General features: G+C 50.3%; 4 protein-coding genes across 4 annotated transcripts; 1 reads left to right on the top strand and 3 right to left on the bottom strand.

Annotated features, from left to right (window-relative positions):
• Positions 1 to 310,650: 310,650 nt before the first annotated feature.
• Positions 310,651 to 315,567, top strand: LOC141264568 (lymphocyte antigen 6E-like). The gene is made up of 3 exons (XM_073676845.1): positions 310,651 to 310,702; positions 313,807 to 313,926; positions 315,346 to 315,567. The coding sequence occupies exons 1-3, from the start codon at positions 310,651 to 310,653 to the stop codon at positions 315,552 to 315,554; spliced, it is 381 nt and encodes a 126-aa protein (XP_073532946.1). The 3' UTR covers positions 315,555 to 315,567.
• A 105,076-nt stretch (positions 315,568 to 420,643) lies between these two features.
• LOC141264567 (histone H4) lies at positions 420,644 to 420,955 on the bottom strand. The gene has a single exon (XM_073676844.1). It carries the CDS (start codon positions 420,953 to 420,955, stop codon positions 420,644 to 420,646), a length of 312 nt encoding a protein of 103 aa, XP_073532945.1.
• A 14,768-nt stretch (positions 420,956 to 435,723) lies between these two features.
• On the bottom strand, positions 435,724 to 436,104 carry LOC141264566 (histone H2B 1.1). Its single transcript, XM_073676843.1, has one exon. It carries the CDS (start codon positions 436,102 to 436,104, stop codon positions 435,724 to 435,726), a length of 381 nt encoding a protein of 126 aa, XP_073532944.1.
• Positions 436,105 to 436,791: 687 nt separating this feature from the next.
• LOC141264565 (histone H3-like) lies at positions 436,792 to 437,474 on the bottom strand. The gene has a single exon (XM_073676841.1). It carries the CDS (start codon positions 437,449 to 437,451, stop codon positions 437,041 to 437,043), a length of 411 nt encoding a protein of 136 aa, XP_073532942.1. The 5' UTR covers positions 437,452 to 437,474; the 3' UTR covers positions 436,792 to 437,040.
• Between the last annotated feature and the right edge of the window lie 139,242 nt (positions 437,475 to 576,716).

Below are 576,716 nucleotides of genomic sequence, written 5' to 3'. Positions count from 1 at the left end.
TTACAGGCCCATACCACCAGCACACTACCAGAAAGCGAAGGAAATGTTGCATGACATGAAGAAAGCAGGAGTAATAAGAGATAGCTGTAGCCCCTGGGCAGCTCCCCTGGTTCTTGTCAGGAAAAAGGATGGGAGCATGAGGATGTGTGTAGATTACAGACAGGTAAACCGCATAACACATAAAGATGCATACCCTTTGCCCCGTATAGAGAAATCACTGGCTGCACTAAAGTCTGAAAATTACTTCTCTACCCTTGACCTCACTAGTGGATACTGGCAAGTAGCAGTTGCTGAGGAGGACCGGGAGAAGACGGCCTTCACTACCCCGATGGGACTCTGCGAGTACAATAGTATGCCGTTCGGACTCTGCAACGCCCCTGGAACGTTCCAGAGATTGATGGAGTGCTGCTTGGGATACCGGAACTTCGAGACTGCTGTACCTGGATGATGTGATCGCGTACTCGAGGACGTATGAGGACCATCTGAAGCACCTGGCGGAGGTATTTGAAGCATTGTCCCGGTATGGAATGAAGCAAAAGCCTTCTAAATGCCACTTGCTCAAGCAGAAGGTTCAGTACCTGGGGCACGTAGTCAGCTCAGAGGGAGTAGCACCAGACCCAGAGAAGGTCACTGCCATCCAGAAATGGCCAGAACCAAAGAATCTCAAGGAGGTACGTCAGTTGCTGGGACTGGTCGGGTATTACCAGAGATTTGTAAAGGACTACACCAAGAAGGCAGTTCCTTTGCAAGATCTCCTGGTAGGACAGTTCAACAGAGGCAACCCCCCCCCCCCTTCGAGTGGGGTAAAGAACAGGCTGAGTCCTTTGCAGTGATGAAAGAGATCCTGACTGGTGAAGAAATCCTGGCCTACCCTGTCTACAGACAACCTTTCCTGCTGTACACTGATGGCAGCAACGAGGGACTAGGAGCTGTGTTAAGTCAGAAGCAGTATGGCAAAGAGAAGGTGATTGCCTATGCCAGCAGGAAGCTTCGTCTTACCGAGAGGAATCCAGAAAACTATAGCTCCTTCAAGTTGGAGTTCCTGGCCTTGGTCTGGGCCATCACTGAAAGATTAAAGCACTACCTAGCTTCCACTAAGTTCAGGGTCTATAATGACAACAACCCCTTGACACATCTAGAGACAGCCAAGTTGGGAGCCATGGAACAGCGTTGGATGGCCCGACTGTCAAACTATCAGTTCACCATCAAGTACCGGGCAGGCCACAAGAACGCCGATGCCCTATCCAGAATGCCCCACCAGTCAGACACTGAAGAAGTAGTGGATGACCTGGAGGAGATTGAGCTACCTGCCATCCGCAGAAATGGGATGGTCCACGAGCAGCGCACCTCCAGGAGGTATCGTGGTAAGACACTAAACCCTTTACCTCATCACAGTTTGAGGGAGACTCAGGACAGCGACCCGGTTGTCAGCCGTATCAAAGAACTGATAACCCAGGAAGGTTCCTCCCTGGAGAAGGACGCTCCTCCACAACCAAAGCAAATGTGGAATGAGAGAAGCCGGCTGGTCATCTATAGAGAGAAGCTGTGCCGAAGGTATGTCAACCGTAGGACCCATGAGATGGTATGGCAGATCGTAGTGCCCAGGACAGACATCCAGATGGTGTTGGAGGCCTACCACGATCAAGCAGGGCAATTTGGCTGGAAGAAGCTGGAAACCCTCCTGAAGAGTCGGTTTTATTGGGTTGGAATGCGGAGCTCCATAGAGAGGTGGTGCCGGAATTGTGGGCCCAGTAGCCTCAGAAGAAAAGACTACAGCAGCCAGAAAGCACCCTTGCAGTCCATCAAGACAACCCAGCCCCTGGAGATCGTCGCTCTGGATCACGTCAAGCCGTCACCCAGCAGGTCAGGCTACTCCTTTGCCCTGACCATGGTGGATCACTACTCCCGGTTCCTGGTGGTAGCCCCCGTCAACGATCTGACGGCAGAAACTGCAGCAAAGACGTTTCAAGCATACTTTTGCAGGCCCCATGGATACCCGGATAAGGTGCTGACGGATCAAGGCCCTGCCTTTGAAGCCGAGCTGTTCAAAGAGTTTTGCCATCTGTACGGGTGTAAGAAGATTCGGACTACGCCGTACCACCCTCAAACCAATGGTCTATGTGAAAAGATGAACAATATCATCATAGACCTGCTGAAGACCTTACCTCTAGAAGAAAGGAATCAGTGGCCAGACAAACTACCTGATCTGGTAGATCTGTACAATCACATACCTGTGAGTTCCACCAATTGTACTCCAGTGTACCTCATGAGAGCAAGACCCGGAAAGTTGCCCATGGACCTGAAGCTTGCAGTGGTAGAGCCGGAAGCAGACATGTCCACTGAAGACTGGGATACGACCCGACAGGAGCAGTACAGGAGAGTACAGGCCTGTGTCGAAGACAGTCTAAATAGGGTGAGAGATAAGCAGGAAGCACAGTACAACAAGAGTGCACCCACAGAACCCTTAACACCTGGAGAAGTTGTGCTGAAGCGAAAGAGAAGAAACCACAAGCTTGATGACCAGTGGGAAAGAGAGCCTTACACTGTGTTGGACTCCAGGTTCAACAATAGAAAAACCTGTCTAATCAGTAAAGATGGAGGTAAGACAGCTGTAACAGTCTCAAGAGACCACTTGAAGTTGTGCCCAGGTCTATTGAAGCCACGGGAAGAAGCACCTCTTATAGTGACTGAAGAACCCAAAGAAGATGTACTCCATACTGTCTTCTTCTTCTCCACACTGTGTTGAATTCCAGATTTGACAATAGGAAAACCTGTCTAATTAGCAAAGACGGAGGAAGAACGACTGCAACGGTATCAAGAGACCATCTGAAGTTGTGCCCAAGTCCGCTGAAGCCCCAGGAAGAAGTGCCTCTCACCATACCTGAGAAGCCTAAAGAAGAAGTACTCTATACTGTCTTAGATTTCCCGGCAGATTGACCTCAACTGGATGGAGCCGTAATAATAGAGGAGTCGTAATAATAGATAAATAGTAAATAATAGAGGAGCCGTAATAATAGAGGAGTCCTGAGGAGATAATTTGCATATTCCCACTGCATTTTGGGGTAAGTGAAGAGTCTCCGCGAGCTCAAAGAACACTGGATTTTGGCTGTTGGAGCTGAAAATAGGACATCGGTAAACCAGGGGAGGAGTCCTGAGGAGATAATTTGCATATTCCAACTGCATTTTGGGGTAAGTGAAGAGTCTCCGCGAGCTCAAAGAACACTGGATTTTGGCTGTTGGAGCTGAAAAGAGGACATCGGTAAACCGCGCGCCTACCGGCGCGCATTTTGAAGCTTTTTTTTTAAGCTTTTTTCACTGTTTTCAGAACATTAACAATAAGAACATGGAAGAGTCCAGGAGCCATTTGGTGAGCTGCATATCCTGCTACATGTTCACAGACTTGCCAGTGGAAAAGCCAAACTTCACATGCCAGAAATGCAAGCTTGTGTCCCTGTTGGAGGAAAAGTTGCGAAATCTAGAAGAGAGGTTAACTACCTTGAAAATCATTAAGGAAGGTGAAGAGTTCTTAGACAGAGCAGAATTATCTCTTCATGATTCAGAAAGAGAAGAAATTCGAACTGCACCTGACGAAACAGAAGAATGGAAGCATGTGACCCACAGAAGCAGGAGGATCGAGAGGCAGTCAGCACCCATACTGCTCAGGAACCAGTACCAGGCTCTCACGCAGGAGAACCATGAAGAAATACAGCAAAATAAGACTTTGCCAGCAATGAATAACCTTGTAAGCCCTCAGTATCCTCCTGGATGGAGAAAGAAGAATGTTGTGAAGAAAAAACGGAGAGTGGTGGTCATGGGGGATTCCCTGTTAAGAGGAACAGAGGCCGCTATCTGCAGACCAGACATAACCTCAAGAGAAATGTGCTGTCTTCCAGGAGCAAAAATTAAAGATGTGTCTGACAGGATATCAAGACTCTTCAGACCTACAGATCACTACCCATTCCTGCTAATACATGTGGGGACAAATGACACCGCAAGAAAGGACCTGGAAACCATCTGCAGTGACTTTGAAGACTTAGGCAAGAAAGTGAAAGAATTGGGAGCGCAGGTGGTCTTCTCATCCATCCTCCCAGTGGATGGCCATGGAACAATGAGGTGGAATAAGATTCTACAGGTGAACAACTGGCTACGTCGATGGTGCCGTCAACAAGGATTTGGATTTCTGGATCACGGAATGAATTACCTATACGATGGACTACTTGCTAGAGATGGGGTGCACCTTACGAAGACTGGAAAACATGTATTTGGAAGTAGCCTTGCTACACTCATCAGGAGAGCTTTAAACTAGAACAATGTGGGAAGGGAAGCAAAAGGCCAGAAAAAGGCATACAACTGACAAATACTATTGAGATCTCTGCTACTGGAAGTGGAAAGGAAGAACAAAGACAAAACAATTTAAATAATAAAAATATGGGAGGAAGAGAAACCAATCACAAACTAAAATGTTTTTATACAAATGCACAAAGCATGGGCAACAAACAAGGAGAACTGGAACTACAAATGCAGGAAAAGGAATATGATGTCATTGGAATCACTGAAACTTGGTGGGACGATACACATGATTGGAATAAAAGGCTAAAAGGATACAACTTATTTGCAAGAAACAGACTTGATAAACGAGGAGGAGGTGTTGCATTGTATGTTAGAAAAGCGTATATCTGCACAGAGATTGAAGCTTCAGAGACTGGGAGTTCTGTGGAAACTGTTTGGGTAAGAATACAAGGAGAGAACAACGGAAAGGACACCATTGTAGGCATTTACTACAGACCACCTGGGCAAGCTGAAGATATGGATGAACTCTTTATGTATCAAATGACCAAGTTCTCCAAAAAATATGACGTAGTGGTCATGGGAGATTTCAACTATCCAGACATTTGTTGGGAATCTCTCTCAAGTAAAACTAACAGGTCAAGCAAATTCTTATCCTCTCTTGCTGACAACTTTATCTTTCAAAAGGTAGGGGAGAAAACAAGGGGATCTGCTACTTTGGATCTAATCCTTATAAACAGGGAGGAAATGGTTGAGGAGGTAAAGGTGGCTGGGACCCTAGGAGGCAGCGATCATGCTATTATAGAATTTTGGATAAATAGAGGAGGAAGACATGTGAAGACTCAAACTTCAAGGTTAGATTTTAGAAAGGCAGATTTTAAGAGACTCAGAAAGAGAATAGGAGGGATCCAATGGCTGGATGTCCTTAAGGACAAAAATGTCCAGGAGGGATGGGAAATTTTTAAAAATGAGATTCTCAAAGCACAATCGTTAACAATCCCGAAAAGTAGGAAGAATGGGAAGGATTTAAGGAAACCAGGATGGATGAACACAGAGCTTAAACACATGCTAAAAAGAAAGAAATGTTTATTAAATGGAAAGAGGGAGGCATATCTAAAGAAGATTATAATGCAGTCTGCAGATCCTGCAGGGCACGTATCAGGTTAGCTAAAGCTGACAATGAATTAAGGCTTGCAAGAGATGTCAAAAGCAATAAAAAAGGATTTTGGGGGTATGTCAAAAGTAAAAGAAAAGTCAAAGATGCTATAGGATTTTTACAGGATGAAAATGGAGAAATGGTAAGAGAGGATGTTGAGAAGGCCGAACTTTTTAATTCCTATTTTGCATCTGTTTTCTCTCAGAAAGAAAATGTAACATCAACTGATCTTCACTGTCCTTTTAAAGGAATAGAGGAATCCAAGTTATCTGTAAACAGAAAGATTGTGAGGGAATATTTAGCTAACATAAATGAGTTCAAGTCTCCAGGTCCAGATGAATTACACCCCAGAGTACTGAAGGAGATCGTAGAAGAAATTTTAGAACCACTCTCCATAATCTCTGAAAATTCTTGGAGAACAGGAGAAGTCCCAGAAGACTGGAGAAGAGCAAATGTTGTTCCTATCTTTCAAAAGGGGAAGAAGGTGGACCCAGGGAACTATAGGCCGGTGAGTCTGACTTCTATACCAGGAAAGATCTTTGAACAAATTATTAAACAACATGTATGTAAGTACATGGATAAGAATGAAGTGATTAACCAGAGTCAGCATGGGTTTGTAACTAACAAGTCATGTCAGACTAACTTAATTTCCTTCTATGACAGAATCACTGACTGGGTGGATCAGGGAAATGCTGTAGATATAGTATATCTTGACTTCAGCAAAGCATTTGACAAAGTATCTCACACCATCCTTATTGAAAAAATGACCAAGTATGCAATGGACCAGGCAACTGTTAGGTGGATTCATAACTGGCTTAGTGATCGGACTCAAAGAGTGGTTGTAAATGACTTCACATCCAGCTGGATGAATGTCTCAAGTGGGGTACCACAGGGCTCCGTCCTGGGACCTGTATTGTTCAACATCTTTATCAATGATTTAGATGAAGGAATTGAGGGTAAACTGATTAAATTTGCTGATGATACAAAGCTAGGAGAGATAGCTAATACTAGAGAAGAGAGAGAGAGGATTCAAAAAGACCTAAATAAACTGGAGCAGTGGGCAGCAACCAACAGAATGGTTTTTAACAGGGAAAAATGCAAAGTACTACATCTGGGCAATAAAAATGAAAAAAGCATATACAGAATGGGAGGAATAGAGCTAAGCAACAGTACATGTGAAAAAGACTTAGGTATACTAATAGATCATAGACTGAACATGAGTCAACAGTGTGATGCAGCAGCAAAAAAGGCAAAAACAATTCTGGGATGTATTAACAGAAGCATACAGTCTAGATCACGTGAAGTCATTATCGGTCTTTACTCCTCTTTGGTCAGACCTCATCTGGAATACTGTGTACAGTTTTGGGCACCACATTTTAAAAAAGACATAGACAAACTGGAGCAAGTTCAGAGAAGAGCGACCAGAATGGTGACTGGTCTGCAAACCATGTCCTATGAGGAACGGTTGCAGGATTTGGGAATGTTTAGCTTGCAAAAAAGAAGACTGAGAGGAGACTTAATAGCTGTCTACAAATATGTCAAGGGCTGTCACATTGTAGAAGGATCATCTTTATTCTCATTTGCACAAGGAAAGACTAGAAGCAATGGGATGAAACTAAATGGGAGTAGACACAGATTAGATATTAGAAAAAAACTTTTTGACAGTTAGGGTGATTAATAAGTGGAACAGGCTGCCACGAGAGGTGGTGAGTTCCCCTTCAATGGACGTCTTCAAACAGAGGCTGGACAGACATCTATCTGAGATGATCTAGTGAATCCTGCTTTGAGCAGGGGGTTGGACCAGATGACCCAGGAGGTCCCTTCCAACTCTACCATTCTATGATTCTATGATTCTATGCACTTCTACCAACAGCCAGAAGACCCTCCACTGCAAGTAAGACCTGTAAGTGCCCCAGAAGAGCCTGCTCAGGAAGAATCCCCGGAAGAAGGATCACCAGTAGAAGCAGAGCCAGTAGGCCAGTAACCAGTGTACTTGCCAGTCCCACCGAGAAGTTAAGACAGTTTTAGAATTTGCCCACACGTAGATCTGACAGGGTAGCAGATAGTGCAAACCCAAACATCAACAACACCCCAGTACTACGTAGGTCAACACGCAGTACAAAAGGCCAGGTCCCTGCCAGGTATAAGTAATAAGTAAGAAATACCTGCAGTGTAAATAATTGCCCAGTTGGGTATTGCCTACTATTGTTTATTGTGTAAACTGAAAATTTATGTGTGTTTTTTTAGTTACCGGTCAGGGTATAAAGACTTGTTGGCTGAGGACTGTGAGCAGCCCAAAAACTGTTCCTATACATAGTTGCACTCCCTGGAGTGCCCCTTAAGTGACCACAGAACAAAAACCTGTTTGGCGTGGCCAAAGACGTGGTCCAGCACCTGGATCACTTATGCCCTGTAGCCACGCCCAGGGCCTACGTTGAGGGTTTTCAGGCGGGTCCCTCATATTACATATTTTTGCACTTTCATCGGTGAAATGGACACCAGGTTACGGGACTTACTGTAACTTTATTAATGTTATTGTTATTGTTGTTATTCATCATTGTTATTTGTTAACCTGTTACAAAATGCTTCAGTCCAGGAGTACTGAATTGTACTAGGGGGGAATGTGGAGCCCTGCTACGCACAGGTGCCACAGAACCCAGTAGGGTGCATGGATGGACTTCTCCACAAGAGGCCCTTACACATTCACACACCTCCACCCTACCACCTCACACCAGTAGATGGAGCCCATTAGGGATAGATATATATGGAAGGTGGAGCCAGGCAGCTCAGTCTGAAGTGAATTGGTGATTGTGCTGGCACTTAGACCAGTGAAGACGCAGCACGCTGTCTGCTGTGCTTAGGCGAGCCAAGGCCTACAGCACGAGTTGAAGCCTAGTGAGGGCCCTGAGTGTGGCCGACAGCAAAGAGGAAAGGAGAGAGGAGTTGAGGGGGCAGAGGAGCGTACCAGGCTCACCCCAAAATATACACCGGACACCGGGTCCACGCCTACAGGGTCCCTTTATACCCAGTAGGGACTAGAGATGAGCGGTGTTCGACTCGAACTGTTCGCCAATCTCAAATTCGAGCTGTTTTGGGCGGTGTTCGAGCCGTTCGGCGAACACGAACAATTTGGAAAAAATTCGGCTGTTCGAGGTTATGTTCGATAACTGTTCGTGCACCAAAATCATAACTGGATTTTTTCTCAGTAATGCTGAAAATTAATGTTAATACGCAGTTTGAGTGTACAGCGGGGCGGGGGGAGGGGCAGGGGATGGATCTCTGCATAAATAATGAAGATCTCCATTTTTTTTTCTCTTTCCCGCATTTACAGTGGGGAGGTGCAATCTGTCAGCCTATCAGCAGCGCACACACGGAGCGAACTGCTTTTTTTCACACAAGCAAGGGCATGTGTCATTGGCAGTGTATGTCACATGTCCTTGCCCTATAAGACCCAGCCATTTTCCCCGTCGCCACCATTTTCTCACTGCTGCAGCTGCGTGTTAGACGGCACCGCTGTTGCTGTGTGCGCTATACTTTGTTAATTTCAAGCCAATTTTCGCACAAATCTACAGATAGCTTGGGAGTAGGGAATAGTTGTGATTGCAGTCCTTTTAAGGACTAGGTTACATCATTTCCTATGACTTTTATCAGGCAGGTCTGTGCTCTTAAATAGATAGGTTGGGAGTAAAGACTAATTGTAATTGCAGTCCTTTTGAGGGCTAGGTTACATCAGTTCCTATCACTTTTTGCCAGGCAGGTCTGTTTTAGTGCTGTGCAAGTTTTTTTCACAGCATTTGGCTAAATCTAGCAAAGCAAATCCTTTTTGACCTCTTGCAGTGTGTGTTAGTCAGTGGAGTAGCCTATCTGTGTTGCAAGCTACACCACCTGTGTATAGAATACCAATTTTTTTACTGCACCTAGTGAAGTAAAACCTTTTGGGCATAGCATCATTCTATTAGTCCATCTATACTAACCTCCACCAGGTTGTAAATTCAAAATAATTTTTTTCTGCATCTAGCTCTGAAAAAATATTTGGGCTTGGGCTTGTAGCAGTGTGTGGGACTTGTTCTATTAGTCCATCTATACTAACCTCCACCAGGTTGCAAATTCAATATAATTTTTTTCTGCATCTAGCTCTGAAAAAATATTTCGGCTTGTTGCAGTGCGTGGGACTTGTTCTATTAGTCCATCTATACTAACCTCCACCAGGTTGTAAATTCAAAATAATTTTTATCTGCATCTAGCTCTGAAAAAGTATTTGGGCTTGGGCTTCTAGCAGTGTGTGGGACTTGTTCTATTAGTCCATCTATACTAACCTCCACCAGGATGCAAATTCAATATAATTTTTTTCTGCATCTAGCTCTGAAAAAATATTGCGGCTTGTAGCAGTGTGTGGGACTTGTTCTATTAGTCCATCTATACTAACCTCCACCAGGTTGCAAATTCAAAATAATTTTTTTCTGCATCTAGCTCTGAAAAAATATTGCGGCTTGTAGCAGTGTGTGGGACTTGTTCTATTAGTCCATCTATACTAATCTCCATCAGGTTGCAAATTCAAAATAATTTTTATCTGCATCTAGCTCTGAAAAAATATTTGGGCTTGGGCTTGTAGCAGTGTGTGGGACTTGTTCTATTAGTCCATCTATACTAACCTCCACCAGGTTGCAAATTCAATATCATTTTTTTCTGCTTCTAGCTCTGAAAAAATATTTCGGCTTGTAGCAGTGTGTGGGACTTGTTCTATTAGTCTATCTATACTAACCTCCATCAGGTTGCAAATTCAAAATAATTTTTATCTGCATCTAGCTCTGAAAAAATATTTGGGCTTCGGCTTGTAGCAGTATGTGGGACTTGTTCTATTAGTACATCTATACTAACCTCCACCAGGTTGCAAATTCAAAATAATTTTTATCTGCATCTAGCTCTGAAAAAATATTTGGGCTTGGGCTTGTAGCAGTGTGTGGGACTTGTTCTATTAGTCCATCTATACTAACCTCCGCCAGGTTGCAAATTCAAAATAATTTTTTTCTGCATCCAGCTCTGAAAAAATATTTCGGCTTGTAGCAGTGTGTGGGACTTGTTCTATTAGTCCATCTATACTAACCTCCACCAGGTTGCAAATTCAAAATAATTTATATCTGCATCTAGCTCTGAAAAAATATTTGGGCTTGGGCTTGTAGCAGTGTGTGGGACTTGTTCTATTAGTCCATCTATACTAACCTCCACCAGGTTGCAAATTCAATATATTTTTTTTTCTGCATCTAGCTCTGAAAAAATATTTTGCTTGTAGCAGTGTGTGGGACTTGTGCTATTAGTCCATCTATACTAACCTCCACCAGGATGCAAATTCAATATCATTTTTTTCTGCATCTAGCTCTGAAAAAATATTTTGGCTTGTAGCAGTGTGTGGGACTTGTTCTATTAGTCCATCTATACTAACCTCCACCAGGTTGCAAATTCAAAATAATTTTTATCTGCATCTAGCTCTGAAAAAATATTTAGGCTTGGGCTTGTAGCAGTGTGTGGGACTTGTTCTATTAGTCCATCTATACTAACCTCCACCAGGTTGCAAATTCAAAATAATTTTTATCTGCATCTAGCTCTGAAAAAATATTTGGGCTTCTGCTTGTAGCAGTGTGTGGGACTTGTTCTATTAGGCCATCTATACTAACCTCCACCAGGTTGCAAATTCAAAATAATTTTTATCTGCATCTAGCTCTGAAACAATATTTAGGCTTGGGCTTGTAGCAGTGTGTGGGACTTGTTCTATTAGTCCATCTATACTAACCTCCACCAGGTTGCAAATTCAAAATAATTTTTATCTGCATCTAGCTCTGAAAAAATATTTGGGCTTCGGCTTGTAGCAGTGTGTGGGACTTGTTCTATTAGGCCATCTATACTAACCTCCACCAGGTTGCAAATTGATAATAATTTTTAGCTGCATCTTGCCTGTAAACTAATTTTGGGCATATTAGCAGTGTGTGGTACTCATTCTATTAGGCCACCTATACTAAGCTCCACCAGCTTTCAAATTACTAATAATTTTTAGCTGCATCTTGCCTGGAAAATAATTTTGGGCATAGTAGCAGTATGTGGTACTCATTGTATTAGGCCATCTATACCAAGCTCCACCAGCTTTGAAATTAATAATAATTTTTATGTGCATCTAGGCCGGAAAAATTTTTTTCTTCCCAATAGTGGTAGCCATAGAAATATGGGGCTCGCTCCTGGCTAACAAAAATATACGCTTCATAACAAAAAACACCAGCCTAGCGCACTGTATTAATAAGATGGCATCATCGTCTCTCCCGTCTACGCCGGCTAGCATTCCTGTGCCTAAAACACAATGCGTGGGTCCGCGCTAGCCACGATGCTGAGGGGTCTAAAGCTGCTGCTAACGCTTTATCACAATTCAATTGGCAGATTTTCACAGAGCTCCTCCCCAACGCCCACCCATCGGGCAACAGTTGCCCACCCTCCCTATGGGATCTAGTGGCGAATAGTTGATGCCATTAATCAGAGCGTCAGTTGCCCCGTCGACGTGACAAGCATGCGGTAAGGCATGGGAAGAGTGGACACGACTAGTAGCAGGCAGAAGGGTTGACCAATGTGAACAAGCCAGATTACAAGTCACCATAGAATTTCTCCACCAGCTAATGATGAGGGGCATATCAGGGGCGTCAGCGCAGCGGTGTCTGACCGGAGTAGCATTTCACTTCCAACTACTGAATTGGGGAGATGTGACAAAGAGATTCATCATCAGACAATCCATAAAAGGGTGGAAAAGGGGTCAGCCAAGTCAGGAGTGTAGACGTCCCGTCCCTTGTCACTAAAACTGATTTCTCACATCATATCCCTAACACCATTAACATGACACTCACAATTTGAAGCAACACTACTGTCTACTGAATTTGCGATCGCCTTCTTCGGGGTGCTATGCATAAGCGAATTAGTCCCTCAATCCAAAATTACCACCAATGGAGGCTTATTACACCAGGATGTAGTCATAGCCAATAATGCAATACGTCTACTCATACGCCAATCGAAAACGGTTCCAGCGGGCAGGGGCACTTGGGTAATTCTACAACCCACAAACGGTACACTGAGTCGGGTAACAATAGTAAAAACATATATAACCGTCAGATCACAAAGTAATTTCTTCCTATCACACATTGATGGAACGCCATTATCAAGATACCAGTTCCAAGCTATATTTAATAAATGCATAACATCGGCAGGGAACCACCCCAAAGATTACGGGACACACTGATTCCGCATAGGCGCGGCCATGGAAGCAGCAAGAGCAGGACTGTCAGAAACGGAAGTTCAGAGGATAGGGAGATGGCGATCCACGTGTTTGGCGAGATACATAAGAACGGACTTGTTATCCTAACGTGGTTTGTTTCTTTTACAGGTGACGCTAAGCCAACAGTGTGGGTGATAGGCCACTCGTATATATATTGGGCAGAAAAAAGGGCGAAAGTCCGCCCAGGCGGGAGGAAATTAGACACATATTTCAACTGGAGAGGTATTAGAGGCCTGCTATGGCCACAGGTACTAATGGAGGTAATCAAGGTAGGGAGAGAGGCAAGAGGTCCGGTCATCTTAGTTATACAGGCCCGGGGAAACGACCTAGGTCATCACAAGAGCGCATAACTAATGGCAATAATGAAACTAGACACTGAGCGCTTCAGAGAATTTTTTACAAATCTAACTATAGTATGGTCAGAGATTGTGCCGATAGTGGTATGGCAAGGTACGCGAGACATCACGGCCATCGAACGGACAAGGCGGGTAATAAATATTCGGATGGCAAAATTTACAAGAGACAGAGGCGGTGTAGTGATACAACACCGACAACTGGAAGGAGATAAAGCAGGCCTCATACGGCCCGACGGTGTTCACTTAATGTATATTGGACTGGACATATTCCTGTCAGGACTCCAGGACGGAGTGGAACAAGCGTTAAGAGTGATGGATGGGGTCAGAGTCCTGCATACGAGTACACAGGATCCTCCGTGGCCTGGAAATAGAAAGGACATGTTGGAGAGTTACACTTGTTGGCCAACTTGCCGGTGTGGAGACCCAGGGCATGCTGCAACAAGCTGAATTATTTTAGAAATAAAATGCCTTTCTAATGGAATGAGTATAAAGAGTTAATAAAGCTGTGACCAATCCTCACCCATCCAGTTGTAAGAGTTACATTATTGTATTGTCAAGGAAAGGGGGGCGGTAGGGGGGCTGAGCGTCTGGGTTTGGTTGGGGGTCCCCACAGTCTGCCTAGGCTAGATGCAGTTAAAAATTCTTATTAGATACACAGGGGGTGCAGCTTGCTTCGCAGCTGGGCTACTACGCCCAAAGTATTGCCTAGGCTAGATGCAGTTAAAAATTCTATGCTGACTAGCAGACACTGAAGCTTTGCAGCAGACCTCTGATTAAACAGCTCTTCAGACTCAACCATCTGTGTTACCCCAAGCCATAGTGTATGTAGTTTCTTACAGTTAAAAGAGGGGGGGGCGGCCCAACCCACCTGGAATTAACGATGCCAACATCACGTAAAACACAGCAAGGGGACTCCAAAAAGAGTCTCCATTTTTTCCAAAAATTGTGGCACAGACACCACTTAAGTGGCATCAATTGCCCCAGAGTTGCTTAAAACGGTTGGTGAGGTGATTTTACCAAATTCTCAAGCTTTTAGTCTCCCCAGGATGACACAGGGGTAGAAAAGTCCTTGCGGATCCATGATTTGTTCATCTTTATGAACGTGAGTCTGTCAACATTCTCAGTGGACAGCCGCGTGCGCTTATCTGTCAGCACACCACCAGCAGCGCTGAACACACGTTCAGAGAGAACGCTGGCTGCAGGGCATGACAAGATCTCCAAGGTGTGAGTGGCGAGCTCCGGCCATTTTTCCAGATTGGAAGCCCAAAATGAGCAAGGGTCCAGTGACACAGTCATAGCTTCGATGGTCACTTGGAGATGCTCCTGTACCATCCTCTCTAGGCGTTGACTATGTGTCAGACTTCTTGTCTCCTGTGGCCTTGCAAAGGATGGTCTAAAAAAGTGGTGAAACGATTCCACAAAATTGCTGTTACCAGCAGATACTGTGTTACTGTTACGGTTTGAGTGATGAAGACTCAACAGTCCCACGGTTGGCAAGTTAGAACTGTGAGATTCACTACGTGCACCACTGGTGTTTTGTGGAGAAGCACATGTAAGATTCTGCAACAGCCTCTGCTGATACTCCTGCATGCGTGATTCCATTTCTATGGCAGGAATTATTTCGGCAAATTTACTTACTTTTGTACCGGGGACCTAAGAGTGTGGCAACCCAGTAGTCGGGATTACTTCGAATTCTGACAATCCGAGGGTCATGTTGCAGGTAGTGCAGCAAGAAGGCACTCATGTGTCTTGCGCATCCAGGAGGACCAAGTCCATGTGTTGGTAGCGAGGTAAAAATCATGCTTCCTTCCTCTGCCCTCTCCCCCCAACCTCGCACAACAGAAATGTGATCAAGGTCTCCCTCATCTGATGAGTCTTACATGCCCATCGCCAGTTCATCCTCCACTTCTTCCTCGGCTCCTGCACCTTCCTCAACAGTTTGACTGCTACCATGCGCTTTGGTTAATCCCTCTCCCCCACCCTCCTATGCCTGCCGCCTTGGTGCTGCCGACCGTCTGGACCTTGGAGATGTTATACCTTCAGCATACGACTCCTCCTCTACTTCCTCCACCTCCTCTTGTCCCACCACCTGACTCTGAATTCTGTTTAACGTGTGCTCCAGCATGTAAATCACCAGAATAGTCATGCTGATAATGGCATCGTCGTCAGCACTAAACATCTTCGTCGCCATTTCAAAACTGTGCAGAAGGGTGTGTGGCGCCCCTGAGGGTTCAGTCGCTACAGAGGTACTGCATCTCACCCAGAGGTGTGGTATCTCACCCTCAGGTAAGGAAGGAGTATGGCTCGGGACCCTAACACCTGCATCCAACACATACCCGCAGTTGGGGTAGGGCGAGATTGCTCCTAAGGGAGAGCACAGTCCCAGGTCCCTAGCTGGTGGGAGGGTCCTATGTAGTGGGTGTGGGTGGAGAAAGCAGCTTAGGGGAGCACATGACAGGGAGAGTATAAATAGGAAGCCATCTTAGAAAGAGCAAGCCAGTCAGAGGAGAATTGACAGGAGCAGAGGCTCTGCATGAGCTCTGCTCCGGAGGAGGGCCAAGCCTGGGAGGCCCAGGACTGAAGGAGAGAAGAGAGGAGTAGGAGCAGGAAGGCTCCAGGAACCGAAGGGACCCTAGGGGTACGGGCCATGCAGAAGGCCACCCGTACGCCCGCTGCTACCAGGAGGTAGAGGGGTCAGGCCAGATAAGGGGAACCGGTCCCTCAACTAGCGGAGAAACAGCAAGGCTCAACTAGAAACCGGAGGCTGCAGAATTTCATGTACTGCAGGCCAAAGTCCACATCAGTCTCACTAAGAAGGTAGCCACGTCGCCCGCCAAGGCCCGAGGATACCGGATAGAAGTGTCACTGGGTGTGAGGTGCAGGGAGAAGGCCAGAGAAAGGACACACAGAAGGGGGTCCTGCTAAGTACTCCGGAGCTATCTTGGGGTGTACTGAGCCCCTCACTGAGTATGCACAGCACAATGGGGGAGATTGCTCTGGTACCTGTAATCTGGACTGCAACAACTGTGAGTAAAGATCTTGGGACTGCATCACACGGACTCTGTGTTCATTACTGATTCCCTGCACTACAACCACCATCATCCACCAACACTGCCCTGAAGCTACACTCTTCCTGTGGGGAGTAATAATACCATTGCTGCTAAACCACCAGCTTCAGAGAACTGTTCCGCAGCGGCAGCCCCTTTGGCCGCACTCCACAGGTGGCGTAGTCGGACATTATAAAACCCATATATACAAATTACCCTTGGATTGACCGCCCTGGGTCACGGACCGGGTCGCCGCCACAGTGACTACAACCCCCAGCGTCTACCGGCCCGGCTCCGGGTACCCCATGGCCCAGGGGGCGCGTCAACTTCATAGGTCCCTGATCTGAGACCACTCCTGCAGCGTGATTTGCCCCACCTCTGGATCTCGTTGGCCCTGGCTATATGTCAGAACGTATTGCACCAGGGCTTGTCGGTGCTGCCACAGTCGCTGCAACATGTGCAGAGTTGAATTCCACCGTGTCGGCACATCGCATTTCAGCCGGTGAACTGGCAGGCCCAACGACTTCTGTAGAGATGTAAGTCGTTGAGCTGCGGGATGCGAACGGCGGAAGTGAGCAGACAATGACCATGCCCTCTGCAGAAGGCCATCTAGTCCGGGATAGTGGGCTAAAAATTGCTGGACAACCAGGTTCAACACGTGAGCCATACAAGGCACGTGTGTGACATTGCCCCGTCGAAGGGCCGCACCCAGGTTTGCAGAATTGTCGCACACGGCCTTCCCTGGTTGCAGGTCCAGTTGAGACTACTATTCATGAAACTGGGTCTCCAGAGCAGACCACAGCTTCTCAGCTGTGTGACTCACATTTCCCAGACATTTCAAAGTAAACACCGCCTGATGCCGTTGAGTCCTGCTGCCAGCATAGTAAGGAGGTGTGCAGGATTCCTTCTGCGCAGTTAGAAAGCGGGTGGCATTACCAGACAGGCTTTGGGTGCAGGTGGAGGACCGAGAGGAGGTTGAGGAGGATTTTGGCTGTTGGAGCTGAAAAGAGGACATCGGTAAACCGCGCGCATTTTGAACCTTTTTTTTTAAGCTTTTTTCACTGTTTTCAGAACATTAACAATAAGAACATGGAAGAGTCCAGGAGCCATTTGGTGAGCTGCATATCCTGCTACATGTTCACAGACTTGCCAGTGGAAAAGCCAAACTTCACATGCCAGAAATGCAAGCTTGTGTCCCTGTTGGAGGAAAAGTTGCGAAATCTAGAAGAGAGGTTAACTACCTTGAAAATCATTAAGGAAGGTGAAGAGATCTTAGACAGAGCAGAATTATCTCTTCATGATTCAGAAAGAGAAGAAATTCGAACTGCACCTGACGAAACAGAGGAATGGAAGCATGTGACCCACAGAAGCAGGAGGATCGAGAGTGCTGTCTTCCAGGAGCAAAAATTAAAGATGTGTCTGACAGGATATCAAGACTCTTCAGACCTACAGATCACTACCCATTCCTGCTAATACATGTGGGGACAAATGACACCGCAGGAAAGGACCTGGAAACCATCTGCAGTGACTTTGAAGACTTAGGCAAGAAAGTGAAAGAATTGGGAGCGCAGGTGGTCTTCTCATCCATCCTCCCAGTGGATGGCCATGGAACAATGAGGTGGAATAAGATTCTACAGGTGAACAACTGGCTACGTCGATGGTGCCGTCAACAAGGATTTGGATTTCTGGATCACGGAATGAATTACCTATACGATGGACTACTTGCTAGAGATGGGGTGCACCTTACGAAGACTGGAAAACATGTATTTGGAAGTCGCCTTGCTACACTCATCAGAAGAGCTTTAAACTAGAACAATGTGGGAAGGGAAGCAAAAGGCCAGAAAAAGCCATACAGCTGACAAATACTATTGAGATCTCTGCTACTGGAAGTGGAAAGGAAGAACAAAGACAAAACAATTTAAATAATAAAAATTTGGGAGGAAGAGAAACCAATCACAAACTAAAATGTTTTTATACAAATGCACAAAGCATGGGCAACAAACAAGGAGAATTGGAACTACTAATGCAGGAAAAGGAATATGATGTCATTGGAATCACTGAAACTTGGTGGGACGATACACATGATTGGAATAAAAGGCTAAAAGGATACAACTTATTTGCAAGAAACAGACTTGATAAACGAGGAGGAGGTGTTGCATTGTATGTTAGAAAAGCGTATATCTGCACAGAGATTGAAGCTTCAGAGACTGGGAGTTCTGTGGAAACTGTTTGGGTAAGAATACAAGGAGAGAACAACGGAAAGGACTCCATTGTAGGCATTTACTACAGGCCACCTGGGCAAGCTGAAGATATGGATGAACTCTTTATGTATCAAATGACCAAGTTCTCCAAAAAATATGACGTAGTGGTCATGGGAGATTTCAACTATCCAGACATTTGTTGGGAATCTCTCTCAAGTAAAACTAACAGGTCAAGAAAATTCTTATCCTCTCTTGCTGACAACTTTATCTTCCAAAAGGTAGGGGAGAAAACAAGGGGATCTGCTACTTTGGATCTAATTCTTATAAACAGGGAGGAAATGGTTGAGGAGGTAAAGGTGGCTGGGACCCTAGGAGGCAGCGATCATGCTATTATAGAATTTTGGATAACTAGAGGAGGAAGACATGTGAAGACTCAAACTTCAAGGTTAGATTTTAGAAAGGCAGATTTTAAGAGACTCAGAAAGAGAATAGGAGGGATCCAATGGCTGGATGTCCTTAAGGACAAAAATGTCCAGGAAGGATGGGAAATTTTTAAAAATGAGATTCTCAAAGCACAATCGTTAACAATCCCGAAAAGTAGGAAGAATGGGAAGCATTTAAGGAAACCAGGATGGATGAACACAGAACTTAAACACATGCTAAAAAGAAAGAAAGAAATGTTTATTAAATGGAAAGAGGGAGGCATATCTAAAGAAGATTATAATGCAGTCTGCAGATCCTGCAGGGCACGTATCAGGTTAGCTAAAGCTGACAATGAATTAAGGCTTGCAAGAGATGTCAAAAGCAATAAAAAAGGATTTTGGGGGTATGTCAAAAGTAAAAGAAAAGTCAAAGATGCTATAGGATTTTTACAGGATGAAAATGGAGAAATGGTAAGAGAGGATGTTGAGAAGGCCGAACTTTTTAATTCCTATTTTGCATCTGTTTTCTCTCAGAAAGAAAATGTAACATCAACTGATCTTCACTGTCCTTTTAAAGGAATAGAGGAATCCAAGTTATCTGTAAACAGAAAGATTGTGAGGGAATATTTAGCTAACATAAATGAGTTCAAGTCTCCAGGTCCAGATGAATTACACCCCAGAGTACTGAAGGAGATCGTAGAAGAAATTTTAGAACCACTCTCCATAATCTTTGAAAATTCTTGGAGAATAGGAGAAGTCCCAGAAGACTGGAGAAGAGCAAATGTTGTTCCTATCTTCAAAAAGGGGAAGAAGGTGGACCCAGGGAACTATAGGCCGGTGAGTCTGACTTCTATACCAGGAAAGATCTTTGAACAAATTATTAAACAACATGTATGTAAGAACATGGATAAGAATGAAGTGATTAACGAGAGTCAGCATGGGTTTGTAACTAACAAGTTATGTCAGACTAACTTAATTTCCTTCTATGACAGAATCACTGACTGGGTGGATCAGGGAAATGCTGTAGATATAGTATATCTTGACTTCAGCAAAGCATTTGACAAAGTATCTCACACCATCCTTATTGAAAAAATGACCAAGTATGCAATGGACCAGGCAACTGTTAGGTGGATTCATAACTGGCTTAGTAATCGGACTCAAAGGGTGGTTGTAAATGGCTTCACATCCAGCTGGATGAATGTCTCAAGTGGGGTACCACAGGGCTCCGTCCTGGGACCTGTATTGTTCAACATCTTTATCAATGATTTAGATGAAGGAATTGAGGGTAAACTGATTAAATTTGCTGATGACACAAAGCTAGGAGGGATAGCTAATACTAGAGAAGAGAGAGAGAGGATTCAAAAAGACCTAAATAAACTGGAGCAGTGGGCAGCAACCAACAGAATGGTTTTTAACAGGGAAAAATGCAAAGTACTACATCTGGGCAATAAAAATGAAAAAAGCATATACAGAATGGGAGGAATAGAGCTAAGCAACAGTACATGTGAAAAAGACTTAGGTATACTAATAGATCATAGACTGAACATGAGTCAACAGTGTGATGCAGCAGCAAAAAAGGCAAATACAATTCTGGGATGTATTAACAGAAGCATACAGTCTAGATCACGTGAAGTCATTATCGGTCTGTACTCCTCTTTGGTCAGACCTCATCTGGAATACTGTGTACAGTTTTGGGCACCACATTTTAAAAAAGACATACACAAACTGGAGCAAGTTCAGAGAAGAGCGACCAGAATGGTGACTGGTCTGCAAACCATGTCCTATGAGGAACAGTTGCAGGATTTGGGAATGTTTAGCTTGCAAAAAAGAAGACTGAGAGGAGACTTAATAGCTGTCTACAAATATGTCAAGGGCTGTCACATTGTAGAAGGATCATCTTTATTCTCATTTGCACAAGGAAAGACTAGAAGCAATGGGATGAAACTAAATGGGAGGAGACACAGATTAGATATTAGAAAAAACTTTTTGACAGTTAGGGTGATTAATGAGTGGAACAGGCTGCCACGAGAGGTGGTGAGTTCCCCTTCAATGGACGTCTTCAAACAGAGGCTGGACAGACATCTGTCTGAGATGATCTAGTGAATCCTGCTTTGAGCAGGGGGTTGGACCAGATGACCCAGGAGGTCCCTTCCAACTCTACCATTCTATGATTCTATGATTCTAAGCAGTGGAGGAACTTCTAGATAAAGAGGATTGACGTACAACTCGTGGGGATGGCAAGACTTGGACAGCAGCCCCTTGTCCTGCTGTCACCATAGTTACCCAGTGCCCAGTCAGCGACATGTAACGCCCCTGTCCATTCCTACTCGCCCAAGTGTCTGTGGTGAAATGCACCCTGTCACACACAGAGTTTCTCAAAGAAGCGGTGATGTTGTGTGCGACATGCTGGTGGAGCGCAGGCACACCTTTCTCTGAGAAGTAGTGCCGAATGGGCATCTGGTACTGGGGCACTGCGACGGACATAAGGTCTCGAAAATCCTCTGTGTCCACCAGGCGGAAAGGCAGCATTTCTGTAGCCAACAGCTTGCAGATGGTGAAATTCAACCTCTTAGCTTTGTCATGGCTAGGAGGAAATGGTCTTTTACTTGTCCACATCTGAGGGACCGAGGGCTGGCTGTTGTGCTTAGACGGGGTTGAGTAGGGTGTCCCCGGCAAACTTGCCGGTCTGTGAGGAAGATGCAGGCAGAAAAGTTAGGTTGCCTTGATCCAAAGGTGGTGCTCTCAATGTCGGAGAGCCCTCAACACCAGCTGGTGTTTCCACTTCCAAATGAAATCATGACCTGCCAATCACACTGGCTGTTGTGGGTAAAGAGGTGGCAGGTCTGTGTCCAAAAACATGTGTGACTGCTGTCCCCCCAGTCACAGAGGATGAAGAGGCCGCGGATGCACAAGATGGGGCAGACGGTGGTTGGCACGGCCCGCTAGGCCTCATTGTAGCACAGTGAGCTTCCCACTGCAACTTATGCTTCATATCCATGTGACGGTTCATGCATGAAGCACTCAAACTATGGATTTTTTGGCCTCCACTTAGCTTTTGGTGACAAATATTACAGATAACACGAGTTGGGTCATCCTTATCGATCTGAAAAAATACCCAGGCTATGCAAGGCTTAGAGCCCATGCGACCTGAAGAGCCACTACGACTTGTGATCAGAGGCAGAGTTGTGGTTGAGGATGCAGTTGTTGACGTGCTTCCAGTACTCCGTCTCTGTCCAGGAAGGCGCAACCTAACCTCGTCGTCAATAGCATCTGTGACACACAGCTGCGCTTGGTATCACAGATCCTAGAAGAGTGCATTGATGGAATCCTCCACAAGAGGCCCCCATAAACATTCACACATCTCCACCTTCCACCTCAGACCAGCAGAGGGAGCCCGTTAGGGATATAAATAGGGAAGGTGTAGCTAGGCAGTTCAGTTCCTCTGAAGAGTTCCTGCAGTAGAGAAGCCTAAGAGAGGTCAGTCTGCAGTGGAGCTCAGTCTAGTCTAGAGAACTCAGTTAATAGTTCAGCAGTGGAGCACAAGGCTCCTGTTAGCTAGATTCAGGGAGCCCAGTTAGAGCTTAAGGTGTGCCGGCGCCATAAGATCGGTGAAGCGCGGCAAGTTGCCGTTAGCGTGTATAGCTTAGTGAGGGCCCGAGTAGGCCGAAGGCGAGTGGAGAGTTAGTACATAGGGGGCAGAGGAGCTTAACCAGCTCACCCCGAAGCATATACCGGACAACGGATCCGAGCTTACCGGGATCTCTATGACCCAGTAAGGCATAACCGGAATCCCTGGAGAACTACAAGTCCCAGGATCGCTAAGGTGCTGATACGTAACAGAGCCAGGAGACGCTTAGGCCCCGCATACTGGGAGCGTGAACTCCAAGACAAGGCCCTACCACAAGGTCAGCCAGCACAGGACAGAGACAAAGTTAGGCCTAGCTCCAGGCAGGTCAGAAACTTACTACGCAGAGGCAAGAAACAGGAAGCCCTACACCCGCTCATTGGGGAGGATACTGATATACACCCTTCACCCTACAGTACTCCGGGATGTGCCTGAATTTCCACCAGTAAAAGGTACTGAAGTGACTATCATGTCCATTCCCGTTCTTGCTCTGACCCAGCTGGGTCTCCCCTGTCCTGCATTCCCCCTGCATATGCTTTTCCGAGGCCTAGCTCCACCTGTGGGGAGCTATACCATCGAGCTGCCTTATCACCGGCCTCAGTGGACTAGTGCAGCGCTGGTGCTTCTCACCAGATACCACAGGTGAAGTCACGAACTCTTATAAAATTAACAATTATCCACCCTTTTAAAGACTGACCCCAGGGTACGGGCCCGGGAGCCGACCATCGCGACATCCCAAATGCCAGGCAAAGGCCCGGGTACCGAGTCATCCCCATCCCCTGGGCTAGTCACATCCTCCTCCACCTCCTCTGCTGACCTCATCGACTGGCTGACTGTGGGTTGACAGTAAGTGGGATCTCCAACCTCGTCATCATCACTCTGTGTGTTCTCACACCCGTCGTCCTCAGAGCCAACCTCTTCCTGTACTGACCGAAAAGTCAAGTTGTCGCTCCAATCAGGTATTTGAGTCTCATCATCGTCTTCATCATTGTCTCCACCAACAGGAGTTACAGTTTGGGAACGAGGGTCTACATTATGCTCAGAACCTTCTTCATCTGGTCCTGGATCCGACTCATAAAGATTCTGGGCATCACTGCAGATCATTTCCTCGTCTGGATTAACAGAAGCTTTGGAGCAGACCTCCGTTTCCCAGGCTATAGTATGAGTAAACAGCTGTGCAGACTCAACCATCTGTGTTACCCCATACTCAGACGGGCAGCTGGAGACTTGGGAGCTGTGAGGAAGCAAGTGCGATTGGGGTGACACCTCTGAGGACTGGAGTATTTGTGATGTTGAAGTTGAGGTGGAGGAGAGCCCACTTGAAGGAGCACTTGATATCTGTTGAAGCACCTGCTGTTTTTGTGCCTCATCTGGAATTTGTAGCGATGGGCGTGTCCGTAAGAAAGGGATTGTATCACATTGTCCACGAAAAGAAGTAGACATCTTAGTTTGGCTGGAAGATGGTCTTTCTTCTGCAGATGTTACTCTCCCCATCGCGGGGGGGGGCTCAACCCACCAGCCGACAGGCACCAGTATTGAGAGAGGGGGGCTGGCCGTCAGGGTCCACCGCAGCTCTGGCACAAACCCGGCGACACGGAGGTCGCACGGGCAGGAACAGACTGGCCGTGTCGGCTTCGCACTTTTTTGGTTTTAGAAGGGCATGACATGCCTATATCTGTGTCTCCCCCTCCTTTTACTCCTCCACCTCTTTTCTTTTCGCATGACTATATTTACTTGTCACTTTTCCATGTGTTAGTTGTGTCTTCTGAGCAGTTTGTCAGCTTTTGGACACCTTTGAAGGTGTTTTCTATGTGTTTCTATGTGTTTTTGTTTGCCTGCCATTGGTTTTAACGGTGTTCGAAGGTGTTCGACGAACAGTTCGACGAACAGTTCGGCGAACATACGGGTGTTCGACGAACCGAACCGAACTCGAACACTACAGGGGTGGCTCAACACTAGTAGGGACCACCGGATACCTGGAGGACTACAAGTCCCAGGTCGACCAACGCTGACTACTGTACCAGGGCTAGGAGTGATCTCCAAGAGAAGGCTCTACCACCAGGTCAGCAGGTGCAAGTGAGAGACAGTAATTAAGCCAGGCCTAGCTCCAGGCAGGTTAGAAGCTTAGCGAGTAAAGCAACGGATCAGGAGGCCCTATACCTGCTCACTGGGGAGAGTCCGGAAGTGCACCCTTCCTACCAAGTACCCTGGACCATACCTACATCTACACCAGTAAAGGTACCAAAGCGAACCCCTGTGTAAGTGTCTGTCATTTCTCCCTGAACCATCCTGGCCGTCTCTGACCGGTACCACCATCCATTTCCCCACGCTGCCCTGAGGCCTGCTCCACCTGTGGGGAGCCGTTCCATCATAAGCTGCCCTAACATCTGCCTCAGAGGACTGCTCCGCAGCGGCGGCTCCCTTTAGCCATATTCCACAGGTGGCGTCACAAACACTTTACAAATCCCCTATAAATCATTTCCCTTTTTGGTTGATCGCCCTGGACCACGGACCGGGCCAGCCACCATGATATCCCCGACACCAGCAGCCAGAGGCCCCGCTGCCGAGTACCCCATTGCCCCGGGGGCACGTCACAGACATGCACACATACAGTACGCAGACATGCACACATACAGTACGCAGACATGCACACATACAGTACACAGACATGCACACACACGGTACGCAGACATGCACACATACACAGTTCGCAGATAGGCACAAACACAGTACGCAGACATGCACGCACACACAGTACACAGACATACACACACACAGTACACAGATAGGCACAAACACAGTATGCAGACATGCACACACACACAGTACACAGACATGCACACACACAGTACACAGACATGCACGCACATGACGCGCCCCCTGGGCCGTGGGGTACTTAGCAGCCGGGCCTCTGGCTGCTGGGGGATATCACGGTGGCTGGCCCGGTCCGTGGCTCAGGGCGGTCAGTAAAAAAGGGGAGATTTATAGGGGATTTGGGAAAGTGTTCGTGACGCCACCTGTGGATTGCGGCTAGAGGGAGCCGCCGCTGCGGAGCAGTCCTCTGGAGCTGGTGTTACAGCAGCAGGGATGGTGTGGCTCTCCACAGGTAGAGCTAGCTCCAGGGCAGCGTGGGGTGTAATGGATGGTGGGGCAGGGGAGAGATGTCAGGATGGTCCCGGAGGAAAGACGGACACTCACACGGGATAAGCTTCAGAACCTTTACTGGTGATGTTGCAGGCACGGTCCAGGGTACTCCAGGCGAAGGGCACACTTTTTGACTCTCCCCACTGAGCGGGTATAGGGCCTCCTGATCCTTTGCTTTATTCTCTAAGCTTCTGACCTGCCTGGAGCTAGGCCTAGCTTGGTTACTGTCTTTCTATGCACCTGCTGACCTGGTGGTAGGGCCTTCTCTTTGGAGATCACTCTCACTGGACGCTGGGGCCTCTGTGACTCATAGCCCTGGTACTGTAATTAGCGTTTAGTGAACCTGGGACCTGCAGTCCTCCAGGGGTTCCGGTGGTACCTACTGGGTGTAAAGGGTCCCTGTAGGCGCGGACCCGGTGTCCGGTATATATATTGGGGTGAGCCTAGTATGCTCCTCTGCCCCCTCACTACTTCTTCCTTCTCCCCTCGCCTTCGGCCCACTCAAGGCCCTCACTAGGCCTTCACACGTGCTGTAGGCCTTGGCTCGCCTAAGCACAGCTGCCAGCTTGCTGCCTCTTCGCTGCTCTCTGAGAGTCAGCACGCTCTCTGCTCACTCTGAGCTCTGTCCCTCTCTGTGTCTAAGCAGGAACTAATCTGCAACTAAACTGAGCTGCCTGGCTCCACCCTCCCTATATATATCCCTAACGGGCTCCCCCTGCTGGTCTGAGGTGGTAGGGTGGAGGTGTGTGAATGTGTGAGGGCCTCTTGTGGAGAAGTCCATCCATGCACCCTTCTGGGTACTGTGGCACCAATGCGCAGCAGGGCGCCACATCCCCCCCTAGTAAAACTCAGTAATCCTGGACTGAAGCATTTTTCTCAAGACAGGTTAAACAATAACATTTCTTCCCTTTATGGGAGGCACTTTTCTTGAACGTTACAGGTAAAATTATAATACAATAATAACAATAAAGTTACAGCAAGTCCCATAACCTGGTGTCCATTTCACCGAAGAAAGAACATGAGGGACCTGCCTGAAAACCCTCAACGTAGGCCCTGGGCGTGGCTACAGGGCATTGGTGATCCAGGTGCTGGACCACGTCTTCGGCCACGCCAAACGGGTTTTTGTTCCGTGGTCACTTAAGGGGCAGTCCAGGTAGTGCAACTATGTACATGACAGTTTTTGGGCTGCTCACAGTCCTCAGCCACAGAGTCCTTTATATATACCCTTACGGCTAACCAAATAAACACATATATTTAATTTCAGTTTATACAATAAACATTATGCAATACCCTGCTGGGTAACTATTTATACTGCAGGTATTTCTACTTATTCCCTATACCTGACAGGGGTCTGGCCTTTTGTGCTACGAGATGATCTACGTAGTACTGGAATACGTGTAGTATGGGTGCTTGCGCTATTTTCCGCTCTATGTGTTGGTGGACTGCAAGACTGCCTTAACCTCTCTACGGGACTGGCAAGTACACTGCTTACTGGGCCTACTGGCTCTGCTTCTACCGGTGATCCTTCTTCCGGGGATTCTTCCTGAGCAGGCTCTTCCGGGGCACTTTCAGATCTTACTTGCAGTGGAGAGTCTTTTGGCTGTCGGTAGAAGTGTAGCACAAGTATTATTACCGCTCCATCCAGTTGAGGCCAATCTGCCGGGAAATCTCCTAAGACAGTATGGAGTACTTCTTCTTTTGGCTCCTCCGGTACGGTGAGAGGCACTTCTTCCTGGGGCTTCAGCGGACTTGGGCACAACTTCAGATGGTCTCTTGATACCGTTGCAGTTGTTCTTCCTCCGTCTTTGCTAATTAGACAGGTTTTCCTATTGTCGAATCTGGAATTCAACACAGTGTAAGGCTCTCCTTCCCACTGGTCATCAAGCTTGTGGCTTCTTCTTTTTCGTTTCAGCACAACTTCTCCAGGTGTCAAGGGTTCGGCTGGTGCACTTTTGTTGTACTGTGCTTCCTGCTTATCTTTCACCTTACTTAGACTGTCTTCGACACAGGCCTGCACTCTCTTGTACTGCTCCTGTCGGGTCGTATCCCAGTCTTCAGTGGGCATATCTGCTTCTGGCTCTACCACTCCAAGCTCCAGGTCCATGGGCAACTTTCCAGGTCTTGCTCTCATGAGGTACGCTGGAGTACAATTGATGGAACTCACAGGTATGTGATTGTAGAGATCTACCAGGTCAGGTATTTTGTCCTGCCACTGGTTTCTCTCTTCAAAAGGTAAGGTCTTCAACAGGTCGATGACTATGTTATTCATCTTTTCACATAACCCATTAGTTTGGGGGTGGTACGGTGTAGTCCGGATCTTCTTACACCCGTACAGATGGCAAAACTCTTTGAACAGCTCGGCTTCAAAGGCAGGGCCTTGATCCGTCAGCACCTTATCCGGGTATCCATGGGGCCTGCAGAAGAAGGCTTAAAACGTCCTTGCTGCAGTTTCTGCCATCAGATCCTTGACGGGGGCTACCACCAGGAACCGGGAGTAGTGATCCACCATGGTCAGGGCATAGGAGTAGCCTGACCTGCTGGGTGACAGCTTGACGTGATCCAGGGCGATGATTTCCAGGGGCTGGGTTGTCTTGATGCACTGCAAGCTGCAAGGGTGCTTTCTGGCTGCTGTAGTCTTTTCTTCTGAGGCTACAGGGTCCATAATCCCAGCACCACCTCTCTATGGAGCTCCGCATTCCAACCCAATAAAATCGACTCTTCAGGAGAGTTTCCAGCTTCTTCCAGCCAAAGTGCCCTGCTTGATCGTGGTAGTCCTCCAACACCATCTGGATGTCTGTCCTGGGCACTACGATCTGCCATACCATCTCATGGGTCCTGGGGTTGACAAACCTTCGGCACAGCTTCTCTCTATAGATGAACAGCCGGCTTCTCTCATTCCACAGTTGCTTGGCTTGTGGAGAAGCGTCCTTCTCCAGGGAGGAAACTTCCTGGGTTATCAGTTCTTTGATACGGCTGACAACCGGGTCGCTGTCCTGGGTCTCCTTCCAACTGTGGTGAGGTAAAGGGTTTAGTGTCTTACCACGATACCTCCTGGAGGTGCGCTGCTCGTGGCCCATCCCATTTCTGTGGAAGGCAGGTAGCTCAATCTCCTCCAGGTCATCCACTTCTTCTTCAATATCCGACTGGTGCGGCATTCTGGATAGGGCATCGGCATTGGCATTCTTATGGCCAGGGCCATGGGTATCAACAGGGTCACGACCCCTGCTGGTGGAGCGGCCACTCTGACCTGTGCAGCGCCGGGCGCAGGTTGGGCATCAGGAGCGTTAACCGGTGCTCCGGCGGCTTGCTGGTCGTCAGCCATGGTTGCGCGCCCCCTAGTGAACCGGAGCCTACCTTCTTCACTTTCTTTTTCAGGTAGGCCGCAGCTCCGCGGGCGATGGTCTTCTTCCAGGACCTTGCATCGCTTGCGTCTGACGTCAGAGCGTCCTCTGGACTCCTTCCAGGACCCGACGCTTCCTGGTACGACGTCAGGCGTGGGGCGTGTCCTGGGCTTCGCGCGCTTCCAGCTGATACGCCTCTCCGATTCCCGCATTTATGCCCCTCTTCTTCCCGCACGGCGACAGGAATATGGCGGACAATGGCGGGAAATCTCGGGAATGGTGGGAAAACTTCACCACAGTGAGTATTACAGTCTTTCAAGGCACACAGTACCCGGTGGCAACGTGCACGGAATCCTGTTCGTGACGCCAAGGCTGGCGCGCCCCTGGGCCGTGAGGTACTCGGCAGCCGGGCCTCTGGCTGCTGGGGGATATCACGGTGGCTGGCCCGGTCCGTGACCCAGGGCGGTCAGTAAAAAGGGGGAGATTTATAGGGGATTTGAGAAAGTGTTCGTGACGCCACCTGTGGATTGCAGCTAGAGGGAGCCACTGCTGCGGAGCAGTCCTCTGGAGCTGGTGTTACAGCAGCAGGGATGGTGTGGCTCTCCACAGGTAGAGTTAGCTAGAGGGCAGCGTGGGGTGTAATGGATGGTGGTGCAGGGGAGAGATGTCAGGATGGTCCCGGAGGAAAGACGGACACTCACACGGGGGTAAGCTTCAGTACCTTTACTGGTGATGTTGCAGGCACGGTCCAGGGTACTCCAGGCGAAGGGCACACTTTTGGACTCTCCTCAGTGAGCGGGTATAGGGCCTCCTGATCCGTTGCTTTATTCTCTAAGCTTCTGACCTGCCTGGGGCTAGGCCTAGCTTGGTTACTGTCTCTCTTTGCACCTGCTGACCTGGTGGTAGGGCCTTCTCTTTGGAGATCACTCTCCCTGGACGCTGGGGCCTCCGTGACTCCTAGCCCTGGTACTGTAATCAGCATTTGGTGAACTTGAGACCTGTAGTCCTCCAGGGGTTCCGGTGGTTCCTACTGGGTGTAAAGGGTCCCTGTAGGCGCCGACCCGGTGTCCGGTATATATACCTCGGGGTGAGCCTGGTGTGCTCCTTTGCCCCCTCAATACTTCTTCCTTCTCCTCTCGCCTTCGGCCCACTATCTCTTGAAGCTCATCAAGAGAATGCCAAGACTGTGCAAAGCAGTCATCAAAGCAAAAGGTGGCTACTTTGAAGAACCTAGAATATAAGACATATTTTCAGTTGTTTCACACTTTTTTGTTAAGTATATAATTCCACATGTGTTAATTCATAGTTTTGATGCCTTCAGTGTGAATGTACAATTTTCATAGTCATGAAAATACAGAAAAATCTTTAAATGAGAAAGTGTGTCCAAACTTTTGGTCTGTACTGTATATCCCTAACGGGCTCCCTCTGCTGGTCTGAGGTGGTAGGGTGGAGGTGTGTGAATGTGTGAGGGCCTCTTGTGGAGAAGTCCATCCATGCACCCTTCTGGGTTCTGTGGCACCAATGCGCAGCAGGGCACCACACACGCACAGTACGCAGATAGGCACAAACACAGTATGCAGACATGCACACACACAGTATGCAGACATGTGTAGCAGAGGCGAGAGAGCCTTTAAGAGAACTCTTATATGATGCTTCAAAGATGGAGAGAGACTGCCATCTGCTGGCCAGACACAGTCAAGCGGAACCAAGATATACAAGAGAAGTTGAAGAGAGAGCAGATTTAGATGCTGGACCCGATCAGGTGACTTCCAGGAAGGAGTTGCTGGAGGTAAGAGGCCAGCGCGCCAAGCCTGAGCATTTTTTGGTGCCAAGCAGCAGAGAGGAGGAGACACGTTCTCTGCGTGCTGAGAAGCCCCGTGTGGCAGGCCTAAGCTAGAGGTCTGTGAGGTGCCACAGTCGGGCACCGGTGGAAGAGCTCCAGATCCCTCACAGATGTGACCCGAGTGCTGTGCCTGCTGAGGAGACTCGGAGCCTGCTTGCGGTGCTGAGTGAGTTCGCGGAACCCAAAGTCGCCCGCCGACAGACGAGGTCTGGACCCCCCTACCCAAGGCCTGAGAGATTGCCTCCAGCAAAGAAGAGAGGAGTTGAGAGACTGCTGAGCCAGGAAAGTCACGCCAGTGAAAGCAGAGGAGCTGCATACGTGAACAGGGCCGTCACTTCTATTGTTCACTCACGGTACTGGGGCCAATTGGGTTTAGGTACTCAGGTTGGGAGGGGAATGGTTGGGGTTAAAGGAGCTCAACGTGATCTAATTGAATTTGTCCGGAAAAGACTTTTGGCCTAGCGGGAATAACCGGTGACCCCCGCTAGGGCCATATACAGAGTTAAAGAACTCACGTGGTGTCTCCCATGACTGAGGGCACCACATTACTTTGAGAGACTTCGTATCTTGCTAATATTTCAAATTACTGTTCATTATCCTTGTTGCCAATCCCTTGTTCAGAATACCTGGTTTATATATATATAAACTGTTTATATTCATCTCTGACTGTTCTCGCCTTGTGTCTCTGTGCGTTGCATTCCGGCACCTGCATTACATTTGGCGTAGTCGGCAGGATGCAACATTCAGACGCAGAGATGGCGGAGCAGTCTGTGACTGGGTCCGGCCGGAGCCATATACCCCTGGAGGCTATGCTCAGCCATCTTCCCAAGTTCACGGGGGATGGAATGTCACTGTGGGACTGGGTAGAAAGACTGAGAAGTATGCTATGTATGTATCCTCTCGATCCCCTAGCCCAGGCGGAACTGGCCCTCCTAACCCTTGATGGAGAGGCCTGGCAGACTGTGATGTACCGCCCACCTGGGGACCATGACACCGTGGACAAAGTGATAAAAATTCTAGAGGACATGCACGGTGACACCATAGATCTGGGACACTTGCTCTTACGGTTGTTTCAGCGGGTCCAAGGGGAAAATGAGACCATAAATCAGTATGTTAATGCATTGCAGGAAGTGATGGCCCATATCACTAAGAAGGCTCGAGACAGGAACCGAGAACTGGGACCATTAGATGAAGTGTTGCATGACCAACTGATTACTGGCTTGAAAGACCCTTCCCTGAGGTAGATCTTGAAGGAGCTGCTGCGTTTGAGCCCTGATCTGGGCTTCCTGGAGGTAGGGGCTGAAACTAGAGTCCTGGAGAAAGAAGTTCCTGTTCTCAAAGCCACAGTTAGAAGTCATGAGGCAATTGCCCCTGGATTCACCAACAAAGAGCCTGATTGGGTACGGGAAATACATCAGGAAATTCGAGATATTCGGGGTGAGTTGAACGCTATCAGAAAGACCCCTGCTGTCCCCTTGCCGATGGACCGTACCGCCCAACTCGGACGGAGACCAGAGCGAGAAAGACGTTCCTACCAGGCACCAGCACGGCATGCACCCAGCCTATCGGTAGAACAAGGACCAGAGTGTTGGACCTGTGGCGGTAGGGGGCATATCTCCAAAGACTGTCCAAACTGAGAAAGGAGGAGGAGGGGACAGCCATTAAACTAAAATGCCCCACGGTTGTGGAGTATACCGTGGGGTCTCGAGCTTCAGAGAGTGGAAGAGGGAGCTCTGAAGACATTGTCTCCGAGAGGCCCATTATCTGGGCTGAATTTAATGGGCAGCGGATCTGCTGTCTAATGGACACCGGGTCTCAAGTGACCACTATGCCTGAGATGTATTTCCAAAGTCACTTTCCTTAAGTTGCTCATTCCTGGCGGAAACCCACTGTCAAACTGGTGGCGGCTAATCAACTACCTATCCCAGTAGCGGGAGTAGTATGGATGTCTGTCCGGGCATGTGGAAAGGACCTCGGTCGGAAAGGGATCATACTGACCACAGGGCCCGGAGGCGATGGGCCCATTGTAACCCTGGGCATGAATGTGCTCAAGGAGGTCGGACAGTTCCTGGCTGAGGGCTGTGACAAAAACAACTGGACCCGTGCCACTCGAGACCCAGCTAACAAGAGAGTATTCCAGCATATCGTGCGGGTCAGTCAAATTCAAAAATTGCCCGCTACCTCTCAGTACCTTGGTAAGGTATCGATACCACCCGAAGCCACAATGACACTGCCAGTGGGACAGACTGTACTCACGTTACCGGTGCTGGCACATGTGTCCTTAGAAGGCGTGGATATTCAAATTGAACCATTAGAGGGAGAGGAAGCGCCCTCTGGACTCCTGGTTGCTCGGACCCTGGCCACTGTGCGGCAGGGTCGAGTGCCCGTGCGTTGCATCAATCTAAGTGGCATGAGTTTACAGTTGTTGCCCCGACAAGATGTGGCGCGAGTGTGTATAATGCCAGAGGCCCTTACCAGAGCTGACTCTATAGGGTTGGCACCTGTGGAAGGAGAGCCATGGACCCTGGAGGTGTCCCTCAACAGCCAGGAGAAGGGAAGAGAACCCTTGGCTGGACGCCACCTCTTGGAGAAAATGGAGACTAATCTTACTGAGTTTTCTGCTGGACAAGTAAGGCAGATCGAACAACTTCTACAGCAATATCAGGGAGTGTTTGCACAACATGAAGACGATTTCGGGTGCACTCGGGACATTCAGCACGAAATACCCACCGGAAATACTGCTCCCATCCGAGAGAGATATCGGCAGATCCCGCCTCAAATGTACCAGGAGGTGAAAGAGTTGTTGGCCCACATGTTGTGGAACGGCGTGATCCGCGAAAGTCAGAGTCCTTGGGCGGCTCCTATCGTGCTGGTCCGGAAGAAGGATGGTACCCTGAGATTCTGTGTAGACTATCAGAAGATGAATGCCTGTACAGTACAGGACTCCTATCCACTCCACCGAATTGAAGAGTCTCTATCTGCGCTAGGAAGCGCCAAGTTCTTCTCTTCCCTCGACCCGGCCAGTGGCTATTGGCAGGTCCCAGTAGCTGAGAAGGATCGTCCGAAGACAGCTTTTGTTCTCCCTATGGGCCTGTTTGAGTTCAATCGGATGCCGTTTGGGCTAACAAGTGCACCGGGAACCTTCCAAAGACTGATGGAGAGATGCTTGGGGGACCTCAACTTTGAAGCCACTTTAATATATCTGGACGATATAATTATCTAATCCGCTACGTTTGAAGATCATCTCCTCCAACTGGAACAAGTGTTAGAATGGCTTCAAAGGCACGGCCTGAAAATTAAGCCTCGTAAGTGTCGTCTCTTCAAGCGACAAATTGAATATCTGGGGCACACGGTGTCCAGTGCAGGAGTTCACCCCACTGCAGAGAAAGTAGCTGCCGTGCAGAAGTGGCCCACACCCGCCAATCTAAAAGAACTGAGGGCATTTCTGGGGCTCACTGGATACTACCCCAGATTCTTTAAAGACTTTGCTAAGATTGCGATCCCGCTCAATGAATTGCTGAGAGGAACGGCTGGGGGAGCCAAGCGGCAGCCCATTCAGTGGGGCCCACGACAGGAAGAGGCATTCTGAGCATTGAAAATGGTGCAAACGGATGCCCCAATTCTGGCCTACGCTGACTTTTCGCAGCCTTTTATGTTGTACACTGATGGAAGCTTGCATGGACTGGGAGCAGTGCTGGCTCAAGTGCAAGGAGGAAAAGAGCGGGTGATCGCATATGCCAGCAGGTCGCTCCGAGATACGGAGAAGAATCCGGACAACTACAGTTCGTTTAAGCTGGAGATACTGGCACTGGTGTGGGCCATGACCGAGAAATTTGCTGAGTACTTTTCAGGGTCAGAAGTGCAAGTGCGGACAGATAACAACCCTTTGGCCCACTTGGAGAACGCCAAACTGGGCGCGTTAGAGCAGCGGTGGGTCGCAAGGATGTCCAAATACCAGTATAAAATCTACTATCGGTCCAAGGCCCTGAACAGTCATGCAGATGCCCTGTCCCGGGTCACTCAGACGGGGCCGAAGAGGGACAGAGATGAGGAGCTCGAAGGCGACGAGATTCCGGATTTCAGCCAGTTCGCCACTGCCGTGGTCGACGCCCAGAAGACCAGAGAGGAGCCGAGGCCCACTCAAATTCTGGGCCTCTCAAGAGACGAGTGGATACATCTGCAACAATCCGACCCAGAGCTGGCAAAGCTGAGAGAATGGGTCGCCCTTGGTCAAAGACCCGACCAGGAAGCCAGAGCCGCTTCACTTCCAACTACCCTACAAATCCTAGGCCAGTGGGAGAGGCTCTTCCTGAAGGATGGCTTGCTATGCCGAAGAATACAGCTACCTCGAGTGTTTGATGTTACCTGGCAGGTAGTAGTTCCAGGAGCGCTGGTAATGCAGCTAGCCCAGGAAGCTCATAGAAGAAGTGCTCACTTCGGCGTAGAGAAGACCTTTCGGTGGCTGCAACGGCTGGTGTATTGGCCTCAAGAAGTCGAGGGGGTCTGTCGAACATGTCGCCAGTGCGAGTTGAACAAGCCCCCGGAACAAAGAGCTCCCATTCAGACCATCCGAAGTTCTGCCCCCTTGGAAGTCCTGATGATTGACTACCTGATGATAGGAACTTCATACAATGGTTATGGACACTGTTTCGTCATGACTGATCACTTCACCAAGTTCGCAGTAGTGACGCCTACCAAAGACCAGACAGCAGAAGCCGCAGCTAAAGCCATCTGTCAGGATTTCATCCGGATTTATGGGTGCCCAAAGCGGATACATTCTGACCAGGGGGCCTGTTTCCAAGGACGAGTGATGGATGAACTATACCGCATCTATGGGATCGACCGATCCCGAACAACGCCCTATCACCCTCAAGGGAATGGCGCATGCGAGCGCTTCAACCGAACCCTGTTGCAAATGTTGCGAACGCTGGAAGCGGACAAAAAGATGAAGTGGCCGGAATTTGTGTCCGAGCTGGTATGGGTGTATAATAATTGCGTTCATGCGACTACTGGCTACACCCCTTATATGTTGCTGTTTGGAAGAGGTGGGTGAGAAATTACTGAACTGGAGCTAGACTCAGAAGACTCCGGCCCGGGCAGTAGCCCAAGTACCTGGATTCGAGAACACCAGCGCCGGCTCCATACAGTGAGAAGATTGGTTGCTCAGAAGTTTCAGGAAGTCGAGCATGCAGATCGACCCCTGACCTCAGGTGGATCACTCCAGCCGGGAGACCATGTACTGGTAAGGGTCAAACGATTTGGGAGTAAACTGGACCAGCGTTGGGAGGCGATACCATATCGGGTGGTGAAGAAGGTTCACCCAGACAACCCAGTCTACGAGGTTAGGCCAGAAGGGGATGACGCCGTGACACCCAGGGTGTTGCACCACAATATGCTGCGACCTTGCTCCTCTGAAGCAGAAGCCTGTAATGAGGTTGGGCCTTGAAACGAATTGGCTGGAGTGCCACATACAGGAACCTTGGGGGATGAAGAAGGATGGGCCACAATGCAGTTGGGCCCGTCAGAACCGTCGATGCCAACCCCAATTGGAACCCAGAATGAGTCGAGAAGTGACTTGCAATCCCCAGTGGTTGATTCATCAGATATCCCGGAGTCACCTCCGCAGGAGGAGCCCCGCAGAACTGAGCGGGCTAATGCCAGAATTCCTCCTAACCGGTATGCTCAAGAAGAGTTTATCTGTTCTCAGATCCAACAGAAAACGCAGGAGTGTGCTCAACTCCTGTCTGAACTTGCACTGCCTGGAAAGAGACATCAATTCTGCAAGAAATCCACTCGCCTGAGGACGGGCGAACAAAAAGGAGGGAGGAATGTAGCAGAGGCGAGAGAGCCTTTAAGGCTTTACTCACATAGATGGCAGATGGTAGATGACTCCCTGCTCCCCGTGGAGTTCTGCGGTCACCAGAGACGGGGGTCCGACAACCTCCGAGTAAGTCCAGCATTCAGTCGGGACCCTACACCAGAGTGTCCCTGAACTACAGAACGAATCCTTTCCTGTCTGTGTGTGTGCGAATAGGCCGGATCTCCCTCTGAGCTCCTCTCAGAACAAGGGTACGGGTGGCAGCTCCACTCCGTCCGATACCCGGTGGGATCCTCTGGGCCTCCCAGGCTTTCCCAACCAGGACATAGAGTTGCAAGGTCGGGTGTCGGGGGCCGGTACCCCTCTTGCAGCCGGACTCCCTCTGAATATACAAAACCTACAAAAGACAAAAAATATATCATATACCCTACCATCATTATATATAAATGTAAAGCAAAGTTGCATATGAAATATAGGGTACTTAGTGAACTATTTTTGATCAAAAAAAGTATACAAGCCGTCTCACCAGCGACAAGGTGACTCTAATTGGGACGGTCCTACACTGTCTATATTAAAAACCTTACTGTATATCAAAGTTGAAGTAATGCATATAAAAGGGTCGACAAATAGAACCGGGTCCCAACATCAGACCACCTAAGCCCGTGGTAAGCTACATATATACTGACCAGCTCAACAAGGGGGATGCCACACCCCTAATTTGCACAGAATGCAAACAAGACAAAAAACCAAGCAATGTGAACTGAGGTCTAAGATGGTACACATGCAAGAAATAAGAGCATGTTCACACTAGCAAAATGATACAAAACCTACAAAAGACAAAAAATATATCACATACCCTACCATCATTATATATAAATGTAAAGCAAAGTTGCATATGAAATATAGGGTACTTAGTGAACTATTTTTGATCAAAAAAAGTATACAAGCCGTCCCACCAGCGACAAGGTGACCCTAATTGGGACGGTCCTACACTGTCTATATTAAAAACCTTACTGTATATCAAAGTTGAAGTAATGCATATAAAAGGGTAGACAAACAGAACCGGGTCCCAACATCAGACCACCTAAGCCCGTGGTAAGCTACATATATACTGACCAGCACAACAAGGGGGATGCCACACCCCTAATTTGCACAGAATGCAAACAAGACAAAAAACCAAGCAATGTGAACTGAGGTCTAAGATGGTACACATGCAAGAAATAAGAGCATGTTCACACTAGCAAAAAGATACAAAACCTACAAAAGACAAAAATATATCACATACCCTACCATCATTATATATAAATGTAAAGCAAAATTGCATATGAAATATAGGGTACTTAGTGAACTATTTTTGATCAAAAAAAGAATACAAGCCGTCCCACCAGCGACAAGGTGACCCTAATTGGGACGGTCCTACACTGTCTATATTAAAAACCTTACTGTATATCAAAGTTGAAGTAATGCATATAAAAGGGTAGACAAATAGAACCGGGTCCCAACATCAGACCACCTAAGCCCGTGGTAAGCTACATATATACTGACCAGCTCAACAAGGGGGATGCCACACCCCTAATTTGCACAGAATGCAAACAAGACAAAAAAACAAGCAATGTGAACTGAGGTCTAAGATGGTACACATGCAAGAAATAAGAGCATGTCAACACTAGCAAAATGATACAAAACCTACAAAAGACAAAAAATATATTACATACCCTACCATCATGATATATAAATGTAAAGCAAAGTTGCATATGAAATATAGGGTACTTAGTGAACTATTTTTGATCAAAAAAAGTATACAAGCCGTCCCACCAGCAACAAGGTGACCCTAATTGGAACGGTCCTACACTGTCTATATTAAAAACCTTACTGTATATCAAAGTTGAAGTAATGCATATAAAAGGGTAGACAAATAGAACCGGGTCCCAACATCAGACCACCTAAGCCCGTGGTAAGCTACATATATACTGACCAGCTCAACAAGGGGTATGCCACACCCCTAATTTGCACAGAATGCAAACAAGACGAAAAACCAAGCAATGTGAACTGAGGTCTAAGATGGTACACATGCAAGAAATAAGAGCATGTTCACACTAGTAAAAAGATACAAAACCTACAAAAGGCAAAAAATATATCACATACCCTACCATCATTATATATAAATGTAAAGCAAAGTTGCATATGAAATATAGGGTACTTAGTGAACTATTTTTGATCAAAAAAAGTATACAAGCCGTCCCACCAGCGACAAGGTGACCCTAATTGGGATGGTCCTACACTGTCTATATTAAAAACCTTATTGTATATCAAAGTTGAAGTAATGCATATAAAAGGGTAGACAAACAGAACCGGGTCCCAACATCAGACCACCTAAGCCCGTGGTAAGCTACATATATACTGACCAGCTCAACAAGGGGGATGCCACACCCCTAATTTGCACAGAATGCAAACAAGACAAAAAACCAAGCAATGTGAACTGGGGTCTAAGATGGTACACATGCAAGAAATAAGAGCATGTTCACACTAGCAAAAAGATACAAAACCTACAAAAGACAAAAAATATATCACATACCCTACCATCATTATATAAAAATGTAAAGCAAAGTTGCATATGAAATATAGGGTACTTAGTGAACTATTTTTGATCAAAAAAAGTATAAAAGCCGTCCCACCAGCGACAAGGTGACCCTAATTGGGACGGTCCTACACTGTCTATATTAAAAACCTTACTGTATATCAAAGTTGAAGTAATGCATATAAAAGGGTAGACAAATAGAACCGGGTCCCAACATCAGACCACCTAAGCCCGTGGTAAGCTACATATATACTGACCAGCTCAACAAGGGGGATGCCACACCCCTAATTTGCACAGAATGCAAACAAGACAAAAAACCAAGCAATGTGAACTGAGGTCTAAGATGGTACACATGCAAGAAATAAGAGCATGTTCACACTAGCAAAAAGATACAAAACTTACAAAAGATAAAAAATATATCACATACCCTACCATCATTATATATAAATGTAAAGCAAAGTTGCATATGAAATATAGGGTACTTAGCGAACTATTTTTGATCAAAAAAAGTATACAAGCCGTCCCACCAGCGACAAGGTGACCCTAATTGGGACGGTCCTACACTGTCTATATTAAAAACCTTACTGTATATCAAAGTTGAAGTAATGCATATAAAAGGGTAGACAAATAGAACCGGGTCCCAACATCAGACCACCTAAGCCCGTGGTAAGCTACATATATACTGACCAGCTCAACAAGGGGGATGCCACACCCCTAATTTGCACAGAATGCAAACAAGACAAAAAACCAAGCAATGTGAACTGAGGTCTAAGATGGTACACATGCAAGAAATAAGAGCATGTTCACACTAGCAAAAAGATACAAAACCTACAAAAGACAAAAAATATATCACATACCCTACCATTATTATATAAAAATGTAAAGCAAAGTTGCATATGAAATATAGGGTACTTAGTGAACTATTTTTGATCAAAAAAAGTATAAAAGCCGTCCCACCAGCGACAAGGTGACCCTAATTGGGACGGTCCTACACTGTCTATATTAAAAACCTTACTGTATATCAAAGTTGAAGTAATGCATATAAAAGGGTAGACAAATAGAACCGGGTCCCAACATCAGACCACCTAAGCCCGTGGTAAGCTACATATATACTGACCAGCTCAACAAGGGGGATGCCACACCCCTAATTTGCACAGAATGCAAACAAGACAAAAAACCAAGCAATGTGAACTGAGGTCTAAGATGGTACACATGCAAGAAATAAGAGCATGTTCACACTAGCAAAAAGATACAAAACCTACAAAAGACAAAAAATATATCACATACCCTACCATCATTATATATCTATTCCCTCTGAATATATCAGGTTGGCGAGGACAGGTGGCGTATACCGCTCCGTCTGCATCCTCCCCGGGAGGTGCAACTATGTACAAGGTACAGTTCCGGTTATTCACTGTCCATAACCTGTTAGTCCATGAACCCTGTCGGGTAACTAGAAAAACATAATTAGTAACCAGGCAACAAACATAAAACATTTCTAATATACAGGTAGATATATGCATTGCATTTAGATTCTCCAGCGAGCGGGCATTTGACCTCTAGTGCTCCTGGTGGACCTACGTAACCCACTGTCTGGTGGTACTCGATTTGGGTCCCCTGTTTCCACCCCCTGTGTACTGGGTGTGCTCGTGTCTGCACTAGAGGTGTTTTCAGATGTTACGGGTAGGTTGGGCAGCTTTCTGCGTACTCTTTGGCTCACCACGGGCATGGCAGGTTCACTACCAGCAGAGAGTTGATTCTCCTGAGCTGCTGGTATGTACTCTTCTGCCTCCGGGGCCACTTGCTCTTCCAACACTACTTGCTCTTCTGCAGGCCCTTGAGGGGCTGGCTGGAGAAAGGTAAGTAAGGGTACCACTATAGTGTTGTTGATTCGTGTCCAGGACCGGGGAAACTCTCTGAGCACTGTACTGACCATTTCTTCCCTTTCCTCTGTGGGTTGAGGGCTATCTTGGTCTTCATCAGCGCTTTGCAGCTGCTCGGGACATTTCTTCAGGTGGTCTCTGGAGACAGTGGCTGTGGTCTCTCCTCCATCCTTACTGATGACACATACCTTAGGGTTTTCATGGCTTGAGGGCAGTATGGTGTACGGGTCTTCCTCCCACTGGTCATCCAACTTGTGGAGCAGTCTCTTCCTCTTCAAGACCTGCTCTCCAGGTGCCAGGGGAGCACCAGGAGCATGCTGGTTGTAGTTCCTCTCTTGCCTCTCCCTTGCTTGAGACAGACTTCGCTCCACACTCTCCTGTACTTTCCGGTACTGCTGCTGTCGTTCTGTGTCCCAGTCTGCTTCTGGTGAGGAGTCCTTGGGTGTCAGGACTCCCATCTCCCGGTCAATTGGCAGCTTACCAAGTCTTGCTCTCATTAGGCAAGCTGGGGTGCAGTTGGTAGAACCCACTGGGATATGATTATACAAGTCCACCAGATCCGGCAGTTTCTCAGGCCACAGGCTGCGTTCCTCCAGGGGCAACGTCTTGAGCAGGTCTATTAGTACCTGATTCATTTTCTCACACATCCCGTTGGTTTGAGGGTGGTAAGGCGTTGTCCTTATCTTCTTGCAGCCATATAGGTTGCAGAATTCCTGGAAGACTTCGGCCTCGAACGCTGGGCCTTGATCAGTGAACACTTGCTCTGGATACCCATGTAGGCGGCAGGAATGCTGCTGAAAGGCTCTGGCGGCCGTCTGAGCTGTTAAGTCTTTGACAGGGACCACCACTAGGAACCGGGAGTAATGATCTACGATTGTGAGGGCGTAGACTTATCCCGATTTTCTTGGAGCCAGCTTTACGTGGTCCAGGGCCACCAGCTCAAGGGGCTGCTTTGTGATGATGGGCCGCAGGGGAGTCTTCTGGCTGGCGCGGTCCTTCCTCCTTAGGTTGCATGGGCCACAGTCTCTGCACCATCTCTCTATAGCCCCTCTCATGCCTACCCAGAAGAACCGCTCACGCAACAGGAACTCCAGCTTCTTCCATCCAAAGTGCCCTGCTCCGTCATGGTATGCTTCTAGGACCATAGCCGCATCCCGCCTTGGGACCACTACCTGCCAGGTCAGCTCGTGTGTTCGAGAGTTGACGATTCTGCGGCACAGCCTCCCCTCGTAGAGAAACAGCTTGCTCCTCTCCTTCCACAGCTGTTTGGTCTCTTCTGGAGCATCCGGATCAAGGTGGGCATCAGCCTGGGTCAGCATCTCTTTTACCAGGCGGACTGCGGAGTCACTATCTTGTGTCTCTGCCCAGCCGTGGTGGGGTAAGGGATTGAACGTAGCGGTGGCAGAGCACTTCTCCTTTATGCAGTGGGAACACTGGGTGACCCCATGACAGTAGAATGCAGGGAGTTCAATTTCTTCCAGTTCTTCTGGATCCTCTCCCCCGTCCTGCAAGTGAGGCATTCTGGACAATGCATCTGCGTTGGCATTTGTGTGCCCTGTCCGGTATTTGATGGTAAATTCATAATTGGACAGCCGGGCCATCCATCTCTGCTCTAGGGCACCAAGTCTTGCAGTGTCCAGGTGTGTCAACGGGTTGTTGTCCGTGTACACAGTGAACTTTGAAGAAGCCAGGTAATGCTTGAAGCGTTCGGTGACCGCCCACACCACTGCCAGGAACTCTAGCTTGAAGGAGCTATAATTCTCAGGGTATCTCTCTGTGGGTCTCTGTGACGCCCAGCTGCGCTTGGTATCACAAATCCTAGAAGGGTGTATTGAAGGATTCCTCCACAAGAGGCCCCCATAACCATTCACACATCGCCACCTTCCACCTCAGACCACCAGAGGGAGCCGTCAGGGATAAAAGGGAAGGTGAAGCCAGGCAGTTCAGTTCCTCTGGAGAGTTCAGCAATTACAAACCTGAATGCAGAGTCGAGCTCAGTTAGTCTAGACTGGAGTCGACAGAGAGCAGAAGTCTGTTGAGAGAGTTCCTGCAGTAGAAGCCTGAGAGAGGTTAGTCTGCAGTGGAGCACAGTCGAGACTCGGTTGTAGCTCAGGGAAGTGAGCTTCAGGTGTGCCGGCGCCATAAGATCGGTGAAACGCGGCACGCTGCCGTTAGTGTGAGTAGCCTAGAGAGGGCCCGAGTAGGCCGAAGGCGAGTAGAGAGAGTTAGTTCATAGGGGGCAGAGGAGCTTAACTAGCTCACCCCAAAGAAGCAGTTACCGGACACCGGGTCCGAAGCTTACCAGGATCTCCACGACCCAGTAAGATAAACCGGAATCCCTGGAGAACTACAAGTCCCAGGATCGCTAAAGTGCTGATACGTAATAGAGCCAGGAGACACATAGGCCCACAGCAGAGGTGCGTGTACTCCAAGAGAAGGCCCTACCACAAGGTCAGCCAGCGCAGGACAGAGACAAAGTTAGGCCTAGCTCCAGGCAGGTCAGAAACTTACTACGCAGAAGCAAGAAACAGGAGGCCTAACACCTGCTCTTTGGGGAGGATCCTGATATGCACCCTTCACCCTAAAGTGCTCCGAGATGTGCCTGAATTTCCACCAGTAAAAGGTACTGAAGTGACTGTCGTGTCCGTCCCCGTTCTTGCTCTGACCAGGCCAAATCTCTCCGTCCTGCATTCCCCATTCATACCCTGCTGTGAGGCCTAGCTCCACCTGTGGGGAGTCATACCATCTAGCTGCCTTATCATCGGCCTCAGTGGACTGTGCAGCGCTGGTGAATATCATCAGAAACCACAGGTGGCATCACGAACTCTTTAATAAAACTTAACATCTATCAACGCCTTCTTAAAGAGGGACCCCAGGGTACGGGCCCGGGTGCCGACCACCGTGACCTCTTTAAGGCTAAAGGCCCGGGTAACCGAGTAATTCCCATTTCCCCCGAGCGAGTCATCTCTTCCTGGCGTCACGAACAGGATCACGTGCCCGCTGCAACGACGGAGTGTTATGCCTGTTGCCACCGGGTACTGTGCGCCTTTATTCTGAACTGTGTACATAAAGTTGTGGTAAAGGTTGCCGCCATTGTTGGGTCGCTGAGCGAGAAGAAGGGCGTAACCGCGGGAAAATTAGGGGCGTACCTGCAAAAGAGCGCGAAGTCCCGGACACGCCCCACGCTTCAACGTCAAACCAAGAAGCGCCAGGTCCTGTAAGGAGCGTCGCTGAACGCGCTGGCGTAGGACGCAAGCGACGCAAGGTCCTGAAGACGACCGTCACCTGCGGAGCTGCGGCCTACCGGAAGAAAAACTAAAAGGTAGGTCACGGTTAACTAGAGGGGCGCTAGGATGTCCGACGAACAGCAGAACGCCGACCTACCGGTCAACGTCCCTGAAATTCAACCCGCGCCCAATGATGAGCAGGCCGAAGCCGCTGCTCCACCAGCAGCGCCTATAACACCTGTCATTCCCATGACTCTACCGTACATTCCTGGAGCAAAGTGGCTCCCCCAGTACAACGGCAAACCAGATACCCTGTCTGGATTCAAACGGAAGATATGTGGTATCTTGGACATGTACTCCATGACAGGTAAGCAAAGAGCAGCCGTCGTACTAGGACAACTGACCGGTGCTGCGAAACGGGAAGTGGAAACATGGTCGGCCGCAGACCAGGAGTCAGTGTCTGCAATATTTCAAAAACTACAGACTGTCTTTGAGGACCTTACTGAGGCGGACCTCCGGATGAGGTTTTACAGCTGTTCCCAACAACCAGAGGACAATGTTCGGGACTACGCCTGGCGTCTACAAGGGGCCCTGCGGGCTCTAAACCAGGTTAGTCCAACCAGCGTCGAGAATGAGAACAAGATGCTGAAGGAACAGTTTGTCTGGGGACTGAGGTCTCCAGAGGAGAGCAGGACTGTGCGTTGGTAGTCCCTGGATCATCCAGATGCCACCTTTGACAATCTCAAGGACATGGCTATAAAAGGACTGCAGCCCCTGGAAACAAATGCCATCCAACGTTACCAGGGTGGGGTTACCCCAGAGCCTGCTATACCTACCTTTTCCCCAGTGGCTGCTGAAGCTAAGGTTCCAGCAACGTCCCCTAAAGAACTGGACAGTCTGCGCTCAGCGGTGCGTCAGTTGAGCAAAACCATGACCACCGTGCTGAGTGCTCTGCAGCTGCGGACGGAGCCCGAGGAAGGAAGAAAGATCCTGTTAGCAGATAGCCCTGAGGATGTCCCCTGGATGCGGAGGAGGAGGAGGCCAACATCACCCTCTCCGAGGACCAGTGACCAACGCCGTCCACCGAGGGAACCAACCTGCTACCGATGCCGTAAGACCGGACATATCGCCCAGAATTGTCCTTTAAACGAGAAAACCCTGGGTCCGAGGGCCGAAACCCAGGAGTAAACTCACCAGGCCCATCAGACTGGTAGAACAGGTTAGTCGGAGGAAGACCTTTCCTGCCCATTGTACTGGACGGGATCCCGACGCATGCCCTGCTGGACACAGGATCTCAGGTAGCCATCATGCCTGACGTCCTCTACAAGAGGTTCTGGTCCATGGACGATCTACGTCCGCCAGCTCCAAATCTATCAGTATATGCCTCAAATGGACTCCCCCTGACCCTACTCGGGGTTAAGAATGTGACTGTAAAGGTGGGGAGAGTGGAGCTAAAGGACCAGGGGCTAATTGTAGTAGAGACAAATCCTGATGACACCAACCCGTATATGGTACTTGGCACTAACATTGTTGGTAATTGTTTGGGAGAAGTTGTGTTCTTCCTCCAACAGATCGCCGACACTGCCAGACCAAGACAGAGGAGGGCGCTGCATAAGGAAATCCGAGTCCTGATGTATCAACAGCAAGTAAAGTTAACAGATGGTGAAATCGGTAACATGGGGGTAACAGACCCCATACCCATTGTCGTCCCCCCAATGAGTGAAATGCTCATCTGGTGTAGAGCTGCTATAGGTCTTAGAGGGCAGAGCTATCAGGCGGTAGTAGAACCCTTTTGCTCCGAACACAGACCCACGCTCTTAACCACCAGGGGAGTGGTAGATGTACGTAATGGGAGGGTGCCCGTCCGTCTTCTCAACTTAGGGGAAGATGAGGTCAAACTGCCACGTTATACCACTGTTGCCAAATTACATGCTGTAAATAACAACTGCATTCACGAGGCGGAGTCATTAACTTCACCAGAAGAAGTGGAGGATAATGACCCTGCAACCCAGGTGGAGGATTGGTGCCAGCAGCTCCATGTTGGGTCGGACACCACTCCTACCCATCAAAAACAGGGTGTACACCGGGTGGTTCAAGAATACTCGCAGGTGTTCAGTAAACATCCACTAGACTTCTGGAGGGTTAAGGGGGTTCAACATCATATCCCCACAGGCAATCATTCCCCAATCAAAGAACGTTATAGGCCTATACCCCCAGCTCACTACCAGAAGGCAAAAGAAATGCTGCATGACATGAGGAAGGCGGGAGTGATAAGGGATAGTTGTAGTCCCTGGGCAGCTCCCCTAGTGCTGGTTAGGAAAAAGGATGGGAGCATGAGAATGTGTGTAGATTACCGTCAAGTAAATCGCATTACACATAAAGATGCATACCCTTTACCACGCATAGAGGAGTCCCTAGCTGCTTTAAAGTCTGCAAATAACTTTTCCACCCTTGACCTCACTAGTGGGTACTGGCAAGTAGCTGTGGCTGAGGAGGATCGGGAGAAGACGGCCTTCACCACCCCGATGGGACTCTGCGAGTTCAACAGTATGCCATTTGGACTCTGCAATGCCCCCGGAACATTCCAGAGATTGATGGAGTGCTGCCTGGGACACCACAACTTCGAGACTGTGTTACTTTACCTGGACGATGTAATTGTGTACTCCAGAACGTATGAGGACCACCTGAAACACCTGGCAGAGGTATTTGAGTCACTGTCCTGGTACGGGATGAAGTTGAAGCCCTCAAAGTGCCACCTGCTCAAGAGAAAGGTACAGTACCTGGGGCACAGTGTCAGTCCGGAAGGGGTAGCACCAGACCCGGAGAAAGTCACAGTCATCCAGAAGTGGCCAGAGCCGAAGAACCTCAAGGAGGTGCATCAGTTTTTGGGACTAGTAGGATACTACTGGAGGTTCGTAAAGGACTACACTAAGAAAGCAGCTCCTCTGCAAGACCTCCTGGTGGGGCAGTCCCCCAAAGGCAAAAACCCCCCATTCCACTGGGGTAAGGAGCAAGCCGAGTCGTTTCAGGAGATGAAGGAGATCCTGACAGGTGATGAGATCCTAGCCTACCCTGACTACAGCCAACAGTTCCTGCTGTATACAGATGCCAGCAACGAAGGCCTGGGAGCTGTTTTAAGTCAGAAGCAGAATGGGCAAGAGAAAGTGATCGCGTACGCAAGCAGGAAGCTCCGCCCGACTGAGAGGAACCCTGAGAACTATAGCAGCTTCAAGTTGGCGTTCCTGGCCTTAGTCTGGGCCATAACTGAAAGGTTCAAGCACTATCTAGCCTCCAGTAAGTTCACTGCCTTTACTGATAACAACGTCTTGACCCATCTTGAAACAGCTAAGTTGGGGGCACTGGAACAACGATGGATGGCTCGGCTGTCAAACTACCAATTTACAATCAAATACCGGGCGGGCCGCAAGAACACCAACGCCGATGCCCTGTCTAGGATGCCTCACCAGTCAGACACAGAAGAAGAAGTGGATGACCTGGAAGAGATAGAGCTACCTGCCTTTCATCGGAATGGGATGATCCATGAGCAGAGAGCCTCCAGGAAGCAGCGTGGAAAGACGTTAAACACCCTGCCTCACCACAGCTGGAAAGAAACTCAGGACAGTGACCGGGTTGTCAGCCGCATTAAACAGCTGATAACCCAAGAAGGTGCCTCCCTGGAGAAGGATGCGTCTCTCCAAGCAAAGCAGCTGTGGAACGAGAGAAGCCGGCTGTTTATTTACCATGAGAAGCTGTGCCGGAGGTACGTCAATCCAAAAACTCATGAGATGGTATGGCAGATAGTGGTCCCGAAGACAGACATCCAGATGGTATTAGAAGCTTACCACGATCAGGCGGGGCTCTTTGGCAAAAGCTAGAGACCCTGCTGAAATGTCGATTCTACTGGGTAGGAATGCGCAGCTCCATTGAGAGGTGGTGCCAAGACTGTGGACCCTGTAGCCTCAGAAGGAAAGACTACAGTAGCCAGAAAGCACCCCTGCAACCCATCAAGACGACTCAGCCCCTGGAGATCGTGGCCCTGGACCATGTCAAGCTGTCCCCCAGCAGATCAGGGTACTCCTATGCTCTGACTATGGTGGATCACTACTCACGTTTCCTGGTGGTCGCCCCCGTCAAAGACCTGACGGCAGAGACAGCAGCAAAGACGTTCCAAGCATATTTCTGCAGACCCCATGGTTACCCTGAGCAGGTGCTGACGGATCAAGGCCCGGCCTTTGAGGCTGAATTGTTTAAAGAGTTCTGCCATTTGTACGGGTGTAAAAGGATCAGAACTACACCTTACCACCCACAAACCAACGGTCTCTGCGAAAAGATGAACAACTTCATCATCGACCTGCTAAAGACCATACCACTTGAGGAGAGAAACCAGTGGCCAGACCTACTACCTGACTTAGTGGATCTGTATAATATACCAGTCTGTTCCACCAATTGCACTCCGGCATATCTCATGCGGGCAAGGCCAGGAAAGCTGCCCATGGATTTGGAGCTTGGTGTTGTTGAACCTGAAGCTGATATGACTACTGAGGACTGGGACAAGACCAGACAAGAGCAGTACAGAAGGGTACAAGCTTGTGTCAAGGACAGTCTTACTCGGGTGAGAGAAAAGCAGGAAATGCACTACAACAAAAATGCATCAGCAGAACCTTTTACACCAGGTGAAACAGTATTGAAAAGAAAAAGACGTAACCACAAACTTGATGACCAGTGGGAAAAAGACTCCTACACTGTGTTACCGTCAAGGTTTGTCAACAAAAAGACATTCATAATCAGTCGAGATGGAGGAAGAACATCTGCTACAGTGTCCAGGGACCACCTAAAGTTGTGTCCAGACTTACTGAAAACTCAAGAAAAAGTGCCTCTCACAACCCAGGAAGAACCTAAAGAAACAGTGATCAACACTGACATAGGAGACTTCCCAGCGGATTGGCCTCAAATAGGAGGTGCAGTAATTATTCCAGTACTCCAATTCTATGAACAGCCAGAAAACCCTCCACAGCAAGTTGAACCTGTAAGTGCTGCAGAAGAGCCAGCTCAAGAAGTATCCCCGGATGAAGGATCCCCGGCAGGAACAGAGCAAGAGGGCCCAGCCAATGGTAGACTTGCCAGTCCAAGAGAGAGGTTAAGGCAGTTTTACAACATGGTCACACGTAGAACTGGTAGAGTAACTGAGAATACAGACACTGATACCCCACAGACCATCGCACTACGCAGATCAGCACGTAGCAAGCGAGGTAAACCCCCTGCTAGGTACACGCAGTAGATGGTCAAAATTTCTGAAAGTGTAGATAGTTACCCCTGGGGTATTGAGTATTAAATTGCAAGGTACTGTATAATTGTGTATTTGCAATGCGTATGCATGTTTCTATTAATTTGTGCTTTGCCTATTTACCTTCTTATTTGCCTAAGAACTTCGTGTGCAGCCCAAAAACTCTTATTGTATATAATTGTGCTCCCTGGAGTGCCCTTTAGGTGACCTCAGAAGAAAAACCTGTCTGGAGTGGCTCTGTTGGAGGTCCAACTCTGGATCTTCATGCCCTGCAGCCACCCCAGGGCCTACGTAGGGGGGGTTTAGGACAGGTCCCTCCAAATCACCAAAGTACTCTACCCTGTGAGATGGACATCCTGTATGGGAACCTCACCATAGGAGACTTGAATTCTGAGGACACTCTGTATTTGTTTTGGTTATGTAACGTTTAAGATTCATGCCTCCCATAAAGGGAAGATTGTTCTTGTATTGCTTATGTTTCCTATTGTTGTTGTTTTATAAAATGTACTTCAGCCCGGGAGTGCTGAGCTTAACTAGGGGGGAATGTGACGCCCAGCTGCGCTTGGTATCACAAATTCTAGAAGGGTGTATTGAAGGATTCCTCCACAAGAGGCCCCCATAACCATTCACACATCTCCACCTTCCACCTCAGACCACCAGAGGGAGCCATTAGGGATATAAAAGGGAAGGTGGAGCCAGGCAGTTCAGTTCCTCTGGAGAGTTCAGCAAGTACAAACCTGAATGCAGAGTCGAGCTCAGTTAGTCTAGACTGGAGTCGACAGAGAGCAGAAGTCTGTTGAGAGAGTTCCTGCAGTAGAAGCCTAAGAGAGGTTAGTCTGCAGTGGAGCACAGTCAAGACTCGGTTGTAGCTCAGGGAAGTGAGCTTCAGGTGTGCCGGCACCATAAGATCGGTGAAACGCGGCAGGCTGCCGTTAGTGTGAGTAGCCTATTGAGGGCCCGAGTAGGCCGAAGGCGAGTAGAGAGAGTTAGTTCATAGGGGGCAGAGGAGCTTAACTAGCTCACCCCGAAGAAGCAGTTACCGGACACCGGGTCCAAAACTTACCGGGATCTCCACGACCCAGTAAGATAAACCGGAATCCCTGGAGAACTACAAGTCCCAGGATCGCTAAAGTGCTGATACGTAACAGAGCCAGGAGACACATAGGCCCGCAGCAGAGGTGCGTGTACTCCAAGAGAAGGCCCTACCACAAGGTCAGCCAGCGCAGGACCGAGACAAAGTTAGGCCTAGCTCCAGGCAGGTCAGAAACTTACTCCGCAGAAGCAAGAAATAGGAGGCCTAACACCTGCTCTTTGGGGAGGATCCTGATATGCACCCTTCACCTTACAGTGCTCCGGGATGTGCCTGAATTTCCACCAGTAAAAGGTACTGAAGTGACTGTCGTGTCCATCCCCGTTCTTGCTCTGACCAGGCCAAATCTCTCCGTCCTGCATTCCCCATTCATACCCTGCCCTGAGGCCTAGCTCCACCTGTGGGGAGCCATACCATCTAGCTGCCTTATCATCGGCCTCAGTGGACTGCGCAGCGCTGGTGAATATCATCAGAAACCACAGGTGGCGTCGCGAACTCTTTAATAAAACTTAATATCTATCAACGCCTTCTTTAAGAGGGACCCCAGGGGACGGGCCCGGGAGCCGACCACCGCGACCTCCTTAAGGCTAAAGGCCCGGGTAACCGAGTACTTCCCATTTCCCCTGGGCGAGTCATCTCCGCTTTCTGCTGGCATAAGCAATCACCCGTTCTCTGCCCTGCTGGATCTGGGACTGTACAGCTCCTAGCCCCACGTTACTGGCGTTGGTGTGGAGGATAAAAGGCTGGCCGTAATCAGGGTAGGCCAGGATATCATCCCCCGTGAGGGCCATCTTCAGCTGGCGGAAAGACTCCTCCTCCAGCTTGTCCCACTTAAAGGGCGGCTTCTGACTTTTAGTCTTTGACTGACCTAACAGGAGGTCCTGCATAGGGGCAGCCATTTTGGTGAACCCGGAGATGAATCTTCGGTAGTAGCCTACCAACCCGAGGAACTGCCGCACTTCCTTTATGCAGGAGGGTCTTGGCCAGTCCTTGATCACCGTGATCTTGTCAGGGTCTGGGTCTACTCCGTCAGCACTCACCACGTGTCCCAAGTACTGTACTTTTGGCTTCAGTAGATGACACTTGGAGGGTTCTACCTTTAGGCCGAAGACTGCCAGGGCATCGAACACCTCTGCCAGGTGCTTTAGATGGTCCTCATAGGTCTTGGAATACACAATGACATCGTCCAGGTAGAGTAGGACCGTCTCGAAATTCCTGTGCCCCAGGCAGCACTCCATCAGCCTCTGGAAGGTCCCTGGCATACAGTTGAATTCACTGAGACCCATCGGGGTGGTGAAGGCGGTCTTCTCCTTGTCTGACTCTGCTACAGGTGTTAGAACTCTCCTGTTAGGTTTTTTTTAGTTTGCTGGTCACATGACCATTTTTGCCTATGTAATCCGGCTCCGCCCCCTCCTGGCCTTGCTGGACTTCATTGTATTTACTACTCTTGAGCTAGCTTGGTGCTCTGTTGCCGTTCTCTGTTAGTGTTGCTAGGTCTTCTGACCTCTATGCTTTTTGTTGTGTGTTTGTCTTTGACTGCTACTATTTCTGCTAGGAGGTGTCCAACTTATCCCAGTCCCTCGTTCTTGTAGGGATCCCTCCCTCACATCTATAGGTCTTCGTACAGACTAGCCGAGGACTTTAGCGGGTCTGATCGCAGGATCAGGTTCCCCGTTACATCGTAGGGATCTAGTTTAGTTCTATTGTAGGGACAGATCTCCTGTCTTTCCTTAGTCCCTGTAGCAGATCATAACAGTAAGTCCAGCCCTAAAAGAAAAAAAAAAATTTTCTCTAAGGAAAGACCTCCAGTTTTCCATCATGGTCTCGGTTCAAGCTTTGGCTCAACGCTTGCAGGGACTCTCTCTGGAGGTGGCCAAGCTCCAAAAACACGTGAGTAGCTGTTCTGGAGCTCATTTTGTGGAACCAAAGGTACGTCTGCCTGATTGATTTTTTGGCGAACAACAAGATTTTTTTTCTTTTAAAAATGCTTGTTTATTGTATTTTCGTTTGAGACCCGGATCCTCTGGTGATGAATCACAGCGCATAGGGTTCATAATGTCACTTTTGCGCAAAGATCCTCTGGGATGGGCCTTCTCTCTCCAACCTAGTGATCCGTGCTTTAGATCAGTGGATAGTTTTTTTTCTGCTTTGGGTTTGTTGTACGATGATCCTGATCGTGTCTCATCTGCTGAGTCTGAATTGAGACGTTTGAGGCAGGGATCAGGTAATGTGGAAAAATATTGTTCTCACTTCCGTCGGTGGTCTGCCCAGGTGGGGTGGAACGATTCACCTTTGAAAAGCTTGTTTCTTGCAGGGCTAGGTGAAAGGGTTAAGGATTTACTGATTGCTTATCCCACACCTGGAAACTTGCAGGAGGCAATGCAATTAGCTATACGGGTGGACAGGAGACTGCGTGCAAGGGTTAATGAGAGCAAATCCTCTGCTATGTCAGCTCCGAGTCCTGAGAGGGTCTGTGCTGACAATGGAGAGCCGATGGAGATTGGGGCGTTGGCACCCCGCTCTCAGGAAAAAGACCGCAGGCTTTCTGAAGGCTTGTGCTTCTATTGCGGAAATTCTGGTCATTTTATGAAGAACTGTGTGCTTCGTATGAAGAAAGAAAAAAAAATGGTCAGTCATGCACGTATAGCCTGTTTAAATTCTAAGGGAGTATTCCTATCTGCCACTACTGCTGCTCAGGATGAATTAATTGAATTTCGGGTATTTGTGGATTGTGGTTCTACTCTGAATGTGATTGATGGGGGATTCTTGGAAAAACTTAGATTAGAACCTAAAGCTTTGTTATCCCCTATTGCTGTGGTTTCTGTTGATGGCTCTCCCTTGAAGAGTGTTACTCATAAGGTCTGTGAGTTTCCCCTCACTATTAATGGTGTTCATCAAGAGAATTTGGGTTTGGTGGTATTGGATAATTTGCCTTCTCCAGTAATATTGGGGTTACCCTGGTTAAAATTGCACAATCCTGTACTGGATTGGTCTACCAATGAAATTAAGTCCTGGAGCCCTAAGTGTTATGACAAGTGTTGTAACGGGCGCATTGTTGCTGTGGATAAAGGGGAATTACCTGTACCTATTCAGGATTTTTGGAGAGTTTTTTCTGAGGAGGAGTCACAAATTTTGCCTCCCCATAGAGACTATGATTGTACCATTGAATTTGTCCCTGGAGCGACTCTTCCTAAAAGTCGTTTATTTAATCTTACTATTCCTGAGAGAAAGGCTTTGGAGGAATACATACAGACAAGCTTGGCCGCCGGTCACATTAGGCCTTCCAAGTCTCCTGTGGCTGTTGGATTTTTTTTTGTAAAAAAAAAAGATGGCGGTTTACGTCCTTGTCTGGACTTTCGTGAGATTAATAAAATTACTGTACGCAATCCTTACCCACTGCCATTGATTCCTGATTTATTTAACCAGTTAGTGGGGGCCAAGTGGTTCTCTAAAATTGATCTCCGGGGGGCATACAATTTGTTGCGCATGAAGGAGGGTGATGAATGGAAGACTGCTTTTAACACTCCTGTGGGTCATTTTGAGAATCTGGTGATGCCTTTTGGTCTTACCAATGCTCCAGCATTTTTTCAGAATCTTATTAATGACATCCTTAGACCTTTAATCGGCAAAAATGTGGTTGTGTATTTGGATGACATTCTGATTTATTCGCCTGATCTGGAGTCTCATTGGCGGAGCGTACGTGAGGTATTACAGTTATTAATGGACAATTCGCTTTTTGCTAAGCTGGAGAAATGTGAGTTCACTGTAGAGAGAATTCGTTTTTTGAGCTACATTATCTCCAGTGAAGGTTTTGAGATGGACCCGGTTAAAGTTCAAGCTGTGCAGGAATGGCCTTGGCCTATTGGTTTGAAATCGATACAGAGGTTTTTGGGTTTCGCCAATTATTACAGGAAATTCATAAAAAAAATTTCTATTATTGTCAAACCGCTGACCGATCTCACCAGGAAAGGTGCTAATGCGGTTTAGTGGACTTCTGAGGCCATTGAAGCTTTTGTGTTTCTAAAGGAGAGGTTCACCTCTGCTCCCATCCTTATGCAGCCTGATGTGACTAAGCCGTTTTTGGTTGAGGTTGATGCTTCTTCGGTGGGGGTCGGTGCGGTGTTGTCTCAGGAAAACAAGGATGGAGTACATCCCTGTGCCTTTTTTTCAAAAAAATTTTCTGAGACTGAACTTAATTACGATATTGGTAATCGGGAATTGCTGGCGATTAAACTCGCATTTGAACACTGGCGTCACCTCTTGGAAGGTGCTGAATTTCCCATTCAGGTTTTCACTGATCATAAAAATCTGATCTATCTCGATGCTGCCAAGCGCTTGAATGCCCGTCAGGCTAGGTGGGCACTTTTTTTCTCGCGGTTTAATTTTTCCGTTACTTACATCCCGGGTACCAAGAATGTTAAAGCGGATGCTTTGTCTCGCAGCTTTTCTCCCATGGTCGGTGTTGAGGAGGAAGAGGAGAGCATTTTACAAGAAGGTGTTGTGATTGCTGCTTTGGACTCCGTTTTGGAGGATGAGATTCTTAAAGCTTAGGAGAATGCCCCATCTAACACACCCCATGGGAGGTTGTTTGTGCCTAGGACCTTTTGGAGAGATTTGTTTGTTGAGTGTCATGAGTCTCGGTTGGCAGGTCATCCAGGAATTTCTGAGACCAAGAGACTTGTGGGTCGCAGTTTTTGGTGGCCTGGATGGCAGAAGGAAGTTATTAAGTGGGTGCGCCAATGTACTGTGTGTGCTAGATCCAAGTCTTCGCATGCTCCTGCGGCGGGGTTGCTTTGCCCTCTGGAGGTTCCTAGTGCACCTTGGACACATCTGGCTATGGACTTTATTACTGACCTTCCCCCTCTGAAGGTTTCACGGTCATCTGGGTGGTCGTGGACCGTTTTAGCAAGATGTGTCACTTGGTTCCCTTCATCAAACTGCCTTGCGCTAAGACACTCGCTAAGGCCTTTGTCAAGGAAATTGTCAGACTACATGGTGTTCCTACTGAACAGACAGAAAGGAAGAACCAGGATGTTGAGCAGTTCTTGCGTTGTTTTGTGGCAGACAATCAAGAGGGGTGGTCTGAGTTTCTGCCACTTGCTGAATTTGCTCTTAACAACCATACATCCTCTTCTGCTGGGTGTTCGCCTTTTTTTTGTTGTTCTGGGAGACATCCATCTTTTGGGTCATTCTCCAAATTGGTTTCGGCTGTGCCTGAGGAAGAGAGTTTTTCCAGTGATTTGGAGAGAGCTTGGACGGATGTGCGTGGTAATCTTCAGGAGGCTAACAAAAAATCTAAGAAGTACTTTGATAGGAAACGGCAAGAGGTTTTGTTTGCTGTTGGTGACATGGTTTGGTTGTCCTCTAAGAATCTGCAATTGAGGATTCCTTCTAAAAAATTGGGTCCCAAGTTCGTAGGGCCCTTTAAGGTGCTTCAGATAGTTAACCAATCTGCTGTTAGGCTGGAGGTTCCTACGTCCTGGAAGATTAACCCGGTGTTTCATGTTTCTCTGTTGAAAAAAGCTGATGTGTCGGATGGTGACGCCTCTGCCACTGTTCCTCCGGTGGTGGAGGACGGGGAATATGAAATTTCCCGCATCCTAAATTCTAGACGGTATAGAGGGAGTTTGCAGTATCTCGTCGCTTGGAAGGGTTTCGGACCTGAGGATAACTCATGGGTGAGGGCGGATGATGTTTCTGCTTCCAGACTTGTCAGAGCGTTTCACGGGAGGTTTCCTGGTAAGGCTGGGCCTAGGGGATCCGGAGGATCCTCTTAGAAGAGGGGGTACTGTTAGAACTCTCCTGTTAGGTTTTTTTTAGTTTGCTGGTCACATGACCATTTTTGCCTATTTAATCCGGCTCCGCCCTCCTGGCCTTGCTGGACTTCATTGTATTTACTACTCTTGAGCTAGCTTGGTGCTCTGTTGCCGTTCTCTGTTAGTGTTGCTCGGTCTTCTGACCTCTATGCTTTTTGTTGTGTGTTTGTCTTTGACTGCTACTATTTCTGCTAGGAGGTGTCCAACTTATCCCAGTCCCTCGTTCTTGTAGGGATCCCTCCCTCACATCTATAGGTCTTCGTACAGACTAGCCGAGGACTTTAGCGGGTCTGATCGCAGGATCAGGTTCCCCGTTACATCGTAGGGATCTAGTTTAGTTCTATTGTAGGGACAGATCTCCTGTCTTTCCTTAGTCCCTGTAGCAGATCATAACAACAGGAACCTGCCAGTACCCGCTAGTGAGATCCAAAGTAGAGAAGAAGTTAGCAGATTTTAATGCAGCCAAAGACTCCTCTATCCTAGGTAACGGGTACTCATCTTTGTGTGTTATTCTGTTAACCTTTCTATAATCTACACACATCCTCATCGTGCCATCTTTCTTTTTTACAAGAACTAGAGGAGCTGCCCAGGGGCTACAGCTATCCCTGATCACCCCAGCCTCCTTCATCTCTCGTAACATACCCTTGGCTTTCTGATAGTGTGCAGGGGGTACTGGCCAGTATCTCTCTTTTATGGGGGGATGGTCTCCTGTGGGGATTTGGTGTTCTACCCCCTTTACTTACCCAAAGTCTAGCGGGTGTTTGCTAAAGACTCTTTCGTACTCCTGAACCACCCGGTAGACTCCCTGTTTTTGGTGTGAGGGAGTGGAGTCGGTGCCCACATGCAGTTTCTGACACCAGTCCTCCATTTGTTTCTTGGAGCCGTTACCCTCCTCTGGTTGAGATGGATGCAAGGGTTTCATGGTCTTTACAGAGTTCTGGTTAACGGTGAACAATTTGGCTAGAGTGGCGTACCAGGGCAAGTATACTTCTCTTTCCCCAATGTTTAGGATGCGGACGGGTACCCTCCCATGGCGTACATCGACCACCCCCCGTGCTGTCAAAATGGTGGGACTACTGTCTGAGTAAACGGGTTCTACCATAGCTTGGTAGTCTCTACCTCTTAACCCGATTGCAGTCCGGCACGAGATCATCATTTCACTTTTTGGGGGCATGTCGATAGGGAACGGGTCACTCATCCTAACGCTACCAATCTCACCACCAGACAGTTCTACCTGTTGCCGCTTCATCAGGGCTCTGATCTCTTTTTGTAAGACACGCTGCTGGCTGGAGCTGGCATTCATTGCAACCTGATGTAGTATAACAATTATCTCTGAAAGACAATTTTCAATAACGTTAGTACCCAAAGTTATTTTAGGGTGACTTTCACGATGGTCAATGTTCACAATAATCAGTCCTTGCACCGGCAGTTCAACTTTACCAATTTTGATGGTCACTTCCTTGAACCCCACCTGCGGCACGGACTGACCATTGCTGGTTAGGATGCTCAAGTCATTATCTGGGTAGCGGGTAATATCCGTGTCATTCCAGTACCGCTTGAAAAGTACATAGGGGATGGTGGTTACCTGTGACCCGGTGTCCAACAGTGCACTCATGGGAATGCCATCCAGCACCACAGGCAAGACTGGCCTTCCCCCCACATACTTGTCATGCCAGTTTGACGGGCCTGATGATCTTATGCCTGGGGGTTGACCCTCTGCCCCAGGACGGGCTCGTTTAATTACAGTACCTCGCAATATGTCCTGGCTGGCTGCAGCGGCGGCAGATGGGTTGTCCATCCAGGTCGTAGCGGTCCGTTGGCTTCCCTCTGGACGGTGGGATCCTCCTCTGTCGGCGCCACGGGACGTCCTCCAGACTGGTAGCCAGCTTGATCCTTCCTGGAGAGGATACCTGTAACGACTGCACAGTCCTGGTTAGTGCGGCAACGCTTTTGGTCAGTTCTTGGACCTGATGGTGCAGGTCTGTAGACGGGGTACTATTCATAGTCTGTGCATTAGCTCCTGCAGGTTCTGTAGACTGGGGCGCCGCCTCCTGGTAATAAGTGATAGCAGGGCACCTGGAGGCTGCAACGCCACAGGGTGTGGGTTCTCGGAGTACCCGGATGGCTCCGTCCTTAAACTGTGCAAAGTCGAACTCAGGGTTCTGCAGGGCCATCAGGCGTAACTGGGTTCGGTGGGCGCTGGACAGCAGACTTCAATGAATTGCTCAGTCAGCAGTTCGTCTGCATTCCTCACTAGTGTTGAGCCACCCCCGTAGTGTTCGAGTTCGGTTCGGTTCGTCGAACACCCGTGTGTTCGCCGAACTGTTCGTCGAACTGTTCGTCGAACACCTTCGAACACCGTTAAAACTAATGGCAGGCAAACAAAAACACATAGAAACACATAGAAAACACCTTCAAAGGTGTCCAAAAGCTGACAAACTGCTCAGAAGACACAACTAACACATGGAAAAGTGACAAGTACATATAGTCATGCGAAAAGAAAAGAGGTGGAGGAGTAAAAGGAGGGGGAGACACAGATATAGGCATGTCATGCCCTTCTAAAATCCAAAAAGTGAGAAGCCGAGACGGCCAGTCCGCTCCTGCCTGTGCCACCTCCGTGTCGCCGGGTTTGTGCCAGAGCCGCGGTGAACCCTGACGGCCAGCCCCCCTCTCCCAATACTGGTGCCTGTCCGCTGGTGGGTCGAGAGAGCCCCCCTGTGGTGGAGGCAGCTCTAAGCTTTTTAATTTAAATTGTCCCTCTAATTTGAATGAATACACTTTAAATCCATTTACAAGGATCTATTGGAGGGCAAGTCTCATGCCAGCAGCCGCGTAATTCCAGCTCCAGTAGCGTCCACTAAAGCTGCTGCAGTTAAAAAGCTTTTATAAGGATCGAGCTCGGCTGTCCACCGCAAGGCATCCTAGTGCCAGTCCCAGCCCCTATGCCTTGGGGTGCCTCCTGATGCTCTTCACTAAGTATCCCGTGGTCCCAAAGCATTTCCTTTGAAAAAATTAAGTGTCCAAACTACAGGTGGTGTAGCTTGCTTAACAGCCGGGATAATCCGCTGACTAGCAGACACTGCTACTAGGCACAAAGTATTTCCTGGGCTAGATGCAGTTAAAAATTTGTAAGTAGATACTCTCGTTGGATGCTGAGAAAGCATTCCATAGAGTCTCCTGGCACGCCATATATGATTCTCTTAAAAAGCTTGGGGTAGGGGTCTAGGGGACCCTTTTATAGCCAAAATCACGGCCCTGTATCACAATACGTCACCTAGGCTGAAGATAAATGGAACTGTAGCACCGAGGGCTCGGTTGCTACAGACGTATTGCACCTCACCCAGAGGTGTGATATCTCACTCTCAGATAAGGATGGAGTGTGGATCAGGACCCGACACCTGCATGCATTACACCACATTGCCGTGGGGCAGGGCGACCAATATGCCCCTGAGATGGGCACGACAGTCCCTGTCCCTGGCTGGAGTGGGGGGAGGGAACACTGAGGAAGGGGAACCCTGCAGTGCAGGAGCAGGGAGGAAGCAGTTCCTGGGTGCATTGAGAAGGGAGTATAAAAGGTGGGCACCATCTTAGTTCAGTGCAGAGAAGTCTGAGCAGAAGTGGCAGGGAGCAGGGGCTCTGCATGAGCTCTGCTCCGGAGGCGGGCCTAGTAACAGAGGCCCAGGCCTGCAAGAGGGAGAAGGAAGGAAGAGGAGCGGAGAAGGCTCCAGGAACGAGGAATGAAGGGATCCCAGGGGTGCGGACGGGCGAGTCGCCACCGCACGCCCGAATCCACCTGCGTGGAGGGGTCAGGCCAAAGGGGGAGACCGGTCCCCGAACTAGTGGAGGCAGGAAACGACCCTCAGCTAGAAACCGGAGGCTCTGACATTTTATGTGGCGCAGCCCCTTGCTCCACCCGCTAGGAAGGCACCACATAGGGTCAGGGAAACTGGCGCCAAGTTTACCAAGAGGAGGCCCGAGGCAGCCGGACAGAAGTGTTGGTAAGAAAGGCCAGACAAAGGACACACATAGGGGGTCATGTGAAGCGCTCCAAAGTTATCTGGGAGTTGTCTGAGCCCCTCACCTGGTGAGCACAGTACGACGTGGGCAGCCGTTACCTGCAGACGTGGTCTGGATAATAAGAACTGTGAGTAAAGGCCCTGAACTGCATCACTGACTCCGTGTCGTTACTGCTGCTGCCCTGCACCATCACCCCCATCCTCCGCATACACTGCCCTGAGGCTATACTCCTCCCGTGGGGAGTTATGCTACGCTCTGCTGCACCCACAACACCAGCCTTAGCGGTCTGCCCTGTAGCGGCGGTTCACTCTGACCGCAATCCACGGGTGGCGTAGTCGGACATTTAAACATCAAAACCACATAAATAGTTCCGCCACTGGTTTGACCGCCCTGAGCCACGGAACCGGATCGCCGCCACGAAGACTACAACCACCAGCATCCACCAAAAAGGGTCCGGCTCCGGGTGTCCCAAGGCCCAGGGGGTGCGTCAGAACATTTTCATCACCTTTCACAATCACCAATGGGACAAGGCAGGGATGTCCTCTGTCCCCTCTCTTATACATCCTAGTGACGGAGCACCTGCTCTCATCAATTCGCCATAACCCCAATATTAGGTGGATTGAGGTGGGAGGCACCGAGTACAAGTGCTCTCTATTTGCTGATGATGTCCTAGTATATATCACTCAATCACATATATCCATCCCTGCTGTTATGGCTGAAATAGATCACTTTGTTACATGGTAAAATTTTAAAATCAATGCAGCGAAGTCTGAGGCCCTCGATGTCTCCCTCCCTAAATCCATATAGGATTCCATCCAGTCCAACTTTCCCTTTGCCTGGCCCTCACAGGGTATCAAATACTTAGGAATTCCTATTCATAGAGACCTCTCCCATCTATGTTATCTTAATTTTGGGCCCTTTATTGAACAATTCCATACAGACCACGGTTGGCAAGTTAGAACTGTAAGATTCACTACGTGAACCACTGGTGTTTTGTGGAAAAGCACATGTACACCGCGTTCCAAATTATTATGCAAAAAGTGTTTAGGAGTGATAAGGGAAGAATTTGTTTGTTTGTCAGTTAAACTCATTGATGGTGATGTGTGTCAGGGCTCTTTATATCACTGTAAGCAATTGCAGACACCTGTGCTAATTAGTTTGGCAGGTGTGTCCAATGAAAGGCAAGACTACTTAAGAAGGCTCTCTCACATTATTAAGCAGCCTACATTTTCTGCCAAAATGGGAAAGAAAAAGGATGTGTCGGCTGCTGAGAAGCAACAAATTGTGGAGTGTTTAGGTCAAGGCATGACTACAATCAACATTGTGCGATGATCAGGATGAAGTGTCTTGGCAATCAAGAAGTATGTAGCTGATTCACAGTACACACGTGTGCGTGCTGATAAGGGCAAATTGAGGACTCTTTCCTACAGGCAATTACGTCAGGTTGAAAGAGCAGCGGCAAAAAAGCCTTGTCATAGCAGCAGACAAGTTTTTGAAGCTGCTTGTGCCTCCAACGTCCCCCGAACAACAAGATGCAGGGTCCTTCAGAGGTTTGCAGCTGTGCATACGCCATCCTGTCGACCTCCTCTATCCACTTCACACAAGCAGAAACGGCTCCAGTGGGCCAAACATTACATGAAGACTGATTTCAAAACTGTTTTGTTCACGGATGAGTGCCGTGCAGCGCTCGATGGTCCAGATGAATGGAGTGGAGGATGGCTGGTTGATGGACACCCCACGCAAACACGGCTACAGCGCCAACAAGGAGGAGGTGGAGTAATGTTTTGGGCTGGAATCATGGGGAGAGAGATTGTCGGCCCCTTTAGGATCCCTGAAGGCGCTAAAGATGAACTCCATAATGTATGTGGATTTTCTCAAACAGCACTTCCTGCCATGGTTCAAGAAGAAGAACCGTGTATTTCACAGCAAGATCATTTTTCTGCATGATAATGCACCATCTCATGCTGCACATAAAACATCTGCATCTCTGGCTGATATGGGCATAAAAGGGGACAAACTTATGGTGTGACCCCCATGCTCCCCTGACCTCTACCCCATTCAGAACCTTTGGAGCATCATTAAAAGGAGTGTCTATGATGGCGGGAGGCAGTTCACATCTAAGCAACAGCTCTGGGAGGGTATTCTGTCCTCATGCAAAACAATTGAAGCAGAAACCATCCAAAACCTGACAAATTCAATGGACGAGAGAGTTCAGAAGCTCCTTTCGAACAAGGGGTCCTATGTGAAAATGTAACATCACCTAGAATAAAGTTTTGAGTTGAAAACTGTTTGATTTCAGTTTCTAACAACCTGCTAATGCTTATAATTTCAAAAATGACCATTTTTTTGGTCTTTATTAAAATGAAAAGGTTGATCGAAAAGTTTGGGGGATCTAAGAGTGTGGCAACCCAGTAGTCATGATTACTTCGAATTCTGACAATATGAGGGTCATGCTGCAGGTAGTGCAGCAAGAAGGCACTTATGTGTCTTGCGCATCTCGGAGCCCCAAAATTATTTTCCGGGCTAGATGCAGCTAAAAATTATTTTTAATTTTAAATCTGGTGAAGCTTATTATAGATGGCCTAATAGGATCAGTGCTGCACACTGCTACAAAGCCCAAATTATTTTCCAGTCAAGATACAGATAAACATGATTAGTAATTTGAAAGCTTAAAACGGTTGGTAGGGTGATTTTAACCAATCATCAAGCTTTTACTCTCCCCAGGATGACACAGGGGTAGAAAAGTCGTTTCGGATCCATGATTTGTTCATCTTTATGAACGTGAGTCTGTCTACATTATCAGTGGAGAGCCGCGTGCGCTTATCTGTCAGCACACCACCAGCAGCGCTGAACACACGTTCAGACAGAACGCTGGCTGCGGGGCATGACAAGATCTCCAAGGCGTAAGTGGCTAGCTCCGGCCATTTATCCAGATTGGAAGCCCAAAAAGAGCAAGGGTCCAGTGACACAGTCGTGGCTTCAATGTTTACTTGGAGATACTCCTGTACCATCGTCTCTAGGCGTTGACTATGTGTCAGACTTCTTGTCTCCTGTGGCCTTGCAAAGGATGGGCTAAAAAAGTGGTGAAATGATTCCGCAAAATTGATGTTACCAGCAGATACTGTGGTTCTGTTACGGTTTGAGTGCTGAACACTTGACGGTCCCACGGTTGGCAAGTTGGAACTGTGAGATTCACTACGTGCACCACTGGTATTTTGTGGAAAAGCACATGTAAGATTCTGCAACAGTCTCTGCTGATACTCCTGCATGCGTGCATCCCTTTCTATGGCAGGAATAATTTCTGCAAATTTACTTTTGTACCGGGGATCTAACAGTGTGGCAACCCAGTAGTCAGGATTATTTCTAATTCTCACAATTCGAGGGTCATGTTGCAGGTAGTGCAGCAAGAAGGCACTCATGTGTGTTGCGCATCCAGGAGCACCAAGTCCCTGTTGTGTTGGTGGCGAGGTAACAATCATGCTTCCTTCCTCTGTCCTCTCCCCCCAACCTCGCACAACATAAATGTGATCAAGGTCTCCCTCATCTGATGAGTCTTCCATCAGTTCGTCCTCCACTTCTTCCTGGGCTCCTGCACCTTCCTCACTAGTTTGGCTGCTACCATGCGCCCTGGTAAAACCATCTCCCCCACCCTCACATGCCTGCTGCCTTGGTGCTGCCGACCGTCTGGACCTTGCAGATGTTAGCCCTTTCGCATACAACTCCTCCTCCTCTACTTCCTCCACCTCCTCTTGTGCCACCACCTGACTCCGAATTCTGTTTAACATGTGCTCCAGCATGTAAATCACCGGAATAGTCATGCTGATAATGGCATCGTCAGCACTAAACATCTTCGTCGCCATTTCAAAACTGTGCAGAAGGGTGCATAGGTCCCTGATCTGAGACCACTCCTCCAGCGTGATTTGCCCCACCTCTGAATCTCGTTGGCCCAGGCTATACGTCAGAACGTATTGCACCAGGGCTTGTCGGTGCTGCCACAGTCGCTGCAACATGTGCAGAGTTGAATTCCACCGGGTAGGCACATCGCATTTTAGCCGGTGAAGTGGCAGGCCCAACGACTTCTGTAGAGATGTAAGTCGCTGAGCTGCGGGATGCGAACGGTGGAAGTGAGCACACAGTGACCGTGCCCTCTGCAGAAGGCCATCTAGTCTGGGATAGTGGGCTAAAAATTGCTGGACAATCAGGTTCAACACGTGAGCCATACAAGGCACGTGTGTGACATTGCCCCGGCGAAGGGCCGCACCCAGGTTTGCAGCATTGTCGCACACGGCCTTCCCTGGTTTCAGGTCCAGTGGAGACAACCATTCATGAAATTGGTTCTCCAGAGCTGACCTCAGCTGTGTGACTCACATTTCCCAGACATTTCAATGTAAAAACCGCCTGATGACGTTGAGCCCTACTGCCAGCATAGTAAGGAGGTGTGCAGGATCCCTTCTGCGCAGTTAGAAAGCTTGTGGCATGACCAGACAGGCTTTGGGTGCAGGTGAAAGACCGAGAGGAGGTTGAGGAGGCAGAAGCAGTGGAGGAAAAATGACATAAAGAGGATTGACGCACAACTCGTGGGGACGGCAAGACTTGGACAGCAGCCCCTTGTCCTGCTGTCACCATAGTTACCCAGTGCCCAGTCAGCGACATGTAACGCCCCTGTCCATGCCTACTCGTCCAAGTGTCTGTGGTGAAATGCACCCTGTCACACACAGAGTTTCTCAAAGAAGCGGTGATGTTGTGTGCGACATGCTGGTGGAGCGCAGGCACACCTTTCTTTGAGAAGTAGTGCCGACTGGGCATCTGGTACTGGGGCACTGCGACGGACATAAGGTCTCGAAAATCCTCTGTGTCCACCAGGCGGAAAGGCAGCATTTCTGTAGCCAAGAGCTTGCAGATGGTGAAATTCAACCTCTTAGCTTTCTCATGGCTAGGAGGAAATGGTCTTTTACTTGTCCACATCTGAGGGACCGAGGGCTGGCTATTGTGCTTAGACGGGGTTGATAAGGGTGTCCCCGGCAAACTGCCGGTCTGTGAGGAAGATGCAGGCGGACATGTTAGGTTGCCTTGATCCAAAGGTGGTGCTATCGATGTCGGACAGCGCTCAAGACCAGCTGGTGTTACCACCTCCAAAGAAAATGATGACCTGCCAATCACGCTGGCTGTTGCGGGTAAAGAGGTGGCAGGTCTGCGCCCCAAAACAGGTGTGACTGCTGTCCCCCCAGTCACAGAGGATGAAGAGGCCGCGGATGCACAAGATATGGCAGACGGTGGTTGGCCCGGCCGGCTAGACCGCATTGTAGCACACTGAGCTTCCCACTGCAACTTATGCTTCATGTCCATGTGCCGGTTCATGCATGAAGTACTCAAACTATGTATTTTTTGGCCTCTACTTAGCTTTTGCTGACAAATGTTACAGATAACACGAGTTGGGTCATCTTTATCGATCTGAAAAAATGCCCAGGCTATGCAAGGCTTAGCACCCATGCGACCTGAAGAGCCACCACGACTTGTGGTGAGAGGCAGAGTTGTGTTTGAGGATGCAGTTGTTGACGTGCTTCCAGTACTACGTCTCTGTCCAGGAAGGCGCAACCTGACCTCGTCGTCACTAGCATCTTCCTCCACCTCCTCTGCTGACCTCATCTCTTGGCTGACTGTGGGTTGACAGTAAGTGGGATCTCCGACCTCATCATCATCACCCTGTGCGTTATCACACCCGTCGTCCTCAGAGCCAACCTGTTCCTGCCCTGACAAAAAACTAAAGTTGTCGCTCCAATCAGGTATTTGAGTCTTATCATCGTCTTCCTCATTGTCTCCACCAACAGGAGTTACAGTTTGGGAATGAGGGTCTACATTATGGTCAGAACCTTCTGCGTCTGGTCCTGGATCCGACTCATAAAGATTCTGGGCATCAGTGCAGATCATTTCCTCGTCTGGATTCACAGAAGCGCTGGAGTCGACCTCTGATTCCCAGGCTATAGTATGAGTAAACAGCTCTGCAGACTCAACCATCTGTTCTACCTCATACTCAGACGGGCAGCTGGAGATTTGGGAGCTGTGAGGAAGCAAGTGCGATTTGGGTGACACCTTTGAGGACTGGAGTATTTGTGATGTTGAAGTTGATGTGGAGGAGAGCCCACTTAAAGGAGCACTTGATATCCGTTGAAGCACCTGCTGTTTTTGTGCCTCATCTGGAATTTGTAGCGATTGGCGTGGCCGTAAGAAAGGGATCTTATCACATTGTCCGCTAAAAGAAGTAGACATTTTAGTTTGGCTGGAAGATGGTCTTTCTTCTGCACCTACCCCACGGACACAACCTTTTTTCCCCTTCCCAACACGCCTATTCCCCTTTCCACCAGCAGCAGGCCTTTTTCCACTCATTTTGGTGGTTAACTAATTCACAACTCTGGAGTTGTTTGCACAAAAAAACAATGGATGGTAACCGAGCAGAGCTGAGTGGCCAAACTGTGGTATTAGGCCAAAACTATTGGCTGGGTTAGATGCAGAAAAAAATTATTTTTAATTTGCAACCTGATGGAGGTCAGTATAGATGGACTAATAGACCAAGTCCCACACACCGCTAGAAGCCCAAATATTTTTTCAGAGCTAGATGCAGAAAATTTTTTTATTCAATTTGCAACCTGATGGAGGTCAGTATAGATGGACTAATAGACCAAGTCCCACACACTGCTAGAAGCCCAAATATTTTTTCAGAGCTAGATGCAGAAAAAAATTATTTTTAATTTGCAACCTGATGGAGGTCAGTATAGATGGACTAATAGACCAAGTCCCACACACCGCTAGAAGCCCAAATATTTTTTCAGAGCTAGATGCAGAAAAAAATTATTTTTAATTTGCAACCTGATGGAGGTCAGTATAGATGGACTAATAGACCAAGTCCCACACACCGCTAGAAGCCCAAATATTTTTTCAGAGCTAGATGCAGAAAATTTTTTTATTCAATTTGCAACCTGATGGAGGTCAGTATAGATGGACTAATAGACCAAGTCCCACACACTGCTAGAAGCCCAAATATTTTTTCAGAGCTAGATGCAGAAAAAAATTATTTTTAATTTGCAACCTGATGGAGGTCAGTATAGATGGACTAATAGACCAAGTCCCACACACCGCTAGAAGCCCAAATATTTTTTCAGAGCTAGATGCAGAAAAAAATTATTTTTAATTTGCAACCTGATGGAGGTCAGTATAGATGGACTAATAGACCAAGTCCCACACACCGCTAGAAGCCCAAATATTTTTTGAGAGCTAGATGCAGAAAAAAATTATATTCAATTTGCAACCTGCTGGACGTCAGTATAGAAGGACTAATAGAACAAGTCCCACACACTGCTAGAAGCCCAAATATTTTTTCAGAGCTAAATGAAGAAAAAAATTATTTTTAATTTGCAACCTGATGGAGGTCAGTATAGATGGACTAATAGACCAAGTCCCACACACTGCTAGAAGCCCAAATATTTTTTCAGAGCTAGATGCAGAAAAAAATTATTTTTAATTTGCAACCTGATGGAGGTCAGTATAGATGGACTAATAGACCAAGTCCCACACACCGCTAGAAGCCCAAATATTTTTTCAGAGCTAGATGCAGAAAATTTTTTTATTCAATTTGCAACCTGATGGAGGTCAGTATAGATGGACTAATAGAACAAGTCCCACACGCTGCTAGAAGCCCAAATATTTTTTCAGAGATAAATGAAGAAAAAAATTATTTTTAATTTGCAACCTGATGGAGGTCAGTATAGATGGACTAATAGACCAAGTCCCACACACTGCTAGAAGCCCAAATATTTTTTCAGAGCTAGATGCAGAAAAAAATTATTTTTAATTTGCAACCTGATGGAGGTCAGTATAGATGGACTAATAGACCAAGTCCCACACACCGCTAGAAGCCCAAATATTTTTTCAGAGCTAGATGCAGAAAAAAATTATATTCAATTTGCAACCTGCTAGAGGTCAGTATAGAAGGACTAATAGAACAAGTCCCACACACTGCTAGAAGCCCAAATATTTTTTCAGAGCTAAATGAAGAAAAAAATTATTTTTAATTTGCAACCTGATGGAGGTCAGTATAGATGGACTAATAGACCAAGTCCCACACACTGCTAGAAGCCCAAATATTTTTTCAGAGCTAGATGCAGAAAAAAATTATATTCAGTTTGCAACCTGATGGAGGTCAGTATAGATGGACTAATAGAATGATGCTATGCCCAAAAGATTTTACTTCACTAGGTGCAGTAAAAAAATTGGTATTCTATACACAGGTGGTATATCTTGCAACACAGATAGGCTACTCCACTGACTAACACACTCTGCAATAGGCCAAAAAGGATTAGCTTTGCTAGATTCAGCCAAATGCTGTGAAAAAAACTTGCACAGCACTGGCACAGACCTGCCTGGCAAAAACTGATAGGAACTGATGTAACCTAGTCCTGAAAAGGACTCCAATTACAATTAGTCTTTACTCCCACAATCTATCTATTTAAGAGCACAGACCTGCCTGATAAAAGTCGTAGGAAATGCTGTAACCTAGTCCTTAAAAGGACTGCAATCACAACTATTCCCTACTCCCAAGCTATCTGTATATTTGTGCGAAAATTGGCTTGAAATTAACAAGGTATAGCGCACACAGCAACAGCGGTGCCGTCTAACACGCAGCTGCAGCAGTGAGAAAATGGTGGCGACGGGGAAAATGGCTTGGTCTTATAGGACAAGGACATGTGACATACACTGCCAATCACACATGCCCTTGCTTGTGTGAAAAAAAGCACTTCGCTCCGTGTGTGCGCTGCTGATAGGCTGACAGATTGCACCTCCCCACTGCAAATGCGGGAAAGAGAAAAAAAAATGGAGATCTTCATTGTTCCTGCAGAGATCCATCCCCTGCCCCTCCCCCCGCCCCGCTGTACACTCAAACTGCGTATTAACATTAATTTTCATCATTACTGAGAAAAAATCCAGTTATGATTTTGGTGCACGAACAGTTATCGAACATAACCTCGAACAGCCGAATTTTTCTCAAATTGTTCGTGTTCGCCGACCGGCTCGAACACCGCCCAAAACAGCTCGAATTTGAGATTGGCGAACAGTTCGAGTAGAACAACGCTCATCTCTATTCCTCACACTGTCAGGGTCAGCCTGCTTAATGGCTCTCAGGGCCTCTTGCAAATTCAAAGCATAGTCTCTTATACTGTCTTGGGCCCGCTGCTTGCACCCATAAAATCTCATTTTGATCTCTGCTGAGGTGCGGGTATCAAAAGTGTCCTTTAGACGGGCTAAAATCTCCTTCACGGTCCCCTTGTCCCTGACTGACCAGGACATTACTTCTCGTTGGGCCGCGCCGGTTAACTGGCCTATCAGTATGGTCACTTTTTGTTCCTCCGTCAGGGGGTACACCTTGAATAGGCTGTATAGTCTCTCATTAAAGTCACTCAGGGTATGCGACTCCCCTGAGCACAGGGGCAACCATGCCGCTCCGGGGATATAAGGCATCGTGAACGGCATTACTGCGGCAGCGGCCGCACTGGCGGTGACAGCTTCCGACATCTTCCTCTTCCTCCCCCCCTAGTCATCCATGGCCTACCTTCCGTTGCTTTTCTTCTGTAGGCCGCGGCTCCGCAGGCGACCGTCGGGGTTGAGGACCTTGCGTCGCGTCCTGGTGACGTCAGCGTCCGCTTGGCTCCTTTCAGGACCGTGCGTAAGGCGGGGCTCCAGTTCTAGCGTGCTTTCGTTGTCCACGCCCCTCTTCTTCCCGCGTTGCGTCCCAGAAATGGCGCCCGATGGCAGGAAAATGGCCGCGGATGGCGGGAAACGGCTGTGGATGGCGGGAAACTCCACCAAGGTAAGTATTACAGTCTTTCCTCAGGCACGCAGTACCCGTTGGTGGCGGGCACAAAATCCTGCCGACTACGCCAAAGTTGACGCGCCCCCTGGGCCATGTGTGTGTGGGGATACCCGGAACCGGACCTTTTGTAGATGCTGGGGGTTGTAGCCTTGCGTGGCGGGGACCCGGTCCCGTGGCTCAGGGTGATCAACCCAAATGGCAGTCTATTTGCTGAATGTCCGACTACGCCACCCATGGATAACGGTCAGAATGAACCGCCGCTGCAGGGCAGACCGCTGAGGCTGGTGTGGTTGTGACGTTCTCATGCTCGAAAAAGCCCTTTTGTTTACCCTGGGTGATGGGGGACTCGGAGTCGGGTCCTGTGATGCAGAGATGGGGTGCAGCCGTGGCCCGGACCCGACCCGGGCTCAGGGCCGTCACATTAAAAGAGATGGTGTGGGCTCATCCGGGTTGAGTGGCTGATTAACGAGTACGCCACCTGTGGTGCCTGGTGAAGGGCCACCAGCGCCGCTGCAGTTCGCTGAGGCATGGTGTTACGGCGGCCAAAGTTATTACTACTCCCCACAGGCGGAGCAAGGCCTCAGGGCAGAGGGACAGGATGGAGGGGGTAGTAGTAGAGGAAGACGGGCGCCGCGTCTTGCGGTGTAGCGCAGAATAAACAGTCCGGAGGCCATAGGGGTGAACTTCCAAGAGAACTCTTATATGATGCTTCAAAGATGGAGAGAGACTGCTATCTGCTGGCCAGACACAGTCAAGCGGAACCAAGATATCTATATATATAATTGTCTTATCCCGTCTGTCTGTCTGTCTGTCTGTCTGTCTGTCTGTCTATCTGTCTGTCTGTCTGTCTGTCTGTCCAGGAAATCCTGCGTCGCTCATTGGTCCGGCAGCGGCCAATCAGCGCCGCGGGATTTCTGAAAAAAGATGGCGGCCGTTAGCGGCTCATCTGCCGGACGGAGGTCAGCGGCGATGCAGCGGGGAGATGAGCGGTGCTAGCAGCACAACTACCCCTGCGCCGCTGACCTCCATGCGGCTAACGTCGGAAGATCAGCGGCTTGTCCCGCTGATCTCCCGACAGCAAGTGTGAACGGAGGACCGGGGAGCGGCGCCGCCGGTCGGGATGCTTCTGCTGCGAGTAGCCGCTCATCTCCCTGCTTCTCGCAGCAGAAGGAGCCACACAGGCAGCGCCGCTCCCCGGTCCTCGCTAATACGGAGCCGCACAAGCAGCGCCGCTCCCGGGCCCACACTAATACGACGCTGATTGGTCGCGGTGGCCGGCCGACCGCGACCAATCAGCGAGATGGGCGGCAAATTTAAATGCCGCTCTGCTGATTGGTCGCAGTCGGCCACCGCGACCAATCAGCGATATCGGCGGAAAATTTAAACGCTGCTCTGCTGATTGGTCGCGGTCGCCGGCCGCGACCAATCAGCGATATAGGCTGCAAATTTAAACGCCGCTGTGCTGATTGGTCGTGGACACCGGCGACCGTTACCAATCAGCGAGATTGGCGCCAAATTTAAACACCGCTCTGCTGATTGGTCGCGGACACCAGACGCGACCAATCAGCGAGATTGGCGCCAAATTTAAACAACGCTCTGCTGATTGGTCGCGGCTGCCAGCCACGGCCAATCATCGAGATTGGCGGCAAATTTAAACAACGCTCTGCTGATTGGTCGCGTCTGGCGTCAGCGACCAATCAGCGAGATTGGCGCCAAATTTAAACAACGCTCTGCTGATTGGTCGCGTCTGCCGTCCGCGACCAATCAGCGAGATTGGCGCCAAATTTAAACAACGCTCTGCTGATTGGTTGCGGTCGCCGACTGCGACCAATGAGCAGTATTGGCGCCAAATTTAAACCCCGCTCTGCTGATTGGTCGCGACCGCCGGCGGCGACCAATCAGCGATTTTGGTGCCAAATTTAAACAACACTCTGCTGATTGGTCGCGGTGGCCGGCCGCGACCAATCAGCAATTTTGGTGACAAATTTAAACAACGCTCTGCTGATTGCTCGCGGTCGCCGGCTGCGACCAATCAGCAGTATTGGCGCCAAATTTAAACACCGCTCTGCTGATTGGTCGCGGTCGCCAGCCGCGACCAATCAGCAGTATTGGCGCCAAATTTAAACGTCGCTCTGCTGATTAGTCGCAACCACCGGCCGTGACCAATCAGCGATATTGGCGCCAAATTTAAACACCGCTTCGCTGATTGGTCGTGGTGGCCGGCCGCGACCAATCAGCGATATTGGCGCCATATTTAAACACCGTTCTGCTCATTGGTCGCAGTTACCGGTCACGAATAACCACCATTATTGCCGTCAAATTTAAACCCCGCTCTGCTGATTGGACGCGTTCGCTGGCCGCGACCAATCAGCATTATTGGCGCCAAATTTAAACTCCGCTCTGCTGATTAGTCGCGACCACCGGCCGTGACCAATCTGCGATATAGGCGCCAAATTTTAACACCGCTTTGCTAATTGGTCGCGGTTGATGGCCTCGACCAATCAGCGATTTTGGCGCCAAATTTAAATACCGCTCTGCTGATTGCGCCCGGTCGGCCGCATACCTATTCTAGAATACCCGATGCGTTAGAATCGGGCCACCATCTAGTCTATATATATAATCGTCTTATCCCGTCTGTCTGTCTATCTTTCTGTCTGTCTGTCCGTCTGTCTGTCTGTCCTGGAAATCCTGCGTCGCTCATTGGTCCGGCAGCGGCCAATCAGCGCCGCAGGATTTCTGAAAAAAGATGGCGGCCGTTAGGGGCTCATCTGCGGAACGGAGCTCAGCGGCGATGCAGCCAGGAGATGACCGGCACGAGGCGCTCATCTCCCGACCGCCGGCGACGCTGATCTCCATGCGGCTAGGGTGTCAAGGGAGGACCGGGGAGCGGCGCTGCGGGTCGGGATACTTCTGCTGCGAGCACCCGCTCATGTCCCGGCTTCTCGCAGCGGAAGTAGCCGCACAGACGGCGCTCCCCGGTCCTCACCAATACGATTCGATGATTGGTCGTGATCTCTCGCCGCGACCAATCACTGATCTTGGCCCAAAAGTTAAACACTGCTGTGATGATTGGTCGCGGACGCTGCCCGCGACCAATCACTGATTTGGGCGCCACTTTTAAATAGCGCCCGCGACCAATCACCGATCTCGCAGACACATTTAAACACTGCTGCGCTGATTGGTCGCGGACGCAATTTAAATGTGGCGCCCAAATCGGTGATTGGTCGCGGGCAGCGTCGGCGACCAATCAGCACAGCGGTGTTTAAATGTCTCTGCAAGATCGGAGATTGGTCGCGGCCGCTATTTAAATGTGGCGCACAAATCGGTGATTGGTCGCGATCTTCGGCCGCGACCAATCACTGATCTTGCCGCAAAAGTTAAACACCGCTGTGCTGATTGGTCGCGGACGCTGCCCGCGACCAATCACCGATTTGGGCGCCACATTTAAACACTGCTGTGCTGATTGGTCGCGGACGCTGCCCGCGACCAATCACCGATTTGGCCGCCACATTTAAACACTGCTGTGCTGATTGGTCGCGGACGCTGCCCGCGACCAATCACCGATTTGGGCGTCACATTTAAATAGCGGACGCGACCAATCACCGATCTTGCAGACACATTTAAACACCGCTGTGCTGATTGGTCGCGGACGCTATTTTAATGTGGCGCCCAAATCGGTGATTGGTCGCGGGCAGCGTCCGCGACCAATCAACACAGCGGTGTTTAAATGTTGCGCCAAGATCGGTGATTGGTCGCGGCCGCTATTTAAATGTGGCGCTCAAATGGGTGATTGGTCGCGGGCAGCGTCCGCGACCAATCAGCACAGCGGTGTTTAAATGTGGCGCCAAGATCGGTGATTGGTCGCGGCCGATATTTAAATGTGGCGCCCAAATCGGTGATTGGTCGCGGGCAGCGTCCGCGACCAATCAGCACAGCGGTGTTTAAATGTGGCGCCAAGATCGGTGATTGGTCGCGGCCGATATTTAAATGTGGCGCCCAAATCGGTGATTGGTCGCGGGCAGCGCCCGCGACCAATCAGCGATTTTGAACACAAATGTCCGGACCTTAGTAACACCATGCGGCTACTGTCGGGAGATCAGCGGCTAGGGTGTCAAGGGAGGACCAGGGAGCGGCGCTGCGGATCGGGATACATCTGCTGCGAGCAGTCGCTCATGTCCCGGCTTCTCGCAGCGGAAGTAGCCGCACAGGCAGCGGCGCTCCCCGGTGCTCACCAATACAATTCCGCTCCCCGGTCCTCACCAATACGATTCGCTGATTGTTCGCGGTCTCCGCACCCGACCAATCAGTGATCTTGGCGCAAAATTTAAAGACCGCTGTGCTGATTGGTCGCGGCCGCTGTCCGCGACCAATCACCGATTTGGGCGCCACATTTACATAGCGGCCGCGACCAATCACGATCTTGGCGCCACATTTAAACACTGCTGTGCTGATTGGTCACGGATGTCAGCCGCGACCAATCAGCGAGATTGGCCCCAAATTTAAACAGCGCTCTGCTAATTGGTCGCGGACGCCAGCTGCGACCAATCAGCGAGATAGGCGCCAAATTTAAACAACGCTCTGCTGATTGGTCGCGGACGCCAGCCGCGACCAATCAGCGAGATTGGCGCCAAATTTAAACACCGCTCTGCTGATTGCGCCCGGTCGGCCGCATACATATTCTAGAATACCCGATGCGTTAGAATCGGGCCACCATCTAGTACAAGAGAAGTTGAAGAGAGAGCAGATTTAGATGCTGGACCCGATCAGGTGACTTCCAGGAAGGAGTTGCTGGAGATAAGAGGCCAGCGCGCCAAGCCTGAGCAGTTTTTGGCGCCAAACAGCCGAGAGGAGGAGACGCGCTCTCTGCGTGCTGAGAAGCCCCGTGTGGCAGGCCTAAGCCAGAGGTCTGTGAGGTGCCACAGCCGGGCGCCGGTGGAAGAGCTCCAGATCCCTCACAGATGTGACCCGAGTGCTGTGCCTGCTGAGGAGACTCGGAGCCTGCTTGCGGTGCTGAGTGAGTTCGCGGAACCCAACGTCACCCGCCGACAGACGAGGTCTTGACCCCCCTACCCAAGGCCTGAGAGATTGCCTCCAACAGCAAAGAAGAGAGGAGTTGAGAGACTGCTGAGCCAGGAAAGTCACGCTAGTGAAAGCAGAGGAGCTGCATACGTGAACAGGGCCGTCACTTCTACTGTTCACTCACGGTACTGGGGCCAATTGGGTTTAGGTACTCAGGTTGGGAGGGGAATGGTTGGGGTTAAAGGAGCTCAACGTGATCTAATTTAATTTGTCCGGAAAAGACTTTCGGCCTAGCGGAAATAACCGGTGACCCCCGCTAGGGCCATATGCAGAGTTAAAGAACTCACGTGGTGTCTCCCATGACTAAGGGCACCACGTTACTCTGAGAGACTTCGTATCTTGCTAATATTTCAAATTACTGTTCATTATCCTTGTTGCCAATCCCTTGTTCAGAATACCTGTTATATATATATATATATATATATATATATATATATATATATATATATGTGGCACCCCAGGGGTCTGGTTTTCCACAGTAATGTAATGTTATGTCTGAGAGCAGGTGGGAGGTCCTTTGGTCAGGGATCCTGTGCATGCCACACCTCCTGCCCAGTCTTGGGAGGGGAAGAACTTCCCCTGTATAAACCCGGGGCTGAGGCAGGGTGAGTCAGACAAGGAGAGTGGAGACAAGAAGCAGCATAGGAAACAGCAGAGTTACAAGGAGTCAGGGGCTGGCAGCTGCAGAGCTCGCCCTGACTAAGAAGATTCTTTACCGGACCCGGAGTCCGAGGCTGTGGGGACTAACTCCTACCCAGCAGCAGAATCCGTCAGGCAGGGGATTTCAGGTCCTCTGGCCCAGAAGCCCGAAGGCACGGTCACACGCGTGGGACCAGCACCGCCATCGTGGAGCGGAAGCCATTAGAAGGCCCCGAGTCACCGGCCATACGGGTGAGCACCACACGGTACACTCAGGGACGTGGGCTACTTACATCAGCTTCTAGCAAGGTAGCCAGAAGAGTACAGTCAGTTTGGGAGGCCTACAACTACGCCTGGCCAGGGGAGATCCCATCTGCTCAAAGACTGACCAGGCCCCGTTTGCTAGCAAGTACTCCGGGAGGGTCTGTCGTTGTTACCAGTAAAGACCCTGAACTACACCGTACCGTCTCTGAGTGGTTCCTGCTACCCCCATCATCCACGTCGGCTGCCCTGAGGCCATACCCCTCCCGTTGGGGGTTATACTATCACGCTGCACAATCCTACCACCGGCCTCAGCGGTCTGCCCTGCAGCAGCAGCTTCCTGGCTGCACTCAACGGGTGGCGTAGTCATCAACTATTTACTACTAATAGACGGCCGTCTAGTTTGACTCCCTGGGCACGGACCGGGTCACCGCCACGAGACTACAACCCTCCACTGATCCGGCTCCGGGTAGGCTCCCGCGTGCGCAACGCAGCGCGACACAGGCCCAGGGGCGCGTCAATTTTGGCGTAGTCGGCAGGATTTCGTGCCCGCAACCACCGGGTACTGCGTGCCTGAAAAGCAAAGACTGTTCAAACTTACCAGTGGTGAAGGTTTCCCGCCATCCGGCGCCATCTTCTACCTTCTTCCCGCCATCCGCGAAGTTTTCCCGCCATCCGGCGCCATCTTCGACCTTCTTCCCGCCATCCGTGGAGTTTTCCCGCCATTGGATGCCATCTTGAGGACGCCGCGCGGGAAGAAGAGGGGCGTGGACTCCGAAAGCGCGCGAGAACTGAAGCCCCGCCTCACGTCCGGACGTTGCGTAAGGTCCTGGAAGGAGCCCAGCAGACGCCGACGTCACAGGAGCGCGACGGAAGGTCCTCAACCCTGACGATCCACTGCGGAGCCGCGGCCTACGGAAGAGGATCATCGCAAGGTAGGCCACGGTCCACTAGGGGGGAGGAAGATGTCGGATACGGAGGAGAGCTTCACTGCCTCAACCCCCGCAAGCGCTACCGCTGCTGCAGTTATGCCCTTCACCATGCCCTATATCCCGGGAGCAGCTTGGCTACCCCAGTACTCAGGGGAGTCACATACCCTGCATGACTTTAGAGAAAAGCTGGATAGCCTCTTCCAGGTGTACCCCCTCACAGAAGAGCAAAAAGTGAGCATCCTGGTGGCCCAACTAACCGGGGCAGCTAAAAGGGAAGTAAAATCCTGGCCACCTGGGAGGAAGACTGTCGCAGGGATACTAACCCGGCTGAAGGACACCTTTGATACCCGCACCTCAGCCGAGATTAAGCTTAGATTCTACGGGTGCAAGCAGCGAGCGCATGAGAGTATAAGGGACTATGCACTAAACCTACAAGAGGCGCTGAGGGCCATAAAGCAGACCGACCCTGATGGGGTGGGAAACGAGGACAGGCTATTGACTGAACAATTTATAGAGGGTTTATATTGCAATGCCCACCGAACCCAGTTGCGGGCAATGGCCTTACAGGATCCCCATCTGGACTTTGCACAGTTCAAGGATAGAGCTATCCGGGTGCTCCGAGAACCAGCACCGGGTGGCGTTGTTACCCACAGGCGCCCAGCTATCACTTACCACCAGGAGGCGGCGCCCTTGTCGGCAGGGCCTGTGGGAGCTGATGCGCAGGCTTTGGACAATGACCCGGCTGCAGACCTACACCATCAGGTCCAAGAGCTAGCTAAGAGCGTTGCTGCGCTAACCCGAACTGTGCAGTCTTTACAGGTTTCCACCCCAGGGAAGACCCAGCTGGCATCCGGACCGGAGGACATCCCGTGGCGTCGACCAAGGAGGACCCCACCGGCCAGAGGAAGACCCAGTGACCGATACAGCGAGGACGGACGACCCATCTGCCGCCGCTGCAATCAACCCGGACATATGGAAAGGTACTGTTCTTTAAACGGGCACAACCTGGGGTAGAGGGCCAACCCCCAGGAAAAAGATCACCAGGCCCATCGAACTGGCGCGACAGATATGTGGGAGGACGTCCAGTCTTGCCTGTGGTACTGGATGGCATTCCCATGAGTGCCCTACTGGATACCGGGTCACAGGTCACCACCATCCCGTACGTGCTCTTCAAGCAGTACTGGAATGACTCGGATATTACCCGCTACCCTGACGACGACTTGAGTATCATCGCCAGCAATGGCCAGCCCGTGCCACAGATCGGATTTAAAGAGGTGACCCTCAAAATCGGTAGAGTCGAACTGGCCGCACAGGGACTGATCATTGTAGATATTGATAAACATGAGAGTCACCCAAAAATAACTCTAGGAACTAACGTAATTGAAAATTGTCTTGCAGAGGTGATTTTCCTTTTACAGCAGGTTGCCAAGAACGCCAGCTCCGGCGAGCAGCGGGTGCTCCAGAAAGAGATCCGGGCACTGATGCAACGGCAACAAGTGGAACTCTCCGGCGGTGAGATTGGTAGCGTAAGAATGTGTGACCCTTTTCCTATTGCCATGCCCCCAAAAAGTGAAATGATGATTTGGTGCCGGGCAGCTATTGGTCTGAGAGGTAGAGATTACCAGGCAATGGTAGAACCAGTTTACTCAGACAGTAGGCCCACCATTTTGACAGCACGGGGGGTGGTCAATGTACGCCATGGGAGGGTGCCCATTCGCATAATAAATATCGGGGAGAGGGAAGTGTACCTGCCCCGGTATGCCACGCTAGCCAAATTATATACCACTAATCAAAATTCTATACAATCTGTGGAACCCTTGCCTCCATCTCACCCGGAGGAAGGTAACGGCTCTAAGAAAGACATTGAGGACTGGTGTCAGCAACTACATTTGGGTACTGATTCCACTCCCTCACATCAGAAACAAGGAGTCTATCGGGTGGTTCAAGAGTATGAGAGAGTGTTCAGTAAACACCCGTTAGACTTCGGGCGAGTCAAGGGGGTAGAACACCGCATCCCCACGGGAGATCATCCTCCCATAAAAGAGAGGTATCGACCCGTACCCCCTGCACATTACCAACACGCCAAGGGGATGCTTAGAGACATGAAGGAGGCTGGGGTAATCCGGGATAGCTGTAGCCCCTGGGCAGCCCCACTAGTTTTAGTCAAAAAGAAAGACAACACCATGAGGATGTGTGTAGATTACCGGAAAATCAACCGTATCACACACAAGGATGCGTACCCCTTACCAAGGATAGAGGAGTCATTGGCTGCTTTAAGATCTGCTAACTTCTTCTCTACCTTGGATCTCACTAGCGGGTACTGGCAGGTTCCTGTAGCAGAGGCGGACCGGGAGAAGACCGCATTCACCACCCCGATGGGACTTAGCGAGTTCACCTGCATGCCGTTCGGACTCTGCAACGCCCCAGGAACCTTCCAACGATTAATGGAGTGCTGTCTGGGCCACAGAAACTTCGAGACGGTCCTGTTGTACCTGGACGATGTCATCGTATACTCCAAAACTTATGAGGACCACCTGAAACACCTGGCGGAGGTGTTCGAAGCTCTGGCGAGTTACGGCCTAAAGGTGAAACCCTCCAAGTGTCACCTCCTGAAACCAAAGGTGCAATACCTGGGACACGTGGTGAGCGCTGACGGAGTGGCTCCCGACCCCGATAAGATCACCGCAATTAAGGGATGGCCAAGCCCCTCCAGCGTAAAAGAAGTGCGGCAGTTCCTAGGGTTGGTAGGCTACTACCGAAGGTTTATTCCCGGTTTCACCAAAAAGGCAGCGCCTATGCAGGACCTCCTGATAGGCCAGTCCCGAAAGGCCAAGAACCAGAAGCCGCCCTTCAAATGGGAAGAGCTAGAAGAAGAGTCCTTCCGCCAGCTGAAGATGGCCCTCACGGGGGATGAAATCTTGGCGTACCCGGACTATAGCCAGCCCTTCATCCTCTACACCGACGCCAGTAACATCGGGCTAGGAGCCGTACTGTCCCAGATTCAGCAGGGGAGAGAACGAGTAATCTCCTATGCCAGCCGAAAACTGCGACCCACCGAAAGGAACCCCGAGAATTACAGCTCATTTAAGCTAGAGTTCCTGGCCGTGGTATGGGCAGTCACCGAGCGCTTTAGGCATTACCTCGCTTCTTCCCGGTTCACCGTATACACGGATAACAACCCGTTGACACACCTGGACACGGCAAGACTCGGTGCCCTGGAGCAGAGGTGGATGGCCCGTCTGTCCAACTACGAGTTCACAATCAAATACCGGGCAGGACGCTCCAATACTAACGCGGATGCCCTGTCCAGGATGCCCAACCTGCCGGACGAAGGAGAAGATCCGGAGGGACTGGAAGAAGTTGAACTCCCTGCGTTCCACCGTCATGGGACTATCCAGTATTCCCACCGGGTAAGGGGTAAGCAGGCTGCTACGTTGAACCCCTTACCCCACTACAACTGGGCGGAAACGCAAGACAGCGACCCTGCCGTCCGACTGGTGAAGGAGATGCTGACTCGGCCGGAGGCTCGCCTTGAACCAGACGCTCCGGAGGAAGCCAAACAACTATGGGCAGAGAAGAGTCGACTATTCCTTTACAAGGGGAAGTTGTGCCGCAGAATGGTCAACTCCCGGACGCATGAACTACTCTGGCAAGTAGTGGTGCCACGAAGAGACGCAGCCATGGTGATGGAGGCATACCACGACGGAGCTGGACACTTCGGGTGGAAAAAGCTGGAGTTCCTGCTGCGCGAGCGGTTCCACTGGGTAGGCATGAGGGGAACCATCGAGAAGTGGTGCAGAGACTGTGGCCCGTGCAATCTGAGAAGGAAGGACCGGGCCAGCCAGAAGACTCCCCTGCAGTCCATCGTCACCCGGCAACCGTTGGAACTGGTAGCCTTGGATCATGTAAAACTGACCCCAAGCAGAAGTGGCTACGTCTACGCGTTAACCATCGTGGATCATTACTCCCGGTTCTTGGTTGTCGTCCCCGTCAAGGACTTAACGGCTCAAACAGCAGCTAGAGCCTTCCAGCAGCACTTCTGCCGTCCACACGGGTACCCGGACCAAGTGCTGACGGACCAGGGACCTGCCTTTGAAGCGGAGGTCTTCCAGGAATTCTGCAATCTGTATGGCTGCCGGAAGATAAGGACGACACCCTACCATCCGCAAACTAATGGACTTTGTGAAAAAATGAACCAGGTGGTAATGGATCTTCTAAAAACATTGCCCCTGGAAGAACGCAGTCTGTGGCCTGAGAAGTTGCCCGATCTGGTGGACCTATACAACCACATCCCGGTAGGTTCCACCAACTGTACCCCGGCTTACCTAATGAGGGCGAGACCTGGTAAGTTACCTGTTGACCTGGAAATGGGAGTCCTGACACCTGAGGACACTTCACCAGAAACAGACTGGGACACAGAGAGGCAGCAGCAGTACCGGAGAGTACAAGAGAGCGTGGAGCGAAGTCTCTGTCAGGCTAGGGAAAGACAAGAGAAGACTTACAACCAGTATGCTCCCGCTGTTCCCCTGGTACCCGGAGAGCAGGTCTTGAAGAGGAAAAGACGGCTCCACAAGTTGGATGACCAGTGGGAGAAGGACCCGTACACCGTACTGCCCTCAAGCCACGAGAACCCGAAGGTCTGTACCATCAGTAAAGACGGAGGGGAAACCACAGCCATTGTATCCCGGGACCACCTGAAGAAGTGTCCCGAACAACTGAGGAACCCTGAAGAGGAACAAGAAGACCATCGACCCGGGGGAGAAAGGGAAGATATGGTTAGTACCGTGCTCGGGGACTTCCCTCGGTCTTGGACTCAAGTCAATGGTGCAGTTGTGGTACCCGTACTCACCTTCCTCCAACCATCATCCCAAGAACCTACGGAGCAACGGGTAGAGCTGGAAGAACAGCCGGTCCAGGAGGCAGAAGACTCCACACGAGTAGAACAGGAGAATCAACCCTCTGCTTATAGTGAGCCTGCCGTACCCCTAGTGAGACAAAGAGCCGGTAGACAGCTGCCCAGTTTACCCTTGACAGCTCCTACACCCTGTAGTTCAGGGCCAGACAGTCAGCTCCGTAGGTCCACTAGGGCCACTAGAGGCCAGTTACCCGCACGCTGGAGAATTTGAAGTGTAAAAATAGTTTTATTTATGTTTATCTGTGTATTGTTGCTTGTGTATAATTTTGTGTTTCCAGTTGTTTTTAGGAAACCTTGGTGGATTTACCGGGAATCCTTGTATATAGTTGGAGCGTAACCCAGGATGGACTAGAGACTGTTAAGGACTCGGGGTAGGACAGACCCCTACCTGGTTACGTCTCCCTGTGTTGGTGAAATGGACACCTTTGCTTTTCTTCAAAGACTGCATCCGGTTGCGGACACGCCGTAACCATCTTATGTGTTTTTCTTATAGTATTGTTATTGTTATACTTTGTTATGTTTTTCTAAATGTGTTTAGTCCCGGAGTACTAAATTTCACTAGGGGGGAATGTGGCACCCCAGGGGTCTGGTTTTCCACAGTAATGTAATGTTATGTCTGAGAGCAGGTGGGAGGTCCTTTGGTCAGGGATCCTGTGCATGCCACACCTCCTGCCCAGTCTTGGGAGGGGAAGAACTTCCCCTGTATAAACCCGGGGCTGAGGCAGGGTGAGTCAGACAAGGAGAGTGGAGACAAGAAGCAGCATAGGAAACAGCAGAGTTACAAGGAGTCAGGGGCTGGCAGCTGCAGAGCTCGCCCTGACTAAGAAGATTCTTTACCGGACCCAGAGTCCGAGGCTGTGGGGACTAACTCCTACCCAGCAGCAGAATCCGTCAGGCAGGGGATTTCAGGTCCTCTGGCCCAGAAGCCCGAAGGCACGGTCACACGCGTGGGACCAGCACCGCCATCGTGGAGCGGAAGCCATTAGAAGGCCCCGAGTCACCGGCCATACGGGTGAGCACCACACGGTACACTCAGGGACGTGGGCTACTTACATCAGCTTCTAGCAAGGTAGCCAGAAGAGTACAGTCAGTTTGGGAGGCCTACAACTACGCCTGGCCAGGGGAGATCCCATCTGCTCAAAGACTGACCAGGCCCCGTTTGCTAGCAAGTACTCCGGGAGGGTCTGTCGTTGTTACCAGTAAAGACCCTGAACTACACCGTACCGTCTCTGAGTGGTTCCTGCTACCCCCATCATCCACGTCGGCTGCCCTGAGGCCATACCCCTCCCGTTGGGGGTTATACTATCACGCTGCACAATCCTACCACCGGCCTCAGCGGTCTGCCCTGCAGCAGCAGCTTCCTGGCTGCACTCAACGGGTGGCGTAGTCATCAACTATTTACTACTAATAGACGGCCGTCTAGTTTGACTCCCTGGGCACGGACCGGGTCACCGCCACGAGACTACAACCCTCCACTGATCCGGCTCCGGGTAGGCTCCCGCGTGCGCAACGCAGCGCGACACAGGCCCAGGGGCGCGTCATATATATATATATATATATATATATATATATATATATATATACAGTCATACACACTGACATACACAGATATTCACATCATACATGCACACACACACACACATTAGAAATATTGTTAATATGGGGATTGGGGAAGCTCACTCACCTGCCCCCGGTCCTGTCTCCAGTCCAGCTCCTCTGCCATGTGGCTGTGCAGGGCTGCCGGAGTGTCACGGACATGGGGCCCTGGACTATTAGGGGGGCCCACTCGCTGTTGAGGCCCGGGCCGGTTTCCCGGCATCTGTGCAACCAGGAATGCCGGCGCTGCTTGATTACCAGCACTTCCTCAGACATGGCCACATGCAGTGCGCTGTGCGGCTGTATCTGCTAGCAATGACGCGGCAGGGGCGACACACAAGCACAATTAAAGGCACAGAGCTGACCCTGCCTTGTCATTATGACTCGCCCAGGGGGATATGGGGGATTTGGTACCCGGGCCTTGACCTTCTGTGGAATGTCACAGCAGTCGGCTCCCGGGCCCGTACCCTGGGGTCACTCTTTAAAAGGGGTTTTGTTACTTGAAGGGATGAATAACAGTTTTATCTCTTGATGCCACATGTGGTTCCCGGTAATGGGTACCAGCGCTGCTGCAGACCTCTGGGGCAGATGTTAAGGCAGCTAGGTTGGTGCGGCTCTCCACAGGCAGAGCACAGCTCCAGGGCAGTGTAGGTGCAGATGGCTATGCTGGGCGTTGTAGTGCAGGAGCGCCAGCGTGGTAGAAATAACTGACAGAGACAGTGGGGTGCAGTCATCCGAGTTTACTCACAGTTCTTTAGGTTCTTCAGGTGGCACTATACAGGTGACCATCTCCCAAGTTGCGCTGCGTTTACCAGGCAGGGGTTCAGCACTCCCTCAAGTATCTCAGAAGCACTTAACGGGACCCCTCTATGTATGTTCCTTTCTTAGCCGACTTCCCGCGCTGGGTCTCTCCCTCCTGCCCTGCGCCCCGCCACACAAAGTCCCGATCGGGTACCTTGAGATCCCTCTGGGATCAAGTTCCCGGACCTTGCTTGGTGCCCCTTTTCGGCGGCTTAGGTGCGAATGTGGCAACTGCACCTTGAAAGTGCAGAAGCCTCCGGTTTTCTAGCTGAGACCTAAAGTAACTCGGCTAGTCCAAGGACCGGTTCTCTTCTTGTGGCCTGATCCCTCTGACGCCTGGCAGATTCGGGCGTACGGGTGCCATCCTGCACTCACCATACCCACTGGGATCCCTTCAGTTCCTGGAGTCTTCCTCCCTTACTCCCACTCCTCTCTTAGTCTTGGGCATGACAGGCCGAGCCTGCCTCCCGAGCAGTGCTCCTGCAGAGCCCCTGCTCCTTTCACTTCTCCTCCTCTGATTCCCTACTCCTCTAAGATGGCTTCCCTATATATATGTATTTTCTTTAAGTGCTCCCCTGTTCTGCATCCTTCACCCACACCCACTACTGTTAGAACCCTCCTGTTTGTTTTTTCTATCTTGAGTTTTGCGGTCACGTGACCAAGTGCCTTTATATTCCAGGTCCGCCCCTCTGGCTGTGCTGGACTTCAGTGTTTGACTGTTTCTCTAGCTTGGTGCTTCGGTGCCTTTCTCTGTCAAGTTCGCTTGGTCCTCTGGGACCTCTAGTACATTTTGTCAGTTTGTCATTTTGTGTTCTGCAACTACTTCTGTTTAGGAGGTGTCCCATTTTTGTCCCAGTCCTTAGTTGTTTTAGGGACCCCTCCCTTAATTCTATAGGTCTTCGTTCAGACTAGCCGAGGACTAAGGCGGGTCTGTTCACTAGGAACAGGCAGCCCGCTACATCATAGGGATTCAGCTTAGTCTTACTGTAGGGACAGCTTTCCCTTATCTTTCCTTAGTTCATGTTGCAGATCATAACAGTAAGTCCGTCCAGCCCAAAAAAAAAAAAACGAAAAGGAAAGAAATTCGGGGATCAGTATGGTTTTCGTCCAGGATTTGGCTCAACGCTTGCAGGGATTGTCTCTGGAGGTGGCCGAGCTTCAGCAACACCTGAGTAGCTGTTCTGGAGCGCATTTTGTCGAACCCAAGGTAGGACTGCCTTATGTTTTTTATAATAAACATCAAGATTTTTTTTTCCTTTAAAAATGCTTGTTTGTGATATTTTCGTTTGAGACCAAGATCCTCTGGGAATGAATCACAGTGCATTGGTTTTATTATATCACTTTTGCACAATGAACCACAGGGGTGGGCCTTTTCTTTCCAGCCTAATGATCCATGTTTAAGGTCTGTTGAAGAATTTTTTTCTGCTATAAGGCTATTATATGACGATCCTGATCATATCTCATCTGCTGAATCAGAACTTAGACGTTTAAATCAGGGATCAGATGATGTTGAAAATTATTGCACACACTTCAGGAGATGGGCTTCAGAAGTTAAGTGGAATGATCCTGCGCTGAGATGTTTATCTCTTGCTAGTCTGAGTGAAAAGGTTAAGGATTTGCTAATTGCATTCCCTGCAACTGAGACTCTACAGGATGCCATGCAGTTAGCTGTTCGTATAGACAGGAGACTGAGGTGCAGGCTCAATGAGGTAAAGACTCCTGTAATGTCAGTTACTAGTCCCCAGAAAATCTGCTCTGACGGCGGGGAACCGATGGAGGTTGGGGCGATGTCAGGAAAGAGACCGGAGGCTCGCCGAGGGATTGTGTGTTTATTGTGGTAAAGCTGACCATTTGATTAAGTATTGTGAGCGTCGTTTAAGTAAAGAAAAAAAAAGGTCAGTTACGGCCATATAGCTTGTTTACACTCTGCAGGAGTATTTCTTTCTGGGAGTACTGCTCTGCAGGGAGATTTGATTGAATTTCAGGTATTTGTGGATTGTGGTTCAACACTTAATGTGATTGATAAAGGGTTTTTGGAAAACCTTAAATTGAAATCCAAACCTTTGTCATCACCTATTTCTGTGATTGCAATTGATAACACTCCTTTGAAATGTATTACTCACAAGACTGCTGCATTTCCCCTCACTATCAATGGAGTTCATCAAGAAATTTTGGATTTGGTTGTTTTGGATAATTTGCCCTCTCCAGTTGTTCTAGGATTGCCTTGGTTAAAACTGCACAATTCTTTACTGGACTGGTCCACTAATGTGATTAAGTCTTGGAGTCCGAAGTGCTATGGTAAATGTTGTAATGGTCGCATTGCGGCTGTGGAAGAAAGGGAATTACCTGTACCTATTCAAGATTTTTGGAGGGTTTTTTCGGAGGAGGAGTCGCAAGTTTTACCTCCTCATAGGGACTATGATTGCACCATTCAGTTTGTTCCGGGTGCTACTCTTCCCAAAAGTCGCTTGTTTAATCTGACTATCCCTGAAAGAAAGGCCTTGGAGGAGTACATACAGACTAGCCTGGCTGCTGGTCACATTAGACCTTCTAAGTCGCCTGTGGCAGTTGGATTCTTCTTTGTTAAAAAAAAGGATGGGGGTTTACGTCCATGTCTGGATTTTTGTGAAATTAATAAGATTATCGTATGCAATTCCTACCCATTGCCGTTAATTCCTGATTTGTTTAACCAGTTAGTGGGAGCCAAGTGGTTCTCCAAGATTGATCTCCGGGGGGCATACAATTTGTTACGAGTGAAGGAGGGTGATGAATGGAAAACTGCTTTTAACACTCCGGTAGGTCATTTTCAGAATCTTGTGATGCCTTTTGGTCTTACCAATGCACCTGCAGTTTTTCAGAACCTTATTAATGACATCCTGAGACCTTTGATTGGTAAGAATGTGGTTGTGTATTTGGATGACATTTTGATTTATTCACCAGATCTAGAGTCCCATTGGCAAAGTGTATGTGATGTTTTGCAGTTATTGAGAGATAATTCACTCCTTGCTAAGCTGGAGAAATGTGAGTTCGCTGTGCAGAAAATTAGTTTTTTGGGCTACATTGTCTCCAGCGAGGGCTTTGAGATGGACCTTGTGAAGGTTTAGGCCGTGCGGGAATGGCCTAGGCCTATTGGTTAGAAATCTATAGAGAGATTTTTGGGTTTTGCCAATTATTACAGGAAATTCATTAAGAATTTTTCTGTAATTGTTAAGCCTCTAACCGATCTCATCAGGAAAGGTGCGAATACTGCCCAGTGGACTACTGAGGCCATTGAAGCATTTGAGTATCTCAAAGAGAGGTTCAGTTCTGCCCCTATCCTTATGCAGCCTGATGAGACCAAGCCTTTTTTGGTCGAGGTCGATGCTTCATCGGTGGGGGTCGGAGTAGCTTTGTCTCAGGAGAACATGGGTGGAGTACATCCATGTGCCTTCTTTTCGAAAAAATTTTCAGAAACCAAACTGAATTATGATGTTGGAAATCGGGAGTTGCTGGCCATTAAACTTGCGTTTGAACATAGGCATCATTTTTTGGAAGATGCTATATTTCCTATTCAAGTTTTCACAGATCATAAGAATTTGATCTATCTGGATGCTGCCAAGCGCTTGAATGCCCTTCAAGCTAGGTGGGCACTTTTTTTTTTCGGTTTCATTTTTCTGTTACCTATATCCCTGGTACTAAGAATGTTAAAGCCGATGCTTTATCTCGCAGCTTCTCTCCTACGGTCGGTGCTGAGGAGGAGGAGAGCATTTTACAGAAAGGAGTTGTGGTGGCAGCGTTGGACTCTGTTTTGGAGAATGGGATTCTGAAAGCTCAAGATGATGCTCCATCTAACACTCCCCATGGGAGGTTGTTCGTGCCTAGAGTCTTTAGGAGAGATTTGCTTGTGGAGTGTCATGAGTCTCGGTTGGCAGGTCATCCAGGAATTTCGGAGACTAAGAGACTTATCAGTCGCAGTTTTTGGTGGCCTGGATGGCAGAAGGAAGTCATCAACTGGGTGCGTCAATGTACGGTGTGTGCTCGGTCAAAGGCTTCACATACTCCTGCTGCGGGGTTGCTTTGCCCTCTGGAGTTTCCTAGTGCGCCTTGGACGCATGTCACAATTGATTTTACTACTGATCTTTCTGTGTCCGAGGGTTTTACTGTCATCTGGGTTGTCGTGGACCGTTTTAGTAAGATGTGTCATTTGGTTCCATTCATTAAGTTGCCCTGCGCCAAGACACTCGCTAAGGCGTTTGTTAAGGAGATTGTCAGACTCCATGGCGTTCCCACAGATATTGTTTCTGATAGAGGACCTCAGTTTGTGGCTCGCTTTTGGCGTGCTTTTTGTGACAGGTTGGGAGTCCATTTGTCAATTTCGTCTGGGTATCATCCTGAGTCTAATGGACAGACGGAAAGAAAGAACCAGGATGTTGAACAGTTTTTGCGTTGTTTTGTGGCGGACAATCAAGAGGTGTGGTCTGAGTTTCTGCCTCTGCTGGGTGTTCTCCTTTTTTTTGTTGTACTGGGAGACATCCGTCTTTTGGTTCGTCCTCCAAATTGGGGTCGGTGGTGCCGGAGGAGAATTTTTCCGGTGATTTGGAGAGAATTTGGACTAATGTACGTTGCAACCTTCAAGAGGCTAACAAGAAGTCCAATAAGTATTTTGACAGGAAACGTAAAGAGGTTTTGTTTACTGTGGGTGACATGGTTTGGTTGTCCTCGAAGAACCAGCGGTTGAGGATTCCCTCTAATAAATAGGGTCCTAAGTTTGTGGGTCCATTTAAAGTGCTTCAGGTTGTTAACTCGTCTGCTGTTAGGTTGGATGTCCCTACTTCCTGGAAGATTAATCCTGTGTTTCATGTTTCCTTGTTTAAAACGGCTGACGTATCTGATAGGGACGCCACTGTCACAGTTCCTCCTGTGGTGGAAGACGGCGAATATGAAATTTCTCGTATCTTGAATTCTAAATGGCATAGAGGGAGATTACAGTATCTTGTCTCCTGGAAGGGTTTCGGTCCCAAAGACAACTCCTGGGTAAGAACGGATGATGTCTCTGCTCCTAGGCTTGTTAAAGCTTTCCACAGGTTTCCGGATAGGCCTGGGCCTGGAGGATCCGGAGGATCCTCATAAAAGAGGGGGTACTGTTAGAACCCTCCTGTTTGTTTTTTCTATCTTGTGTTTTGCGGTCACGTGACCATCTGCCTTTATATTCTAGCTCCACCTTTATGGCTTTGCTGGACTTCAGTGTTTGACTGTTTCTCTAGCCTGATGCTTCGGTGCCTTTCTCTGTCAAGTTCGCTTGGTCCTCTGGGACATCTAGTACATTTTGTCAGTTTGTCTTTTTGTGTTCTGCAACTACTTCTGTTTAGGAGGTGTCCCATTGTGGCGCCCTGCTGCGCATTGGTGCCGCAGCACCCAGAAGGGTGCATGGATGGACTTCTCCACAAGAGGCCCTCACACATTCACACACCTCCACCCTACCTCCTCAGACCAGCAGAGGGGGCCTGTCAGGGATATATATATGGAGGGTGGAGTCAGGCAGCAGAGTCTAGTTTTTAGAAAGTTCCTACTCGGACACAGAGAGGGACAGAGCTGAGTTGTTGAGCAGGGAGCGTGCTGACGCTCCGAGAGCAGCGAAGAGGCAGCACGCTGACTGCTGTGCTTAGGCGAGCCAAGGCCTACAGCACGAGTGAAGGCCTAGTGAGGGCCCTGAGTGTGGCCGAAGGCGAGAGGAGAAGGAAGAAGTAGCGAGGGGGCAGAGGAGCATACCAGGCTCACCCCGAGATATATATGCCGGACACCGGGTCCACGCCTACAGGGTCCCTTTATACCCAGTAGGGATCACCGGAACCCCTGGAGGACTACAGATCCCAGGTTTACCAAACGCTGACTACAGTACCAGGGCTAGGAGTCACGGAGGCCCCAGTGACCAGGGAGAGTGATTCCCAGGAGAAAGTCCTACCACCAGGTCAGCAGGTGCAAGGGAGAGAGAGAGACAGTAACCAAGCTAGGCCTAGCTCCAGGCAGGTCAGAAGCTTAACGAGTAAAGCCACGGATCAGGAGGCCCTATACCCGCTCAATGGGGAGAGTCCAAAAGTGCGCCCTTCGTCCGGAGTACCCTGGACCATGCCTGCATCATCACCAGTAAAGGTACTGAAGCTTACCCCCGTGTGAGAGTCCGACTTTCCTCCGGGACCGTCCTGCCCTCTCTCACCCGCATCCACCATTCTCCCCTACACTGCCCTGGAGCTAGCTCTACCTGTGGAGAGCCACACCATCCCTGCTGCCATAACACCAGCTCCAGAGGACTGCTTCGCAGCAGCGGCACCCTTTAGCCACAATCCACAGGTGGCGTCACGAACACTTTCCAAATCCCCTATAAATTATTCCCCCTTTTTTTGATTGACCGCCCTGGGTCACGGACAGGGCCAACCACCATGATATCCCCCATACCGGCATCCCTATGCCCGGCAGCCGAGTACCCCACGGCCCTGGGGGCACGTCAAACTTGGCGTCACGAACAGGATTTCGTGCACGTTGCCACCGGGTACTGTGCGCCTTAAAAGACTGCAATACTCACTGTGGTGAAGGTTTCCCGCCATTCCAGAGATTTCCCGCCATTGTTCACCATCTTCCTGTTGCCGCGCGGGAAGAAGAGGGGCGTAACCGCGGGAATCGGAGAGGCGTAACCGCTGGAAGCGTGCGAAACCCAGGACACTCCCTGCCCCTGACGTCGAACCAGGAAGCGTCACGTCCTGGAAGGAGTCCAGAGGACACTCTGATGTCAGACGCGAGCGACGCAAGGTCCTGGAAGAAAATTATCGCCCCCGCAGCTACGGCCTACCTGATAAGAAGTGAAGAAGGTAGGCTCCGGTTCACTAGGGGGGCGCAACCATGCCGACGACCAGCAAGCCGCCGGAGCACCGGTTAACGCTCCTGATGCCCAACCTGCGCCCGGCACTGCACAGGCCGGAGCGGCTGTTCCACCAGCAGGTGTAGTGACTCCGTTGATACCCATGGTCCTGCCATATATCCCTGGAGCGAAATGGCTTCCCCAGTATAATGGCAAACCAGACACCCTGTCCGGATTCAAGAGAAAAATATGTGGTGTGCTAGACATGTATTCTATGACTGGTAAACAGAGAGCTGCTGTGGTGCTGGGACAATTGACTGGTGCCGCAGAGCGGGAAGTTGAAACCTGGCCAGCCGCAGACCAGGAATCATTATCCATCATCTTTAAGAGACTGCAAACTGTGTTTGAAGACCGCACTGAGACAGATCTACGGATAAGGTTTTACCACTGTGCCCAGAAACCTGAAGACAGTGTCCGGGACTACACCTGGCACTTACAGGAAGCCCTGCGGGCCCTGAAACAGGTTAGTCCAGCCAGCATACAAAATGAAAATAAAACGCTGACGGAACAGTTCATCCGAGGGTTGAGGTCCCAGGAGGAGAGCAGGACTGTACGGTGGTGGGCGTTAGACCATCCAGATGCCACCTTTGACATCCTTAAGGACATGGCTACAAAGGGTCTGCAGCCCCTGGAAACATCAGATACTGCTACCCAGCGTTACCAGGGTGGGGCCACCCCAGTGCCCGCAGCGCCCACTGCTCCTTCACTAACGGCTGAAACAAAGATGCAAACAGTGTCCCCTAGCGAGCTGGACAGCCTGCGCTCTGAAGTGCGTCAGCTACATAAAACCTTGGCCACTGTCCTGAGCACCCTGCACTTACAGGAGGAGCCCGAGATGGAAGGAAGGATCCTACTCGCCAACAGCCCTGAGGATGTCCCCTGGATGAGGAGATAAAGGAGGACAACTCCACCCCATAGGAGGACAACGCCGCCCCAGAGGAGGACACCGCCACCCCATGGGAGGACCAACGACCAACGTCACCATCCAGGAGAATTCATCTGCTACCGCTGCCACAAGGCAGGCCACACAACCTGTCCTTTAAACGAGCAAACCCTGGGGCCGAGGGCCGACACCCAGGAGTAAATCAAGCAGGCCCATCCAGCTGTTATCACCGGTTCGTAGGAGGAAGGCCTTTCCTGTCCATCGTGCTGGACGGTATCGCGACACCTGCGTTGCTGGACACCGGCTCACAGGTAACCATCATACCTGATGTCCTTTACAAAAGGTACTGGTCCATAGATGAACTCCACCGCCAGCCCCGAACCTCTCTGTGTATGCCTCTAACGGCCTTCCTCTTAGCTTAGTGACTCGCCCAGGGGGATGGGGACGACTCGGTACCCGGGCCTTTGCCTGGCCTTGGGGATGTCGCGGTGGTTGGCTCCCGGGCCCGTACCCTGGGGTCAGCTTTTAAAAGGGGATTGTTTGTTAATTTTATGAAAGTTCGTGACGCCACCTGTGGTTTCTGGTGAGAATCACCAGCGCTGCGGCAGTCCACTGAGGCCGGTGATAAGGCAGCTCAATGGTATAGCTCCCCACAGGTGGAGCTAGGCCTCAGGGCAGTGTACGGAGAGGCAGATGCAGGACAGGTGAGATCCAGCCGGGTCAGAGCAAGAACTGGGATGGACACGGCAGTCACTTCTGTACCTTTTACTGGTAGTAGTTCAGGCACATCCCGGAGCACTGTAGGGTGAAGGATGCATATCAGGATCCTCCCCAATGAGCGGGTGTAGGGCCTCCTGTTTCTTGCCTCTGCGTAGTAAGTTTCTGACCTGCCTGAAGCTAGGCCTAACTTTATCTCTGTCCTGCACCGGCTGACGTAGTGGTAGGGCCTTCTTTGGGAGTGCACGCTCCCCGCTTACGGGGCCTATGTGTCTCCTGGCTCTGTTATGTATCAGCTCTCTGGTGAACCTTGGACCTGTAGTTCTCCAGGGATTCCGGTTATGCCTTACTGGGTCGTAGAGATCCCGGTAAGCTCGGACCCGGTGTCCGGTATATGTTTCGGGGTGAGCTGGGTAAGCTCCTCTGCCCCCACTGCTACTCACTTTCCACTCGCCTTCAGCCACGCTCGGGCCCTCCCTAGGCTACTCACACTAACGGCAGCTTGCCGCTCTTCACTGCTCTTACAGGCGTTGGCACACCTTGGGCTCACTTACTTGAGCTCCTGAGTCTAGACTGGGCTTCAGGACCGCTGGAGGCCTAGCGTGCCTACAGAGCAACCCATGTGCTTCTCTGCACACACAGCTTTTCACTTTCTGTGCACTCCAGACTAGACTAACTGCCTAGCTTCACCTTCCCTATTTATATCCCTAACGGGCTCCCTTTGCTGGTCTGAGGTGGAAGGTGGAGATGTGTGAATGTTTATGGGGGCCTCTTGTGGAGGATTCCATCAATGCACTCTTCTAGGATCTGTGGTACCAAGCGCCACATTCCCCCCTAGCAAAGTTCAGCACTCCCGGGCTGAAGTACATTTTAAAACAATAGTAAACATTAACAATACAATAACTCTTCCCTTTATGGGAAGCACTTTTCTTAAATGTTGCATAATAATATAAACGAATACAAAGCATCCTCAGAATTCAAGTCTCTTGTGGTGAGGTTTCCGGTTTCCAGGCAGGATGTCCATCTCACAGGGTAGAGTACTTGGTGGTTTGAGGGACCTGTCTCAAACCCTCAACGTAGTCCCTGGGGTGGCTGCAGGGCATGAAGATCCCGTGTTGGACCTCCAGTAGAGCCACTCCATACAGGTTTTACTTCTGAGGTCACCTAAAAGGGGCACTCCAGGGAGTGCAAATATATACAATAAATAGTTTTTGGGCTGCACACAGTCCTCAGCCACGGAGTTCTTAGATAAATAAGGAAGTCATTAGGCAAAGTGTCCATATAACTTGAACTGTTCAGTAATAAGCAAAGCACAAAAATAATATACATATGCATGAAAACACACAATATAATTAAATTTAATTCAATGCTATATAATACCCCAGGGGTAACTATCTACATTTGTCAGAGTTTAGCTATCTTACTGATTATATCTGACAGGGGGTTGACCTTTAGTACTGCGCGTGGACCTGCGTGGTACTGGAATGCGTGAGGCACTAATAGGTGCTCTACCTCCCAATGTGTCAGTATTAGGTGTGGAGGGGCTATAAGGCTGCATTGACCTCTCTACAGGACTGACAAGTTCACCATTGGCTGGGCCTTCTTGCTCTTCTACCGGGGATCCTTCGTCCGGGGATTCTTTTTGAGCTGGCTCCTTTTCAGCACTTACAGGCTCTTCTTGCTGTGGGTAGAAAGTAATTACAGGAATGATTACTGCTCCTCCTAGTTGGGACCAATCAGCCGGGAAATCTCCTAAGACAATGTGTATCACTGCTTCTTTAGGCTCCTCCGGGATAGCGAGAGGCACTTCTCCTTGCGGCTTTAGCAGGTCTGGACACAACTTTAGGTGATCCCTGGATACTGTTGCAGTCGTCCTTCCTCCGTCTCTACTAATTATGCAGGTCTTCTTATTAGCAAATCTTGAATTCAACACAGTGTAGGGTTCCCTCTCCCACTGGTCATCAAGTTTGTGGTTCCTTCTTTTCCTTTTTAGTACTACTTCACCAGGTGTGAAGGGTTCTGCTTGGGCACCTCTGTTGTATTGATCTTCCTGCTTGTCCCTCTCCCGAGTGAGACTGTCTTCGACACAGGCTTGTGTGGCGCCCCTGGGGGTTCGATCGCCACAGGGATACTGCACCTCTTTAATGGGGTGTGGTATCTCTCCTTCAAGGTAAGGATGGTGCAACTGTCAGGACCCCACCTTCGCACCCAACACTACACTTCTCCCACCTGCAGAGGGGGCTAATAGGCACCAGTGTGCTGCCCCATCCAGGATAAGTGGAGATGGGGGAACCAAAAGATAGGGGGAACCATGTAGTGGGTGAGGGTGGATGACGTACATGTAGGTTACACTTAATAATTCATATTTAATAAACAGTCATCTTGGGCTTATGGTCTTTTGATTGTGATCTTCATCACTGAACGTGGCTTTCTGTGTGAACCTGCAGTTGATGGGGACATGGTCCTCGTACTCTGGCCTTGAGTCGAGGGGCGGGTTAGAGTTAATGGCTGTCTCTACCCGGTCAAGGTCCCTACCCAAGAAGGCCTGGAGCAGAGGAGTCTAGCTCCACCGCAAAAGGATCCCAGGAGGATGCAGACGGAGCGGTACATGCCACCTGTCCTCGCTATTCTGGCCTAGTCAGAGGGATTCCTGCTGCAAAAGGGGTACCGGCCCCCGATATCTGACTTTGTTACTCTATGTCTCAGTCGGAGAAGCCCGGAGGCTCAGTGGATCCCACCGGGAAACGGAGCGGAGTCGCCACCCGTGCCCTTGTTCTGTGCATAGTCCAGAGGGAGACCCTGCCTTTCTACACACACAGATAGGAGAGGACTAAAGGTGAAGTCTAGGAACACTTTGGTGCGGGGTCCTGATTAAAGCACCTGAATTACTCGGAGGTTGTCGGACCCCTGGTCCTGGTGGCCGCAGAGCCTCGTGAGGAGCAGGTAGAAGCCTTGCAGCTGCATGCTCTACCGTGAGTAAAAACCCAGGAAGTCTACCCCTATGGCCTCCGGTCTCTTTATTTCTGCACCGCACAGCACCAGAACTCCTCCACTACAACTCCCTCCATCTGCCTCTCTGCCCTGAGGCCCTGCTCCGCCTGTGGGGAGTAGCACCATCTCCTGCTGCCACTACATCCCGCCTCAGAGGACTGCCGCAGCGCTGGTGGCCATCACCAGACACCACAGGTGGCGTAGTCAATATCACCACTCGATGATCACTAACCCTGTAAGCTCATTACATCCTTTTAATGTGACGGCCCTGGGCACTGAACGGGTCCAGGCCACGGCTACAACCCAACAAACATCTGACCCGGCTCCGAGTACCCCCATCTTCCCAGGGTAGGGCTGCGTGCGTCACATACTTGGCGTAGTCGGCAGGATTGCGTGCCCGCAGCAATGGAGGGAGATTGCCCATTGCTACCGGGTACTGTGCGCCTTTTTACCTTAGACTCTCATTTTCCACTTAAAATGTCGCCCGCCCAAGAAGAACGGACGCCATAATGTGCAGAAAGGACAGTTTCCTAGCACCTCCTATCGTGGGCCAGGCTCCCCCATGGCGCCAAAAGAGCAGACCGCCCCTTCCATTAGAGACTATCCATGGGGTAGTGCCCGTCAAAATGGATGGGCTGTCCGAAGGCGTGCCTGTCTGCCTACCGCCCTGGAGGCGCCCCGAAAAGAGGAGGGAACGAAGAAAACCAACAGGTGCAGCCATAACAATCCGAGACTTACTATCCTCAGGAGCAGACATGGACGCTGCTGAGGGAAGTCTACCTGAGCCTTCCGAATCCGACCCAGGTCCTTCTCCCGTCGGGGAAGAGGGTGGCATGTCCCTGACTCCGGGAGATATTGAGTTTCTCCACAAGGAAACCCCAGACCTTGCCAGAAGGATAGCAGATGCCCAGCATGCGGCATCCGCTGCGTGGCGGGAAGAAATGCTGCAGTGGATCCAGGCCCACCGCCAAGGAGTAGCAACTCGGGAGGATGAAGCAACAGAGGTCGCGTGCAGCCCAGGAGCGGGTGAGTGTGATACCCCCGTCCCGGCTGCTGAGCCCACCGTGCCCCTCCTGGACCTCATGACTGAGTACCTGTTATCTGGCGCGGTAACCTGGGAGCAGGTCTTTGCCCCGGAGCTAGAGGCCTCCGCCATCGGCGGGGACCTGCATTGCCTACCGCCTCCCATCTCGGAAGAACCTGTGTTTGCTGGGATATCGACCGACCCCAACCCGGACTGGTCCACACTCCCTGAGGACCTGCAGCAGCCCCTGCTGTCACCGCTGCCCGCACCTACAGTTAGCTGGCCAGCAGCTGAAGAATGGGCCTGGCACAACCAGGGGGGGGACCTGATGGGCTTCCCCCGGGAGACCCGGGCTGAAGCGTGGAGGAGGAGCGAGCAGTGTCGGCAGCAAATTGTCCTACTCAATCGGGAGCAACAGCAGAGGGAGGTCCGCTGTGAGCGCCTCGAGGTGCGCGCCAAGGCTGCAAAGTCCAGGGCCCGCCAGGAGGAGGCAGCCCGTCCAAGCCCCCGTGAGGAAGGGCAAGTTGTCCGCTTCCACCATGAGGCGGGATGGGGCTTCATCAGGAGTCCCCAGTTTGAGCAAGACGTCTTCGTCAGCCGGCAGGACGTCGAGCCGCGGCTGAAGAAGGGACACCCTGGCCGGAACCTCTTCCCGGGTGACTTTGTGTCGTACACCCGCCGTCACGGGGTGCGGGGGTGGTACGCCCTGGATGTTCATAAAGTGTCCAGGGGTGACACCCCCTCGCGCTCATCAGTGGAGGACCGCTCAGCCTCCGTTGGGAGGAATGAGCCTTTCCCCCGGTGGGGACCTATGGATTAAACGGCCTCGCGGCTGTAACCTTTTTGCAGTTATGTTATTATGTTTGCAGTTAACTAGGTTTTCTTCCCGGATATAGAGACATTCGTCCTTGTGGACTTGCAGTAGACAGACTCTTCTATTGTATATAGTTTGCATCTCTTTAGGTGCTCCCTATTGGTTTTATGTAAAACCGCGTATACTTCTACCTCAGACCTAGGAAGAAAAACCTGTCTGGCGTGGCTCTACTGGAGTTCCAACTCGGGATCTTCATGCCCTGCAGCCACTCCAGGGCCTACGTTGAGGGTTTGGGACAGGTCCCTCGCACTTCTGAACTGACTCTTCCTCATTGCACTTAAACCCGTCTGTCTACATGCATAATGGCTCTTGATGGTTTTATATTTTTATACTTTTATAATACACTGTGTTCCAAATTATTATGCAAATAATATTTTCTCAGATTTTCCCAAATTACCTATATGAATTGCAGTCATTGTAATTTTCCAGTCAAATAACTATTAGAGTACAATTGAAAGGTTTTTGTACAAACTGCCTATGATAACAGGATATTTTTTAAAAAAAATAAAACACTCAACCTGCACTCAAAATGCATGTTCCAAATTATTATGCACAGCAGAGTTTTCAACCTTTTCATTTTAATAAAGAACAAAAAAATGGTCATTTTTGAAATTATAAGCATTAGCAGGTTATTACACACTGAAATCAAACAGTTTTCAACTCAAAACTTTATTCTAGGTGATGTAACATTTGCACATAGGACCCCTTGTCCGAAAGGATCTTCTGAACTCTCTCGTCCATTGAATTTGTCAGGTTTTGAATGGTTTCTGCTTCAATTGTTTTGCATGAGGACAGAATACCCTCCCAGAGCTGTTGCTTAGATGTAAACTGCCTCCCGCCATCATAGACACTCCTTTTGATGATGCTCCAGAGGTTCTCAATGGGGTTGAGGTCAGGGGAGCATGGGGCCCACACCATAAGTTTGTCCCCTTTTATGCCCACAGCAGCCAGAGATGCAGATGTGTTATGTGCAGCATGAGAAGGGGCCGCCCCTATTTCTCCTTGGAACATCCCCCCACACACTTTTCTTAGCCCGGCCTGCTTTAGGCAGCATTGGACGAGCCCACCAGAGAACCAGACTCCTCCGGTAGGCCCTGACTTCTCCATCGGTGGAGTTGAGAGTGCCAAGGTGAGGAGCGTGATGATGATGACAGAAGTTAGCATCTGCTATGTTTTCTTTTAATGCAAGTGTAAGTGTGCAGCCTGCCACCCACCCACCCTCAGACTGCAATTCATACTGCTAGCTTGCACTTGAAATGGGGCCTTTTTGTTTGGAGGAGGCCGAAGCTGGCCACTACCTCATGGCTGCTTCGGCAGCGAGGTATCCATACTCAGTCCCCAGCCGCCCATATTTGTCCTGGTGTGCCTTATACATAAGATTAAGCGCGTATACCAAAACATTACCTGTGCCTTCCCCAGTGCATTTAGTGGGAAGGAGAGCCTATTCCGCTGTAGTGTGTGCATGCCAAACCCCTGCTCATGGTACATGCGAAGATGCCTCCCACCTTGCACCTGTCGTTGCAGACTTGCAACTATCCCCATTCAAGTCCTTGTCCCAGAGCAGTGTTCAATTGTACCTCTCCCATTCCTTGCAATGCAAGCGCAAGTATGCAGCCTGCCACCCACCCACCCGCAGGCTGCAATACCATACTGCTTGCTTGCTTGCACTTTAAATTGGGCCTTTTAGGCATGTGGAGGTGGAATCTGGCCACCACGCCATGGCTGTGTCGGCGGCCTGGTATCCATACTCAGTCCCCAGCCGCCTGGTGGCCGGGTGTCCCCGCTTGCTCCCCAGCCTCCATGGGGGTGGCCGGGTGTCCATACAGCCACCCCTATTTGTCCCGGTAACCTTTCCCACACTTTTCTTAGCCTGGCCTGCTTTAGGGTAGCATTGGCCGAGCCCACCGGACTATCAGACTCCTCCGGTGGGCCCTGGCTTCTCAATCAGGGGAGTTGAGAGTGCCAAGGTGAGGAGCAGGATGAGGATGATAGAAGTTAGCATCTGCTTTGTTTTGTTGTAATGCAAGCGCATGTATGTAGCAGCGGCTAGGCCTGAGGTGGTCAGCGTTTTGGCGCATATCCTACCTCCTCTGAGGATTGCTGGATGTTTTCCTGCCACTATCCAAGTTCTATGACTCCCGTTAAAACAAAGCTTCAGGTGATAAATGATGGATGAGGTAGTGGCAAAGGAGAAAGAGCAGGAGGAACAGGGACCATTCACATCAATATCAGGCCAGTCAACCAGATATGTCTTGTAGGATATGTTTCTGTAACAAAAGGAGCGGTTCGGCTACACAGTTATAGGGCATACAGTGAGTGCAATGCCTACCAAAAATTTCGAGCCACTCCAATGCCCCTTGGAAATGACATGGAGGTCAGAGGGCGTTAACTAAACCTTTTTTTCCATTTATAGCAACTGGGTCTCCCGTGCACTGTTGGCCTAAGCAGTGAATGGAAGGCTTTCCAAAAATTATGAGGAACTGCAATGCCCCTTACAAGAGCCATGTGTGGCACCCCAGGGGTCTGGTCACCACAGTAATAGACATATTACGTCGGAGAGCAAGTGGGAGGTTTCCTGGTCAGGATCCCTTAAACATGCAACATCCTCCTGCCCCAATCCTGGGATGGGAGAATTCTGCCCTTATAAACTGGATCTGGGGCAGGGTTGAGTGAGTCAGAGAACAGTCAGAGTCAGAGTGAGAGCAAGGGAAAGTAACAGCTAGGAGCTAAAGACCAGGGGCTGGAAGCTGAGCAGAGCTCGCCCTGGCAGAAGACAATAGGAACCGGACACAGGAGTCCGAAGCTGTGAGGACTTATATATCCAGCAGCAGAAACCAGCCGGCAGGGGATTTCAGGTCCTCTGGCCATAGAAGCCTGGAGGCTCAGTCACAAGCAAGGGACCAGCACCGCCGTCGTGGAGCGGAGGCTAACAGAAGGCCCCAAGTCACCAGCCATACGGGTGAGCACTACACGGTACACTCAGGGACGTGGGCTACTTCTACCCGCTTACAGCAAGGTAGCCAGGAAGAGTGCAGACAGACGGGGAGGCCTACAACTCCACCTGGCCAGGGGAACTCCTGCTTGCTCACAGACTGACCAGGCCTCTTATGCTAGCCAGTACTCCCGGGAGGGTCTACCTTATAATCATCAGTAAAGACCCTGAACTGCACTGCAAAGACTCTGAGTCATTCCTGCTGCGCTCGTGCACCATCACTCCCATCATCCACACTCACTGCCCTGAGGCTATACTCCTCCCGAGGGGAGTTATCCCATTCTATGCTGTGCACACAACACCATCCTCAGCGGTCTGCCTCGCAGCGGTGGTATTCCCTGACCGCAATCCACGGGTGGCGCAGTTGGACAATTAACCTCAAAACCTAAGAAAGACTGCCACTGGTTTGACCAGCCTGAGCCACGGGACCGGGTCACCGCCACGGAGACTACAGACCCCAGAGACCCGGCACCGGGTATCCCACACACGTGTACACACGGCCCAGGGGGCGCGTCACATGCAGTACAGCATATTACAAACATAAGTCCCATTATTGGGGAGTGGGTGTCCCATGGTATTTGCTTATGCTTTCCAAGCAAAAGCTGCCAAAAATTAGGACGGAGCAACTTGCAATGCCCCTTACAAGAGCCATGCAGTACAGCATATTACAAACATAAGTCTCATTATTGGGGAGTGGGTGTCCCATAGTATTTGCTTATGCCTTGCAAGCAAAAGCTGCCAAAAATAATGACGGAGGAACTTGCAATACTGGCACCCTGGTGGTATAGTGGTGGTGGAGGCTGAGGATAAGGAGAAGAAGATTAAACAGCCGAAACGAGGAAGCGTATACCCATGTGTGGGTGTGAAGCGGTGCATGTGAATACACCTCCTGAAATAACACAGTGGACTTGACTTTATGTTACTCTGCTGTCATTTGGTGGTGAGGAGAAGTCTGGCCCAATCCAGCCTTTGTTCATTTTGATAAGGGTCAGCTTGTCAGCATTGTCAGTTGACAGGCGAGTGCGCTTATCAGTTATAATTCCCCCAGCGGAACTAAAAACACGCTCCGATAACACGCTAGCGGCAGGGCAGGCCAGGACCTCCAAGGCGTACAGAGCGAGTTCATTCCAAGTGTCCAGCTTGGATACCCAATAATTAAAAGGCACAGAGGAATCACGGAGGACGCTGGTACGATCGGCAAGGTACTCCCTCACCATCTTTTGAAACTTTCCACTCCTTGTGAGAGTACCCCGCGCCTCAGGGCCTGTAAGCTGGGCGGGTCCCAGAAAACTGTCCCAGAACGTTGACAGTGTTCCCCTGCCTCTGCTGGATTGGAGTTGCATCTCTCTCGCCTGTACTCCTTGGTTGGGCAACGAACTGTGACCTCTGCCGCTAGCGTGTTCAGATGGGAATTTTTTTAAGAGTTCGGCAGCAAGGGCCTTCTGGTATTGCCCCATTTTTGTAGACCTCTCCACCTCAGGAATAAGAGAGTGAAAGTTCTCCTTGTAGCGGGGGTCTACAAGTGTCACCAACCAGTAATGACTGTCACCCAACATTTTGACAATGCGAGGGTCACGGTTAAGGCAGCGTAACATAAAGTCAGCCATGCGTGCCAGACTGGTAGCGGGCAAGATTTCCGTGTCTTCACCAAGATGACGACTGACCATGCTCTCCTCCTCCTCCTCCTCTTCCTCCTCCCCCCTGTCCTCAGGCCACCCACGCTGAACCGACGGTATGACACTTGTACAGGTACTACCGTCTACAACGCATGATAGCAGCCCCTGTTCTTCCTCCTCCTCCTCTCTCTCATTGTCCCCCAATGCACGTTGGGATGAGATGAGGCTGGGCTGTGTGTAATCGCCCGCTACGGCTTCTTGATCCATCTCATCATACTCTGGCTGCAATGCCTCCTCTTTAATTCTCTGCAGAGAGCGTTGCAAAAGACAGACAAGTGGGATGCTGACACTAATGATGGCGTCATCGCCACTCACCTTCTTGGTGGCCTCCTCAAAGTTTGTCAGGATGGTACATATGTCAGACATCCAGGTCCACTCCTGAGGTCTTATGTGTGGAGTCTGACCTGAATATCGACGGCCTTGTTGCAGCTGGTACTCCACAACTGCTCTCTTCTGCTCACAAATCCTTTGCAACATGTGGAGGGTAGAGCTCCAACGTGTGGGGACATCACACACCATTCGGTGTGCCGGAAGCTGCAAACGCTGCTGCAACACAGCAAGGGCGGCGGAAGCTGTAGCCGACTTGCGAAAATGAGCTGACAGGCGGCGTACTTTCACGAGCAGATCTGGCAACTCGGGGTACGATTTAAGAAACCGCTGAAGCACGAGGTTAAGCACATGAGCCAGGCATGGTACGTGTGCGATCTCACCTCGCCTCAGAGCCGCCACCAGGTTACGGCCATTGTCACACACGACCATGCCGGGATGTAGGTTCAGCGGTCTCAGCCACAGATCTGCCTGCTCTTTCACAACTGTCCACAACTCACAAGCAGTGTGAGGTTTATCACCTAAGCTTATGAGTTTCAGCACAGCCTGTTGCCGCTTGGCGGAGGCAGTACTGCAATGCTTCCAGCTTGTAACTGATGTGGTGATATCTGAGATGGAGGCTGAACATGAGGAGGAGGAGGAGGAGGAGGAGGAGGATGCGCAGGAGCTGAACACTGTGGGGGCAACTCTGACTGACATAGGGCCTGCAATCCTCGGTGTAGGGAGGATGTGTTCCGTCCCAAGGTCCGACTGGGTCTCGGCTTCCACTATGTTTACCCAGTGTGCCGTCAGAGAGATGTACCATCCCTGGCCACAAGCACTTGTCCACGTGTCCATTGTCAGGTGGACTCTCCCAGTAACTGCGTTGTTGAGGGCACGGCAGATGCTTTGGGACACGTGCTTGTGTAGTGCGGGGATGGCACACCGGGCAAAATAGTGTCGGCTGGGGACCGAGTACCGAGGGACGGCCACCGCCATAAGATTGCGGAAGGATTCCGTCTCCACCAGCCTAAAAGGCAGCATTTCCAATGCAAGCAGTCGAGAAATGTGCGAATTTAGGACTGTGGCCTGTGGGGCGTTAGCTGCGAATTTCCGCTTTCATTCAAAGGTCTGGGATATGGACAATTGAACGCTGCGGTGGGACGTGGACGTGGACGTTGATGCTGTTTCTTGAGAAACTGCCATAACAAGTGAAGACTGAGAGGAGGGGGCATCTTTACATGCAGTATGGACTGGGGATTGCCTTGCACACACAACAGGGGGTTCTATTGCACGCACAACAGTGGAAGAAGCAGTGGTGACACCCGCTGACACTGGTCGTGGACCCTGGGTTTCGCCCCACAAAGTCGGGTGCTTTGCTGCCATGTGCCTGATCATGCTGGTGGTGGTCAGGCTGGTAGTTTTGTCACCCCTGCTGATGCTGGCATGGCAGGTGGAACATGTGGCCTTTTTGAGGTTATCAGCAGAGTCTTTAAAAAAATTCCAGACTCTGGAAGACCTACCGCTTGTACTGGCAACGTCCCTCGTGTTGGTGTTACGGGGAACGGTTGCCTGCCTTCTGTCAGCCGCCACCACACCGCTTCTTCCTGCCTGTTGGGGTACTCTGCCTCCCTCCCCCTGTGTGCTGCTGGCCTCACTCTGCATGTCCTCCTTCCACATTGGGTCAGTTACTAGATCATCCACCACCTCCTCCTCTTCCACTTGCGCACCACGATCCTCCTCCTCACTTCCTAGCAATTGTGTCTCGTCAACGTCCACCTCTTGTGACAGATTGCCAACGTCGATGTCCTGTGGCCGTGGCTGTTCAAATATTTGGGCATCGCCACATGGGATCTCCTCTTCAACCACTTCAAGCGTATCAGGCTAGGGGCCCAAATATGGAAATGGACCAGTAAACAGCTCTTCAGAGTGTCCAAGTGTGGGATCACTTGCTGTCTGACGACACTCGGCATGGTGGGAGGAAGGAGCATCAGGGTGAGGAGGAGTATGCGGTCGAGACTCACGGCTACTAAGAGTTGACCGTGTGGAAGACAGACCGGAGGTGGTGGTGCCCAGGTAACTGGAAGTATTATCTGCTATCCAATTAATAACCTGTTCACACTGATTAGTTCTCAATACTGGTGTTGTTCTGTGATTCCCTAGTAATTCGGTCAAGAAGTGGGAGCGAGAAGATGTGGCTGTTGGTTGTGGCACATTTTCACCTTGGCCACGGCCCAGTCCTCTGCACGAACCATCACCAGAACGTCCACTTCCACGTCCCTTGCCACGCGCCTTGCCCATTGTAAATGAAGTAAAATAGCTTACACTTGCACTATCAATGGAAAAAGGGTAAGAAAGAGTAGATTAGAACCGTGGAAGAGGAAAACCACAGTTATTGTTTACTGGGGTATACCACACTTTTTTAAATAGAGATATTTGCGGCTGAACAGTGAGCAACACACTCAAACTGCTTTTTTTTTAGATACCAAAGGCCCAAAACTGCATAGTACAGCGATTTGACCCGTGGAAGTGCGAAACCACACTGGGATGTCGGGCCTACACAAGACTATTTTCAACAGATATATTTTTGTGTCACAACAGTCAGGAGACACTACTGTTTTTCTTTACGGAAAAAACTACCAAAAGCTGAATAATAGAGATTTTTTACCGTAGGTTGGCAAAACCACAGTTATTGTTTACTGGGGTATACCACACTTTTTTAAATAGAGATATTTGCGGCTGAACAGTGAGCGACACACTCAAACTGCTTTTTTTTTAGATACCAAAGGCCCAAAACTGGATAGTACAGCGATTTGACCCGTGGAACTGCGAAACCACACTGGGATGTCGGGCCTACACAAGACTATTTTCAACATATATATTTTTGTGTCACAACAGTCAGGAGACACTACTGTTTTTCTTTACGGAAAAAAATACCAAAACCTGAATAATAGAGATTTTTTACCGTGGGATGGCAAAACCACAGTTATTGTTTACTGGGGTATACCACACTTTTTTAAATAGAGATATTTGCGGCTGAACAGTGAGCTACACACTCAAACTGTTTTTTTTTAGATACAAATGGCCCAAAATGGATAATACAGAGGTTTGAACCGTGGAAGTGCAAAACAACACTTCTGTTTCTCTAGCCTACACCAGACTATTTTCAACAGTTATATTTGTGTCTGAAAAATCAGAGACACGCTTTTTTTTTGGGGGGGGGGACACCAAAAGGTTAATAAGATGGGTATTTGTACAGTGTGAAGGAGGGAAAAAAAAGGAGGATTTAGATGAAAAAAAAAGGATTTTTCCTGGCCCCCGACACCTGGTGCTAAGTCCAGCAATTTCAGCAACAGGAGCACACAGGACTGTAATGCAGCGTTTGCTGGTATAACCACTGCGTCTCCTATACAGCCTGCCTGCCTGCCTGGTATCTGGGATGGATATTAGTCCTGAAAAGGACTGTTTGTTTGTTCTGGCAGCCTTTACAGACCCTACACTAACTATTTCGCAGTTTATATCTCTCCCTAAATCAGCAGCGCTGTCCCTACACTGTCTAATCTGGAGCGACTGTGTCCAAGATGGCGGTGCCCCGTTTTAAATACTCGAGGTGACGCTGTGCGGCCAGCTAATCACTGTAATGCCCACAACCAACATGGCTGCAGCATTACAGTGACTGGCTGGCAATCCCTGCATGTTCATTGACTCTGTAAAGAGCGCCAAACATGCAGGGCGGAGACCCGAGCTCCCGCCCGAGTATCCCGGAAATGCTCGGTGCTAGCCGAACATCCCGAGTAGCGTGATGCTCGGGCGAGTACCGAGCAGTGTCGAGCATGTTCGCTCAACACTAGTTACATCACCTAGAATAAAGTTTTGAGTTGAAAACTGTTTGATTTCAGTTTGTAATAACCTGCTAATGCTTATAATTTCAAAAATGACCATTTTTTTGTTCTTTATTAAAATGAAAAGGTTGAAAACTCTGCTGTGCATAATAATTTGGAGCATGCATTTTGAGTGTAGTTTGAGTGTTTTATTTTTTAAAAAATATACTGTTATCATAGGCAGTTTGTACAAAAAACTTTCAATTGTACTCTAATAGTCATTTGACTGGAAAATTACGATGACTGCAATTCATATAGGTAATTTGGGAAAATCTGAGAAAATATTATTTGCATAATAATTTGGAACACTGTGTATTTACAGTTTGTAACATTAAAGGAGAAGTGCCTCCCATAATGGGAAAATTGTTCAACTGTTGTACAAAAATATAAAAAGTCTGTACCAGGTTTTTCTCTCTTTGCAGCCCGCGGACGTGCTGTGTTTCACCAGGGGGGAATGTGGCGCCCCTGGGGGTTCGATCGCCACAGGGATACTGCACCTCTTTAATGGGGTGTGGTATCTCTCCTTCGAGGTAAGGATGGTACAACTGTCATGACCCCACCTTCGCACCCAACACTACACTTCCACCTGCAGAGGGGGCTAATAGGCACCAGTGTGCTGCCCCATCCGGGATAAGTGGAGGTGGGGGAACCAAAAGATAGGGGGAACCATGTAGTGGGTGAGGTTGGAGGATGCACATGTAGGTTATGTGGCACCCCAGGTCTGGTCGCCACAGTGGCAGCAATGTCATGTCTGAGAGCAGGTGGGAGGTTCCCTGGTTGGGGACAATTAGCATGCAGCACCTCCTGCCTCAGTCCAGGGAGGGGAGAAATCTGCCCTTTATAAACTGGATCTGGGGCGGGGTTAGAGAAGTTCCAGAAGTTCCAGAGACAGGGACAGGTCAGCAGCAGGCTGAGGAGTCCCTGTAGGCAGAGGAGGAACACAAGGCCAGGAGGGGAGCCAGCAGAGCTCGTCCTGGCTAGAGACTACAAGGCTGGACACTGGAGTCCGAGGCTGTGAGGGTTCTAAGCCCAGCAGCAGAAAACCACCACGCAGGGGACTTCAAGTCCTCTGGCCCAAGGAAGCCCGGAGGCTCAGCCACACAAGAGGGACCACTACTGCCCCGGAGGTGTGAGAAGTACGGAAGGCCCGAGTCGCCAGTCATACGGGTGAGAACAACACGGTACACTCAGAGACGTGGGCTACCACCACACTACAGCGGGATAGCCAAGAAAGAGTGAAGTCAGCAAGGTAGGCCTACAAACTCCCCCTGACCAGCGGGATTTCCCAGTTGCTCTCAGACTGACCAGGCCTCCATTGTTAACTTGTACTCCGGACGGGTCCCTTAATACTGTCAGCAATAAAGACCCTGAATTGCATGACAGACTCGGTGTGGTTACTGCTGCTCCCGCGCACCATCACCACCAACATCCCTATTTAGTGCCCTGAGGATATACTCCTCCCGTGGGGGGTTATACTATTCACAGCTGCATCCACAATGTGGCGCCCCTGAGGGTTCGACCGCCACAGGGATGCTGCACTTCTCTAATGGAATGTAGTGTTCCTCCTCTGAGGTAAGAACAGTGTGATAGTCGTGACCCAACCTTTGCATCCAACATCACACTTCTCCACCAGAGGGAGCTAGTATGCACTAGGTGCTGCTCCCCTGGTTAGAGGGAGACTGGGGAACCAAGAGTTAGGGGAACCAGTTAGTGGGTGAGGGTGGAGGACTTACAAGTTAGTTACACTTTAAATTTCATATTTAATAAAAAGCCATCTTTGGTCTTGGTCTTTTGCTAGTCTTTCGGCTGTACTTCTGTGCTGTCAGATACTGTGTGTAATGTGACTTCCCTCCCGGAGTGCAGATCCTGTGTGGGACTGCACCGGCAAGGGACACAGCCCTCGTACCTTAGCCTTGGGACGAGGGGCAGGTTGCAGACGGGGAATGTCGCAACCCGGCCAATGACCAGGACCAACAAGGCCCGGAGCCTAGAGTGTGGCTCCATAGCAAATGGATCCCAGGCAGGATGCAGACGGAGCGGTGTACGCCACCTGTCCTCGCCATGCTGATATATTCAGAGGGACTCCGGCTGCAAGAGGGGTACCGGCCCCCAATACCCGACCTTGCTACTCCATGTCCTGGTCGGGAAAGCCCGGTAGGCCCAGAGGATCCCACCGGGTATCGGATGGAGCGGAGCGTATCCTTGTTCTGAGAGGAGCTGAGAGGGAGACCCCGGCCTATTCGCACACACACGGAAAGGAAAGGATTCAGTCTGTAGTTCAGGAACACTCTGGTGTAGGGTCCCGACTGAATGCTGGACTTACTCGGAGGTAGTCGGACCCCCGTCCATGGTGACCGCAGGACTCCGCGGGGAGCAGGGAGTCGCCTTCCTTCTGCTATCTCTAAAGTGAGTAAAGTCTTGGAAGTTCACCCCTATGGCCTCCGGACTGTTTATTCTGCGCTACACCGCACGACGCGGCGCCCGTTCTTCTCTACTACTACCCCCTCCATCCTGTCCCTCTGCCCTGAGGCCTTGCTCCGCCTGTGGGGAGTAGTAATAACTCTGGCCGCCATAACACCATGCCTCAGCGGACAGCGGCGGCGCTGGTGGCCTTCACCAGGTGCCACAGGTGGCGTAGTTGTAAACCAGCCACTCAACCCGGATAAGCCCCCACCATCCTTTTAATGTGACGGCCCTGAGCACGGGTCGGGTCCGGGCCACGGCTGCACCCCATCTCTCCATCACAGGACCCGACTCTGAGTCCCCCATCTCCCAGGGTAAAGAAAAGGGCTTTTCGAGTAGAGGCGTCACAGTTACCAACCAGAGGTCCTACTTCAGAGCAACAGGTGAAGTAACAGCAGGACACATAATCTAGGCTCAGTTCCAGGCTGGCCAGGAGCATACACAGAGACATACACAGATCAGGAGGCATAATACCCGCTCCCTGGCCAGAAGTCCAAAAGTGCGCCCTTCACCTGGGGTACCCTGGACAGTACTTAACAGCTGTACCAGCAAAGGTAACGAAGTAAATTCCCTGTCTCTATCCGTTACTCCTGCGGCGCCATTCTTCCTCCCCCGCACTACAACGCCCAGTGCACCATACATCTATACTACACTGCCCTGAGGCCTGCTCCGCCTGTGTGGAGCCGTACCATCTTTAGAGGCCCTGACATCTGCCTCAGAGGACTGTTGCAGCGCTGGTGATCCTAACCAGACACCACAGGTGGCGTCACGAACTCTTTGAACATTAGCTAATAGTCGGTATCCCCTTTTGTGCACTGACCGCCCTGGGCCAGCCACCACGATAACCCCAGTGATCTGCCACCGGCCCCTGGGGGCGAGTCAGTGACATGCAGAGCGAGGACAGCAGCACACAGGGGGAGGGAGGCATAGCACTACAACAGGCAAGAACAAGCAGTGTGGTGGCAACCGTTCCCTGTAACATCGACACAACGGAAGTTGCCAGTACAACTGTTAGGTCTTCCTGAGTCTGGTTGTTTTTTAAAGACTCTGCCGATAACCCCAAAAAGGCCATTTGCACCACCTGCCAGGCCAGCATCAGCAGGGGTAGCAAAACTAGCAGCCTGACCACCACCAGCATGATTAGGCACATGGCAGCAAAACACCTGACTTAGTGGGCTGAACCCCAGGTTCCAACAACAGTGTCTGCGGGTGACACCACTGCTTGTTCCACTGTTGTGTGTGGACGCCAATCCCCTGTCCATGGCGAATGTCAAGATGCCTCCCACCCTGCAACTGTCATTGAATACTCTCAACTAGCACCATCAGCTATCACGTCCATGTCCTTGTCCCAGCGCAGCGTTCAGGTGTCCCTGTTATGATCTGCAACAAGTAATAAGGAAAGATAGGGGAAAGCTGTCCCTACAGTAAGACTAAGCTGAATCCCTACGATGTAGAGGGCTGACTGTTCCTAGCGAACAGACCCGCCTTAGTCCTCGGCTAGTCTGAACGAAGACCTATAGCATAAGGGGAGGGGACCCTAAAAGAACTAAGGACTGGAACAAAAATGGGACATCTCCTAAACAGAAAAGTTGTTGCAGAACACAAAAGACAAACTGACAAAAAGTTACTAGAGGTCCCAAAAGGACCAAGCGAACTGACAGAGAAAGGCACCGAAGCACCTGACTAGAGAAACAGTCAAACACTGAAGTCCAGCACAGCTAAAAGGGTGGAGCTGGAGTATAAAGGCAGATGGTCATGTGATCGCAAAATGCAAAATGGAAAAAACTAACAGGAGGGTTCTAACAGTACCCCCTCTTTTATGAGAATCCTCTTGATCCTCCAGGCCCAGGCCTATCCGGAAACCTCTTGTGGAAAGCTTTAACAAGCCTAGGAGCAGAGACATCATCCGTCCTTACCCAGGAGTTGTCTTCGGGACCGAAATCCTTCCAGGAGACAAGATACTGTAATCTCCGTCTATGCCATCTAGAATTCAAGATACGAGAAATTTCATATTCGCCGTCTTCCACCACAGGAGGAACTGTGACAGTGGCGTCCCTATCTGATACATCAGCCTTTTTTAACAAGGGAACATGAAACACAGGATTAATCTTCCAGGAAATAAGGACATCCAACCTGACAGCAGATGGGTTAACAACTTGAAGCACTTTAAATGGACCCACAAACTTAGGACCCAGTTTTTTAGAGGGAATCCTCAACCGCCAGTTCTTTGAGGACAACCAAACCATATCACCCACAGTAAACAAAACCTCCTTACGTTTCTTGTCAAAGTACTTCTTGGACTTCTTGTTAGCCTCTTGAAGTTTGCAACGTACATTAGTCTAAACTCTCTCCAAATCACCGGAAAAATTCTCCTCCTCCGGCACCACCGACCCCAATTTGGAGAACGAGCCAAAAGACGGATGTCTCCCAGTACAACCAAAAAAAAGGAGAACACCCAGCAGAGGAGGATGTAGGAGGCAGAAACTCAGACCACACCTCTTGATTGTCTGCCACAAAACAACGCAAAAACTGTTCAACATCCTGGTTCTTTCTTTCAGTCTGTCCATTAGACTCAGGATAATAACCATACGAAAATGACAAATGGACTGCCAACTGTCACAAAAAGCATGCCAAAAGCGAGCCACAAACTGAGGTCCTCTATCAGAAACAATATCCGTGGGAAAGCCATGGAGCTTGACAATTTCCTTAACAAACGCCTTAGTGAGTGTCTTGGCGCAGTGCAACTTAAAGAATGGAACCAAATGACACATCTTACTAAAACGGTCCACGACCTCCCAGATGACAGTAAAACCCTCGGACACAGGAAGATCAGTATTAAAATCCATAGAGAGATGCATCCAAGGCGCACTAGGAACCTCCAGAGGGTAAAGCAACCCCGCAGCAGGAGTATGTGAAGCCTTTGACCTAGCACACACAGTACATTGACGCACCCACTTGATGACTTCCTTCTGCCATCCAGGCCACCAAAAACTGCGACTGATAAGTCTCTTAGTCTCAGAAATTCCTGGATGACCTGCCAACCGAGACTCATGACACTCCACAAACAAATCTCTCCTAAAGGCTCTAGGCACGAACAACCTCCCATGGGGGATAAATAAGGACATCCAACCTGACAGCAGATGGGTTAACAACTTGAAGCACTTTAAATGGACCCACAAACTTAGGACCCAGTTTTTTAGAGGGAATCCTCAACCGCCGGTTCTTTGAGGACAACCAAACCATATCACCCACAGTAAACAAAACCTCCTTACGTTTCTTGTCAAAGTACTTCTTGGACTTCTTGTTAGCCTCTTGAAGTTTGCAACGTACATTAGTCTAAACTCTCTCCAAATCACCGGAAAAATTCTCCTCCTCCGGCACCACCGACCCCAATTTGGAGAACAAACCAAAAGACGGATGTCTCCCAGTACAACCAAAAAAAAGGAGAACACCCAGCAGAGGAGGATGTAGGAGGCAGAAACTCAGACCACACCTCTTGATTGTCTGCCACAAAACAACGCAAAAACTGTTCAACATCCTGGTTCTTTCTTTCAGTCTGTCCATTAGACTCAGGATAATAACCATACGAAAATGACAAATGGACTGCCAACTGTCACAAAAAGCATGCCAAAAGCGAGCCACAAACTGAGGTCCTCTATCAGAAACAATATCCGTGGGAAAGCCATGGAGCTTGACAATTTCCTTAACAAACGCCTTAGTGAGTGTCTTGGCACAGTGCAACTTAAAGAATGGAACCAAATGACACATCTTACTAAAACGGTCCACGACCTCCCAGATGACAGTAAAACCCTCGGACACAGGAAGATCAGTAATAAAATCCATATAGAGATGCATCCAAGGCGCACTAGGAACCTCCAGAGGGTAAAGCAACCCCGCAGCAGGAGTATGTGAAGCCTTTGACCTAGCACACACAGTACATTGATGCACCCACTTGATGACTTCCTTCTGCCATCCAGGCCACCAAAAACTGCGACTGATAAGTCTCTTAGTCTCAGAAATTCCTGGATGACCTGCCAACCGAGACTCATGACACTCCACAAACAAATCTCTCCTAAAGGCTCTAGGCACGAACAACCTCCCATGGGGAGTGTTAGATAGAGCATCATCTTGAGCTTTCAGAATCCCATTCTCCAAAACGGAGTCCAATGCCACCACCACAACTACTTTCTGTAAAATGCTGTCCTCCTCCTCGGCACCGACCATAGGAGAGAAGCTGCGAGATAAAGCATTGGCTTTAACATTCTTAGTACCTGGGATATAGGTAACAGAAAAATGAAACCGAGAAAGAAAAAGTGCCCACCTAGCTTGATGGGCATTCAAGCGCTTGGCGGCATCCAGATAGATTAAATTCTTATGATCTGTGAAAACCTGAATAGGAAATCTAGCGCCTTCCATAAAATGACACCAATGTTCAAACGCGAGTTTAATAGCCAGCAACTCCCAATTTCCAACAGCATAATTCAGTTCGGTTTCCGAAAAAAATTTTGAAAACAAGGCACAAGGATGTACTCCACCCTTGTTCTCCTGAGACAAAACTGCTCCGACCCCCACCGATGAAGCATCGACCTCGACCAAAAAAGGCTTGGTCTCATCAGGCTGCATAAGGATAGGGGCAGAACTGAACCTCTCTTTGAGATACTCAAATACTTCAATGGCCTCAGTAGTCCACTGGACCGTATTCGCACCTTTCCTCGGTCAGAGGCTTAACAATTATAGAAAAATTATTAATGAATATCCTGTAATAATTGGCAAAACCCAAAAATCTCTGTATAGATTTCAAACCAATAGGCGTAGGCCATTCCTGCACAGCCGGGTCCATCTCAAAGCCCTCGCTGTAAACAATGTAGCCCAAAAAGCTAATTTTCTGCACAGCGAACTCACATTTCTCCAGCTTAGCGAAGAGTGAATTATCACTCAATAACTGCAAAACATCACGTACACTCTGCCAATGGGACTCTAAATCTGGTGAATAAATCAAAATGTCATCCAAATACACAACCACATTCTTACCAATCAAAGGTCTCAGGATGTCATTAATAAGGTTCTGAAAAAATGCCAGTGCATTGGTAAGACCAAAAGGCATCACCAGATTCTCAAAATGACCTACCGGAGTTTTAGAAGCAGTTTTCCATTCATCACCCTCCTTCACTAGTAACAAATTGTATGCCCCCCGGAGATCAATCTTAGAGAACCACTTGGCCCCCACTAACTGGTTAAGCAAGTCAGCAATTAACGGCAATGGGTAGGAATTGCGTACGGTAATCTTATTAATTTCACGAAAATCCAGACATGGACGTAAACCGCCGTCCTTTTTTTTAACAAAGAAGAATCCAACTGCCACAGGCGACTTAGAAGGTCTAATGTGACCAGCAGCCAGGCTCGTCTGTATGTACTCCTCCAAGGCCTTTCTTTCAGGAATACTCAGATTAATCAAGCGACTCTTGGGAAGAGCAGCACCCGGAACAAACTCAATGGCGCAGTCATAATCCCTATGAGGAGGTAAAACTTGCGACTCCTCCTCTGAAAAAACCCTCCAAAAATCTTGAATAGGTACAGGTAATTAAGCTTTTTCCACAGCCGCAATGCGACCATTACAACATTTATCATAGCACTTCGGACTCCAAGACTTAATCACATTAGTAGACCAATCCAGCAAAGGATTGTGCAGTTTTAACCTAGGCAATCCTAGAACGACCGGAGAGGGTAAATTATCCAAAACAACCAAGTCCAAAATTTCTTGGTGAACTCCATTGATAGTAAGGGGAAATGCAGCAGTCTTGTGAGTAATACATTTCAAGGGAGTGTTATCAATTGCAATCACAGAAATAGGTGATGGCAAAGGTTTGGATTTCAATTTAAGGTTTTCCAAAAACCCTTAATCAATCACATTAAGTGTTGAACCACAATCCACAAATACCTGAAATTCAATCAAATTTTCCTGCAAAGTAGTACTCCCAGAAAGAAATACTCCCGCAGAGTGTAAACAAGCTATACGGGCGTAACTGACTTTTTTTTTTCTTTACTTAAACGAAGCTCACAATTAGAGATGAGCGTTGTTCGACTCGAACTGTTCGCCAATCTCAAATTCGAGCTGTTTTGGGCGGTGTTCGAGCCGTTCGGCGAACACGAACGATTTGAAAAAAATTCGGCTGTTCGAGGTTATGTTCGATAACTGTTCGTGCACCAAAATCATAACTGGATTTTTTCTCAGTAATGATGAAAATTAATGTTAATACGCAGTTTGAGTGTACAGCGGGGTGGGGGGAGGGGCAGGGGATGGATCTCTGCAGGAACAATGAAGAACTCCATTTTTTTTTCTCTTTCCCGCATTTACAGTGGGGAGGTGCAATCTGTCAGCCTATCAGCAGCGCACACACGGAGCAAAGTGCTTTTTTTCACACAAGCAAGGGTATGTGTCATTGGCAGTGTATGTCACGTGTCCTTGCCCTATAAGACCAAGCCATTTTCCCCGTCGCAACCATTTTCTCACTGCTGCAGCTGCGTGTTAGCCGGCACCGCTGTTGCTGTGTGCGCTATACCTTGTTAATTTCAAGCCAATTTTCGCACAAATCTACAGATAGCTTGGGAGTAGGGAATAGTTGTGATTGCAGTCCTTTTAAGGACTAGGTTACAGCATTTCCTACGACTTTTATCAGGCAGGTCTGTGCTCTTAAATAGATAGATTGTGGGAGTAAAGACTAATTGTAATTGCAGTCCTTTTCAGGACTAGGTTACATCAGTTCCTATCAGTTTTTGCCAGGCAGGTCTGTGCCAGAGCTGTGCAAGTTTTTTTCACAGCATTTGGCTAAATCTAGCAAAGCTAATCCTTTTTGGCCTATTGCAGAATGTGTTAGTCAGTGGAGTAGCCTATCTGTGTTGCAAGCTACACCACCTGTGTATAGAATACCAATTTTTTTACTGCACCTAGTGAAGTAAAACCTTTTGGGCATAGCATCATTCTATTAGTCCATCTATATTGACCTCCATCAGGTTGCAAACTGAATATAATTTTTTTCTGCATCTACCTCTGAAAAAATATTTGGGCTTCTAGCAGTGTGTGGGACTTGTTCTATTAGTCCACCTATACTGACCTCCATCAGGTTGCAAACTGAATATAATATTTTTCTGCATCTAGCTCTGAAAAAAATATTTGGGCTTCTAGCAGTGTGTGGGACTTTCTCTATTAGTCCATCTATACTGACCTCCATCAGGTTGCAAATTGAATATCATTTTTTTCTGCATCTTGCTCTGAAAAAATATTTGGGCTTCTAGCAGTGTGTGGGACTTGTTCTATTAGTCCATCTATACTGACCTCCATCAGGTTGCAAATTGAATATAATTTTTTTCTGCATCAAGCTCTGAAAAAATATTTGGCCTTCTAGCAGTGTGTGGGACTTGTTCTATTAGCCCATCTATACTGACCTCCATCAGGTTGCAAATTGAATATAATTTTTTTCTGCATCTAGCTCTGAAAAAATATTTGGGCTTCTAGCTGTGTGTGGGACTTGTTCTATTAGTCCATCTATACTGACCTCCATCAGGTTGCAAACTGAATATAATTTTTTTCTGCATCTAACCCAGACAATAGTTTTGGCCTAATACCACAGTTTGGCCACTCAGCTCTGCTCAGTTCCCATCCATTGTTTTTTTGTGCAAACAACTCCAGAGTTGTGAATTAGTTAACCACCAAAATGAGTGGAAAAAGGCCTGCTGCTGGTGGAAAGGGGAATAGGCGTGTTGGGAAGGGGAAAAAAGGTTGTGTCCGTGGGGTAGGTGTTAAAGCAACAGTAACATCTGCAGAAGAAAGACCATCTTCCAGCAAAACTAAAATGTCTACTTCTTTTAGCGGACAATGTGATAAGATCCCTTTCTTACGGCCACGCCAATCGCTACAAATTCCAGATGAGGCACAAAAACAGCAGGTGCTTCAACGGATATCAAGTGCTGCTTTAAGTGGGCTCTCCTCCACATCAACTTCAACATCACAAATACTCCAGTCCTCAGAGGTGTCACCCCAATCGCACTTGCTTCCTCACAGCTCCCAAATCTCCAGCTGCCCGTCTGAGTATGAGGTAGAACAGATGGTTGAGTCTGCAGAGCTGTTTACTCATGTAACGGGTCTGGGAGGCGGACCCTCTGAGCAACTATACAAGGGGGCGGTCCTTGTAAGGAAGTGGGTGGCTCCCAGGGAAGACGGGCAGGTAATCACGGCAAGTGACAGGAACAGTCTCTGGGTAGAATGGCAGGTAGTCACGGCAAGTGACAGGGACAGTCTCTGGGTAGAAGGGCAGGTAGTCACGGCAAGTGACAGGGACAGTCTCTGGGTAGAAGGGCAGGTAGTCACGGCAAGTGACAGGGACAGTCTCTGGGTAGAAGGACGGGTACTCACGGCAAGTGACAGGGACAGTCTCTGGACAGGCAGGTGGTCACGGCTAGTGACGGCGGAGCCTCCAGGTAGGCTAGCAGGCAGGTAGCAGGTGAGCGCTCCTAGGTGAGCAGGCGAGAGTCTCTGGACAGGCAGGTGGTCACGGCAAGTGACGACGGAGCCTCCAGGTAGGCTAGCAGGCAGGTAGCAGATGAGCGCTCCCAGGTGAGCAGACAAGAGTCTCTGGACAGGCAGGTGGTCATGGCAAGTGACGGCAGAGCCTCCAGGTAGGCTAGCAGGCACGTAGCAGATGAGCGCTCCCAGGTGAGCAGACAAGAGTCTCTGGACAGGCAGGTGGTCACGGCAAGTGACGGCGGAGCCTCAAAACAGGCTAGCAGGCAGGTAGCAGATGAGCGCTCCCAGGTGAGCGGGCAGGCTGGTCCATAGACAGACTGACAGGTGTCAGAAGGCAGACCGTCGGACCGCAGGCTTGCAAGCAGGTAAACGGATATCTGGCGGGTATCAAGCAGGAATCTGGCAGGTGACTGGCAGGTAACAGGCAGGAATCTGGCAGGTGACTGGCAGGTAACAGGCAGGAATCTGGCAGGTGACTGGCAGGTAACTGGAAACGGGACCTGAGGGCTGAAGCAGAGTGAAGGCTTTGCAACAACATTGCTCGGGCACCTCCATTTTGGAGGAGGTGCCTTAAATATGGTGAAGTCCTCCGGCCATTGGCCGGGAACTCCTTAGGACAGCGCTCGCGGCCCCTTTAAGAGAGGGGGAGCGTGCACGCGCGCGCCCTAAGCACCGTGGCCGGGAAGCAGCGCGCGCTGCCAGCAGAGCGGGAGGAAGACGCCGGGCACAGAGCGGAGAGGTGAGGGGAACAGCGTCCCTGCCTAGCAGGAGGCAGGGACGCCGACGCTACAGTACCCCCCCCTTTAGGCCCCCCCTTTTTTAGGCCATAGAGAAATTTATCAAGGATGAGAGGGGCATGGATGTTCTCCCGGGGCTCCCACGTTCTCTCCTCAGGACCAAACCCCTTCCAATCTACCAGAAAAAAGGTTTTTCCTCTTACCCTTTTGGTGGCCAGAATGTTCTCTACCTCAAACTCGTTCTCAGCGGAAACCGGAGCAGGAGGCGTACCTGTAGACTTGGAAAAAGAGTTAAGTACCACGGGTTTGAGGAGAGATACATGGAAGGAGTTAGGGATCCGTAAGTTGGCCGGGAGTTTTAATTTATAGGCCACCAGGTTGATCTGTTTGATAACTTCCAGTGGGCCGATGAACCGAGGCCCTAACTTGTAGGAGGGAATCTTGAGCCGGACATATTTGGACGAGAGCCAGACTTTATCTCCAGGACGGAGTTGTGGAGGATCCAGGCGTTTCTTGTCAGCGTGTTTTTTCATCCGTTCGGACGACTGAAGGAGTGCGGATCGGGTACTCTCCCAAATGGAGGAGAATTCGCGAACGAGAGATTCCGCAGCCGGATTGTCCACCGAGGTGGAGACGGGAAATGGGATCCGAGGATGCTGACCGAAGACTACAAAAAACGGGGATTTGGAGGAAGATTCGCTCTCGTGATTATTGTAAGAGAACTCGGCCCATGGTAGGAGATCCACCCAGTCCGAATGGTGGGCATTAACAAAGTGCCGGAGGTAACTGGTCAGGTTCTGATTGATCCGCTCCACTTGACCATTGGACTGTGGATGGTAAGCGGAAGAGAAGTCCAGAGTGACGTCAAGCAACTTACATGTGGCTCTCCAGAAGCGTGAGGTGAACTGAACCCCACGATCTGACACGATGTGGAGGGGCAGGCCATGGAGACGGAAGATGTGGCGGATAAAATCTTTAGCCAGTTCGGGTGCAGACGGAAGACCCGGCAGGGGAATGAAGTGCGCCATCTTGGAGAAGCGATCAGCGACCACCCAAATGACCGTACAACCGGCAGAGACAGGAAGATCCGTTATAAAGTCCATAGCAATATGCTGCCACGGGGCAGCAGGTACAGGAAGAGGAAGAAGGCGACCGGCTGGCAGGTGTCTCGGAACTTTGTTGCGGGCGCAGGACACACAGGCAGAAACAAAGTCTATTACATCCTTGTGCAGGGTAGGCCACCAGTAATGCCGGGTAATGAGCTGGAGGGTCTTTTTCTGACCGGCGTGGCCAGCTAGCTTAGACGAGTGACCCCAGTGTAGGACCTTCTTCCGATCAGGTACAGTTACAAACGTCTTACCGGGAGGGAGACGATTTAGATTCACGGGAGCCACTTGCATTACTCTGGCGGGATCAATGATGTGCTTAGGTTCCTCCTCTAGATCAGATACCAGGAAGGATCGGAACAAGGCGTCAGCTTTGATATTTTTGTCTGCCGGGCGAAAATGAAGAACAAAATCAAAGCGGGCAAAAAACAAGGACCACCAGGCTTGGCGCGGGTTAAGTCTCTGGGCGCTCTGAAGGTAAGCCAAGTTCTTGTGGTCCGTGTAAATTATTACTGGGTGAAGAGCCCCCTCGAGCAGGTAACGCCACTCCTCCAGTGCCAGCTTAATGGCTAACAATTCACGGTCTCCAATAGAATAGTTGCGCTCAGAAGAGGAGAAGAGTTTGGAGAAAAAAACGCAGGTTACCATTCTTCCGGAAGATGACTTTTGGGTAAGTACCGCCCCGGCTCCGGAGGAGGAAGCGTCAACTTCTAGGAAGAATTGTTTGTTGCCGTCCGGACGATGCAGCACCGGGGCGGAGGAGAAGGCCTGTTTTAAGGAAAGAAAGGCCTCCTCAGCTTCGGGCGGCCATCTTCTGGGATTAGTACCCTTACGGGTGAGCGCAGAGATAGGGGCAGTCCGGGAAGAGAAGTGCAGTATGAAGAGGCGGTAATAGTTGGCGAAGCCCAGGAACCGCTGAATAGCCTTCAACCCCTCTGGTCGGGGCCACTTCTGGATGGCAGACAGTTTCTCAGGATCCATTTGTAGGCCGGTCTGAGAGATTATGTAGCCCAGAAATGGAAGAGAGGTCTGCTCAAAGATGCACTTCTCATATTTAGCATAGAGGTGCTTCTGCCTGAGCCTGAGCAGGACCTGACGAACATCCCTCCGGTGAGTAGGAAGGTCCGGAGAGAAGACCAAGATGTCGTCCAGGTACACCACCACGCAGGAGTAGAGAAGGTCACGGAAGATGTCATTGACCAACTCTTGAAAGACGGCAGGAGCGTTACAGAGACCGAAGGGCATTACAAGGTACTCATAGTGGCCGTCCCGGGTGTTGAATGCCGTCTTCCACTCATCCCCCTGACGGATACGGACCAGGTTATACGCCCCACGGAGATCCAGTTTGGTGAAGATTCTAGCCCCCCTCAGGCGGTCAAATAATTCAGGAATGAGCGGGAGGGGGTATTTATTCTTCACTGTAATCTGGTTAAGGCCTCTATAATCTATACATGGACGGAGTGAGCCGTCCTTCTTTTTGACGAAGAAGAAGCCTGCTCCCGCCGGGGAGGTAGATTTCCGGATAAATCCCCGGGCCAGATTCTCCTCAATATATTCTGACATGGACCGGGTCTCCGCTGCGGACAAAGGGTAGATACGCCCACGGGGAGGAGTAGAGCCGGGTATCAGGTCGATTGGACAATCGTATGGTCTATGAGGGGGTAATGTCTCTGCTTCTTTTTTATTGAAGACATCCGCATAAGACCGATAGGGAACCGGTAGACGGGGTAGACTGACTGGGGTAGGAGAAGGACGAGCAGGACGAACGGGAACTAGACAAGTCCTATGGCAGTCCTGTCCCCAGCGAAGGACTTCTCCGGTCTGCCAGTCAAGCACGGGTGCATGTTTCTGGAGCCAAGGTAGGCCTAACAAGAGTGCGTGAGAGAGTCCAGGCAGAACATGAAAGGAGATGCTCTCAGAATGCAGCATTCCCACGTGCAGAGTTATGGATTCGGTGATGAGTTGGATGGGATGTGGTAAGAGGCCCCCATCCACAGCGGCGACAGATAAAGGTACGGCCAGAGGTTTGGTGGGAATGCGGTATTTCTCTACCAGAGACTGAGAAATGAGATTTCCAGCAGCTCCTGAGTTAAGTTGAGCCAGTTCGAAATAGCGGTTCTCTCCGCAGGTGATAGAGACTGAGAGCATCAGAGATGGAGAGGGTTTACTTTTGTCTAGGGCGACCTCTCTGAGCGATCCTAGACACAGGCGTTTCTCGACCTCACTGGGCAGGAACGGATCCGGTGCTCCTTACTGCCACAGTAGAGCAGCTCCCCTCGGCACGGCGTAAGTCTTGACGGGTTTTGACCATCTTGGTCTGGTCGACCTGCATAGGCTCAGATGAGTGTGCCTGGGGAGTAACGGAGGGAGTGACGGGTTTCTGGAAGGTGGGGGCTAGAAGTGGAAACCTCCTCTCACGGGTGACCTCTTTGGCGCGCTCCTGGAATCGGATGTCAATCCGGGTGGCAAGTGTCATTAAGTCGTCGAGAGTGGTAGGAATGTCCCGACCGGCGAGTTCATCTTTAATACGGCCGGACAGACCCTCCCAGAAGACAGACACCAGAGCGTCGTTATCCCAGGCCAGCTCTGAAGCAAGGGTACGGAACCGTATGGCATATTGGCCCACGGTGAGATCTCCTTGACGGAGGCGTAGCAGAGACGATGCGGATGAGGTCTTCCGTCCGGGTTCGTCGAAGACTTTCCGGAAAGCCGTGAGAAAGGCTGGCAGGTCGGACACCAGGGGATCTCCTCTCTCCCACAGAGGATTTAGCCAAGCCAGAGCCTCCCCCGTGAGGTGGGACATGATAAAGGCTACTTTGGACCGGTCGGAGATAAACTGGTGGGACAAGAGTTCAAAGTGCAGGGTGCACTGGTTTATGAAGCCCCGAGCTTGAGCGGAGTCACCTCCGAAACGAAGAGGTGCAGAAAACCGGGGTCCGGGACAGGATACCATGGTATTGGTGGGCAGCGGCGCTGCCGGGTTGCGAGTCATGACACTAGCGGTGGTTGCAGGTGGAGCAGACAGATTGTCCAGGCGAGAGTTGACACTCCGCAGGTGACTCAGGATGGACTCCTGTTGGGACCTCTGACGGGACAGTTCATGACATAGGTCCGAGAGCAAGGGAGCTTGGGTGCCACCGGATTCCATGGCCCGAGCAAACTGTAACGGGTCTGGGAGGCGGAACCTCTGAGCAACTATACAAGGGGGCGGTCCTTGTAAGGAAGCGGGTGGCTCCCAGGGAAGACGGGCAGGTAATCACGGCAAGTGACAGGGACAGTCTCTAGGTAGAAGGGCAGGTAGTCACAGCAAGTGACAGGGACAGTCTCTGGGTAGAAGGGCAGGTAGTCATGGCAAGTGACAGGGACAGTCTCTGGGTAGAAGGACGGGTACTCACGGCAAGTGACAGGGACAGTCTCTGGACAGGCAGGTGGTCACGGCTAGTGACGGCAGAGCCTCAAGGTAGGCTAGCAGGCAGGTAGCAGGTGAGCACTCCTAAGTGAGCAGGCGAGAGTCTCTGGACAGGCAGGTGGTCACGGCAAGTGACGGCGGAGCCTCCAGGTAGGCTATCAGGCAGGTAGCAGATGAGCGCTCCCAGGTGAGCAGACAAGAGTCTCTGGACAGGCAGGTGGTCACGGCAAGTGACGGCGGAGCCTCAAGGTAGGCTAGCAGGCAGGTAGCAGATGAGCGCTCCCAGGTGAGCGGGCAGGCTGGTCCATAGACAGACTGACAGGTGTCGGAAGGCAGACCGTCGGACCGCAGGCTTGCAAGCAGGTAAACGGATATCTGGCAGGTATCAAGCAGGAATCTGGCAGGTGACTGACAGGTAACAGGCAGGAATCTGGCAGGTGACTGGCAGGTAACTGGAAACGGGACCTGAGGGCAGAAGCAGAGTGAAGGCTTTGCAACAACATTGCTCGGGCACCTCCATTTTGGAGGAGGTGCCTTAAATATGGTGAAGTCCTCCAGCCATTGGCCGGGGACTCCTTAGGACGGCGCGCGCGGCCCCTTTAAGAGAGGGGGAGCGCGCGCGCGCGCCCTAAGCACCATCGCCGGGAAGCAGTGCGCGCTGCCAGCAGAGCGGGAGGAAGGCGCCGGGCACAGAGCGGAGAGGTGAGGGGAACAGCGTCCCTGCCTAGCAGGAGGCAGGGACGCCGACGCTACAGTACCCCCCCCTTTAGGCCCCCCCTTTTTTAGGCCAGAGAGAAATTTATCAAGGATGAGAGGGGCATGGATGTTCTCCCGGGGCTCCCACGTTCTCTCCTCAGGACCAAACCCCTTCCAATCTACCAGAAAAAAGGTTTTTCCTCTTACCCTTTTGGTGGCCAGAATGTTCTCTACCTCAAACTCGTTCTCAGCGGAAACCGGAGCAGGAGGCGTACCTGTAGACTTGGAAAAAGAGTTAAGTACCACGGGTTTGAGGAGAGATACATGGAAGGAGTTAGGGATCCGTAAGTTGGCCGGGAGTTTTAATTTATAGGCCACCGGGTTGATCTGTTTGATAAGTTCCAGTGGGCCGATGAACCGAGGCCCTAACTTGTAGAAGGGAATCTTGAGCCGGACATATTTGGATGAGAGCCAGACTTTATCTCCAGGACGGAGTTGTGGAGGATCCAGGCGTTTCTTGTCAGCGTGTTTTTTCATCCGTTCGGACGACTGAAGGAGTGCGGATCAGGTACTCTCCCAAATGGAGGAGAATTCGCGAACGAGAGATTCCCCAGCCGGATTGTCCACCGAGGTGGAGACGGGAAATGGGATCCGAGGATGCTGACCGAAGACTACAAAAAACGAGGATTTGGAGGAAGATTCGCTCTCGTGATTATTGTAAGAGAACTCGGCCCATGGTCGGAGATCCACCCAGTCCGAATGGTGGGCATTAACGAAGTGCCGGAGGTAACTGGTCAGGTTCTGATTGATCCGCTCCACTTGACCATTGGACTGTGGATGGTAAACGGAAGAGAAGTCCAGAGTGACGTCAAGCAACTTACATGTGGCTCTCCAGAAGCGTGAGGTGAACTGAACCCCACGATCTGACACGATGTGGAGGGGCAGGCCATGGAGACGGAAGATGTGGCGGATAAAGTCTTTAGCCAGTTCGGGTGCAGACGGGAGACCCGGCAGGGGAATGAAGTGCGCCATCTTGGAGAAGCGATCAGCGACCACCCAAATGACCGTACAACCGGCAGAGACAGGAAGATCCATTATAAAGTCCATAGCAATATGCTGCCACGGGGCAGCAGGTACTGGAAGAGGAAGAAGGCGACCGGCTGGCAGGTGTCTCGGAACTTTGTTGCGGGCGCAGGACACACAGGCAGAAACAAAGTCTATTACATCCTTGTGCAGGGTAGGCCACCAGTAATGCCGGGTAATGAGCTGGAGGGTCTTTTTCTGACCGGCGTGGCCAGCTAGCTTAGACGAGTGACCCCAGTGTAGGACCTTCTACCGATCAGGTACAGTTACAAACGTCTTACTGGGAGGGAGACAATTTAGATTCACGGGAACCACTTGCATTACTCTGGCGGGATCAATGATGTGCTTAGGTTCCTCCTCTAGATCAGATATCAGGAAGGATCGGGACAAGGCGTCAGCTCTGAGGAGATAATTTGCATATTCCCACTGCATTTTTGGGTAAGTGAAGAGTCTCCGCGAGCTCAAAGAACACTGGATTTTGGCTGTTGGAGCTGAAAAGAGGACATCGGTAAACCGCGCGCCTGCCGGTGCGCGCATTTTGAAGCTTTTTTTTTAAGCTTTTTTCACTGTTTTCAGAACATTAACAATAAGAACATGGAAGAGTCCAGGAGCCATTTGGTGAGCTGCATATCCTGCTACATGTTCACAGACTTGCCAGTGGAAAAGCCAAACTTCACATGCCAGAAATGCAAGCTTGTGTCCCTGTTGGAGGAAAAGTTGCGAAATCTAGAAGAGAGGTTAACTACCTTGAAAATCATTAAGGAAGGTGAAGAGTTCTTAGACAGAGCAGAATTATCTCTTCATGATTCAGAAAGAGAAGAAATTCGAACTGCACCTGAGGAAACAGAGGAATGGAAGCATGTGACCCAGAGAAGCTGGAGGATCGAGAGGCAGTCAGCACCCATACTGCTCAGGAACCAGTACCAGGCTCTCTCGCAGGAGAACCATGAAGAAATACAGCAAGATAAGACTTTGCCAGCAATGAATAACCTTGTAAGCACTCAGAATCCTCCTGGATGGAGAAAGAAGAATGTTGTGAAGAAAAAACGGAGAGTGGTGGTCATGGGGGATTCCCTGTTAAGAGGAACAGAGGCCGCTATCTGCAGACCAGACATAATCTCAAGAGAAATGTGCTGTCTTCCAGGAGCAAAAATTAAAGATGTGTCTGACAGGATATCAAGACTCTTCAGACCTACAGATCACTACCCATTCCTGCTAATACATGTGGGGACAAATGACACGACAAGAAAGGACCTGGAAACCATCTGCAGTGACTTTGAAGACTTAGGCAAGAAAGTGAGAGAATTGGGAGCGCAGGTGGTCTTCTCATCCATCCTCCCAGTGGATGGCCATGGAACAATGAGGTGGAATAAGATTCTACAGGTGAACAACTGGCTACGTCGATGGTGCCATCAACAAGGATTTGGATTTCTGGATCGCGGAATGAATTACCTATACGATGGACTACTTGCTAGAGATGGGGTGCACCTTACGAAGACTGGAAAACATGTATTTGGAAGTCGCCTTGCTACACTCATCAGGAGAGCTTTAAACTAGAACAATGTGGGAAGGGAAGCAAAAGGCCAGAAAAAGCTATACAGCTGACAAATACTATTGAGATCTCTGCTACTGGAAGTGGAAAGGAAGAACAAAGACAAAACAATTTAAATAATAAAAATATGGGAGGAAGAGAAACCAATCACAAACTAAAATGTTTTTATACAAATGCACAAAGCATGGGCAACAAACAAGGAGAATTGGAACTACTAATGCAGGAAAAGAAATATGATGTCATTGGAATCACTGAAACTTGGTGGGACGATACACATGATTGGAATAAAAGGCTAAAAGGATACAACTTATTTGCAAGAAACAGACTTGATAAACGAGGAGGAGGTGTCGCATTGTATGTTAGAAAAGCGTATATCTGCACAGAGATTGAAGCTTCAGAGACTGGGAGTTCTGTGGAAACTGTTTGGGTAAGAATACAAGGAGAGAACAACGGAAAGGACACCATTGTAGGCATTTACTACAGGCCACCTGGGCAAGCTGAAGATATGGATGAACTCTTTATGTATCAAATGACCAAGTTCTCAAAAAAATATGACGTAGTGGTCATGGGAGATTTCAACTATCCAGACATTTGTTGGGAATCTCTCTCAAGTAAAACTAACAGGTCAAGCAAATTCTTATCCTCTCTTGCTGACAACTTTATCTTCCAAAAGGTAGGGGAGAAAACAAGGGGATCTGCTACTTTGGATCTAATCCTTATAAACAGGGAGGAAATGGTTGAGGAGGTAAAGGTGGCTGGGACCCTAGGAGGCAGCGATCATGCTATTATAGAATTTTGGATAACTAGAGGAGGAAGACATGTGAAGACTCAAACTTCAAGGTTAGATTTTAGAAAGGCAGATTTTAAGAGACTCAGAAAGAGAATAGGAGGGATCCAATGGCTGGATGTCCTTAAGGACAAAAATGTCCAGGAAGGATGGGAAATTTTTAAAAATGAGATTCTCAAAGCACAATCGTTAACAATCCCGAAAAGTAGGAAGAATGGGAAGCATTTAAGGAAACCAGGATGGATGAACACAGAACTTAAACACATGCTAAAAAGAAAGAAAGAAATGTTTATTAAATGGAAAGAGGGAGGCATATCTAAAGAAGATTATAATGCAGTCTGCAGATCCTGTAGGGCACGTATGAGGTTAGCTAAAGCTGACAATGAATTAAGGCTTGCAAGAGATGTCAAAAGCAACAAAAAAGGATTTTGGGGGTATGTCAAAAGTAAAAGAAAAGTCAAAGATGCTATAGCATTTTTACAGAATGAAAATGGAGAAATGGTAAGAGAGGATGTTGAGAAGGCCGAACTTTTTAATTCCTATTTTGCATCTGTTTTCTCTCAGAAAGAAAATGTATCAACTGATCTTCACTGTCCTTTTAAAGGAATAGAAGAATCCAAGTTATCTGTAAACAGAAAGATTGTGAGGGAATATTTAGCTAGCATAAATGAGTTCAAGTCTCCAGGTCCAGATGAATTACACCCCAGAGTACTGAAGGAGATCGTAGAAGAAATTTTAGAACCACTCTCCATAATCTTTGAAAATTCTTGGAGAACAGGAGAAGTCCCAGAAGACTGGAGAAGAGCAAATGTTGTTCCTATCTTCAAAAAGGGGAAGAAGGTGGACCCAGGGAACTATAGGCCGGTGAGTCTGATTTTTATACCAGGAAAGATCTTTGAACAAATTATTAAACAACATGTATGTAAGTACATGGATAAGAATGAAGTGATTAACCAGAGTCAGCATGGGTTTGTAACTAACAAGTCATGTCAGACTAACTTAATTTCCTTCTATGACAGAATCACTGACTGGGTGGATCAGGGAAATGCTGTAGATATAGTATATCTTGACTTCAGCAAAGCATTTGACAAAGTATCTCACACCATCCTTATTGAAAAAATGACCAAGTATGCAATGGACCAGGCAACAGTTAGGTGGATTCATAACTGGCTTAGTGATCGGACTCAAAGGGTGGTTGTAAATGGCTTCACATCCAGCTGGATGAATGTCTCAAGTGGGGTACCACAGGGCTCCGTCCTGGGACCTGTATTGTTCAACATCTTTATCAATGATTTAGATGAAGGAATTGAGGGTAAACTGATTAAATTTGCTGATGACACAAAGCTAGGAGGGATAGCTAATACTAGAGAAGAGAGAGAGAGGATTCAAAAAGACCTAAATAAACTGGAGCAGTGGGCAGCAACCAACAGAATGGTTTTTAACAGGGAAAAATGCAAAGTACTACATCTGGGCAATAAAAATGAAAAAAGCATATACAGAATGGGAGGAATAGAGCTAAGCAACAGTACATGTGAAAAAGACTTAGGTATACTAATAGATCATAGACTGAACATGAGTCAACAGTGTGATGCAGCAGCAAAAAAGGCAAATACAATTCTGGGATGTATTAACAGAAGCATACAGTCTAGATCACGTGAAGTCATTATCGGACTTTACTCCTCTTTGGTCAGACGTCATCTGGAATACTGTGTACAGTTTTGGGCACCACATTTTAAAAAAGACATAGACAAACTGGAGCAAGTTCAGAGAAGAGCGACCAGAATGGTGACTGGTCTGCAAACCATGTCCTATGAGGAACGGTTGCAGGATTTGAGAATGTTTAGCTTGCAAAAAAGAAGACTGAGAGGAGACTTAATAGCTGTCTACAAATATGTCAAGGGCTGTCACATTGTAGAAGGATCATCTTTATTCTCATTTGCACAAGGAAAGACTAGAAGCAATGGGATGAAACTAAATGGGAGGAGACACAGATTAGATATTAGAAAAAACTTTTTGACAGTGAGGGTGATCAATGAGTGGAACAGGCTGCCACGAGAGGTGGTGAGTTCCCCTTCAATGGACGTCTTCAAACAGAGGCTGGACAGACATCTGTTTGAGATGATTTAGTGAATCCTGCTTTGAGCAGGGGGTTGGACCAGATGACCCAGGAGGTCCCTTTCAACTCTACATTCTATAATTCTATGATTCTATGTTTTTGTCTGCCAGGCGAAAATAAAGAACAAAATCAAAGCGGGCAAAAAACAAGGACCACCGGGCTTGGCGCGGGTTAAGTCTCTGGGCGCTCTGAAGGTTAGCCAAGTTCTTGTGGTCCGTGTAAATTATTACCGGGTGAAGAGCCCCCTCGAGCAGGTAACGCCACTCCTCCAGTGCCAGCTTAATGGCTAACAATTCACGGTCTCCAATAGAATACTTGCGCTCAGAAGAGGAGAAGAGTTTGGAGAAAAAAAACGCAGGTTACCATTCTTCCGGAAGATGACTTTTGGGTAAGTACCGCCCCGGCTCCGGAGGAGGAAGCGTCAACTTCTAGGAAGAATTGTTTGTTGCCGTCCAGACGATGCAGCACCGGGGCGGAGGAGAAGGCCTGTTTTAAGGAAAGAAAGGCCTCCTCAGCTTCGGGCGGCCATCTTCTGGGATTAGTACCCTTACGGGTGAGCGCAGAGATAGGGGCAGTCCGGGAAGAGAAGTGCGGTATGAAGAGGCGGTAATAGTTGGCGAAGCCCAGGAACCGCTGAATAGCCTTCAACCCCTCTGGTCGGGGCCACTTCTGGATGGCAGACAGTTTCTCAGGATCCATTTGTAGGCCGGTCTGAGAGATTATGTAGCCCAGAAATGGAAGAGAGGTCTGCTCAAAGATGCACTTCTCATATTTAGCGTAGAGGTGGTTCTGCCTGAGCCTGAGCAGGACCTGATGAACATCCCTCCGGTAAGTAGGAAGGTCCGGAGAGAAGACCAAGATGTCGTCCAGGTACACCACCACGCAGGAGTAGAGAAGGTCACGGAAGATGTCATTGACCAACTCTTGAAAGACGGCAGGAGCGTTACAGAGACCGAAGGGCATTACAAGGTACTCATAGTGGCCGTCCCGGGTGTTGAATGCCGTCTTCCACTCATCCCCCTGACGGATACGGACCAGGTTATACGCCCCACGGAGATCCAGTTTGGTGAAGATTCTAGCCCCCCTCAGGCGGTCAAATAATTCAGGAATGAGCGGGAGGGGGTATTTATTCTTCACTGTAATCTGGTTAAGGCCTCTATAATCTATACATGGACGGAGTGAGCCGTCCTTCTTTTTGACGAAGAAGAAGCCTGCTCCCGCCGGGGAGGTAGATTTCCGGATAAATCCCCGGGCCAGATTCTCCTCAATATATTCTGACATGGACCGGGTCTCCGCTGCGGACAAAGGGTAGATACGCCCACGGGGAGGAGTAGAGCCGGGTATCAGGTCGATTGGACAATCGTATGGTCTATGAGGGGGTAATGTCTCTGCTTCTTTTTTATTGAAGACATCCGCATAAGACCGATAGGGAACCGGTAGACCGGGTAGACTGACTGGGGTAGGAGAAGGACGAGCAGGATGAACGGGAACTAGACAAGTCCTATGGCAGTCCTGTCCCCAGCGAAGGACTTCTCCGGTCTGCCAGTCAAGCACGGGTGCATGTTTCTGGAGCCAAGGTAGGCCTAACAAGAGTGCGTGAGAGAGTCCAGGCAGAACATGAAAGGAGATGCTCTCAGAATGCAGCATTCCCACGTGCAGAGTTATGGATTCCGTGATGAGTTGGATGGGATGTGGTAAGAGGCCCCCATCCACGGCGGCGACAGATAAAGGTACGGCCAGAGGTTTGGTGGGAATGCGGTATTTCTCTACCAGAGACTGAGAAATGAGATTTCCAGCAGCTCCTGAGTCAAGTTGAGCCAGTTCGATATAGCGGTTCTCTCCGCAGGTGATAGAGACTGACAGCATCAGAGATGGAGAGGGTTTACTTTTGTCTAGGGCGACCTCTCTGAGCGATCCTAGACACAGGCGTTTCCCGACCTCTCTGGGCAGGAACGGATCCGGTGCTCCTTACTGCCACAGTAGAAGCAGCTCCCCTCGGCACGCCGTAAGTCTTGACGGGTTTTGACCATCTTGGTCTGGTCGACCTGCATAGGCTCAGGTGAGTGTGCCTGGGGAGTAACGGAGGGAGTGACGGGTTTCTGGAAGGTGGGGGCTAGACGTGGAAACCTCCTCTCACGGGTGACCTCTTTGGCGCGCTCCTGGAATCGGATGTCAATCCGGGTGGCAAGTGTTATTAAGTCGTCGAGAGTGGTAGGAATGTCCCGACCGGCGAGTTCATCTTTAATACGGCCGGACAGACCCTCCCAGAAGACAGACACCAGAGCGTCGTTATCCCAGGCCAGCTCCGAAGCAAGGGTACAGAACCGTATGGCATATTGGCCCACGGTGAGATCTCCTTGACGGAGGCGTAGCAGAGATGATGCGGATGAGGTCTTCCGTCCGGGTTCGTCGAAGACTTTCCGGAAAGCCGTGAGAAAGGCTGGCAGGTCGGACACCAGGGGATCTCCTCTCTCCCACAGAGGATTTAGCCAAGCCAGAGCCTCCCCCGTGAGGTGGGAAATGATAAAGGCTACTTTGGACCGGTCGGAGATAAACTGGTGGGACAAGAGTTCAAAGTGCAGGGTCCACTGGTTTTTGAAGCCCCGAGCTTGAGCGGAGTCACCTCCGAAACGAGGAGGTGCAGAAAACCGGGGTCTGGGACAGGATACCATGGTATTGGTGGGCAGCGGCGCTGCCGGGTTGCGAGTCATGACACTAGAGGTGGTTGCAGGTGGAGCAGACAGAGTGTCCAGGCGAGAGTTGACACTCCGCAGGTGACTCAGGATGGACTCCTGTTGGGACCTCTGATGGGACAGTTCATGACATAGGTCCGAGAGCGAGGGAGCTTGGGTGCCACCGGATTCCATGGCCCGAGCAAACTGTAACGGGTCTGGGAGGCGGAACCTCTGAGCAACTATACAAGGGGGCGGTCCTTGTAAGGAAGCGGGTGGCTCCCAGGGAAGACGGGCAGGAAATCACGGCAAGTGACAGGGACAGTCTCTGGGTAGAAGGGCAAGTAGTCACGGCAAGTGACAGGGACAGTCTCTGGGTAGAAGGGCAGGTAGTCACGGCAAGTGACAGGGACAGTCTCTGGGTAGAAGGGCAGGTAGTCACGGCAAGTGACAGGGACAGTCTCTGGGTAGAAGGACGGGTACTCATGGCAAGTGACAGGGACAGTCTCTGGACAGGCAGGTGGTCACGGCTAGTGAACGCGGAGCCTCCAGGTAGGCTAGCAGGCAGGTAGCAGATGAGCACTCCCAGGTGAGCAGACAAGAGTCTCTGGACAGGCAGGTGGTCACGGCAAGAAACGGCGGAGCCTCAAGGTAGGCTAGCAGGCAGGTAGCAGATGAGCGCTCCCAGGTGAGTGGGCAGGCTGGTCCATAGACAGACTGACAGGTGTCGGAAGGCAGACCGTCGGACCGCAGGCTTGCAAGCAGGTAAACAGATATCTGGCAGGTATCAAGCAGGAATCTGGCAGGTGACTGGCAGGTAACAGGCAGGAATCTGGCAGGTGACTGGCAGGTAACAGGCAGGAATCTGGCAGGTGACTGGCAGGTAACTGGAAACGGGACCTGAGGGCTGAAGCAGAGTGAAGGCTTTGCAACAACATTGCACGGGCACCTCCATTTTGGAGGAGGTGCCTTAAATATGGTGAAGTCCTCCGGCCATTGGCCGGGGACTCCTTAGGACGGCGCGCGCAGCCCCTTTAAGAGAGGGGGAGCGCGCGCGCGCGCGCCCTAAGCACCGTGGCCGGGAAGCAGCGCGCGCTGCCATCAGAGCGGGAGGAAGACGCCGGGCACAGAGCGGAGAGGTGAGGGGAACAGCGTCCCTGCCTAGCAGGAGGCAGGGACGCCGACGCTACAACTCATACTATAACCTGGGAATCAGAGGTCGGCTCCAGCGCTTCTGTGAATCCAGACGAGGAAATGATCTGCACTGATGCCCAGAATCTTTATGAGTCGGATCCAGGACCAGACGCAGAAGGTTCTGACCATAATGTAGACCCTCATTCCCAAACTGTAACTCCTGTTGGTGGAGACAATGAGGAAGACGATGATGAGACTGAAATACCTGATTGGAGCGACAACTTTAGTTTTTTGTCAGGGCAGGAACAGGTTGGCTCTGAGGACGACGGGTATGATAACACACAGGGTGATGATGATGAGGTTGGAGATCCCACTTACTGTCAACCCACAGTCAGCCAAGAGATGAGGTCAGCAGAGGAGGTGGAGGAGGATGCTAGTGACGACGAGGTCAGGTTGCGCCTTCCTGGACAGAGACGTAGTACTGGAAGCACGTCAACAACTGCATCCTCAAACACAACTCTGCCTCTGACCACAAGTCGTGGTGGCTCTTCAGGTCGCATGGGTGCTAAGCCTTGCATAGCCTGGGCATTTTTTCAGATCGACAAAGATGACCCAACTCGTGTTATCTGTAACTTTTGTCAACAAAAGCTAAGTAGAGGCCAAAAAATACATAGTTTGAGTACTTCATGCATGAACCGGCACATGGACATGAAGCATAAGTTGCAGTGGGAAGCTCACTGTGCTACAATACGGCCTAGCCGGCCGGGCAAACTACCGTCTGCCCCATCTTGTGCATCTGTGGCCTCTTCATCCTCTGTGACTGGGGGGACAGCAGTCACACCTGTTTTGGGACGCAGACCTGCCACCTCTTTACCCGCAACAGCCAGCGTGATTGGCAGGTCATCATTTTCTTTGGAGGTGGTAACACCAGCTGGTGTTGAGCGCTGTCCGACATCGATAGCACCACCTTTGGATCAAGGCAACCTAACATGTCCACCTGCATCTTCCTCACAGACCGGCAGTTTGCCAGGGACACCCTTATCAACCCAGTCTAAGCACAACAGCCAGCCCTCAGTCCCTCAGATGTGGACAAGTAAAAGACCATTTCCTCCTAGCCATGAGAAAGCTAAGAGGTTGAATTTCACCATCTGCAAGCTCTTGGCTACAGAAATGCTGCCTTTTCGCCTGGTGGACACAGAGGATTTTCGAGACCTTATGTCCGTCGCAGTGCCCCAGTACCAGATGCCCAGTCGGCACTACTTCTCAAAGAAAGGTGTGCCTGCGCTCCACCAGCATGTCGCACACAACATCACCGCTTCTTTGAGAAACTCTGTGTGTGACAGGGTGCATTTCACCACAGACACTTGGACGAGTAGGCATGGACAGGGGCGTTACATGTCGCTGACTGGGCACTGGGTAACTATGGTGACAGCAGGACAAGGGGCTGCTGTCCAAGTCTTGCCGTCCCCACGAGTTGTGCGTCAATCCTCTTTATGTCAAAGTTCCTCCACTGCTTCTGCCTCCTCAACCTCCTCTCGGTCCTCCACCTGCACCCAAAGCCTGTCTGGTCATGCCACAAGCTTTTTAACTGCGCAGAAGGGATCCTGCACACCTCCTTACTATGCTGGCAGTAGGGCTCAACGTCATCAGGTGGTTTTTACTTTGAAATGTCTGGGAAATGTGAGCCACACAGCTGAGGAGTTGTGGTCAGCTCTGGAGAACCAATTTCATGCTGCAAACCTGGGTGCGGCCCTTCGCTGGGGCAATGTCACACACGTGCCTTGTATGGCTCACGTGTTGAACCTGGTTGTCCAGCAATTTTTAGCCCACTATCCCGGACTAGATGGCCTTCTGCAGAGGGCACGGTCGCTGTGTGCTCACTTCCGCCGTTCGCATCCCGCAGCTCAGCGACTTACATCTCTATAGAAGTCGTTGGGCCTGCCACTTCACCGGCTAAAATGCGATGTGCCTACCCGGTGGAATTCAACTTTGCACATGTTGCAGCGACTGTGACAGCACCGACAAACCCTGGTGCAATACGTTCTGACTTATAGCCTGGGCCAACGGGATCCAGAGGTGGGGCAAATCACGCTGGAGGAGTGGTCTCAGATCAGGGACCTATGCACCCTTCTGCACAGTTTTGAAATGGCGACGAAGATGTTTAGTGCTGACGATGCCATTATCAGCATGACTATTCCTGTGATTTTCATGCTGGAGCACATGTTAAACAGAATTCGGAGTCAGGTGGTGGCACAAGAGGAGGTGGAGGAAGTAGAGGAGGAGGAGTTGTATGCGGAATGGCTAACATCTGCAAGGTCCAGACGGTCGGCAGCACCAAGGCGGCAGGCATGTGAGGGTGGGGGAGATGGTTTTACCAGGGCGCATGGTAGCAGCCAAACTAGTGAGGAAGGTGCAGGAGCCAAGGAAGAAGTGGAGGACGAACTGATGGAAGACTCATCAGATGAGGGAGACCTTGATCACATTTCTGTTGTGCGAGGTTGGGGGGAGAGGACAGAGAAAAGAAGCATGATTGTTACCTCGCCACCAACACAACAGGGACTTGGTGCTCCTTGATGCGCAAGACACATGATTGCCTTCTTGCTGCACTACCTGCAACATGACCCTCGAATTGGGAGAATTAGAAATAATCCTGACTACTGGGTTGCCACACTGGAGTATCAGCAGAGACTGTTGCAGAAACTTACATGTGCTTTTCCACAAAACACCAGTGGTGCACGTAGTGAATCTCACAGTTCCAACTTGCCAACCGTGGGACCGTCGAGTGTTCAGCACTCAAACCGTAACAGAAACACAGTATCTGCTGGTAACATCAATTTTGCGGAATCATTTCACCACTTTTTTAGCTCATCCTTTGCAAGGCCACAGGAGACAAGAAGTCTGACACATAGTCAACGCCTAGACACGATGGTACAGGAGTATCTCCAAGTAAACATTGAAGCCATGACTGTGTCACTGGACCCTTGCTCTTTTTGGGCTTCCAATCTGGATAAATGGCCGGAGCTCGCCACTTACGCCTTGGAGATCTTGTCATGCCCCGCAGCCAGCGTTCTGTCTGAACGTGTGTTCAGAGCTGCTGGTGGTGTGCTGACAGAAAAGCGCACGCGGCTCTCCACTGATAATGTAGACAGACTCACGTTCATAAAGATGAACAAATCATGGATCCGAAATGACTTTTCTACCCCTGTGTCATCCTGGGGAGAGTAAAAGCTTGATGATTGGTTAAAATCACCTCACCAACCATTTTAAGCTTTCAAATTACAAATCATGTTTATCTGTATCTTGGCTGGAAAATTATTTGGGCTTTGTAGCAGTGTGCAGTGCTGATTCTATTATGGCATCTATACTAAGCTCCACCAGATTTAAAATTACTAATCATGTTTATCTGTATCTTGGCTGGAAAATAATTTGGGCTTTGTAGCAGTGTGCAGTACTGATTCTATTAGGCCATCTCTACTAAGCTCCACCAGATTTAAAATTAATAATAATTTTTAGCTGCATCTAGCCCGGAAAATAATTTTGGGGCTCCGAGATGCGCAAGACACATAAGTGCCTTCTTGCTGCACTACCTGCAACATGACCCTCAGATTGTCAGAATTCGAAGTAATCCTGACTAATGGGTTGCCACACTCTTAGATCCCCCACACTCTTCGATCAACCTTTTCATTTTAATAAAGACCAAAAAAATGGTCATTTTTGAAATTATAAGCATTAGCAGGTTATTAGAAACTGAAATCAAACAGTTTTCAACTCAAAACTTTATTCTAGGTGATGTTACATTTGCACACAGGACCTCTTGCTCGAAAGGAGCTTCTGAACTCTCTCGTCCATTGAATTTGTCAGGTTTTGGATGGTTTCTGCTTCAATTGTTTTGCATGAGGACAGAATACCCTCCCAGAGCTGTTGCTTAGATGTGAACTGCCTCCCGCCATCATAGATACTCCTTTTGATGATGCTCCAGAGGTTCTCAATGGGGTAGAGGTCAGGGGAGCATGGGGGTCACACCATAAGTTTGTCCCCTTTTATGCCCATATCAGCCAGAGATGCAGATGTGTTATGTGCAGCATGAGACGGTGCATTATCATGCATGAAAATGATCTTGCTTTGGAATACACGGTTCTTCTTCTTGAACCATGGCAGGAAGTGCTGTTTGAGAAACTCCACATACATTATGGAGTTCATCTTTACCCCTTCAGGGATCCTAAAGGGGCTGACAATCTCTCTCCCCATGATTCCAGCCCAAAACATTACTCCACCTCCTCCTTGTTGGCGCTGTAGACGTGTTTGCGTGGGGTGTCCATCAACCAGCCATCCTCCACTCCATCCATCTGTACCATCGAGCGTTGCACAGCACTCATCCGTGAACAAAACAGTTTTGAAATCAGTCTTCATGTAATGTTTGTCCCACTGGAGCCATTTCTGCTTGTTTGTTGTGGATAGAGGAGGTCGACAGTATGGCGTACGCACAGCTGCAAACCTCTGAAGGACCCTGCATCTTGTTGTTCGGGGGACGTTGGAGGCACCAGCAGCTTCAAAAACTTGTCTGCTGCTATGACAACGCTTTTTTGCCGCTGCTCTTTTAACCTGACGTAATTGCCTGTAGGAAAGAGTCCTCAATTTGCCCTTATCAGCACGCACACGTGTGTACTGTGAATCAGCTACATACTTCTTGATTGCCAAGACACTTCATCCTGATCATCGCACAATGTTGATTGTAGTCATGCCTTGACCTAAACACTCCACAATTTGTTGCTTCTCAGCAGCCGACACATCCTTTTTCTTTCCCATTTTGGCAGAAAATGTAGGCTGCTTAATAATGTGGGACAGCCATCTTAAGTAGTCTTGCCGTTCATTGGACACACCTGCCAAACTAATTAGCACAGGTGTCTGCAATTGCTTACAGTGATATAAAGAGCCCTGACACACATCACCATCAATGAGTTTAACTGACAAACAAACAAATTCTTCCCTTATCACTCCTAAACACTTTTTGCATAATAATTTGGAACACAGTGTACATGTGCTTTTCCACAAAACACCAGTGATTCACGTAGTGAATCTTACAGTTCTAACTTGCCAACCGTGGTCTGTATGGAGTTGTTCAATAAAGGGCCCAAAATTAAGATAACATAAACGGGAGAGGTCTCTATGAATAGGAATTCCTAAGAATTTGATACCCTGTGAGGGCCAGGCAAAGGGAAAGTTGGACTGGATGGAATCCTGTATGGATTTGGGGAGGGAGACATTGTGGGCCTCAGACTTCGCTGTATTGATTTTAAAATTTGACCATGTAACAAAGTTATCTATTTCAGCCATAACAGCCTGCTGATGGATATACGTGATTGATATCATCAGCAAATGCAGAGCACTTGTACTCGGTGCCTCCCACCTCAATCCACCTAATATTGGGGTTATGGCGAATTGATGAGAGCAGGTGCTCCGTCACTAGGATGTATAAGAGAGGGGACAGAGGACATCCCTGCCTTGTACCATCGGTGATTATGAAAGGTGATGAAAATGTTCTGACGCGCCCCCTGGGCCTTGGGACATCCGGAGCCGGACCCTTTTTGGTGGATGCTGGTGGTTGTAGTCTCCGTGGCGGCGACCCGGTTCCGTGGCTCAGGGCGGTCAAACCAGTGGCGGAACTATTTATGTGGTTTTGATGTTTAAATGTCCGACTACGCCACCCGTGGATTGCGGTCAGAGTGAACCGCCGCTGCAGGGCAGACCGCTGAGGCTGGGTGGAGCAGAGCGTAGCATAACTCCCCACGGGAGGAGTATAGCCTCAGGGCAGTGTATGCGGAGGATGGGGGTGATGGTGCAGGGCAGCAGCAGTAACGACACGGAGTCAGTGATGCAGTCCAGGGCCTTTACTCACAGTTCTTATTATCCAGACCACTTCTGCAGGTAACGGCTGCCCACGTCGTACTGTGCTCACCAGGTGAGGGGCTCAGACAACTCCCAGATAACTTTGGAGCGTCCCTTTGTGTGTCCTTTGTCTGGCCTTTCTTACCAACCCCTCTGTCCGGCTGCCTCGGGCCTCCTCTTGGTAAACTTGGCGCCAGTTTCCCTGACCCTATGTGCTGCCCTCCTAGCGGGTGTAGCGAGGGGCTGCGCCACATAAAATGTCACAGCCTCCAGTTTCTAGCTGAGGGTCGTTTCCCGCCTCCACTAGTTTCGGGGACCGGTCTCCCCCTTTGGCCTGACCCCTCCACGCAGGTGGATTCGGGCGTGCGGTGGCGACTCGCCCGTCCACACCCCTGGGATCCCTTCGTTCCTCGTTCCTGGAGCCTTCTCCGCTCCTCTTCCTTCCTTCTCCCTCTTCCAGGCCTGGGCCTCTGTTACTAGGCCCGCCTCCGGAGCAGAGCTCATGCAGAGCCCCTGCTCCCTGTCACTTCTGCTCAGACTTCTCTGCACTGAACTAAGATGGTGCCCACCTTTTATACTCCCTTCTCAATGCACCCAGGAACTGCTTCCTCCCTGCTCCTGCACTACAGGGTTCCCCTTCCTCAGTGTTCCCTCCCCCCACTCCAGCCAAGGACAGTAACTGTCGTGCCCATCTCAGGGGCATATTGGTCGCCCTGCCCCACGGCAATGTGGTGTAATGCATACAGGTGTCGGGTCCTGATCCACACTCCATCCTTACCTGAGAGTGAGATATCACACCTCTGGGTGAGGTGCAATACCTCTGTAGCAACCGAGCCCTCAGGGTGCTACAGTTCCATTTATCTTCAGCCTAGGTGGCGCATTGCGATACAGGGCCGTGATTGTGGCTATAAAAGGGTCCCCTAGACCCCTACCCCAAGCTTTTTAAGAGAATAATATATGGCGTGCCAGGAGACTCTATGGAATGCTTTCTCAGCATCCAACGAGAGTATCTAATTATAAATTTTTAACTGCATCTAGCCCAGGAAATACTTTGTGCCTAGTAGCAGTGTCTGCTAGTCAGCGGATTATCCCGGCTGTTAAGCAAGCTACACCACCTGTAGTTTGGACACTTAATTTTTTCAAAGGAAATGCTTCGGGACCACGGGATACTCAGTGAAGAGCATCAGGAGGCACCACAAGGCATAGGGGCTGGGACTGGCGGTAGGACGCCTTGCGGTGGACAGCCGAGCTCGATCCTTATAAAAGCTTTTTAACTGCAGCAGCTTTAGTGGACGCTACTGGAGCTGGAATTACGCGGCTGCTGGCATGAGACTTGCCCTTCAATAGATCCTTGTAAAAGGATTTAAAGTGTATTCATTCAAATTAGAGAGACAATTTAAATTAAAAAGCTTAGAGCGGCCTCCACCACAGGGGGGCTCGCTCGACCCACCAGCGGACAGGCACCAGTATTGGGAGAGGGGGGCTGGCCGTCTGGGTCCACCACGGCTCTGGCATAAACGGAGGTGGCACGGGCAGGAATGGACTGGCCGTGTCGGCTTCTCACTTTTTGGATTTTAGAAGGGCATGACATGCCTATATCTGTGTCTCCCCCTCCTTTTACTCCTCCACCTCTTTTCTTTTCGCATGACTATATGTACTTGTCACTTTTCCATGTGTTAGTTATGTCTTCTGAGCAGTTTGTCAGCTTTTGGACACCTTTGAAGGTTGTTTTCTATGTGTTTCTATGTGTTTTTGTTTGCCTGCCAAACAGTTCGGCGAACACACGGGTGTTCGACGAACCGAACCGAACTCGAACACTACGGGGGTGGCTCAACACTACTCACAATACTTAATCAAATGGTCAGCTTTACCACAATAAAGACAAATCCCTCGGCGAACCTCCGGTCTCTTTCCTGAGAGCGGAGTGACATCGCCCCAACCTCCATCGGTTCTCCGCCGTCAGAGCAGATTTTCTGGGACGAGGACCTGACATTACAGGAGTCTTTACCTCATTGAGCCTGCACCTCAGTCCCCTATCTATATGAACAGCTAACTACATAGCTTCCTGCAGAGTCTCAGGTGCAGGGAATGCAATTAGCAAATCCTTAACCCTTTCACTCAGACCAGCAAGAAATAAACATCTCAATGCCGGATCATTCTACTTAACTTCTGAAGCCCATCTCCTGAAGTGTGTGCAATAATTTTCAACATCATCTGATCCCTGATTCAAACGTCTAAGTTCAGATTCAGCAGATGAGATTTGATCAGGATCGTAATATAATAGCCCCATAGCAGAAAAAAAATTCTTCAACCTTAAACATGGATCATTAGGCTGGAGAGGAAAGGTCCACCCCTGTGGTTCATTACGCAAAAGTGACATAATAAAACCAATGCGCTGTGATTCATTCCCAGAGGACCTTGGTCTCAAATGAAAATATAACAAACAAGCATTTTTAAAGGAAAAAATATCTTGCTGTTTGCCATAAAAAAATCAGGCCGTCCTACCTTGGGTTCCACAAAATATGCTCCAGTACAGCTACTCACGTGTTGCTGTAGCTCGGCCACCTCCAGAGACAATCCCTGCAAACGTTGAGCCAAATCCTGGACGGAAACCATACTGGTACCCGAATTTATTTCCTTTTAGTTTTTTTGGCTGGACTTACTGTTATGATCTGCAACAAGTACTAAGGAAAGATAGGGGAAAGCTGTCCCTACAGTAAGACTAAGCAGAATTTCCTACGTAGTAGCGGGCTGACTGTTCCTAGCGAACAGACCCGCCTTAATCCTCGGCTAGTCTGAACGAAGACCTATAGCATAATGGGAGGGGTCCCTAAAAGAACTAAGGACTCGGACAAAAATGGGACACCTCCTAAACAGTGAAGTTTTTGCAGAACACAAAAAAGACAAACTGACAAAAAGGTACTAGAGGTCCCAGAAGGACCAAGCGAACTGACAGAGAAAGGCACCGAAGCACCAAGCTAGAGAAACAGTCAAACACTGAAGTCCAGCACAGCCAAAAGGGCGGATCTGGAATATAAAGGCAGATGGTGACGTGACCGCAAAACAGTAGATGGAAAAAACAAACAGGAGAGTTCTAACAGTCCCTACCCAAGTCCTTGGAACACAAGTGCAAATACGCAGCTAACGCCTCACAGGCCACACTACTAAATTCACACATTTTGCGACTGCTTGCACTTGAAATGTTGCCTTTTAGGCTTGTGGAAAAGGAAGCTTTCCCCAACCTGATGGCGGCGGCTGTCCCTCGGTACTCGGTCTCCAGCCGCCACTATTTCTCCCGGTGTGCCGTCTCCGCATTACACAAGCACGTGTCCCACAAGATTAGCTGTGCCCTCAACAACGCAGTTATTGGGAAAGTACACCTATCCACGGACCCGTGGACAAGTGCTTGTAGGCAGGTACGGTACATCTCTCTGACGGCACACTGGGTTAACATAGTGGAAGCCGGGACCCAGTCGGACTGTGGGAAGGAACACGTCCTCACGACGCCAAGGATTGCGGGCCCTGGGTCAATCAAGGTTGCCCCCACATTCTACAGCTCCTGCACCTCCTCCTCCTCCTCTTAAGCATCCATCTCCGAAATTACCACATCAGTCGCAAGCTGGAAGCACTTCAGCACTGCCTCGGCCAAGCGGTAACAGGCTGTGCTGAAGCTAATATGCTAAGGTGACAAACCACACAACGCTGAAGAGTTTGGACAGCTCTGAAAGAGCAGGCAGATCTGTGGCTCACACCGCTGAGCCTACAGCCAGGCATGGTCGTATGTGACAATGGCCGGAACCTGGTGACGTTTCTGAGGCGAGGCGAGCTCACACATGTACCATGCCTGGCCCATGTGCTTAACCTCGTGGTTCAGTGATTTCTCATAACCTACCCAGATCTGTCGGATCTGCTTGTCAAAGTATGCCGTCTGTGTGCCCATTTTAGAAAGTCAGTTACAGCTTCCACCGCTCTTGCCGGGCTTCTGCAGCGTTTGCAGCTTATGGCTCACCGACTGGTATGTGATGTCCCCACGCATTGGAACTCTACATTGCAGATTCTGGGATGTATCTGTATCAACATGGCTGTCGGTATTCAAGTCTAATCCACACATAAAACCTCAGGAGTGGACATGGATGTCAGACATCTGTACCATCCTCCAAAACTTTGAGGACTCCACCAAGATGGTGAGCAGTGATGATGCCATAATTAGCATCACCATTCCGCTTCTCTGTCTTCTGAAACGCTCTCTTCTCTCAATAAAAGAGGATGCATTGCAGGCGAACCACGATAAGATGGGGCAAGGGACCATACAGGGTGATTACACACAGCCCAGCCTCATCTCATCCCATTGTGGATTGGGTGACAATGAGGAAGAGAAGGAGGAGGAGGAAGAACAGGAGCTAGTTTCCTGCGCTATAGATGGTACCACCTGCACAACTGCCATACCGTCTGTTTAGCATGGATGGCCTGAGGACAGGGAGGAGGAGTAAGAAGAGGAGTACAGCATGGTCAGTCGTCCTCTTCGTGAGGACATGGAAGTCTTGCCTGTTAGCAGTCTGGCACACATTGTTAAGTTTGTTAAGCTGCCTTTCCCGTGACTCTAACGTTGTCCAAATTTTGGACGATGCGCCTACAGGCGCATCCGCCTGTCAACTGAAAATGCTGACAGACAGACTCTTAGAAAAGTGAGCAAGGGCTGGATTGGGTCAGACTTCTCAAAAACACCGAATGATAGCAGCAAAACATAAACTCAAATACAGTGTCTTTTTTGGGGGAGGTCTAACTCTATTCCCATGCACCTCTGTCTTCACACCCAGACATGGGTATATGCTTCCTGCCTGATTTTGTCTATTTCCTCTTGTCCTCCTCCTTCTCCGCATCCTCATCCTCCACAACCATATCACCACCATATGTACCATATCAACATATCTACATCTCTTGCAAGGGGTATTGGAGTTTCTCCAAATTTTTGGCAGCCGTTGCTTCACTGCATAGGCAAACACTATGGGAGACCCACTTCCTAATAATGGGAACATTGTTTTTAGGACGCCCTCTGACCTCTACGTCTCTTGAAAGGGACATTAGTGTTGCTCCAAATTTTTGGCAGGCCTTGCTTCACTGCATAGGCAAACACTATGGGAGACCCACTTTCTAATAATGGGAACATTCTTTCTAGGAGGCTCTCTGATCTCTATGTCTCTTGCAAGGGGCATTGGAGTTCCTTCAAATTTATGGCTGCCGTTGCTTCACTGCACAGACAAACACTATGGGAGACCCACTTCCTAATAATGGGAACATTCTTTCTAGGAGGCTCTCTGATCTCTACGTCTCTTGCAAGGGGCATTGGAGTTCCTTCAAATTTATGGCAGCCGTTGCTTCACTGCATAGACAAATGTGACACCCCAGGGGTCTGGTTGCCACAGTGATAGAGATATTACGTCTGAGAGCAGGTGGGAGGTCTCTTGGTCAGGAATCCTATGCATGCCACACCTCCTGCCCAGTCCTGGGAGGGGAAGAACTTCCCCTATATAAACCTAGCGCTGAGGCAGGGTTAGTGAGTAGAGAAGAAGTAGAGACAGAGAAAAGAAGCAAATATAGGAACAGAACATCAGGAGCTCTGTGGGAGCAGTGTTACAAGGAGTCAGGGGCTGGCAGCTGCAGAGCTCGCCCTGACTGAGAAGATTTCTTACCGGACCCGGAGTCCGAGGCTGTGGGGACTAACTCCTACCCAGCAGCAGAATCCGTCAGGCAGGGGATTCCAGGTCCTCTGGCCAAGAAACCCGAAGGCACGGTCACACGCATGGGACCAGCACCGCCGTCGTGGAGCGGAAGCTACTAGAAGGCCCCGAGTCACCGGCCATACGGGTGAGCACCACACGGTACACTGAGGGACGTGGGCTACTTATACCCGCCTCTAGCAAGGTAGCCAGAAGAGTACAGTTAGTTTGGGAGGCCTACAACTCCGCCTGGCCAGGGGAGATCCCATCTGCTCAAGGACTGACCAGGCCCCAATCGCTAGCCAGTACTCCGGGAGGGTCTATCTTTGTCACCAGTAAAGACCCTGAACTACACCGTACCGTCTCCGAGTGGTTCCTGCTACCCCCATCATCCACGTCGGCTGCCCTGAGGCCATACCCCTCCCGTTGGGGGTTATACTATCACGCTGCACAATCCTACCACCGGCCTCAGCGGTCTGCCCTGCAGCAGCAGCTCCTTAGCTGTACTCAACTGGTGGCGTAGTCGTCCAACATCTACCGCTGATACATCGCCGCTCAGTTTGACTCCCTGGGCACGGACCGGGTCACCGCCACGAGACTACAACCCTCAACAGATCCGGCTCCGGGTAAGCTCCCGCGTGCGCAACGCAGCGCGACACAGGCCCAGGGGCGCGTCAACTTTTGGCGTAGTCGGCAGGATTTCGTGCCCGCAACCACCGGGTACTGCGTGCCTGAAAAAGACTGTTCAAACTTACCTGTGGTGAAGATTCCCGCCATCCGGCGCCATCTTCAGCCTTCTTCCCACCATCGGTGAAGATTCCCGCCATCCGGCGCCATTTTCAGCCTTCTTCCCGCCTTCCGTGGAGTTTTCCCGCCGTTGGATGCCATCTTGAAGACGTCGCGCGGGAAGAAGAGGGGCGTGGACTCCGAAAGCGCGCGAGAACTGAAGCCCCGCCTCACGTCCGGACGTCGCGTAAGGTCCTGGAAGGAGCCCAGCAGACGCCGACGTCACAGGAGCGCGACGGAAGGTCCTCAACCCTGACGATCTACTGCGGAGCCGCGGCCTACGGAAGAGGATCATCGCAAGGTAGGCCACGGTCCACTAGGGGGGAGGAGGATGTCGGATACGGAGGAGAGCTTCACTGCCTCAACCCCCGCCAGCGCCACCGCTGCTGCAGTCATGCCTTTCACCATGCCCTATATCCCGGGAGCGGCCTGGCTACCCCAGTACTCAGGGGAGTCACATACCCTGCATGACTTTAGAGAAAAGCTGGATAGCCTCTTCCAGGTGTACCCCCTCACAGAAGAGCAAAAAGTGAGCATCCTGGTGGCCCAATTAACTGGGGCAGCCCGAAGGGAGGTAAAGTCCTGGCCACCTGGGGGGAGGACTGTCGCAGGGATACTAACCCGGCTGAGGGACACCTTTGATACCCGCACCTCAGCCGAGATCAAGCTTAGATTCTGCGGGTGCAAGCAGCGAGCATACGAGAGTATAAGGGACTATGCCATGAACCTACAAGAGGCCCTGAGAGCCATTAAGCAGACCGACCCTGACGGCGTGGGAGACGAGGACAGGCTGTTGACTGAACAATTTATAGAGGGTTTATATTGCAATGCCCACCGAACCCAGTTGCGGGCAATGGCCTTACAGGACCCTCATCTGGGATTTGCACAGTTCAAGGACAGAGCCATCCGGGTGCTCCGAGAACCGGCACCAGGTGGCGTTGTGACCCACAGACGCCCCACTACCACTTACCACCAGGAGGCGGCACCCTTGTCGGCAGGGCCTGTGGGAGCTGATGCGCAGGCTTTGAACAATGACCCGGCTCCAGACCTGCACCATCAGGTCCAAGAGCTAGCTAAAAGCGTTGCTGCGCTAACCCGAACTGTGCAGTCTTTACAGGTTTCCACTCCAGGGAAGATCCAGCTGGCATCCGGACCGGAGGACATCCCGTGGCGTCGACCAAGGAGGACCCCACCTGCCAGAGGGAGACCCAGCGACCGATACAACGAGGACGGACAACCCATCTGCCGCCGCTACAATCAACCCGGACATATGGCAAGGTACTGTCCTTTAAACTGGCACAACCTGGGGTAGAGGGCCAACCCCCAGGAAAAAGATCACCAGGCCCATCGAACTGGCGCGACAAATATGTGGGAGGACGTCCAGTCTTACCCATGGTACTGGATGGCATTCCTATGAGTGCCCTACTGGACACCGGGTCACAGGTCACCACCATCCCGTACGTGCTCTTCAAGCAGTACTGGAATGACTCGGATATCACCCGCTACCCTGACGACGACTTGAGTATCATCGCCAGCAATGGTCAGCCCGTGCCACAGATTGGATTTAAAGAGGTGACCATTAAAATCGGTAGAGTCGAACTGGCAGCACAGGGACTGATCATTGTAGACATTGACAAACACGAGAGTCACCCAAAGATAACTCTAGGAACTAATGTAATTGAAAATTGTCTTGCAGAGGTGATTTTCCTTTTACAGCAGGTTGCCAAGAACGCCAGCTCCGGCGAGCAGCGAGTGCTCCAAAAAGAGATCCGGGCACTGATGCGACGGCAACAGGTGGAACTCTCCGGCGGTGAGATTGGTAGCGTGAGAATGTGTGACCCTTTCCCTATTGCCATGCCCCCAAAAAGTGAAATGATGATTTGGTGCCGGGCAGCTATCGGTCTGAGAGGTAGAGATTACCAGGCAATGGTAGAACCAGTTTACTCAGACAGTAGGCCCACCATCTTGACAGCACGGGGGGTGGTTAATGTACGCCATGGGAGGGTGCCCGTTCGCATAATCAATATCGGGAAGAGGGAAGTGTACCTGCCCCGGTATGCCACGCTAGCCAAATTATATACCATTAACCAAAATGCTATACAATCTGTGGAACCCTTGCCTCCATCTCACCCGGAGGAAGGTAACGGCTCTAAGAAAACAATGGAGGACTGGTGTCAGCAACTACATTTGGGTACTGACTCCACTCCCTCACACCAGAAACAGGGAGTCTATCGGGTGGTTCAAGAGTACGAGAGAGTGTTTAGTAAACACCCGTTAGACTTCGGGCGAGTCAAGGGGGTAGAACACCACATCCCCACGGGAGACCATCCTCCCATAAAAGAGAGGTATCGACCCGTACCCCCTGCACACTACCAACACGCCAAGGGGATGCTTAGAGACATGAAGGAGGCTGGGGTGATCAGGGATAGCTGTAGCCCCTGGGCAGCTCCACTAGTCTTAGTCAAAAAGAAAGACAACACCATGAGGATGTGTGTAGATTACCGGAAAATCAACCGTATCACACACAAGGATGCGTACCCCTTACCAAGGATAGAGGAGTCTTTGGCTGCTTTAAGATCTGCTAACTTCTTCTCTACCTTGGATCTCACTAGTGGGTACTGGCAGGTTCCTGTAGCAGAGGTGGACCGGGAGAAGACCGCATTCACCACCCCGATGGGACTTAGCGAGTTTACCTGTATGCCGTTCGGACTCTGCAACGCACCAGGAACCTTCCAACGATTAATGGAGTGCTGTCTGGGCCACAGAAACTTCGAGACGGTCCTGTTGTACCTGGACGATGTCATCGTATATTCTAAGACTTATGAGGACCACCTGAAACACCTGGCGGAAGTGTTCGAAGCTCTGGCAAGCTACGGCCTAAAGGTGAAACCCTCCAAGTGTCACCTCCTGAAACCAAAGGTGCAGTACCTGGGACACGTGGTGAGCGCTGACGGAGTGGCTCCCGACCCTGATAAGATCACCGCAATTAAGGAATGGCCAAGTCCCTCCAGTGTAAAGGAAGTGCGGCAGTTCCTCGGGTTGGTAGGCTACTACCGCAGGTTCATCCCCGGTTTCACCAAAAAGGCAGCTCCTATGCAGGACCTCCTGATAGGCCAGTCCCGGAAGGCCAAGAACCAGAAGCCGCCCTTCAGATGGGAGAAGTTGGAAGAAGAGTCCTTCCGCCAGCTGAAGATGGCCCTCACGGGGGATGAAATCCTGGCGTACCCGGATTACAGTCAGCCCTTTATCCTCTACACCGACGCAAGTAACATCGGGCTAGGAGCCGTGCTGTCCCAGATCCAGCAGGGGAAAGAGCGAGTAATCGCTTACGCCAGCCAAAAACTGCGACCCACCGAAAGAAACCCTGAGAATTACAGCTCATTTAAGCTAGAGTTCCTGGCAGTGGTGTGGGCAGTCACCGAACGCTTTAAGCACTACCTCGCTTCTTCCCGGTTCGTCGTGTACACGGATAACAACCTGTTGACACACCTGGACACGGCAAGACTCGGTGCCCTAGAGCAGAGATGGATGGCCCGTCTGTCCAACTACGAGCTCACAATCAAATACCGGGCAGGACGCTCCAATACCAACGCGGACGCCCTGTCCAGGATGCCAAACCTACCGGGCGTAGGAGAAGATCCAGAGGGACTGGAAGAAGTCGAACTCCCCGCGTTCCACCGTCATGGGACTATCCAGTATTCCCATCGGGTAAGGAGTAAGCAAGCCGCTACGTTTAACCCCTTGCCTCACTACAACTGGGAGGAAACGCAAGACAGTGACCCTGCCGTCCGACTGGTGAAGGAGATGCTGACTCGGCCAGAGGCTCGCCTTGACCCAGACGCTCCGGAGGAAGCCAAACAACTGTGGGCTGAGAAGAGTCGACTGTTCCTTTACAAGGGGAAGTTGTGCCGCAGAATGGTTAACTCCCGGACGCATGAACTAATCTGGCAAGTAGTGGTGCCACGAAGAGACGCAGCCATGGTGATGGAGGCATACCACGACGGGGCTGGACACTTCGGATGGAAGAAGTTGGAGTTCCTGCTGCGCGGGCGGTTCCACTGGTTAGGCATGAGGGGAACCATCGAGAGGTGGTGCAGAGACTGTGGCCCGTGCAACCTAAGAAGGAAGGACCGTGCCAGCCAGAAGACTCCCCTGCAGTCCATCGTCACCCGGCAGCCGTTGGAACTGGTAGCCTTGGATCATGTAAAACTGACCCCAAGCAGAAGTGGCTACGTCTACGCGTTAACCATCGTGGATCATTACTCCCGGTTCTTGGTTGTCGTCCCCGTCAAGGACTTAACGGCTCAAACAGCAGCTAGAGCCTTCCAGCAGCACTTCTGCCGTCCACACGGGTACCCGGACCAAGTGCTGACGGACCAGGGTCCTGCCTTTGAAGCGGAGGTCTTCCAGGAATTCTGCAATCTGTATGGCTGCCGGAAGATAAGGACGACACCCTATCATCCGCAAACTAATGGACTTTGTGAGAAAATGAACCAGGTGGTAATGGCTCTTCTGAAAACGTTGCCCCTGGAAGAACGCAGTCTGTGGCCTGAGAAGCTGCCCGATCTGGTGGACCTATACAACCACATCCCGGTAGGCTCCACCAACTGTACCCCGGCTTACCTAATGAGGGCGAGACCTGGTAAGTTACCTGTTGACCTGGAAATGGGAGTCCTGACACCCGAGGACACTTCACCAGAAGCAGACTGGGACACAGAGAGGCAGCAGCAGTACCGGAAAGTACAGGAGAGCGTGGAGCGAAGTCTCTGTCAGGCTAGGGAGAGACAAGAGAAAACTTACAACCAGTATGCTCCCACTGTTCCCCTGGTTCCCGGAGAGCAGGTCTTGAAGAGGAAAAGACGGCTCCACAAGTTGGACGACCAGTGGGAGAAGTACCCGTACACTGTACTGCCCTCAAGCCACGAGAACCCGAAGGTCTGTACCATCAGTAAAGACGGAGGGGAGACCACAGCCATTGTATCCCGGGATCACCTGAAGAAATGTCCTGAACAGCTACGGAACCCTGAAGAGGAACAAGAAGACCATCGACCCATAGAGGAAAGGGAAGATATGGTTAGTACTGTGCTCGGAGACTTCCCTCGGTCTTGGACTCAAGTCAATGGCGCAGTTGTGGTACCCGTACTCACCTTCCTCCAACCAGCATCCCAAGCACCTACGGAGCAACAGCTAGAGCTGGAAGAACAGCCGGTCCAGGAGGCAGAAGACCCCACACCAGCAGACCAGGAGGATCAACCCTCTGCTTATAGTGGACCTGCCATGCCTCTAGTGAGCCAAAGGGCCCGTGGACAGCTGCCCAGTTTACCCTTGACAGTTCCTACACCCTGTAGTTCGGGGCTAGACAGTCAGCTCCGTAGGTCCACTAGGGCCACTAGAGAACAGTTACCCGCACGATGGAGGATTTGAAGTGTATAAGTTGTTTTATTTATGGTTACCTGTTTTTCTTGTTGCTTGTAAATAATTATGTGTTTCTAGTTATTTTAGGAGTCCTTGGTGGATTTACCGGGAATCCTTGTACAATTAGTTGGAGCGTAACCCAGGATGGACTAAAAGACTGATAAGGACTCGGGGCAGGACAGACCCCTACCTGGTTACGTCTCCCTGTTTTGGTGAAATGGACACCTTTGTTTTCTTCAAAACTGCACCCGGTTGCGGACACGCCGTAACCATCTTTATGTGTTTTTCTTATTGTATTATTATTGTTTATACCTTGTTATGTTTTTTCTAAAAATATGTTTAGTCCCGGAGTACTAAATTTCACTAGGGGGGAATGTGACACCCCAGGGGTCTGGTTGCCACAGTGATAGAGATATTACGTCTGAGAGCAGGTGGGAAATCTCTTGGTCAGGAATCCTATGCATGCCACACCTCCTGCCCAGTCCTGGGAGGGGAAGAACTTCCCCTATATAAACCTAGGGCTGAGGCAGGGTTAGTGAGTAGAGAAGAAGTAGAGACAGAGAAAAGAAGCAAATATAGGAACAGAACATCAGGAGCTCTGTGGGAGCAGTGTTACAAGGAGTCAGGGGCTGGCAGCTGCAGAGCTCGCCCTGACTGAGAAGATTTCTTACCGGACCCGGAGTCCGAGGCTGTGGGGACTAACTCCTACCCAGCAGCAGAATCCGTCAGGCAGGGGATTCCAGGTCCTCTGGCCAAGAAACCCGAAGGCACGGTCACACGCATGGGACCAGCACCGCCGTCGTGGAGCGGAAGCTACTAGAAGGCCCCGAGTCACCGGCCATACGGGTGAGCACCACACGGTACACTGAGGGACGTGGGCTACTTATACCCGCCTCTAGCAAGGTAGCCAGAAGAGTACAGTTAGTTTGGGAGGCCTACAACTCCGCCTGGCCAGGATAGATCCCATCTGCTCAAGGACTGACCAGGCCCCAATCGCTAGCCAGTACTCCGGGAGGGTCTATCTTTGTCACCAGTAAAGACCCTGAACTACACCGTACCGTCTCCGAGTGGTTCCTGCTACCCCCATCATCCACGTCGGCTGCCCTGAGGCCATACCCCTCCCGTTGGGGGTTATACTATCACGCTGCACAATCCTACCACCGGCCTCAGCGGTCTGCCCTGCAGCAGCAGCTCCTTAGCTGTACTCAACGGGTGGCGTAGTCGTCCAACATCTACCGCTGATACATCGCCGCTCAGTTTGACTCCCTGGGCACGGACCGGGTCACCGCCACGAGACTACAACCCTCAACAGATCCGGCTTCAGGTAAGCTCCCGCGTGCGCAACGCAGCGCGACACAGGCCCAGGGGCGCGTCACAAACACTATGGGAGACCCACTTGCTAATAATGGGAACATTGTTTTTAGGAGTCTCTCTGACCTCTACGTCTCTTGCAAGGGGCATTAGAGTTCCTTCAAATTTTTGGCAGGCCTTGCTTCACTGCATAGGCAAGCACTATGGGAGACCCACTTCCTAATAATGGGAACTGTAACGGGGCCGGGTGGTGGAATCTCTGTGCCCAGGAACAAGGCGGAACCTCGAGGGGCAGATGTTATACTGGGGACGACCTTGTAATAGAGCAGGTGGCTCCCACGGGACAGGTAGCTGGGACTGACCGGAGTAGCTGGTGGACACAGCTGGTAGGTAGCAGTCTCAGGGTGAGTAGGCGGGTGAGTGACGGAAGAGCCCTAGCAGGAGGCAGAGACGCCGATGCTACAGGAACATTGTTTTTAGGAGGCTCTCTGACCTCTACGTCTCTTGCAAAGGCATTGGAGTTCCTCCAAATTTTTGGCAGGCCTTGCTTCACTGCATAGGCAAACACTATGGGAGGCCCACTTCCTAATAATGAGAACATTGTTTTTAGGAGGCTCTCTGACTACTATGTCTCTTGCAAGGGGCATTGGAATGCCTCCAAATTTTTGGCAGTTACAATAATTATTAGGGGGGCCGGTACCCCTCTTCGCAGCCGGAGTCCCTCTGAATATATCAGGTAGGCGAGGACAGGTGGCGTACACCGCTCCATCTGCATCCTGCCTGGGATCCATTTGCTGTGGAGCCAAACTCCTAGGCTCCGGGCCTTCTCGATCCTGGTCCTCGGCCGGGTTGAGACAATCCCCGTCTGCAACCTTCTTCTCATCCCAAGACCAGGGTACGAGTGCTGTGTCCCTTTACCGGTGCAGGCCCACACAGGATCTGCGCTCCCGGAGGGAAGTCACATTAACACACAGTCCATGACAATGCATAGCAACCAAGGCCGACTAGCCAGGTTGTGCCAGGATGCACCAAACTGACTAACTGAGTGAATCACTTCTCTCTATCTCTCCAATCTCTCTAATCTCTCTAATCAAAGATGGCTTTTTATTAAATATGAAATCTAAAGTGTAACTAACTAGTAAGTCCTCCACCCTCACCCACTAACTGGTTCCTACCACTTTGTGTTCCCCAGTTTCCCTGTAACCAGGGGAGCAGCACCTAGGGCATATCAGCTCCCTCTGGTGGAGAAGTGTGGTGTTGGATGCAAAAGGTTTAGGTCACGACTATCACACTGGCCTTACCTCAGAGGAGGAACACTACACTCCATTAGAGAAGTGCAGCATTCCTGTGGCGGTCGAACCCTCAGGGGCACCACACTGGCCTGGCAGGTGGAGAAAATGGCCTATTTGGGGTTATTGTCAGAGTCTTTAAAAAGCAACAAGACTCGAGAAGACCTAACAGTTATACTGGCAACTTCCTTCGTGTTGGTGTTACGGGGAACGGTTGCCCGCCTTCTGTCTGCGGCCACCACACTGCTTCTTCCTGCCTGTTGGGGTGCTCTGCCTCCCTCTCCCTGTGTGCTGCTGTCCTCGCTCTGCATGTCCTCCTGCCAGGTTGGGTCAGTTACTATATCATCCACCACCTCGCCTTCCACTTCAGCACCCTGGTCCTCCTCCTGACATTCTGGCAATTGTGTCTCATCATCGTCCACCTCTTGTGACACTTTCCCACCGTCGCCTTCGTGTGACCGTGGCTGCTCAAATATTTGGGCATCGCTACTTGCATTCTCCTCTTTCCCCGCTTGAAGCTGGCCGGGCGAGAGCCCCGAATCTATAAATGGAAAAGTACACAGCTTTTTGGAGTGTCAAAGCGTGAGATCAGTTGTCTCAGGGCACTCGGCATGGTGGGAGGAAGGTGGATCAGGGTGAGGAATATGCGGTCCAGACTCACGGCTATTGAGACTTGACCGTGTGGAAGACAGGGTGGTGGTGGTAGTGGCAAAGTGACTGTAACCATTATCTGCAATACAACCAACAACCTTTTGACACTGCTCTGGGTTCAATAGTGGTGTGCTGCGGTCCCCTAGCAATTGGGACAGGAAGGTCCGGCGACAAGATGTGGGTGTTTTTTGTGGGACATTTTCAGCTTGCCGAAGGTTTCGGCCTCTGCATGCACCATCAGCATCACATCCACTTCGCCGTCCCTTGCCACGCGCCTTGCCCATCTTAGATGGAAGACAATATTTTCCACGGTCTCTAGAAATGGCTTGATTTTTACCGCAGTTATATGTAATTCGTCTGACAGACGCCCATGGTTTTAAATAGCGGCTTTGTAGTTTCCTATTATTGCCAGCTACCACGTGTGAATAGCTTCACTGACACACTGCTACAGACTGTAAATGGAGGACAATATTTTCCATGCTCACTACAAATTTCTGGATTTTTATTACTGTAATATGGGATCACGTCTGATGATGGAAAAGATCCGGCTGTATTCTGCAGTGCTAACAAGAAAATGGAGCAGTAAAATGGTGTACTCTGGATTGCTTTTTAAGCAAATAATCAGGATTAAGATAAAAAAAAATAGCTCTGGCCCTTGATATCTGGGGCTGTGTCTACGGATATCTGTAACAGCAGGAGCAGACAGAACGTGCTATGGACCCTCTTGCACAATATGCACTGCAGTCTGCCACATACACTGCCTGCCTGTCTAACTCCTGCTATCACCACTAAATACAGTGGGGGAAAAAAGTATTTATTCAGCCACCAATTGTGCAAGTTCTCCCACTTAAAAAGATGAGAGAGGCCTGTAATTGACATCATAGGTAGACATAGTAACATAGTTTTTAAGGTTGAGGGAAGACTAAGTTCATCTAGTTCAACCCATAGCCTAACATGTTGATCCAGAGGAAGGCAAAAAAAACCATGTAGCAAACACCAAGCTCCACATTGGGGAAAAAAATTCCTTCCTGACTCCATACGACAATCAGACTAGTTCCCTGGATCAACGCCCTATCAAGGAATCTAGTTTATATAACCTGAAATATTATACTTTTCAAGAAAGGCATCCAGGCCCTTCTTAAATTTTAGTACTGAATCGCTCATTACAACATCATGCGGCAGAGAGCTCCATAGTCTCACTGCTCTTACAGTAAAGAATCCCCGTCTGTGATTATGATTAAACCTTCTTTCCTCCAGACGTATGTGGCACCCTGCTGTTCACAGGTACCACAGGACCCAAAAGGGTGCATGGATGGACTTCTCCACAAGATGCCCTCGTTACAAACAAACACCTCCACCCTTCCACCTCATACCACCAGAGGGAGCCCTGTTAGGGATATACATATATATATATATATGAAGGGTGGAGTTAGGCAGTCAGTCAGTCAGTCAGAGAGTGTGCTGCCACTGAGAGTAGTGAAGATGCAGCACATCTTCTGCTGCATTGAGGGCCCCGAGTGTGGCCGGAGGCAAGGAGGAGAGGAGAGAGGAGTTGAGGGGGTAGAGGAGCATCATAGGCTCACCCCAAGACACGAATCGGACACCGGGTCCGCGCTTACAGGGTCCTTTATACCCAGTAGGGATCACCGGCATACCAGGATGACTACAAGTCCCTAGTCGACCTGAAGCTAAACCCTTGATGACAGGACAAGGAAACATGAAGGCCCCGGTGTCCAGGGATAGTGGTTGCCAGAAAAAGGTCCTACTACCAAGCGGCAGGTGAAGGAACAGCACAACACAGAAGCTAGGCCCAGTTGCAGGCTGGCCAGGAGCTTAGAGAGAGGGAGACACGGACCAGGAGGCCTTATACCCGCTCACTGGGGAGAAGTCCTGAAGTGCACCCTTCCTACAGAGTACCCTGGACCGTACCTGACATCCGCACCAGTAAAAGGTACTGAAGTGAATCTCCTGTCTTCTGCTGCGCCATCTCGCCTCCACAACAAGCCCCACCATCACCACCATCTGCACCTACACTGCCCCAGGGGCCCGCTCCGCCTATCGGGAGCAAGAACATCCTAGCTGCCATCCCATTACCCCAGGAGGTCTGCAGCAGCGCCGGTAACCATTACCGGAAACCACAGGTAGCATCACGAGACAAACTGTATACTAAAACCCCTTTTCAAAGAGAGACCCAGAGTACGGGCCCGGGAGCCGACTGCCGTGACCTCCTAAACAAGGTAAAAGGCCCGGGTACCGAGTCCACTATATTCCCCCTGGGTGAAACAGCTCTCTTTCCTGGCGTCACGAACAGGATTTCGTGCCCGTTGCCACCGGGTACTGTGTGCCGTAATTGAACTGTGTTTGTACTGTGGTGAACATCGACGCCAGTACCGCGCCGCCACGCGGGAAGAAGAGGGGCGTATCCGCAGGAACCAGAGAGGCGTGACCGTAGTAGGAAGAGCGCAAAGCTCAAGCCTCACCTCGCGTTCTGACGCAGCACCAGGAAGCGTCAGGTCCTGGAAGGAGACCGTCGTCTGCGGAGCTGCGGCCTACCCGATTAAAGTAAAGGAGATAGGCTACTGTTCACTAGGGGGGTGCAACCATGGACGACGACCAGCTAAACGCCGGAGCACCGGTTAACGCTCCTGATGCTCAACTTGCGCCCGGCGCTTCTCAAGCCGAAGCAGCCGCCCCACCAGCAGGGGTCGTGACTCCGTTGATACCCATGGCCCTGCCGTATATCCCCTGGAGCAAAATGGCTTCCCCAGTATGACGGCAATCCAGACACCCTGTCTGGATTCAAAAGGAAAATATGTGGTGTACTGGATATGTACTCAATGACTGGTAAACAGAGAGCTACTGTTGTGCTGGGATAATTGACTGGTGCGCAGAGCGGGAAGTTGAAACCTGGGCCGCCGATGACCAGGAATCAGTATCCATTATCTTTAAGAGACTGCAAACTGTGTTTGAAAACCGCACTGAGACAGATCTCCGGATGAGGTTCTACCACTGTACCCAGAAACCTGAGGACAGTATCCGGGACTATACCTGGCGCTTACAGGAAGCCCTGTGGGCCCTGAAACAGGTTAGTCCAGCCAGCATACATGGTGAGGACAAAATGCTGACAGAACAGTTTATCCGGGGGTTAAGGTCCCAGGAGGAGAGCAGAACCGTACGGTGGTGGGCCTTAGATCATCCAAATGCCACTTTTGACACCCTGAAGGACATGACTATTAAGGGTCTGCAGCCCCTTGAACCATCAGATACTTGTTAGAACCTTGCTCTTAGGTTTTTTCCTTTGCTGGTCACATGACCTTGTTGGCCTATTTAATCCTGCTCCGCCCTTCTGGCTTTGCTGGACTTCATTGTTTAACTACTTTCTAGCTAGCCTGTGCTCTGTATCTAACTCTGTTAGTTTGCTTGGTCTACGGACCTCTGTGTTCTATATATTTTGTTTGTTCATCTGTCTGCTACTATTTCTGTTAGAAGGTGTCCATTTTCCTCCCAGTCCTAAGTACTTGTAGGGATTCCTTCCCCACATCTATAGGTCTCCGTACAGACTAGCTTAGGACTTTAGCAGGTCTGATCGCAGGATCAGGTCCCCTGTTACATCGTAGGGATAAAGCTGAGTTCTATCGTAGGGACAGATCTCCTCTCTTTCCTTAGCTCTGGTAGCAGAACATAACAGTAAGTCCAGCCTGCAAATTCTCTAAGGAAAGATTTTTCTGTTCCATCATGGTGTCGGTTCTGGATTTGGCTAAACGCCTGCAGGGACTCTCTCTGGAGGTGACCGAGCTCCGTCAGCACGTGAGTAACTGTCCTGGAGCACATTTCTTGGAGCCTAAGGTACGTTTGCCGGATTTATTTTTTGGTGAACACCGAGAATTTTTTTCATTTAAAAATGCTTGCTTATTGTATTTTCGTTTGAGACCCAAGTCCTCTGGGGATGAATCCCAGCGCATAGGGTTCATAATGTCACTTTTGCGCAAAGAACCTCAGGAGTGGGCCTTTTCTTTGCAACCTAGTGATTCATGCTTCAGATCAGTGGATAGTTTTTTTTCTGCTTTGGGGCTATTATATGATGATCCTGACCGTGTCTCATCAGCTGAGACTGAGTTAAGACGTTTGAGACAGGGATCAGGTAATGTGGAAAAATATTGTACTCATTTCCGTCGATGGTCTACTCAAACAGGGTGGAACGATTCTGCTCTGAAAAGTCTGTTTCTTGCTGGGCTCAATGAAAGGGTTAAAGACCTGCTAATTGCTTATCCTACACCTGAAGATTTGCAACAGGCTATGCAATTAGCTATACGGGTGGATAGGAGACTGCGTGCAAGGGTTAATGAGAGCAAATCCTCTGCTATGTCAGTTTCTGGTTATGAGAATGTGTGTACTAACAGTGGTGAACCGATGGAGATTGGATCGGTGGCACCTCGCTCTCAAGAAAAAGACCGTAGATTTTCTGAAGGCTTGTGTTTCTATTGCGGAAAATCTGGTCATTTGATTAAAGGCTGTGAGCTTCGTATGAAGAAAGAAAAAAAAATGGTCAGTCATGCCCGTATTGCCTGTTTAAATTCCAAGGGTGTATTTTTAGCTGCTTCCACGATTGCTCAGGAAAAATTAATGGAATTTCGGGTGTTTGTTGATTGTGGGTCTACTCTGAATGTAATTGATGGGGGATTCTTGGAAAGACTCAATTTAAAACCCGAACCTTTATCATCCCCCATTGCTGTGGTTTCTGTGGATGGTTCCCCTTTGAAGAATATTACTCTCAAGGTCTGTGAATTTCCTCTCACTATTAATGGTGTTCACCATGAGAAATTGGATTTGGTAGTTTTGAATAACTTGCCTTCTCCAGTAATATTGGGATTGCCCTGGTTAAAATTTCACAATCCTGTACTGGATTGGTCTACCAGTGAAATTAAATCCTGGAGCCATAAATGTTATGACAAGTGTTGTAACGGGCGTATTGCAGCTTTGGATAGGGGAGAATTGCCTGTTCCTATTCAGGATTTTTGGAGAGTTTTTTCTGAGAAGGAATCGCAGGTTTTGCCTCCCCATAGAGACTATGATTGTTCTATTGAATTTGTCCCTGGAGCGACTCTTCCTAAAAGTCGTTTATTTAACCTTACTATTCCTGAGAGGAAGGCTTTGGAGGAATACATACAGACAAGTTTGGCCGCCGGTCACATTAGGCCCTCTAAGTCTCCTGTGGCGGTTGGATTTTTTTTTGTAAAAAAAAAGGACGGCGGTTTACGTCCTTGTCTGGATTTTCGTGAGATTAACAAAATTACTGTACGCAATCCTTACCCACTGCCATTGATTCCTGATCTGTTTAACCAGTTAATGGGGGCCAAGTGGTTCTCTAAAATTGACCTTACGGGGGCATACAATCTGTTGCGCATGAAGGAGGGTGACGAATGGAAAACTGCTTTTAACACTCCTGTGGGTCATTTTGAGAATCTGGTTATGCCTTTTGGTCTTACTAATGTGCTCCTGCATTTTTTCAGAATCTTATTAATGACATCCTTAGACCTTTGATCGGCAAAAATGTGGTTGTGTATTTGGATGACATTTTGATTTATTCGCCGGATCTGGAGTCTCATTGGCGGAGCGTACGTGAGGTATTACAGTTATTAATGGACAATTCGCTTTTTGCTAAGCTGGAGAAATGTGAGTTCGCTGTACAGAGAATTAGTTTTTTGGGTTACATTATCTCCAGCGAAGGTTTTGAGATGGACCCGGTTAAAATTCAAGCTGTACAGGAATGGCCTAGGCCTATTGGTTTGAAATCGATACAGAGGTTTTTAGGTTTCGCCAATTATTACAGAAAATTCATAAAAAAAATTTCTAGTATTGTCAAACCTCTGACCGATCTCACCAGGAAAGGTGCTGATGCGGTTCAGTGGTCTTCTGAGGCCATTGAAGCTTTTGTGTATCTCAAGGAGAGGTTCACCTCTGCTCCCATCCTTATGCAGCCTGATGTGACTAAGCCATTTTTGGTTGAGGTGGATGCTTCCTCTGTGGGGGTTGGCGCAGTATTGTCTCAGGATAACGGGGATGGATTACATCCCTGTGCCTTTTTTTCCAAAAAATTTTCGGAGACTGAACTGAATTACGATATTGGTAATCGGGAATTATTGGCTATTAAACTCGCATTTGAACACTGGCGCCACTTCTTGGAAGGTGCGGAATTTCCCGTTCAGGTTCTTACGGATCATAAAAATCTGATATATCTTGATGCTGCCAAGCGCCTGAATGCCCGTCAGGCTAGGTGGGCACTGTTTTTCTCGCGGTTTAATTTCTCCGTTACTTACATCCCTGGTACTAAGAATGTTAAGGCGGATGCCTTGTCTCGCAGTTTTTCTCCCATAGTCGGTGCTGAGAAAGAGGAGAACATTTTACAAGAAGGTGTTGTGATAGCTGCTTTGGACTCCGTTTTGGAAGATGAGATTCTTAAAGCACAGGAGAATGCCCCATCTAACACTCCTCATGGGAGGTTGTTTGTGCCTGGGACCTTTAGAAGAGATTTGTTTGTTGAGTGTCACGAATCTCGGTTGGCAGGTCATCCCGGAATCTCTGAGACCAAGAGACTGGTAGGTCGCAGTTTCTGGTGGCCTGGATGGCAGAAGGAAGTCATTAAGTGGGTGCGTCAATGTACTATATGTGCTAGATCTAAGTCCTCACATACTCCTGCTGCGGGGTTGCTTTGTCCTTTGGAGGTTCCCAGTGCTCCTTGGACACATTTGGCTATGGACTATATAACTGACCTTCCCCCCTCTGAGGGTTTTACTGTCATCTGGGTGGTCGTGGACCGTTTTAGCAAGATGTGTCACTTGGTTCCCTTCATCAAACTGCCCTGCGCTAAAACTCTCGCTAAGGCCTTTGTCAAGGAAATTGTCAGACTTCATGGCGTTCCTACTGACATTGTTTCTGATAGGGGTCCTCAGTTCGTGGCTCGTTTTTGGCGTGCCTTTTGTGACAGGTTGGGAGTTCATTTGTCGTTCTCGTCCGGATATCATCCTGAATCTAATGGCCAGACAGAAAGGAAAAACCAGGATGTTGAGCAGTTCTTGCGTTGTTTTGTGGCAGACAATCAAGAAGGGTGGTCTGAGTTTCTGCCACTTGCTGAATTTGCTCTGAACAATCATACATCTTCTTCTGCTGGTTGTTCGCCTTTTTTTTGTTGTTCTGGGAGACATCCGTCGTTTGGGTCGTTCTCCAAGTTGGGATCTGCCGTGCCTGAGGAGGAGAGTTTTTCCGGTGATTTGGAGAGAGTTTGGACGGATGTGCGTGGTAATCTTCAGGAGGCCAACAGAAAATCTAAAGACTACTTTGATAGGAAACGACAGGAGGTTTTGTTCGCAATAGGTCTCAAGGGACGGAACTACCAGGCGGTAGTGGAGCCTATTAGCTCAGAGCACAGACCCACACTCATAGGCGGATTATAATGAGGTCAATCCGGGCTACTGCCCGGGGCCCGGGGCTGCCATGGGGCCCGGGGCTCCCAGGGGCCTGTGGCCGGATTGACCTCATTATAATGTGTGACAGGAGGGCCCAGGAGTCGGAAGATGGTTTGGTTGTCCTCTAGGAATCTGCGGTTGAGGATTCCTTCTAAGAAATTGGGTCCCAAGTTTGTAGGGCCCTTCAAGGTGCTTCAGGTTGTCAACCAATCTGCTGTTAGGTTGGAGGTTCCTACCTCCTGGAGAATTAATCCGGTATTTCATGTCTCTCTGTTGAAAAAAGCTGTTGTATCGGATTGTGACGCCTCTGCCTCTGTTCCTCCGGTGGTGGAGGACGGGGAATATGAAATTTCTCGCATCCTTAACTCTAGACGGTATAGAGGTAGTTTTCAGTATCTTGTGGCCTGGAAAGGTTTCGGACCTGAGGATAACTCTTGGGTGAGGTCGGATGATGTTTCCGCGTCCAGACTTATCAGAGCGTTTCACAGGAGATTTCCTGATAAGCCTGGTCCTAGGGGATCCGGAGGATCCTCTTAGAAGGGGGGGTACTGTTAGAACCTTGCTCTTAGGTTTTTTCCTTTGCTGGTCACATGACCTTGTTGGCCTATTTAATCCTGCTCCGCCCTTCTGGCTTTGCTGGACTTCATTGTTTAACTACTTTCTAGCTAGCCTGTGCTCTGTATCTAACTCTGTTAGTTTGCTTGGTCTACGGACCTCTGTGTTCTATATATTTTGTTTGTTCGTCTGTCTGCTACTATTTCTGTTAGGAGGTGTCCATTTTCCTCCCAGTCCTTAGTACTTGTAGGGATTCCTTCCCCACATCTATAGGTCTCCGTACAGACTAGCTTAGGACTTTAGCAGGTCTGATCGCAGGATCAGGTCCCCTGTTACATCGTAGGGATAAAGCTGAGTTCTATCGTAGGGACAGATCTCCTCTCTTTCCTTAGCTCTGGTAACAGAACATAACAATACTGCTATCCAGCGTTACCAGGGTGGGGCCACCCCAGTGCCCACAGCACCCACTGCTCCTTCATTAACGGCTGAACAAAGATGTAAACAGTGCCCCCTAGCAAGCTGGACAGCCTGCGCTCTGAAGTGCGTCAGCTAAGTAAAACCCTGGCCACTGTCCTGAGCACCCTGCAGCTACATTCGGAGCCTGAGCTGGAAGGAAGGATCCTGCTCACCGACAGTCCTGAGGATGTCCCCTGGATGAGGAGAAGGAGGAGGACAATGCCACCCCATAGGAGGACAATGCCACCCCGAGGGAGGACCAATGACCAATGTCGCCCTCCAGGAGATTTCATCTGCTACCGTTGCCACAAGGCAGGCCACACCGCGCGGGACTGTCCTTTAAACAGGCAGACCCTGGGGCCAAGGTCCGACACCCAGGAAAGACCAACAAGGCCCATCAAGCTGGTACCACCGGTTTGTAGGAGGAAGGCCTTTCCTGTCCATCATGCTGGATGGAATAGCAACACCTGCACTACTGGACACCGGGTCACAGGTACCCATCATACCTGACATCCTCTACAAAAGGTACTGGTCCATAGATGAACTCCATCCACCAGCACCAAATCTCTCTGTGTATGCATCCAATGGCCTTCCTCTTAACCTAGTAGGGGATAAGGACGTGACAGTGAAGGTGGGGAGAGCGGAACTAAAGGACCAAGGGCTGATTGTAGTTGAGTCTAACTCTGGTGATACAGACTTGTATATGATACTTGGTACAAATGTAGTTGGTAACTGTTTGGGAGAAGTGTTGTTCTTACTCCAACAGATGGCTGACACTGCCAAACGAGGCCAGAGGAAGGTGCTCCAGAGAGAGATTCGAGCCCTCCTGTACCAGCAACAGGTAAAACTAACAGCTAGTGAGATTGGTAATGTACGGATGACAGACCCGATACCCATTGTGATTCCCCCGATGAGTGAAAGGCTGATTTGGTGTAGGGCAGCAATAGGTCTCAAGGGACGGAACTACCAGGCGGTAGTGGAGCCTATTAGCTCAGAGCACAGACCCACACTCATAGGCGGATTATAATGAGGTCAATCCGGGCTACTGCCCGGGGCCCGGGGCTGCCATGGGGCCCGGGGCTCCCAGGGGCCTGTGGCCGGATTGACCTCATTATAATGTGTGACAGGAGGGCCCAGGAGTCGGAAGATGGAATCTGCTCTGCTGTGTCAGGCGGCGCTACGAGGATGACTCCCCAGCAACTGACTGTGTAAGTGCAGGAGAGGAGGCTCCGCCCACCTGCTTCAGCCTCCAGCAGAGCACAGAGCCAGCTTACAGCATGGCCACTGCTCTCCCTGCCTCCTACCTGGGTCTGAATGTTACCTCTCCGCTCTCCCCCTCCTGCCCTGCAATTACACCAGAGCTCTGCAGTCGGGCCCCAAGAGGAGGGGAGGCTGCCCCACAGAGAAGATGGAAGAACCTGCATCATGTACAGAAAGGGTAAGTCCATGTGCAGTGTGTGTGTGTTATATATCTACTATATAAATGTCTTATCCCGTCTGTCTGCCTGTCCTGGAAATCCCGTGTCGCCTATTGGTCCGGCAGCGGCCAATCAGCGCCGCGGGATTTCTGAAAAAAGATGGCGGCGATGCAGCGATGCAGCGGGGAGATGAGCAGCGCTAGCAGCACAACTACCCTGACCGGCGCCGCTGACCTCCATGCGGCTAACGTCGGAAGATCAGCGGCTTGGCCCGCTGATCTCCCGACAGCAAGTGTGAACAGAGGACCGGGGTGCGGCGCCGCCGGTCGGGATGCTTCTGCTGCTAGCAGCCGCTCATCTCCCGTCTTCTCGCAGTAGAAGGAGCCGCACAGGCAGCGCCGCTCCCCGGTCCTCGCTAATACGGAGCCGCACAAGCAGCGCCGCTCCCGGGCCCACACTAATACAACGCTGATTGGTTGCGGTGGCCGGCCGCGACCAATCAGTGAGATGGGCGGCAAATTTAAACGCCGCTCTGCTGATTGGTCGCGGTGGCCGGCCGTGACCAATCAGCGAGATGGGCAGCAAATTTAAACGCCGCTCTGCTAATTGGTCACGGTGGCCGGCTACCGCGACCAATCAGCGAGATGGGCGGCAAATTTAAACGCCACTCTCCTGATTGGTCGCAGCCGGCCACCGCGACCAATCAGCGAAATAGGCTGCAAATTTAAATGCCGCTCTGCTGATTGGTCGCGGTGGCCGACCACGACCAATCAGCGAGATGGGCGGCAAATTTAAACGCCGCTCTGCTGATTGGTCGCGGTGGCCGGCCGCGACCAATCAGCGAGATGGCCGGCAAATTTAAACGCCGCTCTGCTCATTGGTCGCGGTGGCCGGCCGCGACCAATGAGCGAGATGGGCGGCACATTTAAACGCCGCTCTGCTGATTGGTCGCGGTGGCCGGCCGCGACCAATCAGCGAGATGGGCGCCAAATTTAAACACCGCTCTGCTGATTGGTCGTGGTTGCCGGCCGCGACCAATCAGCGATATTGGCGCCATTTCTAAACACCGCTCTGCTCATTGGTCGCGGTTACCGGTCACGAATAACCAGCATTATTGGCGACAAGTTTAAACACCGCTCTGCTGATTAGTCGCGGCCGTGACAAATCACCATTATTGGCGCCAAATTTAAATAACGCTCTGCTGATTAGTCGCGACCGCCGGCCGCAACCAATCAGCATTATTGGCGCCAAATTCAAACCCCGCTCTGCTGATTGGTCACGGTCGCTGGCCGCGACCAATCAGCATTATTGGCGCCAAATTTAAACCCCGCTCTGCTGATTAGTCGCGACCGCCGGCCGTGAGCAATCTGCGATATAGGCGCCAAATTTTAACACCGCTTTGCTAATTGGTCGCGGTTGCCAGCCTCGACCAATCAGCGATTTTGGCGCCAAATTTAAATACCGCTCTGCTGATTGCGCCCGGTCGGCCGCATACCTATTCTAGAATACCCGATGCGTTAGAATCGGGCCACCATCTAGTATATATATATATATATATGTGTGTATATGTATGTATGTATATGTGTGTGTGTGTATGTATGTATCTATATCTATGTACTTGTGGACCATCAGAGGGGCTCACTCGCTGTCGTGGCCTGAGCTGCTTCCCCTGTGCAGGACCGCTGGCACTTCACCTGACATGGCCGTGAGCTGTGCGGCTGTGTCTGGTATTAATGACACGGCAGGGGCGACACTGCGCCTATAATTGTGCTTGTGTGACACCCCAGGGGTCTGGTTGCCACAGTGATAGAGATATTATGTCTGAGAGCAGGTGGGAGGTCCTTTGGTCAGGGATCCTGTGCATGCCACACCTCCTGCCCAGTCTTGGGAGGGGAAGAACTTCCCCTGTATAAACCCGGGGCTGAGGCAGGGTGAGTCAGACAAGGAGAGTGGAGAAGAGAAGCAGCATAGGAAACAGCAGAGTTACAAGGAGTCAGGGGCTGGCAGCTACAGAGCTCGCCCTGACTAAGAAGATTCTTTACCGGACCCGGAGTCCGAGGCTGTGGGGACTAACTCCTACCCAGCAGCAGAATCCGTCGGGCAGGGGATTTCAGGTCCTCTGGCCCAGAAGCCCGAAGGCACGGTCACACGCGTGGGACCAGCACCGCCATCGTGGAGCGGAAGCCATTAGAAGGCCCCGAGTCACCGGCCATACGGGTGAGCACCACACGGTACACTCAGGGACGTGGGCTACTTACATCAGCTTCTAGCAAGGTAGCCAGAAGAGTACAGTCAGTTTGGGAGGCCTACAACTACGCCTGGCCAGGGGAGATCCCATCTGCTCAAAGACTGACCAGGCCCCGTTTGCTAGCAAGTACTCCGGGAGGGTCTGTCGTTGTTACCAGTAAAGACCCTGAACTACACCGTACCGTCTCTGAGTGGTTCCTGCTACCCCCATCATCCACATCGGCTGCCCTGAGGCCATACCCCTCCCGTTGGGGGTTATACTATCACGCTGCACAATCCTACCACCGGCCTCAGCGGTCTGCCCTGCAGCAGCAGCTTCCTGGCTGCACTCAACGGGTGGCGTAGTCATCAACTATTTATTACTAATAGACTGCCGTCTAGTTTGACTCCCTGGGCACGGACCGGGTCACCGCCACGAGATCACAACCCTCCACGGATCCGGCTCCGGGTAAGCTCCCGCGTGCGCACCGCAGCGCGACACAGGCCCAGGGGCGCGTCAACTTTGGCGTAGTCGGCAGGATTTCGTGCCCGCAACCACCGGGTACTGCGTGCCTGAAAAGCAAAGACTGTTCAAACTTACCAGTGGTGAAGGTTTCCCGCCATCCGCGAAGTTTTCCCGCCATCCGGCGCCATCTTCGACCTTCTTCCCGCCATCCGTGGAGTTTTCCCGCCATTGGACGCCATCTTGAGGACGCCGCGCAGGAAGAAGAGGGGCGTGGACTCCGAAAGCGCGCGAGAACTGAAGCCCCGCCTCACGTCCGGACGTTGCGTAAGGTCCTGGAAGGAGCCCAGCAGACGCCGACGTCACAGGAGCGCGACGGAAGGTCCTCAACCCTGACGATCCACTGCGGAGCCGCGGCCTACGGAAGAGGATCATCGCAAGGTAGGCCACGGTCCACTAGGGGGGAGGAAGATGTCGGATACGGAGGAGAGCTTCACTGCCTCAACCCCCGCCAGCGCTACCGCTGCTGCAGTTATGCCCTTCACCATGCCCTATATCCCGGGAGCAGCTTGGCTACCCCAGTACTCAGGGGAGTCACATACCCTGCATGACTTTAGAGAAAAGCTGGATAGCCTCTTCCAGGTGTACCCCCTCACAGAAGAGCAAAAAGTGAGCATCCTGGTGGCCCAACTAACCGGGGCAGCCAAAAGGGAAGTAAAATCCTGGCCACCTGGGAGGAAGACTGTCGCAGGGATACTAACCCGGCTGAAGGACACCTTTGATACCCGCACCTCAGCCGAGATTAAGCTTAGATTCTACGGGTGCAAGCAGCGAGCGCATGAGAGTATAAGGGACTATGCACTAAACCTACAAGAGGCCCTGAGGGCCATAAAGCAGACCGACCCTGATGGGGTGGGAAACGAGGACAGGCTGTTGACTGAACAATTTATAGAGGGTTTATATTGCAATGCCCACCGAACCCAGTTGCGGGCAATGGCCTTACAGGATCCCCATCTGGACTTTGCACAGTTCAAGGACAGAGCCATCCGGGTGCTCCGAGAACCGGCACCAGGTGGCGTTGTGACCCACAGACGCCCCACTACCACTTACTACCAGGAGGCGGCGCCCTTGTCAGCAGGGCCTGTGGGAGCTGATGCGCAGGCTTTGGACAATGACCCGGCTCCAGACCTACACCATCAGGTCCAAGAGCTAGCTAAGAGCGTTGCTGCGCTAACCCGAACTGTGCAGTCTTTACAGGTTTCCACCCCAGGGAAGATCCAGCTGGCATCCGGACCGGAGGACATCCCGTGGCGTCGACCAAGGAGGACCCCACCGGCCAGAGGAAGACCCAGTGACCGATACAGTGAGGACGGACGACCCATCTGCCGCCGCTGCAATCAACCCGGACATATGGCAAGGTACTGTTCTTTAAACGGGCACAACCTGGGGTAGAGGGCCAACCCCCAGGAAAAAGATCACCAGGCCCATCGAACTGGCGCGACAGATATGTGGGAGGACGTCCAGTCTTGCCTGTGGTACTGGATGGCATTCCCATGAGTGCCCTACTGGACACCGGGTCACAGGTCACCACCATCCCGTACGTGCTCTTCAAGCAGTACTGGAATGACTCGGATATTACCCGCTACCCCGACGACGACTTGAGTATCATCGCCAGCAATGGTCAGCCCGTGCCACAGATCGGATTTAAAGAGGTGACCATCAAAATTGGTAGAGTCGAACTGGCCGCACAGGGACTGATCATTGTAGATATCGATAAACATGAGAGTCACCCAAAAATAACTCTAGGAACTAATGTAATTGAAAATTGTCTTGCAGAGGTGATTTTCCTTTTACAGCAGGTTGCCAAGAATGCCAGCTCCGGCGAGCAGCGGGTGCTCCAGAAAGAGATCCGGGCACTGATGCAACGGCAACAAGTGGAACTCTCCGGCGGTGAGATTGGTAGCGTAAGAATGTGTGACCCTGTTCCTATTGCCATGCCCCCAAAAAGTGAAATGATGATTTGGTGCCGGGCAGCTATTGGTCTGAGAGGTAGAGATTACCAGGCAATGGTAGAACCAGTTTACTCAGACAGTAGGCCCACCATTTTGACAGCACGGGGGGTGGTCAATGTACGCCATGGGAGGGTGCCCATTCGCATAATAAATATCGGGGAGAGGGAAGTGTACCTGCCCCGGTATGCCACGCTAGCCAAATTATATACCGCTAATCAAAGTTCTATACAATCTGTGGAACCCTTGCCTCCATCTCACCCGGAGGAAGGTAACGGCTCTAAGAAAGACATGGAGGACTGGTGTCAGCAACTACATTTGGGTACTGACTCCACTCCCTCACATCAGAAACAAGGAGTCTATCGGGTGGTTCAAGAGTATGAGAGAGTGTTTAGTAAACACCCGTTAGACTTCGGGCGAGTCAAGGGGGTAGAACATCGCATCCCCACGGGAGATCATCCTCCCATAAAAGAGAGGTATCGACCCGTACCCCCTGCACATTACCAACACGCCAAGGGGATGCTTAGAGATATGAAGGAGGCTGGGGTAATCCGGGATAGTTGTAGCCCCTGGGCAGCCCCATTAGTTTTAGTCAAAAAGAAAGACAACACCATGAGGATGTGTGTAGATTACCGGAAAATCAACCGTATCACACACAAGGATGCGTACCCCTTACCAAGGATAGAGGAGTCATTGGCTGCTTTAAGATCTGCTAACTTCTTCTCTACCTTGGATCTCACTAGCGGGTACTGGCAGGTTCCTGTAGCAGAGGCGGACCGGGAGAAGACCGCATTCACCACCCCGATGGGACTTAGCGAGTTCACCTGCATGCCGTTCGGACTCTGCAACGCACCAGGAACCTTCCAACGCCTAATGGAGTGTTGTCTGGGCCACAGAAACTTCGAGACGGTCCTGTTGTACCTGGACGATGTCATCGTATATTCCAAGACGTATGAGGACCACCTGAAACACCTGGCGGAAGTGTTCGAGGCTCTGGCGAGTTACGGCCTAAAGGTGAAACCCTCCAAGTGTCACCTCCTGAAACCAAAGGTGCAGTACCTGGGACACGTGGTGAGCGCTGACGGAGTGGCTCCCGACCCCGATAAGATCACCGCAATTAAGGGATGGCCAAGCCCCTCCAGCGTAAAAGAAGTGCGGCAGTTCCTCGGGTTGGTAGGCTACTACCGAAGGTTTATTCCCGGTTTCACCAAAAAGGCAGCACCTATGCAGGACCTCCTGATAGGCCAGTCCCGGAAGGCCAAGAACCAGAAGCCGCCCTTCAAATGGGAAGAGCTGGAAGAAGAGTCCTTCCGCCAGCTGAAGATGGCCCTCACGGGGGACGAAATCCTGGCGTACCCGGATTATAGCCAGCCCTTTATCCTCTACACCGACGCCAGTAACATCGGGCTAGGAGCCGTACTGTCCCAGATCCAGCAGGGGAAGGAACGAGTAATCGCCTACGCCAGCCGAAAACTGCGACCCACCGAAAGGAACCCCGAGAATTACAGCTCATTTAAGTTAGAGTTCCTGGCCGTAGTATGGGCAATCACTGAGCGCTTTAAGCATTACCTCGCTTCTTCCCGGTTCACCGTGTACACGGATAACAACCCGCTGACACACCTGGACACGGCAAGACTCGGTGCCCTGGAGCAGAGGTGGATGGCCCGTCTGTCCAACTACGAGTTCACAATTAAATACCGGGCAGGACGCTCCAATACCAACGCGGACGCCCTGTCCAGGATGCCCAACCTGCCGGACGGAGGAGAAGATCCGGAGGGACTGGAAGAAGTTGAACTCCCTGCGTTCCACCGTCATGGGACTATTCAGTATTCCCACCGGGTAAGGAGTAAGCAGGCTGCTACGTTGAACCCCTTACCCCACTACAACTGGGCGGAAACGCAAGACAGCGACCCTGCCGTCCGACTGGTGAAGGAGATGCTGACTCGGCCGGAGGCTCGCCTTGAACCAGACGCTCCGGAGGAAGCCAAACAACTATGGGCAGAGAAGAGTCGACTGTTCCTTTACAAAGGGAAGTTGTGCCGCAGAATGGTTAACTCCCGGACGCATGAATTACTCTGGCAAGTAGTGGTGCCACGAAGAGACGCAGCCATGGTGATGGAGGCATACCACGACGGAGCTGGACACTTTGGGTGGAAAAAGCTGGAGTTCCTGCTGCGCGAGCGGTTCCACTGGGTAGGCATGAGGGGAACCATCGAGAAGTGGTGCAGAGATTGTGGCCCGTGCAACCTGAGAAGGAAGGACCGAGCCAGCCAGAAGACTCCCCTGCAGTCCATCGTCACCCGGCAACCGTTGGAACTGGTAGCCTTGGATCATGTAAAACTGACCCCAAGCAGAAGTGGCTACGTCTACGCGTTAACCATCGTGGATCATTACTCCCGGTTCTTGGTTGTCGTCCCCGTCAAGGACTTAACGGCTCAAACAGCAGCTAGAGCCTTCCAGCAGCACTTCTGCCGTCCACACGGGTACCCGGACCAAGTGCTGACGGACCAGGGACCTGCCTTTGAAGCGGAGGTCTTTCAGGAATTCTGCAATCTGTATGGCTGCCGGAAGATAAGGACGACACCCTACCATCCGCAGACTAATGGACTTTGTGAAAAAATGAACCAGGTGGTAATGGATCTTCTAAAAACGTTGCCCCTGGAAGAACGCAGTCTGTGGCCTGAAAAGTTGCCCGATCTGGTGGACCTATACAACCACATCCCGGTAGGTTCCACCAACTGTACCCCGGCTTACCTAATGAGGGCAAGACCTGGTAAGTTACCTGTTGACCTGGAAATGGGAGTCCTGACCCCCGAGGACACTTCACCAGAAACAGACTGGGACACAGAGAGGCAGCAGCAGTACCGGAGAGTACAGGAGAGCGTGGAGCGAAGTCTCTGTCAGGCTAGGGAAAGACAAGAGAAAACTTACAACCAGTATGCTCCCGCTGTTCCCCTGGTACCCGGAGAGCAGGTCTTGAAGAGGAAGAGACGGCTCCACAAGTTGGACGACCAGTGGGAGAAGGACCCGTACACCGTACTGCCCTCAAGCCACGAGAACCCGAAGGTCTGTACCATCAGTAAAGACGGAGGGGAAACCACAGCCATTGTATCCCGGGACCACCTGAAGAAGTGTCCCGAACAACTGAGGAACCCTGAAGAGGAACAAGAAGACCATCGACCCGTGGAAGAAAGGGAAGATATGGTTAGTACCGTGCTCGGGGACTTTCCTCAGTCTTGGACTCAAGTCAATGGTGCAGTTGTGGTACCCGTACTCACCTTCCTCCAACCATCATCCCAAGAACCTACGGAGCAACGGGTAGAGCTGGAAGAACAGCCGGTCCAGGAGGCAGAAGACTCCACACAAGCAGAACAGGAGAATCAACCCTCTGCTTATAGTGAGCCTGCCGTACCCCTAGTGAGACAAAGAGCCGGTAGACAGCTGCCCAGTTTACCCTTGACAGCTCCTACACCCTGTAGTTCAGGGCCAGACAGTCAGCTCCGTAGGTCCACTCGGGCCACTAGAGGCCAGTTACCCGCACGCTGGAGAATTTAAAGTGTATAAATTGTTTTATTTACGTTTTTCTGTGTCTTGTTGCTTGTGTATAATTTTGTGTTTCTAGTTATTTTTAGGAAACCTTGGTGGATTTACCGGGAATCCTTGTATATAGTTGGAGCGTAACCCAGGATGGACTAGAGACTGTTAAGGACTCGGGGTAGGACAGACCCCTACCTGGTTACGTCTCCCTGTGTTGGTGAAATGGACACCTTTGCTTTTCTTCAAAGACTGCATCCGGTTGCGGACACGCCGTAACCATCTTATGTGTTTTTCTTATAGTATTGTTATTGTTATACTTTGTTATGTTTTTCTAAATGTGTTTAGTCCCGGAGTACTAAATTTCACTAGGGGGGAATGTGACACCCCAGGGGTCTGGTTGCCACAGTGATAGAGATATTATGTCTGAGAGCAGGTGGGAGGTCCTTTGGTCAGGGATCCTGTGCATGCCACACCTCCTGCCCAGTCTTGGGAGGGGAAGAACTTCCCCTGTATAAACCCGGGGCTGAGGCAGGGTGAGTCAGACAAGGAGAGTGGAGAAGAGAAGCAGCATAGGAAACAGCAGAGTTACAAGGAGTCAGGGGCTGGCAGCTACAGAGCTCGCCCTGACTAAGAAGATTCTTTACCGGACCCGGAGTCCGAGGCTGTGGGGACTAACTCCTACCCAGCAGCAGAATCCGTCGGGCAGGGGATTTCAGGTCCTCTGGCCCAGAAGCCCGAAGGCACGGTCACACGCGTGGGACCAGCACCGCCATCGTGGAGCGGAAGCCATTAGAAGGCCCCGAGTCACCGGCCATACGGGTGAGCACCACACGGTACACTCAGGGACGTGGGCTACTTACATCAGCTTCTAGCAAGGTAGCCAGAAGAGTACAGTCAGTTTGGGAGGCCTACAACTACGCCTGGCCAGGGGAGATCCCATCTGCTCAAAGACTGACCAGGCCCCGTTTGCTAGCAAGTACTCCGGGAGGGTCTGTCGTTGTTACCAGTAAAGACCCTGAACTACACCGTACCGTCTCTGAGTGGTTCCTGCTACCCCCATCATCCACGTCGGCTGCCCTGAGGCCATACCCCTCCCGTTGGGGGTTATACTATCACGCTGCACAATCCTACCACCGGCCTCAGCGGTCTGCCCTGCAGCAGCAGCTTCCTGGCTGCACTCAACGGGTGGCGTAGTCATCAACTATTTACTACTAATAGACTGCCGTCTAGTTTGACTCCCTGGGCACGGACCGGGTCACCGCCACGAGATCACAACCCTCCACGGATCCGGCTCCGGGTAAGCTCCCGCGTGCGCACCGCAGCGCGACACAGGCCCAGGGGCGCGTCACTTGTGTATTGCCCCTGCCGCGCCATTACTACCAGACACAACCGCACAGCGCACGGCCATGTCAGGTGGAGTGCCGGCAATCAAGCAGCGCAAGAGGTCCTACACAGATGCTGTAGAAGCAGCCCAGGCCCCAACGGCGAGTGGGCCCCTCTGATGGTCCAGGGCCATGTCTGTGACATGCCGGCGGCCCTGCACTGAGACATGCATGAGGAGCTGCTGGACAGGACAGTTTTATGTGTTTGTAAGATATGTACGTATGCATGTGTCTGTGCGCATATCTGCGTACCGTGTGCATGTGTGCGCATATCTGCATATCGTGCGTGGCCCGGCCGCATCACAGCTTGAAGACACGGCCCTGTGCGCAGCAGTGTCTGCTAGCGTGACGTCATGCAGTGTGCCCTGCACTGCTTCTTACCACCATAGAGGAGCTGGACCACTGGAGCCGAGCAGGGGGACGGTGAGTGATGTGTCAATGTGTGCAGATATCATTGTGTGATATGTCTGTTTATATGTATTTTTGTGTTTCAAATGTGTTTATGGCTATGTGCCCACGATGCAGAAATGCTGCATATTTTTTCCGCTTCTTCCTGGCAGGAAAAACGCATGCAGATTTTACATGCGTTTTTCCCGCCAGGTAGAAGCGTTTGTCAAGCGTCTTTGCATGCATTTCCGCATGTGGGTTATCAAGCACTTTTCCAAGCGATTTTAGCATCACTTGGAAAAGTGCTTGACAACTTGGTCACACTATATAAATCCATGCAACCGGCAACCGGCATATATAGTGTGACCAAGTAATAGTTAAAAAAAAGAATAAGAATGGTAAAAAATAAAGATTATACTCACCTTCCGATGGCCCCCGGTCTCCTCAGCGATGCGTCCGGTGTGTTGGGCGGCTCACGGTGGTGTGAAAGGACCTTTCATGACGTCATTTAGTCATGTGACAGGTCACGCGACAGCCGATGTCAGCTGTCGTGTGACCTGTCACATGACTAAATGACGTCATGGCAGGTCCTTTCACACCACCGCGACGCATACAACAGACCGGACGTATCGCTGAGGAGACCGGGGGCCATCGGAAGGTGAGTATAATCTTTATTTTTTTTATTTTAAATTCTTTTTTTTACAGGTACTATGCTACCCGGGTCTGGATGAGAGCCTCCTCTTCTCAAAACCCGGGTACCATCCGCACATTGAATCGCTTAACCCCTTAAATACCGGGGACGTATTAGTACACATATTTGCGTACCCCCCATTTAGTGAGGGCTGCTGCGCTGAGCCCTCACTGAACGGAGCACATGTCAGCTGATTCTTACAGCTGACATGTGCCCGCAACAGCCGCGGGTGGAATCGCGATCCACCCGCGGCTGTTAACATGTTAAATGTGCTGTCAATCTCTGACAGCAGCATTTAACTGGTGCTTCCGGGTAGTGCATCATAAGCCCCGCCCATTGGCGACCCCGTCACGTGATCGCGGGTCGCCGATGGGTGGGCATGACAACCCAGGGTCTGCAGCAGACGCCTGTGGTTGTCATGATCTTGTCGCTATGAGCGCCACCTAGTGGTCGGCGCTCATAGCACAGGACCATTTCTGCTGCATGCAGGGGAGCTGCTCGTCACCTGTATATAGCAGAGGCGATCGGATAGTTGCTGCTTCTAGTCTCCTATGGAGACTGTAGAAGCATGCAAAAAATAAAAAAAAAAAGTTTTTAAAAATATAAAAAAAAATAAAAAAATATAAAAGTTTAAATCACCCCCCTTTTGCCCCATTCAAAATAAAAGAATAAAAAATAAACCCCACATACACATATTTGGTATCGCCGCATTCAGAATCGCCCGATCTATCAATATAAAAAAAGAATTAATACGATCGGTAAACGGCGTAACGAGAAAAAAATTCTAAACGCCAGAATTACGTTTTTTGGTCGCCGCAAAATTGCAATAAAATGCAATAACGGGCGATCAAAACATCGGATCTACCCCAAATGTTATGAATAAAAATGTCAGCCCGGTGCGCAAAAAATAAGCCATCAACCAGCCCCAGATCACGAAAAATGGAGACGCTACGGGTCTTAGAAAATGGCTCTATTTTTTTATTTTTTTTTTTACCAAATTTTGGAATTTTTTTTCACCACATAAATATAAAAGAACCTATACATGTTTGGTGTCTATGAACTCGTAATGACCTGTAGAATAAGAAGGGCAGGTCAGTTTTAGCATTCAGTGAACGTGGTAAAAAAAATAAATAAAAAACAACTGTGGTATTGGACTTTTTTTGCAATTTTACCGCACTTGGAATTTTTTTCCCGTTTTCCCGTACAGGATATGGTAAAACTAGTAATGGCGTTGAAAAGTACAACTCGTCCTGCAAAAAATAAGCCCTCACATGGGCATATTGACCAAAAAATAAAGATGCTATGGCTCTGGGAACAAGGGGAGCAAAAACGAAAATGCAAAAACGGAAAATGCTCCGGGGCTTAAGGGGTTAATATCCGCATGTGCACATGTAGTCATGCGGATATTAAGCGATTCAATGCAAGTCAATGGCGGCAATTACGCTGCTTGTCCGCAAAATTAATGGACATGCTGCTTTTTTTTCCGCAATGATAATCCGCATTGGAAATTTCCGCAGCATGTGCACAGACATGCGGATTATCATTGGAGACCATGGGGCACGTATTACCAAGCGTTTTTTTCAGCGTATTTGCTGCGGAAATTCCGTGGCAAAAACGCACAGTGGGCAGGCAGCCTATGCGTGTATGTATTTGTCTTTGTATATGTCTGTATATGTTTGTTTGTGTGTGTGAGGCCCCCTGCTGTATCTGGGGGGGGGGGCGCCGTGCGTCCTCTGACTGTATCTGGGGGGGGACACCGTGCGTCCTCCGGCTGTATCTGGGGAGGGGCGCCGTGCGTCCTCCGGCTGTATCTGGGGGGGGCGCCGTGCGGCCCCTGGCTGTATCTGGGGGGGGGCGCCGTGCGGCCCCCGGCTGTATCTGGGGGGGGCGCCGTGCGGCCCCCGGCTGTATCTGGGGGGGGGCGCCATGCGGCCTCCGGCTGTATCTGGGGGGGGCACCGTGCGGCCTCTGGCTGTATCTGGGGGGGGCGCCGTGCGGCCTCCTGCTGTATCTGTATCTGGGGGGGGGCCATGCCGTCTAAACTGCCCGGGGCCCTTGCTACTCTTAATCCACCCCTGCCCACACTCCTAACTGCTAGAGGGGCAGTTGATGTACGCAATGGGAGGGTACCTGTTCGTCTCCTAAATTGTGGGGAGGAGGAAGTTAAATTGCCAAGATACGCCACTGTTGCCAGATTGTATACTGTGAATAATGATGCCATACACACAGTGAAATCCTTGACCTCACCAGATACAGTGGAGGACAATGACTCCGAAGCTCAGCTGGGGGATTGGTGTCAACAGCTCTATGTTGGGACTGACGCCACTCCTGTCCATCAGAAACACGGTGTTTACAGAGTGTTTCAGGAATATGAACAAGTGTTTAGTAAGCACCCACTTGATTTTGGAAGGGTTAAAGGGGTACAACACCACATTCCGACCGGTAACCATCCACCCATTAAGGAGCGTTACAGACCCGTACCACCAGCACATTACCAAAAAGCCAAGGAAATGTTGCATGACATGAAAAAGGCAGGGGTAGTAAGGGATAGCTGTAGCCCCTGGGAAGCTCCCCTGGTCCTGGTCAGAAAGAAGGACGGTAGCATGAGGATGTGTATAGATTATAGACAAATTAATCGAATAACACATAAAGATGCATACCCTTTGCCCTGTATAGAGGAATCCCTGGCTGCACTAAAATCTGCCAATTACTTTTCTACATTGGATCTCACTAGCGGGTACTGGCAAGTCTCTGTTGCTGAGGAAGACCGGGAGAAGACAGCCTTCACCACCCCGATGGGACTGTGAGAATTTAACAGTATGCCGTTTGGGTTCTGCAACGCCCCAGGAACGTTCCAGAGGCTGATGGAGTGTTGCTTAGGACACCAGAACTTTGAGACAGTGCTGCTGTACCTGGATGACGTTATCGTGTACTCCAGGATGTATGAAGACCATCTGAAGCACCTGGCGGAGGTATTTAAAGCATTGTCCCGGTATGGGATGAAACTAAAACCTTCCAAGTTCCACCTGCTCAAACAGAAGGTTCAGTACCTGGGACACGTAGTCAGCTCAGAGGGAGTAGCACCAGACCCGGAGAAGGTCACTGCCATCCAGAAGTGGCCTGAACAGAAAAACATCAAGGAAGTACGTCAGTTTCTGGGACTGGTCAGGTACTACAGGAGGTTCATAAAGGATTACACCAAAAAGGCAGCACTTTTACAGTCCTCCTGGTAGGACAGTCCAAGAGAGGTAAAAGTCCCCCATTCCAGTGGGGTAAGGAACAGGCTGAATCCTTTGCAGAAATGAAGGAAGTCCTAACTGGTGAAGAAATCCTGGCTTACCCTGACTACAGGCAGCCTTTCCTGTTGTACACAACGGCAGCAACGAGGGACTGGAAGCTGTGTTGTCCCAGAAGCGAAATGGCAGAGAAAAGGTAATTGAGTATGCCAGTAGGAAGCTTCGCCCTACTGAGAGGAACCCGGAGAATTACAGTTCCTTCAAGCTGGAGTTCCTGGCCTTGGCCTGGCCTATCACTGAAAGATTCAAGCATTACCTAGCCTCAATCAAATTCACAGCCTTTACCGACAATAATCCCTTAGCACATCTGGAGACAGCCAGGTTGGGAGCAATGGAACAGCGTTGGGTGGCCAGACTGTCGAATTATCAGTTCACAATCAAGTACCGGGCAGGTCACAAAAAAACCAATGCTGATGCCTTGTCAAGGATGCCTCACCAGTCAGACACCGAGGATGAAGTGGATGATCTCGAAGAAATTGAACTACCTGCTTTCCACAGAAATGGAATGGTCCATGAGCAACACGCCTCCAGAAGATGTCATGGTAGGACGCCAAACCCTCTACCTCATCCCACCTGGAAGGAGACCCAGGACAGTGACCCGGTTGTCAGCCTCATCAAAAGACTGATAACCCAAGAAGGTTCTCACCTGGAGAAGAATGCTCCCCCACAAGCCAAACACCTGTGGAATGAGAAAAGCCGGCTGTTCATCTACAGAGAGAAGCTGTGCAGAAGGTATGTCAACCCCAAGACCCATGAAATGGTGTGGCAGATTGTTGTACCTAGGACAGATATCCAGATGGTGTTAGAGGCCTACCACGACCAAGCAGGTCACTTTGGCTGGAAGAAGCTGGAAACCCTGCTGAAGGACCGGTTCTATTGGGTTGGAATGCTGAGTTCCATAGAAAGGTGGTGCCGGAATTGTGGACCCTGTAGCCTCAGAAGAAGGAAAGACTACGGCAGCCAGAAAGCACCCTTGCAGTCCATCAAATCAACCCAACCCCTAGAGATTGTCGCTCTGGATCACGACAAACTGTCACCCAGCAGATCAGGCTACTCCTATGCCCTGACCATGGTGAATCACTATTCCGGGTTCCTGGTGGTAGCCCCTGTCAAGGACCTGACAGCAGAAACTGCAGCAAGAACGTTCCAAGCCTACTTCTGCAGACCACATGGATATCCGGAAAAGGTGCTCACAGATCAAGGCCCTGCTTTCGAAGCTGAGCTATTCAAGGAATTCTGCCACCTGTATGGATGCAAGAAGATCCGGACTATGCCATATCATCCGCAAACCAACGATATGTGCAAGAAAATGAACAACATCATTATAGACCTATTGAAAACCCTACCTTTGGAAGAAAGGAACCAGTGGCCAGACAAACTACCTGACCTAGTGGACCTGTATAACCACATACCCGTGAGTTCTACAAATTGTACCCCAGCGTACCTCATGAGAGCAAGACCTGGAAAATTGCCCTTGGACCTAGAACTCGGAGTGGTAGAACCTGCTGCAGATATGTCCACTGAAGATTGGGACACAAGTCGGCAAGAGCAGTACATGAAGGTACAGGCCTGTGTCGAACACAGTCTCAACAAGGTGAGGGAAAGACAGGAAGAGCAGTACAATAAACATGCACCAGCAGAACCCTTGGCACCTGGAGAGATAGTGCTAAAGCGGAAAAGAAGAGATCAAAAGCTCGATGACCAGTGGGAAAGAGATCCCTACACTATGCTAAACTCCAGATTTGACAACAGTAAAAGCTGCCTGATTAGTAAGGATGGAGGTAAGACAACCGCAACAGTCTCAAGAGACCACTTGAAGGTGTGCCCAGGTCTACTGAAGACAACGGAGGAAGAAGTACCTCCTATAGCACCGGAAGAACCCAAGGAAGACGTGCTTCACACAGTTCTAAGAGATTTCCCTGTGGACTGGCCTCAACTTGGTGGAGCAGTTATTATACCAGTAATACACTTCTATCAACCACAAGAAGAACCTGTGAGCGCCCTAGAGGAACCTGCTCAGGAACAGGAAGAGTCCCCAGTCAGAGGAGGATCACCCGTTGAAGCAGAGCCTGAAGGCCCAGTAATCAGTGCACTTGCCAGTCCCATAGAGAGATTGAGGCAGTTTTATAATCTACCAGCATGTACACCTGATAGGTTAGCAGAGAGTGCATGCACAGACACCAGTATCACCCCAGTGCTACGAAGGTCCACACGCAGCACACAAGGCCAAATCACTGCCAGGTTTAGGGATTAAAATACAAAATGCCTAAAGTGTAAATAGTTACCCAGTTGGGTATTGCCTATTGTTTATTGTGTAAACTGAAATTAATGTGTGCCTCTGGTTACCCGTCAGGGTACAGAGACTTGTAGGCTGAAGACTGTGAGCAGCAAAAAACTGTTCTTGTATATTATGCACACGCCCGGACTGACTGGCATGTGCGTGTTTAGTGATCCCACTGGACCATGAACCGCAGAGTGCCTGTAGGGGCGTAACTAAGTATCTACCCGATCCGACCAAGGTCGCACAACGGCTAACGACGCCAGTGCACCAGGGAGGAACCGAGCAGAGGGACCAGGTGCTACTCCAGGTCCGACCCCGGACACGGCTGTTGACCCACACCGGAGAATACAGGAACAGGCAGGTTAGGCTGGCACATTGACTGGTGGGTATAGGCAGGCACGGCTGGTATGCTGACAGGCGAGCACTGGTAAGCACGACTGGTATGTGTAGCGCCGGCGTCCCTGCCCTCTGCTAGGCAGGGACGCTGTTCCCCTCACCGCTCTGCTCCGTGCCCGGCGTCCCTCTCCCGCTCTGCTGGCAGCGCGCGCTCCTTCCCGGCCACTGTGCTTAGGGCGCGCGCGCGCGCTCTCCCTCCCTCTTAAAGGGGCCGCGCGCGCCGTCCTAAGGAGTCCCCGGCCAATGGCCGGAGGACTTCACCATATATAAGGCACCTCCTCCAAAATGGAGGTGCCCGAGCAATGTTGTTTGCACCAGTGTCTCACCTGTGCTTCAGCCCTCAGGTCCCGTTGCCAGATACCTGCCAGTTACCTGCCAGATTCCTGCCTGATTACTTGTTACCTGCCTGCTAGTCTGAGGTCCGACGGTCTGCCTTACCATTCCTGTCAGTCTGTCTAAGGACCAGCCTGCCCGCTCACCTGGGAGCGCACATCAGCTACCTGCCTGCTTGCCTGAGGTCCGACGGTCTGCCTTCCAAACTCCTGTCAGTCTGTCTATGGACCAGCTTGCCCGCTCACCTGGGAGCGCACATCTGCTACCTGCCTGCTAGCCTACCTGGAGGCTCCGCCGTCACGTGCTGTGACCACCTGCCTGTCCAGTGACTCCTGCCCGCTCACCTGGGAGCGCTCATCTGCTACCTGTCTGCTAGCCTACCTGGAGGCTCCGCCGTCACGTGCTGTGACCACCCGCCTGTCCAGAGACTTCTGTCCGCTCACCTGGGAGCGCTCATCTGCCGCCTGTCTGTTGGTCTTCCTGGAGGCTCCGCCGTCACATGCTGTGACCACCCGTTCATCCAGAGACTCTCGCCTGCTCACCTGGGAGCTCACGTCTATCTTCAGCCGCCACAGGTCGTACCAACCCTTTACCTAGAGACTGTCCCGGTCACTTGCCGTGACCACCAGCCCGTTCATCCAGAGACTGCCTCGGTCACTTACCGTGACCTCCAGCCCGTTCACTCAGAGACTGTCCCGTTCACCTGCCGTGACCACCAGCCCGTTCATCCAGAGACTGCCTCGGTCACTTGCCGTGACCTCCAGCCCGTTCACTCAGAGACTATCCCGTTCTCCTGCTGTGACTTCCAGCCCGTCTTTCCTGGTCGCCACCCGCTCCCTTACAAGGGCCGCCCCCTTGTATAGTAGCTCAGAGGTTCCGCCTCCCAGACCCGTTACAGTTTGCTCGGGCCATGGAACCCGGTGGCACCCAAGCTCCCTCGCTCTCGGACTTGTGTCATGAACTGTCCCGTCAAAGGTCCCAACAGGAGTCCATCCTGGGTCACCTGCGGAATGTCAATACTCGCCTGGACACTCTGACTGCTCCACCAGCAACCTCCGCCAGTGCCATGACTCGCAACCCGGCAGCCCCGCTGCCCACCAATACCATGGTACCTTACCCCGGACCCCGGCTTTCTGCACCTCCTCGCTTCGGAGGCGACTCCGCCCAGGCTCGGGGCTTCATAAATCAGTGCACCCTGCACTTTGAACTATTATCTCACCAGTTTAACTCCGACCGGGCCAAAATTGCATTCATCATGTCCCATCTCACCGGGGAGGCCCTGGCCTGGCTAAATCCTCTATGGGAGAGAGGAGACCCCCTGGTATCCAACTTGCCTGCTTTTCTCACGGCTTTCCGGAAAGTCTTCGACGAACCCGGACGGAAGACCTCATCCGCATCATCTCTGCTACGCCTCCGTCAGGAAAGTCTCACCGTGGGCCAATATGCCATACGGTTCCGTACCCTTGCCTCGGAGCTGGCCTGGGATAACGACGCTCTGGTATCCGTCTTCTGGGAGGGTCTGTCCGGCCGTATTAAAGATGAGCTTGCCGGCCGGGACATTCCTACCACTCTCGATGACTTAATAACTCTTGCCACCCGGATTGACCTACGGTTCCAGGAGCGTGCCAGAGAGGTCACCCGTGAGAGGAGATTACCCCGTCTAGCTCCTACTTTTCAGAAACCCGTCACTCCTTCTGTCTCTTACCAGGTACACTCTCCTGAGCCTATGCAGGTCGACCAGACCAAGATGGTCAAGACCCGTCAGGACTTACGCCGTGCCGAGGGGACCTGCTTCTACTGCGGCAGTAAGGAGCACCGGATCCGTGCCTGCCCGGAGAGGTCGGGAAACGCCTGTGTCTAGGTTCGCTCAGAGAGGTCCACCTAGACAAGAATAAATCCTCTCCATCCCTGCTGTTGTCAGTTTCAATCGTCTACGGGGAGAACCGTTATTTCGAACTAGCCCAACTTGACTCTGGAGCAGCCGGGAATCTTATTTCACAGTCCCTGGTAGAGAAATACCGCATCCCCACCAAACCTCTGGCTGTACCCTTGTCCGTTGCTGCCGTGGATGGGGGGCTCTTACCACGCCCCATCCAACTCATCACCGAATCCATTACTCTGCAGGTGGGAATGCTGCATTCTGAAAGTTTCTCCTTCCATGTTCTGCCTGGACTCTCTCACGCCCTCTTGCTAGGTCTACCTTGGCTCCAGAGACATGCACCCGTTCTTGACTGGCAGACCGGAGAGGTCCTTCGCTGGGGACAGGGCTGCCATAAGACCTGTCTGGTTCCCGTTCATCCCGTCCGTCCTTCTCCTACCCCAGCTAATCTACCTGGACTTCTGATCCCGTATTGGTCTTATGCTGATGTCTTTAATAAAAAGGAAGCAGAGACACTACCCCCTCATAGACCATACGACTGCCCTATCGACCTGTTACCTGGTACTTCTCCTCCCCGTGGGCGTATTTATCCATTATCCGCTGCTGAGACCCGCTCGATGTCCGAATATATTGAGGAGAATCTGGCCAGGGGATTCATCCGGAAATCTACCTCCCCGGCGGGAGCAGGCTTCTTTTTCGTCAAAAAGAAGGACGGCTCCCTCCGTCCCTGTATAGACTATAGAGGCCTTAACCAGATCACGGTGAAGAATAAGTACCCCCTTCCGCTCATTCCGGAGTTATTTGATCGTCTGAGAGGGGCTAGAATCTTCACCAAACTGGACCTCCGTGGGGCGTACAACCTGGTTCGTATCCGTCAGGGGGATGAATGGAAGACGGCATTCAACACCCGGGACGGCCACTATGAATATCTGGTAATGCCCTTTGGCCTCTGTAACGCTCCTGCCGTCTTTCAAGAGTTGGTCAATGACATCTTCCGGGACCTTCTCTACTCCTGCGTAGTGGTGTACCTGGACGACATCTTGGTCTTCTCTCCGGATCTCCAGACTCACCGGAGGGACGTTCGTCAGGTCCTGCTCAGGCTCAGGCAGAACCATCTCTACGCTAAATTTGAGAAGTGCCTCTTTGAGCAGACCTCGCTTCCGTTTCTGGGCTACATTATCTCTCAGACCGGCCTACAAATGGATCCTGAGAAACTGTCTGCCATCGAGAAATGGCCCCGACCGGAGGGGTTGAAGGCCATTCAGCGATTCCTGGGCTTCGCCAACTACTACCGCCTCTTCATACCACACTTCTCTTCCCGGATGGCCCCAATTTCCGCGCTCACCCGTAAAGGTACTAATCCCAAAGAGTGGCCACCCGAAGCAGAGGAGGCCTTTCTTTCCCTAAAACAGGCCTTCTCTTCCGCCCCGGTGCTGCATCGCCCAGATGGCAACAAGCAGTTCTTCCTGGAAGTTGATGCCTCCTCCTCTGGAGCCGGAGCGGTACTTACTCAAAAATCATCTTCCGGGAGGATGGTAACTTGTGGCTTCTTCTCAAAACTCTTCTCCTCCTCAGAGCGCAATTATTCCATAGGAGACCGAGAGTTATTGGCCATCAAACTGGCATTGGAGGAGTGGCGTTACCTGCTCGAGGGGGCTCTTCACCCGGTAATAATTTACACTGACCACAAGAACTTGGCTTACCTCCAGCATGCCCAGAGACTTAACCCGCGCCAAGCCCGGTGGTCCTTGTTTTTTGCTCGCTTTGATTTTGTTCTTCATTTTCGCCCGGCTGACAAAAACGTCAAAGCAGACGCCTTGTTCCGATCCTTTCTAGTGTCAGATCTCGAGGATGAACCTAAACATATCATCGATCCTGCCAGAGTAATGCAGGTGGCTCCCGTGAGTCTAAATCGTCTCCCTCCCGGTAAGACGTTTGTTTCAGTACCTGATCGGGAGAAGATCCTACACTGGGGCCATTCGTCTAAACTAGCTGGCCACGCCGGTCAGAAAAAGACCCTCCAGCTTATTGCCCGGCACTACTGGTGGCCTACCCTGCACAAGGACGTAATAGACTTCGTTTCTGCCTGTGTGTCCTGCGCCCGCAACAAAGTCCCGAGACACCTGCCAGCCGGTCGCCTCCTTCCGCTTCCTGTGCCTGCTGCCCCCTGGCAGCATATTGCTATGGACTTCATAACTGATTTCCCAGTCTCTGCCGGTTGTACGGTCATTTGAGTGGTCGCTGACCGCTTTTCCAAGATGGCTCACTTTATTCCTCTGCCAGGCCTCCCGTCTGCACCCGAGCTGGCTAAAGACTTTATCCGCCACATCTTCCGTCTTCATGGCCTGCCCCTCCACATCGTGTCGGATCGTGGGGTACAGTTCACCTCACGTTTCTGGAGAGCCACCTGTAAACTGCTAGACGTCACCCTGGACTTCTCTTCCGCTTACCACCCACAGTCCAATGGTCAAGTGGAGCGGATCAATCAGAACCTGACCAGTTACCTCCGGCACTTCGTTAATGCCCATCATTCAGACTGGGTGGATCTCCTACCATGGGCCGAGTTCTCTTATAATAACCACCAGAGCGAATCCTCCTCCAAATCCCCGTTTTTTGTAGTCTTCGGTCAACATCCTCGGATTCCTTTTCCTGTCTCCACCTCTGTGGACAACCCGGCTGCGGAATCTCTCGTTAGCAAATTTTCCTCCATTTGGGAGAGTACCCGATCCGCACTCCTTCAGTCGTCCGAACGGATGAAAAGACACGCTGACAAAAAACGCCTGGATCCTCCACAATTTCGTCCTGGAGATAAAGTCTGGCTCTCATCTAAATATGTCCGACTCAAGATACCTTCTTACAAGTTAGGGCCTCGGTTCATCGGTCCTCTGGAGGTCATCAGCCAGATCAACCCGGTGGCCTATAAATTGAAACTCCCGGCCAACTTACGGATCCCTAACTCTTTCCATGTATCTCTCCTCAAATCTGTGGTACTTAACTCTTTTTCCAAGTCTACAGGTACGCCTCCTGCTCCGGTTTCTGCTGAGGACGAGTTTGAGGTAGAGAACATTCTTGCCACCAAAAGGGTAAGAGGAAAGACCTTTTTTCTAGTAGATTGGAAGGGGTTTGGTCCTGAGGAGAGAACGTGGGAGCCCCGGGAGAACATCCATGCCCCTCTCATCTTAGCTAAATTTCTGTCTGGCCTAAAAAAGGGGGGGCCTAAAGGGGGGGGTACTGTAGCGCCGGCGTCCCTGCCCTCTGCTAGGCAGGGACGCTGTTCCCCTCACCGCTCTGCTCCGTGCCCGGCGTCCCTCTCCCGCTCTGCTGGCAGCGCGCGCTCCTTCCCGGCCACTGTGCTTAGGGCGCGCGCGCGCGCTCTCCCTCCCTCTTAAAGGGGCCGCGCGCGCCGTCCTAAGGAGTCCCCGGCCAATGGCCGGAGGACTTCACCATATATAAGGCACCTCCTCTAAAATGGAGGTGCCCGAGCAATGTTGTTTGCACCAGTGTCTCACCTGTGCTTCAGCCCTCAGGTCCCGTTGCCAGATACCTGCCAGTTACCTGCCAGATTCCTGCCTGATTACTTGTTACCTGCCTGCTAGTCTGAGGTCCGACGGTCTGCCTTACCATTCCTGTCAGTCTGTCTAAGGACCAGCCTGCCCGCTCACCTGGGAGCGCACATCAGCTACCTGCCTGCTTGCCTGAGGTCCGACGGTCTGCCTTCCAAACTCCTGTCAGTCTGTCTATGGACCAGCTTGCCCGCTCACCTGGGAGCGCACATCTGCTACCTGCCTGCTAGCCTACCTGGAGGCTCCGCCGTCACATGCTGTGACCACCTGCCTGTCCAGTGACTCCTGCCCGCTCACCTGGGAGCGCTCATCTGCTACCTGTCTGCTAGCCTACCTGGAGGCTCCGCCGTCACGTGCTGTGACCACCCGCCTGTCCAGAGACTTCTGTCCGCTCACCTGGGAGCGCTCATCTGCCGCCTGTCTGTTGGTCTTCCTGGAGGCTCCGCCGTCACATGCTGTGACCACCCGTTCATCCAGAGACTCTCGCCTGCTCACCTGGGAGCTCACGTCTATCTTCAGCCGCCACAGGTCGTACCAACCCTTTACCTAGAGACTGTCCCGGTCACTTGCCGTGACCACCAGCCCGTTCATCCAGAGACTGCCTCGGTCACTTACCGTGACCTCCAGCCCGTTCACTCAGAGACTGTCCCGTTCACCTGCCGTGACCACCAGCCCGTTCATCCAGAGACTGCCTCGGTCACTTGCCGTGACCTCCAGCCCGTTCACTCAGAGACTATCCCGTTCTCCTGCTGTGACTTCCAGCCCATCTTTCCTGGTCGCCACCCGCTCCCTTACAAGGGCCGCCCCCTTGTATAGTAGCTCAGAGGTTCCGCCTCCCAGACCCGTTACAGTATGCAGGCAGGGGTACTGGCAAAACACGGCTGGAGTGCCGACAGGGCAGCACTAGCAGGTTGGAGCACAGACTGGATATGGTCCAGTACAGACCGGGACTCAGGAACAGAACCGCAGATGCGGTAGACAAGCAGAGCAGAGCGAGACGGCCGGAGCGGTGAACAGGAGCAGAGCAGGGCGAGGCCGCCAGAGCGGTGAGAAAGAGCAGAGCAGGGCGAGACCGCCTGGAGCGGTGAGCAAGAGCAGAGCAGGGCGAGACCGCCTGGAGCGGTGAGCAAGAGCAGAGCAGGGCGAGACCGCCTGGAGCGGTGAGCAAGGCAGGGCAGAGTGAGACCTCCTGGAGCGGTGAGCAAAGGCAGAGCAGAGCGAGACCGCCTGGAGCGGTGAGCAAAGGCAGAGCAGAGCGAGACCGCCTGGAGCTGTGAGCAAGGCAGAGCAGGGCGAGGCCGCCGGAGCGGTGAGCAAAAGCAGAGCAGGGCGAGACCGCCTGGAGTGGTGAGCAAGAGCAGAGCAGGGCGAGACCGCCTGGAGCGGTGAGCAAGAACAGAGTGAGACCGCCTGGAGCGGTGAGCAAGAGCAGAGCGAGACCGCCTGGAGCGGTGAACAAAGGCAGAGCAGAGCGAGACCGCCTGGAGCGGTGAGCAAAGGCAGAGCAGAGCGAGACCGCCTGGAGCTGTGAGCAAGGCAGAGCAGGGCGAGGCCGCCGGAGCAGTGAGCAAGAGCAGAGCAGGGCGAGACCGCCTGGATTGGTGAGCAAGAGCAGAGCAGGGCGAGACCGCCTGGAGCGGTGAGCAAGAACAGAGTGAGACCGCCGGGAGCGGTGAGCAAGAGCAGAGCGAGATCACCTGGGGCGGTGAGCAAAGGCAGAGCAGAGCGAGACCACCTGGAGCGGTGAGCAAAGGCAGAGAAGAGCGAGACCGCCTGGAGCGGCGAGCAAAGGCAGAGCAGAGCGAGACCACCTGGAGCGGCGGGCAAAGGCAGAGCAGAGCGAGACCGCCTGGAGTGGCAGGCAAAGGCAGAGCAGAGCGAGAACCGCCGGAGCGGTGAGCAAGGCAGACCGGGCAAGAACCACCGGGGCGGTAAGCAAAGGCAGAGAAGAGATAAACCGCCGGAGCGGTGAGCAAAGGCAGGGCAGAGGGGACAGGGCTCTGTTCACACGGAACAGACTGGAAGGGAAAGGCAGAACCAGATACCCACAAGATACTTGCAATGAAGTAGCGAGTAAACTCCAAACTCACAAACGGAAGTACAGCGACAACGAGTAGGAGTTAGGTGCAGGTTCAGACCCTGCAGAAAAAGGGAAGGTACGGACATAGAGAAAGACAGATAACAGGCTAGGCGAGTGTTCAGACAGGAACTGAGTGTTCAGACAGAAACTGACACTGCAGCGAGATACAGGAGCAAGTCTGGGGAAGCGGCCCCCAGAAAAGGCGGAATGAACAGGCTAGGAGCGTGTTCAGACTGGCCTGGAAATACAGCCTTCAGGAAGGCGGACAGACAGGCTAGAAAACACAGACAACAGATCTAGGTATGCGGCCCCTAGAAGGCGGAACGAGCAGGCTAGGATACAGTTCAGACAGGAACTGCTACTGAAAGAGATACAGGAGCCAGTCTGGGAATACAGACCCCAGAGTAACGGAAACAGACAAGAACAGAACAGGACCTGGCACATTCAGAGTAAAGCAGCACACTGAATGATAGCGTTGCTCAGGCATCAGCTTCCAGGTGAAGCTGGTTTAAATATCCAGTGACTGACAGCAATAGGCTGAGGATGCATTAGGGGTGTGCCCACAGCAGCTACAAGAAACAGGAAGTGACCGGGCTGCCGCCCTAAGCAGTCAGAACAGAGACAAACAGACAGCATGGAAAGAAGCCAGGCAAGCAGACTGGACTGATGATCAAGTTTGCGATCTTGCATAGTGGGAGATGGTGCCCTATGCAAGAACACCGCCAGGTATGTTACAGTGCCCCCCCTTTATGCCCCCTCTTCTTCAAGCCTGCAAGGGTGTTCCGCAGAGAATTTGGAGGTCAATCCTTCTCTTCAAGAGGACAACCTCTACTGTCCACCAGAGGAAACGAACCAGGTCTCATTATCTTGGTAACTAGGATGCTTCCTCCCATCAAGCCATCCTCAGCAACAGATGAAATGGGTGAAGTACCGGGAACAGCACACAGAAAGGTCTCTCTCCATTTATTTTCAGATAGCACCCCAGTGGATTCAGAAGACAACTGGAGGTCCTCCGGCTGGTTGGAGGGGTGCAGAGACTCAGGGGTAACCATTGCTTCAGACAGCACTTAGTCCAGCTCACTGGATGAAGTGGGCGAAGCACCAGGTACAGGGTGTAAGAAAGTCTTTGTCCATTTGCTATCAGGTAGCATCCCGGAGGGTTCAGGAGACAACTGGAGGTCCTCCGCCTGGTTGGAGGGGTGCAGAGACTCGGGGGTAACCACTGCTTTGAGGTACGCGTTGACAAGCTCACTGGACGGAGCGGGCGAAGTATTGGGTACCGGGTGTAGGAAAGTCTCTCTCCATTTGCCATCAGGTGGTACCCCGGAGGATTCAGGAGACAACAGGGGGTCCTCCGCCAGGTTGCAGGGGTGCAGGGACTCGGGGGTAACCACTGCTTTGAAGCACCCTTTATCAAGCTCACTGGACGGAGCGGGCGAAGTATCGGGTACCGGGTTTAGGAAAGTCTCTTCCATTTGCCATCAGGTGGTATTCCGGAGGATTCAGGAGGCAACTGGAGGTCCTCCGCCTGGTCCGAGGGGTGCAGAGACTTGGAAGTATCCTCCTCCTTGGTGGAAATATCGCCAGATTCATTAAAGATGGAGAGTTCCTGCTTAGGGACCATCTTCAGTCTGGTTTCTGGGTGGGCAGCAGTCTCTTCGGGCAGGAGAACTGGTGAGCTATCCACACACATCACCCATCGGGGCTGCTCCGGGACACTGGGAAGGGCAGCTTCAGCAGAGTCCCCAGGATTAGGGTCATCGAAGACCATTAGAAAGGCCACCAGGAAGGCCTGCAGGTCAGAGACGATAGGATCCCTTGCTTCCCATAGGGGAGTGATCCATTTCAAGGCATCACCCGCTAGGTAGGACATCATAAATCCCACTTTAACCCGATCGGTGGGAAAAAAGTGAGCATAGAACTGGAACTGCAGCATGCATTGCTCCACAAACACACGGCTTTGTTTAGGATCCCCATAGAACCGTGGTGGATCCGCAGGAACGAGTGCTGATAGCTTCATAGCTCCATTTGGACTGGTGCGTAAATCGCGTGGGCCATAGCTAGACAAAAAAAATGTTATCCTTTTTTTTTTTACTTTTTTTTTTATTTTTTAATGCACATATTCGCTGGACACGGATTCAAAATGTCTCTGAGAGCGAAGGGCCGTGGGGCTCAACGGGAACGGTGGCCTGAGCAAACTGTTATGCACTCGCCCGGACTGACTGGCGTGTGCGTGTTTAGTGATCCCACTGGACCATGAACCAGAGAGTGCCTGTAGGGGCGTAACTAAGTATCTACCCGATCCGACCAAGGTCGCACGACGGCTAACGACGCCAGTGCACCAGGGAGGAACCGAGCAGAGGGACCAGGTGCTACTCCAGGTCAGACCCCGGACACGGCTGTTGACCCACACCGGAGAATACAGGAACAGGCAGGTTAGGCTGGCACACTGACTGGTGGGTATAGGCAGGCACGGCTGGTATGCAGACAGGCGAGCACTGGTAAGCACGACTAGTATGCAGGCAGGGGGTACTGGCAAGCACGGCTGGAGTGCCGACAGGGAGGCACTAGCAGGTTGGAGCACAGACTGGATAAGGTCCAATACAGACTGGGACTCAGGAACAGAACCACAGATGCGGTAGACAAGCAGAGCAGAGCGAGACCGCCGGAGCGGTGAACAGGAGCAGAGCAGGGCGAGGCCGCTGGAGCGGTGAGCAAGTGCAGAGCAGGGCGGGACCGCCTGGAGCGGTGAGCAAGAGCAGAGCAGAGCGAGACCGCCTGGAGCGGTGAGCAAGAGCAGAGCAGGGCAAGACCGCCTGGAGCGGTGAGCAAGGCAGAGCAGAGCGAGACCGCCTGAAGCGGTGAGCAAACGCAGAGCAGAGCGAGACAGCCTGGAGCGGTGAGCAAACGCAGAGCAGAGCGAGACAGCCTGGAGCGGTGAGCAAAGGCAGAGCAGAGCAAGACCGCCTGGAGCGGTGAGCAAGGCAGAGCAGGGCGAGGCCGCCGGAGCGGTGAGCAAGAGCAGGACGAGACCGCCTGGAGCGTTGAGCAAGAGCAGAGCAGGGCGAGACCGCCTGGAGTGGTGAGCAAGAGCAGATCAGGGCGAGACCGCCTGGAGCGGTGAGCAAAGGCAGAGCGAGACCGCCTTGGGCGGTGAGCAAAGGTAGAGCAGAGCGAGACCGCCTGGGGCGGTGAGCAAGGCAGAGCAGACAAGAATCGCCGGAGCGGTGAGCAAGGCAGACCGGGCCAGAGCCGCCGGAGCGGTGAGCAAAGGCAGACCAGAGATAAACCGCCAGAGCGATGAGGAAAGGCAGGGCAGAGGGGACAGGGCTCTGTTCACACGGAACAGACTGGAAGGGAAAGGCAGAACCAGATACCCACAAGATACTTGCAATGAAGTAGCGAGTAAACTCCAAACTCACAAACGGAAGTACAGCGACAACGAGTAGGAGTTAGGTGCAGGTTCAGACCCTGCAGAAAAAGGGAAGGTACGGACATAGAGAAAGACAGATAACAGGCTAGGCGAGTGTTCAGACAGGAACTGAGTGTTCAGACAGAAACTGACACTGCAGCGAGATACAGGAGCAAGTCTGGGGAAGCGGCCCCCAGAAAAGGCGGAATGAACAGGCTAGGAGCGTGTTCAGACTGGCCTGGAAATACAGCCTTCAGGAAGGCGGACAGACAGGCTAGAAAACACAGACAACAGATCTAGGTATGCGGCCCCTAGAAGGCGGAACGAGCAGGCTAGGATACAGTTCAGACAGGAACTGCTACTGAAAGAGATACAGGAGCCAGTCTGGGAATACAGACCCCAGAGTGGCGGAAACAGACAAGAACAGAACAGGACCTGACACATTCAGAGTAAAGCAGCACACTGAATGATAGCGTTGCTCAGGCATCAGTTTCCAGGTGAAGCTGGTTTAAATATCCAGTGACTGACAGCAATAGGCTGAGGACGCATTAGGGGTGTGCCCACAGCAGCTACAAGAAACAGGAAGTGACCGGGCTGCCGCCCTAAGCAGTCAGAACAGAGACAAACAGACAGCATGGAAAGAAGCCAGGCTAGCAGACTGGACTGATGATCAAGTTTGCGATCTTGCATAGTGGGAGATGGTGCCCTATGCAAGAACGCCGCCAGGTATGTTACATTGTAAAGAGTTGCACTCATCAAAAGTGCCCCTTGACTTTATTCAACAAAAGACCACTGAACAAAAACCCGTTTGGCGTGGCCGAAGACGTGGTCCAACACGTGGATCACCTATGCCCTGCAGCCACGCCCAGGGCCTACGTTGAGGGTTTTCGGGCGGGTCTCTCATTTTGCACTTTCATCGGTGAAATGGACACCTGGTTACGGGACTTACTGTAACTTAATTATTGTTATTGTTATTATAATTACTGTTATTGTTGTAACCTGTTACAAAATGCTTCAGTCCAGGAGTACTGAATTGTACTAGGGGGGAATGTGGCACCCTGCTGTTCACAGGTACCACAGGACCCAAAAGGGTGCATGGATGGACTTCTCCACAAGAGGTCCTTGTTACAAACAAACACCTCCACCCTTCCAACTCATACCACCAGAGGGAGCCCTGTTAGGGATATATATATATACAGTACAGACCAAAAGTTTGGACACACCTTCTCATTTAAAGATTTTTATGTATTTTCATGACTATGAAAATTGTACATTCACACTGAAGGCATCAAAACTATGAATTAACACATGTGGAATTACATACTTAACAAAAAAGTGTGAAACACCTGAAAATATGTCTTATATTCTAGGTTCTTCAAAGTAGCCACCTTTTGCTTTGATGACTGCTTTGCACACTCTTGGCATTCTCTTGATGAGCTTCAAGGGTAGTCACCGGAAATGGTCTTCCAACAATCTTGAAGGAGTTCCCAGAGATGCTTAGCACTTGTTGGCCCTTTTGCCTTCACTCTGCGGTCCAGCTCACCCCAAACCATCTCGATTGGGTTCGGGTCTGGTGACTGTGGAGGCCAGGTCATCTGGCGTAGCACCCCATCACTCTCCCTCTTGGTCAAATAGCCCTTACACAGCCTGGAGGTGTATTTGAGGTCATTGTCCTGTTGAAAAATAAATGATGGTCCAACTAACCGCAAACCGGATGGAATAGCATGTCGCTGCAAGATGCTGTGGTAGCCATGCTGGTTCAGTATGCCTTCAATTTCGAATAAATTCCCAACAGTGTCACTAGCAAAGCACCTCCACACCATCACACCTCCTCCTCCATGCGTCACGGTTGGAACCAGGCATGTAGAGTCCATCCGTTCACCTTTTCTGCCTCGCACAAAGACAAGGTGGTTGGAACCAAAGATCTCAAATTTGGACTCATCAGACCAAAGCACAGATTTCCACTGGTCTAATGTCCATTCCTTGTGTTCTTTAGCCCAAAACAAGTCTCTTCTGCTTGTTGCCTGTCCTTAGCAGTGGTTTCCTAGCAGCTATTTTACCATGAAGGCCTGCTGCACAAAGTCTCCTCTTAACAGTTGTTGAAGAGATGTGTCTGCTGCTAGAACTCTGTGTGGCATTGACCTGGTCTCTAATCTGAGCTGCTGTTAACCTGCGATTTCTGAGGCTGGTGACTCGGATAAACTTATCCTCAGAAGCAGAGGTGACTCTTGGTCTTCCTTTCCTGGGGCGGTCCTCATGTGAGCCAGTTTCTCTGTAGCACTTGATGGTTTTTGCAACTGCACTTGGGGACACTTTCAAAGTTTTCCCAATTTTTCGCACTGACTGACCTTCATTTCTTAAAGTAATGATGGTCACTCATTTTTCTTTACTTAGCTGCTTTTTTCTTGCCATAATACAAATTCTAACAGTCTATTCAGTAGGACTATCAGCTGTGTATCCACCAGACTTCTGCACAACACAACTGATGGTCCCAACCCTATTTATAAGGCAAGAAATCTCACTTATTAAACCTGACAGGGCACACATGTGAAGTGAAAACCATTTCCGATGACTACCTCTTGAAGAAAACCATTTCCGATGACTACCTCTTGAAGCTCATCAAGAGAATGCCAAGAGTGTGCAAAGCAGTCATCAAAGCAAAAGGTGGCTACTTTGAAGAACCTAGAATATAAGACATATTTTCAGTTGTTTCACACTCTTTTGTTAAGTATATAATTCCACATGTGGTAATTCATAGTTTTGATGCCTTCAGTGTGAATGTACAATTTTCATAGTCATGAAAATACAGAAAAATCTTTAAATGAGAAGGTGTGTCCAAACTTTTGGTCTGTACTGTATATGGAGGGTGGAGTTAGGCAGTCAGTCAGTCAGAGAGTGTGCTGCCACTGAGAGCAGTTAAGACGCTGCATTGAGGGCCCCGAGTGTGGCCGGAGGCAAGGAGGAGAGGAGAGTGGAGTTGAGGGGGCAGAGGAGCATCATAGACGCGAACCGGACGCTGGGTCCGCGCCTACAGGGTCCTTTATACCGAGTAGGGATCACTGGCATAAAAGGAGGACTACAAGTCCCTGGTCTACCTGAAACTAGACCCTTGACAGGACTAGGAACCACGAAGGCCCCGGCGTCCAGGGATAGTGGTTGCCAGAAAAAGGTCCTACTACCAAGCGGCAGGTGAAGGAGCAGCACGACACAGAAGCTAGGCCCAGTTGCAGGCGGGCCAGGAGCTTAGAGAGAGGGAGACACGGACCAGGAGGCCTTATACCCGCTCACTGGGGAGAAGTCTTGAAGTGCACCCTTCCTACTGAGTACCCTGGACCGTACCTGACATCCGCCCCAGTAAAAGGTACTGAAGTGAATCCCCTGTATCTGTCAGTTACTCCTGCTGCGCCATCTCGCCTGCACTACAAGCCCCAGTATCACCACCATCTGCACCTACACTGCCCCGGGGGCCCGCTCCGCCTGTGGGGAGCAAGAACATCCCAGCTGCCATCCCATCACACCCGGAGGTCTGCATCAGAACCGGTAACAATTACCGGAAATCACAGGTAGAGTCACGAGACAAACTGTATATTAGACAGCTGCCACCCCGCCCATGCTGTGAACTCAATCCCCTATGGGGAACTAAATAGAATCTACAGAAATAGCTCTGATATCACACTATTCAATGAACAAGCAAAGGTAGCAACATCTAGATTAATGGAAAGGGGGTATAAGAAAAAACATATTGATTCAGTGTTAAAAAAAAGTTCTTGCGAAAAATACTCATTTAAATAACAGAGATGATGATATTAATAACAACCAGAAATTAATAATAAAAAAATCAAATAATATGGATAAAAAAAACATCTTCAGTTCCCCATATAGCTGCCAATTTCAGGAAATAAAAAATATTGTAAACAGATATGTCCCTATATTATTTCAAGACCAAGACTTAAACAAAATCCTGGAAAATGGATTAGTATGTGTGCCGAAAAAAGGGAGATCGATAGGTGCTACTCTTTCCAAGTCTATACATGCCACAAAAAAGTGATAAAAAAATGTGGCTCAGTTGTAAAGGTTTTTTTAAATGTGCGTGTTCCAAATGTACAATGTGCCAGTATACATTGCAAACGCAAAAAACTGATGCAGCCAATGATATAAAAAGATTTATTAATTGTAATACTAATTATGTTGTGTATATTTTGCAAAGAATGTAAATTAAAATACATTGGCTGCACGATACGGAAATTAAAGAAAAGGATGGAGAACATGTTACCAACATCAAAAATAAAAATGCATCCTATTCAGGAGCTTGCAAACATTTTGTAGAGAGACATAAAGGGGAATTAAATAATTTTTCATTTTATGGGCTAGAAAAAGTGGATATTCCTATTAGAGGAGGGGATTGGAGGAAAAAACTCCTCCTAAGAGAGCTATTTTGGATTATCAAACTGGATACAAAATACCCCAATGGCATGAACTATAGGAATGATACCCTTTGTCTATATTAGATCTCAGAGAATTGAATGTCTAGGGTTTTTTGTTTATTGTTTTTTTTTCTCTTTCTGGCTTTCTTGTGATTTAGCCTTGTGATTATGCTGATTATTCTCAAATGTGATTGATTGCTAACATATGTGTTTACTGATCAACGGTTGGTCACTATTTGTTTTTATACCATGTATCATAAGGAATTTGTATCTCAGTGAATAAGGGCTTTTGCCAGAAACACGTTGAGATGTATCCCCAACCTGTATGATCTTTTAATCTTTTTTCAATAAATTGAGGATTTTAATTATTCTTGGGACTCACCATAACTAATTTTCTTATTTATATTAAACCCCTTTTTAAAGAGAGACCCAGAGTACGGGCCCGGGAGCCGACTGCCGTGACCTCCTAAACAAGGTAAAAGGCCCGGGTACCGAGTCCCCTATATTCCCCCTGGGTGACAGATGTAGAAGATGCCCCCTTGTTCCCGTCTCAGGCCTCAGAGTAAATAGATCAGTAGAAAGGTCTTTGTACTGTCCCCTCATATATTTGTACATAGTAATAAGATCACCCCTAAGCCTTCGTTTTTCCAAACTAAATAACCCCAAGTGTAATAACCTGTCTTGGTATTGCAGACCCTCCAGTCCTCTAATAACCTGTCTTGGTATTGCAGACACCCCAGTCCTCTAATAACCTGTCTTGGTATTGCAGACCCCCCAGTCCTCTAATAACCTGTCTTGGTATTGCAGACCCCCCACTCCTCTAATAACCTGTCTTGGTATTGCAGACCCCCCAGTCCTCTAATAACCTGTCTTGGTATTGCAGACTCCCCAGTCCTCTAATAACCTTGGTCGCTCCTCTCTGCACCCGCTCCATTTCAGCAATTTCTTTCTTATGTGGCACCCTGCTACCACAGGTACCACAGGACCGAAAAGAGTGCATGGATGGACTTCTCCACAAGAGACCCTCACTACAAACAGACACCTCCACCCTTCCACCTCAGACCACCAGAGGGAGCCCTGTTAGGGATATATATATGGAGGGTGGAGTTAAGCAGTGAGTTTTTAGTCAGAGAGCAGTCTGAGAGCAGCACGTGAGCTGCTGTGTGTGTTGAGGGCCCCTAGTGTGGCTGAGGCAAGAGGAGAGGAGTTGAGGGGGCAGAGGAGCACACAGGCTCACCCCAAGACACAATCCGGACACCGGGTCTGCGCCTACAGGGTTCTCAACACCCAGAAGGGACAACCGACATACCAGGAGGCTTCCAGACCCCTGGTCATCCTGAAGCTACCATCAGTAACAGGACTAGGAACCACGAAGGCCCCGGCGTCCAGGGATAGTGGTTGCCAAGGAAAAGTCCTACTACAAAGCGGTCAGGTGAGAGAGCAACACAACATAGAAGCTAGGCCAAGTTCCAGGCGGGCAAGAAGCTTAGAGAGGGGAAGAAGCGGATCAGGAGGTCTTATACCCGCTCACTGGGGAGAGTCCTGAAGTGCACCCTTCCTAGCAAGTACCCTGGACCATACCTGCCGTTACACCAGTAAAGGTACTGAAGCGAATCCCCTGTGTGCTTGTCCGTCATTCCCCCTGACCCGACCGGGCCATCTCTCACCTGCATCCCACTTATCAACTCTGCCCCGGGGGCCCCCTCTGCCTGTGGGGAGCAGAAACATCCCAGCTGCCATCCCATCACCCCGGGAGGTCTGCAGCAGCGCTGGTAACTATTACCAGAAACGCCATCATAGACACTCCTTTTGATGATGCTCCAGAGGTTCTCAATGGGGTTGAGGTCAGGGGAGCATGGGTGCCACACCATAAGTTTGTCCCCTTTTATGCCCATAGCAGCCAGAGATGCAGATGTGTTATGTGCAGCATGAGACGGGGCATTATCATGCATGAAATGATCTCGATGGTCCAGATGGATGGAGTGGAGGATGGCTGGTTGATGGACACCCCATGCAAACACGGCTACGGCGCTAACAAGGAGGAGGTGGAGTAATGTTTTGGGCTGGAATCATGGGGAGAGAGATTGTCGGCCCTTTTAGGATCCCTGAAGGGGTAAAGATGAACTCCATAATGTATGTTGAGTTTCTCAAACAACACTTCCTGCCATAGTTCAAGAAGAAGAACCGTGCATTCTGCAGCAAGATCATTTTCATGCTTGATAATGCCCCGTCTCATGCTGCACATAACACATCTGCATCTCTGGCTGCTATGGGCATAAAAGGGGACAATCTTATGGTGTGGCACCCATGCTCCCCTGACTTCAACCCCATTGAGAACCTCTGGAGCATCATCAAAAGGAGTGTCTATGATGGCGGGAGGCAGTTCACATCTAAGCAACAGCTCTGGGAGGGTATTCTGTCCTCATGCAAAACAATTGAAGCAGAAACCATCCAAAACCTGACAAATTCAATGGACGAGAGAGTTCAGAAGCTCCTTTCGAACAAGGGGTCCTATGTACGAATGTAACATCACCTAGAATAAAGTTTTGAGTTGAAAACTGTTTGATTTCAGTTTCTAATAACCTGCTAATGCTTATAATTTCAAAAATGACCATTTTTTTGTTCTTTATTAAAATGAAAAGGTTGAAAACTCTGCTGTGCATAATAATTTGGAGCATGCATTTTGAGTGCAGTTTGAGTTTTTTATTTTTTTAAAAATATACTGTTATCATAGGCAGTTTGTACAAAAACCTTTCAATTGTACTCTAATAGTTATTTGACTGGAAAATTACAATGACTGGAATTCATATAGATAATTTGGGAAAATCTGAGAAAATATTATTTGCATAATAATTTGGAACACAGTGTAATCTACACACATCCTCATGCTACCGTCCTTCTTTCTGACCAGGACCAGGGGAGCCGCCCAGAGGCTACAGCTATCCCTTACTACCCCTGCCTTTTTCATGTCATGCAACATTTCTTTGGCTTTTTGGTAATGTGCTGGTGGTATGGGTCTGTAACGCTCCTTAATGGGTGGATGGTTACCGGTGGGTATGTGGTGTTGTACCCCTTTAACCCTTCCAAAATCAAGTGGGTGTTTACTAAACACTTGTTCATATTCCTGAACCACTCTGTAGACACCATGTTTTTGATGGACAGGAGTGGCATCAGTTCCAACATGGAGCTGTTGACACCAATCCTCCAGCTGAGCTTCGGAGTCATTGTCTTCCACTGTATCTGGTGGGGTCAAGGATTCCACTGTGTGTATGGCATCATCATTCACAGTATACAGTCGTGCAACAGTGGCATACCTTGGCAATTTAACTTCCTCCTCCCCACAATTTAGGAGACGTACAGGTACCCTTCCATTGCGTACATCAACTACCCCTCTAGAAGTTAAGAGTGTAGGTCTGTGTTCTGAGCTAATGGGCTCCTCTACCGCCTGGTAGTTCTGTCCCTTGAGACCTATTACTGCCCTACACCAAATCAGCATTTCGCTCATTGGAGGAATCACAATGAGTATAGGGTCTGTCACCCGTACAATACCAATCTCACCACCTGTTAGCTTTACCTGTTGCTGGTACAGGAGGCAATGGCGTACCGCCAATGGCGGCAGACCACGCCACTGCCATGGGGCACGTGGCCGGAGGGGGTCCGTGAGGGCCCCAAGCAGCGTGGGAACGAAGAGGATAGGTGAGTAGGAGGTTGCGGCGGCAGAGGAGCGGGTTGCGGCAGTGGAGGAGCGGGGCACATGCAGTAGCCGCTGCTGTAGCTATCACGCGTGCCCGCTGCTAAAGGGACATGAATATTCCCTCTTCTCCACTCCCATGGGCGTGGAGAAGAGGGCATATTCATTCTCTTTAGTAGCTAAAGAGAAAGCATATTCACGCTTCTCCACGCCCATAGTCCAGGCGTGGAGAGGAGTGAATGTGCCGGCAGCAGCTCACCTCGGCTTCTGAGAGCACGCGCAGCCGCGCAGCTCAGATGTCGACATGAGCTGCTGCAGACAGGACTCAGCGCTGGAGCAGAGGTGAGGAAGGAAGGTGAGTATAAGTGTTTATTGTTTTATGTGTGCAGTGATTGGGGGGATGAGGAAGCCACACATACCAGGATACTTGGATTGAGGAGGCCACACATACCAGGAATGGGGGATTGAGGAGGCCACACATACCAGGAATGGGGGATTGAGGAGGCCACACTTACCAGGATTTGGGGATTGAGGAGGCCACACATACCAGGGATTAGGGGATTGAGGAGGCCACACATACCAGGATACTTGGATTGAGGAGGCCACACATACCAGGAATGGGGGATTGAGGAGGCCACACATACCAGGAATGGGGGATTGAGGAGGCCACACTTACCAGGATTTGGGGATTGAGGAGGCCACACATACCAGGATACTTGGATTGAGGAGGCCACACATACCAGGAATGGGGGATTGAGGAGGCCACACATACCAGGAATGGGGGATTGAGGAGGCCACACATACCAGGAATGGGGGATTGAGGAGGCCACACATACCAGAATTTGGGGATTGAGGAGGCCACACATACCAGGATTTGGAGATTGAGGAGGCCACACATACCAGGATTTGGGGATTGAGGAGGCCACACATACCAGGAATGGGGGATTGAGGAGGCCACAATACCAGGAATGGGGGATTGAGGAGGCCACACATACCAGGAATGGGGGATTGAGGGAGCCACACATACCAGGAATGGGGGATTGAGGAGGCCACACATACCAGGATTTGGGCATTAAGGAGGCCACACTTACCAGGATTGGGGGATTTAGGATGCCACACATACCAGGATTGGGGGATTGAGGAGGCCACACATACCAGGGATTGTGGGATTGAGGGGGCCACACTTACCAGGGATTGTGGGATTGAGGGGGCCACACATACCAGGGATTGTGGGGGCCACGCATACCAGGGATTGTGGGATTGAGGGGGCCACACATGCGAGGATTGGGAAATTTACCTGTAGCTGCTGCATTTCCCACCCTAGGCTTATACTCAAGTCAATAGGTTTTCCCATTTTTATGTGGTAAAATTAGGGGCCTCGGCTTATATTCGGGTAGGCTTATTTAAAATAAACGGTATTTTAAAATCAGTGAGTACGTGGTGCCCATAATACTGCAGGACTGTGGCTTGCATTACACTATATGGGGGCTGCATTTTACCCTATGGGGTGTGTAATATACTGTATGGAGGACTATGGGGAGTGCATTATATTCTATGGAGGACCATGGGAAGTTCATTATACTATATTGAGGATTATGGGGGGCGCATTATACTATATGGAGGTTTATGGGGGGAGCATTATACTATATGGAAGATTATTGGTGGTGCATTATACTATATGGAAGGCTATGTGGGGCCATTATAATATTTTGAGGGCTATGTGGGGGGCCATTATACTGTATGAAAGCAATTATACAGTGTGAATGTTTGTGTGGGGTCATTATACTGTTTGGAGGGCTGTGTGGGGCCATGAGAGTGTATGGAGGGCTCTGTGGGGTTCACAGTTGGGGGATTATACTGTGTTAGGGACACCATACTTTGCCGTGGGAGTTGAAGTGGGGTACAATAGTGTCATTATACTGTGCATGTGGAGGAATGTACCATAGGGGTATCATACTGTTTGGGGGGCACTTTTGTTGGCATCATACTTTATGGGGGCAATGAAAGAGGAATCTACGACTTCAGAAGGAGGTAAATTACTATGTAAAGGCTGGAAAGTTATGAGATCTGCTCTTCTGTGACACAGACAAATATTTATTTTTTGTAGTGGGGGGCAATTAGAGCTTCTCCTATGGGGCCCCATGACTTCTATGTATACCCCTGACAGGAGGGCTCGAATTTCTCTCCGGAGCACCTTTCTCTGCCCTGGTTTGGCAGTGTCAGCAATCTGTTGGAGTAAAAACTAGAGATGAGCGTTGTTCGACTCGAACTGTTCGCCAATCTCAAATTCGAGCTGTTTTGGGCGGTGTTCGAGACGTTCGGCGAACACGAACGATTTGAGAAAAATTCGGCTGTTCGAGGTTATGTTCGATAACTGTTCGTGCACCAAAATCATAACTGGATTTTTTCTCAGTAATGATGAAAATTAATGTTAATACGCAGTTTGAGTGTACAGCGGGGCGGGGGGAGGGGCAGGGGATGGATCTCTGCAGGAACAATGAAGATCTCCATTTTTTTTTCTCTTTCCCGCATTTACAGTGGGGAGGTGCAATCTGTCAGCCTATCAGCAGCGCACACACGAAGCGAACTGCTTTTTTTCACACAAGCAAGGGCATGTGTCATTGGCAGTGTATGTCACATGTCCTTGCCCTATAAGACCAAGCCATTTTCCCCGTCGCCACCATTTTCTCACTGCTGCAGCTGCGTGTTAGACGGCATCGCTGTTGCTGTGTGCGCTATACCTTGTTAATTTCAAGCCAATTTTCGCACAAATCTACAGATAGCTTGGGAGTTGGGATTAGTTGTGATTGCAGTCCTTTTAAGGACTCGGTTACAGCATTTCCTATGACATTTATCAGGCAGGTCTGTGCTCTTAAATAGATAGGTTGTGGGAGTAAAGACTAATTGTAATTGGAGTCCTTTTCAGGACTAAGTTATTGACGCGCCCCTGGGCCTGTGTCGCGCTGTGTTGCGCATGTGGGAGCTTACCCGGAGCCGGATCTCTTGAGAGTTGTAGTCTCGTGGCGGTGATCCGGTCCGTGCCCAGGGAGTCAGACTAAGTGGCGCTGTATTAGCGGTAGATGTTGGACGACTACGCCACCCGTTGAGTACAGCTAAGGAGCTGCTGCTGCAGGGCAGACCGCTGAGGCCGGTGGTAGGATTGTGCAGCGTGATAGTATAACCCCCAACGGGAGGGGTATGGCCTCAGGGCAGCCGACGTGGATGATGGGGGTAGCAGGAACCACTCAGAGACGGTACGGTGTAGTTCAGGGTCTTTACTGGTGACAACGATAGACCCTCCCGGAGTACTGGCTAGCGATTGGGGCCTGGTCAGTCCTTGAGCAGATGGGATCTCCCCTGGCCAGGCGGAGTTGTAGGCCTCCCAAACTAACGATACTCTTCTGGCTACCTTGCTAGAGGCGGGTATAAGTAGCCCACGTCCCTGAGTGTACCGTGTGGTGCTCACCCGTATGGCCGGTGACTCGGGGCCTTCTAGTAGCTTCCGCTCCACGACGGCGGTGCTGGTCCCACGCGTGTGACCGTGCCTTCGGGTTTCTGGGCCAGAGGACCTGCAATCCCCTGCCGGTCGGTTTCTGCTGCTGGATAGGAGTTAGTCCCCACAGCCTCGGACTCCGGGTCCGGTGATAGCTTCTCAGTCAGGGCGAGCTCTGCAGCTGCCAGCCCCTGACTCCTTGTAGTACTGCTCCCACAGAGCTCCTGATGTTCTTTCCTATATCTGCTTCTCTTCTCTGTCTCTACTTCTTCTCTACTCACTAACCCTGCCTCAGCTCTAGGTTTATATAGGGGAAGTCCTTCCCCTCCCAGGACTGGGCAGGAGGTGTGGCATGCACAGGATCCCTGACCAAGAGACCTCCCACCTGCTCTCAGACATAACATTGCTGTTACTGTGGAAACCAGACCCCTGGGGTGCCACACTGCTTGAAGAGCACGTACGGGATGGTGGTGACCTGTGACCCGGTGTCCAGTAGGGCACTCATAGGAATGCCATCCAGTACCACGGGTAAGACTGGACGTCCTCCCACATATTTGTCGCGCCAGTTCGATGGGCCTGGTGATCTTTTTCCTGGGGGTTGGCCCTCTACCCCAGGTTGTGCCAGTTTAAAGGACAGTACCTTGCCATATGTCCGGGTTGATTGCAGCGGCGGCAGATGGGTCGTCCGTCCTCGTTGTATCGGTCGCTGGGTCTTCCTCTGGCCGGTGGGGTCCTCCTTGGTCGACGCCACGGGATGTCCTCCGGTCCGGATGCCAGCTGGATCTTCCCTGGAGTGGAAACCTGTAAAGACTGCACAGTTCGGGTTAGCGCAGCAACGCTTTTAGCTAGCTCTTGGACCTGATGGTGCAGGTCTGGAGCCGGGTCATTGTTCAAAGCCTGCGCATCAGCTCCCACAGGCCCTGCCGACAAGGGCGCCGCCTCCTGGTGGTAAGTGGTAGTGGGGCGTCTGGGGGTCACAACGCCACCTGGTGCCGGTTCTCGAAGCACCCAGATGGCTCTGTCCTTGAACTGTGCAAATCCCAGATGAGGGTCCTGTAAGGCCATTGCCCGCAGCTGGGTTCGGTGGGCATTGCAATATAAACCCTCTATAAATTGTTCAGTCAACAGCCTGTCCTCGTCTCCCACGCCGTCAGGGTCGGTCTGCTTAATGGCCCTCAGGGCCTCTTGTAGGTTCAGGGCATACTCCCTTATACTCTCATGTGCCCGCTGTTTGCACCCGTAGAATCTAAGCTTGATCTCGGCTGAGGTGCGGGTATCAAAGGTATCCCTCAGCCGGGTTAGTATCCCTGCGACAGTCCTCCCCCCAGGTGGCCAGGACTTTACCTCCCTTTGGGCTGCTCCGGTTAATTGGGCCACCAGGATGCTCACTTTTTGCTCCTCTGTGAGGGGGTACACCTGGAAGAGGCTATCCAGCTTTTCTCTAAAGTCATGCAGGGTATGTGACTCCCCTGAGTACTGGGGTAGCCAGGCTGCCCCGGGGATATAGGGCATGGTGAAAGGCATGACCGCAACAGCGGTGGCGCTGGCGGGGGTTGAAGCGGTGAAGCTCTCCTCCGTATCCGACATCCTTCTCCCCCCTAGTGGACCGTGGCCTACCTTGCGATGATCCTCTTCCGTAGGCCGCGGCTCCGCAGTGGATCGTCAGGGTTGAGGACCTTCCGTCGCGCTCCTGTGACGTCGGCGTCTGCTGGGCTCCTTCCAGGACCTTACGCAACGTCCGGACGTGAGGCGGGGCTTCAGTTCTCGCGCGCTTTCGGAGTCCACGCCCCTCTTCTTCCCGCGCGGCGTCCTCAAGATGGCGTCCAATGGCGGGAAAACTCCACATATGGCGGGAAGAAGGCCGAAGATGGCGCCGGATGGCGGGAAAACTCCACCGATGGCGGGAAGGAAGCGGAAGATGGCGCCGGATGGCGGGAATCTTCACCACAGGTAAGTTTGAACAGTCTTTTTCAGGTACGCAGTACCCGGTGGTTGCGGGCACGAAATCCTGCCGACTACGCCAAAAGTTGACGCGCCCCTGGGCCTGTGTCGCGCTGCGTTGCGCATGCGGGAGCTTACCCGGAGCCGGATCTCTTGAGGGTTGTAGTCTCGTGGCGGTGATCCGGTCCGTGCCCAGGGAGTCAGACTAAGTGGCGCTGTATTAGCGGTAGATGTAGGACGACTACGCCACCCGTTGAGTACAGCTAAGGAGCTGCTGCTGCAGGGCAGACCGCTGAGGCCGGTGGTAGGATTGTGCAGCGTGATAGTATAACCCCCAACGGGAGGGGTATGGCCTCAGGGCAGCCGACGTGGATGATGGGGGTAGCAGGAACCACTCAGAGACGGTACGGTGTAGTTCAGGGTCTTTACTGGTGACAACGATAGACCCTCCCGGAGTACTGGCTAGCGATTGGGGCCTGGTCAGTCCTTGAGCAGATGGGATCTCCCCTGGCCAGGCGGAGTTGTAGGCCTCCCAAACTAACGATACTCTTCTGGCTACCTTGCTAGAAGCGGGTATAAGTAGCCCACGTCCCTGAGTGTACCGTGTGGTGCTCACCCGTATGGCCGGTGACTCGGGGCCTTCTAGTAGCTTCCGCTCCACGACGGCGGTGCTGGTCCCACGCGTGTGACCGTGCCTTCGGGTTTCTGGGCCAGAGGACCTGCAATCCCCTGCCAGTCGGTTTCTGCTGCTGGATAGGAGTTAGTCCCCACAGCCTCGGACTCCGGGTCCGGTGATAGCTTCTCAGTCAGGGCGAGCTCTGCAGCTGCCAGCCCCTGACTCCTTGTAGTACTGCTCCCACAGAGCTCCTGATGTTCTTTCCTATATCTGCTTCTCTTCTCTGTCTCTACTTCTTCTCTACTCACTAACCCTGCCTCAGCCCTAGGTTTATATAGGGGAAGTCCTTCCCCTCCCAGGACTGGGCAGGAGGTGTGGCATGCACAGGATCCCTGACCAAGAGACCTCCCACCTGCTCTCAGACATAACATTGCTGTTACTGTGGAAACCAGACCCCTGGGGTGCCACATTACATCAGTTCCTATCAGTTTTTGCCAGGCAGGTCTGTGCCAGTGCTGTGCAAGTTTTTTTCACAGCATTTGGCTGAATCTAGCAAAGCTAATCCTTTTTGGCCTATTGCAGAGTGTGTTAGTCAGTGGAGTAGCCTATCTGTGTTGCAAGATACACCACCTGTGTATAGAATACCAATTTTTTACTGCACCTAGTGAAGTAAAACCTTTTGGGCATAACATCATTCTATTAGTCCATCTATACTGACCTCCGTAAGGTTGCAAATTGAATATAATTTTTTTCTGCATCTAGCTCTGAAAAAATATTTGTCCTTCTAGCAGTGTGTGGGACTTGGTCTATTAGTCCATCTATACTGACCTCCGTCAGGTTGAAAATTACAAATATTTTTTTGTCTGCATCTAGCTCTGAAAAAATATTTGGCCTTCTAGCTGTGTGTGGGACTTGTTCTATTAGTCCATCTATACTGACCTCCACCAGGTTGCAAATTAAAAATAATTTTTATCTGCATCTAGCTCTGAAAAAATATTTGGCCTTCTAGCAGTGTGTGGGACTTGTTCTATTAGTCCATCTATACTGACCTCCATCAGGTTGCAAATTAAAAATATTTTTTTGTCTGCATCTAGCTCTGAAAAAATATTTGGCCTTCTAGCAGTGTGTGGGACTTGGTCTATTAGTCCATCTATACTGACCTCCATCAGGTTGCAAATTAAAAATATTTTTTTGTCTGCATCTAGCTCTGAAAAAATATTTGGCCTTCTAGCTGTGTGTGGGACTTGTTCTATTAGTCCATCTATACTGACCTCCATCAGGTTGCAAATTAAAAATATTTTTTTGTCTGCATCTAGCTCTGAAAAAATATTTGGCCTTCTAGCAGTGTGTGGGACTTGGTCTATTAGTCCATCTATACTGACCTCCGTCAGGTTGAAAATTACAAATATTTTTTTGTCTGCATCTAGCTCTGAAAAAATATTTGGCCTTCTAGCTGTGTGTGGGACTTGTACTATTAGTCCATCTATACTGACCTCCACCAGGTTGCAAATTAAAAATAATTTTTATCTGCATCTAGCTCTGAAAAAATATTTGGCCTTCTAGCAGTGTGTGGGACTTGTTCTATTAGTCCATCTATAATGACCTCCATCAGGTTGCAAATTAAAAATATTTTTTTGTCTGCATCTAGCTCTGAAAAAATATTTGGCCTTCTAGCAGTGTGTGGGACTTGGTCTATTAGTCCATGTATACTGACCTCCATCAGGTTGAAAATTACAAATATTTTTTTGTCTGCATCTAGCTCTGAAAAAATATTTGGCCTTCTAGCAGTGTGTGGGACTTGTTCTATTAGTCCATCTATACTGATCTCCATCAGGTTGCAAATTAAAAATAATTTTTTTCTGCTTCTAGCTCTGAAAAAATATTTGGCCTTCTAGCAGTGTGTGGGACTTGTTCTACTAGTCCATCTATACTGACCTCCATCAGGTTGCAAAGTAAAAATATTTTTTTGTCTGCATCTAGCTCTGAAAAAATATTTGGGCTTCTAGCAGTGTGTGGGACTTGTTCTATTAGCCCATCTATACCGACCTCCACCAGGTTGCAAACTGAGAATAATTTTTTTCTGCATCTAGCTTTGAAAAAATATTTGTCCTTCTAGCAGTGTGTGGAACTTGTTCTACTAGTCCATCTATACTGACTTCCATCAGGTTGCAAATTCAAAATAATTTTTTGTCTGCATCTAGCTCTGAAAAAATATTTGGCCTTCTAGCAGTGTGTGGGACTTGTTCTATTAGTCCATCTATACTGACCTCCATCAGGTTGAAAATTAAAAATATTTTTTTGTCTGCATCTTGCTCTGAAAAAATATTTGGGCTTCTAGCAGTGTGTGGGACTTGTTCTATTAGTCCATCTATACTGACCTCCATCAGGTTGCAAATTGAATATAATTTTTTTCTGCATCTAGCTCTGAAAAAATATTTGTCCTTCTAGCAGTGTGTGGGACTTGGTCTACTAGTCCATCTATACTGACCTCCATCAGGTTGCAAATTCAAAATAATTTTTTGTCTGCATCTACCTCTGAAAAAATATTTGGGCTTCTAGCTGTGTGTGGGACTTGTTCTATTAGTCCATCTATACTGACCTCCATCAGGTTGCAAATTGAATATAATTTTTTTCTGCATCTACCTCTGAAAAAATATTTGGCCTTCTAGCAGTGTGTGGGACTTGGTCTACTAGTCCATCTATACTGACCTCCATCAGGTTGCAAATTTAAAATAATTTTTTGTCTGCATCTACCTCTGAAAAAATATTTGGGCTTCTAGCTGTGTGTGGGACTTGTTCTATTAGTCCATCTATACTGACCTCTATCAGGTTGCAAACTGAATATAATTTTTTTCTGCATCTACCTCTGAAAAAATATTTGGCCTTCTAGCAGTGTGTGGGACTTGTTCTACTAGTCCATCTATACTGACCTCCATCAGGTTGCAAATTGAATACAATTTTTTTCTGCATCTAACCCAGCCAATAGTTTTGGCCTAATACCACAGTTTGGCCACTCAGCTCTGCTCGGTTCCCATCCATTGTTTTTTTGTGCAAACAACTCCAGAGTTGTGAATTAGTTAACCACCAAAATAAAGTGGAAAAAGGCCTGCTGCTGGTGGAAAGAGGAATAGGCGTGTTGGGAAGGGGAAAAAAGGTTGTGTCCATGGGGTAGGTGTTAAAGCAACAGTAACATCTGCAGAAGAAAGACCATCTTCCAGCAAAACTAAAATGTCTACTTCTTTTAGCGGACAATGTGATAAGATCCCTTTCTTACGGCCACGCCAATCGCTACAACTTCCATATGAGGCACAAAAACAGCAGGTGCTTCAACGGATATCAATTGTTCCTTTAAGTGGGCTCTCCTCCACATCAACTTCAACATCACAAATACTCCAGTCCTCAAAGGTGTCACCCCAATCGCACTTGCTTCCTCACAGCTCCCAAATCTCCAGCTGCCCGTCTGAGTATGGGGTAGAACAGATGGTTGAGTCTGCAGAGCTGTTTACTCATACTATAGCCTGGGAATCAGAGGTCGACTCCAGCGCTTCTGTGAATCCAGACGAGGAAATGATCTGCACTGATGCCCAGAATCTTTATGAGTCGGATCCAGGACCAGACGCTGAAGGTTCTGACCATAATGTAGACCCTCATTCCCAAACTGTAACTCCTGTTGGTGGAGACAATGAGGAAGACGATGATGAGACTCAAATACCTGATTGGAGCGACAACTTTAGTTTTTTGTCAGGGCAGGAACAGGTTGGCTCTGAGGACGACGGGTGTGATAACGCACAGGGTGATGATGATGAGGTTGGAGATACCACTTACTGTCAACCCACAGTCAGCCAAGAGATGAGGTCAGCAGAGGAGGTGGAGGAGAATGCTAGTGACGACGAGGTCAGGTTGCGCCTTCCTGGACAGAGACGTAGTACTGGAAGCACGTCAACAACTGCATCCTCAAACACAACTCTGCCTCTCACCACAAGTCGTGGTGGCTCTTCAGGTCGCATGGGTGCTAAGCCTTGCATAGCCTGGGCATTTTTTCAGATCGATAAAGATGACCCAACTCGTGTTATCTGTACCATTTGTCAGCAAAAGCTAAGTAGAGGCCAAAAAATACATAGTTTGAGTACTTCATGCATGAACCGACACATGGACATGAAGCATAAGTTGCAGTGGGAAGCTCACTGTGCTACAATGCGGCCTAGCCGGCCGGGCCAACCACCGTCTGCCATATCTTGTGCATCCGCGGCCTCTTCATCCTCTGTGACTGGGGGGACAGCAGTCACACCTGTTTTGGGGCGCAGACCTGCCACCTCTTTACCCGCAACAGCCAGCGTGATTGGCAGGTCATCATTTTCTTTGGAGGTGGTAACACCAGCTGGTGTTGAGCGCTGTCCGACATCGATAGCACCACCTTTGGATCAAGGCAACCTAACATGTCCGCCTGCATCTTCCTCACAGACCGGCAGTTTGCCGGGGACACCCTTATCAACCCCGTCTAAGCACAATAGCCAGTCCTCGGTCCCTCAGATGTGGACAAGTAAAAGACCATTTCCTCCTAGCCATGAGAAAGCTAAGAGGTTAAATTTCACCATCTGCAAGCTCTTGGCTACAGAAATGCTGCCTTTCCGCCTGGTGGGCACAGAGGATTTTCGAGACCTTATGTCCGTCGCAGTGCCCCAGTACCAGATGCCCAGTCGGCACTACTTCTCAAAGAAAGGTGTGCCTGCGCTCCACCAGCATGTCGCACACAACATCACCGCTTCTTTGAGAAACTCTGTGTGTGACAGGGTGCATTTCACCACAGACACTTGGACGAGTAGGCATGGACAGGGGCGTTACATGTCGCTGACTGGGCACTGGGTAACTATGGTGACAGCAGGACAAGGGGCTGCTGTCCAAGTCTTGCCGTCCCCACGAGTCGTGCGTCAATCCTCTTTATCTCAAAGTTCCTCCACTGCTTCTGCCTCCTCAACCTCCTCTCGGTCCTCCACCTGCACCCAAAGCTTGTCTGGTCATGCCACAAGCTTTCTAACTGCGCAGAATGGATCCTGCACACCTCCTTACTATGCTGGCAGTAGGGCTCAACGTCATCAGGCGGTTTATACTTTGAAATGTCTGGGAAATGTGAGTCACACAGCTGAGGAGTTGTGGTCAGCTCTGGAGAACCAATTTCATGAATGGTTGTCTCCACTGGACCTGAAACCAGGGAAGGCCGTGTGCGACAATGCTGCAAACCTGGGTGCGGCCCTTCGCCGGGGCAATGTCACACACGTGCCTTGTATGGCTCACGTGTTGAACCTGGTTGTCCAGCAATTTTTAGCCCACTATCCCGGACTAGATGGCCTTCTGCAGAGGGCACGGTCGCTGTGTGCTTACTTCCGCCGTTCGCATCCCGCAGCTCAGCGACTTACATCTCTACAGAAGTCGTTGTGCCTGCCACTTCACCGGCTAAAATGCGATGTGCCTACCCGGTGGAATTCAACTCTGCACATGTTGCAGCGACTGTGGCAGCACCGACAAGCCCTGGTGCAATACGTTCTGACGTATAGCCTGGGCCAACGAGATCCAGAGGTGGGGCAAATCACGCTGGAGGAGTGGTCTCAGATCAGGGACCTATGCACCCTTCTGCACAGTTTTGAAATGGCGACGAAGATGTTTAGTGCTGACGATGCCATTATCAGCATGACTATTCCGGTGATTTACATGCTGGAGCACATGTTAAACAGAATTCGGAGTCAGGTGGTGGCACAAGAGGAGGTGGAGGAAGTAGAAGAGGAGGAGTTGTATGCGGAAGGGTTAACATCTGCAAGGTCTAGACGGTCGGCAGCACCAAGGCGGCAGGCATGTGAGGGTGGGGGAGATGGTTTTGCCAGGGCGCACGGTAGCAGCCAAACTAGTGAGGAAGGTGCAGGAGCCCAGGAAGAAGTGGAGGACGATCTGATGGAAGACTCATCAGATGAGGGAGACCTTGATCACATTTCTGTTGTGCGAGGTTGGGGGGAGAGGACAGAGGAAGGAAGCATGATTGTTACCTCGCCACCAACACAACAGGGACTTGGTGCTCCTGGATGCGCAACACACATGAGTGCCTTCTTGCTGCACTAGCTGCAACATGACCCTCGAATTGTGAGAATTAGAAATAATCCTGACTACTGGGTTGCCACACTGTTAGATCCCCGGTACAAAAGTAAATTTGCAGAAATTATTCCTGCCATAGAAAGGGATGCACACATGCAGGAGTATCAGCAGAGACTGTTGCAGAATCTTACATGTGCTTTTCCACAAAACACCAGTGGTGCACGTACTGAATCTCACAGTTCCAACTTGCCAACCGTGGGACCGTCGAGTGTTCAGCACTCAAACCGTAACAGAAACACAGTATCTGCTGGTAACATCAATTTTGCGGAATCATTTCACCACTTTTTTAGCCCATCCTTTGCAAGGCCACAGGAGACAAGAAGTCGGACACATAGTCAACGCCTAGAGACGATGGTACAGGAGTATCTCCAAGTAAACATTGAAGCCATGACTGTGTCACTGGACCCTTGCTCTTTTTGGGCTTCCAATCTGGATAAATGGCCGGAGCTAGCCACTTACGCCTTGGAGAACTTGTCATGCCCCGCAGCCAGCGTTCTGTCTGAACGTGTGTTCAGCGCTGCTGGTGGTGTGCTGACAGATAAGCGCACGCGGCTCTCCACTGATAATGGAGACAGACTCACGTTTATAAAGATGAACAAATCATGGATCCGAAACGACTTTTCTACCCCTGTGTCATCCTGGGGAGTAAAAGCTTGATGATTGGTTAAAATCACCTCTCTAACCATTTTAAGCTTTCAAATTACTAATCATGTTTATCTGTATCTTGGCTGGAAAATAATTTGCGCTTGTAGCAGTGTGCAGTACTGATTCTATTAGGCCATCTATACTAAGCTCCACCAGATTTAAAATTAATAATAATTTTTAGCTGCATCTAGCCCGGAATTTTGGGGCTCCGAGATGCACAAGACACATAAGTGCCTTCTTGCTGCACTACCTGCAACATGACCCTCAGATTGTCAGAATTCAAAGTAATCCTGACTACTGGGTTGCCACACTCTTAGATCCCCCACACTCTTCGATCAACCTTTTCATTTTAATAAAGACCAAAAAAATAGTCATTTTTGAAATTATAAGCATTAGCAGGTTATTAGAAACTGAACTCAAAACTTTATTCTAGCTGATGTTACATTTGCACATAGGACCCCTTGTTCGAAAGGAGCTTCTGAACTCTCTCGTCCATTGAATTTGTCAGGTTTTGGATGGTTTCTGCTTCAATTGTTTTACATGAGGACAGAATACCCTCCCAGAGCTGTTGCTTAGATGTGAACTGCCTCCCGCCATCATAGACACTCCTTTTGATGACGCTCCAGAGGTTCTGAATGGGGTAGAGGTCAGGGGAGCATGGGGGTCACACCATAAGTTTGTCGCCTTTTATGCCCACATCAGCCAGAGATGCAGATGTGTTATGTGCAGCATGAGACGGTGCATTATCATGCATAAAAATGATCTTGCTATGGAATACACGGTTCTTCTTGAACCATGGCAGGAAGTGCTGTTTGAGAAACTCCACATACATTATGGAGTTCATCTTTACCCCTTCAGGGATCCTAAAGGGGCCGACAATCTCTCTCCCCATGATTCCAGCCCAAAACATTACTCCACCTACTCCTTGTTGGCGCTGTAGCCGCGTTTGCGTGGGGTGTCCATCAACCAGCCATCCTCCACTCCATCCATCTGGACCATCGAGCGTTACACGGCACTCATCCGTGAACAAAACAGTTTTGAAATCAGTCTTCATGTAATGTTTGGCCCACTGGAGCCGTTTCTGCTTGTGTGAAGTGGATAGAGGAGGTCGACAGGATTGCGTATGCACAGCTGCAAACCTCTGAAGGACCCTGCATCTTGTTGTTCGGGGGACGTTGGAGGCACCAGCAGCTTCAAAAACTTGTCTGCTGCTATGACAAGGCTTTTTTGCCGCTGCTCTTTCAACCTGACGTACTTGCCTGTAGGAAAGAGTCCTCAATTTGCCCTTATCAGCACGCACACGTGTGTACTGTGAATCAGCTACATACTTCTTGATTGCCAAGACACTTCATCCTGATCATCGCACAATGTTGATTGTAGTCATGCCTTGACCTAAACACTCCACAATTTGTTGATTCTCAGCAGCCGACACATCCTTTTTCTTTCCCATTTTGGCAGAAAATGTAGGCTGCTTAATAATGTGAGACAGCCTTCTTAAGTAGTCTTGCCTTTCATTGGACACACCTGCCAAACTAATTAGCACAGGTGTCTGCAATTGCTTATAGTGATATAAAGAGCCCTGACACACATCACCATCAATGAGTTTAACTGACAAACAAATTCTTCCCTTATCACTCCTAAACACTTTTTGCATAATAATTTGGAACACAGTGTACATGTGCTTTTCCACAAAACACCAGTGGTTCACGTAGTGAATCTTACAGTTCTAACTTGCCAACCGTGGTCTGTATGGAGTTGTTCAATAAAGGGCCCAAAATTAAGATAACATAGATGGGAGAGGTCTCTATGAATAGGAATTCCTAAGTATTTGATACCCTATGAGGGCCAGGCAACGGGAAAGTTGGACTGGATGGAATCCTGTATGGATTTGGGGAGGGAGACATCGAGGGCCTCAGACTTCGCTGCATTGATTTTAAAATTTGACCATGTAACAAAGTGATCTATTTCAGCCATAACAGCAGGGATGGATATATGTGATTGAGTGATATATACTAGGACATCATCAGCAAATAGAGAGCACTTGTACTCGGTGCCTCCCACCTCAATCCACCTAATATTGGGGTTATGGCGAATTGATGAGAGCAGGTGCTCCGTCACTAGGATGTATAAGAGAGGGGACAGAGGACATCCCTGCCTTGTCCCATTGGTGATTATGAAAGGTGATGAAAATGTTCTGACGCGCCCCCTGGGCCTTGGGACACCCGGAGCCGGACCCTTTTTGGTGGATGCTGGTGGTTGTAGTCTCCGTGGCGGCGACCCGGTTCCGTGGCTCAGGGCGGTCAAACCAGTGGCGGAACTATTTATGTGGTTTTGATGTTTAAATGTCCGACTACGCCACCCGTGGATTGCGGTCAGAGTGAACCGCCGCTGCAGGGCAGACCGCTGAGGCTGGTGTTGTGGGAGCAGCAGAGCGTAGCATAACTCCCCACGGGAGGAGTATAGCCTCAGGGCAGTGTATGCGGAGGATGATTTTGGCTATAAAAGGGTCCCCTAGACCCCTACCCCAAACTTTTTAAGAGAATAATATATGGCATGCCAGGAGACTCTATGGAATGCTTTCTCAGCATCCAACGAGAGTATCTAATTGCAAATTTTTAACTGCATCTAGCCCAGGAAATACTTTGTGCCTAGTAGCAGTGTCTGCTAGTCAGCGGATTATCCCGGCTGTTAAGCAAGCTACACCACCTGTAGTTTGGACACTTAATTTTTTCAAAGTAAATGCTTCGGGACCACGGGATACTCAATGAAGAGCATCAGGAGGCACCCCAAGGCATAGGGGCTGGGACTGGCAGTAGGATGCCTTGCGGTGGACAGCCGAGCTCGATCCTTATAAAAGCTTTTTAACTGCAGCAGCTTTAGTGGACGCTACTGGAGCTGGAATTACGCGGCTGCTGGCATGAGACTTGCCCTCCAATAGATCCTTGTAAATGGATTTAAAGTGTATTCATTCAAATTAGAGAGACAATTTAAATTAAAAAGCTTAGAGCTGCCTCCACCACAGGGGGGCTCGCTCGACCCACCAGCGGACAGGCACCAGTATTGGGAGAGGGGGGCTGGCCGTCTGGGTCCACCGCGGCTCTGGCACAAACCCGGCGACACGGAGGTGGCACGGGCAGGAGCGGACTGGCCGTGTCGGCTTCTCACTTTTTGGATTTTAGAAGGGCATGACATGCCTATATCTGTGTCTCCCCCTCCTTTTACTCCTCCACCTCTTTTCTTTTCGCATGACTATATGTACTTGTCACTTTTCCATGTGTTAGTTATGTCTTCTGAGCAGTTTGTCAGCTTTTGGACACCTTTGAAGGTGTTTTCTATGTGTTTCTATGTGTTTTGGTTTGCCTGCCATTGGTTTTAACGGTGTTCAAAGGTGTTCGACGAACAGTTCGACGAACAGTTCGGGGAACACACAGGTGTTCGACGAACCGAACCGAACTCGAACACTACGGGGGTGGCTCAACACTAGTAAAAACAACACTTCTCCCAAACAGTTACCAACAATATTTGTACCAAGTATCATATACGGATTGGTATCACCAGGGTTAGATTCTATGACATTTAGTCCTTGGTCTTTTAGTTCAACTCTCCCCACCTTCACTGTCACGTCCTTAACCCCTACTAGGAGGAAGGCCGTTAGAGGCATACACAGAGAGGTTCAGGGCTGGCGGGTGGAGTTCATCTATGGACCAGTACCTTTTGTCGAGGACATCAGGTATGATGGTTACCTGCGAGCCAGTGTCCAGTAATGCAGGTGTTGCTTTGCCGTCCAGCACAATGGACAGGAAAGGCCTTCCTCCTACAAATCAGTCGTACCAGCTTGATGGGCCTGATTGATATACTCCTGGGTGTCGGCCCTTGGTCCCAGGGTTTGCCCGTTTAAAGGACAGTTCCACGTGGTGTGGCCTGCCTTGTGGCAATGGTAGCAGATGAAGTCTCCTGGAGGGTGACGTTGGTCGTTGGTCCTCCCACGAGGTTGCGTTGTCCTCCTTCTTCTCCTCATTCAGGGGACATCCTCAGGACTGTCGGCGAGCAGGATGCTTCCCTCCAGCTCGGGCTCCGCCTGTAGCTGCAGGGCGCTCAGGACAGTGGTCAGGGTTTTACTTAGCTGATGCACTTCAGAGAGCAGGCTGTCCAGCTCGCTAGGGGGCACTGTTTGCAACTTAGTTTCAGCCGTTAATGAATGAGCAGTGGGTGCTGCTGGCACTGGGGTGGCCCCACCCTGGTAACGCTGGATAGCAGTATCTGATGGTTCCAGGGGCTGCAGACCCTTAATAGCCATGTCCTTAAGGGCGTCAAAGGGGGCATTTGGTTGATCTAAGGACCACCACTGCACAGTTCTGCCCTCCTCCGGTGACCTCAACCCCCGGATGAATTGTTCTGACAGCATTTTGTACTCATCTTGTATGCTGGCTGGACTAACCTGTTTTCGTGCCTCTTGATGCCAGGCATAGTCCCGGATACTGTCCTCAGGTTTCTGGGCACAGTGGTAGAACCTCATCCGGAGATCTGTCTCAGTGTGGTTTTCAAAGACAGTTTGCGGTCTCTTAAAGAAAATGGATACTGATTCCTGCTCTGCGGCTGGCCAAGTTTCAACTTCCCGCTCTGTGGCACCAGTCAATTGTCCCAGCACAAGAGCTCTCTGCTTACCAGTCATTGAGTACATTTCCAGTACACCGCATATTTTCCTCTTGAATCCAGACAGGGTGTCTGGTTTGCCATCATACTGGGGAAGCCATTTTGCTCCGGTTATGTACGGGCATGACTGGAATAGCGACCCCTGCTAGTGGGGCGGCTGCTCCGGCCTGATCAGTGCCGGGCACGAGTTGAGCATCAGGAGCGTTAACTGGTGCTCCGGCGTTTTGCTGGTCATCGGCCATGGTTGCGCCCCCCTAGTGAACCGTAGCCTACCTCCTTTACTTTTGATCGGGTAGGCCGCAGCTCCGCAGGTGACGGTCTCTTTCCAGGACCTTGCGTTTCCCTCGCGGCTGACGTCAGAGCGTGCGCTTGACAACGGTCTCCTTCCAGGATCTGATGCTTCCTGGTTCGGCATCGAGGCGTGAGGCGGGGCTTGAGATTCACGCGCTTCCAACAGTCACGCCTCTCTGGTTCCCGCGGTTACGCCCCTCTTCTTCCCGCGCGGCGACGCGGTAATGGCGGCGATGTTCACCACAGTTAAAACACAGTTCAATATGGCACACAGTACCCGGTGGGAATGGGCACGATATCCTGTTCGTGACGCCAGGAAGAGAGATGAGTCACCCAGGGGGATATAGGGGACTCGGTACCCCGGCCTTTTACCTTGCTTAGGATGTCACGGCAGTCGGCTCCCGGGCCAGTACTGTGGGGTCTCTCTTGAAAAAGGGATTTTTAGTGTATGGTTTGTTTCATGACGCCACCTGTGGTTTCCGGTAATGGTTACCGGCGCTGCTGCAGACCTCCGGGGGTGATGAAATGGAAGCTGGGATGTTTCTGCTCCCCACAGGTGGAGCGGACCCCCGGGGCAGAGTTGATGGAAGGGATGCAGGTGAGAGATGGCCAGGTCAAGGGGAATGACGTACACGCACACAGGGGGTTCGCTTCAGTACCTTTACTGGTGTAACGGCAGGTATGGTCCAGGGTACTTCACCCCAGTGAGCGGGTATAAGGCCTCCTGATCCGTGTCTCCCTCTCTCTAAGCTTCTAGCTAGCCAGGAACTTGGCCTAGCTTCTGTGTTGTGTTGCTCTCTCACCTGACCGCTTGGTAGTAGGACCTTTCTTTGTCAACAACTATTCCTGGATGCCGGGGCCTTCGTGGTTCCTAGTCCTGTTATTGCTGGTAGCTTCAGGATGACCAGGGGTCTGGAAGCCTCCTGGTATGCCGGTTGTCCCTACTGGGCATAGAGGACCCTGTAGGCACGGACCCGGTGTCCGGGATATGTCTTGGGGTGAGCCTGTGATGCTCCTCTGCCCCCTTAACTCTTTTCTCCTTTCCTCTTTGCCTCCAGCCACACTTAGGGCCCTAAGAACACAGCAGCAGATGTGCCGCTCCTTTACTGGTCTCAGCGCCAGCACGCCCTCCCACTTTCTGCTCCGTCTGAACTGAACTAACTCACTGCCTAACTCCACCCTCAATATATATACACCTAACAGGGTTCCCTCAGGTGGTATGAGGTGGAAGGGTGGAGGTGTCTGCATTAAATGAGGGCCTCTTGTGGAGAAGTCCATCCACGCACCCTTTTGGGTTCTGTGGTACCTGTGGGTAGCAGGGTGCCACATCCTCATCAGCATCTATGCCTCTTTTAATGCATCCCATTATTTTATTTGCCTTTGCAGCAGCTGCCTGATACTGGCCACCAAACGTGAACTTGTCGTCCACCAACACACCCAGGTCTTTTTCAGTGACAGTTTTGCCCAGTGTTTTACAATTAAGCATATAATTATACATTTTATTTCCTCTGCCCAAGTGCATTACCTTACATTTATCCACATTAAAGCTCATTTGCCATTTATCAGCCCAAGCTTCTAGGTTTACATAGATCCTCCTGTAATATAAAATTGTCCTCTTATGAATTGATTGCCCTGCAGAGTTTAGTATCATCTGCAAATATTGAAATACTTCTCTGTATGCCCTCTACAAGGTCATTAATAAATATGTTAAAAAGAAGCCCAATACTGACCCCTGTGGTACCCCACTGTTAACTGTGACCCAGTCTGAGTGTGTTCCATTAATAACCACCCTTTGTTTCCTATCACTGAGCCAGTTTTTAACCCACTTACAGTACAGACCAAAAGTTTGGACAAACCTTCTCATTTTAAATATTTTTCTGTATTTTCATGACTATGAAAATTGTACATTCACACTGAAGGCATCGAAACTATGAATGAACACACGTGGAATTATATACTTTACAAAAAAGTGTGAAACAACTGAAAATATGTCTTATATTCTAGGTTCTTCAAAGTAGCCACCTTTTGCTTTGATAACTGCTTTGCTCACTCTTGGCATTCTCTTGATGAGCTTCAAGAGGTAGTCACCGGAAATGGTTTTCACTTCACAGGTGTGCCCTGTCTGGTTTAATAAGTGGGATTTCTTGCCTTATAAATGGGGTTGGGACCATCAGTTGTGTTGTGCAGAAGTCTGGTGGATACACAGCTGATAGTCCTACTGAATAGACTGTTAGAATTTGTATTATGGAAAGAAAAAAGCAGCTAGGTAAAGAAAAACGAGTGGCCAACATTACTTTAAAAAATGAAGGTCAGTCAGTGCGAAAAATTGGGAAAACTTTGAAAGTGTCCCCAAGTGCAGTTGTAAAATCCATCAAGCGCTACAAAGAAACTCGCTCACATGAGGACCGCCCCAGGAAAGTAAGACCAAGAGTCACCTCTGCTTCTGAGGATAAGTTTATCCGAGTCACCAGCCTCAGAAATCGCAGGTTAACAGCAGCTCAGATTAGAGACCAGGTCAATGCCACACAGAGTTCTAGCAGCAGACACATCTCTTCAACAACTGTTAAGAGGAGACTTTGTGCAGCAGGCCTTCATGGTAAAATAGCTGCTAGGAAACTACTGCTAAGGAAAGGCAACAAGCAGAAGAGACTTATTTGGGCTAAAGAACACAAGGAATGGACATTAGACCAGGGGAAATCTGTGCTTTGGTCTGATGAGTCCTAATTTGAGATCTTTGGTTCCAACCACTGTGTCTTTGTGCAACGCAGAAAAGGTGAACGGATGGACTCTACATGCCTGGTTCCCACCGTGAAGCATGGAGGAGGAGGTGTGATGGTGTGGGGGTGCTTTTCTGGTGACACTGTTGGGGATTTATTCAAAATTTAAGGCATACTGAACCAGCAAGGCTACCACAGCATCTTGCAGCGGCATGCTATTCCATCCGGTTTGCGTTTATTTGGACCATCATTTATTTTTCAACAGGACAATGACCCCAAACACACCTCCAGGCTGTGTAAGGGCTATTTGACCAAGAAGGAGAGTGATGGGGTGCTACGCCAGATGACCTGGCCTCCACAGTCACCAGACCTGAACCCAATCGAGATGGTTTGGGGTGAGCTGGACCGCGGAGTGAAGGCAAAAGGGCCAACAAGTGCTAAGCATCTCTAGGAACTCCTTCAAGATTGTTGGAAGACCATTTCCGGTGACTACCTCTTGAAGCTCATCAAGAGAATGCCAAGAGTGTGCAAAGCAGTCATCAAAGCAAAAGGTGGCTACTTTGAAGAGCCTAGAATATAAGACATATTTTCAGTTGTTTCACACTATTTTAAGTATATAATTCCACATGTGTTAATTCACAGTTTTGATGCCTTCAGTGTGAATGTACAATTTTCATAGTCATGAAAATACAGAAAAATCTTTAAATGAGAAGGTGTGTCCAAACTTTTGGTCTGTACTGTATATATATTTTCCCCTATACCCATTGTTCTCATTTTATGTACCAACCTTTTGTGTGGAACCGTATCAAAAGCTTTTGAAAAGTCCATATACACAACATCCACTGCATTTCCTTGTTCCAGTCCGGAAGTTACCTCTTCATAAAAGCTGATCAGAGTAGTTTGACCGGAACGGTCCCTCGTAAACCCATGTTGATATTGGGTCATGAGGTTCTTCTTCTTCAGATACTCTAGTATAGCATCTCTTAGGAAGCCCTCCAGGATTTTACCCACAGTAGAGGTTAAGCTTACCGGCCTATAATTTCCAAGTTCAGTTTTTGTCCCCTTTTTGAATATTGGCAGCACATTTGCTATACGCCAGTCCTGTGGTACAGACCCTGTTATTATGGAATCTTTAAAGATTAAAAATAATTGTCTATCTAGAGTCATGGCATGCATCAGAAGAGGAATAGGGGCATATGATGAGAACATTGTTCTTCCTCTGTATAAAGCGCTGGTAAGGCCGCACTTAGAATATTGTGCACAGTTCTGGCCTCCGGTGCTCAGGAAAGACATATTGGAGCTAGAGAGGGTACAAAGGAGGGCGACTAAGGTAATAAAGGGAATGGAGGGACTAGAATACCCAGAGAGGTTGTCAAAATTAGGCCTATTTACGTTGGAAAAGAGAAGGCTTAGGGGAGACCTCATAAACATGTATAAATACATCAGGGGGCAGTACAGAGATCTCTCCCATGACCTGTTTATACCAAGAATGGTGACAAAGACGAGGGGGCACACTACGCGTCTGGAGGAAAGGAGGTTCCTGCACCAGCATAGAAGGGGATTCTTTACGGTCAGAGCCGTGAGACTCTGAAACTCTCTGGGAGAGGAAGTGGTGATGTCCAACTCACTTAATGAGTTCAAGAGAGGCCTGGATGCCTTTCTTGAGAACAATAAAATTACATCTTATGCTTAGTGATAGTTAATTAATCCAGGGATTTAATCTGACTGCCAGATTGGTGTCGGGAAGTGAATTTTTCCTCAATGATGTAAATTGGCCTACACCGCATGGTTGTTTTTTGCCTTCCCCTGGATCAACGCTGCAGAATAGCTGCAGTGCTCAAGAAATAGGCTGAACTGGATGGACGCTTGTCTTTTTTCGGCCTTATAAACTATGTAACTATAAACTATGTAACTATGACGTTACTTAATTTCTGCAGTACTCGTGGGTGTATCCCATCCGGGCCCGGGGATTTGTCACCTTTAGTGATTTTTACATGCCGCCATACTTCCTGCTGGGTTAAGCAAGTGACATTTAATGGAGAATTTTTGTTATCACTAATCATGTTTTCTGTCATTCGATTTTCTTGTGTAAATACTGTTGAAAAAAAATCATTTAGCACATTGGCTTTTTCCTCATTCTCATCCACCATTTCACCCAGACTATTTTTAAGGGGGCCAACGCTATAATTTTTTAGTTTCTTATTATTTATGTAGTTAAAGAATATTTTGGGGTTATTTTTACTTTCTCTGGCAATGATTCTCTCTGTCTCAATCTTTGCTGCCTTGATTTGTTTTTTACATAATTTATTTAATTTTCTATATTTATTTAATGCCTCCTCACTATCTACTTCCTTTAGTTCTCTAAATGCTTTCTTTTTGTCACTTATTGCGCCCCTTACAGCTCTATTTAACCATAGTGGTTTCCTCCTATTTCTAGCATGTTTATTCCCATAGGGTATATATTGTGCACAGGTCCTATTCAGGATGCTAATAAATATCTCCCATTTGCTTTGTGTAGTTTTATGTCTCAGGATATCGTCCCAGTTTATTGCACTAAGATCATCTCTCAACCGTTGGAAATTTGCCTTCCTGAAGTTTAGAGTCCTTGTAACCCCTCTACTACACATCTTATTAAAGGATACATGAAAACTTGTTATTTTGCGATCACTATTACCCAAGTGACCCCAACTCGTATATTTCATATGCAGTCTGGCCTGTTGGTTAATATTAGGTCTATTCGTGCCCCCCTTCTTGTTGGGTCCTGAACCAGTTGTGAAAGGTAATTGTCTCTCATAATTGTCAAAAACCTATTACCTTTGCTTGAGCTACATGTTTCTGTCCCCCAATGTATTTCAGGGTAGTTGAAGTCTCCCATAAAAATGACTTCTCCTTGAGTCGCTGCTTCATCTATTTGCTTTACGATTATATTCTCCGCTGCTTCCATTATTTTTGGAGACTTATAACAAACCCCTATCAGTAACTTATTATTTTTTCCCCCTCCCATTATCTCCACCCACAGGGACTCTATATTTTCATTAGATTCACATATATTCTCACCCAAGATGGGTTTTAAGGATGGTTTTACATAAAAACACCCCCCTCGCTTGTTTCTACAGTCATTTCTGAACAGACTATAGCCCTGTAAATTAACTGCCCAGTCATGGCTCTCGTCCAGCCACGTGTCATATATCCCCACCATGTCATAATTATTTTCCAACAAAATGATTTCTAATTCCTCCATTTTTTTGGTGAGGCTTCTGGCATTAGTGTACGTGCATTTTATGTATCTCTCTGTACCTTTATTCCTTCTTACTATATTGACTGCTCTAACCCCACCCCCAATTTCTTTATTTGCGCCCAGATCACTATCTGCACTTTCTTTCTGACTTATAAAATGAATACCCCCCAATCCCTAGTTTAAACACTCCTCCAACCTTCTAGCCATGTTTTCCCCCAGCACAGCTGCACCCTCCCCATTGAGATGCAGCCCGTCCCTAGCGTAGAACCTGTAGCCAACTGAGAAGTTGGCCCAGTTCTCCAGGAACCCAAACCCCTCCTTCCTACACCAATTCCTGAGCCACTTATTTATCTCCCTAATCTCCTGTTGCCTCTCTTGCATGGCATGTGGTACAGGCAGTATTTCAGAGAATACCACCTTGGAGATCCTTGCTTTAAGCTTGCAGCCTAATTCCCTGAAATCATCTTTAATGACCTTCCACCTACCTCTAACTTTGTCCTTTGTGCTAATGTGCACCAAGACCGCTGGGTCCTCACCAGCCTCTCCCAGTAATCTGTCAACCCGATCAGCGATGTGCCGGACTCGAGCGCCAGGTAGGCAGCACACTGTTCGATGATCCCTGTCTTTGTGACAGATTGTCCTCTCTGTTCCTCTAATAATTAAGCCCCCCACTACCAGCACCTGCCTGGTCTGCCCTGCTCTCCTATTTCCCCCTTTACTGGATCTGAAACGTCTCCGGCTTTCAGAGGGCATGCCTTGCTGCAGCAGTGCTACCCCTGTACTGATGTAGTAGAGGCGAGAGAGCCTTTAAGAGAACTCTTACATGATGTTTCAAAGATGGAGAGAGACTGCCATCTACTGGCCAGACACAGTCAAGCGGAACCAACATATACAAGAGAAGTTGAAGGGAGAGCAGATTTAGATGCTGGACCCGGTCAGGTGACTTCCAGGAAGGAGTTCCTGGAGATAAGAGGCTAGCGCGCCAAGCCTGAGAGGTTTTTGGCGCAAGCAGCAGAGAGGATCAGACGTGTTCTCTGCGTGTGGAGAAGCCCCGCGTGGTGGGCCTAAGCCAGAGGCCTGTGAGGTGCCACAGCCGGGCGCCGGTGGAAGAGCTCCGGATCCCTTACAGATGTGACCCAAGTGCTGTGCCTGCTGAGGATACTCGGAACATGCTTGATGGGCTGAGTGAGTTCGCGGAACCCGACGTCACCCGCCGACAGACCAGGTCTGGACCCCCCTACCCAAGGCTTGAGAGATTGCCTCCAACAGTCAAGCAGAGAGGAGTTGAGAGATGGCTGCCCCAGGAAAGTCACGCCAGTGAAGGCAGAGGAGCTGCATACGTGAACAGGGCCGTCACTTCTACTGTTCACTCACGGTACTGGGGCCAATTGGGTTTAGGTGCTCAGGTTGGGAGGGGAAAGGTTGGGACTAAAGAATCTCAACATATCTAATTGAATTTGTCCGGAAAAGACTTTCGGCCTAGCGGGAATAACCTGTGACCCCCACTAGGGCCATATGCACAGTTAAAGAACTCATGTGGTGTCTCCCATGATTTAGGGCAACACATCACTTTGAGAGACGGCTGGGTCCGGAAAGAACCAAAATTACCCTAGGCGGGGACCCCACTACTAGCCTAGTAGGTGGGACTGAAAATGTATACAGTCACCCTTAAGGGTACAGTAATTTAAAGTTAAAATAATGCTTTTCTAATAGTGTTTGTTTTCATAAGTACCCGTCAGGGTATACAGACTCCAGGCTGGGGACTGTGAACAGCCAAAATCTTATTTTGTACATAGTTCTGCACTTCTTAAAGTGCTCCCTATTGGTTTTATAAGTGTAACCAAATGACCTCAGAAGAAAAACCAGTTTGGCGTGGCGGAAGACGTGGTCCAGCACCAGGATCACCTATGCCCTGCAGCCACGACCAGGGCCTACGTTGAGGGTTTGCGGACGGGTCCCTCATGCTGCTACTGTTACACCCTGTTACAGAAATGTTATTGAAAAGTGCTCTTATAATGTTATGATATCCTGTAACGTTAAAGTGAAGTGCCTCCCATAAAGGGAAGAAATGTTAGGTTTTATAATCTTATATGTGATGCATCGAAAAATTAGCATGTCTATAATATGCCCTGTTTTACTCTGTTCCAGCCCGCGGACGTGCTGTGTTTTACCAGGGGGGAGTGTGGTGCCCCTGAGGGTTCAGTCGCCACAGAGGTACTGCACCTCACCCAGAGGTGTGGTATCCCCTTCACTCAGGTAAGGAGGGAGTGCTGCCCGGAACCCCAACACCTGCATCCAACACTACACTGCTCCAGGCTGGCTGGAAGGGCAAGATGCAATGTGTTTCCTGCTGAGCTCTGTCCCTGGCTGGAGAGGGGGGAACCCAAAGGTAGGGGGGAACCAGTAGTGGGTGTGGGTGGAGGAAGCAGTTTAGGGGAGCACCATAGAGTGAGGTATAAAATGCGAAGCCATCTTAGGTGGCAGGAGAGTCAGTGAGAGGAGTAAGAGAGAGAAGTCAGTCAGGGAGCAGAGTCTCTTTAGGAGCTCTGCTCCACAAGTAGGGCCCAGTCCTAGAGGCCCAGGTGGGGAGCAGAGGAGTAGGCTCCTTTTTACCCAAGGGATGCCAGGTTGTACGGCGAGTGCGGGATGGCACCCGTACGCCCCAAATCTGTTAGAAGACAGAGGGATCGTAGGCCGCAAGAAGGGGACCGGCCCCTGGACCAGTCGTGTAACTTCAAGTCTCGGCTGGAAAAACCGAAGGCTTCTGGCTTTCATAGACCAGTTGCCGCAGCCTTATTCTAAGGAGGGACTTCAGAGAACCCGAACGGGATTGAGAGTGGGGAAGCGCAGGGCAGGAGGGAGAAGACCAAGCGTGAAGACTGTCTAGCTAAGAACACAAGAAAGTGGGGTTCCTTCAGGTGCTCCTAATCGCCTGAAGAAGAGCTGAACCCCTGCCTGGTGAACGCAGCGCGACGTCGGAGGCTGGCACCCGTACAGTGCACCAGTGGAACTGTCATAAAAACTGTGAATAAAGACTCGGATGACTGCACCGTACTGCCTTCGTCCATTCTTTCATCTGCGCCCTCTTGCCTCCCGGCACTACAACGCCCAGCGCAACTTACACTACCTACACTGCCCTGGAGCGAGCTCTACCTGTGGAGAGCCACACCATCCCTGCTGCCGTAACACCAGCTCCAGCGGACTGCTCGGCAGCGGCGGCTCCCTTTGGCCGCATTCCACAGGTGGCGTCACGAACACTTTACAAATCCCCTATAAATGGAAATCCCCTTTTTGTTGACCGCCCTGGGCCACGGACCGGGCCAGCCACCGTGATATCCCCCCAGCATCCACAGGCCAGGGCACCGAGTACCCCACTGCCCTGGGGGCGCGTCACCTACTCTGCCTGATTACGGAGTGACTGTGATGAGCATGGCGGTGCTCGGTCTTATATAGATTTGATGACGCTGTGCGGCCAGCCAATCACTGTAATGCCACAACCAACATGGCTGCGGCATTACAGTGCATGCCAGGCAATCCCTGCATGTTCATTGGCTCTCTAAAGAGCACCAAACATGCAGGGCGGAGACCCGAGCTCCCGGCCGAGCAACCCGGAAATACTCGCAAAGCACCGACCTTGTTGAGCACCGTGATGTTCGGGCGAGTACCGAGCAGTGGCGAGCGCATTCGCTCATCACTACTCAAGATGCAATGTGTGTCAACATGCCCTAGACAGAACTCGATCTGTTACTGCCTCTTCTACTATCTATCTCTACTTTTATTAATTGTGATACCACGTTTATGGTCTATTGCATTTTTTGCTAATTATGCCAACTTCAGTATATGGGCTGCATGACCCACAAGCTTAAGAGGAGGATAGCTGAGCACATATCTAATATTATTAATAAAAATAGCACATACTCTGGAGCCTCTAAACATTTTGTATGTACACACAAAGGGAACCTTACACACCTTGCGTTTTTTGGTCTGGAAAGGGTGGACTGTCCTACACTAGGTGGAAATTGGCAAAAATGTCTGACAATGAGAGAAGCCTACTGAATATTATGTATGAACACTAAATACTCCAGGGGAATGAACTTCAAGAACGATCTATTTTATATACACTGCTCAAAAAAATAAAGGGAACACTCAAATAACACATCCTAGATCTGAATTAATTAAATATTTGTGGCGCCACTGAGGGTTCGACCGCCACAGGGATGCTGCACTTCTCTAATGGAGTGTAGTGTTCCTCCTCTGAGGTAAGAACAGTGTGATGGTCAGGACCCAACCCCCACATCCAACACCACACTCCTCCCACCAGAGGGGGCTATTGTGCACCAGCTGCTGCCCCTACTGGAGTTGGGAGAGCGGGGGAACCAAGAGATAGGGGAACCATTTAGTGGGTGAGGGTGGAGGATTTACATTTTAGTGACACTTAATATTTCATATTTAATACACAGCCATCTTGGGCTCATTGTTCTTTGACTGTTCTTCTACTGTGATCTCTCTCCCTGAACGTGGATCCTGTGTGGACCTGCAGTGTATGGAGACATAGCCCTCGTACCCTGGCCTTGGGTCAAGGGGCAGGTTGTAGATAATGTATGTCTCAACCCGGTCAAGGACCATGACCAAGAAGGCCCGGAGCTTAGGAGTGTAGCTCCACCGCAAATGGATCCCAGGGAGGATGCAGACGGAGCGGTATACGCCACCTGTCCTCGCCCACCTGATCTATTCAGAGGGATTCCGGCTGCAAGAGGGGTACCGGCCCCCGACACCTGGCCTTGCTACTCCACGTCCTGGTCAGGGAAGCCCGGTAGGCCCTGAGGATCCCAGCGGGTAACGGAAAGAGCAGAGTTGCCACCCGTACCCTGTTTCTGAGAGAAGTTCAGAGGGAGACCCGGCCTATCTACACACACACACACGGACAGGAAAGGACCTGGTCTGAAGTCTAGGAAGTCTGGTGCGGGGTCCTGATTAAACACTTGTATTAATCGGAGGTTGTTGGACTCTCGTTACTGGTGACCGCAGAACTCCGCGAGGAGCAGGGAGAAACCTTGCAGCTGTACTCTTCAACGTGAGTAAAAACCCTAGAAGTTAACCCCTATGGCCTCCGGACTCTTTATTCTGCACAACAGCGCACTACGCAGCACCAGACCTCCTAGACTACTACCCCCTCCATCCTGTCCCTCTGCCCTGAGGCCCTGCTCCGCCTGTGGGAAGTAGTAACAACGACGGCTGCGATAACACCATGCCTCAGCGAACTGCAGCAGCGATGGTGGCATTCACCAGGTGCCACAGGCGGCGTAGTCGAGATCAGCCACTCAACCCGGATAAGCCTGTGCCATCCCTTTTTTTAGTGTGACGGCCCTGGGCACGGAGCGGGTCCGGGCCACGGCTGCACCCCATCGACAACATAGGACCCAGCTCCGAGTACCCCCCATCTTCCCAGGGTAGGGCTTACAGCGTGCGTGTTGAGCTGGGTCACACATATTCTCATCGAATACTTTGTTCTGTACAAAGTTGAATGTGCTGACAACAAAATCACACAAAAATCATCAATGGAAATCACGTTTATTAACCAATGGAGGCCTGGATTTGGAGTCACCCCCAAAATTAAAGTGGAAAAACACGCTACAGGCTGATCCAACTTTAATATAATGACCTTAAAACAATTCCAAATGAGGTTCAGAATTGTGTGTGGCCTCCACGTGCCTGTATGACCTCCCTACAACGCCTGAGCATGCTCCTGATGAGGCTCAGTATTGTGTGTGGCCTCCACGTGCCTGTATGACCTCCCTACAATGCCTGGGCATGCTCCTGATGAGGCTGAGTATTGTGTGTGGCCTTCACGTGCCTGTATGACCTCCCTACAACGCCTGGGCATGCTCCTGATGAGGCTGAGTATTGTGTGTGGCCTCCACGTGCCTGTATGACCTCCCTATAACGCCTGGGCATGCTCCTGATGAGGCTGAGTATTGTGTGTGGCCTCCACGTGCCTGTATGACCTCCCTACAACGCCTGGGCATGCTCCTGATGAGGCTGAGTATTGTGTGTGGCCTCCACGTGCCTGTATGACCTCCGTACAACGCCTGGGCATGCTCCTGATGAGGCTGAGTATTGTGTGTGGCCTCCACATGCCTGTATGACCTCCCTACAACGCCTGGGCATGCTCCTGATGAGGCTGAGTATTGTGTGTGGCCTCCACGTGCCTGTATGACCTCCCTACAACGCCTGGGCATGCTCCTGATGAGGCTCAGTATTGTGTGTGGCCTCCACGTGCCTGTATGACCTCCCTACAATGTCTGGGCATGCTCCTGATGAGGTTGCGGATGGTCTCCTGTGGGATTTCCTCCCAGACCTGGACTAAAGCATCCGCCAACTCCTTGACAGTCTGTCGTGCAACGTGACGTTGGTGGATGGAGCGAGACATGATGTCCCAGATGTGCTCAATCGGATTCAGGTCTGGGGAACGGGCGGGCCAGTCCATAGCTTCAATGCCTTCATCTTGCAGGAACTGCTCACACACTCCAGCCACATGAGGTCTGGCATTGTCCTGCATTAGGAGGAACCCAGGGCCAACCGCACCAGCATATGGTCTCACAAGGGGTCTGAGGATCTCATCTCGGTACCTAATGGCAGTCAGGCTACCTCTGGTGAGCACATGGAGGGCTGTGCGGCCCTCCAAAGAAATGCCACCCCACACCATTACTGAACCACTGCCAAACCGGTCATGCTGAAGGATGTTGCAGATCGCTCTCCACGGCGTCTCCAGACTCTGTCACGTCTGTCACATGTGCTCAGTGTGAACCTGCTTTCATCTGTGAAGAGCACAGGGAGCCAGTGGCGACTTTGCCAATCCTGGTGTTTTGTGGTGTTGGGCTGTGAGCACAACCCCCATCTGTGGACGTCGGGCCCTCATACCACCCTCATGGAGTCGGTTTCTAACCGTTTATGCAGACACATGCACATTTGTGCCCTCTGGAGGTCATTTTGCAGGGCTCTGGCAGTGCTCCTCCTGTTCCTCCTTGCACAAAGGCGGATGTAGAGGTCCTGCTGCTGTGTTGTTGCCCTCCTACGGTCCCCTCCACGTCTCCTGGTGTACTGGCCTGTCTCCTGGTAGCGCCTCCAGCTTCTGGAGACTACGCTGACAGACACAACAAACCTTCTTGCCACAGCTCGCATTGATGTGCCATCCTGGATGAGCTGCACTACCTGAGAAACTTCTGTGGGTTATAGAGTCCGTCTCATGCTACCACGAGTGTGAAAGCACAACCAACATTCAAAAGTGACCAAAACATCAGCCAGAAAGCATTGGTACTGAGATGTGGTCTGTGGTCCCACCTGCAGAACCACTCCTTTATTGAGGGTGTCTTGATAATTGGCAATAATTTCCATCTATCGTCTATTACATTTGCACAACAGCATGTGAAATTGATTGTCAATCAGTGTTGCTTCCTAAGTGGACAGTTTGATTTCACAGAAGTTTGATTTACTTGGAGTTATATTCTGTTGTTTCAGTGTTCCCTTTATTTTTTTTGAGCAGTGTATATTAATTCCTTTTTACTATGATTTGTTATACGCTGTTCTCTTAGTCTGCACAGCTGTTATATATTCAATTTAATTGTCACATGCTTGTGATTGGATTTCCTTTATTATATATACAGGTACTTGTCCTTATTTTCATGATACTACAAAACTCTTCTTTTTTTTTTTAAATAAAAAAATCACAACAACACAGGTATGGATAAATAATGACCGTGAAGTTTATTTTGGGTCACTTTTTTAAATAATTAGAATATTAAAAACCAAACAATCAATTAAATAATTTTCCATATAAATAAATCCAACCCACCCAGCATTCACAGGGCGATTTTCCCACTAGCCAGACCTTGAAAAGGACTGGCCCCCCAAAACACAACACAGCCATTTTTCAATAATCGATTGTAAGTCTAAATTAAAGATGTCCAATCCAATATCTGATAAATGAACCAAATCTCTACGATATAAGCCTGGAATAAGGCCTTCCAGGTCTGTATGTCTGAAGGAAAAAACGTTTAACAAAAACATAAATTTCTCCATGCTCTTGTTAACCCTCTTTCTGTTCTTTTCAGTAAAACAAAGGTTTTTTTGAAGACCAAATTAATCTAGGAATAATCTCAGAAAAAACGAAATAAGAATGATAAAATTCAGTTTTTAGCAATGCCAGATCTTTCCTCATAAATGATAATAAATCCAGAGTATTGATTTTTCCGCGATCATTACCACCAGGGGTGGATTAAGAGTAGCAAGGGCCCCGGGCAGTTTAGAAGGCACACACCCCCCCACACACACACGCACACACACCTGATGTATCACGTGACATGTCACATGATCCCCTGTGATATATCATGTGATAGTTCACGTGAAATTAATTTGGCACAATATTAATTATAATAATTTTTTTTAGGCTGTGTGCCCACTACGCGTTTTTTAAGCTTTTCCGCAGCGGCAATTCCGCTGCAGAAACGCTTAAAAACGCTTGGTAGAAGGTCTGCCATGTTCCCCAATGATAATCCTCGTGTGCTGCGCACATTAGTGTTGAGCCACCCCCGTAGTGTTCGAGTTCGGTTCGGTTCGTCGAACACCCGTGTGTTCGCCGAACTGTTCGTCGAACTGTTCGTCGAACACCTTCGAACACCGTTAAAACCAATGGCAGGCAAACAAAAACACATAGAAACACATAGAAAACACCTTCAAAGGTGTCCAAAAGCTGACAAACTGCTCAGAAGACACAACTAACACATGGAAAAGTGACAAGTACATATAGTCATGCGAAAAGAAAAGAGGTGGAGGAGTAAAAGGAGGGGGAGACACAGATATAGGCATGTCATGCCCTTCTAAAATCCAAAAAGTGAGAAGCCGAGACGGCCAGTCCGCTCCTGCCCGTGCCACCTCCGTGTCGCCGGGTTTGTGCCAGAGCCGCGGTGAACCCTGACGGCCAGCCCCCCTCTCCCAATACTGGTGCCTGTCCGCTGGTGGGTCGAGAGAGCCCCCCTGTGGTGGAGGCAGCTCTAAGCTTTTTAATTTAAATTGTCCCTCTAATTTGAATGAATACACTTTAAATCCATTTACAAGGATCTATTGGAGGGCAAGTCTCATGCCAGCAGCCGCGTAATTCCAGCTCCAGTAGCGTCCACTAAAGCTGCTGCAGTTAAAAAGCTTTTATAAGGATCGAGCTCGGCTGTCCACCGCAAGGCATCCTAGTGCCAGTCCCAGCCCCTATGCCTTGGGGTGCCTCCTGATGCTCTTCACTAAGTATCCCGTGGTCCCGAAGCATTTCCTTTGAAAAAATTAAGTGTCCAAACTACAGGTGGTGTAGCTTGCTTAACAGCCGGGATAATCCGCTGACTAGCAGACACTGCTACTAGGCACAAAGTATTTCCTGGGCTAGATGCAGTTAAAAATTTGTAAGTAGATACTCTCGTTGGATGCTGAGAAAGCATTCCATAGAGTCTCCTGGCACGCCATATATGATTCTCTTAAAAAGCTTGGGGTAGGGGTCTAGGGGACCCTTTTATAGCCAAAATCACGGCCCTGTATCACAATACGTCACCTAGGCTGAAGATAAATGGAACTGTAGCACCGAGGGCTCGGTTGCTACAGACGTATTGCACCTCACCCAGAGGTGTGATATCTCACTCTCAGATAAGGATGGAGTGTGGATCAGGACCCGACACCTGCATGCATTACACCACATTGCCGTGGGGCAGGGCGACCAATATGCCCCTGAGATGGGCACGACAGTCCCTGTCCCTGGCTGGAGTGGGGGGAGGGAACACTGAGGAAGGGGAACCCTGCAGTGCAGGAGCAGGGAGGAAGCAGTTCCTGGGTGCATTGAGAAGGGAGTATAAAAGGTGGGCACCATCTTAGTTCAGTGCAGAGAAGTCTGAGCAGAAGTGGCAGGGAGCAGGGGCTCTGCATGAGCTCTGCTCCGGAGGCGGGCCTAGTAACAGAGGCCCAGGCCTGCAAGAGGGAGAAGGAAGGAAGAGGAGCGGAGAAGGCTCCAGGAACGAGGAATGAAGGGATCCCAGGGGTGCGGACGGGCGAGTCGCCACCGCACGCCCGAATCCACCTGCGTGGAGGGGTCAGGCCAAAGGGGGAGACCGGTCCCCGAACTAGTGGAGGCAGGAAACGACCCTCAGCTAGAAACCGGAGGCTCTGACATTTTATGTGGCGCAGCCCCTTGCTCCACCCGCTAGGAAGGCACCACATAGGGTCAGGGAAACTGGCGCCAAGTTTACCAAGAGGAGGCCCGAGGCAGCCGGACAGAAGTGTTGGTAAGAAAGGCCAGACAAAGGACACACAAAGGGGGTCCTGTGAAGCGCTCCAAAGTTATCTGGGAGTTGTCTGAGCCCCTCACCTGGTGAGCACAGTACGACGTGGGCAGCCGTTACCTGCAGACGTGGTCTGGATAATAAGAACTGTGAGTAAAGGCCCTGAACTGCATCACTGACTCCGTGTCGTTACTGCTGCTGCCCTGCACCATCACCCCCATCCTCCGCATACACTGCCCTGAGGCTATACTCCTCCCGTGGGGAGTTATGCTACGCTCTGCTGCACCCACAACACCAGCCTTAGCGGTCTGCCCTGTAGCGGCGGTTCACTCTGACCGCAATCCACGGGTGGCGTAGTCGGACATTTAAACATCAAAACCACATAAATAGTTCCGCCACTGGTTTGACCGCCCTGAGCCACGGAACCGGATCGCCGCCACAAAGACTACAACCACCAGCATCCACCAAAAAGGGTCCGGCTCCGGGTGTCCCAAGGCCCAGGGGGTGCGTCAGAACATTTTCATCACCTTTCACAATCACCAATGGGACAAGGCAGGGATGTCCTCTGTCCCCTCTCTTATACATCCTAGTGACGGAGCACCTGCTCTCATCAATTCGCCATAACCCCAATATTAGGTGGATTGAGGTGGGAGGCACCGAGTACAAGTGCTCTCTATTTGCTGATGATGTCCTAGTATATATCACTCAATCACATATATCCATCCCTGCTGTTATGGCTGAAATAGATCACTTTGTTACATGGTAAAATTTTAAAATCAATGCAGCGAAGTCTGAGGCCCTCGATGTCTCCCTCCCTAAATCCATATAGGATTCCATCCAGTCCAACTTTCCCTTTGCCTGGCCCTCACAGGGTATCAAATACTTAGGAATTCCTATTCATAGAGACCTCTCCCATCTATGTTATCTTAATTTTGGGCCCTTTATTGAACAATTCCATACAGACCACGGTTGGCAAGTTAGAACTGTAAGATTCACTACGTGAACCACTGGTGTTTTGTGGAAAAGCACATGTACACCGCGTTCCAAATTATTATGCAAAAAGTGTTTAGGAGTGATAAGGGAAGAATTTGTTTGTTTGTCAGTTAAACTCATTGATGGTGATGTGTGTCAGGGCTCTTTATATCACTGTAAGCAATTGCAGACACCTGTGCTAATTAGTTTGGCAGGTGTGTCCAATGAAAGGCAAGACTACTTAAGAAGGCTCTCTCACATTATTAAGCAGCCTACATTTTCTGCCAAAATGGGAAAGAAAAAGGATGTGTCGGCTGCTGAGAAGCAACAAATTGTGGAGTGTTTAGGTCAAGGCATGACTACAATCAACATTGTGCGATGATCAGGATGAAGTGTCTTGGCAATCAAGAAGTATGTAGCTGATTCACAGTACACACGTGTGCGTGCTGATAAGGGCAAATTGAGGACTCTTTCCTACAGGCAATTACGTCAGGTTGAAAGAGCAGCGGCAAAAAAGCCTTGTCATAGCAGCAGACAAGTTTTTGAAGCTGCTTGTGCCTCCAACGTCCCCCGAACAACAAGATGCAGGGTCCTTCAGAGGTTTGCAGCTGTGCATACGCCATCCTGTCGACCTCCTCTATCCACTTCACACAAGCAGAAACGGCTCCAGTGGGCCAAACATTACATGAAGACTGATTTCAAAACTGTTTTGTTCACGGATGAGTGCCGTACAGCGCTCGATGGTCCAGATGAATGGAGTGGAGGATGGCTGGTTGATGGACACCCCACGCAAACACGGCTACAGCGCCAACAAGGAGGAGGTGGAGTAATGTTTTGGGCTGGAATCATGGGGAGAGAGATTGTCGGCCCCTTTAGGATCCCTGAAGGCGCTAAAGATGAACTCCATAATGTATGTGGATTTTCTCAAACAGCACTTCCTGCCATGGTTCAAGAAGAAGAACCGTGTATTTCACAGCAAGATCATTTTTCTGCATGATAATGCACCATCTCATGCTGCACATAAAACATCTGCATCTCTGGCTGATATGGGCATAAAAGGGGACAAACTTATGGTGTGACCCCCATGCTCCCCTGACCTCTACCCCATTCAGAACCTTTGGAGCATCATTAAAAGGAGTGTCTATGATGGCGGGAGGCAGTTCACATCTAAGCAACAGCTCTGGGATGGTATTCTGTCCTCATGCAAAACAACTGAAGCAGAAACCATCCAAAACCTGACAAATTCAATGGACGAGAGAGTTCAGAAGCTCCTTTCGAACAAGGGGTCCTATGTGAAAATGTAACATCACCTAGAATAAAGTTTTGAGTTGAAAACTGTTTGATTTCAGTTTCTAACAACCTGCTAATGCTTATAATTTCAAAAATGACCATTTTTTTGGTCTTTATTAAAATGAAAAGGTTGATCGAAAAGTTTGGGGGATCTAAGAGTGTGGCAACCCAGTAGTCATGATTACTTCGAATTCTGACAATATGAGGGTCATGCTGCAGGTAGTGCAGCAAGAAGGCACTTATGTGTCTTGCGCATCTCGGAGCCCCAAAATTATTTTCCGGGCTAGATGCAGCTAAAAATTATTTTTAATTTTAAATCTGGTGAAGCTTATTATAGATGGCCTAATAGGATCAGTGCTGCACACTGCTACAAAGCCCAAATTATTTTCCAGTCAAGATACAGATAAACATGATTAGTAATTTGAAAGCTTAAAACGGTTGGTAGGGTGATTTTAACCAATCATCAAGCTTTTACTCTCCCCAGGATGACACAGGGGTAGAAAAGTCGTTTCGGATCCATGATTTGTTCATCTTTATGAACGTGAGTCTGTCTACATTATCAGTGGAGAGCCGCGTGCGCTTATCTGTCAGCACACCACCAGCAGCGCTGAACACACGTTCAGACAGAACGCTGGCTGCGGGGCATGACAAGATCTCCAAGGCGTAAGTGGCTAGCTCCGGCCATTTATCCAGATTGGAAGCCCAAAAAGAGCAAGGGTCCAGTGACACAGTCGTGGCTTCAATGTTTACTTGGAGATACTCCTGTACCATCGTCTCTAGGCGTTGACTATGTGTCAGACTTCTTGTCTCCTGTGGCCTTGCAAAGGATGGGCTAAAAAAGTGGTGAAATGATTCCGCAAAATTGATGTTACCAGCAGATACTGTGGTTCTGTTACGGTTTGAGTGCTGAACACTTGACGGTCCCACGGTTGGCAAGTTGGAACTGTGAGATTCACTACGTGCACCACTGGTATTTTGTGGAAAAGCACATGTAAGATTCTGCAACAGTCTCTGCTGATACTCCTGCATGCGTGCATCCCTTTCTATGGCAGGAATAATTTCTGCAAATTTACTTTTGTACCGGGGATCTAACAGTGTGGCAACCCAGTAGTCAGGATTATTTCTAATTCTCACAATTCGAGGGTCATGTTGCAGGTAGTGCAGCAAGAAGGCACTCATGTGTGTTGCGCATCCAGGAGCACCAAGTCCCTGTTGTGTTGGTGGCGAGGTAACAATCATGCTTCCTTCCTCTGTCCTCTCCCCCCAACCTCGCACAACAGAAATGTGATCAAGGTCTCCCTCATCTGATGAGTCTTCCATCAGTTCGTCCTCCACTTCTTCCTGGGCTCCTGCACCTTCCTCACTAGTTTGGCTGCTACCATGCGCCCTGGTTAAACCATCTCCCCCACCCTCACATGCCTGCCGCCTTGGTGCTGCCGACCGTCTGGACCTTGCAGATGTTAGCCCTTCCGCATACAACTCCTCCTCCTCTACTTCCTCCACCTCCTCTTGTGCCACCACCTGACTCCGAATTCTGTTTAACATGTGCTCCAGCATGTAAATCACCGGAATAGTCATGCTGATAATGGCATCGTCAGCACTAAACATCTTCGTCGCCATTTCAAAACTGTGCAGAAGGGTGCATAGGTCCCTGATCTGAGACCACTCCTCCAGCGTGATTTGCCCCACCTCTGAATCTCGTTGGCCCAGGCTATACGTCAGAACGTATTGCACCAGGGCTTGTCGGTGCTGCCACAGTCGCTGCCACATGTGCAGAGTTGAATTCCACCGGGTAGGCACATCGCATTTTAGCCGGTGAAGTGGCAGGCCCAACGACTTCTGTAGAGATGTAAGTCGCTGAGCTGCGGGATGCGAACGGCGGAAGTGAGCACACAGCGACCGTGCCCTCTGCAGAAGGCCATCTAGTCTGGGATAGTGGGCTAAAAATTGCTGGACAACCAGGTTCAACACGTGAGCCATACAAGGCACGTGTGTGACATTGCCCCGGCGAAGGGCCGCACCCAGGTTTGCAGCATTGTCGCACACGGCCTTCCCTGGTTTCAGGTCCAGTGGAGACAACCATTCATGAAATTGGTTCTCCAGAGCTGACCACAACTCCTCAGCTGTGTGACTCACATTTCCCAGACATTTCAATGTAAAAACCGCCTGATGACGTTGAGCCCTACTGCCAGCATAGTAAGGAGGTGTGCAGGATCCCTTCTGCGCAGTTAGAAAGCTTGTGGCATGACCAGACAGGCTTTGGGTGCAGGTGGAAGACCGAGAGGAGGTTGAGGAGGCAGAAGCAGTGGAGGAAAAATGACATAAAGAGGATTGACGCACAACTCGTGGGGACGGCAAGACTTGGACAGCAGCCCCTTGTCCTGCTGTCACCATAGTTACCCAGTGCCCAGTCAGCGACATGTAACGCCCCTGTCCATGCCTACTCGTCCAAGTGTCTGTGGTGAAATGCACCCTGTCACACACAGAGTTTCTCAAAGAAGCGGTGATGTTGTGTGCGACATGCTGGTGGAGCGCAGGCACACCTTTCTTTGAGAAGTAGTGCCGACTGGGCATCTGGTACTGGGGCACTGCGACGGACATAAGGTCTCGAAAATCCTCTGTGTCCACCAGGCGGAAAGGCAGCATTTCTGTAGCCAAGAGCTTGCAGATGGTGAAATTCAACCTCTTAGCTTTCTCATGGCTAGGAGGAAATGGTCTTTTACTTGTCCACATCTGAGGGACCGAGGGCTGGCTATTGTGCTTAGACGGGGTTGATAAGGGTGTCCCCGGCAAACTGCCGGTCTGTGAGGAAGATGCAGGCGGACATGTTAGGTTGCCTTGATCCAAAGGTGGTGCTATCGATGTCGGACAGCGCTCAAGACCAGCTGGTGTTACCACCTCCAAAGAAAATGATGACCTGCCAATCACGCTGGCTGTTGCGGGTAAAGAGGTGGCAGGTCTGCGCCCCAAAACAGGTGTGACTGCTGTCCCCCCAGTCACAGAGGATGAAGAGGCCGCGGATGCACAAGATATGGCAGACGGTGGTTGGCCCGGCCGGCTAGACCGCATTGTAGCACACTGAGCTTCCCACTGCAACTTATGCTTCATGTCCATGTGCCGGTTCATGCATGAAGTACTCAAACTATGTATTTTTTGGCCTCTACTTAGCTTTTGCTGACAAATGTTACAGATAACACGAGTTGGGTCATCTTTATCGATCTGAAAAAATGCCCAGGCTATGCAAGGCTTAGCACCCATGCGACCTGAAGAGCCACCACGACTTGTGGTGAGAGGCAGAGTTGTGTTTGAGGATGCAGTTGTTGACGTGCTTCCAGTACTACGTCTCTGTCCAGGAAGGCGCAACCTGACCTCGTCGTCACTAGCATCTTCCTCCACCTCCTCTGCTGACCTCATCTCTTGGCTGACTGTGGGTTGACAGTAAGTGGGATCTCCGACCTCATCATCATCACCCTGTGCGTTATCACACCCGTCGTCCTCAGAGCCAACCTGTTCCTGCCCTGACAAAAAACTAAAGTTGTCGCTCCAATCAGGTATTTGAGTCTTATCATCGTCTTCCTCATTGTCTCCACCAACAGGAGTTACAGTTTGGGAATGAGGGTCTACATTATGGTCAGAACCTTCTGCGTCTGGTCCTGGATCCGACTCATAAAGATTCTGGGCATCAGTGCAGATCATTTCCTCGTCTGGATTCACAGAAGCGCTGGAGTCGACCTCTGATTCCCAGGCTATAGTATGAGTAAACAGCTCTGCAGACTCAACCATCTGTTCTACCTCATACTCAGACGGGCAGCTGGAGATTTGGGAGCTGTGAGGAAGCAAGTGCGATTTGGGTGACACCTTTGAGGACTGGAGTATTTGTGATGTTGAAGTTGATGTGGAGGAGAGCCCACTTAAAGGAGCACTTGATATCCGTTGAAGCACCTGCTGTTTTTGTGCCTCATCTGGAATTTGTAGCGATTGGCGTGGCCGTAAGAAAGGGATCTTATCACATTGTCCGCTAAAAGAAGTAGACATTTTAGTTTGGCTGGAAGATGGTCTTTCTTCTGCACCTACCCCACGGACACAACCTTTTTTCCCCTTCCCAACACGCCTATTCCCCTTTCCACCAGCAGCAGGCCTTTTTCCACTCATTTTGGTGGTTAACTAATTCACAACTCTGGAGTTGTTTGCACAAAAAAACAATGGATGGTAACCGAGCAGAGCTGAGTGGCCAAACTGTGGTATTAGGCCAAAACTATTGGCTGGGTTAGATGCAGAAAAAAATTATTTTTAATTTGCAACCTGATGGAGGTCAGTATAGATGGACTAATAGACCAAGTCCCACACACCGCTAGAAGCCCAAATATTTTTTCAGAGCTAGATGCAGAAAATTTTTTTATTCAATTTGCAACCTGATGGAGGTCAGTATAGATGGACTAATAGACCAAGTCCCACACACTGCTAGAAGCCCAAATATTTTTTCAGAGCTAGATGCAGAAAAAAATTATTTTTAATTTGCAACCTGATGGAGGTCAGTATAGATGGACTAATAGACCAAGTCCCACACACTGCTAGAAGCCCAAATATTTTTTCAGAGCTAGATGCAGAAAAAAATTATTTTTAATTTGCAACCTGATGGAGGTCAGTATAGATGGACTAATAGACCAAGTCCCACACACCGCTAGAAGCCCAAATATTTTTTCAGAGCTAGATGCAGAAAAAAATTATATTCAATTTGCAACCTGCTGGACGTCAGTATAGAAGGACTAATAGAACAAGTCCCACACACTGCTAGAAGCCCAAATATTTTTTCAGAGCTAAATGAAGAAAAAAATTATTTTTAATTTGCAACCTGATGGAGGTCAGTATAGATGGACTAATAGACCAAGTCCCACACACTGCTAGAAGCCCAAATATTTTTTCAGAGCTAGATGCAGAAAAAAATTATTTTTAATTTGCAACCTGATGGAGGTCAGTATAGATGGACTAATAGACCAAGTCCCACACACTGCTAGAAGCCCAAATATTTTTTCAGAGCTAGATGCAGAAAAAAATTATTTTTAATTTGCAACCTGATGGAGGTCAGTATAGATGGACTAATAGACCAAGTCCCACACACCGCTAGAAGCCCAAATATTTTTTCAGAGCTAGATGCAGAAATTTTTTTTATTCAATTTGCAACCTGATGGAGGTCAGTATAGATGGACTAATAGACCAAGTCCCACACACTGCTAGAAGCCCAAATATTTTTTCAGAGCTAGATGCAGAAAAAAATTATTTTTAATTTGCAACCTGATGGAGGTCAGTATAGATGGACTAATAGACCAAGTCCCACACACTGCTAGAAGCCCAAATATTTTTTCAGAGCTAGATGCAGAAAAAAATTATTTTTAATTTGCAACCTGATGGAGGTCAGTATAGATGGACTAATAGACCAAGTCCCACACACCGCTAGAAGCCCAAATATTTTTTCAGAGCTAGATGCAGAAATTTTTTTTATTCAATTTGCAACCTGATGGAGGTCAGTATAGATGGACTAATAGACCAAGTCCCACACGCTGCTAGAAGCCCAAATATTTTTTCAGAGCTAGATGCAGAAAAAAATTATTTTTAATTTGCAACCTGATGGAGGTCAGTATAGATGGACTAATAGACCAAGTCCCACACACCGCTAGAAGCCCAAATATTTTTTCAGAGCTAGATGCAGAAAAAAATTATATTCAATTTGCAACCTGCTGGACGTCAGTATAGAAGGACTAATAGAACAAGTCCCACACACTGCTAGAAGCCCAAATATTTTTTCAGAGCTAAATGAAGAAAAAAATTATTTTTAATTTGCAACCTGATGGAGGTCAGTATAGATGGACTAATAGACCAAGTCCCACACACTGCTAGAAGCCCAAATATTTTTTCAGAGCTAGATGCAGAAAAAAATTATTTTTAATTTGCAACCTGATGGAGGTCAGTATAGATGGACTAATAGACCAAGTCCCACACACTGCTAGAAGCCCAAATATTTTTTCAGAGCTAGATGCAGAAAAAAATTATTTTTAATTTGCAACCTGATGGAGATCAGTATAGATGGACTAATAGACCAAGTCCCACACACCGCTAGAAGCCCAAATATTTTTTCAGAGCTAGATGCAGAAAATTTTTTTATTCAATTTGCAACCTGATGGAGGTCAGTATAGATGGACTAATAGACCAAGTCCCACACACTGCTAGAAGCCCAAATATTTTTTCAGAGCTAGATGCAGAAAAAAATTATTTTTAATTTGCAACCTGATGGAGGTCAGTATAGATGGACTAATAGACCAAGTCCCACACACCGCTAGAAGCCCAAATATTTTTTCAGAGCTAGATGCAGAAAAAAATTATATTCAATTTGCAACCTGCTGGACGTCAGTATAGAAGGACTAATAGAACAAGTCCCACACACTGCTAGAAGCCCAAATATTTTTTCAGAGCTAAATGAAGAAAAAAATTATTTTTAATTTGCAACCTGATGGAGGTCAGTATAGATGGACTAATAGACCAAGTCCCACACACTGCTAGAAGCCCAAATATTTTTTCAGAGCTAGATGCAGAAAAAAATTATTTTTAATTTGCAACCTGATGGAGGTCAGTATAGATGGACTAATAGACCAAGTCCCACACACCGCTAGAAGCCCAAATATTTTTTCAGAGCTAGATGCAGAAAATTGTTTTATTCAATTTGCAACCTGATGGAGGTCAGTATAGATGGACTAATAGACCAAGTCCCACACACTGCTAGAAGCCCCAATATTTTTTCAGAGCTAGATGCAGAAAAAAATTATTTTTAATTTGCAACCTGATGGAGGTCAGTATAGATGGACTAATAGACCAAGTCCCACACACTGCTAGAAGCCCAAATATTTTTTCAGAGCTAGATGCAGAAAAAAATTATTTTTAATTTGCAACCTGATGGAGGTCAGTATAGATGGACTAATAGACCAAGTCCCACACACCGCTAGAAGCCCAAATATTTTTTCAGAGCTAGATGCAGAAAATTTTTTTATTCAATTTGCAACCTGATGGAGGTCAGTATAGATGGACTAATAGACCAAGTCCCACACACTGCTAGAAGCCCAAATATTTTTTCAGAGCTAGATGCAGAAAAAAATTATTTTTAATTTGCAACCTGATGGAGGTCAGTATAGATGGACTAATAGACCAAGTCCCACACACTGCTAGAAGCCCAAATATTTTTTCAGAGCTAGATGCAGAAAAAAATTATTTTTAATTTGCAACCTGATGGAGGTCAGTATAGATGGACTAATAGAACAAGTCCCACACGCTGCTAGAAGCCCAAATATTTTTTCAGAGATAAATGAAGAAAAAAATTATTTTTAATTTGCAACCTGATGGAGGTCAGTATAGATGGACTAATAGACCAAGTCCCACACACTGCTAGAAGCCCAAATATTTTTTCAGAGCTAGATGCAGAAAAAAATTATTTGTAATTTGCAACCTGATGGAGGTCAGTATAGATGGACTAATAGACCAAGTCCCACACACCGCTAGAAGCCCAAATATTTTTTCAGAGCTAGATGCAGAAAAAAATTATATTCAGTTTGCAACCTGATGGAGATCAGTATAGATGGACTAATAGAATGATGCTATGCCCAAAAGATTTTACTTCACTAGGTGCAGTAAAAAAATTGGTATTCTATACACAGGTGGTATATCTTGCAACACAGATAGGCTACTCCACTGACTAACACACTCTGCAATAGGCCAAAAAGGATTAGCTTTGCTAGATTCAGCCAAATGCTGTGAAAAAAACTTGCACAGCACTGGCACAGACCTGCCTGGCAAAAACTGATAGGAACTGATGTAACCTAGTCCTGAAAAGGACTCCAATTACAATTAGTCTTTACTCCCACAATCTATCTATTTAAGAGCACAGACCTGCCTGATAAAAGTCGTAGGAAATGCTGTAACCTAGTCCTTAAAAGGACTGCAATCACAACTATTCCCTACTCCCAAGCTATCTGTATATTTGTGCGAAAATTGGCTTGAAATTAACAAGGTATAGCGCACACAGCAACAGCGGTGCCGTCTAACACGCAGCTGCAGCAGTGAGAAAATGGTGGCGACGGGGAAAATGGCTTGGTCTTATAGGGCAAGGACATGTGACATACACTGCCAATCACACATGCCCTTGCTTGTGTGAAAAAAAGCACTTCGCTCCGTGTGTGCGCTGCTGATAGGCTGACAGATTGCACCTCCCCACTGCAAATGCGGGAAAGAGAAAAAAAAATGGAGATCTTCATTGTTCCTGCAGAGATCCATCCCCTGCCCCTCCCCCCGCCCCGCTGTACACTCAAACTGTGTATTAACATTAATTTTCATCATTACTGAGAAAAAATCCAGTTATGATTTTGGTGCACGAACAGTTATCGAACATAACCTCGAACAGCCGAATTTTTCTCAAATTGTTCGTGTTCGCCGACCGGCTCGAACACCGCCCAAAACAGCTCGAATTTGAGATTGGCGAACAGTTCGAGTAGAACAACGCTCATCTCTAGTGCACATGCTGCAGAAATTTCCGCTGCGGATTATCATTGCGGAAAAATCCGCAGCACTACCAATTATTTTATGGAAGCGCTGCGTTTTCGCCGCCATTGACTTGCATTGGAACACATGGAATCAGCATCCCTGCAGCTGTACATGCAGAATCCATGCGTTTCAATGTGCGGATGGTACCCGGGTGTGGAGAAGAGGAGACTCTCCTCCGGACCCGGGTACCATAGTACCTGTAAAAAAAAGGATAAAATAAAAAACAAATATTATACTTACCTTCTGATGGCCCCCGGTGTCTTTATCCGATGCGTCCTGGCTGCCGGCAGCTCACGATGGTCTGAAAAGGACCTGCCGTGACTTCATTTAGTCATGTGATTGGTCACGCGACCGCTGACGTCGGCAGGCCATCAGAAGGTAAGTATATATTTTATTTTTTACCATTCTTTCGGTCACACTATATATGCCGGTTGCCGGTTGCATGGATTTATATAGTGTGACCAAGTTGTCAAACACTTTCCAAGTGATGCTAAAATCGCTTGATAACCCGCATGCGGAAATGCTGCAAAAACGCATGTACAATCCGCATGTACAATCCACATGTACAATCCGCATGCGTTTTTTCTGCCAGGGAGATGCAGAAACGCTCAAAAAAAATCCGGAGCATTTGTGCATCGTGGGCACATAGCCTAACATTAATTGTATGACTCAATATTGAGCACACGTAGCCATCTATACACAGCGGGAGGCCGCACGTAGCCATCTATACACAGCGGGGGGCCGCACGGCGCCATCTATACACAGCGGGAGTCCGCAAGGCGCCATCTATACACAGCGGGAGGCCGCACGGCACCCCCCCTCCAGAGACAGCAGGAGGCCACACTGCACCATCTATACACAGCGGGAGGCTGCACGGCGCCACCTATACACAGCGGGAGGCTGCACGGCGCCACCTATACACAATGGGGTGCCGCACGACGCCATCGATACACAGCGGGGGGGCGCACGGCGCCATCTATACACAGCGGGAGGCTGCACGGTGCCATCTATACACAGCGGGAGGCCGCACGGCGCCATCTATACACAGCAGGAGGCCGCAAGGCGTCATCTATACACAGCGGGAGGCCGCATGGCGGAATCTATACACAGTGGGAGGCCACACGGCGCCCCACCCAGAGACAGCAGGAGGCCACACGGCGCCATCTATACACTGCGGGAGGCTGCACGGCGCCACCTATACACAGCGGGAGGCTGCTCGGCGCCACCTATACACAGCGGGAGACCGCATTGCGCCACCTATGCACAGCGGGAGGCCACACGGCGCCCCCCCCAGAGACAGCAGGAGGCCACACGTCGCCATCTATACACAGCGGGAGGCCGCACGGCGCCACCTATACACAGCGGGAGGCCGCACGGCGTCACCTATACACAGCGGGAGGCCGCACGGCGCCACCTATGCACAACGGGAGGCCACACGGCACCACCTATACACCGCGGGGTGCCGCACGGCGCCATCTATACACAGCGGGGGGGCGCACGGTGCCATCTATACACAGCGGGTGGCCGCACGGCGCCATCTATACACAGCGGGAGGCCGCAAGGCGCCATCTATACACAGCGGGAGGCTGCATGGCGGCATCTATACACAGCGTGTGGCCACACGGCGCCCCCCCCCCAGAGACATCAGGAGGCCACACGGCGCTATCTATACACAGCGGGAGGCTGCACGGCGCCACCTATACACAGCGGAAGGCCGCATGGCGCCCCCCCAGAGACAGCAGGAGGCTAAACGGCGCCATCTATACACATCGGGAGGCTGCACGGCGCCACCTATACACAGCGGGAGGCCACATGGCGCCCCCCCAGAGACAGCAGGAGGCCACACGGCGCCATCTATACACATCGGGAGGCTGCACGGCGCCACCTATACCCAATGGGTGGCCGCACGGCGCCACCTATGCACAGCGGGAAGCCGCACGGCGCCACCTATACACAGCGGGAGGCCGCACGGCGCCACCTATACACAGCGGGAGGCCGCACGGCACCACCTATACACAGCGGGAGGCCGCACGGCGCCACCTATACACAGCGGGAGGCCACACGGCGCCACCTATACACAGCGGGGGGCCGCACGGCGCCATCTATACACAGCGGGGGACCGCACGGCGCCATCTGTACGCAGAGGGAGGCCGCACGGCGCCGTCTATACACAGCGGGAGGCCACAAGGCGCCATCTATACACAGCGGGAGGCCGCATGGCGGAATCTATACACAGCGGGAGGCCACACAGCGCCCCCACCCAGAGACAGCAGGAGGCCACGCAGCGCCATCTATACACAGCGGGAGGCTGCACGGCGCCACCTATACACAGCGGGAGGCTGCACGGCGCCACCTATACACAGCGGGAGGCTGCACGGCACCATCTATACTCAGCGGGAGGCTGCATGGCACCACCTATACACAGCGGGAGGCCGCATGGCGCCACCTATACACAGCGGGAGGCCACACGGCGCCCCCCCAGAGACAGCAGGAGGCCACACGGCACCATCTATACTCAGCGGGAGGCTGCACGGCACCACCTATACACAGCGGGAGGCCGCACGGCACCACCTATACACAGCGGGAGGCCGCACAGCGCCACCTATACAACAGCGGGAGGCCGCACGGCACCACCTATACACAGCGGGGTGCCGCACGGCGCCATCTATACACAGCGGGGGGCCGCACGGCGCCATCTATACACAGCGGGAGGCCGCACGGCGCCATCTATACACAGCGGAAGGCCGCAAGGCGCCATCTATACACAGCGGGAGGCCGCATGGCGGCATCTATACACAGCGGGTGGCCACACGGCGCCCCCCCCTGAGACATCAGGAGGCCACACGGCGCTATCTATACACAGCGGGAGGCTGCACGGCGCCACCTATACACAGCGGGAGGCCGCACGGCACCACCTATACACAGCGGGGTGCCGCACGGCGCCATCTATACACAGCGGGGGGCCACACGGCGCCATCTATACACAGCGGGAGGCCGCACGGCGCTATCTATACACAGCGGGAGGCTGCACGGCGCCACCTATACACAGCGGGAGGCTGCACGGCGCCACCTATAAACAGCTGGAGGCCGCATGGCGCCCCCCCAGAGACAGCAGGAGGCCACACGGCGCCATCTATACACATCGGGAGGCTGCACGGCGCCACCTATACACAGCGGGAGGCCACACGGCACCCCCCCAGAGACAGCAGGAGGCCACACGACGCCATCTATACACATCGGGAGGCTGCACGGCGCCACCTATACACAGCGGGTGGCCGCACGGCGCCACCTATACACAGCGGGAGGCCGCACAGCGCCACCTATGCACAGCGGGAGGCCGCACGGCGCCACCTATGCACAGCGGGAGGCCGCACGGCGCCACCTATACACAGCGGGAGGCCGCACGGCGCCACCTATACACAGCGGGAGGCCGCACGGCGCCACCTATACACAGTGGGAGGCCACACGGCGCCACCTATACACAGCGGGGGGGCCGCACGGCGCCATCTATACACAGCGGGGGGCCGCACGGTGCCATCTATACACAGAGGGAGGCCGCACGGTGCCATCTATACACAGCGGGAGGCCACACGGCGCCCCCCCCAGAGACAGCAGGAGGCCGCACGGCGCCATATATACACAGCAGGAGGCCGCACGCAGTCACGCACGCACACAAACATATACAGACATATACATACACGCATAAACACATTTGAAACACAAAAATACATATAAACAGACATCACACAATGATATCTGCCTGCACACACACACACACACACACACATACACATACATACACATACACACACACACACACATACACACACATACACACACAGACTCACCATCCCCCGGCTCCATTTCTCCTGCCTGCTTTGACTTCTCCATTGCAGCATTGCAGGCCGGGTGCGCACTGCGTGACGTCACAGCTGGGAGACACGGCCGCGCACAGGGCCGTGTCTCCTAGCAGTGACGCGGCCGGGTCAGCACAGGGAAGTTAACTGCTGCAGTGTTGGCCCGGCCGATGAAGAAGTAGCGGCGGCCGCTGCTGGGGGAGCGGTCCGGGGCCCCCCCTCCAGCCACTGCTACCGGTATGTGCCACAGTGGCCCGCACATATATTGAGGGCAATCCGGCATTAGACACCCCGCCCGGAGCCGCAGGCCCCCTGCAGGCTCGGGGCCCCGGGCGGTAGCCCGGATTGCCCTCATTATAATCCGCCTATGATTACCACCAAGGTGAAAAATTATTAAGTCAGGGTACGGCCATATTAATACTAACTTCCTCATTTCCTCCAACAACCTTTCCCATTTCACCCCCCTGATGCTATGCCACCATATTTCAAGTGATGAAGGGTTAAAAGATAAGTTCTTTGTATAGGACCTGAGTGCTGCTCTTTTTTCGGCCCAAAAAACGAAAGAATGTCCCACAATCCAAACAGTGATAGGACCTAAAAAATGAATTCAAACATTAATGACTGTATAGATTCGGGCGAACATATAATTTAAACCTGTTTGAATCCCATCTGCCTAGTTTCATAATCTTTTCATCACAAAGACCTAATCTTGATGCTTCAGTCGCAGCTCCTATACGAAATGAGTGAGAGGAGAGCTTTAAATTATCTTTTCCAATTTTGATCAAGCACTTTTTTAGCACTGCATTGAATTGGAAAACTGTAGCAGGAGAACCATCCTCATGAATGAACAAGGCACCAGAACCTTGTTTCCTTAATGCCAGCCATTTTTTCATATTTTGTACTGGACAGATAAAAGAATCTGATATACCGCTGAGTCTAATCGTCGAGCCCTTGCCTAATTGGTCCGTTTTTGATTGTCTAATAAAGACCATGATGTTGTCATGAAACACTTTAACATCCTCAAAAAACAGACCAGAAGGCACGGATTTCTTATATGAAACTAATTCTCCAGCTCGTAATGCTGCAAAAAATGCTATGGAAAATGCCGTATTAAACAAACATGCTTCAAAAGCATTTGTACACACTAAATAAAGAGCAGAGCACAACTCTTTCAGTAATTAAAAGGAAATGGGATGCCTATCATCTGGAATCAAACTATGCTTTTTAAAACCCTTTAAAAATTGCCTGACTGGGAATAAGCCAGTCAAAGGAACTCTTACAGCTAGTTTAAGAAAGAATGATACTCCTGATAATGTTTTTGAGATTGCCAAATACGATAGGACTCTTTCAAACAAATGTTCAGCGAATATCAAGGCTGAATCGGAGCGCGATTCACTGTAATTAACCCCTTTACCCCCGAGGATGGTTTGCACGTTAATGACCAGGCCAATTTTTACAATTCCGACCACTGTCACTTTATGAGGTAATTACTCTGGAACGCTTCAACGGATCCCCCTAATTCTGAGACTGTTTTTTCGTGACATATTGTACTTCATGATTGTGGTAAAATTTCTTCGATATCACTTGCGTTTATTTGTGAAAAAAATGGAAATTTGACGAAAATTTTGAAAATTTTGCAATTTTCAAAATTTGAATTTTTATGCCCTTAAATTAGAGAGATATGTCACACAAAAGAGTTAATAAATAACATTTCCTACATGTCTACTTTACATCAGCACAATTTTGGAGCCAAAATTTTTTTTTGTTAGGGAGCTATAAGGGTTAAAAGTTGACCAGCGATTTCTCATTTTTCCAACACAATTTACAAAACCATTTTTTTAGGGACCACATCACATTTGAAGTCACTTGGAGAGGTCTTTATGACAGAAAATACCCAAAAGTGACACCATTCTAAAAACTGCACCCCTCAAGGTGCTCAAAACCACATTCAAGAACTTTATTAACCCTTCAGGTGCTTCACGGAAATTTTTGGAATGTGTAAGAAAAAAATGAACATTTAACTTTTTTCACAAAAATGTTACTTTAGACCCAATTTTTTTTATTTTCGCAGGGGTAACAGGAAAAAATTGACCCCAAAATTTGTTGTGCAATTTCCCCTGGGCACGCAGATACACCATATGTGGGGAAAAAACACTGACTGGGCGCACAGCAGGGCTCGGAAGGGAAGAAGCGCCATTTGACTTTTTGATTGTAAAATTTGCTTGAATAACTAGCGGACGCCATGTTGCGTTTGGAGAGCCCCTGTGTGCCCAAACATTAGAGCTCCCCCAAAAGTGACCCCATTTTGGAAACTAGACCCCCCAAGGCACCTATCTAGATGCATAGTGAGCACTTGGAACCCCCAGGTGCTTTACAAATTGATTTGTAAAAATGAAAAAGTGAAAAAAAAAACACTTTTTCATTTTTACGAATCAATTTGTGAAACACCTGGGAGTTCCAAGTGCTCATTATGCATCTAGATAGGTGCCTTGGGGGATCTAGTTTCCAAAATGGGGTCACTTGTAGGGGAGCTCCAATGTTTGGGCACACAGGGACTCTCCGAATGCAACATGGTATCTGCTAACAAATTGTCGGCTCAAATTGTTAGCGGACACCATGTTGCGTTTGGAGAGTCCCTGTGTGCCCAAACATTGGAGCTCCCCCACAAGTGACCGCATTTTGGAAACTAGACCCCCAAAGGCACCTATCTAGATGCATAATGAACACTTGGAACCCCCAGGTGCTTCACAAATTGATTCGTAAAAATGAAAAAGTATTTTTTTTTCCACTTTTTCATTTTTACGAATCAATTTGTGAAGCACCTGGGGGTTCCAAGTGCTCATTACGCATCTAGATAGGTGCCTTGGGTGGTCTAGTTTCCAAAGTGGGGTCACTTGTGGGGGAGCTCCAAAGTTTAGGCACGCAGGGGCTCTCCAAACGCAACATGGCGCCCGCTAACAATTTGAGCCGATTTTCCATTCAATTTGTTAGAGGACACCATGTCGCGTTTGGAGAGCCCCTGATGTGCCTAAACAGTGGAGCTCCCCCACAAGTTACCCCATTTTGGAAACTATACCCCTCAAGGATTTTATTAAGGTGTATAGTGAACATTTTGAACCCAGAGGTACGACACAGAATTTGATAACATTAGGTCATCATATTGAATAAGTTGTCATTAGTCTTGAGCGCAAGTGCTCGCTACTTGAGTTTGCATCGGGTACTCAGGTATGCACCATGTACTGCGTGTGCTCGAGTGACATGCTCGAGTCCCCGCCCGGATGTTTCACGGTTATTAGACACCCAAAAAAAAACATGCGGGGATCGCTCGTGCATGGCAGGCAATCCCCGCAAAGTTTTTTGGGCCGTGAAGCATATGGGGCGGAGACTCGAGCATGTCACTCAAATACCCACGATACTCAATGCATACCAGAACACCCGATGCAAACTCAAGTAGCGAGCACTTGCGCTCAACACTAGTCGCCATATCGTCATCTTTTTATCTTACTTTTGAAAAAAATCCCAACCCCATCACAACCCTAACCCCAACCCTAACCCCAACCCCAGCCCTAACCCTAGCACAACCCTATCCTGAGAGTTTATTTTATACGCCGTTCCTCATGCGGTATAAGTGATGAGATTACTTTATTCTTCGGGTCGGTGCGATTACAGCGATACCAGAATCATATGGGGTTTTTATGACTGACAGCTGTCACACACTAAAAGACGCATTTTTTGTAAAATCTAGTTTTTGCATCGCCATATTTTGAGAGCTATAATTTTTCCAGATTTTGGCAGACAGTCATGTGACGGCTTGTTTTTAGCAGGATGAGTTGACGATGTTATTGGTGCCATTTTCAGGCACGTGACATTTTTTGATCGCTTTCTATTCCGATTTTTGGGAGGCAGAATAAACAAAAAACAACAATTCAGGAATTGTTTTTTTTTTTTTTTTTTATTCTGTTCCGCGTGTGGTAAAATTGATAAGGCAGCTTTATTCTTCGGGTCAGTACGTTTACAGCGGTACCACATTTATATCGTATTTCTATGTTTTGCACTTTTACATAATAAAAGCAATTTTATAGAAAAAAATATTTTTTAGCATAGCTTTATTCCGAGAGCTATAACTTTTTTATTTTTCAGCTGATGGAGCTGTATGGCAGCTTATTTTTTGCGGGACGAGATGACGTTTTCAGCGCTATCATTTTTATTTATATTTGTCTTTTTGATCGCGTGTTATTCTATTTTTTGTTTGGCGTTATGATGATAAAGCATTGTTTTTTGCTTCGGTTTTTATTTATTTTTTTTACCGTGTTCACTGAAGGGGTTAACTAGTGGGACAGTTTTATAGGTCAGGTTGTTCCGGACGCAGCAATACCAAATATGTGTACTTTTATTGTTTTTTTTGTTTTTTTTTTATAATAATATTTATTGATGGGTACATTATATTTTTATTTTTGGTGGATTATTATTATTATTTTTTTTATATATTTTTTCAATTTTTTTCTTTTTTTTTTCACTTTCTGATAGTTTTTATACTTTTTTACTTTGTCCCACTCTGGGACTTTCACTTTTTTTTCTCTGATCGCCTGCATGGCACAGGAATGCAGCACCATCCCTGTGCCATGCAGGCTGTCAGCGCTGGACAGGGAGAAGATTGTTTGGAGATGCACTGCGCATGTCCAAAAAATCTTCCTGCTGTCTGGTGACCCGGATGTTGTCATGACGACATCGGGTCGTCATGGCAACATCCTGGAAGCCCCGGCAGACATCGCTGGAGGCCGGAAGAGGAGGTGAGTATCGGCGATCACCTCCCCTTGCCACCGCAATGCTGCGATCGACTGCGATCAACTTTGATCGCAGCATCGCGGGGGTTAATGTGCTGGGAGCGGTGCGTGACTGCTCCCTGCACATAGTACCGGGTGTCAGCTGTGACAATCAGCTGACACCCGGCGGCGATCGCGCCCGCACAGCCTTTGTGCTGGCGAAATCACCAGGGCGTACTTATACGTATCAGGTCCATAAGTCCCAGGGCACAGATACGTATTAGTACGCCTTGGGTCGGAAAGGGGTTAAAATTATTAGCGTTACAAAAAATTATCCATTTTTTCCATGCTACCGAATAATCGGTCCATGTTCTAGTTGTAACATACCTGGCGGCGTCCTTGCATAGTGGTCCATCTCCCACTGTGCAAGAGCGCGCACTTGATTTCCAGTCCAGACTGCCACTCTGGCTTCTTTCCATACTGTCTGCTTTGCTCTGCTCTGGCTGCTTAGGGCGACGCCCGCCGAACTTCCTGTTTCTTGGAGCTGCTGCAGACACACCCCTAATGCGTCCTCAGCCTATTTCTTTCTGTCACCTGGTATTTAAACCAGCTCCTCCTTGGAATCCATGCCTGAGCATCTTGTTCTGTCAGTTGGCTTCTAGTCACTGATGTGCCAGGTAATGTCTATGTTTCCTGCCTTGTGGTATCAGTTCCCGTGTCTGAACTGAGTCCTGTCTGTGCTCTCTAGCCAGCTGTTTTTCTGCCTCTCCTGGAGGCTGTATTTCCAGGCTTGTCTGAACAAGCTCCTAGCCTGTTCGTCCCGCCCTCTGGGGGCCGCATACCCAGACTCGCTCCTGTATTTGTTGCAGCACAGTTCCTGTCTGAACTGTCTCCTAACCTGCTTCCTGTTTCTCTCTATGTCTGTACCTTTCCTTTCTCCTGCATTGTCTGAATCAGCACTTGGCTTTACCTTGGCTCGTTCCTGTATTTTGTTGTGGTTACAGTTCCTGTCTGAACTGTCTCCTAACCTGTTTCCTGTTTTTCTCTATGTCCGTACCTTCCCTTTTTCTGTAGAGTGTGAACCTGCTCCTAACTCCTACTCGTTGTCGCTGTACTTCCTTTTGTGAGTTTAGAGTCCACTCGCTACTTCATTGCTAGTATCTTGTGTGTATTTGGTTCTGCCTATCCCTTCGTGTCTGTTCCGTGTGAACAGAGCCCTGCCCCCTCTGCTTTGCCTTGCTCACCGCTCCTGCGGTTTCCACTCTGCTCTGCCTCGCTCACCACTCTTGCGGTTTCCGCCCTGCTCTGCCTCGCTCACCGCTCTTGCGGTTTCCGCCCTGCTCTGCCTCGCTCACCGCTCTTGCGGTTTCCGCCCTGCTCTGCCTCGCTCACCGCTCTTGCGGTTTCCGCTCTGCTCTGCCTTGCTCACCGCTCCTGCGGTTTCTGCTTTGCTCTGCTTTGCTCACTGCTCCGGCAGTCTCGCTCTCCTCTGACCCTTTGCTCACTGCTCCGGCAGTCTCGCTCTGCTCTGACCCTTTGCTCACTGCTCCGGCAGTCTCGCTCTGCTCTGACCCTTTGCTCGCTGCTCCGGCTGTCTCGCTCTGCTCTGACCCTTTGCTCGCTGCTCCGGCAGTCTCGCTCTGCTCTAACCCTTTGCTTGCTGCTCTAGCAGTCTCGCTCTGCTCTGGCCCTTTGCTCGCTGCTCCGGCAGTCTCGCTCTGCTCTGACCCTTTGCTCGCAGCTCCGGCAGTCTCGCTCTGCTCTGACCCTTTGCTTGCTGCTCCGGCAGTCTCGCTCTGCTCTGACCCTTTGCTCACTGCTCCGGCAGTCTCGTCCTGCTCCACTCTTGCTCACCGCTCCAGGCGGCCTCATCCTGCTCTACTCTCGCTCACCGCTCTAGGCGGTCTCGTCTTGCCCTGCTCTTGCTCACCGCTCTGGGCGGCCTCACTCTGCTGTGTTTGTCCACCGCATCTGCGGTTCTGTTCCTGAGTCCCAGTCTGTACTGGGTCCTATCCACTCTGTGCTCCAACCTGTCGTACCTGCCAGTACCTACCTGCCTGCATACCAGTCGTGCTTACCAGCATCCACCCGTCTGCATACCAGCCGTGTCTGCCTAAACCCACCAGTCTGTGTGCCAGCCTAACCTGCCTGTTCCTGTATTCCCCGGTGTGGGTCAACAGCCGTGTCTGGGGTCTGACCGGGAGTAGCACCTGGTCCCTCTGCTCGGTTCCTCCTTGGTGTACTGGCTTCGTATGCCGTCGTGCGACCTTGGTCGGATCGGGTGGATACTTAGTTACGCCCATCCAGGCATTCACTCTCCGGTACGGTCCAGTGGAATCATTACATATACATGCACACGCCAGTCAGTCCGGGCGTGTGCATTACACTAGTAGCTAAAAACTTTTCAATGAAATGCGGTATTAAGCCCAAATCAAATCCCATAGGTGTGGAGGGCAACTCGTTCCTTGCAAGTCTGCATCCGGGACCTTTTGGATAAATTGAGAGATTAATGGATCCTCAAAGCTGGAAAAAGATGCTTTTAGCCATACATTAAGTTCCAAGCATTTCAAAACCAAAGCTCTTAAAATCCTAGAAACCCATCTATTTTTTGAAGATAATGTATTTAAAGAAAAAATTAAACCTTGATTGTTAGAGTAAATTATGATCCTTGAATTCTGTATCAATGAATCCCAAAGATAAATGGCCACAAAGATTGAAAGTAAATCTAATAAAGTTTGGTTTAAATTAACTCTATTAGAAATCCAAGTCTGAAGCCAAAATTCCGCTGACCAATGGGAGAAAAATAATATTCCAAAACCTTTATCTTTGTCTGCAAAAATTGAAAAGGGGATACTATCAGCAGACAAAAAGGCACTCTGCCAACAGGATCGGCCATTAAAATTAGAAAGGAAATTCAGCCAAATCTTTAGATCTTCCTTTGCATCAGAAGAGAGCCTGATATGAAGAGCCAGGGGAAGTAAGTCCCGCTGTGGCTTCATAAAGGCGCCTTGAAAAAACCCTCCCCATTGGGATAATTCTAAGAGCAAAGTTCAGCATTCCTAATAGGGACTGCAACTCCTTCAGAGTAACTTTATTTTTACTGATGCAGGACATTATTGCACCCCAAATCCTAGAAAATTTGTCCATCGGTAAGCAGCATTGCATGCTATCTGAATCTATAAGAATACCTAAAAATTCAAGAGACGTACAAGGATATACTGTCTTCTCCATGGCTAACGGAATGCCAAAATCACTGCATATAGAAAAAAATCTTTCAAGTAAGTTTAAACAACTTTTTGAATTATAAGGACCTAAAAATAAAATATCGTCCAAATAATGTAAAATCCCAGCCCCTGAAATATCATATTGAACTACCCAATGCAAGAATGATGAAAAACTTTAAAAATAAAAACAAGAAAGCGAAAAACCCATAGGAAGACATTTATCAAAAAAATATTGGTTATCTAAACAAAAACCTAAAGAATTAAAACCGTTAGGGTCGACCGGAAGTAACCTAAATGCTGATTTGATGTCGGATTTTGCCATAAGGGCCCCTTTACCAAAAGACCTAAGCATGTCAATAGCCTCATCAAAGGAGGCATATTTTACTGAACACAATTTTTTATCTGTTGCATCTGACTCGCCCAGGGGAAATGGGAATTACTCGGTTACCCGGGCCTTTAGCCTTAAGGAAATTGCGGTGGTCGGCTACCGGGCCCGTACCCTGGGGTCCCTCTTTAAGAAGGCGTTGATAGATGTTAAATTTTATTAAAGAGTTCGTGACGCCACCTGTGGCTTCTGGTGAGAATCACCAGCGCTGCGCAGTCCACTGAGGCTGATGATAAGGCAGCTCGAAGGTATGGCTCCCCACAGGTGGAGCTAGGCCTCAGGGCAGTGTATGAAGGGGGGATGCAGGACAGGCGAGACCCAGCCGGGTCGGAGCAAGAACAGGGACAGACACGATAGTCACTTCAGTACCTTTTACTGATGGAAATTCAGGCACGTCCCAGAGCACTGTAGGGTGAAGGGTGCATGTCAGGATCCTCCCCAATGAGCGGGTTTTGGGCCTCCTGTTTCTTGCTTCAGCGTAGTAAGTTTCTGACCTGCCTGGAGCTAGGCCTAACTTTGTCTCTGTCCTGCGCTGGCTGACCTTGTGGTAGGGCCTTTTCTTGGAGTACACGCACCTCTGTGTCTCCTGGCTCTGTTACGTATCAGCACTTTAGCGATCCTGGAATTTGTAGTTCTCCAGGAATTCCGGTTATGGCTTACTGGGTCATAGAGATCCCGGTAAACTTCGGACCCGGTGTCCGGTGTCCGGTGAGCCAGTTAAGCTCCTCTGCCCCCTATGTACTAACTCTCCACTCGCCTTTGGCCTACTCGGGCCCTCACTAGGCTATGCACACTAACGGCAGCTTGCTGCGCTTCACCGATCTTATGGCGCCGGCACACCTAAAGCTCACTATTCTGAGCTACGACTCAACTGGGCTCAACTCTGTATTCAGATTTGCACTAACTGAACTCTCCAGAGGAACTGCTGAATCACTGAGCTCCACTGCAGACTGACCTGTTTCTGTGTCTCACTCTGCAGGAACTGAACTGCCTAGCTCCACCTTCCCTATTTAAATCCCTAACGGGCTCCCTCTGGTGGTCTGAGGTGGAAGGTGGAGATGTGTGAATGTTTATGGGGGCCTCTTGTGGAGGAATCCATCAATACACCCTTCCAGGATCTGTGATACCAAGCGCAGCTGGGCGTCACACATCATTTAATGAAAAACCAACAGGATCGGAAATATGGTGAATTAGTCTGTATGAATCCGGCTCTTTTTTGGGCACGACACCAAGAGGAGAAATCCTAAAATTAGCAAAAGGGGGAAAATTAAGCGGACCCGCTACTCTACCAGCTTCAATTTCTTTAAATATTTTCTCTTTAGCAACATCATATAATTTTACTACCAAAGGTAAATTATTAACTATTTCACAACCCAAGCCATGAAAATGAGGAACAAAAAAACCTTTAGAAAAACCTGAAAAAATTAAATTACTGGTCCATCGGTCTGGGTAAATTTCTAACCATGGTAGCATGTTTTGCAACCTCACTGGAGTCACCACTTTTTGCATTATTTTCTCTGGAATTATTCTGTTGGCTCTGATATTGCTTTTTGAAGCATTTTGACATTGGATGGGAGCCTCCACAGAATGAACATTCATGGCGAAATCGGCAGTTATTGAGCCATTTACAAGATGTTTCATTAAAGGCAAAACACACACCTTTTTTTACGGTGCAGTTGCTACCAGTCCTAACTGATGAAGTCCTCTGGGGAGCATGAGATTAATCCATAGACCAATGTCTTTGCTCCCCCAGCATAAATTTGGATATACTGCCAGTTTCTGTCTAAAAGCTTCATCGTAAGATAGCCAGGCCATGCCGCCAAAATTACGATATGCTTCTAAGATTATATCGATATGCTCAAATAAACCTGAACAAAAACTCGGGTATTTTTCTCCTAGAACGGCTGAATAAATAGCAAATGCCTGGAGCCAGTTGTTAAAGGATCTATGCGCATTACGCCTTTTTTCATCCACTTCAGGCTTATCATCTTTTTTATCACATTTGTTCAGCTGTTCTTTTGCGGATGGTAGTAAAGAGAAAATGTCAATGTAGTCCCTATTCCAAATTTTATCTTTCAAAGAGGCACTTAAATGAAAACCTAACGGTGAAAGTTCGCATGTAAGTGCCTCTTTCAAATGGATTTCTGGTAAGCCTGGCTTTAAATTAAAATTTAAACCATTATTAATACTACTTTGTGAAGATTTATGGGGAACATCATAACCTGATGTGTCTAATACTTTGCTCAACATATTTAACAAAAGGCTCCTAATATCATTATGAGGGACATTCTGGGGGACAGACAGGGGGACATGGATTATCTCACCCCTTCCTTGTCAGCTGTCACTTGGATGTTGTCCTGTTGCACACCAGCACTCAAGCCCTGTGATTGGGGCAAGTGTGGCATGTTAACTGCAGTGATGGCATCTTCTTCATCATCCTCTTCTGCCTCTTCTGCTGGGGCCCTCCATGATCTAGCTGCAGCTCTATCAGCCAGCAGCCCTGATGCAGTCAGCAAGGGGGGTTCTGGCTCTTGGTATCCCTTGGCCGCCACAGTGCTTTTTTGACTGCGGCAGCTAGATGTGCCCCTTGCCGTTCAAGCTGATGCTGATGACTCGCCCAGGGGGGATATATGGGGGAAACTCGGTACCCGGGCCTTTACCTCCTTGGGATGTTGCGGCAGTTGGCTCCCGGGCCCGTCCTCTGAGTACTCTTTAAACGGGGTTTTAGTGTTTTTGTTAACAGTTTGTCTTGTGACGCCACCTGTGGCTTCTGGTAATAGTTTCCAGTGCTGCTGCAGACCTCCGGGGGTGATGGGATGGCAGCTGCCTTGTTTCTGCTCCCCACCGGCGGAGCGGGCCCCCGGGGCAGAGTTGATAGATGGGATGCAGGTGAGAGGGGGCCCGGTCGCGTCAGGGGGAATGACGGACACGCACACAGGGGATTTGCTTCAGTACCTTTACTGGTGTAACAGCAGGTATGGTCCAGGGTACTTGCTAGGAAGGGTGCACTTCAGGACTCTCCCCAGTGAGCGGGTATAAGTCCCTCTGATCCGTTTCTTACCCTCTCTAAGCTTCTGGCCCACCTGGAACTTGGCCTAGCTTCTATGTTGTGTTGCTCTCTCACCTGACCGCTTTGTAGTAGGACTTTTCCTTGGCAACCACTATCCCTGGACGCTGGGGCCTTCGTGGTTCCTAATCCTGTTACTGATGGTAGCTTCAGGATGCCCAGGGGTTTGGAAGCCTCCTGGTATGCTGGTTGGCCCTACTGGGTGTAGAGAACCCTGTAGGCGCGGATCCGGTGTCCGGATTGAGTCTTGGAGTGAGCCTGTGATGCTCCTCTGCCCCCTCAACTCCTCTCTCCTCTCCTCTTGCCTCTGCCACACTCGGGGCCCTCAACACACACAGCAGCTCAAGTGCTGCTCTCAGACTGCTCTCTGACTAAAGACTCACTGCCTAACTCCACCCTCCATAAATATATATATCCCTAACACGGCTCCCTCTGGTGGTCTGAGGTGGAAGGGTGGAGGTGTCTGTTTGTAGTGAGGGCCTCTTGTGGAGAAGTCCATGTGTAGCACCCTGAGGATTCGGCTGCTACAGGGGTATTGCACCTCAACCCAGAGGTGTGATATTCCACTCCCGGGTAAGGATGGAGTGTGGACCTGAGCTCGGTAGGCTGCATGCACTACATACATCCCATTTCCGAGGAGCAGGCCGACGGTACTCCCACTTAGAAATGTGCAGGTACGACCGAGTCTGTTCCTGGCTGGAGTGGGAGGGGGGTGGTACATCCCAAGTAGTGTAGGGGCAGATAGGGGGAGCAGCCTGGGTAAAGATAGGAGCTCATTGGGTGCTGGTCACCTGAGCTCACACATAGAGGGAGTATTTAAGGTGGGCACCATCAAAGAACAGGGTCAGTCTTTGCAGAGGAGTCAGTCTGTCAGCCTTTTGTCAGAGCAGAGCAGAGGAAGAGGAGCAGAGCAGCCCCAGAGAGAGAGAGAGGAGAAAGCCAGAAAGACCCAGAGGGGGAAACAGAAAAGGAACTCTGAGAACCCAAAGTCCATCAGCGGGTGAAGAGTTGGCAAAAGGGTACCGGATCCCAAGCTGGTGGGGGCAAAAGCACACCCTAGCCAGAGACCGGAGGCCGTGGGCAGCGTCTGCCACGGCCACCCACCACATCCACCCCGAAGGCATACCACGTGGAGGGTCAGGGAACCCAAGGCCAAGGGTCTCCCAACAGAAGGCCCGAGGGAGCTGGACCTGGGTGGATCACTAGTGGGGACGGCCAGAGGAAGGGACAGAAGGAGAGCTCAGGGTCACACTCCGGACTTGTTTGGGGGTTGGCTGGATCCAGGACCTGGTGGACGCAGCACGGCTCGGGTGGTCACTTGAAGCTGGAGTGACCGGAACATCAGCAGTGAGTAAATACCCTAAACTGCACAACCCGACTCTGTCTTCATTTTACATCTACGCTGCACCACCACAACCCCCATCCTCTGCACCTGACCCCCTGAGGCTATACCCCACCCGTTGGGGGTTATACCATCACAAGCTGCACCTACACCATCAGCCTCAGCGGACCCTGCTGCAGCGGCGGCCATAGTGACCGCAATACAACGGGTGGCGTAGTCGACAATAAAGAACTTAATAACATCTGTAGGACTGCCACATACAACTGAGTTTGACACCCTGGGCACGGACCGGGTCACAGCCACTCGGAAGACTACAACCCCCATCTGATCCGGCTCCGGATATTCCCCCTAAAAGAATATGGCCCAGGGGGCGCGTCAACTTTGGCGTAGTCGGCAGGATTACGTGCCCGCAACACCCGGGTACTGCGTGCCTGAAGAAAAGTGCAAGTTTACCTCAAAAAGAAGTCTCCTGCCGGTTCCGGAGGGTCCCCGCCATCGGACCCCATCACAGGAGGATTCCAGCCGGTTGTCCGCCATTAACAGCGTTTTCCCGCCATCTGCAGAGTTTCCCGCCACTGGGAAGCGATTCCCGCCATTTCCAAAGGTTTCCCGCCTTGGAAGAGCGGACGCCATTATGGGCGTGCCAGAGGGTGGCGAGAGGCCACCTCCCATCGTGGGCCAGGACCGAAAATGGCGCCAAAAGTGGAAACCGCCCCCACCAACAGAGACTGTGATGCTAGAGGTGTCTGTCAGCGTGAAAGAACAGCCCCTGGAGCTGACAGTCACCAAGTGGCCCCGGGACCGCCCTCGAGGTGGGAGGAGACGAAAGGAGAGAACAAAGATGGGTGTCGCCTGGAGCAGTCTAGAGCGAGCGCACCCGGAGGCAAGAAGCCTGGAGAAGAATATCGGAGGAGCTTACCCGGAGATGGCGAGAAAGCAGAGCAGCACCGGCCCGTTGGCCAGGAGCCTGCTAGAAACAGAGGAGGGAGAGCAGAGCAGCACCGGCCCGTTGGCCAGGAGCCTGCTGGAGACAACTGTAGGAGAGCAGAGCAGCACCGACCCGTTGGTCAGGAGCCTGCTGGAAACAACGACCCCACTAGGCCTAGTGGAGGTCCTAGCACAGCTCCCCCGAGACCGGGAGTGTGCGCAGACCGCTCTGGAGGGCCTCGCAAGGAGGATGGCCCGGGTGCAGCGAGAGACGTTGGCGGAGTGGAGCCGAGAGATGGCCCAGAAGACCGAGACTCGTCAGCGGAGCACGCCGCCCGAGACGAGGAGACAGACCGCCTCTGAGGATGGCGCAGGAGGACTGAAGGCCGGAGACGGCGCCGAGAAGGGAGCCGAACGAGTGGAGGCAGGTAAAGGGGACGTCTATACCCCAAACCGGGAAACCGCACACCTGCCCCAGCTCCCCGTCGCAGAGCCCGAAGTCTATCCTGCCGTGCCCGTCGCTGCAACGTCACCGCCGCAGACTAGGCCTCAAACGGGAGCCGCGACCCCTGTGACGTCACACGCCTCGACCCCGAGCGTGACCAAGCAGGAAGTACCACCAGCCTGGTCGCAAGGCCTAGTACCCCCGGGCGCCGCAATACCAACAGCGCCCCCTACCTCCGCGGAGCCCCCGGCCTGGTCGCAGGGCCAAGTAGCCCAGGGCGCCGCCGTCCTTACGGTGCCCTTCACCTTCCAGATACCCCAGGCCTGGCCGCAAGGCCCGGGCAACCCGGGCGCTAACACCACCGCGCCCATAAGACCACAAGTGCCGCATCTGGGAGAGGACCTGTTTGCCCAACATACGTGCCCGAACGGGTCTGAAGCTAAAGGAAAACATAAAGAAAGAGCAGGAGGACGCCGTCGTTAAGTACAGCGAAGCAGAAGCTGTATATAGTTGCCCGTCGGGGCACCGTGAACTGAAACTGTTACTGTTGCTAATATAGTCCCCGTTGGGACCAGCATGTGTGAACTGTTTACCCGTTTATCCCTAAAAATCCCACTGACCGAGGACTGAGAGCGGTCATTCCTCCCTAATACCTGGCCGAGGACTGAGAGCGGCCATATCCTTGTAAATAGTTGCGCGTCCTAAAGCGCCCCTACTGGTTTTATAGGAAAGCCACGAGTTCCAAAGAAAGTGACTACGAGAAAGTTTTATATGAAAAGTTTTATTAATATATATATATATGATGTTTTATATGTTTATGCAAAAATTTGTATGTTTTTGGTGTTTTGTTCTTACAGCCCGAGGACGTGCTGTGATTTACCAGGGGGGAATGTAGCACCCTGAGGATTCGGCTGCTACAGGGGTATTGCACCTCAACCCAGAGGTGTGATATTCCACTCCCGGGTAAGGATGGAGTGTGGACCTGAGCTCGGTAGGCTGCATGCACTACATACATCCCATTTCCGAGGAGCAGGCCGACGGTACTCCCACTTAGAAATGTGCAGGTACGACCGAGTCTGTTCCTGGCTGGAGTGGGAGGGGGGTGGTACATCCCAAGTAGTGTAGGGGCAGATAGGGGGAGCAGCCTGGGTAAAGATAGGAGCTCATTGGGTGCTGGTCACCTGAGCTCACACATAGAGGGAGTATTTAAGGTGGGCACCATCAAAGAACAGGGTCAGTCTTTGCAGAGGAGTCAGTCTGTCAGCCTTTTGTCAGAGCAGAGCAGAGGAAGAGGAGCAGAGCAGCCCCAGAGAGAGAGAGAGGAGAAAGCCAGAAAGACCCAGAGGGGGAAACAGAAAAGGAACTCTGAGAACCCAAAGTCCATCAGCGGGTGAAGAGTTGGCAAAAGGGTACCGGATCCCAAGCTGGTGGGGGCAAAAGCACACCCTAGCCAGAGACCGGAGGCCGTGGGCAGCGTCTGCCACGGCCACCCACCACATCCACCCCGAAGGCATACCACGTGGAGGGTCAGGGAACCCAAGGCCAAGGGTCTCCCAACAGAAGGCCCGAGGGAGCTGGACCTGGGTGGATCACTAGTGGGGACGGCCAGAGGAAGGGACAGAAGGAGAGCTCAGGGTCACGCTCCGGACTTGTTTGGGGGTTGGCTGGATCCAGGACCTGGTGGACGCAGCACGGCTCGGGTGGTCACTTGAAGCTGGAGTGACCGGAACATCAGCAGTGAGTAAATACCCTAAACTGCACAACCCGACTCTGTCTTCATTTTACATCTACGCTGCACCACCACAACCCCCATCCTCTGCACCTGACCCCCTGAGGCTATACCCCACCCGTTGGGGGTTATACCATCACAAGCTGCACCTACACCATCAGCCTCAGCGGACCCTGCTGCAGCGGCGGCCATAGTGACCGCAATACAACGGGTGGCGTAGTCGACAATAAAGAACTTAATAACATCTGTAGGACTGCCACATACAACTGAGTTTGACACCCTGGGCACGGACCGGGTCACAGCCACTCGGAAGACTACAACCCCATCTGATCCGGCTCCGGATATTCCCCCTAAAAGAATATGGCCCAGGGGGCGCGTCACATGCATGCACCCTTTTGGGTCCTGTGGTACCTGTGGTAGCAGGGTGCCACACTGACAGTACCGGACTTATCAGCTGATGCGGTCCGGGAAGTGCCAGCAGCTCCGCTCCTCCCCGCTGGCTCAGCTCTCGCGACGGGCTGCGAGACTTCCTGGTTTCTCTCCGCTTCTTCGTACCGCTCGTTTCCTGCACTCGGCTATTCTGAGGAGATGGCGGTGAGTAAATCACTCTGGGTCTGCGGCTCCTCTTTGCGCTCCTGCTTCTCCTGGGCAGTGGCGGTGATCTTGGGGCAGAAGGGAGGGAAAGCGACGGTCCCGGCATCGAAGCTGCCAGATCCCCAGAGACCGGGGCACGTTCCATAGCAGGTTTTATAGCCAGGCAGCTCTTCAGCCAGTCCACGCCACCCTACTGCTCCGCTCTGTTAATCAGCTGTTGTAGAAGCGATTCCATCTTCTATCTTCTTTACTTCTGACGCTGGAATGCCGCACAGCTGGAGAACAGCCGCCTTTTATATCATTCCTTCCCGTATTTTTCTTGACAGCCAATCAAAATCAAGGAAATGTGACTGCCAAAAATCCATTTCAAACCAGATTAATCTACTCGTGGCTACCAGAGCTGACCTGTATAACACAGTTAACCCTTTCATAACCAAAAGAAAACAGAGTAATTGTACCACAAAAAAATGAATATATAAGGGTCTGTATTATCATGAGACCCCCCACATAATGGCCTACTGAGGGGGGGGGGGGCCTTCATTCTGATAGGGAGCAACTATAGCTCCAGAAACGCGTTAGGTGGTTTTAAACTTTTGTTTTAATAAGTTGACGCGCCCCTGGGCCTGTGTCGCGCTGCGTTGCGCACGCGGGAGCCTACCCGGAGCCGGATCAGTGGAGGGTTGTAGTCTCGTGGCGGTGACCCGGTCCGTGCCCAGGGAGTTAAACTAGACGGCAGTCTATTAGTAGTAAATAGTTGATGACTACGCCACCCGTTGAGTGCAGCCAGGAAGCTGCTGCTGCAGGGCAGACCGCTGAGGCCGGTGGTAGGATTGTGCAGCGTGATAGTATAACCCCCAACGGGAGGGGTATGGCCTCAGGGCAGCCGACGTGGATGATGGGGGTAGCAGGAACCACTCAGAGACGGTACGGTGTAGTTCAGGGTCTTTACTGGTAACAACGACAGACCCTCCCGGAGTACTTGCTAGCAAACGGGGCCTGGTCAGTCTTTGAGCAGATGGGATCTCCCCTGGCCAGGCGTAGTTGTAGGCCTCCCAAACTGACTGTACTCTTCTGGCTACCTTGCTAGAAGCTGATGTAAGTAGCCCACGTCCCTGAGTGTACCGTGTGGTGCTCACCCGTATGGCCGGTGACTCGGGGCCTTCTAATGGCTTCCGCTCCACGATGGCGGTGCTGGTCCCACGCGTGTGACCGTGCCTTCGGGCTTCTGGGCCAGAGGACCTGAAATCCCCTGCCTGACGGATTCTGCTGCTGGGTAGGAGTTAGTCCCCACAGCCTCGGACTCCGGGTCCGGTAAAGAATCTTCTTAGTTAGGGCGAGCTCTGCAGCTGCCAGCCCCTGACTCCTTGTAACTCTGCTGTTTCCTATGCTGCTTCTTGTCTCCACTCTCCTTGTCTGACTCACCCTGCCTCAGCCCCGGGTTTATACAGGGGAAGTTCTTCCCCTCCCAAGACTGGGCAGGAGGTGTGGCATGCACAGGATCCCTGACCAAAGGACCTCCCACCTGCTCTCAGACATAACATTACATTACTGTGGAAAACCAGACCCCTGGGGTGCCACATTCCCCCCTAGTGAAATTTAGTACTCCGGGACTAAACACATTTAGAAAAACATAACAAGGCAAAAACATTAATAATACAATAAGAAAACATATAAAGATGGTTACGGCGTGTCCGCAACCGGGTGCAGTCTCTGAAGAAAGCAAGGTGTCCATTTCACCAACACAGGGAGACGTAACCAGGTAGGGGTCTGTCCTACCCCGAGTCCTTAACAGTCTCTAGTCCATCCTGGGTTACGCTCCAACTATGTACAAGGATTCCCGGTAAATCCACCAAGGATCCCTAAAAATAACTAGAAACACAAAATTATACACAAGCAACAAGACACAGAAAAACATAAATAAAACAATTTATACACTTCAAATTCTCCAGCGTGCGGGTAACTGGCCTCTAGTGGCCCGAGTGGACCTACGGAGCTGACTGTCTGGCCCTGAACTACAGGGTGTAGGAACTGTCAAGGGTAAACTGGGCAGCTGTCTACCGGCTCTTTGTCTCACTAGGGGTACGGCAGGCTCACTATAAGCAGAGGGTTGATTCTCCTGTTCTGCTTGTGTGGAGTCTTCTGCCTCCTGGACCGGCTGTTCTTCCAGCTCTACCCGTTGCTCCGTAGGTTCTTGGGATGATGGTTGGAGGAAGGTGAGTACGGGTACCACAACTGCACCATTGACTTGAGTCCAAGACTGAGGGAAGTCCCCGAGCACGGTACTAACCATATCTTCCCTTTCTTCCACGGGTCGATGGTCTTCTTGTTCCTCTTCAGGGTTCCTCAGTTGTTCGGGACACTTCTTCAGGTGGTCCCGGGATACAATGGCTGTGGTTTCCCCTCCGTCTTTACTGATGGTACAGACCTTCGGGTTCTCGTGGCTTGAGGGCAGTACGGTGTACGGGTCCTTCTCCCACTGGTCGTCCAACTTGTGGAGCCGTCTCTTCCTCTTCAAGACCTGCTCTCCGGGTACCAGGGGAACAGCGGGAGCATACTGGTTGTAAGTTTTCTCTTGTCTTTCCCTAGCCTGACAGAGACTTCGCTCCACGCTCTCCTGTACTCTCCGGTACTGCTGCTGCCTCTCTGTGTCCCAGTCTGTTTCTGGTGAAGTGTCCTCGGGGGTCAGGACTCCCATTTCCAGGTCAACAGGTAACTTACCAGGTCTTGCCCTCATTAGGTAAGCCGGGGTACAGTTGGTGGAACCTACCGGGATGTGGTTGTATAGGTCCACCAGATCGGGCAACTTTTCAGGCCACAGACTGCGTTCTTCCAGGGGCAACGGTTTTAGAAGATCCATTACCACCTGGTTCATTTTTTCACAAAGTCCATTAGTCTGCGGATGGTAGGGTGTCGTCCTTATCTTCCGGCAGCCATACAGATTGCAGAATTCCTGAAAGACCTCCGCTTCAAAGGCAGGTCCCTGGTCCGTCAGCACTTGGTCCGGGTACCCGTGTGGACGGCAGAAGTGCTGCTGGAAGGCTCTAGCTGCTGTTTGAGCCGTTAAGTCCTTGACGGGGACGACAACCAAGAACCGGGAGTAATGATCCACGATGGTTAACGCGTAGACGTAGCCACTTCTGCTTGGGGTCAGTTTTACATGATCCAAGGCTACCAGTTCCAACGGTTGCCGGGTGACGATGGACTGCAGGGGAGTCTTCTGGCTGGCTCGGTCCTTCCTTCTCAGGTTGCACGGGCCACAATCTCTGCACCACTTCTCGATGGTTCCCCTCATGCCTACCCAGTGGAACCGCTCGCGCAGCAGAAACTCCAGCTTTTTCCACCCAAAGTGTCCAGCTCCGTCGTGGTATGCCTCCATCACCATGGCTGCGTCTCTTCGTGGCACCACTACTTGCCAGAGTAATTCATGCGTCCGGGAGTTAACCATTCTACGGCACAACTTCCCTTTGTAAAGGAACAGTCGACTCTTCTCTGCCCATAGTTGTTTGGCTTCCTCCGGAGCGTCTGGTTCAAGGCGAGCCTCCGGCCGAGTCAGCATCTCCTTCACCAGTCGGACGGCAGGGTCGCTGTCTTGCGTTTCCGCCCAGTTGTAGTGGGGTAAGGGGTTCAACGTAGCAGCCTGCTTACTCCTTACCCGGTGGGAATACTGAATAGTCCCATGACGGTGGAACGCAGGGAGTTCAACTTCTTCCAGTCCCTCCGGATCTTCTCCTCCGTCCGGCAGGTTGGGCATCCTGGACAGGGCGTCCGCGTTGGTATTGGAGCGTCCTGTCCGGTATTTAATTGTGAACTCGTAGTTGGACAGACGGGCCATCCACCTCTGCTCCAGGGCACCGAGTCTTGCCGTGTCCAGGTGTGTCAGCGGGTTGTTATCCGTGTACACGGTGAACCGGGAAGAAGCGAGGTAATGCTTAAAGCGCTCAGTGATTGCCCATACTACGGCCAGGAACTCTAACTTAAATGAGCTGTAATTCTCGGGGTTCCTTTCGGTGGGTCGCAGTTTTCGGCTGGCGTAGGCGATTACTCGTTCCTTCCCCTGCTGGATCTGGGACAGTACGGCTCCTAGCCCGATGTTACTGGCGTCGGTGTAGAGGATAAAGGGCTGGCTATAATCCGGGTACGCCAGGATTTCGTCCCCCGTGAGGGCCATCTTCAGCTGGCGGAAGGACTCTTCTTCCAGCTCTTCCCATTTGAAGGGCGGCTTCTGGTTCTTGGCCTTCCGGGACTGGCCTATCAGGAGGTCCTGCATAGGTGCTGCCTTTTTGGTGAAACCGGGAATAAACCTTCGGTAGTAGCCTACCAACCCGAGGAACTGCCGCACTTCTTTTACGCTGGAGGGGCTTGGCCATTCCTTAATTGCGGTGATTTTATCAGGGTCGGGAGCCACTCCGTCAGCGCTTACTACGTGTCCCAGGTACTGCACCTTTGGTTTCAGGAGGTGACACTTGGAGGGTTTCACCTTCAGGCCGTAACTCGCCAGAGCCTCGAACACTTCCGCCAGGTGTTTCAGGTGGTCCTCATACGTCTTGGAATATACGATGACATCGTCCAGGTACAACAGGACCGTCTCGAAGTTTCTGTGGCCCAGACAACACTCCATTAGGCGTTGGAAGGTTCCTGGTGCGTTGCAGAGTCCGAACGGCATGCAGGTGAACTCGCTAAGTCCCATCGGGGTGGTGAATGCGGTCTTCTCCCGGTCTGCCTCTGCTACAGGAACCTGCCAGTACCCGCTAGTGAGATCCAAGGTAGAGAAGAAGTTAGCAGATCTTAAAGCAGCCAATGACTCCTCTATCCTTGGTAAGGGGTACGCATCCTTGTGTGTGATACGGTTGATTTTCCGGTAATCTACACACATCCTCATGGTGTTGTCTTTCTTTTTGACTAAAACTAATGGGGCTGCCCAGGGGCTACAACTATCCCGGATTACCTCAGCCTCCTTCATGTCTCTAAGCATCCCCTTGGCGTGTTGGTAATGTGCAGGGGGTACGGGTCGATACCTCTCTTTTATGGGAGGATGATCTCCCGTGGGGATGCGATGTTCTACCCCCTTGACTCGCCCGAAGTCTAACGGGTGTTTACTAAACACTCTCTCATACTCTTGAACCACCCGATAGACTCCTTGTTTCTGATGTGAGGGAGTGGAGTCAGTACCCAGATGTAGTTGCTGACACCAGTCCTCCATGTCTTTCTTAGAGCCGTTACCTTCCTCCGGGTGAGATGGAGGCAAGGGTTCCACAGATTGTATAGAATTTTGATTAGTGATATATAATTTGGCTAGCGTGGCATACCGGGGCAGGTACACTTCCCTCTCCCCGATATTTATTATGCGAACGGGCACCCTCCCATGGCGTACATTGACGACCCCCCGTGCTGTCAAAATGGTGGGCCTACTGTCTGAGTAAACTGGTTCTACCATTGCCTGGTAATCTCTACCTCTCAGACCAATAGCTGCCCGGCACCAAATCATCATTTCACTTTTTGGGGGCATGGCAATAGGAAAAGGGTCACACATTCTTACGCTACCAATCTCACCGCCGGAGAGTTCCACTTGTTGCCGTTGCATCAGTGCCCGGATCTCTTTCTGGAGCACCCGCTGCTCGCCGGAGCTGGCATTCTTGGCAACCTGCTGTAAAAGGAAAATCACCTCTGCAAGACAATTTTCAATTACATTAGTTCCTAGAGTTATTTTTGGGTGACTCTCATGTTTATCAATATCTACAATGATCAGTCCCTGTGCGGCCAGTTCGACTCTACCAATTTTGATGGTCACCTCTTTAAATCCGATCTGTGGCACGGGCTGACCATTGCTGGCGATGATACTCAAGTCGTCGTCGGGGTAGCGGGTAATATCCGAGTCATTCCAGTACTGCTTGAAGAGCACGTACGGGATGGTGGTGACCTGTGACCCGGTGTCCAGTAGGGCACTCATGGGAATGCCATCCAGTACCACAGGCAAGACTGGACGTCCTCCCACATATCTGTCGCGCCAGTTCGATGGGCCTGGTGATCTTTTTCCTGTGGGTTGGCCCTCTACCCCAGGTTGTGCCCGTTTAAAGAACAGTACCTTGCCATATGTCCTTGTTGATTGCAGCGGCGGCAGATGGGTCGTCCGTCCTCACTGTATCGGTCACTGGGTCTTCCTCTGGCCGGTGGGGTCCTCCTTGGTCGACGCCACGGGATGTCCTCCGGTCCGGATGCCAGCTGGATCTTCCCTGGGGTGGAAACCTGTAAAGACTGCACAGTTCGGGTTAGCGCAGCAACGCTCTTAGCTAGCTCTTGGACCTGATGGTGTAGGTCTGGAGCCGGGTCATTGTCCAGAGCCTGCGCATCAGCTCCCACAGGCCCTGCTGACAAGGGCGCCGCCTCCTGGTAGTAAGTGGTAGTGGGGCGTCTGTGGGTCACAACGCCACCTGGTGCCGGTTCTCGGAGCACCCGGATGGCTCTGTCCTTGAACTGTGCAAAGTCCAGATGGGGATCCTGTAAGGCCATTGCCCGCAACTGGGTTCGGTGGGCATTGCAATATAAACCCTCTATAAATTGTTCAGTCAACAGCCTGTCCTCGTTTCCCACCCCATCAGGGTCGGTCTGCTTTATGGCCCTCAGGGCCTCTTGTAGGTTTAGTGCATAGTCCCTTATACTCTCATGCGCTCGCTGCTTGCACCCATAGAATCTAAGCTTAATCTCGGCTGAGGTGCGGGTATCAAAGGTGTCCTTCAGCCGGGTTAGTATCCCTGCGACAGTCTTCCTCCCAGGTGGCCAGGATTTTACTTCCCTTTTGGCTGCCCCGGTTAGTTGGGCTACTAGGATGCTCACTTTTTGCTCTTCTGTGAGGGGGTACACCTGGAAGAGGCTATCCAGCTTTTCTCTAAAGTCATGCAGGGTATGTGACTCCCCTGAGTACTGGGGTAGCCAAGCTGCTCCCGGGATATAGGGCATGGTGAAGGGCATAACTGCAGCAGCGGTAGCGCTGGCGGGGGTTGAGGCAGTGAAGCTCTCTTCCGTATCCGACATCTTCCTCCCCCCTAGTGGACCGTGGCCTACCTTGCGATGATCCTGTTCCGTAGGCCGCGGCTCCGCAGTGGATCGTCAGGGTTGAGGACCTTCCGTCGCGCTCCGGTGACGTCGGCGTCTGCTGGGCTCCTTCCAGGACCTTACGCAACGTCCGGACGTGAGGCGGGGCTTCAGTTCTCGCGCGCTTTCGGAGTCCACGCCCCTCTTCTTCCCGCGCGGCGTCCTCAAGATGGCGTCCAATGGCGGGAAAACTCCACGGATGGCGGGAAGAAGGTCGAAGATGGCGCCGGATGGCGGGAAAACTTCGCGGATGGCGGGAAGGAGGTAGAAGATGGCGCCGGATGGCGGGAAACCTCCACGGATAGCGGGAATCTTCACCACTGGTAAGTTTGAAAAGTCTCTTTTTCAGGCACGCAGTACCCGGTGGTTGCGGGCACGAAATCCTGCCGACTACGCCAAAGTTGACGCGCCCCTGGGCCTGTGTCGCGCTGCGTTGCGCACGAGGGAGCCTACCCGGAGCCGGATCAGTGGAGGGTTGTAGTCTCGTGGCGGTGACCCGGTCCGTGCCCAGGGAGTCAAACTAGATGGCAGTCTATTAGTAGTAAATAGTTGATGACTACGCCACCCGTTGAGTGCAGCCAGGAAGCTGCTGCTGCAGGGCAGACCGCTGAGGCCGGTGGTAGGATTGTGCAGCGTGATAGTATAACCCCCAACGGGAGGGGTATGGCCTCAGGGCAGCCGACGTGGATGATGGGGGTAGCAGGAACCACTCAGAGACGGTACGGTGTAGTTCAGGGTCTTTACTGGTAACAACGACAGACCCTCCCGGAGTACTTGCTAGCAAACGGGGCCTGGTCAGTCTTTGAGCAGATGGGATCTCCCCTGGCCAGGCGTAGTTGTAGGCCTCCCAAACTGACTGTACTCTTCTGGCTACCTTGCTAGAAGCTGATGTAAGTAGCCCACGTCCCTGAGTGTACCGTGTGGTGCTCACCCGTATGGCCGGTGACTCGGGGCCTTCTAATGGCTTCCGCTCCACGATGGCGGTGCTGGTCCCACGCGTGTGACCGTGCCTTCGGGCTTCTGGGCCAGAGGACCTGAAATCCCCTGCCTGACGGATTCTGCTGCTGGGTAGGAGTTAGTCCCCACAGCCTCGGACTCCGGGTCCGGTAAAGAATCTTCTTAGTTAGGGCGAGCTCTGCAGCTGCCAGCCCCTGACTCCTTGTAACTCTGCTGTTTCCTATGCTGCTTCTTGTCCCCACTCTCCTTGTCTGACTCACCCTGCCTCAGCCCCGGGTTTATACAGGGGAAGTTCTTCCCCTCCCAAGACTGGGCAGGAGGTGTGGCATGCACAGGATCCCTGACCAAAGGACCTCCCACCTGCTCTCAGACATAACATTACATTACTGTGGAAAACCAGACCCCTGGGGTGCCACATTGGCTTAATACATTTTTGTATTTTTACCTGGTTCGGAGTGCCGACTAGTGTTGAGCCACCCCCGTAGTGTTCGGGTTCGGTTCGGTTCGTCGAACACCGGGATGTTCGAGGAACTGTTCGTCGAACTGTTCGTCGAACACCTTAGAACACCGTCGAACACCGTTAAAACCAATGGCAGGCAAACAAAAACACATAGAAACACATAGAAAACACCTTCAAAGGTGTCCAAAAGCTGACAAACTGCTCAGAAGACGCTTTCTTTAAAAAAGCCGGCCGGCAATTCAGCAGCGGCATACACCGGTACCCGACAATTTAGACAAGAAGGAATAGAGCCTCACACATAGATTAGATAGATAGAAACATGTCAGTCACATATATATGAAGTACAGTGACAGTGTTGCTTACTGTACTTGTCATTTAGTGTAAAGGATTTATTAAAAAATATAATAGTGTTTTCATGCACTGTCTCTTTAAAAAAGCCGGCCGGCAATTCAGCATCTGTACCCGACAATTTATAACAGACAGAATAGAGCTTCACACATAGATTAGATAGATAGAAACATGTCAGTCACATATATATGAAGTACAGTGACAATGTTGCTTACTGTACTTGTCATTTAGTGTAAAGGATTTATTAAAAAAAATAATAGTGTTTTCATGCACCGTCTCTTTAAAAAAGCCGGCCGGCAATTCAGCATCTGTACCCGACAATTTATAACAGACAGAATAGAGCTTCACACATAGATTAGATAGATAGAAACATGTCAGTCACATATATATGAAGTACAGTGATAGTGTTGGTTACTGTACTTGTCATTTAGTATTAAAATAAAGGATTTATTATTAAAAAAAATTGGCGTGGGGTTCCCCTTAATTTTAGTCTCTAGCGGAGGTTAAGCAGACAACTGGGGCAGATGTTTGAAGCCTGGGAAGGGGGTAATACCCACAGAGCTTCCCAGGCTACTAATATGAGCCCCCAGCTGAATACATAGCCTTTACTAGCTATTAAAATGGGGGACCCCCCCAAAAAAATGACGTGGGGTCCCCCCTAATTTAATAGCTAGCAAAGGCTAGGCAGACAGCTGGGGGCTGATATTAATAGCCCAGGAAGGGAGCCATGAATATTGGCCCCCTCCCAGGCTAGAAACACCAGCCGTCAGCCACCCCAGAAATGGCGAATTCATAGGATGCGCCAATTCTGGCACTTAGCCTCGCTCTTCCACGCTGCCCTGTAGCGGTGGCAGGGGGTAATAGGGCTGGGGTTGATGTCAGCTTATAATGCCAGCTGACATCAAGCCCAGGTTAGTAATGGAGAGGCGTCTATAAGACACCCCCATTACTAACCCCATAGTCAAAGTTAAAAGAAAACACAAACACCCAGAATAAAGTCCTTTAATTGAAATAAAGACACAATCCTTTATTGTTCTAAATTAAACCATACTTACAATCACGCCCATTCCAGCTGAAGCCAACGATCTCCTGCAATAAAAGAAAAATAATAAACCAACCTCATCCTTACCTTTCCATGGTTCCCACGACAGCTTCAGCTCTGCTACATCGAGATGACAGGCTGGACCGCAGCAGAACGCTGCCATCCAGCCTGTCATCCCGCAGACACTGAGAAGCGCAGGCATGCTTGCGCTCTGCAGTGTCTGGCTGTGACGGCATAAAGATGAGACGAGTTCATGTCCAATGAACTCGGCGCACCTCATGCACGTCACTGACAGCGTGGGAAAATTCTCACGCTGAAGCGCTGAGTGCAGGAGAATTCTCCCACGCTGTCAGTGACGTGCATAAGGTGAGCTCATGTCCAATGAACTCAGCTCACCTCCTGCACGTCACTGACAGCGTGGGAGAATTCTCCTGCACTCAGCGCTTCAGTGTGAGAATTCTCCCACGCTGAAGCGCTGAGTGCAGGAGAATTTTCCCACGCTGTCAGTGACGTGCATGAGGTGAGCCGAGTTCATTGGACATTAACTCGGCTCATCTGGATGCCCTCACAGAGAGACACTGTGGAGCGCAAGCAAGCCTGCGCTTCTCAGTGTCTGCGGGATGACAGGCTGGATGGCAGCGTTCTGCTGCGGTCCAGCCTGTCATCTCGATGTAGCAGAGCTGAAGCTGTCATGGGAACCATGGAAAGGTAAGGATGATGTTGCTTTATTATTTTTCTTTTATTTCAGGAGATCGTTGGCTTCAGCTGGAATGGGCGTGACGGTAAGTATGGTTTAATTTAGAACAATAAAGAATTGTGTGTTTATTTCAATTAAAGGACTTTTTTCTGGGTGTTGTGTTTTTTTTAAATACTTTACTAGAAATTCATGGTGGTCATGTCTAATATTGGCGTGACCCCATGAATTTTGGGCTTAGGGCCAGCTGATAATGCCAAGCTGGCCCTAACCCCTTTATTACCCAGTGAGCCACCGCATCAGGGCCCTGGATGAGTTGGGTACAGCGCCAGAAGATGGCGCTTCTATGAACGCGCCATTTTCCGGGGTGGCTGCGGACTGCAATTTGCAGCGGGGGTGGCCCAGAAAGCTTGGGCCTCCCTGCGCTGCGGATTCCAGCCCCCAGCTGCCTAGTTGTACCTGGCTGGACACAAAAACAGGGCGAAGCCCCACGTCAATTTTCTTTAAATTATTTCATGAAATAATTAAGAAAAAAAGGGCTTCCCTATATTGTTGTGTCCGGCCAGGTACAAATAGGCAGCTGGTGGTTGGGGGCAGCCCGTTCCTGCCTGCTGCACCTGACTGGACACAAATATAGTGCGAAGCCCCACGTCAATTTTTTTTTAATTATTTCATGAATTTCATGAAATAATTAAAAAAAAAATACGTGGGGCTTCGCCCTATTTTTGTGTCCAGCCAGGTACAACTAGGCAGCTGGGGGCTGGAATCTGCAGCGCAGGGAGGCCCAAGCTTTCTGCCCCCCCCCCGCTGCAAATTGCAGTCCGCAGCCACCCCGGAAAATGGCGCGTTCATAGAAGCGCCATCTTCTGGCGCTGTACCCAACTCATCCAGGGCCCTGGTGCGGTGGCTCACTGGGTAATAAAGGGGTTAGGGCCAGCTTGGTATTATCAGCTGGCCCCAAGCCCAAAATTCATGGGGTCACGCCAATATTAGACATGACCGCCATGAATTTCTAGTAAAGTATTTAAAAAAAACACAACACCCAGAATAAAGTCCTTTAATTGAAATAAACACACAATTCTTTATTGTTCTAAATTAAACTATACTTACCATCACGCCCATTCCAGCTGAAGCCAACGATCTCCTGCAATAAAAGAAAAATAATAAACCAACCTCATCCTTACCTTTCCATGGTTCCCACGACAGCTTCAGCTCTGCTACATCGAGATGACAGGCTGGACCGCAGCAGAACGCTGCCATCCAGCCTGTCATCCCGCGGACACTGAGAAGAGCAGGCATGCTTGCGCTCCTCAGTGTCTCGCTGTGACGTCATCCAGATGAGCCGATGTCATGTCCAATGAACTCAGCTCACCTCATGCACCTCACTGACAGCGTGGGAAAATTCTCCTGCACTCAGCGCTTCAGCGTGAGAATTCTCCCACGCTGTAAGTGACGTGCATGAGGTGAGCCGAGTTCATTGGACATGACCTCGGCTCATCTTTATGCCGTCACAGAGAGACAATGTGGTGCGCAAGCATGCCTGCGCTTCTCAGTGTCTGCGGGATGACAGGCTGGATGGCGGCGTTCTGCTGCGGTCCAGCCTGTCATCTCGATGTAGCAGAGCTGAAGCTGTCGTGTGAACCATGGAAAGGTAAGGATGAGGTTGCTTTATTATTTTATTTTTATTACAGGAGATCGTTGGCTTCAGCTGGAATGGGCGTGACGGTAAGTATGGTTTAATTTAGAACAATAAAGAATTGTGTCTTTATTTCAATTAAAGGACTTTATTCTGGGTGTTTGTGTTTTTTTTAACTTTGACTATGGGGTTAGTAATGGGGGTGTCTTATAGACGCCTCTCCATTACTAACCTGGGCTTGATGTCAGCTGGCATTATAAGCTGACATCAACCCCAACCCTATTACCCCCTGCCACCGCACCAGGGCAGCGTGGAAGAGCGAGGCTAAGTGCCAGAATTGGCGCATCCTATGAATGCGCCATTTCTGGGGCGGCTGACGGCTGGTGTTTCTAGCCTGGGAGGGGGCCAATATTCATGGCTCCCTTCCTGGGCTATTAATATCAGCCCCCAGCTGTCTGCCTAGCCTTTGCTAGCTATTAAATTAGGGGGGACCCCACGTCATTTTTTTGGGGGGGTACCCCATTTTAATAGCTAGTAAAGGCTATGTATTCAGCTGGGGGCTGATATTAGTAGCCTGGGAAGCTCTGTGGGTATTACCCCCTTCCCAGGCTTCAAACATCTGCCCCAGCTGTCTGCTTAACCTCCGCTAGAGCCTAAAATTAAGGGGAACCCCACGCCAATTTTTTTAATAATAAATCCTTTATTTTAATACTAAATGACAAGTACAGTAACCAACACTATCACTGTACTTCATATATATGTGACTGACATGTTTCTATCTATCTAATCTATGTGTGAAGCTCTATTCTGTCTGTTATAAATTGTCGGGTACAGATGCTGAATTGCCGGCCGGCTTTCTTAAAGAGACGGTGCATGAAAACACTATTATTTTTTTTAATAAATCCTTTACACTAAATGACAAGTACAGTAATCAACACTGTCACTGTACTTCATATATATGTGACTGACATGTTTCTATCTATCTAATCTATGTGTGATTCTCTATTCCTTCTATTCTAAATTGTCGGGTACAGATGCTGAATTGCCGGCTGGCTTTTTTAAAGAGACGGTGCATGAAAACACTATTATTTTTTTTGATAAATCCTTTACGCTAAATGACAAGTACAGTAATCAACACTGTCACTGTACTTCATATATATGTGACTGACATGTTTATATCTATCTAATCTATGTGTGAAGCTCTATTCTTTCGGTTCTAAATTGTCGGGTACCGGTGTATGCCGCTGCTGAATTGCCGGCTTTTCATGTTTCACTGTTGGCACTGTTCCCATCGATTTGGGCAATCACGCAGGGATTGTCTGCCACTCACTGTAATGCCACAGCCATGGTGGTTGTGGCATTACAGTGAGTGGCAGACAATCCCTGCATGATTGGAGCTATAAATAGCGCCAGACATGCAGGACACGCTTTTGGTGCACGAACAGTTATCGAACATAACCTCGAACAGCCGAATTTTTTGCAAATCGTTCGGGTTCGTCGAACAACTCGAACACCGCCCAAAACAGCTCGAATTTGAGATTGGCGAACAGTTCTAGTCGAACACCGCTCATCTCTAGTGCCGACCTCAATCCCTCCTTTCTTCTTCAGTTGACTGTACTCTCCAGTGGGACCGGCACCCTCCTGTTTTCAATTTCTGCCTCGGTTGATTCAAGTCGGATGCGTGGCAGCTCCTTGACCCTCTCTCCTCTCATAGACTTCCCTAGTCACTGGCAGACACTCCGGATTCTGATCTAATTCCAATGAGCTGCCCCATAAAGAGGAATCTAGACACGACTGACAGTGATTCTTTTATCTTTACCGCCCCCAACAATAATGACATTGGTGATCTGGTGGCCCCTCCACTGTCCATATTTTGCCAGCACACTTTACTGCACTAAGATGTCAATAATCCTATGCAGGAAAAACAGTGACTTGTCCATCCAATATTATGGATTAATAATACAAGTATACGTGGAGAAATCGATGATTGTGTATCCCGATGCTGCATTAACATAATGACACTTATAAAGAAATCCCTTGTTATCACCCCGACACTGTAGGCAAGAATCTGTTCTGGCACTTAGCGGCTTTGAAAAGTGCCAGGGCAGCAGAATTCCCCCTGAAGTGACCCCATTTTGGAAATGACACTCTTCTGGGAATTCATCTATGGGTGTAGTGACAATTTTAACTTCATGGACGATTTCCAAAAACAAGCACTCAGTTGAAGTTTTAGAGCAAAAATTGCAAATATGCCATTGTAGTGGCCAATATATTGTGTCCAGCTTGTGACCCCCTTTTGGAAATGACACCCCTCTGGCAATTCATTTATGAGTGTAGTGACTATTTACCTATCTACCTATTTTCCCATGTAACATCTGGGGTTAAAACAACATTGTTTTTTCTTCACCTCGCAATGGTATAAAATTCTATGGAACAGCTGTGGTGTCAGTATAATCACTGCACCCCTAGATTAATTCATTTAGAGGAGTAGGTTGTAAAATGGGGTCACTTTTGGGGGGTTCTGCTGTTCTGGCACCTCAGGGGCTCTTGACAATGTGACATGTCATTTACAAACTATTCCAGCAAAATCTTCTCTCCAATATAGCGCTAATTCCCTTCTGAGCTTTGCACTGTGGGTAAAATATAGTTTCTGACCACATATAGGGTATTGGCTTACTCAAGAGTAGTGATGAGCAAATATGTTTGAAAAATGATCGCAAGTTTTAAATTTGGCACAAATATGGTACATTCGGATTTGTGATCGGAAACACGAGCATTTCTTATTAAAATAGGCAAAAATCTGTAAAATTTGGTGAAAAAGTGCGAGAAATTATTGCGTTGCAACGAAAGTATTTTTAACACTTTGGCTAGCATAGTGTTGGTGTATGATAAGCAGGGGGACGTGTTTGATGAGGGGAGGAGCTGGGGGGAGCTGACAGGAGCTGAGAGCAGCTGCGTACTTGTAATCTTTGTTTTTTTCCTTAACTTATTTGTGTGCAAATCACGGCTAGCCAATCAGGGCACAGGAAGCATTTACTCTGTCCAGACACAAGGGCTTGTGCCATTGGCTGCTGAAATCACATGTCCCTCTCTACATAAAGAGCGGACATGTCTTAGCGCCATTTTGTGATTATAACAGGTCACAGATGCTGCTGCTGGGAGCTGCTCCTGCATACTGAGAGATTTTATATAGTTAGATAGGCGATTGCTTCTAAGTCAGATAGTTTAGATAGCTAGTGTCCTGTGTGCCTGTGAAATCGACCTTCCAGCAGATTTTTTTTTTTTCTTGTACCATCACTGAGGTCCAGACAAAGTCAGCAGGTCCCATGTCATAGAACTCTGTTGGGCACTGCTTCTATTGTGCTCCATGCACAAGTTCACCTTTAAAAATCAATTTTTTCACTTGCTAATGTGATACATCAAGCCCTACTAGCCCACCTTGTCATTTTGTGGGGGTGAAATTCAGCTGTATGCAGATCTAAAAAATATTTATTTTTCTGTGAGTAATGTGACGCAGCACGCCATAAGCCACCTTCACATTTTGTGGCGTCGAAATTCACCTGTGTGCACACTGAGTAAACAAATCTTTTTTTTTCTGTTGCTAACAAGAGTAAAAAATATTTTTTTTTCTGTGAAAACGTGATACAGTACACCATATGTCACCTTGTCATTTTGTTGCGGTGAAATTAAGCTGTATGCAGATTTAAAAAAATCTGTTTTTAACAAACCCTTTTTTTCTGTTGCTAACAAGAGTTAAAAAAAAATGTTTTCTGTGACAAACGTGATTCAGCAAGCTTGATTTGAGTTTGAAATAGTTTGGAGCATATCTGCTATGTTACACAGGCCTCATCCACACTAAAATATTTTCTCTTCAGTTACTAATGTGAAACAGTAGGGGACATCTCAGGGTGCCAAGGGAGGGTGGATTGCTGTGATCGAGGGGGGTTGGTGATACTACACAAACTGTTATTGAAGGTGCAGGAGCCTAAGAACAAATGGAAGAGGAAGAGGTGATGGGCGAGTAACTGTGAGATGAAGAGGATAATCATCCCCTCTCTGTTGTTCATGGTTGGCGGGAGGGGACGGAGGAAACAAGCATCGGAATTACCCAGCCACCAGCGCAGCATGGGCTTGGACCTCATGGAAGAGCCCGAGATATGAGTGCCTTCTTGCTGCACTTTCTGCAACATGATCCCCGTATAGTTAGGATTCGAAATAGTGCTGACTACTGGGTTGCCACTCTGTTAGATGCACGTTATAAGAGTAAATTTTGCCAGATGCTTCCTGTCCTGGAAAGGGACCTGCGAATGCTGGACTATTGAAACACGCTTTTACACGACCTTAAGAGAGGTTTTCCCCAAGACAGCAGTGAGGCACACAGTGTGCATTGCAGCTAAACACTTCCAACCTCCGGCACATCAATTTGTCAACGCCAAAACATTAGCAGCAGCAGCGTAAGTGGCAGAAGCAATTTATGTGAGTCTTTTCACACATTTTTTAGACCAGCTTGGGCACCAGCAGAACAGAGTACAAGTCTGACACGTGGTGAACGACTGGAGAGGATTGTGCAGGAGTATCTAGAGCTCAATATCAACACCATCAGAGAGAGTTTGAACTCTTTGACATTTTGGTCTTGGAAAATGGATGAGTGGCCGGAACTCGCCTGTCATGCCTTGGAGGTTTTATCATGCCCGGCAGCCAGCGTTCTCTCAGAACGTATCTTCAGCGCTGATGGTGGTGTCCTGATGAATAAGCGCAGCCGGCAGTTGCCTGAAAGTGTAGAGCGCCTAACTTTCATCTAGACGAACAAGTCTTGGATCTCCAAGGACTTTTTCACCCCAATCGCAGACTGTACAGACTAGGCGATGTTGTAGTTTTTAGTGTGCTGCACTGATCTTGCATAATTGCAGTCTGTGATATGTTTAGTGTGGCTTCAGTGTCTGCTGTTGCTGCTGCTGCAGATGTTAACACAAATTTTTTGAAATGTGAACACTCCTGATTTTATCTCCATCTGCTGGGTTGGCTGTAGTTGAAGTGTTGGTCCCCATTATAATATATATGCTCTAGTGAAATTATTTTTTTGGCGCAGATATTGTTCTCCACACAGGGGTACACAGACATGATAAACTCAAAATTTTCTTTTCTTACTACCGTGGCATATAAAGCAGCTACATCTCAGCTTAAAATTCTTTGGGGCAGATATTGTTCTCCACACAGGGGTACACAGACATGATAAACTCAAAATTGGTATATAAAGCAGCCTATATCTCAGCTTAGCCCCTTAATGACTGGAGCATTTTCCGTTTTTGCGTTTTTGTTTTTTACTCCCCTTGTTCATAGAGCCATAATTTTTTTGTCTTTCGGTAAATATGGCCATGTGAGGGCTTATTTTTTGCGGGACGAGTTGAAATTTTGACAACATCACTGGTTTTACCATAATATGTACTGGAAAACAGGAAAAAAAATTCAAATGCGGTGAAATTGCAAAAAAGTGCAATTCCACAGTTGTTTTTATTTACCACGTTCACTGAATTCTAAAACTGACTTGGAATTATTATTATTCTCCAAGTCATTACAAGTTTGTAGACACCAAACATATATAGGTTCTTTTTTATTTAAGTGGTGAAAAAAATTCCAAAGTTTGCTAAAAAGAAAAAAAAACTGGGCCATTTTCCAGGACCAGTAGTGTCTCCATTTTCCATGATCTTGGGCCGGGAGGGAGCTTATTTTTTGCGCACTGAGCTGACATTTTTACTGATACTATTTTGGAGTAGATCCAATGTTTTGATCGCCCGTTATTGCATTTTATTGCAATGTTGCGGCGACCAAAAAAAACGTAATTTTGGCATTTAGAATTTTTTCTCGCTACGTCGTTTGCTGATTGGATTAAGTCTTTTTTTATATTGATAGATTGGGCAATTCTGAAAGTGGTGATACCAAATATGGGTGTTTTTTATTGTTTTATTTTGAATGGGGCGAAAGGGGGTGATTTAAACTTTTCTATATTTTTTTATTTTTTTAATATTTTTAAAAACATTTTTGTTTTACTTTTTGCTTGCTTCAATAGTCTTCATGGGAGACTTGAAGCAGCACTTGCCTTATCAGCTCTGCTACATATAGGCGATGAGCAGATCCCCTGTATGTAGCAGATTTGCTCCTTTGCTATGAGCGCCGACCTCTGGGCGGCGCTCATAGCAATCTGGGCATGACAACCACAGGGGTCTCCTGAAGACCCCGGGCTGTCATGCCAATCCATTGGTGACCTGCGATCATGTGACGGGCGGGGTAAGTGACGCACTTCCAGCGTGGTGCTGTTAAATGCCGCTGTCTGAGATTGGACGGCAATGGTTACCTAGCCTGGGCCTTTTTTGACATGGCAAGGTATAAGCCAACTCACGTTATCTGTCAACTTTGCAAGAAAAAACTCAGCAGTGGGAAAAAGTGCAATAATTTTACTACTACATGCATGAACCTTCACATGCGCAATTGACGCGCCCCCTGGGCCACGTGTGCGTGGGGATACCCGGAACCGGACCCGTTGTGGATGCTGGGGGTTGTAGTCCTCGTGTGGCGGGGACCCGGTCCCATGGCTCAGGGTGGTCAACCCAAATGGCAGTCTATTTATAGGATTTTATGATATTAAATGTCCGACTACGCCACCCGTGGATTGCGATCAGAGTGAACCGCCGCTGCAGGGCAGACCGCTGAGGCTGGTGTTGTGAGTGAAGCAAGAAATAGTATAACTCCCCACGGGAGGAATATAGCCTCGGCAGCAAGTGGAGATGTTGGGGGTGATGATGCGCGGGAGCAGCAGTAACGACACAAAGTCCTGTAATGCAGTCCAGGGTATTTACTCACAGTTCTTTATCCATGTTACTACAGCTGGTCATAACATCCCTCGTCGCACTGTGTTCACCAGGTGAGGGGCTCGGCCTACTCCCAGATAACTTTGGAACGTTTCACAGGACCCCCCTTTATGTGTTCTTTCTCTGGCCTGTCATACCCCGCCAGTGACCTCGCTTCTGTCCGGCTGCCTCGGGCCTTCTCGGGTAAACTTCGGCGCCAGTTTCCCTGACCCTATGTGGTGCCTTCCTAGCGGGTGCAGCGAGGGGCTGCGCCACGTGAAATGTCACAGCCTCCGGTTTCTAGCTGAGGGTAGTTCCCCGCCTCCACTAGTTTCGGGGACCGGTCTCCCCCTTTGGCCTGACCCTTCTACACAGGTAGATTCGGGCGTGCGGGGGCGACTCGCCGGTCCACACCCCTGGGGTCCCTTCGTTCCTTGTTCCTGGAGCCTCCTCCGCTCCTCTTCCTTCCTTCTCCTTCCTTCTGCTTCCTCCAGGCTCCCTCCTCTCTCTTAGGCCTGCCTGCGGAGCAGAGCCCATACAGAGCCTCTGCTCCCACCTCCTGCTCCCTCTTCTTCTCTGTCTGATCTCCCTCTCTTGAACTAAGATGGTGCCCACCTTTTATACCTCCCTCTAGGTGCACCCAGGAACTGCCCTCTCCCTCCTATACACTACAGGGTTCCCCCTTCCTCGGTGTTCCCTCCCCCCACTCCAGCCAGGGACAGGGACTGTCGTGCTCTACTTGGAGCATATCGGTCGCCCTACTCCCCGGAAATGTGGTGTAATGCATGCAGGTGTCGGGGTCCTGATCCACACTCCATCCTTACCTGAGAGTGAGATATCACACCTCTGGGTGAGGTGCAATATCTCTGTAGCAACCGAGCCCTCGGGGTGCTACATTCCCCCTTGATAAACCACAGCACGTCCGCGGGCTGGAGCAGAGTAAAAGACAGTGCAGATTAGGACTAGTGTTTAGCCACCCCCGTAGTGTTCGAGTTCGGTTCGGTTCGTCGAACACCCGTGTGTTCGCCGAACTGTTCATCGAACTGTTCGTCGAACTCCTTCGAACACCGTTAAAACCAATGGCAGGCAAACAAAAACACATAGAAACACATAGAAAACACCTTCAAAGGTGTCCAAAAGCTGACAAACTGCTCAGAAGACACAACTAACACATGGAAAAGTGACAAGTACATATAGTCATGCGAAAATAAAAGAGGTGGAGGAGTAAAAGGAGGGGGAGACACAGATATAGGCATGTCATGCCCTTCTAAAATCCAAAAAGTGAGAAGCCGACACGGCCAGTCCGCTCCTGCCCGTGCCACCTCCGTGTCGCCGGGTTTGTGCCAGAGCCGCGGTGAACCCTGATGGCCAGCCCCCCTCTCCCAATACTGGTGCCTGTCCGCTGGTGGGTCGAGCGAGCCCCCCTGTGGTGGAGGCAGCTCTAAGCTTTTTAATTTAAATTGTCTCTCTAATTTGAATGAATACACTTTAAATCCATTTACAAGGATCTATTGGAGGGCAAGTCTCATGCCAGCAGCCGCGTAATTCCAGCTCCAGTAGCGTCCACTAAAGCTGCTGCAGTTAAAAAGCTTTTATAAGGATCGAGCTCGGCTGTCCACCGCAAGGCATCCTACTGCCAGTCCCAGCCCCTATGCCTTGGGGTGCCTCCTGATGCTCTTCACTGAGTATCCCATGGTCCCGAAGCATTTCCTTTGAAAAAATTAAGTGTCTAAACTACAGGTGGTGTAGCTTGCTTAACAGCCGGGATAATCCGCTGACTAGCAGACACTGCTACTAGGCACAAAGTATTTCCTGGGCTAGATGCAGTTAAAAATTTGTAATTAGATACTCTCGTTGGATGCTGAGAAAGCATTCCATAGAGTCTCCTGGCACGCCATATATGATTCTCTTAAAAAGCTTGGGGTAGGGGTCTAGAGGACCCTTTTATAGCCAAAATCACGGCCCTGTATCGCAATACGTCACCTAGGCTGAAGATAAATGGAACTGTAGCACCCTGAGGGCTCGGTTGCTACAGACGTATTGCACCTCACCCAGAGGTGTGATATCTCACTCTCAGGTAAGGATGGAGTGTGGATCAGGACCCGACACCTGCATGCATTACACCACATTGCCGTGGGGCAGGGCGACCAATATGCCCCTGAGATGGGCACGACAGTCCCTGTCCCTGGCTGGAGTGGGGGGAGGGAACACTGAGGAAGGGGAACCCTGTAGTGCAGGAGCAGGGAGGAAGCAGTTCCTGGGTGCATTGAGAAGGGAGTATAAAAGGTGAGCACCATCTTAGTTCAGTGCAGAGAAGTCTGAGCAGAATTGGCAGGGAGCAGGGGCTCTGCATGAGCTCTGCTCCGGAGGCGGGCCTAGTAACAGAGGCCCAGGCCTGGAAGAGGGAGAAGGAAGGAAGAGGAGCGGAGAAGGCTCCAGGAACGAGGAATGAAGGGATCCCAGGGGTGCAGACGGGCGAGTCGCCACCGCACGCCCGAATCCACCTGCGTGGAGGGGTCAGGCCAAAGGGGGAGACCGGTCCCCGAACTAGTGGAGGCAGGAAACGACCCTCAGCTAGAAACCGGAGGCTCTGACATTTTATGTGGTGCAGCCCCTCGCTACACCCGCTAGGAAGGCACCACATAGGGTCAGGGAAACTGGCGCCAAGTTTACCAAGAGGAGGCCCGAGGCAGCCGGACAGAAGTGTTGGTAAGAAAGGCCAGACAAAGGACACACAAAGGGGGTCCTGTAAAGTGCTCCAAAGTTATCTGGGAGTTGTCTGAGCCCCTCACCTGGTGAGCACAGTATGACGTGGGCAGCCGTTACCTGCAGACGTGGTCTGGATAATAAGAACTGTGAGTAAAGGCCCTGGACTGCATCACTGACTCCGTGTCGTTACTGCTGCTGCCCTGCACCATCACCCCCATCCTCCGCATACACTGCCCTGAGGCTATACTCCTCCCGTGGGGAGTTATGCTACGCTCTGCTGCACCCACAACACCAGCCTCAGCGGTCTGCCCTGTAGCGGCGGTTCACTCTGACCGCAATCCACGGGTGGCGTAGTCGGACATTTAAACATCAAAACCACATAAATAGTTCCGCCACTGGTTTGACCGCCCTGAGCCACGGAACCGGGTCGCCGCCACGAAGACTACAACCACCAGCATCCACCAAAAAGGGTCCGGCTCCGGGTGTCCCAAGGCCCAGGGGGTGCGTCAGAACATTTTCATCACCTTTCACAATCACCAATGGGACAAGGCAGGGATGTCCTCTGTCCCCTCTCTTATACATCCTAGTGACGGAGCACCTGCTCTCATCAATTCGCCATAACCCCAATATTAGGTGGATTGAGGTGGGAGGCACCGAGTACAAGTGCTCTCTATTTGCTGATGATGTCCTAGTATATATCACTCAATCACATATATCCATCCATGCTGTTATGGCTGAAATAGATCACTTTGTTACATGGTAAAATTTTAAAATCAATGCAGCGAAGTCTGAGGCCCTCGATGTCTCCCTCCCCAAATCCATATAGGATTCCATCCAGTCCAACTTTCCCTTTGCCTGGCCCTCACAGGGTATCAAATACTTAGGAATTCCTATTCATAGAGACCTCTCCCATCTATGTTATCTTAATTTTGGGCCCTTTATTGAACAATTCCATACAGACCACGGTTGGCAAGTTAGAACTGTAAGATTCACTACGTGAACCGCTGGTGTTTTGTGGAAAAGCACATGTACACCGCGTTCCAAATTATTATGCAAAAAGTGTTTAGGAGTGATAAGGGAAGAATTTGTTTGTTTGTCAGTTAAACTCATTGATGGTGATGTGTGTCAGGGCTCTTTATATCACTGTAAGCAATTGCAGACACCTGTGCTAATTAGTTTGGCAGGTGTGTCCAATGAAAGGCAAGACTACTTAAGAAGGCTCTCTCACATTATTAAGCAGCCTACATTTTCTGCCAAAATGGGAAAGAAAAAGGATGTGTCGGCTGCTGAGAAGCAACAAATTGTGGAGTGTTTAGGTCAAGGCATGACTACAATCAACATTGTGCGATGATCAGGATGAAGTGTCTTGGCAATCAAGAAGTATGTAGCTGATTCACAGTACACACGTGTGCGTCTTTCCTACAGGCAATTACGTCAGGTTGAAAGAGCAGCGGCAAAAAAGCCTTGTCATAGCAGCAGACAAGTTTTTGAAGCTGCTTGTGCCTCCAACGTCCCCCGAACAACAAGATGCAGGGTCCTTCAGAGATTTGCAGCTGTGCATACGCCATCCTGTCGACCTCCTCTATCCACTTCACACAAGCAAAAACGGCTCCAGTGGGCCAAACATTACATGAAGACTGATTTCAAAACTGTTTTGTTCACGGATGAGTGCCGTGCAGCGCTCGATGGTCCAGATGGATGGAGTGGAGGATGGCTGGTTGATGGACACCCCACGCAAACACGGCTACAGCGCCAACAAGGAGGAGGTGGAGTAATGTTTTGGGCTGGAATCATGGGGAGAGAGATTGTCGGCCCCTTTAGGATCCCTGAAGGCGCTAAAGATGAACTCCATAATGTATGTGGATTTTCTCAAACAGCACTTCCTGCCATGGTTCAAGAAGAAGAACCGTGTATTTCACAGCAAGATCATTTTTCTGCATGATAATGCACCATCTCATGCTGCACATAAAACATCTGCATCTCTGGCTGATATGGGCATAAAAGGGGACAAACTTATGGTGTGACCCCCATGCTCCCCTGACCTCTACCCCATTCAGAACCTTTGGAGCATCATTAAAAGGAGTGTCTATGATGGCGGGAGGCAGTTCACATCTAAGCAACAGCTCTGGGAGGGTATTCTGTCCTCATGCAAAACAATTGAAGCAGAAACCATCCAAAACCTGACAAATTCAATGGACGAGAGAGTTCAGAAGCTCCTTTCGAACAAGGGGTCCTATGTGAAAATGTAACATCACCTAGAATAAAGTTTTGAGTTGAAAACTGTTTGATTTCAGTTTCTAACAACCTGCTAATGCTTATAATTTCAAAAATGACCATTTTTTTGGTCTTTATTAAAATGAAAAGGTTGATCGAAAAGTTTGGGGGATCTAAGAGTGTGGCAACCCAGTAGTCATGATTACTTCGAATTCTGACAATATGAGGGTCATGCTGCAGGTAGTGCAGCAAGAAGGCACTTATGTGTCTTGCGCATCTCGGAGCCCCAAAATTATTTTCCGGGCTAGATGCAGCTAAAAATTATTTTTAATTTTAAATCTGGTGGAGCTTATTATAGATGGCCTAATAGGATCAGTGCTGCACACTGCTACAAAGCCCAAATTATTTTCCAGTCAAGATACAGATAAACATGATTAGTAATTTGAAAGCTTAAAACGTTTGGTAGGGTGATTTTAACCAATCATCAAGCTTTTACTCTCCCCAGGATGACACAGGGGTAGAAAAGTCGTTTCGGATCCAATGATTTGTTCATCTTTATGAACGTGAGTCTGTCTACATTATCAGTGGAGAGCCGCGTGCGCTTATCTGTCAGCACACCACCAGCAGCGCTGAACACACGTTCAGACAGAACGCTGGCTGCGGGGCATGACAAGATCTCCAAGGCGTAAGTGGCTAGCTCCGGCCATTTATCCAGATTGGAAGCCCAAAAAGAGCAAGGGTCCAGTGACACAGTCGTGGCTTCAATGTTTACTTGGAGATACTCCTGTACCATCGTCTCTAGGCGTTGACTATGTGTCAGACTTCTTGTCTCCTGTGGCCTTGCAAAGGATGGGCTAAAAAAGTGGTGAAATGATTCCGCAAAATTGATGTTACCAGCAGATACTGTGGTTCTGTTACGGTTTGAGTGCTGAACACTTGACGGTCCCACGGTTGGCAAGTTGGAACTGTGAGATTCACTACGTGCACCACTGGTATTTTGTGGAAAAGCACATGTAAGATTCTGCAACAGTCTCTGCTGATACTCCTGCATGCGTGCATCCCTTTCTATGGCAGGAATAATTTCTGCAAATTTACTTTTGTACCGGGGATCTAACAGTGTGGCAACCCAGTAGTCAGGATTATTTCTAATTCTCACAATTCGAGGGTCATGTTGCAGGTAGTGCAGCAAGAAGGCACTCATGTGTGTTGCGCATCCAGGAGCACCAAGTCCCTGTTGTGTTGGTGGCGAGGTAACAATCATGCTTCCTTCCTCTGTCCTCTCCCCCCAACCTCGCACAACAGAAATGTGATCAAGGTCTCCCTCATCTGATGAGTCTTCCATCAGTTCGTCCTCCACTTCTTCCTGGGCTCCTGCACCTTCCTCACTAGTTTGGCTGCTACCATGCGCCCTGGTAAAACCATCTCCCCCACCCTCACATGCCTGCCGCCTTGGTGCTGCCGACCTTCTGGACCTTGCAGATGTTAGCCCTTCCGCATACAACTCCTCCTCCTCTACTTCCTCCACCTCCTCTTGTGCCACCACCTGACTCCGAATTCTGTTTAACATGTGCTCCAGCATGTAAATCACCGGAATAGTCATGCTGATAATGGCATCGTCAGCACTAAACATCTTCGTCGCCATTTCAAAACTGTGCAGAAGGGTGCATAGGTCCCTGATCTGAGACCACTCCTCCAGAGTGATTTGCCCCACCTCTGAATCTCGTTGGCCCAGGCTATACGTCAGAACGTATTGCACCAGGGCTTGTCGGTGCTGCCACAGTCGCTGCAACATGTGCAGAGTTGAATTCCACCGGGTAGGCACATCGCATTTTAGCCGGTGAAGTGGCAGGCCCAACGACTTCTGTAGAGATGTAAGTCGTTGAGCTGCGGGATGCGAACGGCGGAAGGGAGCACACAGCGACCGTGCCCTCTGCAGAAGGCCATCTAGTCTGGGATAGTGGGCTAAAAATTGCTGGACAACCAGGTTCAACACGTGAGCCATACAAGGCACGTGTGTGACATTGCCCCGGCGAAGGGCCGCACCCAGGTTTGCAGCATTGTCGCACACGGCCTTCCCTGGTTTCAGGTCCAGTGGAGACAACCATTCATGAAATTGGTTCTCCAGAGCTGACCACAACTCCTCAGCTGTGTGACTCACATTTCCCAGACATTTCAATGTAAAAACCGCCTGATGACGTTGAGCCCTACTGCCAGCATAGTAAGGAGGTGTGCAGGATCCCTTCTGCGCAGTTAGAAAGCTTGTGGCATGACCAGACAGGCTTTGGGTGCAGGTGGAAGACCGAGAGGAGGTTGAGGAGGCAGAAGCAGTGGAGGAACTTTGACATAAAGAGGATTGACGCACAACTCGTGGGGACGGCAAGACTTGGACAGCAGCCCCTTGTCCTGCTGTCACCATAGTTACCCAGTGCCCAGTCAGCGACATGTAACGCCCCTGTCCATGCCTACTCGTCCAAGTGTCTGTGGTGAAATGCACCCTGTCACACACAGAGTTTCTCAAAGAAGCGGTGATGTTGTGTGCGACATGCTGGTGGAGCGCAGGCACACCTTTCTTTGAGAAGTAGTGCCGACTGGGCATCTGGTACTGGGGTACTGCGACGGACATAAGGTCTCGAAAATCCTCTGTGTCCACCAGGCGGAAAGGCAGCATTTCTGTAGCCAAGAGCTTGCAGATGGTGAAATTCAACCTCTTAGCTTTCTCATGGCTAGGAGGAAATGGTCTTTTACTTGTCCACATCTGAGGGACCGAGGGCTGGCTATTGTGCTTAGACTGGGTTGATAAGGGTGTCCCCGGCAAACTGCCGGTCTGTGAGGAAGATGCAGGCGGACATGTTAGGTTGCCTTCATCCAAAGGTGGTGCTATCGATGTCGGACAGCGCTCAACACCAGCTGGTGTTACCACCTCCAAAGAAAATGATGACCTGCCAATCACGCTGGCTGTTGCGGGTAAAGAGGTGGCAGGTCTGCGCCCCAAAACAGGTGTGACTGCTGTCCCCCCAGTCACAGAGGATGAAGAGGCCGCGGATGCACAAGATATGGCAGACGGTGGTTGGCCCGGCCGGCTAGGCCGCATTGTAGCACACTGAGCTTCCCACTGCAACTTATGCTTCATGTCCATGTGCCGGTTCATGCATGAAGTACTCAAACTATGTATTTTTTGGCCTCTACTTAGCTTTTGCTGACAAATGTTACAGATAACACGAGTTGGGTCATCTTTATCGATCTGAAAAAATGCCCAGGCTATGCAAGGCTTAGCACCCATGCGACCTGAAGAGCCACCACCACTTGTGGTGAGAGGCAGAGTTGTGTTTGAGGATGCAGTTGTTGACGTGCTTCCAGTACTACGTCTCTGTCCAGGAAGGCGCAACCTGACCTCGTCGTCACTAGCATCTTCCTCCACCTCCTCTGCTGACCTCATCTCTTGGCTGACTGTGGGTTGACAGTAAGTGGGATCTCCGACCTCATCATCATCACCCTGTGCGTTATCACACCCGTCGTCCTCAGAGCCAACCTGTTCCTGCCCTGACAAAAAACTAAAGTTGTCGCTCCAATCAGGTATTTGAGTCTTATCATCGTCTTCCTCATTGTCTCCACCAACAGGAGTTACAGTTTGGGAATGAGGGTCTACATTATGGTCAGAACCTTCTGCGTCTGGTCCTGGATCCGACTCATAAAGATTCTGGGCATCAGTGCAGATCATTTCCTCGTCTGGATTCACAGAAGCATTGGAGTCGACCTCTGATTCCCAGGCTATAGTATGAGTAAACAGCTCTGCAGACTCAACCATCTGTTCTACCTCATACTCAGACGGGCAGCTGGAGATTTGGGAGCTGTGAGGAAGCAAGTGCGATTTGGGTGACACCTTTGAGGATTGGAGTATTTGTGATGTTGAAGTTGATGTGGAGGAGAGCCCACTTAAAGGAGCACTTGATATCCGTTGAAGCACCTGCTGTTTTTGTGCCTCATCTGGAATTTGTAGCGATTGGCGTGGCCGTAAGAAAGGGATCTTATCACATTGTCCGCTAAAAGAAGTAGACATTTTAGTTTGGCTGGAAGATGGTCTTTCTTCTGCACCTACCCCACGGACACAACCTTTTTTCCCCTTCCCAACACGCCTATTCCCCTTTCCACCAGCAGCAGGCCTTTTTCCACTCATTTTGGTGGTTAACTAATTCACAACTCTGGAGTTGTTTGCACAAAAAAACAATGGATGGTAACCGAGCAGAGCTGAGTGGCCAAACTGTGGTATTAGGCCAAAACTATTGGCTGGGTTAGATGCAGAAAAAAATAATTTTGAATTTGCAACCTGATGGAGGTCAGTATAGATGGACTAATAGAGAAAGTCCGACACACTACTAGAAGGCCAAATATTTTTTCAGAGGTAGATGCAGAAAAAAATATATTCAGTTTGCAACCTGATGGAGGTCAGTATAGATGGACTAATACAACAAGTCCCACACACAGCTAGAAGCCCAAATATTTTTTCAGAGGTACTGTAGATGCAGATAAAAATTAGTTTTAATTTGCAACCTGATGGAGGTCAGTATAGATGGACTAATAGAGAAAGTCCGACACACTACTAGAAGGCCAAATATTTTTTCAGAGCTAGATGCAGAAAAAAATTATATTCAGTTTGCAACCTGATGGAGGTCAGTATAGATGGATTAATAGAACAAGACCCACACACAGCTAGAAACCCAATATTTTTTCAGAGGTAGATGCAGAAAAAAATATATTCAGTTTGCAACCTGATGGAGGTCAGTATAGATGGACTAATAGAACAAGTCCCACACACTGCTAGAAGCCCAAATATTTTTTCAGAGGTACTGTAGATGCAGATAAAAATTAGTTTTAATTTGCAACCTGATGGAGGTCAGTATAGATGGACTAATAGAGAAAGTCCGACACACTACTAGAAGGCCAAATATTTTTTCAGAGCTAGATGCAGAAAAAAATTATATTCAGTTTGCAACCTGATGGAGGTCAGTATAGATGGACTAATAGAGAAAGTCCGACATACTACTAGAAGGCCAAATATTTTTTCAGAGGTAGATGCAGAAAAAAATATATTCAGTTTGCAACCTGATGGAGGTCAGTATAGATGGATTAATAGAACAAGACCCACACACAGCTAGAAGCCCAATATTTTTTCAGAGGTAGATGCAGAAAAAACTATATTCAGTTTGCAACCTGATGGAGGTCAGTATAGATGGACTAATAGAACAAGTCCCACACACTGCTAGAAGCCCAAATATTTTTTCAGAGGTACTGTAGATGCAGATAAAAATTAGTTTTAATTTGCAACCTGATGGAGGTCAGTATAGATGGACTAATAGAGAAAGTCCGACACACTACTAGAAGGCCAAATATTTTTTCAGAGCTAGATGCAGAAAAAAATTATATTCAGTTTGCAACCTGATGGAGGTCAGTATAGATGGACTAATAGAGAAAGTCCGACACACTACTAGAAGGCCAAATATTTTTTCAGAGGTAGATGCAGAAAAAAATATATTCAGTTTGCAACCTGATGGAGGTCAGTATAGATGGATTAATAGAACAAGACCCACACACAGCTAGAAGCCCAATATTTTTTCAGAGGTAGATGCAGAAAAAAATATATTCAGTTTGCAACCTGATGGAGGTCAGTATAGATGGACTAATAGAACAAGTCCCACACACTGCTAGAAGCCCAAATATTTTTTCAGAGGTACTGTAGATGCAGATAAAAATTAGTTTTAATTTGCAACCTGATGGAGGTCAGTATAGATGGACTAATAGAGAAAGTCCGACACACTACTAGAAGGCCAAATATTTTTTCAGAGGTAGATGCAGAAAAAAATATATTCAGTTTGCAACCTGATGGAGGTCAGTATAGATGGATTAATAGAACAAGACCCACACACAGCTAGAAGCCCAATATTTTTTCAGAGGTACTGTAGATGCAGATAAAAATTAGTTTTAATTTGCAACCTGATGGAGGTCAGTATAGATGGACTAATAGAATGATGCTATGCCCAAAAGATTTTACTTCACTAGGTGCAGTAAAAAAATTGGTATTCTATACACAGGTGGTATATCTTGCAACACAGATAGGCTACTCCACTGACTAACACACTCTGCAATAGGCCAAAAAGGATTAGCTTTGCTAGATTCAGCCAAATGCTGTGAAAAAAACTTGCACAGCACTGGCACAGACCTGCCTGGCAAAAACTGATAGGAACTGATGTAACCTAGTCCTGAAAAGGACTCCAATTACAATTAGTCTTTACTCCCACAATCTATCTATTTAAGAGCACAGACCTGCCTGATAAAAGTCGTAGGAAATGCTGTAACCTAGTCCTTAAAAGGACTGCAATCACAACTATTCCCTACTCCCAAGCTATCTGTAGATTTGTGCGAAAATTGGCTTGAAATTAACAAGGTATAGCGCACACAGCAACAGCGGTGCCGTCTAACACGCAGCTGCAGCAGTGAGAAAATGGTGGCGACGGGGAAAATGGCTTGGTCTTATAGGGCAAGGACATGTGACATACACTGCCAATGACACATGCCCTTGCTTGTGTGAAAAAAAGCACTTCGCTCCGTGTGTGCGCTGCTGATAGGCTGACAGATTGCACCTCCCCACTGTAAATGCGGGAAAGAGAAAAAAAAATGGAGATCTTCATTGTTCCTGCAGAGGTCCATCCCCTGCCCTCCCCCCACCCCGCTGTACACTCAAACTGCGTATTAACATTAATTTTCATCATTACTGAGAAAAAATCCAGTTATGATTTTGGTGCACGAACAGTTATCAAACATAACCTCGAACAGACGAATTTTTCTCAAATTGTTCGTGTTCGCCGAACGGCTCGAACACCGCCCAAAACAGCTCGAATTTGAGATTGGCGAACAGTTCGAGTAGAACAACGCTCATCTCTAATTAGGACATGCAAAGAATTTTTTTTTTTTTTTTTTTTAACTGTCAACTGCATATCACTTCCCTTTATGGGAAACATTTTCTCTTTTCAACATTATAAGTGCACTTTTAATATCACGGGAACTCTTTTATCAAACATCATGTAAAGCATCATATAAAGCATTTCGGTATATAAAACTTTTCATATAAAACGTTTTCAAGTGGACTCTCTTGTACTGGCCGCGGTGCAACTTGCGACCAAATGTCCATTTTTTTCAATAAGGTGCAAACTTGCAAACAGATAACAAATGAACCTGAGGAACCCGTCCCAAACCCTCAACAGGCCCTGGGGTGGCTGCAGGGCGTAGCTGATCCAGATGCTGGACCTCGTCTTCGGCCACCTCCAACGGGTTTTTGTTCTGAGGTCAGTTGTTGTAGTTCCTTATAAAACCAGTAGGGGGCACTTTAAGAAGTGCAACTATTTACAAAGTTGACCGCTCCCAGTCCTCGGCCGGATAGTTCACAGAAAGTTGGCTGCTCCCAGTCCTCAGCCGGATTACTCACAGACCCTTTTCGGGTAACTTTTAACAGACACACAAACTTTCGCAACAATCCTTAACCGGGTAAACTTTTCTGTAATCCGGAAAACAGCGTGTCAAACTTCTCATAATCCGGAAGACGGCATGTCCCTTAACTTTTCACCCAGGCGGGTAACTATTTACAATTAGGTTGTCGCCCATTAATAGTGATGTCTTTGTGGACTCTCCTCCTCCTCTTAGTCCTCAGACCCGTCCGGGTCCTCTGGATAGCAGTGCTCACGGTAGTGCTCTTCCTCTACCCTCTGGACATTGAGGGTATACCACCCTCGCAGGCCTCGATGCCGGGTGTAGGACACAAGTCCCCCGGATACAGATCCCGTCCCCGGTGACCCTCAGGCAGGTGGCTCTCCACGTCCCTCCTATTAACAAAGAGGTCCGTGTCTGTGGTAGAGTCCTGGATGAACCCCCACCCTTTCTCTTGGTGGAACTTTACCACGATCCCAGCAATTTTAGGACCGCGTGCAGCTTGGGGGTTTCGGCGGGTTCGCGTCTTCTCCTCGGCGCTCCGGGCCTGCAGCTGCTCCCTCTTCTGGCTCCGCGCCCGCTCTTCCTTCTCAAGCTGCCTGATTTCCCGCTCACAGAACTCCCGCCTGTGAGCTGTGGCTGCCCGCGTCTCCTGCGAAAACCCCATCAGGTCCTCCCCGGTCTGGTCCCACTCGATCTGGACCTCTTCCTCCGGGAGCTGGGGAATGGCGACTAGCTGTGGCACAGGCAGGAGCGGAGCAAGCGGGGCCTCGGCTTCTGCGGACAGGTTCTTCCGCTGACTAGGGTGAACCCATCCCTCTGGTAAGGGAACCGGTTCTCCATTGGGCCCAGCGAGCTGGCAGTACAGGTCGGTCCCTAGGGTTGGTGGCTTCGGGTCCTGGGGCGCAAGCGGTTCGGAGGCATCTGGGGAGGTCAGGCCTTGCGACCGGGCCTGGAGCGGGCCGCTTCCGACCGTACCCGAGGTCAGGGGGCATGGCCTGGTGCTTGATCCGGCGATGGTGCTCACGGCTTGGGGCCTGTGTGCCGGCGGCGGGAGCGGGGGAGGCGCTGCGACGCCTGGAACGTCTGGCTCCGCGACAGGGTCCAGAGGCAGGTTGGTGGCATCAGGGCTGGTGGCAGGGGTGTCCCCCTTACTTGCTTCCAGGGCTGCGCTGCTCTCGGCTTCCAGCCTCCGCTCCTCGTCCTCAGGGGCTGGCTCGCTGGCCGGTGCTGGCGGCATCCCGTGCTGCTGGGCAGCGACCCACCGGGCCATTCTGCTACAGCTTCCCACTGCGCCTGGACCATCCTCCGGTCCAAATCCTCCAACGCAGTTCGGAAGAACTCCGGGTCTTCTCCAGGAAGCTGAGCCATCAGCTCCTTGAGGCTGTACGGGGCCGCGATGGCCTGCAGCAAGCCACCCGTCAGGGTGCTGGAGTCGGTGCTGCTCGCCATCTCCGGGTGTGGTCTGCCAAGACTGATCCAAACCACACCCTGCCCCCCCAGTTTTCTTCTCTTTCCGCCCCTGTTGGGGGTGGTCCCGGGGCAACCTGCTGGCAATCACTCTCAGGGGCAGCCCCCTAACGTTGATGGACATCTCTATAGCCGCACTCATGGCTGTTGGGGGTGGGCTCCATCGTTGGCGCCATTCTGGGACCTCGCCCACGATGGGAGGTGGCTTCCTGTTGTCTTTTGGAGCGCACATTATGGCGTCCGTTCTGCTGGGGCGGGCGCCATATTCAATACAGTGAAACAGTCTTTTTTCAGGCACGCAGTACCCGGTGGTGGCGGGTACGAAATCCTGCCAACTACGCCAAAAGTTGACGCGCCCCCTGGGCCGCGTGTGCGTGGAGATACCCGGAACCGGAACCGTTGTGGATGCTGGGGGTTGTAGTCCTCGTGTGGCGGGGACCCGGTCCCGTGGCTCAGGGTGGTCAACCCAAATGGCAGTCTATTTATAGGATTTTATGATATTAAATGTCCGACTACGCCACCCGTGGATTGCGATCAGAGTGAACCGCCGCTGCAGGGCAGACCGCTGAGGCTGGTGTTGTGAGTGCAGCAAGAAATAGTATAACTCCCCACGGGAGGAATATGGCCTCAGGGCAGCAAGTGGAGATGCTGGGGGTGATGATGCGCGGGATCAGCAGTAACGACACAGAGTCCTGTAATGCAGTCCAGGGTATTTACTCACAGTTCTTTATCCACGTTACTACAGCTGGTCATAACGTCCCTCGTCGCACTGTGTTCACCAGGTGAGGGGCTCGGCCTACTCCCAGATAACTTTGGAGCATTTCACAGGACCCCCTTTATGTGTCCTTTGTCTGGCCTGTCATACGCCTCCAGTGACCTCGCTTCTGTCCGGCTGCCTCGGGCCTTCTCTGGTAAACTTCGGCGCCAGTTTCCCTGACCCTATGTGGTGCCTTCCTAGCGGGTGTAGCAAGGGGCTGCGCCACGTGAAATGTCACAGCCTCCGGTTTCTAGCTGAGGGTAGTTCCCCGCCTCCACTAGTTTCGGGGACCGGTCTCCCCCTTTGGCCTGACCCTTCTACGCAGGTAGATTCGGGCGTGCGGTGGCGACTGGGGTCCCTTCGTTCCTTGTTCCTGGAGCCTCCTCCGCTCCTCTTCCTTCCTTCTCCTTCCTTATGCTTCCTCCAGGCTCCGGTCTCTTAGGCCTGCCTGCGGAGCAGAGCCCATGTAGAGCATCTGCTCCCACCTCCTGCTCCCTCTTCTTCTCTCTGATCTCCCTCTTTTGAACTAAGATGGTGCCCACCTTTTATACCTCCCTCTAGGTGCACCCAGGAACTGCCCTCTCCCTCCTATACACTACAGGGTTCCCCCTTCCTCGGTGTTCCCTCCCCCCACTCCAACCAGGGACAGGGACTGTCGTGCTCTACTTGGAGCATATCGGTCGCCCTGCCCCCCTTAAATGTGGTGTAATGCATGCAGGTGTCGGGATCCTGATCCACACTCTATCCTTACCTGAGAGTGAGATATCACACCTCTGAGTGAGGTGCAATATCTCTGTAGCAACCGAGCCCTCGGGGTGCTACACAATCAAAATGCGTTACTCGAGCAATCTCTCTGCAATAAAATGCGGACCTCAACAACCACCAGCTGCCCCATCAACAGCATCTGCTACTTCTTCCTCCTCTGTTACTGTGCCATCGTAACATCTCCGCCTGCACCTCATTCACAGTCCAGCAGTTTGTCTGGTTCATCGTACTCTGCCCTTTCTCAGCACTGCAGCCAGCCCTTGGTCCCATAGTTGTGGTCACTTAAAAGATTATTTCCTCCTACATATGACAAAGCTAAGAGATTGAACTCCACCATCTCCAATCTGTTGGCCATGTAAATAGTGGTGTCAGGCCCTAATTTTTTAAAATTTGAAGACTCCTGATTGGGTCTCCATCTGCTTGGTTGGCTGTAGTGGAAAAGTTGTCGATCCCCATTATACTAGTTCTACTCTAGTGAAATTAATTCTTTGGTGCAGATATTGTTGTCACAGGGGTACACATGATATAATCTAAATTGATTTTCAACCTACCGTTGTATATAAAGCAGGCTATATTTCATCTTTAAATTCTTGGGTGCAAATATTGTTCTCCATACAGGGGGGAAAAATTATTTCTTCTGTTACTAGCATGATACAATAGGGGACATCTCAGTTTGAAATTGTTTGGAGCATATCTCTTATGCTATACAGACCTCATCCACACTACAAAAATTCTTTCTTCTGTTAATAACGTCATACAGCAGGCCAGATGTCATTTTTACATTTTTAGGTGCTGATATTTTTCTCCACACAGGGGTACATATGATTAAATAAAAATTGGTTTTATTACTACTGTCGTATATAAAGCAGGCTACATCTCATCTTTTAATTCTTTTGGTGCAGATATTGTTCTCTACACAGGGGTACAACTGATAAAATAGAAATTGGTTTTCTTAGTACCATGATATATAAAGCAGGTTACATGTCATCTTTTAATTCTTTGGTACAGATATTGTTCTCCACACAGGGGTACACATGACTAAATTGAAACTGGTTTTCTTACTACTGTGGTATATAAAGCAGGCTATATTTCATCTTTTTTATTCTTTGGTGCAAATATTGTTCCCCACACTGGGGTACACATGAAAAAATTGAAATTAGTTTTCTTTGTACCGTGGTATATAATGCAGGCTACATCTCATCTTTTAATTCTTTGGTGCAGATATTGTTCTCACAGAGGTACACATGATTAAATCGAAATTGGTTTTCTTAGTACCGTGGTATATAAAGCGGGCTACCTTTCATCTTTTAATTCTTTGGTGCTGATATTGTTCTCCACACAGGGGTACACATTAGTGATAAGCGAGCACTAAATGTGCTCAACTTAGTGGTTCAGCAGTTTTCAAAACTTACCCAGATCTGCCAGAGCAGCTTGTGAAAGTACACCGCGTGTGTGCCCATTTCAGAAAATCAGCTACAGCTTCCGCGACCCTGGCAGTGCTTCAGCAGCGTTTGCAGCTTCCAGCACACCGACTTGTGTGTGATGTCACCACACGTTGGAAATCAATGTTGCAGCTGTTGGGAAGGATATGTGAGCAGCAGAGGGCAGTTGTTGAGTACCAGCTTCAACATGCCTGTTGGAATTCAGGTCAACCTTCGCACATAAGAGCTGATGAGTGGGCATGGATGTCTGACATCTGTGCCATCCTCCAAAACTTTGAGGAGTCCAACAAGATGGTGAGCGGCGATGACGCCATAACTAGCATCACCATCCCGCTTCTCTGTCTACTGAAATGCTCACTGCTCACAATTAAAGAGGAGGCATTGCAGGCGGAGCAAGGAATTATACAGGGTGATGCTACACAGCCCAGCCTCATCTCATCTCAATGCGGATTGGGCGATAATGAGGACGATGAGGAAGATGAGGAGGAGAACATGGACAGTCATCCTCTCGGTGAGCACAGGGAAGTCTTGGCTGTCTTGGAAGACTTGATACCCCTCTTGCAGTCTGTGGGAAGGCTGTATGAGTTTTGCGTAATGATAACCTTCAGTGGCCTAAACCGTGGCTTTGCTAATGCACGTTATTTCTCAAAACACATTGCAGATTGTAACATTCCTGGCGGTGTGCTTGCATGCTGCACCACCTCCCACCATGCCAGACCGCAATCTTACCTGTCAGTCCAGGCTGCACATTTTGTTTCAGTATCTGCTGTGTCCATGTCTCTTGTCTGACTGCTTAGGGCGTCGGCGCAGCTTCTGCCTGTTTCTTACAGTTACTGTGTGCACAGTCCTAATGTGTCCCCAGCCTATTGCTGTGAGTCACTGGATACTTAAACCCCCTCCACACAGTAGGAGGTGCCTGAGCAACACTTTCACTCAGTTTGTCTTTTGCAACTGAGTTGCCAGGTCCTGTCCTGTATCTAGTCTGTTCTGACACCCTGGGGGCTGAGTACCCAGGCCTGTTACCTGTATCTCTGAATTCTAGTCTGTTTCCGCCAACCTGGGGGCTAAGTTCCCAGGCTCGTTCCTGTATCTTGCTCACGGTTCAGTTTCTGTCTGAACAGTGTCCTAGTCCATTACCTGTTTATCTCTATGTCTGCACCTTACCCTTTTCCTGCAGTATCTTAACCTGCACCTAACTCCAACTCGTTGTCTCTGTACTTCTGTTTGTGAGTTTTGTGTCCACTCGCTACTTCATTGCAAGTACCTTGTGTGTATCTGGTTCTGCTCATTCTGTTTCCCTGCCTTTGTATCTAACTCGTGTGTTCCAGCTATCTTCTTGTGTTCTCCAGTCTGTTCCATGTGAATAGATCCCTGTTCTGTCTACCGCATCTGTGGGTTTTGCTTTGCTCTACTTTCTCACTGCAACTGCGGTTTTGCTTTGCTTGTTCACCGCATCTGCGGGTTTTGCTCTGCTTTGCTTGTTCACCACATCTGCGGGTTTTGCTCTGCTTTGCTTGTTCACCGCATCTGCGGGTTTTGCTCTGCTTTGCTTGTTCACCGCATCTGCGGTTTTGCTCTGCTTTGCTTGTTCACCGCATCTGCGGGTTTTGCTCTGCTTTGCTTTTTCACCGCATCTGCGGGTTTTGCTCTGCTTTGCTGGTTCACCGCATCTGCGGTTTTGCTCTGCTTTGCTTGTTCACCGCATCTGCGGTTTTGCTCTGCTTTGCTTGTTCACCGCTTCTGCGGTTTTGCTCTGCTTTGCTTGTTCACCGCATCTGCGAGTTTTGCTCTGCTTTGCTTGTTCACCGCATCTGCGGGTTTTGCTCTGCTTTTCTGGTTCACCGCATCTGCAGTTTTGCTCTGCTTTGCTTGTTCATCGCATCTGCGGTTTTGCTCTGCTTTGCTTGTTCACCGCATCTGCGGGTTTTGCTCTGCTTTGCTTGTTCACTGCATCTGTGGGTTTTGCTCTGCTTTGCTTGTTCACCGCATCTGCGGGTTTTGCTCTGCTTTGCTTGTTCACCGCATCTGCGGTTTTGCTCAGCTTTGCTTGCTCAGCACATCTGCGGGTTTTGCTCTGCTTTGCTTGTTCACCGCATCTTTGGATTTTGCTTCGCTCTGCTTGTCTACCACACCTGCGGCTGTTCCTGTATCCCAGTCTGTACTGGTTCCTATCCTGCCTATGTTCCTACTTGCCAGTACCCGCCTGTCTGCATGCCAGCCGTGCCTGCCTATGCCCACCTGTCTGCAAGCCAGCCGTGCCTGCCAGTACCCACCTGTCTGCATACCAGCCGTGCCTGTCAATATCCACCTGTCTGTATACCAGCCGTGCCGGTCAGTACCCACCAGTCAATATGCCAGTTTAACCTGCCTGTTCCTGCATTCCCCGGTGTGGGTCAACAGCTGTGACCGAGGTCTGACTTGGAGTAGCACCTGGTTCCTCTGCTCGGTTCCTCCCTGGTTCACGGAGTCGACTGAGCTGCCGTTCGACCTTGGTCGGATCGGGTTGATACTTAGTTACACCCCTCCAGGCACTCCTCGGTTCATGGTAAGTGGGATCACTAATCAAGCTCACGCCAGTCAGTCTGGGCGCGAGCGTAACAGTTTGCTCAGGCCATGGTTCCTGTTGAGCCCCACGGCCCTTCGCTCTCAGAGACATTTATTCCTTGTCTGGCGAATACGTGCACCAAGGAAAAATTTTTTTCGCAAGCTGAGGCCCAGGCGATTTACGCACCAGCCCAAATGGATCTATCAGCACTCGTTCCTGCAGATCCACCACGGTACTATGGGGATCCAAACTGAAGCCGTGCATTTGTGGAGCAATGCATGCTGCATTTCAAATTCTAAGCTCACTATTTTCCTACCGATCGGGTTAAAGTAGCATTCATGATGTCCTACCTAGCGGGTGATGCCTTGAAATGGATCACCCCCCTTTGGAAAGCATGGGATCCTATCTTCTCTGATCTGCAGGCCTTCCTGGTGGCCTTTCTAATGGTCTTCGATGACCCTAATCCTGAAGCTTCTGCTAAAGTTTCCCTTCCCAATATCCTAGAGCAGCCCCGATGGATGATGTGTGTAGGTAGCTTACCAGTTTTCCAGCCTGAAGAGACTGCTGCCCACACTGAATCCACACAGGATGACAATGCTCTACAGAATACTTCCCTTCCCAACCTCAAGAGGCAGTCCAGACGTGCAAGGCGTAGAGGTAAACCGTCACGCCAGGTTCTGTCCTCCCAAAGACCTTCTGTTCCTGGCCTGTAGAGGCAGCTGTCCGCACAGAATCCATGAAGGATGACTATGTTCGTCAGGCAAAGCAGATGCCAGAAGTCAGTCACAAAATCGGATTGCGGTCCCGCTGCAGTTGTTTTGGATCCCCTGATGGTCTTTGTCTAGCGAAGGTTGGAGAATCCCAAGACATTAGGCCTGTAGGAGAGGCTGCCCTTGGCGTTAGTGTTTCCTCTCCACAGATGACCATGACTGTCTCCATGGCAAGTGAAGGTCTTGGATTAACGGGAAGTTTCGGGCTTAAAGCCTTGAAGAGTCGGAGTCTGATTCCCGTCCAACAACTCCAGAAGCCGGTTTGGGCATTGTTAGCGGAAGGACGAGCCCTTCTAAGAAACAGTCAAAATATGTCTGTACAAATTAAGCTCCAGATTGGAGCATTACACATGAAGAAGTTTACATTCCAGGTGCTGTGTGGTTTACCCACATGTCGTCCAGAGCCGAGAGATCTAGTGCCCGCTCAGGTCTGGAGATCCTGCATGGTGTTTCCTGGGAGACTGCTGAGGTGTAAGGGGTGTCCAGTCCCCATATCTTCAGGACAGTCAGCAGTTTCTTCTTCTTCTTTACCAGATCTTCTAGTCGCTGACTCGCTGTGCGCTGAAGTCTCTGAAGGAAGGGAAGCAGGGGCATTGTCCCCACACAGTCTCGACGATTGTATCAATGATCTAGCTTTAGGCACTGCCCCGCCTCGCAGACGTGTCATCTCAGAAACCAAACTGAGGTTGGTCCCTAAGCAAGGATCCTCCATCTCTAACAAATCTGCTTGATCACCGCACCTGCGGTTTTGCTCCGCTCTGCTTGCTCACCGCACCTGCGGTTTTGCTCCGCTCTGCTTGTTCACCGCACCTGCGGTTTTGCTCCGCTCTGCTTGTTCACTGCACCTGCGGTTTTGCTCCGCTCTGCTTGTTCACCGCACCTGCGGTTTTGCTCCGCTCTGCTTGTTCACCGCGCCTGCGGTTTTGCTCCGCTCTGCTTGTTCACCGTGCCTGCGGTTTTGCTCTGCTTTGCTTGTTCATCGCTCCTGCGGTTTTGCTCTGCTAGTCCACCGCATCTGCGACTCTATTCCTGTATCCCAGTCTGTACTGGTCCCTATCCAGCCTGCGTTCATACCTGCCAGTATCTGCCTGTCTGCATACCAGCCGTGCCTGCCAGTACCCACCTGCCTTCATACCAGCCATGCCTGCTAAGTACCCACCTGCTGTCATACCAGCTGTGCCTGCCAGTACCCACCTGTCTGCATACCAGATCACCTGCCTGTTCCTGCATTCCCCGGTGTGGGTCAACAGCTGTGACCGGGGTCTGACCTGGAGTAGCACCTGGTCCCTCTGCTCGGTTCCTCCCTGGTTCACGGAGTCGACTGAGCCGCCTTGCGACCTTTGTCGGACCGGGTTGATACTTAGTTACGCCCCTCCAGGCACTCCTCGGTTCATGGTCCAGTGGGATCACTAATCACGCTCATGCCAGTCAGTCCGGGCGCGAGCGTAACATTGATGTGAATGGTCCCTGTTCCTCCTGCTCTTTCTCCTTTGCCACCACCTCATTCATCATTCATCACCTGAAGCTTTGTTTTAACGGGAGTCATAGAACTGGGATAGTAGCAGGAAAACATCCAGCAATCCTCGGAGGAGGTAGGATATACGCCAAAACCCTGACCACCTCAGGCCTAGCCACTACTACATACATGCTCTTGCATTCCATGGAACAGAAAGCTAAGGAGATGGATGGCCTCATGATCATGAATAATTTACTCGTTGTGTAGGAGGCCGACCACTGCTGCTGTCTACCTTCTGAACTTTGTGTTGAAGCATGATTGACCCAGGACCCACAATCCTCTATGTCTGCAGGATGTGTTGCATTCCTGTGTCCAACTGTGTCCCGGCTTCCACAATATTAACCCAGTGTGAAGGCGTCAGTGAGATGGACCATCCCTGGCCGCATTCACTTGTCCACGTGTTTGTGGTTAGGCTGTCCTTCCAACTAAATGCACTGGGGAGGGCACAGGTAATGTTTTGGTATGCGCGCTTGTGTATAAGGCGCACCGGGACAAATAGGGGCGACTGAGGACCGTTTATGGACACCCGGCCGCCCCCAGGCGGCTGGGGACTGTGTGTGGGCACCCGGCCGCGGGGCGGCTCGGGACCGAGTATGGATACCAGGTCGCCGATGCAGCCATGACGTGTTTGCCAGATTCTGCCTCCACATGCCTAAAAGGCCCAATTTCAAGTGCAAGCAAGCTAGCAGTATGGTATTGCAGCCTGGGGGTGGGTGGGTGGTTGACTGCATACTTGCGCTTGCAGTGCAAGGAATGGGGGAGGTACAATTGAACACTGCTCTGGGAGAAGGACTAGCACGGGGATAGTTGCAAGTCTGCATCTTCTCATGCGGCAAGGATGACTTCTGATGGGCACACTTTTAGGCAGTGACCTGGGTGTCAGAGATGCTTCCAGGGGTCTTCCCCATGCTGTTCCCATGTCTTTTCAGCACTGTACTCGTATGCATGTGTCACACAGCACATGGCCAGATAAGGTTGTAAAATGCTAAAATGACATTTCCCGGTGAATGCATTTGTCACGGTTGAAAGCAATGCAAAAATGTATAAAAAATGCTACTTGTGAACATAGCCCAAGGTGTGGAGGTGTATTTTTGTTTTTGGTTATTTATTTTACCTTATACACAACTCTTTACCCTGGAAAGGAACTTCCTTAACATATTTCACAGGAAAACCATTTCAGTTCCGTTTTTGAACGTTTTATTGTGAGCCTGTAAAAGTGGCTTAATACCTCTGACCACGTTGTTGACAGCAGTGACCTGGGGGTCAGAAATGCTTCCAGGGGCGATCCCTGTGCTGTCCCCATGTCTTTTGAGCACTGTCACTATCGTTTTGGGCACTTTTTATGCTTTCTACAGACTGCCGGGGGTGCCGCCGCAAAAATGCTTGCGTCTCCCATAGACTAACATTGGGCTCGTTGCTCGGGTCGAGCACCCGAGTATCATGGTGAGCTCGGCCCGAGCTTCGAGCACCCGAGCATTTTAGTGCTCGCTCAACACTAATGGTGACCCATGAAGTGTCTCATGCATGATGGTGGCCCCTCAAAGTGTCTCGTGTATGATGGTGGCCCACAAAGTGTCTCATGTATGATGGTGGACCCTTCCAAAGTGTCTAATGTATGATGGTGGTGCACAAAGTGTCTCATGTATGATGGTGGCCCAATAATTGGCTCATGTATGATGGTGGCCAACGGAATGTCTCATGTATGATGGTGGTCCACAAAGTGTCTCTTTTATGATGGTGGCCCCACAAAGTATCTCATGTATGATTGTGTTCCCCAAAGTGTCTCATGTATGAAGGTGACCCATGAAGTGTTTCATGTATGATGGTGATGCACTAAGTGTCTCATGCATGATGGTGGCCCCATGAAGTGTCTCTTGTATGATAGTTATGATAGTGGACCCCTCGAAGAGTCTCATGTATGATGGTGGTGCACAAAGTGTATCATGTATGATGGTGGACCCCCCGAAGTGTCTAATGTATGATGATGGCCCCCCAAAGTGTCTCATGTATGATGGTGGCACTCTGAAGTGTTTCATGTATGATGGTGGACCCCCCGAAGTGTCTAATGTATGATAATGGTCCCCCAAAGTGTCTCATGTATGATGGTGGCACTCTGAAGTGTTTCATGTATGATGGTGGACCCACCAAAGTGTCTCATGTATGATGATGACCCCCCAAAGTGTCTTATGTATGATGGTGGCGCACAAAGTGTCTCATATATGATGGTAGCACTCTGAAGTGCTTCATGTATGATGGTTGACCCCCCAAAGTGTCTCATGTATGATGATGGCCCCCCAAAGTGTCTTATGTATGATGGTGGCGCACAAAGTGTCTCATGTATGATGGTGGAACTCTGAAGTGTCTCATGTATGATGGTGGCCCCCCAAAGTGTCTTATGTATGATGGTGGCCCCCTGAAGTTCCTCATGTATGATGGTGGCCCCCCAATGTCTCTCATTTATGAAGATGGCCTTCGATGTGTCTCATGTATGAAGATGGCCCCCCCATGTGTCTCACGTATGATGGTGGCCCCCTGGAGTTCCTCATGTATGATGGTGGCCCCCCAATGTCTCTCATGTATGAAGATGGCCTCCGATGTGTCTCATGTATGAAGATGGCCCCCGATGTGTCTCATGTATGATGGTGGCCCCCCGAAGTATCTCATGTATGATGGTGGCCCCCTGAAGTGCCTCATGTATGACGGTGGCCCCCTGAAGTTCCTCATGTATCATGGTGATGAACAAAGTGTCTCATGTATGATGGTGGACCCCCAAAGTGTCTCATGTATGATGATGGCCGCCTAAAGTGTCTAATGTATGATGGCGCCCCCCCCAAATTGTGTCATGTATGATGGTGGCGCACAAAGTGTCTCATGTATGATGGTGGCCCATGAAGTGTTTCATGTATGATGGTGGACCCCCCAAAGTGTCTCATGTATGATGATGGCCCCCCAAAGTATCTCATGTATGATGGTGGCCCCCTGAAGTGCCTCATATATGATGGTGATGAACAAAGTGTTTCTATGATAGTGGATCCCCCAAAGTGTCTTATGTATGATGATGGCCCCCCAAAGTGTCTCATGTATGATAGTGGCCCCCCCAAAGTGTCTTATGTATGATGGTGGCCCCCTGAAGTGGCTCATGCATAATGATGGACCCTCGAAGTGTCTCATGTATGATGGTGGCCCCCAAAGAGTCTCAGGTATGATGGTGACCCCCAAAGAGTCTCATGTATGATGGTGGCCCTGAAGTGCCTCGTGCATGATGGTGGCCCTGAAGTGCCTCATGTATGATGGTGGCCCCCTGAAGTACCTCATGTATGTTCGTGGCCCCTGAAGTTTCTCATGTACAATGCTACTTACAGAGCACCACACGGCAGCTCCCACCATCAGTCATCCATGGAGTTAATGTCCTCCTCATCAAGGTAAGTGCAGCCCTGGATACAGGACCACCAGCACCTAGGACGAAACTTTATGTATGGGTTGTTTCCATGGGGCACAGGCTGTGGCACTACGAGAGGCTTGTCTTATAGAGGGGAAAGGTCTGCTGCATCACTGAATGTTAATGTATATTCTGCCCATGGCTGAGTTCAATCTGTACTCACCGTGTACTTTACTATTTTGGAGTGTTATATACAGTCCGTTATTCTTGGGTGTTACATATGGTCCCATTATTCTTTAGTGTATGTCCTATACTGTACGTGATACATAAACAGGCCCAGCGTCAGCACCCAGCACACCTGGGCAAGTGCCGAGGCCCTGAGCAGGTGGGGCGGGCACTCGCCGTCGGGCACCTGAGCCCTTGAGCGGAGGACCAGTACAGCGCCTGCTCCCCCCTGCTTGCTCAGAGCCCCGGCGGCCCGGCACAATTCTTACCTCTCCCCGTGCCTCCGCAGCAGGTCCTGTCTCTTCCGCGGCTGCTGCACTGTGACGTCTCAGGTCAGAGAGAGCAATGACGTCTTTCCACCGCACCCTCTCCTGAGCAGTCACAGCGCAGAGCGGGAAGATGGTGATGTGGCTGAGGAGTCCGGAGTAGCGGCAGCAGGTGAAAAGTGAGGTGAGTATTTGATTTTTTTTTTTTTTAAGTATGGAGGCATGGGGCATTATATGGGAGGGTGACATCCTGCATGGGGCATTATATGGGGGCCAGTATCCTGTACGGAGTGTTCTATGGGGGCCAGTATCCAGTATGGAGCGTTATATGGGGGCCAGTATTCTGCATGGAGCATTTTATGGGGTCCATTATTCTGTATGGAGCATTATATGGGGCCCATAATACTGTATGGAGGACTATGTGGTGCCCAAAATACTATATAGAGGACTATGTGGTGCTCATAATACTGTATAGAGGACTATGTGATGCTATCAAACTGTATGGAGGACTTAGTGGTGCTATAATACTGTATGGAGGACTATACTATCCAGTCTGCACTGTGCACTGTGAGGATTCGCCGGTTTCTGTGCTATTGTGGAATTTACTATAGATAACGTTCGTGGAATGTAAGAAGTGAAATCTTGTTTGCATATTTGTATACGTTACATATTGAATCCATACATCATTGCTTACGTTCGATGGAGGAGGGGCTGGATGTAGAGTTACAGTGGATGTAGAGGTGTATATATAGGGACATCGAGCTTTCCCTGATCACACAGCACAATGGCAGCGCACACAAGCCTCCTCGTGGTGATTGCCCTCTGCGTGGCCGCAGGTAAGACCCTGCACCTGCCCCACACCCGTACTATTGATAGATGCTATATAATCTACATACTATAATGATGGGCACCTCCGAGATTATATCACACATTAGATCAGGCTTAGATTTGGCAAATCAACAGACAACTCTTGAAGAAGCCGCAGTGTGGGCGAAACATCTCTTCTTGTTCTATCTAGATACATATATTCTTTATTACAGTTTCCCAGTGAACCATGTAATAGCACTATACATTGGCCAAACATAATACTATTACACCATGACAATGCATTACTACCATATAATGTTGAAATAAAGCCACCATAGAGCTACTAATTAATACCTCTATACCATGACCTCATATTACCAGCGCTTTGTGTGGTATTTCTCTGTGACTAAGTGGTAGTATTATGTGATCATGGTGTGGAAATATTATTTAATATCAATGTGAAGGTATTTCTGTGACTATGTGATGGTAATTTGTGGTCACAGTGTGGCGGTATTATTTAGTAACAGTATGGTGGTAATACTCATTATCCAAGATTTCACATTTCCTCCTCATGAAAACGAAATAATATATATTGATACCAAATAATATCTCCGCACAATTAATAGAAATAATAGTATGTGCAAACCATAACCAAGCATTATCGCTAGTGTGTGAATAATGCTACCATACTGTTACTAAATAATACCTGTACATCAAGACCGCACATTACCGTCACATAGTGCGGAGGTATTATTAAGCGCCAATATGGCAGTATTTCTCAGTCACTATGTGGCAGTATTATGTTGACATGGTGTGGAGGTATTTTTTTAATAACAGTATGGTGGTATTACTCAGTCACTGAGACCTTGTATTTCCACCACATATTATTTGAATTGCATTGTTACCACAATACACTGACCATACAGTGGTAGATACGAGTGGTAGATACGAGGGCTGCACCTGCGCTCTGCAAACCATATGTGTAAATACAGTAAAGATACTTCCAGTGGAGTCACTTACACACTTCTTCTCCATCCGCCCCGGACCTCAATGACGACTTAGCCACAGCTCATTTCTGCGGAGACATCTTTGCTTTCTCACAAATCCTGTCCCTTCCTGAGACACTATCCTCCCTGCAGCTTCCTCCATTATTGTATCTGTTGCTGGCCCAGGAGCCCCATGCTTATAGCCATCCCCCCAGTAATAGTGCCCCTAACTGAAATAACGCCCCTAACAGAGTAATAGTGCCCATAAAAGGGTAATAGTTCTTCTAACAGAGTAATAGTGCCCCTAAAAGGGTAATAGTGCCCCTTCAGAGTAATAGTGCCCCTAAAAGGGTAATAGTGCCTTTAATAGAGTAACAGTATCCCTAACACAGAAATAGTGTCCCTAACACAGTAATAGTTCCCCTAACACAGTAATAGTGTCCTTAAGTGTCCTTAACAGAGTAATAATGCCCTTAACATAATAACAGTACCCCTAACATAGTAATAGTACCTCTAACAAAGTAATAGTACCTCTAACACAGTAATAGTGCCCCTAACACAGTAATAGTGCCCCTAACACAGTAATAGTAGCTCTAACAGTGTAACAGTGCCGCTACCATAGTAATAGTGCCCTTAACAGAATAAAAGTAACCCAACAGAGTAATAGTGCCCCTAACACAGTAATAGTGCCCCTAATACAGTAATAGTACCCCAACAGAGTAATAGTTCCCCTAACACAGTAATAGTGCCTTTAACACAGTAATAGTGCCCCTAACACAGTAATAGTACCCCAAGAGAGTAAGAGTGCCCCTAACACAGTAATAGTGCCCCAACAGAGTAATAGTGCCCCTAACACAGTAATAGTACCCCAACAGAGTAATAGTGCCCCTAACACAGTAATAGTGTCCTTAACAGAGTAATAGTGCTCTAACACAGTAATAGTGTCCTTAACAGAGTAATAGTGCCCTAACACAGTAATAGTACCCCTAATACAGTAATAGTGTCCTTAACAGAGTAATAGTGCTCTAACACAGTAATAGTGTCCTTAACAGAGTAATAGTGCCCTAACACAGTAATAGTACCCCTAATACAGTAATGGTGTCCTTAACCGAGAAATAGTACCCTTAACACAGTAATAGTGTCCTTAACAGAGTAATAGTGCTCTAACACAGTTATAGTGTCCTTAACAGAGTAATAGTGCTCTAACACAGTAATAGTGTCCTTAACAGAGTAATAGTGCTATAACACAGTAATAGAGTCCTTAGCAGAGTAATAGTGCTCTAACACAGTAATAGTGTCCTTAACAGAGTAATAGTGCTCTAACACAGTAATAGTGCCCTTAGCAGAGTAATAGTGCTATAACACAGTAATAGTGTCCTTAACAGAGTAATAGTGCTCTAACACAGTAATAGTGTCCTTAACAGAGTAATAGTGCTCTAACACAGTAATAGTGTCCTTAACAGAGTAATAGTGCTCTAACACAGTAATAGTGTCCTTAACAGAGTAATAGTGCCCTTAACACAGTAATAGTGTCCTTAACAGAGTAATAGTGCTATAACACAGTAATAGTGTCCTTAACAGAGTAATAGTGCTCTAACACAGTAATAGTGTCCTTAACAGAGTAATAGTGCTCTAACACAGTAACAGTGTCCTTAACACAGTAATAGTACCCCTAACACAGTAATAGTGTCCTTAACAGAGTAATAGTGCTATAACACAGTAACAGTGTCCTTAACACAGTAATAGTACCCCTAACACAGTAATAGTGTCCTTAACAGAGTAATAGTGCCCTTAACACAGTAATAGTGTCCTTAACAGAGTAATAGTGCTATAACACAGTAACAGTGTCCTTAACACAGTAATAGTACCCCTAACACAGTAATAGTGTCCTTAACAGAGTAAAAGTGCCCTAACACAGTAATAGTACCCCTAACACAGTAATAGTGTCCTTAACAGAGTAATAGTGCCCTAACACAGTAATAGTGTCCTTAACAGAGTAAAAGTGCCCTAACACAGTAATAGTACCCCTAACACAGTAATAGTGCCCTAACACAGTAATAGTACCCCTAACACAGTAATAGTGCCCTTAAAAGAGTAATAGTGCTCCTATCACCCTATACTATATAACCTCTCTCTTTTGCTCGCAGTTTACTCGTTGAATTGTTACACCTGCTCATTACAAACTTCCAACAACAATTGTAAGACTTCGACAACCTGCGGCAGCGGTGCAGCGTATTGTCAGACCATAGTGGGATCAGCCTCCTCCGGTGAGTTCACTATTTTGATTATGGGGGTTGCAGTCCTGTTTCACCAATAGCCGGGGGACTACTACCCCTAGGCACTGTACATATATAAAGATTATATACCAGGTAATTGTCGCGCCCCCAGGGCAATGGGGTACTCGGCAGCCGGGCCTATGGATGCTGGTGGGGGGTAGGTCACAGTGGCTGGCCCGGTCCATGGCCCAGGGCGGTCAACTAAAAAGGGGATTGATAACTTGGATAGGAAAAATAAAATAAATAGTTTGTGACGCCACCTGTGGTATGCGGCTACGTGGAGCCGCCGCTGCGGAGCAGTCCTCTGAAGCTGATGTTACTGCAGCAGGGATGGTGTGGCTCTCCACAGGAAGAGCTAGCTCCAGGGCAGTGTAGATTAGTGTGGGTTGCGCTGGGCGTTGTAGTGCAGGGGGAAAGCTGGTGCAGCTGAAATAATGGACGGAGGCAGTACGGTGCAGTCATCCGAGTCTTTACTCACATTCTTTATGCAAGTTCCGCTGGTGCGCTGTACCGGTGTCAGCCTCCCACGTCACGCTGCACTTACCAGGCAGGGGTTCAGCTCTTCCTCAGGAAGGTTAGGAGCACCAGAAGGAACCCAGCTTTCTTGTGTTCCTCTCTAGACCGTCTTCACGCTGGGTCTTCTCCCTCCTGCCCTGCGCTTCCCCACTCTCAATCCCGCTCGGGTACGCTGAAGTCCCTCCTGTCTTACTAGAGTTCCCGGACCTGCTTGACCCTCACGAAGATTAGAATAAGGTTTTGGCAACTGAACTATATAAGCCAGAAGCCTCCGGTTTTTCCAGCCGAGCCTTGGAGTTACACGACTGGTCCAAGGCCGGGTCCCCTTCTTGCGGCCTACGGTCCCGCTGTCTTCTAACAGATTCGGGGCGTACGGGTGCCGTTCCGCACTCGCCTTACCCCCTGGGATCCCTTTACTAGAAAGGAGCCTACTCCTCTGCTCCCCCCCTGAGCCTCTAGGACTGGGCCCTAACTGTGGAGCAGAGCTCCTAAAGAGACTCTGCTCCCTGACTGACTGTCCTCTCTCACTCATCTGCCACCATAAGATGGTCTCCCTTTTTATATCTCCTTCCATGGTGCTCCCCTAAACTGCTTCCTCCACCCACACCCACTACTGGTTCCCCCTACCTTTGGGTTCCCGCACTTCAGCCAGGGACAGGGCTCAGCAGAAACATACATTGCATCTTGCCCTTCCAGCCGGCCTGGAGCAGTGTAGTGTTGGATGCAGGTGTTGGGGTTCCGGGCAGCACTCCCTCCTTACCTGAGAGAAAGAGACACCACACCTCTGGGTGAGGTACAGTACCTCTGTGGCGACTGAACCCTTAGGGGCGTCACATAATGACTGACAGTTCGTAGCCACATCCCTTTGTCACATTTCAGTTTTCTTCACTCTAGGTGGGATCTCGACCACCGTCATCAGTAAGACATGTGAAACAACCTGCACTGCAGGGTCCTACAGCGTCTCCGGTGCCACCGCCACCACCTCCTGCTGCAGCACCGATCTGTGTAACGTCAGCGGCGGCACCAGCATCAAGTCCAGCTATGTCGCCATCATTCTGGCGCTGGGATCCCTCCTGACAATCCTGAAGAGCTCAGTCCTGTAACCGCAGACGAGACACCAGCAGAATACAGAAATAAAGAATAAAGATTTTCATGATCTCCGCTTGCTGTCAGTGAATTGATTTATTTTTTCTTTCACATCTAGAGGCTGTGATACAAAGAGGTCAGGACTCGCAGAGCATCGCAGCTATGGTAGAAAGGTGTCAGGACACACAGAGCATCGCAGCTATGATAGAAAGGGGTCAGAACATGCAGAGTATTGCAGCTATGATAAAAATGTGTCAGGACACACAGAGCGTTGCAGCTATGATAGAAAGGAGTCAGGACACACAGAGCATCGCAGCTATGATAGAAATGTGTCAAGACTAGTGATGGGCGAGCATTAAAATGCTGGGGTACTCGTTGCTCGGGTCGAGCACATTGGAATACTTGGGTGCTCGATGCTCGGGTTCAGCACATTGGAATAATCGGGTGCTCGACCCGAGCAACGAGCCCAATGTTAGTCTATGGGAAACTCGACCATTTTTCAGGCGGCTCCCCCTGGCGGTCTGCAGAGGGCCTAAAAATTGCCCAAATCGATGGGAAAAGTGCTCAAATGACATGGGAACAGCATGGGGAAGACCCCTGGAAGCATTTCTGACTCCCAAGTCACTGCTGTTAACAACATGGTCAGAGTATCAAGCCACTTTTACAGACTCACAATAAAACGTTCAAAAACAAAACCAAAATGGATTTTCCTGGGAAATATGTTAAGGAACATCCTTTCCAGGGTAATGACTTGTATAGAAGGCAAAATAAATAACAAAAGCCAAAAATACTCCTTCACACCTTGGGCAATGTTCACACGTAGCGTTTTTGATGCGTTTTTGCACTTTTGCATTGCTTTCAACCAAGACAAATGCATTCACTGGGAAATGTCATTTTAACATTTTACAACCTTATCTGCCCATGTGCTGTGTGAGATATCATCAGACACAACAATAAGAACCTGCCACTCCAAGAGATGCTGAAAAGATTTAAGGAATTTATTTACATGATTCTTCAATATTCAGTTTTTGACGTTTCGGCCTCATACGGCCTTCATCAGAACTGCAAATTAATCAGCAAAATATCATGTGAATATATAACACATTCTCAGAATACACAACATAACAGTTAATTTATATAAGAATCTAAGTTTGTATAATGAGTACATAATACCTATACACAAAGAAATAAATAATCAATGAGAGCAATTCATTATACGGAGAATAATGGCTAAATACTTTAGGCGTGATTTGCAGATATATAACTATACATTGGACGTAACAGCAAAAAATAGCAATATATGTCATTGTTACCAAGATTCTGCCCAATGGATGTAAGGAGGATCAACCAAATGCTGTAAGAGAAAGGGGAATAGTGCAAATCACTATAACTGTGCACACAGCCACACTTGAACATATGTACAAGACCTCAGCAGCTGAGTATTACTCACCAAAGTCATTGGAGAAGAGGGCATAGATGTAGTGGCGCTAAATGGAGAGGAGCACAGCCGTGCTATGAGAAATGTGCTGTGTGACCAGGACACTGAGTGTGCTTATATGTTATGTTTGCATTTCCGGATCATGACGCTGATCCGGCGCTTGGAGGTCACATGATCAGCTTCTGGACGCGTTACCGGAAGTGACGCGCCGGGGGAAGTATGTCACCACTAGGCGCCATGTTGGTGGGCTACGAGTGGGATCACATGGTGTATGATAAGGCACGTCCCCGGAAGTGACGCGCCAGGTAGAAATGTTCACTATGGGTCGTCTTATTGGTGTATGAGAGCTACAGTGTGCAACATACAAGGAGTGATGTGCTTAACAGCATAATGAGGGACATATTTCATATGCTAATTAGAAAGTGGAACAGAATTACATTACCAAAACGGACACTGCTCGATAAAAAAATAGTAGAATAAAGGAAGAAATATTGAATCATAGAATCATAGAATGGTAGAGTTGGAAGGGACCTCCTGGGTCATCTGGTCCAACCCCCTGCTCAAAGCAGGATTCACTAAATCATCTCAGACAGATGTCTGTCCAGCCTCTGTTTGAAGACGTCCATTGAAGGGGAACTCACCACCTCTCGTGGCAGCCTGTTCCACTCATTAATCACCCTAACTGTCAAAAAGTTTTTTCTAATATCTAATCTGTGTCTCCTCCCATTTAGTTTCATCCCATTGCTTCTAGTCTTTCCTTGTGCAAATGAGAATAAAGATGATCCTTCTACAATGTGACAGCCCTTGACATATTTGTAGACAGCTATTAAGTCTCCTCTCAGTCTTCTTTTTTGCAAGCTAAACATTCCCAAATCCTGCAACCGTTCCTCATAGGACATGGTTTGCAGACCAGTCACCATTCTGGTCGCTCTTCTCTGAACTTGCTCCAGTTTGTCTATGTCTTTTTTAAAATGTGGTGCCCAAAACTGTACACAGTATTCCAGATGAGGTGTGACCAAAGAGGAGTAAAGACCAATAATGACTTCACGTGATCTAGACTGTATGCTTCTGTTAATACATCCCAGAATTGTATTTGCCTTTTTTGCTGCTGCATCACACTGTTGACTCATGTTCAGTCTATGATCTATTGTACCTAAGTCTTTTTCACATGTACTGTTGCTTAGCTCTATTCCTCCCATTCTGTATATGCTTTTTTCATTTTTATTGCCCAGATGTAGTACTTTGCATTTTTCCCTGTTAAAAACCATTCTGTTGGTTGCTGCCCACTGCTCCAGTTTATTTAGGTCTTTTTGAATTCTCTCTCTCTCTTCTCTAGTATTAGCTATCCCTCCTAGCTTTGTGTCATCAGCAAATTTAATCAGTTTACCCTCAATTCCTTCATCTAAATCATTGATAAAGATGTTGAACAATACAGGTCCCAGGACAGAGCCCTGTGGTACCCCACTTGAGACATTCATCCAGCTGGATGTGAAGCCATTTACAACCACCCTTTGAGTCCGATCACTAAGCCAGTTATGAATCCACCTAACAGTTGCCTGGTCCATTGCATACTTGGTCATTTTTTCAATAAGGATGGTGTGAGATACTTTGTCAAATGCTTTGCTGAAGTCAAGATATACTATATCTACAGCATTTCCCTGATCCACCCAGTCAGTGATTCTGTCATAGAAGGAAATTAAGTTAGTCTGACATGACTTGTTAGTTACAAACCCATGCTGACTCTGGTTAATCACTTCATTCTTATCCAGGTACTTACATACATGTTGTTTAATAATTTGTTCAAAGATCTTTCCTGGTATAGAAGTCAGACTCACCGGCCTATAGTTCCCTGGGTCCACCTTCTTCCCCTTTTTGAAGATAGGAACAACATTTGCTCTTCTCCAGTCTTCTGGGACTTCTCCTGTTCTCCAAGAATTTTCAAAGATTATGGAGAGTGGTTCTAAAATTTCTTCTACGATCTCCTTCAGTACTCTGGGGTGTAATTCATCTGGACCTGGAGACTTGAACTCATTTATGTTAGCTAAATATTCCCTCACAATCTTTCTGTTTACAGATAACTTGGATTCTTCTATTCCTTTAAAAGGACAGTGAAGATCAGTTGATGTTACATTTTCTTTCTGAGAGAAAACAGATGCAAAATAGGAATTAAAAAGTTCGGCCTTCTCAACATACTCTCCATTGAGTATGAATGGAAATTATCTAAAAGGAAGTTGTGGAAAAGAATAATGAAATAAGAAAAAAAGTGGAAAATAAGAGAGAAAATAAAAAGAATAAGATAAGAAAAAGAAAAGGAAACAATGAAAAAAATGAAAAAAAATATATAAAATAGAAAAAATAATAGAAATAAAAATAATAACATATGTTCAAGTGTGGTTGCGTGCACAGTTATAGTGATTTGCACTATTCCCCTCTCCTGATGAAGGCCGCATGAGGCCGAAACGTCAAAAATTGAATATTGAAGAATCATGTAAATAAATTCCTTAAATCTTTTCACCATCTCTTGGAGTGCCAGTTTCTTATTGTTGTTTACATACGGAATGGAATCCTAACTGGGCACCCAAAATAATAGGAGTGCCACGTAGCCTTTTTTGAACATCATCAGACACATGCATACAGTGCTGAAAAGACATGGGAACAGCATGGGGAAGACCCCTGGAAGCATCTCTGACGCCCAGGTCACTGCCTAATAGTGTGCCCATCATAAGTGATCCTTGGCGTATGCGAAGATGCCTCCCACCATGCACCTGTCTTTGCAGACCTGCAACAATCACCGTCCACGTCATTGTTCCAGTACAACGTTCAGTTGTCCCTACCCCATTCCTAGGAATGCAAGCGCAGGTATGCAGCCAGCCAAAACAGGCAGCAATACTATACTGTCAAATTTTTGACAGCTGCTTGCACTTGAAATGTGGCCTTTTAGGCTTGTGGAGGCGAAAGCTGTCCACAACCTTATGGCAGTGGCGACTGGGTATGCATACTCTGTCCCCAGCCGCCACTATTTGTCCCTGTGTCGTCTCCGCCTTCCACAAGCACGGGTCCCAAAACGTTACCCGTGCCCTCCCCAGTGAACTTACTGGGAAGGACCGCCTAACCACAAACATGTGGACAGGTGAATGTGGCCAGGGACGGTACGGAGCCAGTCCACAGCTTGTCGGTGAGTTGTATTTCACTACAGCTATATTTTTTAGCTGAAACGACTGACTTTTGGGAAACCGTAAGTACTCCAGCTGTCATTTCTCCCAGGATGTCCTCTAAAGCTGCTTGCACTTGAAATGTGGCCTTTTGCGCTCATGGAGGTGGAAGTTTTTCACAACCTCATGCCTGCGGCAGCCGGGTGTCCATACTCTGTCCCCAGCCGCCACTATTTCTACCGGTATCGTCTCCGCCTTCCACAAGCGCGGGTCCCACAACATTACCATGCCCTCCCCAGTGCACTCACTGGGAAGGACCGACTAACCACAAAGTTGACGCGCCCCCTGGGCCGTGGGGATACCCGGAGCCGGGCCTTGTAGATGCTGAGGGTTGTATTCACCGTGGCGGCGACCCGGTCCGTGACCCAGGGCGGTCAAACCAGGGTAGTTTATGTATAGTATTTATAATGTCCGACTACGCCACCTGTGGATTGCGGTTATTGGGAACCGCCGCTGCGGAGAAGTCCACTGAAGATGATGGTTTGTGCAGAAAGTGATGTAACTCCCCACAAGAAGAGCGGAGCTTCAGGGCAGCTTGTATGGATGATGGTGGTGATAGTGCTTGGATCAGTAATAACAACACAGAGTCTTTGCAGTGCAGTCCTAGGGTCTTTACTGGTGGCAATTATATAGGCCCCAATGGGAGTACTTGCTAGGGATGAGGGCCTGGTCAGTCTGGGAGCAATCCTAGAATTCCCCTGGCCAGGTGGAGTTGTAGGCCTGTCGTTCTGACTGTTCTCTTTGGCTATCCTGCTTATAGTCGTGTTGTAGCCCACGTCCCTGAGTGTGACGTGCTGTGCTCACCCGTATGGCTGGTGACTCGGATCCCGTGTATTCCTCGCTCCTCTGTGGCGGTACTGGTACTTTCGTGTGGCTGAGCCTCCGGGCTTCTGTTGGGCCAGGAGACCTGAAATCCCCTGCCCTGCGGTATCTGCTGCTGGGCCTGAAGGGTCCCACAGCCTCAGACTCCGGTGTCCTGTTCTCTGTGTACACTGGCCAGGACGAGCTAACTCCAGCTCCAGTCCCTGGCTCCTTACTCCTGTGTCCTGCTTGACTCCTGACACTGTCTAGACTCCCTAACCCCGCCTCCAGATCCAGTTATATAGGGCAGGATCCTCCCCTTTTCTGGTCTGAAGCAGGAGGTGTTGCATGTAGTGTGTTCCCTGACCAGGAAACTCCTGTTTTGCTCCCAGACATGGTATTACTACCACTGTGGCAACCAGACCCTCTGGGGTGCCACATTCCCCCCTAGTAAATTTCAGTACTCCAGGACTGAGCATATTTTGCAAAAAATAACAGGTAACAATAACAATAGCAATAACAAGGTACATGAACATATTACAGGCATTACTGTCTCTTTAGGTCACGGTATCATCCGTACCCAGGTGTCCATTTCACCCAACAAGGTGCACTTCTTGAGGGACCCATCCCAAACCCTCCACGGAGGCCCTGGGGTGGCTACAGGGCATTGATGATCCGGATGTTGGACCACGTCTTCAGCCACCTCCACGGGTTTTTGTTCTGTGGTCTGGCGCAAAAGGGGCACTTTGTAGGTGCAACTATTTATAGGCAAAGTTTTTGGTTACTCACTGTCCATAACCTGAAAGTCTTTTTGGACCCTGTCGGGTAACTGAAAAAACGTATTTAATACACACATACACAACATTTGCAATAATACAGTCTTACATTACACTTTAAATTCTCCAACGAGCAGGGATTTGACCTCTGGTGCTTCTGGTAGACCTGCGTAACACACTGTCTATCTGTGTTCTACCTTGGTCCCCTGTATTTACCCCTGGTGTGGTGGGCTCAATGTTCACCTCACTACCGGTGTTTGGAGTTGTCTCTGGTAGGTTGGGCAGCTTCCTACGGATCCTTTGGCTTACCGTGGGTATGACAGGCTCGCTACTAGCAGAGGGTAGATTCTCCTGGTCTGCTGATGAGGAATCTTCTGTCTCCTGAGCCAATGGTTCTTCCAACTCTACTGGGACTTCTAAAGCTTCTTGAGGGGCTGGTTGGAGAAATGTAAGGACTGGCACAACTATTGCATTATTTACTTGTGTCCACGACCGTGGAAATTCTCCGAGTACTGTGCTGACAATTTCTTCCACTTCCTCTGCGGGTTGAGGGATATCTTGGCCTTCTTTAGCGTGTTGCAGCTGCTCGGGACATTTCTTCAAGTGGTCTCTGGAAACTGTTGCTGTTGTCTCACCTCCGTCCTTACTTATGAAGCACACCTTGGTGTTATCATGGTTTGAGGGTAGAACGGTGTACGGCTCTTCCTCCCACTGCTCATCCAACTTGAGGAGTCGCCTCTTCCTCTTTAGGACGTGCTCTCCTGGTGACAAGGGGGCAGCAGGTGCATGTTGATTGTAAGTCTTCTCTTGCCTTTCTCTTGCTTGAGACAGACTTCTTTCAACACTTTCCTGTACCTTACGGTATTGCTGTTGCCGCTCAGTGTCCCAATCCGCATCCGGTGTGGCGTCCCCTGGTGTCAGGACTCTCATATCCAGATCGATGGGCAGCTTACCAAGTCTCGCTCGCATCAGGTAAGCTGGTGTGCAGTTGGTGGAATTCACTGGGATATGATTGTAGAGGTCCACCAGGTCTGGCAACTTATTTGGCCACAGACTGCGTTCCTCCAGTGGCAATGTCTTCAGAAGGTCTATCACCACCTGGTTCATCTTTTCACACATCCCGTTGGTCTGAGGGTGATAAGGCGTTGTCCTGATCTTCTTGCAGCCGTACAGGTTGCAGAACTCCTGGAATACCTCCGCTTCGAAGGCCGGACCTTGGTCAGTTAGCACACGTTCTGGGTAACCATGCAGGCGGCAGAAGTGCTGCTGGAAAGCTCTGGCTGCTGTCTGAGCCGTTTGGTCCTTGACTGGCACTACTACCAGGAACCGGGAGTAGTGGTCTACGATGGTGAGAGCGTATACATAGCTTGACCTGCTCGGGGATAGCTTCACATGGTCCAGGGCTACCAGTTCGAGTGGCTGCTTGGTGATGATGGGCTGCAGGGGAGCCCTCTGGCTGTCACGGTCTTTTCTTCTCAGGTTGCATGGTCCGCATTCTCGACACCACCTCTCGACTGCTTTCCTCATGCCAACCCAATAGAACCGTTCACGTAGCAGGACTTCCAGCTTCTTCCATCCAAAATGTCCCGCTCCATCGTGGTACATTTCCAGGACCATAGACGCATCTCGCCTCGGGACTACCACCTGCCAGACCAGCTCATGTGTCCGGGAGTTGACAGTTCTTCGACACAGCTTCCCTTCATAGATGAACAGCTTGCTCTTTTCTTTCCACAGCTGTTTGGTCTCTTCTGGAGCATCTGAATCAGGGTATGAGTCAGCTTGTGTCAGCAGCTCTTTGACTAGGCGAACAGCCTGGTCACTGTCTTGCGTTTCTGCCCATCCGTGGTGGGGCAATGGATTGAGCGTGGCTTCTCTGTTGGCAGAGCACCTGTTCTTCACACAATGGGAGCACTGCTTTATCCCATGGCGGTGGAACGCGGGGATTTCTATCTCTTCCAGCTCCTCTGGGTCTTCTCCCCCGTCTGGCAAGTTAGGCATTCTGGACAGCGCATCTGCGCTTGCATTCTTGTGCCCAGCCCGGTACTTGATGGTGAATTCGTAATTATACAGTCGGGCCATCCATCTTTGTTCCAGGGCACCAAGTTTTACAGTGTCCAGGTGTGTCAGCGGGTTATTATCAGTGTACACAGTGAATTTGGAGGAGGCGAGATAATTCTTGAAGCACTCAGTCACGGCCCAGACGATGGAAAGGAACTCCAACTTGAAGGAGCTGTAGTTTTCTGGATTCCTTTCGGTGGGCCGGAGCTCCTGCTGGCATAGGCAATCACCCTTTCTCTGCCTTGCTGGATCTGGGACAGCACCGCTCCTAGTCCCACGTTGCTCGCGTCCGTGTGGAGGATGAAGGGTGGGCCATAATCGGGGTAGGCCAGGACCTCATCTCCTGTTAGGGCCATCTTCAACCTGGTGAAGGACTCATCTTCCAGCTTGTCCCATTTGAATGGTGGTTTATGGTTCTTGGCCTTCCTGGACTGGCCTATCAGGAGGTCCTGCATGGGTGCCGCCATCTTGGTGAAGCCTGGTATATACCTTCGGTAGTAGCCTACCAACCCGAGGAACTGCCGCACTTCTTTGATGGTGGAAGGTCTCGGCCAGTCCTTGATTACGGTGATCTTATTGGGATCCGGTGCTACACCGTCAGCGCTTACCACATGTCCTAAGTACTGTACTTTGGGCTTCAGCAGGTGGCACTTAGACGGCTTCACCTTCAGGCCAAAGCCAGCCAGGGCTTCAAACACTTCCGCCAGGTACTTCAGATGATCCTCATATGTCTTGGAGTATACTATGACGTCATCCAGGTACAGGAGGACTATCTCGAAATTCTTATGTCCTAGACAGCACTCCATCAACGGCTGGAAGGTTCCTGGGGCGTTGCAGAGCCCGAATGGCATGCAGTTGAACTCGCTGAGGCCCATCGGGATGGTGAATGCAGTCTTTTCCTTATCCACCTCTGCTACAGGAACCTGCCAATACCCACTAGTAAGATCCAAAGTAGAGAAATAATTAGCAGATTTTAATGCAGCCAGTGACTCCTCTATCCTGGGCAGCGGGTATGCGTCTTTGTGAGTTATGCGGTTAATTTGCCTGTAGTCTACACACATTCTCATTGTGCCATCCTTTTTCTTTACAAGAACTAATGGAGCTGCCCAGGGGCTACAACTGTCTCTTATTACCCCAGCCTCCTTCATCTCTCGTAACATCCCTTTGGCATTTTGGTAGTGTGCTGGCGGTACAGGCCGGTACCTTTCTTTAATGGGTGGATGGTCTCCCGTGGGGATATGGTGTTGAACCCCCTTTACCTGCCCGAAGTCGAGTGGGCGTTTACTGAAGACCCTCTCATACTCCTGGACCACCCGGTATACTCCTTGTTTTTGATGTGGAGGGGTGGAGTCAGTGCCCACATGCAGCTTCTGGCACCAGTCCTCCATCTGTCCCTTGGAGCCATTATCCTCTGCCTGTTTGGATGGAGGTAAGGGTTCCACTGTCTTTATAGAATTTTGGTTGACGGTGAATAGCTTGGCCAGGGTGGCATACCGGGGCAAATGAACTTATTTTTCCCCAATGTTCAGGATGCGGACTGGCACTCTCCCATGGTGAACATCAACCACCCCCCTGGCTGTCAAAATGGTGGGCCTACTGTCAGTGTAGACGGGCTCTACCAGGGCCTGGTAATCTCTACCCCTTAGACCGATGGTTGCCCGGCACCATATCAGCATTTCACTTCTTGGGGGCATGGCAATAGGGAATGGGTCACTCATCCTGACACTGCCAATTTCACCACCAGACAGTTCTACCTGTTGTCTTTTCATCAGGGCTCTGATCTCTCTTTGTAGAACCCGCTGCTGACTGGAGCTGGCGGTCTCTGCAACCTGCTGTAACAAGACAATTATTTCTGCAAGACAATTTTCAATGACATTAGTGCCTAAGGTTATCATGGGATGACTTTCTCGGCGATCAATGTCGACAATAATCAGTCCTTGTGCTGGCAGTTCGACTTTGCCAACCTTTATGGTCACTTCTTTGAACCCCACCTGAGGTACGGGTTGACCATTTCTGGCATAAATGCTCAAATGTTCATCTGGACGGCGGGTAATGTCAGAGTCAGTCCAGTACCGTTTGAAAAGAATGTAGGGGATGGTGGTCACCTGGGATCCAGTGTCCAGCAACGCGCTCATTGGAAAGCCGTCCAGCACGACTGGTACAACCGGTCGTCCTCCCACATATTTGTCTCGCCAGCTTGATGGGCCTGGTGGTCTTACGCCTGGGGGTTGGCCCTCTGCCCCAGGTTTTGCTCGTTTAAATGACAATACAGGTAGTCCTCGACTTACGACGTTGATCCGTTCTTGCGCGGCGTCGTAAACCGAATTTCGACGTAAGTCGGATCATAGGTTCATACAGTACTGTACCATAATAATAGTACAGTACTGCAAACACTTAGCCTATCCAAACACCTATCCTAACACAGTACCCTACATAATTATCAATAAACATAGGTACAGTAAAATATTGTGCAGTACAGTACGTTTAATAATGAAATACTGTACTGTAGTGCTGTAACAGTAATAAACAGTGTACAGTACTATAATAAACAAAGATAACAATTCCAAAGAGAGAACAGGCTTACTTATTGGGAGGAAGCTGCAGAAGGTGCTGGAGATACTGGGGCAGCTGAGTCAAGAGGGGCAGCTGAGTCAAGAGGGGCAGCTGAGGTAGAGGGTACAGTATCTGTTGCAGGCCTCTCTACCTTCTTGAAGTACTGCTGAAGGTTAGTTTGGAAGGAGACCATCTTCTTCTCCTCCAAGATCTCCTTGTAACACCTAGGAATGAGCGTCGTATAAAGCGTCGTAACCACGAAACGACGTAACTCGAGACCGTCGTAACCCGAGGACTAACTGTACCTTGCATAATGTCCTGGCTGGTTGCAGCGGTGGCAGATGGGTTGTCCATCCTAGTCGTAGCAGTCGCTGTTCCTCCCTCTGGATGGTGGAATCCTCTTCTGTCGGCGCCACGGAACGTCCTCCAGACTGGAAGCCAGCTGGATCTTTCCTTTGGGAGACACCTGCAAGGACTGCACAGTTTTGGTTAGCGCAGCTACACTTTTAGTTAACTCGTGGACCTGATGGTGCAGGTCTGTAGACGGGCATTGTCCAGAGTCTGTGCATCAGCTCCTACAGGCTCCGGGGAAAAGGGTGCCACCTCCTGGTGGTAGGTGATAGCTGGGCGGCGGTGAGCTGTAGCGCCACCTGGTGCTGGTTCTCGTAGCAGATGACCCTGTCCTTAAACTGAGCAAAGTCCAAGTCAGGGTTTTGCAGAGGCATTATGCGCAGCTGGGTTCGGTGGGCGCTGGACAGTAAACCCTCAATAAATTGCTCAGTTAACAGTCTGTTTTCATCACGCACACTGTCAGGGTCTACCTGTTTGATGGCCCTCAGCGCCTCTTGCAGGTTTAAAGCATAGTCCCGTACACTGTCCTGTGCCCGTTGTTTGCACCCATAAAACTTCATCTTTATCTCTGCCGTAGTACGGGTGTCAAAAGTGTCCTTTAGGCGGGCCAGTATCTCTTTTACAGCCCCTTTTTGTCTGGCTGACCAGGATTTTACTTCTCTCTGGGCTGCACCAATTAACTGGCCTACGAGGATGCTCACTTTCTGTTCCTCGGACAGGGGGTATACTTTAAATAAACTGTTGAGTCTCTCCTTGAAGTCACTCAGGGTATGCAACTCTCCTGAGTACTGGGGCAACCACGCTGCCCCCGGTATAAAAGGCATGGTGAATGGCATTACCGCGCCAGCGGCCGCGCCGGTGGTTGAAGTTCCCTCCATATCGGGCGTCTTCCTCCCCCCTAGTGAACCGTGGCCTACCTTCCTTCTCCTTTCTTCCGTAGGCCGCTGTTCCGCAGGTGATGGTCTCCGTCGAGGACCTGGCGTTGCACGCGTCTGACGTCAGCGCTCGCTGTGGCTCCTTCCAGGACCTGGCGCAGGGTCAGTGCGTGGGGTGGGGCTTTGGACTTCGCGCGTTTTCAGCGATCACGCCCCTCTTCTTCCCGCGCGGCGACTCGAAGATGGCGGACAATGGCGGGAAAACGGCGACAGATGGCGTGAAATCTTCACCACGGTATGCGACACAGTCTGTGAAGGCGCGCAGTACCCGGTGGTAGCGGACACGCAATCCTGCTGACTGCGCCAAAGTTGACGCGCCCCCTGGGCCGTGGGGATACCCGGAGCCGGGCCTTGTAGATGCTGGGGGTTGTAGTCACCGTGGCGGCGACCCGGTCCGTGACCCAGGGAGGTCAAACCAGGGTAGTTTATGTATAGTATTTATAATGTCCGACTACGCCACCTGTGGATTGCGGTTATTGGGAACCGCCGCTGCGGAGCAGTCCACTGAAGCTGATGGTATGTGCAGCAAGGTGATGTAACTCCCCACAGGAAGAGCGGAGCTTCAGGGCAGCTTGTATGGATGATGGTGGTGAGAGTGCCTGGATCAGTAATAATAACACAGAGTCTTTGCAAGCGCAGTCCTAGGGTCTTTACTGGTGACAATTATATAGGCCCCAACGGGAGTACTTGCTAGGGATGAGGGCCTGGTCAGTCTGGGAGCAATCCTAGAATTCCGCTGGCCAGGTGGAGTAGTAGGCCTGCCGTTTTGACTGTTCTCTTTGGCTATCCCGCTTATAATCGTGTTGTAGCCTACGTCCCTGAGTGCGACGTGCTGTGCTCACCCGTATGGCTGGCGCCTCGGATCCCGTGTATTCCTCGCTCCTCTGTTGCGGTACTGGTCCTTTCGTGTGGCTGAGCCTCCGGGCTTCTGTTGGGCCAGGAGACCTGAAATCCCCTGCCCTGCAGCATCTGCTGCTGGGCCTGAAGGGTCCCACAGCCTCGGACTCCGGTGTCCGGTTCTCTGTGTACACTGGCCAGGACGAGCTAACTCCAGCTCCAGTCCCTGGCTCCTTACTCCTGTGTCCTGCTTGACTCCTGACACTGTCTAGACTCCCTAACCCCGCCCCCACATCCAGTTATATAGGGCAGGATCCTCCCCTTTTCTGGTCTGGAGCAGGAGGTGTTGCATGTAGTGTGTTCCCTAACCAGGAAACTCCTGTTTTGCTCCCAGACATGGTATTACTACCACTGTGGCAACCAGATCCTCTGGGGTGCCACACAAACAGGGGCCAGGGACGGTACGGAGCCAGTCCACAGCTTGTCGGTGAGTTGTATTTCACCACAGCCATTATCTTTAGCTTGGCGAAAGGACTTGGGAAACCGTATCTACTCCAGCTGTTATTTCTCCCAGGATGTCCTCTAAAGCTGCTTGCATTTGAAATGTGGCCTTTTAGGCTCGTGGAGGTGGAAGCTGTCCACAACCTCATGCCCTGAGGGTTTGACCGCCACAGGGATGCTGCACTTCTCTAAAGGAGTGTAGTGTTCCTCCTCTGAGGTAAGAACAGTGTGATGGTCAGGACTCCACCTCCACATCCAACACCACACTTTCTCCACCAGAGGGGGCTAGAATGCACTAGATGCTGCCCTCCTGGTTACAGGGAGACTGGGGAACCAAGAGTTAGGGGAACCATTTAGTGGGTGAGGGTGGAGGACTCACATTTTAGTGACACTTAAAATTTCATATTTAATAAAAAGCCATTTTTGGTTGCGGGTCTTTGAACTGTGAAGTACTGTGATCTCCCACCTTGAACGTGAATCCTGTGTGGACCTGCAGCGGATGGAGACACAGCCCTTGTACCTTGGCCTTGGGTCGAGGGGCAGGTTGCAGACAAGGAATGTCTCAACCCGGTCAAGGACCACGACCAAGAAGGCCCGGAGCTTAGGAGTGTAGCTCCACAGCAAATGGATCCCAGGGAGGATGCAGACGGAGCGGTATATGCCACTTGTCCCCGCCAACCAGATCTATTCAGAGGGAGTCCGGCTGCAAGAGGGGTACCGGCCCCCGACACCCGACCTTGCTACTCCATGTCCTGGTCGGGGAAGCCCGGTAGGCCCTGAGGATCCCACCGGGTATCGGAAGGAGCGGAGCTGCCACCAGTGCCCTTTTTCTGAGAGGAGTTCAGAGGGAAACCCGGCCTATCTACACACACAGACAGGAAAGCACTCGGTCTGTAGTTTAGGAACACTCTGGTGCGGGGTCCTGATTGAACACTTGACTTACTCGGAGGTTGTCGGACCCCCTTTGTCTCTGGTGACCGCAGAACTCCGCGAGGAGCAGGGAGTCGCCTTCCTTCTGCCATCTCTTATGTGAGTAAAGCATTGGAAGTTCACCCCTATGGCCTCCGGACTCTTTATTCTGCGCTACACCGCACTACGCAGACTTTCTAGACTACTACCCCCGTCATCCTGTCCCTCTGCCCTGAGGCCCTGCTCCGCCTGTGGGGAGTAGTAACAACGCCGGCGGCCCTAACACCAGGCCTCAGCGGACTGCAGCAGCGCTGGTGGCCTTCACCAGGTGCCACAGGTGGCGTAGTCGAGATCAGCCACTCAACCCGGATAAGCCCGTACCATCCTTCTTTTAATGTGACGGCCCTGGGCACGGGTCGGGTCCGGGCCACGGCTGCACCCCATCTCTCCATCACAGGACCTGACTCCGAGTCCCCCATCTCCCAGGGTAAAAAAAGGGGCTTTCGAGTAGAGGCGTCACAGAAGCTTGGGCCGAGCTCGCCGCGATACTCGGGTGCTCGACCCGAGCAACAAGCCCTATGTTAGTCTATGGGAGACCCAAGCATTTTTTGCGGCGGCACCCCTGGCAGTCTTTTAAAGGCCTAACAAGTGCCCAAAACGATAGTGACAGTGCTCAAATGACATGGGGACAGCATGGGGATCGCCCCAAGAAGCATTTCTGACCCCCAGGTCACTGCTGCCAACAACGTGGTCAGAGGTATTTAGCTACTTTTAAGTGCGCACAATAAAACGTTCAAAAACGAAAGTGAAACTGCTTTCCTGTGAAATATGTTAAGGAACATCCTTTTCAGGGTAAAGACTTGTGTATAAGGTAAAATAAATAACCCAAAAAAAATACTCCTCCACACCTTGGGCTATGTTCACAAGTAGCATTTTTTCATGCGTTTTTGCACTTTTGTATTGCTTTCAACAGTGACAAATGCATTCCCCGGGAAATGTCATTTTAACATTTTACAACCTTATCTGGCCATGTGCTGTGTGACACATGCATACAGTGCTGAAAAGACATGGGAATAGCATGGGGAAGACCCCTTGAAGCAGATACAGACTTGCAACTATCCCCGTGCAAGTTCTTGTCCCAGGGCAGTGTTCAATTGTACCTCCCCCATTCCTTGCAATGCAAGCGCAAGTATGCAGCCTGCCACCCACCCACCCCCAGGCTGCAATACCATACTGCTTGCTTGCACTTGAAATTGGGCCTTTTAGGCATGTGGAGGCGGAATCTGGCAACCACGTCTTGGCTGCGTTGGCGGCCTGGTATCCATACTCAGTCCCCAGCCGCCCGGCGGCCGGGTGCCACACTCGGTCCCCAGCCGCCAGGGGGTGGCCGGGTGTTCATACTCGGTCCCCAGCCACCCCGCGGCCGGGTGTCCACACACGGTCCCCAGCCGCCTGGGGGCAGCCGGGTGTCCATAAACGGTCCCCAGCCGCCCCTATTTCTCCTTGGAACATCCCCCCACATGCTTTTCTTAGACTGGCCTGCTTTAGGGCAGCATTGGACGAGCCCACCAGAGAACCAGACTCCTCCGGTGGGCCCTGGCTTCTCCATCAGGGGAGTTGAGAGTGCCAAGGTGAGGACCATGATGATGATGATAGAAGTTAGCATCTGCTTTGTTTTCTTGGAATGCAAGCGCATGTATGTAGTAGCGACTAGGCCTGAGGTGGTCAGCGTTGTGGCGCATATCCTACCTCCTCCGAGGATTGCTGGATGTTTTTCTGCTACTATCCCAGTTCTATGACTCCCGTTAAAACAAAGCTTCAGGTGATGAATGATGGATGAGGTGGTGGCAAAGGAGAAAGAGCAAGAGGAACAGGGACCATTCACATCAATATCAGGCCAGTCAACCACATATGTCTTGTAGGATATGTTTCTGTACCAAAAGGAGCAGTTCGGCTACACAGTTATAGGGCATACAGTGAGTGCAATGCCTACCAAAAATTTTGAGGCACTCCAATGCCCCTTGGAAATGACATGGAGGTCAGAGGGCCTTAACTAAACTGTTTTTTCCATTTATAGCAACTGGATCTCCTGTACACTGTTGGCCTAAGCAGTGAATGGAAGGCTTTCCAAAAATTATGAGGAACTGCAATGCCCCTTGAAACAGACGTGGATTACAGCGTACTAAAAACCTTCTACCCATTATTGGGGAGTGGGTCTCCCTTAGTTTTCGCCTTTTCATTGAAAAGCAAAAGCTGATTAAAATTAGGAGGAAATGCAATGCCCATTGGAAGAGTCGTGGGGGTTAGAGGTAATTAAAAACAACATTTCAATGCCCCTTGGAAGAGCTGTGGAGTTCAGAGTGGTTTAAGAAGACGCTTTTAATGCCCATTTGAAGAGACATGGAGGTCCCAGTAGCTTAACTAGATGGTTTTAAATACCCTCAGAAGAGACGTAGAGGTCCCAGTAGCTTAACAAGACGCTTTTAATGCCCCTCGGAAAAGTGGTGGAGGTCCCAGTAGCTTAACAAGACGCTTTTAATGCCCCTCAGAAGAGACGTGGAGGTCCCAGTAGCTTAACAAGACGCTTTTAATGCCCCTCAGAAGAGACGTGGAGGTCCCAGTAGCTTAACAAGACGCTTTTAATGCCCCTCAGAAGAGACGTGGAGGTCCCAGTAGCTTAACAAGACGCTTTTAATGCCCCTCTGAATAGTGGTGGAGGTCCCAGTAGCTTAACAAGACGCTTTTAATGCCCCTCAGAAGAGACGTGGAGGTCCCAGTAGCTTAACAAGACACTTTTAATGCCCCTCAGAAGAGACGTGGAGGTCCCAGTAGCTTAACAAGACGATTTTAATGCCCCTCAGAAGAGACGTGGAGGTCGTAGTAGCTTAACAAGACGCAATTAATGCACCTTACAAGAGCCATACAGTACAGCATCTTAAAAACATTATTCCCATTATTGAGAAGCATGTCTCCCATAGTATTTGCTTATGCCTTCCAAGCAAAAGTTCCCAAAAATTAGGATGGAGCAACTTGCAATGCCCCTTACAAGAGCCATGCAGTACAGCATATTACAAACATTATTCCCATGATTGGGGAGTGGGTCTCCCATAGTATTTGCTTATGCCTTCCAAGCAAAAGCTGCCAAAAATTAGGACGGAGCAACTTTCAATACCCTTACAAGAGCCATGCAGTACAGCATATTACAAACATTATTCCCATTATTGGGGAGTGTGTCTCCCATAGTACTTGCTTATGCCTTCCAAGCAAAAGCTGCCAAAAATTAGGATGGAGGAACTTGCAATGCCCCTTACAAGAGCCATGCAGTACAGCATATTACAAACATTATTCCCATGATTGGGGAGTGTGTCTCCCATAGTATTTGCTTATGCCTTCCAAGCAAAAGCTGCCAAAAATTAGGATGGAGGAACTTGCAATGCCCCTTACAAGAGCCATGCAGTACAGCAGCTTAAAAATATTATTCCCATTATTGGGGAGTGTGTCTCCCACAGTCTTTGCTTATGCCTTCCAAGCAAAAGTTGACAAGAATTAGGACGGAGGAACTTTCAATAATGGCAACACGGACCACGGTCACCCTGGTGGTATAGTGGTGGTGGAGGCTGAGGATAAGGAGAAGAACATAAAACAGCCGAAATGAGGAAGCGTATACCCATGTGTGGGTGTGAAGCGGTGCATGTGTATACACCTCCCGAAATAACAAAGTGGATTTGACTTTATGTTACTCTGCTGTCATTTGGTGGTGATGAGAAGTCTGGCCCAATCCAGCCCTTGTTAATTTTGATAAGGGTCAGCTTGTCAGCATTGTCAGTTGACAGGCGAGTGCGCTTATCAGTTATAATTCCCCCAGCGGCACTAAAAACACGCTCCGATAACACGCTAGCGGCAGGGCAGGCCAGGACCTCCAATGCGTACAGAGCGAGTTCATTCCAAGTGTCCAGCTTGGATAACCAATAATTAAAAGGCACAGAGGAATCACGGAGGATGCTGGTACGGTCGGAAAGGTACTCCCTCACCATCTTTTGAAACTTTCCACTCCTTGTGAGAGTACCCTGCACCTCAGGGCCTGTAAGCTGGGCGGGTCTCAGAAAACTGTCCCAGAACGTTGACAGTGTTCCCCTGCCTCTGCTGGATTGGAGTTGCCTCTCTCTCGCTTGTGCGCCTTGGTTGGTCAACGAACTGTGACCTCTGCCGCTAGCGTGTTCAGATGGGAACTTTTTTAACAGTTTTGAAGCAAGGGCCTTCTGGTACTGCCCCATTTTTGAAGACCTCTCCACCTCAGGAATAAGAGAGTGAAAGTTCTCCTTGTAGTGGGGGTCTAAAAGTGTCACCAACCATTAATGACTGTTACACAACATTTTGACAATGCGAGGGTCACGGTTAAGGCAGCGTAACATAAAGTCAGCCATGCGTGCCAGACTGGTAACGGGCAAGACTTCCGTGTCCTCACCAAGATGACGACTGACCATGCTCTCCTCCTCCTCCTCCTCCCCCCTGTCCTCAGGCCACCCACGCTGAACCGACGGTATGACAGTCGTACAGGTACTACCGTCTACAGCGCATGATACAAGCTCCTGTTCTTCCTCCTCCTCCTCCTCCTCCTCTCCCTCATTGTACCCCAATGCACGTTGGGATGAGATGAGGCTGGGCTGTGTGCAATCGACTGCTACGGCTTCTTGATCCAACTCGTCATACTCTGGCTGCAATGCCTCCTCTTTAATTCTCTGCAGAGAGCGTTGCAAAAGACAGACAAGTGGAATGCTGACGCTAATGATGGCGTCATCGCCACTCACCATCTGGGTGGACTCCTCAAAGTTTGTCAAGATGGTACAGATGTCAGACATCCAGATCCACTCCTGAGGTCTTATGTGTGGAGTCTGACCTGAATATCGATGGCCTTGTTGCAGCTGGTACTCCACAACTGCTCTCTTCTGCTCACAAATCCTTTGCAACATGTGGAGGGTAGAGTTCCAACGTGTGGGGACATCACACACCAGTCGGTGTGACGGAAGCTGCAAACGCTGCTGCATCACAGCAAGGGCGGTGGAAGCTGTAGCCGATTTGCGAAAATGAGCTGACAGGCGGCGTACTTTGACGAGCAGATCTGGCAAATCGGGGTACGAATTAAGAAACCGCTGAACCACGAGGTTAAGCACATGAGCCAGGCATGGTACGTGTGTGATGTCGCCTCGCCTCAGAGCCGCCACCAGGTTACGGCCATTGTCACACACGACCATGCCTGGATGTAGGGTCAGCGGTCTCAGCCACAGATCTGCCTGCTCTTTCACAGCTGTCCACAACTCACAAGCAGTGTGAGGTTTCTCACCTAAGCTTAGGATTTTCAGCACAGCCTGTTGCCGCTTGGCGGAGGCAGTACTGCAGTGCTTCCAGCTTGTAACTGATGTTTTGATATCTGAGATGGAGGCTGAACATGAGGAGGAGGAGGAGGAGGATGCGCAGGAGCTGTACACTTTGGGGGCAACTCTGACTGACATAGGGCCCGCAATCCTCGGTGTGGGGAGGATGTGTTCCGTCCCAAGGTAAGACTGGGTCCCGGCTTCCACTATGTTTACCCAGTGTGCTGTCAGGGAGATGTACCATCCCTGGCCACAAGCACTTGTCCTTGTGTCCGTTGTCAGGTGGACTCTCCCAGTAACTGCATTGTTGAGGGCACGGCAGATGTTTTTGGACATGTGCTTGTGAAGTGCGGGGATGGCACACCGGGCAAAATAGTGTCGGCTGGGGACCGAGTACCGAGGGATGGCAACCGTCATAAGGTTGCGGAAGGATTCCGTCTCCACCAGCCTAAAAGGCAGCATTTCCAACGCAAGCAGTAGTGAAATGTGCGAATTTAGGACTGTGGCCTGTGGGGCGTTAGCTGCGAATTTCCGCTTTCGTTCAAAGGTCTGGGATATGGACAATTGAACGCTGCGGTGGGACGTGAATGCTGTTTCTTGAGAAACTGCCATAACAATTGAAGACTGAGAGGAGGGTGCCCCACAAAGTCGGGTGCTTTGCTGCCATGTGTCTGATCATGCTGGTGGTGGTCAGGCTGGTAGTTTTGTCACCCTTGCTAATGCTGGCATGGCAGGTAGTACAAATGGCCTTTTTGGGGTTATCATCAGAGTCTTTAAAAAAATTCCAGACTCTGGAAGACCTACAGGTTGTACTGGCAACGTCCCTCGTGTTGGTGTTACGGGGAACTGTTGCCTGCCTTCTGTGTGCGGCCACCACACTGCTTCTTCCTGCTTGTTGGGGTACTCTGCCTCCCTCCCCCTGTGTGCTGCTGGTCTCACTCTGCATGTCCTCCTGTCACGTTGGGTCAGTTACTAGATCATCCACCACCTCCTCCTCTTCCACTTGCGCACCACGATCCTCCTCCTCACTTCCTAGCAATTGTGTCTCGTCATCGTCCACCTCTTGTGTCAAATTGCCAGCGTCGACTTCCTGTGGCCGTGGCTGTTCAAATATTTGGGCATCGCTACATGGGATCTCCTCTTCCACCACTTCAAGCGGAGCAGGCGAGGGGCACAAATCTGGAAATGGACAAGTGAACAGCTCTTCAGAGTGTCCAAGTGTGGGATCAGTTTGTGTCTGACGACACTCAGCATGGTGGGAGGATGGAGCATCAGGGTGAGGAGGAGTATGCGGTCGAGAATCACGGCTACTAAGAGTCGACCGTGTGGAAGACAGACCGGAGGTGGTGGTGCCCAGGTAACTGGAAGTATTATCTGCTATCCAATTAATAACCTGTTCACACTGATCAGTTCGCAATACTGGTGTTGTTGTGTGCTTCCCTAGTAATTCGGTCAAGAAGTGGGAGCGAGAAGATGTGGCTGTTGGTTGTGGCACATTTTCACCTTGGCCACGGCCCCGTCCTCTGCACGCACCATCACCAGAACATCCAGTTCCACGTCCCTTGCCACGCGCCTTGCCCATTGTAAATGAAGTAAAATAGTTTACACTCGCACTATCAATGGAAAAAGGGTAAGAAAAAGTAGATTAGAACCGTGGAAGAGGAAAACCACAGTTCTATTTCTCTGGCCTACACCCGACTCTTTTAAACAATCTGAACAATCAGGGAGAAACTATTACTGTTTTTCTTTACGGAAAAAATACCAAAAGCTGAATAATAGAGATTTTTTACCGTGGAACTGCAAAACCACAGTTATAATTTACTGGGGTATACCAGACTTTTTTAAATATATATATTTGCGACTGAACAGTGAGTGACACACTCAAACTGTGTTTTTTTAGATACAAATGGCCCAAAAGTGGATAATACAGAGGTTTGAACCGTGGAACTGCAAAACCACACTTCTGTTTCTCTGGCCTACACCAAACTATCTTCAACAGATATATTTGTGTCTGACAAAAGGTTAATAAGACTGGTATTTGTACACTGTGAAAAAGGAAAAAAAAAAAAAAAGAGGATTTGGATGAAAAAAAAGCGGATTTTTCCTGGCCCCCGAGACCTGGAGCTAAGTCTTGCAATTTCAGCAACAGGAGCACACAGAACTGTAATGCAGCGTTTGCTGGTATAACCACTGCGTCTCTTATACAGCCTGCCTGCCTGCCTGATATCTGGGATGGATATTAGTCCTGAGAAGGACTGTTTGTTTGATTTGGCAGGCTTTAGAGACCCTACACTAACTATTTCATTTCGCACTATATATCTCTCCCTAACTCAGCAGCACTGACCCTACACTATCTGATCCGGAGCGACTGTGTCCAAGATGGCGGCGCCCGGTTTTAAATACTCGAGGTGACGCTGTGCGGCCAGACAATCACTGTAATGCCCACAAACAACATGGCTGCGGCATTACAGTGACTGGCTGGCAATCCCTGCATGTTCATTGGCTCTGTAAAGAGCGCCAAACATGCAGGGCGGAGACCGGAGCTCCCGCCCGAGTAACCCGGAAATGCTCGGTGCTCGCCGAACATCCAGAGTAGTGAGATGCTCGGGCGAGTACAGAGCAGTGTCAAGCATGTTCGTGACGCGCCCCCTGGGCCAGTGCTGTTTGGGGATTACCCGGAGCCGGATCAGATGGGGGTTGTAGTCTCCGAGTGGCGGCGACCCGGTCCGTGCCCAGGGTGTCAAACTCAGTGTGTGGCAGTCTTGATAGATGTTATTGGTGTTCTTTAGTGTCGACTACGCCACCCGTTGATTTGCGGTCAAAAGGCCGCCACTGCAGCAGGGTCCGCTGAGGCTGTTGGTATGTGTGCAGCTGTGGTAGTATAACCCCCAACGGGAGGGGTATAGCCTCAGGGGATCAGATGTAGAGGAAGGTGGTTGTGCAGGTGCAGGAGAGCTAAGCAAGAAGACTCAGAGTCGGGCTGTGCAGTTCAGGGGTTTTTACTTACGGGTGTTCTTATGGTCACTCTGGCCTGAAGCGACCACCCGAGCCGTGCTGCGTCCACCAGGTCCTGGACTCGGCCAACCCCCAAGCAATTCTGGAGCGTGGTCCTGAGCTCCTGTCTGACTTTCCCTCTCTCCTGGCCGTTCTCACTAGGGATCCACTTATGTCCGGCTCCCTCGGGTCTCTTGGTGGGTACACCTCTTCTGGGTTCCCTGACCCTATACTTGGTATGCCTTCCTAGTGGATTTAGTGAGGGTCGTGGCAGATCCTGCCCACGACCTCCGGTCTCTGGCTGAGGATTAGTGGCCTCCACCAGCTTGGGATCCGGTACCCTGGGTGCCAACCCTTCACCCTGCTGTTTGTATTCTGGGGTCTTGGGGTTCCTTCTTCTTCTCTCTGGGTCCTTCTGACTCCTCTCTCTCTCTCTCAGACTTGGCCTTGGAGCTGGGCCCAGCCGGAACCACAACTCCCTGTCAGCCCTTCTGGCTGAGTTTCTCTGCTCTGCTACAGACTGACTCACTCTACAAAAGACCCTGTCCTAAGATGGTGCCCACCTTATATACTCCCTCTATGTGTGAGCTCAGGTGACCAGCACCCAATGAGCTCCTAGCATTACCCAGACTGCTCCCCCTATCTGCCCCTACACTACTGGGATGTTCCACCCCCCTCCCACTCCAGCCAGGGACAGACACTATCGTACCTGCACATATATTGGTGGGAGTACCGTCGATCTGTCCCCCGGAAATGGGATGTATGTAGTGTATGCAGCTATCTGAGCTCAGTTCCACACTCCATCCTTACCCGGGAGTGGAATACCACACCTCTGGCTTGAGGTGTAATACCCCTGTAGCAGCCGAATCCTCAGGGTGCTACATTCCCCCCTGGTAAATCACAGCACGTCCTCGGGCTGTAAAAGAATAAAAACATCCACAAACATACATTTTTTTTTCATAAAACATAAACATATAAAACTTCATATATTATCAGCATAAACTTTTCATATAAAGCTTTTCATAAATAACACTCTTGTTCCTCCGGCCACGGTGCAACTTGTGACCGGGTAAAGTGCGACAGTCTCTTCAAGAAAAACAGTTTCCTATAAAACCGGTAGGGGGCGCCTTAGAAAGCGCAACTATATACAAGGGAAGGTGGCCGCTCTCAGTCCTCGACCAGTGGGGAAAAGGGATGGCTGCTCACAGTCCTCAGCCTGTGGGGAGATGGGACACACTGGAACAGTTCACACTTGTCCCAACGGGGACCTTATTTTAAGTTAGCAGCATGGCATATACCCTGACGGGTAACTATGTACAGTCTCTTTACCGTACTTTAATGACGGCGTACTCCTGCTCCTCCTTCAGACCCGTCCGGATCCTCTTGCTCCTCTTCACACCGTAGCTCCTCCTACGTCAGCCGGTGTACATGGAGGGCGTAGGGTCCTTTGGCACACTTGTGCCGGGTGAATGTGACCTCGTCCCCTACATATAGGTCACGACCTCTGTGTCCCTCCGGCAGATGGGACTCCACGTCTCTGCGGGTGACAAAGACGTCGCCGGGGGTGTGATGATCCCTGATGAAACCCCAACCGTGCTGCAGTTGGAATTTAATTACAGTCCCGGTGGCACGGGGACCGTGGGCTGCACGGGGGTTCCTCCTGGTCCGGCTCTTCTGCCCTGCGCTCTGTTCCTGCAGCCGCTGCTCTCGGACCCTCCTCTCTCTTTGCTCGCGGTCAAAGACCTCTAACTGCTGCCGGCAGCACTCCGCACGCTCAGCTGCGGCTGCCCGAGTCTCTTGGGTGAATCCCATGAGGTATCCTCCGGTGGGGTCCCACGCAAACTGCGCTTCCTCCAACGAGAGTGGGGTGATCTTAACTAGAGATGAGCGTTGTTCTACTCGAACTGTTCGCCAATCTCAAATTCGAGCTGTTTTGGGCGGTGTTCGAGCCGGTCGGCGAACACGAACAATTTGAGAAAAATTCGGCTGTTCGAGGTTATGTTCGATAACTGTTCGTGCACCAAAATCATAACTGGATTTTTTCTCAGTAATGATGAAAATTAATGTTAATACGCAGTTTGAGTGTACAGCGGGGCGGGGGGAGGGGCAGGGGATGGATCTCTGCAGGAACAATGAAGATCTCCATTTTTTTTTCTCTTTCCCGCATTTGCAGTGGGGAGGTGCAATCTGTCAGCCTATCAGCAGCGCACACACGGAGCGAAGTGCTTTTTTTCACACAAGCAAGGGCATGTGTGATTGGCAGTGTATGTCACATGTCCTTGCCCTATAAGACCAAGCCATTTTCCCCGTCGCCACCATTTTCTCACTGCTGCAGCTGCGTGTTAGACGGCACCGCTGTTGCTGTGTGCGCTATACCTTGTTAATTTCAAGCCAATTTTCGCACAAATATACAGATAGCTTGGGAGTAGGGAATAGTTGTGATTGCAGTCCTTTTAAGGACTAGGTTACAGCATTTCCTACGACTTTTATCAGGCAGGTCTGTGCTCTTAAATAGATAGATTGTGGGAGTAAAGACTAATTGTAATTGGAGTCCTTTTCAGGACTAGGTTACATCAGTTCCTATCAGTTTTTGCCAGGCAGGTCTGTGCCAGTGCTGTGCAAGTTTTTTTCACAGCATTTGGCTGAATCTAGCAAAGCTAATCCTTTTTGGCCTATTGCAGAGTGTGTTAGTCAGTGGAGTAGCCTATCTGTGTTGCAAGATATACCACCTGTGTATAGAATACCAATTTTTTTACTGCACCTAGTGAAGTAAAATCTTTTGGGCATAGCATCATTCTATTAGTCCATCTATACTGACCTCCATCAGGTTGCAAACTGAATATAATTTTTTTCTGCATCTAGCTCTGAAAAAATATTTGGGCTTCTAGCAGTGTGTGGGACTTGGTCTATTAGTCCATCTATACTGACCTCCATCAGGTTGCAAATTAAAAATAATTTTTTTCTTCATTTAGCTCTGAAAAAATATTTGGGCTTCTAGCTGTGTGTGGGACTTGTTCTATTAGTCCTTCTATACTGACCTCCATCAGGTTGCAAATTGAATATAATTTTTTTCTGCATCTAGCTCTGAAAAAATATTTGGGCTTCTAGCGGTGTGTGGGACTTGGTCTATTAGTCCATCTATACTGACCTCCATCAGGTTGCAAATTAAAAATAATTTTTTTCTGCATCTAGCTCTGAAAAAATATTTTGGCTTCTAGCAGTGTGTGGGACTTGGTCTATTAGTCCATCTATACTGACCTCCATCAGGTTGCAAATTAAAAATAATTTTTTTCTTCATTTATCTCTGAAAAAATATTTGGGCTTCTAGCAGTGTGTGGGACTTGGTCTATTAGTCAATCTATACTGACCTCCATCAGGTTGCAAATTAAAAATAATTTTTTTCTGCATCTAGCTCTGAAAAAATATTTGGGCTTCTAGCAGTGTGTGGGACTTGGTCTATTAGTCCATCTATACTGACCTCCATCAGGTTGCAAATTGAATAAAAAAATTTTCTGCATCTAGCTCTGAAAAAATATTTGGGCTTCTAGCTGTGTGTGGGACTTGTTCTATTAGTCCATCTATACTGACCTCCATCAGGTTGCAAATTAAAAATAATTTTTTTCTTCATTTAGCTCTGAAAAAATATTTGGGCTTCTAGCGGTGTGTGGGACTTGGTCTATTAGTCCATCTATACTGACCTCCATCAGGTTGCAAATTAAAAATTATTTTTTTCTTCATTTAGCTCTGAAAAAATATTTGGGCTTCTAGCAGTGTGTGGGACTTGTTCTATTAGTCCTTCTATACTGACGTCCAGCAGGTTGCAAATTAAAAATAATTTTTTTCTGCATCTAACCCAGCCAATAGTTTTGGCCTAATACCACAGTTTGGCCACTCAGCTCTGCTCGGTTACCATCCATTGTTTTTTTGTGCAAACAACTCCAGAGTTGTGAATTAGTTAACCACCAAAATGAGTGGAAAAAGGCCTGCTGCTGGTGGAAAGGGGAATAGGCGTGTTGGGAAGGGGAAAAAAGGTTGTGTCCGTGGGGTAGGTGCAGAAGAAAGACCATCTTCCAGCCAAACTAAAATGTCTACTTCTTTTAGCGGACAATGTGATAAGATCCCTTTCTTACGGCCACGCCAATCGCTACAAATTCCAGATGAGGCACAAAAACAGCAGGTGCTTCAACGGATATCAAGTGCTCCTTTAAGTGGGCTCTCCTCCACATCAACTTCAACATCACAAATACTCCAGTCCTCAAAGGTGTCACCCAAATCGCACTTGCTTCCTCACAGCTCCCAAATCTCCAGCTGCCCGTCTGAGTATGAGGTAGAACAGATGGTTGAGTCTGCAGAGCTGTTTACTCATACTATAGCCTGGGAATCAGAGGTCGACTCCAGCGCTTCTGTGAATCCAGACGAGGAAATGATCTGCACTGATGCCCAGAATCTTTATGAGTCGGATCCAGGACCAGACGCAGAAGGTTCTGACCATAATGTAGACCCTCATTCCCAAACTGTAACTCCTGTTGGTGGAGACAATGAGGAAGACGATGATAAGACTCAAATACCTGATTGGAGCGACAACTTTAGTTTTTTGTCAGGGCAGGAACAGGTTGGCTCTGAGGACGACGGGTGTGATAACGCACAGGGTGATGATGATGAGGTCGGAGATCCCACTTACTGTCAACCCACAGTCAGCCAAGAGATGAGGTCAGCAGAGGAGGTGGAGGAAGATGCTAGTGACGACGAGGTCAGGTTGCGCCTTCCTGGACAGAGACGTAGTACTGGAAGCACGTCAACAACTGCATCCTCAAACACAACTCTGCCTCTCACCACAAGTCGTGGTGGCTCTTCAGGTCGCATGGGTGCTAAGCCTTGCATAGCCTGGGCATTTTTTCAGATAGATAAAGATGACCCAACTCGTGTTATCTGTAACATTTGTCAGCAAAAGCTAAGTAGAGGCCAAAAAATACATAGTTTGAGTACTTCATGCATGAACCGGCACATGGACATGAAGCATAAGTTGCAGTGGGAAGCTCAGTGTGCTACAATGCGGTCTAGCCGGCCGGGCCAACCACCGTCTGCCATATCTTGTGCATCCGCGGCCTCTTCATCCTCTGTGACTGGGGGGACAGCAGTCACACCTGTTTTGGGGCGCAGACCTGCCACCTCTTTACCCGCAACAGCCAGCGTGATTGGCAGGTCATCATTTTCTTTGGAGGTGGTAACACCAGCTGGTCTTAAGCGCTGTCCGACATCGATAGCACCACCTTTGGATCAAGGCAACCTAACATGTCCGCCTGCATCTTCCTCACAGACCGGCAGTTTGCCGGGGACACCCTTATCAACCCCGTCTAAGCACAATAGCCAGCCCTCGGTCCCTCAGATGTGGACAAGTAAAAGACCATTTCCTCCTAGCCATGAGAAAGCTAAGAGGTTGAATTTCACCATCTGCAAGCTCTTGGCTACAGAAATGCTGCCTTTCCGCCTGGTGGACACAGAGGATTTTCGAGACCTTATGTCCGTCGCAGTGCCCCAGTACCAGATGCCCAGTCGGCACTACTTCTCAAAGAAAGGTGTGCCTGCGCTCCACCACCATGTCGCACACAACATCACCGCTTCTTTGAGAAACTCTGTGTGTGACAGGGTGCATTTCACCACAGACACTTGGACGAGTAGGCATGGACAGGGGCGTTACATGTCGCTGACTGGGCACTGGGTAACTATGGTGACAGCAGGACAAGGGGCTGCTGTCCAAGTCTTGCCGTCCCCACGAGTTGTGCGTCAATCCTCTTTATGTCATTTTTCCTCCACTGCTTCTGCCTCCTCAACCTCCTCTCGGTCTTCCACCTGCACCCAAAGCCTGTCTGGTCATGCCACAAGCTTTCTAACTGCGCAGAAGGGATCCTGCACACCTCCTTACTATGCTGGCAGTAGGGCTCAACGTCATCAGGCGGTTTTTACATTGAAATGTCTGGGAAATGTGAGTCACACAGCTGAGGAGTTGTGGTCAGCTCTGGAGAACCAATTTCATGAATGGTTGTCTCCACTGGACCTGAAACCAGGGAAGGCCGTGTGCGACAATGCTGCAAACCTGGGTGCGGCCCTTCGCCGGGGCAATGTCACACACGTGCCTTGTATGGCTCACGTGTTGAACCTGGTTGTCCAGCAATTTTTAGCCCACTATCCCAGACTAGATGGCCTTCTGCAGAGGGCACGGTCGCTGTGTGCTCACTTCCGCCGTTCGCATCCCGCAGCTCAGCGACTTACATCTCTACAGAAGTCGTTGGGCCTGCCACTTCACCGGCTAAAATGCGATGTGCCTACCCGGTGGAATTCAACTCTGCACATGTTGCAGCGACTGTGGCAGCACCGACAAGCCCTGGTGCAATACGTTCTGACGTATAGCCTGGGCCAACGAGATTCAGAGGTGGGGCAAATCACGCTGGAGGAGTGGTCTCAGATCAGGGACCTATGCACCCTTCTGCACAGTTTTGAAATGGCGACGAAGATGTTTAGTGCTGACGATGCCATTATCAGCATGACTATTCCGGTGATTTACATGCTGGAGCACATGTTAAACAGAATTCGGAGTCAGGTGGTGGCACAAGAGGAGGTGGAGGAAGTAGAGGAGGAGGAGTTGTATGCGGAAGGGCTAACATCTGCAAGGTCCAGACGGTCGGCAGCACCAAGGCGGCAGGCATGTGAGGGTGGGGGAGATGATTTTACCAGGGCGCATGGTAGCAGCCAAACTAGTGAGGAAGGTGCAGGAGCCCAGGAAGAAGTGGAGGACGAACTGATGGAAGACTCATCAGATGAGGGAGACCTTGATCACATTTCTGTTGTGCGAGGTTGGGGGGAGAGGACAGAGGAAGGAAGCATGATTGCTACCTCGCCACCAACACAACAGGGACTTGGTGCTCCTGGATGCGCAACACACATGAGTGCCTTCTTGCTGCACTACCTGCAACATGACCCTCGAATTGTGAGAATTAGAAATAATCCTGACTACTGGGTTGCCACACTGTTAGATCCCCGGTACAAAAGTAAATTTGCAGAAATTATTCCTGCCATAGAAAGGGATGCACGCATGCAGGAGTATCAGCAGAGACTGTTGCAGAATCTTACATGTGCTTTTCCACAAAATACCAGTGGTGCACGTAGTGAATCTCACAGTTCCAACTTGCCAACCGTGGGACCGTCAAGTGTTCAGCACTCAAACCGTAACAGAACCACAGTATCTGCTGGTAACATCAATTTTGCGGAATCATTTCACCACTTTTTTAGCCCATCCTTTGCAAGGCCACAGGAGACAAGAAGTCTGACACATAGTCAACGCCTAGAGACGATGGTACAGGAGTATCTCCAAGTAAACATTGAAGCCACGACTGTGTCACTGGACCCTTGCTCTTTTTGGGCTTCCAATCTGGATAAATGGCCGGAGCTAGCCACTTACGCCTTGGAGAACTTGTCATGCCCCGCAGCCAGCGTTCTGTCTGAACGTGTGTTCAGCGCTGCTGGTGGTGTGCTGACAGATAAGCGCACGCGGCTCTCCACTGATAATGTAGACAGACTCACGTTCATAAAGATGAACAAATCATGGATCCGAAACGACTTTTCTACCCCTGTGTCATCCTGGGGAGAGTAAAAGCTTGATGATTGGTTAAAATCACCCTACCAACCGTTTTAAGCTTTCAAATTACTAATCATGTTTATCTGTATCTTGACTGGAAAATAATTTGGGCTTTGTAGCAGTGTGCAGCACTGATCCTATTAGGCCATCTATAATAAGCTTCACCAGATTTAAAATTAAAAATAATTTTTAGCTGCATCTAGCCCGGAAAATAATTTTGGGGCTCCGAGATGCGCAAGACACATAAGTGCCTTCTTGCTGCACTACCTGCAGCATGACCCTCATATTGTCAGAATTCGAAGTAATCATGACTACTGGGTTGCCACACTCTTAGATCCCCCAAACTTTTCGATCAACCTTTTCATTTTAATAAAGACCAAAAAAATGGTCATTTTTGAAATTATAAGCATTAGCAGGTTGTTAGAAACTGAAATCAAACAGTTTTCAACTCAAAACTTTATTCTAGGTGATGTTACATTTTCACATAGGACCCCTTGTTCGAAAGGAGCTTCTGAACTCTCTCGTCCATTGAATTTGTCAGGTTTTGGATGGTTTCTGCTTCAATTGTTTTGCATGAGGACAGAATACCCTCCCAGAGCTGTTGCTTAGATGTGAACTGCCTCCCGCCATCATAGACACTCCTTTTAATGATGCTCCAAAGGTTCTGAATGGGGTAGAGGTCAGGGGAGCATGGGGGTCACACCATAAGTTTGTCCCCTTTTATGCCCATATCAGCCAGAGATGCAGATGTTTTATGTGCAGCATGAGATGGTGCATTATCATGCAGAAAAATGATCTTGCTGTGAAATACACGGTTCTTCTTCTTGAACCATGGCAGGAAGTGCTGTTTGAGAAAATCCACATACATTATGGAGTTCATCTTTAGCGCCTTCAGGGATCCTAAAGGGGCCGACAATCTCTCTCCCCATGATTCCAGCCCAAAACATTACTCCACCTCCTCCTTGTTGGCGCTGTAGCCGTGTTTGCGTGGGGTGTCCATCAACCAGCCATCCTCCACTCCATTCATCTGGACCATCGAGCGCTGCACGGCACTCATCCGTGAACAAAACAGTTTTGAAATCAGTCTTCATGTAATGTTTGGCCCACTGGAGCCGTTTCTGCTTGTGTGAAGTGGATAGAGGAGGTCGACAGGATGCCATATGCACAGCTGCAAACCTCTGAAGGACCCTGCATCTTGTTGTTCGGGGGACGTTGGAGGCACAAGCAGCTTCAAAAACTTGTCTGCTGCTATGACAAGGCTTTTTTGCCGCTGCTCTTTCAACCTGACGTAATTGCCTGTAGGAAAGAGTCCTCAATTTGCCCTTATCAGCACGCACACGTGTGTACTGTGAATCAGCTACATACTTCTTGATTGCCAAGACACTTCATCCTGATCATCGCACAATGTTGATTGTAGTCATGCCTTGACCTAAACACTCCACAATTTGTTGCTTCTCAGCAGCCGACACATCCTTTTTCTTTCCCATTTTGGCAGAAAATGTAGGCTGCTTAATAATGTGAGAGAGCCTTCTTAAGTAGTCTTGCCTTTCATTGGACACACCTGCCAAACTAATTAGCACAGGTGTCTGCAATTGCTTACAGTGATATAAAGAGCCCTGACACACATCACCATCAATGAGTTTAACTGACAAACAAACAAATTCTTCCCTTATCACTCCTAAACACTTTTTGCATAATAATTTGGAACGCGGTGTACATGTGCTTTTCCACAAAACACCAGTGGTTCACGTAGTGAATCTTACAGTTCTAACTTGCCAACCGTGGTCTGTATGGAATTGTTCAATAAAGGGCCCAAAATTAAGATAACATAGATGGGAGAGGTCTCTATGAATAGGAATTCCTAAGTATTTGATACCCTGTGAGGGCCAGGCAAAGGGAAAGTTGGACTGGATGGAATCCTATATGGATTTAGGGAGGGAGACATCGAGGGCCTCAGACTTCGCTGCATTGATTTTAAAATTTTACCATGTAACAAAGTGATCTATTTCAGCCATAACAGCAGGGATGGATATATGTGATTGAGTGATATATACTAGGACATCATCAGCAAATAGAGAGCACTTGTACTCGGTGCCTCCCACCTCAATCCACCTAATATTGGGGTTATGGCGAATTGATGAGAGCAGGTGCTCCGTCACTAGGATGTATAAGAGAGGGGACAGAGGACATCCCTGCCTTGTCCCATTGGTGATTGTGAAAGGTGATGAAAATGTTCTGACGCACCCCCTGGGCCTTGGGACACCCGGAGCCGGACCCTTTTTGGTGGATGCTGGTGGTTGTAGTCTTCGTGGCGGCGATCCGGTTCCGTGGCTCAGGGCGGTCAAACCAGTGGCGGAACTATTTATGTGGTTTTGATGTTTAAATGTCCGACTACGCCACCCGTGGATTGCGGTCAGAGTGAACCGCCGCTACAGGGCAGACCGCTGAGGCTGGTGTTGTGGGTGCAGCAGAGCGTAGCATAACTCCCCACGGGAGGAGTATAGCCTCAGGGCAGTGTATGCGGAGGATGGGGGTGATGGTGCAGGGCAGCAGCAGTAACGACACGGAGTCAGTGATGCAGTTCAGGGCCTTTACTCACAGTTCTTATTATCCAGACCACGTCTGCAGGTAACGGCTGCCCACGTCGTACTGTGCTCACCAGGTGAGGGGCTCAGACAACTCCCAGATAACTTTGGAGCGCTTCACAGGACCCCCTTTGTGTGTCCTTTGTCTGGCCTTTCTTACCAACACTTCTGTCCGGCTGCCTCGGGCCTCCTCTTGGTAAACTTGGCGCCAGTTTCCCTGACCCTATGTGGTGCCTTCCTAGCGGGTGGAGCAAGGGGCTGCGCCACATAAAATGTCAGAGACTCCGGTTTCTAGCTGAGGGTCGTTTCCTGCCTCCACTAGTTCGGGGACCGGTCTCCCCCTTTGGCCTGACCCCTCCACGCAGGTGGATTCGGGCGTGCGGTGGCGACTCGCCCGTCCGCACCCCTGGGATCCCTTCATTCCTCGTTCCTGGAGCCTTCTCCGCTCCTCTTCCTTCCTTCTCCCTCTTGCAGGCCTGGGCCTCTGTTACTAGGCCCGCCTCCGGAGCAGAGCTCATGCAGAGCCCCTGCTCCCTGCCACTTCTGCTCAGACTTCTCTGCACTGAACTAAGATGGTGCCCACCTTTTATACTCCCTTCTCAATGCACCCAGGAACTGCTTCCTCCCTGCTCCTGCACTGCAGGGTTCCCCTTCCTCAGTGTTCCCTCCCCCCACTCCAGCCAGGGACAGGGACTGTCGTGCCCATCTCAGGGGCATATTGGTCGCCCTGCCCCACGGCAATGTGGTGTAATGCATGCAGGTGTCGGGTCCTGATCCACACTCCATCCTTATCTGAGAGTGAGATATCACACCTCTGGGTGAGGTGCAATACGTCTGTAGCAACCGAGCCCTCGGTGCTACAGTTCCATTTATCTTCAGCCTAGGTGACGTATTGTGATACAGGGCCGTGATTTTGGCTATAAAAGGGTCCCCTAGACCCCTACCCCAAGCTTTTTAAGAGAATCATATATGGCGTGCCAGGAGACTCTATGGAATGCTTTCTCAGCATCCAACGAGAGTATCTACTTACAAATTTTTAACTGCATCTAGCCCAGGAAATACTTTGTGCCTAGTAGCAGTGTCTGCTAGTCAGCGGATTATCCCGGCTGTTAAGCAAGCTACACCACCTGTAGTTTGGACACTTAATTTTTTCAAAGGAAATGCTTCGGGACCACGGGATACTTAGTGAAGAGCATCAGGAGGCACCCCAAGGCATAGGGGCTGGGACTGGCAGTAGGATGCCTTGCGGTGGACAGCCGAGCTCGATCCTTATAAAAGCTTTTTAACTGCAGCAGCTTTAGTGGACGCTACTGGAGCTGGAATTACGCGGCTGCTGGCATGAGACTTGCCCTCCAATAGATCCTTGTAAATGGATTTAAAGTGTATTCATTCAAATTAGAGGGACAATTTAAATTAAAAAGCTTAGAGCTGCCTCCACCACAGGGGGGCTCTCTCGACCCACCAGCGGACAGGCACCAGTATTGGGAGAGGGGGGCTGGCCGTCAGGGTTCACCGCGGCTCTGGCACAAACCCGGCGACACGGAGGTGGCACGGGCAGGAGCGGACTGGCCGTCTCGGCTTCTCACTTTTTGGATTTTAGAAGGGCATGACATGCCTATATCTGTGTCTCCCCCTCCTTTTACTCCTCCACCTCTTTTCTTTTCGCATGACTATATGTACTTGTCACTTTTCCATGTGTTAGTTGTGTCTTCTGAGCAGTTTGTCAGCTTTTGGACACCTTTGAAGGTGTTTTCTATGTGTTTCTATGTGTTTTTGTTTGCCTGCCATTGGTTTTAACGGTGTTCGAAGGTGTTCGACGAACAGTTCGACGAACAGTTCGGCGAACACACGGGTGTTCGACGAACCGAACCGAACTCGAACACTACGGGGGTGGCTCAACACTAATCTTAACGGGCTTCGGAACCGGAATCAGGGGCTCATCTAGGGGTCTTTCTTTCCGGAGTCGGGGATGGTGGTACTCCGGTGGCCACACAAAGGGCTGCCCATCCGGGCACGTGTGTTGGGCAAACAAATCTTCACCCAGGTGCGGCACTCTAGATGTTGAGGGCGCGGTGGTGGTGGCGGCGCCCGGGTTCGCCAGGCCTTGCGACCAGGCCTGGGGTACCCTGAACGTAAAGGGCACCGTGAAGACGGCGGCGCCCGGGGTTACTTGGCCCAGCGACCAGGCCGGTGGCTCAGTGGAGGTAGAGGGCGCTGTTGGTACTGCGGCGCCCGGGGGTACTAGACCTTGCGACCAGGCCGGTGGTGTTTCCTGCTTTGCCGCGCTCAGGGTTGAGGCGCGTGACGTCACAGGGGTCGCGGCCGCGGCTTCTGCTTGAGGCCTTGTCTGGAGCGGTGACGATGCAGCGACGGGCACGGCAGGGGGAATTTCGGGCTCTGCGACGGGGAGCTGGGGCAGGCACGCGGTTTCTCGGCTAGGGGTAGTGACGTCCCCTTTACCTGCCTCCATCTGTTCAGCTCCCTTCTCGGTGCCGTCTCCGGCCTTCACTCCTCCTGCACCATCCTCAGAGGCGGTCTGTCTCCTCGTCTCGGGTGGCGTGCTTCGCTGGCGGGTTCTTGCCTGCTGGGCCATCTCTCTGCTCCATGCGGCCAGTACGTCCCGCTGCACTCGGGCCATCCTCTGAGCCAAGCCCTCCAGTGCGGTCTGTGCACGCTCCCGGTCTCGGGGGAGCTGTGCCAGGATCTCCACCAGGCCTTCTGGGGTTGTCGCTTGCAACAGGCTCCTGACCACTGGGTCGGTGCTGCCTGCCTCTCCCTCCATCTCCGGGTACGGCTTCTCCGGAGTCCTCTCCAGACTTCTTGTCTCCGGATGCGCTCTCTCCAGACTCCTCCAGGCTGCACCCATCTTCTCTCTTTTGTTCTGTCTCCGCCCACATTGAAGGTGGTCCCGGGGCCACTTTGTGATTGTCAGTTCCAGGGGCAGTTCTCTCACGCTGATGGACATCTCCAGCATCACAGTCTCTGTTGGTGGGGGCGGTTTCCGCTTTTGGCGCCATTCCTTGACCTGGCCCACGATGGGAGGTGACCTCTTGCCACCCTCTGGCACGCCCATAATGGCGTCCGCTCTTCCAAGGCGGGAAATCTTCTGGAAATGGCGGGAATCGTCTCCCAGTGGCGGGAAACTCCGTGGATGGCGGGAAAAAGCTGCAGATGGCGGGCAACCGGCGGGAAACGATCCGTGATGGCGTCCGATGGCGGGGACCCTCTGGAACCGGCGGGAGACTTCTTCTTAAGGTAAATTTGAACTTCTCTTCAGGCACGCAGTACCCGGTGGTTGTGGGCACGGAATCCTGCCGACTACGCCAAAGTTGACGCGCCCCCTGGGCCAGTGCTGTTTGGGGATTACCCGGAGGCGGATCAGATGGGGGTTGTAGTCTCCGAGTGGCGGCGACCCGGTCCGTGCCCAGGGTGTCAAACTCAGTGTGTGGCAGTCTTGATAGATGTTATTGGTGTTCTTTAGTGTCGACTACGCCACCCGTTGATTTGCGGTCAAAAGGCCGCCGCTGCAGCAGGGTCCGCTGAGGCTGTTGGTATGTGTGCAGCTGTGGTAGTATAACCCCCAACGGGAGGGGTATAGCCTCAGGGGGTCAGATGTAGAGGAAGGTGGTTGTGCAGGTGCAGGAGAGCTAAGCAAGAAGACTCAGAGTCGGGCTGTGCAGTTCAGGGGTTTTTACTTACGGGTGTTCTTATGGTCACTCTGGCCTGAAGCGACCACCCGAGCCGTGCTGCGTCCACCAGGTCCTGGACTCGGCCAACCCCCAAGCAATTCTGGAGCGTGGTCCTGAGCTCCTGTCTGACTTTCCCTCTCTCCTGGCCGTTCTCACTAGGGATCCACTTATGTCCGGCTCCCTGGGGTCTCTTGGTGGGTACACCTCTTCTGGGTTCCCTGACCCTATACTTGGTATGCCTTCCTAGTGGATTTAGTGAGGGTCGTGGCAGATCCTGCCCACGACCTCCGGTCTCTGGCTGAGGATTAGTGGCCTCCACCAGCTTGGGATCCGGTACCCTGGGTGCCAACCCTTCACCCTGCTGTTTGTATTCTGGGGTCTTGGGGTTCCTTCTTCTTCTCTCTGGGTCCTTCTGACTCCTCTCTCTCTCTCTCAGACTTGGCCTTGGAGCTGGGCCCAGCCGGAACCACAACTCCCTGTCAGCCCTTCTGGCTGAGTTTCTCTGCTCTGCTACAGACTGACTCACTCTACAAAAGACCCTGTCCTAAGATGGTGCCCACCTTATATACTCCCTCTATGTGTGAGCTCAGGTGACCAGCACCCAATGAGCTCCTAGCATTACCCAGACTGCTCCCCCTATCTGCCCCTACACTACTGGGATGTTCCACCCCCCTCCCACTCCAGCCAGGGACAGACACTATCGTACCTGCACATATATTGGTGGGAGTACCGTCGATCTGTCCCCCGGAAATGGGATGTATGTAGTGTATGCAGCTATCTGAGCTCAGTTCCACACTCCATCCTTACCCGGGAGTGGAATACCACACCTCTGGCTTGAGGTGTAATACCCCTGTAGCAGCCGAATCCTCAGGGTGCTACATTTGCTCAACACTAGTCTTCACATGTCTTCCTCCTCCAGTTATCCAAAATTCTATAATAGCATGATCGCTGCTCCTAGGGTCCCAGCCACTTTTACCTCCTCAACCATTTCCTCTCTGTTTATAAGGATTAGATCCAAAGTAGCAGATCCCCTTGTTTTCTCCCCTACCTTTTGGAAGATAAAGTTGTCAGCAAGAGAGGATAAGAATTTGCTTGACCTGTTAGTTTTACTTGAGAGAGATTCCCAACAAATGTCCGGATAGTTGAAATCTCCCATGACCACTACGCCATATTTTTTGGAGAACTTGGTCATTTGATACATAAAGAGTTCATCCATATCTTCAGCTTGCCCAGGTGGCCTGTAGTAAATGCCTACAATGGTGTCCTTTCCGTTGTTCTCTCCTTGTATTCTTACCCAAACAGTTTCCACAGAACTCCCAGTCTCTGAAGCTTCAATCTCTGTGCAGATATACGCTTTTCTAACATACAATGCGACACCTCCTCCTCGTTTATCAAGTCTGTTTCTTGCAGATAAGTTGTATCCTTTTAGCCTTTTATTCCAATCATGTGTATCGTCCCACCAAGTTTCAGTGATTCCAATGACATCATATTCCTTTTCCTGCATTAGTAGTTCCAGTTCTCCTTGTTTGTTGCCCATGCTTTGTGCATTTGTATAAAAACATTTTAGTTTGTGATTGGTTTCTCTTCCTCCCATATTTTTATTATTTAAATTGTTTTGTCTTTGTTCTTCCTTTCCACTTCCAGTAGCAGAGATCTCAATAGTATTTGTCAGCTGTATGGCTTTTTCTGGCCTTTTGCTTCCCTTCCCACATTGTTCTAGTTTAAAGCTCTTCTGATGAGTGTAGCAAGGCGACTTCCAAATACATGTTTTCCAGTCTTCGTAAGGTGCACTCCATCTCTAGCAAGTAGTCCATCGTATAGGTAATTCATTCCGCGATCCAGAAATCCAAATCCTTGTTGACGGCACCATCGACGAAGCCAGTTGTTCACCTGTAGAATCTTACTGCTGTTACTGCTGGTACTTTTCTGTGGGAGTCTGCTTGCCTCCTACCAGCCTGGAATATTTCCAGTAAACTATGGTACAACTCCATGGTATTAGCACTGCCCCCAGTACCAGTAGCGAAGCCATCCCCAATTTCCTTCTCAGGAATTTTATTTGGTAGACTGAGTAGCTGCCCAAATACATTTTCTCACAAAGGAGCTGAAGATAGAGTGGCAGTAGGTGCAAGTTTCTCCAGCCTGTTAGATATCAGAGGGTGAACGGCAGCACATTGGATCAGTGGTTAGCACTGAAGCCTTGCAGCGCTGGGATCCTGGGTTCAAATCCCAGCAAGGACAACATCTGCAAGGATTTTGTATGTTCTCCCCATGTTTGCGTGGGTTTCCACCTCAGTAAAAAAGCAGCAATAGAGTGTCCGGGAACCTTCCCACACACTTCTCTTAGCCAGGACTGCTTCTCGGAAGGGTTGGATGGTCCCACCAGAGAATCCTCTGGTGTGCCCTGGCTTCTACATCAGGAGAGTTAATGACAGCGCTAAATTTGCAGCTGCTATGGGGCTCTTGAGCGGCGGAGAAAGGTGAGCCCTCAGAATCAAATCCTCTGGTGGGCCCAATGTTTTTCAATCTGAAACAGCTTCTCAGTGGGAGTTGTATTTCACCACAGCCATATTCTTTAGCTCGGTGAAAGGACTGGCATAGAGGGAAACTGTATATACCCCGGCTGTCATTTCTCCGTCACCAGGTTCCGCCTATTGTCACACACGACCATGCCTGGCTGTATGTTCAGCGGTGAGAGCCACATATCAGGCTGCTGTGTTACAGCTTTCAACAACTCTGCAGCGCTGGGCGGTTTATCAATTAAGCATGTTATCTTCAGCACAGCCTGTTGCCGCTTGGCCAAGGCAGTGCGGCAGTGCTGTCAGCTTGTGACTGATGAGGTCATTTCCGAGATGGAGGAAGAGGTGCAGGAGCTGAACAATGTGATGACATTGAGGTTACATTAGCGACTATTTTTTATACTAAAGAAAAATCCTACTGTTTTTTTTTTTTTTAAGTTATTTTTTAAGACAAATGCATTCACTGGGAAATGTCATTTTAACATTTTACAACCTTATCTGGCCATGTGGTGTGTGACACATCAGACACATCCTGTTTCATTTATGATGGAGGGACTCTCAAAGTCACAAAGCCTATTTTTATGGGGCCATCAGGCGGCCCTTACTATTCATAAAGGGCCAGCAGTTGGCCATCGCTATCGAGTTGGTCTCCTATACTGTTATTGCGTATGTAGTGACTGCAAGGGCTGCCAAAATTCGGACGCAACCCAATACCCCTTTGAAGAGACATAGAAGAAGGGTCCCAGTAAAAAAAAATATTCCCATTATAAAGGAGAGGGTCTCCTATAGTGGTAATGCCCATGCTGTGATTGCAAGGGCTGCCAAAATTTGGGAAAAACCTCGCTAAGAATTTAAAGACACATAGAGCAGGGCCACAGTAATGACATGTTTCCATTACAAAGGAGAGGGTCTGCTATACAGTTATAGGGTATGAAGTGAGTCCAAGGGCTGACAAAATTTAGGAAAAACCCCATTAATAAAGACACATATAGCAGGGCATCAGTAACGACAAATTCCCATTACAAAGGAGTGGGTCTCCCATAGTGTTTGCCTATGCAGTGAAGCAACAGCTACCAAAAATTTGGAGGAACTCCAATGCCCCTTGCAAGAGACAAAGAGGTCGGAGAGCCTCCTAAAAACAATGTTCCCATTATTAGGAAGTGGGTCTCCCATAGTGTTTGCCTATGCAGTGAATGCATAAGCTGCCAAAAAATTGGAGGCACTCCAATTCCCCGTGGAAGAGACGTAGAGGTCGGAGAGCCTCCTGAAAACTATGTTCCCATTATCAGGAAGTGGGTCTCTCATAGTGTCGACCAATGCAGTGAATGCAATGGCTGCAAAAAATTGGGAGGCACTCCATTGGAACAGAGGTGGAGGAGGGCCTCATATAAAATGTTCCCATTAGAAAGCAGCGGGCCTCCTATACTTGTAATTACCATGCACTAAGTGCATGGGCTGACAAACATTTACCCCTGGGGGGTATACATGAACATACTGTATAAAAAAAAAAAAAATTACGGGCATCATAAACACTCTTTAAAAAAATGATGTAGGTGTTGCATCACGGACCACGGTCACCCTGATGATATGGTGGTGGAGGATGAGGAGGACAAGAGCAAATAGCCAAAATCAGGAAGAGTATACCCATGTGTGGGTGTGAAAAGTTGCATGGGAATACACCTCCCAAAAAAAGACACTGGATTTGAGTTTATGTTACGCTGCTATCATTCGGTAGTGTTGAGAAGTCTGGCCCAATCCAGCCCTTGTTCAATTTTATAAGAGTCAGCCTGTCAGCATTTTCAGTTGACAGGCGGATGCGCTTATCAGTTATAATTCCACCAGCGGCACTAAAAACCCGCTCTGATAAAACGCTGGCGGCAGGGCAAGCCAGGACCCCCAAGGCGTAGAGAGCCAGTTCATTCCACGTATCCAGCTTGGATACCCAATAATTATAAGGCACAGAGGAATCACGGACGACATTGGTACGGTCGGCAAGGTACTCCCTCAGCATCTTCCCAAACTTTGCACTCCTTGTGAGAGTACCCCGCGCCTCAGGGCCTGTGCGATGGGAGGGGCTGAGAAAACTCTCCCAGGACTTTGACAGTGTTCCCCTGCCTCTGCTGGATTGAAGATGCGTCTCTCTCTCGCCTGTACTCCTTGGTTGTCCAACGAATTGTGACCTCTGCCGCCAGCTTTTTCAGATGGGAATTTTTTTTAATAGTTCCGCAACAAGGACCTTCTGGTACTGCCCCATTTTTGTAGACCTGTCTGCCTCAGGAACAAGAGATATAAAGTTCTCCTTGTAGTGTGGGTCTAGAACTATCACCAACCAGTAATGACTGTCATCCAAAATTTTGAGAATGTGAGGGTCACGGGAAAGAAAGCGGAACATAGACTCAGCCATGTGTGCCAGACTGCTAACAGGCAAGACTTCCGTGTCCTCACCAAGAGGATGACTGACCATGCTCTCCTCCTCCTCCTCTCTGTCCTCAGGCCATCCACGCTGAACAGACGGTATGATAGTTGTGCAGGTAGTACCATCTATAGCGCATGAAACTAGCTCCTGTTCTTCCTCCTCCTCCTCTTCCTCACTGTCACCCAATCCAATTTGGGATGAGATGAGGCTGGGCTGTGTGCAATCGCCCTGTATGGTTCCTTGCTCCATTTCATCGTGCTCCACCTGCAATGCATCCTCTTTGGATTGTGAGCAGAGAGCGTTTCAGAAGACAGAGAAGCGGGAAGGTGACACTAATTATGGCATCATCGCCGCTCACCATCTTGGTGGAATCCTCAAAGTTTTGGAGGAGAGGATGGTACATATGTCTGACATCCATGTCCACTCCTGAGGTCTTATGTGTGGAGTCTGAACTGAATACCGACGGCCTTGTTGATGCTGGTATTCAACAACTGCCCTCTTCTGTTCACAACATCTGCAGGGTAGAGTTCCAAAGCGTGGGGACATCACACACCAGTCTGTGAGCCGGAAGCTGCAAATGCTGCTGAAACACGGCAAGGGTGGCGGAAGCTGTAGGTGACTTTCTAAAATGGGCACACAGGTGGCTTACTTTGACAAGCAGATCTGGCAGCTCCGGGTAGGATTTGAGAAACGGCTGAACCACGAGGTTGAGCACATGGGCCAGGCATGGTACATGTGTGAGCTTGCCTCGCCTCAGAGCCGCCACCAAGTTCCGGCCATTGTCACACATGACCATGCCTGGCTGTAGGTTCAGCTGTGTCAGCCACAGATCTGCCTGCTCTTTCAGAGCTGTGCACAACTCTTCAGCATTGTGCGGTTTGTCATCTAAGCATATTAGCTTCAGCAAATCCTGTTGCCACTTGACCGAGGCAGTGCTGCAGTGCTTCCAGCTTGTGACTGATGTAGTCATTTCAGATATGGAGGCTGAAGACGAGGAGGAAGCTGAGGAGGACGAGGTGCAGGAGCTGTAGACTGTGGGAGCAACCCTGATTGACCTAGGACCTGCGATCCTTGGTGTTGTGAGGGTGTCTTCCGTCCCAAGGTCTGACTGGGTCCCGGCTTCGACTATTTTAACCCAGTGTGCTGTCAGCGAGATGTACCGTCCCTGCCCACAAGCACTTGTCCATGTGCGCATGGTTAGGTGGACTTTCCCAGTAACTACATTGTTGAGGGCATGGCTAATCTTTTGGGACACGTGCTTGTGTAATGCAGGGACGGCACACCGGGAGAAATAGTGGCGGCTGGAGACCGAGTACCAAGGGACGGCCACCGCCATCAGGTTGTGGAATGCCTCCGTCTCCACGAGCCTAAAAGGCAACATTTCGAGCGCAAGCAGTCGTGAAATGTGGGAATTTAGTAGTGAGGCCTGTAGGGCGTTGGCTGCGTATTTGAGCTTGTGTTCCAAGGACTGGTGTATAGACAACTGAAAGCTGCCCTGGGACAAGGACGTGCTTCCTGATGCAGCTACTTGAGAGTGTGCAATGACAGGTGCAGGGCAGGAGGCATCTTCGCATGCACTATGGACAGGGGATTGGCTTGCATGTGACGCGCCCCCTGGGCCATGTTCAGGGGATACCCGGAGCCGGATCTGGATAGGGGTAGTAGTCCTTGTGGCGGTGACCCGGTCCGTGCCCAGGGTGTCAAACTAAGTGGCAGTCTATGGCAGTAGATGTTAAATTGATCGACTACGCCACCCGTTGAATGCAGCCTTAGGGCTGCCGCTGCAGGACAGTCCGCTGAGGCCGGTACGTTTGTGCAGCGTAGATGGTACAACCCCCAACGGGAGGGGTATGGCCTCAGGGCAGCAGATGTGGATGATGGAGGTAGTGATGGTGCAGCAAGGAGAGTCAGAAACGTATAATGCAGTTTCAGGGTTTTTACTCACAGGTGTTACTTCAGTCACTTCGGCCGGGAGTGACCACCCGAGCCGTGCTGCGTCCACCAGATGCGGGACTCGGCTAACCCCCAGGCAATTCCGGAGCGTGGTCCTGAGCTCCCCTCTCTCTCTCTCTCTCTCTCTCCGGCCGTCCCCACCAGGGATCCACCTTTGTCCGGTTCCCTCGGGTCTCTCAATGGCAAAACCTTTTATGGCTTTCCTGACCCTACTCGTGGTGTACCTTCCTGGTGGATGTGGTGAGGGTCGTGGCAAAACTTGACCACGACCTCCGGTTCCTGACTAAGGATGTTTTGCCTCCGTCAGTTTGGGATCCGGTGCCCTCTTCTGCCAACCCTTCACCCTTTTGGTTCACTCGTGGGATCTCGGGGTTCCCTTTTGTTCTTATGTCTCCGGGCCTCTCTTCCTCCTTCTCTCTGCTTCAGGCCTGGCCCTGGAGCTGGGCCCAGCCGGAGCCACAGCTCCCTGTCAGCCCTCCTGGCTGAACTCTCTCCTGGACTCTCTGACCCTGTTCCTAAGATGGTGCCCACCATATATACTCCCTCTATGTGTGAGCCCAGGTGACTAGCACCCAATGGGCTCCTACTTCTATGCCCAGAGCCCCTCCCCTATCTGCCCCTACACTACTGGGATGTTCCTCCCCCCTCCCACTCCAGCCAGGGACAGACGCTGTCGTACCTGCACATCTACTTGGTGGGAGTACCGTTGATCTGTCCCCCGGAAATGGGATGTATGTAGTGCATGCAGCTTACTGAGCTCAGTCCCGCACTCCATCCTTACCCGGGAGTGGAATACCACACCTCTGGTTGAGGTGCAATACCCCTGTAGCAGCCGAGTCCTCGGGGTGCTACACATGAACAACAGCGGAAGAAGCCGTGGTGCCACCCACAGACACTGTTCCTGGACCCTGGGGTTCGGCCCACAAAGTCAGGTGCTTTGCTGCCATGTGCCTGATCATGCTGGTGGTGGTCAGGATGCTTGTTTTGCTACCCCTGCTGATGCTGGCCTGGCAGGTGGTGCAAAGGGCCTTTTTGTGGCTATCGGCAGAGTCTTTAAAAAACAAACAGACTCGGGAAGACCTAACAGTTGTATTGGCAACTTCTGTCGTGTTGGTGTTACGGGGAATGGTTGCCCACCTTCTGTCTGCGGCCACCACACTGCTTCTTCCTGCCTGTTGGGGCGCTCTGCCTCTCTTCCCTTGTGTGCTGCTGTCTTCGCTCTGCATATCCTCCTGCCAGGTTGGGTCAGTTACTATATCATCCACCACCTCGTCTTCCACTTCCGCACCCTGGTCCTCCTTCCTGACTTTCTGGCAATTGTGTCTCATCATCATCCACCTCATGTGACACTTTCCCAAAGTCGCCTTAGCGTGACCTTGGCAGCTCAAATATTTGGGCATTGCTACATTCGATCTCCTCTTGCCCCGCTTCAAGTGGACCGGGCGAGAAGCCCGAATCTGTAAATGGAAAAGTGAACAGCTCTTCGGAGCGTCCAAGTGTGGGATCAGTTGTCTCTGCGCACTCAGGATGGTGGGAGGAAGGAGGATCAGGGTGAGGAATATGCGGTCCAGACTCACGGCTACTGAGACTTGACCGTGTGGAAGACAGGGTGGTGTTGGCTAAGAAACTGGAAGCATTATCTGCTATCCAACCAACAACCTTTTCACACTGCTCTGTATTCAATAGTGGTGTTCTGTGGTCCCCTATTAATTGGTACAGGAAGTTAGGGCGAGATGTGGGTGTTTGATGTGGCACAATTTCAGCTTGCCCACAGCCTCGGCCTCTGCATGCATCATCACCATCAAGTCCAGTTCCCCGTCCCTTGCCACGTGCCTTGCCCATTATAAATGGAGGACAGTATCTTCCACTCTCACTACAAATGACTGAATTGGGAGCGAACTTATATGTGATCCGTGTGACGGACAAACCACAGTTTTAAATAGCTAGCCTGTAGGTAACTATTTTGAAAATAAACCGGTGTCAAAAACTTCGCTGACACACTGAAACAAAATTTTTAATGGAGGCCAGAAATGGCAGTATTTTCTGAAAAAGTATATATGTGATCCGTGTGACGGAGAAAACACAGCTTTAAATAGCTGGCCTGTAGGTAACTATTTGAACAGCAAACTTGTGTCAATAGCTTCACTAACACACTGAAACAAATTTTTAATTCTGCAGTGCCAACAAGCAAATGGCGCAGAAAAACGGTGTTCTCTGGATTGCTTTGCAAATAATGAGGATTAAGATCCAAAACAAATGTATTACTGGCACCTGAGACCTGGGCCTATTTCTAGAAATATCTAACAGCAGCAGAAGGCAGAATTGGAATGGAGCCTCTTGTGCTATATGCACTGCAGTCTGCTATATACCCAGCCTGCTTGCCTATATACACTGCCCGCCTGATATCTCTGCAGATGGATTAGTCCTCAGAAGGACTGTTTGTTGAGATGGATATGTGTCTCTAATACACTAACTAGAAACAAGCAAATCTCTCCCTAGCTCAGCAGCAGCACCTCTCCCTACACTGTCTGATTCCGGAGTGACTGACGAGCATGGCGGTGCCAGGTCTGATATAGACCTGATGACACTGTGCGGCCAGCCAATCACTGTAATGCCACAACCAACATGGCTGCGGTATTACAGTGAGTGGCAGGCAATCCCAGCATGTTCATTGGCTTTGTAAAGAGCGCCAAACATGCAGGGAGGGGGTCCGAGCTCCCGCCAAGCAACCCCGGAAATACTCGGCGAGCGCCGAGCATCTCGAGCATTGAGAAGCTCGGGCGAGCACGGAGCAGTAGCGAGCATGCTCGCTCATCACTAGTCAGGACACACAGAGCATCACAGCTATGATAGAAAGGTTTTAGGACACACAGAGCATTGCAACTCTGTAGAAAGAGGTCAGGAGACACAGAGCATTGCAGCTATGATAGAAAGGTGTCAGGACACACAGAGCATTGCAGCTATGATAGAAAGGTGTCAGGGCTCTTTATTTATTTATAAAAGCAAAAACTATTACAGAAAATTCTGAAAACATTAGAAGAACATAAGTCTAGGACATCCTGCCTCTCTGTCCATCATCACTAGTGCCAGCCTGGCACATAAACAAAGGGATAAATGTAGTCAGAAACTAAATGAGTCAAAGTTGTCAGGCCACTAGCCATGTCCAGTCACCAGCCCAACACATCACCTTCCCTATCACACACCACACTCCTCATCATCCAAAATTATAACAGAGAAAGAAGAAGAAGAAGCTAATCCTAAAGAAAAACTGGTCCACCACCAGATGCAAGAACATAAAAAATGAGCCAAAATCTCACCCAAAGCTGACTATAACTAAACATTCCCAAACACAGGCAGCAAAATGGAAATATATACAGTATATACAGTACAGACCAAAAGTTTGGACACACCTCATTTAAAGATTTTTCTGTATTTTCATGACTATGAAAATTGTACATTCACACTGAAGGCATCAAAACTATGAATTACCACATGTGGAATTATATACTTAACAAAAAAGTGTGAAACAACTGAAAATATGTCTTATATTCTAGGTTCTTCAAAGTAGCCACCTTTTGCTTTGATGACTGCTTTGCACACTCTTGGCATTCTCTTGATGAGCTTCAAGAGGTAGTCACCGGAAATGGTCTTCCAACAATCTTGAAGGAGTTCCCAGAGATGCTTAGCACTTGTTGGCTCTTTTGCCTTCACTCTGCGGTCCAGCTCACCCCAAACCATCTCGATTGGGTTCAGGTCTGGTGACTGTGGAGGCCAGGTCATCTGGCGTAGCACCCCATCACTCTCCCTCTTGGTCAAATAGCCCTTACACAGCCTGGAGGTGTGTTTGGGGTCATTGTCCTGTTGAAAAATAAATGATGGTCCAACTAAACGCAAACCGGATGGAATAGCATGCCGCTGCAAGATGCTGTGGTAGCCATGCTGGTTCAGTATGCCTTCAATTTTGAATAAATGCCCAACAGTGTCACCAGCAAAGCACCCCCACACCATCACACCTCCCCCTCCATGCTTCACGGTGGGAACCAGGCATGTAGAGTCCATCCGTTCACCTTTTCTGCGTCACACAAAGACACGGTGGTTGGAACCAAAGATCTCAAATTTGGACTCATCAGACCAAAGCACAGATTTCCACTGGTCTAATGTCCATTCCTTGTGTTCTTTAGCCCAAACAAGTCTCTTCTGCTTGTTGCCTGTCCTTAGCAGCGGTTTCCTAGCAGCTATTTTACCATGAAGGCCTGTTGCACAAAGTCTCCTCTTAACAGTTGTTGTAGAGATGTGTTTGCTGCTAGAACTCTGTGTGGCATCGACCTGGTCTCTAATCTGAGTTGCTGTTAACCTGCGATTTCTGAGGCTGGTGACTCGGATAAACTTATCCTCAGAAGCAGAGGTGACTCTTGATCTTCCTTTCCTGGGGCGGTCCTCATATGAGACAGTTTCTTTGTAGCACTTGATGGTTTTTGCAACTTCACTTGGGGACACTTTCAAAGTTTGCCCAATTTTTCGGACTGACTGACCTTCATTTCTTAAAGTAATGACGGCCACTTGTTTTTCTTTACTTAGCTGCTTTTTTCTTGCCATAATGCAAATTCTAACAGTCTATTCAGTAGGACTATCAGCTGTGTATCCACCAGACTTCTGCACAACACAACTGATGGTCCCAACCCCATTTATAAGGCAAGAAATCCCACTTATTAAACCTGACAGGGCACACCTGTGAAGTGAAAACCATTTCCGGTGACTACCTCTTGAAGCTCATCAAGAGAATGCCAAGAGGGTGCAAAGCAGTCATCAAAGCAAAAGGTGGCTACTTTGAAGAACCTAGAATATAAGACATATTTTCAGCTGTTTCACACTTTTTTGTTAAGTATATAATTCCACATGTGTTAATTCATAGTTTTGATGCCTTCAGTGTGAATGTACAATTTACAAAGTCATGAAAATACAGAAAAATCTTTAAATGAGAAGGTGTGTCCAAACTTTTGGTCTGTGCTGTATATATCCAGTGTGTGCAGTGTATGGGGGGGGGGGACACAGGCGGCTCCGCTCCCTGCAGCTCCTCTCCTGTTATATATATATCTCCAGTGTGTAGCTCACTGATGGGTGCCAGGCCTCCAAACAGTCCGTCCAAATTGTTGCATATCAAAGAAGGTATATCAAAAGGCAGCACTCCAAATAATTTTTTAGAAAAAATGGACTTTATTGAGCCCAAAAAGCAATGTTTCGGTTCACAGAACCTTTTTCAAGCCTCGCTTCAAGCCACGCTTGAAAAAGGTTCTGTGAACCGAAACGTTGCTTTTTTGGCTCAATAAAGTCCATTTTTTCTTAAAAATTACTTGGAGTGCTGCCTTTTGATATACCTTCTCATTATATATATATATATATACAGTACAGACCAAAAGTTTGGACACACCTTCTCATTTAAAGATTTTTCTGTATTTTCATGACTATAAAAATTGTACATTCACACTGATGGCATCAAAACTATGAATTAACACATGTGAAATTATATACTTAACAAAAAAGTGTGAAACAACTGAAAATATGTCTTTTATTCTAGGTTATTCAAAGTAGCCACCTTTTACTTTGATGACTACTTTGCACACTCTTGATGAGCTTCAAGAGGTAGTCACCGGAAATGGTTTTCACTTCACAGGTGTGCCCTGTCAGGTTTAATAAGTGGGATTTCTTATCTTATAAATGGGGTTGGGACCATCAGTTGTGTTGTGCAGAAGTCTGGTGGATACACAGCCGATAGTTCTACTGAATAGACTGTTAGAATTTGTATTATGGCAAGAAAAAAGCAGCTAAGTAAAGAAAAACGAGTGGCCATCATTACTTTAAGAAATGAAGGTCAGTCAGTGCAAAAAATTGGGAAAACTTTGAATGTGTCCCCAAGTGCAGTTGCAAAAACCATCAAGCGCTACAAAGAAACTGGCTCACATGAGGACCGCCCCAGAAAAGGAAGACCAAGAGTCACCTCTGCTTCTGAGGATAAGTTTATCCGAGTCACCGGCCTCAGAAATCACAGGTTAACAGCAACTCAGATTAGAGACCAGGTCAATGCCACACAGAGTTCTAGCAGCAGACACATCTCTTCAACAACTGTTAAGAGGAGACTTTGTGCAGCAGCCCTTCATGGTAAAATAGCTGCTAGGAAACTACTGCTAAGGACAGGCAACAAGCTGAAGAGACTTGTTTGGGCTAAAGAACACAAGGAATGGACATTAGACCAGTGGAAATCTGTGCTTTGGTCTGATGAGTCCAAATTTGAAATCTTTGGTTCCATCCACCGTGTCTTTGTGCGACGCAGAAAAGGTGAACGGATGGACTCTACATGCCTGGTTCCCACGGTGAAGCATGGAGGAGGAGATGTAATGGTGTGGGGGTGCTTTGCTGGTGACACTGTTGGGGATTTATTCAAAATTGAAGGCATACTGAACCAGCATGGCTACCACAGCATCTTGCCGCGGCATGCTATTCCATCCAGTTTGCGTTTAGTGGGACCATCATTTATTTTTGAACGGGACAATGACCCCAAACTCACCTCCAGGCTGTGTAAGGGCTATTTGACCAAGAAGGAGAGTGATGGGGTGCTACGCCAGATGACCTGGCCTCCACAGTCACCAGACCTGAACCCAATCGAGATGGTTTGGGGTGAGCTGGACCGCAGAGTGAAGGCAAAAGGGCCAACAAGTGCTAAGCATCTCTGGGAACTCCTTCAAGATTGTTGGAAGACCATTTCCGGTGACTACCTCTTGAAGCTCATCAAGAGAATGCCAAGAGTTTGCAAAGCAGTCATCAAAGCAAAAGGTAGCTGCTTTGAAGAACCTAGAATATGACATATTTTCAGTTGTTTCACACTTTTTTGTTAAGTATATAATTCCACATGTGTTAATTTATAGTTTTGATGCCTTCAGTGTGAATGTACAATTTTCATAGTCATGAAAATACAGAAAAATCTTTAAATGAGAAGGTGTGTCCAAACTTTTGGTCTGTACTGTATATATATATACACTGTGAGGCAGTGAGAGGGTTCACATGCGAGGGATGGTATGTTTCTCCTAGGATGCGCATAGAGGCATAGTAAACCTGCTGGAGTGCATTGCTATCACAGACACAGCTGTGGTTGCAGTGAAGAATAGAGGTAAAGTTTGAACTTGGTCAAGCTATTTGGCCAAGTTGGATTTAAGAAAACCCGGCATGGGCTTGTATTCTTGGCGTGAACTACAGGATGGCAGTGGAGCGGTCCACTCTCTCCAGCCCGGTGTTACAAGTGGCTCATGGCCACAGATCCCTTCTAAAAACTGCAGCAAAGGTTTGGGTGTGTCAGTGTTGGGATTGCTAGCAGCAGACCAGAAAGCTCTGTAAGCTTGTGTGATGTTGACCACAGGGTGCATCAGATACGTTGCCTTCACAGGCCTAAGTGACACGGCGTGGCCATCTCCCACGGCAACCGGCTTTACACAGACTGTGTGGATACCCCGGCTGAAATCCGGAGGACTGCTTTTGCATATGAGTTGTGAGTTTTGGCAAACAAAGCCGTTTAAGTTGGACTTTCCTTGGTCACTGCCTCATTTACTGCACACACAGTGTGAACACTGCCGCAATACAGTATAAATACATATATATATAAATACTACCACCGCCTACAATATATCTGAAGGCCTGAACAACATAGAAACATTACATAACAAAACCATCAACTCACCCATGAAGGCTCAAGCTTAGCACCTGCAGCCCTGCATTATATACAGTATTACACATACTAACCAAAACAAAATGTTACAGCCCATCACCAAGAAAGAAGATGACCAGACTAGGGCACACTAAAAGAAAAACCCCTCCAGAGGAGAGCGGCCCTATGTGTACCCAGTCTCTCATACTCCAGAGAACGCACCTTCACCAGGTCACCGAGTATGGTCCTAAACACATCGTCCACTGGGAGGATTTTCCGTTGCGTCGATACTAAGCACCGTGCGTTCCACGTGTGATACCTAACCACTGTGCTAACTAGAAATAAGGTGCAGTGGTCCCGACCACCCAGGTTCCCGAATGCTCCATAGGCCCATTCCGCATAAGAGAGACCGGCCAGCCAATGGAGTCGCCCACTCTGTTGTACAATTATGTGTTAAAGGGACAACGAAGCAGGAAGTGGTCCATGCTTTCCAGCATGGTACCACAATGCTCCCGAGGACAGTTCCTGTCCTCAGAGCTCCTACACTTCAGATTGTCCTTCATACACAGTTTCCTATGGAAGCAGAACCATGCCAAGTCCCAAAACTTTGAGGGGATCCTCATAGAATTCATAAGATGCAAATCCACCCCAAGATCCCGAATTGGGCAATCCCTGAGAGCGAGAGCCAAAGGCCTCTGAAAATGGGTCAACAGAACCCTTTTGTCAAGGAGCTTCCTTGGAAGAGTCCTGATCTCCTACATTCCCAGACCCCACCCGAGAATTGCCTTCAGAACCAGGGTAGCGTACGCCAGAAGTTGTCCATGCGGTGTGCGTAGATCCTTCACTTGCCCTCCTGTCTCCCATTCCTGGAAGAAAGGCTGAAACCATCTTCTGCAGAATACCCACGGAGGAGCCCTCTCTTTCCAGAGGTTTGCAATATTGATCTTAAGGAAGGTGTTCACAAGAAATACCTCAGGGTTGACCATACCCAACCCTCCTAGTCTCCTCGTATGGTAAGTAACCTCCCTCTTGACCAGGTTCAGTCTATTCCACCATAACAATTGGAAGAACAAACTGTAGACCCGAGTCCAGAGAGGAACCGGCAAGATGCACACACTGCCCAGATAAATTAGTAAAGGGAGGAGCGTTTTGATCAGGTTTACCTTTTCCCTTAGGGTCAAAGACCAACCCTTCCATTGGTTCATCTTCACAAACACATACAGCAGTGGGCTCAAGAGTCAACCATGGCGAACACCAAATCTGTCCTCAGAAGAGCTGACAATCCAACCACTCACAAGTGGGAAACGCTCTGTCTCCGAATATAAGGTCTTATGTCAATCATAAAAACTGACCCTCATCAGTAATATTGTTATCAGATATATAGGAGGAAAAAAACAACATGTTTACAACCATGAAAATATCATTATCGTGTACAGAAAAAAATAATTTTAGAAAGTTATGATTCAAAATGATGGCGGCTCTGTCAGTGTTACACTTTGCCTGTTAGACCTTGCTTATTACAGGACCTTACAGGCCACCACAGCTGGTTGATCTGAAGGCCATTGTGTTGCCTTGGGGTGATATGGTGATTGCGGAGTGCTCAATGGCTTAAAGATGGAGCCCCCTCCCTCAAATAACTATCTAAATACCGTTGTCACGATTGACAGCAGTGTCTAAGGGGTTAAACGGGCACGATCTATGCTGATACTGATCCTGGGTGCTGCAGTACTGTGTCAGCTATGATATATATGATATGTAGCTAATGATGGAATTGGCTTCATCATGGTGTCACACATGTCTATCAATGTGCAGGTAGTTACTTCCCGCTGCACAATACATCTACAGAGGCTTTTGAGAAGGGGTTAAAAAATTCCTGCTGTCCCGAGGATGTCGAGCTCCTGTGCCCTATGGGCTGCAGATGACAGCACAGGGTCCGCAGGAGTCTTCGAGACCCCTGGTCTACATTATACCAGGCAGGTGGTTTTAATAATGTCAGGTACATAATGCCCCATGCTCGAGATCAGTGCGGCCGGGTTTGCAGGAGGGGACGGGTAACTGGGAAGCAATTAGTCCTGTTTTTCAGGTAAATAAAGGTGTCACTGATACTGGGATAAGAATAGGCTCTGGGTGCAGCCGATCATCAAAACCTCAAGACACCCTACAAACAGGGGAACGGCGCACAGACATGTCACTGCAATTGTTAGGTATATACAGTATGCCATGGAAATATGTATATAGTCATGTATATGTTAACAGGTACGCGGATGCAACAGCTCAGGCTATGAGGAGACAGTGGTACTGAACAATTATTTATTTGGCTAGCACAAATATCTATATATATGTAGCCATGGTGTCAAGGAGAATAATGACAGTACAGTAAATTATGGCACAAGCCAAACACGGTAATGCAACTAAACAGGATATCTACACAACGTTATATAGGTATATACACTGTCCTCTATATTTACAGTTAAGGGACTATTATCAGTCCCCAGTCCTAATTCCCCAACCTAAAAGGCATCACTCTCACTACCGGGCCCGCCATTGATGTCTTTTCTCTAGGTGGCTCAAGACTTCACACAGGCCCTAACGGGAGTCGGTGATGCTGTCCGCTAGTCCCGGATTGGTGAGTTACTTGGTACACGGTACGCTCATCACACTGGCCGTCTTCGTTTCCTGAAGTGCGACCCAGGCCCATACTCTGTAGCGTCTACGTTAGAAGTAACAGCTCACACGATCTTCTCTCTCTCACTCTCTGCAGCCTGTTCGTCTTTCTCGGCCCTGGCTCTATTCACTTGGCTTGGATCTCTCCGCTCTGGTTCTCGTCCCTGGCTGTGGTCACCCGGATCTTGTTACTCAATCCTTTTCTTGGAGCTGGGTACCTGGTTCTTCGCTCGCAGATGGGTACTCGTAATTTCGGCTATAAGCCAACTCCCCTGCATCGCACGTCCGTTCTGCTACAGGTCCAGGCGCCGACTCCTCCCGTTCTTTTCCTTCCCGGGCTTTCTAAAATTATTAACTACTCCAAAGCTGTCTCGGTGTCTCCTCCAATCTCCTCCCCAAGGAATCATTTACTTCACTCTTGGGTTCTTACTATTGTCATTCTCTCCTCTTTCTCTATTCTTATCATGTTTGGTCAGCAGATGGCGATGTTTGCTTGCAGACACACGGCTTAGACTCTATGCCAGTCATTGCACTAGCTGCCCATGAATTACAGGATCCAGTTTAAATTGGATGCGGCACCCCCCTACATCTCTTCCCTCATCTCTGTTTATCGGCCTACCCGTTTTCTATGCTCCTCAAGAGACTTTTGACTAACATCTGCACTAATCCGTACCTCCCACTCCCAAGACTTCTCCCGAGCTGCACCTATTCTTTGGAATGCTCTAGCCCAAGAAATTAGGACGAACCAGAACTTACACAGTTTTAGACGCCCCCTAAAACACACCTGTTTAGGACGGCCTATCACGTTCCCTAATCAAAGTTCTTTTTCTATTTTTATAGACCATTCATTATTTCTCCAAACATAAGTTTCCACCAAACTCCACCGAACCCAAAAGCATTACAGATACCGGCTGGTGATGATCTCATGCAGCCTTTATCTATCCCTCAACCCCTCAAAATGGCTGGACCATCACTGTAAATAAGCCCCTATACTTTGTGTCACCCCCACCTTATTGTAGATTGTAAGCTCTTACGAGCAGGGGCATCATTGTTTTTGCTTTAATTATTGTATTATCTTTAACTATGTTACTTATGACTGTTGTATATGAATCTCTGAATTGTAAAGCGCTGCAGAATATGTTGACGCTATATAAATAAAGATTATTATTATTATTAGACACTGTTTTGTTTGGCTCTTCACTCCTACATCCCCTTACATATACAGTGGTGGCCAAAAGTATTGGCACCCCTGCAATTCTGTCAGATAATACTCAGTTTCTTCCTGAAAATGATTGCAATCACAAATTCTTTGGTATTATTATCTTCATTTAATTTGCTTGCAAGGAAAAAACACAAAAGAGAAAGAAGCAAAAATCAAATCATTGATCATTTCACACAAAACTCCAAAAAAGGGCCGGACAAAAGTATTGGCACCCTCAGCCTAATACTTGGTTGCACAACCTTTAGCCAAAACAACTGCGAACAACCGCTTCCGGTAACCATCAATGAGTTTCTTACAATGCTCTGCTGGAATTGTAGACCATTCTTCTTTGGCAAACTGCTCCAGGTCCCTGATATTTGAAGGGTGCCTTCTCCAAACTGCCATTTTGTGATCTCTCCACAGGTGTTCTATGGGATTCAGGTCTGGACTCATTGCTGGCCACCTTAGAAGTCTCCAGCTTTTGGAAGTGTATTTTGGGTCATTGTCCTGCTGGAAGACCCATGACCTCTGAGGGAGACCCAGCTTTCTCACACTGGGCCGTACATTATGCTGCAAAATTTGTTGGTAGTCTTCAGACTTCATAATGCCATGCACACGGTCAAGCAGTCCAGTGCCAGAGGCAGCAAAGCAACCCCAAAACATCAGGGAACCTCCGCCATGTTTGACTGTAGGGACCGTGTTTTTTTCTTTGAATGCCTCTTTTTTTCCTGTACACTCTATGTTGATGCTTTTTCCCAAAAACCTCTACTTTTGTCTCATCTGACTAGAGAACATTCTTCCAAAACGTTTTAGGCTTTCTCAGGTAAGTTTTGGCAAACTCCAGCCTGGCTTTTTTATGTCTCGTGGTAAGAAGTCGGGTCTTCCTCGGTATCCTACCATACAGTCCTTTTTCATTCAGACGCCGACGGATAGTACGGGTTGACACTGTTGTACCCTCGGACTGCAGGGCAGCTTGAACTTGTTTGGATGTTAGTCGAGGTTCTTTATCCACCATCCGCACAATCTTGCGTTGAAATCTCTCGTCATTTTTTCTTTTCCGTCCACATCTAGGGAGGTTAGCCACAGTGCCATGGGCTTTACACTTCTTGATGACACTGCGCACGGAAGACACAGGAACATTCAGGTCTTTGGAGATGGATTTGTAGCCTTGAGATTGCTCATGCTTCCTCACAATTTGGTTTCTCAAGTCCTCAGACAGTTCTTTGGTCTTCTTTCTTTTCTCCATGCTCAATGTGGTACACCCAAGGACACAGGACAGAGGTTGAGTCAACTTTAATCCATGTTAACTGGCTGCAAGTGTGATTTAGTTATTGCCAACACCTGTTAGGTGCCACAGGTAAGTTACAGGTGCTGTTAATTACATGAATTAGAGAAGCATCACATGATTTTTCAAACAGTGCCAATACTTTTGTCCACCCCCTTTTTTAGGTTTGGTGTGGAATTATATCCAATTTGGCTTTAGGACAATTCTTTTTGTGTTTTTTTCATTGAAGACAAATTAAATGAAGATAATAATACCAAAGAATTTGTAATTGCAATCATTTTCAGGAAGAAACTGAGTATTATCAGACAGAATTGCAGGGGTGCCAATACTTTTGGCCACCACTGTATACTGTACTTCGCACTGACTGAGCACCGTATGTACCATGTGTAATGGGCTAGGAGGCTGCAGGGATGCTCATGTCCTGTTTGCCAGTAGCAGAATAAAGTGTCAGCACCAGATTTGCTGTTTGTTATTTTTTCTGGAGAGTTTTTCAAAAAATCACAATAAGCAACAATTTTTTACTGCTATATTAGGTGATTATAATAAATTCTTAGGATTATAAGAAATACCCGTCTACAGACCTTCAATCTTATATGAAGACATCAGTTGCCCTCACTGTTGTAGCGCCAGCGTCCCTGCACATCGTCCCTCTTCCAAGGCATTGACGTCAGTTCACTCACTATCGCGGCCCCTTACCCGCACTTACTCCTTCTTCTGGATCGGCGCTCGGGGTGTGTGCACAGCGTGCAGACCTCCAGGCACTGTGTTTAGGGGGCGTGTGCTCCCTGTCTCTTAAAGGGGCCGCACAAGGGGATCCCCCGATGTCCTAGTGTCCCCAGCCAACAGCTGGAGGACACTTACTATATAAGGCACCTCCTCCTGCATGGAGGTGCCTGAGCAATATTGTATGTCTGTCACTAACACGCTTGCCTTTTCTCAGGTCACAGTGCTAGTATCCAGAAAGCCTGCCTGTTTATCAACCGTGTCCGCCTGTGCTTGCCAAGTCTACCATTCCTGGTCGTTCCTGCCTCCTGTCACTTGGGGGTCAGCTGCCATTCACCCAAGGTCGGTCCTTGTGTAGCACCTGGTCCGGCCTTTCTCGCACCTCCTCTGATCACGATATCGTCAGCCGCCGTGAATGCGAAGTCGGACACGGTGAGGCACCAGGTCACACCCTTCCAAGCTCTCCTCGGTTCACAGCAAAGTGGTTCCACCATTCACCCTGTTACAGTTTGCTCAGGCCATGGAATCCACTGGCTTTCAGGCTTCCTCCATCTCTGACCTATACCAGGAGGTCTCCCACCAGAAAACCCAACAAGACACAATCCTGTCCTACCTGCGGACTGTTAACACGCGCCTGGTCGCGCTGACAACTCTGGCTGCATCCGCGTCAATCTAAGCTGCAACAACTACGGATGTGCCTCAGCAGTCTGCTATTTATGTACTAGGCTTTGGACCCAGTCTGTCTGCCCCTCCACACTATGGTGGGGACCCTGCTCTATGTTGAGGGTTTATTAACCAGTGCATATTAGACTTGGCGCTCTTGGCCCATCAGTTTGTTTCCGATAGGGCCAAAGTGGCCTTCATTATGTCCCATTTCACCGGCGAAGCTCTAGCATGGCTCAATCCCCTATGGGAGCAAGGGGATCCCCCGATGTCAAACCTCCAGACCTGCTTAGAGGCCTTCCATAAGGTCTTCTATCGGGCCCCACTTCTTGTTCAGCATTGTCTCTGCTCAGGCTACGCTACGGTAACCTCACAGTGGGCCAGTATGCAGTTCGTTTTCATACCCTGTTGTCTGAACTCCCTTGGAATAATGAGGTTCTGGTGGCGACCTACTGACAGGGCCGCTCCGGGCGAATCAAGGACGAGCAGGCCGGTCGGCAAATACCCACCTCCTTGGATGACCTGGTGTCCCTGAGAGCCCAAATAGACATCAGGTTGCAGTAGCAAGCCAATGAAGCGACCCACAAAAGAAGATCTGGGCACCTAGCCCCCACCTTCTAAAAGCCGATCACCCAGCAAGCCCCTGCTACAGCACCTCTCCTAGAGTCTATGCAGATTAACCAGGTGAAGTTGATTGAGTGTCATCAGGAGCTTCTATTGGCTGACACTGGACACAGGCCCCGCCCCCTCCTGTCTGAGCCGAGTGAAGCTCCGCTCTCCCTTGTGCTTCCCTGCCCGGGATAAGAGCCCATTACCGGCCAGGACCGGGCAGCAGAGCGCGCTTCCTCCGTGTCCTCCTCCTCCCTGACATCTCCCCTACATGTCTACAGCCGTCACTGGCGGAGGAGGAGGCAGGAAGGAGCCGGAGGAGGAGCCGGGATCTCCCCATAGTCCTCCCGGGCTGCACCTCACTGTGTATCTGCGGAGATAAAACCGCTGCGGGAGCTCGTCCCTTCTATTCCCGGCACCGGTCACCATCACCGGGATCTGTACCCCGATCTGTATCGTGCAGGAAGCTGATTGTACGATGTGAGGACGACCTGGATCTGCTGAGAGGCCGGAAGGAGACACAGACGGCGGCTCCGCTCCCTGCAGCTCCTCTCCTGTTATATATATATCCAGTGTGTGCAGTGTATGGGGGACACAGGCGGCTCCTCTCCCTGCAGCTCCTCTCCTGTCATATATATATATCCAGTGTGTACAGTGTATGGGGGACACAGGCGGCTCCGCTCCCTGCAGCTCCTCTCCTGTTATATATATATCCAGTGTGTGCAGTGTACGGGGGACACAGGCGGCTCCGCTCCCTGCAGCTCCTCTCCTGTCATATATATATATATCCAGTGTGTGCAGTGTATGGGGGACATAGGCGGCTCCGCTCCCTGCAGCTTCTCTCCTGTTATATATATATATCCAGTGTGTGCAGTGTACGGGGGACACAGGCGGCTCCGCTCCCTGCAGCTCCTCTCCTGTTATATATATATATCCAGTGTGTGCAGTGTACGGGGGACACAGGCGGCTCCGCTCCCTGCAGCTCCTCTCCTGTCATATATATATATATCCAGTGTGTACAGTGCATGGGGGACACAGGCGGCTCCGCTCCCTGCAGCTCCTCTCCTGTCATATATATATATATATATATATCCAGTGTGTACAGTGTATGGGGGACACAGGCGGCTCCGCTCCCTGCAGCTCCTCTCCAGTTATATATATATCCAGTGTGTGCAGTGTATGGGGGACACAGGCGGCTCCGCTCCCTGTAGCTCCTCTCCTGTTATATATATATATATATATCCAGTGTGTGCAGTGTGTGGGGGACACAGGCGGCTCCGCTCCCTGCAGCTCCTCTCCTGTTATATATATATCCAGTGTGTGCAGTGTATGGGGGACACAGGCGGCTCCACTCTCTGCAGCTCCTCTCCTGTTATATATATATCCAGTGAGTACAGTGTATGGGGGACACAGGCGGCTCCACTCCCTGCAGCTCCTCTCCTGTTATATATATATCCAGTGTGTGCAGTGTATGGGGGACACAGGCGGCTCCACTCCCTGCAGCTCCTCTCCTGTTATATATATCCAGTGTGTGCAGTGTATGGGGAACACAGGCGGCTCCGCTCCCAGCAGCTCCTCTCCTGTTATATATATATATTCAGTGTGTGCAGTGCATGGGGGACACAGGCGGCTCCGCTCCCTGCAGCTCCTCTCCTGTTATATATGTATCCAGTGTGTGCAGTGTATGGGGGACACAGGCGGCTCCGCTCCCTGCAGCTCCTCTCCTGTTATATATGTATCCAGTGTGTGCAGTGTATGGGAGACACAGGCGGCTCCGCTCCCTGCAGCTCCTCTCCTGTTATATATATCCAGTGTGTGCAGTGTATGGGGGACACAGGTGGCTCCGCTCCCTGCAGCTCCTCTCCTGTTATATATATATATATATATATCCAGTGTGTGCAGTGTATGGGGGACAGGCGGCTCCGCTCCCTGCAGCTCCTCTCCTGTTATATATGTATCCCGTGTGTGCAGTGTATGGGGGACACAGGCGGCTCCGCTCCCTGCAGCTCCTCTACAGTTATATACAGTACAGACCAAAAGTTTGGACACACCTTCTCATTTAAAGATTTTTCTGTATTTTCATGACTATGAAAATTGTACATTCACACTGAAGGCATCAAAACTATGAAATAACACATGTGGAATTATATACTTAACAAAAACGTGTGAAACAACTGAAAATATGTCTTATATTCTAGGTTCTTCAAAGTAGCCCCCTTTTGCTTTGATGACTGCTTTGCACACTCTTGGCATTCTCTTGATGAGCTTCAAGAGGTAGTCACCGGAAATGGTCTTCCAACAATCTTGAAGGAGTTCCCAGAGATGCTTAGCACTTGTTGGCCCTTTTGCCTTCACTCTGCGGTCCAGCTCACCCCAAACCATCTCGATTGGGTTCAGGTCTGGTGACTGTGGAGGCCAGGTCATCTGGCGTAGCACCCCATCACTCTCCTTCTTGGTCAAATAGCCCTTACACAGCCTGGAGGTGTGTTTGGGGTCATTGTCCTGTTGAAAAATAAATGATGGTCCAACTAAACGCAAACCGGATGGAATAGCATGCCGCTGCAAGATGCTGTGGTAGCCATGCTGGTTCAGTATGCCTTCAATTTTGAATAAATCCCCAACAGTGTCACCAGCAAAGCCCCCCCACACCATCACACCTCCTCCTCCATGCTTCACGGTGGGAACCAGGCATGTAGAGTCCATCCGCTCACCTTTTCTGCATTGCACAAAGACACGGTGGTTGCAGATGATATTATTTGCAGATGATACTATACTTTGTAAAGTAGTTAATACAGATGAGGATAGGGCACAGCTACAGGAGGATTTAGATAAATTGGGGAGTTGGGCCAAAAAATGGCAAATGGGGTTCAATGCCGATAAATGTAAGGTCATGCACATGGGAAAGAAAAACAGCAGTCACCCATACATATTAAATGGGAAACCGTTGGGGAAATCTGACATGGAGAAGGACCTGGGCGTCTTGGTTAATAGCAAATTAAATTGGAGTGCCCAGTGTCAGGCAGCAGCTGCGAAGGCAAATAGAGTCATGGCATGCATCAGAAGAGGAATAGGGGCATATGATGAGAATATTGTTCTTCCTCTGTATAAAGCACTGGTAAGGCCGTACTTAGAATATTGTGCACAGTTCTGGCCTCCGGTGCTCAGGAAAGACATATTGGAGCTAGAGAGGGTACAAAGGAGGGCGACTAAGGTAATAAAGAGAATGAAGGGACTAGAATACCCAGAGAGGTTGTCAAAATTAGGCCTATTTACGTTGGAAAAGAGAAGGCTTAGGGGAGACCTCATAAACATGTATAAATACATCAGGGGGCAGTACAGAGATCTCTCCCATGACCTGTTTATACCAGGGATGGTGACTAAGACGAGGGGCACACTATGCGTCTGGAGGAAAGGAGGTTCCTGCACCAGCATAGAAGGGGATTCTTTACGGTCAGAGCCGTGAGACTCTGGAACTCTCTGGGAGAGGAAGTGGTGATGTCCAACTCACTTAATGAGTTCAAGAGAGGCCTGGACGCCTTTCTTGAGAACAATAAAATTACATCTTATGCTTAGTTAATTAATCCAAGGATTTAATCTGACTGCAAGATTGGTGTCGGGAAGTGAATATTTCCTCAATGATGTAAATTGGCCTATACTGCATGGTTTTTTTTTGCTTCTCCTAGATCAACGCTGCGGAATAGCTGCAGTGCACAAGAAATAGGCTGAACTGGATGGACGCTTGTCTTTTTTCGGCCTTATAAACTATGTAACTATGTATGTAACTATGAACCAAAGATCTCAAATTTGGACTCATCAGACCAAAGCACAGATTTCCACTGGTCTAATGTCCATTCCTTGTGTTCTTTAGCCCAAACAAGTCTCTTCTGCTTGTTGCCTGTCCTTCGCAGTGGTTTCCTAGCAGCTATTTTGCCATGAAGGCCTGCTGCACAAAGTCTCCTCTTAACAGTTGTTGAAGAGATGTGTCTGCTGCTAGAACTCTGTGTGGCATTGACCTGGTCTCTAATCTGAGCTGCTGTTAACCTGCGATTTCTGAGGCTGGTGACTCAGATAAACTTAGCCTCAGAAGTAGAGGTGACTCTTGGTCTTCCTTTCCTGGGGTGGTCCTCATGTGAGCCAGTTTCTTTGTAGCACTTGATGGTTTTTGCAACTGCACTTGGGGACACTTTCAAAGTTTGCCCAATTTTTCGGACTGACTGACCTTCATTTCTTAAAGTAATGATGGCCACTCGTTTTTCTTTACTTAGCTGCTTTTTTCTTGCCATAATACAAATTCTAACAGTCTATTCAGTAGGACTATCAGCTGGGTATCCACCAGACTTCTGCACAACACAACTGATGGTCCCAACCCCATTTATAAGGCAAGAAATCCCTCTTATTAAACCTGACAGGGCACACCTGTGAAGTGAAAACCATTTAAGGTGACTACCTCTTGAAGCTCATCAAGAAATGCCAAGAGTGTGCAAAGCAGTCATCAAAGCAAAAGGTGGCTACTGTGAAGACCCTAGAATATAAGACATATTTTCAGTTGTTTCACACTTTTTTGTTAAGTATATAATTCCACATGTGGTAATTCATAGTTTTGATGCCTTCAGTGTGAATGTACAATTTTCCAAGTCATGAAAATACAGAAGAATATTTAAATGAGAAGGTGTGTCCAAACTTTTGATCTGTACTGTATATATATATCCAGTGTGTGCAGTGTATGGGGGACAAAGGCGGCTCCGCTCCCTGCAGTTCCTCTCCTGTTATATATGTATCTAGTGTGTGCAGTGTATAGGGGACACAGGCGCCTCCGCTCCCCGCAGCTCCTCTCCTGTTATATATGTATCCAGTGTGTGCAGTGTATGGGAGACACAGGTGGCTCTGCTCCCTGCAGCTCCTCTCCTGTTATATATATATCCAGTGTGTGCAGTGTATGGGGGACACAGGCGGCTCCGCTCCCTGCAGCTCCTCTCCTGTTATATTTATATCCAGTATGTGCAGTGTATGGGGGACACAGGCGGCTCCACTCCCTGCAGCTCCTCTCCTGTTATATCTATATCCAGTGTGTGCAGTGTATGGGGGACACAGGCGGCTCCGCTCCCTACAGCTCCTCTCCTGTTATATATATATCCAGTGTGTGCAGTGTATGGGGGACACCGGCGGCTCCACTCCCTGCAGCTCCTCTCCTGTTATATATATCCTGTGTGTGCAGTGTATGGGGGGACACAGGCGTCTCCGCTCCCTGCAGCTCCTCTCCTGTTATATCTATATCCAGTGTGTGCAGTGTATGGTGGACACAGGCAGCTCTGCTCCCTGCAGCTCCTCTCCTGTTATATATATACCTAGTGTGTGCAGTGTATGGTGGACACAGGCAGCTCCGCTCCCTGCAGCTCCTCTCCTGTTATATATATCCAGTGTGTGCAGTGTATGGGGGACACAGGCGGTTCTGCTCCCTGCAGCTCCTCTCTTGTTATATATATATACCCAGTGTGTGCAGTGTATGGTGGACACAGGCGGCTCCGCACCCTGTAGCTCCTCTCCTGTTACAAATATACCCAGTGTGTGCAGTGTATGGTGGACACAGGCGGCTCAGCTCCCTGCAGCTCCTCTCCTGTTATATATATCCAGTGTGTGCAGTGTATGGGGGGGGGTGCACAGGCAGCTCCGCTCCCTGCAGCTTCTCTCCTGTTATATATATATCCAGTGTGTGCAGTGTATGGGGGGGGGACACAGGCCGCTCCGCTCCCTGCAGCTCCTCTCCTGTTATATATATTTATATATTCAGTGTGTGCAGTGTATGCGGGACACAGGTGGCTCCGCTCCCTGCAGCTCCTCTCCTGTTATATATATCTATCCAGTGTGTGCAGTGTATGGGGGGGGACACAGGCAGCTCCGCTCCCTGCAGCTCCTCTCCTGTTATATATATATCCAGTGTGTGCAGTGTATGGGGGGGACACAGGCGGCTCCGCTCCCTGCAGCTCGTCTCCTGTTATATATATATCCAGTGTGTGCAGTGTATGGGGACACAGGTGGCTCCTCTCCTGTTATATATATATATATATCCAGTGTGTGCAGTGTATGGGGGGGGACACAGGCGGCTCTGCTCCCTGCAGCTCCTCTCCTGTTATATATATATCCAGTGTGTGCAGTGTATGGGGAGGGACACAGGCGGCTCCGCTCCCTGCAGCTCCTCTCCTGTTATATACAGTACAGACCAAAAGTTTGGACACACCTTCTCATTTAAAGATTTTTCTGCATTTTCCTGACTATGAAAATTGTACATTCACACTGAAGGCATCAAAACTATGAATTACCACATGTGGAATTATATACTTAACAAAAGAGTGTGAAACAACTGAAAATATGTCTTATAATCTAGGGTCTTCACAGTAGCCACCTTTTGCTTTGATGACTGCTTTGCACACTCTTGACATTCTCTTGATGAGCTTCAAGAGGTAGTCACAGGAAATGGTCTTCACTTCACAAGTGTGCCCTGTCAGGTTTAATAAGTGGGATTTCTTGCCTTATAAATGGGGTTGGGACCATCAGTTGTGTTGTGCAGAAGTCTGGTGGATACACAGCTGATAGTCCTACTGAATAGACTGTTAGAATTTGTATTATTGCAAGAAAAAAGCAGCTAAGTAAAGAAAAACGAGTGTCCATCATTACTTTAAGAAATGAAGGTCAGTAAGTCTGAAAAATTGGAAAAACTTTAAAAGTGTCCCCAAGTGCAGTTGCAAAAACCATCAAGTGCTACAAAGAAACTGGCTCACATGAGGACCGCCCCAGGAAAGGAAGACCAAGAGTCACCTCTGCTTCTGAGGATAAGTTTATCCGAGTCACCAGTCTCAGAAATCGCAGGCTAACAGCAGCTCAGATTAGAGACCAGGTCAATGCCACACAGAGTTCTAGCAGCAGACACATCTCTACAACAACTGTTAAGAGGAGACTTTGTGCAGCAGGCCTTCATGGTAAAATAGCTGCTAGGAAACCACGGCTAAGGACAGGCAACAAGTAGAAGAGACTTGTTTGGGCTAAAAAACACAAGGAATGGACATTAGACCAGTGGAAATCTGTGCTTTGGTCTGATGAGTCCAAATTTAAGATATTTGGTTTCAACCACCGTGTCTTTGTGCGACGACGAAAAGGTGAACGGATGGATTCTACATGCCTGGTTCCCACCGTGAAGCATGGAGGAGGAGGTGTGATGGTGTGGGGGGGCTTTGCTGGTGACACTGTTGGGGATTTATTCAAAATTGAAGGCATACTGAACCAGCATGGCTACCACAGCATCTTGCAGCGGCTTGCTATTCCATCCGGTTTGCGTTTAGTTGGACCATCATTTATTTTTCAACAGGACAATGACCCCAAACACACCTCCAGGCTGTGTAAGGGCTATTTGACCAAGAAGGAGAGTGATGGGGGGCTACGCCAGATGACCTGGCCTCCACAGTCACCAGACCTGAACCCAATCGAGATGGTTTGGGGTGAGCTGGACCGCAGAGTGAAGGCAAAAGGGCCAACAAGTGCTAAGCATCTCTGGGAACTCCTTCAAGATTGTTGGAAGACCATTTCCGGTGACTACCTCTTGAAGCTCATCAAGAGAATGCCAAGAGTGTGCAAAGCAGTCATCAAAGCAAAAGGTGGCTACTTTGAAGAACCTAGAATATAAGACATATTTTCAGGTGTTTCACACTTTTTTGTTAAGTATATAATTCCACATGTGGTAATTCATAGTTTTGATCCTTTCAGTGTGAATGTACAATTTTCATAGTCATGAAAATACAGAAAAATCTTTAAATGAGAAGGTGTGTCCAAACTTTTGGTCTGTGCTGTATATATCCAGTGTGTGCAGTGTATTGGGGGGGGGACACAGGCGGCTCCGCTCCCTGCAGCTTCACTCATGTTATATATATATCTCCAGTGTGTAGCTCAACAAGGTCAAAGTTATCACTCCCAAAATAATTTATATAAAAAAACAAAAAAACTCAAGCTGTATAGGCCAGGTTTAAAGGAAGATAAATAAACACATATAAAATCAATATAATTTATTTCAATAGTTTTTAAATATATTTTTTTAATAAAAAAAAACAGGTGCCTTCAAATATTACAACAGCCAAACCTCCATCTTAGCTATTTTAGTACGTGAGAGCTGACCCATCCATGGTAAATTTAAAATCATGAACTTGGTATTGCACTAGCCCTATTATAAAGTGCTATCGCCAATTAATCGGTAAATGAAAAAATACATATAAAACCCCCTAAAAAAATAAAGTGCAAGTTCAAAAGAGGGGGGTTTTGTTTAGGTATATAGGAAAATTAGCATCAAAATAGCAACACAAGAATCTTATACAGACAGAAGTTCAACTACTGGAGCATATATCCTCTATGTACTATAAGTATGTCAGTTGATAAGCAAAGGGTATAAGAGCACCAAGCTAATGCATATTGAATGTACTAATTGCTAAGACTGTGCATATAATATAGCTGCATTAAAGTGTGCTATGACAGAACATAAATGCCAATGGGGGGTACTCACATATAGTAGTTCAAAAAGCAATAAGTTGACCAGAGGAGGGATGGTAAAGTTAACCCCGACTACGCCGTTTCGCCATGAGCTTCTTCAATAGGGGCGCTAACATATGTGCAGAAGGTACCGCTTTTATACCTATTCTAACCAGCTGAGTGTAATTTAATCAAATTAAGGTTACATGAGTCAGAGGGGTTACGACGCATGCGTCAGCTACGTAGGTATTCCATCTGTTGATAAGAACTTCCGTAGTCCTGCGCGTGGCACGCATGCGATGGAACGCATAGCGTGTCTATTGCGCAGGACCGGAAGTTCGATGGGTCCGTTCACGCGCATGCGCACTCTCTGTTTTGGAATCCCCATATGGAGGTAGCGATGTTTGGAGGAGGCGTGCCAATGATCACGGGGAATGTATCAACATAGAAGCAGAGATAAGTGTGATGGCTACAAAGAACGAGTCAAGAAGATATCAAGGAGATGTCAATCAGTATACTACAAACATAGAATAGAACATAGATAAAAGGGGGAAGGTAGGACAGTGATTAAAAAATTAGTATGTGCATGTGAAGTGAAGCATATATGATGCAAACACATGCTTAAATGAAATGTTAAGTGTGACCAAGTGAGGAATGTGTGAATATAAAAAAAGGGAGAGTAAGGTGAAAAATCCATGTAGTAAATGAGTACTAAGCAAAAGTGAATGATAATATTAAAAATATGTGAAAGTTGAAATAAATGTGAAAATTAGAAGCTATAACTAAAGAGTGTGCAGTGTATGGGGGACACAGGCAGCTCCTCTCCTGTTTTATATATATATATATATATATATATATATATATATATATATAGTGTGTGCAGTGTATGGGAGACACAGACGGCTCCGCTCCCTGCAGCTCCTCTCCTGTCATATATATATATATCCAGTGTGTACAGTGTATGGGAGACACAGATGGCTCCGCTCCCTGCAGCTCCTCTCCTGTTATATATATCCAGTGTGTGCAGTGTATGGGGGACACAGGCGGCTCCGCTCCCTGCAGCTCCTCTCCTGTTATATATATATCCGGTGTGTGCAGTGTATGGGGGACACAGACGGCTCCGCTTCCTGCAGCTCCTCTCCTGTTATATATATATCCGGTGTGTGCAGTGTATTGGGGACACAGACGGCTCCGCTCCCTGCAGCTCCTCTCCTGTTATATATATATATTCAGTGTGTGCAGTGTATGCGGGACACAGGCGGTTCCGCTCCCTGCAGCTCCTCTCCTGTTATATATATATCCAGTGTGTGCAGTGTATGAGGGGGGACACAGGCGGCTCCGCTCCCTGCAGCTCCTCTCCTGTTATATATATATCCAGTGTGTGCAGTGTATGGGGGGGACACAGGCAGCTCCGCTCCCTGCAGCTCGTCTCCTGTTATATATATATCCAGTGTGTGCAGTGTATGGGGACACAGGTGGCTCCTCTCCGGTTATATATATATATATATATCCAGTGTGTGCAGTGTATGGGGGGGGGAAACAGGCGGCTCTGCTCCCTACAGCTCCTCTCCTGTTATATATATATCCAGTGTGTGCAGTGTATGGGGAGGGACACAGGCGGCTCCGCTCCCTGCAGCTCCTATCCTGTTATATATATCCAGTGTGTGCAGTGTATGGGGGGGGGACAGGCGGCTCCGCTCCCTGCAGCTCCTCTCCTGTTATATATATATCCACTGTCTGCAGTGTATGGGAGGACACAGGCGGCTCCTCTCCCTGCAGCTCCTCTCCTGTTATATATATATCTGACGCGCCCCCTGGGCCATATTCTTTAAGGGAATACCCGGAGCCGGATCAGATGGGGGTTGTAGTCTCCGAGTGGCTGTGACCCGGTCCGTGCCCAGGGTGTCAAGCTCAGTGTGTGGCAGTCCTTACTGATGTTACTAAAGTTCTTTATGTCGACTACGCCACCCGTTGAATTGCGGTCACTACGGCCGCCGCTGCAGCAGGGTCCGCTGAGGCTGATGGTGTGTGTGCAGCTTAGGTAGTATAACCCCCAACGGGAGGGGTATAGCCTCAGGGGGGTCAGGTGCAGAGGATGGTGGTTGTGGAGGTGCAGGGATGATGGTAATGAGAGTCAGAGTCGGGTTGTGCAATTCAGGGTTCTTTACTTACTGCAGATGTTCCGGTCACTCCGGCCTTGAGTGACCACCCGAGCCGTGCTGCGTCCACCAGGTCCTGGACTCGGCCAACCCCCAAGTAGTTCTGGAGCATGTGACGCGCCCCTGGGCCTGTGTCGCGCTGCGGTGCGCACGCGGGAGCTTACCCGGAGCCGGATCCGTGGAGGGTTGTAATCTCGTGGCGGTGACCCGGTCCGTGCCCAGGGAGTCAAACTAGACGGCAGTCTATTAGTAGTAAATAGTTGATGACTACGCCACCCGTTGAGTGCAGCCAGGAAGCTGCTGCTGCAGGGCAGACCGCTGAGGCCGGTGGTAGGATTGTGCAGCGTGATAGTATAACCCCCAACGGGAGGGGTATGGCCTCAGGGCAGCCGACGTGGATGATGGGGGTAGCAGGAACCACTCAGAGACGGTACGGTGTAGTTCAGGGTCTTTACTGGTAACAACGACAGACCCTCCCGGAGTACTTGCTAGCAAACGGGGCCTGGTCAGTCTTTGAGCAGATGGGATCTCCCCTGGCCAGGCGTAGTTGTAGGCCTCCCAAACTGACTGTACTCTTCTGGCTACCTTGCTAGAAGCTGATGTAAGTAGCCCACGTCCCTGAGTGTACCGTGTGGTGCTCACCCGTATGGCCGGTGACTCGGGGCCTTCTAATGGCTTCCGCTCCACGATGGCGGTGCTGGTCCCACGCGTGTGACCGTGCCTTCGGGCTTCTGGGCCAGAGGACCTGAAATCCCCTGCCCGACGGATTCTGCTGCTGGGTAGGAGTTAGTCCCCACAGCCTCGGACTCCGGGTCCGGTAAAGAATCTTCTTAGTCAGGGCGAGCTCTGTAGCTGCCAGCCCCTGACTCCTTGTAACTCTGCTGTTTCCTATGCTGCTTCTCTTCTCCACTCTCCTTGTCTGACTCACCCTGCCTCAGCCCCGGGTTTATACAGGGGAAGTTCTTCCCCTCCCAAGACTGGGCAGGAGGTGTGGCATGCACAGGATCCCTGACCAAAGGACCTCCCACCTGCTCTCAGACATAATATCTCTATCACTGTGGCAACCAGACCCCTGGGGTGTCACATTCCCCCCTAGTGAAATTTAGTACTCCGGGACTAAACACATTTAGAAAAACATAACAAAGTATAACAATAACAATACTATAAGAAAAACACATAAGATGGTTACGGCGTGTCCGCAACCGGATGCAGTCTTTGAAGAAAAGCAAAGGTGTCCATTTCACCAACACAGGGAGACGTAACCAGGTAGGGGTCTGTCCTACCCCGAGTCCTTAACAGTCTCTAGTCCATCCTGGGTTACGCTCCAACTATATACAAGGATTCCCGGTAAATCCACCAAGGTTTCCTAAAAATAACTAGAAACACAAAATTATACACAAGCAACAAGACACAGAAAAACATAAATAAAACAATTTATACACTTTAAATTCTCCAGCGTGCGGGTAACTGGCCTCTAGTGGCCCGAGTGGACCTACGGAGCTGACTGTCTGGCCCTGAACTACAGGGTGTAGGAGCTGTCAAGGGTAAACTGGGCAGCTGTCTACCGGCTCTTTGTCTCACTAGGGGTACGGCAGGCTCACTATAAGCAGAGGGTTGATTCTCCTGTTCTGCTTGTGTGGAGTCTTCTGCCTCCTGGACCGGCTGTTCTTCCAGCTCTACCCGTTGCTCCGTAGGTTCTTGGGATGATGGTTGGAGGAAGGTGAGTACGGGTACCACAACTGCACCATTGACTTGAGTCCAAGACTGAGGAAAGTCCCCGAGCACGGTACTAACCATATCTTCCCTTTCTTCCACGGGTCGATGGTCTTCTTGTTCCTCTTCAGGGTTCCTCAGTTGTTCGGGACACTTCTTCAGGTGGTCCCGGGATACAATGGCTGTGGTTTCCCCTCCGTCTTTACTGATGGTACAGACCTTCGGGTTCTCGTGGCTTGAGGGCAGTACGGTGTACGGGTCCTTCTCCCACTGGTCGTCCAACTTGTGGAGCCGTCTCTTCCTCTTCAAGACCTGCTCTCCGGGTACCAGGGGAACAGCGGGAGCATACTGGTTGTAAGTTTTCTCTTGTCTTTCCCTAGCCTGACAGAGACTTCGCTCCACGCTCTCCTGTACTCTCCGGTACTGCTGCTGCCTCTCTGTGTCCCAGTCTGTTTCTGGTGAAGTGTCCTCGGGGGTCAGGACTCCCATTTCCAGGTCAACAGGTAACTTACCAGGTCTTGCCCTCATTAGGTAAGCCGGGGTACAGTTGGTGGAACCTACCGGGATGTGGTTGTATAGGTCCACCAGATCGGGCAGCTTCTCAGGCCACAGACTGCGTTCTTCCAGGGGCAATGTTTTTAGAAGATCCATTACCACCTGGTTCATTTTTTCACAAAGTCCATTAGTTTGCGGATGGTAGGGTGTCGTCCTTATCTTCCGGCAGCCATACAGATTGCAGAATTCCTGAAAGACCTCCGCTTCAAAGGCAGGTCCCTGGTCCGTCAGCACTTGGTCCGGGTACCCGTGTGGACGGCAGAAGTGCTGCTGGAAGGCTCTAGCTGCTGTTTGAGCCGTTAAGTCCTTGACGGGGACGACAACCAAGAACCGGGAGTAATGATCCACGATGGTTAACGCGTAGACGTAGCCACTTCTGCTTGGGGTCAGTTTTACATGATCCAAGGCTACCAGTTCCAACGGTTGCCGGGTGACGATGGACTGCAGGGGAGTCTTCTGGCTGGCCCGGTCCTTCCTTCTCAGATTGCACGGGCCACAGTCTCTGCACCACTTCTCGATGGTTCCCCTCATGCCTACCCAGTGGAACCGCTCGCGCAGCAGGAACTCCAGCTTTTTCCACCCGAAGTGTCCAGCTCCGTCGTGGTATGCCTCCATCACCATGGCTGCGTCTCTTCGTGGCACCACTACTTGCCAGAGTAGTTCATGCGTCCGGGAGTTGACCATTCTGCGGCACAACTTCCCCTTGTAAAGGAATAGTCGACTCTTCTCCGCCCATAGTTGTTTGGCTTCCTCCGGAGCGTCTGGTTCAAGGCGAGCCTCCGGCCGAGTCAGCATCTCCTTCACCAGTCGGACGGCAGGGTCGCTGTCTTGCGTTTCCGCCCAGTTGTAGTGGGGTAAGGGGTTCAACGTAGCAGCCTGCTTACCCCTTACCCGGTGGGAATACTGGATAGTCCCATGACGGTGGAACGCAGGGAGTTCAACTTCTTCCAGTCCCTCCGGATCTTCTCCTTCGTCCGGCAGGTTGGGCATCCTGGACAGGGCATCCGCGTTAGTATTGGAGCGCCCTGCCCGGTATTTGATTGTGAACTCGTAGTTGGACAGACGGGCCATCCACCTCTGCTCCAGGGCACCGAGTCTTGCCGTGTCCAGGTGTGTCAACGGGTTGTTATCCGTGTATACGGTGAACCGGGAAGAAGCGAGGTAATGCCTAAAGCGCTCGGTGACTGCCCATACCACGGCCAGGAACTCTAGCTTAAATGAGCTGTAATTCTCGGGGTTCCTTTCGGTGGGTCGCAGTTTTCGGCTGGCATAGGAGATTACTCGTTCTCTCCCCTGCTGAATCTGGGACAGTACGGCTCCTAGCCCGATGTTACTGGCGTCGGTGTAGAGGATGAAGGGCTGGCTATAGTCCGGGTACGCCAAGATTTCATCCCCCGTGAGGGCCATCTTCAGCTGGCGGAAGGACTCTTCTTCTAGCTCTTCCCATTTGAAGGGCGGCTTCTGGTTCTTGGCCTTTCGGGACTGGCCTATCAGGAGGTCCTGCATAGGCGCTGCCTTTTTGGTGAAACCGGGAATAAACCTTCGGTAGTAGCCTACCAACCCTACGAACTGCCGCACTTCTTTTACGCTGGAGGGGCTTGGCCATCCCTTAATTGCGGTGATCTTATCGGGGTCGGGAGCCACTCCGTCAGCGCTCACCACGTGTCCCAGGTATTGCACCTTTGGTTTCAGGAGGTGACACTTGGAGGGTTTCACCTTTAGGCCGTAACTCGCCAGAGCTTCGAACACCTCCGCCAGGTGTTTCAGGTGGTCCTCATAAGTTTTGGAGTATACGATGACATCGTCCAGGTACAACAGGACCGTCTCGAAGTTTCTGTGGCCCAGACAGCACTCCATTAATCGTTGGAAGGTTCCTGGGGCATTGCAGAGTCCGAACGGCATGCAGGTGAACTCGCTAAGTCCCATCGGGGTGGTGAATGCGGTCTTCTCCCGGTCCGCCTCTGCTACAGGAACCTGCCAGTACCCGCTAGTGAGATCCAAGGTAGAGAAGAAGTTAGCAGATCTTAAAGCAGCCAATGACTCCTCTATCCTTGGTAAGGGGTACGCATCCTTGTGTGTGATACGGTTGATTTTCCGGTAATCTACACACATCCTCATGGTGTTGTCTTTCTTTTTGACTAAAACTAGTGGGGCTGCCCAGGGGCTACAGCTATCCCGGATTACCCCAGCCTCCTTCATGTCTCTAAGCATCCCCTTGGCGTGTTGGTAATGTGCAGGGGGTACGGGTCGATACCTCTCTTTTATGGGAGGATGATCTCCCGTGGGGATGCGGTGTTCTACCCCCTTGATTCGCCCGAAGTCTAACGGGTGTTTACTAAACACTCTCTCATACTCTTGAACCACCCGATAGACTCCTTGTTTCTGATGTGAGGGAGTGGAATCAGTACCCAAATGTAGTTGCTGACACCAGTCCTCCATGTCTTTCTTAGAGCCGTTACCTTCCTCCGGGTGAGATGGAGGCAAGGGTTCCACAGATTGTATAGAATTTTGATTAGTGGTATATAATTTGGCTAGCGTGGCATACCGGGGCAGGTACACTTCCCTCTCCCCGATATTTATTATGCGAATGGGCACCCTCCCATGGCGTACATTGACCACCCCCCGTGCTGTCAAAATGGTGGGCCTACTGTCTGAGTAAACTGGTTCTACCATTGCCTGGTAATCTCTACCTCTCAGACCAATAGCTGCCCGGCACCAAATCATCATTTCACTTTTTGGGGGCATGGCAATAGGAAAAGGGTCACACATTCTTACGCTACCAATCTCACCGCCGGAGAGTTCCACTTGTTGCCGTTGCATCAGTGCCCGGATCTCTTTCTGGAGCACCCGCTGCTCGCCGGAGCTGGCGTTCTTGGCAACCTGCTGTAAAAGGAAAATCACCTCTGCAAGACAATTTTCAATTACGTTAGTTCCTAGAGTTATTTTTGGGTGACTCTCATGTTTATCAATATCTACAATAATCAGTCCCTGTGCGGCCAGTTCGACTCTACCGATTTTGAGGGTCACCTCTTTAAATCCGATCTGTGGCACGGGCTGGCCATTGCTGGCGATGATACTCAAGTCGTCGTCAGGGTAGCGGGTAATATCCGAGTCATTCCAGTACTGCTTGAAGAGCACGTACGGGATGGTGGTGACCTGTGACCCGGTATCCAGTAGGGCACTCATGGGAATGCCATCCAGTACCACAGGCAAGACTGGACGTCCTCCCACATATCTGTCGCGCCAGTTCGATGGGCCTGGTGATCTTTTTCCTGGGGGTTGGCCCTCTACCCCAGGTTGTGCCCGTTTAAAGAACAGTACCTTTCCATATGTCCGGGTTGATTGCAGCGGCGGCAGATGGGTCGTCCGTCCTCGCTGTATCGGTCACTGGGTCTTCCTCTGGCCGGTGGGGTCCTCCTTGGTCGACGCCACGGGATGTCCTCTGGTCCGGATGCCAGCTGGATCTTCCCTGGGGTGGAAACCTGTAAAGACTGCACAGTTCGGGTTAGCGCAGCAACGCTCTTAGCTAGCTCTTGGACCTGATGGTGTAGGTCTGGAGCCGGGTCATTGTCCAAAGCCTGCGCATCAGCTCCCACAGGCCCTGCCGACAAGGGCGCCGCCTCCTGGTGGTAAGTGATAGCTGGGCGCCTGTGGGTAACAACGCCACCCGGTGCTGGTTCTCGGAGCACCCGGATAGCTCTATCCTTGAACTGTGCAAAGTCCAGATGGGGATCCTGTAAGGCCATTGCCCGCAACTGGGTTCGGTGGGCATTGCAATATAAACCCTCTATAAATTGTTCAGTCAATAGCCTGTCCTCGTTTCCCACCCCATCAGGGTCGGTCTGCTTTATGGCCCTCAGGGCCTCTTGTAGGTTTAGTGCATAGTCCCTTATACTCTCATGCGCTCGCTGCTTGCACCCGTAGAATCTAAGCTTAATCTCGGCTGAGGTGCGGGTATCAAAGGTGTCCTTCAGCCGGGTTAGTATCCCTGCGACAGTCTTTCTCCCAGGTGGCCAGGATTTTACTTCCCTTTTGGCTGCCCCGGTTAGTTGGGCCACCAGGATGCTCACTTTTTGCTCTTCTGTGAGGGGGTACACCTGGAAGAGGCTATCCAGCTTTTCTCTAAAGTCATGCAGGGTATGTGACTCCCCTGAGTACTGGGGTAGCCAAGCTGCTCCCGGGATATAGGGCATGGTGAAGGGCATAACTGCAGCAGCGGTAGCGCTGGCGGGGGTTGAGGCAGTGAAGCTCTCCTCCGTATCCGACATCTTCCTCCCCCCTAGTGGACCGTGGCCTACCTTGCGATGATCCTCTTCCGTAGGCCGCGGCTCCGCAGTGGATCGTCAGGGTTGAGGACCTTCCGTCGCGCTCCTGTGACGTCAGCGTCTGCTGGGCTCCTTCCAGGACCTTACGCAACGTCCGGACGTGAGGCGGGGCTTCAGTTCTTGCGCGCTTTCGGAGTCCACGCCCCTCTTCTTCCCGCGCGGCGTCCTCAAGATGGCGTCCAATGGCGGGAAAACTCCACGGATGGCGGGAAGACGGTCGAAGATGGCGCCGGATGGCGGGAAAACTTCGCGGATGGCGGGAAGAAGGTAGAAGATGGCGCCGGATGGCGGGAAACCTTCACCACTGGTAAGTTTGAACAGTCTTTGCTTTTCAGGCACGCAGTACCCGGTGGTTGCGGGCACGAAATCCTGCCGACTACGCCAAAGTTGACGCGCCCCTGGGCCTGTGTCGCGCTGCGGTGCGCACGCGGGAGCTTACCCGGAGCCGGATCCGTGGAGGGTTGTAATCTCGTGGCGGTGACCCGGTCCGTGCCCAGGGAGTCAAACTAGACGGCAGTCTATTAGTAGTAAATAGTTGATGACTACGCCACCCGTTGAGTGCAGCCAGGAAGCTGCTGCTGCAGGGCAGACCGCTGAGGCCGGTGGTAGGATTGTGCAGCGTGATAGTATAACCCCCAACGGGAGGGGTATGGCCTCAGGGCAGCCGACGTGGATGATGGGGGTAGCAGGAACCACTCAGAGACGGTACGGTGTAGTTCAGGGTCTTTACTGGTAACAACGACAGACCCTCCCGGAGTACTTGCTAGCAAACGGGGCCTGGTCAGTCTTTGAGCAGATGGGATCTCCCCTGGCCAGGCGTAGTTGTAGGCCTCCCAAACTGACTGTACTCTTCTGGCTACCTTGCTAGAAGCTGATGTAAGTAGCCCACGTCCCTGAGTGTACCGTGTGGTGCTCACCCGTATGGCCGGTGACTCGGGGCCTTCTAATGGCTTCCGCTCCACGATGGCGGTGCTGGTCCCACGCGTGTGACCGTGCCTTCGGGCTTCTGGGCCAGAGGACCTGAAATCCCCTGCCCGACGGATTCTGCTGCTGGGTAGGAGTTAGTCCCCACAGCCTCGGACTCCGGGTCCGGTAAAGAATCTTCTTAGTCAGGGCGAGCTCTGTAGCTGCCAGCCCCTGACTCCTTGTAACTCTGCTGTTTCCTATGCTGCTTCTCTTCTCCACTCTCCTTGTCTGACTCACCCTGCCTCAGCCCCGGGTTTATACAGGGGAAGTTCTTCCCCTCCCAAGACTGGGCAGGAGGTGTGGCATGCACAGGATCCCTGACCAAAGGACCTCCCACCTGCTCTCAGACATAATATCTCTATCACTGTGGCAACCAGACCCCTGGGGTGTCACACATGGTTCTGAGCTCCCGTTCTGTCCTGTCCTCGTCTCTGGCCTTCCCCACCAGGGATCCACCTATGTCCGGCTCCCTCGGGCCTCTTGTTGGCGAACCCTTTGCCTCTGGGTTCCCTGACCCTATGCGTGGTCTGCCTTCCGGGTGGATATGGTGGGTGGCCGTGGCAGATGCTGCCCACGGCCTCCGGTCTCTGGCTGAGGTATGCTGTAGCCCCCACCAGTTTGGGATCCGGTACCCTGTTGCCAACTCTTCACCCTGTGGTTGTATTTGGGGTCTCAGAGTTCCTTCTTTCTCCCCCTCTGGGTCTTTCTTGCTCTCCTCTCTCACTCTTGGGCTGGGGCTGCTCTGCTCTTCTGCTCTCTTCCACTGCTCTGCAAAGACTCACAGACTGACTGACTGTGGCTGACTGACTGACTGACCCTGATCTTAGATGGTGCCCACCTTAAATACTCCCTCTATGTGTGAGCTCAGGTGACCAGCACCCAATGAGCTCCTAGCTTTACCCGGGCTGCTCCCCCTATCTGCCCCTACACTACTGGGATGGTCCACCCCCCTCCCACTCCAGCCAAGGACAGACTCGGTCGTACCTGCACATTTCTAAGTGGGAGTACCGTTGGTCTGCCCTCCGGAAATGGGATGTGTGTAGTGCATGCAGCTGACTGAGCTCAGCTCCACACTCCATCCTTACCCGGGAGTGGAATATCACACCTCTGGGTTGAGGTGCAATACCCCTGTAGCAGCCGAATCCTCAGGGTGCTACATTCCCCCCTGGTAAATCACAGCACGTCCTCGGGCTGTAAGATACAAAACATCCAAAACATACATTTTTTTTTTTCATAAACATAAACATATAAAACATATAAAACATCATATATATCAGCATAAACTTTTCATATAAACATTCTTGTCTTCTGGTACCTCCGGTCACGGTGCAACTTGTGACCGGGTAAAGTGCGACAGTCTCTTGAAGAAAATGGTTTTCCTATAAAACCAGTAGGGGGCGCTTTAGGACGCGCAACTATTTACAAAGGGATATGGCCGCTCTCAGTCCTCGGCCAGGTATTAGGGAGGATTGACCGCTCTCAGTCCTCGGTCAGTGGGAAAATGGGACACACTGGAACAGTTCACACTTGTCCCAACGGGGACTATATTAGCAGCAACGGTTCACTGTGCCCCGACGGGCAACTATATACAGTCTCTACACTACCGTACTCAACGACGGCGTCCTCCTGCTCTTTCTTTGTGGACAGTTTCAGTTTCAGACCCGTCCGGGTCCTCTTGCTCCTCCTCACACCGCAGCTCCTCCTCCGTCAGGCGATGCACATGGAGGGCGTAGGGTCCTTTGGCACACTTGTGCCGGGTGAAGGTGACCTCGTCCCCTATATAAAGGTCACGACCTCTGTGTCCCTCCGGTAGGTGGGACTCAACGTCTCTTCTTGTCACGAAGACGTCGCCTGGGGTGCGGTGATCTCGGATGAAGCCCCACCCGTGCTGCATATTAAACTTGATCACAGTCCCGGTGGAAGGGGGACCATGAGCTGCACGGGGACTCCTCCTGGCCCGGCTCTTCTGCTCCGCGCTCTTTATTTGGGCTTGTTGTTCCCGGACCCGCCTCTCTCTCCGCTCCCTCTCGAAGACCTCGAGCTGTTGCCGGCAGCACTCTGCACGCTCCGCTGCAGCTGCCCGGGTCTCCTGAGTGAACCCCATGAGATCTCCTCCGGTGGGGTCCCACTCAAACTGTGCCTCCTCTAGCGGGGGCGAGGTCCTTTTTACGGGCTTTGGAACCGGAATCAGGGGTTCGTCTAGGGGTCTCTCTTTCCGGAGTCGGGGATGGTGAAACTCCGGTGGCCATATAAAGGGCTGCCCATCCGGGCACGTATGTTGGGCGAACAGATCTTCTCCCAGATGCGGCACTCTTGGTTTTATGGGCGCGGTGGTGGTGGCGCCCGGGTTGCCCAGGCCTTGCGGCCAGGCCTGGGGCACCTGGAAAGTGAAGGGCACCGTAAGGACGACGGCGCCCTGGGCTACTTGGCCCTGCGACCAGGCCGGTGGCTCCGCGGAGGTAGGGGGCGCTGTTGGTATTGCGGCGCCCGGGGGTACTAGGCCTTGCGACCAGGCCGGTGGTACTTCCTGCTTGGTCACGCTCGGGGTCGAGGCGTGTGACGTCACAGGGGTCGCGGCTACGGCTTCCGGTTGAGGCCTAGTCTGTGGTGGTGACGTTGCGGTTACGGGCACGGCAGGGGGTACTTCGGGCTCTGCGACGGGGAGCTGGGGCAGGTACGCGGTTTCCCGGTTTGGGGTAGAGACGTCCCCTTTACATGCCTCCTTTCGTTCGGCTCCCTTCTCGGCGCCGTCTCCGGCCTTCAGTCCTCCTGCGCCATCCTCAGAGGCGGTCTGTCTCCTCGTCTCGGGTGGCGTGCTCCGCTGACGAGTTCTTGTCTGCTGGGCCATCTCACGGCTCCATTCTGCTAACGTCTCTCGCTGCACCCGGGCCATCCTCCGTGCGAGGCCCTCCAGCGCAGTCTGTGCACACTCCCGATCTCGGGGGAGCTGTGCCAAGACCTCCACTAAGCCTAGTGGGGTCGTTGCTTCTAGCAGGCTCCTGACCAACGGGTCGGTGCTGCTCTGCTCTCCTCCCGCTGCCTCCAGCAGACCTTCTGGAGTGGCGACCGGCAACAGGCTCCTGACCACTGGGTCGGTGCTGCCTGGAGTGGCGGCCCGCATCAGGCTCCTGACCACTGGGTCGGTGCTGCCTGGCTCTCCCTCCATCTCCGGGTAGGCTCTTTCTGGACTCTGCTCCAGGCTTCTTGTCTCCGGGTGCGCTCTCTCCAGACTGCTCCAGGCGACACCCATCTTTGCTCTCTTGTTCTCAGTCCTCCCACTCCGAGGGCGGTCCCGGGGCCACTTGGTGATTGTCAGATCCAGGGGCAGTTCTTTCACGCTGACAGACACCTCTAGCATCACAGTCTCTGTTGGTGGGGGCGGTTTCCACTTTTGGCGCCATGTTCGGTCCTGGCCCACGATGGGAGGCGGCCTCTTGCCATCCTCTGGTACGCCCATAATGGCGTCCGCTCTGACAAGGCGGGAAACCTTTGGAAATGGCGGGAATCGTCTCCCAGTGGCGGGAAACTCTGCAGATGGCGGGAAAAAGCTGTTAATGGCGGACAACCGGCGGGAATCGATCTGTGATGGAGTCCGATGGCGGGGACCCTCCGGAACCGGCAGGAGACTTCTTTTTGAGGTAAACTTGTTCTTTTCTTCAGGCACGCAGTACCCGGTTGTTGCGGGCACGAGATCCTGCCGACTACGCCAAAGTTGACGCGCCCCCTGGGCCATATTCTTTAAGGGAATACCCGGAGCCGGATCAGATGGGGGTTGTAGTCTCCGAGTGGCTGTGACCCGGTCCGTGCCCAGGGTGTCAAGCTCAGTGTGTGGCAGTCCTTACTGATGTTACTAAAGTTCTTTATGTCGACTACGCCACCCGTTGAATTGCGGTCACTACGGCCGCCGCTGCAGCAGGGTCCGCTGAGGCTGATGGTGTGTGTGCAGCTTAGGTAGTATAACCCCCAACGGGAGGGGTATAGCCTCAGGGGGGTCAGGTGCAGAGGATGGTGGTTGTGGAGGTGCAGGGATGATGGTAATGAGAGTCAGAGTCGGGTTGTGCAGTTCAGGGTTCTTTACTTACTGCAGATGTTCCGGTCACTCCGGCCTTGAGTGACCACCCGAGCCGTGCTGCGTCCACCAGGTCCTGGACTCGGCCAACCCCCAAGTAGTTCTGGAGCGTGGTTCTGAGCTCCCGTTCTGTCCTGTCCTCGTCTCTGGCCTTCCCCACCAGGGATCCACCTATGTCCGGCTCCCTCGGGCCTCTTGTTGGCGAACCCTTTGCCTCTGGGTTCCCTGACCCTATGCGTGGTCTGCCTTCCGGGTGGATATGGTGGGTGGCCGTGGCAGATGCTGCCCACGGCCTCCGGTCTCTGGCTGAGGTATGCTGTAGCCCCCACCAGTTTGGGATCCGGTACCCTGTTGCCAACTCTTCACCCTGTGGTTGTATTTGGGGTCTCAGAGTTCCTTCTTTCTCCCCCTCTGGGTCTTTCTTGCTCTCCTCTCTCACTCTTGGGCTGGGGCTGCTCTGCTCTTCTGCTCTCTTCCACTGCTCTGCAAAGACTCACAGACTGACTGACTGTGGCTGACTGACTGACTGACCCTGATCTTAGATGGTGCCCACCTTAAATACTCCCTCTATGTGTGAGCTCAGGTGACCAGCACCCAATGAGCTCCTAGCTTTACCCAGGCTGCTCCCCCTATCTGCCCCTACACTACTGGGATGGTCCACCCCCCTCCCACTCCAGCCAAGGACAGACTCGGTCGTACCTGCACATTTCTAAGTGGGAGTACCGTTGGTCTGCCCTCCGGAAATGGGATGTGTGTAGTGCATGCAGCTGACTGAGCTCAGCTCCACACTCCATCCTTACCCGGGAGTGGAATATCACACCTCTGGGTTGAGGTGCAATACCCCTGTAGCAGCCGAATCCTCAGGGTGCTACATATCCACTGTCTGCAGTGTATGGGGGGACACAGGCGGCTCCGCTCCTTGCCGCTCCTCTCCTGTTATATACAGTACAGACCAAAAGTTTGGACACACCTTCTCATTTAAAGATTTTTCTGCATTTTCCTGACTATGAAAATTGTACATTCACACTGAAGGCATCAAAACTATGAATTAACACATGTGGAATTATATACTTAACAAAAAAGTGTGAAACAACTGAAAATATGTCTTATAATCTAGGTTCTTCACAGTAGCCACCTTTTGCTTTGATGACTGCTTTGCACACTCTTGGCATTCTCTTGATGAGCTTCAAGAGGTAGTCACCGGAAATGGTTTTCACTTCACAGGTGTGCCCTGTCAGGTTTAATAAGTGGGATTTCTTGCCTTATAAATGGGGTTGGGACCATCAGTTGTGTTGTGCAGAAGTCTGGTGGATACACAGCTCATAGTCCTACTAAATAGACTGTTAGAATTTGTATTATGGCAAGAAAAAAGCAGCTAAGTAAAGAAAAACGAGTGGCCATCATTACTTTAAAAAATGAAGGTCAGTCAGTCTGAAAAATTGGAAAAACTTTAAAAGTGTCCCCAAGTGCAGTTGCAAAAACCATCAAGCGCTACAAAGAAACTGGCTCACATGAGGACCGCCTCAGGAAAGGAAGACCAAGAGTCACCTCTGCTTCTGAGGATAAGTTTATCCGAGTCACCAGTCTCAGAAATCGCAGGCTAACAGCAGCTCAGATTAGAGACCAGGTCAATGCCACACAGAGTTCTAGCAGCAGACACATCTCTACAACAACTGTTAAGAGGAGACTTTGTGCAGCAGGCCTTCATGGTAAAATAGCTGCTAGGAAACCACGGCTAAGGACAGGCAACAAGCAGAAGAGACTTGTTTGGGCTAAAGAACACAAGGAATGGACATTAGACCAGTGGAAATCTGTGCTTTGGTCTGATGAGTCCAAATTTGAGATATTTGGTTCCAACCACCGTGTCTTTGTGCGATGCAGAAAAGGTGAACGGATGGACTCTACATGCCTGGTTCCCACCGTGAAGCATGGAGGAGGAGGTGTGATGGTGTGGGGGGTGCTTTGCTGGTGACACTGTTGGGAATTTATTCAAAATTGAAGGCATACTGAACCAGCATGGCTACCACAGCATCTTGCAGCGGCATGCTATTCCATCCGGTTTGCGTTTAGTTGGACCATCATTTATTTTTCAACAGGACAATGACCCCAAACACACCTCCAGGCTGTGTAAGGGCTATTTGACCAAGAAGGAGAGTGATGGGGTGCTACACCAGATGACCTGGCCTCCACAGTCACCAGACCTGAACCCAATCGAGATGGTTTGGGGTGAGCTGGACCGCAGAGTGAAGGCAAAAGGGCCAACAAGTGCTAAGCATCTCTGGGAACTCCTTCAAGATTGTTGGAAGACCATTTCCGGTGACTACCTCTTGAAGCTCATCAAGAGAATGCCGAGAGTGTGCAAAGCAGTCATCAAAGCAAAAGGTGGCTACTGTGAAGAACCTAGAATATAAGACATATTTTCAGGTGTTTCACACTTTTTTGTTAAGAATATAATTCCACATGTGTTAATTCATAGTTTTGATGCTTTCAGTGTGAATGTACAATTTTCATAGTCATGAAAATACAGAAAAATCTTTAAATGAGAAGGTGTGTCCAGTGTGTGCAGTGTATCGGGGACACAGGCGGCTCTGCTCCTTGCAGCTCCTCTCCTGTTATATATATATCCAGTGTGTGCAGTGTATGGGGGACACAGGCGGCTCCGCTCCCTGCAGCTCCTCTCCTGTTATATATATATCCAGCATGTGCAGTGTATGGGGGACACAGGCGGCTCCGCTCCCTGCAGCTCCTCTCCTGTTATATATATATCCAGTATGTGCAGTGTATGGGGGACACAGGCGGCGCCGCTCCCTGCAGCTCCTCTCCTGTTATATATATATCCAGTGTGTGCAGTGTATGGGGGACACAGGCGGCTCCGCTCCCTGCAGCTCCTATCCTGTTATATATATATATCCAGTGTGTGCAGTGTATGGGGGGCACAGGAGGCTCTGCTCCCTGCAGCTCCTCTCCTGTTATATATATCCAGTGTGTGCAGTGTATGGGGGACACAGGCGGCTCCGCTCCCTGCAGCTCCTCTTCTGTTATATATATATATCCAGTGTGTACAATGTATGGGGGACACAGGCGGTTCCGCTAACTGCAGTTCCTCTCCTGTTGATATATATATATCCAGTGTGTGCAGTGTATGGGGGGCACAGGAGGCTCTGCACCCTGCAGTTCCTCTCCTGTTATATATATATCCAGTGTGTGCAGTGTATGGGGGGCACAGGAGGCTCTGCTCCCTGCAGCTCCTCTCCTGTTATATATATCCAGTGTGTGCAGTGTATGGGGGACACAGGCGGCTCCGCTCCCTGCAGCTACTCTCCTGTTATATATATATATCCAGTATGTACAGTGTATGGGGGACACAGGCGGCTCCGCTCCCTGCAGCTCCTCTTCTGTTATATATATATATCCAGTGTGTACAGTGTATGGGGGACACAGGCGGCTCCGCTCCCTGCAGCTCCTCTCCTGTTATATATATATATCCAGTGTGTGTAGTGTATGGGGGACACAGGCGGCTCCGCTCCCTGCAGCTCCTCTCCTGATATATATATATATCCAGTGTGTGTAGTGTATGGGGGACACAGGCGGCTCCGCTCCCTGCAGTTCCTCTCCTGTTGATATATATATATATCCAGTGTGTGCAGTGTATGGGGGGCACAGGAGTCTCTGCTCCCTGCAGCTCCTCTCCTGTTATATATATCCAGTGTGTGCAGTGTATGGGGGACACAGGCGGCTCCGCTCCCTGCAGCTCCTCTCCTGTTATATATATATATCCAGTGTGTACAGTGTATGGGGGACACAGGCGGCTCCGCTCCCTGCAGTTCCTCTCCTGTTATATATATATATATCCAGTGTGTGCAGTGTATGGGGGGCACAGGAGGCTCTGCACCCTGCAGCTCCTCTCCTGATAGATATATATATATATATATATATCCAGTGTGTGTAGTGTATGGGGGACACAGGCGGCTCCTCTCCCTGCAGTTCCTCTCCTGTTGATATATATATATCCAGTGTGTGCAGTGTATGGGGGGCACAGGAGGCTCTGCACCCTGCAGCTCCTCTCCTGTTATATATATATCCAGTGTGTGCAGTGTATGGGGGGCACAGGAGGCTCTGCTCCCTGCAGCTCCTCTCCTGTTATATATATTCAGTGTGTGCAGTGTATGGGGGGCACAGGAGGCTCTGCTCCCTGCAGCTCCTCTTCTGTTATATATATATATCCAGTGTGTACAGTGTATGGGGGACACAGGCGGCTCCGCTCCCTGCAGTTCCTCTCCTGTTATATATATATATCCAGTGTGTGCAGTGTATGGGGGGCACAGGAGGCTCTGCACCCTGCAGCTCCTCTCCTGTTATATATATATTCGGTGTGTGCAGTGTATGGGGGGCACAGGAGGCTCTGCTCCCTGCAGCTCCTCTCCTGTTATATATATCCAGTGTGTGCAGTGTATGGGGGACACAGGCGGCTCCGCTCCCTGCAGCTCCTCTCCTGATATATATATATATCCAGTGTGTGTAGTGTATGGGGGACACAGGCGGCTCCGCTCCCTGCAGTTCCTCTCCTGTTGATATATATATATATCCAGTGTGTGCAGTGTATGGGGGGCACAGGAGGCTCTGCTCCCTGCAGCTCCTCTCCTGTTATATATATCCAGTGTGTGCAGTGTATGGGGGACACAGACGGCTCCGCTCCCTGCAGCTCCTCTCCTGTTATATATATATATCCAGTGTGTACAGTGTATGGGGGACACAGGCGGCTCCGCTCCCTGCAGTTCCTCTCCTGTTATATATATATATATCCAGTGTGTGCAGTGTATGGGGGGCACAGGAGGCTCTGCACCCTGCAGCTCCTCTCCTGATAGATATATATATATATATATATATATATCCAGTGTGTGTAGTGTATGGGGGACACAGGCGGCTCCTCTCCCTGCAGTTCCTCTCCTGTTGATATATATATATCCAGTGTGTGCAGTGTATGGGGGGCACAGGAGGCTCTGCACCCTGCAGCTCCTCTCCTGTTATATATATATCCAGTGTGTGCAGTGTATGGGGGGCACAGGAGGCTCTGCTCCCTGCAGCTCCTCTCCTGTTATATATATTCAGTGTGTGCAGTGTATGGGGGGCACAGGAGGCTCTGCTCCCTGCAGCTCCTCTTCTGTTATATATATATATCCAGTGTGTACAGTGTATGGGGGACACAGGCGGCTCCGCTCCCTGCAGTTCCTCTCCTGTTATATATATATATCCAGTGTGTGCAGTGTATGGGGGGCACAGGAGGCTCTGCACCCTGCAGCTCCTCTCCTGTTATATATATATTCGGTGTGTGCAGTGTATGGGGGGCACAGGAGGCTCTGCTCCCTGCAGCTCCTCTCCTGTTATATATATCCAGTGTGTGCAGTGTATGGGGGACACAGGCGGCTCCGCTCCCTTCAGCTCCTCTCCTGTTATATATATATATCCAGTGTGTACAGTGTATGGGGGACACAGGCGGCTCCGCTCCCTGCAGCTCCTCTTCTGTTATATATATATATCCAGTGTGTACAGTGTATGGGGGACACAGGCGGCTCCTCTCCCTGCAGTTTCTCTCCTGTTATATATATATATATCCAGTATGTGCAGTGTATGGGGGGCACAGGAGGCTCTGCACCCTGCAGCTCCTCTCCTGTTATATATATATCCAGTTTGTGCAGTGTATGGGGGGCACAGGAGGCTCTGCTCCCTGCAGCTCCTCTCCTGTTATATATATATATCCAGTGTGTACAGTGTATGGGGGACACAGGCGGCTCCGCTCCCTGCAGCTCTTCTCCTTTTATATATATATCCAGTGTGTGTAGTGTATGGGGGACACAGGCGGCTCCGCTCCCTGCAGCTCCTCTCCTGATATATATATGTAGCACCCCGAGGACTCGGCTGCTACAGGGGTATTGCACCTCAACCAGAGGTGTGGTATTCCACTCCCGGGTAAGGATGGAGTGTAGGACTGAGCTCAGCTAGCTGCATGCACTACACTCATCCCATTTCCGGGGGACAGAACTACGGTACTCCCACCAGTTAGATGTGCAGGTACGACAGCGTCTGTCCCTGGCTGGAGTGGGAGGGGGGGAGGAACATCCCAGTAGTGTAGGGGCAGATAGGGGAGGGGCTCTGGGCATAGAAGTAGGAGCCCATTGGGTGCTAGTCACCTGGGCTCACACATAGAGGGAGTATATATGGTGGGCACCATCTTAGGAACAGGGTCAGAGAGTCCAGGAGAGAGTTCAGCCAGGAGGGCTGACAGGGAGCTGTGGCTCCGGCTGGGCCCAGCTCCAGGGCCAGGCCTGAAGCAGAGAGAAGGAGGAAGAGAGGCCCGGAGACATAAGAACAAAAGGGAACCCCGAGATCCCACGAGTGAACCAAAAGGGTGAAGGGTTGGCAGAAGAGGGCACCGGATCCCAAACTGACGGAGGCAAAACATCCTTAGTCAGGAACCGGAGGTCGTGGCCAAGTTTTGCCACGACCCTCACCACATCCACCAGGAAGGTACACCACGAGTAGGGTCAGGAAAGCCATAAAAGGTTTTGCCATTGAGAGACCCGAGGGAACCGGACAAAGGTGGATCCCTGGTGGGGACGGCCGGAGAGAGAGAGAGAGAGAGGGGAGCTCAGGACCACGCTCCGGAATTGCCTGGGGGTTAGCCGAGTCCCGCACCTGGTGGACGCAGCACGGCTCGGGTGGTCACTCCCGGCCGAAGTGACTGAAGTAACACCTGTGAGTAAAAACCCTGAAACTGCATTATACGTTTCTGACTCTCCTTGCTGCACCATCACTACCTCCATCATCCACATCTGCTGCCCTGAGGCCATACCCCTCCCGTTGGGGGTTATACCATCTACGCTGCACAAACGTACCACCGGCCTCAGCGGACTGTCCTGCAGCGGCAGCTCCATAGCTGCATTCAACGGGTGGCGTAGTCGATCAATTTAACATCTACTGCCATAGACTGCCACTTAGTTTGACACCCTGGGCACGGACCGGGTCACCGCCACAAGGACTACTACCCCTATCCAGATCCGGCTCCGGGTATCCCCTGAACATGGCCCAGGGGGCGCGTCGACTTTGGCGTAGTCGGCAGGATCACGTGCCCGCAACCACCGGGTACTGCGTGCCTGAAGAAAAGTTCATATTTACCGTAAAAAGGAGTCTCCCGCCAATTCCAGAGGGTCCCCGTCATCGGACGCCATCTCGGGTCGTTTCCCGCCGTTTGCCCGCCATCTGCAGCCTTTTCCCGCCATCCACGGAGTTTCCCGCCATTAGGAGACGATTCCCGCCATCTGAGACGATTTCCCGCCCTGGCAGAGCGGACGCCATTATGGGCGTGCCAGAGGGTGGCAAGAGACCACCTCCCATCGTGGGCCTGGTCCCAGAAGAGCGCCAAAAGCGGAGACCGCCCCCACCAGCAGAGACTGCGATGATCGAGATGTCCATCAGAGTGAGGGGTCTGCCCCTGGAACTGACAATCACCAAGTTGCCCCGGGACCACCCTCGGTGTGGGCGGATCAAGAACAAAAGAGAGAGGATGGGTGCAGCCTGGAGGAGTCTGGAAAGATCGCACCCGGAGATGGAGGGAGAGTCAGGCAGCACCGACCCTGTGGTCAGGAGCCTGTTGCAGGCCGCCACCCCGGAAGGCCTGGTGGAGATTCTGGCACAGCTCCCCAGAGATCGGGAGCATGCACAGACTGCGCTGGAGGGCTTGGCTCGGAGGATGGCCCGAGTGCAGCGAGAGGTGATGGCCGAGTGGAGTAGAGAAATGGCCCTACAGGCTGGAACCCGCCGGCAAAGGACGCCACCCGAGACGAGGAGTCTGACAGCCTCTGAGGATGGTGCAGGAGGGACGAAGGCCGGAGACGACGCCGTGGAAGGAGCTGAAGAGACGGAAGCAGGTAAAGGGGACGTCACCACCCCAAGCCTAGTAGCCGTAAGCCTGCCCCAGCTCCCCGTCGCAGAGCCCGAAATCCCACCGACCGTGCCCGTTCCTGCACCGCCACCGCTCCAAACTAGGCCTCAAGCGGCCGGAGCCGCGGCCGCGCCCCCTGTGACGTCACGCGCCTCAATCCAGAACGCGGCCAAGCAGGAAACGCCACCGGCCTGGTCGCAAGGCCGAGTACCCCCGGGCGCCGCGGTTCCAACAGCGCCCTCTACCTCCACTAAGCCACCGGCCTGGTCGCAAGACCTGGTGGACCCGGGCGCCGCTGCCTCTAAAGCGCCCTTCACTTTCAGGATGCCTCCGGCCTGGACGCATTGCCAAGAGCCCCCGGGCGCCGCTGCCCCCACAGCGCCCTCTACCTCCACAGTGCCACAACTGGGCGAGGACCTGTACGCGCAGCACACTAGCCCGGACGGGCTGCCGTTCGAATGGCCACCGGAGTATACCAACCCACGACTCCGGAGGGAACGGCCCTTGTGTGAACCCCTAATCCCAGCTCCGGCGCCTGTCAAGATCGTCCCGCTCCCGTTGGAGGAGGCCCAATTCGAATGGGACCCCACCGGAGAAAACCTCATTGGGTTTACCCACGAGACCCGGGCGGCCGCAGCCCAGCGAGCGGAGTGCTGCCGGCAACAGCTGGAGGTCTTTGACCGGGAACGGCGGGAGAGGCGGGTCCGCGAGGAGCGGCTGCAAGTCCAGAGTGCGGAGCAGAAACGTCGGACCCGGCGAAACCCCCGTGCAGCCCACGGTCCCCGCGCCACCGGGACCATAATCAAGTTCCAACTGGAGCACGGTTGGGGCTTTATCCGGGATCACAGAACCCCCGGCGACGTCTTTGTCACCCGCAGAGATGTCGAGAGTCATCTGCCGGAGGGACACAGAGGACGTGACCTTTACCCGGGTGACGAGGTCACCTTCACCCGGCATCAGTGTGCTAAGGGACCATATGCTCTTCATGTGCACCGACTGACTGAGGAAGAGCTACAGTGCGAGGAGGAACAAGAGGACCCGGACGGGTTCGAAGACTACCCGCGGGAAGGAGCAGGAGGACGCCGTTACTGAAGTACGGTAAAGTGGAACTGTACATAGTTACCCGTAAGGGTACAAGAACTGCTGCTAAATAGAATATGGTCCCCGTTGGGACTAGTGAGTTGTTCCCGTGTGTCTCTATCCCCACAGGCTGAGGACTGTGAACAGCCATCCCTTTTTCCCCACAGGCTGAGGACTGTGAGCAGCCATCCCTTTTTCCCCACTGGCCGAGGACTGAGAGCGGCCACCCTGTAAATAGTTGCGCTTCCTAAGGCGCCCCCTACCGGTTTTATAAGGAACTGTTTTTGTGACTGTTGCACTTTTACCTGGTCACCAATTTGCACAGTGGCCAGAAATCAAGATTATATCGAAAGTTATATGCTGCTAGAGTAATAATGAGGAAGTTATGTGTTATGCGTCAAAAGAGTTAAAATGTTTTATACCCGTAACGTTTTAAGAGAAAAGTACCTCCCATAAAGGGATGAGTTATAGTTTTATATGTAAGTGCACTTTAATATTTTTGTATGTTTTATATTGTTTTACTCTTTTACAGCCCGAGGACGTGCTGTGATTTACCAGGGGGGAATGTAGCACCCCGAGGACTCGGCTGCTACAGGGGTATTGCACCTCAACCAGAGGTGTGGTATTCCACTCCCGGGTAAGGATGGAGTGTGGGACTGAGCTCAGCTAGCTGCATGCACTACACTCATCCCATTTCCGGGGGACAGAACTACGGTACTCCCACCAGTTAGATGTGCAGGTACGACAGCGTCTGTCCCTGGCTGGAGTGGGAGGGGGGGAGGAACATCCCAGTAGTGTAGGGGCAGATAGGGGAGGGGCTCTGGGCATAGAAGTAGGAGCCCATTGGGTGCTAGTCACCTGGGCTCACACATAGAGGGAGTATATATGGTGGGCACCATCTTAGGAACAGGGTCAGAGAGTCCAGGAGAGAGTTCAGCCAGGAGGGCTGACAGGGAGCTGTGGCTCCGGCTGGGCCCAGCTCCAGGGCCAGGCCTGAAGCAGAGAGAAGGAGGAAGAGAGGCCCGGAGACATAAGAACAAAAGGGAACCCCGAGATCCCACGAGTGAACCAAAAGGGTGAAGGGTTGGCAGAAGAGGGCACCGGATCCCAAACTGACGGAGGCAAAACATCCTTAGTCAGGAACCGGAGGTCGTGGCCAAGTTTTGCCACGACCCTCACCACATCCACCAGGAAGGTACACCACGAGTAGGGTCAGGAAAGCCATAAAAGGTTTTGCCATTGAGAGACCCGAGGGAACCGGACAAAGGTGGATCCCTGGTGGGGACGGCCGGAGAGAGAGAGAGAGAGAGGGGAGCTCAGGACCACGCTCCGGAATTGCCTGGGGGTTAGCCGAGTCCCGCACCTGGTGGACGCAGCACGGCTCGGGTGGTCACTCCCGGCCGAAGTGACTGAAGTAACACCTGTGAGTAAAAACCCTGAAACTGCATTATACGTTTCTGACTCTCCTTGCTGCACCATCACTACCTCCATCATCCACATCTGCTGCCCTGAGGCCATACCCCTCCCGTTGGGGGTTATACCATCTACGCTGCACAAACGTACCACCGGCCTCAGCGGACTGTCCTGCAGCGGCAGCTCCATAGCTGCATTCAACGGGTGGCGTAGTCGATCAATTTAACATCTACTGCCATAGACTGCCACTTAGTTTGACACCCTGGGCACGGACCGGGTCACCGCCACAAGGACTACTACCCCTATCCAGATCCGGCTCCGGGTATCCCCTGAACATGGCCCAGGGGGCGCGTCATATATATATATATATATATATATATATATCCAGTGTGTGTAGTGTATGGGGGACACAGGAGGCTCCTCTCCCTGCAGTTCCTCTCCTGTTGATATATATATGTAGCACCCTGAGGATTCGGCTGCTACAGGAGTATTGCACCTCAACCCAGAGGTGTGATATTCCACTCCCGGGCAAGGATGGAGAGTGGAACTGAGCTCGGTAGGCTGCATGCACTACACACATCCCATTTCCGAGGAGCAGACCGACGGTACTCCCACTTAGAAATGTGCAGGTACGACCGAGTCTGTTCCTGGCTGGAGTGGGAGGGGGGTGGTACATCCTAAGTAGTGTAGGGGCGGATAGGGGGAGCAGTCTGGGTAGTGATAGGAGCTCATTGGGTGCTGGTCACCTGAGCTCACACATAGAGGGTGTATAAAAGGAGGGCACCAACTAAGAACAGGGTCAGATGCAGAGAACAAGTCAGATGCAGAGAACAAGTCAGCAAGCAGAGAAGAAAGACCCAGAGTGAGAGAGGAGAAGAGAGAGAGAGACCCAGAGGGGGAAACAGCAGAAAAGGACTCCAAGATCCCAACTTAAATCCCCGGGTGAAGAGTCGGCACAGGGTACCGGAACCCAAGCTGGTGGGGGGGGCAAAACACACCCCAGCCAGAGACCGGAGACCGTGGGCAGCGTTTGTCACGGTCACCCATCACATCCACCCCGAAGGCACACCACATGAAGGGTCAGGGAACCCAAGGCCAAGGGTGTCCCAACAGAAGGCCCGAGGGAGCTGGACCTAGGTGGATCACTGGTGGGGACGGCCAGAGAACGGGACAGAAGGAGAGCTCAGGGCCACGCTCCGGACTTGTTTGGGGGTTGGCTGGATCCAGGACCTGGTGGACGCAGCACGGCTCGGGTGGTCACTCGAAGCTGGAGTGACCAGTACAACATCTGCAGTAAGTAAACACCCTTAACTGCACAACCCGACTCTGTCTTCATTGCCGTCTGCACTGCACCACCACAACCCCCATCCTCTGCACCTGTCCCCCCTGAGGCTATACCCCTCCCGTTGGGGGTTATCCCACCAAGCTGCGCACCCACCATCAGCCTCAGCGGACCCTGCTGCAGCGGCGGCCACAGTGACCGCATCACAACGGGTGGCGTAGTCGACACAAAAGAACTCTTAATAACATCTGTAGGACTGCCACATAACACTGAGCTTGACGCCCTGGGCACGGGCCGGGTCACAGCCGCTCGGAGACTACAACCCCCCATCTGATCCGGTGCCGGGTATTCCCCTCAAAAAGGAATATGTCCCAGGGGGCGCGTCATATATATCCAGTGTGTGCAGTGTATGGGGGGCACAGGAGGCTCTGCACCCTGCAGCTCCTCTCCTGTTATATATATATCCAGTGTGTGCAGTGTATGGGGGGCACAGGAGGCTCTGCTCCCTGCAGCTCCTCTCCTGTTATATATATTCAGTGTGTGCAGTGTATGTGGGGCACAGGAGGCTCTGCTCCCTGCAGCTCCTCTTCTGTTATATATATATATCCAGTGTGTACAGTGTATGGGGGACACAGGCGGCTCCGCTCCCTGCAGTTCCTCTCCTGTTATATATATATATCCAGTGTGTGCAGTGTATGGGGGGCACAGGAGGCTCTGCACCCTGCAGCTCCTCTCCTGTTATATATATATTCGGTGTGTGCAGTGTATGGGGGGCACAGGAGGCTCTGCTCCCTGCAGCTCCTCTCCTGTTATATATATCCAGTGTGTGCAGTGTATGGGGGACACAGGCGGCTCCGCTCCCTGCAGCTCCTCTCCTGTTATATATATATATCCAGTGTGTACAGTGTATGGGGGACACAGGCGGCTCCGCTCCCTGCAGCTCCTCTTCTGTTATATATATATATCCAGTGTGTACAGTGTATGGGGGACACAGGCGGCTCCGCTCCCTGCAGTTCCTCTCCTGTTATATATATATATATCCAGTGTGTGCAGTGTATGGGGGGCACAGGAGGCTCTGCACCCTGCAGCTCCTCTCCTGTTATATATATATCCAGTTTGTGCAGTGTATGGGGGGCACAGGAGGCTCTGCTCCCTGCAGCTCCTCTCCTGTTATATATATATATCCAGTGTGTACAGTGTATGGGGGACACAGGCGGCTCCGCTCCCTGCAGCTCGTCTCCTTTTATATATATATCCAGTGTGTGTAGTGTATGGGGGACACAGGCGGCTCCGCTCCCTGCAGCTCCTCTCCTGATATATATATATATATGTATATATATATATATATATATATATATATATATATATATATATATCCAGTGTTTGTAGTGTATGGGGGACAGAGGCGGCTGCTCCGCTCCCTGCAGCTCCTCTCCTGTTTTATATACATATGTATGTATATATATATGTATATAATATATATATATATATATACAGTACAGACCAAAAGTTTGGACACACCTTCTCATTTAAAGATTTTTCTGTATTTTCATAACTATGAAAATTGTACATTCACACTGAAGGCATCAAAACTATGAATTAACACATGTGGAATTATATACTTAACAAAAAAGTGTGAAACAACAGAAAATATGTCTTATATTCTGGGTTCTTCAAAGTAGCCACCTTTTGCTTTGATGACTGCTTTGCACACTCTTGACATTCTCTTGATGAGCTTCAAGAGGTAGTCACTGGAAATGGTTTTCACTTCACAGGTGTGCCCTGTCAGGTTTAATAAGTGGGATTTCTTGCCTTATAAATGGGGTTGGGACCATCAGTTGTGTTGTGCAGAAGTCTGGTGGAAACACAGCTGATAGTTCTACTGAATAGACTGTTAGAATTTGTATTATAGCAAGAAAAAAGCAGCTAAGTAAAGAAAAACGAGTGGCCGTCATTACTTTAAGAAATGAAGGTCAGTCAGTCCGAAAAATTGGGAAAACTTTGAAAGTGTCCCCAAGTGCAGTTGCAAAAACCATCAAGCGCTACAAAGAAACTGGCTCACATGAGGGCCGCCCCAGGAAAGGAAGACCAAGAGTCACCTCTGCTTCTGAGGATAAGTTTATCCGAGTCACCAGCCTCAGAAATCACAGGTTAACAGCAGCTCAGATTAGAGACCAGGTCAATGCCACACAGAGTTCTAGCAGCAGACACATCTCTTCAACAACTGTTAAGAGGAGACTTTGTGCAGCAGGCCTTCATGGTAAAATAGCTGCTAGGAAACCACTGCTAAGGACAGGCAACAAGCAGAAGAGACTTGTTTTGGCTAAAGAACACAAGGAATGGACATTAGACCAGTGGAAATCTGTGCTTTGGTCTGATGAATCCAAATTTGAGATCTTTGGTTCCAACCACCGTGTCTTTGTGCGACGCAGAAAAGGTGAACGGATGGACTGTATGTGCCTGGGTCCCACCGTGAAGCATGGAGGAGGAGGTGTGATGGTGTGGGGGTGCTTTGCTGGCGACACTGTTGGGGATTTATTCAAAATTGAAGGCATACTGAACCAGCATGGCTGCCACAGCATCTTGCAGCGGCTTGCTATTCCATCCAGTTTGCGTTTAGTTGGACCATCATTTATTTTTCAACAGGACAATGACCCCAAACACACCTCCAGGCTTTGTAAGGGCTATTTGACCAAGAACGAGAGTGATGGGGTGCTACGCCAGATGACCTGGCCTCCACAGTCACCAGACCTGAACCCAATCGAGATGGTTTGGGGTGAGCTGGACCGCAGAGTGAAGGCAAAAGGGCCAACAAGTGCTAAGTATCTCTGGGAACTCCTTCAAGATTGTTGGAAGATCATTTCTGGTGACTACCTCTTGAAGCTCATCAAGAGAATGCCAAGAGTGTGCAAAGCAGTCATCAAAGCAAAAGGTGGCTACTTTGAAGAACCTAGAATATAAGACATATTTTCAGTTGTTTCACACTTTTTTGTTAAGTATATAATTCCACATGTGTTAATTCATAGTTTTGATGCCTTCAGTGTGAATGTACAATTTTCATAGTTATGAAAATACAGAAAAATCTTTAAATGAGGTGTGTCCAAACTTTTGGTCTGTACTGTACATATATATATATATACTAGATGGTGGCCCGATTCTAACGCATCGGCTATTCTAGAATATGTATGCAGCCGACCGGGCACAATCAGCAGGGCGTTGTTTAAATTTGCTGCCAAAATCGCGGCAGGCTACCGAGACCAATCAGCAAAACGTTGTTTAAATTTGGCGGCAATATCGGTGATTGCTCGCGGGTGGCGGCCGCGACCAATCAGCGAACTGTGTTAGTGAGGACCGGAGAGCTTGTTTAAATTTGGCGCTAAAATCGCTGATTGGTCGCGGTCGCCGGCCGCAACCCATCAGCAGTGGGGTGTTTAAATTTGCAGCCAATAATGTTTATTGGTCGCGGCCGGCGACCAATCGGCAGAGCGGTGTTTAAATTTGCCGCCAATCTCGCTGATTGGTCGCAGCTGGCCGGCGGCCGCGACCGATCAGCGGAGCGTTGTTTAAATTTGGTGCCAATCTCGCTGATTGTTCGCAGTCGGCGGCCGCGACCAATCAGCAGAGCGTTGTTTAAATTTGGCGCCAATCTCACTGATTGGTCGCGGTCATCCAGCCGGGGGACATAGGGGGACACAGGCGGCTGCTCCACTCCCCGCAGCTACTCTCCTGTTTTATATATATATATATATATATATATATATATATATATGTGGCGCCCCTGAGGGTTCGACTGCCACAGGAATGCTGCACTTCTCTAATGGAGTGTGGTGTTCCTCCTCTGAGGTAAGGCCAGTGTGATAGTCGTGACCCAGTCTTTGCATCCAACACCACACTTCTCCACCAGAGGGAGCTAGTATGCACTAGGTGCTGCTCCCCTGGTTACAGGGAGACTGGAGAACACAAAGTGATAGGAACCAGTTAGTGGGTGAGGGTGGAGGACTTACAAGTTAGTTACACTTCAGATCTAATATTTAATAAAAAGCCATCTTTGATCTTTGTCCTAAGTCGTCGGTTCTAGTGGTCGTACTGTGCTGTCAAACTACTGTGTGTAAAGTGACTTCCCTCCGGGAGCGCAGATCCTGTGTGGGCCTGCACCGGCATGGGACACAGCCCTCGTACCCTGGCCTTGGGACGAGAGGTAGGTTGTAGACAAGGAATGTCTCAACCCGGCCAAGGACCAGGATCAAGAAGGCCCGGGAGCTTTAGAGTGTGGCTCCCCAGCAAATGGGTCCCGGGGAGGATGCAGACGGAGCGGAGCACGCCACCTGTCCTCACCTACCTGATCTATTCAGAGGGATTCCGGCTGCAAGAGGGGTACCGGCCCCCGATACCCGACCTTGTACTCCATGTCCTGGACGGGAAAGCCTGGTTAGGCCCTGAGGATCCCACTGGGCATCGGATGGAGAGGAATTGCCACCCGTGCCCTAGTCCTGAGAGGAGCTCAGAGGGAGACCCGTCCTATCTACACACGCACAGACGGGAAAGGGTGAAGTCTGTAGTGCAGGAACACTCTGGTGCAGGGTCGCTACCGAACACTGGACTTTCTCGGAGGTAGTCGGACCCCTGTCCCTGGTGGCTGCAGGACTCCGCGGGGAGCAGGGAGTCGCCTTCCCGCTATCATCTCTAAGTGAGTAAAGCCTTGGAAGTTCACCTCTATGGCCTCCGGACTGTTCATTATGCGCCATACCATGCGACGCGGTGCCCGTACTCCCCGCACTACTACCCCCTCCATCCTGTCCCTCTGCCCTGAGGCCTTGCTCCGCCTGTGGGGAGCAGTGAGAACTTTGGCCGCCATGACACCGGGCCTCAGCGGACTGCAGCGGCGCTGGTGGCCTTCACCAGGCACCACAGGTGGCGTAGTCGTTAATCAGCCACTCAACCCGGACAAGCCCACACCATCTCTTTCTAATGTGACGGCCCTGAGCACGGGTCGGGTCCGGGCCACAGCTGCATCCCATCTGTCCATCACAGGGCCCGACACCGAGTCTCCCAACACCCAGGGTAAAACACGGGATGCTCCCTGCAGCTCACTGCCTGCACAGCGATAAACAACATCCTGCCTGGGGATAGATGAATGATGGAGGTGATGCTCCATGTGCTGCACCCTGCATGCGGGTGAGAACTCACCAGATTATAGGACATCGGAGATCAGTGGCTATCAGTTTCCGGTACAGGTGAGGACACCAGCAGCAGGAATGTGTATAGAACAACCTGCTCTGCTAACTGCGATCGTCTGCAGCGTGGACATCTGTTCTGACCAGGACAATCGTCACCTGGGGAACATTCAATGAGCCCGGAAACTACCATGGAAGTGTGTGATGTAGAGATCGGCGCATTGTTCTCAGAGCGATCACCGGCAGCTGAGATACAAAGGACCAGTGTAAATATATATTGACGTCCGCTCCATCCTGCGATCTCAGCTCGGGTCCGTCAGCCTCTGCTGCTGCTCAGGTTGTCGCTTCTCCTGCAGATTACTGGCTGCTGCAGTGGGGGATGGAGGGTGAGCAGACACTGGAGACGGTCCTGCTCCCTCCTGTCTCCTTCCTGCTCTCTCCTTCCTGCTCCCTCCTGTATCCTTCCTGCTCCCTCCTTCCTCCTCTCTCCTTCCTGCTCCCTCCTTCCTGCTCCCTCCTTCCTGCTCCCTCCATCCTGCTCCCTCCATCCTGCTCTCTCCATCCTGCTCCCTCCATCCTGCTCCCTCCTTCCTGCTCTCTCCTTCCTGCTCCCTCCATCCTGCTCTCTCCATCCTGCTCTCTCCTTCCTGCTCTCTCCATCCTGCTCTCTCCTTCCTGCTCCCTCCATCCTGCTCCCTCCTTCCTGCTCCCTCATTCCTGCACCCTCCATCCTGCTCCCTCCTTCCTGCTCTCTCCTTCCTGCTCCCTCCATCCTGCTCCCTCCATCCTGCTCTCTCCTTCCTGCTCTCTCCATCCTGCTCTCTCCTTCCTGCTCCCTCCATCCTGCTCCCTCCATCCTGCTCTCTCCTTCCTGCTCCCTCCTTCCTGCTCCCTCCATCCTGTTCTCTCCTTCCTGCTCTCTCCATCCTGCTCTCTCCTTCCTGCTCCCTCCTTCCTCCTCCCTCCTTCCTGCTCCCTCCTTCCTGCTCCCTCCATCCTGCTCCCTCCTTCCTGCTCTCTCCTTCCTGCTCCCTCCATCCTGCTCCCTCCATCCTGCTCTCTCCTTCCTGCTCTCTCCATCCTGCTCTCTCCTTCCTGCTCCCTCCTTCCTCCTCTCTCCTTCCTGCTCCCTCCTTCCTGCTCCCTCCTTCCTGCTCCCTCCATCCTGCTCTCTCCTTCCTGCTCTCTCCTTCCTGCTCCCTCCTTCCTGCTCCCTCAATCCTGCTCCCTCCATCCTGCTCCCTCCTTCCTGCTCCCTCCTTCCTGCTCCCTCCTTCCTGCTCCCTCCATCCTGCTCCCTCCTTCCTGCTCCCTCCTTCCTGCTCCCTCCATCCTGCTCTCTCCTTCCTGCTCTCTCCTTCCTGCTCCCTCCTTCCTGCTCCCTCCTTCCTGCTCCCTCCATCCTGCTCTCTCCTTCCTGCTCTCTCCATCCTGCTCTCTCCTTCCTGCTCTCTCCTTCCTGCTCTCTCCATCCTGCTCCCTCCATCCTGCTCTCTCCTTCCTGCTCTCTCCATCCTGCTCTCTCCTTCCTGCTCCCTCCATCCTGCTCTCTCCTTCCTGCTCCCTCCTTCCTGCTCCCTCCTTCCTGCTCCCTCCTTCCTGCTCCCTCCATCCTGCTCCCTCCTTCCTGCTCCCTCCTTCCTGCTCCCTCCATCCTGCTCTCTCCTTCCTGCTCTCTCCTTCCTGCTCCCTCCTTCCTGCTCCCTCCTTCCTGCTCCCTCCATCCTGCTCTCTCCTTCCTGCTCTCTCCATCCTGCTCTCTCCTTCCTGCTCTCTCCTTCCTGCTCTCTCCATCCTGCTCCCTCCATCCTGCTCTCTCCTTCCTGCTCTCTCCATCCTGCTCTCTCCTTCCTGCTCCCTCCATCCTGCTCTCTCCTTCCTGCTCTCTCCTTCCTGCTCTCTCCATCCTGCTCCCTCCATCCTGCTCTCTCCATCCTGCTCCCTCCATCCTGCTCTCTCCTTCCTGCTCTCTCCTTCCTGCTCTCTCCTTCCTGCTCCCTCCATCCTGCTCTCTCCTTCCTGCTCTCTCCTTCCTGCTCTCTCCATCCTGCTCCCTCCATCCTGCTCTCTCCATCCTGCTCCCTCCATCCTGCTCTCTCCTTTCTGCTCTCTCCTTCCTGCTCTCTCCTTCCTGCTCCCTCCATCCTGCTCTCTCCTTCCTGCTCTCTCCTTCCTGCTCTCTCCATCCTGCTCTCTCCTTCCTGCTCTCTCCTTCCTGCTCTCTCCTTCCTGCTCCCTCCATCCTGCTCTCTCCTTCCTGCTCTCTCCATCCTGCTCCCTCCATCCTGCTCTTTCCATCCTGCTCCCTCCATCCTGCTCTCTCCTTCCTGCTCTCTCCTTCCTGCTCTCTCCTTCCTGCTCCCTCCATCCTGCTCTCTCCTTCCTGCTCTCTCGATCCTGCTCCCTCCATCCTGCTCTCTCCTTCCTGCTCCCTCCATCCTGCTCTCTCCTTCCTGCTCCCTCCTTCCTGCTCCCTCCTTCCTGCTCCCTCCATCCTGCTCCCTCCATCCTGCTCTCTCCTTCCTGCTCCCTCCATCCTGCTCTCTCCTTCCTTCCTGCTCCCTCCTTCCTCTACTCCCTGCTCTCTCCTTCCTGCTCCCTCCTTCCTGCTCCCTCCTTCCTCCTCTCTCCTTCCTGCTCCCTCCTTCCTGCTCCCTCCTTCCTGCTCTCTCCTTCCTGCTCCCTCCATCCTGCTCCCTCCATCCTGCTCTCTCCTTCCTGCTCCCTCCATCCTGCTCTCTCCTTCCTGCTCCCTCCATCCTGCTCCCTCCATCCTGCTCTCTCCTTCCTGCTCCCTCCATCCTGCTCTCTCCTTCCTTCCTGCTCCCTCCTTCCTCTACTCCCTGCTCTCTCCTTCCTGCTCCCTCCTTCCTCCTCTCTCCTTCCTGCTCCCTCCTTCCTGCTCCCTCCTTCCTGCTCTCTCCTTCCTGCTCCCTCCTTCCTGCTCCCTCCTTCCTGCTCTCTCCTTCCTGCTCCCTCCATCCTGCTCCCTCCATCCTGCTCTCTCCTTCCTGCTCCCTCCTTCCTGCTCTCTCCTTCCTGCTCCCTCCATCCTGCTCCCTCCATCCTGCTCTCTCCTTCCTGCTCCCTCCATCCTCCTCTCTCCTTCCTGCTCCCTCCTTCCTGCTCCCTCCTTCCTGCTCTCTCCTTCCTGCTCCCTCCTTCCTGCTCCCTCCTTCCTGCTCTCTCCTTCCTGCTCCCTCCTTCCTGCTCCCTCCTTCCTCCTCTCTCCTTCCTGCTCCCTCCTTCCTGCTCCCTCCTTCCTGCTCTCTCCTTCCTGCTCCCTCCATCCTGCTCCCTCCATCCTGCTCTCTCCTTCCTGCTCCCTCCATCCTGCTCTCTCCTTCCTGCTCCCTCCATCCTGCTCCCTCCATCCTGCTCTCTCCTTCCTGCTCCCTCCATCCTGCTCTCTCCTTCCTTCCTGCTCCCTCCTTCCTCTACTCCCTGCTCTCTCCTTCCTGCTCCCTCCTTCCTCCTCTCTCCTTCCTGCTCCCTCCTTCCTGCTCCCTCCATCCTGCTCCATCCATCCTGCTCTCTCCTTCCTGCTCCCTCCATCCTGCTCTCTCCTTCCTTCCTGCTCCCTCCTTCCTGCTCTCTCCTTCCTGCTCCCTCTTTCCTGCTCCCTCCTTCCCGTACCTTCCTTCCTGTCCTTCCTCATGTGCTGAGGAGGAGGATCATTTATTCTCTCATCATCTGTCGCATTTGGTGAAGGTTTTCCTCACAGATTGTGACCATAAAATCCACTGCATAATACAGTATGAGCCAAACTAAGGAGATTTTAGGAATGTCATCCGGTGTAGTCGCTGGATACAATCCTCCCATCACAGACCTGTTCATCTTTATCTGTGTTCACTGAAATTATGTATTAGATTTAGCGGATAGATGCTGTATACAGTGCCTACAAGTAGTATTCAACCCCCTGCAGATTTAGCTGGTTTGATAAGATGCAAATAAGTTAGAGCCTTCAAACTGCAAACGAGAGTAGGTTTTATGAACAGAAGCATAAATCTTACAAACCAAAAAGTTATGTTGCTCAGTTGAATTTTATTAAATTTTAAACATAAAACTGTGGGTCAATTATTATACAACCCCTATGTTTAATATTTTGTGGAATAACCCTTGTTTGCAATTACAGCTAATAATCGTCTTTTATAAGACCTGATCAGGCCGGCACAGGTCTGTGGAGTTATCTTGGCCCACTCCTCCATGCAGATCTTCTCCAAGTTATCTAGGTTCTTTGGGTGTCTCATGTGGACTTTATTCTTGAGCTCCTTCCACAAGTTTTCAATTGGGTTAAGGTCAGGAGACTGACTAGGCCACTCCAACACCTTGACTTTTTCCCTCTTGAACCAGGCCTTGGTTTTCTTGGCTGTGTGCTTTGGGTCGTTGTCTTGTTGGAAGATGAAATTACGACCCATCTTAAGATCCTTGATGGAGGAGCGGAGGTTCTTGGCCAAAATCTCCAGGTAGGCCGTGCTATCCATCTTCCCATGGATGCGGACCAGATGGCCAGGCCCCTTGGCTGAGAAACAGCCCCACAGCATGATTCTGCCACCACCATGCTTGACTGTAGGGATGGTATTCTTGGGGTCGTATGCAGTGCCATCCAGTCTCCAAACGTCACGTGTGGTTGGCACCAAAGATCTCGATCTTGGTCTCATCAGACCATAGAACCTTGAACCAGTCTGTCTCAGAGTCCTCCAAGTGATCATGAGCAAACTGTAGACGAGCCTTGACATGACGCTTTGAAAGTAAAGGTACCATACAGGCTCGTCTGGAACGGAGACCATTGAGGTGGAGTATGTTACTTATGGTATTGACTGAAACCAATGTCCCCACTGCCATGAGATCTTCCCGGAGCTCCTTCCTTGTTGTCCTTGGGTTAGCCTTGACTCTTCGGACAAGCCTGGCCTCGGCACGGGAGGACACTTTCAAAGGCTGTCCAGGCCGTGGAAGGCTAACAGTAGTTCCATAAGCCTTCCACTTATGGATGATGCTCCCAACAGTGGAGACAGGTAGGCCCAACTCCTTGGAAAGGGTTTTGTACCCCTTGCCAGCCTTGTGACCCTCCACGATCTTGTCTCTGATGGCCTTGGAATGCTCCTTTGTCTTTCCCATGTTGACCATGTCTGAGTGCTGTTCACAAGTTTGGGGAGGGTCTTAAATAGTCAGAAAAGGCCGGCAAAAGAGATCTTTAATCCACACATGTGAAGCTCATTATTCTTGGTGTCTGAACTACTTCTTAATACTTTAGGGGGACCAAACAGAATTCTTGTGAATAATAAATGACACTCTGAATTAACTTTTAACGTTTTAAAAAAAACAAAAAAAAAAAACAAAAGCAAAATTTGATGCAGTGCATTTCCCACTTCCAGGCTGATCTACAGTACAAATGTCACAATGCCAAGTTAATTCCTACATGTGTCAACCAGCTAAATCTGCAGGGGGTTGAATACTACTTGTAGGCACTGTATATATATATGTATACCCCCATATAGTGCGGTATATCCCGACATCCCAATATAGTGCTGTGTGTATATATAAATAGATATCATTTTTTTCCAATATATATTTAAAAAATAAAAAAACAGAAATGTTACAATGAGCGGGAAATTCTAAATCACTAACTGCTCTGTGACCGGCCAATCAGAGAGAAGGAGATGAAGGTGAAATCCGGTAACATATGTGGCACCCCAGGGGTCTGGTTTCCACAGTAACGGCAATGTTATGTCTGAGAGCAGGTGGGAGGTCTCTTGGTCAGGAATCCTATGCATGCCACACCTCCTGCCCAGTCCTGGGAGGGGAAGAACTTCCCCTGTATAAACCTGGGGCTGAGGCAGGGTTAGAGAGTTCAGAGGGAGAGTGCAGCCAGGAGGGCTGACAGGGAGCTGTGGCTCCGGCTGGGCCCAGCTCCTGGGCCATGCCAGAAGTAGAGAAGAGAAGCAGCATAGGAAGAAACAACAGGTGCTCTGTGGGAGCAGTGTTACAAGGAGTCAGGGGCTGGCAGCTGCAGAGCTCGCCCTGACTGAGAAGATTTCTTACCGGACCCGGAGTCCGAGGCTGCAGGGACTAACTCCTACCCAGCAGCAGAATCCGTCAGGCAGGGGATTTCAGGTCCTCTGGCCAAGAAACCCGAAGGCACGGTCACACGCGTGGGACCAGCACCGCCGTCGTGGAGCGGAAGCCACTAGAAGGCCCCGAGTCACCGGCCATACGGGTGAGCACCACACGGTACACTCAGGGACGTGGGCTACTTATACTCGCTTCTAGCAAGGTAGCCAGAAGAGTACAGTCAGTTTGGGAGGCCTACAACTCCGCCTGGCCAGGGGAGATCCCATCTGCTCAAGGACTGACCAGGCCCCAATCGCTAGCCAGTACTCCGGGAGGGTCTATCTTTGTCACCAGTAAAGACCCTGAACTACACCGCATCATCTCTGAGTGGTTCCTGCTACCCCCATCATCCACGTCGGCTGCCCTGAGGCCATACCCCTCCCGTTGGGGGTTATACCATCTACGCTGCACTATCCTACCACCGGCCTCAGCGGTCTGCCCTGCAGCGGCAGCTCCATAGCTGCATTCAACGGGTGGCGTAGTCGTCCATCATCTACCGCTGATACAGCGCCACTTAGTCTGACTCCCTGGGCACGGACCGGATCACCGCCACGAGACTACTACCCCCATCTGATCCGGCTCCGGGTAAGCCCCCGTGCACGCGATGCCGCACGACACAGAAGGCCCAGGGGCGCGTCACATACACGCCCCTGATCCGCGTCATCAGTCTCCTCTCTGGTCCGCACAGCCGGGTGCTCATCTGTCCTCTGCTCGGTGACTGCAGGGGATGTTCCGCCCGGTAGGACGATCGGGTGTGTATTTCTCCCCAGAGCAAACGTCAGGCTCCGGTCACTGAGGAATTAGGAAATCACCGATTATGGAGAACGGCGGCAAGAAATGGTTAACACTGGCGTCTCCTGTGGGCGGAGCCGTGACCTGATCCACAATGATGATTGGCTGAGCCCAGAATTTGAACTTCCCGCTCACTCCTCCTCGCTTTGTCCTCATCCATGTAACACGCGTCGTCAGTGCTGCGGATCTCGAGCGATCTGCTCGTGTATAGTGATCAGTGGCCGATCTCACTCCACACAGGTGAGATCAGACCCCAATCTGTACAGGGTCTTATGTCTCCAGATCCAGAATTCTCCCCTGATCACAGCGCAGACCCTCACTGCACTTCATGCCTCATTCTGCAGCCAGTGATCCTGTCGGATCCTCAGCCCTCACAGCTGCGACATCGGTCACCGATCACTTACACATCCGCCGATCTGCTCATCACCGAGCACTCGCCCCTTCTCTCCCCGGTCACTGATGTGACGGATCCCGGGAGCTCAGGGTGGGGGCTTCTGTTTCTCTGTCCTGCAGATATTTCCCCTCATTACCGCAATCATCAGAGCACAGGACACAACCCCCGGCCCCGCAGCAGGAATCACAGCTTCTCCACTGTACATGTGGGGGGCTCTGATAAGAGCCTTTGGGGGGTGAGGATGGAGCGGAGAACACAATTAACCTCCGAAGCCGTAGAGAGTGCGGCCCTGGCGCTTGAGCGCGTACACCACGTCCATGGCGGTGACGGTCTTCCTCTTGGCGTGCTCGGTGTAGGTGACGGCGTCACGGATCACGTTCTCCAGGAAGACTTTCAGGACGCCGCGAGTCTCCTCATAGATGAGGCCGGAGATGCGCTTGACGCCTCCCCTGCGAGCGAGACGGCGGATCGCAGGCTTGGTGATGCCCTGGATGTTATCACGCAGTACTTTCCTGTGCCGCTTGGCGCCGCCCTTCCCAAGACCTTTCCCTCCTTTACCGCGACCAGACATCATTCAAGAAATCTTCCACCGACTGAGAGATCAGCGCTAAGTCCTCCACTATATAGAGAGTGAACGGACCATAGAGAGAACCGTACAGTGATGACGCCTCTGTGGGGCGTGTAGAACTATAGGCTCCTCCCCTCACCTATCACTGATTGGCTGATCACACGTCTGTATTTCCCCTTCTTTCTTTCTACTCATTTATGTGTGATGACTGTAGTGTTGAGCATACAGATACTTAATTCCGATACTTTTAGAATATCTTATACCGGAATCGGAAGTTCCCTTAATTCAATGAGCCAGTTTCATTTTATTCAGCCAATGAGGATCCTAAGAAGTGTGGACACATCCTGTTAGGCATGTAGGCATCTTAACTAATGGCATGGCTGTGATTGGCTGCTGAAATGATGTCATGATGCACTATAAAAGCCGCCGCCGCCATTTTGAGCTCACTCTGCTGTGAATTCAGTTAGGGATAGGACGCTGCTGTTCTGAGGGACAGTTTTAGCTACCTATTTGCTCTATTCTGCTTTACCCAAGCTACTTTGTAAACCCCTGTGCCTTGCAGCGCTAGTGCACACTCCACAGTTCTCTGTGCTGTTCACCGCTGTCTGCGAGGTCTGTGTGTGTGAGTGCAGCTCACCCTGTAGTGTGTGCTTCAGCCACGTCTGGTTGTAGTGCACTCAGCGTGCGTCACTGCCTCATACATTGTCCTTTTTTGCTAATTGATCATTTTTCCTGATTTCTCCTATTAGTGGGGTGGTTCCATCGATATTCAGCTACACTGGTTCCAAACACACTATATAGGAGTAGATAGAGGAGCCTTTCTGCAGCATTGGGCCCTGCAGCCCCAGCCAGTTTAGTATTAGCCTATTTTTTGTAGCCTCATCTATTGCATTGTAGGTTACCTTCCTACATTGTAATAGCTACAAAAAGTTTGTGATACTATCGGTATTACATCTTTGGGCACATCCAGTGTCTTTTTGTGACAAAAAAAAACGTAAATAAAGTTCACCAAACACTCCACTTTACAGTTGTGTAGGCCACATTAGCTCATATTAAAGTCTAGTCCACACTTTATAAAATTAGTGTTTCTTATACCTGTTAGCAGCTGTTCAGGAATAAGCACACTAAGCCCTTAGTACTTTTCTGCCTATCTTTATCAGTCTACCAAGATGAAGAAGGCAGGAAGTAAGGCATGTGGGCATGGAGTTTCTGCAGGGAGAGGACGTGAGGATTCTGTGCCTGCAGGGAGAGGACGTGGGGATTCTGTGCCTGCTGCGGGCACCAGTGACTCAGCATCCCCCAGTTTTACCAGGGAACGGTCCTTTATGCGCAGCTTTGTAGGAGCTAGCCGTACCCCACTGCTGCGGGAGGACCAAATTGAAGCCGTTGTCGGATGGATGGCAGCTAACGCATCGACTTAAATTAGTTCCAGATCCTCTCAGGTCCTGAGCACTGAAGAGCACCCATCTGTCTCTTCACCACCTGCCAAATTGCCCAGGCAGTCAGAGAGCCCTGGACAGGAGCCATCTCTACTTCTGTTCTCTGAATCTCTTGGCTTGGAAAGAGGGGGCCAGCCAAGCAGAATTCGAGAATTTGAAGAAGAGGTAGTATGCAGTGATGCGCAACCGTTTTGTCTCTCTGAATCTGAAGAGGCGGGTGGGCCAGTGCCTATGGTCAGCAGCACACCTCAGTACGCATCTGATGATGAGACTCAGGTGCCACTTTCTGGTGCGTACTGTGCTGTCGAGACTACCCAGGAGAAGCAGTTGTTTGAAGAGGGTGGTGTAGATGATGAGGTCCTTGACCCATCATGGCGTGAGGGACAGGAAGGTGGTGGGAGCAGCTCTGAGGAAGAGATTCCCCGAACAGCCCAAAAAGGAGGGAGAGGGAGGGGGCAGACTTGGTTGCCTGTAGCCTCCACTTCGGCACCCATTAGGAGCATGGCTCTTCCAAAATCCAAAGCGGGCGCTCCCAAGACTTGCAGTGCCTGGTCCTTTTTTGACACAGTTGCAGATGACATTTGCTTTGTCAAATGCAAGCTGTGTAATCAGAAGGTGAAAAGAGGGAAAAGTGTCAGCAACCTTAATACCACAAATATGTGGAAACATGTGCGGACCAAGCACGTGGTGGAGTTACAAAACACACTGAAGACCTAGGCCAACCTACAGAGCCACCTACCACCTCTTCAGCTCGTGTTGTAGCCTCTTCCTTCTGCTCACACACAGCTGGTTCGGCTTCCTCACAGGATCGCCATGGAAGAACCTCTGGCACTGTTGTACAGAGACACAGTGTAATTCCACCCACAGCACCACATTCCCTGTCATCCTCACACTCCCAGGCCAGTCTACAGCCATCGTTAGCACAGGCATGGGAGAAAAGGCGCCCATACTCGGCAAACCACCCCCGAGCACAGGCTTTGAATGCTGGCATTGCTAAACCACTGGCCCTTGAAATGCTATCATTCAGGCTGGTGGAGACTGACACCTTCCGTAACTTTATGGCATTGGCAGTCCCACAATACAACGTGCCCAGCCGCTTTTATTTCATAGAATCATAGAATCATAGAATGGTAGAGTTGGAAGGGACCTCCTGGGTCATCTGGTCCAACCCCCTGCTCAAAGCAGGATTCACTAGATCATCTCAGACAGATGTCTGTCCAGCCTCTGTTTGAAGACGTCCATTGAAGGGGAACTCACCACCTCTCGTGGCAGCCTGTTCCACTCATTAATCACCCTAACTGTCAAAAAGTTTTTTCTAATATCTAATCTGTGTCTCCTCCCATTTAGTTTCATCCCATTGCTTCTAGTCTTTCCTTGTGCAAATGAGAATAAAGATGATCCTTCTACAATGTGACAGCCCTTGACATATTTGTAGACAGCTATTAAGTCTCCTCTCAGTCTTCTTTTTTGCAGCTAAACATTCCCAAATCCTGTAACCGTTCCTCATAGGACATGGTTTGCAGACCAGTCACCATTCTGGTCGCTCTTCTCTGAACTTGCTCCAGTTTGTCTATGTCTTTTTTAAGCAGGCAAGCCGTCCCTGCCCTGCAACAGCGTGAGGAGGGAAAAATTAAACATGTGCTTGCTACGCCGTCAGTAGCAAGGTCCACCTGACCACCGATGCGTGGACCAGTAAGCATGGACAGGGACGATACCTTTCCCTCACTGCCCATTGGGTAAATGTTATGGAGCCGGGTACAGATCTTGAGAGTGGCACTGTACGTGTTCTGCCAACTCCAAGGATTGCAGGAATCCAGTCTGTACACATTGACTCCTCCTCATACTCCAGTTCCTCTGAATCAGCGCTGCAGGAGCCGTCACGGTCTACCTCCACATCGACCCGTGAACGGTTACCTGTTATGATGACCGATATGAGCACAGCCGTGGCCAAACGTCAACAGGCCGTATTAAAATTAATTTCTTTGGGGAATCGAAGCCACACAGCACAGGAGCTTTGGAATGCCATCAAGCAGCAGAGCGACGTGTGGTTTGTGCCAGCGAATCTCCAGCCAGGCATGGTAGTGTGTGACAATGGCCGAAATCTGGTGGCAGCTCTGGGCCTAGTCAACCTCACTCACATCCCATGTCTGGCACATGTGCTCAACTTGGTCATACAGAGTTTTTTGAGGGACTATCGGGATCTTGATGCACTGCTTCACAAGGTCCGCATAGAGTGCGCTCACTTGCGACGTTCCAGGAACGCAAGATCGTGCATTGCAGCTCTGCAGCGCCGATTACGTCTTCCGGAACATCGCATCATATGTGACCTACCCACCAGGTGGAATTAAACGTTGCATATGTTGGAGAGGTTGTGTGAGCAGCAAGCAGCAGTAATGGAGTACCAGCTGCAGCAGGCGCAAACAAGTCGCAGTGCGCCATTCACACTTCACCACCACTGAGTGGGCCTCTATGAAGGACATTTGCCACGTTTTGCGTGCCTTCGATTATTCCACGCGGATGGCGAGTGCAGATGATGCACTAGTCAGCATGACTATCCCCCTTATCTGCCTGCTTGAAAAAACACTGCAAGCACTAAGGGACATGGTTTTGGAAGAGGTGGAGGATGAGGAGTCACAAATGCCATCTGCTTCTCTACAGTCTGCGCAACGTGGTTCCTCACAAAGGCCTAGGCAGGGGATACTTTGTGAGGAGGATGAGGAGGAGTCAATGGAGGAGAAAGACATCTGTCCAGAGGAGGGAGGTACACAATGCTCTAGTAGTCAGTATCTAGAGTGAGGGTGGGGTGATGCAGAGCAGGCAGAGATCACGCCTCAAGCAGGGGACAGCATTTCTTGGCCAGTTGGCAGTCTGCAGCACATGGTTGATTTCATGCTGCAGTGCCTGAGAAACGACCGCCGCATCGCCCACATTCTCAACACGGCTGATTATTGGGTGTCCACCCTCCTAGATCCTCGCTACCGGGACAACTTACAAAGCCTCATAACACCGTTGAACCGGGAGCGTAAAATGCGGGAGTACCAAGACGCACTGGTGCATTCCATTTTATTCTCCATTCCAACCGAGAGCAGTGCTGCTAGTGCTTTACAAAGCAGCTCAGTGCGTCGTGGCAGTGGAGGAAGCTCTGCACAAAGAGGGAGCAGAAGCAGCGCCTCAGCACAAGGCAAGACCAGTATGGCCCAAATGTGGCAAAATTTTGTGTCCCCGCCACCACAAATGTCTACACCATCACAGACGGCTCCAGTCAGCAGGAGGCAAAGTTTCCGTCAGATGGTGACAGACTACATGTCTTGCCCTCTCAGTGTACTCCCAGACGGCTCTTCCCTCTTCAAGTTTTGGGTCTGTAAGCTGGATACATGGCCAGAGCTTAGCCAGTATGCATTGGAGGTGCTAGCTTGCCCTGCTGCTAGTGTATTATCGGAACGCGTCTTTAGTGCCGCAGGTGGTGTACTAACAGACCGTCGCATGCGACTATCCTCCGATAACGTTGACCGGCTTACTTTTCTCAAAATGAACAAGGCCTGGATCTCGCATGAATTTGCCAGTCCTCTTCCAGAATAAATAATTGTTTGGCAACAGTATCCAGGTCTCCTGTTGTGTTCATGTTTCTACCATCTGAACTGTAATCCCTGAGCGCCAACACCACCAGTTGCTGTTCAGAAGTGCCGTCTGCACAGTCAACGCTTGCTCCAGTGTTATTGGGGTTCAGTAACGTCAACTGATCCCCAGCTGTGTGTCCGGCAAATTCTCCTGCTCTGTCCACATCCACTGTACTACAGATTTAAAACTTGCTCCAATTACACCTCTGGCTCCTCTGTTTTTAGTATTTACCCTGGGCTCCAATACCGCTAGTTGCTGCTCAGAAGTGCCATCTGCACAGTCAACGCTTGCTCCAGTGTTATTGGGGTTCAGTAACGTCAGCTGATCCCCAGCTGTGTGTCCAGCAAATTCTCCTGCTCTGTCCACATCCACTGTACTACTGATTTAAAACTTGCTCCAATTACCCCTCTGGCTCCTCTATTTTCATTATTATCCCTGAGCTCCAACACCGCCAGTTGGCGCTCAGAAGAGCTGTCTGCACAGTCAACACTTGCTGCCGTGTTATTGGGGTTCAGTAACGTCAGCTGTTCCCCTGCTGTGCGTACGGCAATTTCTCCTGCTCTGTCCACATTCACACTACTACTGATTTTAAACTTGCTCCAATTAGGCCTCTGGCTCCACTCTGTTTTTAGTATTTACCCTGGGTTCCAGCACCGCCAGGTGTTTCCCAGCAGTGTCTTTGGCACGGGTACTCCCTCCTGCCCAGCCTGGTTCCAGCACGCCAGCTGTTTCCGGGTAGTGTCAACGTCACTTTGCCTCCAATGCGTTATCCTGTTGTGTTGCGGTCGGGTTAGCCGACTCTATGGTGCCTGCAGTTTAGGTGACTCCTATGTGGGCTGCGGGATCTGGCAATGAAGGCTGGTTCCATAGTGGTAATAGGACAAGCACCCCCTGTAGGACTGTGGGTTTCGGCAACTCAGACCGGCTCGCGGCCTTGCAACTTTTTTTTTCATGGGTACCCTCTGCTACCCATCCGAGTTCCAGTACTGTCAGCTGGTTCTCGGCAGTGCCTTTGGCTTAGGTGCCTCCTTCTCGGTATCCAAGTTCCACCAACGTCTGCTGGTCCTTGGTAGTGCTTTCTGGCACAGGTACCTCCTGCTTAGTAACTGAGTTCCAGTACAGTCAGCTGGTCCTCGGTAGTTCCATTGGCTCTTGTACCTTCTGCTACCCATCCGGGTTCCAGCACCATCAGCTGGTTCTCGGCAGTTCCTCAGCCTCCTTGTACCTTCTGCTACATTTCCAAGTTCAACCTTTTTGAAATGGTTCTTGGTAATCACTCTGGATCTCCCTGACGAGGACCCTGAAGACGAGGACCCTGAAGACCACCCCGAAGAAGACGAGGACCCCGAAGACGAGGACCCTGAAGACGAGGACCCTGAAGACCAACCCGAAGAAGACGAGGACCCCGAAGATGACGACCCTGAAGACGAGGACCCTGAAGACCACCCCGAAGACGAGGACCCTGAAGACGATGACCCTGAAGACCACCCCGAAGAAGACAAGGACCCCGAACACGAGGACCTTGAAGACCACCCCGAAGAAAACGAGGACACCGAAGACCTCGACCCTGAAGACGACGACCCTGAAGACCACCCCGAAGAAGACGAGGACCCTGAAGACGACGACCCTGAAGACCAACCCGAAGAAGACGAGGACCCCGAAGATGAGGACCCTGAAGACGAGGACCCCGAAGACAACAACCCTGAAGACGATGACCCTGAAGACGATGACCCTGAAGACCACCCCGAAGAAGACCAAGAAGATGACCCTGAAGAAGTTGACCAAGAGGACAAAGAACAAGAAGACAACCACCAAGATACAGAAGAACAAGAGACAGAAAACCAAGAAGCACAAGTACAAGAAGCTTCAGAACAAAAAGAGGAAGAACATTAAGCATAAGACTAAAAGTCAGAGCAAAAGATATTATTTAAATTATAAGCAGAAGATGACTAAGCAGTGTATGGGGGTGAGTCCGTTCCTCCTCGTGGTGCCCCTGGAAAAGACCTACTGCTGCAGGCCAAACTGAACGCGGACAAATCCTGTTGTAAATCTTTTGTGACGGACAGAACGAAAGGTGTAATGTTCAAACTTTTATAGATAACAACTACAGGAATGCCTGTCACAAATAAGAATATGATGAAGAAGAAGAAGATGAAGAAGATGAAGAAGTAGAATATGAAGAAGAATAATAGTTGAATAAGAAGAATATGAAGAATGTAAAAAAAAAGAATAATACGAAGAAGGTGAAGAAGAAGTTGATGAAAAAGATGCTGATGCTGAGGATGATGAAGGAGAAAGTGTGGGAGAAATAAAAAAGAAGGTGAAGAGCATGGAAGTAGTGAAACATAAATATCTGACAAAATATAAAAATACTTAACATAGTCAATATTTCCGTAACTCAGAACGTCTTAAAAAAAATATTAATTCCTGCTATTCCATTTGATTGGGCTAAACCTCTATGCCTTTATTGTCTCCCCCACCTCCCCCAATACATTCTACATTATTCTTAGTTGTTTTCCTTCATGTAGAATTTACCTACAAGGAAAGAAAGGGTTTATTTTCATTCCGATATTTCTGTCCCATCGACTTGCATTGGGTTCCGGTATCGGAATCGGCGATATCCGATACTTTTTGGGTATTGGTCCGATCCAATCCGATCCAATATTTCCCGATATCGGAAGGTATCGCTCAACACTAGTGGTGAGTTGTGTAGTGATAATAACACATCCGGGCCTTGTGTATGATATCTGGACGTAGAGACTAGAAGGCGGAAGTGACTATAACTCCTATCCGGCAGACAGTGCGGGATTCCTGTCCTGTTAGTTTCCTGCATTGAGCCGTTCTCTGTAGTGACCACACGGGGGCGATATTACCACACATATTGGCCGCACTGACTGACTCATTGCCCCCTAGTGGCAGATCTTAGTGCAGACACATGTATCATTATTGGTCCTTGTCTTATTTATGAGCAGTAATAATAATTACACATCAGAACAAACAGTCGCACATTTCTGGTAAATCGTGAAAGAGCAGCAATATCAGCAGAGAAGGAATGATCTGAACTTACTCTGAAATTACACCTCATCCTTTAACCCCCTCCTGCAGTAGTTACATTTTTCCTTTTTCTATGTATTTCATCACCTTCATCATCCAAGTGTTGTGATCAGCGGATCAGTAAGATTCCAGTTTAGCAGGAAATTTGATTTGTCTTTGTCCCTGGGAGGTCGTGACGACAAGTCATGTGGGAAAAGTCCTGCAACAAAGGGGATCACCAGCCTCTCATGTGCAGCCCCTCCCCCGCAAGCCAGATCTTCCATCTGACTGGTAACTGACTCTTAAGTTCTGCTTATATCTTTTGTACCACTGCTATTGTGTTTGCATCTCTGACCATTATGTATGACCCTTATGTATATAGTGTAATGCAGTGTTTCCCAAACTCCAGTCCTCACGGCCCCCACAGATCATGTTTTCAGGATCTCCTTAGTATTACACAGGTGAAAGAATTCCTGATGCCTTGATAGTATTTCCATCACATGTGTAATACTAAGAAAATCCTGAAAACATGACCTGTGGGGGCCGGGAGGTCTGGTGTTTGGGAAACACTGGTGTAATGTCTAGTGTGCCCATAAGGGGATTAAATATATAATTTAACCTTGAGCCGCTCTATTATCTCGATCCACGAACCCACATGTCTGTTGTTCGGCCTAATCCTCATGCTACCGTGGAGGGTTTCTGGCCCGATATAATTCCCGTTAACGAACCGGGGACTTATATCTAATAGAAACTGGTGGCAGCTCTACCAGGCCGACAAGGTTCTACTTCACTGGAGTTAGTGAAGGGGCCTCTCAGCCTTTCAGGGGTGTGAGCGAGTGTGGTGCCATGTCAATGACTGAGTGGGCCATCTCGTCTCTCTCCTGGTGCCTTTCTGTATCCGTGTGGAAAGGGGGTGTCTGTGTAGAATTGTACCAATCTAATCTTACGCATCCTCGAGGGGGTGCGGAACGTCACGTTGATGCAAACAGCAGATCCATATCACATGTTCCATGTGACGTCGGGCGGGTGGCGAGGTGTGGATCCTTCACAAGTGGTGGTAGCGGACTAAAATTAGGAGGAAATGCAATGCCCGTTGGAAGAGTCGTGCAGGTTAGAGGTAATTAAAAAGAACATTTCAATGCTCCTTGGAAGAGCTGTGAAGTTCAGAGTGGTTTACAAGACGGTTTTAATGCCCCTTGGAAGAGACGTGGAGGTCCCAGTGGAATAAAAAGACAATATCAATTCCCCTTGGAAGAGGGGTGGAGGTCCCAGTGGAATAAAAAGACAATATCAATGACCCTTGGAAGAGATGTGGAGGTATCATTAGCTTAACAAGACGATTTTAATGCCCCTTGGAAGAGACGTGGAGTTCAGAGTGGTTTAACAAGACGGTTTTAATTTAATGCCCCTTGGAAGAGATGTGGAGGTCACAGTGGAATAAAAAGACAATATCAATGACCCTTGGAAGAGACCTGGAGTTCACAGTAGCTTAACAAGATGATTTTAATGCCCCTTACAAGAGCCATGCAGTACAGCATATTAAAAAAATTATTCCCATTATTGGGGAGTGGGTCTCCCATAGTCTTTGCCTATGCCTTCCAAGCAACAGCTGCCAAAAATTAGGACGGAGGAACCTTCAATGCCCCTTACAAGAGCCATGCAGTATAGCATATTAAAAACATTATTCCCATTATTGGGAAGTGGGTCTCCCATAGTCTTTGCCTATGCCTTCCAAGCAAAAGCTGCCAAAAATTAGGACGGAGTAACTTGCAATGCTGGAAACACGGACCACGGTCATCCAAGGCGTACAGAGCGAGTTCATTCCAAGTGTCCAGCTTGGATACCCAATAATTAAAAGGCACAGAGGAATCACGGAGGACACTGGTACGGTCGGCAAGGTACTGACTCACCATCTTTTGAAACTTTCCACTCCTTGTGAGAGTACCCCGCGCCTCAGGGCCTGTAAGCTGGTCGGGTCTCAGAAAACTGTCCCAGAATGTTGACAGTGTTCCCCTGTCTCTGCTGGATTGGAGTTGCGTCTCTCTCGCCTGTGCGCCTTGGTTGGGCAACAAACTGTGACCTCTGCCGCTAGTATGTTCAGATGGGAATTTTTTTAACAGTTCTGCAGAAAGGGTCTTCTGGTACTGCCCCATTTTTGTAGACCTCTCCACCTCAGGAACAAGAGAGTGGAAGTTCTCCTTGTAGCGGGGGTCTACAAGTGTCACCAACCAGTAATGACTGTCACCCAACATTTTGACAACGCGAGGGTCACGGTTAAGGCAGCGTAACATAAAGTCAGCCATGCGTGCCAGACTGGTAACGGGCAAGACTTCCGTGTCCTCACCAAGATGACGACTGACCATGCTCTCCTCTCCCTCATTGTCCCCCAATGCACTTTGGGATGAGATGAGGCTGGGCTGTGTGTAATCGCCCGCTACGGCTTCTTGATCCATCTCATCATACTCTGGCTGCAATGCCTCCTCTTTAATTCTCTACAGAGAGCGTTGCAAAAGACAGACAAGTGGGATGCTGCCACTCACCATCTTGGTGGCCTCCTCAAATTTTGTCAGGATGGTACATATGTCAGACATCCAGGTCCACTCCTGAGGTCTTATGTGTGGAGTCTGACCTGAATATCGATGGCCTTGTTGCAGCTGGTACTCCACAACTGCTCTCTTCTGCTCACAAATCCTTTGCAACATGTGGAGGGCAGAGTTCCAATGTATGGGGACATCACACACCAGTCGGTGTGCGGGAAGCTGCAAACGCTGCTGCAACACAGCAAGGGCGGCGGAAGCTGTAGCCAACTTCCGAAAATGAGCTGAGCTTGTAACTGATGTAGTGATATCTGAGATGGAGGCTGAACATGAGGAGGAGGATGATGCGCAGGCGCTGTACACTGTGGGGGCAACATTGACTGATATAGGGCCCGCAATCCTCGGTGTGGGGAGGATGTGTTCCGTCCCAAGGTCCGACTGGGTCCCGGCTTCCACTATGTTTACCCAGTGTGCCGTCAGGGAGATGTACCATCCCTGGCCACAAGCACTTGTCCACGTGTCCGTTGTCAGGTGGACTCTCCCAGTAATTGCGTTACACGCACAACAGCAGAAGAAGCAGTGGTGACACCCGCTGACACTGGTTGTGGACCCTGGGGTTAGCCCCACAAAGTCGGGTGCTTTGCTGCCATGTGCCTGATCATGCTGGTGGTGGTCAGGCTGGTAGTTTTGTCACCCCTGCTGATGCTGGCATGGCAGGTGGTACAAATGGCCTTTTTGGGGTTATCAGCAGAGTCTTTAAAAAAATTCCAGACTCTGGAAGACCTACAGGTTGTACTGGCAACGTCCCTCGTGTTGGTGTTACGGGGAACTGTTGCCTGCCTTCTGTGTGCGGCCACCACACTGCTTCTTCCTGCCTGTTGGGGTACTCTGCCTCCCTCCCCCTGTGTGCTGCTGGTCTCACTCTGCATGTCCTCCTTCTCTATGATCCACACGTGGACACAGATTATTCCGGAGGATCCCGGCATCAGTGTAATGTTCGGCCGGAGCTACAGCCGGCAGCGATCTCCTGTGCTCGGTGTGATGGAGGATAAAGCGGATCACATCCCGCTCCCTCCCCGCAGCCGGTATCACAGGAGCGGACACTGCGCCATTAATTCGGGCGATCAGTCTTCTGTGTGGGAGAAGATCGGCCGATCAATAAACACGAGCAGATCTCCTGAGAGTCGCCTGACCGGAGACCGGGTGTTACACAGACTGAGACAAAGCAGAGAAACTGTCAGCCAATGTGCGGGAGATTCAAATTCAGAGATCAGCCAATCAGCACTAAGCAGAACCACAGGAGACACCGGATCCGACCATTAATGACAATGTGAGATTTATAACTGGAAATAGATCAGTCTGGGAGTTCATCATCGATCAGACGCCTCCACCGATCTGGGGAGCAAATGGTTAATGTAACTTCATCGGTAAATCAGCGAAAAATGAAGAGAACCGATCACAGAGAGAAACTGCTGGAAATGTCACTGAGTTACCAGCTCATCTCCGCACATTACAGCAGAACAATGGAGACAGCGGCACTGGGACCCAGCGCTCCGGGAGAGGACGGCAGAGCTTGAATCTGTCCCCAAATACAGCGCTCCCCTGTACCCCGATATACCGCGCACTTTCTACTTCTCACTATCACCCGATCTGAGCTTCCGGGTAATAGGAGCCTCTCAGTGCAGCCACATGTTCCCCGGGAATAGAAGAGCAACACAGAAACGACCACGGATGAGCTGTAGACGGGACATGGAGCTACAGGAGGCAGGTGAGGAGCAGCTCTTGTAGTGACGGGACATGGAGCTACAGGAGGCAGGTGAGGAGCAGCTCTTGTAGTGACGGGACATGGAGCTACAGGAGGCAGGTGAGGAGCAGCTCTTGTAGTGACGGGACATGGAGCTACAGGAGGCAGGTGAGGAGCAGCTCTTGTAGTGACGGGACATGGAGCTACAGGAGGCAGGTGAGGAGCAGCTCTTGTAGTGACGGGACATGGAGCTACAGGAGGCAGGTGAGGAGCAGCTCTTGTAGTGACGGGACATGGAGCTACAGGAGGCAGGTGAGGAGCAGCGCTTGTACTGAGGGGACATGGAGCTACAGGAGGCAGGTGAGGAGCAGCGCTTGTACTGAGGGGACATGGAGCTACAGGAGGCAGGTGAGGAGCAGCTCTTGTAGTGACGGGACATGGAACTACAGGAGGCAGGTGAGGAGCAGCGCTTGTACTGAGGGGACATGGAGCTACAGGAGGCAGGTGAGGAGCAGCTCTTGTAGTGACGGGACATAGAGCTACAGGAGGCAGGTGAGGAGCAGCTCTTGTAGTGACGGGACATGGAGCTGCAGGAGGCAGGTGAGGAGCAGCTCTTGTAGTGAGGGGACATAGAGCTACGGGAGGCAGGTGAGGAGCAGCGCTTGTAGTGACGGGACATGGAGCTACAGGAGGCAGGTGAGGAGCAGCTCTTGTAGTGACGGGACATGGAGCTACAGGAGGCAGGTGAGGAGCAGCTCTTGTAGTGACGGGACATGGAGCTACAGGAGGCAGGTGAGGAGCAGCTCTTGTAGTGACGGGACATGGAGCTACAGGAGGCAGGTGAGGAGCAGCTCTTGTAGTGACGGGACATGGTGCTACAGGAGGCAGGTGAGGAGCAGCTCTTGTAGTGACGGGACATGGAGCTACAGGCGGCAGGTGAGGAGCAGCTCTTGTAGCGACGTGACATGGAGCTACAGGAGGGAGGTGAGGAGCAGCTCTTGTAGCGACGGGATATGGAGCTACAGGAGGCAGGTGAGGAGCAGCTCTTGTAGTGACGGGACATGGAGCTACAGGAGGCAGGTGAGGAGCAGGTCTTGTAGTGACGGGATATGGAGCTACAGGAGGCAGGTGAGGAGCAGCTCTTGTAGCGACGGGACATGGAGCTACAGGAGGCAGGTGAGGAGCAGCTCTTGTAGTGACGGGACATGGAGCTACAGGAGGCAGGTGAGGAGCAGCTCTTGTGACGGGACATGGAGCTACAGGAGGCAGGTGAGGAGCGGCTCTTGTGACGGGACATGGAGCTACAGGAGGCAGGGAAGGAGCAGCTCTTGTAGTGACGGGACATGGAGCTGCAGGAGGCAGGTGAGGAGCAGCTCTTGTAGTGACGGGACATGGAGCTACAGGAGGCAGGTGAGGAGCGGCTCTTGTAGTGAAGGGACATGGAGCTACAGGAGGCAGGTGAGGAGCAGCTCTTGTAGTGACGGGACATGGAGCTACAGGAGGCAGGTGAGGAGCAGCTCTTGTGACGGGACATGGAGCTACAGGAGGCAGGGGAGGAGCAGCTCTTGTAGTGACGGGACATGGAGCTACAGGAGGCAGGTGAGGAGCAGCTCTTGTAGTGAAGGGACATGGAGCTACAGGAGGCAGGTGAGGAGCGGCTCTTCTAGTGAAGGGACATGGAGCTACAGGAGGCAGGTGAGGAGCAGCTCTTGTAGTGACGGGACATGGAGCTACAGGAGGCAGGTGAGGAGCGGCTCTTGTAGTGACGGGACATGGAGCTACAGGAGGCAGGTGAGGAGCGGCTCTTGTAGTGAAGGGACATGGAGCTACAGGAGGCAGGTGAGGAGCAGCTCTTGTAGTGACGGGACATGGAGCTACAGGAGGCAGGGGAGGAGCAGCTCTTGTAGTGACGGGACATGGAGCTACAGGAGGCAGGTGAGGAGCAGCTCTTGTAGTGACGGGACATGGAGCTACAGGAGGCAGGTGAGGAGCAGCTCTTGTAGTGACAGGACATGGAGATACAGGAGGCAGGTGAGGAGCAGCTCTTGTAGTGACGGGACATGGAGCTACAGGAGGCAGGTGAGGAGCAGCTCTTGTAGTGACGGGACATGGAGCTACAGGAGGGAGGTGAGGAGCAGCTCTTGTAGTGACGGGACATGGAGCTACAGGAGGGAGGTGAGGAGCAGCTCTTGTAATGAGGGGACATGGAGCTACAGGAGGCAGATGAGGAGCAGCTCTTGTAGTGACGGGACATGGAGCTACAGGAGGGAGGTGAGGAGCAGCTCTTGTACTGAGGGGACATGGAGCTACAGGAGGCAGGTGAGGAGCAGCTCTTGTAGTGACGGGGTGGTGGCTCTTAGAAGAGCCTTTGGTTGCGGGTGCAGAGCACTGAGGAGCAGATCACTTGGCGCTGGTGTACTTGGTGACGGCCTTGGTGCCCTCGGACACGGCGTGCTTGGCCAGCTCTCCGGGCAGCAGCAGGCGCACGGCGGTCTGGATTTCCCGGGAGGTGATGGTGGAGCGCTTGTTGTAGTGAGCCAGGCGGGAGGCTTCCCCTGCGATGCGCTCGAAGATGTCATTGACGAAGGAGTTCATGATGCCCATGGCCTTGGAGGAGATGCCGGTGTCGGGGTGGACCTGCTTCAGCACCTTGTACACGTAGATGGCGTAGCTCTCCTTCCTGCTCTTTCTCCGCTTCTTGCCGTCCTTCTTCTGAGTCTTGGTCACGGCTTTCTTGGAGCCCTTCTTGGGCGCTGGAGCAGACTTGGCGGGATCAGGCATGATGAGAGGCAACAGGTCTGGTCACAAGTCAGAAGAACAATGATCCTGCTCCTCCAGAGCGGCGGTATTTATAGCCCAGCCATGCAAATGAGCTCTGCAGTCAGATCGCTATTCTAATGGCTGACAAAGTCATGTGACCACAAATGAAAATAGCACCGCCCACTGCAGCTCATTGGTGGCTCCACAAGTCTTGTTCCCATTGGCCATATATCTCCATAGAGTGCTGCAAACCCGGTGTATATGCTGTATAGCTCCATATACTTCAGTGTAATAATAATTTGTACTTATATAGCGCCAACATATTCCACAGCACTTTACCCCCATGTAATGCAGTATTCCCCACTTACTGCTGTATACCTCCATGTAATAACGTATCCTTCAAAATAGTTCTCTTTACACCCATATAGTGCTGTATATCCAGCATCCATCATATATTAATGTGCACCCCCATATAGTGCTGAAAAGCCTTTATAGTACAGTATATGTCCCCAGTGCTGTATTACCTCCATGTAGTACATCTACTCTCCATAAAGCGCCGAGTCATTCCGTTATATAGATGGTTCCGGACCGGAAACTGCAGAGAAGACGCGCTTCCCGGGAGATATGTTTTTTAATTAATTTGCATTATTAGCTCCTCCCCTCTGATTCGCTGAGCTCAGATCAGCGGGTGATTGTGAATTTCCCGCTCATTGTACAATTTCCCGAAGGAAACATCAGAGTAAAGCTCCGCCCACAGGAACCGACCAATCCCCGCCCACAAGTCTCCTCAATTCAACACTCACTACTAGATCCCCTATAATTATACAGATAGTAACTGCGCGGAGGATACGGACAGAGGAGCAGAATGGCGGCTAATCATGAGAGTTCTCAGCTCGTCTTGGAGGATTTGGTGGCTCTGAAAAGAGCCTTTGTGTTGTCCTCGGGGCCCGGGCAGATCTAAGCTCTCTCCCCGCGGATCCTGCGGGCCAGCTGGATGTCTTTGGGCATGATGGTGACCCTCTTGGCGTGGATGGCGCACAGGTTGGTGTCCTCGAACAGCCCCACCAGATAAGCCTCGCTGGCCTCCTGCAGCGCCATCACCGCCGAGCTCTGGAAGCGCAGATCGGTCTTGAAGTCCTGGGCGACCTCCCTCACCAGGCGCTGGAAGGGAAGCTTACGGATCAGCAGCTCGGTGGACTTCTGGTAGCGGCGGATCTCCCGGAGAGCGACTGTTCCTGGCCGGTAGCGATGCGGCTTCTTCACTCCGCCAGTGGCAGGAGCGCTCTTCCTGGCGGCTTTAGTGGCCAGCTGCTTGCGGGGAGCTTTCCCTCCGGTGGATTTACGGGCGGTCTGCTTGGTTCTGGCCATAGCGCTGTATAGACGGATACAGAAGTGATGAGCGAAGCGGCGGGAGAAGGGTATTTATGCTCGTGTGCGCGTCCTCATTGGTCTCTGGGAAACACGCCCCCTGCGCGCCATTGGTTCTTATATAAAAAGAGTCCAATTAACACGTGACTTCTTTAACCAATCATCATTAAGATTAAGCTCTGTCTTCCCCAATAACCCCGCCCCTTCCACGATGCTGCTCTCAGCAGTTCACGCTCATTTCCTGCAGCTGTAAGAAATCAAGTCCCATCATCTATGTGCCCACGTAGCGTTTACAAGCGTATTTGATGCGGAATTTCCGCAGCGGAAAGGCTTGTAAAACGCTTGGTAATCCGCATCCCATTGTCCCCAATGAGAATCCGCAAGTTCTATGCCCATGCTGCGGATTTTTCCGCAGCGTTTATGCCGCGTTCAAAAATCCGCAGCATGTCCATTTAGGCTATGTGCCCACGTTGCATTTATGAAGCAGAAAATTTCTGCTGCATAAATGCAAGTCCTCTCCCGGAAAAACGCATGCGGAATTCCGCACGCGTTTATCGCGCTTTTTTCGCGCGTTTTTCACGCGTTTTCCACATGCGGAATTGCCTTGCGTTTTTTATGCATTGGACAAAGGCAATTCTGCATGCGGAAACGCAAAATTAAATGACATGCTGCGGATTTTTGAACGCGGCATAAACGCTGCGGAAAAAGCCGCAGCATGTGCATAGAAGTTGCGGAAACCCATTGGGGATCATGGGGTGCGGGTTACCAAGCATTTTACAAGCGTTTCCGCTGCGGAAATTCCGCATCAAAAACGCTTGTAAAACGCTACGTGGGCACACAGCCTAATTTTGCGTTTCCGCATGCGGAATTGCCTTGTGCAATGCATTAAAAACGAAAAGCAATTCCACATGTGGAAAACGCGTGATAAACGTGCAATAAACGCGTGCGGAATTCCGCATGCGTTTTTCCGGGAGAGGACATGCGGAAATGAAGCAGAAATTTTCTGCTTCATTTCCGCAACGTGGGCACATAGCCTATCACCAGGTCACACCCATCCCCTCATCCTCACACTACAACCGGCATCCAGAGGCGGATAATCAGCAGCTCAAGTTACATAATCAAAGAACATCTAAAGAAGTCTGGGCACAGATCATACAGCTCTGCAGGGACAAGGTGATGACACTGATCATACAGCTCTGCAGAGACAAGGTAGTGGCACTGATCATACAGCTCTGCAGGGACAAGGTGGTGATACTGATCATACAGCTCTGCAGGGACAAGGTAGTGGCACTGATCATACAGCTCTGCAGGGACAAGGTGGTGGCACTGATCATACAGGTCTGCAGGGACAAGGTGATGACACTGATCATACAGCTCTGCAGGAACAAGGAGGCAGGGCAATGGCCCTTCAGGGTTGACCAAGTGGGTGTCAAATTATGTTGATTGCGCAATCCAACAGGGAACCAGACGGAGGCAGTGCTCTGTATGGGAGGATTCAAAGGAATTTCTGATCCCTTTTATTTTGCTTAGCATTTTATATTGTTTTGAGTTTATTAATGTCCAATCATCTACAGCCGTACTACAGTACTACAGGCTTGAACCAATGTTAGTACAATTATTACGGAAACACATATATGGTCATATCGTTAGTTCGAAGCACGCTGGAAATTTACAAGGTCGTACATCCTGGCCTAGACTAGTTAGATAACAGGAGCAGAGTGTCTGACAAAATGTTCTTGTGATAAAAAGTTAGTGTGAGAAAGTTCCATGTAAAGAAGGAAAGATTGTATGTTATGCAAGGAGTGATAATAACATGATTGTAAAGCAAGCAGACAAAATGGAGTTGCTCTAGCATGAGTATCAATATGTCCTTTACATTCCCCCCTAAAAATTATGTTATTATCAACAATAGAGGTGCTTTCCCAGGGTCATGTTTTGAGCCTGAGGGACATTGGTCTTCACCCAATTAGTGCCCTTGTTACCAATTGAGGTCGTCGCCGCATGTCCATCCCCCCTTGTTTGTTGACATAATCATAAAGTTCAGATGTGAGGTTGGTTGGGGCAAGCGGGTAAAGGTCATCATTCTCTTGTTGTCCAGGTCCTCAATGCTGGTTACATCTGGGAGGTCCGTGTACAGTAGCACTGGATGTCAGTTGACAGTGTCCTCCTTGCTCTCTGATGACTGGCAGGTTTTCCTCATGCAAAATGGGATACAATAAAAGACTAGTTTTAGTAAAACATATATTAACAAGATGCAAGCAGCAATATGCAACACTCCTTGTAATATTCCAGCAATCCATCCACCAATCCCTTTAAACCAATTAGCAGGATTTAAAAAGGAAAACGTATCAGACCACCAACTGTCTTTGGTCAATTCGTTATGTTTGTTATACTCTTCCCTGAGTTTCCTAATGTCTTCCATTTTAGTCTTTAACCGTATGGTAGAGTCGGGGTCAATATAGTGACAACAGGCTGGGCCTATAACCTGACACATCCCTCCTTGGGCTGCTGTCAAATAGTCCAGCACTAAAGTATGTTGATTAGCCACTATGATAAGCTGACTCTGCACCGCAACAGTAGTATTAATTACTTCCAAAATACTCCAAATCTGGTCATCTAAGTAATCAGTGACTTCCACTAATTTGTCCCACATTTGTGTTACCATAGGGTAGAGGAAGACAGTACTGGCTATCTTATTGGTTATACTCATTTGAACTAAATGGGGTCTTCCTGATGGGCGTGGGGTGTTGTCCTTAGCACGTTTATAGATGGTATGAAGAGGGATGGCTCTCAAATCTGCTTTACTATGGGGAATAAGATAAGTGGCTGGAGTTAGCCGGGCCAACGTACAAGTCCCCCCTACTTCGACTGGGAGCCATTTATACGCATTATTCCCACAGACCCAATATGTGGCTAATGGCAGGTCCCATAAAACAGAGTGCTGCAAGGCTAAGTGCCCATGTAGCGTTTTTCAAGCGGATATGCTGCGGAATTTCCGAAGCATAAACGCTTGGGAAATGCTTGGTAATCCGCCCCCCACGGTCCCTAATGACAAGCCGCACTTTCAATGCCCATGCTGCGGATTTTTCCCCAGCGTTTATGCTGCGCTCAAAAATCCACAGCATGTCCATTAATTTTGCGGAAGCGCTGCGTAATCGCCACCATTGACTTGCATTGAGACGCATATAATCAGTGTCAGTACATTTGTACTCACGGATTATATGCGTTTCAATGTGTGGATGGTACCCAGGTCTGGAGGAGAGGAGACTCTCATCCAGACCTGGGTACCATAGAAACTGTAAAAAAAAGAATTTAAAATAAAAAATAAAGTTTATACTCACCTTCCGATGTCTTCCCGGTGTTTTGTCTGCTCCGTTCGGTCTCTTGCAATGTTCGCGTAGATGTGAAGGACCTGCCATGACGTCACTGAGTCATGTGACCCATCACATGGCTCAATGACGTCACCGCAGGTCCTTCACACCGCCGCAAGCAGTGCAAGACACCGGACGGAGCAGACAAAACACCGGGAAGACATTGGAAGGTGAGTATAAACTTTATTTTTTTTATTTTTCACCATTCTTATTCTTTATTTTAAATAACTTGGTCACACTACAATAAATCCATGCCGGTTGCTGGTTGCCGGTTGCATGGATTTATATAGTGTGAACAAGTTGTCAAGCACTTTTCCAAGTGATGCTAAAATCGCTTGGAAAAGTGCTTGATAACCCACATGCAGAAATGCATGTGAAGAACGCTTCACAGACGCTTCTACCTGGCGGGAAAACCGCATGTAAAATCCGCATGCGTTTTTCTTGCCAGGGAGAAGCGTAAAAAATATGCTTCATTTCCACAACGCGGGCACTTAGCCTAATACTAATTTATCTACCAAATCTGGTGGTAATGAACTTGTTATTAAAGGGGTCAGTACTCTGTTGTAGGCTATTCCAGGTATTGACTAGTTTAACCATACATATTATCATAAAACATCTCAGCTGTTGGGGTTGTCAGGAGCACTTGGTTTGGTCCGTCATACAATGGTTCTAGTCCGTGTTTCCGAACATGCTTCTTCACATACACATAATCTCCAGGCTTGAGGGTGTGACAGCCTTCTGCATCAGCTGGATCTGGAATAGAAGATGATACTAACGCATGGGTGTTAGTTAAGGCTTTGGCAAGCTGAATCACATACTGCACAACATGATCTGTTTCTTCTGATAACTGTTGTGGGGTAAATCGAGCTATGGCTGGTTGTGACCCAAATAGTATCTCATAGGGTGACAGTTTGTGCTTCCCTATGGGGGTGGTGCGTATGTGATACAGTGCAATGTGAAGGAGCTCAGGCCACTGGGCCGTAGTCTCCTGCATCATTTTGGCTAATTGCCTTTTCAGTGTGCCATTCAATCTCTCCACCTTGCCACTTGACTGTGGATGGTAAGGAGTATGTAACGTCACTGTTGATCCGATCATGGCAAGTATTTCTTGATATACGCATGAGGAAAAGGCTGGTCCTTGATCACTTTCGATAACTTCTGGGACTCCGGGCCTCCCGCGTGGCAGGCGAGAATTCTACCACTGAACCACCAATGCAAATAAAATATGTAAAGGACATATTAATATTCATGCTAGAGCAACTCCATTTTGTCTGCTTGCTTTACAATCATGTTATTATCACTCCTTGCATAACATACAATAACATGGAACTTTCTCACACTAACTTTTTATCACAAGAACATTTTGTCAGACACTCTGCTCCTGTTATCTAACTAGTCTAGGCCAGAATGTACGACCTTGTAAATTTCCAGCGTGCTTCGAACTAACGATAATATGACCACATATGTGTTTCCTTAATAATTGTACTAACATTGGTTCAAGCCTGTAGTACTGTAGTACGGCTGTAGATGATTGGACATTAATAAACTCAAAACAATATAAAATGCTAAGCAAAATAAATGGGATCAGAGATTCCTTTGAATCCTCCCATACAGAGCACTGCCTCCGTCTGGCTTCCTGTTGGATTGTGCAATCAACATAATAATTTGACACTCACTTGGTCAACCGTGAAGGGCCATTGCCCTCCCTCAACAGTGACACTGATCATACAGCTCTGCAGGGACAAGGTGGTGACACTGATCATACAGCTCTGCAGGGACAAGGTGGTGGCACTGATCATACAGCTCTGCAGGGACAAGGTGGCGACACTGATCATACAGCTCTGCAGGGACAAGGTGGCGACACTGATCATACAGCTCTGCATGAACAAGGTGGTGACACTGATCATACAGCTCTGCATGAACAAGGTGGTGACACTGTTCATACAGCTCTGCATGAACAAGGTGGTGACACTGATCATACAGCTCTGCAGGGACAAGGTGGTGACACTGATCATACAGCTCTGCAGGGACAAGGTGATGGCACTGATCATACAGCTCTGCAGGGACAAGGTGGTGACACTGTTCATACAGCTCTGCAGGGACAAGGTGGCGACACTGATCATACAGCTCTGCAGGGACAAGGTGGCGACACTGATCATACAGCTCTGCATGAACAAGGTGGTGACACTGATCATACAGCTCTGCATGAACAAGGTGGTGACACTGTTCATACAGCTCTGCATGAACAAGGTGGTGACACTGATCATACAGCTCTGCAGGGACAAGGTGGTGACACTGATCATACAGCTCTGCAGGGACAAGGTGATGGCACTGATCATACAGCTCTGCAGGGACAAGGTGGTGACACTGTTCATACAGCTCTGCATGAACAAGGTGGTGACACTGATCATACAGCTCTGCAGGGACAAGGATGATGACACTGATCACACAGCTCTGCAGGAACAAGGTGGTGGCACTGATCATACAGCTCTGTAGGGACAAGGTGGTGACACTGATCATACAGCTCTGCAGGGACATGGTGGTGGCACTGATCATACAGCTCTGCAGTGACAAGGTGGTGACACTGATCATACAGCTCTGCAGGGACAAGGTGGTGGCACTGATCATACAGCTCTGCAGGGACATGGTGGTGGCACTGATCATACAGCTCTGCAGGGACAAGGTGGTGATGCTGGTCATACAGCTCTGAATGTGTAAAGCAGCTCCCCCATAGAGTATAATGCAGCCCCCCCATAGAGTATAATACAGCCACAAAACAGAGTGTAATGCAGCCCCCCCCCACTTATAGGATTATAATGCCGCCCCCATATAATATAATGCACACCCCATAATCCTGCAATTTTATGGTCACCACGTACTCACTGATATAAAAATAAATACAATACTCACCTCTCCTTGTTCTCCCGCTGCTCCGGTCTCTGCAGCGCGTCTACTCAGCTCCACTGCCGGCACAGCCCGGGGCGATGAAGTGACATTATTGCACCCTCTGTGTCGGAGGCAGAGGGGGAATGATGGGAGAGGGAGCATCACTTGACGCTCTCTCCTCCATCATTGCTTTCAAATGTATTAGCATCTATGATACCGATACAGCTGAAAGCGTGATGCAGGGGGGGTGCCTGGCACCCTGACTCACGGTCCGCATAGGGGCTGCATGGAGAGGGGGCCCTAGGCAAATGCCTAGTCTGCCTTCCCCCTAATCCTGGCCCTGCCTGTGTGCTTTCTAATGTTAGAGCTGATTTTTAGCCCCAGGCTGCCCCTGCATTACATTCTGGGATTTATTTTAATGCCAAGAGATGAGGTTTTGGCTGCAGCAAAAAAGCAGCGTGTGAACATAGCCTTAAAGTGTTGAAGTCTGAATAAACCCTTTAAAAGGATACAATCCCTGCTGCCGCCTCTGGGGGAGCTCACTGCTTGAAGGGAATCTGTCACCCCCTTGGGACCTATCAGATCCCTAATATGGACATACAGGTGATAGAAATGTGAATTTATACCTACCGGTATGTCCCATATCTTCGTCCTGCAGTCTGCGTAGCCATATGGAGCAGGAAACTTGTGCGCAGCCGCCGGGTAGGCAGAGTGACTCCCCGGCGCCTGCGCACTACAGCACAGCTGGAAAACAGGGGACCGGGAGGAAAAAAAATGCTCCTGATGTTAGCGGCGCTTTGTGCATGCGTGGGATGTCAATGAGAAGAGTGCACATCACAGGGCCCTATGAGGTGCAAGGGAGGGGAGAAAAATGCAAAATAAGCTGATAGGCGCGGATTTCTGGAATTCGTAAGCAGATAGGCGGGGATTTCTTGGCGCCTCCCGGGCGCCAAGCAGATGAAAACTGATTTTATAAAACTACATTTCTCTGCAAGCAGACCGCTAATATGGGACATACAGATATGTATAGATTTACATTTCTAAACCCTGTATGCCCATAGTAGAGGTCTGATAGGCCCCAGGGGGTGACAGATTCCATTTAAAGATTGGTTATTCAATGTAATAATAGCTGTAGAAGTCTCTGCGCTCTGAGCGCCTTCTAGTGGTGGCCGCAAGAACTTTATTGTAGCTGAGAGATGAGAAGCAGGGGATCCAGAAAACGCAGCTGTTACCATCTAAAAAAATATATATTTTTACCGATTTGGTTTAAAAGGATATTTCGTCCTTAAACAAATAATCGTCTATCCACTCAAATGAGCTGTGATTCCCAGCGGCACCATTGTGAGGTACGTGTAACTTATTATTACCAAACTCGTATTAACTCTTTACAGGGAGAAATAGAAAAAAAACATTAATTTCCTGTTGGTTATTCACATTCAATAAATCATTATCTTCGTTCTGCATCAGTGCGATTACAGCAAAACCAATTTTACGTAGTTCTATTTTTGTTGTATGACTTTTCTACAATAAAAACACTGAAAAAAATAGTTTTTGGTCACCACATTCTGGGAGACATAACTTTTACATTTTTCTGTCTATAGAGTTGCATGACAAGATGTCGCTTTCACTGGTTCCATTTTTTGGTTGGAGGAATATATACACTGCTCAAAACACTAAAGGGAACACTAAAACAACAGAATATAACTCCAAGTAAATCAAACTTCTGTGAAATCAAACTGTCCACTTAGGAAGCAACACTGATTGACAATCAATCTCACATGCTGTTGTGCAAATGGAATAGACAATAGATGGAAATTATTGCCAATTATCAAGACACCCTCAATAAAGGAGTGGTTCTGCAGGTGGGGACTAGAGATGAGCGTTGTTCTACTCGAACTGTTCGTCAATCTCAAATTCGAGCTGTTTTGGGCGGTGTTCGAGCCGGTCGGCGAACACGAACAATTTGAGAAAAATTCGGCTGTTCGAGGTTATGTTCGATAACTGTTCGTGCACCAAAATCATAACTGGATTTTTTCTCAGTAATGATGAAAATTAATGTTAATACGCAGTTTGAGTGTACAGCGGGGTGGGGGGAGGGGCAGGGGATGGATCTCTGCAGGAACAATGAAGATCTCCATTTTTTTTTCTCTTTCCCGCATTTGCAGTGGGGAGGTGCAATCTGTCAGCCTATCAGCAGCGCACACACGGAGCGAAGTGCTTTTTTTCACACAAGCAAGGGCATGTGTGATTGGCAGTGTATGTCACATGTCCTTGCCCTATAAGACCAAGCCATTTTCCCCGTCGCCACCATTTTCTCACTGCTGCAGCTGCGTGTTAGACGGCACCGCTGTTGCTGTGTGCGCTATACCTTGTTAATTTCAAGCCAATTTTCGCACAAATATACAGATAGCTTGGGAGTAGGGAATAGTTGTGATTGCAGTCCTTTTAAGGACTAGGTTACAGCATTTCCTAAGACTTTTATCAGGCAGGTCTGTGCTCTTAAATAGATAGGTTGTGGGAGTAAAGACTAATTGTAATTGCAGTGCTTTTCAGGACTAGGTTACATCAGTTCCTATCAGTTTTTGCCAGGCAGGTCTGTGCCAGTGCTGTGCAAGTTTTTTTCACAGCATTTGGCTGAATCTAGCAAAGCTAATCCTTTTTGGCCTATTGCAGAGTGTGTTAGTCAGTGGAGTAGCCTATCTGTGTTGCAAGATATACCACCTGTGTATAGAATACCAATTTTTTTACTGCACCTAGTGAAGTAAAATCTTTTGGGCATAGCATCATTCTATTAGTCCATCTATACTGACCTCCATCAGGTTGCAAACTGAATCTAATTTTTTTCTGCATCTAGCTCTGAAAAAATATTGGGCTTCTAGCAGTGTGTGGGACTTTCTCTATTAGTCCATCTATACTGACCTCCATCAGGTTGCAAACTGAATCTAATTTTTTTCTGCATCTAGCTCTGAAAAAATATTGGGCTTCTAGCAGTGTGTGGGACTTGTTCTATTAGTCCATCTATACTGACCTCCATCAGGTTGCAAACTGAATCTAATTTTTTTCTGCATCTAGCTCTGAAAAAATATTGGGCTTCTAGCTGTGTGTGGGACTTGTTCTATTAATCCATCTATACAGACCTCCATCAGGTTGCAAACTGAATATATTTTTTTCTGCATCTACCTCTGAAAAAATATTGCGCTTCTAGCTGTGTGTGGGACTTGTTCTATTAATCCATCTATACAGACCTCCATCAGGTTGCAAACTGAATATATTTTTTTCTGCATCTACCTCTGAAAAAATATTGGGCTTCTAGCTGTGTGTGGGTCTTGTTCTATTAATCCATCTATACAGACCTCCATCAGGTTGCAAACTGAATATAATTTTTTTCTGCATCTAGCTCTGAAAAAATATTTGGCCTTCTAGTAGTGTGTGGGACTTTCTCTGTTAGTCCATCTATACTGACCTCCATCAGGTTGCAAACTGAATATATTTTTTTCTGCATCTACCTCTGAAAAAATATTGGGCTTCTAGCTGTGTGTGGGTCTTGTTCTATTAATCCATCTATACTGACCTCCATCAGGTTGCAAACTGAATATAATTTTTTTCTGCATCTAGCTCTGAAAAAATATTTGGCCTTCTAGTAGTGTGTCGGACTTTCTCTATTAGTCCATCTATACTGACCTCCATCAGGTTGCAAATTAAAAATAATTTTTATCTGCATCTACAGTACCTCTGAATCAATATTTGGGCTTCTAGCTGTGTGTGGGACTTGTTGTATTAGTCCATCTATACTGACCTCCATCAGGTTGCAAACTGAATATATTTTTTTCTGCATCTACCTCTGAAAAAATATTGGGCTTCTAGCTGTGTGTGGGTCTTGTTCTATTAATCCATCTATACAGACCTCCATCAGGTTGCAAACTGAATATAATTTTTTTCTGCATCTAGCTCTGAAAAAATATTTGGCCTTCTAGTAGTGTGTGGGACTTTCTCTGTTAGTCCATCTATACTGACCTCCATCAGGTTGCAAACTGAATATATTTTTTTCTGCATCTACCTCTGAAAAAATATTGGGCTTCTAGCTGTGTGTGGGTCTTGTTCTATTAATCCATCTATACTGACCTCCATCAGGTTGCAAACTGAATATAATTTTTTTCTGCATCTAGCTCTGAAAAAATATTGGGCTTCTAGCTGTGTGTGGGTCTTGTTCTATTAATCCATCTATACTGACCTCCATCAGGTTGCAAACTGAATATAATTTTTTTCTGCATCTACCTCTGAAAAAATATTGGGCTTCTAGCTGTGTGTGGGTCTTGTTCTATTAATCCATCTATACTGACCTCCATCAGGTTGTAAACTGAATATAATTTTTTTCTGCATCTAGCTCTGAAAAAATATTTGGCCTTCTAGCAGTGTGTGGGACTTGTTCTATTAGTCCACCTATACTGACCTCCATCAGGTTGCAAACTGAATATATTTTTTTCTGCATCTACCTCTGAAAAAATATTGGGCTTCTAGCTGTGTGTGGGACTTGTTGTATTAGTCCATCTATACTGACCTCCATCAGGTTGCAAACTGAATATATTTTTTCTGCATCTACCTCTGAAAAAATATTGGGCTTCTAGCAGTGTGTGGGACTTGTTCTATTAGTCCATCTATACTGACCTCCATCAGGTTGCAAACTGAATATATTTTTTTCTGCATCTACCTCTGAAAAAATATTGGGCTTCTAGCTGTGTGTGGGTCTTGTTCTATTAATCCATCTATACTGACCTCCATCAGGTTGCAAACTGAATATAATTTTTTTCTGCATCTAGCTCTGAAAAAATATTTGGCCTTCTAGTAGTGTGTCGGACTTTCTCTATTAGTCCATCTATACTGACCTCCATCAGGTTGCAAATTAAAAATAATTTTTATCTGCATCTACAGTACCTCTGAAAACATATTTGGGCTTCTAGCTGTGTGTGGGACTTGTTGTATTAGTCCATCTATACTGACCTCCACCAGGTTGCAAACTGAATATATTTTTTTCTGCATCTACCTCTGAAAAAATATTGGGCTTCTAGCTGTGTGTGGGACTTGTTGTATTAGTCCATCTATACTGACCTCCATCAGGTTGCAAACTGAATATATTTTTTTCTGCATCTACCTCTGAAAAAATATTGGGCTTCTAGCTGTGTGTGGGTCTTGTTCTATTAATCCATCTATACAGACCTCCATCAGGTTGCAAACTGAATATAATTTTTTTCTGCATCTAGCTCTGAAAAAATATTTGGCCTTCTAGTAGTGTGTGGGACTTTCTCTGTTAGTCCATCTATACTGACCTCCATCAGGTTGCAAACTGAATATATTTTTTTCTGCATCTACCTCTGAAAAAATATTGGGCTTCTAGCTGTGTGTGGGTCTTGTTCTATTAATCCATCTATACTGACCTCCATCAGGTTGCAAACTGAATATAATTTTTTTCTGCATCTAGCTCTGAAAAAATATTTGGCCTTCTAGTAGTGTGTCGGACTTTCTCTATTAGTCCATCTATACTGACCTCCATCAGGTTGCAAATTAAAAATAATTTTTATCTGCATCTACAGTACCTCTGAAAAAATATTTGGGCTTCTAGCTGTGTGTGGGACTTGTTGTATTAGTCCATCTATACTGACCTCCATCAGGTTGCAAACTGAATATATTTTTTTCTGCATCTACCTCTGAAAAAATATTTGGCCTTCTAGTAGTGTGTCGGACTTTCTCTATTAGTCCATCTATACTGACCTCCATCAGGTTGCAAATTAAAAATAATTTTTATCTGCATCTAGCTCTGAAAAAATATTTGGGCTTCTAGCAGTGTGTGGGACTTGTTCTATTAGTCCATCTATACTGACCTCCATCAGGTTGCAAGCTGAATATATTTTTTTCTGCATCTACCTCTGAAAAAATATTGGGCTTCTAGCTGTGTGTGGGACTTGTTGTATTAGTCCATCTATACTGACCTCCATCAGGTTGCAAACTGAATATATTTTTTTCTGCATCTACCTCTGAAAAAATATTGGGCTTCTAGCTGTGTGTGGGTCTTGTTCTATTAATCCATCTATACTGACCTCCATCAGGTTGCAAACTGAATATAATTTTTTTCTGCATCTAGCTCTGAAAAAATATTTGGCCTTCTAGTAGTGTGTGGGACTTTCTCTGTTAGTCCATCTATACTGACCTCCATCAGGTTGCAAACTGAATATATTTTTTTCTGCATCTACCTTTGAAAAAATATTTGGGCTTCTAGCTGTGTGTGGGACTTGTTCTATTAGTCCATCTATACTGACCTCCATCAGGTTGCAAATTGAATATAATTTTTTTCTGCATCTAACCCAGCCAATAGTTTTGGCCTAATACCACAGTTTGGCCACTCAGCTCTGCTCGGTTACCATCCATTGTTTTTTTGTGCAAACAACTCCAGAGTTGTGAATTAGTTAACCACCAAAATGAGTGGAAAAAGGCCTGCTGCTGGTGGAAAGGGGAATAGGCGTGTTGGGAAGGGGAAAAAAGGTTGTGTCCGTGGGGTAGGTGTTAAAGCAACAGTAACATCTGCAGATGAAAGACCATCTTCCAGCCAAACTAAAATGTCTACTTCTTTTAGCGGACAATGTGATAAGATCCCTTTCTTACGGCCACGCCAATCGCTACAAATTCCAGATGAGGCACAAAAACAGCAGGTGCTTCAACGGATATCAAGTGCTCCTTTAAGTGGGCTCTCCTCCACATCAACTTCAACATCACAAATACTCCAGTCCTCAAAGGTGTCACCCAAATAGCACTTGCTTCCTCACAGCTCCCAAATCTCCAGCTGCCCGTCTGAGTATGAGGTAGAACAGATGGTTGAGTCTGCAGAGCTGTTTACTCATACTATAGCCTGGGAATCAGAGGTCGACTCCAGCGCTTCTGTGAATCCAGACGAGGAAATGATCTGCACTGATGCCCAGAATCTTTATGAGTCGGATCCAGGACCAGACGCAGAAGGTTCTGACCATAATGTAGACCCTCATTCCCAAACTGTAACTCCTGTTGGTGGAGACAATGAGGAAGACGATGATAAGACTCAAATACCTGATTGGAGCGACAACTTTAGTTTTTTGTCAGGGCAGGAACAGGTTGGCTCTGAGGACGACGGGTGTGATAACACACAGGGTGATGATGATGAGGTTGGAGATCCCACTTACTGTCAATCCACAGTCAGCCAAGAGATGAGGTCAGCAGAGGAGGTGGAGGAGGATGCTAGTGACGACGAGGTCAGGTTGCGCCTTCCTGGACAGAGACGTAGTACTGGAAGCACGTCAACAACTGCATCCTCAAACACAACTCTGCCTCTCACCACAAGTCGTGGTGGCTCTTCAGGTCGCATGGGTGCTAAGCCTTGCATAGCCTGGGCATTTTTTCAGATCGATAAAGATGACCCAACTCGTGTTATCTGTAACATTTGTCAGCAAAAGCTAAGTAGAGGCCAAAAAATACATAGTTTGAGTACTTCATGCATGAACCGGCACATGGACATGAAGCATAAGTTGCAGTGGGAAGCTCAGTGTGCTACAATGCGGCCTAGCCGGCCGGGCCAACCACCGTCTGCCATATCTTGTGCATCCGCGGCCTCTTCATCCTCTGTGACTGGGGGGACAGCAGTCACACCTGTTTTGGGGCGCAGACCTGCCACCTCTTAACCCGCAACAGCCAGCGTGATTGGCAGGTCATCATTTTCTTTGGAGGTGGGAACACCAGCTGGTGTTGAGCGCTGTCCGACATCGATAGCACCACCTTTGGATCAAGGCAACCTAACATGTCCGCCTGAATCTTCCTCACAGACCGGCAGTTTGCCGGGGACACCCTTATCAACCCCGTCTAAGCACAATAGCCAGCCCTCGGTCCCTCAGATGTGTACAAGTAAAAGACCATTTCCTCCTAGCCATGAGAAAGCTAAGAGGTTGAATTTCACCATCTGCAAGCTCTTGGCTACAGAAATGCTGCCTTTCCGCCTGGTGGACACAGAGGATTTTCGAGACCTTATGTCCGTCGCAGTGCCCCAGTACCAGATGCCCAGTCGGCACTACTTCTCAAAGAAAGGTGTGCCTGCGCTCCACCAGCATGTCGCACACAACATCACCGCTTCTTTGAGAAACTCTGTGTGTGACAGGGTGCATTTCACCACAGACACTTGGACGAGTAGGCATGGACAGGGGCGTTACATGTCGCTGACTGGGCACTGGGTAACTATGGTGACAGCAGGACAAGGGGCTGCTGTCCAAGTCTTGCCGTCCCCACGAGTTGTGCGTCAATCCTCTTTATGTCAAAGTTCCTCCACTGCTTCTGCCTCCTCAACCTCCTCTCGGTCTTCCACCTGCACCCAAAGCCTGTCTGGTCATGCCACAAGCTTTCTAACTGCGCAGAAGGGATCCTGCACACCTCCTTACTATGCTGGCAGTAGGGCTCAACGTCATCAGGCGGTTTTTACATTGAAATGTCTGGGAAATGTGAGTCACACAGCTGAGGAGTTGTGGTCAGCTCTGGAGAACCAATTTCATGAATGGTTGTCTCCACTGGACCTGAAACCAGGGAAGGCCGTGTGCGACAATGCTGCAAACCTGGGTGCGGCCCTTCGCCGGGGCAATGTCACACACGTGCCTTGTATGGCTCACGTGTTGAACCTGGTTGTCCAGCAATTTTTAGCCCACTATCCCAGACTAGATGGCCTTCTGCAGAGGGCACGGTCGCTGTGTGCTCACTTCCGCCGTTCGCATCCCGCAGCTCAGCGACTTACATCTCTACAGAAGTCGTTGGGCCTGCCACTTCACCGGCTAAAATGCGATGTGCCTACCCGGTGGAATTCAACTCTGCACATGTTGCAGCGACTGTGGCAGCACCGACAAGCCCTGGTGCAATACGTTCTGACGTATAGCCTGGGCCAACGAGATTCAGAGGTGGGGCAAATCACGCTGGAGGAGTGGTCTCAGATCAGGGACCTATGCACCCTTCTGCACAGTTTTGAAATGGAGACGAAGATGTTTAGTGCTGACGATGCCATTATCAGCATGACTATTCCGGTGATTTACATGCTGGAGCACATGTTAAACAGAATTCGGAGTCAGGTGGTGGCACAAGAGGAGGTGGAGGAAGTAGAGGAGGAGGAGTTGTATGCGGAAGGGCTAACATCTGCAAGGTCCAGACGGTCGGCAGCACCAAGGCGGCAGGCATGTGAGGGTGGGGGAGATGGTTTTACCAGGGCGCATGGTAGCAGCCAAACTAGTGAGGAAGGTGCAGGAGCCCAGGAAGAAGTGGAGGACGAACTGATGGAAGACTCATCAGATGAGGGAGACCTTGATCACATTTCTGTTGTGCGAGGTTGGGGGGAGAGGACAGAGGAAGGAAGCATGATTGTTACCTCGCCACCAACACAACAGGGACTTGGTGCTCCTGGATGCGCAACACACATGAGTGCCTTCTTGCTGCACTACCTGCAACATGACCCTCAAATTGTGAGAATTAGAAATAATCCTGACTACTGGGTTGCCACACTGTTAGATCCCCGGTACAAAAGTAAATTTTCAGAAATTATTCCTGCCATAGAAAGGGATGCACGCATGCAGGAGTATCAGCAGAGACTGTTGCAGAATCTTACATGTGCTTTTCCACAAAATACCAGTGGTGCACGTAGTGAATCTCACAGTTCCAACTTGCCAACCGTGGGACCGTCAAGTGTTCAGCACTCAAACCGTAACAGAACCACAGTATCTGCTGGTAACATCAATTTTGCGGAATCATTTCACCACTTTTTTAGCCCATCCTTTGCAAGGCCACAGGAGACAAGAAGTCTGACACATAGTCAACGCCTAGAGACGATGGTACAGGAGTATCTCCAAGTAAACATTGAAGCCACGACTGTGTCACTGGACCCTTGCTCTTTTTGGGCTTCCAATCTGGATAAATGGCCGGAGCTAGCCACTTACGCCTTGGAGATCTTGTCATGCCCCGCAGCCAGCTTTCTGTCTGAACGTGTGTTCAGCGCTGCTGGTGGTGTGCTGACAGATAAGCGCACGCGGCTCTCCACTGATAATGTAGACAGACTCACGTTCATAAAGATGAACAAATCATGGATCCGAAATGACTTTTCTACCCCTGTGTCATCCTGGGGAGAGTAAAAGCTTGATGATTGGTTAAAATCACCCTACCAACCGTTTTAAGCTTTCAAATTACTAATCATGTTTATCTGTATCTTGACTGGAAAATAATTTGGGCTTTGTAGCAGTGTGCAGCACTGATCCTATTAGGCCATCTATACTAAAGCTTCACCAGATTTAAAATTAAAAATAATTTTTAGCTGCATCTAGCCCGGAAAATAATTTTGGGGCTCCGAGATGCGCAAGACACATAAGTGCCTTCTTGCTGCACTACCTGCAGCATGACCCTCATATTGTCAGAATTCGAAGTAATCATGACTACTGGGTTGCCACACTCTTAGATCCCCCAAACTTTTCGATCAACCTTTTCATTTTAATAAAGACCAAAAAAATGGTCATTTTTGAAATTATAAGCATTAGCAGGTTGTTAGAAACTGAAATCAAACAGTTTTCAACTCAAAACTTTATTCTAGGTGATGTTACATTTTCACATAGGACCCCTTGTTCGAAAGGAGCTTCTGAACTCTCTCGTCCATTGAATTTGTCAGGTTTTGGATGGTTTCTGCTTCAATTGTTTTGCATGAGGACAGAATACCCTCCCAGAGCTGTTGCTTAGATGTGAACTGCCTCCCGCCATCATAGACACTCCTTTTAATGATGCTCCAAAGGTTCTGAATGGGGTAGAGGTCAGGGGAGCATGGGGGTCACACCATAAGTTTGTCCCCTTTTATGCCCATATCAGCCAGAGATGCAGATGTTTTATGTGCAGCATGAGATGGTGCATTATCATGCAGAAAAATGATCTTGCTGTGAAATACACGGTTCTTCTTCTTGAACCATGGCAGGAAGTGCTGTTTGAGAAAATCCACATACATTATGGAGTTCATCTTTAGCGCCTTCAGGGATCCTAAAGGGGCCGACAATCTCTCTCCCCATGATTCCAGCCCAAAACATTACTCCACCTACTCCTTGTTGGCGCTGTAGCCGTGTTTGCGTGGGGTGTCCATCAACCAGCCATCCTCCACTCCATCCATCTGGACCATCGAGCGTTGCACGGCACTCATCCGTGAACAAAACTGTTTTGAAATCAGTCTTCATGTAATGTTTGGCCCACTGGAGCCGTTTCTGCTTGTGTGAAGTGGATAGAGGAGGTCGACAGGATGGCATATGCACAGCTGCAAACCTCTGAAGGACCCTGCATCTTGTTGTTCGGGGGACGTTGGAGGCACAAGCAGCTTCAAAAACTTGTCTGCTGCTATGACAAGGCTTTTTTGCCGCTGCTCTTTCAACCTGACGTAATTGCCTGTAGGAAAGAGTCCTCAATTTGCCCTTATCAGCACGCACACGTGTGTACTGTGAATCAGCTACATACTTCTTGATTGCCAAGACACTTCATCCTGATCATCGCACAATGTTGATTGTAGTCATGCCTTGACCTAAACACTCCACAATTTGTTGCTTCTCAGCAGCCGACACATCCTTTTTCTTTCCCATTTTGGCAGAAAATGTAGGCTGCTTAATAATGTGAGAGAGCCTTCTTAAGTAGTCTTGCCTTTCATTGGACACACCTGCCAAACTAATTAGCACAGGTGTCTGCAATTGCTTACAGTGATATAAAGAGCCCTGACACACATCACCATCAATGAGTTTAACTGACAAACAAACAAATTCTTCCCTTATCACTCCTAAACACTTTTTGCATAATAATTTGGAACACAGTGTACATGTGCTTTTCCACAAAACACCAGCGGTTCACGTAGTGAATCTTACAGTTCTAACTTGCCAACCGTGGTCTGTATGGAGTTGTTCAATAAAGGGCCCAAAATTAAGATAACATAGATGGGAGAGGTCTCTATGAATAGGAATTCCTAAGTATTTGATACCCTGTGAGGGCCAGGCAAAGGGAAAGTTGGACTGGATGGAATCCTATATGGATTTGGGGAGGGAGACATCGAGGGCCTCAGACTTCGCTGCATTGATTTTAAAATTTGACCATGTAACAAAGTGATCTATTTCAGCCATAACAGCATGGATGGATATATGTGATTGAGTGATATATACTAGGACATCATCAGCAAATAGAGAGCACTTGTACTCGGTGCCTCCCACCTCAATCCACCTAATATTGGGGTTATGGCGAATTGATGGAGGAGTATAGCCTCAGGGCAGTGTATGCGGAGGATGGGGGTGATGGTGCAGGGCAGCAGCAGTAATGACACGGAGTCAGTGATGCAGTTCAGGGCCTTTACTCACAGTTCTTATTATCCAGACCACGTCTGCAGGTAACGGCTGCCCACGTCGTACTGTGCTCACCAGGTGAGGGGCTCAGACAACTCCCAGATAACTTTGGAGCACTTCACAGGACCCCCTTTGTGTGTCCTTTGTCTGGCCTTTCTTACCAACACTTCTGTCTGGCTGCCTCGGGCCTCCTCTTGGTAAACTTGGCGCCAGTTTCCCTGACCCTATGTGGTGCCTTCCTAGCGGGTGGAGCAAGGGGCTGCGCCACATAAAATGTCAGAGCCTCCGGTTTCTAGCTGAGGGTCGTTTCCTGCCTCCACTAGTTCGGGGACCGGTCTCCCCCTTTGGCCTGACCCCTCCACGCAGGTGGATTCGGGCGTGCGGTGGCGACTCGCCCGTCCGCACCCCTGGGATCCCTTCATTCCTCGTTCCTGGAGCCTTCTCCGCTCCTCTTCCTTCCTTCTCCCTCTTTCAGGCCTGGGCCTCTGTTACTAGGCCCGCCTCCGGAGCAGAGCTCATGCAGAGCCCCTGCTCCCTGCCACTTCTGCTCAGACTTCTCTGCACTGAACTAAGATGGTGCCCACCTTTTATACTCCCTTCTCATGCACCCAGGAACTGCTTCCTCCCTGCTCCTGCACTACAGGGTTCCCCTTCCTCAGTGTTCCCTCCCCCCACTCCAGCCAGGGACAGGGACTGTCGTGCCCATCTCAGGGGCATATTGGTCGCCCTGCCCCACGGCAATGTGGTGTAATGCATGCAGGTGTCGGGTCCTGATCCACACTCCATCCTTACCTGAGAGTGAGATATCACACCTCTGGGTGAGGTGCAATACGTCTGTAGCAACCGAGCCCTCAGGGTGCTACAGTTCCATTTATCTTCAGCCTAGGTGACGTATTGCGATACAGGGCCGTGATTTTGGCTATAAAAGGGTCCCCTAGACCCCTACCCCAAGCTTTTTAAGAGAATCATATATGGCGTGCCAGGAGACTCTATGGAATGCTTTCTCAGCATCCAACGAGAGTATCTAATTACAAATTTTTAACTGCATCTGACGCGCCCCCTGGGCCAGTGCTGTAGGGGATACCCGGAGCCGGATCTCGATGGGGTAGTAGTCCTTGTGGCGGTGACCCGGTCCGTGCCCAGGGTGTCAAACTAAGTGGCAGTCTATGGCAGTAGATGTTAACTTGATTGTCGACTACGCCACCCGTTGAGTGCGGCTTTGAAGCCGCCGCTGCAGAGCAGTCCACTGAGGCCGGTGGTATATGTGCAGCAGTGATGGTATAACCCCCAACGGGAGGGGTATGGCCTCAGGGCAGCAGGTGTAGATGATGGGGGTTGTGATGATGCAGAAAGAAGATTCAGAGTCAGGAGATGCAGTTCAGGGTTTTTACTTACTGGTGTTCTCTTGGTCACTCTGGCCACCCGAGCCGTGCTGCGTCCACCAGGTCCTGGACTCGGCCAACCCCCAGGCAATTCCGGAGCGTGGTCCTGAGCTCCTTTCTGACTCTCCCTTCCTCTGGCCGTTCCCACCAGGGATCCACTTTTGGCCGGCTCCCTCGGGTCTCTTGGTGGTCAAGCCTCCTCTGGGCTCCCTGACCCTATACTCGGTGTGCCTTTCTAGTGGATTTGGTGAGGGTCGTGGCAGATCCTGACCACGACCTCCGGTTCCTGGCTAAGGTTCGTTTTGGCCTCCGCCAGCTTGGGATCCGGTACCCTTGTCCGCCAACCCTTCACCCTTCTGTCCTTATTCTGGGATCTTGGGATTCCTTCTTGTTTCCTCTCTGGGTCCTTCTCACTCCTCTCTCTCTCTCTGCAGGCTCTGCTCTGGAGCTGGGCCCAGCCGGAGCCACAGCTCCCTGTCAGCCCTTCTGGCTGAGCTCCTCTGCTCTGCTCCTCTTGCCTGACTGAACTCACCCTGTTCTAAGATGGTGCCCACCTTATATACTCCCTCTATGTGTGAGCTCAGGTGACCAGCACCCAATGAGCTCCTATCTTTACCCAGACTACTCCCCCTATCTGCCCCTACACTACTGGGATGTTCCACCCCCCTCCCACTCCAGCCAGGGACAGACGCTGTCGTACCTGCACATATACTGGTGGGAGTACCGTCGTTCTGTCCCCCGGAAATGGGATGTATGTAGTGCATGCAGCCTACTAGCTCAGTTCCACACTCCATCCTTACCCGGGAGTGGAATACCACACCTCTGGCTTGAGGTGTAATACCCCTGTAGCAGCCGAGTCCTCAGGGTGCTACACATCTAGCCCAGGAAATACTTTGTGCCTAGTAGCAGTGTCTGCTAGTCAGCGGATTATCCCGGCTGTTAAGCAAGCTACACCACCTGTAGTTTTCTACACTTAATTTTTTCAAAGGAAATGCTTCGGGACCATGGGATACTTAGTGAAGAGCATCAGTAGGCACCCCAAGGCATAGGGGCTGGGACTGGCACTAGGATGCCTTGCGGTGGACAGCCGAGCTCGATCCTTATAAAAGCTTTTTAACTGCAGCAGCTTTAGTGGACGCTACTGGAGCTGGAATTACGCGGCTGCTGGCATGAGACTTGCCCTCCAATAGATCCTTGTAAATGGATTTAAAGTGTATTCATTCAAATTAGAGAGACAATTTAAATTAAAAAGCTTAGAGCTGCCTCCACCACAGGGGGGCTCGCTCGACCCACCAGCGGACAGGCACCAGTATTGGGAGAGGGGGGCTGGCCATCAGGGTTCACCGCGGCTCTGGCACAAACCCGGCGACACGGAGGTGGCACGGGCAGGAGCGGACTGGCCGTGTCGGCTTCTCACTTTTTGGATTTTAGAAGGGCATGACATGCCTATATCTGTGTCTCCCCCTCCTTTTACTCCTCCACCTCTTTTCTTTTCGCATGACTATATGTACTTGTCACTTTTCCATGTGTTAGTTATGTCTTCTGAGCAGTTTGTCAGCTTTTGGACACCTTTGAAGGTGTTTTCTATGTGTTTCTATGTGTTTTTGTTTGCCTGCCATTGGTTTTAACGGTGTTCGAAGGTGTTCGACGAACAGTTCGACGAACAGTTCGGCGAACACACGGGTGTTCGACGAACCGAACCGAACTCGAACACTACGGGGGTGGCTCAACACTAGAGGGGACCACAGACCACATCTCAGTACCAATGCTTTCTGGCTGATGTTTTGGTCACTTTTGAATGTTGGTTGTGCTTTCACACTCGTGGTAGCATGAGACAGACTCTACAACCCACAGAAGTTGGTCAGGTAGTGCAGCTCATCCAGGATGGCACATGAGTGCGAGCTGTGGCAAGAAGGTTTGTTGTGTCTGTCAGCGTAGGGTCCAGAGGCTGGAGGCGCTACCAGGAGACAGGCCAGTACACCAGGAGACGTGGAGGGGACCGTAGGAGGGCAACAACCCAGCAGCAGGACCGCTACCTCCGCCTTTGTGCAAGGAGGATCAGGAGGAGCACTGCCAGAGCCCGGCAAAATGACCTCCAGCAGGCCACAAATGTGCATGTGTCTGCACAAACGGTTAGAAACTGACTCCATGAGGGTGGTATGAGGGCCCGACGTCCACAGATGGGGGTTGAGCTCACAGCCCAACACCGTGCAGGACGCTTGGCATTTACCACAGAACACCAGGATTGGCAAAGACGCCACTGGCCGACTTTAAGGACATTACATCACAGTTGGATCAGCCTGTGGTGTGTTTTTCCACTTTAATTTTGGGGGTGACTCCAAATCCAGGCCTCCATTGGTTAATAAATGTGATTTCCATTGATGATTTTTGTGTGATTTTGTTGTCAGCACATTCAGCTTTCTACAGAACAAAGTATTCAATGAGAAGATTTCATTCATTCAGATCTAGGATGGGTTACTTGAGTGTTCCCTGTATTTTTTTGAGCTGTGTATAAAAACAGAAATTCTGACATAGTTTTTTGTGTATTTCTTTTTTCTTGGCGTTCACTATGTGGTATAACTAATGATATGGTGTTATAGTATGGATACCTTATAAAAATACATTATATAACCAATACATTGACTAAAGGCCTTAATGTTCCTGGTCTAAAGTCACAATAAGGTTTTGTATCAAGGTGTTTCTATAAATATCAATATTACTAATACTCAACTAGAAAACCAGTATAGATTTATTAGTTTCAAGCTAAAACCACATAGTATTTCCTCTGGCTATTCTAAAAAACAAATACTTCAATCAATATTTGTATTCAGAGGTGTATCTAGGCTTCCTGGCACCCGGGGCAAGAGTTCAGTTTGGCGCCCGCTCCAGCACATATGAGATCTGCACACTTAGTCACCTGCTGACGAGCTGCTCTCTCTAATTCTCTCAATGTTCAGTGAAAAACGGAGAGAAGCAGAAGAGAAGCTCATAGTCAGGTGACCGTAAGTATGAATGAAGTGGCCATGTGATGACTGCTGGAACCAGCAAGCAGAGCTGAATCCTGACAGTGAGGATATTACACGCTGTTGGGATTGGCTACAGGGCTTCATTTTGTAATTAAAGGGCTTGTCCAGGTTTGAGATGAAAGTCTATAGTCACTCTAGATGACTGCAGGCTTCTGAATTCTCACAGCGCCTGCACTGCACACTTTTAGGATTCTACCTCACCGGTGGCAAGAGGACGGTCATGTCAGCTCAAGTATAAGATTTGTATACTTCTGGCCACATTCCGACTAGACGTGTCCGGTCTCGCTCAATTCATTGTAATTGAGTGAGGCCACGCATGTCTAGTCGGCATGTTATCGCAAGTATACAAATCGCCGGCACAAGAGAATCCTGACAGCGTGCAGTGCGCACTGTGAGAATTCAGAAGTCTGCAGTCACATAGAATGACTACAGACTCATCATAAACCTGGACAACCCTTTTATGCTCCTCACATAAATAAAAATATGAGCATTAGTCAGTATCACAAATAAAATTTCCATCCAGGCACCTGATAGATGACGTTGTCTCTGGAGTCGTTCTCTTTCTTTCTTCATCTGGTCCTGACGCCATGATGACTTTTCTCATCCACACCTCGTCTCTGCAGACTTCCATCTTCTCCGCTCTTCTGCAGCACATCCCGACACGATGCCCTTAAAGATACAGAGTCATTAGAATGCTCCTGCATACAAGTATCTGCCCTACACTGAGCCCCTGAATAAATAATTGCCCCTCACTATATTCCCTGCACAAAATATCACCCCCACACTGCCCCCCCCCCTTACCATACTGGGCCCCCTCCTCACACTGTGTCCCCCCTATAGGGCCCAGTCTCTATACTGTGCCCCCTCATCATACCCCCCCTCCTTGGCTTACTGTCCCCTCCTGGCTGTGACCTTATACTGTCCCTCAACACTACTCAGTCTCTATTCTGTGCCCACTCACACTATTCTCCCCCCATTATTTCCCCCTCCTCCTCCTCCTCATGCTGTCTTCTCTCACATACCCCTGCTAACCATACTGTCTCCTCATATATTTCCTCCTCACACATCCCCCTAATTCTCCATACTGTGTCTGCACACATCACACCACCCTCGCTCCCCATACTGTGTCCGCATCAATCGCCCACACATAAAATATCCACCACCCCTCCCTCCACACTAAATGTCCCCCCCAGCCATACAATAAATCTCTCCCCATAGTAAATCTCCCCCCCAGCCATAGCATTAATCACCCCCCCAGCCATACAATAAATCATCCCTCCCAGCCATAACATAAATCATCCCCCCAGCCATACAATAAATCACCCCCCAGCCATGCAATAAATCATCCCCCCAGCCATACAATAAATCATCCCCCCAGCCATACAATAAATCACCCCCACAGCCATACAATAAATCATCCCCCCAGCAATAGCATAAGTCATCCCCCCCAGCCATACAATAAATCACCCCCCCCAGCCATACAATAAATCATCCCTCCCAGCCAAACAATAAATCACCCCCCCAGCCATACAATAAATCATCCCCCCCAGCCATAGCATAAGTCATCCCCCCCAGCCATACAATAAATCACCCCCCAGCCATACAATAAATCACCCCCCCAGCCATACAATAAATCATCCCTCCCAGCCAAACAATAGATCACCCCCCAGCCATACAATAAATCATCCCCCCAGCCATACAATAAATCACCCCCCAGCCATACAATAAATCATCCCCCCAGCCATACAATAAATCACCCCCCCAGCCATACAATAAATCATCCCCCCAGCCATGCAATAAATCACCCCCCAGCCATACAATAAATCACACCCCCAGCCATACAATAAATCACCCCCCAGCCATACAATAAATCATCCCCCCAGCCATACAATAAATCACCCCCCCCAGCCATACAATAAATCATCCCCCCAGCCATGCAATAAATCATCCCCCCAGCCATGCAATAAATCGTCCCCCCAGCCATACAATAAATCATCCCCCCAGCCATAGCATAAATCATCCCCCCCAGCCATAGCATAAATCATCCCCCCCAGTCATAGCATAAGTCATCCCCCCCAGCCATACAATAAATCATCCCCCCAGCCATACAATAAATCACCCCCCCAGCCATACAATAAATCATCCCCCCAGCAATAGCATAAGTCACCCCCCCCAGCCATACAATAAATCACCCTCCCAGCCATACAATAAATCATCCCTCCCAGCCAAACAATAAATCAGCCCCCCAGCCATACAATAAATCACCCCCCCAGCCATACAATAAATCATCCCCCACAGCCATACAATAAATCATCCCTCCCCAGCCATAGCATAAATCATCCCTCCCCAGCCATAGCATAAATCATCCCCCCAGCCATAGCATAAATCACCCCCCAGCCATATCATAAATCACCCCCCAGCCATAAAATAAATCACCCCCCAGCCATACAATAAATCATCCCCCCAGCCATGCAATAAATCATCCCCCCAGCCATACAATAAATCATCCCCCCAGCCATAGCATAAATCATCCCCCCCAGCCATAGCATAAATCATCCCCCCCAGTCATAGCATAAATCACCCCCCCAGCCATAACATAAATCATCCCCCCAGCCATAGCATAAATCACCCCCCAGCCATAGCATAAATCATCCCCTCCAGTCATAGCATAAATCACCCCCCAGCCATAGCATAAATCACCCCTCCAGCCATACAATAAATCATCCCTCCCAGCCAAACAATAAATCACCCCCCAGCCAAACAATAAATCATCCCCCCAGCCATACAATAAATCACCCCCCAGCCAAACATTAAATCACACCCCCAGCCATACAATAAATCACCCCCCCCAGCCATACAATAAATCACCCCCCCAGCCATACAATAAATCATCCCCCCAGCCATACAATAAATCATCCCTCCCAGCCATAACATAAATCATCCCTCCCCAGCCATAGCATAAATCATCCCCCCAGCCATAGCATAAATCATCCCCCCCAGCCATAGCATATATCACCCCCCCCAGCCATAGCATAAATCACCCCCCCAGCCATGCAATAAATCATCCCTTCCAGCCAAACAATAAATCACCCCCCCAGCCATACAATAAATCAGCCCCCAGCCATACAATAAATCACCCCCCCAGCCATGCAATAAATCCTCCCCCAGCCAAACAATAAATCACCCCCCCAGCCATACAATAATTCACCCCCCCCAGCCATACAATAAATCACCCCCCAGCCATGCAATAAATCACCCCCAGCCATGAAATAAATCACCCCCCCAGCCATACAATAATTCACCCCCCAACCATACAATAAATCACCCCCCAGCCATACAATAAATCACCCCCCCAGCCATACAATAGTTCACCCCCCAGCCATACAATAATTCACCCCCCCAGCCATACAATAATTCACCCCCCAGCCATACAATAATTCACCCCCCAGCCATACAATAATTCACCCCCCCAGCCATACAATAATTCACCCCCCCAGCCATACAATAAATCACCCCCCCAGCCATACAATAATTCACCCCCCCAGCCATACAATAATTCACCCCCCAAGCCATACAATAAATCACCCCCCAGCCATACAATAATTCACCCCCCAGCCATATAACTAGCTGTAATGCACACGCCCGGGCTGAGTGGCGTGTGCGTGTGTATGTAGTGATTCCACTGTGCCATGAACCGGAGAGTGCCTGGAGGGGCGTAACTAAGTATCTACCCGATTCGACCAAGGTCGCACGACGGCATACGACGCCAGTGCACCAGGGAGGAACCGAGCAGAGGGACCAGGGTCTACACCAGGTCAGACTCCGGACACTGCTGTTGACCCACACCGGGGAATACAGGAACAGGCAGACTAGAGCGCAGGCTGGGTAGGGTCCAGTACAGACTGGGAGACAAATTTGAAACCGCAGACGCGGTGGACAAGGCTGAGCAAAGCGAAACCGCAGACGCGGTGGACAGGCCAAAGCAAAGCGAAACCGCAGACGCGGTGGACAGGGCTGAGCAAAGCGAAACCGCAGACGCGGTGGACAGGGCTGAGCAAAGCGAAACCGCAGATGTGGTGGACAGGGCTGAGCAAAGCGAAACCGCAGTGGACAGGGCTGAGCAAAACGAAACCGCAGACGCGGTGGACAGGGCTGAGCAAAGCGAAACCGCAGTGGACAGGGCTGAGCAAAACGAAACCGCAGACGCGGTGGACAGGGCTAAGCAAAGCGAAACCGCAGACGCGGTGGACAGGGCAGAGCAAAGCGAAACCGCAGACGCGGTGGACAGGGCAGAGCAAAGCGAAACCGCAGACGCGGTGGACAGGGCAGAGCAAAGCGAAACCGCAGATGCGGTGGACAGGGCAGAGCAAAGCGAAACCGCAGACGCGGTGGACAGGGCAGAGCAAAGCGAAACCGCAGACGCGGTGGACAGGGCAGAGCAAAGCGAAACCACAGATGCGGTGGACAGGGCAGAGCAAAGCGAAACCGCAGACGCGGTGGACAGGGCAGAGCAAAGCGAAACCGCAGACGCGGTGGACAGGGCAGAGCAAAGCGAAACCGCAGACGCGGTGGACAGGGCTGAGCAAAGCGAAACCGCAGACGCGGTGGACAGGGCTGAGCAAAGCGAAACCGCAGACGCGGTGGACAGGGCTGAGCAAAGCGAAACCGCAGACGCGGTGGACAGGGCTGAGCAAAGCGAAACCGCAGACGCGGTGGACAGAGCTGAGCAAAGCGAAACCGCAGACGCGGTGGACAGAGCTGAGCAAAGCGAAACCGCAGACGCGGTGGACAGAGCTGAGCAAAGCGAAACCGCAGACGCGGTGGACAGAGCTGAGCAAAGCGAAACCGCAGACGCGGAGGGGACAGGGCTCTGTTCACACGGAACAGACTGGAAGGGAAAGGCAGAACCAGATACACACAGGATGCTTGCAATGAAGTAGAGAGTGAACTCCAAACTCACAAACGGGAGTACAAAGACAACGAGTAGGAGATAGGTACGGGATCAGATTCTGCAACAAAAGGGAAGGTACAGACATAGAGAAAAACAGATAACAGGCTACAAGAGTATACAAACAAGAGCAGGCAAGATACAGGAACGGGTCTAGGTATGTGGCCCCTAGAAGGCGGAAAGAACAGGCTAGGAGCGTGTTCACACTGGCCTGGAAATACAGCCTCCAGGATAGGCAGAAGACAACAGGCTAGAGAGCGTGTACAGACTGCAGGTTAGAGTACACAGGTAGCACACAGTACAGACACGGGAACAAATACTGCAAGACAGGTAACATACACAGGACCTGGCATGTCAGAGACAAAAAGCCAACTGACAGGGCAAGATGCTCAGGCATGGGTTAATTGGAGCAGCTGGTTTAAATACCAGGTGACAGACAGCAATAGGCTGAGGACGCACAAGGGGTGTGCCTGCAGCAGGTACAAAAAGCAGGAAGTGATCGGGCGCCGTCCTTAAGCAGCAGAAACAGAGACAAACAAACAGCATGGAGGGAAGCCAGAGAGACATTCTGAATTGGAGATCAAGTGAGCTCTCTTGCACAGTGGGAGATGGACCACTATGCAAGGACGCCGCCAGGTATGTTACAGTACCCCCTCCCTTACGCCCCCTCTTCTTCAGGCCTGCCAGAATCTTCCGCAGGGAATTCGAGGGCCAATCCTTCACTTCAAGAAGATCACTTCCACTGTCCACAGGAAAAACTGGTCTCATCTGGGTAGCTAGGATGCTACCTCCTATCTAGCCATCCTCAGCAACAGACGAAACGGGTGGAGTACCAGGAACAGCACACAAGGAAGTCTCTCTCCACATATTTTCAGGTGGCACCCCAGAGGGTACAGAAGACAACTGGAAGTCCTCCGCCGGGGTGGAGGGGGGCAGAGACTCGGGGGTAACCTCCGCTTCGGAGTACACTTGTTCAGACTCACTGGATGAAGCAGGCGAGGTATCAGGTACCGAGTATAGGAGAGTCTTAGTCCATTCGCTATCAAGTAGCACCCCGAAGGGTTCAGGAGACACCTGGAGGTCCTCTGCCGGGTCAGAGGAGTGCAGAGACTCGGGGGTAACCTCTGCTTCAGAGAACACTAGATCGAACTCACTGGACGAAGAAGGCGAGGTATCGGGTGCCGAGTATAGGAAAGTCTCTGTCCATTCACCACCAGGTGGCACCCCGAAGGGTTCTGGAGACAATTGGAGGTCCTCCGCCTGGTCGGAGGGGTGTAGAGACTCGGGAATAACCTCTGCTTCGGAGTATACTAGGTTAGACTCACTAGGCGAAGCGAGCGAGGTATCAGATCCAAGATATAGGAAAATCTCTGTCCATTCACCACCAGGTGGCACCCCGAAGGGTTCTGGAGACAACTGGAGGTACTCCGCCTGGTCGGAGGGGTGTAGAGACTCGGGAGTAACCTCTGCTTCGGAGTACACTAGGTTGGACTCACTGGACGAAGTGAGCGAGGTATCAGCTACAGAGTATAGGAGAGTCTCTGTCCTTTCGTTACCAGGTAGCACCCCGAAGGGCTCAGGAGTCAACTGGAGGTCCTCCGCCAGGTCGGAGGGGTGAAGAGACTCATGGATAACCTCTGCTTCGGAGTACACTAGGTCGGACTCACTGGATGAAGCAGCCGAGGTATCAGGTACCGAGTATAGGAAAGTCTCTGTCCATTCGCTACCAGGTAGCACCCCGAAGGGTTCAGGAGACAACGGGAGATCCTCCGCCTGATCGGAGGGGTGTAGAGACTCGGGGGTAACCTCTGCTTCGGAGAACACTAAGTCGAACTCACTGGATGAAGTGGGCGAGGTATCAGGTGCAGAGTATAGGGAAGGCTCTGTCCATTCGCTACCAGGTAGCACCCCGAAGGGTTCTGGAGACAACTGGAGGTCCTCCGCCTGGTCAGAGGGGAGTAGAGACTCGGGATTAACTACCGCTTTGAGGTACCCATTGTCAGGCTCACAGGACGGAGCAGACGAAGTATCGGATACCGGGTGTAGGGAAGTCTCTCTCCATTTGTCATCAGGTGGTATCCCGGAGGATTCAGGAAGCAACAGGGGGTCCTCCGCCAGGTAGTAGAGATGCACAGACTCGGAGGTAATCACTGCTTCAGAGTACCCTTGGACAGGCTCACCGGTTAAAGTGGGTGAAGCATCAGATACCGGGTGCAGGAAGTCCTCCAGTGTGGATTCTGGGTAGGCAGTAGTCTCTTCGGGCAGGAGAACTGGTGCGCTACCCACGCACATCACCCGTCGAGGCTGCTCCGGGATACCGGGAAATGAAGCTTCAGCAGGAACCTCAAGGTTGGAATCAGGAGGTCTTTGGGAGAACAGACCTTGGCGTGACGGCTTGCCTCTACGCCTAGCACGTCTGGACTGCCTCTTGAGGTCGTGAGAAGTATTCCGGAGAGCGTAGTCATCCTGTGTGGATTCTGGGTGGGCAGTAGTCTCTTCGGGCAGGAGGACTAGTGCGCTACCCACACACATTACCGGTCGGGGCTGCTCCGGGATATTGGGAAGTGAAGCTTCAGCAGGGGCTTCAGGGTTAGGGTCCTCAAAGACCATACGAAAGGCCACCAGGAAGGCCTGCAGGTCAAGGACGACAGGATCCCATGCTTCCCATAGGGGGGTGACCCATTTCAAGGCATCACTCGCTAGGTAGTCAATCATAAAGGCCACTTTAGCCCAATCGGAAGGAAAATAGAGAGGGTAGGCCTTAAAGTGTAGCATGCATTGCTCCACAAATGCATGACTCTGTCTTGGATCCCCATAGTACCATGGCGGATCCGCAGGAACGAGTGCAGAAAGATCCATCTGGACGGGTGCGTAATTCGCCTGGAACTCAGCTAAAGAAAAAAATAAATAAATAAATATATTTTCTTTTTATTTATTTTTAATGCACATATTCGCTGGAAAAAGTCTCAGAGAGCGAAGGCCGTGGGGCTCAACGGGAACCATGGCCTGAGCATGCTGTAATGCACACGCCCGGACAGAGTGGCGTGTGCGTGTGTATGTAGTGTTTCCACTGTGCCATGAACCGGAGAGTGCCTGGAGGGGCGTAACTAAGTATCTGCCCGATTCGACCAAGGTCGCACGACGGCATACGACGCCAGTGCACCAGGGAGGAACCGAGCAGAGGGACCAGGGTCTACACCAGGTCAGACTCCGGACACGGCTGTTGACCCACACCGGGGAATACAGGAACAGGCAGACTAGAGCGCAGGCTGGGTAGGGTCCAGTACAGACTGGGAGACAAATTCGAAACCGCAGACGCGGTGGACAGGGCAGAGCAAAGCGAAACCACAGACGCGGTGGACAAGGCTGAGCAAAGCGAAACCGCAGACGCGGTGGACAGGGCAAAGCAAAGCGAAACCGCAGACGCGGTGGACAGAGCTGAGCAAAGCGAAACCGCAGATGCGGTGGACAGAGCTGAGCAAAGCGAAACGGCAGACGTGGTGGACAGGGCTGAGCAAAGCGAAACCGCAGACGCGGTGGACAGGGCTGAGCAAAGCGAAACCGCAGACGCGGTGGACAGGGCAGAGCAAAGCGAAACCGCAGACGCGGTGGACAGGGCAGAGCAAAGCGAAACCGCAGACGCGGTGGACAGGACAGAGCAAAGCGAAACCGCAGACGCGGTGGACAGGGCAGAGCAAAGCGAAACCGCTGACGCGGTGGAGAGGGCTGAGCAAAGCGAAACCGCAGACGCGGTGGACAGGGCTGAGCAAAGCGAAACCGCAGACGCGGTGGACAGGGCTGAGCAAAGCGAAACCGCAGACGCGGTGGGCAGAGCTGAGCAAAGCGAAACCGCAGACGCGGTGGACCAAGCTGAGCAAAGTGAAACCGCAGACGCGGTGGACAGGGCTCAGCAAAGCGAAACCGCAGACGCGGTGGACAGGGCTGAGCAAAGCGAAACCGCAGACGCGGTGGACAGGGCTGAGCAAAGCAAAACCGCAGACGCGGTGGACAGGGCTGAGCACAGCGAAACCGCAGACGCGGTGGACAAAGCTGAGCAAAGCGAAACCGCAGACGCGGTCGACAGAGCTGAGCAAAGCGAAACCGCAGACGCGGTGGACAGAGCTGAGCAAAGCGAAACTGCAGACGCGGAGGGGACAGGGCTCTGTTCACACGGAACAGACTGGAAGGGAAAGGCAGAACCAGATACACACAGGATACTTGCAATGAAGTAGAGAGTGGACTCCAAACTCACAAACGGGAGTACAAAGACAAAGAGTAGGAGATAGGTACGGGATCAGATTCTGCGAGAAAAGGGAAGGTACGGACATAGAGAAAAACAGATAACAGGCTAGAAGAGTATACAAACAAGAGCAGGCAAGATACAGGAACGGGTCTAGGTATGCGGCCCCTAGAAGGCGGAAAGAACAGGCTAGGAGCGTGTTCACACTGGCCTGGAAATACAGCCTCCGGGATAGGCAGAAAACAACAGGCTAGAGAGCGTGTACAGACTGCAGGTTAGAGTACACAGGTAGGACACAGTACAGACACGGGAACAAATACTGCAAGACAGGTAACATACACAGGACCTGGCATGTCAGAGACAAAAAGCCAACTGACAGGGCAAGATGCTCAGGCATGGGTTAATTGGAGCAGCTGGTTTAAATACCAGGTGACAGACAGCGATAGGCTGAGGACGCACAAGGGGTGTGCCTGCAGCAGGTACAAAAAGCAGGAAGTGATCGGGCGCCGCCCTTAAGCAGCAGAAACAGAGACAAACAAACAGCATGGAGGGAAGCCAGAGAGACATTCAGAATTGGAGATCAAGTGCGTTCTCTTGCACAGTGGGAGATGGACCACTATGCAAGGACGCCGCCAGGTATGTTACACTAGCCCAGGGGGAGATGGGGATGACTCGGTACCCGGGCCCGTACCCTTGACCTCTCCTTTAAAAAGGGGGGTTAGTGATTTGTTAAGTTTATAAAAGAGTTTGTGACGCCACCTGTGGCTTCTGGTGATGATCACCAGCGCTGCGCAGTCCACTGAGGCTGGTGATAAGGCAGCTGGATGGTATAGCTCCCCACAGGTGGAGCTAGGCCTCAGGTCAGTGTATGAACGGGGAAAGCAGGACGAAGAGACCCCGCCGGGTCAGAGCAAGAACAGGGACAGACAAGATAGTCACTTCATTACCTTTTACTGATGGAAATTCAGGCACTCCCCAGAGCACTGTAGGGTGAAGGGTGTATGTCCGGATCCTCCCCAATGAGCGGGTTTTGGGCCTCCTGCTTCTTGACTCTGCGCAGTAAGTTTCTGACCTGCCTGGAGCTAGGCCTAACTTTGTCTCTGTCCTGCGCTGGCTGACCTTGTGGTAGGGCCTTCTGTTGGATTACACGCTCCCGACTCACGCCTATGTGTCTCCTGGCTCTGTTACGTATCAGCACTTTAGCGCTCCTGGGACTTGTAGTTCCCCAGGGATTCCGGTTTATCTTACTGGGTCATGGAGATCCCGGTAAGCTTCGGACCTGGTGTCCGGTAAATTCCTCTGCCCCCTATGTACTAACTCTCTCTACTCGCCTTCAGCCTACTCGGACCCTCAATAGGCTACTCACACTAACGGCAGCTTGCCGTGCTTCACCGATCTTATGGCGCCGGCACACCTAAAGCTCACCTCTCTGAGCTACGATTCAACTGGCTCAACTCTGTATTCAGGCTTGCACTAACTGAACTCTCCAGAGGAATTGCTGAATCACTGAGCTCCACTGCAGACTGACCTGTTTCTGTGTCTCACTCTGCAGGAACTGACTGCCTGGCTCCACCTTCCCTATTTATCTATCCCTAACGGGCTCCCTCTGGTGGTCTGAGGTGGAAGGTGGAGATGTGTGAATGGATATGGGGGCCTCTTGTGGAGGAATCCTTCAATACACCCTTCTAGGATTTGTGATACCAAGCACAGCTGGGCGTCACATTCCCCCCTAGTTAAGCTCAACACTCCCGGGCTGAAGTACATTTTATAAAACAATAACAATAGGAACATAAGCAATACTAAAACAATCTTCCCTTTATGGGAGGCACAAATCTTAAACGTTGCATAACAATTAAACAAATACAAAGCGTCCTCAGAATCCAAGTCTCCTGTGGTGAGGTTCCCATACAGGATGTCCATCTCACAAGGTAGAGTACTTTGGAGGTTTTGAGGGACCTGTCCTAATCCCTCTACGTAGGCCCTGGGGTGACTGCAGGGCATGAAGATCCCGAGTTGGACCTCCAAGAGAGCCACTCCAGACAGGTTTTCCTTCTGAGGTCACTTAAAGGGCACTCCAGGGAGCGCAATTATATACATAAAAGTTTTTGGGCTGCACACAGTCCTCAGCCACGCAGTCCTTTGATAAATAAAGAAGTAAATAGGCAAAGTGTCCATATCACTTAAACTGTTCAAAAATAAGCAAAACACAAAATAATGTACATATGCATGGAAAATACACAATTATGCAGTACATTACAATTTAACATACCGTACCCCAGGGGTAACTATCTACACTCTCTGAAATTTTGCTACTTTACTCAGTGTACCTAGCAGGAGGTTTACCTCTTGTGCTGCGTACTGATCTGCGTAGTGCTGTGGTTGGTGGAGTGTCAGTGTCTGTATCCTCAGTTACTCTATCAGTTCTACGTGTAAGCATGTTGTAAAACTGTCTACCATTGGCTGGGCCTTCTTGCTCTGCTCCTGCCGGGGATCCTTCATCCGGGGATACTTCTTGAGCTGGCTCTTCTGCTGCACTTACAGGTACAACTTGCTGTAGAGGGTTTTCTGGTTGTTCATAGAATTGGAGTACTGGAATGATTACTGCACCTCCTATCTGAGGCCAATCAGCTGGGAAGTCTCCAAGGTCAGTGTGTATCACCGCTTCTTTAGGTTCTTCCTGGATTGTGAGAGGCACTTTTTCTTGGGGTTTCAGTAAATCTGGACACAATTTTAGGTGGTCCCTGGACACTGTAGCAGATGTTTTTCCTCCATCACGACTGATTATACAAGTCTTTTTGTTGTCAAATCTTGACGGTAACACAGTGTAGGGGTCTTTTTCCCACTGGTCATCAAGTTTGTGGTTACGTCTTTTCCTTTTTAGTACTGTTTCACCTGGTGTAAAAGGTTCTGCTGATGCGTTTTTGTTGTAGTGCATTTCCTGCTTTTCTCTCACCCGAGTAAGACTGTCCTTGACACAAGCTTGTACCCTTCTGTACTGCTCTTGTCTGGTCTTGTCCCAGTCATCAGTGGTCATATCAGCTTCAGGTTCAACAACACCAAGCTCCAAATCCATGGGCAGCTTTCCTGGCCTTGCCCGCATGAGATATGCCGGAGTGCATTTGGTGGAACTGACTGGTATATGATTGTACAGATCCACTAGGTCTGGTAGTAGGTCTGGCCACTGGTTTCTCTCCTCAAGTGGTATGGTCTTTAGCAGGTTGATGATGATGTTGTTCATCTTTTCGCAGAGACCATTTGTTTGTGGGTGGTATGGTGTAGTTCTTATCTTTTTACACTCGTAGAGATGGCAGAACTCCTTGAACAACTCAGCCTCAAAGGCCGGGCCCTGGTCCGTCAGCACCTGCTCAGGGTAGCCATGGGGTCTGCAGAAATACGCTTGGAAGGTCTTTGCTGCTGTCTCTGCCATCAGGTCTTTGACGGGGGTGACCACCAGGAAAAGTGAGTAGTGATCTACCATGGTCAGAGCATAGGAGTACCCTGACCTGCTGGGGGAGAGCTTGACATGGTCCAGGGCCACGATTTCCAGGGGCTGAGTCGTGTTGATGGGCTGCAGGGGTGCCTTCTGGCTGCTGAAGTCTTTCCTTCTTAGGCCGCAGGGTCCACAGTCCCGGCACCACCTTTTAATGGAGCTGCGCATTCCTACCCAGTAGAATCGGCACTTCAGCAGGGTCTCTAGCTTTTTCCAGCCAAAGTGCCCCGCCTGATCGTAGTAAGCCTCTAATACCATCTGAATGTCTGTCTTCGGGACCACTATCTGCCATACCATCTCATGGGTTCTTGGATTAAATTACCTCCGGCACAGCTTCTCACGGTAGATAAACAGCCGGCTTCTCTCGTTCCACAGCTGCTTTGCTTGCAGAGACGCATCTTTCTCCAGGGAGGCATCTTCTTGGGTTATTAGCTGTTTGATGCGGCTGACAACCGGGTCGCTGTCCTGGGTCTCTTTCCAGCTGTGGTGAGGCAGGGGGTTTAATGTCTTTCCACGCTGCTTCCTGGAGGCTCGTTGCTCATGGATCATCCCATTCTGGTGAAAGGCAGGCAGCTCAATCTCTTCCAGGTCATCCACTTCTTCTTCTGTGTCCGACTGGTGAGGCATCCTGGACAGGGCATCGGCGTTGGTGTTCTTGCGGCCCGCCCGGTATTTGATTGTAAATTGGTAGTTTGACAGCCGAGCCATCATTGTTCCAGAGCCCCCAACTTAGCTGTTTCAAGATGGGTCAAGGGGTTGTTATCAGTAAAGGCAGTGAACTTGCTGGAAGCCAAATAGTGCTTGAACTGTTCAGTGATGGCCCAGACCAAGGCCAGGAACTGCAACTTAAAGCTGCTATAGTTCTCTGGGTTCCTCTCAGTCGAGCGGAGCTTCCTGCTTGCGTATGCGATGACTTTCTCTTGCCCATTCTGCTTCTGACTTAAGACAGAGCCAGCCCTTTGTTGCTGGCATCTGTATACAGCAGGAACGGTTGGCTGTAGTTAGGGTAGGCTAGGATCTCATCACCTGTCAGGATCTCCTTCATCTCCTGAAACGACTCCGCTTGCTCCTTACCCCAGTGGAATGGAGGGTTTTTGCCTTTGGGGGACTGCCCTACCAGGAGGTCTTGCAGAGGAGCTGCTTTCTTTGTGTAGTCCTTTACTAACCTCCGGTAGTATCCTACTAGTCCCAAGAACTGACGCACCTCCATGAGGTTCTTCGGCTCCGGCCACTTCTGTATGGCTGTGACTTTCTCCGGGTCTGGTGCTACGCCTTCCGGACTGAAAATGTGTCCCAGGTACTGTACCTTCTTCTTGAGCAGATGGCACTTTGAGGGTTTAAACTTCATCCCGTACCGGGACAGTGACTCAAATACCTCTGCCAGGTGTTTCAAGTCATCCTCGTACGTTCTGGAGTACACAATTACGTCATCCAGGTAAAGTAACACAGTCTCGAAGTTGCGGTGTCCCAGGCAGCACTCCATCAATCTCTGGAACGTTCCGGGGGCATTGCAGAGTCCAAACGGCATGTTGTTGAACTCGCAGAGTCCCATCGGGATGGTGAAGGCCGTCTTCTCCCGATCCTCCTCAGCGACAGCTACTTGCCAGTATCCACTAGTGAGGTCAAGGGTGGAAAAGTAATTTGCAGACTTTAAGGCAGCTAGTGACTCCTCTATGCCTGGTAAAGGGTATGCATCCTTATGTGTAATGCGATTTACTTGACGGTAATCTACACACATTCTCATGCTCCCGTCCTTTTTCCTAACCAGCACTAGGGGAGCCGCCCAGGGACTACAACTATCCCTTATCACTCCCACCTTCCTCATGTCATGCAGCATTTCTTTTGCCTTCTGGTAGTGAGCTGGGGGTATAGGCCTATAACGTTTTTTGATTGGGGAATGGTTGCCTGTGGGGATATGATGTTGAACCCCCTTAACCCTCCCGAAGTCTAGTGGATGTTTACTGAACACCTGTGAGTACTCTTGAAGCATCCGGTGTACACCCTGTTTTTGATGGGCAGGAGTGGTGTCCGTCCCAACATGGAGCTGTTGACACCAATCCTCCACCTGGGTTGCAGGGTCATTATCCTCTACTTCATCTGGTGAGGTTAAGGACTCCGCCCCATGGATGCAGTTGTTATTGACAGCATGTAATTTGGCAACAGTGGCATAACGTGGCAGTTTGACCTCATCTTCCCCTAAATTGAGGAGACGGACAGGCACCCTCCCATTACGTACATCTACCACTCCCCTGGCAGTTAAGAGCGTGGGTCTGTGCTCAGAGCAAAGGGGTTCTACTACCTGAGAGGAGACTTAATAGCTGTCTACAAATATGTCAAGGGCTGTCACATTGTAGAAGGATCATCTTTATTCTCATTTGCACAAGGAAAGACTAGAAGCAATGGGATGAAACTAAATGGGAGGAGACACAGATTAGATATTAGAAAAAACTTTTTGACAGTTAGGGTGATTAATGAGTGGAACAGGCTGCCACGAGAGGTGGTGAGTTCCCCTTCAATGGACGTCTTCAAACAGAGGCTGGACAGACATCTGTCTGAGATGATCTAGTGAATCCTGCTTTGAGCAGGGGGTTGGACCAGATGACCCAGGAGGTCCCTTCCAACTCTACCATTCTATGATTCTATGATTCTATGATTCTACCGCCTGGTAGCTCTGTCCTCTAAGACCCATGGCAGCTCTACACCAGAGGAGCATTTCACTCATTGGGGGGATGACAATGGGTATGGGGTCTGTTACCCTCACGTTACCGATTTCACCGTCTGTTAGCCTTACTTGCTGTTGATACATCAGGACTCGGATCTCCCTTTGCAGTACCCTTCTCTGTCCTGGTTTGGCAGTGTCCGCGATCTGTTGGAGCAAGAACACAACCTCTCCCAAACAGTTACCAACAATGTTAGTGCCAAGTACCATATACGGATTAGTGTCATCAGGATTGGTCTCTACTACAATTAGTCCCTGGTCCTTCAGCTCCACTCTCCCCACCTTTACAGTCACATTCTTAACCCCGAGTAGGTTAAGGGGGCGTCCATTTGAAGCATATACAGACAAATTAGGAGCTGGCGGATGTAGATTGTCTATGAACCAGAACCTCTTGCAGAGGACTTCAGGCATGATGGTTACCTGAGATCCTGTGTCCAGCAGGGCATGCGTCGGGATCCCGTCCAGTACAATGGACAGGAAAGGTCGTCCTCCGACGAACCTGTTGTACCAGTCTGATAGGCCTGGTGAGTCTACTCCTGGGAGTTGGCCCTCGGACCCAGGGTTTTCTCGTTTAAAGAACACTTCTGGGTGAGGTGTCCGGTCTTACGGCATCGGTAGCAGGTTGGTTCCCTCGGTGGACGGCGCTGGTCACTGGTCCTTGGCGAGGGTGGTGTTGGCCTCCTCCTCCTGTGCATCCAGGGGACATCCTCAGGGCTATCAGCTAGCAGGATCTTCCCTCCTTCCTCGGGCTCCGTCCGCAACTGCAGAGCACTCAGCACGGTGGTCAGAGTTTTGCTCAACTGACGCACCTCAGAGCGCAGACTGTCCAGTTCTTTAGGGGGCGTTGCTGGGACTTTAACTTCAGCAGCCACTGGGGATAAGGTGGGTGTAGCAGACACTGGAGTAGCCCCACCCTGGTAACGTTGGATGGCATTTGTTTCCAGGGGCTGCAGTCCTTTTATTGCCATGTCCTTAAGATTGTCAAAGGTGGCATCCGGATGATCCAGGGACCACCAACGCACAGTCCTGCTCTCCTCTGGAGACTTCAGCCCCCGGACAAACTGTTCCTTCAGCATTTTGTTCTCATTCTCAATGCTGGTTGGACTAACCTGGTTCAGAGCCCGCAGGGCCCCTTGGAGACGCCAGGCATAGTCCCGAACATTGTCCTCTGGTTGTTGGGAGCAGCTGTAGAACCTCATCCGGAGGTCCGCCTCAGTAAGGTCGTCAAATACAGTCTGTAGTTTTTGGAATATTGTGGACACTGACTCTTGGTCTGCGGCCGACCATGTTTCCACTTCCCGTTCCGCAGCACCGGTCAGTTATCCTAATACAACGGCAGCTCTTTGTTTGCCGGTCATAGAGTACATGTCTAAGATACCACATATCTTCCGTTTGAATCCAGACAGGGTATCTGGTTTGCCGTTGTACTGGGGGAGCCACTTTGCTCCAGGAATGTACGGTAAAGTCAAAGGAATGACTGATGTTACTGGCACTGCTGGTGGAGCGGCGGCTTCGGCCTGCTCATCATCCGGCGCGGGTTGGACTTCAGGGACGTTGACCGTCAGGTCGGCGTTCTGCTGCTTGTCGGACATCTTAGCGCCCCCCTAGTTAACCGTGGCCTACCTTCTGTTTTTTATTCTGGTAGGCCGCAGCTCCGCAGGTGACGGTTATCTTCAGGACCTTGCGTCGCTTGTGTCCTACGTCAGAGCGTTCAGCGACGCTCCGTACAGGACCTGGCGCTTCCTGATTTGACGTCGAGGCGTGGGGCGTGTCTGGGACTTCGCGCTTTTTTGCAGGTACGCCCCTTATTTTCCCGCGGTTACGCCCTTCTTCTCGCTCAGCGGCCCAACAATGGCGGCAACCTTCACCACAACTTCACGTACACAGTTCAGAATAAAGGCGCACAGTACCCGGTGGCAACGGGCAAAACACGGCGTCGTTGGAGCGGGCACGCAATCCTGTTCGTGACGCCAAGTAGGAGATGACTAGCCCAGGGGGAGATGGGGATGACTCAGTACCCGGGCCTTTAGCCTGGCCTTTAGGGATGTCGCGGTGGTCGGCTCCCGGGCCCGTACCCTGGGCCTCTCCTTAACAAATCACTAACCCCCCTTTTTTAAGTTTATAAAAGAGTTTGTGACGCCACCTGTGGCTTCTGGTGATGATCACCAGCGCTGTGCAGTCCACTGAGGCTGGTGATAAGGCAGCTGGATGGTATAGCTCCCCACAGGTGGAGCTAGGCCTCAGGTCAGTGTATGAACGGGGAAAGCAGAATGAAGAGACCCCGCCGGGTCAGAGCAAGAACAGGGACAGACAAGATAGTCACTTCAGTACTTTTTGCTGATGGAAATTCAGGCACTCCCCAGAGCACTGTAGGGTGAAGGGTGTATGGCCGGATCCTCCCCAATGAGCGGGTTTTGGGCCTCCTGCTTCTTGACTCTGCGTAGTAAGTTTCTGACCTGCCTGGAGCTAGGCCTAACTTTGTCTCTGTCCTGCACTGGCTGACCTTGTGGTAGGGCCTTCTGTTGGATTACACGCTCCCGACTTACGGGGCCTATGTGTCTCCTGGCTCTGTTACGTATCAGCACTTTAGCGATCCTGGGACTTGTAGTTCCCCAGGGATTCCGGTTTATCTTACTGGGTCATGGAGATCCCGGTAAACTTCGGACCCGGTGTCCGGTAAATTCTTCTTCGGGGTGAGCTAGTTAAGCTCCTCTGCCCCCTATGTACTAACTCTCTCTACTCGCCTTCAGCCTACTCGGACCCTCAATAGGCTACTCACACTAACGGCAGCTTGCCGTGCTTCACCGATCTTATGGCGCCGGCACACCTAAAGCTCACCTCTCTGAGCTACGATTCAACTGGCTCAACTCAGTATTCAGGCTTGCACTAACTGAACTCTCCAGAGAAATTGCTGAATCACTGAGCTCCACTGCAGACTGACCTGTTTCTGTGTCTCACTCTGCAGGAACTGACTGCCTGGCTCCACCTTCCCTATTTATCTATCCCTAACGGGCTCCCTCTGGTGGTCTGAGGTGGAAGGTGGAGATGTGTGAATGGTTATGGGGGCCTCTTGTGGAGGAATCCTTCAATACACCCTTCTAGGATTTGTGATACCAAGCACAGCTGGGCGTCACACATACAATAATTCACCCCCCCCAACCATACAATAAATCACCCCCCAGCCATACAATAAATCACCCCCCCAGCCATACAATAAATAATCATCCCCCCAATTATTAAGTGTGGAGCACTTGCCATGAATGGCCGCATCTGCCTGAGCTGCAGCGCCTGTGAGTGACGTCAGCCACGTGATCACATGACCGGATCACATAACCGGATCACGCTGCTGGCATCACTCTGGTCCTGAGATCAAAGCTTTAACGCTGGGAGCTGCAGCTTCTCTGAGCGCGGTGTCAGCTTGACACACTGCTCAGAGAACTGCCGACTCCCAGTCTGGGGGGCAGCAGAAAGAAGCCGCCGGGGGGGAGAAGGACACATCGGACCGCCGCATTAGGTGGCCCGACTGCGCCCCTCTGCCGGCTGCGCCCGGGGCACGTGCCCCGCCGGACCCCCCACTAGATACGCCCCTGTTTGTATTAGTCTAAATATTGCCACACCTAATGACTCGTTGCTCGGGTCGAGCAAATCGTATTGTCCGAGTAACGAGCCCAATGTAAGTCTATGGGAAACTCGAGCATTTTTCTGGTCCCCCCCCCACAGACACACTCTAGCTCCTCCCACATCTGTTATGCCCTCCCCCTCATGTGTTGCACGTGTTTGTCGGACATTGGGAAATCTTTGTGCAGTATTTTTTTTCGTCCTGGGGTCTCACCAGCGTGTTTCTAGCCACAGATGCCACCTTGGAGGATGGGTCTGAGCCCCATGGACCACCGGTTTGTGCCCCCATTACAGGGCGGGGGATCAGTACACTGACACAGTGTGACCCTCTCCCCGGATGTTACCGGTCACTCCAGGACCATGCGATCCTCCTGTACCACAATCAGTGTGGGGAATGACGTACTGTGCAGAGATCGCTCAGCAGCCGGCAGGAATCTGACAGTTGGAGCGCACAGGACGTCCTGACAGTCAGTGTCTGCTGCTCCTCCAATCAGAGCAGCTTGTATCTAGCTCCTCCTACCTGTGTGCTGCTGACAGCCGGAGCCGATATTACTCCTCCCACCACCAGAGGAGCCGGTCTGTAGCAAGGAGGAGCAGATATTAAAAAAAGTAAATTAATACTTTTTCCAGATATCTGACAACAATATTACAGCCTGCTGCCGTAGGGACCGGGAGGGAAATGTGAGGAGATGGACACCTTAGGATATCAGGGCCGTATATATGTATATGACGCCCCAGAATACCCTGGCCATATACAGTATATAATACGCCAGAATACCGGGGCCGTGTATAAAACACCCCAGATTACTGGGACCGTATATATAATGCCACAGGGTAACGGGACCATATAAAAACGCAGCATAATAAGGAGACTGTATATAACACTCCAGTATAACAGGGCCGTATATAACACCTGTGAGGGGAATCAAATGCGAGGGTCTTTATGTGTCCTCCAGGATGCGCATAGAAACATACTGAACCCGCTGGAGTGCATTGTAGTTACAGCCACAGCTGTGGTTATAATGCAAAATAAAAGAGAGACTGGGTTTGGTCAAACTATTTTACCAAGGCAGATTTATGAAAACCTGACATGGGCTTTTATTTTTGGAGAGATCTATAGGATGGTAGTGGGATGGATCGCTCCCTCCACTTCAAGTTTTGGGAGTGGCCCATGTCCACAAAAACCCATTTAAACTTTCAGTTAAGGTTTAGGGGTGTCAGTGTTTTGCTTGAAAGTAGCAGAGCAGAAGACTCTGTAAACCAGGTCTGTGTGAGTCTGAACTCGGGCCAGAGAAGGCAAAGCTACTGACGCACTCACGAGCAATAAAGTGGTGCAGTCGTCCACGGCAACAAGACGTTCTGGCTGTGAACCAGAGGATAAAAGTTCTGGATTTTGTAAGTTTGAGAATAAAGATGTTTAAGTTGGACTTTCTTGTGTCACTGCCTCGTTGCCGCATGGACACGAAAGCCACTGCCTTACATATGGTGGAGAATGCGGGGCAATGTGAACTAAGGCAAACTGTCATGGGTGTGTCAAAGGTGACAGACAGTGGCCCTGCAGTGGGTTGCAGGAGATCTCCACATTTGGCATTGCAGACAGCTGCTTAGATAGGAGGCTGTCTTTAGGACCGAGCGACTACCTCTCTCTTGCCAATTTGCTCTCTGGCCTGGGTGTATATATACGTGGTGTGTCTGAGAGTCACCGGCTATATCCATTTCTACTTGTGAAGCTGAGCAGGAGCAGTACTTCGTCCTATCTGGAGCTTGAGGCCGTCTGCACATTTGGCGTTCATCTAAAGCTAAGCCATTTTGCCCTGTTTTGTCTACCCTTGCTGTCTTTAGAGTTTTAGTGGAGGTTGACTAGTGCTCATCTCCTTCCATCCATAGTCGCAGCCGTACGCCAGGAAAAGCAGGGCGAGGCACGCGATCGGCGATAGCTCAGAAGGCTTGGGACGTTAGTTGAGACAGGGTAACGCTAGACCAGACTAGGAGATCTCCACGTCCCCCTTTCCCTAGTGTCTGGGCTCCCTCTCCTTGTTCCCTCTGTGTTGTACTTATACCTGGCGTGACATTATTACCGGCCGAGCACGTTTAGGGAGGAAAAAAAAAATACTGACTTTTTTTCTTTTTGTGTTTTTGGACGTGCATCTTTTTTTTCCTTTCTACCTTAGTATGGGATCAGTTGCAGAGCTTGCAGAGCAGTTTCGCTGACTGTCTCTGGAGGTGAATATGACTCGCCCCCTGGGCCGTGGGGCACTCGGATCCGGGCAGTAGGGGAATGATGGGAGTAGTAGTGGCAACCCGGTTCCGTGGCTCAGGGTGGTCAGGCCAGTGGTAGTCCGTTATGCGCTGATGATAATGTCCGACTACGCCACCCGTGGATTGCGGTTATTAGAAACCGCCGCTGCATGCAGACCGCTGGGGCTGATGAGGTGTGCAGCTAGGGTAGTGTGACTCCCCACGGGAAGAGTGCGGCCCCAGGGCAGTAAAATGGATGTTGGGAGTGATGGTAGTGAGAGTCCCAGTGCTGATAGTGCTGGAGGAGCAAGGAGCACGCAGACAACAGGTTGCAGTCCAGGGTCTTTACTAGAACAGGTAAATTGACCCACAAACAGTCCCAGCTAGGAGGGGACCTGGATGTCTGAGAGCAACGGGGAAATTGGCCCTGGTCAGGGTGAGGGTGTAGGCCTACCGTGCTTTCTGTGCTCCTTCTGGCTATCTCCTCGTTATAGGGTAACAGCCCACTTTTCCGAGCTTTCCGTGTATTCTCGCCTGTATGGCCTGCGACGTGGGTTCCTTTCTGCTCCCAGCCTTGTACGGCTTTACTGGTCCCTTCGGTTGTGGCAGGGCCTCCAGGCTTCTTAGGCCAAGGAATATACAGTCCCCTGCGGACTGGTTATCTGCTGGAGAATGTGGAATCCTCCCAGCCTCAGACACCAAAGTCTGGTAAATTAAGTCCGTTATCTGCCAAGACAGGCTCACTTCGCCTCTTGTCTCTGGCTTGTGGCTCTCCTGCTGCCACACTTCCTCTTAGGTGCAATCAACTTTCTGTCCCTGCTCTGCTCTGGGACCTGAATCCTGAGACAGGTCGTCCAGTTCTCCCTAACCCTGCCCCCAGCACCAGCTTTTATAGGGGCAGCCTGCTCCCCCTACTGGCCTGAGACAGGAGGCATTGCATGCTAATGTTCCCCTGACTAGAGCAGGGTTCCCCAACTCCAGTCCTCAAGGCCCACCAACAGGGCATGTTTTCAGGATTTCCTTCGTATTGCACAGGTGATAATTACATCACCTGCACAGGCAATAATTCCATCACCTGAGCAACACTAAGGAAATCCTGAAAATATGACCTGTTGGTGGGCCTTGAGGACCGGAGTTGGGGAACCCTGGACTAGAGAACCTCCCCCTTGCTCTCAGACACAGCTTTATTATATTTTGTGGCATCCAGGCCTGGGTGACACAAATGACCTCCGCTGTGAGGTTCAGCAGTAGCATCAGCGGTTACAGGCCGCCAATGTAGGGGTCTCTGCAAGTAGGCCTGTCCAGTCTGAATCCAAGGTTGCCCTCCCAGACAGGTTTTCAGGAGGTAGGGACTAGAGATGAGCGTTGTTCGACTCGAACTGTTCGCCAATCTCAAATTCGAGCTGTTTTGGGCGGTGTTCGAGCCGTTCGGCGAACACGAACGATTTGAAAAAAATTCGGCTGTTCGAGGTTATGTTCGATAACTGTTCGTGCACCAAAATCATAACTGGATTTTTTCTCAGTAATGCTGAAAATTAATGTTAATACGCAGTTTGAGTGTACAGTGGGGCAGGGGGAGGGGCAGGGGATGGACCTCTGCAGGAATAATGAAGAACTCCATTTTTTTTTCTCTTTCCCGCATTTACAGTGGGGAGGTGCAATCTGTCAGCCTATCAGCAGCGCACACACGGAGCGAACTGCTTTTTTTCACACAAGCAAGGGCATGTGTGATTGGCAGTGTATGTCACATGTCCTTGCCCTATAAGACCCAGCCATTTTCCCCGTCGCCACCATTTTCTCACTGCTGCAGCTGCGTGTTAGACGGCACCGCTGTTAACTTTTTTCTGCATCTAGCTCTGAAAAAATATTTGGGCTTCTAGCAGTGTGTGGGACTTGTTCTATTCATCCATCTATACTGACCTCCATCAGGTTGCAAATTGAATATAATTTTTTTCTGCATCTAACCCAGCCAATAGTTTTGGCCTAATACCACAGTTTGGCCACTCAGCTCTGCTCGGTTACCATCCATTGTTTTTTTGTGCAAACAACTCCAGAGTTGTGAATTAGTTAACCACCAAAATGAGTGGAAAAAGGCCTGCTGCTGGTGGAAAGGGGAATAGGCGTGTTGGGAAGGGGAAAAAAGGTTGTGTCCGTGGGGTAGGTGTTAAAGCAACAGTAACATCTGCAGAAGAAAGACCATCTTCCAGCCAAACTAAAATGTCTACTTCTTTTAGCGGACAATGTGATAAGATCCCTTTCTTACGGCCACGCCAATCGCTACAAATTCCAGATGAGGCACAAAAACAGCAGGTGCTTCAACGGATATCAAGTGCTCCTTTAAGTGGGTTCTCCTCCACCTCAACTTCAACATCGCAAATACTCCAGTCCTCAGAGGTGTCACCCCAATCGCACTTGCTTCCTCACAGCTCCCAAATCTCCAGCTGCCCGTCTGAGTATGAGGTAGAACAGATGGTTGAGTCTGCAGAGCTGTTTACTCATACTATAGCCTGGGAATCAGAGGTCGGCTCCAGCGCTTCTGTGAATCTAGATGAGGAAATGATCTGCACTGATGCCCAGAATCTTTATGAGTCGGATCCAGGACCAGACGCTGAAGGTTCTGACCATAATGTAGACCCTCATTCCCAAACTGTAACTCCTGTTGGTGGAGACAATGAGGAAGACGATGATGAGACTCAAATACCTGATTGGAGCGACAACTTTAGTTTTTTGTCAGGGCAGGAACAGGTTGGCTCTGAGGACGACGGGTGTGATAACGCACAGGGTGATGATGATGAGGTTGGAGATCCCACTTACTGTCAACCCACAGTCAGCCAAGAGATGAGGTCAGCAGAGGAGGTGGAGGAAGATGCTAGTGACGACCAGGTCAGGTTGCACCTTCCTGGACAGAGACGTAGTACTGGAAGCACAACTGCATCCTCAAACACAACTCTGCCTCTGACCACAAGTCATGGTGGCTCTTCAGGTCGCATGGGTGCTAAGCCTTGCATAGCCTGGGCATTTTTTCAGATTGATAAAGATGACCCAACTCGTGTTATCTGTAACATTTGTCAGCAAAAGCTAAGTAGAGGCCAAAAAATACATAGTTTGAGTACTTCATGCATGAACCGGCACATGGACATGAAGCATAAGTTGCAGTGGGAAGCTCACTGTGCTACAATGCGGCCTAGCCGGCCGGGCCAACCACTGTCTGCCCCATCTTGTGCATCCGCGGCCTCTTCATCCTCTGTGACTGGGGGGACAGCAGTCACACCTGTTTTGGGACGCAGACCTGCCTTCTCTTTACCCGCAACAGCCAGCGTGATTGGCAGGTCATCATTTTCTTTGGAGGTGGTAACACCAGCTGGTGTTGAGCGCTGTCCGACATCGATAGCACCACCTTTGGATCAAGGCAACCTAACATGTCCGCCTGCATCTTCCTCACAGACCGGCAGTTTGCCGGGGACACCCTTATCAACCCCGTCTAAGCACAACAGCCAGCCCTCGGTCCCTCAGATGTGGACAAGTAAAAGACCATTTCCTCCTAGCAATGAGAAAGCTAAGAGGTTGAATTTCACCATCTGCAAGCTCTTGGCTACAGAAATGCTGCATTTCCGCCTGGTGGACACAGAGGATTTTCGATCCCTTATGTCCGTCGCAGTGCCCCAGTACCAGATGCCCAGTCGGCACTACTTCTCAAAGAAAGGTGTGCCTGCGCTCCACCAGCATGTCGCACACAACATCACCGCTTCTTTGAGAAACTCTGTGTGTGACAGGGTGCATTTCACCACAGACACTTGGACGAGTAGGCATGGACAGGGGCGTTACATGTCGCTGACTGGGCACTGGGTAACTATGGTGACAGTGTGGCACCCCAGGGGTCTGGTTTCCACAGTAACAGCAATGTTATGTCTGAGAGCAGGTGGGAGGTCTCTTGGTCAGGAATCCTATGCATGCCACACCTCCTGCCCAGTCCTGGGAGGGGAAGAACTTCCCCTGTATAAACCTGTGGCTGAGGCAGGGTTAGAGAGTTGAGAGGGAGAGTTCAGCCAGGAGGGCTGACAGGGAGCTGTGGCTCCGGCTGGGCCCAGCTCCTGGGCCATGCCAGAAGTAGAGAAGAGAAGCAGCATAGGAAGAAACAACAGGAGCTCTGTGGGAGCAGTGTTACAAAGAGTCAGGGGCTGGCAGCTGCAGAGCTCGCCCTGACTGAGAAGATTTCTTACCGGACCCGGAGTCCGAGGCTGTGGGGACTAACTCCTACCCAGCAGCAGAATCCGTCAGGCAGGGGATTTCAGGTCCTCTGGCCAAGAAACCCGAAGGCACGGTCACACGCATGGGACCAGCACCGCCGTCATGGAGCGGAAGCTACTAGAAGGCCCCGAGTCACCGGCCATACGGGTGAGCACCACACGGTACACTCAGGGACGTGGGCTACTTATACTCGCTTCTAGCAAGGTAGCCAGAAGAGTATCGTTAGTTTGGGAGGCCTACAACTCCGCCTGGCCAGGGGAGATCCCATCTGCTCAAGGACTGACCAGGCCCCAACCGCTAGCCAGTACTCCGGGAGGGTCTATCTTTGTCACCAGTAAAGACCCTGAACTACACCGCATAGTCTCTGAGTGGTTCCTGCTACCCCCATCATCCACGTCGGCTGCCCTGAGGCCATACCCCTCCCGTTGGGGGTTATACCATCCACGCTGCACCATCCTTCCACCGGCCTCAGCGGTCTGCCCTGCAGCGGCAGCTCCATAGCTGCATTCAACGGGTGGCGTAGTCGTCCATCATCTACCGCTGATACAGCGCCACTTAGTCTGACTCCCTGGGCACGGACCGGATCACCGCCACGAGACTACAACCCTCAAGAGATCCGGCTCCGGGTAAGCTCCCGCGTGCGCAACGCAGCGCGACACAGGCCCAGGGGCGCGTCAACTTTTGGCGTAGTCGGCAGGATCTCGTGCCCGCAACCACCGGGTACTGCGTGCCTGAAAAAGACTGTTCAAACTTACCTGTGGTGAAGATCCCCGCCATCCGGCGCCATCTTCCGCTTCCTTCCCGCCATCGGTGGAGTTTTCCCGCCATCCGGCGTCATCTTCAGCCTTCTTCCCGCCACACGTGGAGTTTTCCCGCCATTGGACGCCATCTTGAGGACGCCGCGCGGGAAGAAGAGGGGCGCGGACTCCGAAAGCGCGCGAGAACTGAAGCCCCGCCTCACGTCCGGACGTTGCGTAAGGTCCTGGAAGGAGCCCAGCAGACGCCGACGTCACAGGAGCGCGACGGAAGGTCCTCAACCCTGACGATCCACTGCGGAGCCGCGGCCTACGGAAGAGGATCATCGCAAGGTAGGCCACGGTCCACTAGGGGGGAGAAGGATGTCGGATACGGAGGAGAGCTTCACCGCTTCAACCCCCGCCAGCGCCACCGCTGTTGCGGTCATGCCTTTCGCCATGCCCTATATCCCGGGGGCAGCCTGGCTACCCCAGTACTCAGGGGAGTCACATACTCTGCATGACTTTAGAGAAAAGCTGGATAGCCTCTTCCAGGTGTACCCCCTCAAAGAGGAGCAAAAAGTGAGCATCCTGGTGGCCCAATTAACCGGGGCAGCCCAAAGGGAGGTAAAGTCCTGGCCACCTGGGAGGAGGACTGTCGCAGAGATACTAACCCAGCTAACCGAGGAGGAGCTGCAGTACTACCAATACGAGGAAAGCCAAGAGGACCCGGACGGGTCTGAGGACTACCCTCAGGAGGGAGCACAAAGAGGACATAGCTACTGAAGGGAAGTAGCGTGAATAAAGAGCTGTACATAGTTACCCGTTAGGGTACAAGGACTGCTGCTAATTAAAATATGGTCCCCGTTGGGATTAGTGAATTGTTCCCCGTGTGTCCCTATCCCTTACCAGGCTGAGGACTGTGAGCAGCCATCCCCTATCCCTTACCAGGCTGAGGACTGTGAGCAGCCAATCCTTATCCCCACTGGCCGAGGACTGAGAGCGGCCATATCTTGTGTATAATTATGTGTTTCTAGTTATTTATAGGAGTCCTTGGTGGATTTACCGGGAATCCTTGTACATGGTTGGAGCGTAACCCAGGAATGGACTAAAGACTGTTAAGGACTCGGGGCAGGACAGACCCCTACCTGGTTACGTCTCCCTGTTTTGGTGAAATGGACACCTTGCTTTTCTTCAAAAACTGCACCCGGTTGCGGACACGCCGTGACCATCTTTATATGTTTTTCTTATTGTACTATTATTGTTTATACCTTGTTATGTTTAAAAATATGTTTAGTCCCGGAGTACTAAATTTCACTAGGGGGGAATGTGGCACCCCAGGGGTCTGGTTTCCACAGTAACAGCAATGTTATGTCTGAGAGCAGGTGGGAGGTCTCTTGGTCAGGAATCCTATGCATGCCACACCTCCTGCCCAGTCCTGGGAGGGGAAGAACTTCCCCTGTATAAACCTGGGGCTGAGGCAGGGTTAGAGAGTTGAGAGGGAGAGTTCAGCCAGGAGGGCTGACAGGGAGCTGTGGCTCCGGCTGGGCCCAGCTCCTGGGCCATGCCAGAAGTAGAGAAGAGAAGCAGCATAGGAAGAAACAACAGGAGCTCTGTGGGAGCAGTGTTACAAAGAGTCAGGGGCTGGCAGCTGCAGAGCTCGCCCTGACTGAGAAGATTTCTTACCGGACCCGGAGTCCGAGGCTGTGGGGACTAACTCCTACCCAGCAGCAGAATCCGTCAGGCAGGGGATTTCAGGTCCTCTGGCCAAGAAACCCGAAGGCACGGTCACACGTATGGGACCAGCACCGCCGTCGTGGAGCGGAAGCTACTAGAAGGCCCCGAGTCACCGGCCATACGGGTGAGCACCACACGGTACACTCAGGGACGTGGGCTACTTATACTCGCTTCTAGCAAGGTAGCCAGAAGAGTATCGTTAGTTTGGGAGGCCTACAACTCCGCCTGGCCAGGGGAGATCCCATCTGCTCAAGGACTGACCAGGCCCCAACCGCTAGCCAGTACTCCGGGAGGGTCTATCTTTGTCACCAGTAAAGACCCTGAACTACACCGCATAGTCTCTGAGTGGTTCCTGCTACCCCCATCATCCACGTCGGCTGCCCTGAGGCCATACCCCTCCCGTTGGGGGTTATACCATCCACGCTGCACCATCCTTCCACCGGCCTCAGCGGTCTGCCCTGCAGCGGCAGCTCCATAGCTGCATTCAACGGGTGGCGTAGTCGTCCATCATCTACCGCTGATACAGCGCCACTTAGTCTGACTCCCTGGGCACGGACCGGATCACCGCCACGAGACTACAACCCTCAAGAGATCCGGCTCCGGGTAAGCTTCCGCGTGCGCAACGCAGCGCGACACAGGCCCAGGGGCGCGTCAACAGCAGGACAAGGGGCTGCTGTCCAAGTCTTGCCGTCCCCACAAGTTGTGCGTCAATCCTCTTTATCTCAAAGTTCCTCCACTGCTTCTGCCTCCTCAACCTCCTCTCGGTCCTCCACCTGCACCCAAAGCCTGTCTGGTCATGCCACAAGCTTTCTAACTGCGCAGAAGGGATCCTGCACACCTCCTTACTATGCTGGCAGTAGGGCTCAACGTCATCAGGCGGTTTTTACTTTGAAATGTCTGGGAAATGTGAGTCACACAGCTGAGGAGTTGTGGTCAACTCTGGAGAACCAATTTCATGAATGGTTGTCTCCACTGGACCTGAAACCAGGGAAGGCCGTGTGCGACAATGCTGCAAACCTGGGTGCGGCCCTTCGCCGGGGCAATGTCACACACGTGCCTTGTATGGCTCACGTGTTGAACCTGGTTGTCCAGCAATTTTTAGCCCACTATCCCAGACTAGATGGCCTTCTGCAGAGGGCACGGTCGCTGTGTGCTCACTTCCGCCATTCGCATCCCGCAGCTCAGCGACTTACATCTCTACAGAAGTCGTTGGGCCTGCCACTTCACCGGCTAAAATGTGATGTGCCTACCCGGTGGAATTCAACTCTGCACATGTTGCAGCCACTGTGGCAGCACCGACAAGCCCTGGTGCAATACGTTCTGACGTATAGCCTGGGCCAACGAGATCCAGAGGTGGGGCAAATCACGCTGCAGGAGTGGTCTCAGATCAGGGACCTATGCACCCTTCTGCACAGTTTTGAAATGGCGACGAAGATGTTTAGTGCTGACGATGCCATTATCAGCATGACTATTCCGGTGATTTACATGCTGGAGCACATGTTAAACAGAATTCGGAGTCAGGTGGTGGCACAAGAGGAGGTGGAGGAAGTAGAGGAGGAGGAGTTGTATGCGGAAGGGCTAACATCTGCAAGGTCCAGACGGTCGACAGCACCAAGGCGGCAGGCATGTGAGGGTGGGGGAGATGGTTTTACCAGGGCGCATGGTAGCAGCCAAACTAGTGAGGAAGGTGCAGGAGCCCAGGAAGAAGTGGAGGACGAACTGATGGAAGACTCATCAGATGAGGGAGACCTTGATCACATTTCTGTTGTGCGAGGTTGGGGGGAGAGGACAGAGGAAGGAAGCATGATTGTTACCTCGCCACCAACACAACAGGGACTTGGTGCTCCTGGATGCGCAACACACATGAGTGCCTTCTTGCTGTACTACCTGCAACATGACCCTCGAATTGTGAGAATTAGAAATAATCCTGACTACTGGGTTGCCACACTGTTAGATCCCCGGTACAAAAGTAAATTTGCAGAAATTATTCCTGCCATAGAAAGGGATGCACGCATGCAGGAGTATCAGCAGAGACTGTTGCAGAATCTTACATGTGCTTTTCCACAAAACACCAGTGGTGCACGTAGTGAATCTCACAGTTCCAACTTGCCAACCGTGGGACCGTCGAGTGTTCAGCACTCAAACCGTAACAGAAACACAGTATCTGCTGGTAACATCAATTTTGCGAAATCATTTCACCACTTTTTTAGCCCATCCTTTGCAAGGCCACAGGAGACAAGAAGTCTGACACATAGTCAACGCCTAGAGACGATGGTACAGGAGTATTTCCAAGTAAACATTGAAGCCATGACTGTGTCACTGGACCCTTGCTCTTTTTGGGCTTCCAATCTGGATAAATGGCCGGAGCTCGCCACTTACGCCTTGGAGATCTTGTCATGCCCCGCAGCCAGCGTTCTGTCTGAACGTGTGTTCAGAGCTGCTGGTGGTGTGCTGACAGATAAGCGCACGCGGCTCTCCACTGATAATGTAGACAGACTCACGTTCATAAAGATGAACAAATCATGGATCCGAAATGACTTTTCTACCCCTGTGTCATCCTGGGGAGAGTAAAAGCTTGATGATTGGTTAAAATCACCTCACCAACCGTTTTAAGCTTTCAAATTACTAATCATGTTTATCTGTATCTTGGCTGGAAAATTATTTGGGCTTTGTAGCAGTGTGCAGTACTGATTCTATTAGGCCATCTATACTAAGCTCCACCAGATTTAAAATTAATAATCATGTTTATCTGTATCTTGGCTGGAAAATAATTTGGGCTTTGTAGCAGTGTGCAGTACTGATTCTATTAGGCCATCTATACTAAGCGCCACCAGATTTAAAATTACTAATCATGTTAATCTGTATCTTGGCTGGAAAATAATTTGGGCTTTGTAGCAGTGTGCAGTACTGATTCTATTAGGCCATCTATACTAAGCTCCACCAGATTTAAAATTACTAATCATGTTTATCTGTATCTTGGCTGGAAAATAATTTGGGCTTTGTAGCAGTGTGCAGTACTGATTCTATTAGGCCATCTATACTAAGCTCCACCAGATTTAAAATTAATAATAATTTTTAGCTGCATCTAGCCCGGAAAATAATTTTGGGGCTCCTAGATGCGCAAGACACATGAGTGCCTTCTTGCTGCACTAGCTGCAACATGACCCTCAGATTGTCAGAAATTGAAGTAATCCTGACTACTGGGTTGCCACACTCTTAGATCCCCCACACTCTTCGATCAACCTTTTCATTTTAATAAAGAACAAAAAAATGGTCATTTTTGAAATTATAAGCATTAGCAGGTTATTACAAGCTGAAATCAAACAGTTTTCAACTCAAAACTTTATTCTAGGTGATGTTACATTTGCACATAGGACCCCTTGTTCGAAAGGAGCTTCTGAACTCTCTCGTCCATTGAATTTGTCAGGTTTTGGATGGTTTCTGCTTCAATTGTTTTGCATGAGGACAGAATACCCTCCCAGAGCTGTTGCTTAGATGTGAACTGCCTCCCACCATCATAGACACTCCTTTTGATGATGCTCCAGAGGTTCTGAATGGGGTAGAGGTCAGGGGAGCATGGGGGTCACACCATAAGTTTGTCCCCTTTTATGCCCATATCAGCCAGAGATGCAGATATGTTATGTGCAGCATGAGACGGTGCATTATCATGCATGAAAATGATCTTGCTGTGGAATACACGGTTCTTCTTCTTGAACCATGGCAGGAAGTGCTGTTTGAGAAACTCCACATACATTATGGAGTTCATCTTTACCCCTTCAGGGATCATAAAGGGGCCGACAATCTCTCTCCCCATGATTCCAGCCCAAAACATTACTCCACCTCCTCCTTGTTGGCGCTGTAGCCGTATTTGCGTGGGGTGTCCATCAACCAGCCATCCTCCACTCCATCCATCTGGACCATCGAGCGTTGCACGGCACTCATCCGTGAACAAAACAGTTTTGAAGTCAGTCTTCATGTATTGTTTGGCCCACTGGAGCTGTTTCTGCTTGTGTGCAGTGGATAGAGGAGGTCAACAGGATGGCTTACGCACAGCTGCAAACCTCTGAAGGACCCTGCATCTTGTTTTTCAGGGGACGTTGGAGGCACCAGCAGCTTCAAAAACTTGTCTGCTGCTATGACAAGGCTTTTTTGCCGCTGCTCTTTTAACCTGACATAATTGCCTGTAGGAAAGAGTCCTCAATTTGCCCTACACGTGTGTACTGTGAATCAACTACATACTTCTTGATTGCCAAGACACTTCATCCTGATCATCGCACAATGTTGATTGTAGTCATGCCTTGACCTAAACACTCCACAATTTGTTGCTTCTCAGCAGCCGACACATCCTTTTTCTTTCCCATTTTGGCAGAAAATGTAGGCTGCTTAATAATGTGGGACAGCCTTCTTAAGTAGTCTTGCCTTTCATTGGACACACCTGCCAAACTAATTAGCACAGGTGTCTGCAATTGCTTACAGTGATATAAAGAGCCCTCACACACATCACCATCAATGAGTTTAACTGACAAACAAACAAATTCTTCCCTTATCACTCCTAAACACTTTTTGCATAATAATTTGGAACACAGTGTACATGTGCTTTTCCACAAAACACCAGTGGTTCACGTAGTGAATCTTACAGTTCTAACTTGCCAACCGTGGTCTGTATGAAGTTGTTCAATAAAGGGCCCAAAATTAAGATAACATAGACGGGAGAGGTCTCTATGAATAGGAATTCCTAAGTATTTGATACCCTGTGAGGGCCAGGCAAAGGGAAAGTTGGACTGGATGGAATCCTGTATGGATTTGGGGAGGGAGACATCGAGGGCCTCAGACTTCGTTGCATTGATTTTAAAATTTGACCATGTAACAAAGTGATCTATTTCAGCCATAACAGCAGGGATGGATATATGTGATTGAGTGATATATACTAGGACATCATTAGCAAATAGAGAGCACTTGTACTCGGTGCCTCCCACCTCAATCCACCTAATATTGGGGTTATGGCGAATTGATGAGATCAGGTGCTCCGTCACTAGGATGTATAAGAGAGGGGACAGAGGACATCCCTGCCTTGTCCCATTGGTGATTATGAAAGGTGATGAAAATGTTCTGACGCACCCCCTGGGCCTTGGGACACCCGGAGCCGGACCCTTTTTGGTGGATGCTGGTGGTTGTAGTCTCCTTGGCGGCGACCCGGTTCCGTGGCTCAGGGCGGTCAAACCAGTGGCGGAACTATTTATGTGGTTTTGATGTTTAAATGTCCGACTACGCCACCCGTGGATTGCGGTCAGAGTGAACCGCCACTGCAGGGCAGACCGCTGAGGCTAGTGTTGTGGGTGCAGCAGAGCGTAGTATAACTCCCCACGGGAGGAGTTTAGCCTCAGGGCAGTGTATGCGGAGTATAGGGGTGATGGTACAGGGCAGCAGCAGTAACGACACGGAGTCAGTGATGCAGTCCAGGGCCTTTACTCACAGTTCTTATTATCCAGACCACTTCTGCAGGTAACGGCTGCCCACGTCGTACTGTGCTCACCAGGTGAGGGGCTCAGACAACTCCCAGATAACTTTGGAGCGCTTCACAGGACCCCCTTTGTGTGACCTTTGTCTGGCCTTTCTTACCAACGCTTCTGTCCGGCTGCCTCGGGCCTCCTCTTGGTAAACTTGGCGACAGTTTCCATGACCCTATGTGGTGCCTTCCTAGCGGGTCTAGCGAGGGGCTGCGCCACCTAAAATGTCACAGCCTCCGGTTTCTAGCTGAGGGTCGTTTCCCGCCTCCACTAGTTTCGGGGACCGGTCTCCCCCTTTGGCCTGACCCCTCCACGCAGGTGGATTCGGGCTTGCGGTGGCGACTCGCCCGTCCGCACCCCTGGGATCCCTTCGTTCCCCGTTCCTGGAGCCTTCTCCGCTCCTCTTCCTTCCTTCTCCCTCTTCCAGGCCTGGGCCTCTGTTACTAGGCCCGCCTCCGGAGCGGGGCTCATGCAGAGCCCCTGCTCCCTGTAACTTCTGCTCAGACTTCTCTGCACTGAACTAAGATGGTGCCCACCTTTTATACTTCCTTCTCAATGCACCCAGGAACTGCTTCCTCCCTGCTCCTGCACTACAGGGTTCCCCTTACTCAATGTTCCCTCCCCCCATTCCAGCCAGGGACAGGGACTGTCGTGCCCATCTCAGGGGCATATTGGTCGCCCTGCCCCACGGCAATGTGGCGTAATGCATGCAGGTGTCGGGGTCCTGATCCACACTCCATCCTTACCTGAGAGTGAGATATCACACCTCTGGGTGAGGTGCAATACCTCTGTAGCAACCGAGCCCTCGGGGTGCTACAGTTCCATTTATCTTCAGCCTAGGTGACGTATTGCGATACAGGGCCGTGATTTTGGCTATAAAAGGGTCCCCTAGACCCCTACCCCAAGCTTTTTAAGAGAATAATATATGGCGTGCCAGGAGACTCTATGGAATGCTTTCTCAGCATCCAACGAGAGCATCTAATTACAAATTTTTAACTGCATCTAGCCCAGGAAATACTTTGTGCCTAGTAGCAGTGTCTGCTAGTCAGCGGATTATCCCAGCTGTTAAGCAAGCTACACCACCTGTAGTTTGGACACTTAATTTTTTCAAAGGAAATGCTTCGGGACCCCGGGATACTCAGTGAGGAGCATCAGGAGGCACCCCAAGGCATAGGGGCTGGGACTGGCGGTAGGACGCCTTGCGGTGGACCGCCAAGCTCGATCCTTATAAAAGCTTTTTAACTGCAGCAGCTTTAGTCGACGCTACTGGAACTGGAATTACGCGGCTGCTGGCATGAGACTTGCCCTCCAATAGATCCTTGTAAAAGGATTTAAAGTGTATTCATTCAAATTAGAGAGACAATTTAAATTAAAAAGCTTAGACCTGCCTCCACCACAGGGGGGCTTGCTCGACCCACCAGCGGACAGGCATCAGTATTGGGAGAGGGGGGCTGGCCGTCAGGGTCCACCGCGGCTCTGGCACAAACCCGGCGACACGGAGGTGGCACGGGCAGGAACGGACTGGCCGTGTCGGCTTCTCACTTTTTGGATTTTAGAAGGGCATGACATGCCTATATCTGTGTCTCCCCCTCCTTTTACTCCTCCACCTCTTTTCTTTTTGCATGACTATATGTACTTGTCACTTTTCCATGTGATAGTTATGTCTTCTGAGCAGTTTGTCAGCTTTTGGACACCTTTGAAGGTGTTTTCTATGTGTTTCTATGTATTTTTGTTTGCCTGCCATTGGTTTTAACGGTGTTCGAAGGTGTTTGACGAACAGTTCGACGAACAGTTCGGCGAACACAAGGGTGTTCGACGAACCGAACCGGACTCGAACACTACGGGGGTGGCTCAACACTAGTAGGGACATGTTTTTTGTATTTAAGGAGGCATGCAAATTGTATTTCAAACTTCGTCCCTACTCCTCCGGTAATGAGGAGCAACGGGTTTGTATTTTGATCTCTCTATTGCAGGGCGATCATCAGTCATGGGCGTTTTTATTACCGCAGGACTCGGTTTGTCTCCAATCTGTGGAGGGGCTTTTTTGAGCTCTGGCCCTCATCTGTGATGACCCTGACCGAGTCGCCTTGGCTGAGTCTAGGCTACGTTGCCTTCAGCAGGGGATTCAGTCAGTGGAAACGTACAGTTCGGAATTCCGTAGATGGGCAACGGATTCCAAATGGAATGACTCAGCCCTTAAAAGTCAATTTTGTGAGGGGCTAACGGAAAGGTTGAAAGATGCCTTGGCAGTATATGAAACCCCTCAGTCCTTGGAGGCTGCCATGTTTTTGGCCATACGCTTGGATAGGGGCCTTCGGGATAGACGGGTGCGACCACTTTCTCCGGGGCCTTCTGGTCAGGGTTGTGTACCTTTGCCAGGGGAGCGGTCTGGGGGTGAACCACTACTGGGGGAGGTGGAGGAACCCATGCAGTTAGGGGGTGTCTCTACATCATACATCTCCCCCGAGATTCGAAAGAAAAAAGGCGCATGTTTTTTTTGTGGGAAAAAGGGACACTTTGTTGGGACCTGTCCTTCAAATCCTAAACAAAAGGAAACTCGATTAACTTTCGGTAGTCTGGAGTTGGAAAAATAGGGGTGCATTTGTGGCCAAACTGCAGTTCCCGCTTTGTCCTGGAGCTTCCCTGGTGGTGGTGACCATGAGAAACCTGCCCCAATATTACAGAAAGGGCTATTCATTTCGGCTCTTTATCCTGAACTGGAGGGTGAGGTGTTGGAGGCTTAGTGGGACACCCCTGCCTCCTGCCCTTCATGAAAGTTATTTGTACCATCTGATCGGCGCCGCAAAGTAATCAAGGAACATCATAACTCTGTGCTTGCTGGCATCCAGGTGGTAAGGCAACCGCAGAGCTCCTCTCTCGTCGTTTTTGGTGGCCAGAGTTGCATCGGTATGTAATTGAACACGTGTCTGCTTGTAGTATTTGCGTGCATTCTAGGGTTTTGCATACCCATCGGTCTGGTACTCTTCTTCCACTACCTATCCCTAGTAGGCCATGGACACACTTGTCCATGGATTTTATTACTGACCTACCGGTTTCTGGAGTCAAACTCTGGTTTTGGTGGTAGTAGATAGGTTCAGTAAAATGGTTCACTTTGTCGCTTTACCTGCACTTCCAAATGCCAAGACACTTGCTCAGATGTTCATAAATGAGATTGTGAAGCTTCACGGGGTTCCCTCCGATGTGGTGTCAGATAGGGGGACCCAGTTTGTTTCCAAGTTCTGGAAAGCATTCTGTTCTCATCTGGGGGTGCAGCTGTCCTTTTCCTCTGCCTTCCACCCTCAGTCAAATGGTCAGACCGAGCGTGTCAACCAGAACTTGGAGACATACATCAGGTGTTTTGTCACCAAAAATCAGGAGGATTGGGTATCCTACTTACCTTTGGCAGAATTTGCCATCGATAATCATCGTCAAGAATCTCACCTCTACCACCGCCCCCCAGTAATGGTTGATGGTAATCTGGAGTTTCAGATTTAGAGCAATGTAGATTCTCGTCTCCAAAGTCGTTCTCTACAATACTTGATGCACTGGAAAGGCTATGGTTCAGAGGAGAGGATGTGAGTTTCAGTATCAGAGGTCAGATTGGTTCCCTCATTCCACACCTCTTTTCCTGACAAACCCGGTCCTGAGTGTCCGGAGGCCACAAGTATAGTGTGGGAGGGTACTGTCATGGGTGTGTCACTGGTGACAGACAGTCGCCCTGCAGTGGGTTGCAGGAGATCTCCACGTTTGGCATTGCAGACAGCTGCTTAGATAGGAGGCTGTCTTTAGGACCGAGCGGCTACCTCTCTCTTGCTAATTTTCTCTCTGGCCTGGGTGTATATGACTCGCCCCCTGGGCCTTGGGCACTCGGAGCCGGGCAACAGGGCAATAATGGGGGTAGTAGTGGCAACCCGGTCCGTGGCTCAGGGTGGTCAGACCAAACGTTGTGGCAGTCTGTTTGTTGGGTTTTAAATGTCCGACTACGCCACCCGTGGATTGCGGTCAGGGTTAACCGCCGCTGCAGTGTAGACCGCTGGGGCAGTTGTAGGTGTGCAGCACTAAGTAGTATAACTCCCCACGGGAGGAGTGTGGTCCCAGGGCAGTATATAGATGGATGATGGAGGGGATGATTCCGATTGCAATAGCCAGGAGACGGAGGCCTCTTAAACAGTTCAGGGTCTTTATTAGAACAGGTGAGGCGACCCAAAAACAGTCCCGGCTAGGAGGGGGCCTGGATGTCGGAGAACAAGTGGGAAGCTGGCCCTGGTCAGGGTGGGGGGGAAGGCCTACCGTATTCTCTGCGCTCTTTCTGGCTTTTTTCCTCCTGGTGGTGTAACAGCCCACGTTCCTGAGCTCGGCGTGTCTTCTCGCCCGTATGGCTTGCAACTTGGGTTCCTTTCTATTCTTGGCCTGGTGCAGCTTTGCTGGTCCCTTCTGCTGTGGCGGAACTTCCGGGCTTCTTAGGCCAAGGGACATACAATCCCCTGCGGATTGGTTATTTGCTGTAGGACTTGGAATCCTAACAGCCTCGGACACCAAAGTCCGGTAATTCAGTTTCTCTCTCAGCCAGCACAGGCTCCCCTCGCCTTCCAGCCCTGGCTCGTGGCTCCTCTACTGCCACTCGTCCTCCTCAGCCTCAGCTAAACTGGCTCTCCCTTCTCTGGGACACCTCTCACTCCAGAGACAGGTCGTCCAGAACTCTCTAACCCTGCCCCCAGTTCCAGCTTTTATAGGGGCAGCCTGCTCCCCCTACTGGCCTGGGACAGGAGGTGCTGCATGCTAATGGTCCCTAACTAGGGAACCTCCCGCTTGCTCTCAGATACAGCTTTATTAAACATTTGTGGCTTCCAGGCCATGGTGACACATATATATACCTGGTGTGTCTGAGAGGGCATCGCCGGTTATATTCATTTCTACTTGTGAAGCTTAGCAGGAGCAGTACTTTGTCCTCTCTGGAGCTTGAGGCCGTCTGCACATTTGGAGTTCATCTAAAGCTAAGCCATTTTCCCCTGTTTTGTCTACCCTTGCTATCTTTAGAGTTTTAGTGGAGGTTGACTAGTGCTCATCTCCTTCCATCCCTAGCCGTAGCCTTACGCCAGGGAAAGTAGGGCGAGGCACGCGATCGGCGATAGCTGAGGAGGCTATATAGGGACGGTAGTTGAGACAGGGTGACGCTAGACCAGACTGGGAGGTCTCCACTTCCCCCTTTCCCTAGTGTCTGGGCTCCCTCTCCCTTTACCGTTGTGTTGCACTTATGTAGCACCCCGAGGGCTCGGCTGCTACAGGGGTATTGCACCTCTAACCAGAGGTGTGGTATTCCACTCCCGGGTAAGGATGGAGTGTGGACTGGAACTCTGTTAGCTGCATGCACCACATACATCCCATTTCCGGGGGACAGATCAATGGTACTCCCACTAGGTGAATGTGCAGGTACGACAGTGTCTGTCCCTGGCTGGAGTGGGGAGGGGGGTGGAACATCCCAGTGGTGCAGGAGCAGAGAGGGGAGGGACTCTGGGCATAGGAAGGAGCCCATTGGTGGCTAGTCACCTGGGCTCGGGTGTCAGAGGGAGTATAAAAGGTGGGCACCATCTTAGGAGTCAGTTCAGTCAGACAGAAGAAGAGGAGAAGAGTAGTGACAGGGAGCAGCAGCCCTGTCTGGGTGCTGCTCCTGAAGGGAGCAAGAGAGAGAAAGACAAGAGGAAAGGAACAAGGAACAAGGAAGGAATGGAACCTGGAGAAAGGCCCAGAGACATGAAGGAAGAGGGAACGCTGAGATCCCACGAGTGAGCTAAAACGGGTGAAGGGTTGGCAGATCAGGGTACCGGATCCCGAACTGGTGGAGGCCACTTATCCTCAGCCAGGAACCGGAGGTCGTGGCCACGTCTTGGCGCGACCACTCACTACACTCACCACGAAGGCAAGCCACATAGGGTCAGGGAAACCGGAGATAGGTTTCGCCACCAGAAGGCCCGAGGAAGCTGGACATGGGTGGGTCCCTAGTGGGGACGGCCAGAGAAAGGAACGGAGAAAGGAGTTCAAGGTCACACTCTGGAACTGCCTGGGGGTTGGTCGAGCCCCGTACCTGGTGGACGCAGCACGGCTCGGGTCGTCATCACCTGCAGGACTGACACTGATAACATCTGTGAGTAAAGCATTGAAAACTGCCATCAGTCTCTGTGTTCCATCGTACTACCAGCACTAAAGGTACCGGGACGCCCTTTCTATCACTCCCTTCACCCGCACCAGCTGCCCTGAGGCCATACCTCTCCCGTTGGGGGTTATACCACCATTGCTGCACACATACCACCGGCCTCAGCGGACTGTTCTGCAGCGGCGGCCTTGCGGCCGCAAATCAACGGGTGGCGTAGTCGACACTTAAACAACATCTACAAAGACTGCCACACACTTAGTTTGACCACCCTGGGCACGGACTGGGTCCCCGCCACTCGGAGACTACTACCCCCATCGGATCCGGCTCCGGGTATTCCCCCGCGCACACGTGCGCCGCACTACAGCACTGGCCCAGGGGGCGCGTCAACTTTGGCGTAGTCGGCAGGATCTCGTGCCCGTAACCACCGGGTACTGCGTGCCTGAAAAAGAGACTTTTTACTTACCTGTGGTGAAGTTTCCCGCCGTCCGGAGCCGATTCCCGCCATCCGACGCCATCTTCTGCCTTCTTCCCGCCATCCGTGGAGTTTTCCCGCCATTGGGCGCCATCTTGAGGACGCCGCGCAAGAAGAAGAGGGGTGTGGACTCCGAGAGCCCGCGAGAACTGAAGCCCCGCCTCACGTCCGGACGTTGCGTAAGGTCCTGGAAGGAGCTCAGTGACGCCGACGTCACAGGAGCGCGACGGAAGGTCCTCAACCCTGACGATCCACTGCGGAGCCGCGGCCTACGGAAGAGGATCATCGCCAGGTAGGCCACGGTCCACTAGGGGGGAGGAGGATGTCGGATACGGAGGAGAGCTTCACCGCCACAGCCGCCATACCAGATTGCAGAGCTGCTAGCGGTGCTCCAGAAGGAAGAACCGGAGTACGCGCAGGCCGCGCTGGAAGAGCTGAACAGGAGGATGATCTGGGCGCAACGAGACGTGCTCGCCGGGTGGAAGGAGGAGTTAACCCGGCGCACGCTGACCTGCCAACCGGAGGTGCAGCCACCATCCAGCACCGCGTCGATCCCGAGAGGCAGCAGAAGCGGATCGGAGGCCGAGGACGACGCCGCGGGGGAGGCCGCAACGACAAGTAAGGGGGACGCCGTTACTTCGGGCCCTGAGGCCGCGGACCTGCCCCTACCTCCCGCCGCGGGACCCAAAGCTCTGGGTGCCGCACCGCCCACCGTACCTCCACCACCAGTAGTCAGCCCTCCAGCAGCAAGCTCTGCAGCGGAGCCTAGCCCTGAACCGTGCTCCCCAACACCGGGCACGATCAGAAAGTCACCGGCCTGGTTAAAAGGCCGAGTGCCCGCGGGCGCTGCACCCCAGCCGGGGCCCCCAGTCGTGCCATCATTGGGGAAAGACCTGTATGAGCAGCACACCTGCCCGGATGGGACACCATTCGTCTGGCCGCCTGAGTACACCAACCCCCGCTCCAGGAAGAGTCATCCCGTAGGAGCAAGGGCCCCAGATGAACCGCTAATCCCAGCTCCGGAGCCCGTGGACCTCTCTTCACCCCGCTGGAGGACGCCCAATTCGAGGGGGACCCCACTGGAGAAGACCTGATGGGGTTCACTCAGGAGACCCGGGCAGGCGCCGCCCGGCGCTATGAGACCTGCCGCCAACAACTGGCAACGTTTGAGCGGGAGCGGAGAGAGAGGAAAGTGAAGGAGGAGTGGCTCCACATTAGAAACGTGGAGCAGAAGACAAGGACCCGCCAGGACCCCCCCCCGTACAGTTCACGGTCCCCGAGTCACCGGGACTGTTGTTGAGTTTCACATGGCATGTGGCTGGGGCATCATCCAAGACCCGAAGACCATAAGCCAGGTGTTTGTAAACAGGAGCGACGTAGAGTCCCACCTACCGGAGGGGCACAGTGGACGGGTCTGAACCTGAGGAAGAGAAAGGAGCGTGTGGAGCACACCGTTAATCGTAAACGGTAAAAGAGGAGATGTAAATAGTTACCCGACCGGGTATAAGGACTGTTGTGGGACTGTTTCCACTAAGAGTGTGGTCCCCGTTGGGACAGAAAGAGAACTGTTGCCTATTGATGCCCTAATCCCTAACCTGACCGAGGACTGAGAGCGGCCAGATCCCAAGATCCCAAGAACCCGAGAATTCAAGAATGTTTTATTTGAGAATGCCTTAATGTGAAATTTGATATGATGCCAAAGTTTTACATAGTGATTTTGTAAAAGAGTTCCGGTGGCATTAGCCAGCTGTTGAGAAAACCTCCCATAAAGGGATGGAAGAAAGTTGATGTGTTTTATGTGTACGTACACTTTAAAAATTGTTTTTACTCTATTTCAGCCCGAGGACGTGCTGTGGTTTACCAGGGGGGAATGTAGCACCCCGAGGGCTCGGCTGCTACAGGGGTATTGCACCTCGAACCAGAGGTGTGGTATTCCACTCCCGGGTAAGGATGGAGTGTGGACTGGAACTCTGTTAGCTGCATGCACCACATACATCCCATTTCCGGGGGACAGATCAATGGTACTCCCACTAGGTGAATGTGCAGGTACGACAGTGTCTGTCCCTGGCTGGAGTGGGGAGGGGGCTGGAACATCCCAGTGGTGCAGGAGCAGAGAGGGGAGGGACTCTGGGCATAGTAAGGAGCCCATTGGTGGCTAGTCACCTGGGCTCGGGTGTCAGAGGGAGTATAAAAGGTGGGCACCATCTTAGGAGTCAGTTCAGTCAGACAGAAGAAGAGGAGAAGAGTAGTGACAGGGAGCAGCAGCCCTGTCTGGGTGCTGCTCCTGAAGGGAGCAAGAGAGAGAAAGACAAGAGGAAAGGAACAAGGAACAAGGAAGGAATGGAACCTGGAGAAAGGCCCAGAGACATGAAGGAAGAGGGAACCCTGAGATCCCACGAGTGAGCTAAAACGGGTGAAGGGTTGGCAGATCAGGGTACCGGATCCCGAACTGGTGGAGGCCACTTATCCTCAGCCAGGAACCGGAGGTCGTGGCCACGTCTTGGCGCGACCACTCACTACACTCACCACGAAGGCACGCCACATAGGGTCAGGGAAACCGGAGATAGGTTTCGCCACCAGAAGGCCCGAGGAAGCTGGACATGGGTGGGTCCCTAGTGGGGACGGCCAGAGAAAGGAACGGAGAAAGGAGTTCAAGGTCACACTCTGGAACTGCCTGGGGGTTGGTCGAGCCCCGTACCTGGTGGACGCAGCACGGCTCGGGTCGTCATCACCTGCAGGACTGACACTGATAACATCTGTGAGTAAAGCATTGAAAACTGCCATCAGTCTCTGTGTTCCATCGTACTACCAGCACTAAAGGTACCGGGACGCCCTTTCTATCACTCCCTTCACCCGCACCAGCTGCCCTGAGGCCAAACCTCTCCCGTTGGGGGTTATACCACCATTGCTGCACACATACCACCGGCCTCAGCGGACTGTTCTGCAGCAGCGGCCTTGCGGCCGCAAATCAACCGGTGGCGTAGTCGACACTTAAACAACATCTACAAAGACTGCCACACACTTAGTTTGACCACCCTGGGCACGGACCGGGTCCCCGCCACTCGGAGACTACTACCCCCATCGGATCCGGCTCCGGGTATTCCCCCGCGCACACGTGCGCCGCACTACAGCACTGGCCCAGGGGGCGCGTCACTTACACCTGGCTTGACACATACCCACAATGAAAGCAACATGTCCATAGTTAAGCCTGCAGTGCTTCAGCCCAGGCCTGTCAACAAGATGGAGGAAATACTGAAACAATTGGCCCTCTCCAATGCACAACAGCAGCAGACTAATAGCCTGATGCTGCAGCTAATTGTGGCCCTGTGAGAGGTGCCCCCACCACCAATCCCGGCCCGTCCAGAGGCCCGGGACAAAATCAGAGCAGCGCTGAGGAAAATTAGTCAGCAGGTCGACCTGGAAGCCTTCCTCACAGTCTTCGCATGAACCGCGGGATGGGAGAACTTGCCAGCCTGGGCTGAAGTAGTGGCCCCGTTCCTGGTAGGAGATGCCCACAAGGCATACTTTGACCTCAGCTGTGAGGACACTCAGGACTATGGACGCCTTAAGGTGAGATCCTTGCCCGGATGGGGGTCAACATCCATGTACGGGCATAGCGGGTATATCAGTGGACATTTGTGGCTGCCTGACCCACTAGGTCTCAGGCATTTGACTTATTACAGCTGGTACAAAAATGGGTCCAGCCTGAGATCTTGACTCCATCCCAGATGGTAGAGAGGGTGGTGGTCGACCGGCTTGTGAGAACTCTGTCAGCAGCCATACAGCGTTGGGTGAGGCAAGAAAACACAGGCAACCTAGATCAGGTGGTTAGCCTGATCGAGCGTTTTACAGGACTTCATATGTGACTTTGCCCCACTGCTTCTATCACGCCGGCCCTTGCAAGCCCAGGAGACTGGAAGAAGGACATGACCCTCTGCTGGGGTCAGTCAGAACAAAGCCTGAGGGGTTACCCCGAAGTGAGGGTGGAAGGAGACCAGTTTCCCCTAAACTGATCTCGTGGATTAGCGGTTTCACCTCTATTAGGTGCTGGCGGTGCCAAGGGCCAGGACATGGCTACCAACTGCACCTTAACAGCTTAACCCATGTACTGCGAGTTTGCTTGCTGGGTATCAATGTTTTCCCAGGCCATTTACACTGCGGACGCCGTTGCCCCAGTGGGTGAACCCCATCTGTGCCTGGTGCGCATCAACGGACCCCAAACAGAGGCTCTCTTGGACTCAGGGATCCTAGTCAAACTCATCCATGGGTCATTGATCTCCGGGTTAGAACCCACTGGGGTAAAAGTCTGGGTCGTTTGTATTCATGGCGAACTCCATGAGTATCCGACGGCAGAGGTTACCTTTTCCACTCCGTGCAGGGAGGTTAAACATGTGGTGGGAGTGGTGAAGACTAGTGATGGGCGAGCACTAAAATGCTCGGGTACTCGATGCTCAGGTCGAGCACATTGGAATTCTCGGGTGCTCGACCCGAGCAACGAGCCCTATGTAAGTCTATGGGAAACTCGAGCATTTTTCAGGCGGCTCCCCCTGGCGGTCTGCAGAGGGACTAAAAACTGGCCATATCGATGGGAACAGTGCTCAAATGACATGGGAACAGCATGGGGAAGTCCCATGGAAGCATCTCTGACTCCCTGGTCACTGCTGTCAGCAATGTTGTCAGAGGTATTACGCCACTTTTACGGACTCACAATAAAACATACTTCCAAAACTAAACCAAAATGGATTTTCCAGGGAAATATGTTAAGGAACATCCTTTCCAGGGTAATGACTTGTATATAAGGCAAAATAAATAACCAAAAACAAAAATACTCCTCCACACCTTGGGCTATGTTCACACGTAGCGTTTTTGATGCGTTTTTGCACTTTTGCATTGCATTCAACCAAGACAAATGCATTCACCAGGAAATGTCATTTTAACATTTTACAACCTTATCTGGCCATGTGGTGTGTGACACATCATCAGACACATCCATACAGTGCTGAAAAGACATGGTAACAGCATGGGGAAGACCTCTGGAAGCATCTCTGACTCCCAGTTCACTGCCTAAAAGTGTGCCCATCATAAGTGAACCTTGGCGCATGCGAAGATGCCTCCTGCCATGCAGCTGTTGTTGCAGACTTGGAACAATCACCGCCCACATCCTTGTCCCAGTGTAGCGTTCAGTTGTCCCTACCCCATTCCTTGGAATGCAAGCGCAAGTATGCAGCCAGCCACCCACAGGCTGCAATACTATACTGACAAATTTTTGACAGCTTCTTGCACTTGAAATGTGGCCTTTTAGGCTCGCGGAGGCAGAAGCTGTCCCCGGGTCCCCAGCCGCCACTATTTGTCCCGGTGTCGTCTCCGCCTTCCACAAGCACGGGTCCCACAACATTACCCGTGCCCTCCCCAGTGCACTTACCTAACCCACCTAAGCAAAAACACGTGGACAGGTGAATGTAGCCAGGGACGGTACGGAGCCAGTTCACAGCTTTTTTTGCTGAGTTGTATTTCACCACAGCCATATTCTTTAGCTTGGTGAAAAGACTAGGGAAACCATATCTACCCAGCTTTCATTTCTCCCAGGAAGTCCTCTAAAGCTGCTTTCACTTGAAATGTGGCCTTTTAGGCTCGTGGAGGCGGAAGCTTTTCATAACCTCATGCCGGCGGCGGCTGGCTGTCCATACTCAGTCGCCAGTCGCCACTATTTCTACCGGTATCTTCTCCGCCTTCCACAAGCACGGGTCCCTTAACATTACTGCTGGTACTTTTCTGTGGCAATCTGCTTGCCTCCTACCAGCCTGAAATATTTCCAGTAAACTATGGTACAACGCCATGGTATTAGCACTGCCCCCAGTAACAGTAGCGAAACCATCCCCAATTTCCTTCTCAGGAATTTTATTTGGTAGACTGAGTGGCTGCCCAAATACATTTTATCACAAAGGAGCTGAAGATAGAGTGGCAGCCGGTGCAAGTTTCTCCTGCCTGTTAGATATTAGAGGGTGAACGGCAGCACATTGGATCAGTGGTAAGCACTGAAGACTTGCAGTGCTGGGATTCTGGGTTCAAATTCCAGCAAGGACAACATCTGCAAGGACTTTGTATGTTCTCCCCATGTTTGTGTGTGTTTCCACCTCAGTAAAAAAGCAGCCACAGAGTGTCCGGGAACCTTCCCACACACTTTTCTTAGCCAGGACTGCTTCTTGGCAGGGTTGGACAGTCCCACCAGAGAATCCTCTGGTGTGCCTTGGCTTCTACCTCAGGAGAGTTCATGATAACGCTAACTTTGCAGCTGCTATGGGGCTCTTCAGCGGGTGAGAAAGGTTAGCCCTCAGAATCAAATCCTCTGGTGGGCCCAATGTTTTTCAATCTGAAACAGCTTCTCAGTGGGAGTTGTATTTCACCACAGCCATATTCTTTAGCTCGGTGAAAGGACTGGCATAGAGGGAAACTGTATCTACCCCGGCTGTCATTTCTCCGTCACCAAGTTAAGCCCATTGTCAGAAATGACCATGCCTGGCTGTATGTTCAGCGGTGAGAGCCACAGATCAGGCTGCTGTGTTACAGCTTTCAACAACTCTGCAGCGCTGGGCGGTTTGTCACCTAAGCATTAAGCATGTTATCTTCAGCACAGCCTGTTGCTGCTTGGCCAAGGCAGTGCTGCAGTGCTGTCAGCTTGTGACTGAAGTGGTCATTACGGAGATGGAGGAGGAGGTGCAGGAGCTGAACAATGTGATTACATTGAGGTTACATTGGCGACTCTGTAATTCATACTAAAGAAAGATCCTACTGTTTTTTTTTACGTTATTTTTTAAGGCAAATGCATTCACCGGGAATTGTCATTTTAACATTTTACAACCTTATCTGGCCGTGTGGTGTGTGACACATCATCAGACACATCCTGTTTCATTTATGATGGAGGGACTCTGAAAGTCACATAGAGCAGGGCCACAGTAACGAGTACGACATGTTCCCATTAGAAAGGAGAGGGTCTGCTATACAGTTATAGGGCATGCAGTGAGTCCAACGGCTGACCAAATTTAGGAAAAAACACACTAACAATTTAAAGAGACTTACAGCAGGGCCACAGTAATGGCAAATTCCCATTAGAAAGGAGAGAGTCTCCCATAGTGTTGGCCTATGCAGTGAATGCAAGGGTTGCCAAAAATTTGGAGGCACTTCAATGCCCCTTGGAAGAGACGTGGAGGAGGGCCTCATAAAAAAATGTTCCCATTAGAAAGAAGCGGGCCTCCTATACTTGTAATGCCCATGCACTAAGTGTATGGGCTGACAAACATTTACCCCTGGGGAGTATACATGAACATACTGTATAAAAAAAATTTTTTACGGGCATCATAAACACCCTTTAAAAAAATTATGTGGGTGTTGCACCATGGACCACGGTCGCCCTGGTGATATGGTGGTGGAGGATGAGAAGAAGGAGGAGAACAAGAGCAAATAGCCAAAATCAGGAAGCGTATGCCCATGTGTAGGTGTGAAGAGGTGCATGGGAATACACCTCCCAAGAAAAGACACTGGATTTGAGTATATGTTACTCTGCTATCATTCGGTGGTGTTGAGAAATCTGGCCCAATCCAACCCTTGTTCATTTTTATAAGAGTCAGCCTGTCAGCATTTTCAGTTGACAGGCAGATGGGCTTATCAGTTATAATTCCACCAGCGGCACTAAAAACCCGCTCTGATAAAACGCTGGCGGCAGGGCAGGCCAGACCTCCAAGGCGTAGAGAGCCAGTTCATTCCACGTATCCAGCTTGGATACCCAATAATTATAAGGCACAGAGGAATCACAGAGGACATTGGTATGGTCAGCAAGGTACTCCCTCACCATCTTCCCAAACTTTGCCCTCCTTGTGAGAGTACCCGGCGCCTCAGGGCCTCTGCGATGGGAGGGGCTGAGAAAACTCTCCCAGGACTTTTACAGTGTTCCCCTGCCTCTGCTGGATTGGAGTTGTGTTTCTCTCGCATGTACTCCTTGGTTGTCCAGAGAAGTGTGCCCTCTGCCGCCAGCGTTTTCAGATGGGAATTTTTTTAATAGTTCCGCAACAAGAGCCTTCTGGTACAGCCCCATTTTTGTACACCTGTTCGCCTCAGGAATAAGAGATATAAAGTTCTCCTTGCAGCATGGGTCTAGAAGTGTCACCAACAAGTAATCACTGTCACCCAAAATTTTGAGAACGCGATGGTCATGGGAAAGGCAGCGTAACATAAACTCAGCCATGCGTGCCAGACTACTAACAGGCAAGACTTCTGTGTCCACTCCTCACCAAGAGGATGACTGACTATGCTCTCCTCCTCCTCCTCCTCTCTGTCCTCTGGCCATTCACGCTGAACAGACGGTATGACAGCTGTGCAGGTAGTACCGTCTATAGCGCATGAAACTAGCTCCTGTCCTTCCTCCTCCTCCTCCTCTTCCTCATTGTCACCCAATCCACGTTGGGATGAGATGAGGCTTGGCTGTGTGTAATCACCCTGTATGGTTCCTTGCTCCATCTCATTGCGCTCTGTCTGCAATGCATCCTCTTTGATTGAGAGCAGAGAGTGTTTCAGAAGACAGTGAAGCGGAATGGTGACTCTAATTATGGCTTCATCGCCGCTCACCGTCTTGGTGGAGTCCTCAAAGTTTTGGAGAATGGTACAAATGTCTGACATCCATGTCCACTCCTGAGGTCTTATGTGTGGAGTCTGAACTGAATACCGACGGCCTTGTTGATGCTGGTACTTAACAACTTCCCTCTTCTGCTCACAAATCCTTCCCAACATCTGCAGTGTAGAGTTCCAACGTGTGGGAACATCACACACCAGTCTGTGAGCCGAAAGCTGCAAACGCTGCTGAAACACGGCAAGGGCGGCGGAAGCAGTAGTAGCTGACTTTCTAAAATGGGCACACAGGTTACGTACTTTAACAAGCAGCTCTGGTAGCTCCGGGTAGGATTTGAGAAACCGCTGAACCACAAGGTTAAGCCCATGGGCCAGGCATGGTACATGTGTGAGCTCGCCTCGCCTCAGAGCCGCCACCAGGTTCCCATCATTATAACACCGACCATGCCTGGCTGTAGGTTCAGCGGTGTGAGCCACAGATCTGCCTGCTCTTTCAGAGCCGTCCACAACTCTTCAGCATTGTGCGGTTTGTCACCTAAGCATATTAGCTTCAGCACAGCCTGTTGCCGCTTGGCCGAGGCAGTGCTGCAGTGCTTCCAGCTTGTGACTGATGTGGTAATTTCGGAGATGGAGGCTGAAGAGGAGGAGGAGGCTGAGGAGGATAAGGTGCAGGAGCTGTAGACCGTGGGGGGGCAACCCTGATTGACCTAGAGGCTGCAATCCTTGGTGTCGGGAGGACTTGTTCCGTCCCAAGGTCCGACTGGGTCCCGGCTTCCACTATGTTAACCCAGTGTGCCGTCAGCGAGATGTACAGTCCCTGCCCACAAGCACTTATCCACGTGTCCGTGGTTAGGTGGACTTTCCCGGTAACTGCGTTGTTGAGGGCACGGCTAATGTTTTGGGACATGTGCTTGCATAATGCGGGGACGGCACACTGGGAGAAATAGTGGCGGCTGGGGACCGAGTACCGAGGGACGGCCACCGCCATCAGGTTGCGGAAAGCTTCCGTCTCCACGAGCCTAAAAGGCAACATTTTGAGCGCAAGCAGCCGTGAAATGTGAGAATTTAGTAGTGTGGCCTGTGGGGCGTTGGCTGCATATTTGCGCTTGCGTTCCAAGGACTGGGGTATGGACAACTGAACGCTACACTGGGACAAGGACATGGACATGCTTCCTGATGCTGCTACTTGAGAGTGTGCAGCGACAGGTGCAGGGCAGGAGGCATCTTCGCATGCACCATGGACAGGGGATTGGCTTGCATGCCCAACAGCGGAAGAAGCAATGGTGCCACCCTCAGACACTGTTCCTGGACCCTGGGGTTTGGCCCACAAAGTCGGGTGCTTTGCTGCCATGTGCCTGATCGTGCTGGTGGTGGTCAGGCTGGTCGTTTTTCCACCCCTGCTGATGCTGGCCTGGCAGGTGGTGCAAATGGCCTTTTTGGGGTTATCGGCAGAGTCTTTAAAAAAACAACCAGACTCGGGAAGACCTAATAGTTGTACTGGCAACTTCTTTCGTGTTGGTGTTACGGAGAACGGTAGCCTGCCTTCTGTCTGCGGCCACCACACTGCTTCTTCCTGTCTGTTGGGGTGCTCTGCCTCCCTCCCCCTGTGTGCTGCTGTCCTCGCTCTGCATGTCCTCCTGCCAGGTTGGGTCAGTTACTATATCATCCACCACCTCATCTTCCACTTTCGCACCCTGGTTCTCCTCCTGACTTTCTGGCAATTGTGTCTCATCATCGTCCACCTCTTGTGACACTTTCCCACCGTCGCCTTCGTGTGACCGTGGCTGCTCAAATATTTGGGCATCGCTACATGCTATCTCCTCTTGCCCCGCTTCAAGTGGACCGGGCGAGAGGCCAGAATCTATAAATGGAAAAGTGAACAGCACTTCTGAGTGTCCAAGTGTGGGATCAGTTGTCTCCAGTCCAGGCACTCGGCATGGTGAGAGGAAGGAGGTTCAGGGTGAGGAATATGCGGTCCAGACTCACGGCTACTGAGACTTGACCGTGTGGAAGACAGGGTGGTGGTGGTGGTGGCTAAGTGACTGGAAGCATTATCCACTATCCAACCAATAACCTTTTGACACTGCTCTGGGTTCAATAGTGGTATGCTGCGGTCCCCTAGGAATTGGGACAGGAAGGTCGGGCAAGAAGATGTGGGTGTTTGTTGTTGCACAATTTCAGCTTGCCCACGGCCTTGTCCTCGGCCTCTGCATGCACTATCACCATCACGTCCAGTTCCCTGTCCCTTGCCACGTGCCTTGCCCATTTTAAATGGAGGACAGTATCTTCCACGCTCAATACAAATGACTGAGTTTGGAGCGAACTTATATGTGATCCGTGTGACGGAGAAAACAGAGTTTTAAACACCTGGCCTGTAAGTAAGTAGTTTGAACAGCAAACTGGTGGGAATTGCTTCACTGACACACTGAAAGAAATTTTTAATGGAGGCCAAAAATGGCAGTATTTTCTGAAAACGTATATGTGATCCGTGTGACGGAGAAAACACAGTTTTAAATAGCTGGATTTTTAGCGTTGTAATATGGAAAGGACCTGGCTGTATTCTGCAGTGCCAACAAGCAAATGGCGCAGAAAAACGGTGTTCTCTGGATTGCTTTTTAAGCAAATTATGAGGATTAGGACAAAGAAAATTATTCCTGGCCCCTGAGACCTGGGCCTTTGTATAGAAATATTTAACAGCAGCAGAAGGCAGAATTGGAATGGAGCCTCTTGTGCTATATGCACTGTAGTCTGCTATATAGCCTGCCTGCCTGCCTATATACACTGCCTGCCTGATATCTCAGCAGATGGATTAGTTAGTCCTCAGAAGGACTGTTTGTTAAGATGGATATGTGTAATGTACAGTTTTTCTCTCTACACTACCTAATACACAAGCTAATCTCTCCCTGACGCAGCAGCAGCTCTCCCTACACTGTCTGATCCGGAGTGACTGTGACGAGCATGGCGGCGCCAGGTCTGATATAGACCTGATGACGCTGTGCGGCCAGCCAATCACTGTAATGCCACAACCACCATGGCTGCGGCATTACAATGAGTGGCAGGCAATCCCTGCATGTTGATTGGTGCTCTAAAGAGCGCCAAACATGCAGAGAGGGGGCCCGAGCTCCCGCAGAGCAACCCCGGAAATACTCAGCAAGCGCCGAGCATCTCGAGCAGTGAGATGCTCGGGCGAGTACCAAGCAATGGCGAGCATGCTCGCTCATCACTAGTGAAGACCCTTCCTTACGGGACTGTTTTGGGAAGAGACTTTGCCTAGTGGAAGAGTAAAAATTAACCATCCTAGGGTAAAGTTCTGTCTGGGTGCAGAATCCGAAGATCCCAAGTCAGGGATGCCTGCCATAGGGGTCACCCTCATAGGGAAATAGTGTGAACCCGACAGGTCTCCCATAGAGATGTTGGCAGGAGAGGTCGAGGAGACCCTGTCGATCTCAAAGCTCCAGGATCCCACTGTGACCCAGGCACGGGAGAGGATGATAGAGGTAAATGAGGTGGCTCAGCAACCGGGGACAGAAGCGGTTTTTCCACATATGGCTGTCAACCAGGAGCTGCTCTATCGGTTTGACAAAATACGGTACGTGGTAGTGGAACAGCTGGTAGAGCTCCAATCATATCACCTTGCGCTGCTCGAGATGACCTACAAACATTTACTGGGAGGTGAACTAGGGGTTAAAAAGACGCAAGAGCATACTCTGCAGTGGTATGTTTGGCCCGGGATTTATGCCGATGCTCTGAAGTGTTGTGAGTCATGCCCAGAGTGTCAGCTGACCACACCCACCGCAAGCTTCCATAGTCCATTAGTTCCTCTGCCTATTATAGAAGTACCTTTTAAATGGATTGCAATGGATCTGGTAGAGCCAATAGTAAAGTCAGCCCGTGGCCGCCAACACATATTAGTGGTAGTAGACTATGCTACTCTTTACCCGGAGGCCATTCCGCTTCGTCACTCCTCGGCTAAACTTATTGCCCAGGAGCTGTTTGCCATGTTCTGCTGCCTTGGGCTACCTAAGGATCTCCTTAGGCATCAGGGGTCTTCTTTTATGTCTAAGGTGACAAAGGAAATGTGCAGGCTGCTCCAGATTAAACAATTGTGCACGTCGGTCTACCACCCACAGACCGATGGTCTTGTGGAAACATTTAACAAAACCCTTCAATCTATGCTAAAGTAGGTGGTCTCCAAGGATGGAAGGGATTGGGATATGTTACTGCCCTATTTAATGTTTGCCGTCTGAGAGGTACCTCAGTCTTCAACGGCGTTCTCTCCCTTCAAGCTTTTATACAGTAGACATCCTAAGGGACTGTTGAACGTAGCCAAAGAGACATGGGAACAGGAGCCTATGCCTCATAAAAGCGTAATAGAGCATGTGGAGAGTATGCAGGACCGGATCGTGGCGGTGATGCTGATAGTAATGGAACATCTCGTGGATGCCCAGGCAGCTCAGAGCCGAGCGTATAATAGAAAGCCCCCAATCAGGTCCTTTAAAAAAGAGGATCGGGTATTACTTTTTGCTGTGGGTACTAAGACTAAGCTCATGGCCAAGTGGCAAGGGCCATATGAAATCTTGGAAAAGGTTGGGGAGGTGAATTACAGGATATATCAGTCGGGGAAGAGAAAACCTGATCAACTATATCAAGTAAATCTGCTAAAAGCATGTAAGGACTGGGTATGTATGGCTACGGCCTTGACTCCCGTCATATCATCTGTGGAGCCTCCGACACCGGCCCGAGAGGAGCAAGGGACAGAGGTAAAGATAAGTGACGCCATCTCTAAACAGCAGCGACGGGAGGCTCGGAGATTAGTGCAGCAGAATACGGACGTATTCTCAGAAATGCCCGACCATACATCTGTGGTCCGACATGACATTGTCACTGAGCCTCGGGTAAGGGTACGAATGAAACCGTACCATGTGCCAGAGGCCCTGAGGCAAGCCATCGCGGCTGAGGTGAAACAAATGCTCCAGTTAGGAGTCATCGAGGAATCCAGGAGTGAGTGGGCTAGCCCCATTGTACTGATTCCGAAGCCAGACGGACCGTTACGATTTTGTAATGATTTCCAAAAATTTTATGAAGTGTCAAAATGTAACCTTTATCCAATGCTCCGGGCTGATTGAAAGACTGGGATAGGTCCAGTACTTTACGACACTCGATCTGACCAAGGATTACTGAATGGTGCCTCGGAGAGTCGGCAAAAGAAAAGACCGCCTTCATAACGCTGGAGGGTCTCTATTACTATGTTGTCTTGCCTTTTGGGTTACATGGGACCCCAGCCACGTTCCAGAGGCTAATGGCCATATTTTTAGATACCCATCAGAAGTATGCATCAGTGACGCGCCCCCTGGGCCGCATGCGTGTGGGGATACCCGGAACCGGACCCGTTGTGGATGCTGGGAGTTGTAGTCCTTGCGTGGCGGGGACCCGGTCCCGTGGCTCAGGGTGGTCAACCCAAATGGCAGTCTATTTATAGGGTTTTGTGATTATTAAATGTCCGAGTACGCCACCCGTGGATTGCGGTCAGAGTGAACCACCGCTGCAGGGCAGACCGCTGAAGCTGGTGTTGTGGATGCAGCAGAGGGAAGTATAACTCCCCACGGGAGGAGTATAGCCTCAGGGCAGCAAGTGTGGAAGTTGGGGGTGATGGTGCGCAGGAGCAGCAGTAACGACACAGAGTCCTGTAATGCAGTCCAGGGTATTTACTCACAGTTCTTTATCCACGTTACTACAGCTGGTCATAACGTCCCACGTCGCACTGTGTTCACCAGGTGAGGGGCTCGGCCTACTCCCAGATAACTTTGGAGCATTTCACAGGACCCCCTTTGTGTGTCCTTTCTCTGGCCTGTCATACCCCGCCAGTGACCTCGCTTCTGTGCGGCTGCCTCGGGCCTTCTCTGGTAAACCTTGGTGCCGTTTCCCTGTCCCTACATGGTGCCTTCCCAGCGGGTGTAGCGAGGGGCTGCGCCACATGAAATGTCACAGCCTCCGGTTTCTAGCTGAGGGTAGTTCCCTGCCTCCACTAGTTTCGGGGACCGGTCTCCCCCTTTGGCCTGACCCCCCTACGCAGGTAGATTCAGGCGTGCGGTGGTGACTCACCGGTCCACACCCGTGGGGTCCCTTCGTTCCCTGTCCCTGGAGCCTCCTCCGCTCCTCTTCCTTCCTTCTCCTTCCTCCAGGCTCCCGCCGCTGTAGCCGGCCTGCTTGCGGAGCAGAGCTCGGTCTGAGCCTCTGCTCCCTGTCTTCTCCTCTGACTGAACTCAACTTCTCCCTGTCCCTAAGATGGTGCCCACCTTTTATACCTCCCTCTAGGTGCACCCAGGAACTGCCCTCTCCCTCCTATGCACTACAGGTTTCCCCCCTTCCTCGGTGTTTCCTCCCCCCACTCCAGCCAGGGACAGGGACTGTCATTCTCTACTTGGAGCATATCGGTCGCCCTGCCCCCCCCGGAAATGTGGTGTAATGCATGCAGGTGTCGGGGTCCTGATCCACACTCCATCCTTACCTGGAAGTGAGATATCGCACATCTGGTTGAGATGCAATACCTCTGTAGCAACCGAGCCCTCGGGGTGCTACATCAGCGTATTTGGATATTATCATCTTTAGTACCGATTGGCATACCCACTTGTCCCAGGTGCAAACAGTAGTGGATTCGCTCCGAGCAGCGGGCCTGACAGCGAAACTCAAAAAATGTGCAGTAGGTCTCGAGGAAGCCCGGTACTTAGGGTACCTGATTGGCCGTGGGGTTATCAAACCCCAAATAAAGAAAACAAAGGCCATTTAAAACTGGCCCCAGCCTCTTAGTACTAAACAGGTAAGAGCGTTCCTCGGTATCATTGGATATTATAGACTGTTTATTCCTAATTTTGCCCAGAGATCGGCATTCTTGACCGATCTCTTAAAGGGAAGAAAATTGGTCATGGTTTGGTGGAACCCTCAAGCGGTGGAAGCTTTCCAATTCATGAAGTTGGCGTTGTGTGGACAGCCAGTCCTCACCAGTCCCAACTTCATGAAAGGCTTTATCGTGCAAACAGATGCCTCTGACGTAGGCCTAGGATCAGTACTGTCACAAGAGGTGAATGGAGAAAAACATCTAGTCCCCTATTTGAGTAGGAAATTTACCCCGGCAGAAAAAAAATATAGCGTATTGGAGAAGAAGTGTTTGGCCGTGGGCATTTGAGTCCCTACGTTATTATGTACTCAGGCGACAGTTTCACTTGGTAACGGACCATTCACCCTTGGTCTGGATGAAAAATGCTAAGGAGAGAATGGTTGAGTCACCAAATGGTTTCTGTCATTGCAAAATTTTAGGTTTTCAGTGGAACATCGAACTGGGAAGGTGCAATGAAATGTGGATGCCCTGCCATGGGCACTTTGTATGGTGAGAGGTGTTCAACCCCCCCAAGTTTGAACAGAGTGGGGGGGTATGTGAGATATTTAGGGGAATCATTTGCGAGGGACGGTATCTATCCCTCAGGATGCGTTTAAAGGCATATCAAGCCTGCTGGAGCATATTGTAATTACAGCCACAGCTGTGATTACGATGGAAAATAAGAGTGTGGACTTGGTCTAACTATTTGACAAAGTCAGATTTAAGAAAACCTGACATGGCTTTTATTTTTGGAGAGATCTATATGATGGTAGTGGGATGGATTTTTCTGTCCACTCTGGGTCTTGGGAGTGGTTCATGTCCATGAAACCCATATAAACTTTCAGTAAAGGTTTGAGTCTGAACTTGAGCCAGCGAAGGCAAAGTTACTGACGCACCCACGAGTGATATAGTGGTGCAGCCGCCCATGCCAACCGGCGGATACAGACCCTTCGGCTGTGAACCGGAGGATAAAAGTTCTGGATTTATTTTGAAAGTTTGAGAATAAAGACTTATAAGTTGGACTTTCTTGGGTTACTTCCCAGAATAACGGGACCATGTGTAACACCAGTCACAATGTGACGGTCTGAAGTAATGGAGAGGGGCCTCAACCAGTCCCTGGAACTGGGACACTAACTATCCCTGTCCCAGGGTACACTTGATGGTAGAGAGGCCTGGGTCTCCGACAACCCTAATATGTCCCCTCCCACACCCCATGAGGCATGGGACAGAAATTTAAAGGAAACAAGACACAGACAGGATATAACAGAAAACCAGTATGATTCAAAACACTCATCAAAAATAGGAAGGAAGGAAAGAAAAGGACGGGATAAGCAAATCAAATAGGAATGAGGACCAGGAATTTAATTGACACAAACCTACAGCAGACAGAACTCTCCAATAACTACCAACAGCATTTTCCAGGAAGAAGATTCTTTCACCAGTAAGGAAGAGACACCCAGAGTAAGGAAATATAAGGAGATGAGATGATGTCAGGCTCAGCTGCTACAGCTGGGAGCAGGGTCGTATTTGCCCTTAGGCACTTGTAGGCACGGGCGCCTGAGCGTGTTTTTTTTTTTTTTGTGTGTTTTTTTTTTGTTCGTGCCCTGAGCATGCCCCCCCCCCCTGTCATCGCGCCCTCTCGCCCTACGGTCACGTCCACCCACCTCACCTCTCTAGTCTGCTCTGCTGCTGCGATCTGGAAAGAAGAGGAGGAGCCCGGGCACTTGAAGTTCCCGCGGAGGCCCGGGCAGCACATCGCTGGAGGAGGCTCATCTCAGCAGGCAGCGCCGGTAATTGTTTCCTGTTGTGATGTGCCATTGCGCCGACACTGCCACCCGGGCCGTGGTTCCGGTGCATGATGCTGGCTGAGGAGCTGCCGCCTCTGCAGACTGCAGCATAATTGATGATGGCGGGCAGCAGGCGGTGAGGCGGGCGGCGGGATCATAGTTTAGGCGCAGACGCACAGTCAGCAGCTGCCGCCGGTACTGTGTTCTGTGCTGTGCACAGACAGTACAGCCAGCGGGCAGCAGTGCCAGCCTGACAGAGCCCAGACTGCCTGAGTCTCTGACTAGTCTCAGACTCTGAGGAGTCTGACTAGTCTGTGACTGTTGTCACGGGTCAGACATGATGGCAGGCAGCAGCAGGGAGGTACACAGTGGGGTCTGAATCCTAGAGATGGGCTGCATCAGGCACTGCAGCATTGCATATGGGCCATATGCAATGATGCAGTGCCTGCTGCAGCCCATTTCTGTGTGGGCTGCAGCCCTGTGGTCTGTGTGGGCCGCTCCCATCCCCCCCACCCCCGTATGCAATGCTGCAGCCCTGTGGTCTGTGTGGGCCGCTCCCATCCCCCCCACCCCCGTATGCAATGCTGCAGCCCTGTGGTCTGTGTGGGCTGCTCCCATCCCCCCCACCCCCATATACAATGCTGCAGCCCTGTGGTCTGTGTGGGCCGCTCCCATCCCCCCCACCCCCGTATGCAATGCTGCAGTCCTGTGGTCTGTGTGGGCCGCTCCCATCCCCCCCACCCCCATATGCAATGCTTCAGCCCTGTGGTCTGTGTGGGCCGCTCCCATCCCCCCCACCCCCATATGTAATGCTGCAGCCCTGTGGTCTGTGTGGGCCGCTCCCATCCCCCCCACCCCCATATACAATGCTGCAGCCCTGTGGTCTGTGTGGGCCGCTCCCATCCCCCCCACCCCCATATGCAATGCTGCAGCCCTGTGGTCTGTGTGGGCCGCTCCCACCCCCCCCCACCCCCATATGCAATGCTGCAGCCCTGTGGTCTGTGTGGGCCGCTCCCTTCCCCCCCACCCATATGCAATGCTGCAGCCCTGTGGTCTGTGTGGGCCGCTCCCATCCCCCCCACCCCCATATGCAATGCTTCAGCCCTGTGGTCTGTGTGGGCCGCTCCCATCCCCCCCACCCCCATATGCAATGCTGCAGCCCTGTGGTCTGTGTGGGCCGCTCCCACCCCCCCCACCCCCGTATGAAATGCTGCCGCCCTGTGGTCTGTGTGGGCCGCTCCCATCCCCCCCCCCACCCCCATATGCAATGCTTCAGCCCTGTTGTCTGTGTGGGCCGCTCCCATCCCCCCCCACCCCCATATGCAATGCTTCAGCCCTGTTGTCTGTGTGGGCCGCTCCCATCCCCCCACCCCCATATGCAATGCTGCAGCCCTGTGGTCTGTTTGGGCCGCTCCCATCCCCCCCACCCCCATATGCAATGCTTCAGCCCTGTTGTCTGTGTGGGCCGCTCCCATCCTCCCCACCCCCATATACAATGCTGCAGCCCTGTGGTCTGTGTGGGCCGCTCCCATCCCCCCCACTCCCATATGCAATGCTGCAGCCCTGTGGTCTGTGTGGGCCACTCCCATCCCCCCACCCCCATATGCAATGCTGCAGTGCCTGCTGCAGCCCTGTGGTCTGTGTGGGCTGCTCCCATCCCCCCACCCCCATATGATATGGGGGTGGGGGGGAGTGATGACAGTGGCCCCCACACACAGACCTGGGCTGCAACATTGCATATGGCCCATATGCAATGCTGCAGTGCCTGCTGCAGCCCAGGTCTGTGTGGGCTGCTCCCATCCCCACCTCCATATGCAATGCTGCAGTGCCTGTTGCAGCCCAGCGGTCTGTGTGGGCCGCTCCCATCCCCATTCCCATATGCAATGCTGCAGTGCCTGTTGCAGCCCAGAGGTCTGTGTGGGCCGCTCCCATCCCCACCCCCATATGCAATGCTGCAGTGCCTGCTGCAGCCCAGGTCTGTGTGGGTTGCTCGCTCCCATCCCCCCCATATGTATGCAATGCTGCAGTGTCTGCTGCAGCCCTGTGGTCTGTGTGGGCCGCTCCCATCCCCCCACCCCCATATGATATGGGGGTGGGGAGGAGGGATGACAGCGGCCCCCACACACAGACCTGGGCTGCAGCAGGCACTGCAGCATTGCATATGGGGGTGGGGATGGGAGCGGCCCACACAGACCTGCTGTAGCAGGCACTGCAGCATTGCATATGGGGGTGGGGATGGGAGCGGCCCACACAGACCTGCTGTAGCATGCTATATAGGGGAGGGCCGGCCCTGGCCCATAGAGCTGCAGCATGGGCTGTGGAGTCAGAGTCGGTGACCATTTTGGTGGAGTTTGTCTGCAGGAATTTACCCCTATAAACCTTTTATATGTGCTACATGAAATGGGGGGGGAAACTACATGAAACTTGGGGAAACGGCCACGACGGGGGGGAGATATTGGATGCGAGGGGGGCACGACGTGGGGGGGACGTGACGGGGGGGTGAGGGTGGGCGTGACTGGGGGGGGGGGACACCTGACAGTGGCTAGGGCAGCAGAAGCTCCAAATACGGTCGTGGCTGGGAGAAACCACCTGTATGTTCCCAGCCACCATGGAAAGAGTCCTTAACCCTTTCAGCACCAATGGAAAGGAAATCCATTTAAAATAGGACACAAATCTCATTATCTCAAGAGGACCTGCGATTTATTACCCGCTGTGACCTTCTAACTCCGGGTCTCTCAGGGGGACATGACATCCTCGTGACAGTACCCCTCCTTCTACGAGGTGCCACTGGAGCCTCGGAACCGGGTTTATCCAGATGGGCTGCATGGAAGAACTGAATAAGTTTACCTGCATTAACCTCTGATGCCGGTACTCACATCCTCTCCTCAGGACCATACCCCTTCCTGTCCACCAAGTATTGTAAAGAGCAGAGAACCATATGGGAATCCACAATTCTCACCACCTGGAACTTCACATTACCATCAACAATAACCGGTGGCGGCAGCAAAGGTGACGGCTCCACAGGCGCCACATATTTTTAACCCTCCGTCACATACAATATCGGTTCTAACGAGTTCACATACAATGTGACTGTCAGGCGCAGGCTAGAAAAATACCTATAATATCTAATGTTTGCAATTTCAGTGCTCTAAAAGTGATCAGTGACCTTCATAGGGATGTAATAAAAGAGACTACACATAATCAGGTGCAAAAAAAAAACATTTACTTAACATAAAACTAATAACTCTGAAATACAAACATTTCAAAACTCCCGCCAAATAGTCCCCAGTTCGACTCTGTCAAAAAACTCTACAACGAAAATTTATGGAAACAAACTTAATTTTAAGGTACCTTAAGTACTATTAAACACATATTCAATCAGAATTAGATCCTGAAGTTTCCCCAGAAAAATTACACTTGCAGAGCAAAGAGCAAGAATTACACATCATTTTTGCATGTGTCAGGCAGATTGCATTATGACATTTGTGACTTTCATAATTAGAAAGCCTTCTGATTCCGCTTTCCGTGGTGCAGGTGGTGCATCTCCTTCTTTTGGGAGGTGGTGCAGGTGGTGAATTTTCACTATCATCTTCTGGGCGGAATCTTTTGAGCTGAACTTGAAGGCGAGAGGGGATACCGATTGTTTTCATACTTCTCCTGCGTAGCTCTCCAAGCACTAGTTCATGGGCCAATTTTTTCACATAGAATCGTCTACGTTGTGGTTCAAGCTTGTTTTCAAGGTAAATGACATGTGAATTTATACCACCCAAATTCAACATAGCAAAAAATATGACCATTGGCCAGCGTTTGGTGTTTCTGCTAACGTTGAAAGTTGAGCACATCTGATCAGCTGTATCAACACCCCCTTTGGTTGCATTATAAAATGTAATTATCTCCGGTTTTTTTTGTGCCTCAGTCCCAGGATCGATGGCATCATCATCATGAAGTGTTGATAGAAGAAGTACAATTTTTTTTGCTTGTGGTACATAGGAAACCAAAACCTTTCCATTATGGAATGCAAACATACTGCTGTACTGTTGTCTCCCTTTCACACTTACAAACTGTGTAGGTAATTCTTTTTTTTTTTTTCTTACAGTTCCGACATATGAAAGCTTCTGCATTTTCAGATAATCAATCAGATCACAATTTGAAAACCAATTGTCAGCTGTTATATTGCGACCCGATCCAAATAAGGGCTCAGCCAGTCTTTTTACAACATCACTGGGTTTGTTGCTGACACAGTAAGGACCTTCTGGTTGTTTTCCTGCATAAACTTCTAGGTTGTAAGTGTAGGTCTTACTGGCATCAACAAGGGCATACATTTTTATTCCATATTTGTTAGGCTTTGATGGAATATATTGACGAAAGGCACATCTACCACGAAAACCAGGCAGCATTTCGTCAATAGTGAGATTCTCCCCAGGGCAATAGCTTTTTTTACAGTTTTCAACAAATTTTTGGAATATATCACGAATTGGAGCAAGTCGGTCATGTGTTTTACGTTCGGTTCGGGTAGTCCTGTCGTCAAACTGAAGGCAACGAATTAGAAGCTTGAATCTGTTTATGGACATAACAAGGCCAAATTTTTCAACTTCATCCCCATCTTTACTCCAAAGTTCCTCCAAACTTTGTCTATTTGCCCTATAAGCTCCTGCAAGGTATAATAATCCAAAAAAAAGCACGTAGTTCTATTTCATCTGTGGCCTTGATGGTTCTGTTGCAGATGAACTTGTCCTTTATAATGTCTATATATTGGTTGGTATATGTGACAATAGAGTCCAGAATGTCATCTGTGAATAAACTATTCCAGCATTCTACTGCAGTTTTTGCATTACTTGCAGTTCCTATAACTGCAGGAAGGTGAGTAATAATGTTTTGAGGTTCCCTACGTTTTTTCTGGAGTGGCTTCTTGTTCCATTGGTTTTTTTTTTATCTTTTCCCATATAATAAGATTCTACATCTTCATCCTCATCACTGTCACCATCTTGCTCTGTTTCAGAATCCACTTCACATACTTCCACCTCATCATGAGAATCAATCTCACTTTCCTCTCCTAAATCCTCATTCAGTGTGTGGTCTGCATCATCTAGCAGCATGTTTGTTACTTCCTCAACATCAAGGTTTTTTGATAAATTGTACATTTTCCTCTCCATTTCAGCAGATAATCTGAAGCAAGAATATGTGTTAGGGAACTACTGTATATGCCTGAGCAGCACACTTTCTTTTTTAATCTGCCTTATTTCTATGAAATATCCTCACACTTTGTGCTATACATTCATAAAACAAGCTAAATAAACAATTGTAATGAATAAAAACATAAAATACCAACCTTATTGAGTGTGACGTGTTCACATACAATGAGCCTGAGAGATTAGCGCAGTTATATCTGTCCTCCTGAAGCTCTGCAATCCAACTGTGGTATGAGGTTTCACAGAGCTGCTAGAGACAGGAGACTACCTGGAAGGAGGGGATTTCCTCACAATCTGGTGAGGAAGGAGAAATGAAAGTAAAAGAAATGTGCCTGTCAGGCCTATTGTATGTGACGGAGGGTTAAACAATGACCAGTGAAAAACGTTGTGGATTTTGACAGTCAGAGGAAGCTCAAGACGAAAAGCCACAGGGTTAATTACGGCGACCACCTTGTAAGGACCAATAAACCTAGGACCTCATTTCCACAAAGGAATTTTCAGTTTAATATTTCTGGTGGACAGCCATACTATATCATTTACACCCAGGTCCGGACCTGACAACCGTTTCTTATCCGCCATGCGTTTATATCTGTCCCCCATGATTTTTAAGTTGAACCCCTTGCCATTCAGACGAGAGTGAAGAGGAATTTTTATTCTTCCATGGCGGGTTCAAAGACAGAAAGTGAGCTAGAAGCAGTGCGGGAGGGAGGAGAATGCATGATATTAGGGGTTTGGGAAAAAATTTCCAGTCCAAATATGGTCACTTTTTGTTTTGAAATAATTGGCCAGTTCATCAGCGCTGAGGTCGGTGGTCGGGGCCTGAACTCTTGGACTGAGGAAGGAATGAAAAGTGTCATTTAGGATTATTGGATAGTGAGGTGATGAGGGCGGTGAAGTCGCTTGTGTTTAGAGATGAAGGGCAGAGTTGTAGGTTTTAAGAATAAATTTATAATGGATGAAATCAGCGGCCACACTGGATTTTCTCAACAGACGTTCGGCACCTGGAGCACCGCTGGAGAAAACGTGTTTGCAGCGTGTGCCGGGGTTCACGCCGTCTGTGCAGAGTTGTTCTATGTGTAGGAGGTGCAGCTTCATCCAGGGCGCTCTGCAATGTATCATTATAATTAGTGTTGAGCGATACCTTCCGATATCAGGAAATATCGGATCGGATTGGATCGGGCCGATACCCAAAAAGTATCGGATATCGCCGATTCCGATACCGGAAACCAATGCAAGTCAATGGGACACAAATATCGGAATGAAAATAAACCCTTTCTTTCCTTGTAGGTTAATTCTACATGAAGGAAAACAACTAACAATAATGTAGAATGTATTGGGGGAGGTGGTTGCCCAAATCGATGGGAACAGTGCTCACAGTGAAACATGAAAAGCCGGCAATTCAGCAGCGGCATACATCGGTACCCGACAATTTATAACAGAAAGAATAGAGAATCACACATAGATTAGATAGATAGAAACATGTCAGTCACATATATGAAGTACAGTGACAGTGTTGCTTACAGTACTTGTCATTTAGTGTAAAGGATTTATTTAAAAAAATATTAGTGTTTTCATGCACTGTCTCTTTAAAAAAGCCGGCCGGCAATTCAGCATCAGTACCCGACAATTTATAACAGAAAGAATAGAGCATCACACATAGATTAGATAGATAGGAACATGTCAGTCACATATATAATAAGTACAGTGATACTGTTGGTTACTGTACTTGTCATTTAGTGTTAAAATAAAGGATTTATTTTAAAAAAATTGGCGTGGGTTCCCCCATAATTTTAGTCTCTAGCGGAGATTAAGCCAACGGCTGGGGCAGATGTTTGAAGCCTGGGAAGGGGGTAATACCCACGGAGCTTCCCAGACTACTAATATCAGCCCCCAGCTGAATACCTAGCCTTTACTAGCTATTAAAATGGGGGACCCCCCCAAAAAAACTACGTGGGGTCCCCCCTATTTTAATAGCTAGCAAAGGCTAGGCAGACAGCTGGGGGCTGATATTAATAGCCCAGGAAGGGTGCCTTGAATATTGGCCCCCTCCCAGGCTAGAAACACCAGCCGTCAGCCGCCCCAGAAATGGCGCATCCATAGGATGCGCCAATTCTGGCACTTAGCCTCGCTCTTCCCACTGCCCTGTAGCGGTGGCAGTGGGGTAATGGGGTTGGGGTTGATGTCAGCTTATAATACCAGCTGACATCAAGCCCAGGTTAATAATGGAGAGGCGTCTATAAGACACCCCCATTACTAACCCCATAGTCAAAGTTAAAAAAAAACACAAACACCCAGAATAAAATCCTTTAATTGAAATAAACACACAATTCTTTATTGTTCTAAATTAAACCATACTTACCATCACGCCCATTCCAGCTGAAGCCAACGATCTCCTGCAATAAAAGTAAAATAATAAACCAACCTCATCCTTACCTTCCCATGGTTCCCAGGACGGCTTCAGCTCTGCTACATCGAGATGACAGGCTGGACCGCAGCAGAACGCTGCCATCCAGCCTGTCATCCCGCAGACACTGAGAAGCGCAGGCATGCTTGTGCTCCTCAGTGTCTCGCTGTGACGGCATCCAGATGAGCCGACAATGAACTCAGCTCACCTCATGCACGTCCGTCACTGACAGCGTGGGAAACTTCTACTGCGCATGCGGGGAGCGTGAGAGACTCGGCTCATCGGGATGCCGTCACAGCCTGACACTGAGGAGCGCAAGCATGCCTGCGCTCCTCAGTGTCCGCGGGATGACAGGCTGGATGGCAGCATTCTGCAGGTCCAGCTTGTCATCTCGATGTAGTAGAGCTGAAGCTGTCCTGGGAACCATGGAAAGGTAAGGATGAGGTTGGTTTATTATTTTATTTTTATTGCAGGAGATCGTTGGCTTCAGCTGGAATGGGCGTGATGGTAAGTGTAACGGGTCTGGGAGGCGGAACCTCTGAGCTACTATACAAGGGGGCGGTCCTTGTAAGGGAGCGGGTGGCGACCAGGCAGGCAGTCACAGCAGGTGACCGGGACAGTCTCTGGAAGAACGGGCAGGAAATCACGGCAAGTGACTGGGGCAGTCTCTGGGTGAACGGGCAGATGGTCACGGCAAGTGACCGGGACAGTCTCTGGAAGAACGGGCAGGAGATCACGGCAAGTGACTGGGGCAGTCTCTGGGTGAACGGGCAGATGGTCACGGCAAGTGACCGGGGCAGTCTCTGGGTAAAGGGTAGGTACGACCTGTGGCGGCTGATGGTAGACTTGAGCTCCCAGGTGAGCAGGCGAGAGTCTCTGGATAAACGGGTGGTCACAGCATGTGACGGCGGAGCCTCCAGGAAGACCAACAGACAGGTGGCAGATGAGCGCTCCCAGGTGAGCGGGCGAGAGTCTCTGGATAAGCGGGTGGTCACAGCACGTGACGGCAGAGCCTCCAGGTAGGCTAGCGGACAGGCAGCAGATAAGCGCTCCCAGGTGAGCGGACAGGAGTCACTGGACAGGCAGGTGGTCACAGCACGTGACGGCGGAGCCTCCAGGTAGGCTAGCAGACAGGTAGCAGATGTGCGCTCCCAGGTGAGCGGGCAAGCTGGTCCATAGACAGACTGACAGGAGTTGGAAGGCAGACCGTCGGACCTCAGGCAAGCAGGCAGGTAGCTGAAGTGCGCTCCCAGGTGAGCGGGCAAGCTGGTCCTTAGACTGACAGGAGTTGTAAGGCAGACCGTCGGACCTCAGGCTAGCAGGCAGGTAGCGGAATATCAGGCAGGAACAAGACAGCAAGCTGGCAGGAAACTGGCAGGTATCTGGCAGGTAACTGGCAACGGGACCTGAGGGCTGAAGCAGAGTAGTGAACAGTGCAACAACATTGCTCGGGCACCTCCATTTTGGAGGAGGTGCCTTATATATGGTGAAGTCCTCCGGCCATTGGCCGGGGACTCCTTAGGACGGCGCGCGCGGCCCCTTTAAGAGGGAGGGAGAGCGCGCGCGCCCTAAGCACAGTGGCCGGGAAGGAGCGCGCGCTGCCAGCAGAGCGGGAGGAGGACGCCGGGCACGGAGCAGGGAGGTGAGGGGAACAGCGTCCCTGCCTAGCAGAGGGCAGGGACGCCGGCGCTACAGTACCCCCCCCCTTTAGGCCCCCCCTTTTTTAGGCCAGACAGAAATTTAGCAAGGATAAGAGGGGCATGGATGTTCTCCCGGGGCTCCCACGTTCTCTCCTCAGGACCAAACCCCTTCCAATCTACTAGAAAAAAGGTCTTTCCTCTTACCCTTTTGGTGGCAAGAATGTTCTCTACCTCAAACTCGTCCTCAGCAGAAACCGGAGCAGGAGGCGTACCTGTAGACTTGGAAAAAGAGTTAAGTACCACAGGTTTGAGGAGAGATACATGGAAGGAGTTAGGGATCCGTAAGTTGGCCGGGAGTTTCAATTTATAGGCCACCGGGTTGATCTGACTGATGACCTCCAGGGGGCCGATAAACCGAGGCCCTAACTTGTAAGAAGGTATCTTGAGTCGGACATATTTAGATGAGAGCCAGACTTTATCTCCGGGACGAAATTGTGGAGGATCCAGGCGTTTTTTGTCAGCGTGTCTTTTCATCCGTTCGGACGACTGAAGGAGTGCGGATCGGGTACTCTCCCAAATGGAGGAAAATTTGCTAACGAGAGATTCCGCAGCCGGGTTGTCCACAGAGGTGGAGACAGGAAAAGGAATCCGAGGATGCTGACCGAAGACTACAAAAAACGGGGATTTGGAGGAGGATTCGCTCTCGTGATTGTTATAAGAGAACTCGGCCCATGGTAGGAGATCCACCCAGTCTGAATGATGGGCATTAACGAAGTGCCGGAGGTAACTGGTCAGGTTCTGATTGATCCGCTCCACTTGACCATTGGACTGTGGGTGGTAAGCGGAAGAGAAGTCCAGGGTGACATCTAGCAGTTTACAAGTGGCTCTCCAGAAGCGTGAGGTGAACTGTACCCCACGATCCGACACGATGTGGAGGGGCAGGCCATGAAGACGAAAGATGTGACGAATAAAGTCTTTAGCTAGCTCGGGTGCAGACGGGAGGCCTGGCAGGGGAACGAAATGAGCCATCTTGGAGAAGCGGTCAGCGACCACCCAAATGACCGTACAACCGGCAGAGACTGGGAGGTCTGTTATAAAGTCCATTGCTATATGCTGCCAGGGGGCAGCAGGTACTGGGAGCGGAAGGAGGCGACCGGCTGGCAGATGTCTCGGAACCTTGTTGCGGGCGCAGGACACACAGGCAGAAACAAAGTCTATTACGTCCTTGTGCAGGGTAGGCCACCAGTAGTGCCGGGTACTAAGCTGGAGGGTCTTTTTCTGACCGGTATGGCCAGCCAGTTTAGACGAGTGACCCCAGTGAAGGATCTTCTCCCGATCAGGTACTGATACGAACGTCTTTCCGGGAGGGAGACGATTTAGACTCACGGGAGCCACCTGCATTACTCTGGCGGGATCGATGATGTGTTTCGGATCTTCCTCGAGATCAGACACCAGAAAGGATCGAGACAAGGCGTCCGCCTTGACGTTTTTGTCAGCCGGGCGAAAATGAAGAACAAAATCAAAGCGAGCAAAAAACAAGGACCACCGGGCTTGGCGCGGGTTAAGTCTCTGGGCATGCTGGAGGTAAGCCAAGTTCTTGTGGTCAGTGTAAATTATTACCGGGTGAAGAGCCCCCTCGAGCAGGTAACGCCACTCCTCCAATGCCAGTTTGATGGCCAATAACTCTCGGTCTCCTATGGAATAATTGCGCTCTGAGGAGGAGAAGAGTTTAGAGAAGAAGCCGCAAGTTACCATCCTCCCGGAAGATGATTTTTGAGTAAGTACCGCTCCGGCTCCAGAGGAGGAGGCGTCAACTTCCAGGAAGAACTGCTTGTTGCCGTCCGGGCGATGCAGCACCGGGGCGGAAGAGAAGGCCTGTTTTAGGGAAAGAAAGGCCTCCTCTGCTTCGGGCGGCCACTCTTTGGGATTAGTACCCTTACGGGTGAGCGCGGAAATTGGGGCAGTCCGGGAAGAGAAGTGTGGTATGAAGAGGCGGTAGTAGTTGGCGAAGCCCAGGAACCGCTGAATGGCCTTCAACCCCTCCGGTCGAGGCCATTTCTCGATGGCAGACAGTTTCTCTGGATCCATTCGTAGGCCGGTCTGAGAAATAATGTAGCCCAAAAACGGAAGCGAGGTCTGCTCAAAGAGGCACTTCTCGTATTTAGCGAAGAGGTGATTCTGCCTGAGCCTGAGTAGGACCTGACGAACGTCCCTCCGGTGAGTCTGGAGATCCGGAGAGAAGACCAAGATGTCGTCCAGGTACACCACTACGCAGGAGTAGAGAAGGTCCCGGAAGATGTCATTGACCAACTCTTGAAAGACGGCAGGAGCGTTACAGAGACCAAAGGGCATTACCAGATATTCATAGTGGCCGTCCCGGGTGTTGAATGCCGTCTTCCATTCATCCCCCTGACGGATACGAACCAGGTTGTACGCCCCACGGAGGTCCAGTTTGGTGAAGATTCTAGCCCCTCTCAGACGATCAAATAACTCCGGAATGAGCGGAAGGGGGTACTTATTCTTCACCGTGATCTGGTTAAGGCCTCTATAGTCTATACAGGGACGGAGAGAGCCGTCCTTCTTTTTTACGAAGAAGAAGCCTGCTCCCGCCGGGGAGGTAGATTTCCGGATGAATCCCCTGGCCAGATTCTCCTCAATATATTCGGACATCGACCGGGTCTCAGCAGCGGATAATGGATAAATACGCCCACGGGGAGGAGTAGTACCGGGTAACAAGTCGATAGGGCAGTCGTATGGTCTATGAGGGGGTAGTGTCTCTGCTTCCTTTTTATTAAAGACATCAGCATAAGACCAATAAGGAATCGGAAGTCCAGGTAGATTAGCTGGGGTAGGAGAAGGACGGACGGGATGAACGGGAACCAGACAGGTCTTATGGCAGTCCTGTCCCCAGCGAAGGACTTCTCCGGTCTGCCAGTCAAGCACGGGTGCATGTCTCTGGAGCCAAGGTAGACCTAGCAAGAGGGCGTGAGAGAGTCCAGGCAGAACATGAAAGGAGATACTCTCAGAATGCAGCATTCCCACCTGCAGAGTAATGGATTCGGTGATGAGTTGGATGGGGCGTGGTAAGAGGCCCCCATCCACGGCAGCAACAGACAAGGGTACAGCCAGAGGTTTGGTGGGGATGCGGTATTTCTCTACCAGGGACTGTGAAATAAGATTCCCGGCTGCTCCAGAGTCCAGTTGGGCTAGTTCGAAATAACGGTTCTCCCCGCAGACGATTGAAACTGACAGCAGCAGAGATGGAGAGGATTTATTCTTGTCTAGGTCGACCTCTCTGAGCGAACCTAGACACAGGCGTTTCCCGACCTCTCTGGGAAGGCACGGATCCGGTGCTCCTTACTGCCACAGTAGAAGCAGCTCCCCTCGGCACGGCGTAAGTCCTGACGGGTTTTGACCATCTTGGTCTGGTCGACCTGCATAGGCTCAGGAGAGTGTACCTGGGGAGAGACGGAGGGAGTGACGGGTTTCTGAAAAGTAGGAGCTAGACGTGGAAACCTCCTCTCACGGGTGACCTCTTTGGCACGCTCCTGGAACCGTAGGTCAATCCGGGTGGCAAGAGATATTAGGTCATCGAGAGTGGTAGGAACGTCCCGACCGGCAAGTTCATCTTTAATACGGCCGGACAGACCCTCCCAGAAGACGGATACCAGAGCGTCGTTATCCCAGGCCAGCTCCGAGGCAAGGGTACGGAACCGTATGGCATATTGGCCCACGGTGAGACTTCCCTGACGGAGGCGTAGCAGAGATGATGCGGATGAGGTCTTCCGTCCGGGTTCGTCGAAGACTTTCCGGAAAGCCGTGAGGAAGGCAGGCAAGTCGGACACCAGGGGGTCTCCTCTCTCCCATAGAGGATTTAGCCAGGCCAGGGCCTCCCCGGTGAGATGGGACATGATGAAGGCAATTTTGGCCCGGTCGGAGTTAAACTGGTGGGACAATAGTTCAAAGTGCAGGGTGCACTGATTAATGAAGCCCCGAGCCTGGGCGGAGTCGCCTCCGAAGCGAGGAGGTGCAGAAAGCCGGGGTCCGGGGTAAGATATCATGGTATTGGTGGGCAGCGGAGCTGCCGGGTTGCGAGTCATGGCACTGGCGGTGGTTGCTGGTGGAGCAGTCAGAGTGTCCAGGCGAGAATTGACATTCCGCAGGTGACCCAGGATGGACTCCTGTTGGGACCTCTGACGGGACAGTTCATGACAGAGGTCCGAGAGCGAGGGAGCTTGGGTGCCACCGGGTTCCATGGCCCGAGCAAACTGTAACGGGTCTGGGATGCGGAACCTCTGAGCTACTATACAAGGGGGCGGTCCTTGTAAGGGAGCGGGTGGCGACCAGGCAGGCAGTCACAGCAGGTGACCGGGACAGTCTCTGGAAGAACGGGCAGGAAATCACGGCAAGTGACTGGGGCAGTCTCTGGGTGAACGGGCAGATGGTCACGGCAAGTGACCGGGACAGTCTCTGGAAGAACGGGCAGGAGATCACGGCAAGTGACTGGGGCAGTCTCTGGGTGAACGGGCAGATGGTCACGGCAAGTGACCGGGGCAGTCTCTGGGTAAAGGGTAGGTACGACCTGTGGCGGCTGATGGTAGACTTGAGCTCCCAGGTGAGCAGGCGAGAGTCTCTGGATAAACGGGTGGTCACAGCATGTGACGGCGGAGCCTCCAGGAAGACCAACAGACAGGCGGCAGATGAGCGCTCCCAGGTGAGCGGGCGAGAGTCTCTGGATAAGCGGGTGGTCACAGCACGTGACGGCAGAGCCTCCAGGTAGGCTAGCGGACAGGCAGCAGATAAGCGCTCCCAGGTGAGCGGACAGGAGTCACTGGACAGGCAGGTGGTCACAGCACGTGACGGCGGAGCCTCCAGGTAGGCTAGCAGACAGGTAGCAGATGTGCGCTCCCAGGTGAGCGGGCAAGCTGGTCCATAGACAGACTGACAGGAGTTGGAAGGCAGACCGTCGGACCTCAGGCAAGCAGGCAGGTAGCTGAAGTGCGCTCCCAGGTGAGCGGGCAAGCTGGTCCTTAGACAGACTGACAGGAGTTGTAAGGCAGACCGTCGGACCTCAGGCTAGCAGGCAGGTAGCGGAATATCAGGCAGGAACAAGACAGCAAGCTGGCAGGAAACTGGCAGGTATCTGGCAGGTAACTGGCAACGGGACCTGAGGGCTGAAGCAGAGTAGTGAACAGTGCAACAACATTGCTCGGGCACCTCCATTTTGGAGGAGGTGCCTTATATATGGTGAAGTCCTCCGGCCATTGGCCGGGGACTCCTTAGGACGGCGCGCGCGGCCCCTTTAAGAGGGAGGGAGAGCGCGCGCGCGCGCCCTAAGCACAGTGGCCGGGAAGGAGCGCGCGCTGCCAGCAGAGCGGGAGGAGGACGCCGGGCACGGAGCAGGGAGGTGAGGGGAACAGCGTCCCTGCCTAGCAGAGGGCAGGGACGCCGGCGCTACAGTAAGTATGGTTTAATTTAGAACAATAAAGAATTGTGTGTTTATTTCAATTAAAGGACTTTATTCTGGGTGTTGTGTTTTTTTAAATACTTTACTAGAAATTCATGGCGGTCATGTCTAATATTGGCGTGACCCCATGAATTTCGGGCTTAGGGCCAGCTGATAATGCCAAGCTGGCCCTAACCCCTTTATTACCCAGTGAGCCACCGCACCAGGGCCCTGGATGAGTTGGGTACAGCGCCAGATGATGGCGCTTCTATGAACGCGCCATTTTCCGGGGTGGCTGCGGACTGCATTTTGCAACGGGGGTGGCCCAGAAAGCTTGGGCCTCCCTGCGCTGCAGATTCCAGCCACCAGCTGCCTAGTTGTACCTGGCTGGACACAAAAATAGGGCGAAGCCCCACGTATTTTTTTTTTTAATTATTTCATGAAATTCACGAAATAATTAAGAAAAAAAGGGCTTCCCTATATTGTTGTGTCCGGCCAGGTACAAATAGGCAGCTGGTGGTTGGGGGCAGCCCGCTCCTGCCTGCTGTACCTGGCTGGACACAAATATAGGGCGAAGCCCCACATCAATTTTTTTTTAATTATTTCATGAATTTCCTGAAATAATTTAAAAAAAAAATACGTGGGGCTTCTCCCTATTTTTGTGTCCAGCCAGGTACAACTAGGCAGCTGGGGGATGGAATCTGCAGCGCAGGGAGGCCCAAGCTTTCTGCCCCCCTCCCCCCCCGCTGCAAATTGCAGTCCGCAGCCACCCCGGAAAACGGCGCGTTCATAGAAGCTGGATGCTGTACCTGGCTGGCATACAAAAATATGGCAAAGCCCAAGTCAAAATTTTTGGGAAAAATTAATTAAAAAATAAATAATAATTTAGGGACTGCATCTTTATTAACTCTTCAAATGTCATTTAGTGTTAAAATAAAGGATTTATTTAAAAAAAATTGGCGTGGGTTCCCCCATAATTTTAGTCTCTAGCGGAGATTAAGCCAACGGCTGGGGCAGATGTTTGAAGCCTGGGAAGGGGGTAATACCCACGGAGCTTCCCAGACTACTAATATCAGCCCCCAGCTGAATACCTAGCCTTTACTAGCTATTAAAATGGGGACCCCCCCCAAAAAAATGACGTGGGGTCCCCCCTATTTTAATAGCTAGCAAAGGCTAGGCAGACAGCTGGGGGCTGATATTAATAGCCCAGGAAGGGTGCCATGAATATTGGCCCCCTCCCAGGCTAGAAACACCAGCCGTCAGCCGCCCCAGAAATGGCGCATCGATGCGCCAATTCTGGCACTTAGCCTCGCTCTTCCACGCTGCCCTGGTGCGGTGGCAGGGGGTAATAGGGTTGGGGTTCATGTCAGCGCCAGCTGCCATGAAGCCCAGGTTAGTAATGATGGGCGTCTATAAGACACCCCCATTACTAATCTACAAAGTGTTAAAAAGAAAAAAACACACTACACCCAGAAAAAAATAATTTAATTGAAATAAAACACACCATTTTATTTAATTCTTAGTTTACTAAAAAAAAATAGTTACCTGTCCACGTTCCTGCGCTGATCTCCCATGCACAGCTGTCACATCTGGAGATGGTGACAGCTGTGCATGGCTGCTGTAAGCTCACACTGCCGGGAACACGTCCGCTCCCGGCAGCAGGAGCCACTGACTGAGGTCACCGGAGTGCATTCAGGCAGCGCAGCTCCGGAGACCTCTTTTACGGCACTGCTGTACCGTGGGAATTTCTCACGATACAGCAGGGCCGTAAAGGAGCTAACCGGAGCAGCGCTGCCTGAACTCCGGCGAGCCCGCTTATGCAGTGACGGGGACGCTTTACGGCCCCGTCATTCTAGCGGCGGCAGCGGTTCAGAGCGGTCACATTTTATGTGGCTGCTCTAAACTGGAGATCATCGTGGGACACTCGTGGACTACTACGGAGGGGTAAGGATAAGGTTGTGGTTTATTATTTTAGATTTTATTACAGGAGATCGATGGCTTCGGGGAATTAGGTGTCTAGGTGAGTATAGGTGTAGTTTTTTATTTTTTACTTTATTTTAGGTGGCGATCGGCGGGGACAGATAATGTATGAACTAATTTATCATAGGTAACCACTGGCCACCAATGACATGTATTTAAAATTTATTGGGGACACAGTAGGGCAATTTAAATAGCAGGATCAGGCTGATGGGAACTACTGCTTCCATCGAGCTGATCCTGCTGGCACGAGTGGACGGGGGACAGACATAGGCCGATGGGAGTAGTAGTGTCACATCGGCCTATGTCTGCCTGCACGCACACACCCCCCAGACATCGCACAGACACCGCGCACACCCGCAGACATCGCACAGACACCGCACACACCCGCACACACTCGCAGACATCGCACAGACACCGCGCACACACCCGCAGACATCGCACAGACACCGCGCACACACCCGCAGACATCGCACAGACACCGCGCACACACCCGCAGACATCGCACAGACACCGCAGACATCGCACAGACATCGCACAGACATCGCACAGACAACGCACACACCCGCAGACATCGCACAGACACCGCGCACACACTAATCATGACGGGCTGATGGTCTGGGAGGTGTGGCTGACCTGTGCGGCCGTGGGAAAGTTCATGTGAGTTCATGCAATGCAGTCAAGCATGAACTCACATGAACCCTCTGAGGGCACCGCGGCTACTTCAAATGAACAGCTGATCGGCATCACCTGATACCTCAGCTGTTCATTTGAAATAACCGGCGGGAGAGCGCAGCACAGAACGGGAAAGCCCGCGGTGAAGTCTTTTCACTGCGGGCTTCCCCGCCCGGGTCCTTCGCTCCCCGCTCCTTGGTGCTGCGCTCCCCGCCCGGTCCTAACTTACGATCGGGATGGGAGGTGGCGAGGGGAGTGGAGGATCGGGGTGGGAGGCTGCGGGGAAGCAGTATGGGGCTGTGTGATTGTTTAAAAGCCGGCGGCTTTTTACCGCCCGCCGGCTTTTAAACAATCAGGAGAATTCTCCCACGCTGGGATGGCATTCTGATGACAGGCTGGATCGCAGCTGAGCGCTGCCATCCAGCTTGTCATCCTTCAGAGACACTGCAGAGCACAGGCATTATGGGAACTTCCGATTCCGGTATTCGATATTGTAAAAGTATCGGAATTAAGTATCGGAATTCCGATACCGCGAATATCGGCCGATACCCGATATTTCAGTATCGGAATGCTCAACACTAATTATAATGCTTCAGTGCAGAGTCAGTACATGAGAGGGAGGAGACCGGGGCCGATAATGACTGTAGATTCTTCATAAGTTTCTAGGTGTTAATGGCGCGTATATAATATGTAATGACACCATGATGATCAGATCCATTCAGTCAGTAAAGAGTATACAAAACACATGGATAAAATCAGCAATATGTCCGCCTCCCAATACTGTAGGATGGTTACCGTCCATGTGAATGGAGGCAGACGACAAAATGAAGAGTGCATCCAGCAGCTAATATAGTTACATAGTTACATAGTTACATAGTTTATAAGGCCGAAAAAAGACAAGCGTCCATCCAGTTCAGCCTATTTCTTGTGCACTGCAGCTATTCCGCAGCGTTGATCCAGGGGAAGGCAACAAAAAACCATGCAGTATAGGCCAATTTACATCATTGAGGAAAAATTCACTTCCCGACACCAATCTGGCAGTCAGATTAAATCCCTGGATTAATTAACTAAGCATAAGATGTAATTTTATTGTTCTCAAGAAAGGCTTCCAGGCCTCTCTTGAACTCATTAAGTGAGTTGGACATCACCACTTCCTCTCCCAGAGAGTTCCAGAGTCTCACGGCTCTGACCGTAAAGAATCCCCTTCTATGCTGGTGCAGGAACCTCCTTTCCTCCAGACGCATAGTGTGCCCCCTCGTCTTTGTCACCATCCTTGGTATAAACAGGTCATGGGAGAGATCTCTGTACTGCCCCCTGATGTAATTATACATGTTTATGAGGTCTCCCCTAAGCCTTCTCTTTTCCAATGTAAATAGGCCTAATTTTGACAACCTCTCTGGGTATTCTAGTCCCTCCATTCCCTTTATTACCTTAGTTGCCCTCCTTTGTACCCTCTCTAGCTCCAATATGTCTTTCCTGAGCACCGGAGCCCAGAACTGTGCACAATATTCTAAGTGCGGCCTTACCAGCGCTTTATACAGAGGAAGAACAATGTTCTCATCATATGCCCCTATTCCTCTTCTGATGCATGCCATGACTCTATTTGCCTTCGCAGCTGCTGCCTGACACTGGGCACTCCAATTTAATTTGCTATTAACCAAGATGCCCAGGTCCTTCTCCATGTCAGATTTCCCCAACGGTTTCCCATTTAATATGTATGGGTGACTGCTGTTTTTCTTTCCCATGTGCATGACCTTACATTTATCGGCATTGAACCCCATTTGCCATTTTTTGGCCCAACTCCCCAATTTATCTAAATCCTCCTGTAGCTGTGCCCTATCCTCATCTGTATTAACTACTTTACAAAGTGTAGTATCATCTGCAAATATTGCTATTTTACTATGCAACCCTTCCACTAGATCATTAATAAATATATTAAATAATATAGGGCCCAAGACAGACCCTTGAGGCCCCCCACTAGTAACCCTGACACACCCTGAGCTTACTCCATTGATAACCACCCTCTGCTTTCTATCACTCAGCCAGCTATTTACCCACTTGCACACATTATCCCCCAGACCAAGCATTCTCATTTTATATACCAACCTTTTGTGTGGCACGGTATCAAACGCTTTGAAGAAGTCAAGGTATACAACATCCACTGACTCTCCCAGGTCCAGCTGTGAGCGCACCTCCTCGTAGAAGGCGATCAGGTTTGTTTGGCAGGAGCGATCCCTCATGAATCCATGTTGATATGGAGTTAGACAGTTATTATCATTAAGATATTCTACAATAGCATCTCTAAGAAATCCTTCAAACAATTTACCCACAACGGACGTTAAGCTGACTGGTCTATAGTTCCCAGGGTCACTTTTGGACCCCTTTTTGAATATTGGTACCACATTTGCTTGGCGCCAGTCTAGTGGGGCAGTCCCTGTCTATAAAGAGTGCTTGAATATAAGATACAGCGGCCTGTCTATCACATTACTTAATTCTTTTAGTACCCGGGGGTGTATGCCATCTGGGCCTGGTGACTTGTCTATTTTGTCAGCCCATTACACGACGCAACATTAAAGAACCCTGAAGCTGCATTACTGTATAGTGACATGAGTGGATGAGGGGGAGGAAAAGTCACAAAGTGACAAGACCCTCGAGGGATGAAAGGGCTTAAAGGGAACCTGTCACCAGAAATAATACTGTTCACCTGCAGATATGCGATTAGTCTGCAAGTTAACAGCGTTATTATGCTGCCCGGCGCCTACACGTAGCCAAATGCTGCCGGGAGAAAATTAACTTTATTCTCCCCGCCAGCATTCGGATTCAGTCATGGGGGCAGCGCTGCTTCAACAATCACAACTCTGAGTGTATAGAGTGGCCGCTGTAACCTTATCCCCGGCCCTGACTGACACTCCATCTACACTGGAGCCGGCTGTCAGTCAGGGCTGGGGTTGCGGTTACAGCCGCCGCTCTTTATTCTCACTCGAGTATGTTGGCGCTCAGCTATGTGTTACGGATACGGGTGGTGGAACATCTGTGCTGCGGTGCAAGGAGGGACCAGAGGGGCGTAACTAGGTATCAACTCGGACTGACCAAGGTCGTACGGCGGCTCAATCGACTCCGTGACCAGGGAAGGACCGAGCAGAGGGACCAGGTGCTACTCTGGGGATAGACCTTGTATGAGAGCAGGTGACTCCCACGGGTCAGAAGGCAGGGACTGACCGGTACAGCAGATGAGCACGGCAGGCAGGCTGACGGGTGATCCGGGCAGACGGACTGGCAGACACGGTAGGTAACAAGCAGGAGCCTCCAGGTAGGCTGGCTGGTAGGCACGGCAGGTAACAGGCAGGTGCTTCTAGGTAAGCGGGTTGGCAGGCACGGCTGGTAACAGGCAGGTGCTTGCAGGTAAGCGGGTGGCAGGCACGGCAGGTAACGGGCAAGGGCTTCCAGGTAAGCAGGCGGGCAGAGCCCATAGACAGACTGTCGGGCTGGAGAGTAGACAAGCTGACGGACAGGACTTGTAGTCAGGCTGGCGGACTGGACTTGTAGTCTGGCTGGCGGACTGGACTTGCAGTCAGGCCGGCGGACTGGACTTGTAATCAGGCCGGCGGACTGGACTTGTAGTCAGGCTGGCGGGCTGGACTTGTAGTCAGGCCGGCGGGCTGGACTTGTAGTCAGGCCGGCGGGCTGGACTTGTAGTCCGGCCGGCGGGCTGGACTTGTAGTCAGGCTGGCGGGCTGGACTTGTAGTCAGGCTAGCAGCGGGACCTGAGGGCTGAAGCACAGTAAAACACACAAAGCTACAACCTTGCACGGGCACCTCCATTTTGGAGGAGGTGCCTTTTATATGAAAGGTCCTCCGGCCATTGGCCGGGGACTCCTTAGGATGGCGCGCACGGCCCCTGTAAGAGGGAGGGAGCGCGCGCCCTAAGCACAGTGCCCGGGAAGCTGCGTGTGCCGGCAGCAACAGAGGCAGGAGCGCCAGAGGACGCCGGGCAGGGAGTGCGGCGGTAAGTGGGATGGCGTCTCTGCCTGTCAGGGGGCAAAGACGCCAATACTACAGTACCGCACCCCTTTTTTAGGCCTGAAAGAAATTTTTTAAGGACAAGCAGGGTGTGGATGTTCTCGCTGGGTTCCCAAGTTCTCTCCTCTGGGCCAAACCTCTTCCAATCCACCAGAAAAAAGGTTTTTCCTCTTATCCTCTTTGTGGCCAGAATGTTCTCTACCTCATAGACGTCCTTAGCGGAGACCGGAGCTGGGGAGGTACCTGGATTGTCGGAAAAAGAATTAAGCACAACTGGTTTGAGGAGAGATACGTGGAAGGAGTTGGGAATCCGTAAGGTGGCCGGGAGTTTTGACTTGTAAGCTACTGGGTTGATTCGCTGGAGGACTTCAAATGGGCCGATGAACCGTGGACCCAACTTATAGGAGGGTATTTTGAGACGAACATGTTTGGAGGAGAGCCAAGCCTTGTCTCCCGGACGGAATTGAGGCGGATCCAGACGTCTCTTATAAGCAATTCTCTTCATTCACTCGGAGGATTGAAGAAGTGCGGACCTAGAGTCCTCCCAAATGGTAGAAAATTCGCTGACTCCGCGGCAGGGTTGTCCACAGCAGCGGAAATGGGAAACGGAATCCGGGGATGTTGACCGTAGACCACAAAGAACGGGGACTTGGAAGAAGATTCGCTCTCATGGTTGTTGTAGGAGAACTCGGCCCATGGTAGGAGCTCCGCCCAATCGGTATGGTGAGCATTGACGAAGTGTCGGAGGTAGCTGGTAAGGATACGTTCCACTTGGCCATTGGACTGCGGATGGTAAGCAGATTAGAAATCCAGGGTGACATTCAGCAGTTTACACGTAGCTCTCCAGAAGGGCGAAGTGAACTGGATCCCTCGATCAGACACTATGTGGAGGGGTAGGCCGTGGAGACGAAAGATGTGATGGATGAAATCCTTAGCCAGCACAGATGCAGACGGGAGACCAGGCAGAGGGATGAAGTGGGCCATTTTAGAAAAGCGGTCAGCGACCACCCAAATGACCGTACAACCGGCAGAAACAAGGAGATCAGTAATAAAGTCCATAGCAATGTGTTGCCACGGGGCAGCTGGTACGGGAAGAGGCAGGAGACGGCCGGCTGGAAGATGTCTGGGAACTTTATAGCGAGCACAGGACGAACAGGCCGTGACGAAGTCTACCACATCCTGGCGCAGCGTAGGCCACCAGTAATGCCAGGTCATGAGTAGGAAGGTCTTCTTCTGGCCAGCATGGCCGGCTAGTTTAGATGAATGACCCCAGTGAAGAACCTTCTTACGATCTGGAACCGCTACAAACGTCTTACCGGGTGGGAGACGAGAAAGGTCCAAGGGGGCCACATTCATCACTTTGGAGGGATCGATGATATGCATAGGCTCCTCCTCTTGATCGGACGACAGGAAGGATCGGGACAAGGCGTCGGCTTTAACGTTCTTGTCCGCCGGGTGGTAATGTAGGGTAAAGTTGAAGCGGGCAAAGAACAAAGACCACCGGGCCTGACACGGTTGAGTCTCTGGGCATTCTGTAGATAAGCCAGGTTTTTGTGGTCAGTATAGATGACCACAGGGTGCAGAGTCCCCTCGAGCAGTTAACGCCACTCCACCAGCGCCAATTTGATGGCTAGCAGTTCTCGGTCTCCTATGAAGTAGTTGCACTCAGACGTGGAGTAGAGCTTGGAGAAGAAGCCACAGGTTACTATTCTCCCGGATGGAGATTTCTGGGTGAGCACCGCTCCGGCTCCGGAAGAGGAAGCATCAACCTCCAGAAAGAGCTGTTTGTTGCTATCTGGACGGTGCAGCACAGGGGCAGAAGAGAAGGCTTGTTTTAAGGAAAGGAAGGCCTCCTCCGCTTCGGACGGCCATTCCTTAGGATTTGCTCCCTTTCGGGTGAGCGCAGAGATGGGAGCAGTCCGGGAAGAGAAATGTGGAATGAAGAGACGGTAATAGTTGGCGAAGCCCAGGAATCGCTGAATCGCCTTTAAGCCCTCCGGACGGGGCCACTTTAAGATAGCAGAGACCTTCTCGTGGTCCATCCGTAGACCAGTCTTAGAGATAATATAGCCCAGGAATGGAAGGGAGGTCTGCTCGAAGAGGCACTTCTCAAATTTTGCATAAAGGTGATTCTGCCTGAGCCTAAGCAAGACCTGACGAACATCCCTCCGGTGTGTGGGAAGATCCGGAGAGAAGACCAAGATGTCGTCCAGGTACACCACCACGCAAGAATATAAGAGGTCACGGAAGATGTCGTTAACTAATTCTTGGAAGATGGCGGGAGAATTACAGAGGCCGAAGGGCATCACACGGTATTCATAGTGACCGTCCCGGGTATTGAATGCCGTCTTCCACTCGTCTCCTTGGCGGATCCGGACCAAGTTATACGCCCCACGAAGATCGAGCTTGGTGAAGATCTTCGCGCCTTTAAGGTGTCGAACAGCTCAGAGATGAGCGGCAGGAGGTATTTGTGTTTGATAGTGATTTGGTTGAGACCTCTATAATCGATACATGGGCGTAGTGAACCGTCTTTCTTTTTTACGAAGAAAAATCCGGCTCCAGCCAGGGAGGAAGATTTCCGGATGAATCCCCTAGCCAGATTTTCTTCGATGTACTCCGACATGACCCGGGTTACGACCAACGACAATGGGTAAATACTCCCACAGGGCGGAGTGACACCGGGTATCAGGTCGATAGGGCAGTCATATGGCCTATGAGGTGGCAGTGTCTCTGCCTCCTTCTTGTCGAAGACATCGGCATAGGACCAGTAAGGTGCCGGTAGACCGGGTAAATTAGTCGGAGTAGATGGAGGTCGAGCTGGACGAACCGGAACCAGGCAGGTCTTATGGCAATCCTGCCCCCAACGGAGCACCTCACCGGATTGCCAGTTCAGAATGGGTTCATGTCTCTGTAACCAGGGTAGACCTAGCAAAAGAGGGTAAGAGAGTCCGGAAAGCACATGGAAGGAGATCCTCTCTGAGTGCAGCATTCCCACCTGCAGGGTTACGGGCTCTGTGACGAGCAAGATGGTCACTGGAAGGAGTCTTCCATCCACGGAAGCGACTGCCAATGATTCAGCCAGAGATTTGGTAGGAATCTGATATTTCTGTACAAGGGACTGGGAAATGAGATTCCCAGTGGCTCCGGAGTCTAGATGGGCGGTCTCAAAGAAGCGGTTCTCTCTAGAGATGAGCGTTGTTCTACTCGAACTGTTCGCCAATCTCAAATTCGAGCTGTTTTGGGCGGTGTTCGAGCCGGTCGGCGAACACGAACAATTTGAGAAAAATTCGGCTGTTCGAGGTTATGTTCGATAACTGTTCGTGCACCAAAATCATAACTGGATTTTTTCTCAGTAATGATGAAAATTAATGTTAATACGCAGTTTGAGTGTACAGCGGGGCGGGGGGAGGGGCAGGGGATGGATCTCTGCAGGAACAATGAAGATCTCCATTTTTTTTTCTCTTTCCCGCATTTGCAGTGGGGAGGTGCAATCTGTCAGCCTATCAGCAGCGCACACACGGAGCGAAGTGCTTTTTTTCACACAAGCAAGGGCATGTGTGATTGGCAGTGTATGTCACATGTCCTTGCCCTATAAGACCAAGCCATTTTCCCCGTCGCCACCATTTTCTCACTGCTGCAGCTGCGTGTTAGACGGCACCGCTGTTGCTGTGTGCGCTATACCTTGTTAATTTCAAGCCAATTTTCGCACAAATATACAGATAGCTTGGGAGTAGGGAATAGTTGTGATTGCAGTCCTTTTAAGGACTAGGTTACAGCATTTCCTATGACTTTTATCAGGCAGGTCTGTGCTCTTAAATAGATAGATTGTGGGAGTAAAGACTAATTGTAATTGGAGTCCTTTTCAGGACTAGGTTACATCAGTTCCTATCAGTTTTTGCCAGGCAGGTCTGTGCCAGTGCTGTGCAAGTTTTTTTCACAGCATTTGGCTGAATCTAGCAAAGCTAATCCTTTTTGGCCTATTGCAGAGTGTGTTAGTCAGTGGAGTAGCCTATCTGTGTTGCAAGATATACCACCTGTGTATAGAATACCAATTTTTTTACTGCACCTAGTGAAGTAAAATCTTTTGGGCATAGCATCATTCTATTAGTCCATCTATACTGACCTCCATCAGGTTGCAAACTGAATATAATTTTTTTCTGCATCTAGCTCTGAAAAAATATTTGGGCTTCTAGCAGTGTGTGGGACTTGGTCTATTAGTCCATCTATACTGACCTCCATCAGGTTGCAAATTAAAAATAATTTTTTTCTTCATTTAGCTCTGAAAAAATATTTGGGCTTCTAGCAGTGTGTGGGACTTGTTCTATTAGTCCTTCTATACTGACCTCCAGCAGGTTGCAAATTGAATATAATTTTTTTCTGCATCTAGCTCTGAAAAAATATTTGGGCTTCTAGCGGTGTGTGGGACTTGGTCTATTAGTCCATCTATACTGACCTCCATCAGGTTGCAAATTAAAAATAATTTTTTTCTGCATCTAGCTCTGAAAAAATATTTGGGCTTCTAGCAGTGTGTGGGACTTGGTCTATTAGTCCATCTATACTGACCTCCATCAGGTTGCAAATTGAATAAAAAAATTTTCTGCATCTAGCTCTGAAAAAATATTTGGGCTTCTAGCGGTGTGTGGGACTTGGTCTATTAGTCCATCTATACTGACCTCCATCAGGTTGCAAATTAAAAATAATTTTTTTCTGCATCTAACCCAGCCAATAGTTTTGGCCTAATACCACAGTTTGGCCACTCAGCTCTGCTCGGTTACCATCCATTGTTTTTTTGTGCAAACAACTCCAGAGTTGTGAATTAGTTAACCACCAAAATGAGTGGAAAAAGGCCTGCTGCTGGTGGAAAGGGGAATAGGCGTGTTGGGAAGGGGAAAAAAGGTTGTGTCCGTGGGGTAGGTGCAGAAGAAAGACCATCTTCCAGCCAAACTAAAATGTCTACTTCTTTTAGCGGACAATGTGATAAGATCCCTTTCTTACGGCCACGCCAATCGCTACAAATTCCAGATGAGGCACAAAAACAGCAGGTGCTTCAACGGATATCAAGTGCTCCTTTAAGTGGGCTCTCCTCCACATCAACTTCAACATCACAAATACTCCAGTCCTCAAAGGTGTCACCCAAATCGCACTTGCTTCCTCACAGCTCCCAAATCTCCAGCTGCCCGTCTGAGTATGAGGTAGAACAGATGGTTGAGTCTGCAGAGCTGTTTACTCATACTATAGCCTGGGAATCAGAGGTCGACTCCAGCGCTTCTGTGAATCCAGACGAGGAAATGATCTGCACTGATGCCCAGAATCTTTATGAGTCGGATCCAGGACCAGACGCAGAAGGTTCTGACCATAATGTAGACCCTCATTCCCAAACTGTAACTCCTGTTGGTGGAGACAATGAGGAAGACGATGATAAGACTCAAATACCTGATTGGAGCGACAACTTTAGTTTTTTGTCAGGGCAGGAACAGGTTGGCTCTGAGGACGACGGGTGTGATAACGCACAGGGTGATGATGATGAGGTCGGAGATCCCACTTACTGTCAACCCACAGTCAGCCAAGAGATGAGGTCAGCAGAGGAGGTGGAGGAAGATGCTAGTGACGACGAGGTCAGGTTGCGCCTTCCTGGACAGAGACGTAGTACTGGAAGCACGTCAACAACTGCATCCTCAAACACAACTCTGCCTCTCACCACAAGTCGTGGTGGCTCTTCAGGTCGCATGGGTGCTAAGCCTTGCATAGCCTGGGCATTTTTTCAGATCGATAAAGATGACCCAACTCGTGTTATCTGTAACATTTGTCAGCAAAAGCTAAGTAGAGGCCAAAAAATACATAGTTTGAGTACTTCATGCATGAACCGGCACATGGACATGAAGCATAAGTTGCAGTGGGAAGCTCAGTGTGCTACAATGCGGTCTAGCCGGCCGGGCCAACCACCGTCTGCCATATCTTGTGCATCCGCGGCCTCTTCATCCTCTGTGACTGGGGGGACAGCAGTCACACCTGTTTTGGGGCGCAGACCTGCCACCTCTTTACCCGCAACAGCCAGCGTGATTGGCAGGTCATCATTTTCTTTGGAGGTGGTAACACCAGCTGGTCTTGAGCGCTGTCCGACATCGATAGCACCACCTTTGGATCAAGGCAACCTAACATGTCCGCCTGCATCTTCCTCACAGACCGGCAGTTTGCCGGGGACACCCTTATCAACCCCGTCTAAGCACAATAGCCAGCCCTCGGTCCCTCAGATGTGGACAAGTAAAAGACCATTTCCTCCTAGCCATGAGAAAGCTAAGAGGTTGAATTTCACCATCTGCAAGCTCTTGGCTACAGAAATGCTGCCTTTCCGCCTGGTGGACACAGAGGATTTTCGAGACCTTATGTCCGTCGCAGTGCCCCAGTACCAGATGCCCAGTCGGCACTACTTCTCAAAGAAAGGTGTGCCTGCGCTCCACCAGCATGTCGCACACAACATCACCGCTTCTTTGAGAAACTCTGTGTGTGACAGGGTGCATTTCACCACAGACACTTGGACGAGTAGGCATGGACAGGGGCGTTACATGTCGCTGACTGGGCACTGGGTAACTATGGTGACAGCAGGACAAGGGGCTGCTGTCCAAGTCTTGCCGTCCCCACGAGTTGTGCGTCAATCCTCTTTATGTCATTTTTCCTCCACTGCTTCTGCCTCCTCAACCTCCTCTCGGTCTTCCACCTGCACCCAAAGCCTGTCTGGTCATGCCACAAGCTTTCTAACTGCGCAGAAGGGATCCTGCACACCTCCTTACTATGCTGGCAGTAGGGCTCAACGTCATCAGGCGGTTTTTACATTGAAATGTCTGGGAAATGTGAGTCACACAGCTGAGGAGTTGTGGTCAGCTCTGGAGAACCAATTTCATGAATGGTTGTCTCCACTGGACCTGAAACCAGGGAAGGCCGTGTGCGACAATGCTGCAAACCTGGGTGCGGCCCTTCGCCGGGGCAATGTCACACACGTGCCTTGTATGGCTCACGTGTTGAACCTGGTTGTCCAGCAATTTTTAGCCCACTATCCCAGACTAGATGGCCTTCTGCAGAGGGCACGGTCGCTGTGTGCTCACTTCCGCCGTTCGCATCCCGCAGCTCAGCGACTTACATCTCTACAGAAGTCGTTGGGCCTGCCACTTCACCGGCTAAAATGCGATGTGCCTACCCGGTGGAATTCAACTCTGCACATGTTGCAGCGACTGTGGCAGCACCGACAAGCCCTGGTGCAATACGTTCTGACGTATAGCCTGGGCCAACGAGATTCAGAGGTGGGGCAAATCACGCTGGAGGAGTGGTCTCAGATCAGGGACCTATGCACCCTTCTGCACAGTTTTGAAATGGTGACGAAGATGTTTAGTGCTGACGATGCCATTATCAGCATGACTATTCCGGTGATTTACATGCTGGAGCACATGTTAAACAGAATTCGGAGTCAGGTGGTGGCACAAGAGGAGGTGGAGGAAGTAGAGGAGGAGGAGTTGTATGCGGAAGGGCTAACATCTGCAAGGTCCAGACGGTCGGCAGCACCAAGGCGGCAGGCATGTGAGGGTGGGGGAGATGATTTTACCAGGGCGCATGGTAGCAGCCAAACTAGTGAGGAAGGTGCAGGAGCCCAGGAAGAAGTGGAGGACGAACTGATGGAAGACTCATCAGATGAGGGAGACCTTGATCACATTTCTGTTGTGCGAGGTTGGGGGGGAGAGGACAGAGGAAGGAAGCATGATTGCTACCTCGCCACCAACACAACAGGGACTTGGTGCTCCTGGATGCGCAACACACATGAGTGCCTTCTTGCTGCACTACCTGCAACATGACCCTCGAATTGTGAGAATTAGAAATAATCCTGACTACTGGGTTGCCACACTGTTAGATCCCCGGTACAAAAGTAAATTTGCAGAAATTATTCCTGCCTTTGAAAGGGATGCACGCATGCAGGAGTATCAGCAGAGACTGTTGCAGAATCTTACATGTGCTTTTCCACAAAATACCAGTGGTGCACGTAGTGAATCTCACAGTTCCAACTTGCCAACCGTGGGACCGTCAAGTGTTCAGCACTCAAACCGTAACAGAACCACAGTATCTGCTGGTAACATCAATTTTGCGGAATCATTTCACCACTTTTTTAGCCCATCCTTTGCAAGGCCACAGGAGACAAGAAGTCTGACACATAGTCAACGCCTAGAGACGATGGTACAGGAGTATCTCCAAGTAAACATTGAAGCCACGACTGTGTCACTGGACCCTTGCTCTTTTTGGGCTTCCAATCTGGATAAATGGCCGGAGCTAGCCACTTACGCCTTGGAGATCTTGTCATGCCCCGCAGCCAGCGTTCTGTCTGAACGTGTGTTCAGCGCTGCTGGTGGTGTGCTGACAGATAAGCGCACGCGGCTCTCCACTGATAATGTAGACAGACTCACGTTCATAAAGATGAACAAATCATGGATCCGAAACGACTTTTCTACCCCTGTGTCATCCTGGGGAGAGTAAAAGCTTGATGATTGGTTAAAATCACCCTACCAACCGTTTTAAGCTTTCAAATTACTAATCATGTTTATCTGTATCTTGACTGGAAAATAATTTGGGCTTTGTAGCAGTGTGCAGCACTGATCCTATTAGGCCATCTATAATAAGCTTCACCAGATTTAAAATTAAAAATAATTTTTAGCTGCATCTAGCCCGGAAAATAATTTTGGGGCTCCGAGATGCGCAAGACACATAAGTGCCTTCTTGCTGCACTACCTGCAGCATGACCCTCATATTGTCAGAATTCGAAGTAATCATGACTACTGGGTTGCCACACTCTTAGATCCCCCAAACTTTTCGATCAACCTTTTCATTTTAATAAAGACCAAAAAAATGGTCATTTTTGAAATTATAAGCATTAGCAGGTTGTTAGAAACTGAAATCAAACAGTTTTCAACTCAAAACTTTATTCTAGGTGATGTTACATTTTCACATAGGACCCCTTGTTCGAAAGGAGCTTCTGAACTCTCTCGTCCATTGAATTTGTCAGGTTTTGGATGGTTTCTGCTTCAATTGTTTTGCATGAGGACAGAATACCCTCCCAGAGCTGTTGCTTAGATGTGAACTGCCTCCCGCCATCATAGACACTCCTTTTAATGATGCTCCAAAGGTTCTGAATGGGGTAGAGGTCAGGGGAGCATGGGGGTCACACCATAAGTTTGTCCCCTTTTATGCCCATATCAGCCAGAGATGCAGATGTTTTATGTGCAGCATGAGATGGTGCATTATCATGCAGAAAAATGATCTTGCTGTGAAATACACGGTTCTTCTTCTTGAACCATGGCAGGAAGTGCTGTTTGAGAAAATCCACATACATTATGGAGTTCATCTTTAGCGCCTTCAGGGATCCTAAAGGGGCCGACAATCTCTCTCCCCATGATTCCAGCCCAAAACATTACTCCACCTCCTCCTTGTTGGCGCTGTAGCCGTGTTTGCGTGGGGTGTCCATCAACCAGCCATCCTCCACTCCATTCATCTGGACCATCGAGCGCTGCACGGCACTCATCCGTGAACAAAACAGTTTTGAAATCAGTCTTCATGTAATGTTTGGCCCACTGGAGCCGTTTCTGCTTGTGTGAAGTGGATAGAGGAGGTCGACAGGATGGCGTATGCACAGCTGCAAACCTCTGAAGGACCCTGCATCTTGTTGTTCGGGGGACGTTGGAGGCACAAGCAGCTTCAAAAACTTGTCTGCTGCTATGACAAGGCTTTTTTGCCGCTGCTGTTTCAACCTGACGTAATTGCCTGTAGGAAAGAGTCCTCAATTTGCCCTTATCAGCACGCACACGTGTGTACTGTGAATCAGCTACATACTTCTTGATTGCCAAGACACTTCATCCTGATCATCGCACAATGTTGATTGTAGTCATGCCTTGACCTAAACACTCCACAATTTGTTGCTTCTCAGCAGCCGACACATCCTTTTTCTTTCCCATTTTGGCAGAAAATGTAGGCTGCTTAATAATGTGAGAGAGCCTTCTTAAGTAGTCTTGCCTTTCATTGGACACACCTGCCAAACTAATTAGCACAGGTGTCTGCAATTGCTTACAGTGATATAAAGAGCCCTGACACACATCACCATCAATGAGTTTAACTGACAAACAAACAAATTCTTCCCTTATCACTCCTAAACACTTTTTGCATAATAATTTGGAACGCGGTGTACATGTGCTTTTCCACAAAACACCAGTGGTTCACGTAGTGAATCTTACAGTTCTAACTTGCCAACCGTGGTCTGTATGGAGTTGTTCAATAAAGGGCCCAAAATTAAGATAACATAGATGGGAGAGGTCTCTATGAATAGGAATTCCTAAGAATTTGATACCCTGTGAGGGCCAGGCAAAGGGAAAGTTGGACTGGATGGAATCCTGTATGGATTTGGGGAGGGAGACATCGAGGGCCTCAGACTTCGCTGCATTGATTTTAAAATTTTACCATGTAACAAAGTGATCTATTTCAGCCATAACAGCAGGGATGGATATATGTGATTGAGTGATATATACTAGGACATCATCAGCAAATAGAGAGCACTTGTACTCGGTGCCTCCCACCTCAATCCACCTAATATTGGGGTTATGGCGAATTGATGAGAGCAGGTGCTCCGTCACTAGGATGTATAAGAGAGGGGACAGAGGACATCCCTGCCTTGTCCCATTGGTGATTGTGAAAGGTGATGAAAATGTTCTGACGCACCCCCTGGGCCTTGGGACACCCGGAGCCGGACCCTTTTTGGTGGATGCTGGTGGTTGTAGTCTTCGTGGCGGCGATCCGGTTCCGTGGCTCAGGGCGGTCAAACCAGTGGCGGAACTATTTATGTGGTTTTGATGTTTAAATGTCCGACTACGCCACCCGTGGATTGCGGTCAGAGTGAACCGCCGCTACAGGGCAGACCGCTAAGGCTGGTGTTGTGGGTGCAGCAGAGCGTAGCATAACTCCCCACGGGAGGAGTATAGCCTCAGGGCAGTGTATGCGGAGGATGGGGGTGATGGTGCAGGGCAGCAGCAGTAACGACACGGAGTCAGTGATGCAGTTCAGGGCCTTTACTCACAGTTCTTATTATCCAGACCACGTCTGCAGGTAACGGCTGCCCACGTCGTACTGTGCTCACCAGGTGAGGGGCTCAGACAACTCCCAGATAACTTTGGAGCGCTTCACAGGACCCCCTTTGTGTGTCCTTTGTCTGGCCTTTCTTACCAACACTTCTGTCCGGCTGCCTCGGGCCTCCTCTTGGTAAACTTGGCGCCAGTTTCCCTGACCCTATGTGGTGCCTTCCTAGCGGGTGGAGCAAGGGGCTGCGCCACATAAAATGTCAGAGCCTCCGGTTTCTAGCTGAGGGTCGTTTCCTGCCTCCACTAGTTCGGGGACCGGTCTCCCCCTTTGGCCTGACCCCTCCACGCAGGTGGATTCGGGCGTGCGGTGGCGACTCGCCCGTCCGCACCCCTGGGATCCCTTCATTCCTCGTTCCTGGAGCCTTCTCCGCTCCTCTTCCTTCCTTCTCCCTCTTGCAGGCCTGGGCCTCTGTTACTAGGCCCGCCTCCGGAGCAGAGCTCATGCAGAGCCCCTGCTCCCTGCCACTTCTGCTCAGACTTCTCTGCACTGAACTAAGATGGTGCCCACCTTTTATACTCCCTTCTCAATGCACCCAGGAACTGCTTCCTCCCTGCTCCTGCACTGCAGGGTTCCCCTTCCTCAGTGTTCCCTCCCCCCACTCCAGCCAGGGACAGGGACTGTCGTGCCCATCTCAGGGGCATATTGGTCGCCCTGCCCCACGGCAATGTGGTGTAATGCATGCAGGTGTCGGGTCCTGATCCACACTCCATCCTTATCTGAGAGTGAGATATCACACCTCTGGGTGAGGTGCAATACGTCTGTAGCAACCGAGCCCTCGGTGCTACAGTTCCATTTATCTTCAGCCTAGGTGACGTATTGTGATACAGGGCCGTGATTTTGGCTATAAAAGGGTCCCCTAGACCCCTACCCCAAGCTTTTTAAGAGAATCATATATGGCGTGCCAGGAGACTCTATGGAATGCTTTCTCAGCATCCAACGAGAGTATCTACTTACAAATTTTTAACTGCATCTAGCCCAGGAAATACTTTGTGCCTAGTAGCAGTGTCTGCTAGTCAGCGGATTATCCCGGCTGTTAAGCAAGCTACACCACCTGTAGTTTGGACACTTAATTTTTTCAAAGGAAATGCTTCGGGACCACGGGATACTTAGTGAAGAGCATCAGGAGGCACCCCAAGGCATAGGGGCTGGGACTGGCACTAGGATGCCTTGCGGTGGACAGCCGAGCTCGATCCTTATAAAAGCTTTTTAACTGCAGCAGCTTTAGTGGACGCTACTGGAGCTGGAATTACGCGGCTGCTGGCATGAGACTTGCCCTCCAATAGATCCTTGTAAATGGATTTAAAGTGTATTCATTCAAATTAGAGGGACAATTTAAATTAAAAAGCTTAGAGCTGCCTCCACCACAGGGGGGCTCTCTCGACCCACCAGCGGACAGGCACCAGTATTGGGAGAGGGGGGCTGGCCGTCAGGGTTCACCGCGGCTCTGGCACAAACCCGGCGACACGGAGGTGGCACGGGCAGGAGCGGACTGGCCGTCTCGGCTTCTCACTTTTTGGATTTTAGAAGGGCATGACATGCCTATATCTGTGTCTCCCCCTCCTTTTACTCCTCCACCTCTTTTCTTTTCGCATGACTATATGTACTTGTCACTTTTCCATGTGTTAGTTGTGTCTTCTGAGCAGTTTGTCAGCTTTTGGACACCTTTGAAGGTGTTTTCTATGTGTTTCTATGTGTTTTTGTTTGCCTGCCATTGGTTTTAACGGTGTTCGAAGGTGTTCGACGAACAGTTCGACGAACAGTTCGGCGAACACACGGGTGTTCGACGAACCGAACCGAACTCGAACACTACGGGGGTGGCTCAACACTAGTTCTCTCCACAGGAGATAGAGACAGACAAAGTCAAGAACGGAGAGGATTTATTCTTGCCCAGGACGACCTCTCCGAGCGGTCCTAGACACTGGAGTTTCCTGGCTTCACCAGGCAGGAACGGATCAGGTGCTCCTTACTACCACAGTAGAAGCAGCTCCTCTCGGCTCGGCGTGTTTCTTGGTGAGACTTGACCATCTTGGTCTGGTCGATCTGCATAGGTTCGGGCGAGCGTGCCCAGGGAGTTGTTGATTGGGAATCCGGTTTCTGGAAAACAGGAGCAAGACGAGGAAATCTTCTCTCCCGGGTAGTCTCCTTAGCACGTTCTAGGAAACGGATGTCAATCCGGGTTGCTAGTGACACAAGGTCATCCAGGGTGGTAGGCTAACTCGTCCTTAATCCGACCGGAAAGGCCCTCCCAGAAGGTGGACACCAGGGCCTCGTTGTCCAAGGCAAGCTCAGAAGCGAGGGTACGGAACCGTATGCCATACTGGGCCACGGTGAGACTCCCTTGGCGGAGACGGAGCAATGAGGAGGCAGTACAAATACTTCGTCCGGGTTCATCGAAGACCTTCCGTAAGGCAGTGAGGAAAGCCAGAAGATCGGACACCAGGGAATCCCCTCTCTCCCATAGAGGGTTTAGCCATGACAGTGCTTCCCCGGTGAGGTGAGACGTGACGAACGCCACCTTGGCCCGGTCGGAGGCAAAACTGATGTGGCAGAAGTTCAAAGTGCAGTGTGCACTGGTACAGAAAGCCCCGACATAGGACGAGGTCACCTCCAAAACGAGGAGGTGCAGAAAGCCGGGGTTCTAGGCTGGATGCTGTGGTATTGGTAGGCAGCGGCGCTGCCGGAGCGGGTGTCGCTCGACTTGGGGCGGACACAGGTGGAACAGACAGCGTGTCCAGGCGAGAATTGACAGACCGCAGGTAGGTCAGGATGGTTTCCTGTTGGGATCTCTGATGAGAAACCTCCTGGTACAGGTCAGCAAGCGACGGGGCCTGGGGGCCACCGGGTTCCATGGCCTGTGCAAACTGTTACAGATCCGGGTGGTGAAACCTCTGTGCTGCGGTGCAAGGAGGGACCAGAGGGGCGTAACTAGGTATCAACTCGGACCGACCAAGGTCGTACGGCGGCTCAATCAACTCCGTGACCAGGGAAGGAACGAGCAGAGGGACCAGGTGCTACTCTGGGGACCGACCTTTTATGAGAGCAGGTGACTCCCACGGGTCAGAAGGCAGGGACTGACCGGTACAGCAGTTGAGCACGGCAGGCAGGCTGACGGGTGATCCAGGCAGACGGGCTGGCAGACACGGCATGTAACAAGCAGGAGCCTCCAGGTAGGCTGGCTGGTAGGCACAGCAGGTAACAGGCAGGTGCTTCTAGGTAAGCGGGCTGGCAGGCACAGCAGGTAACAGGCAGGTGCTTGAGGGAAGTGGGCTGGCAGGCACGGCAGGTAACGAGCCGGTGCTTCCAGGTAAGCAGGCGGGCAGAGCCCATAGACAGACTGGCGGACTGGACTGTAGACAGACTGTTGGGCTGGAGAGTAAACAAGCTGGCGGACAGGACTTGCAGTCAGGCTGGCGGACTGGACTTGTAGTCTGGCTGGCGGACAGGACTTGTAGTCAGGCAGGAGGACTGGATTTGTAGTCAGGCCGGCGGGCTGGACTTTTAGTCAGGCCGGCGGGTTGGACTTGTAGTCTGGCCGGCGGGCTGGACTTGTAGTCAGGCCGGCGGGCTGGACTTGTAGTCAGGCCGGCGGGCTGGACTTGTAGTCAGGCCGGCGGGCTGGACTTTTAGTCAGGCCGGCGGGCTGGACTTGTAGTCAGGCTGGCGGGCTGGACTTGTAGTCAGGCCGCGGGCTGGACTTGTAGTCAAGCCGGCGGGCTGGACTTGTAGTCAGGCTGGCGGGCTGGACTTGTAGTAAGGCTGGCGGGCTGGACTGGTAATGAGGCTAGCAGCGGGACCTGAGGGCTGAAGCAGAGTAAAACACACAAAGTTACAATCTTGCACGGGCACCTCCATTTTGGAGGAGGTGCCTTTTATATGAAAGGTCCTCCGGCCATTGGCCGGGGACTCCTTAGGACGGTGCGCGCGGCCCCTTTAAGAGGGAGCGCGCGCGCCCTAAGCACAGTGCCCGGGAAGCTGCGCGTGCTGGCAGCAACAGAGGCCGGAGGACGCCGGGCAGGGAGCGCGGCGGTAAGTGGGACAGCGTCTCTGCCTGTCACCTGTCACTGTTACTTGGCAAGCATTGGGCGGTGCTCGGATATGCTCATTACTGGGTGGTGCTCGGATTTGAAACTCGAATCCCTGCCCTGCATGTTTGGAGTCTGTTACGCAGCCAATAAGCATGCTGGGATTGCCTGTGTGTCATTGTAATGCCGTAGCCATCTCGGTAGTGGCACTACTGTGATTGGCTGGCCGTATGACATCCTCAGGGGTTATAAAAGGCCCGGCTCTGCACACCGACGCCATTGCACAGCCCAGGGACAGTAGTGATTGGAGGGAGATAGTGCATGTCCAGGCCTGTGTGCACAGAATAACGAGTCAGAGTCCTGTAGTTTACTAACTCTCCTCTCCCGCTCTCTGACAACAACCTTCTCTTATTCTCTGTCAGTGTGGCCTTCCTATGGATGTGCCATTTCTGGGGCGGCTGAGGGCTCCTGTTTGTAGCCTCGGAGAGGGCCAATATTCATGGCCCCTTCCTAGGCTATTAAAATCAGCCCCCAGCTGTCTGCATAGCCTTTGCTAGCTATTAAAATAGGGGGATCCCACATCATTTCTTTGGGGGGCGGTCCCCTTTTTAATAGCCAGTGAAGACTAAGTATACAGCTGTGGGCTGATATTAGTAGCCTGGGAAGCTCTATGGGTGTTACCCCCTTCCCAGGCTAAAAACATCCGCCCACAACTGTCTGCTTACCCTCTGACGGGGAACCCCACACCATTTTTTTTCAAGAAATGTACTCATTCATTAATAAATGACATGAACAGTAATACAAACATACAAAGCACTGATTATATACAGTGAGGAAAAAAAAAGTATTAAGTCAGTCACCAGTTGTGCAAGTTCTCCCACTTTAAAAGACGAGAGAGATCTGTAATTGACATCATAGGTCGACCTCAACTATGAGAGACAAAATGAGAAAACAAATCCTGAAAGTCACATTGTCTGATTTGGAAAGAAATTGTTTTCAAATTTTGGTACAGCGGAAGAGTACGGCAGGTAGCTTGACGGGTGATCCGGGTAGGCAAGCAGGCGGGTACGGCTGGTAGCCAGACAGGTGATCCGGGTAGGTAAGCCGGAGGGCACGGCAGGTAGACAGGCTGGCGGGCACGGCTGATAGACAGGCAGGCGGGCACGGCACTGGAACCTGAGGGCTGAGGAGAGTGTTAGCACACAAACAACAACCTTGCGCAGGCACCTCCATTTTGGAGGAGGTGCTTTAAAAAGGAGTGGTCCTCCGGCAATTTGCCGGGGACTCTTGAGGATGGCGCGCGCAGCCCCTTTAAGAGGGAGGGAGCACGCACCCTAAGCACAGTGCCCGGGAAGCTGCGTGCGGTGCGCGCAACAGCAGCAGGGGAGCTGGAGGACGCCGGACCAGGACCACAGCGGTGAGGGGAGTGGCATCTCTGCCCGGCAGGAGGCAGAGATGCCGGTGCTACAGTACCCCCCCCTTTACGCCCCCTCTTCTTTAGGCCCGCAAGAAATTTTTCTAAAAGACGAGGGGCATGAATGTTCTCCCTGGGTTCCCAAGATCTCTCCTCAGGGCCAAACCCCTTCCAATCCACAAGAAAGAAAATCTTTCCTCTTACCCTCTTGATGGCCAAAATGTTTTCTACCTCAAAGACCTCCTCAGCGGAGACTGGAGCTGGAGTGGTACCTGGATCGTCAGAGAAAGAATTAAGGACAACCGGTTTGAGGAGAGACACGTGAAAGGAGTTGGGGATCTGTAAGGAGGCCAGGAGTTTCAGCTTGTAAGCCACTGGATTTATTTGGTTCAGAATTTCGAAGGAACCGATGAACCGTGGACCCAACTTGAAAGATGGTATCTTGAGGCGAACATATTTGGAGGAAAGCCAGACCTTGTCTCCCGGACGGAATTGAGGCGGATCCAGATGTCTCTTATCAGCATGCTTCTTCATCCACTCGGAGGACTAAAGGAGAGCAGATCTAGTGTTTTCCCAAAACGCAGAAAATTCACAGACGAGAGACTCCGCGGCAGGATTGTCCACTGAAGAGGAGACGGGAAACGCAATCCGGGGGTGTCGACCGTAGACCACAAAAAACGGAGACTTAGCAGAAGACTCACTCACTTGGTTGTTATAGGAAAATTCGGCCCAGCCCAGGGCAGCCCAGGGCAGTAGCTCAACCCAATCGCTATGGTGAACATTGACAAAGTGCCAAAGAAAGCTGGTAAGGATCTGATTGATACGTTCCACTTGACCATTGGACTGAGGATGATAGGCCGAAGAAAAATCCAAAGAGACATCCAGCAGCTTGCACGTGGCTCTCCAAAAGTGAGAAGTGAACTGAACTCCTCGGTCCGAGACAATGTGGAGGGGTAAGCCGTGGAGACGGAAGATGTGACGGATGAAGTCCTTAGCCAGCACAGGTGCAGATGGAAGACCAGGTAGAGGGATGAAGTGAGTCATCTTGGAGAAGCGGTCGGCGACCACTCAAATGACTGTACAACCGACCAATACAGGGAGATCCGTGATGAAATCCATTGCAATATGTTGCCACGGAGCGGAAGGCACGGGAAGAGGAAGGAGGCGACCGGCTGGAAGCTGCCTAGGTATCTTGTTACGGGCACAAGAGGAACAAGCCGCAACAAAATCCGCAACATCCTAGCGCAGGGTGGGCCACCAATAGTGTCGGGCAATGAGCAGAAGTGTCTTCTTCTGGCCGGCTGTTACGCTCACGCCCCGACTGACTGGTGTGAGCGTGGTTAGTGGTCCCACTGGGCCATGAACTGAGGAGAGCCTGGAGGGGCATGACTAGGGGCCTCGCCAGATCCGATCATGAACACACGGCGGCTTAATCGACTCCGTGGTCTGAGGAGGGACTTGGGAGTTGGTCCAAGTGCTACTCCAGGTCAGACCCTGGCCACACCGGGGAATGCTGGAACAGGCAGGCACGGCTGGTATTCAGACATGCAGGTACTTGCAGGCACTGCTGGTATGCAGACAGGCGGGTACTGGCAGGTATGCAGACAGGCGGGTACTGGCAGGTAGGAAAGCAGGCTGGATAGGGACCAGTACAGACTGGAATACAGGAACAAACCGCAGGTGCGTAGGACAAGCAGAGCAGAGCGAAACCGCCGGTGTGGAGGACAAGCAGAGCAGAGCAAAACCACAGGTGCGGAGAACAAGCAGAGCAGAGCAAAACCGCAGGTGCGGAGGACAAGCAGAGTGAAACCGCAGGTGCGGAGACAAGCAGAGCAAAGAGAAACCGCAGATGCAGAGGACAAGCAGAGCAGAGCGAAACCGCAGGTACGGAGGACAAGCAGAGCAGAGCAATACCGCAGGTGCAGAGGACAAGCAGAGCAGAGCAAAACCGCAGGTACGGAGGACAAGCAGAGCAGAGCGAAACTGCAGGTGCGGAGGACAAGCAAAGAAGAGCAAAACTGCAGGTGCGGAAGACAAGCAGAGCAGAGCGAAACCGCAGGTGCGGAGGACAAGCGAGGCAGAACAGGGCAGAGCGAAACCGCAGGTGCAAAGGAAAAGCGAGGCAGAGTGAAACGCAGGTGCGGAGGACAAGCGAGGCAGAGCGAAACCGCAGGTGCGGAGGACAAGTGAGGCGGAGTGAAACCGCAGGTGCGGAGGACAAGTGAGGCAGAAGAAAGCAGAGCGAAACCGCAGGTGCGGAGGACAAGCAGGGCAGAACAAAGAAGAATGAAACCGCAGGTGTGGAGGACAAGCGAGGCAGAATAGAGCAGAGCGAAACCGTAAGTGCAGAGGACAAGCGAGGCAAAACAGAGCAGAGCGAAACCGCAGGTGCGGAGGACAAGCAAGGCAGAACACAGCAGAGTGAAACCGCAGGTGCAGAGGACAAGCGAGGCAAAACAGAGCAGAGCGAAACCGCAGGTTCGGAGGAACAAGCGGAGCAGAACAGAGCAGAGCGAAACTGCAGGTGCGGAGGAACAAGCGGAGCAGAACAGAGCAGATTGAAACCGCAGAGCAGAAGGTGCAGGCAGACAGGACAGGGCTCTGTTCACATGAAACAGACTTGGAAACAAAGGAAGATAGTTAGAACACAGGAGATAGATACGGAGGCAGGGAAACGGGACAAGCAGAACCAGATACACACAAGGTGCTTACAATGAAGAAGCGAGCGGACACAAAACTCACAAACAGAAGTACAGGGACAACGAGTTGGTGTTAGGTGCAGGTTCAGACACTGCAGGAAAAGGGAAGGTACGGACATAGAGACAAACAGGTAATGGGCTAGGACACGGTTCAGACAGGATCTGAACCCGGAGCAAGATACAGGAACAAGTCTGGGAACTCAGCCCCCAGGGTGGCAGAAACAGACTAGAAGTCACATATACAGGTGACAGGCATGGGTATACAACCCCCAGGGTGGTGGAAACAGACAAAATACAGGACAGGACAGGACCCTGCAACTCAGTTGCACAGAACACACTGAAATAAAGTGTTGCTCAGGCACCTTCTACTGGCTGGAGGGGGTTTAAGTATCCAGTGACTCACAGCAATAGGTGGGGACGCATTAGGAGTGCGCACACTGTAACTTTAAGAATCAGGGAGTAACCGCGCCGCCGCCCTAAGCAATCAGACAAGAGACATGTGCACAGCAAGTACTGGAGCAAAGTGTGCAGCCTGGACTGATAGGTAAGTTGGCGGTCTTGCATGGTGGGAGATGGTAAGCCGTGCCAGCACGCCGCCAGGGATGTTACAGTACCCCCCCCCCCCTTTCGGTCCCCTCTTCTTCAAGCCTGCAAGGATTTTCTGCAGAGAATTTTGAGGCCGATCCTTCTTTTCAAGAAGATTACCTCTTCTGTCCACTAGAGGGAACGAAACTGGTCTCACCATCTTGGTGACTAGGATGCTTCCTCCCATCGAGCCATCCTCAGCAACAGATGAAGTGGGTGAAGTACCAGGAACAGGACACAGGAAAGTCTCGCTCCATTTGTTAATATCGGGTAGCACCCCAAAGGATTCACGGGACAACTGGAGATCCTCCACCGGGTTGGAGGGGTGCAGAGACTCGGGGGTAACCACAGCCTTGACATACACTTTGCCAAGCTTACTGGATGAAGTGGGCGAAGTACCAGGTACAGGGTGTAGGAAAGTCTCTCTCCATTTGTTATCAGGTAGCACCCTGGAGGATTCAGGAGACAACTGGAGGTCCTCCGCCTGGTTGGAGGGGTGCAGAGACTTGGAGGATTGCCACCGCCTTGATGGACTTATTGCCAGATTTATTAGAGATGGAGGATCCTTGCTTTGGGACCAACTTCAGTCTGGTTTCTGAGATGATTCGTCTGCGAGGCGGGGCGGTACCTGAAGCCAGATCATTGGTACAATCGTTGAGACTGTGTGGGGACATTGCCTCCGCTTCCCTTCCTTCGGAGACTTCAGCGCACAGCGAGTCAGTGACTAGCAGATCTGGTGAAGAAGAAGAAGACATTGCTGACTGCCCTGAAGGTATGGGGACTGGACACTCCTTGTACCTCAGCAGTCCCAGGATCTCCAGACCTGAGCGGGCACTAGCTCTCTCGGCTCTGGACGATCTGTGGGTAAACCAGACAGCACCTGGAATGTGAACTTCATGTGTAATGCTCCAATCTGAAGCTTAATTTGTACAGACTGTAATACAGCGGCTTGCTGCATTGCTAAAATGTCCAGGGGGTGTGTTCTGGCAGACCATTTACCTCCCCCTCAGGTGACTGATCACATGACTGTGACATCATCACAGGTCCTGTGTGCACAAAAGGATATATGAATCCTGGTGGTTTTGAAACAGGGAGAGAGAGAGAGACCTGGTGAGGCAAGAGGCCTGGTGAGGCAAGAGGCCTGGTCCCTGTGTCTGGGACTCCACTAGCCTGGAAGGCAAAGGCTGGAACCCTGTGTCTGGGATACCAATAAACTTGGAAGGCACGTGGCCTGAAGACTACGTCTCGGGAGCCTTAAAGCCACAGCAGTGGCAGAACAGAGCTGATAGAAGCAGCTGAGACCTGGCAAAGGTAAATCGGCGCTTTACATGAATATTGTTGCTGTACCTTGCTGAAGTCTGTATCTGTAGCCAAGCGGACATAGCTGTCACTCAAAAGGCTCTAGGATATTACATGTGTAACATTCCTGCGAGCCATTGAGATGGACTATGTTATAAACAGTTTATGAGGTGTAATAAACTGCTGGACTACATATTACCAGAAAACGTTACATGTGTGCTTTAATTGACCCGGTGAAGCGAGTGCCCTCAGCGTGATTAATAGCGCTACCTTACATGTGGTGGAGAATGCGGGCAACTGCAGCCTGGTTGCTAGGGGTAACGGCACAGGACAACGAATGTGGATGCAACCATCTTGCTGTGGCTCGGCGGGGTCACGAAGATTAAAGCACCTGGCTGTAACTCAGCGGGGTTGCGAAAATTGTCGTCACACTCAAACCTGGTTTGCTGTGGCTCGGCGGGGTCACGAAGATTAAAGCATCTGGCTGTAACTCGGCGGGGTTACGAAAATTGTCGTCGCACTCAAACCTGGTTTGTTGTGGCTTGGTGGGGCCACAAAAATTTTCCGGGGAGAGTGGTGTGAAGTGTCTAATGTGAACAGTGTACCACGATGGCTATGAATGGAGCAGTATCCCCAGTCGGAAAGGAGAAGTGGTTAGATGACCGGCTGCAAACCCTCGTCAGCAAAATGGAGTTTTCTGAAGAAATGCAGGAGCAGATAAAGATGGCTGTGAAGGGAGCAGCAGATGAGACTGAAGCTGCTGAGCAGTTAAGGTACCTGTTAAAGTTACAGCAACAGGACATGGTGCAGGAACGGCAGGAGCTGTTGGCACCGTATAGAATGGCGGCAGCGGACCATTCTGACAGTTCTCCTGGGGTGCCGGTATTGTCCCAGAGTGCCCGGGGAGGTGGTAAGAGATGTTGTGAACTGGGTCCTAAGAATATCACGTGTTTTTTTTAAAAAAATCCCCCTACAGGTGTGGGTGTTTAAAAGGGGGTGGAGTCTCAAAAGGGGGCGGAGTTTCAAAAGAGCATGGAGTATAGAAAACCAAAATTGGTTACTGGTTGTGGGTTGGTACCGCCTAAAAATTACAATTTGACCGTTGATAACGGGGTAGCTCCAGTAGAAGGGGTTGACGTCAAAGTGGGAGGTGACTTGTTGGTCCATAACACCAAGGGAAGTGACACAGACCCCAAAGCTGACAGTGACACTATGAAAGTAGAAAGAGAGTTCGGTTAGGAGGAGCTAAACGAGGTGAGAAAGTCCCCCTCTCGTCGTCGATGGCGCAAGGGCCACAAAAAAGTTGCTCCTGAAAGGGCAAATAAATAAAATGCAATGCTGTGAGCCTTTATTCTGAGTGTGGATCCTCCTTTAGAAGCAGAGTAGATTAGGATGGAAGAGGAGGTGACGTTGCCAGTAGCAACCTCCGGTACTGTATCAGACAACAATGAAGATCATGTGGAAGAGTTGGATGCAGTTCTGCAGATTCATTACAAGCAGGATGATCTACTGAGACAGAAGGATAAGGAACCGACATCCCTGAAAGAGGAGGTGGCCAATCATGACAAAGAGCTGGAGCCTATCAGGCAGCAGTATCAGAGTGACGTGCAGCAACTATGGGAAAACCTGGAGATCGTATCCCCGGACCAGCTGAGCCTGGAGTCTGAACGGCAGAAAATAAATCAGGTTTTGAGGAACTTGCAGTGAGAACTGGAGGAAAGCAGTGAGGAAATCAACAAATGGAAGAAAAAGTTCCAGAAAAATAAAGAGGAGGTTTTTCAGTTGGAGCTTGACAAAGCGAAGTTTGAAGATGAGCTGTGCGAGATGAAAGATCGTTTCTCCCTGGTACAGTTAGAGCTGATGCAGGTGAAGCAGAAGCTGGATGAGAGTCTACACCAGAGGGATAGGGAGCGGTCTGCCTTAAAAGAGGCGCTGCAGGATGAAGTTTCTGGACGTGATCAAAACCTAGAACGACTGCGCGAACAGTTCAACCGGTAGCTGTGTGAATCCAAGAAGGAGTATGGTAAACTCAGTAAGGATCTGCAACAAATTAAGTGAGACTATGAGGATCTCCTCAAGGTTAAGGAAAAACTACAGGATGATAAGGCGGATGCAGAACACATGTGCCGAGTGATTGAGTCCACTCTATAGGACACCCGGGATGAGAATGATGATCTCCGCAGAAAGATCCCAGGACTGGAAGCTCAGGGGAAGGAGCTGCAGACATTCTGTGATGATCTCCAGAGGGCAGAGACGTGCCTTAAGGATAGAATCTGCAGGATGGAGGAGTCTATCGGAGAAGGGAGGTATGAAGCAAATGCCTCTTCGAATAATGCGAGCTCGGATGATTTGGTGGATGTAAGAGCCGAGATCAAGGAGCTCAAGGAGACGCTACACGCCCATTTAAAGCAAGAGAAGCTTGAGAGACTGGCTGTTGAGAGCCGATTGGGCGCATTGGAGACAGAGAGGTCTGAGAAAACTCTACTGTTAAAGGAGCAGTTGAAGCAGGAAGAGCTTAAGAGATGGGCTGTGGATAGGCGAGTAACTGAGCTAGAGGAAGAAGTTTTCGAGCTCAAAGGTCGCCTGGCAAAGTACCAATCAGTGTACGAGGCCTCTTTGGAGAAAGAAAAGGGCAAACAAGTTGCACTTAATCCTTTATACCATGAGAAGGTGGACCTGAGGAGAGCTGAGAGAGTGTTAAAAGAAGATAAGTAGGAAATGGAAGTGGTCAAGACGAGAATTCTTGAGTTCATAGCTGTGAGTCAGCTCAGGGGCAGCATACAGGGTGAAGAAGCTGAAAGTCAGTTGTCCCTGAAACCTGAGCCAGATGATCATTTGGAGACCACTGGTGAAACAGAAATGTCTCGGTACAAGTGCCTCATATATGTACCTGAAGATTTGAGAGAAGAATGCACCAGAGAGTCAGAGCATAAAGAGTTCAAGAAGGCCATGGGAGCCTGTAAGGTGTGCTCGACCTCAGAAGCTAAACAGCTGGTAGTCTTGTCCACAACCGAAGTCTCAGTGAAGAGGGTGGCTATCCTAAGTGACATGCACTGGCGATGTATTCACACGAAGCAGTTTGTCCGGTTGAAGACGGAACAAGCCATTAGACAACTGGAGCTTATGAGAAAAGCTCAAAGTCTGCGGGAAAAAGTCATCCGGGTGCCTCATGCTCTGGTAAGAAAGCTCATTGGGAGAAATGGCCAAGCCATGCAAATGATGGTAAAGAAGTTTGGTGTGATGAAAGTAAGCAGTCCACGTGATCGTCAGGACTGGATACCAGATGAAGACGGCATGGTGTCATTCTCCGCTGTAGGAACGGAAGAAAATCTTGCATATATACGCATGCTGATGGAGTACCGAATGACCTACCTGTGAGAGGTAGAACAGTTGAATCTCGCCAGACTGCGAATGGAAAGACAGCATCGTCTGAGCAGCAGATGGTGGCAGCCGTCTAGAAATTGTGAGACCAGACAGAGAAAGGGCCCTTCAAATAATAGGACGGCTACAGTAGATTATATAGACCTTTCAAGATGTCCTGAGGATAGTGGGCGTGGGTTTAGAGGTAGTGAGACCTCCAGTAATTCAGGTCTGAGAGGCCCATACAAACGACCCAATTGAGTACGGGACAGCACGACGTCAGACTTGACCTTAGATACAAGGGCAAGTAAGTTACACTGCTGTATTGACCGCTGGGAGCGGGGAAGGCCTGACAAGCTTACGACTCGGAAATGTGACTTGACGAACTTAGTGACAATGACAGATGGTAGGCCCCTAAGGAATGGGCTAATGTTGATGACTAATGTTCCAGGGGCTGAGCAGCGCAATTGTCAAGTACATGGTCTCTGTGTGAAACGTGGGTTATAATGTGATTGTGTATATTATGTGTTCAACCCCACAAGTTTGAACAGGGGGGGGGGGTATGTAATGCAGTGGCTTGCTGCATTGCTAAAATGTCCAGGGGGTGTGTTCTGGCTGACCATTTACCTCCCCCTCAGGTGACTGATCACATGACTGTGACATCATCACAGGTCCCGTGTGCACAAAAGGATATATAAATCCTGGTGGTTTTGAAACAGGGAGAGAGAGAGAGAGGCCTGGTGAGGCAAGAGGCCTGGTGAGGCAAGAGGCATGGTCCCTGTGTCTGGGACTCCACTAGCCTGGAAGGCAGAGGCTGGATCCCTGTGTCTGGGATACCAGTAGCCTTGGAAGGCACGTGGCCTGGAGACCACGTCTCAGGAGCCTTAAAGCCACAGCTGTGGCAGAACAGAGCTGATAGAAGCAGCTGAGACCCAGCAAAGGTAAATCGGCGCTTTACATGAATATTGTTGCTGTACCTTGCTGAAGTCTGTATCTGTAGCCAAGCGGGCATAGCTGCCACTGAAAAGGCTCGAGGATATACATGTGTAACATTCCTGCGAGCCATTGAGATGGACTATGTTATAAACAGTTTATGAGGTGTAATAAACTGCTGGACTACATATTACCGGAAAATGTTGCATGTGTGCTTTAATTGACCCGATGAAGCGAGGGCCCTCAGCGTGATGAATAGCTCTACCTTACAAGACATATTTTGACTGTTTCTGACCAGGGCTCGTCCTTCCGCTGACAATGCCCAAACCGGATTCTGGAGAAGTCGGACGGGGATCAAGCACCGATTCTTCACGGCTTTCAACCAGAAACTTCCGGTTAATCCGAGGCCTTCACTTGTCACGGAGACAGTCACGATCATCTGTGGAGAGGAAACACTAACACCAAGGGCAGCCTCTCCTACAGACCTAATATCTTGGGACTCTCCAACTTTCGCGGGACAAAGACCATCAGGGTGTTCCAAACAACCGAGGCGGGTCCACAATACGATTTTATGACTTAGTTCCAGCCTCTGCTTTGCCTGACGAACATGGTCAACCTTCATGGATTCTGTGCGGGTAGCTGCCTCTACAGGCTGGGGAACAGGAGGTCTTCGGGAGGACAGAACCTGACGTGATGGTTTATGACTCGCCCAGGGGAGATATGGGGGAGAGTCGGCACCCGGGCCTTTACCTTCTTTGTAGGATGTCACGGCAGTCGGCTCCTGGGCCCGTCCTCTGGGGTCACTCTTTAAAATGGATTTTTTGTTAACAGTTTGTCTCATGACGCCACCTGTGGTTCCTGGTAATGAGTACCGGCGCTGCTGCACACCTCCGGGAGTGATGGGATGGCAGCTGGGATGTTTCTGTCCCCACAGGCGGAGCGGGCCCCCGGGGCAGTGTAGGTGCAGATGGTGATACTGGGTGTTGTAGTGCAGGTGCGGTAGCGTGGTGGAAATAACTGACAGAGACAGTGGAGTGCAGTCACCCGAGTTTACTCACAGTTCTTTTTAGGTTCCTCGGGTACACTGTCCAGGTGTCAGACTACCGCGTCGCACTGCATTTGCCAGGCAGGGGTTCAGCACTCCTTCAAGTATATCAGAAGCACTTAATTAGACCCCCTTCCTTTATGTTCCTTCCTTGGCCGACTTCCCGCGCTGGGTCTTCTCCCTCCTGCCCTGCGCTCCCACACACAGTCCCAATCGGGTGCTCTGAAGTCGCTCTGAGCAACCTGGAGTTCCCGGACCTACTTGATGCCCTTCACGGCGACTAGGGTGAGGCTGTGGCAACTGCACCATGGAAGTGCAGAAGCCTCCGGTTTTCCAGCCGAGACCTGGAGTAACACGGCTGGTCCAGGGACCGGTTCCCTTCCTGCGGCCTGATCCCTCTGACGCCTGGCAGATTCGGGCGTGTGGGTGCCGTCCTGAACTCACTGTACCCCCTGGGATCCCTTCTGTTACCGGAGCCTTCCTCCCTGACTCCCCTCACACTCTTGGGCCTCCATCCTACTAGGCCCCACTCTGGAGCACAGCTCCTGAAGAGACTCTGCTCCCCTCCTCTCCTTACTGCTCACTTCACTGCACAGCACTGCACTGACACCCTAAGATGGCTCCCCTTTATATATCTACTATTCAAGTGCTCCCCTGTTCTACGTCCTCCACCCACAGCCACTACTGGTTCCCCCTCTCTTTGGTTCCCCCCACTATAGCCAGGGACAGGGCAGCAGAAGAAGTGCATAATGCCCTTCCTGCCGGCCTGGAGTAGTGTAGTGTTGAATGCGGGTGTTGGGGTCCCGGGCAGTACTTCCTCTTTACCTGAGAGAAGGAGATGCCACACCTCAGGTGAGGTGCAGTGTGGCACCCTGCTGTTTACAGGTACCACAGGACCCAAAAGGGTGCATGGATGGACTTCTCCACAAGAGGTCCTCATTACATACAAACACCTCCACCCTTCCACCTCATACCACCAGAGGGAGCCCTGATAGGGATATATATATGGAGGGTGGAGAAAGGCAGTCAGTTAGTTGTTCTGAGAGCGTGCTGGCGCTGAGACTGTCGGGGTAAAAGAGAATATATATATTTTGTAACTTTTATACTTTTGTAACTTTTATACGTTTTTTTGCTAATGTACTAACCACCATTTTGTGTCTTATAACAATAAGCTTTCCTTGCTACGTATTACTTAAATCGAAACTTAAACTAAGACAGTTCCAGTGTTGCCAAGACTTATTTCAGAGAAACGAAACAAGATTATAAGCTGACGGCTGCAATATCTGCCCAGAGACTGAGATAAGGAGATGTGGACCAATCAGGAGTGGCCAGACACTGGACTTTCATGGCTTACCCCGCCCCGGACAACCCCTTTCCCCTCCCCATTATGTAGTGTATTTAGGTTTGTGTATGTAGGAATAAACTCAGAACATTGCTGAGTACGTTGTCTGTAGTAGTCTTTTGAGCGTGCTCTGAGTTTGAACCAGCTTGTTGCCTGACTCATTCTTTGAATGGTTGACCCATGCTCATAGTTTGAATTTGGAGTGACTGGAGGACAAGTGATTTGTCGTCACGACCCTCACAAATGGCGCTCAACGTGCGGCGTGGCTAGCGGTACGCCGCCCTCCCGGACCCATATCGCTGATTTCCCTGGTGGTGACCGCGGTGGCTGAATTTGAGGCCTGATCAACCTCCATCGAACACGGTAAGTTGAGATATATATATTTTATATGTTTCACTTGCCTGTGTGTCAGCCGCATTGGTTTCTGTGGGGCTGTCAGGTTGGATCTGGGTGGGTGATCGGTCGAGTGGTGAGACCTCAGGCATCCCGCACCACGTCCTGAACCAGCAAGTGTTAAAATGAGTGACGTCGCATGCCTGCGCGTGCTCGTGTGAACACCATCTCCTCCTCCTCCGGTCACTGAACTCTCTTTAGATAGCTGCCTCCCGTGATTGATAGTCGAGGTTTCAAAGCATTCCTGAATTGTAGTGTAAGGGAGAAAGAATCTGTGGCGAATTGAGGAGTGCTCTTCGTCTAACACAGAGACTGCTGTAAAGTCAAGGTTAGGAAAGGAGATAGAGAGACACCTCAATCTATCTCATCAGTGTATTGAGGTGTCTCTACACTGTCGGGTGGTGCTGTGGTAGGAAAGGAGATAGATTGAGGTGTCTCTCTATCTCATCAGTGTATTGAGGTGTCTCTACACTGTCGGGTGGTGCTGTGGTAGGAAAGGAGATAGATTGAGGTGTCTCTCTATCTCATCAGTGTATTGAGGTGTCTCTACACTGACGGGTGGTGACCTGTAGTCAGGGTGCCGTGGTGAGTTGCACTGTAAAGTCGCCATTCAAGGCTAGGAAAGGAGTTAGATTGAGGTGTCTCTCTATCTCATCAGTGTATTGAGGTGTGCTCTACACTGAGGAGTGGCGACCTGTGGACTGCACCAGTGATCTGAGTCGCGACAGACCATTGCATTCTATAAGAAAATGTTGCGTATATTCAAATCTGAGAGACTTCACAAGTTGCCGGACGGTGCTGTGGGGGTTATCCAATTAGTAGAGTCGCGGGAAGGCAAGAAGGCTGTTAGGAATGTTAAGAATTTGTATAAATTGATAGGCTTATCTAGTACAGGCAGGCTCCAGCCTTCAGTTTGGAAAGAATGCGTCACACAGAGAAAGGGAAAGTTGAGTGATTTAGGACTTCTGCACCAGGCTCAAGCACATCTTAGAGTAGCGAGTGATTTGAAGTCTGAAGGCTGGAAAGAAGTGGATGGTGTGGGGGGGACAGAGAATGCCGAGCCTTTGTTCGGATACATGAAAGCTGCAGACTGTGATTTGTTATGTGCCCCCAAAATGGCCGTTGCACCTTTGATGCCTGTCACTACACCGAGCCCTCAGCCACCGCCCTATAATGGTGCCGACAACAAATCACCGGAGGGGTGGACGTGTCGGGGGTGTGGAGAGCAAAACCCACCCTGGGCGGAGTTCTGCTGTGTCTGTGGGGCGGGCCGCCCATGGCACGATGCCCAGCCTGCCTCCAAGAACAATCCCACTTCCACTCTAACTCCTCCCTCCCACGGCCATCTTGCTACACCTCTTACTTGTTGTGGGAGGCCCGGAAAGCCCCAATCCGGCCTATATCCACTACTAGATCCGTCCGGTGCATATTACCAGCCACCAGCACAGGTGGAAAAGCCCGCAGTCCCAGAGCACCCATCTGAAACTAATGTGACACCCTCTGCTCCAGTCCACGATGCTGAGACGCTTCCCCTGTTTCCTATGGGAGTCACCCACAACCCTGGGGATATCCTCCTCAACTCCCCAGAATTTCAGGCCAGACTGCTCTCCCTCCGCCAACATACTGTTACTCAAGACGATACGGAGCCAGATGAGGGATGGGCTCAAGATACTCCAGCCCCCCCCTCCTTTACCCCATACGTCTCCTATGGCATCCTCCACCCCACATCCATTACCCGTACTCCGGCCCTTGCTCCAAGCAACTGCTGAAAGAACACCACCCCCCAGCCTCTCAGAAGTTTGGGACCCCTGCCGCTCCCGTAATCTAGTAGACCCATTGTAACGGGTCTGGGAGGCGGAACCTCTGGGCTACTATACAAGGGAGCGGTCCTTGTAAGGGAGCGGGTGGCGACCAGGCAGGCAGTCACAGCAGGTGACCGGGACAGTCTCTGGGTGTACGGGCAGGAGGTCACGGCAAGTGATCAGGGCAGTCTCTGGAAGAACGGGCTGGAGGTCACGGCAAGTGACCGGGGCAGTCTCTGGAAGAACGGGCTGGTGGTCACGGCAAGTGACCGGGGCAGTCTCTAGGTAAAGGGTAGGTACGACCTGTGATGGCTGAACCTCCAGGTAGGCTAGCAAGGCAGATGGAGGATGTGTGCTCCCAGGTGAGCAAGCGAGAGTCTCTGGAATAGCAGGTGGTCACAGCACGTGACGGCGGAGACTCCAGGTAGGCAAGCAGGCAGGTAGCGGAGAAGCGCTCCCAGGTGAGCGGGCAAGAGTCTCTGGAATAGCTGGTGGTCCCAGCACGTGACAGCGGAGCCCCCGGGCAGGCAAGCAGGCAGGTAGCGGAGAAGCGCTCCCAGGTGAGCGGGCAAGAGTCTGGAATAGCTGGTGGTCACAGCACGTGACAGCGGAGCCTCCGGGCAGGCAAGCAGGCAGGTAGCGGAGAAGCGCTCCCAGGTGAGCGGGCAAGCTGGTCCATAGACAGACTGACCGGAGTTGTAAGGCAGACCGTCGGACCTCAGGCAAGCAGGCAGGTAGCTGATGTGCGCTCCCAGGTGAGCGGGCAAGTTGGTCCTTAGACAGACTGACCGGAGTTGTAAGGCAGACCGTCGGACCTCAGGCAGGCAGGCAGGTAACAGGAAATCAGGCAGGATTAGGACAGCAAGCTGGCAGGAATCTGGCAGGTAACTGGCAGGTAACTGGCAACGGGACCTGAGGGCTGAAGCAGAGTAGAACGGTGCAACAACATTGCTCGGGCACCTCCATTTTGGAGGAGGTGCCTTATATATGGTAAAGTCCTCCGGCCATTGGCCGGGGACTCCTTAGGACGGCGCGCGCGGCCCCTTTAAGAGGGAGGGAGGGCGCGCGCGCGCGCCCTAAGCACAGTGGCCGGGAAGGAGCGCGCGCTACCAGCAGAGCGGGAGAGGGACGCCGGGCACGGAGCAGAGCGGTGAGGGGAACAGCGTCCCTGCCTAGCAGAGGGCAGGGACGCCGGCACTACAGTACCCCCCCTTTAGGCCCCCCCTTTTTTAGGCCAGATAGAAATTTAGCTAGGATGAGAGGGGCATGGATGTTCTCCCGGGGCTCCCACGTTCTCTCCTCAGGACCAAACCCCTTCCAATCTACCAGAAAAAAGGTCTTTCCTCTTACCCTTTTGGTGGCAAGAATGTTCTCTACCTCAAACTCGTCCTCAGCAGAAACCGGAGCAGGAGGCGTACCTGTAGACTTGGAAAAAGAGTTAAGCACCACAGGTTTGAGGAGAGATACATGGAAGGAGTTAGGGATCCGTAAGTTGGCCGGGAGTTTCAATTTATAGGCCACCGGGTTGATCTGACTGATGACCTCCAGAGGACCGATGAACCGAGGCCCTAACTTGTAAGAAGGTATCTTGAGTCGAACATATTTAGATGAGAGCCAGACTTTATCTCCTGGACGAAATTGTGGAGGATCCAGGCGTTTTTTGTCAGCGTGTCTTTTCATACGCTCGGATGACAGAAGGAGTGCGGACCGGGTACTCTCCCATATGGAGGAAAATTTGCTAACGAGAGATTCCGCAGCCGGGTTGTCCACAGAGGTGGAGACAGGAAAAGGAATCCGAGGATGCTGACCAAAGACTACAAAAAACGGGGATTTGGAGGAGGATTCGCTCTCGTGATTATTATAAGAGAACTCGGCCCATGGTAGGAGATCCACCCAGTCAGAATGGTGGGCATTAACGAAGTGCCGGAGGTAACTGGTCAGGTTCTGATTGATCCGCTCCACTTGACCATTGGACTGTGGGTGGTAAGCGGAAGAGAAGTCCAGGGTGACGTCTAGTAGTTTACAAGTGGCTCTCCAGAAACGTGAGGTGAACTGTACCCCACGATCCGACACGATGTGGAGGGGCAGGCCATGAAGACGGAAGATGTGGCGGATAAAGTCTTTAGCCAGCTCGAGTGCAGACGGAAGGCCTGGCAGGGGAATAAAGTGAGCCATCTTGGAAAAGCGGTCAGCGACCACCCAAATGACCGTACAACCGGCAGAGACGGGGAGATCAGTTATAAAGTCCATTGCTATATGCTGCCAGGGGGCAGCAGGTACAGGAAGCGGAAGGAGGCGTCCGGCTGGCAGATGTCTCGGGACTTTGTTGCGGGCGCAGGACACACAGGCAGAAACAAAGTCTATTATGTCCTTGTGCAGGGTAGGCCACCAATAGTGCCGGGCAATAAGCTGGAGGGTCTTTTTCTGACCGGCGTGGCCAGCTAGTTTAGACGAATGGCCCCAGTGTAGGATCTTCTCCCGATCAGGTACTGAAACAAACGTCTTACCGGGAGGGAGACGATTTAGACTCACGGGAGCCACCTGCATTACTCTGGCGGGATCGATGATATGTTTAGGTTCTTCCTCGAGATCGGACACCAGAAAGGATCGGGACAAGGCGTCTGCTTTGACGTTTTTGTCAGCCGGGCGAAAATGAAGAACAAAATCAAAGCGAGCAAAAAACAAGGACCACCGGGCTTGGCGCGGGTTAAGTCTCTGGGCATGCTGGAGGTAAGCCAAGTTCTTGTGGTCAGTGTAAATTATTACCGGATGAAGAGCCCCCTCGAGTAGGTAACGCCACTCCTCCAACGCCAGCTTGATGGCCAATAACTCTCGGTCTCCTATGGAATAGTTGCGCTCAGAAGAGGAGAAGAGTTTGAAGAAGAAGCCACAAGTTACCATTCTCCCGGAAGATGATTTTTGAGTAAGTACCGCTCCGGCTCCAGAGGAGGAGGCGTCAACTTCCAGGAAGAACTGCTTGTTGCCGTCCGGGCGATGCAGCACCGGGGCGGAAGAGAAGGCCTGTTTTAGGGAAAGAAAGGCCTCCTCTGCTTCGGGCGGCCACTCTTTGGGATTAGTACCCTTACGGGTGAGCGCGGAAATTGGGGCAGTCCGGGAAGAGAAGTGTGGTATGAAGAGGCGGTAATAGTTGGCGAAGCCCAGGAACCGTTGAATAGCCTTCAACCCCTCTGGTCGGGGCCATTTCTCGATGGCAGACAGTTTCTCAGGATCCATTTGTAGGCCGGTCTGAGAGATAATGTAGCCCAGAAACGGAAGCGAGGTCTGCTCAAAGAGGCACTTCTCATATTTAGCGTAGAGATGGTTCTGCTTGAGCCTGAGCAGGACCTGACGAACATCCCTCCGGTGAGTCTGGAGATCCGGAGAGAAGACCAAGATGTCGTCCAGGTACACCACTACGCAGGAGTAGAGAAGGTCCCGGAAGATGTCATTGACCAACTCTTGAAAGACGGCAGGAGCGTTACAGAGGCCAAAGGGCATTACCAGATATTCATAGTGGCCGTCCCGGGTGTTGAATGCCGTCTTCCATTCATCCCCCTGACGGATACGAACCAGGTTGTACGCCCCACGGAGGTCCAGTTTGGTGAAGATTCTAGCCCCCCTCAGACGATCAAATAACTCCGGAATGAGCGGAAGGGGGTACTTATTCTTCACCGTGATCTGGTTAAGGCCTCTATAGTCTATACAGGGACGGAGAGAGCCGTCCCTCTTTTTGACGAAAAAGAAGCCTGCTCCCGCCGGGGAGGTAGATTTCCGGATGAATCCCCTGGCCAGATTCTCCTCAATATATTCGGACATCGACCGGGTCTCAGCAGCGGATAATGGATAAATACGCCCACGGGGAGGAGAAGTACCAGGTAACAGGTCGATAGGGCAGTCGTATGGTCTATGAGGGGGTAGTGTCTCTGCCTCCTTTTTATTAAAGACATCAGCATAAGACCAATAAGGAATCGGAAGTCCAGGTAGATTAGCTGGGGTAGGAGAAGGACGGACGGGATGAACGGGAACCAGACAGGTCTTATGGCAGCCCTGTCCCCAGCGAAGGACTTCTCCGGTCTGCCAGTCAAGAACGGGTGCATGTTTCTGGAGCCAAGGTAGGCCTAGCAAGAGGGCGTGAGAGAGTCCAGGCAGAACATGGAAGGAGATACTTTCAGAATGCAGCATTCCCACCTGCAGAGTAATGGATTCGGTGATGAGTTGGATGGGGCGTGGTAAGAGCCCCCCATCCACGGCAGCAACAGACAAGGATACAGCCAGAGGTTTGGTGGGGATGCGGTATTTCTCTACCAGGGACTGTGAAATAAGATTCCCGGCTGCTCCAGAGTCCAGTTGGGCTAGTTCGAAATAACGGTTCTCCCCGTAGACGATTGAAACTGACAACAGCAGGGATGGAGAGGATTTATTCTTGTCTAGGTGGACCTCTCTGAGCGAACCTAGACACAGGCGTTTCCCGACCTCTCCGGGCAGGCACGGATCCGGTGCTCCTTACTGCCACAGTAGAAGCAGGTCCCCTCGGCACGGCGTAAGTCCTGACGGGTCTTGACCATCTTGGTCTGGTCGACCTGCATAGGCTCAGGAGGGTGTACCTGGTTAGAGACAGAAGGAGTGACGGGTTTCTGAAAAGTAGGAGCTAGACGTGGTAACCTCCTCTCACGGGTGACCTCTCTGGCACGCTCCTGGAACCGTAGGTCAATCCGGGTGGCAAGAGTTATTAAGTCATCGAGAGTGGTAGGAATGTCCCGACCGGCAAGTTCATCTTTAATACGGCCGGACAGACCCTCCCAGAAGACGGAAACCAGAGCGTCGTTATCCCAGGCCAGCTCCGAGGCAAGGGTACGGAACCGTATGGCATATTGGCCCACGGTGAGACTTTCCTGACAGAGGCGTAGCAACGATGATGCGGATGAGGTCTTCCGTCCGGGTTCGTCGAAGACTTTCCGGAAAGCCGTGAGAAAAGCAGGCAAGTTGGACACCAGGGGGTCTCCTCTCTCCCATAGAGGATTTAGCCAGGCCAGGGCCTCCCCGGTGAGATGGGACATGATGAATGCAATTTTGGCTCGGTCGGAGTTAAACTGGTGGGACAATAGTTCAAAGTGCAGGGTGCACTGATTTATGAAGCCCCGAGCCTGGGCTGAGTCGCCTCCGAAGCGAGGAGGTGCAGAAAGCCGAGGTCCGGGGTAGGATATCATGGTGTTAGTGGACAGCGGAGCTGCCGGATTGCGAGACATGGCACTGGCGGAGGTTGTTGGTGGAGCAGTCAGAGTATCCAGGCGAGTATTGACATTCCGCAGGTGACCCAGGATGGACTCCTGTTGGGACCTTTGACGGGACAGTTCATGACACAGGTCCGAGAGCTAGGGAGCTTGGGTGCCACCGGGTTCCATGGCCCGAGCAAACTGTAACGGGTCTGGGAGGCGGAACCTCTGGGCTACTATACAAGGGAGCGGTCCTTGTAAGGGAGCGGGTGGCGACCAGGCAGGCAGTCACAGCAGGTGATCGGGACAGTCTCTGGGTGTACGGGCAGGAGGTCACGGCAAGTGATCAGGGCAGTCTCTGGAAGAACGGGCTGGAGGTCACGGCAAGTGACCGGGGCAGTCTCTGGAAGAACGGGCTGGAGGTCACGGCAAGTGACCGGGGCAGTCTCTAGGTAAAGGGTAGGTACGACCTGTGATGGCTGAACCTCCAGGTAGGCTAGCAAGGCAGATGGAGGATGTGTGCTCCCAGGTGAGCAAGTGAGAGTCTCTGGAATAGCAGGTGGTCACAGCACGTGACGGCGGAGCCTCCAGGTAGGCAAGCAGGCAGGTAGCGGAGAAGCGCTCCCAGGTGAGCGGGAAAGAGTCTCTGGAATAGCTGGTGGTCCCAGCACGTGACAGCGGAGCCCCCGGGCAGGCAAGCAGGCAGGTAGCGGAGAAGCGCTCCCAGGTGAGCGGGCAAGAGTCTGGAATAGCTGGTGGTCACAGCACGTGACAGCGGAGCCTCCGGGCAGGCAAGCAGGCAGGTAGCGGAGAAGCGCTCCCAGGTGAGCGGGCAAGCTGGTCCATAGACAGACTGACCGGAGTTGTAAGGCAGACCGTTGGACCTCAGGCAAGCAGGCAGGTAGCTGATGTGCGCTCCCAGGTGAGCGGGCAAGTTGGTCCTTAGACAGACTGACCGGAGTTGTAAGGCAGACCGTCGGACCTCAGGCAGGCAGGCAGGCAGGTAACAGGAAATCAGGCAGGATTAGGACAGCAAGCTGGCAGGAATCTGGCAGGTAACTGGCAACGGGACCTGAGGGCTGAAGCAGAGTAGAACGGTGCAACAACATTGCTCGGGCACCTCCATTTTGGAGGAGGTGCCTTACATATGGTAAAGTCCTCCGGCCATTGGCCGGGGACTCCTTAGGACGGCGCGCGCGGCCCCTTTAAGAGGGAGGGAGGGCGCGCGCGCGCGCCCTAAGCACAGTGGCCGGGAAGGAGCGCACGCTGCCAGCAGAGCGGGAGAGGGACGCCGGGCACGGAGCAGAGCGGTGAGGGGAACAGCGTCCCTGCCTAGCAGAGGGCAGGGACGCCGGCACTACACCCATCAGGATGCCCTGTCACTCTGTCAATAGGCTATGGTGACATCCTTACACATCGGGTGGGGGCCATAGTCAACCCTGCAAACACCTGTATGAGCCATATTGGAGGATTGGCTCGCAAAATTTCCCTTGCTGCTGGTTCTACTCTGGCTGCAGAATGCCAGGCTCACTTAGCCGAAAATGGAGAGCTTTCACAAGGCCAGACCTTAGTCACCCATGCGGGTAGACTGCCCGCTGATGTCATCATACATGCAGTGGGTCCTATTTATGACTCCCGGAACCCTGAAGAGTCACGTTCCACTCTCGCATCTACCATCCGTTCAGTACTCCTTCATGCAGGAAAATTGAGCCATCAGGATATGCCCAGACGCACTTTAGCGATACCACTCATATCTTCTGGAATTTTCGGCTACCCACTCGGGCCGTGCATGGAGGAACACGTATTGGCCCTCAAGGAAGGAATAGAGACTCTCCCTCATGGATTGGACTCGATACGCATTGTCTGTGTCCGTAGTCCAGCAGTTCATGTTGCTATGCCTTTGGCCCTTAAGCTACTAGTGGCAACCTCCTCCCCGACACCGATTCCCAATGCGGTTCTGTTGCCTGAAGAATCCTCCCTAGAGGCCACCCCAAACACCACCAAGGAACAAGCGACGCTGCCCGGTCCTCAACAAGTTCCTGGACCTTTAGGGATGATTAAATATCAACCCTTTACCCCAGTACAAGTAGACACTCTGGTCTCAAAGCTTCCTGATCCCGATAAATCTCCCATGCAGTATGCTAGACGCTTGGACACAACCAGAGCCATTTATGGTGCAACCTGGGCTGATTTAGCAGGTATCACATCTGT

Source organism: Phyllobates terribilis, unplaced genomic scaffold (genome assembly GCF_046119375.1).
Source record: "Phyllobates terribilis strain yellow unplaced genomic scaffold, ASM4611937v1 Scaffold_4__5_contigs__length_816908805, whole genome shotgun sequence".
NCBI classification, from domain to species: Eukaryota; Metazoa; Chordata; class Amphibia; order Anura; family Dendrobatidae; genus Phyllobates; species Phyllobates terribilis.
Note: the sequence above shows the minus strand (reverse complement) of the source record. Positions and strands in the feature narration are given on the sequence as shown.

Bases quoted from the DNA above. Each gene is read 5' to 3' on its own strand.
- LOC141264567 (XM_073676844.1), bottom strand. From the start codon at position 420,955: ATGTCTGGTCGCGGTAAAGGAGGGAAAGGTCTTGGGAAGGGCGGCGCC.
- LOC141264565 (XM_073676841.1), bottom strand. From the start codon at position 437,451: ATGGCCAGAACCAAGCAGACCGCCCGTAAATCCACCGGAGGGAAAGCT.
- LOC141264568 (XM_073676845.1), top strand. From the start codon at position 310,651: ATGGCAGCGCACACAAGCCTCCTCGTGGTGATTGCCCTCTGCGTGGCC. The intron at 310,703-313,806 runs GTAAGACCCTGC...TTTTGCTCGCAG, and splicing joins TGCCCTCTGCGTGGCCGCAG to TTTACTCGTTGAATTGTTAC. The intron at 313,927-315,345 runs GTGAGTTCACTA...TCTTCACTCTAG, and splicing joins AGTGGGATCAGCCTCCTCCG to GTGGGATCTCGACCACCGTC.
- LOC141264566 (XM_073676843.1), bottom strand. From the start codon at position 436,104: ATGCCTGATCCCGCCAAGTCTGCTCCAGCGCCCAAGAAGGGCTCCAAG.